General features: G+C 44.1%; 25 protein-coding genes and 3 long non-coding RNA genes across 52 annotated transcripts in view; 15 read left to right on the top strand and 13 right to left on the bottom strand.

Annotated features, from left to right (window-relative positions):
- Nucleotides 1–5,574: 5,574 nt before the first annotated feature.
- LOC126536892 (teneurin-m-like) lies at nt 5,575–39,525 on the top strand. Of its 2 annotated transcripts, XM_050183933.3 has the most exons (11): nt 5,575–5,767; nt 27,410–28,180; nt 29,358–29,976; nt 30,740–30,925; nt 30,991–31,345; nt 31,490–31,516; nt 31,712–31,831; nt 31,905–33,082; nt 33,150–33,946; nt 34,038–36,582; nt 38,100–39,525. In XM_050183933.3, the coding sequence occupies exons 2-11, from the start codon at nt 27,431–27,433 to the stop codon at nt 38,942–38,944; spliced, it is 7,422 nt and encodes a 2,473-aa protein (XP_050039890.1). In that variant the 5' UTR covers nt 5,575–5,767; nt 27,410–27,430; the 3' UTR covers nt 38,945–39,525. The 2 variants fall into 2 exon arrangements, with proteins under 2 accessions (XP_050039890.1, XP_050039892.1); XM_050183935.3 differs by lacking the exon at nt 31,490–31,516.
- Nucleotides 39,526–66,577: 27,052 nt separating this feature from the next.
- On the top strand, nt 66,578–108,848 carry LOC126536636 (uncharacterized). Its single transcript, XM_055073591.2, has 20 exons — nt 66,578–67,038; nt 67,115–67,337; nt 68,924–69,045; nt 69,133–69,155; nt 70,913–74,233; nt 75,208–75,374; nt 76,092–76,220; nt 76,709–76,780; nt 79,878–79,968; nt 80,652–80,813; nt 81,659–81,838; nt 82,695–82,839; nt 82,961–83,082; nt 89,686–89,811; nt 91,726–91,807; nt 91,890–91,989; nt 101,656–101,767; nt 104,814–104,978; nt 106,440–106,616; nt 107,269–108,848. The coding sequence occupies exons 1-20, from the start codon at nt 66,909–66,911 to the stop codon at nt 107,704–107,706; spliced, it is 6,087 nt and encodes a 2,028-aa protein (XP_054929566.1). The 5' UTR covers nt 66,578–66,908; the 3' UTR covers nt 107,707–108,848.
- LOC140217317 (uncharacterized) lies at nt 108,840–109,482 on the bottom strand. Its single transcript, XR_011893814.1, has 3 exons — nt 109,393–109,482; nt 108,950–109,006; nt 108,840–108,870 (listed from the first exon to the last, which is right to left on the bottom strand). It is a non-coding gene; the product is annotated as an uncharacterized lncRNA (long non-coding RNA).
- Nucleotides 109,483–109,508: 26 nt separating this feature from the next.
- LOC126536893 (probable protein phosphatase 2C T23F11.1) lies at nt 109,509–124,092 on the top strand. Of its 2 annotated transcripts, none has more exons than XM_050183936.3 (8): nt 109,509–109,702; nt 110,533–110,640; nt 111,333–111,482; nt 113,322–113,387; nt 114,227–114,442; nt 119,872–119,955; nt 120,094–120,239; nt 122,076–124,092. In XM_050183936.3, exons 2-8 carry the CDS (start codon nt 110,538–110,540, stop codon nt 122,460–122,462), a joined length of 1,152 nt encoding a protein of 383 aa, XP_050039893.1. In that variant the 5' UTR covers nt 109,509–109,702; nt 110,533–110,537; the 3' UTR covers nt 122,463–124,092. The 2 variants fall into 2 exon arrangements, with proteins under 2 accessions (XP_050039893.1, XP_050039895.1); XM_050183938.3 differs by lacking the exon at nt 109,509–109,702 and adding an exon at nt 109,748–109,998.
- Nucleotides 124,093–130,096: 6,004 nt separating this feature from the next.
- dos (daughter of sevenless) lies at nt 130,097–146,032 on the bottom strand. The gene is made up of 7 exons (XM_050183900.3): nt 145,776–146,032; nt 143,665–143,793; nt 141,770–141,929; nt 137,758–139,137; nt 135,904–135,976; nt 135,691–135,781; nt 130,097–132,475 (listed from the first exon to the last, which is right to left on the bottom strand). The coding sequence occupies exons 1-7, from the start codon at nt 145,836–145,838 to the stop codon at nt 132,236–132,238; spliced, it is 2,136 nt and encodes a 711-aa protein (XP_050039857.1). The 5' UTR covers nt 145,839–146,032; the 3' UTR covers nt 130,097–132,235.
- Nucleotides 146,033–146,272: 240 nt separating this feature from the next.
- LOC126536866 (calpain-D-like) lies at nt 146,273–175,218 on the top strand. Its single transcript, XM_050183890.3, has 12 exons — nt 146,273–146,738; nt 148,672–150,319; nt 150,786–150,972; nt 156,211–156,413; nt 158,518–158,662; nt 160,241–160,316; nt 160,601–160,726; nt 162,942–163,094; nt 163,558–163,722; nt 164,987–165,329; nt 166,899–167,077; nt 167,488–175,218. The coding sequence occupies exons 1-12, from the start codon at nt 146,503–146,505 to the stop codon at nt 167,663–167,665; spliced, it is 3,639 nt and encodes a 1,212-aa protein (XP_050039847.1). The 5' UTR covers nt 146,273–146,502; the 3' UTR covers nt 167,666–175,218.
- Nucleotides 175,219–179,173: 3,955 nt separating this feature from the next.
- On the top strand, nt 179,174–203,880 carry LOC126536873 (protein FAM114A2). Of its 2 annotated transcripts, none has more exons than XM_055073589.2 (14): nt 179,174–179,299; nt 179,626–179,982; nt 183,882–183,972; nt 184,738–184,878; nt 185,341–185,441; nt 190,133–190,267; nt 190,625–190,730; nt 193,036–193,200; nt 194,945–195,033; nt 196,287–196,361; nt 196,984–197,123; nt 197,751–197,823; nt 197,909–197,965; nt 199,892–203,880. In XM_055073589.2, exons 2-14 carry the CDS (start codon nt 179,626–179,628, stop codon nt 199,979–199,981), a joined length of 1,620 nt encoding a protein of 539 aa, XP_054929564.1. In that variant the 5' UTR covers nt 179,174–179,299; the 3' UTR covers nt 199,982–203,880. The 2 variants fall into 2 exon arrangements, with proteins under 2 accessions (XP_054929564.1, XP_054929565.1); XM_055073590.2 differs by lacking the exon at nt 179,174–179,299 and adding an exon at nt 179,348–179,547.
- On the bottom strand, nt 203,869–235,980 carry Mys45A (SDA1 domain containing protein Mys45A). 2 transcript variants are annotated; one of them, XM_055073588.2, is made up of 20 exons: nt 235,801–235,980; nt 233,636–233,839; nt 231,905–232,087; nt 231,101–231,166; nt 229,588–229,680; nt 229,454–229,531; nt 229,267–229,368; nt 227,249–227,315; nt 227,041–227,144; nt 226,489–226,546; nt 226,287–226,345; nt 226,104–226,180; nt 225,794–225,891; nt 224,101–224,177; nt 221,823–221,940; nt 220,874–221,007; nt 212,322–212,548; nt 209,513–209,597; nt 205,670–205,825; nt 203,869–203,942 (listed from the first exon to the last, which is right to left on the bottom strand). In XM_055073588.2, exons 1-20 carry the CDS (start codon nt 235,888–235,890, stop codon nt 203,898–203,900), a joined length of 2,121 nt encoding a protein of 706 aa, XP_054929563.1. In that variant the 5' UTR covers nt 235,891–235,980; the 3' UTR covers nt 203,869–203,897. The 2 variants fall into 2 exon arrangements, with proteins under 2 accessions (XP_054929563.1, XP_050039623.2); XM_050183666.3 differs by having other exon boundaries at nt 212,322–212,551; nt 235,801–235,979.
- A 211-nt stretch (nt 235,981–236,191) lies between these two features.
- LOC126536867 (uncharacterized) lies at nt 236,192–244,496 on the top strand. The gene is made up of 5 exons (XM_050183892.3): nt 236,192–236,379; nt 236,543–236,687; nt 238,458–241,086; nt 243,091–243,285; nt 244,393–244,496. Exons 2-5 carry the CDS (start codon nt 236,551–236,553, stop codon nt 244,471–244,473), a joined length of 3,042 nt encoding a protein of 1,013 aa, XP_050039849.1. The 5' UTR covers nt 236,192–236,379; nt 236,543–236,550; the 3' UTR covers nt 244,474–244,496.
- Nucleotides 244,359–250,404, bottom strand: LOC126536633 (uncharacterized). The gene is made up of 2 exons (XM_055074116.2): nt 245,797–250,404; nt 244,359–244,730 (listed from the first exon to the last, which is right to left on the bottom strand). The coding sequence occupies exons 1-2, from the start codon at nt 250,402–250,404 to the stop codon at nt 244,605–244,607; spliced, it is 4,734 nt and encodes a 1,577-aa protein (XP_054930091.1). The 3' UTR covers nt 244,359–244,604.
- Nucleotides 250,405–255,391: 4,987 nt separating this feature from the next.
- On the top strand, nt 255,392–265,705 carry LOC126536878 (uncharacterized). Of its 2 annotated transcripts, none has more exons than XM_050183914.2 (7): nt 255,392–256,065; nt 256,152–256,286; nt 256,361–256,444; nt 257,796–257,920; nt 258,793–258,838; nt 260,092–260,354; nt 264,705–265,705. In XM_050183914.2, exons 1-7 carry the CDS (start codon nt 255,940–255,942, stop codon nt 264,946–264,948), a joined length of 1,023 nt encoding a protein of 340 aa, XP_050039871.1. In that variant the 5' UTR covers nt 255,392–255,939; the 3' UTR covers nt 264,949–265,705. The 2 variants fall into 2 exon arrangements, with proteins under 2 accessions (XP_050039871.1, XP_072143882.1); XM_072287781.1 differs by having other exon boundaries at nt 258,793–258,842; nt 260,075–260,354.
- A 1,307-nt stretch (nt 265,706–267,012) lies between these two features.
- LOC126536869 (MBT domain-containing protein 1-like) lies at nt 267,013–317,082 on the bottom strand. 5 transcript variants are annotated; one of them, XM_055073586.2, is made up of 19 exons: nt 316,923–317,079; nt 316,046–316,157; nt 315,806–315,965; nt 314,998–315,110; nt 314,174–314,255; nt 313,043–313,122; nt 311,040–311,169; nt 308,535–308,669; nt 304,068–304,156; nt 299,113–299,344; nt 298,388–298,467; nt 297,954–298,203; nt 291,190–291,269; nt 285,824–286,058; nt 284,293–284,379; nt 279,268–279,390; nt 278,484–278,565; nt 276,281–276,452; nt 267,013–267,588 (listed from the first exon to the last, which is right to left on the bottom strand). In XM_055073586.2, exons 3-19 carry the CDS (start codon nt 315,963–315,965, stop codon nt 267,445–267,447), a joined length of 2,274 nt encoding a protein of 757 aa, XP_054929561.1. In that variant the 5' UTR covers nt 316,046–316,157; nt 316,923–317,079; the 3' UTR covers nt 267,013–267,444. The 5 variants fall into 5 exon arrangements, with proteins under 5 accessions (XP_054929561.1, XP_050039853.1, XP_050039855.1 ...); XM_050183896.3 differs by lacking the exon at nt 316,046–316,157; XM_050183898.3 differs by lacking the exon at nt 316,046–316,157 and having other exon boundaries at nt 284,323–284,379.
- A 160-nt stretch (nt 317,083–317,242) lies between these two features.
- On the top strand, nt 317,243–336,437 carry Ilk (integrin linked kinase). The gene is made up of 12 exons (XM_050183908.3): nt 317,243–317,347; nt 317,593–317,703; nt 318,260–318,425; nt 320,121–320,216; nt 320,382–320,478; nt 320,790–320,870; nt 322,383–322,468; nt 324,258–324,489; nt 326,262–326,383; nt 327,499–327,598; nt 328,781–328,911; nt 334,358–336,437. The coding sequence occupies exons 2-12, from the start codon at nt 317,615–317,617 to the stop codon at nt 334,502–334,504; spliced, it is 1,347 nt and encodes a 448-aa protein (XP_050039865.1). The 5' UTR covers nt 317,243–317,347; nt 317,593–317,614; the 3' UTR covers nt 334,505–336,437.
- A 688-nt stretch (nt 336,438–337,125) lies between these two features.
- On the bottom strand, nt 337,126–340,932 carry LOC129386164 (uncharacterized). Its single transcript, XR_008613624.2, has 2 exons — nt 340,354–340,932; nt 337,126–337,264 (listed from the first exon to the last, which is right to left on the bottom strand). It is a non-coding gene; the product is annotated as an uncharacterized lncRNA (long non-coding RNA).
- A 255-nt stretch (nt 340,933–341,187) lies between these two features.
- On the top strand, nt 341,188–373,145 carry LOC126536874 (uncharacterized). The gene is made up of 10 exons (XM_050183904.3): nt 341,188–341,746; nt 342,057–342,208; nt 342,700–342,756; nt 346,031–346,309; nt 351,223–351,267; nt 356,699–356,791; nt 356,859–356,993; nt 361,594–361,739; nt 365,048–365,364; nt 371,406–373,145. Exons 1-10 carry the CDS (start codon nt 341,439–341,441, stop codon nt 371,491–371,493), a joined length of 1,620 nt encoding a protein of 539 aa, XP_050039861.1. The 5' UTR covers nt 341,188–341,438; the 3' UTR covers nt 371,494–373,145.
- A 1,957-nt stretch (nt 373,146–375,102) lies between these two features.
- LOC126536876 (alpha-N-acetylgalactosaminidase-like) lies at nt 375,103–392,212 on the bottom strand. The gene is made up of 7 exons (XM_050183910.3): nt 391,705–392,212; nt 391,441–391,615; nt 391,187–391,364; nt 391,002–391,099; nt 389,752–389,913; nt 386,033–386,230; nt 375,103–383,301 (listed from the first exon to the last, which is right to left on the bottom strand). Exons 1-7 carry the CDS (start codon nt 391,881–391,883, stop codon nt 383,029–383,031), a joined length of 1,263 nt encoding a protein of 420 aa, XP_050039867.1. The 5' UTR covers nt 391,884–392,212; the 3' UTR covers nt 375,103–383,028.
- A 118-nt stretch (nt 392,213–392,330) lies between these two features.
- LOC126536882 (coiled-coil domain-containing protein 169-like) lies at nt 392,331–415,984 on the top strand. Of its 4 annotated transcripts, none has more exons than XM_072287779.1 (7): nt 392,331–392,847; nt 408,300–408,385; nt 408,492–408,605; nt 410,646–410,692; nt 411,645–411,743; nt 411,842–411,996; nt 413,217–415,984. In XM_072287779.1, the coding sequence occupies exons 1-7, from the start codon at nt 392,828–392,830 to the stop codon at nt 413,383–413,385; spliced, it is 690 nt and encodes a 229-aa protein (XP_072143880.1). In that variant the 5' UTR covers nt 392,331–392,827; the 3' UTR covers nt 413,386–415,984. The 4 variants fall into 4 exon arrangements, with proteins under 4 accessions (XP_072143880.1, XP_072143881.1, XP_050039879.1 ...); XM_072287780.1 differs by lacking the exon at nt 392,331–392,847 and adding an exon at nt 407,653–407,737; XM_050183922.3 differs by lacking the exon at nt 392,331–392,847 and adding an exon at nt 407,789–408,236 and having other exon boundaries at nt 413,232–415,984.
- RpL21 (ribosomal protein L21) lies at nt 393,780–407,689 on the bottom strand. Its single transcript, XM_050183925.3, has 4 exons — nt 407,516–407,689; nt 401,688–401,800; nt 401,437–401,587; nt 393,780–393,902 (listed from the first exon to the last, which is right to left on the bottom strand). Exons 1-4 carry the CDS (start codon nt 407,642–407,644, stop codon nt 393,810–393,812), a joined length of 486 nt encoding a protein of 161 aa, XP_050039882.1. The 5' UTR covers nt 407,645–407,689; the 3' UTR covers nt 393,780–393,809.
- A 707-nt stretch (nt 415,985–416,691) lies between the features above and the next one.
- ND-B14.5B (NADH dehydrogenase (ubiquinone) B14.5 B subunit) lies at nt 416,692–419,628 on the bottom strand. Its single transcript, XM_050183928.3, has 3 exons — nt 419,394–419,628; nt 418,420–418,563; nt 416,692–416,966 (listed from the first exon to the last, which is right to left on the bottom strand). Exons 1-3 carry the CDS (start codon nt 419,575–419,577, stop codon nt 416,917–416,919), a joined length of 378 nt encoding a protein of 125 aa, XP_050039885.1. The 5' UTR covers nt 419,578–419,628; the 3' UTR covers nt 416,692–416,916.
- Nucleotides 419,629–425,233: 5,605 nt separating this feature from the next.
- On the bottom strand, nt 425,234–428,641 carry Dsp1 (Dorsal switch protein 1). Of its 2 annotated transcripts, none has more exons than XM_050183924.3 (4): nt 428,539–428,641; nt 426,664–426,995; nt 426,234–426,408; nt 425,234–426,122 (listed from the first exon to the last, which is right to left on the bottom strand). In XM_050183924.3, exons 2-4 carry the CDS (start codon nt 426,960–426,962, stop codon nt 425,970–425,972), a joined length of 627 nt encoding a protein of 208 aa, XP_050039881.1. In that variant the 5' UTR covers nt 426,963–426,995; nt 428,539–428,641; the 3' UTR covers nt 425,234–425,969. The 2 variants fall into 2 exon arrangements, with proteins under 2 accessions (XP_050039881.1, XP_050039880.1); XM_050183923.3 differs by having other exon boundaries at nt 428,472–428,576.
- A 199-nt stretch (nt 428,642–428,840) lies between these two features.
- On the top strand, nt 428,841–434,452 carry Sap30 (SIN3-associated polypeptide 30). 4 transcript variants are annotated; one of them, XM_055073582.1, is made up of 5 exons: nt 428,841–428,888; nt 430,647–430,823; nt 431,016–431,138; nt 432,266–432,364; nt 434,076–434,452. In XM_055073582.1, exons 1-5 carry the CDS (start codon nt 428,856–428,858, stop codon nt 434,196–434,198), a joined length of 555 nt encoding a protein of 184 aa, XP_054929557.1. In that variant the 5' UTR covers nt 428,841–428,855; the 3' UTR covers nt 434,199–434,452. The 4 variants fall into 4 exon arrangements, with proteins under 4 accessions (XP_054929557.1, XP_054929558.1, XP_054929559.1 ...); XM_055073583.2 differs by lacking the exon at nt 428,841–428,888 and adding an exon at nt 429,256–429,588; XM_055073584.2 differs by lacking the exon at nt 428,841–428,888 and adding an exon at nt 429,648–429,707.
- LOC129386163 (uncharacterized) lies at nt 434,415–435,919 on the bottom strand. The gene is made up of 2 exons (XR_008613623.1): nt 434,809–435,919; nt 434,415–434,645 (listed from the first exon to the last, which is right to left on the bottom strand). It is a non-coding gene; the product is annotated as an uncharacterized lncRNA (long non-coding RNA).
- Nucleotides 435,920–436,848: 929 nt separating this feature from the next.
- Nucleotides 436,849–443,284, bottom strand: Sf3a2 (splicing factor 3a subunit 2). Of its 2 annotated transcripts, none has more exons than XM_050183919.2 (5): nt 443,208–443,284; nt 442,632–442,808; nt 442,292–442,500; nt 438,893–439,075; nt 436,849–437,086 (listed from the first exon to the last, which is right to left on the bottom strand). In XM_050183919.2, the coding sequence occupies exons 2-5, from the start codon at nt 442,783–442,785 to the stop codon at nt 436,889–436,891; spliced, it is 744 nt and encodes a 247-aa protein (XP_050039876.1). In that variant the 5' UTR covers nt 442,786–442,808; nt 443,208–443,284; the 3' UTR covers nt 436,849–436,888. The 2 variants fall into 2 exon arrangements, with proteins under 2 accessions (XP_050039876.1, XP_050039877.1); XM_050183920.3 differs by lacking the exon at nt 443,208–443,284 and adding an exon at nt 443,023–443,177.
- A 12,020-nt stretch (nt 443,285–455,304) lies between these two features.
- Nucleotides 455,305–456,431, top strand: LOC126536879 (pyridoxal kinase-like). Its single transcript, XM_050183916.3, has one exon. The coding sequence runs from the start codon at nt 455,442–455,444 to the stop codon at nt 456,348–456,350; it is 909 nt and encodes a 302-aa protein (XP_050039873.1). The 5' UTR covers nt 455,305–455,441; the 3' UTR covers nt 456,351–456,431.
- Nucleotides 456,432–458,984: 2,553 nt separating this feature from the next.
- On the bottom strand, nt 458,985–467,914 carry wol (Dolichyl-phosphate beta-glucosyltransferase wollknaeuel). Its single transcript, XM_050183931.3, has 9 exons — nt 467,799–467,914; nt 467,259–467,436; nt 467,070–467,116; nt 466,431–466,592; nt 465,794–465,904; nt 465,317–465,376; nt 461,441–461,592; nt 461,245–461,330; nt 458,985–459,233 (listed from the first exon to the last, which is right to left on the bottom strand). Exons 1-9 carry the CDS (start codon nt 467,868–467,870, stop codon nt 459,115–459,117), a joined length of 987 nt encoding a protein of 328 aa, XP_050039888.1. The 5' UTR covers nt 467,871–467,914; the 3' UTR covers nt 458,985–459,114.
- A 285-nt stretch (nt 467,915–468,199) lies between these two features.
- l(1)G0020 (RNA cytidine acetyltransferase l(1)G0020) lies at nt 468,200–515,539 on the top strand. Its single transcript, XM_050183929.3, has 19 exons — nt 468,200–468,388; nt 468,704–468,795; nt 469,191–469,313; nt 471,605–471,776; nt 472,001–472,177; nt 475,055–475,378; nt 477,681–477,919; nt 482,351–482,448; nt 485,189–485,333; nt 486,803–487,016; nt 487,264–487,365; nt 491,118–491,192; nt 495,790–496,046; nt 497,453–497,501; nt 506,630–506,822; nt 510,382–510,554; nt 511,987–512,211; nt 512,783–512,934; nt 515,416–515,539. The coding sequence occupies exons 1-19, from the start codon at nt 468,281–468,283 to the stop codon at nt 515,480–515,482; spliced, it is 2,985 nt and encodes a 994-aa protein (XP_050039886.1). The 5' UTR covers nt 468,200–468,280; the 3' UTR covers nt 515,483–515,539.
- Nucleotides 515,540–517,421: 1,882 nt separating this feature from the next.
- Nucleotides 517,422–558,433, top strand: LOC126536872 (transmembrane protease serine 9-like). The gene is made up of 13 exons (XM_050183902.3): nt 517,422–517,587; nt 525,747–525,782; nt 529,144–529,223; nt 534,716–534,807; nt 539,837–540,093; nt 540,991–541,124; nt 543,071–543,195; nt 544,196–544,311; nt 545,754–545,833; nt 547,161–547,252; nt 548,504–548,778; nt 555,004–555,137; nt 557,572–558,433. Exons 1-13 carry the CDS (start codon nt 517,527–517,529, stop codon nt 557,743–557,745), a joined length of 1,656 nt encoding a protein of 551 aa, XP_050039859.1. The 5' UTR covers nt 517,422–517,526; the 3' UTR covers nt 557,746–558,433.
- A 2,309-nt stretch (nt 558,434–560,742) lies between these two features.
- LOC126536885 (uncharacterized) overlaps nt 560,743–574,884 on the top strand; it is an 18,400-nt gene continuing 4,258 nt past the window's right edge. For 3 of the 8 annotated variants that reach the window (XR_008613622.1, XM_055073578.1, XM_055073581.1), the window contains exons 1-3: nt 562,248–563,366; nt 568,533–568,667; nt 570,471–570,553. Coding sequence is in view for 7 of the 8 variants with exons in the window: in XM_055073578.1 (XP_054929553.1) it covers nt 563,265–563,366; nt 568,533–568,667; nt 570,471–570,553 (320 nt within the window). In the remaining variant the exon portion in view is untranslated. The other 5 variants (XM_055073579.2, XM_055073580.1, XM_055073575.2 and 2 more) reach the window with 5 other exon arrangements.

Raw genomic sequence — 574,884 nt, 5'->3', positions numbered from 1 at the left:
GGTCAGAACTTTGATTCAGGCCAACCTCTCAGCTTTTGCATCATAATAAATATACCTCTTTATCTCCCTCCTCCGTTTACCCCCCTGGTTCTTGGCCAATCCGCCGTAGTAAACGAGCGCCATGGCATAAACCCTTTTCACGGCGATACCGTGGGCGCCGCCATGTTTTATCACATGATGACGCGTCCATTGCTTGCCTCAGCTGCCTCAGTGAGTAGACAACCGGACACTTAATCTGGTTAACCTCTCCGCCTTTCACCTCTTCTTTTCCTTTCCTGCCTCCCTTGCCTCCTTGTTTATAACGGATGTGCATGACGCCGGTGTGGCTCTGCAAACCTCTGTTTCGGCTGATATAGCAGACGTTGACTGGTTGGACGACACGAAGTCTTGACCACAACTTCAGAGGGCACGTAAGCGCTTCCAGAGCTCATTACGCCTTGTGCAAACTGTGCAGCGTATACAGTGCTTATAGTAGAAGCGGTGCTGGAAGTGTATTCCAAGCTGTACAAACATCCTGCTTATGAATGAAATCAGGGTGAGTGTGCATTGCTCTACGTGCTTTATTTGGCAAACACTTTTGAAGAAGCGGCTTGTCGCGTTTGCGACCAACTAACGTGCTTCGGTGCGGTCACTAGCTGGTAGCTTATTTTCTGCCTAATCGCTCCCAGGTGTGCTCAGTTGCGACAGATTTGTTCTTGCTGCGCACAAGGCTTGGAACGTGGATCTTCTGTATTTTGTAATAATTTGTATAAAAGTGTCGTCATCAAGAGCGCCATCTAGTTTCTCTAGAGCAAACTGCTCCGCGAAAAGGATCTATGAGGAGCAGGCAAGCAAGTGTACAGGTACGTGCGAGAGATCGAATGTAAGGGGCTGCCCCTGATTGTTCTCGCTGTAAGTGTGGACGTAGCGGAGGCTCAAGCTCACTCATCGACTTGGGCTTGAAATCATGTAGCGGTGCGTCGATTAGGATTTGTCTGGCACCTTAAAAACGGAGAAAATAGGAAAGTTATGTGCTCAGTTGCATTTTACGTTTGGCAAGTATATCAGGCATTATGACTTCGTAATTTACTAAACAGAATAATCTGTCATTTAGCAATGGAAAGAATAAGAAGGGTGACGAGTTCTCTTAGTGGAAGCGGGAACTGTTCTTTAGAACGGGAGCGCATACCTGCAAGCTTTAAAAATGTTATCGTAAAATACTTGATGTTAAGACCTAGTTTACGACTCTCGTACTGAAACGATGTTCTTCAAATTTTTCACTCGTGTCCAGTTTAAAGTAAAATTGATTTCATAAAACTAAAAAGCACAGACCCCCACCTATTCTCAGCCCGATTTTTTTTCTCGACCAGCTGGATTATTCATACCTTTCTACAGAAACACCACCCGCTCATTGAGAACGAGCATGCATAAAGGCAACCGAATTTTTACAGCGAAGCTGTGTATGGCTAGGATCCCGGGATTTCTTCGAGGCCTAACGTCGAGAGAAAACTATCATCTATGGCTCATACCCCCAAATGCAATGGATTATATCCCCGTAAGGCAGAGGCTACAGAGAGAGAGAGAGAGGAATACAGGAAGGCAGGGATGTTAACCAGTCAATAGTCTGGTTGGCTACCCTACTCTAAGGGATGGGAGAAGGGGAAGAGAGAGAAGGGAGAGAGAAGGTGTAGATACGTGTACGGACAGCACTTGAGTTAAAGCCGCTCGCTCAAACCTGAAGTTCTGAGAAAACGCAAAAGTGCCTTCACTGCTTTCTGAGCCGATGATCGGTTGGGACGGTGCTCTAGTATTGTCTGTTCACTCAGGGGACGATCATCACTACAAGCACTCAGCAAAGTGAAGCGAAGAGTGCATACATTCTATGGAACCGCGCATGAAACATACAGAACGGCATATGTTTCAATTAAGAACACGCTCAAAACAAGCATCCGAACAACATAATTGGTGGTAAGGCGGTCCTGCGCCTACATGCAATACGAAGCCCGTAGCACTCCCCGCATACGTTTCCCGATAAGGAATACCGCTGCGAAGCTGCCGCGGTGACGGCAGCTTGACTGTATCGTACGAAGCAGGGAGTTACGTAAATACACTTTCTCACGTAAAAGAACACACCTAGCAATTGATTTGTGTTGTGATTGTGCTATAGCAAGGCCACGGACTCCTGAAGAGCAGCGTGCATATGAGGCGCGGCGAAATTCTTTTCTCCTTGGTCAACTTTTTGTAGGTGCACGAAGTAGCGGCGCAAGCCAAGTTGCAGGCCGTCGAATCGTCTAAGGCTCATAATTAGGTAAAGTACATGTGAATGTCGCCACGTGAATGATTTCAACCTAGGTCGCAATGGGTACTCTCTCTAGCTGTCTTTTACAGCCTCACTGCCCAATCGCCTTCACAGCGTGGATTGGAGACCATTTTTTTTCAGCCGCTGTTACGTCAATGATTCTTGACTGAACTTCATGGACACTTCCTTTCGTCGGTGATGAAAATGATTCATGCCGTGATTACAGAACAGAGTGCCTATTCACAGCGTACCTACAGAACATGCTCTTCGTTTTGTTTGCTTGTTTTTATGTGGTTTTACGTTCCAGAACCCCGATTTGATTATGAAGCATGCCGTTATGATTATGAATTAACCCTCTTCAATTGTTTCATTTCATCGTCTTTGCAATGCGGCTGCCGCGGCCGGTATCAAACCTGCCAACTCAAGCTCAGCAGGGCAACGCCATAGCCACAAAGCTACCATGACGTGAATCCGTTTTTAATGCGTTAGCATTCCTGGGGCACGTCTCGCACTTCCCAGGGGGCTATCCATTTATCCATGTTTGTATCTATGTTTGTATCTAACCGTTTTCCCGCCTACCTGGGTCACTGGATAGTCCGTAGACGAAGGGTTAGCGCATCAGGCTGCCGTGCTGAGGTAACAGGGTTTGAAACCAACCTTTCGGTCAACTTCAGTTTCTGAGTACGTGCCAGTGTGTATTTGCCACGCATCTCGGAGGCCACGCGCAGGCTTTGTGGCGGTGGTGCTCGATGGCGCCGCGTGTTCTTAGGGAAGCGCGAAAGAGGAATCCCCGCTGCAGTACATGCTTCGTACATTACTCGTTTCGACGGTGGCAAAATGTTGTGTCGATATATTGATTCAATGCTAAACGCACTACCGTCGACAGCCATCATCAAATGGTTTCCGCCGAAATTTGTTAGGGTAGTCAAGGGATTGAGTAACGAAACAATTTTTTTTCAGCACATTTTAGCATTGGTTGGCTTCGATCGTGGCCTTTTTCAACTGCAAATGTTGCCATGTCTGGGAGCATGGTGGAAGAGACAAGCTAGGTGGTGTAATTTCATCGTTTCTGCCCGTTGGTCGCATAAGCCGTATACAGAGTCGGGGGGAGTTCAGCTGACTTGAGGCTGCGTTCTCTCCGATGTCAAGTCCTCCCGACCAGTGCATACAAGAGGAGTTAAGCACATCGAAGGTTTCCATTCTTACGGACTCCCGCGCTGCGCTTAGCTGATTGCAGAGAAATGACGCTGATCGTCCAGTCGCGCGTAGCGTCATTGAGTCTACCAGCAGAGTTACATCTCGTGGGGCATCCCTCGTTGGCCAGTGAGCATCTTCGCACGGGGGGTATCGCCGGAAATGAAGAATTCGATCGACTTGCTTCCCCGCTTGCTCACAACGAATGTGACTGACCGGAAATTTTGTGTAGGCTTGACGACGCCCGTCTATTGATTAGTCGACACCTCCTGAAGCAGCAGCCAAATCATCGTGTAGGATCCGTTCCTCCCCGTGTTCGGGGTCGAGGCTTGCCTCGTCGTGCTGGAAAAATTAAATTATGGGGTTTTATGTGCCAAAACCACTTTCTGATTATGAGGCACGCCGTAGTGGAGGACTCCGAAAATTTCGACCACCTGGGGTTCTTTAACGTGCACCTAAATCTAAGCACACGGGTGCTTTCGCATCTCGCCCCCATCGAAATGCGGCCGCCGGGGCCGGGATTCGATCCCGCGACCTCGTGCTCAGCAGCCCAACACCATAGCCATTGAGCAACCACGGCGGGTTCGTCGTGCTGGAGCTCTATTACTTATGTTAACAGTTGGCTCTGTCCGGGTGTTTGAACGACTATACAGCCAAAGATGTGTGAACAGTCCACCGTGTGCTCCTTGTGATTCTTGCAAGACACGCGCACCTTATATGACAGTGTCTTGCTTGCGAAGGGACTGTAGTCTACTTGGCCTCCAATGCACGACCCTCGGTCATTGTCAGCGTGCAAGTGGTTGTACTTCTCGACGCGACATTAATCCTTAAGGAACTTGGGCTTGGTCTCCGTACTTCGGATAGGTTTGCTGATAACAGGTGCCACATCCCTGTGGCGTCATCGTCGCCCATCACGCTCCTGTTTCTTCCCCTATTTCCTGAGTGCAGAGAAGCTGGCTAAAAAGACGAACCTCGGGCCAACTGCTCTGCTCTCTCTTAACAGCAAACATTATCTGCTGTAGTCACGTTGCGCACTGTTAAAGCTGCAATTCTAAGAATGCGTTTCCTCAATTTCTTAAAACGTGGGCTCGTTCAGCTTCCCGACTCCTTGATTGTTATTTTCCTTAATCACAGTCTTTTGTAGGTTAAAGAATACATTAAAAAATTAATAAATAGAAAAGGAACGTAAACCAATCTATGCAGCAACATACATGCTAAAGTGATGGAATCGAAGCGCTATCAACATAATGGCTCTGGATGTATACCGATGGTACCGGTGGATGAAAACATAGCTCCGTGCTATATGCGCCTGTTTATCGGAGAGTGGATACATGTTCGTTCCTGAAAACAGTGTACAGTTACAGCCAGTAGCTTGGAGTGCGCTCAGAAAATGAAAGTTCCTCAGGCAAGAACACCCACGAAACGTCTCCCACGCGATCTCGAACTATTCGATGGCGCGCCTCTTTCAACAAGTTGAAGCAAGCGTGGACCTCTGACTAAAGCCTCCCCCGACAGCGTGTCACATGTTATCTTGGTACATCCAAGCCTCGATCCGGATGACCGGCGACACGATATAAGCGCCAGTGCCATTACTATTTTAGTTTTTGCTGATGTCTCCGAGGTTAAGCTGCACGTAAAAAAAAAAAAAACAAGATTAATCCAGTATTTAAGCCTGTCCTTAATGCTACGCAGTGCTTGGAACTTTCACTTTAAAGCACTATCTAAAGAAACAAAGCGAAACACGATAAGGGGCAACCGAGAGCAGAATACCCGGCGGTGCCTTCTTCTCGGCTTCCCTACTAGCATGCGCAGTCACCCCCAACCATTTCTTTATTATTTTTTTCTCCTATTTATTTTTTACTACGTTTTGCCGGCCTGCCAGTGGGTGTCAGGCGTCACTTCAGATATGCGCCACACGAGGCTAGGGTGAAAGGACATCCGCTCTCCAAGCGAAACGAAAAAGAAAGAGCGCGAGGAGGAGAGAATAATAATAAGGCCGGGAGGCTGCGCCCCTGTAAAGCTGGCTCGGCCGCAGCTTTACTATACGCGTGGCGGAGCGACCTCTGCAGGCGGCGGGAGCTGTTTGCGAGGGAGCGGGAGAGAGAGAGAAAGAGACGACGCATCGACCGGCGCCAGCAGCGCGAGGCCTAGCAGCGCGCAGCAGCAGCAAGCAAGGCGAGCAGCACAGAGAAGCAGCCGACCGCCATGGCGCGCCGACGCCCGCCTCGCCGAAGAAGAGGAACGCGAGCCGACGAGCGGCCATCCCGACGCTGTCGCTGAGTGAGCCCGCACAAGGTGAGCTCCGACGCACGGCAACCGAGGGTGCCCGACCCTGGGTTTTACAGCACTGGGCGGTGGCCGACCGAGACTCGACATCGCGGCCCAGAAAGAAAGGAGACCGGGGAGGCCGCTCACTTGGGGCGCCGCAGAGCCTAGTGCGAGGGGGGTGGTGGTGGTGGTTGGTGGTGGGACGCCGCCGCAGTGGCGGACACCCGCGAAAGTTACAACCGCCGCTTCGTCGTCGCCTCTCTCGCGTGCGCGGGGCACAATTGAGACACACGGTTTTGTGTCGGAAGCGCGGTTCATCGGCCGCCCTTCCTTTTAGCCGTCGTTTGCGGAGCCCGGCATCGTATCCGGTACATCGCCCCCAATCGCGTGTCTCCATCTTTGCCTCAACCCCCCCCCCCCCCGCTCTGCTTTTCTTCTCGCGAGACACTTGCACCCATCCCGTATACGCGCGTGTTGTGAGTGTTTGTTTTGAGGGCGGACCGCGCTCGCACGCGCTCGCTGCAACTACGACGTGCGGCTACTGTGAAACGTTCGCGCGCATTCACGTGCAGCTACGCAGTACACCACTTTGGTTGCTATAGAGATTTCGAAGACGTCAGCTCACGAAGCTCGCTAGGTGCCCTTCCTCTTCGGCGAAAGGGTCCGGAGGTCGTGGTGTACGGATCATTTCGAATTTCCCGTGGCCATGGAGGACAGCAGGAATAGGTCGGCATCTTTTTATGCACTGTCAGTCGCTTGAGATAAACGAGTTGTCCAAAACACAAAGCGAAACCGGTGCGGACAGTACTGTCGTCGCCAGCGTTCACTGCCTCAAAAAAAGTTATGAAAAAATGCACAACTCAATAGAAAAGGCTCTGCCGCGCCCCTCTTTGGCGGCAGGATGTCGCTGTACGTCACCGGACAGGAGCAAATTTAATAACAGCGGCACAATAGCACAATACACGACCGTTGTGCACATTGCGGGGAAGAGGCTTCTTTCCCGCAGATGGCGGCCCTAGCTGTATAGCCATTGACGCCACTTGCTTTGTGAGCCAAGCTTCCTTTCAATGGCACGGGCAGCTTTCCATGTTCTTTATCGTAGCAAAAGTGCAACTTTCTTGGTTATGTTGTTCTATAATTACGTGCACTGAGCAGAAAAAAACGTAGCTCAACTCGTCCCTTATGAAGGTGAGCTCGCGATTACCTGCCACCTAATTCAGACGCATAATTCAGTAACAGAGAACATAATTAAAGGGTTTCATAGAGCCTACAGAACAAACGGTATTCACCACCTCCACAAAAAAAGTAACTAGTGTAAGTTTTGCAGGCTCCGACGCAAAACTTCCTTGGCTGATCATACGTGCAGGTTCATTGGGACTCGTAAAGCTGTCAAAAACGTAGAAATTTGTTACCCTAAATTAATCCATTCATTGCTTGATCCCTTTAAAATAGCCTGTTTCTCTGACGCCTTAAAGAAACAGAGCTTGTTTTTCTTATGCACTGTACAAGGGCCGGAGCAGACATTCATTCCCCTGCTATATAATGTAAGAGCATAGAAACCAGACTGCGCTTCTTTCATACGACCTATTACTTGACCCGAAATAGGCGCATGTAACACCATGACAGCCAAGAGTGTTTCTTGATTGAATCTCTGGATAAAAGCATCCCTTTCTATTTTTGTTCCTCAATCCAATCTCTCTCGCAGTTCAATCAGCCATGTCTGTCTCGTAATCTCTTTTTATTCATCCATCTTCTCGCTCGTCAAATCTGTTAAGAGAGAGAGAAAAGAGCTGCTTCTCGCCAACTTCATATAAGTCGCAGACAAATCTTCCACAAAAGTAGGTCGAGGTTTTTTCTCCCTTTTTTATTGCACAAGCGGCATGAGTCGTGCGAGCGGTTCACGTTGTCCTCTTAGGCTAGTGAGTTTCCTTCCACAAAGTCAACAAGGAATGAAACGCCTTCCAGCATCTATGCTACCATTTGATTTACCTGCGCGGTCTCGGCTTGGCCCATGGCTCTCCGTGAAAGCTAAACTGACACGCGAAGTAACAATTTGCTTGGTTCGAGTCCTTGCTGTTCGCAGCACCGCTAAATCTTTTAAAGTATTTAAAATACCTAACAGGCCTCAAAGTGGGGCTTTGAGTAAGGGGGAAGTAAATAAAAAATACATATAATATATGATATCTATAAACCGTATCAGTTTACAAACTACAACCGCAAGTGCAATGGAGATGAAAGAGAATTATTTAGTTCACAATTCACTAGGGAAAAAGAAGAAAACGTAATATAATAACAGGGAATAAATCACACAGATTGTTTTCAGTGAAGTCGCGTAATTAATTAACAAGACCAGAGTGTTAAACAGTATTAATAATTTAGAAACAAAGACAGAAAACTTACTAACGCGACATTCCAACGGAACGGTAAACATAGCGACATAACGGTAATAATGCGACAATAAGCTGTAAGTGATAGTGCAAGTACAAGAAAGCACTGTGCGACAAACGTAGAACTTCAAATTTCTTTAGTCATGTATTCAGTCAAGGCATCACGGAATTTATCGTAGTTGGACCGGCATGTAATGCTGTCCGGGAGCGAATTCCATATTCTGATAGCACGAGGAAGAACAGTGTAATGGAATGCATTTGTAGAACCGTAAAGGCGGGCATAGCTGAAATGATTATGAAGCCTATGTGACGTGTAGTAGGGTCGTTTTAAGCAGGCGGGTGTTCGAGTGGAGCGAAGGAACTTGTGGAACAATGATAAAAGGACAATGTCTCGACGAGTGCTCAAGGATTGTAATGAAAGCTTAACCTTTATTTGTTTTACACTAGTCTGGTCGCTGTAATCGTTTATAATGAAGCGGCTTGATCATGGAGAACAAAGGGGTCCCTGAAAGATGGAGACCTTAAATTATCAACTGCGGGCAAACAAACGAAGTCTTAGCCCGGACGAAGACAAATTCATTTGACGAAACGTTGGCTCCAGGCTAAGGCTTTCCTCACTCGTCCACTGTTAAAAAAAAGAGATATTGAAGGTCGATGACTGTGCATCCAACGTCAAAAATTAACTACTGCCTGTCTGACCGCTAAGCCTTGCTTCAACCGTCTGTCCGTCTCGAAGAACAAGGCGACTTCGTTTTACCTTGAGCAGTAAACGCTTTTACCTTCACAAGAGCTGAAGCGTCCTTCCTGAACAGGGCGAGAAAGTTCTGACGTGGTGATAAGTACTCTTCAAATTATATGAGTGCCCGCCTTGGCTGTCGTCGTTAAGCTCGGGTGTTCCAATATTACGAGCCATACGCATTCGTTTTGAATTTATCAGCCCGCTTCTCCCAGCTCTTCCTTCGATCATTGTCCTCTTTATAAGCTGGTCTACACAGCCGGGTCACTACGTTTATTCCGGGGGAAAGCACTGCGTATTATATGTGTCCAGACGGAAAAATAAACCACAAAGACTAATTTATGAGGTACTTCGTTCGCAACGTTATTGCCGTTTCGTTTTCGCAGCGTGCCTGCGCGTCTTCGATACCACTGGATTTCTATGCGAATTCAAGCAATGCGAGTCATGTGATACAGGCAGGCAATGCCATGAATCTCTCCTTTATTTCTCAAGTGTTTGGTTACTCTTACGGTTTTGCATTCCCCTGCCTTTAACTTCGCGGATATTGACGCACGCAATATCAAAGACCACAGCGAGCAGACATATCGATACTTTAACATTCTACTAGCGCTGACAACGTCGTTTGCTCAAGGCGACACTATAATGTAAGCCTGTGCAGGGAATATAAAAAGTAGCAGGGCTGAAAAAAAAAAGAAACAATGTACCATCCAGTACATGCTTACCTTTCTCTGCTTGCGCAGGCTTCTGCCGGTTTAAGGGCTAGAGCTTCAAGAACACTTCTGCCTCTATAGAATTTAAGGATTCGCTGCTTAATATGGAGGAGTGTACTCCAATGCGGTGAACATCGCAAAATGAATGCCACCATCAAAAGAAAACAGAGATAGTTTCAGTGGCTGGTAACTGGCACGATTTCGGCCTATTACAATTTACTGTGAATTGAATTTTTTTTCTTTGAAGTGCGAACTAAATACGCACGAACAGTGTTCCCTGTAGAACTAGAGCGCCGACAAGCAATCGTCGCTCCAAAGTAAATAACCACAGTAAAACCATGGCTGCTCACATGAAGAGAATGTAATAATTCTGATCAGTTAATTATACATTGGGTGATATCAGGGCGTCATATCAAAGCCTTGCCACCGTTCCTCCTCGCCAGGGGCATGCACTGCGCGGCTTGGTAAGCACATACGAAGATGGGGAATGCCCGAAGCGGTGGCGATAACCATCCATCCGGTTGGTTATGCTAGAACTCGCTATTCGTAAAACCTTTGATTGCACTGAAGAAAAAGAAAATACAAACAATGAATGCTTGCCCCCCCCCCCCCCCCCCTTGCCTTCTGCGACTAGTTACTGCACCACCTTCATATGTGCCTTATACAGAACAAAAATTGCTGAACTTAGCGGAAAGTTATTATCACGCACTGCCCAGCTGCTCCAATTGACGCCTGTTCAGCCTCGCAGGTAGCTCATTTTCACGCGCTGGTAGCAACAGTAGTCTTATTTGCTTGGACTGAGCTCATTTGACGATAGAAGTTTGTGAGAATCGTTTTTCTGTTACAGTAATTGTAAATTCAAGTTCTCCTGTTTAATGTACACTTACTTAGAGCCCGTTGCTTCCTCTTAAGAAACTATGGTTATCTCTTTTATTTTTCTTATTTTTTGTTTTATTGGCTAAGATTTTGGGAAAGAGGGCCTGCTTAGTGACCAAATTTTTATCTCTCATGGGTTATAAAAAGGAAGGCGAATCAGTTGGTCCTTTATGTTGAAAAGCCCACCAGCACTCTCTTCCTATCGGATTAAGTTTTACCCGACTGCCAAAGAATGTTGTGGTTGCCCCCAAAGCATCGATGTATGTCCTGTACAAACTCCTCGGTCCCTTTGATTCTCATCTCGCGTTACGGAGCCTGGACTCTGTCAGGCGATGCCTCAGGTAGCATACGAGATAATATTGGCCAATTGCCCGCTGCTATAAGACTGCGTTCTGCGTGGGGCCTGCGACTTAATGAGCACGTATTCCACACCCGCCGCCATGGCAGCGATCGGCGCTGCTTAACACACCCGAGGCTACGTTCCCACATATATGCCGATAAGATACCCAAGAAAGCGCGGGGAGGGCAGTCGCCGCCGGGTCTCCGTTGGTATAAAGCACGGTGAGAGCTATGCGGAGGCTACGGGTTCACTTCCTTTCGGCGACAAGTTGTCTTTCCTCGATTTTCGCTTCTATTGTGTTTATTACGAAGGTAATTAGGATAAACAAAACAAAATCTATCTTCTCTCACAGTTACTAGCCTTTTTAGTCAAACAAAAGAACCTATAGCTCCTCCTATACGATGTCATTGGCTGCAGTGCTCGTCGGCTTTCCCTGTGGCATTTACCTGACCAAATGTCGAACGGCTCCGTTTGCTCGAGTGTTCCCGGCGGCGTTCGATTGCACCGCTGTTACTGGGCTTCTGTCGCTATCTCCAGACGTTTATTGCCCAATGTGCACTGGTCATGTCGCTGCTGGGATGCACCTACGCAATTTCGTAACTGCAGCTCAACCTGCACGGGCGCGCGCCGAGCAACGCCGCTACCAAGGAGCATTCCAGCTCGGACAAATTCAAGGGCGCAGCCGCCGGCTACCAACGCGCGTATCGATCCGCGCACTTTCGCACGAAAGCCAAGGCGGTGCTCCTTTCTTTTTTCTCCGTACACAGGTGGATCCCTGCGGGGTTGCTAGATCCGCGGAGATGTTAAACAGCCCTCCCACTCGAAACGTGTGCGGACCGAAAGCTACGCTTTCGAAACACGAATCGAATGCCGGCCGCACGCACGCTACGAGTTGTCGTAATGCATGCAGCGGAGCACGGGCCTCGACCAGGTTCCGCAAACTGCTTCGGGTTCGCGTGTTGGTGCGTGCGTCTTCCTGTAGTTTCTCGATCGTATACAGTTACCGTGCAATGCCAAACATGTCGACACGCTAAACGATCTTGTTGTCCTTTGAACATCGCTTATCTGTCAGACGTGTGCGGCAGAGCTTTCCTACGCAACGCGCACGTTATACTGGCATCGAAAAAAAAAAAAATAAACATCGAAGAGCACGCGAAAGAGACGTTGTTTGACGTTTTTCTTTCTTTCCCTCTTCGTTCCATTAAACCTCCCTTCCTTTCTTTCTCTCTTTCGTTCTTCAGCGGCACGGTGATAGAACAAGGCGTTTAAAGAAATCTGGGGCTTTACGTGCCAAAACTACGATACGATTATGAGGCACGGCATAGTGGGGGACTACGAATTAAATTTGGCCACCTGGGGTTCTCTGACGTGCACCCAGTTCGCGATGCACGTGATCTTTTCTTTTCGCTCTCTCTCTCCTTCTTTACCTTTTTTTTTTCATTTCGTCTCCATAGAAACGACGCCGCCGTGGCCGGGATTTGATCACGCGCCATCGGGCTTAGCAACGCAGCACCGAAGCCACTGTGCCACCACGGCGGGTGACAGGACTTTCGTGGCTTGCATCAATAAGACTGCGCCTTTCCGAACGGTCTGTGCTGCCGTTGTCGCGTGATGACATTAAAAATAATACAAAAATTTCCCCAAATGAGCACCATCACGCGGCCTAATAACAGTTAAGTTAAGCTTCCGAACGATGTAGTACCACCATATTATACTAATGCTTCTAGCCAGCAGGCCCAAATTCCTGGCCAGCAGCACACAGACGCGGACCACACGGCCCTCGCATTTCCCACGCGGCATAGCGTAATGTGACCTCCCCGAGTGGCGCGGAGTGCGGATAGCTCGATAGCTACAAGCCAGGTAACAGCTGAAACTAACAAAAGGATAGAAAGTTGGGCGAGTTGGTACGGCAACATGATCGTGAATTGTAGCGCGAAGTGACATAGACAGAGACTGGAAGCAGACAGGATGAGCGCTCGTCCTGTCTGCTCCTATTCTCTGTCTATGTTACTTCGCGCTACAACTCAATACTACGAAACTAACAGCCAGCACGCTTTCACAAAAGAACATTTTAAAGTGAAGCTTTCGCTACCCGCACCAGCACGACTCGACATCAGCGATTTTGACAGCGTCTACTAGGTCTTATAGCTCATTTTTGCTGCTTATTGCTTATACTCCGTTCCATACATAGCATGTCAACGTTGTGGAGGCTAGAGAGACTTCTTGCTGTGCCTTCGTCCGCACTTGGATATAGTCCGATGTTTTTTGACCGCAATTGTGCGCAACTGACTTTTTATATAGGCTCAGTATTGAATGAAACAAGTTTTAACCCTTAGAAACAGGCACGCTGTGGTATGCGGCTGCTAAATAATGCGTTGTTCTAGATAATTTTGATTGTTCTTTTGAGTTTTTTTTATTTGCAACCCGTCGCGTGGAGCCTCACGTGCATGCTCGCGCGAGCGGACGCTGTTGACGCGCAGCGAAGCATGGGCGGAAAGCGCGGAGTGATAACTTTTCTTGACCGAACCTCTTGCGTAGCTTCCACAGCAATGACATTTATGAATGGAACGGAGTACAGAGTAAACGAAGGAGAGTGCGCTGCATTCAAAACGAACCAAGGACAAACACCTTTCAACATATTTCTTTTTCCGGCGGAGTGGCCAAATAATAATAATGAAAAAGAAAAGGGAGAGGGGGAGAGAGTTGGCTTCCATTTTGTTCAGATACAATCAACCTTTTCCCGTGAGACAAAGGAAAACATAATTTTTAAAGTCTACTTTGCCATGTCTAGGCTGATCTAGCGCTGTTTTTAGTATCATTTTAAGAAATAGAAGGAAGGAACTTATGTTTTTCCAAATACGCAAAGGATAGCGCTGCTTTGCTCAGCTCAATGATTGAAATAAATTTTCAAATGTAGTTATAGGAAGTCATGCCTTTAAAGGGGCGCTTTATAGAACAACACTAGGTCAGATTAAACTGGTGAAGTATTCTTTCAAAACTCTACCTTTATGCATATTTCGAGGGAAAGGCTTATTATTGATAGAGTAAGTGAAGCTCAAACTTTTCATTACTTTAATTCTGTGCCGGGACACTCAGTGAGACGTCACGAACTTCAAAGTACTTCTCCTCTTTTCTCCTTTCCTTTTTTTTCTTTTTTACATATCGGCTGTACTGGCACAAAGAAAGTCATAAGTTATTCCCAGGTTGAGCATTTGGTTCTTTTAGAAGGCAGTGTAGGCTTCTTTTTAACTAGATGTCAGCAGATGATGTCAAAATCCCTGACACCTCGGTGAGGATTATACAGAAACTTGAAAGCGACGTCGACACACCAGTTTAGTTGTTGCTACTTTTTTCTGTCTCGTCAAGCTTCCTCACCCGATAAGAGTGCCCGCTTTGCCTATTGCAGAGGTGTAATTCTCTAGCACAGATCAAGTGCGCGGTAAATGTGTGGAAGAACTGTGATCATCACCTGTTAGGACATTGCTGCTGAGCTCCAAAGCGACGGAACGTCTGGTAATTTAAGGTGTCGAGATATTTCCTTTTCAATTTGTGTATTTCATGCGCGGTTTATTTCATTTGTACAGTGGGTGTATCCCCACTCCTCTTATTTGTTAGCTTTCCTATAGCGTAGTTTTGCTCTTGCTTTTGATGTTGTATTTGCCTGCGCATTGTGACGTACGTGTTGTGAGCAGAACATGTATGCATATCGCACGTGCGCATAGTTCAATGTACACTATCATCGCCATCCGATCTCCCTCTCACTCCTTCCTTTCCCCTGCGTAGAGAGTAGTAGGCCATATACAATGGTCCTCCGGCCGACCTTCTTGCTTTTCTCACATTAAATACTTTGCACCTTGGTCAATTTCTATTTGTATGGTTTCGCTCCCTTGTAGAACGTAGAAACTATTAGCACTACTGCTAGGGACCGCGTTAGGGCCTGCAGTACTTTTTTAAATAAATAAAAATAAATAAAATCAGTATTCCTTGGTAGTATCTAAATAATGTGCTCTATCGGTGAGGCCGACATAACTTGCATAAGGATGTATAGGAAAGCCAGTTATTCTGCCAAAAAAAAAAAGAAAAACTGCGACGAACGGAATGCGTTATGGTCAGAAAAAAGCGCTTGCGCAAATGTCCCTGTTTCGTTGCCCTCCGCCATCTCGATCCCCCTCCCATAATCGAGAGGCGTTGTTACTCGGGGGACTGACAGAAAACGGTGGGGGAGCGACCACCGCGCCCAGCGGTAATGATAGCCAGTCGGTGACGTCATGGCTAGCGCGTGACTTTCAGACAATGAAACTATGTGGTAGGAGAAAAGAAAAACGGTCAGTGGATTGCTACGCTGGAGCGAATTCCGCGTTGTGATTAATGGCTTCCGGCGCTATTCACGTGCGTAGCCGTTTGGAAAGGGCCGGTGGGAGGACGGGAGAAGTGCGTAGAGCTGTACGCCGTCCCTGCGCCGTGACGAAATGCTCCCCATAAACCGCAGTCGCCTGTCACAATAGGGTTGGGAAAGAGCCCCCCTTCAATGCCAGGCTACTTCATATATCCCGACAGTCGCCCCTATTCTTACACACCCTAATCAGGTCACTGAAATCTCCATTCTTGTGCCCATCGATGCATACTGCTGCATCCTTAAATTGGGAAAGAAGGGGAAGGGAATATTTTATTCCCTCATCATTATTAATGCTGTTAGCATTAACGCTTTGGAAACTTCACCCAGTTTGCGGTATGCCTCTATGTATGTCCGTGCCTCTTTGCCGCCAACTTGAGTCACTGGGTAGTCCGTGGTCAGATGGGCAGAGCATCGGGCTGCTGTGCTGAGGGAATCAAATTCAAGACAAACCGTCAGCACACTTGGGTCGCGGGGTGTATGTAAGTCTCGGTATGTCGTGCTCTTCGACAAACCTCCTTGACGCCAACTTGGGTCACTGGGTATGTATCACTGGGTATGTGCCGTTCCTCAATGACACTATTTCACGCCAACTTAGGTTATTGGATATATGCCGCTTTTCAACAAACCCTCTTGATGTCGACTTCAGTCCCTGGGCACGTGCCGTTCTTCAATGACCCTCTTTCACGACAATTTGGGACACTGGGTTTATTTATTTATTTATTTATTTATTTGTGATACCCTCAAGGTACATAATTGTACATTGCAGAGGGGAGGGGCGAGAATGCATTCCAAGAGTAAAAAATACAGGATTAGTTCAAGGAATTTCCAAGGAACAAAAGCAATATGAAAAAAGTAGTAATGCATTCATAACAAATAACAGAGACTTACATAACATGAAAATACAGAAAGAATACACTTTAGCAAGCAGACAATGTTCACGAATAAGTACTTAAGGAATAAGGGTTAGTGCTACATTTAATAATAATCATCATATAACATATATCATCAACAATCACCCACCGATAATATGTGGCAACATTGTGGCATTGCTAGTAACCACCTTGCCGATGACGCTGCCTGATGTGCCCAGGCTGGAGCAACGACACTCCTTTTACCTTTATCAAGAGTCGACGCGGCAAAGATCTTCACAATATCGCGCGTACCATTACGTTGAGTCACTGGAATACTCCTCAGAATTATAACCGTCGATTATACGGCCTCGACCCACAACTAAAACTGAAGTTACCAAAAAACATTTCACGGCATGACGCAACACTGCTGTGTCAGTTTTGGGTAGGAGTAGCTTTCATTAAGTAATACAACTATCGCATTGCAATGGCTGGCTCGCCCATGTGCGCTAAGTACAGATGTGAAGAGGCCATCGATCGTATTCTGTACGTGCAACTGTTCTCGATTCGATAAACAACGCCACACTCTCCAGTGTGCCTTGAATGGACTGGACGATTGGCCATTTACAGAAGTAGCCAACGTCTTGGGGGTCTAATCTCACAGCTAATCAGCGCTGAAATCAATTCGAGCTCTTCTACAGTACCTGAAGGTGACAGATTTGAGCACCCGATTTTACATATGCGGCACCTGGCTTAGTGCATGGGAAAGTGCGATCGAGATTCGTGCCTTTCTGCTCTCTTTCTTTCACTCCCCCTCCCCCTCCCCATGTGTAGGGTATCAAACTGGACCAAGTCTAGTTAACCTCCCTGCCTCTCCTCCCTTCTCTCTCCCACTATAAATTGCTTTAAGCGTTAAAGTCGCCAATCATCTCTAAATGATGGATGCACCGACATCTTTTCTAAGTCGTCACTGAAGAAACACAAACGTTTCTTGGAACAATGCCTGAAGGCTGGTCCAATCTAGACATAATACAGGCATGCTCTGTGGCTGCCAAGGCGACAAATACGTAACGAAAAATTCGGCAGAACCTATCTCCCAGTGACTGTCGACGGCAATGCGTTTAGCATTGAATCAATGTAGCGACACAACGCATTGCCACCGTCGACACTAATTATATATGACGCGTGTACTGCAGCGGGACTCTTCTTTCGATCTTCCCTAAGAACACTTGGCGCCATCTAGCGGCGGCGCCGCGAAGCCTGTGCGTGTCCTCTGAAATGCATGACGCGCCGGTGCGTGCGAACGCTGAGAAATGCGTCACGAGCCGAGCTCCTCTCTCGCGCTTCGTTCTGGAAACGCTGCGCCATCTAGTGGCGCTGCGGACAAGTCCGCGAGTGGCCTCCGAGACGAGAAGCGTGGCGAGCCGGTGCGTACGAACACCTAGAATTGTTGCGTCGCTTGCTGCGCACTCAATGGCACGTACACAGTGACCCAAGTTGACGAGAGGTTCACTGAAGAGCGGCGCATACCCTGTGCATACTTTTGGACCAAGAAATTAAATTTCGTATGCCTCACAAGCTCAAAAGAAGCCAAACAAGCATGGTGCACCGGATTCGCCTTGGTGTCGCATTCGCCAACCGTTACAGACATCTGATAGGTTGAAGTGATACTAATCCAAACTGGGAATACTGTAGGGTACGAGAAACATTTGATCATACATTTTGCGTTTGTCCCACGTGCGCGCAAGAACGATAGCCACCGGTCTCTTCCATTGCAAAGATCCATAAAAGGCCGCTATCAGACGAGTTTCCTTTAGGTCCTTGGCCTAATGCAAACAGCGCAGCCCTGATAACAAGTGTCGCTATAGGCCGCGTGCACCGCCTATAGAGGCGCCACTGATGGCCACCTAGCGGGCGCTTCCAACAATACGCGCGGGAGCAGTAGCAGACGACAACGCTTTGCAGCAAGGGTGACTGAAGTTCGCGGCTGCGATTTGTCCTTTGTTCGGGCGCCAGACTGCTTCTTCTGCGGTGAGAGCTGTAGCGAAGACGCAGACCTCTGTGGGAGCGGGTATGAACAAGATGTTACCGGTGTTTGGGGCAACATGGTCCACATACGCGCCAGGTGCGTCCCGCAGACAAACGCCATGAAGACCATTTACATGAAGTGGAGCTCATGTAAACTAGCCGACAAATTTTGTTGACTAATGCGATGTCTCGACCGTGTTTTTTTTTTAATTCTACCCTTGCCGTAATGCTGCTTCTGCACCGCAATAATAAGCACCCGTCGTTAGTGCATACTTAGATAACAAATCCGCACGGTGCGATGTCTGCATATGCCGCGGTGTGATTTTTCTGCCGATGAATACATGTGACGCCGCCGAATAAGTGTAGTGAAAGTCGCCTGAAGAAGAATAATTGCGAATTTATTGATAGAAACGCGTACACTATAGTCAACGAAGCCACCAAACGCACGGGTTAATAAAAGCGCGTGTTAGCGCTGTATACCACCGATGAACTGCCGTTCGCGCTGCAGTTTTTGCAATATTAAATTCCCTAGGGGAGCTGCTTGGAGACGTACAAAGCTATAGTCTGACTAACTTTGCAGTACTTTTTTAAAATGTTACTAGAGAGAGGTGCCACATGATATATTTAAAGGCAGAGCAGCGCCAGTCAAATTAGATCCAGCGCTGGCGGCAAGGCCGGGTTTAGTCCTCGGCGTAAGCATAATAAGAAATAATTCAGTGAGTACAAAATTCACTTGCAAGAAGCGACTACGTTGTGAAACAAACAAACCACTCGGCGTGTTAAGTCTGCTCAGACAGCATCAAGGTGTGATGACTTACCAAACGTGACGCAAACTATTCAGCGAAAAATGGATCAGCGAAAAATGGAACAAAAATACCATATGCAGCAACTATCAGCAATTCTCGCCCTGAGCTACCTATTTTCTAAACACATTTCCCAAAAAACCACAATATCTAAGATGCCCTCGGGAGAAATGAATAAAGCTGTTAAAGAAGCACTTGCTTGGTGTCATTCCGATAAGACACAGCGTGATTTATACCCTTTACAAACGAGGCAGGGTGAATACCTCGCAGCTCAAAAGAATCAAGAGTTATGCATGAAGCAACTAGCAACAGTTAAACATGTGCGAAACTACACATAAAATAGATGTAAAAACATGAAGTGCGCGACAGCTGGTGCGAGGATTTACCGGGCCACATAAAACTAACAATTTCAGTTCTTGCAAACTTCTGTAGCTTTAACATACAACACAATGCGCTCATGCAGTCGTGCTGCCTAGCTAGCCGAACGCGGTAAAGAAGCGGAAAACAATATAAGCGGCAAACGGCATTCCGAACTTTAGCGAAATGCCTTTCAACCGCATGTTGCACTGCAGACGAACTTCGTCGCTTACGCGTCTAACTACAATCGAGTAAATAAATAACAATAAAAAAGAAAAAACACCGAAACGACAAAGGAAAGGATGAGAACAAGAAATTTCGCGCCGAAGCAACGATCCATTGCCACCGTTGCTCCTGCAGATGAGGCTTTGCGGGGAATAATTAGAACCGTATCGCCGGCACGTTTTCGCCGGTATTTGAGCCCCCCACCCTGCAACAATTCTTCTTCGACATTCTTCGGAAGCTTTGGCCATCCCACACATGCGAAGGGTGTTGCCTATTTTGCTCTGAAAACACGCATAAGACGGAGAAGCACTATCAGCGACGCAACAAACTACGGCGTGCTACGGCGCGCGGCTCGCTCCTCTCCCGTGCGTTCTGCGCAAGGCCGCCACCAGTGGCGCGGCCATCGGCGTGCACGCCGCGTATAGCCTTTCTCCAAGCCACTGGGCTGGGCGTACGGCTTTAGGGATGCCACAACGCTGTGAACTTATATATACGCACCTCTTCCTCATATCATCATCATCATCATCATCATCATCATCATTCATCAGCCATTTTTCTCCCCGCCCCTTTTCCCCAGTGTAGAGTATACCAGGCCAGAGCAAGGTATAGCTCAGGCCAACCTCTCTGCCTTTCTGTAATTCTCTCTCTCCCCCTCTCTTCATTGCGCAGCTCTTTAAAGCGTTGGCGTGAGAGACGTTCATTCAAAAGCGGCACATACCTAGTGAACTTGTGCCGCAGCCTGCTGAAGCGTCGGGTTGCTGTCCTTGAGGAACCCGTGTGACGTGGCTTCGATTCCGCCCAGTATCAGGTAGATTTAAAGGATCCTTTCTGTCATTGTAGAGCGGCACACACCTGCGCTTGCACATTACCCAGATATCCAAGTTGGCATTAAAGAGGTTCACTGAAGACAAACACAGACCGATCGGCACAAGTCGGCAGTTCCAAGTCGGCGTCAATGAGTTTCATTGAAGAGCGGTACATGCCCAGTCCCGCATCCTCAGTGACCCACATCGGCGTGAAAGAGGCTCGTTGAAGAGCGGCAGGTATGCTCACATATTACCACATACTCAGTGACCCAAGTTGGTACGACGGTTGATTTTGTTTTGAACCCTGTGCCCTCAGCACAGCAGCCCGGTGGTCTAAACATTCGACCTTAGACTACGTGATGTGACCCAGGCCGGCGCGAGAACGGTTAGATACATACATTATCATCAGTTTATATTGATGTCCACTGCAAGACGAAGGCCTCTCTCGGCGATCTCCAATTACTCCTGTCTTGCGCTACCTGATTTCTTAATTTCGTCACCCCATCTATTTTTCTGCATCCTCGACGGCGCCTCCTTTCCCTGGGCACCCATTCTGTAACTCTAACGGCCCACCGGTTATCTTCCCTACGTATTACATGGCCCGCCCAACTTTTTTTTTCTTTTCATATCAACTAGAATACCGGGTATCGCCGTTTCCTCTCTAATCCACACCACTCGCCTCCTCTTTTTTTAACGCTACGCATAACATTTTCCATTCCATCGCTCTTCGCGTGGTCCTTGACTTGTTCTCGATCTTCTTTGTTCAGCTCCAAATTTATGCCCCATTTGTTAGCACCGGCAGCATGCAATGATTGCACACTCCTCTTTTCAGTGACAGAAGTAAGCTTCCAGTCAGGATTTGGTAATGGCTGCCGTATGCACTCCAACCCATTTTTATTCTTCTATAAGTTTCCTTCTCATGATCAGGGTCCCCTGTGAGTAATTAACATAGATAAATGTACTCCTGCATAGACCCTAGAGGCTGTCTAGTGATCAAGAATTCTCTTTCCCTTGTCAGGCTATTGAACGTTATCTTTGTCTACTGCATATTATTCTTCAACCCTACTATTGCACTTTCTCGGTAAGTGCGCGATCCTTTGCTGCAATTCATCCCCAGTGTTGATGAACAGGACAACGTCATCTGCAAACCGAAGGTTGTTGAGATATTCGCCGTCGATTCTCACTCCTAAGCCTTCTCAATCTAATAGCCTAAATAATTCTTCTAAGCATGTAGTGAATAGCATTGGAAAGATTGCGTCCTCTCGCCTTACCCATTTCTTGATAGGTAATTTTCTACTTTAGTAGCAAAGTAGGTGTGGAATCTTTGTAGATATTTCCCAAGATAATCACATATGCGTATACTGTACTCAATGATTATGCAATACCTTCATGACTGTTTGTATTTTATTATATCAAATTCCTTTTCATAATCTATGAAAGTGGTAGAGAAAGATTGATTGTACTTCGCAGATTTCTCAGTTACCTGGTTATCTAAAACACAGTTAACCCCCGGAAAGTCCGCGAAGCGCCTTAAGAATGCGAACGCATTAAAAAAGGCATCGCTGAGAATTTGCACATTTTCTGTGGACTAACAGTGAAGAGAGGCTACATAATGTATAGTCTAGAAACACAAACAGATATTTGTATCGTAACAATATTCAAGGTTTATACGAAACAACAAGACTAGCATGTCAATTAACCCTCGAGAGTGGTAGAATATTCTTTTAAAACGGTTTTTATAAAGCCGGGGGTAGGGTTTATCTGGTAAGCGCCACCTGCCCTCATAAACAGCTAGCATCCCGATCAGCTCAGTTTGACAGAGCGACTGCCCTGGTCAGGCGGTGGTCCCGGGTTCGACTCCCGGGCAATTAACTTTTCGAAGAAATCAGAACATCTTCTCTCTGATAAATTCTTACATATATCTCTCGTAGCAATATGCTATACTACCAGGTGTTTGGAAACATCACCGTCCGAAAATACGATAGCAAACGAGGACACAGCAATTCGAGCTGTGGATACCGTTTTTGTTGATACCCGTAAGGGTGCTCCACTTGACTTGGGCCAAACATTAAAAATATGCAACTGCTACGTAGCTGGACAGAACCAAGGTAATGTTGTTTGCCGTCGCTTGTGGATACTCAGATTATTTTTTTTATTCCGCATAATTAGATAATTCGTCTTAATTAATTCTCAATTAATATAGTTAGATGAAAGTGTCAGTGAGAAAACTGTAGAGCAACATGAAAATAATTAAGTGCCCTTCCACTCTGTGAAGAAGGATGATGAGCGAAGCTGTGTATGTGGGCCCCTTAAGGGCGAACTGCACCTCCGCCGCGGGTCGGCCCGACATTGCACTATTTTCGGGATCGATCCACGTATGAAAAATTGTTGGTCTATGTCCACGGAGACGAGATCCGTCAGAACCTAGCCGCGAACAGCTTCGCTGTAAAACTCCCGATACAGATTTCTGTTACTCAGTACGTACTACATAAAAGTATTTTTCCGAGCGTGAAAGGTGCCCGCGAATGCACGCATAATTGCTGCGCGACTTGCTGCTGGAGGCACTTATGCAGCACGTATTGAGCAACAGAAAGCTGAACCGGAAGTTTCTCATGTTGCTTTATGATTTTCTGACTGACACTTTTCATCTGACTATAATAATTGGGAAATTGATTGTTCAATTAATTCAGACTAATTATCTAATTAGATGGAATGCAAGAAAATTATCTGAGTATCTCCAAGCGGCGGTAAACGACATTACCTTGGTTCTCTCCAGCTACGTAGCATTTGCATATATTTAACGTTTGGCCCAAGTTAAGTGAAACACTCTGTATACCCGTCGCGTTCCGTCATAGATGTTAAAGAGGCACTAAATAATACATTAATCAAGGTTCTTAACTGTATTGTTATAAATATATATATCCATACAGATGAAACCCTGATTTATATACATATGAACCTTGTATGCATATCTATACAGATGAAACCTTGCTTTATCTATACATCTAAAGCATTCGGTAAGGTGTGTCACAAGCTATTGCTTCACAAACTAAACCAACTTAACATTGACTGTAACCTTTTGAAATGGATTGAGTGTTTTCTTCTCAACCGCTCGCAATTTGCTTGTGCTAACGGCATTAACTCCTGTTTTACAGAGGTTCGTTCAGGTGTTCCACAGGGTTCCTTCCTTGGGCCTCTATTGTTCCTTATCTACATTAATGATCTTCCCTCGCTTATCAATTCCCATATCCATCTGTTCGCTGATGATTGCGTCATTTTCAGAGAAATTGCCAATGCCAATGATATTGAATTAAAGTGAAAAGTTGGGAGAGTTGGTATACATTCATAATGGGAACACGCGAACAAGACGACGACGAAGTGAAAGGACACAAGACGAGCGCTCGTCCTGTGTCCTTGCACTCCGTCGTCGTCTTGTTCGCACTGTTCCCATTATGAAGATATTGAATTACTTCAGTCGGACCTTACCAATATAGGGAACTGGTGCAATGAATGGTTAATGGAGCTAAATATTAACGAATGCAACGCCATGCGTGTGTCTAAGAAAGCATCTACCATGCCGTCGTACTACATTGACAACATGTCGTTGGAATCAGTTTCTTCATATAAATATCTTGGTGTTTACATCACTTCTAACTTCAGCTGGTCTCTTCATACTGAGAGCATAATTAAATACGCTAATCGCATGCTTGGCTACCTACGTCGCAACTTTTTCAACGTACCTACTAATTTGAAACTTTTGTTATATAAAACTTTAGTACGACCCAAACTCGAATACGCGACTCCAGCATGGGACCCCGCTCATGAAAACCTAATCACTGACCTCGAAATGGTTCAAAATAACTCTACGTTTTATTCTTGCTAACTGCAACCGCACAGCGAGTATAACTAACATGAAATCTAATCTTTGCCTCCCATCGCTGGCATCTCTCAGAAAAGTGTCTCGTATTGCCCTCTTCCACAAGTTGTACCATCATCATACTCTACGATATCACCTCATCCCCCATCCAGTTTATGTATCCCGTCGCATTGATCATCGGTACAAAGTCGGCATTTTGTCATGCAACACTAAAAGTTTTTCACAATCATTCCTGCCGCGAACCTCACGTGACTGGAACCATCTTCACGCTGAAGTTGTAGGCCTTACTAATTATGAACAGTTCCGTGAAGCCTTAGCTAATATTGTACCTATATACAGGTGCTATATAAACACTCATGTGAGCAACTGTATTTGTCTTCTTCATTCTTTTGTATTTACCACTCCCCCTCTGTAATGCCCTTGGCCCTGAGGGGTATAATAAATGAAATGAATGAAAAGAAATGTATAGTTGAGCTGCATTAGTAAATTAGCTTTCCAAGACACAAAACAAGTCATTCTTATATTGTGAGAAGTGACTTGGTAAGGCCAGAAAAGACCAAAAAATACGGGTGCCGGTGGGTGGTGACAGTGCAAGTTCACGCACCACCGTGACGTCATAAATGTTACCAATGTCTACTCGGAATCATCTTTGTTTTGTTGCCTTTTCTTTCTTCCTTTTGTTTTTTAATTCGTTAGGGTAAACTACATCGGTAAACTACAAAGGCGTCAAAGACTGAACTTAGCAAGTTTCGGGAACATTTTTACAGGGCCACAACGGACAAAATACCTGAAAGTACTCTAAATCCCGTGACGTCACATTGTCGTAACTGCGCTAGGGCTTCGGCAGGCGCGGAATTCCAATCGAAGTTTGCCCTTCATTTTCTATTCTTGTAAGTAAACCTCTTACCACGAAATGAACGAAAGTCGAGTCAGCAAAGCTTCAAATCGGGATAGTTGGTGAAGTTCCATCTTTTCTTGGCTAGCGTGAGGAAACCATTTCAGCAAGGACGAACACAAACGAGTGAGACTGAGCAGGTGAAGCGCAGGTGAAGCGCAAGACTGAACAAACAGGTGCACTTCACCAGCGCTTCACCGGCTCAGTCTCGCTTGTTTGTGTTCATTCTTGTTCAAGAACAAGTGAAAACACATCACAGATGTGAAGCACCGGCAGGTGAAGCAGGTAAATTACAGCGGAAGGACTACGCGGTATACACATGAAATTTCAATGCCTGCGTGCAGTCTCGAATCGCCTTTCAGAGCTGACCATTTCATTTACAACGTCACGTACCAGCTTTGTACTTACCCCCAAAAATACTCGCTCTCTGATTCTACGCTCCGGTTTGTATTGCTATTTGCATTCGGTCAGTCGAACGCAAAAAGAATTTGGTCGAAATTAGTAGGTGCTTCAGTCAAAAAGTGAAACCGCTTGTTTGCGACGTAGGAATATATGCTTTTTTTTTTTTTGAGAAAGGCGACGCCGCTTGTCCTGCTCCTCTGCTGTCGAGACGTAAGGGTCAGCTACGTATACGTCAACGCACTAGTTTCCAGAGAAAACCCATTGGTGCTAACTTATGGAGCGTTCCACCGTGTACTCTGACAGACACACCAGTCACCCTACCTTTTCTTTTTTGTGATTTGTCATGTATGCGCACTCCTTAGTGAACTGTACATCGTATAAGTCATTTCACCCTCACCATGCTACCTGTCTTATTGGCCTCCCTATCTCTAGTCCCCCTTCAAATAAGCATGTAGAACCCGCCGCGGTGTCTCAGCAGCTCTAATTCTCCATTTCCATTAGGGCTGCTGCAAGGCACATGACGACATGGTCACATCATAGCAGCGGGGGGGCAGCATAAGTAAATTTTTAGAGTTGACCGACCCCCTGGCTTCTCGCCTCCCTGACCTTTCGACACGTTTTATTCAAATGTGTGCGTTGTGAATTACGCCCCGTTTCAGATTCGTCCTCGCCAATATTCGTCAGTTGTGTTACTGGATGTATTGTGACGGACTTCAGGTACTACCGCACTTGACAGGTGGCGCTAGGGCGGAGCAGTTTCCGACTGATTTTGCAAGAACAGGGCCCGCCTGCAGCAAGCAACGCTCCTCCCTTTCCTCCTTTAGCCCGTTCTTCAATAAAGCATGTCTCCCCCTTACTTCCGTAATGAACGCTGTTGTGCTAGCAATCGGCGATCACCACCATGCCAAAGTGTAAAACGGCCACAACGCCACCATCATCAATTGCGTGTCGGGACAATATTTGTGTAAATGGCTTAGTAAGTCTGGCATTGCACTGACCGGTATTCCGGACACCTTGTGCGGGTGAAGTTAACTAGAAGGCAGCCTCGCAACGAGATTAACTACGTATACGATGAGAAAGATGAAGTTACAACTAGCATCATTGGTTTTCATCTGCTGCTAAACACCTTAGACATCATTTAGTAACATTTGTCATAATGAGCGCCATGATGAGCAGTGGTAATAAGTTGAGAGTGCGACTCCTGCATGGGCGCTCCTTCACTCTTGTATTATCATGTGTAAAGACTAGGATAGGAAAACGTTGCATCATGAAGAATATGCGGTCTATCTTCGGGCTCTTCCCGAGTTTCCTCAAGAACGCACAGATGGCTTCACGCCATAGCTTGCTTGTTCTTGTGTGACATGCACGCGGTGTTTGCGCGCATTGCTTGTCACAGTCCCACACGCCGCTGTGTTTGTCGAAGAGATGCTCGCGCAGAAAAACGTTTTCGGTACACTTTTTTCATGCTAAGTCCTCACGCACCAATACCACCGCGTCGTGGATAGGTCAAAAAATCAAAAATCAGAACAAGCAAACAAAACAAGAACGACAGAACATTAAGATACCGAGGCGCAAACTGAGGACCAGCTTCACTCGACATGCCGGCACAGCACTGTCGGCCCTGTAGACGACGGGGATCGTTCCCCACTGGGAACATTTCTCTCCGTATCCGACGTTTTCCAGCGCGCCTTGTCGGAGCCCGTGCTTTGGGCGCCGTTTGTAGTGATGCTCAGGTTGTAAGGTTTCACCAGTCACTGGGGATGCTTCAGCCCCAGGCCAGTCTTAGAAGGACCGGCCATTGAATAGGACAGATGACTGCACCCCAGCTCGGTACGCATATGTCTGGCTTCCTGCTTCTGTGTACGACTCGGGGCACGTACTATAGTAGCACTTCGCGTACTTGCGCAAGACGAGCGCACCGATATAGCCGAGCGAAGCCACCAGTAGGACGCCGTCACACATTCTCTCCCTCTCGGTTCGCAGGGCGTGCAGCCGCGGTCGCAGATGGACTCCCTGCACCGGCGGCCGTACGCGAGCTCCGAGTCATGGCCCGAGAGCCCACCGGAGCCGGCGCCCGCAGTGCCGCCCCGCAACGCGTACGCCGAGCCGCCCAGCTACAGCGAGACCACAGGCCCCATGGTGCCGCCGGCCGCGAGCCGTGTCAACCCGCAGCTCATCATCGAGGCACCTCCAGCCGCCTCCACTTCCCTCGCGGCCGCGCTCACCCAGCGGCTAAGGCCGCGCAGCGGCTGGCAGTGGGCCTGCCTGGCGCTGGCCGCCCTCGCGGCTACCCTGGCCGCGGCGCTTGCCTACGTGGCCGCCGCCGGACCTGCAGCCAAGCCTTGCGTGCTGCTGGACGCGGCGGCCGAGAGCCTGTCCGCTTCCGCGCCGCCTCCGCCACACCTGCACAACAACAACAACCAGCAGCAACAGCAACACAACCAGCAGCAGCACAATCAACAGCACCAGCATAATCAGCAGCAACCTGCCGCGCGGGAGCCGTGCCGGCCGCCCGCGCAGGCTGACGCATACACCGAGGTGGAGCTGGGCGCCCGCCTCACCCATCACCTGGAGGCGCACGACGCTTGGAACGTGCGCTTCGAGCAGCCCGAGGCCGCGTTCGTGCGTTTCAACGTGACCGCGCCGCAGGGCGCTCGGCTCGCCCTGCTGGCCAGGCGTAACGAGCCGCCATCGCTGACCGCCCGCGACGTGGCCGAAGTGGTGGCCACAGCAGGGGGACACCGGTCGGCAGTCGTGAGTGCACGGCCCATGCCGCTCCGTCGTGTAACCAGCGTGTTCATGTCTTCTGCAGCGGTATCACTGGTATAGCCTGACGTCGTAAACATGTAGCTTTAGAATAGAATACACTAACACTTCCTGTAGTCGAGGGTTAGAGCAGATCGGTACAGTACACGACAAGAACTTCAGTGCACTGTTGTATGCTGGACTAAGGTAATGGGACCCAAGAGTGATTCTAACGGAAGCGAGCCTAACCATCCATACTGGTTATGGAGAGAACATGAAGGAAATCCTGACATACATATATTGTTTAAAATCAGCTTCGAAAAAGAAAAATTATAAAATGCCAGCGAAGCAGAACCTGCTGTGCCACCGGCTAGCAATTGGAGCTGGTAGCCCGCCTGTCTTTGAGCTACGCAGATTACCATAGCGACAAGTCATAGGAATCATAGAAATGAGCCCTAAGAACAACTCGCTGCAAATACCGAGTGACACAACAGCTACAGGTGTTAAAGGTATACCATCAAGATACGGCAGTGACGACCCTCTTATCCCTTTTCTAATGCGACTAGCTCGTAGCTATATGACGCATGACTATTTAAACACCTCAGCCAAACGAAGTTCCGTGAAAATTCGCAATGTGGGAAAACGTTCAGGAAGAAGAAGCTTCCATCCATGTGATCTGCGAGAAACTCTGTAAACAGTACACATGAAGCAAGTTTCTAAAAGATAAAACTGCTTCTGTGGTTCCGCATCGCCATTTCGCGTCACTCACCGTCAACGAGAACAGATCGCGTATATAATTAGACAACAGTTGGAGACGAGTGTCGTGTGTATTTCCGCAACGATGTTTTCCTCAACCTTGCAAGATGTATGCTTTCAGCTGAATGTTCAAGTGACAGCTGTGCCTGTTTGCTTCCCTGTTTTCATTCTGGTTATTTCGACCCCACTACAATAATGCCCAGCTGGGCGATGCAGGTTCCTGAATAATTAATAAAGAAATATTCACGCAAAAGACACTGTGGCTAAACAAGGTTGTGTGAATGCAGGGCGTTAGAACGATCGAGAGGACATGATACGAAGAACTAGCTCTAAAACGTCGTCTGCACCAAGACACGCGAGTGGTCTCATGCATGCGTAACCAGCGCGCGGCTAACTATGTGCCACGCGCCTGCGCGCTGCCTGCTCGCAGCTGGAAGAGGTTGACCTGATTCATTTCCTGGAACCCGGCACGTGGTTCCTGTCGCTGATCAACGACGACCCGCTACCGGTGTCGCTAGCCCTGCAGCCGGCTATTGCCCGGGACGTGCCGACCAGCTGCCCCAGCCAGTGCCACGGCCACGGCAGCTGCCGCCTGGGACAGTGCCACTGCTTCCCGGGGTACATCGGGCTGGACTGCGCGGACAGCGTTTGCCCCGTGCTCTGCAGCGGCCACGGCCGCCTCGTCCAGGGGCGCTGCCGCTGCGAGCCCGGATGGAAAGGCGCCGAGTGCGCCGTGCGTGACGACCTCTGCGAGCTGCCCGACTGTTCGGGACACGGCCGGTGCGTGCGCGGCCGGTGCATCTGCGAGCCAGGATTCGGCGGCGACAACTGCGAGCGGCCCGACTGCCCAGACCCGGAGTGCGGCTCCCGCGGCGCCTGCGTCCAGGGCCGCTGCTGGTGCAAGCCCGGGTGGCGCGGTGCGAACTGCAGCGACGCCGACGAGCGGCTCAGCCGCTGCCTGCCGGACTGCTCGGCGCACGGCGTTTACGACCTGGAGCGCGAGTCATGCGTCTGCTTCGAACAGTGGACTGGCGACGACTGCAGCCGGGGTGCGTGTCCACGCGCTCAGAGCGATGCCCGCGTGCGCTTAGCGCAACGTATTTTAAAGCTTTCGATGCCTCTTTCGCCCGTTTCCGTGGTTGGCTCTCGGTGGTCGGACTTACCGCCGATACAGAGGTGCCGATGCAAAGGGTGCGCGCGCTTCCGCAGCCGAGTGACCAACTTGCAAGGCGCGTTCTTTGCCGGGGGGGGGGGGGGGGGGGGCTGAAAGTTTAGATGTTAGTGTGGAGTGGTCGGGCGGAACCAAAGGTCGGTGCACTGTCGTGCTACCTTGCCCGACTGCCCTAGAATCTAATGGGGATTCTCCCGAGTAACCGGCGGTGATTTTGACGTCACCGCTTTCGTCACGCCTAGTCAAATAGCATGTCGTTATAAAGCAGAATCTCCTCTCCTCCCGCCAGCCTCTCTCCTAGTGGCGGCTGCAAAAGAGGGCTTCGCTGGGAGAGGAGGATGGCAGCTGCCTTCCACATCGGCGGTCACATCGCTGGAGACAACACACATATGACGAATCGACTTATACGTATATAAAGCCACCTATACTACCGCCACAGATGTGCTGGTTAACGGCTCTGTTCCCGCCCACATTACGTAATGAAACGATGAGCGCTACGTAAGTATCATCACTGTAGCAAATATACTCCATAGCATAAGCGATTAGCTTTATAGAAGCGCTAGGCTGTTCGCTTAGGTTTAGAATCACCGTCGATGGTTTCCACACAATGGATTAGTTCAACTTTCCGTCTTCACACGCAGCCAAGTGTGAACTGGACTGCGGATCCCGGGGCCGCTGTGAAGAAGGTCACTGCACTTGCGAGCCGGGCTGGACTGGCGGTCGGTGCGAGCTGCGCGAGTGTGACCAGCGCTGCTTGCAACACGGCCAGTGTAACAACGGTACCTGCGTGTGCATCCAGGGATGGATGGGCCAGCATTGCACGTTAGGTACACCTCCATGGAGGCGCGCGCGCGAATACGCAGAAGCTGTACACAGGCCATTATCCTCGCAGACGGCTGCCCCGAGGGCTGCCACAGCCACGGCCAGTGCGTTCGCGACGGTGAGCGCTGGCGTTGCGCCTGCCTGGCCGGCTGGGCAGGTCGCGACTGCAGCGTGCCGCAGGAGACGCAGTGCAGCGACAAGGCGGACAACGACAAGGATGGCCTGGTGGACTGTGCCGACAGCGAGTGCTGCTACCGGCCCGAGTGCAGCGAGAGCCTGCTCTGCCTTTCATCGCCGGAGCCGCAGGACATCCTGCTGCGCAAGCAACCACCTGCCGTGACGGCGTCCTTTTACCAGCGCATGAAGTTCCTGATCGAGGAGGACAGCGTGCAGAGCTACTCGCACCGCGACGAGTACTCCGAGAGGTCAGTGCGCGAGCGCCCGTCTGTCTGTCTCGTCCCTGTGGTGGTCACACGGAGTCTCTGTGTCTGTCCCTGTGTGTTGTGTGCGGCGGCGCGCCGCCAGCGTGCCGCGCCCTGACTGTTGGCTTGTCCCCTCCCCCCTCGCAGCCAGTTCTGGAGCGCCTTCGCCAAGAGGTGAGTGCGCGCCCGCGGGGCTGCCGTCTGGCTGGTGTCCTGTCCTGTCTCTGTCTCGCTCCGTGTTGACCCCATAGACCCCCAGCTCGCCTGCCGCTGGGGGCGCGTGTGTCTCTTGTCCACCCTAACCCCTAAAACCCCACCCCGGCATCAGCCAGGGCCCGCGGGCGTCTTACACTGGCGCGCCCTTTCCAGCCGAGTGTCAGTGATTCGCGGGAGGGTCACCGGCAAGGAAGGCAATGGTATCGTCGGCATCCGCGTCAGCGTCGCCACGGACCCGCAGTTCGGCTTCACGCTGACTCGCAACGACGGATGGTGAGCGGCGAAGCAACGCGCGCGCACACGCCGGTTCTCCGCGGTGACGACGGACCTCCTTCGAACTGCGCAGGTTCGACATCTTGGTCAACGGCGGCGGCGCAGTGACGCTACAGTTCCAGCGCAACCCGTTCCATCCCATAAAGCGCACTGTGCTCGTTCCTTGGAACACCATTGTGGTCATGGGCCACGTGGAGATGGCGGTGCTGGGGGGCGAGCCGGCCGAAGAGGGCGGTCGCCGACTACAGCAGGCCGCCTGCGAGGCGCACTCGTACCAGCGCATGCAGCCTGTGCTGTACCAGAGCGCGCGGCCGACCGGCGGTTGCGGCGGGTCGGCCGTGCTGGCCGAGAGTCGCGAGTTGCAGGAGACGCTGCAGGTACCCGGATCCGGGCTGCAGCTCGTGTACCGCAGCGGTCAGGCGCAGGGATACCTGGCCACGCTGCACCTGCGCCTCACGCCGTCAATCATCCCTCAGGAGCTGCGCCTGGTGCACCTGCGCATCGTAGTCGAGGGCATCCTGTTCGAGCGTATCTTCGAGGCAGACCCGGACATCGAGTACACGTTTGCCTGGAACAAGCGCAACGTCTACAAGCAGAAGGTCTACGGGCTGGCGCGTGTGCTCGTCTCATTGGGCTACGAGTACACCTCTTGCGACCAACCCATTTGGAGCACGCAGTCGACCACGCTGCCGGGTCACGACATGGATGTGTCCGAGCTGGGCGGCTGGAACCTGGACGTGCACCACCGGTACAACTTCCAGCAAGGCGTGTTGCAGAAGGGCGACGGGTCGGCGCTGTACCTAGCACAAGCGCCACGTGTCATGGCCCTGCTGGCCGGAACGGGTGAGCCGCGCCCACTACTGTGCAGCGCAGCCGAGTGCAGCGGAGGCCCCGCGCGGCTCCAACGGCTGCTAGCGCCTTCGGCGCTGGCTGCTGGCCCCGACGGCAGCGTCTACCTGGCAGACCTGAACCTGGTGCGGCGCGTGACGCCCGAGGGCCAACTGTACACCGTGCTGCGGCTGCGCGGTGCAGGCGACGCCTCGTGCCAGCTCACGCTCAGCCCCACCGACGGCCACCTGTACGTGTCCGATCCCGAGCGCTACCAGGTGCTGCGCGTCCACTCGCTCGACAAGGTCGACGACCCGGACTCGAACTTCGACGTAGTCGTGGGCAGTGGCGAAAGGTGCCTGCCCCGCGACAACTGCGGCGACGGTAGGCCTGCGCTGGAGGCCAAGCTGGCCTATCCGAAGGGTAAGTAGTATATGTGCAAGGCGACCAACAGCCTAAGATATCACATCTTCGCTCGTCTCGGGCGCAGGGCTGGCCGTTGCTGTAGACAACAGCTTATATGTGGCCGACGGCAGCAGCATCCGTGTCGTTGACAGCCGTGGCATTATCGACACGCTTATCGGCGATCCTCGAGGCCGCCGACGCTGGCGACCGTTTCCGTGCGCCGGAGCGCTGCCCGTGGGCGAGGCCAAGCTGCGGTGGCCCACTGAGCTTGCCATCAATCCGCTCGACAACTCTCTGCACTTCATCGACGACCACATGGTGCTCCGACTGACAGCCGACCAACGGCTCCTCGTGGTGGCCGGCCAACCCGTCTATTGTCCACAGGGCGAACAGGACAGTAACCCGCTGGGCGCCCTAGTGAGCTTTGCGTTCGGCCCCACGGGTGAACTGTACGTGGCCGAAGTGGACGAGACCGACCGTCAAACCGTGCGAGCCCTCGCGCCCGACGGCACGCTCACGCTTTTCGCCGGATGCCATCAGCAGCGTGAGGGCTGCCGTGCGCCGGGCAATGCCACCTTGGCTGTGGAGAGCGAGCTTCGTGCCGTGGCCGCGTTGGCAGCCACCAGCGATGGCGTGGTCCATGTGGCAGACCTGGGGCGCCGGCAGGTGTTCTCAGCGCTGCCCTATCTTCCGGAGCCAGACGAACAGCAGGAGTATCAGATCGCGCAGCCCGACAGCCATGAGCTGTTTGTGTTCAACAAGTACGGCCAGCATGTGGTCACTAGAAGCCTGCTCACCGGAAAAGCCAAGTACACGTTCCTCTACAACGTCAACACCAGTTTCGGCAAGCTCAGCGCTGTTACCGACACGTCCGGAAACAAGGTACAAAGATCACGCTTGCACTATATGAGCTGGCAAGGCTGCATTGTTCTAGGCATGCACATACACTGATTATTCCTTGTCTCTTGCGCAGGTGGCCTTCTTGCGCGACTCGGCCAACAGTCTGCACACAATCGAGACTGCGAGAGGACACAAGTGCCGGGTGCACGTGGCACAAGACAAGCTCCTCGAGTCGTTCGTAGATCCAGACGGGCTGCAGACGCACTTCCTATATGGACCGGGCGGCCTCCTAGCCAGCCGGTACGATGTAACCGGCGCCACCTTCCATTACGCGTACGACGAGGCCGGCCGCCTGAGTCAGCTGGTGACGCCCAGCGGACTTGTGCGTCGATTGTCGTTCTCGTTAGCTCCTTCGGGAGCCGCATCTGTGTCCGTCGGTGACTCGCTCGAGGTGATCACCGTGCGGCCAGGCAGCGTACAGTGCAGCCGAGGGGGCATGGCTGCTGAGACGACAACGACGCGGCCGTACGGCGGCCTGCTCCTTTCGACGCCCTGGAAGGCAGCCGCACTCCTCTGGGAAGCCGGACCACACCGCGTCCTCGAGCACTTGCTACCCGTGCAGGCCGGCATGTTCCCTATGCCGCTGAGCCAGACGCTGCTCTGGGACGGCAAGCCCAGCGACCGCCGGCTCGAGTGGCGCTACGAGCTCAAGCTAGCCAAAGGCGCCATCTCCGCCGTAGAACGCGCGCTCCTGGTGAACGGCAGCCAATACTTGACGGCCGAGTACGATTGGGTGGCAGCACGTGAGATCATTTACAACGGCTCGCGACGACCACTGCTCGTCGTACAGTACGACAGCTTCGCGCGGCCAGTCCAGTGGCTGCCTACGGGAGGTTCACGTCTGCCGCTAAACGCCGCTTACGACCGGTTGGGCCGGCCCAGCGGCTGGCAGCGCGGACCGCTCGCCCAAACGCTTGCCTACGACCGACTGGGCCGCCTTGTAGAGGTGCGAGCGGCCGACGGCAGCGCGCTTCGTTATGCCTACGAGGCCGGAGCCAGTCAACCCAGCCGCGTACTTCTGCCCAGCGGCCGCGCATTCGCCTTCGGATACGATGAGCATGGCGGCCTGGAACACGTGCGCACGCCGCGCGACGGCGCGCGCCACGCCTTCCTACTACTTGCATCGATCGGCTTCTACCGACTCAGTTACACGGCACCCGGAGGGTCGGGCGCCTACGTGCTCCACCTGGACGACCGAGGCCTACCACTGCTGCGCATCTTCCCGGGAGACCGGGGTCGCGTGCTCTACCGCTACAACGCCCTGGCGCAGCCGACCGAAGTCGTGTTCGGCGGAGGCAAGGTGCAGCGCAACTACACAGCCGCCGGCCTAGTACGCGCCGAGAGCTGGAGCGAGGAGGACGTGCAAGTGCGCCACGAGTACTTCTACGACGGGCCTCTGTTGAGCCAGTGCGTGGCACGCTTCTACAGCCAGTTCCAGCTGACCACGGCGCACTTCCAGTACCGCTACGACTCGCGGATGAGGATGCGCGCTCTGGGCGTGCGCGTGGGCACCCTCCAGTTCCCCGAGACCGAGCTAGCCTTTTCGGCGGGAGGCCGCCTCGTGCAGCTGGACGCGTTCCGGATCACACGGGACGGCACTGCCGGCAACATGACGCTCTCGGACGGTACGGCCGCTTTCAGCCGCCACCTGGACACGTTGGGCCGGCTACAGCAATCTACTCTGCGCGTCGGTGACAAGGAGCTCTTCCGCATGGAATTGCAGTACGACACGCGCGGACGAGTTGCTCAGACGCGCACGCTCATGCGGCTAGCCGGAGGTGTCCAGCTACGGACACACAACTTCTCGTACGATGCCGACGGACAGCTGACGGAAATGCTTGGCAAGGACCACTGGCGCTTCAGCTACGACGCCGGCGGCAACATCGTTACCATGCAATACATGGGCAACAAGATCGAGATCTTACACGATGCCGGCGACCACGTGCTTCGCTTCGGCGAGACGCCGTTCGTGGTCGATGGCCGTGGTTTCGTGGTTCAGCGCGGCGAAGAACGCTTCGCGTACAACACGCGGGGCCAGCTGGTACGCGCCCAGCGGCCCCGGCGCGGTCGCTACGAAGTGCGCTACTTCTACGACGCGCGAGGCCGCCTCGCCATGCGCAAGGACCACCTCGGTAACCTGACGCAATTCTTCTACGCCGACCCGGCACGGCCGACGCTCGTCACGCACGTGTACAACAACGCCGACGGCCGTGGCATGACGCTGCTGTACGACGAGCGCGGCTTCCTGGTGCAGCTGCGCGTCAACAGGGACTCTTTTTATGTGGCATGTGACCAGGCGGGCAGCCCGACGCTCGTCTTCGACCGCCACGGAGACGCGCTCAAGGAGGTGTACCGTGGACCGTACGGGCACATCATCTACGACTCGGCGCCCCTGCTGTATGTACCGGTGGACTTCCGCGGCGGCATCCTCGACCCACTCACGGGCTTGGTGCACTTCGGCGAGCGCATCTACGATTCGCTCATGGGCCGCTGGATGACGCCGCAGTGGGACCACGCGCTGCGCCTGCGCGACGTGCGGGACCTGCACCTCTACCAGTTCAACCGCAACGACCCCGTTAACCTGCACCCGGAGCGGCCAGCCGGAGACTCCGACCAGGGTAAGATGGGCCAGTGGGCGAGCACAATGTTGCAAGGGAACGAAGCGACTCGTTTGTCGCACTTCGAGCATTGAGGTGCCGAAAGTCGTAGTAGTATATATTGTCGTTAGATTAAGCTAGCGTGGTTTGGGATTGAGCCTGAATAGATTGAGCTGCCTGTATTCACTTCACAGCCGAAGAGAAAAACACAACCGATGTTCAAGGCTGCAAAGACGCCATCATGGAAACGATCATATACATTAGCATAATAATAGCGCTGATCCCATCCATCTGCGTGCTGAATCTCGAGTGTAAACGGTTTGGGACACTAGTTCACTGCATTAAAATGCATTTCACAGAAACTATCCAATACAGTCAGACACATTGTCGTGTCTGGGTGAGTGCGAATTTCGCCGAAATAAGTGGGCGCCAGATTTGTATGACGTCAACTTAGCTACGTGTGGACCATGGTGGAGACATGTGTTCGTAAACCAGTATGCAAACATTTAAAAGTGTAGTTTTACAAGACAACCAGGCCAACCGTAACTGAAGGTCCTGAGATTTCGAGGAGCGCCTTCATATGTTCTCTATAGTTGCTCAACGTTCTTTAGGTGTCTGCATTCTGGGTTGCAAACAGGGTTCCCCGCGACGGCACGAGGATAAGTTGACGTCGAGAGAGCACAGCGCCCATTTAAACTTGCATTCGGTCAGTCATGACAAAGCGTCCGAGTGTACTGCGTAGCTTCGGTGAAAGCCTTTCTATACGTGGACGAGCGGCCGCAACCGATGACGCGCGAAACACACCCCACACATGCAGGGGACAGGAGCTATTCGAGAGTGATTAACTACTTTCATAATCATGCCTTTGCAGCCTCGAATTTCAGTGGTAGTTTTCGTTATGAACAATTTTCGTTAAATGTGCCAAATGTTGCCGTAGGCGCCCACACGACGACTTTTCGTCGCTTCATTGAATGCTGCCGTCTCAATGTGTGCCAAAATTATGTTTTTCTATTGAATCGGTTGTCAAATGCGAAAATCAGTCTTGCAACGCTTCGCATAGTAGTGGTGCAAAACTGAAAAGTTAATCTCGCTCGTCGTTCACAATTTTGTGCAACCGCCACGCGGTTCGACGGTACCGATAATCCATACTGATATCACATCGGTCAGTGTATGACCACCCCCTGAAAACTCCCGGTCGGAATGGCCAGTCTGCGTTGAATTCATTGAACTAATGAGGCACAGGCCACCTCTTTGACATCTTCGTAAGAAATGTTCGATTATCTATGTCCGTTCCAAACCACCGTTTGCCTGTGCGGTAGACTCCTTGTTAGTTCAGCTGCAGGTGTCTGTTTCCGAACAATTTGCGTGCAGTTCAGCCAAACCAAATCACTAAGTTTTAAGCTCAGAGTGGTTGTTCTTGAAGTGTTGCTGATACTCTCGTACTGCCTCCGTATCGGAAACGCTTACAATGCTGGCGACGCGTTGCGATTCGGTGGAGTGTGCCGTGGGTAAGAAAAAGAACTTTCGGGATCCCGCAGAGCTTCCCGACTGGGTGGAGAGCCAAGGCCTCGGCCTCTCGGGCCTGGGACTGTCCGGCTGGCCGCCGAAGGACGAGCAGCGGCCGATCAGCGACGACTACGACGAGGACGACGAGACGGCGGCCCTGCCGTGGCGACTGCCCGCGGTGTCCGGCACGGCTTGCGCGGCGCGGAGGCGGCTTCGCGGCTTCTCGCAGCTCTCCAGCGTCGAGCCGTCGGCGCTGGGGCGGCGGCGACCGCAGGAAGGGCTGCTGCCGCGCCGGCTGAGCCGGGGCGCGGCGCCGTTCGGCCGCGGCCTCAGCGTGTCGCGCGTGGACGGGCGCGCCGTGGTGCGCTCGGCGGAGCGCGCCGACCCCATACGCCGCGACGTGTTCGTCTCGGTGTTCAACAACTCGCACCTGGTGGACCTGCACCCGGTGCTTCAGGGCCGCGACGCCTTCTACTTCGTCAAGGACAGTGCGTGGCGCTTCCACGAGGACGTGACGCAGCTGCAGCGGCTCGGCGCCGCCGTCAACACGACCGTGCACCAGGGCGACGTGTCGGACGTGCGCCTGCACACGCCGCACGCGGTGCTCAACCTGCGCTACGGGGCGCCGCCCGACCGCGAGCGGCAGCGCATCCTGTGGCACGCCAAGAAGCACGCGCTCAGCCAACGCTGGGCGCACGAGCGCCAGCTGCTGCTCGCCGACGCGCACGGCGCCGCCGCCTGGAGCGACCAGGACAAGGAGCACATCCTGCGCGCCGGCTCGGCGCCCGGTTACCGCGCCGACTACTTCCACCCCGTGGACGCTTACCCGGAACTGGCCGACGACCCGTCCAACCTGGTGTTCCGAAAACTGAGCTGATACGTGACAGCCGTGCGCGATGCTGCCGCTGCAGCCCAACCGAATCATCAACGAAGGCCGCCGTCGCGCCCGCCGCCGGCGCGCGTCGACCGTGTACAGTGCGCGGGGCACACACCCGTGGCCCGCGGAATCAGTGTTGTTGTAACGAACGCTTGCCTCTCATCCGTGCCTGGCGCCGCCGACCCACGAGCCACTGCTGCAGTTTCCCAGAGCTTCTCGAGCGCCCAAACGAGTCGTTTTGTGGCGCGAACAGACTGTGCCCCAATGACGATGCGTGGCGCCGCTACGACGTTCCACGTGCTTCCGCGGGTTGACAACGTCTGCTCCTCGCGCTTGTCTTCAACGTCGCAATAATGTCCATTTCTTATTTCAGAGCTATAAGGAGCGAAGGGGACCGGGAATAAAAGTTGTAATCAGAGCAGCGATGGCTTGGCCCCTGACTTTACTACAGTGAGTGACGTGCTAAGGAAATGCGAACGAGGAAAGGGAAGCCCGAAGACGAAAGACATTTCATTTGATTGATGTGAAATAAAGGTGACCGCTGTTTTTTCCCCGATAAAGAGCGGTGTATTGCACAACTATACGCAATTCATTTTGTGCCTCAGAAGACCGATGACGTTGTCTATTGATGGTTTGTATATTCTCGTTTCATGCAGGCATCGTCCGCGGACGTGCAGAGGTGCACGTCCATAGGTAAAGTGAACTCGCAAGCACATAATTTACATTTTGGCGACACTCGTGGTGCAACTGCCAAGAGAAGCGGCGTGAACGCATTGTGCGCGCGGGCAGAGAGGAACCAGTGTACACCTGCAATCCCGGGCATTTCAATTACTGTAACGATCGATGTACTCCCGTTAAGACAAACTCTAAGGGCCCATGAAAACCTGTTCGTCTAATCAAAGGTTCATCTTTACAGAAGTGATCCCCAGACCTCTAACTCTGCTATTCCCAGCGCACGCAAGTATCCGCAACACAAAACAATAAATGAAACAACAGTATTAAAACCAAAGAGTAGACGTAAAAAGGTACATTTGTAGGCTTGTGCGAATACGAATTTTTTCGGTTCGAAGCGAAGCCGAAGCGAAGCCGAAGCGAATAGTAATTAGAGTCGAAAGCGAATAGTTATAATAGTTATTGGACTTGCATAAAACGTTGACATAAGAACCCAGATGTTTACAAATCTAAAGATGTTGGTTCTTTACTTGTAAAAGAAGGAAACAGATTCATCTCTGGAGTCAGTTTATTTACAAAGTAGCGTTACTGGTTCAGATATATTTCATGCAAATATGCAAGCTACGCATTTTTCACAACTGCAGCTGCACAGCATATTTGTTTACAGGCTCTTTCTCACTGCTGTGATTCAGTCGACTTAAGATTACTTCGTAGTTTAGGGCGGGGAAGGGTTTCGAGTTCGCCAGTCGCGAGTCATCGCGATGCTGTGAAGTGGGACCTTGACGGCGTGACGTCAGCAGTTTATGCCGTGTTGCGCAAATACAGCTTGATTCTTTCCACCTACACGCGAGCTTAACTACTTCCGTTCTATAAGGACAAAAACGAAAATATTTACATCGAGGTGCGAGTTATACGCGAATTCCGGCTTGAGGTGTGGCTGCACGGCAGCGCGAATTTCACCTCAACGTTTGGTTTCACGACAGTATGAGCTACGCTGCCGTGAAACTACCTTTAGGGCAATGTTCTCCTCCGCCATTAGCGATGCCGAAGAGGTGGAGGCAGACAGGGGGAGGGGAGGGGGGGGTGCGGAGTAATAGTGTATATTCGCACAAGCCTAGACATTTATTGTATTCAATGAATGATACAAAGTGTTGCTTTATGTCCTTCTACTTAAGCTGTTGACTTCTTGCTGCTTGCCGGCGCTGTGTAAATATATGTCAGTCATAAAAGTTCATTAAAACAAAGTAATAGAAGTAAATTATTCGGGGTAAATTATGAGCTGTGTCATATGTGAAGCTGGTTCTTGTGGCTTCTGGGTGGTGTCCTCATCTAATTACCGGCCTGAAGAGGCACATCAAAGACTTCCTCAATTATTGTGTCAATGGTGTCATCCTCGTGCGTTTCCACACCACCTGCGATGCTGGAATAGCTGTTTGTTTTTACAGACGAGTCATTTTCTGCTCCTGTATAGCTAGGTGAGCCGCCTTCTCTGAGTTTACCGATTCGTGTATCATTGAGCCGAACAGGAGGCGTCAATGGCGGCTAATTCTTTCTAGCAATTAATTCTAATAACTAGCGGTTTCTTTCTTTTTCTCTCTATCTCGATCTCTCTCTCACACACATTTCTTTTTTAATTTGGTGTACGGGAAAGTAACCAAAAGTTCACACTTTTTTTCTCGTGTCTGGACATTGGCTTAAACAGGCCCGCCTTTATGGAAGTCCACTGTACGTAGCAACAAAAGGGAAATGTGCTCGCGTGACATGGTTACCATGTTCTACCTATAACTGAGGTGGATCCGCATGTGCATCCTGCGCACAGTGTGACGACTCGAACGGTAATTATTACTGATTCTGTCAGTATTACTCAAAAGCAGATGTCATCCCTTCCTAGAAGATGTCGTGGCGAAATCAGTGCAGCTGAAAGCAAATAATTTAAGCTTCCATATTTACGTTCCCGCAACGTAATGTTTTCGCCCATGGGGGCACCTCCCGATATGGCAGCCATGGCTGAAGGTACCACGAACACGTCGACAAGGCAGACGAACACCACGTACAGAGTGCCAAATCATATTTAATGGATACTTTGTTAACACTTACCGCTTGCTTTTGTTCCAAACAATTTTTTTACATATATCTGCATAGCAGATAATGTAATATTCCTTATGCGTGGCCTCTTCAGGAAATGATTTGCATAATGAATCGCTATTTCGACGCCTTTATCTTGAGTCGCTCATGATTCAGACTACGCCACACATTCTGAACAGGAGCGAGGGCAATCTGCCGTTAGTGTATGCGCGCTGCCTACGTCACGTGTTCAAGACTACTTAAACGAGCTGTTCCAACACCTTTGTTTATTTTACCTGTGAACAACGCTCCCGTGTCGGAGCCGAAACGTCTTTTTTTTTCTTTTCTTGTCTTTTCTTTTCTTTCCTTTTCTTTCCTTTTCTTTTAAAATTTTACTTTGGTCGGCGTAGTGCCCCGGGTTTTTCTCTACGTTTTCACCATGTTTCATCCCGACCAGACGGGCTTCCGTCAAATACTGAACTTCATGAATCGCTACGTTCGGTAGCTAACTAAATTTTACTGAATAACTTTCTTTCCTAATCGGTACCTTCGGGCTCGTATAGGGCAATTTCGGAACTTAAATCGGGGCGTAATGAAGTTCTGTTCATTTTGTAGAAATACTGATACTACAGCATCGAAGTGTCAGCCCACAAGTTTTGCTACGAAGTAAATTGACACTCCTTATCATATTTGCTCGAAGGCCTCGATCGCGCACTGCAGCAGAAAAGTATGCGTACGTCCCACTGCAAAGGTGTGAACAGCCCCTCTCGGATGACCTAGAGATTTTCCGGGAAACAACCCCCGCATGATTTGTCGGGTTGTGATGGGCCACGAATGTCCATCTTCCGAGGACGTCTCTCACAACCATAGCAATGCGTCACATGATGTCGGAAGTCGGATGCGCCATCAGAGAGACTTGTCTTGGACGTTCAGTATCTCATTTCTGCACCAGCGGTGCCCAACAATATCGTCTGTGTGGCAACAATATCGGCTGTGTGGCTGTGTGGCACATATTGTTATACGTCAGCATGCAGGAGCACTTGTGTAACTCCTACGTCCAAACCTTACTTTCTTAAACGTTTTTTTAAAGGCATATCAAAAGACGTATAGATACAATATCAGTATGATATATCCTGCAGAACATATGAGAAAAGAAATAGTTATCCGACGAAGGACCATTTCACTTTTGAATCGTGGTAGAGCGTGGATGTCGCGTATCTCATGGGCAAGGTATTCTCATCATGTAAGCGAATACGCAGTCGCTGGTTGACAATAACCATGACGTAACACCAGAACCGTTAGGCTTGGCTACCTAGATTAGATGCATAGACTAGAGTCACGGTCGCGCGTGCTAGAGGGCACTTCGATGCCGCGTCCTTTACGGCGGCGCTGCCATCGAGACTATTTTACGGAAGCGTTTAGGTGCCGCCATCTTGGGCTATTAACGCTGCTCTTTTCTATATTTAACTAAATGTACGCGTTACTAGAGACGATTCGCAAGCACGAAAATGGTTGTATAACTGCGTTCATCGTTCCGTGACACCGTTACGTGACTTCACTTCTCATAAAGCTTAGAAATTGTTTGTTTAACAGCCCAAGATAGCGGGGCCCATGAATCGAATGTAAATGCGTCTTATAATGTCCCTGCATACGCAGGCTCTGATGAGTCCACCCTGTTTGCTACTTCACGTCTTTACTAGCAATGCGGGTCAGTGTGTGGCGGCGTCGCACATGCTTTCGTGGATAAAGTAGATGGCCCAACGACGACGGCGCAGCGAAAGTACGACGACTTATACGTCACGGACCCTGTAACGTATTCTGGGCGGGAACAGACAGTTTCTTTTCTGGCGACTGCTGTCCAACAGATACTCGACCACTCACGCGTACCACGTGATTGGGATATATTCATACGCGTAGGTGACAGCCGTAGACCACCCACGCGTGAACGAACCGACCGACTGTTACTGCAGCCAGTAGCAATTTAGCTTCCCTTCCCTTTTCTTTTATTTATCTATCTAAACTTATTTAAATAAACAGTCAATCACTACTACTACGCGATGTCGCTGTCGGTACCATACCCGTGTAGCGTTTAACGGCCAGTTCGCGCTCATTCTACTTGGTGCTTTGTTTTACAGTCGTGCATCATTTAGCCTCGAGTATGACACCACGTAACCATTGTTCGTGATGATGCGGACTCTCCTTTTGGAGTCGCCGCCGCTTAGTTAGCTTCAGCGTCGCCGTGCAATCGTTCTTCACGTTCAGCCCGCGTCTCGATTGGTTGGCATGTGCGACGCTTTCTCCAGGTGGCTTCAGCCCTAGCCTCACCAAGCGCATACGGCTCTAGAGTACCCAACGTAAGACCCTGTCGACGTAATACCCTAGAGCATGTACCGGTTACTTGGCCTCCGGTGGTTGAGCGGTCAGTTACAAGAAAAGTCTAGCACATTTTTGCACGCATGCAGTTATCATGGCTAACGCAATAAATGTTACTACCATGAAATAAGGCTCTATCACGAAAGTGAACAACGTAAAACCCGTTATAGAGAGTAGGGAGCATTTCTCTATAGCACAGTGATGTGGAGCAATACGGCAGTGACCTCGGATCTCCCCGAAGCGTTTCTGACGACCAACAAACACTCTCCGTGATTGGGCCCACAGAACGCCTTCAGGGCCCTTCAGATTTTCACAATAACGGGGCTCGCCATTAAAAACATGATGATGATGATGATGATGATGATGATGATGATGATGATGTCTGCGACGAACTTTTGCGGCAGATTCTGCACAAGGCGCGTTTGATCGGGAAGAGAGTGCGTGGGCCGATATTGGGAGGGGAGGAGGGCACGTGCAGCTGGCGGCACCCTCACTGGCCGTCGAGCACCAAGGTGGGAAGGGCGGGGGGAGTGCAATCCATGCCTCTTCCGTGTGTAGCAGCTGAAGGCGCGTCGATCGAGGAGTTACGCGCAGGCGGAGCAAGGCGGCGGAGAGCACGAAACGAGGAGTCCGGCCGACATCGGCCGGAGAGAAATGAAGAAGGATATATCTCAAGAGTGAGCTGGGCAAATGTAGAGGGACCGCTATTGGAAATCGGCGCCGTTAATTGTCATTACCTCAATCGAATTGGAAGATGCTTATTCTAAAAGGTTGGCTGTCCCAGGAAATGCACTAAAATTTGAGAGTCACAAACATGATCCTACAACTGACGCGACAACGTCAGAAAGGAAAACGTCCAGCATAAAATGGTTCTCTCAGGTCCTTAGGCTCATTCTCTGCGACAGCAGATAGAAATGTGTAATGTTGCGCAAAGTTCGCAAATATTATTCATGAGCTCCCCAGTCTTTTGTAATTTTCTCCAGTGTTGTGCACGCTTTGTCAAGCTTTCCGATTTTTAGGGGCGAAGATTTCTTCGCTTACTCCCCTGGATTTGGCGTGGCTGCTGCTGGGTCGGCCAGCATCTCGGCGAATATATTTTTGGGTAGATATAGCAAGTATATGTGGGCACCGAATGCAAGTACCAGCAAACGGGCTTATATACAACCCCTGCATGCTGACCGACAAGATAAAGTGCCACCGAGTGCACTTTTGTTCTGAGTAATAAACAAATAAATCCTTGCATAAAACCTGAGCATATAACGTTGGCTCATATTTATCACTAAAGCACACCGACCTCTTACATTAGTAGCGCTATATATTCGACGGATTCTTTGATTTACTTGATTCTAATTTATTTAAAGTTCACTCGGTATATGTCACTGGATGTGTGCCCATTCTTTTCTAATAGTTCAGTGTTGTGACACTTAAACGTACAAAGGCGTTGAAGTTATAACTAGATACTTGTCTACTTCTCCGTGCATACACTTGTCATTACCATTACTCCTTCAACAAGCATCATACTTACTGGAGGTGCTCGCCGGACCTCCAATAAAGTTATTTCACTCACCCACTCGTCCTCGTGACATCGCTGCGAATACGCATTGCACTTTGCAGCATCCATCCTGATTTGCAATGGTGTTTGCATTTTGGCACAGCTTAAGTGCACATACATAAAAACTGCACGAGACCAGAGTTGTTACCTTTGCGGTCGAGAAACACAAACATCGCACGAGGTTGCACGCAGCATGGTATTAAACGCACATCGTTGTTGCTTGTATAGCATTTAATACACACGCTTTGGTACTTTGGTTGACATAAATTCCAGCTTGAACGTTGGATATGCATTTTTTTTTCACAGTGCTCATACGTTCGTGCAGTTTCTTATAACTAATCTTTTGCAAATCTTGTTCAACATGTGGAGCCTCTCCGATGCTTATATTTATTCGCCTTCCCAGTGTGTTTTCTTCTAGCGGGAATACACATTTTACCTTTCCTTAGAAACCCGTGGAATGATGAATAGGGCAACTTCCGACAACGATGCTCACATGCCAGCAGATCTGTACACGTACGTTGATGTACTATATGTTGCGCATTTTTGTAGAAGCTCATAGAAGGTATTTTTTCGCGTGGCACCGTATAAAGGACAGTAACACAGCCTATCGAATAGGCGGAAATTTCTTGTTTTTCCGGGGGGTGGGGGGTGGCAATGGGGGTGGCGGCGCCATATATATATATATATATATATATATATATATATATATATATATATATATATATATATATATATATATATATAACCTTTAATAACAGTTGCACTTGAAGAAACTTCGTGTGACCTCGAAGAATGGTTCACTGAAGTGACGGCGTTATAGCAGTATTTATACGTCATGGCAGGAAGCAGTTCAATTTCACAGCCTGAGTCCTCTTGCACCACAAGAATCTGGCGTCTCTCGGTAATGTAATCTTCATTTGTGTAATTGTGGTATACTTCGCTATCACTAATACTGTTTCGCCTTTCCAGGGGAAACTTCAGCTACTCTCTCTCTTTTCATTTTTATTCTTTCAGTCCGAGTATAAGCGCTTCTGCGCATGACTGCTGTTGATTCAGATTTCGAGTGATTCTGGCTTGGCGACATTTCGGTTACTGAGTGAAATATACAGGGGGTCCCAACTATCATGCACCAAGACTTTAAAAAGGAGCTATAGCGTTACTCGAAGAAAACATAGTGCGTATTTTTTCCAGTACAGTGGAGTAGCCGCCAGTATCTTTTTCATTACTGAGATTTAAATAGGTGATTGCAATTAATAATCTAACTGGAGAAGTAGTGTCCCAATTATCAAAGTGTCAGTGAGGCATCTGTAGGCCCAGCCAACGGACATCTAACTGCGGTATTTACCGCGACGTACTAATTGCGTGCTATTTTTTTTTTCAACTGGTAAACAAACCCCACGAAATATGAAAAATACCCCGTGACTGGGGGGCGCTCCCACCCGCATCATAAAGCAGTGCCCTCAAATAAACTGGCTGAACACAACTGCTTTGCCTGTCGCAAACCCGAAGAGACAGTTCATCACCTGTAGCACCAACATCAGGTTTTGCGCCTTCGCAGCTATTCCTTCGTTTCATTTCTACGGCACACTGACTATCCGTCTCTCAAGGCCGACTGATCACACTGACAACAAAAGGCCCTTGATAACGCGGCCGAAGCGCCGCTCTGACCACGCAAGAAACGCGAACAGCAATGTAATAGGCGTAGCATGTTTCGAAATCGCGGCTTCGCTCGCACCGCGTCGAAAGCGTGCGCGCGAAGCTATATTTCGCGCCAGAAAACCCTATCCGGAAAACTCCGGAGAAGGCTCGGGACCCAGAGCCACCCTGTAGTCGGCGCCTATGGCCTACTGTATGCGTTGTCCAACCCCACCAAATGTGCCTAAAGGGACAGATGATGAGAAAAACTGAGCTCTAAACCAGTAAATTACGTTTCTACAATGCCTCCAAAAAATCCCCTCTTACCGTGAGAGGAGGTTCGGTAAGCCAGAAGAGGCACAGTAACGAAATACTGGTAATGACGTCATCTTCAGTTATTGTACCAGCTCGCCAGGACGTCGTAGATTTTGACAGCGTCTGCTTGGGTCTCGCTATTTTTTTTTTCAAATGAATTAACATCATTTTCTTACTTCGGGCAGTTTGAGCCTGCCTATCTATCTATCTATCTATCTATCTATCTATCTATCTATCTATCTATCTATCTATCTATCTATCTATCTATCTATCTATCTATCTATCTATCTATCTATCTATCTATCTATCTCACGCCAACCCAGTGACCCAAGTTGTCTAACGGTTAGGGCCACTAGGTGTGTGCTCTTGGTCGTGACGCCATCGTGGTCGTTCCATAGTCATCATTTCACCTTCGTTAGCTGACTCTCGTTTTGCCGCCGTCGTACCGTCTTATACGCCGACCCAGTGGCCCAAGTTGTCTAATAGCGTGAGCCACTAGGTATATGTGCTCGTGGTCGTGATGCCGTCGTGGTCATTGCATAGTTGTCATTCCAGCTTTGTCAACCGACTCTCTTCACGCCGTCATCGTCTACAGTCTCGCGATACAGTATAGTCACGTCATCGTCGCGCTACACTCGTTGTTGTCCCATTTGTCCTCATTTCGTTGTCATGCTATTGTCGTCATTGCATTGTCGTTATGCTTTCGTTGTCATACGTGAGTCGTGATGCCATCGTGGCCGTTCCATCGTGGCCTTAAGCTCGTCGTCATCACACTCTCGTCATGCCGTCGTTGTCGCGCCATCGTCGTCGCACGGTCGTCGTCATACAATTCTCGTGATTCCCGTCGTTGTCACGCTGTCATTTTACCGTCTCCGTCACTTCAGAAACGTTGTCGCACTGTCGTCATGCCGTCGTCGTCATAGTGCCTTCGTCGTTCCAACGATACATCATCCTTTCTCCGTCTTTCTAGCGTAATCATGCTGCTGTCACTCAATAGTGATTATGGCGCTGTTGTCATGCTATCATCGTCGTATTGCGTTGTCGTCAGAAAATCGCCGTCATCCGTCCGCTGTCTTACCATCGTCGCCGTACCGTCGCCGCGCCGTCATAGCCGAGCCATCGTCGTCATTTCAGCTTCGTCATCCGGTTGTCGTCACACAATCGTCGCCGTTCCATTGTCCTCAAGCCGTCATTGTCCCGCTGTCGTCGTTGTACCACCGTCGTCATTTCAGAATCGTCACTTCAATATCGCCATGTCGCCTTCATCCCACCACCTTTGTCGTTCCACTGGCGCCATATCCTTCTTCGTCATTCCACTGTTGTCACTGCATCGTCGTTATGTCATCATGTTCATGGGCGACCTTGACAAACGAGTGTCATACCAAAGTGGGCCGATACCGGAGGCAGACGATGTCGCATATAACCGAAGCCAATTGCGGAAGTTTCAGAATGACCACTACAGATTTTAAATAAACGCGACTTCAGCAATACTTTGTGTCGCTGCACTGCTTTATTGCTAATCGCATTACCGCCGAAAGTTATCGCGAGGTGGGTTCTGCCGTAATCTTTATCGGCAAGCTAGGACTACATACGCATGCTGAATGAGCCAGAAACTAAACTTAGCAAGCTTCAAGACCCAAATTGTATACGAAGCCACAACGGCTAAAATATAAAAAAAAAGAGCTGTTCTAATTTTGTGACGTCGCACTGATGTAAAGGCGCAGAGGTCATGGCGCGAAATTCGATACAAGGAACTTTGATCACTTTTACTTCCGATAAACAAACTATCTATTACTACAAAATTATTAAAATGTAGTTTCATAATGATACTTCACCGATCTAAACTGATTTAGTTTTTCTAAACTAAATCAGTTTAGGTCGTTAAGGTATTCTTGTAAGACCTATTCTTACAAACTATTCTTTAAGCTTTATCCTGCCCCTGGATCTGTCGAAGTACCGGCCGCTTCACCTGCTTTCAGATGCTTTGCTATAAGTGTTTTTATTCCTGCAAAGGTTTGGTAATTTGCGTGGCGTTTGCGAAGTTAACCCCTCTCGCGGTGCTGTTTTTCGGATTCGGCTTTCTCAGCTTCCGCCAGTGAACACAAAGACGCCGGATGCCGTGCCTCCGCATATGTACGACGCCTCGCGTGGCGGCATCCGTTATAGTCAGCGATGTCGTGCGCAGCCTTTATGTTTGCACGTTATCTTAGCCTCCGCACGCGAACGGGCCATTAGTCTGTCATCCCTCCGCTTGGGACAATATAAAGCTCCTCGAGCTAAACCGCGAATTCGCCTACCGCCCTAACACTGCTTAAATAAGTCACGCATCGATATATAGCTGTAATGGCAGAACGGCTGCTTTTACCGTGAAAGGAATAAGTCACGAAAGACGCAAGAACGGCAGACGTGTGGTGACGTCGCCCTACAGTTTATACGCTTGAGACCGGCGTGACGTCATGAATTTCGACAGTGCTGCTCCGTGACAATGGTTAGAATTAGCCATGGGTCCACATACAGTCATTTCCTTACCGGTAAAGGAGTGCGTATTGCAAGATGGTTAGTTGGGGTAGTTGGTGATCCATATATATCTGCGCATGAACAGCGCAATGACGACTCAAGGACGAAAGAGATGAGGACAAGCGCTTGTCCTCGTCTCATTTTCCACCTGGTGTCGTCCTTGCACTGCTCACGAACAACTATATAAGGTACATTGTGCATCCTTAAGGAATCAGTGACTCAATCTAGCAATTAGGCTTCGAGAACTTTCCTCACGCCGAAAACGACCACAATACGAGAAAATACTCGGAAATCCGTGTCGTCACACCGACCTTTCGAGGCTGAGGCCTCGTGGCGAAATTCAAAACGGGAAATTTTTGGTCTTAGTTCTCTACATCAATGACGCACCTCTTTCACCCCTCCCCCCCTGCCAAATAAATTAATATAGAGTTTTGAAAGAACACTCATGCCATCTTAAACTAATTTTGTCTGTGTTTCTTAGAGAAGCAAAACAGAGTTGCGCCACGGCCGCTTACTGAAACCTCCTCTCTATCGAGCGACCGTGGTTGAGCTGTCGCATGATTGGACGCACGCGTTTATGTCATTGGGAAGCCCGCGGCGTGTACAAATAGTGCAACTTGCTACAGCAACAAACGGACAGCACAAGCTTATTCTCTGGCTCATAACCACTGCCGCAGTGAAAGCTGAAATAAAAAAACAAGAACAAATATACATCAATGAGAGAGAGAGAGAGAACAAGGATAGGAAAGGCAGGGAGGTCAACCAGAACAGCATCCGGTTTGCTACCCTACACTGGGAGTGGGGGAAAGGGGAATAGAAAGAATACATCAATGAAATTCATCAATACATAATGAAATTAATGAAATAGTAAATTTGGCAAGGTCCCACACCTGTAATCAAGGAGCGCTGCGTTCGTCCTTCATCGTCACGCTGTGCTATCACGATATATATATATATATATATATATATATATATATATATATATATATATATATATATATAATCTTTTTTTTTTCTGGAGTGTAAATATAGTATATGTCTTTCGATATCATACTTTCAAGAATACGTCAGTGCTCACATTGTTAGAAACTATCATGCAATGACAATTAATGCTACTTTCTTGCGTTTCCCCAGTTTACTTTTTCTTCTCTGCACGTGTATTTTGCGGTAAGAAAAAGTTAAATTAATTAGATTCTGGGTTTCGCGTGCCGAAACCACAAATATATAATTATGAAGCGCGCCGAAATGGGGCAGACCGGATTAATTTCGACCACCTGGGGTTCTTTAACGTGCACCCAGAGCACGGCACAGGGGCGTTCTTGCATTTCGCCCCCATTTAAATGCGGCCGCCGCGGCCGGGATTTGATCCCGCGACGTGCTTAGCAGCGATATAAAGAGTTGCTGGTTTTAGACTGCTGCGAAAAATTGGTTTGCGCAAGTGTATGTTCCCGTCTGGAACGCGAAGGCACATGAAGTTATTTTACAACGAAGTTGTTAGAGGCGCTCGAAAACGTCATATATGCGTGTTTTACTGGCGCATCATATATATGGAAGAGCTATACAGATCATTCATCGGGTTTGGAAGCAAAGGGTGGACTGTTATGGGCACGTGAAGTGCGGACAAAAATTGAAGCGTGTGGGTCAGTTGTGGTCGAAATAAGAATTTATAAGCACTTATTTTCTGCCCGTTTGCGGCGGTACTTGAGATGTGTAGAAAAGCTATTACGCGGTGTCCTGGAAGAACCAAATAAATGTGGCTGCGGCGTTATAAATTAAGGATGGACGCAGGACATGCTACAAGTCATGTTCACCGAAAGTTCAAACTGTGGAGGTTAAACCTTGTTATAACGAAACAGCTTTATTTCGAAATATTGCCTTTTTTATTTATCGCATGGTTTGCCATATACGACAGTCTGTTTAAATAAGCGTGTGCAGTCCTTCATCGTGAAAAAGCTGCGCAAGTGGACTGTGGAACTTGTCCATAATTTACTGATCGTAATCTGTGGGCTGGTCTGTCCGTATCGTGGCACCTCTAAGCACTTTTTTTTTATCTCCCAATCGAATGTCCCCCAATATTTTATTGGACTGTGCCATTAATTGCCAACAAGCAATTAGACTATAGGTTATCCTATGTGAACTATAGCCTAATAGCCTTTTAGTTATCAATGACCTATAGACTACTAGGCGCTCGCGACCGTGTTGGCCTGTCTTGACAAATGCCCGCTTTCGGAGACACGGCCTATTCAGTCGTCACATTAGAAGACAGTTAAGGTAGTATAGAAGTTTTTGAGTTAGAGTGTACTGTTAGCGAGACTCTATCTCTCCCAGACGCTCCCCACCTTTTCTCTCTACTTCATTTTGGTGCGCTTGCTTTATTTCTCCACTATTGTTTCCGTATTTCTTTGACCCTTACTCCAGTGCAGGGTAGTAAACCGGAAGCTTATATACCAGTTAACCTCCCTTTTTTTAGTACCCCTAAGTTTTCGTTTCATTTATCCACGATATTACGTTCTACGAGTATCGGGAATGTTGGAGCGCACTATTCGCGTTATTGCGGCTCTTATAGAGTGTTCCTGCTTAAAGCGAAATACCGCGTATAAAGAACTTAATTTCTTATCTTGATTTTGTTATAACGGAGGTTTACTGTAATTAACAGGCACTCGTGTTCTTTTCCTTTAGAGGCGTTATACGAAGCGCGTACTTTTTTTGCCAGCTCTACCCGGTAACATTCGTTCCCTATCACTAAAAGGTTTTATAGCTACCACTGGTAAGCACTTCGCTAACACGCAAAGCGCTTCTTTTTGATCATTCATCTTTTTTGTATGTGTGTGTTTTTAATGTGTAATGTACAGTAATGTATAATGTTCCCACTCCTGCTATAGCCTTATATTGAGCTTGTTACGTTCGACCTGCGGAGGCTGGCGATCTTCGGGGAAGCGACAGCCACCAACCGAGCGGCGCCACCATGCGGCGACTCGCTTTGAAAACAACACTGCGCCGAGTCAACAGGCCGTTGGCGCCGGCATGTCTGCTGCGGCGACTCACTTTGTAAGTGCCACAATACGCCGCGGGATGTCTACACGCAGTCGGCGGACCATGTATTGTTAGTGGATTCGCCGTCCCCGTCACGGCTTGTTTGAAGCGGTGGAACTCCTGGAAGAAGGGGTGTTGCGGCGCCGTCTCACGGGTCTTTTAGAAGCCGTCAGTCAATGGACAGACGCGGCGGCCACTGTCTGCGGGTTCAACTCTGGGACCAAGCGGCACCTGCTCAGGGCAAGACCCGTGTCTGCGAAAACCCTCTCACTTCGGTGTGGTCAGTGAAACCTGTGCGGAAGTGAGTGTGTAAACCCTCCCCCTCAAAGGCGGGTCGGCTACAATGACTTTGGACGCTCCCAATTGGTCGACGGTGAACGGCCGTTTTCCCTCACCTAGGGATCTACACTCTTAGGCAAAGTTACACCCTTTGACTTGCCCCCTTCTGCCACACAACAATAATCGTTATCTGCCTTGATGCGTTTCCTTTCTTTAACGCTGCGAGCCCGGTACTTTCCAGTAACGAACGGCACGCGCGTTATCAGCATAGAACAGTTTACACCCTTTGGAGTGCCCCTTCTGATAACGCGCGTGCCGTTCGTTACTGGAAAGTTCCCGGCTCGCAGCGTTAAAGAAAGGAAACGCATCAAGGCAGATAACGATTATTGTTGTGTGGCAGAAGGGGCAAGCCAAAGGGTGTAACTTTGCCTAAGAGTGTAGGGAGGACATTGTGTTAAAAAGCAGCGGCTGCGCGGCTGCTGAGTGTGCATTCTCTTTCAGTCATGCTAGACTGATGAACTGTAACGTTCTCATGTAGATACTGTAAATAAATCCCATATTCCTCGTTCTCGGTGAGAACAAGTCCCTTCTTTCAACAACGTCCTCAGCGTGGATGAGTTGGACGACGGCATGGGCCAGCTACCATCTATTTCATGCTCGACCCCAACCATTACAAACTGCAGTATAAATAAATAAATAAATAAATAAATAAATAAATATTACCTGTAATAGCAAAAGTTTCAGAAAAGCTGATTCACAAACGTATGGCTTCTTTCCTTGATATGCACCACATCATCACTTCGCAATTCACGTTCATGAAAGGCCTCTCAACTGAGCATGCTGTCTTAGACCAGAAGGAATTTATACTGGATGCTTTTGAACGCGAATTCCATACAATAAGCACCTTGCTCGAAGGCTTTTGACACCATAAAACATGTGACAGAGTTAAATAAACGCAATCATTACGGCTTTCGAGGCGTTTATCTAGAACTCATTGGATCTCACCTGATTTACCGTCAGCACATGGTTATCAACAATAATCACGCCTCCAACTTACAAGCACTGTCAGCGGGAGTGCCCCAGGGTAGTATTCCGGGACCCGTTTTTTGCATATATATATATATATATATATATATATATATATATATATATATATATATATATATATATATATATATATATATATACCGGGTGTCCCAGCTAACTTGAACCAAGGGTTTAAAAATGAAATATTGGGGTCAGGAGAGTGAAACTACCTGCATATTGGTGACAGGCATTTGGCGCACCACAGGAAATTTTTTGTATTGCAATTACTTAACTAGTAATTAAAATAATTTTTTTAAAATTTTTAATATTGACTTTAGACACTAAGTGTGATTCGCAAAGTTGGAGAGCACTTTCAGAAACCCCCATTCCATTATTCGCCATAAAGAAAACCTTACGTGTACCTCTTTTTTCGAGCTCGAAAGAAAGCCCGCGAAATACAAAAAAAACCACGTGACGAGCGCATTCGCGCGCCGCGATCGTGCTGCTCTCAACCGTGCTTTCAGTGAACGAAATCAGCTCCGGTATTCATTCGGCGGCCCCGTTTCAGAGGCAGGCCGATATCTTGGTGGTGGTTTCTTCGGCCGTGTCAGCCAGTTCGCGCGTGACGGTGTAAATTGCAGCGAGTGCGCTGCGCTTTGCAGTCGCGATAAAGACTGCCAAGCTCGAAGTTTTCAAATGAGAGGAGTTTTATTTGCCAGTTGCAAAGAAAATAAAAGTGGCGGTTTATGGCTTGGCTGTGCGGCGATGACAGCCGTGGCATGCGGTTGTCCTGACTCCATTTCATTTCGGTTTCTTACCAATTATAAAAAGTGCTCGAATAGGTCACCTTGTGCGACGATACAGCTATGGCATCTTGTAACCAAATCAGCCGTTGCATTTCGTATGACAGCCTCAGGCATGTTTAAACAGACTTCCGTTATTTTGTCTTTAAGGTCTTGCGGTGTGGAAGTTGGTGTGCTGTACACCTTGTCCTTGATATGACCCCACAAAAAGTAGTCCAGAGGTGTCATATCAGGAGACCTGGCTGGCCAGTTCACGGGACCTAGTCGTCCTATCCATTTCTGCGGGAACGCTGCGTCGAGCCAGGTCCGAGCCTTGGCGCTGCTGTGCGCGGGGGCGCCATCGTGTTGAAACCACACATTTGTGGCCCTGGCGAGCGGTAGATCCGAAAGGAAGTCGTCAACGGGTCCTCTGAGGATATCATTGGTGTAGCGATCTGCTGTCAGCGTCTGGTCGAAAAACACAGGCCCGATCAAACTACCGTCGAAAAGTCCACACCAAACACTAAATGACCACTGGTACTGGTGCTGCGTCTGTAAAACCCAGTAGGGATTTGAATCGCTCCAGTAATGAGCATTGTGCAGGTTCACCTGTGAATTGCGCGAAAAACTAGCTTCGTCACTCCATATCACTTTGTTCAAAAAATCCGGGTCGTCCTGCATCTTTATCAGAATCCAATTAGCAAAATCGGTCCTGTTTTGGAAGTCCCGTGGCAACAGATTTTGATGAAGCTGTACGTGGTACGGATGCAGGCGGTGTTTGCGCAGTATTCGCCAAACTGATGACCTGGAGACTCCGGTATCCTCGCTCACGCTGCGCACGCTTGCTTGGGGTTCCAGAGCGAACAGCGATAAAATATGCGTCTCGAAGTCCTCGTCAAAAACAGGTGCTCTGTGTCGTGTGGACGTAAAACTGCCCATCCGTCGCAGCGTCTCGAAGGCACGCAGGATCGTTACTGAACTTGGCCGCCTGCCTGGGTGCCATTGTTGCATAAGGTCTGCAGCGCGCCTTCTGTTCCCATGACATGCACCTAGAGCCAGAACCATGTCTGCTTTCTCTTCATTTGTAAACGGCATGTCTGCAGTGCTAGTAATCACTACACCAAAGATTCAGTCTCGCATGAGAGTGGCATAAGAAGAGCACACGACAAACTGTGCTTCACCGCTGCTTCCAGCTTTCAAAATCCTCATTAGGAAACTGCAACACACAGCCGCCAACACCTCGCGGCGAAACATTATTCCCTGTATTTCTCTTTTGCTTCTGAGTGACAAAGCAGACTCGCCATCTCAGTATCTTATCAGATTGGGACTAAGTCGTCGTCGCCGGGTGCCAACTAGCTGACGCGGACGAAAAACCCCCGCCAAGATATCGGCCTGCCGCTGCAACGGGGCCGTCGAATAAAGGCCGGAGCTGATTTCGTTCACTGAAAGCACGGTTGAGAGCAGCACGATCGCGACGCGCAAATGTGCTCGTCACGTGATTTTTTTTGTATTTCGCGGGCTTTCTTTCGAGCTCGGAAAAAGAGGTACACGTAAGGTTTTCTTTATGGCGAATAATGGAATGCGGGTTTCTGAAAGTGCTCTCCAACTTTGCGAATCACATTTAGTGTCTAAAGTCAATATTAAAAAATTTAAAAAAATTATCTTAATTACTAGTTAAGTAATTGCGATACAAAAAATTTCCCGTGGTGCGCCAAATGCCTATCACCAATATGCAGTTAGTTTCACTCTCCTGACTCCAATATTTCATTTTTAAACCCTTGGTTCAAGTTAGCTGGGACACCCGGTATATCGATGACACTATATATATTGACACTTCCGTAAAGTATATAATGAATGCTAATGATACAACGGTACTTCCGACTGCACGAGATCATAAAAACTGAACCAGTGACGTCAAGCAGGTGCTGATGAAGTTATCGTCCTGGACACACGTAAACTCATTTAGCAATAAACACTTCAAAAACGAAAGCTGTTTCGTTTAGGCCTAGAAATCAAAAAATCGTCTCCCACGTAGCGTTAAAACTTCGCAGTTCAGAAATCCAGGTGGTACCACGTTTCGAATGTCTAGGTGTAACTTTCGAACAACACATGCCATGGACTGCGCATGTCGAAATGTTGCTTTCCAGTACATGCAGAATCTCGGCCACTCTGTCGAGGGTGCGTTTTTCATTACCAAAAACAGTCAAACTTCTCATCGATAAATCTTTGTTTTTATCTCATACAAACTACTGTCATTTTGTTTGAGGCACGACGACTCTGACAAATGTCCATAAATTACGTATAATACAGAAAAAGGCAATTCGTACTATTGCAAATGTTTTTATGGCAGTCACACTGCCCCGCTTTTCAATGAAATGAATCTGATTACTCTAGCAGACTATATCGCACAATTCTTATGAAGCGGTACCACGTATATGCCTTAGAAGATATTCATTTATAAGCACAGTTTCAAAACTAAAGCACAGCACACTTACTTATAATACTCCTCTCGTTAAAACGTGGGAAATTCCGCGCACGCGCACTAATTACGGCAAAGAAATGTTACGATTTCCTTTGCCGTTGTACTTGAATCAACTAACAATCTGAAAATATCGATTACGGCCCTTCGTCGCTTTTTGTACGTTGTTGAACTCACACTTGTACCATTTTGTTTATGCCATACTTTATCGCTTTTCTTATGCTGTTGGTGAAGTAATGCTTGTACTTCTTTATACCGTGTCGTTCTATCTCATTTGTATTTTTGGCATACTATACCTTTAGTGCTGATGTTGCGTTTATTGAGATATTGTCACGTGGTGGTGACGCTGAACAACACAGTAGCAATACTGTGAACGAGAAAACTAACTTTTATTGGGCGAACTTGTGCCCACAAAACAGGCTACACTTATAGCACAACGAAAGCGGCGAACACAGTCGGCGATCGTCGGAAATCTGATCAGCGGGTCAAGCGCGTCGGCTTTTATACAGGATCGTCGAATGTTCCAGACTAATCGTTGGGACCCGCGTGCCTTCCACAAAGTTCTACACCATTCGAGTCAGGCGAATAAATCAGATAACAGAAGGTTCGTCGACAACAGACTGTGGATAGAAGCATCGATAACTTTCCAGAAACTTCGGATACATGCAAGCGCGTCCCGCGCTGTGCGATAAGATTTGTTAGGCGGCGAAACGTGGTCGCCCGATAAATATAAGTACACGTGTCAATATTGTGTATTCATTGCCTGCCTGTAAAGTTAGGCACCATGCATTGTAATTAGGTTTCTATTAAATCTGGGATCACAATATGTCTGAGATTATTGTTTGGTCTATTATGCGCAATTGTTTTTTGCCGGGAAATGTATCATGGCATTGCTGTATTTGCCTGTCCCTACTATTTGTGCTGGGTCGCAGTCCTAGTCAAGCCCGTGTAGCGTTTTTGGCCATGGCCCTCACCATCACAAATGTTGGAATGAAGTTTGATTTGATTTTGATTTGACCTGCGACGTCTAGAAGGTATACACCGCTTTAATGCGGTTTTGAGTCTGCACGCCGTGCGTCACTTGTCCGCTTGGTAAATATGTAAAATGTTTATTTTTCAGAGGTAGCAGAAACGTACCCGTACCGTACCTTGAACTTTAATTTATCCAGTTTGTTCGCAACCGCTGCCGTGTCCATTAGTAGCGTTTCCTCGCCTTCTAACGTCCCCTTTTCTCTCTCCCCCTCATGTATGCGAGTTGCGAGCGTAGAGGTCGAAGGCTGTTATTCACTCGTTTCGTGGCTGCGTCGGTTCTACCAGCGGTTCTACCCGTCCTTTCGCCTGCTCTCTCTACCTCCTCTCTACCAATCTATGTATCTCCCCTCCCCTCTGTACGGTTGCATGTTAGTAGACAGGTAAACACTGCAGTTCCTGCAATGCTATTGAAGAGGTCGCGGAAAATTACAGCTGTTAGGAGGGTATTGCGGTGACGCCCAGGGAGCTCCGGAAGGCACTGTGCACATGCGACGTGTTGCAAAAGTCCTAACGAGTTACATCGCGTCGCCTTTACTCTCTGCCGCGCTCCTGCCATTTATATGTACGCTCTGAACCCCCTCCCGACGTGGCGTGCAATAATGATGATGATGATGATGACGATCCCTTATTCGAAACCCACTGTGGGGTATAGGCCGCTAACCGGGTGGTAAATGATCTTTAAAAAAAGGTGGCTGAGGTTCAACGTGACTTGAACCTAGCTTTATACGAGCGAAAGCTCTGTTATAAGCATGGTTAGACACGGTTATTCAGTGCTTCTTCACGGCGCGCTATATCGGCAAAGTGCTCAGACTCAGTCTGGCGTCTGCGGCGAAGAGTTGACGCGCGCGCACCGGCACGTGCTTCACCCATGGCGAGTCCGAGCAACGAAGCGACGCCGAAGCAGCTGAAACCCTTCGCCTAGACAGACGGTGCACAGCGGCGAGGCTCGTGCGACGCCTTCCGCAGCGGATCATATGACGTGACGTCGCACCTTCGCACTTGCGCGCCGGCGGCTGAAGGTCAAACGCGCGCCGAGATTGACATTGGGAGTTGTGCCTCGAGGAGTAGAGCTTTCGCTCTAAAATAAATATGTGAATAATCAAAGACGATGAAGAAAGCAAAATTGAATGAAATTAAGTGGTGTAAAATAATTTAGTCAGCCTTACATAGATAGGAATAGTCATCATCATCATCAGCCTAGTTACGCCCACTGCAGGGCAAAGGCCTCTCCCATACTTCTCCAACTACCCCGGTCACGTACTAATTGTGGCCATGTTGTCCCTGCAAACGTCTTAATGTCATCCGCCCACCTAACTTTCTGTCGCCCCCTACTACGCTTCCCTTCCCTTGGAATCCAGTCCGTAACCCTTAATGACCATCGGTTATCTTCCCTCCTCATTACATGTCCGGCCCATGCCCATTTCTTTTTCTTGATTTCAACTAAGATGTCATTTACCCGCGTTTGTTCCCTCACCCAATCTGCTCTTTTCTTATCCCTTAACGTTACACCTATCATTCTTCTTTCCATAGCTCGCTGCGTCGTCCTCAATTTCAGCAGAACCCTTTTCGTAAGCCTCCAGGTTTCTGCTCCATACGCGAGTACTGGTAAGACACAGCTGTTATACACGTTTCTCTTGAGGGATAGTGGCAACCTGCTGTTCATGATTTGAGAATGCCTGCCAAACGCCCCCCAGCCCATTCTTATTCTTCTGGTTATTTCAGTCTCATGATCCGGATCCGTGGTCACTACCTGCCCTACCTGCCCTTACCACTTCCAGTGCCTCGCTACCTATCGTAAACTGCTGTTCTCTCCCGAGACTGTTAAACATTACTTTAGTTTTCAGTAGATTAATTTTCAGACCCACCCTTCTGCTTTGCTTCTCCAGGTCAGTGAGCATGCATTGCAATTGGTCTCCTGAGTTACTAAGCAAGGCAATATCATCAGCGAATCGCAAGTTGCTAAGGTATTCTCCATCAACTTTTATCCCCAATTCTTCCCACTCCAGGTCTCTGAATACCTCCTGTAAACATGCTGTGAATAGCATTGGAGATATCGTATCTCCCTGTCTGACGCCTTTCTTTATTGGGATTTTGTTGCTTTCTTTGTGGAGGATTACGGTGGCTGTGGAACCGCTATAGATATCTTCCAGTATCTTTACATATGGCTCATCTACACCCTGATTCCGTAGTGCCTTCATGGCTGCTGAGGTTTCGACTGAATCAAATGCTTTTTCGTAATCAATGAAGGCTATATATAAGGGTTGGTGATATTCCGCACATTTCTCTATCACCTGATTGATAGTGTGAATATGGTCTATTGTTGAGTAGCCTTTAAGGAATCCTGCCTGGTCCTTTGGTTGACAGAAATCTAAGGTATTCCTGATTCTATTTGCGATTACCTTAGTAAATACTTTGTAGGCAACAGACATTAAGCTGATCGGTCTATAATTTTTCAAGTCTTTGGCGTCCCCTTTCTTATGGATTAGGATTATGTTAGTGTTCTTCCAAGATTCCGGTACGTTCGAGGTCATGAGGCATTGTGTATATAGGGCGGCCAATCTTTCTAGGACAGTGTTCCCACCATCCTTCAACAAATCTGCTGTTACCTGATCCTCCCCAGCTGCCTTCCCCCTTTGCATAGCTCCCAAGGCGTTCTTTACCTCTTCCGGTGTTACATGTGGGATTTCAAGTTCCTCTAGACAATTCTCTCTCACCTTATCGTCGTGGGTGTTACTGGTACTGTATAAATCTCTATAAAACTCTTCAGCCACTTGAACTATCTCATCCATATTAGTAACGATATTGCCGGCTTTGTCTCTTAACGCACACATCTGATTCTTGCCTATTCCTAGTTTCTTCTTCACTGCTTTTAGGCTTCCTCCGTTCCTGAGAGCCTGTTCAATTCTATCCATATTATAGTTCCTTATGTCCGCTGTCTTACGCTTGTTGATTAACTTAGAAAGTTCTGCCAGTTCTATTCTAGCTGTAGGGTTAGATGCTTTCATACATTGGCGTTTCTTGATCAGATCTTTCGTCTCCTGCGATAGCTTACTGGTTTCCTGTTTAACAGCGTTACCACCGACTTCTATTGCGCAATCCTTAATGATGCCCATAAGATTGTCGTTCATTGCTTCAACACTATGGTCCTCTTCCTGGGTTAAAGCCGAATACCTGTTCTGTAGCTTGATCCGGAATTCCTCTAGTTTCCCTCTTACCGCTAACTCATTGATTGGCTTCTTATGTACCAGTTTCTTCCGTTCCCTCCTCAAGTCAAGGCTAATTCGAGTTCTTACCATCCTATGGTCACTGCAGCGCACCTTGCCGAGCACGTCTACATCTTGTATGATGCCAGGGTTCGCGCAGAGTATGAAGTCGATTTCATTTCTAGTCTCACCATTCGGGCTCCTCCACGTCCACTTTCGGCCAACCCGCTTGCGGAAAAAGGTATTCATTATCCGCATATTATTCTGTTCTGCAAACTCTACTAATAACTCTCCTCTGCTATTCCTAGAGCCTATGCCATATTCCCCCACTGACTTGTCTCCGGCCTGCTTCTTGCCTACCCTGGCATTGAAATCGCCCATCAGTATACTGTATTTTGTTTTGACTTTACCCATCGCCGATTCCACGTCTTCATAGAAGCTTTCGACTTCCTGGTCATCATGACTAGATGTAGGGGCGTAGACCTGTACAACCTTCATTTTGTACCTCTTATTAAGTTTCACAACAAGACATGCCACCCTCTCGTTAATGCTATAGAATTCCTGTATGTTACCAGCTATGTTCTTATTAATCAGGAATCCGACTCCTAGTTCTCGTCTCTCTCCTAAGCCCCGGTAGCACAGGACGTGCCCGCTTTTTAGCACTGTATATGCTTCTTTTGGCCCCCTAACTTCACTGAGCCCTATTATATCCCATTTACTGCCCTCTAATTCCTCCAATAGCACTGCTAGACTCGCCTCACTAGATAACGTTCTAGCGTTAAACGTTGCCAGGTTCATATTTTACATGAGCTTAATATTAAAAATACGTAAAATAAAGCGTAGACGTAAAAAATTAGTGAGTTAAGCTTTGAATAATTACATTAATAATATAACTGTGAATTTGTGTTATTGCTATCTTAATTTTCTAAGTTGATAATTTATTGAAGGAGAAATAAATCAATCATGGACAATGGGAATTGTGTCACAGAGAAAATTATAAATGGCTCGGCAAACATTCCTGTGACTGTATTCTAATACCATTGCTTTGAGTGAAAGTATAGCTCTGCTGCATAAAGGCAGCGCTAGATTTCGAATCGGAATTTCCAAACATCGTTTTCGTATAATAGGCAACCGCCGACACGATAGTAAAGAATTAAATTAAATTAAATTATGGGGTTTTACGTGCCAAAACCACTTTCTGATTATGAGGCACGCCGTAGTGGAGGACTCCGGAAATTTCGACCACCTGGGGTTCTTTAACGTGCACCTAAATCTAAGTACACGGGTGCTTTCGCATTTCGCCCCCATCGAAATGCGGCCGCCGTGGCCGGGATTCGATCCCGCGACCTCGCGCTCAGCAGCCCAACACCATAGCCACTGAGCAACCACGGCGGGTGATAGTAAAGAATGATCGATAGATTCCGATTCATTGCAGAGGTAGCATAACGGGGATACCGCCAGACCATATCTGTGCAAGTAAAGATAAAGTAGTGGAATACGGCAACGCAGCCTTGTAACTGGTAATTCGAATTGTCGGTTAGGACACCATTGTCGGTTCCAAGAATAATTTAGATGCACAAAGTCTGTAGATTTTTCTAATGAGGGGCTTTTTCTGTATCCGGTCTAACAAAACTGCCTATATCTAGCCACAGTGATACGCGCAGTTGCCGGCAGCGTCGATATCACCGAACCATTTAAAGAAGCTCGTGCTAAAAAATCGGCTATTTCATTAAGATGAGTGTCTCAGTGTGGCCTGGTACCCATACTAAACGGACTAAACGTAAATGCGGCGGAGCTAATGTATAAAACGTGTTCATACCAGCTGTCGAATTTGTAGACACGTTAAGCGCGCTGCATACAGAAAGAGAATCTGTGACGGCAACAACTCTCGTAGCATGAAGGGGTAACTTTCGTAAAGCAAGAACTATTGGCAGAAGTTCCGCCTGAAAAACTGATGTATCGTCTGGCAGGCGAAGTGAAAAAGACCAGTCGAGGGATGGTGAGCAAATACCCACGCATGCCCTCTCTTCACACGAGTAAGCATCAGTCTCTATTACATTTATTGGGAAATGAGCCGAAAAGTCTTGCAAAAGGTCATTCAAATATGTCGAGTGCAGCAATTTTGCGTTATTGGGAGTCTGCAAATTCAATTTTCAGAGACAACATGGACCTGTCAAACGGAATTATTTCCCTAATGTGAACATTTAAAGATGCTCATTGTGCCTGCACAAAAACAACATGTGGGACATGCAACCGGGGCCATGTGTTCTCAAAAAGTGAATTTGGTTCACTCATAAATGCACAGTGTGTACGTCGTAGAGGAGATTCATAAGTTGTTATGTAGGTTTGAATCGTAAGCGTGCGAAATCTCATGTGAAGAGAAGGTAGGCGCGCTTCTTCGTACAACACATTATTGGCAACGAATTTAGGAAAACCTAAACATAGTCGAAGAGTTATATCGAGAATAAGTGGTCTTATTTAATATTTTGCACTTATGGAAAACAAAGCACAGCCAAATTGTAGAATTGGTTGTACATACATGCGGTAAATCATAATTAGTTTGTCACTTCACATATAACGCCGGTTATTGATTCTACGTAGTAAACCTACGGCTCGTGTCCCTTTAGTAGCAGTATCTTCTACTTGAGAATTAACACCAGGTAAGTTTTCTGTCATATGTGATACCCAGGTACTTAAGCGATTCTACTTGGGGAATGGTTCTCTGATCATATACTAATGATAACTGTATTGGCCCGGAAAGCGAAAAAACAAGCACTGCACTTTAGTTTACGTCAAGTGACAGATGAAGATGTGAAGCCACGTCTCTGGAGTACAAAGTTATGCTTGCAAAGGTCGGTAAAGGGAATTGACATTTCGCCGCGAAAAATGCGATGTAGTCTGCATAGACATACAGATGCACATCCTGGCGCCGCGGAATTGAACTCAGCGGGTTAAATAGTACAGGAGACAGAACAGCCCCCTGGGGCACCTCTCTTGTCGGCTTTTGAAAACAATGAAATTCTCTATTTCTTAGAAATTCGTAAATCAATGCGTTTATATATCTAGGAAAATTGTAGGACTGTAATCTTTCCAACAGTAGTGAGTACTTGACGCTGTCATAAGCTTTCGCTACGTCAAAAGTTACTAATGCGCTACATTCTTTTCTATGCCGAGCAAGTTGGGTACGGCTTTCCAGGTGTACATGCGCGGACTGAATGTAAAGACCAGGCCGGAAGCCTATGTGACTTGGGCTCAGTAACGCCTTTTCAAATATATGGTCCATCATGCGATTATATAAAATTATTTCAATAAGTTTTACCGCATTTGGCGTAATTCCTTGCTTTTTTTAAGGAGCGGAATTATTTTGGCTGTCCTCCACTCTGGAGGAATCCAAGCATTCTTTAGAAAATAATTCACCATGTTCAATAGGTCGTTGGAGGACGTTGCAAACAACATTTCTTTTAACATGGCGTTGGAAATGCCATCAGGACCTGGAGCTGAGGCAGGCAAATACCCAATGACACTGGAAAATGACATTAGATGATGAATTCTAAAGAAGCAGTTATCTCGGGTGGTGAAAGCAATATTCGCTGGTGTCGCTATGAACTTTCTGTACCGAAGGAATCTGAACAGACTTTTTTGTTGCTGGGCTTAGAGAGGACGTCACGATGTTTTTTTATCATGCTCATCTTTGGCGTTCGCTATTCGCCACTGTTCTCTTGAATGTGGCAGCTGCGAACTTATAATCACTCCACTCGGACACTGATTGTAACCAAGCGGCTTTCCACCAAGGAGAAGGAGTACCACCAAGGAGACGGAGTACTTTTATCTATGTTCGCACTAAACTGAGTTTTTTTTAAGGGAACATTTTAATACAGAGCAAAGACTCATGGTTTTGATGTCATCAGGCACCGTTATCTGAGGAGAGTTGAGGACCATTTTCAAGACACTCTAAAATTTTTGATAATTCACAAAAGTGCGTGCCGGATACTCTAAAGAAATAAGAGGGTATATAATATCAAAGTTAATAGGTGGATGGTCACTGTTTGAGGCAGAGTCGACAGTGGACCAGTACGTGACGGAAATTCCCGAACCAGCAAATGTTAGATTCCATGCTCATTTAGAAAGACCTTGAATAAACGTAACTACTTTCGTGTTTATGGAATAAAAAAAAATTGATTAATTGCCCAGTCCGACAATCGCTTTCCACATGAGTCCGTTTGGAAAGTCCAAGAGACATGATAGAAAAGTATCCGGCTATGGCAATTATTTTCTACAAGATTTGACAACGGTATCAAGGTAACGAATGCCCTGAATACCAGCGCCAGCGGGAGCAGCAGCAGCAATGGATAAGTCGAAGGAAGAAGCAAAGTAAGCTTCGCTTTAAAAACGGTTACAGTGAACTAGACGGAAAGCCTTCTAGTCCCACACCGTGACTTCAAAGAAATCCATTATTTTATGTAACCTCTTACTAATAGTTGACCGTAAGTTACTATACTACAAAGAAGATATGCGAGGATTCGTACCTTCGGCCGTGGTATCTGAGGTCTCTGTACGGAGCAACACGTTGGGAGCGACGTCACTGAAGTCCAGGCGCAGTTGGCAGCTGTTGGACTATTGCAGTTTTTCGGTTGGCAACGTTGCCATTGTCATTTCCGCGTTTCCGCGCCTTTCGCGTGCCGCGGCAACTTTGGACGACTTGTGGAGTTGTCGTCTACTTTGTTTGCTTTCCGTGCTAACATGTGCGGTTTTGATCTTTGGTGATAAATATTTTACTCCTAGTACGCAACCCTTAAAAAATATGTGATTGTGTGTTGCCTTTTGCTTCATTAACTAGCTTGACTCGCGCAGGTCCACGCTTCCATGTTTCATGCTTACATGTCGGCTGACAGGCGCTAATAGCGGGAATAAGCATCACGCTGGTTCATTTCATAAAGGGATTCTAGGATATCGGTCAGCGTTTTTGATCACATGTGATATGACAAATTAGCACTTGTTGTGGATGAAGACTCGCGCATCGTCCGCAGATATGAGCCACGACCAAGTTCTAAACCAACCAAGGTTTCACATGTACGACGACGATGACGATCACCAGTCTCTGTTTGAGGCGTTTGTGTCGCACACAGCTAAAGGTATAATTTTTATTGGGCTCGAGAAGGCTACGCAGCTTGTCGAGTTCTTTTCACCACCACAACCATTGTTTTGCAGATTTGGGCCCGATAGATGAGGACTGGTTTTCCAACGAAAGAGCTTCCCAATTCTCCGAGTGCAGTGAGTTTAGGAGCAGCGGCAGTAGCACTCCGGTCGCATCTCCGTGCTTGTCCCGCGACAAAGCTGAGACGCCAGGTTCTCCCGCAAATACTCCAGCGTCCAGCTGCCGACGTAATGCCAGCTTCCTCGAGTGGACTCCCCTTTCGCCTTCGCCAGTTGTGTGAGTTTCTTGAGCATCAGCGACTTCATGTAAGAACTACAGTCAAAGGAAACTTCATTTTTGCCATGGAGATAATGTTCTGCTGTATTATGTATTGATTTTCTACGTTGAATTAAATGTACACGTGCCTCATCGCAAATACGCGTTCAGTAACATTTTCTAGGCTGAAAATATTGAGCAACATGGTCTATGGTTTTTGGTTTCACGCACAGACAAAAAAAAAACATTTCAAATCATGTTCGATGAAAACCTTTAAAACAGCCTTTTTTTCACAGGTCTTCAATCTGTATCCCTACAGAACGAAAATAATCATTGGTTTGATTGTACCTAAATAGGTCTGTCATGGGACAAGTGCAGCTCCTAGAGTGCTTGCCGCTGCCTTGCACCGGGCATCTCCATTTGACATATGCAAATGATGGAACCTCATTAGGTCCTCGAAGAACAGCTGTTCATGGTTACTTTGATCCTTTGTGAATTGCAAAACAAAAGTAAAAAAACTGTGCAACCTGACAAGCCCCATAGACTATGACTAGCTGTCACTATAAACTACAACGCGATGTCAAAAAATAAAGCATTGAATTAAGCCCACTATGGCCTCATTCACTCCAGTGATTTGCAGAGGTCATGTAACCGATCGTGACTGGCGACCGATGTTCACACCATCAAACGCGACCTGCCCATTGACACGCTGAGACATCTTGCGACTACTATCACCATGTAAAATAACCGTCAGCATATACAGATGACTTGTTCCTGAATGTCTAGCTTTGCAATTGCAGTGATGTGACTGAAAGATCAAACAGTGAGCAATACACTCAAAACAGTCACTTTTCAACTAAAGCGACCATTTGCAACCTCTGCGAGTCATCAGTGTGAATGAGCCCTCACAGTACTAACACTTTGAGTACCATACACTTTTTCAATGGCATTGAGGTCGTGTGTTGCCATTGTCACGTGTTGCTGTATTATGTCTATGTTGTGATGCATTGCTAGACAAATTCAAAAGATTTACCCACGTGAATCCCTACCTGATAGCTGGTTACTTGGAGGAAAATGTACAGAAGTGCAGCACATTTGGATCTGTCAATTATTAGAGCTCAAATACCTCATTTCATCTGTGAACTGGCGAGCTTGCTGAGCAATATTTTTCCAATATAAGCAAGGTTGCTCCAGTGAGTATTTCACTTGGTACCAAAATTCAGGCATCAGTCAGCTAACACTATAGAAGGTGCAGAGAAGACAAAGCTTGCATATATCTACACATCACTACTCTGTAGTCAACACATAGGAAGGATGAAAGTCTAGAAATTTGAGTAACCACATATTGCTCCTTAAATATGCTATGTATTAGTACTCACCGTTATATCTGGCATTGTTTATATTGGGCATTGCCATAAGCACACTTCAATGCAATGATGTTAAGTACTTTTGCTTGATTTTCTTTCCTTAGTATGTCTGTTTGTTGCGTTCAGCCCTCCTATTTAAGTTATTTTTGATCAAATACCACAACAATGTCTGCACAGAGTTTCTTTGTTGTGGTTAGTTCCATTGCATACTGACCTCCTGCATAATTTTAAAATGTGCAGGTCAAATGTGTTCAAAACCCCAAAAGTGCCGAAATCACTTCCACAAAGTCTTGCGGTAAACAAAACCACACCTAGCCCACTCTGGTCACCATCTTTGGAGACGCCGCCCCATGGAACTGCTCGTATGTTAAGCTTTTACTTTCAGTATGGACTGCCATGATTCAACTATGCTGTAAGGTGTTTATGTATGTGGGCATATACTTTTTCAGGGAGCAAAAAGGACGTGAAAGCAGTAAGTGCAGTCAAGACTATTCTTTTGCTAGAGCTGGAAATTAATTGCCTGTGATAAGACTTCGAAAAAGCTGCCTTACCTGGCTATTTCCTTTCTGAGAAATGTTCTTTCCTGTTTAAATGTTAAATGTCTGAACAAAAAGAATACACAAGATTATGACCAATGATTTCTTATGGAATTTTTCGTTCTGTAACAAGATTGTACAAGTGTAATATTGAGTTTTATGCTTATTCAGTAACATAAAGTATTAGTTTATATTAAACACTTCACGTCAGCATATAGAAAGGTTGAAAGACACATTACAGACACAGTATGTGTGTCCAATCTACAGCCTCGGTGACACTGCTGATATTGAACTTGCGATGAGCGGATTTGCATGCACAGCACATTTTGAATTGCACCATACAGTTGTGCTATGTAAGATTAATGCGGAAGGGAAAAGTGCCTGTCCCGTTATTCCTTTCTTAACATTTGCTTTCCCTGGTTTAGCTTGTCAGTGTGCTCTATAATCATCTACAAGCTAAGAATGAAATAATAAATACACCCCAGAAAAAACTTATGTAGATGCACCGGTCAGCCATTTTAGTAGATTGTCCCCCTCCTTCCTTCCTTCCTTCTTGCTACCAAAGTCATCCTGTGTGTACGAGAATAAAGATTATTTGTTTTACTGAAATAAAGGTCTGCACATGTGGGTGGGCTGGGGCTTTATAGGGCAACCCTAAATGTTGTGTTTGAACAAACATTAAGGTAGTGGCTGTATTGAATTTCCTGTTACTCCCTCCCTTCACTATATTTAGTTGTCTTTTAGCGCATTGTATAAAATGATCTAGTTTAAGATAATGTAAACACAGAGAAGCCTCTTTGCAAAATTTGCCATCTGAAATATGAGTAGGAGTGTTACGAAAAGTTGACAAAAATGTACATTTTTGAGACTAAACCTGGAAAAAAAACAAAAACACTAAAACCGCTTTCTGGAAGTGACGCATAACCTAATGCATGACCTTGGCATAACCTCTGCAATCTCGAAAGCCATGCAGCTGTGTAGCATAGATCCGCATCCACAGCGAAGTGCCACGATTAGCCCTCTCCCCATGTGAGACACTCTGACTTCTGCTTGCTCTGATTGGTCTCTGTGGCTCTCCAGGCATGGCTATACAAGCCAGCTTATGCAGCACACTGAAAACCTTGGACGGCTATTATGTGATAGTGATACCACCAGGTGCATGCATTGTCTGCTTAGGTGTTGTTTAAAGGCTGCTAACAAAAAGTTGATACAATTACCAGCTCTGTAGCGTTGCCAAGATTGGTTCACTGGCATATACTAATTTATAAAAAATTTAGTTAAAGTGAAATTTCATTGCAATTGCCCTTTAACGTTGTGTTCTATGTGCGGTGCAGCATGATGCAGCCTTGTGCTGAATGAATCACATTATGTTTATATGCAAACCGTAGGAAAGTGTTTCTCTGCTCTCCCTCCCCCCCCCTCGCCCACTGCTGAATTCTTAGCTTGCAACTAACTGGAGAAGTAATACTGCAGTTGTTTGATCAGGAACACTTCAAATGAGATCAACACCTTGGTGGCAGTATTTCATATATACAAGAATTTGTTCAGCAGTGTTAGCTTCAATGACATAAGTAATATCAGGAGTCAGAAAATCAGTAAGAATGAGAACAAACATCTGGCAGCAATTTTTTAATGTCCTCAAGTTTTCATTTACTCACATAACTTAACTTTTTTCCTCTTTCAACACCTGCAGTTTGCTCCAAGGAACTTGTTTCATCTGTCAACTAAAAGCCAGCAAAGTCTGTCATCGGAAAGCGAAGATGATTTCAAAGATGTTCTATCTGACAAAGAAGAGAACTGTGACTCCGTGCCTGGTGGCCCCAAGAAAGAGGTGCCCGTACACAAGTCAGAGACACATAATGATAGCCATTTTAATTCTGAGGGCATGCACAAAAAGCAAGTTGAAGGTTCTTGTGATGCCTTACTGTTGGGCTCACAAAACTACTCAACATGTACAGACCACAACCTTGTGAAAGTGGCTCCCATAAGGTACCCCTCTTATAGGGCATCACGCTCATCATATGTTGATGCCGAAATAGGAAAAAATGGAGACTGTCTAATTCCAAACGTTGATATAGATTGTCAGGCACATCATTTGACAATAACTAGGACTTGTCATAGTCATGTACATGACATGACTGTCATCACACCCCCAGTTCCCTTCCCGTGTCGTCCAAAGGAGTGCTTAAAGCTTGTTTTAAAGCAAGAGAACACGACAACTGCTCCATTAGTATTTTTGCCATCTGCTGCAACAAGTCTTAATGCTACATCTGAGACTCACTCCAGCTCACATGGCGAATTTTTCAGTAGCACTTCAAAGGAATTCTCATTTTCTGAAGACAAGAGTGATGGTGTCTTTGGACGAACCGACCTTTCACTCACCCAGATGTTTGAAGTGGCCGAAAGCACAATTGCTTGTATAGAGGCAGCTGATATTGGCTTCACTCAGTGTACTACATCAGGTAGTGAAGCTCTGTCAGACAATGGCCCTGGCAGCACTACAAACGAAGTCGAATCAAAGAGGTATAAAGGCGAAGTCAAGAAAACACCAGGCACTCAGCTACTACCATTACATTCTAGAATCACTCATGGCAGCAGACCAGCATTATCAACAAAAAAAGTTGAAATTTTTGACCATCTGGACGTAGATGGCAAACCGCTCGCCACTGTTGGAGACAGTACCGTATCAACTAGCTTCAAGACTGGATCTGGGAAACCAGTTGTAGTACTAGAATCCTCACTCAGTTCTGCAAAAGGAATGCTTTCAGTGACTGATGAAGCAGTCAACAACAATAGAGAGAGCCTGCTTGCACCAGCAGATTTGGGCCAAATGAGAGCCACAACAGCTCAGCTTTATTGTGAAGCTAGATCCAAAGCACCAAGCACAGAATTACTAAAAAATCCTGTGTCAACACTGCTTGCCAGTGGTCATGGAAAGACAGTGAAGGACTTGGATCTTTTATTAGCAAAGCCAAAATCTCAACCTGGCCTACTCACATCAGGCTTTGTGACTGCTGGAGGGAAGCCTGTGTATGTGCAGGAGGAAGCACTCAGCCGCGCTCATCACTTCCTCTCAGATGTTCCTTGTACTTTGGTCCAAGCAGTGACGCAAAGTAACAATGCACCAACGTTCATCACAACTGGCACTGGAAAGGCAGTAACTGTCACTGCTGATGCACTGACAAATTCAAAAGAACAGCGCAGCTTGTTAAGGTCAGGATTTATGACAGCTGGAGGCAAGGCTGTCTACGTGCAAGAAGATGGCATCAACCGTGCACGCCAGATTTTTTCTGAATCTATTTGTAATGTACCTGCTGAAGAATTGGTAAGAAATTCCATGTCTACACTGCCAACTGGTAGCGACAAAATGGCAGTGAAGCACATGGGTGACCCTCTAGGGAGCCCAAAAGCTCAGCCTGGCACAGTGATATCAGGATTTGTGAATGCCGGTGGCAAGCCTGTGTATGTTCAGGAGGAAGCACTCAGCCATGCTCATCAGCTTAGCTCTCAAAGTCCTGCAGATTCACCCAAAGGAGAACATCAGAATGACACAATGCCTACATTCTTCACAACTGGCACGGGGAAAGCGGTGACTGTATCAGTTGACTCGCTGACAAACTCAAAAGAACAGCATGGCTCATTTAAATCAAGTTTTACGACAGCAGGAGGCAAGGCTGTCTACATACAAGAAGAAGGCCTGAGTTACGCTCGCCAACTTCTCTCTGAAAACAGTTGTGAGGCACCTGGTGAAGAATCACAACAAAATTCTCTGTCTACGCTGCTACATGGTGGTGATGGAAAGGTGGCAAAGGATTGGCCTAATTCGACAACAAAGCCAGAAGCTCAACCTGGCAAGCTTACATCAGGATTTGTAACTGCTGGAGGAAAACCTGTATATGTGCAGGAAGAAGCACTCAGCCATGCTCATCAGTTTCTTTCTGAAGGTTCCACTGTGTCATCTCGAGCTTTCCTGCAAGATAGCACTGTGCCAAAATTTTTCACAACTTGCACAGGAAAGGCACTGACTGTCTCAGCTGACTCACTGGCAAAGTCAGAAAAACAGCATAGCTCGCTGACATCAGGTTTCGCAACGGCAGGAGGTCAGCCTGTACTTGTTAAAGAAGAAGCCCTTAATCATGCTTGTCAACTTCTCTCTGAAGTTTCCACCATCATACCTGAGGAAAGCTTCCAGCAGAACACTGTCCCCACATTTTTCACTACCAGTTCCGGAAAGAAAGTGCAGGTTTCGGCAGAGTCTCTGAAAACAGCAGAAATGCTTCTTAATGAAAAGAGGGACCCTCTGCAAACTGTCCCTACCGAGAAGAACTGTAAAGAATACAACTTTCTCACAAGACCTGCCGACATGGAAAATTCCAGTCATGTGCTCACCGGCTTCAAGACTGGATTAGAGAAGGCAGTTTCTGTCTCAAAAAAGTCATTGTTGAACGTTCGGAGCATCCTCAGCATTGATGACACTGGCACTTCCTTTGGGAGTCTTCGTGGATCTGATAGTGCTGATCAAGCTGTATCAAATGAAGGTGAAAGCATCCAAAGGCTACCTCTGAGTAACAACATGGTGTCAGATGACACTAAGAAAGGGCAGAGAGCACTTGAGTCAAAGCAAGACGTGTTGAATCAGGAGGCAAAGAATTCTACTCCTACTGATAAAGGTACCTCATCTGCAAATGTCAGGGCATGTCGATCATTGTCAGAAAAAAGGACTCCAGCATCTGGTCTAAGTAGATTAGGGCATGTCGGAACACCCATGTTTTCTTCGAAGATGAAATCTGCATCTAAGACGAGCTTCATTACACCATTCAAGGCGGTTGTTATGGGCAAGGCACAGACTCCCGTGGCTGCGACTAGGGCTGTGTCTGGTCCACGAACTTTGTTCCAGGACAAGGCAATTCGGCCCGGAAAACTTTGGATCCTGCGGAGGGTTATGAAGGCTGCTCGGCTCTCCCTCAGAGATGCACTGCAGGGCCAGCACCCGAAGTTTTACTCTTTAGATCAGGTGAACCTTTTTGTCTTTTTCATAAATGCTGCGCTTTACTGCTTTCGCACTGCAGTGCACTATAACATTAGGAAATAGCTTTTTATAATGGCGTTGAAGTGACAAGCCTGTAATAAGTTGATTGCCCCATGGCATTCATTCTCCATTCAAGGATCATTCTTTATTAGAATTTACAAAAAAAAGCACAAACAGGAGGACAACACACTAAGCATGGTACTGTCGCAAAACAATTCATGGATGCTACTTCAGCATCTTTCTTTCAGTTCAAAGCACACAGTTAAACAAGTCTCATTTCTATGAACAAGTGCTCAGGGTGTAATGTGCAGCTTAGAGCATGGTTTGGTGAATAATTCACAATATGTAATAAGAAGTCTATAATAGCACATCTGTGTGCTAGTATTGTTTTGCCCTAAATTTTCCACAATTTAGTTGACTTGTCCCTACACTGTACTTGAAACTGTTTAGGAAATTGCTCGGATAACCGCTTTTAAAGTTTTCCAAATCAGCTAGCTAGTAAAATCCTGAGAGATAGCTCACCTAAAATCGAAAGAAAATTAAATGAAAAATTGAGTTGGGCCAACTTTCAGTGTGGGGAGTAATTTTCAGGTGGGTAACTTTCAGTTTCTTGTAAGCCAGGAACTTAGTAAAGGGTGGGTTATCTTTCGGGGCTGGGGCATTTCTCAGGATTTTATGGTACGTGATTAACATGGTTAGCATGTAGAACTTGCATGGTTTATTACAGCTTGTGGGGTTGTGTCTACACACAACATGCATGTAGCAGCATTACTTTAGGCATCTTTTCTTTAATTTACCAAACTAAGTGGGAAACTTGCTTAGTATTGTGCAGTTGGCTAATACTATGTCATTATTCTGCCGTAATAACAAACCCTATTTCTATATCGTAATGTTACCACATTGTTGCTGTGACACTTTCATTGTAAGTACAACTGAATAAGGAATTGCTCTTATTTCAGTTGAAAAGCTACGGTGTGCTGGAGTCAACTACTGCTGTCAATGCCCAAAATGCAGCTGACTTCGTTTTCTACATCTCTTCCTCGGATAGCCTTCTGATATTGGGAGATGGCGCCACAATGCAGCTAGAGTCCACAGAGATGCACTTGGGAAAGGATGAATTCAGCAGGTTATCTTCTTTTATTTGTTTGATTAAGTTGCCTTGTGAAGCAGTTTGGCAGATGTATGATTGGCTTTGCATTTATGACTAGGTTCATTATTTACATTGCAATTACAGCAGCGAAAAAATAATGATAATAAATCACCTCCACATACAGAAGCTTATAAGAGGAGCTTCATGCTATGGCTGGTTCCTAATTGGCTTTTCTGGCTGGTGTAGTGTGTGCATGCTCACTAACTGATCTGAAGTGGCCACTTGGGAATCTTTGACCATGCACCAAATACTTTTCTTATCTTTTCTTTTTTCCTTGTTCTGCCCCATCAGCATGTAGACAATACAGCTGGTGATTGAACTAGTAACGTACTTGGCAGCAGAATGCCATGGTTGCTGAGCAGCCACATTCAGAGATATACATTGAAAGAAAGTGGAAGCAAAAGACAACGTGCTGTGAATGGGAACCACGTCCGAAACATTTGGTCAGCTGTCCATCATGATCTATTTAGCTTTAATTTTGCATAATTGTTAGTGGTTTAAGTGTCAGCACTATGGTCTGCAACTCTCTTACAGGGACACCAAAGGCAAATATTAACTCCAGGTAAAATGATAAATTTGTGCTCCAAATGCTTTCATAAGCAAGGAAATGGCAACCATAGGGCAGGAGTGGCATGACTCTTTCAAAGATGGTACTAGCTCCTAACGTACCTCCTATGTTATTGTTTGTTGCAGGGCCTTCTTCAGCATGCCTGGTGTGGACACGGACCTGGTTGCTCCAGGATGGCTGGAAAACCATTACCGCTGGATTGTGTGGAAGCTGGCATCAATGGAACTGCACTGTCCTCAGGTATTCGGAGCAAGGTAGATCAGCCATTCCACCTGTCTCATTCTGCCAGCAACCTTCCATTCTATTCTTTAATGTACTTTTTAATAACAATGGCACCAGTCTGGAAACAGTAACATCTTGACAAAGACACAGCATAAAACTCTAGTATGCAAAAAAAAGAAAAGGAGCAAACATGCAGGGCTGCTTAACACTGCTCTTACACGTGAGACAGCATTGAATGCGGATAGTCTCTCTCTCTCTCTCTCTCTCTCTCTCTCTCTCTGTGCATGTAATTTTATGTAAAATGGAAATTTTTGTTAAATGAAATTTTTTTTTTCTGGTAAATTATGGAAACTAAGTATTAACAAGGTTTTCAGTTTAGAAAAGTATGTCGATGAGACTGCTACATTGTTAAATCTAACTTCAAGTTTGTTTCATTATCATGTTTCGTTATCAGAGCTTTGTGATAGTAGTCTGCATAAGTTTCACCGCATTTTTCTTCACTAACTTTTTTTTTTTTCAGGTCACTGACACCAGACCAAGTCATGCTTCAACTTAAATACAGATATGACATTGAGATTGACAACAGCTGCCGGTAAGGTTTCCTCATTATCAGCTTATTCAAAGATATCGTTCAGCATTGGTTTTGGCCTCCCTGCATTCCACATCAACTTGTGTATAAGCAGGGCATTCTTTTATTGCTTGGTGGCTTTTAAAACCAAAATCATTTTCTTAGACGATATGATTTGGTACAGCTTTCACATCTTATTTATTACTTGCATAAAAAGTTGACTCACAATATAATGAAAACTCACGAATTCTAAAATTCTGGTTCAACCAAACCTAAAAAACTTGGCTCGCATAATATGTACTGAATGTGTTCCGAGAGTTCCTAATTCAAACAGAGCTGTTGGTTAATTCAAGCTTTTCGGATTGCCAGGAGCAGGACAGTGCAGGCCCAAATGACCCATGGAGTGAAATTCATGTGGCATAAAAGGCTAAAATGCCCATGCTTGTTATTCAGGCTGCAGTGTGTCTATTTTTGTGTGCGTGTGTGTGTATGCATGTGCATATGCATGTGTGTGTGTGTGTACGTAGCATTGTATATACTGTTATGTAAATCTGTCTGACCAAGGTATATTCATGTGCACGACCTCTATATATGATCCTGTAGATATTGTCGTGTCGTGATGTTAAAGAATAGAACACTGCCAAAGGCATGGGTTAAGAAGTTAACTCTTTATTGGGCAAATGCAATTTGATTAGACAACATCTTTTCGCTATAGAATTGGCAACAACATTCGAGAAAGTTTTGATACGTGAAGGTGTGTCTTGCGCCAAACCTTTACTTAAGAGTTGTTTAAACACTCTATGCCTTTCAATATGCACCTGGGTTGTATAAGTGCACCCATTGAAAAAGGAGCATCATATTTTCATTTGAAGCCTCTAAAAAAAAAAATCATGAATGGGAGTCTTCGACATCACATTGTGTTGAATACTAATGAGTGAGGTTCTGACATACACCTTTCCAGGAATCACTGTTTGAACAATCTGTGTAAGCAGTGTGTACATCTGTTCACATACTTTTGAGTTACATGTCTATTTGCATGCAACAAGGTGTGCATATGTGTTAGTGTAATTTACTCATTATTTCTGTTTTATAGTGATGTCCAACTTTTAAGTAATCAAGATGTTTATTAATTGAAACAAACATCTGCGATTCCCGAGAGCTCATATTAACAAGCGTCGTTGATACACTACAAACCAATACGTACATACACCTTCCAAGGCCACTTCAATCAGTATTTTTGGTTATGTGCTGTAGACCTTTTCGTCGGGCAAGGAGGAAAGGGTGCGCGGGGAGCTTTTCCTCCTCTCTGGCTTGTGCGATCCGACACGGCGCTGCTCGAAAGTATTGCTGTCGCAGGCTGCGGAACAATTTCAAGATGTTTTAGATGGTGCTTTGTGAAATTTACGCAATGTCCGTTCATATTAGGTCGTCAGGGGAGCCTTTTGCTGCAACGCTAACTACAGTACGTGGAAATATCTCTGAGGGGCGCAAACATGTGACATGCATTATCAGCCGTGGTGTGTGTACATGTTATGAACTATTTTGCGTGTATCGGTTTTAATTCAACAAAGAGAACCTGTGACTCTGTATTACAAGCATGAAATCGTAAATCTGCTCACTTTGTGATCGCTTGGCGTAGGGACTAAAACATAAAACTTAAGAGCGCATGCTCGTGTACGGCCAACCTAAGGCAACCACAAAACATCTAAGTGGCAGGCGCTATAAAATACTTGTGATACAGCGGCATCATTCTCACGCATTTCAAGTCTAGTAGGCTTTGAAATCACTATATGTCTGCGCCAGCCTTCCTTCATGAGGCCAATGGCGCTGTTCAACACATCACTCACTGCGGTTGGTGAACCAGCATAATGCATGTACTAAGCTATGTGCTTCAGCATTGCCTTTTCGCCTTGTAAAGCCATGATATATGAAAGGGATCGCATAAAAAGAATGCGATGCCTATTTTCGAGGACAAAATTTTCGTAATATGTGTGACTGCATCGTAGAGAACGGAACGAACACAACCAAAAAAAAAAGATATTCAGTTATCATCCTCTTTCTCGAAAAAGAAAGAGAAAACGGGCTAATGCCGCAATGCGACCTCGCGTAGTCACGCCGCGCAACGTTTATAGAACTATAGATGTTGATACCGTATGCTTGGACTATGCGCTATATAGAACAAAGATATCTGTAATCCAGCACCTACCACTGCTTAGGACGCTCGCCCAGTTCGTAAATGGTAGCTTTGCTGGACAAGCTTAATTCACACTGTAAGGTATGCTGTTATTACTAACCAAAATAATTTTATTCATGGGGGAAAACCTCATCCACCAAACCAAGTAGTCACGCAATGTTATCTGCAGCTAACAGTTTGAACACTTGTCAAAGTATAACAGCACAGCTCCTATCGTAGCAGAACGGTACCCACGCTGTTACGACCATCACATATGTTTCATTGCTCCTAAAGCAGAGCTTAGAACTAGAGGATAATACCGCAATACGGTCACATTAGTGAATGGAACATACAGAAATACACAATTGATCTCCAAGGCTGATTGCTGGATCAAATATGCGTGCGCACATCGTGCTGCGTGCTCGGTCCACCTCAACACCAGCAGAATGTCTGGCCATACCGACTTAAACCACCTCAGGACGTCTCACAGAACTGTTTACCACGTAGAAGATGCATGTCATACTAAATAGACTGCACGAGCGCGAGAACAACCGCCAGAAGCTACTGACGAGCGTACAGCTGCCATGCAAGACGGAGAGCTCGCCCAAGCCAGCATACTGACTGCCCATAGATGGCGCCACTGCGTAGCAATATGGTGGCGCCCATGAAAAAACGGTGTATACAAAGAGATTCAGGTATACAAAAAGACTAAGGGCAGCCAAATTGCAGAATTAAGTAACAACATGCAACAGCACATACAGTTTGAACAGTTTTTAAACATTTTACTAAACTGCCATTAAATAGCTATATTCGTTGACTTAAAATTTTGTATTGCTCTTACTTTCAATGGGAGTGGTCTACATTTATTCGACATAATGTTGGTGGAAACAGTGTATAATTTACAAAGGATATGGAGTGTAAGACGCACACATGCACATGTTCTTGCAGGTCTGCGCTACGAAAAATATATGAGAGAGATGATGTCCCAAGCAAGGCATTGGTGCTGTGTGTGTCAGCTTTGGAGTACAAGGAAAATGGTGTAAGTGACTTGTGCATCCTTTCTTTTTTTTCTCCCTCAAAATAAATGCAGTGCTAAAATTTGTTGCTTCACTGTTATTTGTGAAAATCAGATTTAAAGAAATGTGTGTCTGTCACCGGCAGAATCATCAGAGAGTGCTGTGTGCTCTAGACCATTTGCATACCATGCTGTATGATTCCATATGTATAGGGTAAAAGGATGATGAACAGGCAGCTTTGAAGCGTAGCTTCAGTGTCGTCTCGAGTTAAAGTTTTGATTGCATGTCCGGAAACTCTCTTCTTTATCGGATGCTCTTGTTTTGTTGAAGGGGTCCTGAAACACTTTTTGAACGTAGTAAAGAAACATTACTGAAGCTCCTGTGAACATGTAAGCCAAATATTATTGCACTGCATGCATCAGGGAATTCGCAGTGTCCTGTCAAAAGCAGTGAACAGTCGAAAAGCTTATGCATCCTCCCTGCCCCCATCCTCTGCCCCACAGTCAAACCAGCACCAACACCACCACTAACTGCAGCATCTAAACCTGTCATATACCATGAAGAGCTGCTTAAGTAATCTATGCAGTAGCCCAGCAACGCAGAAACTAACCACCGCCTTAACCCAGTCCAAACACAACAACATGCAAACCTGCCTGAATACCCCAAGCTTCACTTTAACAGGGTTTGTTTATTTTGCTACCTGTAGGCTGTGCAGTTGGAACTCACTGATGGCTGGTACAGCATACGTGCTGAGTTGGACGAACCTCTGTCGAGACTAGCTTCTACAGGACACCTCTTTGTTGGCCTCAAGCTTCTGACATCAGGGGCTGAGCTTGTGGGCTCTGCTGAGGCCTGCGCCCCACTGGAGGTACATTTGTACACCATGGCTTAGTAGAATTGTTGGCTTTTCCTGTTTCAGCATGACTGTGCTTGCTCCCATAATGAGAAGAATCAGTATGCATCCTTGAAATTCGATAAGCTTTTCATAATAATTTGTAAGGATAACATATAGCATTGTGAGAATGCGTGTGAAACCTTCTCAGTAGACTTGTCAGTGTAGCTAACCTCTTGCACAGTAATAGCACAAAGGGCTTGCCAAAGAGATTGTGTGTTTGCAAAAAATGGAAATATCATAAACGTGTCATATCAAGAACATATCATGTCTGGAAAAAGGTATAAATGAAAGGAGCTAGTTCATTTTTCTTATGGCTAGTGCTTCTTTGCATGTTGTAAGGTAATGCAGATGAGCTTTGATAAGACAGTTGCATTTAACTCAAATGGCGGGGCTGATGATAGGTTTTTTTTTTCTAAATAGAATTCAGACTCATGTACTGATTCAGTTCAGCTCTAGGTGATAAACATATTCTGTGAAATCTGACAAGTTCGCGCCGCTGAAATGCTGCATTAGTGACCTGTGAGAGTACACTCAAGTAGTAGTGTGATCTTTCTTTTTTTTAACCACCACCATCAAACAAGTTTGCATGCTGCTCTCGCTTTATGTGAAGTCATGAGAGTAAAATAAAACACTGTGCGCTACAAGCCAGCAGGCTGGTTCTTTATGATTCACTGAGACATACTTATTTAAGACGATTCAGAAGAAACATGCTAGGTATGGTAGCTCTCTAGCACATTCTGGCTAGTTAGTTCAGTTGCTTTTGTTTTTCTAATGAGGAGGAAAGACGGTTGTGTGACCTTACACCTTTGTTCATTCAGGCACCAAAAGATGCTGCACTGAAGATGAGCTACAATTCAACAAGACGTGCACGCTGGGATGTTCGGCTGGGTTACTTTGCTGCACCAAGGCCGTTTCGTGTCTCCCTCTCCTCCCTGCACCCCAAAGGCGGCCTCGTTGGAAGAGTAGACTGCCTGGTCATCCGCGCCTATCCTGTCATGGTGGGTGGATCACTCTCCTTACGGCCTCAACTCACCATAGTGAACTCATGCATATGCACTAAAATAATCTAGCTGTAGTCAATGTTAGGCTTGTTTGTATTTCAAACTATGTATCTGTGATGTGAATTCTGGGGTCTCACGTGCCATAATCACGATTTGATTATAAGGCACACATAAATTTGTGATCACACCACATCTATGATGTGATATAAGAATGAAATAAAAATTTTTGAAAAGTCGCAGTTCCACCCAAAAGGCGAAATCGATTGCAATAGAAAATTAGTAGACAGTTATACGAATTAAGGATAGTTGTTTTATCTGCTGTATAAACTTGGAAACATTTGCTCACTAACTGATTTAACAAGCATGGTGTCAGCACCCACAAGCAGTCATGAACACATCATACTCAATGAGTGCGGACACTCGCTGTCAAAACGCTGGTGTGAGCAAGTACGGCAGCAGCAGCGAGTGAAGTGATCTTCAGGCTGTCTATCACTTCAATACAAGAGCGGCAGGCACGCAGCCATCTGTGTATTAGCCATTAGGTATTAGCCATCTGCAGATCCCTTTTAATATACACTCGTATCTAGATATATCAAGATATATGTGTGCGACTGAGCACGGCTGTGCAAAATACACTCTTGTTGGCAGAGTCAAAGCCGCCCTCGCCCTCCCTCCAGCGCTGCCTCCCTGCTCTCCTCCCCATCGCACGTGAGATCGAGCCGCGATCATCAGTTCCCCTTGCGCCCGGTCACAAAATTCACAGTTGCTGCCGGAGCACAATGCCCCCCCCCCCCCCCCCCCTTCCTTACATGTCCACAAAGCACTAATCTTGTTCTCCCCTGTTTCATTACAGTACCTGGAAATGCTGCCAAATGGAATGGGTGTAATGAGACATGAAAAGGAAGAACTGATGGTTGCAGCCAAGCATGACAAAGTGCGAGCTGCTTTCATTGAAAAATTGACTGCTGAAGTTTTGTCTCAGGTGGAGAAATCAGACAGTACGTATGTCATTGTCATATCACAACATATTGTATAATGTTCTTTCGTCTTTCGTCTTGCGATGCGTGCTTGGAATTGACATGTTGCTGGTCTCTCTCTCTCTCTGTTTTCTTTTCACAGCGGAGGAACTACAGCTGTCTGGCATCCGGATGTCGTATTCAGTAAAACAAATTCAAGGACTGAACTCAGGAAGAGATATATGGAAAGCGATGCGAAATTCTTCAGACCCTTCAGAAATTGAGGTAAGACTATCACTGCTGGAATTTTCCTCTATATGCTGGAATTTTTCTCCCAGACTCTTGAGATGCAACAATGTCACCATCCAAATGCATCACATCAAGGAGTCATAAAAAGGTTGGGCCTCAATAGTATAGTTAAACCTCTCTCTCTCTCTCAATATAACGAAGTCGGTAAACTCGGCAATTTGCTTCGTTACTTTAAAATCTTGCTATATTGAAATTCAATAATTTTAATCAAATAAGTACAGTTGCCAATGAATTTTTTTTACACAAATGGGAACACGAAATTTTCCGCATTATCTGGCAATCTGAAAAAGCAAATGTGAATGTAAAAAAATTTATTTTGTTGTATACATTAGAACCTCGTTCATACGTGTTGGAATAAACCGCGAGAAAAGACATACAAACCGGGAAAACATACAATCCAAAGTAAGTAAAAAATTTCGACCGACAACTATTGCTAACATATACTAATGTGAAACATCACGCGGATCGTTGCGGCACGGGGCACCGACATGCATTGATCTGGTGGTGCTCCGGCAGCCCGAGACGCGTTTTGTTGTTTTCCTATTGCCTGGTGTTTCAAGAGGGCGACATCGAAAATTGAAATGAAATCGAGCTGGTGGGTGACGCCAAATGCCGCCAAAGCGAAACGTGATGCCCACATCGCGCCGCCTGCAGCAGGAAACGGCAACACATTTGAATTATCGCCTATTAAAAGCGTGCAATGCACTACCAATGGCACTACGCATCACGCGCTGTAAACCAGATAGGTGAAGGTGCTTATTGCAATAAGTTTGGCAGAGATAGCTGTGAATGTAATGTGCGACAACCCGAGAGGTGATTTGCGGGTACGAAATAAGAAACTTTGTGCACTGGCATTTTCACATGAGAAGGGCGGGCAAGTGTTGCGGTGAAGCTGCTCTGGTGGGCAGCTATATGCTGTTCTCAATCGCGCATTTTCTTGTTTACATAGGATCTAGCAGCCGGAAAACGTATCATACATTCGTAGTAATGAGATGTAACGGGAACGTATCAACGACATTCTACTATATCTTCACCTCAGCGGTGCAAAGCAAATTAAGCCAGCTATGTTTTTGCGGCCGCTCGGTCCCCGCATGTTATTGTGTCGTCCGCAGTGGACTCACAGTATCGTGAAAAGTGCCGGCAGTGGAGAGTGAATGCTTCGTCTGCCTCTAACTTCAATGCATTTCCAAAACTCGACCATGCACGTTTAATTGCAATATTGCAATCTCACTTCCCCTGTTTCTTTTTCCTTGCACACGCAGGAAGAAGGCACTCATCAAGCTAACCTCCTTTTCAGCTCTCTTTCGCCCGCTTTCACTTGTACCTAGAGCAGCTGTGCGCATGATGCGATTGGATCTTATCGCACTGAGTCTTCATGCAAAACATGACACTGCTCCACTTCAGCAGTCACTCTCGGTTTCACGGCACATGATTTGAGAGGTGCATACGTAAGCAGCCGCGTGTAATTCAACTATATTTGACTATATGCATCCGTGGAAGTTTCCACTTAATGTCTCATTATTCCTTCACGGCATCAGTTAAATTTCATTATTGAAATTGTGTATAAAGACACTTCGTTATATCAAGGTTCAAAATTCACAGTGTTCTATATGGACAAGAACTTACAAAACATTAAATACATTGTTATATCAAGAATTTTGTTACATTGAAACAGATAGGCTCAAGGCTTTAGTTCTGGAGCTGCATTTGAATGCTTGCGAACAGAGAAAGTGCTTCTCTCGACAAACATGGCACCAGTTTTGGTGAGGTTTGTCACGATTAAAAGGAAAATTTGAAGTCTAGTAACTATATGCAGTGGATTTTCAATTTGTATGATAGATATTTTTAGAGAAGTTCTTGAATATTCACAAATCTTTAAAAAAATATGATGTATCAAGTTTACAACTCTGACTCGGAAAGAAAAACCAAATCACAATTCTATAAATTGCACCCATTAGTATATGTAATGTAAACAAAATTGGTGCGTTGTATGCCACTCTAAAATATGCCACTAATTTGTGAGTGGGACCTTTGTAAGATCTTTGTAAACATCGTAACAATTTATGTAGGCTGTAAATTTATTTACCACGTTTGTCTGCTTGATATGCTTTAACATGTGCAAAACTGCAATATCTGTTTTTGATGCAGAGTTACATTTGTAAACTTATTGCTCCAAAGTTTTTAAAAATTGCCAGTTAGTAATTTCTTTTTTGTAATTTGAGGTGTTAAATAAAGACTTTGAAATGGAACAGCGTGGTTTTCACGGGGACAAGCAGGGAGAAACGACACAGACGAACGCAGACTTGCAACTGAAATTTATTGCTTGGAACGAAGAATATATAACAGCTCCAACCAACAGAATATTCAAATATGTTTCAAATATGCCTTACCAACTCGCCCAAACGTCTGTTCTAAATAAAAATTTTGCTTCCTTGAGTTGCGAGAACTTAACTTTATCTTTCAAAGGCAGGAAATTTCATTCGAATCGATCAAGCGTCCTCATAAAAGCATTTCTGCATTCTACATGTACATATTTCAGTAGAGAAATCCTAACATAAACAATGGTAGTGCAGCAAGAGTTCTAGTGCAGATTCTCACATTAACCCTTTGAGGGTCGAATTATTTCGAAAGAAACTTTCCCAGGTGGTCAAATTACTTCATTGCGGATCTTGAATGTACAAAATGTATGAGTCGGGAATAAATAGTAAACAATAATTTAAAACAAGTATTTTGGTGTCGGCATCACTCAGAACTGCAAAATGTTCAATAGTATTTCCGAGCGTGGTACTCCTTGAAACACGGGTCTACGCACAGCGCCTTATCGCAGTCTGCACACCTAAAATGCGTGTCTGTACCCTTGGAGCGAGGGGTTGTGTTGGCGCACACATGACATCTCTGCGTGCGGCTGCCTTGGGCAGAGGTCTGAGGCACCCTCTCGCGTAAGCGCGTTGCCGCGGAGAGCGAGAATACAGTATACTAAGTACACTGTAGCGAGAATACCTCATGAGCGGTGGTGATAAACAAGCTAAGAGCAGTGCCAATCAAGACAGAAATCAACTTCCGCCGCCCCTGCGAGAGCGTGCCGACAAAGAGAAAAACCACGCTTCGCGCGCCTCCGTTGCGATCACGCGGCGGAACCGAAACCGCGAAAGCGTGTTGCCACTGAGAGCGAGAATACCTCGCGAATGGCGCTGATAAGCAAGCTAAGAGCAGCGCCAATCAAGATAGAAATCAACTTCCACCGCCCTGCAAGAGAGTGCCGACAAAGAAAAAAATGACGTTTCGCGCGCCTCCGTTGCGATCACGCGGCGAAACCGAAACCGCCAAAGGGGCGTTGCCGCAGTCTGAGCGACGCGCTGAAGCTAGCAATCAGCTCTGTTAATCTCCCCAAGAAGGTAGCACAAATTTCAAACGCATCTTATAAGTGCTAAGAGGTGGCAGCACCTCCTGGTGAGCACGCATCGTCATTATGGTGCGAAATTTCAAACGGAGGGTCGGAACCGTACCCGTACGGCAAAGACCTTGCGGGACAGAAAACCGCCGCCGTACATGTACGGCTAAAACCTTCAAAGGGTTAATGCTATAGTGTGAAAAATTGTCGATGCCCTGTAGCAGCTGTTTACGGGCTTCTAAAAGCACAAGTTGCAAGGACATTGGTTCAAGTTTGCATTACCACTTCTGACGAGCAGCTGACTACTGCATAGTCCCGTGGACCTACTGTCGAGTATCTGAGTGGAAGCATTATGAACCATATGTCCACAGTATGTACAGACGCGGCCACTGCTAGCAGGAGCACAGGAGCATTGTGGCAGCGTTCTTCGGAGCACCCCCACTGGTGCCTCGTGAAGCCTTGGCAGATGACTCACCATAGTGGACAACTCGCCGGGCTTTTCACCAATCGCTTTGATTGCACCTGCGCTGCAAGACTTCATGAGGCACCGTGTTCCCACTAACAGTGGTCACGCCTGTACAAGACTATGCATGCAGTGCGCGCCAATGTGTGCGCCAACGGACGCACCACTAAACGCGCCACTGGTGGCGGCCTTGCACAGTGCACTCTGGAAAGGAGCCAGCCGCTCGCTGTAGTTTTCTGCATCGTTGACCATGCTTCTCTGTCTTATTCACGTTTATAGAGCAAAATAAGCAATACCGTTCGCATGGTGGGGTGCTCAAATACCGGCAAAAACACGCCGGTAATACGGTTCTAATTATTCCTCGCAAAGCCTCATCAGCAGGAGCAATGGTAGCACTGGCGCACCACCGTTCGGCGGGAAATTTCTCGTTCTCATCCTTTCCATTGTCATGTCGGTGTTTTTTCCACTCGATCCTATTTAGATGGGTAAGCGACGAAGTTTGTCTGCAGTGCAGCATGCAGTTTAAAGTAATTTTGCTATAGTTCTGAATGCCGTTTGCCGCTTCTTTACCGTATCAAGCTAGTAGCTAGGCAGCACGACTGCACGAGTACATCGTGTTGTATGTTAAAGCTACTGAAGCTTACAAGAACTGAAATTGTTGGTTTTATGCAGCCTGGAAAATCCTCACACCAGCTGTCATGCACTCCATGTTTTTGCATCTTTTTTATGAGTGGGTTCATGCATGTTGAACTGTTGCTAGTTTCCGCATGCATAACTGTTGCTGATTTTTTTTGACGCGTGAAGTTTTCATCCTGCCTCATTTGTAAAGGGTCTAAATCAATCTGTGTCTTATCGGAATGATACCAGGCAAGTGCTTCTTTAACAGCTTTGTTCTTTTCGCCTGAGGGCATCTTAGATATTGTGGTTTCTTGGGAAATGTGTTAAGAAAATAGGTAGTTCAGGCCAAGAATTGCTCATAGTTGCTCCATATGGTATTTCTGTTCCATTTTCGCTGAAAAGTTACGTCACGTTAGGGAAGTCATCACACCTTGATGCCCTCTGAGCAGAATTACCACGCCGAGTGATTTGTCTGTTTCACAATGTAGTCCCTTCTGGCATGTGAATTTTGTACTCAACTGAATTCTTTCTTAATATGCTTATGCCACAGAGGACTAAACCCACCCTTGCCGCCAGCGCCAATCTATTTTGGCTGGCACTGCTCTGTTTTTAAATATATCATGTGGCATCTCTCTCTCTAGTAACATTCAAAAAAAAAATAAAGCTACCGAAAAGTTGGTCAAACTTTAACTTTGCATGTTTCCAAGCAGCTCCTTTAGGGAATTTAAAATTGCGAGAACTGCAGCGGAAACAGCAGTTCATCAGTGTATGCCAGAGAATTGCATTGGGGGTACGGCGCTAACTTGCGCTCTTATTAACCTGTCCGTTTGGTGACTTCTTTGACTAGTGTATGCGTTTCCATCAATAAATTCGCAATTACTCATCTTGAGGCGACTTTGACGGCACTTATTCGGCGGTGTCACATGTATTCATTGGCCAAAAGATCACAATATGTGCAAACATAGCACCGTGCGGATTTGTTGAGATGTAATTCTGCCCTAACGATGTGTGCCTGTTATCGCATTAATCAACAAAACCTAGCGGCTAGTTAACATGAGCTCCCCTTCATGTAAATGGAGTTTATTGCATTTGTCTGCGGGATGCACCTGGCACGTATGTGGACCGGGTTGTCCCAAACACCGGTAACATTGTGTCCATGCCCACTCTCACAGAGGCAAGCATCTTCCCTGCAGCTGTCACCGTAGAAGAAGCATTCTGATACCCAATCAAAGCAGAAATCGCAGCCGTGGACTTCAGCCATCCTTGCTGCAAAGGGTTATCATCTGCTACTGCTCCCAAATGTACTGTTGGAAGCGCCCGCTAGGTGGCTATCAGTGGCACCTCTATAGGCGGTGCACTACGTCTACATCTACACTACATGTTGGGGATTTTATCCTCATTTTCTTCTTCATTCCCTCTTTCTCATTTACTTCACCTGTTGCTGTCTTTTCTTAACATGTCAGTCAGTCTTATCTCTCCCTTTTCTTTTTTCTGCATCAAAGCATCTCTCTTGTGCAAATAGAATGTACCAACTAGCGCAACAATACGCTGCACTTTTTACAAACACCTGCAATACCTCATCCATGAGCCAACAACCAGGCACGGCATGAACATGTAAAACTTCTGTGCCCTACCTACTTGACAAATTCCTAACTTTTTCAAATTGTTGGAGCAACAGCTTCTTGCCATGGTTTTGAGGACATCAGTTGCTTAGTTATGGAAGTCTGTAGTTCCAAACAGTAAGCTGTAACAGCTCTCCCGTGACAGTGCGGCCGGGACGTGGCAGCATGACCACTCATTCTCCCAAGAACAGTTGCAACAGGTTTTCCTGTCTGTCTGCCTCTCATTTCCTGGCTTTCCGAAACCATGGACGTGATCACTCTGTGCTTGGCTGTGGGGGGCCTCGAGCAGAAATAAACGAGCCTTTCTCCAAGCATGTTCATCCTGTTTCGAGAATTTTGAGCCTGCGCGCGTCCTACAAAACTTTCTTCTCTCTTTCTTTTTCTTCTTCTGGGCAGTCACACTCTCTTGCTCAAACAACCTTTAATTTTTGGCAACACAGTGTGCTGGAGATGTAGCATGTGTAAACGTTTCAACTTTTTTTTAGCGACTCCTAAACGAAGAGCAACTTCGTCTACTGAGAAGCTTCCAGGAGGAACAACTGTGCCATCGGCAAGCAACTATTCAGCAAAAACTTGAAAGCGCCTTGCAGACAGCCACTGATGAAAACAAGGTACATTCTGTTTGCATTGTAAGAGAGCTTATTCATTCATTCATTCATTTATTTGAATGCCTTCAGGGCCCATAGGGCATTGCAGAAGGGAGTGGTAACAATAAATATAAATAAACACAATAAATTTCGGGTAACATATTCAAGCGCATTCTTAAAGTCACTGGGGTCCATAATAGATACAATGGAGGTGAGCAAGTGGTTCCATGTATTGCCATGTATTGTTCTCTCTTCTAAGGTTGCTAGTGTATGGTAGACCAGAGGAGCACTGTGTGTGTCCTGTGTGTCTTCATGTGTGCAGTCTTATTCACACTAAAAAACTCAGATCTATATGGTAGGGACTGGCTTCAGGTTTTTGTGTTCTGAAGCAATGACTGTCTACTCTGATCACTACTTGTGCAGCATGCTCTTAGTTGCTGTTGTATTGCATTTTCACTGAGACCTTTTACATCAATTTTGCTCCAAGTCATTCTACAATAAGTGAAGTGCTAAAGTCAGGCAAGCCAGTGTGTTCTCTAAAGGCAGCATAATGGTATCGGGTCACATCACTCTTCTGCTGAATGATAACAAGAATTAAAACTATTTTCACACCCTAGTATTCCTAAAGTTAGGAAGTTTCTGTTATTACATAGTACATTATAAAGCATTATTAATTAAAAATCACGAATGGAGCTTTAGAAGCAAACAAGTGGTTTCTTTGCATGCACGGGACTCTGTGCATGCTTTATGTCTATACTGTGCCCGCACTGGTCGAAACTTACTGTACTTTTGCTGCAATTTTATGTTTAATTCGATGTAGTTGACGTAAAATATTCAAAAGGTATATGAAAAGTATTCACATTTATGAATGGTGACTATTCAATTGGAAGACCAAATTGAATAGGACGCTATTTGATTTTTTACTCAGAAGTTTCAAATATTTGCACACCTCTAAATATTTGTTGTGTTGCAGCTTTCCGGGCAGTAAATATGTCAAATACTCAGCAAGAGCAACTTGAAATGGTACACCTTGAATGTGCGCATTTGTTTTGGCCAACAGCTTGGCTTGGCTTGACTGGCCAGCAACTGGCAAGTCAATTTGCCAGTTTTGTGTGATCACACGGTTACACATTAATGACACTTGCAAGCGTTTTTGTAATTTAGCATAGTTTATGTGCCATTTATCACTACAGCAGAGCACCACTGGGTCATCAAAATCAACAGGATGCCTTGTTCTGGGCTGTTAGAGGCATCATACTTTCATTTCTCTCAAGTAGACCCAATTGTGATATTCGTTTTTTCCACCGATGTCGTCATGCATGCTTATAACAAATGTTGGATATAGTATTTTCGTGTCGTATACGACTTTGTCCAAACAAAGATCCACTGTATTAACTAATTGCTGAATAATATTTCTCTCTTGCATCAAATCAAATCATTTTATTGTATTAGTATACAGAAAGATAAACATATGAGTAAATATACAGAAGAGTCCCAAAACTGGATATTGCACCAGGGCCCTCATTGGCAATTACAGTGAAAATTAATAAGGATCCTAAAAATTAATTTTACGAACAAATATTTGCAGCTTAGGCAACTTGAATACAAGGTAATAAATAATATATTATTATACACTACTGTTGACTAAAATAGTGTATAAATGGAAAATTCAGGAACAAAAATAGTACAAATAAAAGGCAACATCAAAAATTAGGACTACAAAAGGAAAGGTTTAAGGGCCAATTTAAGTATAGGAAATTATTACAAGGATTTTAGTGCACCTGGTAAACTATTTAAGTTTAATGAGACAAAATGAAACAGTGGTGCATTATTTTTGTTCCTTAGGATCAGCCAAGGCATTTGAAAGCTTGGTTTGGCTTGGGTAAGACTAACTCTGCGAGAAATTTCCTGATTTCGTTTGTTCACTTTGTTTTCCAGTGCCCCAAGGAGAGAGTCGTGATACCTGTTCTGAAAGTGCTTCTTGGTGGCATTCACGAGGCAGACTTACGGAAGAACATCTGTGAGTAAATGCACTGATGCTGGCAGAGCAGCCGCTTTGTGGGTGCGGTCTTTCTGATTTTTTACCATTTCTTATCATTCAGGCTGCCTGATGTGTGTATGGAGGCCAACAGACGACACGCAAGAACTGCTGAAGCAAGGCAAAGCTCTTTCCATCTACAACGTTAATGTGACGTGTTCAAGGCAAGTGCAAGCATTTCTGAACCGTGTCTCATCACAAGACAGGTTTGATGCCACGTTGCAAGGTGTGAAAAAATAGAATATTTCGAATAACGAAACGAATAGTCAACATTTGGAACACCGGGTGTTGGTAGAATAGAACACAAATAGACCAACGAGCAGACACTCTAAATAGAAAAACCAAAGTAACGAGGGGTTCACTTTTCTCGTTACCCATCCTTTGACTTTTAGAATCTAACACATAACCCAAGTTTTATACCACTGTGGGCACAGTATTGATCTTGAGGCAATCTTGTTTCTTAAAGGGACTCTGATACAATTTTAACGATTTTGTACAAACATATTAAGTCGTAAGGTTGACCCTTGTGATGATTAAGTGACACATTTAAGCACTCCACATACTGCATGAATTTTATTCTAAGGTCTTGAAAATGTACATTGCTACTGTTTGCGGCATGCCACTCGCCTGAGTTTTCAGCTGCCCCTGACCAAGTGACATGAGGTGACCACGCGATGCCAGTAGGGCGAGCTATCCAATTGGCTGCCAAGGGTGCATGATCGATAATTTTTTCAACTTTATGGTGAACAAAACTTATTAGTATTAGTTGGGATGTTAGTTAATTTGTTTCTGTAAAAGAAAGTAACAGAAAGAGAATGCACGAGGACAATTTATCACCACACTCAAGCACGTCTGGCACACTACAAGTGTCGTCTGTGTCACAATGTTCTTCACGTTGGTGCAAGCTGCACGGTCTGTGTTGGCCTCAATCTGTCTTTCCGCAAGCATCATGGTTCGTCCTTGCTTTGTGGGCTGCACACGTAGAGATCGGTGACATGTCAAGCTGCGACATCGTGTTCCTCTGCAAGTCAAGCATGCGAGCAGAGTGGCTGCAGCGCTGGTTGTCGGTATCTGGTGGGCACCAGCATCTATGCATTCGCAGCCATCACGTCACACCAAAGGATTACTATATATCACAATAGTGTTTCGCGTGTTCGGTATTCGGGTAAACGCAAGCACAAGTGGACTGGGCCTGGTAGTTTTACGGGATGAGTGGAGGCACCAACGTCAGCTCTGCGCTCTGGGTGTGGTCGAGTGTTTGGTCGAGCTCTGTGCCACCTGGTGGCACAGAGCTCGACCAAACACAAAACTAATATAGCACTGGCCAAGTGTATTCTACTTTGCTGCTGGTGCAAACTTTTCGCAGGAGCGTGATCGTGAACATGTTTGGATCATGAACATGCTCTTTGTTTGGCTGGTTAAGCTCTGTGACACCAGGTGGCTGGGCCGTGCAGATCGATTAGGCTGCTCACGTACATCTACGCTAAAGCTCCTTCATAAAAGCACTAGCAATATAGAGGGGCTTTAGTTTATGCTCCCACACATCCGTCAAAACACCCAGCTCGCCTGTGGTTACCGGAATGCCCGACACGCTCAGTGCTGTGACAGAATGCTCGCAACGCACGCTGCTTTGATAGCTCTCGCTTGGGATTGACTGCCAGGCAACTGGTGGAGAAATTGGAGATGTTTTGCGCATTGGCTCCAAGACAACCAGAACAACGACCCATCATGATGCATAGCCAGTGAAGGCGAAGCCTAGTTCTGATCACTTGGCAAACGAGTTGAGGAGAAAAAGCACGGCTATGGAGGAGGGTAACTTCTAATCGTCCATAGCTCTCTTAATATGAGACACTTCATACAAATTATGGTGTGAATGTTTTACTGTAGCTGTATTCTACGCGTCTACAAAATTTGTCTGAACCATTTTATCATCATCATCATCTTCAACCTATTTTAAGTCCACTGCAGGACGAAGGCCTCTCCCTCCAATCTTCAATTACCCCTGTGCTGCGCCAACCGATTCCGACTTGCACCTGCGAATTAAGATTTCATCACCCACCTAGTCTCTTGCTTGTCTCGACTGCGTTTCCCTTCTCTTGGCACCCATTCTGTAACCCTCATGGTCCACTGGTTATCTAACCTACGCATTACATGACCTGCCCAGCTCCAGTTCTTTCTCTTAATGTCAATTAGAATATCGGCTATGCCCGTTTGGTCTCTCATGCACACCGCTCCCTTCCTGTCTCTTAACGTTACGCCTATCATTCCTTGTTCCATTGCTCTTTGTGCGGTCCTTAACTGGTTCTCAAGCTTCTTTGTCAGTCTCCAAGGCTCTGCCCCATATGTCAGCACTGATAAAATGCACTGATTGTATGCCTTCCTTTTCAATGATAATGGTAAGCTTCCAGTCAGGAGCTGACAATGTCTGCCGTATGTGATCCAATCCATTTTTATTCTATGAATTTCCTTCTCATGATTGGCATTCCCTGTGATAATTGACCTAGGTAAACATACACCTTCACAGATTCTAGAGGCTGACTGGCGATCCTGAACTCTTGTTCCTTTGCCCGGCTTTTTATCATTATCTTTGTCTTCTGCATATTAATCTTCAATCCCACTCATACACTCTCTCTGTTAAGGTCTTCAATCATTTGTTGTAATTCGTCTGCAGTGTTGCTGAATAAAACAATGTCATTGGCAAACCGAAGGTTGCCGAGATATTCACCGTCGATCCTTACTCCTAAACCTTCCTAGTTTAATAGCTTGAATACTTCTTCCAAGCATACAGCGAATAGCATTGGAGAGATAGTGTCTCCCTGTCTGACCCCTTTCTTTATAGGTATCTTCCTATTTTTCTTGTGTAAAATTAAGGTAGCTGTAGAACCTCTGTAGATATTTTCCAAGGTATTTACGTAAGCATTCTGTACTCCTTGATTATGTAATGCCTCTATGACTGCTGGTATCTCTACTGAATCAAATGCCTTTTTGTAATTTATGAAAGTCATATAGAAAAGCCCATTGTACTCTGTATTTCTCGATAACCTGGTTAATGACATGGATGTGATCCATTGTAGAGTATCCTTTCCTGAAGCCAGCCTGTTTCCTTGGTTGACTAAAGTCCAGTGTTGCCCTTATTCTATTAAAGATTAGTTGGTAAATATTTATATAATAGTGGAAGTAAGCTAAAGGGCGTATAATTTTTCAATTCTTTAAATCGCCCCTTCTTGTGGATTAGTATAATGTTTGCATTCTTCCAGTTTTCTGGGACCCTTGCAGTCAATAGACACTTCGTATAAAGAGCTTCCAGTTTTCCAAGCATTATGTCTCCTCCATCTTTGATTAAATCAACTGTTATTCCATCTTCTCCTGCCGCTTTTCCTCGGTTAATTTCTAGCAAGGCCCTTCTGACCTCATCGCTAGTTATAGGGGGAGTTTCTGTATCCTATTCATTACTGTTTCTAATGGAAGTATCCTGACTCCTCTGGGTATTGTACAGGTCAATGTAGAATTCTTCCGCTTCATTTACTATATCTTCAAGATCACTGATGATATTACCCTGCTTATCTTTCAGTGCATACATCTTGGTTTGTTCTATGCCAAGTTTCTTTCTCACTGATTTCAGGCTGCGTCCATTTTTTACGGCTTCTTCAGTCTTTCTCACGTTATAGTTTTAAATATCACTCATTTTCGCCTTGTTGATCAGTTTTGACAGTTCCGCAAATTCTATCTTGTCTCTTGGGTTGGACACTTTCATTCTTTGTCATTTCTTTATTAGGTCCTTTGTTACTTGGGAGAGCTTGCCTATTGGTGGCCTTAGTGCCTTGCCTCCCACTTCAACTGCTGCCTCTGAAGCCAGCCTAGTTACACTTTCATTCATTAGCTCTATGTCGTCATGATCTGTCTGTTCTAAGGCTGCATATTTGTTTGCAAGTACCAGCCTAAATTTGACTGCCTCTAGGTTGACCTGTGTCTTCTTGACCAATTTTACTCTTTTTTCTGTTCAAATTGAGGTGAATTCTAGCCCTCACTGACCTGTGATCACTGCACTTTACCCTACCTATCACTTCTACATCCTGCACTATGCTGGGATGAGCAGAAAGTATGAAGTCAATTTCTTTTCTTGTTTCACCATTAGGGCTTTTCCAGGTCCACTTTCTGTTGCTATGCTTCCTGGAAAAGGTGTTCATTATTCGGAGCTTATTCCTTTCTGCGGATTCTACCAGCATCTCTCCTCTAGCGTTCCTAGAATCGACGTCATAGTTGCCAATTCCTTGTTCACCAGCCTGCTTTTTCCCCAATTTCGCATTGAAGTCGCCCATTACTGCAGTATACTGAGTTTACACTTTTCTCATGACTAATTTTACATCTTCATAAAACAGACCCACTTCATCATCATCATGGCTGGAGGTTGGAGCGTAGGCTTGTACCACCTTTAATCTATACCTCTTGTTAAGTTTTATTACGACTACTGCTACCCTCTAATTAATGCTGTAGAATTCGTCAATGTTGCCCGCTATGTCCTTATGTATTAGGAATCTGACCCAGTATAACTTCCTATTTGGGAGACCTCTATAGCACAGGACATGTCCGTTATTCAGCAATGTATAAGCCTCACCAGTTCCTCTAATCTCATTAAGGCCAATGATATCCGAAACAATGTCTGATAATTTCTCAAAGAGTCCTGCTAAGCTAGCCTCACTCGAGAGGGTACGGGTGTTAAACGTTGCAAGGGTCAGTTTCCATTGGCGGCTTGTCCGGACCTAGAGATTCTTAGCGCCCTCTGCTGCATTACAGGTCTGACCGCCGCCTTGGTCAGGTGCTCTGCAGCTGCTGGGGACTGAGGGCCGTTGGGTGATTGAGTGAGTCATTTGGGAGGGAGTGGCCGAATACTGCACCAGTGAGGCCAATTCCTGTTCTGGTGAGGGAGTGTCTTGTTGAAGCTTAGTGCGCCTTGCTGATTTGGTTGTATCTGGATTAGTATAGCCCCACTCACTCTCGGCATCTTTTGCTGGTGACAGGCATCACTCCAAGCCTGCAGATGTTGTGCACTGGGGGAGGTGAATTTCAAGCTCACCGACGTCAGAGAGTAGGAGGAGGAATGAACGTTTATTGTGAGAAACAGTGAGAAATTGTTCTTTCTTCGCCCTAGGTGGGGCTCTCTTAGTCCAGAAAGCCGTTGGCTAATGCTGCAGCCTGGGTCCGTTCCACCAGAATTTGCTGATCTTCCATGCTCTGTGCCTTTAACATTGCCTCCCACGTTTTTTTTTATGGCTTGTAGCGGTTCTGAGGCATCATCTTGACTGTTTTTCTCACAATGTGGGCACACCAATTCCATGTGCTGGAGGGTGTCTGGTACATCACAATATTGGCATAGGTATGAGAATATGGTAGGGTGCATCGGGTGCATGATAATTTCATGGACATACGTATTCGTTTGTAGTCTGCAAAGGGCGGTGGCTTCTTCCTTGCTTAATTTTGGATGTGGTAGAGGATATTCTCTTTTTTCCAGTCGGTAATGTCGCAATATTATGGTGTAGTTGATGGGAATGTCCTCCACCCTCATCGCTTTCCGGAGACCATGCGGCAGGAAGTCCCAGCTGGTATGCTCTCGGGCGACAGCATGTGCTGTTTCGTTTCCTGCCAGGTGTTCGTGGCCTGGGGTCTATGCGACGTAGGTTTCGGGTAGTCCTTGGCATCTTGTTATTTCTTTTAGAATCTTCACTGCTGCAGCAGAAATTCGGCCTTTTTGTAGGTTTCTACATGCCGTTTGTGAGTCACTCGAGATGATTGCTGTGTCTTTGCATGTGGCGATGCCGAGGACGATGGCCACTTCCTCAGTTGCTTCTGGATTTCTAGCCAGTATGGTGGCAGCGACTAGCCCATTACCTTGGTTGTTGGTCACAGTAATTGCGTATGCTCCTCTACCTGGGTATTTTGCCGCATCTGTATATCTCGTGTTGGGGTTCTTTGAGTCTTTCTTGCTGAGCGCTCTAACTCTTGCTTGTCTTCTGTCTTTGTAGCATGTTGCATGCATGTTGCGAGGTATTGGAGCGACTGAGATAGAGTCGCGAAGAAGTGGCGGCAATCGGGTTTTCACATCTGAGTCTGCTATAAAGTTTTCGCTGTATGCGAGTTTGCAAAGTACTGCTTTGCCTGTTTGAGTCAGCTTAAGGCGTTCCAGCTGGCTGGCTCTGTGCGCTTCACTCATTCCTTCCCAGGTGTTATGGAGGCCAAGTTTGAGGAGTGTTGTGGTTGAGGTCATACGAGGAAGTCCTAGTGCGCTCTCGATTGCTTTTATGGTGACGATGTTGAGTTTTTCAATTTCAGCTTTCTTGAGGAGTAAATACAAGGCGCCATATGTGATCCGGCTTATAAAGAGTGCTTGGATTAATTGGATGATTTCTTGCTCTTTAAGTCCTCTTCTTTGGGCGGTTATATGCCGAATGAGATGAGTTACTTGTGTTAGGGTCTTCTGAAGCTTCGGAAGTGTAGCTATGCCAGAACCGTTTTTATGTATTGTGAGGCCAAGAACGTGGAGGGAGCCAACTTGAGGGATATCGATTCCATTGAGTCTGACGTTGGGATCTACGGCGACGCAGACTGGTGGCCTTCCCCGTGTCCTTGCCTTACGTATAAGTAGCTCAGATATTTCGGAGGCACACTGGAGACCGCATATTGAGAGGTACTGTTCTATCTGATTGATCGCCTCTTGGAGGGTAGTTTGCTGTTGGCCGGTTGTGGACGCTTTTGTCCATAACGTTTTATCGTCCGCATATTTTGGCCTTGGCGAAAAAACAGCCCACACCAGAATCTGACAGACCGCTGGCCTTTATAACAAAATATTCTAATGCACTCCCAAACATAAACAACATCCTACGAAAATCCCACCCAATATTATCAAGTAACGAGCGTCTGAGAAAAGCGTTCCCGGATGTACCTAGGGTTACATATCGCTGCAACAGGATCTTTAAAGACAAGTTAGTGTATGCAAAAGTCAGCCAATAACATTCCCTTGTAATAAAAGCATGTTGTTGCCCCAAGTGCAAAACCTGCAGACACCTTCAAAGTGACATTAAAATAAAAAGCACCACAAATAGTTATACATACGAAGTCAAATCTAGCTTCACTTGTACAAGTTCGAATGTGATTTAAATGCTTGAATGTTCCTTCTGTAAGAAACAATATATCGGTGAAACAGGACAATCAATGAACGTCAGATTAAATAGACATCACGCGGACACAGCTAAAAAGCTTCCCAAAGCCGTCGCCGAGCCGTTCAACCAACCGGGTCATAACTTTGATGAACTTAAACTCTACATCTTACAGTCAAATTTTCGTTCTGAACGAGAAAGAAAATACAGAGAATCATGCCTTATCCATAAGTTCAGGACATTGCAGCCAATAGGCATAAACGTTTCAAAGGGAGCTTTAGAATCTATTCGCTATGCTAAATTTCAAGCTATAGACAACAACACTTAGTTTGGTTTCATAGGCTTTCTTTTTTTCCCCCCCCCCCCAAGCTGGTGTGTTAGACTTCATTGACACACCGGGTCACTGGCCTTGTGCACAGCGCTCCTTTATTCTCAATTCGACACGCTGACACACCCACCCGCCTTACTCCCTCTCCCCTTTAGAAGAACCCCACCTATATAAACTGTGGCGAGGAAAGCATATGTCGCCTTGAAGAAGACAAGTCCACTTGTCGAAACGTTGGCTCCTGCTTTCACCTTGTTCTCGTTTTGCTCATCGTCTATAGTCATGGATTTATAAGAGCTTATTTCAGCATGTAGCCTTCTGATCTTCCTTTTTAACCATTTCACTTTAGTTCATTAGTACAATAGTTAAATAGATAAAATACAGAAGTATATATACACAATTGGAGGTACCAAAGTGAGAACTGTCAGGGGGACCTCTTAACAGGAAATAAATGGGGGTCAGTGCAGTTGTGGCCAACAGTAGCAGCTAGCATTGTACAAAGTGTGTGCTAATAAGCAATAATGGGGGTGGGGGGAATTATGCTTACAAAGCAAAACTGGGTGACCGCATGTGGAATAAGCAATCTAGAGAAGTATCATGTACAGCAACAAATAATAAATGAAAAATGATGCAATATATATATATACTCATTAATACTTATTATACTCATTAAACAATACTACGAGTTCAGTAATGTGTTAATGAAATATTCCATAGCTTTGTGCTTCAAGGATTGAAGTGTGGATGCCTTGATATCAGATGGGATTGAATTCCATAATGATATGCCTGAAAACATGGCAGTTAGTTTCTCGTAGTTAGTTTGAATTTTAGAAAGGAGTAGAATATGATGTGCCAAAAACCTTGTGTTATTCATATTAATGAAGCTAGTGCGAGTAAAGCCTCGAATACTTAACTCTACGTTTATGAGACAAAACATAATTAGTAACAGCTTATTATTGAATTACACATGCAATAATGCAGAGGTGGAATGTTTAGGGAACAAAAACTCAGAGAAGATCGAGTATGTATGAACCACGTAATAACAGGCAGTAGGAAAGATGGCTGTGTATATGCGCATAACACAGACAAGAGAATGTTTGATTGAAAAAAGGAGCATGTTTTGATAAAGGCATGAACACCAAAGGAAATTTTTTGATTGAGAGGTTGGGCACAGAGAGGGCACTTAGGTGTTCATCTAAAATAGTGCCTAGAAATTTTGTTGGTTCAGATCTTATAATTACATGATTGTTCAGTGAAACCACTAATGAATGTGAGAATGATGTTTGTGGAGAATGAAATTCCATAAATGTTGTCTTCGACGGATTAATGTGTAACACTTTTTTCATACACCATGAACAAACATTGTCAAGATGAGTGTTTAGCAGTGATAATGTTGGTCGAAATTTTTAAATGTTTCAAGTAATGTTTTGCAGCACTCGAGCGCTTTAATGAGAGAAGTCTTGTTGTTAGAAAACTATTTGATTCATGTTCATATTCGATTCAGTTTTAAAAGTTACCATTCGCACTCCCCTAGAGGCATCTTTATTACCATGATAAGCACAAGAACATTGACAAATAAAACTACAGGGGCAGGAAACGCAAATTTAAGGATGTGTCTTTTTAGCTAGGCAACATAAAAGTAAATATCTGCTGCAGTGATTCTCTACTGTTCTTTACATCAAGAAATAGCGCAGCACAAAAGTCTTTAGTATTTATTTTTTGTTTTATATAGTTTTTTTCTTTTTCCTTTTGTGTGATATCTAATTGTGTGGCCTTTTTAAGTATAACTGTTACTAATTATTACCCAGTTCTCTTGTTTGTTGTATTGTAAGTAGGAATTGTGACATACTGTATGCATATACAGGGTGTTTCAGCTAACTTTAGCCAGAGTTTAAAAATATGCTGATTCACTCTAAGACGACGCAACCAAATGTTTGTTGCTTACTTAAGTATGTAGTGTGTCACGCTATTTTTTGTATTTTGCTTAATTAGATAGTTAGTCAATATTAATTAACCAACTTCTGAAGCAATGAAGTTAGGAAAAAAATTCAAGTTAGAAAGTTGCAGAGTGGTTTGCAATATGTCTGCCTAAACAGTTTCTAACTTGCTATCTATTAGGCATGAGTGTTTTTCCATTTACTGCAGATGCCCGCGAAATACAAAAAAATACCACTTGTTATGTCCACTTGCGTGCCGCGATTTCAGCGCTTTATGTGTGGCTTCACGACTATGTGTAGTGCATAGCCACACCTAAAAGCTCATTTTTGTACAACCTGCACTTGGGCACTTGAGTTACTTGGATTTTTGAAGCAGCAGATTATATGAGCAAAAATATATGTCCTGGCTCGGTGCAGGAAGGTACTGCCTGACATCCAGAACAGCGCTGTGGAGTTGACAACAACAAAAATGACGCAATTCGAGCCAGTGGAATGCCCCGATCATGTTCGCATTTACTACATGCGACAGGTGAGCAGTTGTGCATGGCCTCTACTCAATGCATGCTGAGTACCGAGTAAGATCAAGTATCTCATGAACATGCTGTTAAATACCTGCACCAGGAATTTCTAAGCTTTTCTTTCTTCCCCTCCCCTCCCCTTCACCACCACGTACACACACACAGAGAGTGCCACTAAACTTATACTGCAAGGAGCCAGACAAGAATTGCGAGTATTCTTAATATTGTGCTTAGGAACTGCAATCTTCAAGATGAGCGCATGATAAGAAATTTACGGTTCCCTAAAATATGTCTGCACACCAACAGCCAGATCGTTAGATAAGGTTCGTTACAGTAATGTTAAAAATGTTAGTGTGAGATTTGTTGCTTTCTGCATTCCTACTGAGTGTGCTTAGCGTTCACACAGCAGCTTATACCAGCAGGGCTGTCAGCTTCGAGCACTCTCTTCCTTCCTGTCTCTGTCATCTTCACGTCCCTTCTCCTCCTACCCCTGTGGTTTATCGATGTTCAGGTGTCCGTCGCAAGCTGGACAGTTACAGTATGGTCAGCAGCCCTTCCTTTTCTCTGTCAACCAGTCTCACTCTTTCTCTCTCTCTCTCATCTGGTTTCCTTCCAGCATAGAGTTAATGCATGGCTCATTCATGACTGGAGCGTTCAGGCAATGTAGTGTACAGCACCTCGGGGCAACATAAAGCAAAATTGAAGAGTCATTCTAAACATACAGGGCTGCCCACTTCACTGAATGCATTTTGTTGGTTGCCCTTTATTGTTGCTAATCATCCATTGCTTGCTTAAAAAAATCTGCAGACTACAATGATTCCTCTAGCTCTGAACTCATTTACTGCTGCAGAATTTACTCTTCTGCATTCCTGTCCAAACTCCCAAACTGTATGCAATGACAATGGCAGTGACACAACGACAGCACGATAACACGAGAGCCTTGTTCGCAGGAGCATGGCTCCTGTATGGAAGCCATAATTTATTATTCTTTGTTTCTTATGCTAGATTCTTTTCCTTCTTTTTTTTTCTTTTGCAATCCGCCTTTTGCACAGCCCTACCGGATTAGTTGCAATACGTTTTGGAAGGGACGCGCGGCATGATATCGAGAGAAACTACCCTGTAAAAAACAAAAACAAAAGAAGCGCATGGACGCTCACTGCAGCGAACACTTGCACCGTGTACCGCGTTGAAACTAAACTGGTAGCTTGACATCAGTGTGGTGCCGAACACGTGCATAGTGCAAGATTGCAACTCCACTTTAAAACAGAAAAGGGCCAGGGCTTCGTCTGGACTGCACCATGAACCACGTAGTTGCTGCCTTGCATTGACGGCTGTCAAATTTATCGATAAACCCCTGCGTTACACTTGGGCGACACTTCAAAAACACGTTGCTGGCGCAGTCTTCTTGCAGCGTCGGCTCATTGTTGCTGGTGGTGGCAGCGCGTGCCTGACTTCATGTACTCATTTAAGGCGTGGTAACACTGGGTCGATACGAGACCGACAAGACGCTGACGATTGAGCACTGTGTCATTAAGACCATTTGATCATAATAGGCCAACAACGACGCAACCGACGGGTGCGAGTTGTCATATAGCGCGACAGGTTTTCTTGTCGAAGGCACCTACAAAATCAGCGTGCCGACCATGATACGCAATCAACCCTACACGCTCAGCCGTCGAACCGGCAACACGATAGCTGCAGCTCGTTCACTTGTAAATATAATTATTCGCAGTCAGAATGCATCAACATGCCTTCGAAGTTGAAATGCACGAGCTTCAGTCCTCTCAGGCCATGCACGTGAAGTTTGAGTCAATGTTCACCCGGTTTAGCGAAGGTTGGGTTACGCCTTACCCCATCGTGTTTGTGCACCCGCTACCGATAGACCTGAACTTAAACAAATAACTAATCAGGATGGAGGAAACCGCTCTTATAGTTCAGTTATGACCCTATAGCGATTTGATAACTACTCTTCACTTCGCATGGCATGTACACAATAAGCGGCAAGCGGCGACACGGCACTGTGCCAACATCTTGTACTTTGGTCATCGTTTACGAACGCTGCTGGTCGCATTCCCGTAGATGGTGGGTCTGTGTGTGTTGTTATGCTGACACATTTCTTAATTCCAGAGGAGCACTGTTTACCTCTGCATGAAACAGGAAAGAGGAGAATAGTCATTCGGTACAGCAGCATAAACTCGCTCATTACCAATGGTGTCAGCAATGGCATCCGCATTTTCGCGAGAGAACTACACGGCCTATAAGTGGGGGCATATGCCGAGCACAGTTTTCTCTAATAATACTTTATGGCACGTGCAACCTGTAAGTATGATGAAGTTAAACAAACGCAAGAATGAGCAGTAACAGCCTGTAATATATATGTGTCTGGACCACAGTTGCAGTTTAAGTCACTCGGCTGCTCATATTGAATCGTCTCAGGGAGAAACAACGCGGCTCATATGCGCAGACATGAATGTTCTGCTACTTCTTGAGATTATTTCACATAAGCGATGCGCTGTTCCTACAATATATGAAGAGCTAACAGCGATCTGAAGCTGTAGATGTAGATGTAAACAAATGCACCGCTTTGGCAAATCCCATGTGGAACGCTGCGCTCGAAGGCTTCTTGAATATGCGAAATGTTTACTGAATGTGTAAAATGAATACAAAAAGCGACGTGCAATCGCAGACATCAGGACAGCGAACTCTAAGGCAGCTGCATCGGCAGACGGAACCCGGCGTGCCTTTCTCAGCTGCGCTGTTACTACAACAGCGCACTCAGGCCTATTCACCCACTACAATCGACATGTTGCCTCGGAGAAACCATTAATAATTATTCGCGATCCACGAAACGCACATCCCACACACACTCAACATGGGCGCGGGTACACAAATCAACCGGCGAAATTCCCGGCACCCTTCCAAAACGTTTCCAGCGGCGTGCGTCAGAGGGCAGCACAGGAACATGAAAGAGGCGGATTGCTTTGAATATGAATGATCCTAAGCAAACAAGCTGTTGTCGAATTCCAGACATCTTCAACCAGCTCACATTGTTTACAGGTGACCAGTTTCCCTGTGCTGCTCACGGAGAGTGGCTCACAAGGCCGAGCTGTTGACATTGTTGGTTTTGTGCTTCGTGTCAGCCACCAGAAAGAAGGCACTGTGTTGACACTTGCAGACGCCAGGTTCAACTTCGTGCAGCTGGTTGTCGGGAGGAAAGCGTGGGTGAGAGCTCTTATACTGCTGGACTAACTAGGCCAGATATTGAATGATCATATTCGTAAGAAGCTTGATATTTAAAAAATAGCGATTAACTTATCTACAGCTTAACCTAAAAGAACCTTGAATAAACCAAATGCATAATTTCGCGAGTTTTTCTTTTTTTTTTTTCATTTTCTGGTTGTGTATCCAACAAAGACTGTGTTCTTTACTGCAATCATCCACAGTACTATTGTGCCACAGTTCCAGCTTAACAAAGCATTGAAGCTTTTTATGACAGGCAGCGCATGCAAACAATATAGCTGAGAGATACATTGTCACTTGTATGTCTTTCTCCATACATATGTTCCCAGCAAGCACAGGTAGAAGCTATCGCACAAAATGCACTTTTGCACAATCTATTTCCCTTGTATGGAAATGCACAGAGTATGTAGTCCTCCCTCATACCATGCTTGAATTCCTTGGTGAAATAAATGTTAGAAAAGCTAGAAAATACATTTGTGACAATCCTCTAGCCTAGACACAAAAAATAATTTATCAAAATTTTGTTGCTGTAAAAAATTTGTATGTGTTTTAATAACTTATTCCATATTGTCAAGTGGGTATCAGTGGTGCAGGCAAGTAGTCAAGAAAAGAGATGGCAACTGTGTAGTTGGTGACAATGTCCCTTCAAAAGGAAGCGCAACAAGGCTGTGATAGTAGATCATTGACACCATGGCTTACAGTCACTGGAATTTACTATATTTGTTGGGCATGGCTTTCTTTTTATTTCATTAAATTGGTATCAGTGCTCTTGCTTACTACAGACAATTTTATAGTTACTATAATGTACTGTACATAAGTAAATTAAATGGGAATGGGAAAGTGTAATGCAGCACATCTCTTACAAGCAATAACTTGACACCAGTTTACTGCTGCTGTGTGTCTGGTTACCCAAAATTGCGTGGGCCCCAAATTAACTGTTCAAGCTTAACTGATGCAGACCTGCCACAGTAGCGTAGTGGCTACAGTGTTGTGCTGCTGAGCACAAAGTTGCGGGTTCTATCCCGGGCACTACAGCCGCATTTCGATGGGAGTAGGATGTGTAAAGGCTCGTTTATCGTGCATTCAGCACACATTAAGAACCCTAGATGGTCAAAATTAATTCAAAATCCTGCGCTACGGCATACCTCATAATCGGATAGTGGCTTTGGCATGTAAAATTGCAGAATCTCATTTTTAGAAAAATAATCATGCAGACAAAACACTGCAGTGCCAGAAGAAGTTGCAAAATAGCATGTTCCAGTTAGCCCTAACTTGCTGAAATTCCATTTACCCACAGTACCACTTTTGTTGGTCAATTATTGTTGTTATGTGTTCTGTCTCTCTTTTTAGCACTCAGTAAAGCTTGTGCAGTGCTTTTGTGCTTGGAGATGTGCAAGCAAGACTGGCTCCCGCATCTCATGTGGCAATTATCTGAATGTGCAGGCTGCAGAAGAGAGTGTTGAGAAAGGAGAGTTTCTCTCAGCAACAGATGTCACTCTCAGGATGGGTAATGCAGACAGAATCGCCACTGTGGAGACGACAGAGTTCTCGGTGTTGACAAGTTCACCTACAAGCAACACCCTCCAGCGTGCCCTTTCAGCTCTCAAGAGCTCTATAGAGGTGCCCAGCATGTATTTCTGTGCCTTTTGACATTAATACCAAGTTACTGATCCAGTTAATAAAAGCCTTAGCTCTAGTAACTTTACCTATTTGCTCATGTTGTTTCATGGTTCATCTCTCAAGATATGCATAAAAGTATGCAGACTGTATTTCTCTCCTTACTGGCAATAACATGCACATACTGATTTGGTTAAAGCTTAGAAATTAGACTTTGACTCTAGTTGCTTTATTTATAGAGAGTTAGGTGGGGCAAGTTGTTATACAATGCTAAAAACAAAAACAGCACAAGAAACGGCACAAGGATGAAAAGACTCATTTCTTGTGCTGTTTTTGTTCTTTGCTTTATTTATATTTTAGTATTTACTCATGAAATACATGGGTTTCACGAACTGCTAAAAAATATGAACCAAGAGGAAAGAAAAAAGGGGGGGAAGCACATTGGCTGATTCAACACCGCAAATAATGTAAACCTCAAAATAGCAAAAAGAGCAAGGTGACTGACTCAATTTGGGATATAGAAGTTGCAAGGAAAGACTAAGGATGATTGTGTTGAGTGACAAAGGGGCTTGTTTCTGAGAAATTGATTCTGAGAAATTCAAGCCTCGTGCAATGCAAGCATGCACTGTATCCACCAAACATGTTCTCCTTGCAGGATCCATCAAACTTTGCCACCACTGCTTTGGCCAGGCTGCAGGCTCCATTGCGCATCAGCAGTCCGAGCATTGCACAGAGACCACAGTATGCTCCTCAGCAAACTACAAAGCTAGCATCACCTGCAACACCAAACACTGCACCTGTTAGGATGCCTGGTGCTATTTCAAGAACTCCCACTGAGCCAAGGCCATCAGATGGCACTGATGGGCTTTTACTGCCAAAGAGGAAAATTGAAGTGGAGCCAGGTTCACCTGCCGAGGCATTATCAAAGCATGTTCGTTCGAAAATAGCACTCCTGGAGCGTTACACAGCATTGGCACCAATATCGCTCTTGGTTACTCCACCATCTGCCAAGGCAAGAGTGCATTTTCGCAGTGTCAGAGGCAGCCCCAAGAATGATCTACAGCAAGACAGCCCCCCAATGGACTTTGACTAAGAGCAAGCTTCGTTAAAGTGCATTTGTGGTGTTCCTTGTGGTTCGCGCACTGTGGTAACAGTTGTATACATGCGTTTGCTTGTGGAACATCTCCAAAATAGTTAATGTATTAGTTTTGCCACCACTGTGGTTATCTTATGTTATTGTCTAAGTCAAGAATAGTTTATAATTTCTCACAGAGCTTGGTACGCATGCTACAGCAGTGACCGCCAAGCTTGAGAGACACTTCAAGATTTAATAGTGTTGTGTGTGTGTTTATGTTGACTATGTACAGATTGTTGCAGTTTTTAGACAAAAACATGCTCTTGCACTTGGAGCTATGAAAATTATTTCTTGAAGCAAGAATCGAATATTTGTTTCTAGCAAACCACCAACAACTCGATTGCTTGCAAACAGCACATTCCAGCTAGTTTTAACGACTGTGGTGCTCTGTCACCAAGTTAATGCACCTAGACCTACATAGATAAGTATATATATATATAGTCATAACAGCTCGCCTATCAGGCTGTCTTACAGGTTGCTTTCCTGAAAAAGAAAGATTTCTTTCTCCTCCACAGGAACTATGTTGCCGATTTTGTGTGATAATTATAATTGCAATATTATGGACAATTCTATATTAGGGCCATTCTCATGAGCTGGCTGCAAAGTGCAAAACTGAAAAGTACACTATTTTAGTTGCACACCTCGTGCTGAATTCCTCAAGTTGTTTTGCAGCATTTGACTCAAGGGTATACTCATTTGGCCGACTAGGTGCAAGACCTGATATTTTATTAATTTATTAAAATTGCAGCTGCTGTAATATAACGACATTGTTGCCACATATCAACCATACAAACGTATTCTCATCTGTAGAGCAGGGGAAAAAAAGGTTCCAATCATGCATATCAAACCTCAGCACTTCAGCAGCTAGTAGGTTCAGCATTTTTGCCACTCCAGTGGCCCACGAGTTCACTTAACCAATAACAAGTCCGAAAGCGAGTGCAGTAAAAACACCATGTGCCGCATTTGAGAACACTTTACTGCATTTGAAAGTCTAGCCTGCGCCTCCTCTTACTAGAGGCGCTGGTCTGGCGCACACATCTGCGTCCACTTGAGTACTTGGAACTGCTCTGCTGAGTGAAGGGCTTCATTTCCTTCCAAAAGGATCCGACCAAACTTTCATACCTGCGAAATAACGTACCGGTGCAGTGCGATTTTTCGTAAACGAAGTGCAAAAAAAAAAAAAAACTGACTATATTTTTACCTCCAGGTTGTATAGACTCCTGATCAATGTCCTTCCTCGTCTGCTTTTGGATTTGTTCTGAAAAATAATGTGCAATAAAACCGAACCATTTGACGACTGTACAGCCGCATTTTCCTTACTGTAATCCTGGACATTAAGGTACGGGTGAATGACGATTGGGTACAACGCCACACACACTGCAGCCGCGAAACCTCCGATGATCACCCCCGCGTGAAGACCCCTCGGTGGTGCCTTCATTGCAGTTCCGTTCATACAGATCCAGTGACCACACACACCACAGTTAAATCTCGGATGTCTTGCGGTAACTGCCGCTTAGAGCTTACTAAAATATGCAGCTGCTCTAAACCTGTGTCGGCTGTGGAGCAGCAGTGGTAGCGTAATTTATCGCTTCATTCAAAAATTAAGCATTTACTAGGTGGATCCTCACTTGGCTGCTTTCCTACCTGGACATTTGTTTTGACCGTTCGAGGAGCCTGGAAAAGGACGAATTTGATTTTTCTATTTTGTTTTTACGCGTCAGAGCAAAGCGCCCCTGGAGGATATCGTGTCAACTAAAGTGCGTGAACTGCGAGCAGGCAAGTTTCTGCGAATGAATCGCTGATTAATTACGGGCGAAAAACGCGTGTGTTTTGAGGTCTAAAATTCGACCCTGATCCTTGTGGTTGTGTGGCCGTGGTCAGGATGGTTCCGTGCTGAGGAAAACGCGCGCCGTCGCAGCGAGCAGCCAAGCCGAGCAGCGCGCCCGAAGAGGAGGTGAGCGCATTGCGATGCGTCCGTGGAGTGTGGCATATTGTTTGTGTCGAATTTACTGTTTCCTCAGAGCCGGGAAACGTTTTTTGATTTTTCTCTCGTCATGTAAATAGCCTTTAGTATATTTTGTTTCGTAGTAGTTTCCTACGGAGGCGAGTCACCGTCCTGAGATCGGCTGTGTGGGCATCCCAAGTTATCGTTCGATGTGCGCAGCGCAGCACGCCCATTGAATTTATCGTGTGGTGGTTATCGGTGTGGCCGGTATTGCCTCTCTTCTTTTCCTCTGCTCACGTTGCGAGGTGACAGTTGAGTATTGTATGGTCATCTGTGGTATTTAGTTGCTCCTAACGAGCAATAGGCCTAGGTTATTAAAAGACGAAGGGGTGAGCGGATACGGGGGCTCTCCTTCTTGGTGCGTGATAAACAAATGCACGTTTGAGAGCTACAGTGGCCTGCGTCTGTAAACCGGTTAACTTCGGCGTGACGCTAGGAAGCTTGCGTAAGCGTAAGCTGTTGGCGATGCTGTAAGTTGTAGGAGGTTAATGGAAAAAAGGGCTGCTGAGAGAAGCCCCCCCCCCCCTTTTTTTTTTTTTGTCAACTGTAGCGCGGCATGAGCCCATGGGCACAGGGACTGGATAGGTGTATTAGGAGAGTATGTTCCTGCCCGGACCTTTAACTGCGCCGATCGGCAATGCAAACAATACACCATCTGACATTGACGTTCGATCATCGAGCTTGTGGCATTGAAGATCTGTTTCCTGTGCAGTTGCGTCATCGATGTGACCATTCTGTTCCGAATGCGCGTGACTCGTCTGCCACTGTTTTGCTTTCAGGCATTATGGGCCAAACGCTTTCCGAGCCGGTAACGGCAAAAGAGACGTCGAGTTGTATGAACGACCAAGTGAAAGTGGGCGCATCGTGTATGCAAGGATGGCGTATAAGTATCCTTTAACGTCTGTGTTTCAAAAGCTGCATTTGTGTGTTGCCAAATTTTCGTTTTTCTTTATTTTTTTCTCTGATGTAAAATTGTTTTTCACAGTGCATTGTTACTGTCGTTTCGCGAAAGTCGCTGCAGGTCATAACTTACTATCAACATTTGCATCTTAGGCACCACACTAAGTAAAAGTAGTTAGGGACAAAATAGTCGGAAACGAATCGGAACATGAGCATGCGTCAACTAATTCATCATTACACTATTTCTTATATGGATCCTCAAGTCATGTTTCGAAATGTTTGCACAATGTTGGACCACTTCACGGGTATTGTGCTGATCGAGTTTATTGGTCACAATTCATGAAGAAACTTGAATGTTCTAATTAATTCGATTTTTATGGGGAATGTGTACAAAAAAACATCCCACTGCAGTAAGCCACTACGCTTGCAGGTTACAAATATGCAGTCTTAAACTGTTAGATCTGGGTGTGAGGGAGTGGCTGCGTTTTGTTATACTGCAATCATTCTTTTTGTCGTGTTGTAAATGTTGCATTATGAGGAATTTAGCATCAAAGTAGCGTTACTGGAACTCTGCGAAACTATTTTTCTTGGGTCATTGTGGGATGAATGCCCAGTCCCTGGCATTATTTATTGATGTTTGTTATTTCTTCGAGAGATTCCTTGACAGATCACTAACCAGACATGGAAGATGCCCACACTCATCTTCTGAGCCTCTCTGAGGATAAAGATGCTGCATTTTTTGCTGTCTACGATGGTCACGGGGGTGCCAAAGTGGCTCAGTATGCTGGAAGCCACGTCCACCGCAAGATTGTCTCTCAGCCGTCTTATCGTAAGCAGAGCGTTCGCGTATGTTTAGGGGAGCCTCGAGGTTGCATTAGGAAGAGCCCTTCTTGCATGTGTACAAGAATAAATGCATAAGTACATACGCACCTGTGAATTAAGGTAAGGTGTAACAGAAATGAGGTGGAGTGGTCTGCCTATGCATGATCATGTAGGTTGCGTTGTCATGCACAGGCAGACAGATCCTCCAAGTTAGTTACCACTACAAAAGTACCTCTGCTCCACATACTTTTGCCCAAGGGCATGTACCTTTTGTTAGATTTGTGCAGACTATATAACGTGCAATGCCAGGTCATTAACTGCTGCCACATCCCCACACACCAAATTTCAGTGGAGCTCTCATCATCAGAACTTGAATGTTTTGGAGTGTGGTGAGCAATTCGAACCAATGAACATGACCAATACCTTGGTCATATATTCATAATGATCCATAGACATTTGATGAAAGCTGTAAGTGAAGCATTCAGGGCACATATTATGCCAGTTACGTCCTCGGGTGTCTTCGGCTGCTTGATTTATCTTGCACCTTTAGTGACATCTCTGCAGGCAAAATGCAGATCACTTTTAGTTCAGACACAAACATGTACAGCTCTTAAAGAGGCTAATAATCTCACGAGAGCGTCGACTGACATGACGGTCAGTGCTGGGTTGCGGAGCACAGCTATGAAAATAGTGATGGCAGGCACTTGCACACAAAGCATACTCTTGTCTAAGCATTGTGTCAGGCTATTTCATTAAGCTCCACATAGCCCCTGGTGCTTATCCGCTTCCAATGCAAACAGAAATGTGCACATTCTCCTGTGTGCATAATGGCTACAATAGGTGGGTGCAAATGATAAATGTGCTGGTTAACAGCAGGGGCTATGCCAAATTTATTAGAATAGCCTAGGAGACAATGCCTGCACATCGGGACACATTGCTTGCGCTTGTGTGCTTACCCTTACAGCTTTCACGCATTCACTCTGTGACATGGTGCTGACCAACATACCGATTGACGCTACCGTGAGATTAATAAAATAGTGGCGCGCTGTACAGTTCATTTTGCTTCCATTAGTCTTCTTCAGTTGGAACTGCACCTCTTGCATGCACATGAGTATTCTTCGACTTGTAGTTAGAAGGACTGCTGACGTCACATTTGTCCTTGTTTTCTTTTTACATTAGGTGAAAGTGAAAACGTTCTAAACCTTATCAAGGCTACTGGCAAGTGCAGTGTGCTCAAAGTGGCAGTCGGCATTCAAAGCATATCAACATATTATCCTGAGACCAGCACCAGTTTCAGCATGTCAACCCTGAAAACATCATAATATACATAGGGATTTCACATAGATTTACCCATGGTGCATAAGAAAGGCTTTGTGTAAAAATAAGTGAAGTGCCAGTGCATTAACCACAGGTTTATGAATGGCTCATCTTGAACCTGGCACTAGTGTCAGAATTGCTGCATAGTAGATATGCCCTAAGCAATAGCTTGCTTAATTTATGCAGTTGCAATTTATTTCTCAATGTAATTGATTCAACTGTTAATTAGTAATCTTTTTTAGTTAATTAATGGCTACCACACAGTTTCTCGCGTCTACTGGCACAAATAGTGTCACTGAGAATTGGTCTCTTTAGCTGTACTACATTATTTTTGTGAACTGCCTAATCTTCACTGAAATGCCCAGTTTGTAAGAACTAGGTCACCGCTATATAGATTGATTCATCATTGCAATGACAACCTTTGTCACTTATTGCTGTGCATGTCCTTATTTTGTCTGAATGCAACCACGTGCCATCTTGTGCTGCTGTTTAACATGTTTCTTTTCTTGGAATGTGTTCTGTGATGCAGAAAGAGGAGATGTAGTTGATGCCATAAAAAAAGGTTTTCTGGAGGTTGACTCGGACATGCTTAAAGGTGAGATTGGCCTATTTGTTGATGTTGTGGTGTAGTGGTGCACAGTGGTGCTTTTCAAGGGGCTCTACAGAGAAATGCTGAAATAATTTATACTGGTTGATTAACTTTTCAAAGCTGCATTTGAATTCGTTTGATGCAAAAATATTGATTACTAAAAAGTCAGTGAAGCATACCTGCCAAGTCTACCAAATTTTTCGTGAAGTTGACAAACTTCAGGTTGGTTTACTATTTTGCTAATGTTGCATCAAGTTTTACGAAAAACAACTTTTGCTCACGTAAAGGCTTCCCTCACTGGTCCCCTAACTTTTCATTGGAAATATGATAATGAAAGAAAGCCAGACGGGTGCTATTTTATAGCACTTGTGTACACACAAGTTCCTGAAGCATGCGAAATTGGCAACAGTAAAGCCCCTTGAGAAGTCACTGTGATCAAAAACCAATGTGCTTGTCCGTGCTTTTTTCCGGCTGCTTGTGCACTACATCTAAAAGTACATCATTTATCAAGTGCGTATGTATCCCACAAAACGCATATGCTCAGGACAAGCTTTTACCAAAAAATTAGTGCTATTTCGCTCCCACATCCCCTCGATGTCGTGTTCACAGGATCTTTGCAAATGGTAAAATTCACGGGCTGGTAGGTATGATGTAGGCCTAATTTTTCCATTCATAATTTCACACCCAAACTACTGTGATACCAATCACGCAAGTGCAATATCCCACTGTATTTTTCCATATCTCCTTGTGTTTAAATTGTTTTTGTGCACAAAAAGTTCTTTTCTAAGGTTAGGAAAGCGCTGCTAGTTCATGTGTGGTAACGTCTTGGCTGGGCTGTTTTGCAGATGAGGCTATGAAGGATGAGCTTGCAGGCACCACAGCTGTTGTGGTGCTCCTGAAAGGTGGCCGCATTTATTGCGGCAATGTGGGCGACTCGAGGGCCATTGCTTCTGTTGGCGGGCACGTCCAGCAGCTCTCCTTTGACCACAAACCAAGCAACGAATTGGAGACACGCCGCATCATCGCAGCTGGCGGATGGGTTGAATTCAATCGAGTCAACGGTCTGTAGTTTCAGACATTCTTTTTTTTTCCTGTATTTTATTTTTATTGTCATAGAAATTATGCGGGTTCTCTGTATGCATTCCCGCCGTTGCCATGTCATGCTGTCCCACCATCGACGGTGCATCCGTGGCTTGTGCACGAATGGTTAGAGAGCGATGCGGAGGGCATTTGGCTGCAAAAACGACAGAGCGAAGCGGACGCATTCCATCAACACTCCTCTCAGTCAGCTAAATGGTGGAGCAAAGATAGCGTTCCACCTTCCACTGCTCGTTCTGCCTTCCTCATCATGACAGAGTTGTGAGACACCTGGTAATAACTGCAAATGTGTGGTTCCTTCTGCCCAGCAGCAGTTACCTCGTGTGCTGTGTCATGCCAACATGTCGCACATTAATTTTTGTTTAGAACACTATCCAAGAAGTTCGAGTGCGACACTAAGCGTGGCTGTCATTGTCAACACGTTGCCATTTTGGTGAAACTGCCAAATTCTTTACAGCTCTCTTTATTTCTGCACATTTGCAAGCGTGCAATTTTCAAAAATCATTGTAATGCTGTTGTTGCATTCAGTATTTTAATATCATCTGCATTCAGTTGTGGAACTGGTTTGTGGAAAATTGCATGTTTATCAGACGCACTGACAAGGGCACAGATCATCGGCTAAAAAAGCACCATTGTAATGTCACAAAGACCATTTCCAGCCATTTAGGCATTCGCTGTCATGACTGTGTTTGTATTTCACTTTTTGAGAGTACAGCTACGTTATACATAGATCTTTTTAAGAGATGACAATTGTACACACTGAGAAAATGCTAAAAAATAAGAAGCACTAATGAGACTAATGATGCCTTAAACATGTCAGAAGACCTTAAGGCACTTCTGGTTAGGCCTGTGCTTTTGAATTGACTATTATGCACCAACTGTGTAAGTCAAAAGTTACAACATAAATGGCCACGTGATTTGATACATTAGTATGTTATCCTGCAGCAGATTCTTGTCTTTGATGTGATCATTTGTAAAAGGCCAAGTTTTTTGAAGTGGCTTGCTGTTGTCCAGGCACGTTTAACATGAAATACTTGACATCGCTTCCGCACCTCAAGCATCTTTGAAAGTTCAGGCGCGTCGTCTATAGTATCCATTCTGCTCTGTATGTCTTTAATGATGCTGAAGATGCAATGAATCTGCTAAAACTATATTTTCAACAGATAATAAATTGACATCTAAAGGGAGCATCTATGGCATGCTCTATGTAACACTTTTGCAAGGATAAAAGTGGCTGAAAACCATTCATTGCTGTTAGACATTCACCATGCAGCAGCATAATAAGCCTTGTGTATTTATCGTTGACCTACCTGCTGGTACATATGTGTGTTCAATGACATACTGGAGCTGCCTTGATTAGGCTGTAATCATGCTTTGTAAGTGAAGTTGCCTCATTGGCACTCTGTGGCCAGTGCACTTAGCATTTAAGCCAACAGCAGTTTTATTCACTCCAATCAGTGCTACATTATGTTAAAACACTGAAGTGGCGTCTGTGTACTTATGATTGTCTTAATTGCAGCCTCTGTGCAGCTTTCAAAATGTTCAAGCCAAGCATTGCGTTGAGTAATCTGTAGTTGTTTTCTGTCACAGTATGAGTAGTAGCCACATGACCAGGAGTGCTCTGCACTCGCTACAGTGGCTCAGTGGCTGTGGCTTTCTGATGCCTCTGAGCATGGTTACAGCTACGACTCCCACCCAGCACTGGCTGCATTTCGATGGAGGCAAAAGGCAAAAATGCTTGTGTGCCATGCTTTAGGTGTCCATTAAAGGAACTGACAACCACCAAGAATGTGTCATGATGTCTTTGTAGAACTGAAAAGAACAAAACTTATAGCAATAGAATCAAGCATGCTGTTTGCAGTTTAATTGGAATTATAAATTTAAATTGCCTCAAAAAATCATGAAAATGGTATGTCGTGCCACTTTGCAGTGAAAGCTTGGTACTGGAAACGGATGGTGACCACGTAACTGCGAATTACTGTATGTAGGTCAGCTGTTAAGTGTGCCATATATATTGTTTAAAATCACAGTAGTTATATTATGTAGGCATTTGCGCTTTATTCTGTGCATGTTACGATCTAAAAATAAGCTTTTGTTAACAAGCAACGCTGCTTTCCTGGCAACAACTAGAAAGGCAGAACTGTGGTGGGCAGTGGCGTCCTTCATTGCATGGCAGCACACATGACTGCTTTTGTACATGTGCAAGCTTACGAGAGTGTACCCCACCTTCTGTGGTCACCCTGTAAGATACAAAATTCCATCGACTAATTGTGCCATAAATAGGTGCGAGCACTGCACGAATAGCAGTAAACTGGCGTATCCTACCACTTCCCACCAATTGCGACATGAGATAACTGTTGCGCTTACCTCTCACTGTTTCCAGCATGTTTCTGGTGAACAAGTTCATAAACAGAGTCACAATTTCAGATTGAAAAATTCTGATTAAGAAGAATGCAGAAACCTTTCTGGCAGTTGTCTAAGCATGCAAAGGATTGTGCCACTTGCTCATCTCCACAGAGCCCAATGTCATTACAGTGAACTCTCACTTGAGTGAACTTCAAGGGACTGAAGGAAATAGTTCACTTAACTGAAAGTTCACTAAACTGAATATTCACTAGACCAACATAAGACATGGCATACAAAGTCAAAAGTTCGAAGTGCAATTCATGGAGCAAAAGACATGGCATCCATAGAGTTAGAAATGTGTGAAATGGAATTTGTACATATCAACAAGTACAACTCTCAACTTTCCAATGTACCCTACAACCTGAGCTAGAGTTACAGGGCTTGAAACTGGCTCGGCCGTTGCCTCTTGTTCGTCTCCTCTTCGAAAGAAAGAGACGACGACCATGCCACGACTAGCCGGTCAGAAAAAAACACACTATGTGGTTTGTGGTGTGACAGATCGCCGCTTTGCTCTGGCGGCGTTGTAAGCGCCAGCGATGTTACTTTGTTCATGGCCTCCGAGATTACATGCTTGCTCGTTTTGTGCGGGCGATCTCGGAGGCCATGCCTCGTTGCAGTTTGTTTTCCGCGCCACCGCTTTGCCCCAGGGGCGCTGTAGCGCCAGCGACGTTACATTGCCGCTGGGGCAGCAATTTGATGAGGGCGGGCATCGGTTCCGATCATAAAAATAGGCCTTGGTCCTCTGAGCGAGTTCGTTAAACTGAAATATTGACTGTTCCGAAATTCGTTTAAGTGAAACATTTTTGCATAGAATCTATAAAAAAACTGCCAGGGATTTTTGAAAAGTTCGTTATTCTTAAATATTCAATAAACCGACGTTCATACAACTGAGAGTTTACTGTATCAATGTTACCCACCGTGGTTGCTCAGTGGCTATGGTGTTGGGCTGCTGAGCACGAGGTCGCGGGATCGAATCTTGGCCACGGCAGCCACATTTCAATGGGGGCAAAATGCGAAAACACCTGTGTACGTAGATTTAGGTGCACGTTAAAGAACCCCAGGTGGTCGAAATTTCCCGAGTCCCCCACTACGGGGTGCCTCATAATCAGAAAGTGGTTTTGGCACATAAAACCCCACAATTATTAATGTTATGAAACTTGATCCGACCAGTATAAACCCTATCGGTCCTTATCAACCTTATAGGACTAGATCTGACCCTTGTCAACCGTTATTGGTTGTTATCAATCTTACCAGACTCGATCCGAGCCTTATCAACCCTCACAGGTCAGTTCAAACTTATCACACTCATCAGTGCCTTATCAATTATCTGTCCTTATCAAACATGAACCGACCCTTATCAATGCTTATCAGTCCTTATCAACCTTATCAGAATTGCTTCAACCATTGTAAGGCCTTATTGCTCTTTAGCATCTTATCAACCACATCAAACCATTATCAACCGTGATAATCACATATAACCCCTCATCACTCCTTATCAACTCATTGACTGCTTATCTGTCTGTGTTGCACAGTGTGAAGCACATGAGGCCTCGGAGATCGGTGGCATTTCGGCCGATGAATGAACGCCTCAACAAAAGGCGCATCCCGTGACCGCTGAAACACATCGGAGATGTTTCGTGTTTGGCATTAAAGTTTTGCAAAATCTGAGTTTTCCTGATTTCTATGATGCTCCAAGTCGGCTCTACATGTGGTCCTAGAGATGGTTTTTATTCCACCATTACCAAATCTTTCAACAAAACCTTCATGGAAACTGTTCTCCTTTGACATTTGTTTTGCATTGCCAGTACAATACATCCATATGGCTCAGATATATTCACATTCTGCAAGCATGGGTGTTTAGCTCAGTGGACAAGACACTCGGCATCTGAGCGTGGGGTCGTAGGCTCAAAGCTCACCACCGTCAACGTTTTAGAACGCAGCTCTTAGGCGACCGTTCCTGTGTTTAGCATCGGCGTCCCTTGGTGGGCAATGAAAGACAGTGTTAACGAATAGAACACAAGGAGGAAAGTGGAGGAGGAAGGCATGGCAAAAGCGTGGGAAGTGTGGTGCCGCGCAAGGCATGCTCTGCTGCAACGGCCGCTACAAGATGGCGCCAGAGTAGTGTGCAGTCATCTGTTCCCCAATAGCATGGGGCGAGCACGTCCACCAGTACCGTATATGGAAACAAAGCGCTGCATGAGTGGAGGTCTGTCTGTGGCAGCTGCTGTGAATTGCGCCCATGTGTCACCCACGGGCTATCTCTTGCAATCTCTCGATTAGCGAGGCAGTCGCGCCACACTTCACTTGGTTTGCAATGTGCCGCACGAAACATTGTCCACGCCAGCCAATATATTGTGAAATGAAAACATGTATAGAGCTGTGCTCAAAGCTCACATTAGAGAGTATGGTAATAATCAGTGAATGTTTTTCTTTCTGAATTTTTTTTTATTTAGATTAATTTCCTATAGCGATTCGTCTTGTGTGACGGACAGATGGACGGACGGGTTTCCCTGTTGGGTTGCACTAAAAAGAATGCTGGTGCCATAAAAGTTGGTTGTCAATGTCTTTAAAGAATTTGAGGTAGCCAAAATTAACCTGGAGATGTCCACTACAGCGTCTCTCATGACCCACTGTGCAGCTTCATTACATTGGACCACACACTGTAAATGTTTTAGTAAAGTGCTCTGGATTAATATTGATCAGCCAGGTTCTTTAAGGTTCACCTAAACCCAAGTAAATGTGTTTATCCCCATTGCAACATCAAGCAGAAGCATTATGAGCAGTTGCTGCTCAGATTTCACCTTGTATTATTGGTGCTGTTGTACTGTGCCTACTTTCTTGAGGGTTTAACTGTGAATATGGAATTTAAAATTGGGCTTGCATTTTAAATACATTTGTAGTTCATTGTAACCATACTTGACAGAATTATGTGCACATTTCCTGTTTCCAACCATGGATTTCCTTTTTTTTTTTTCTCACTTGCTAGGCAACTTGGCGCTGTCAAGAGCCCTTGGGGATTTTGTCTTCAAAAAGAATGAAAAAAAGTCACCAGAAGAGCAAATAGTCACTGGTGAGAGTTGTCATCTCTTAGTGTGATGTGTTTCCTGATTATTGCTTAGGAAGCGCTTTGCTGTGACTTGTGAAATGACATTCTCATGCAGTGTTCTTATTGCCATATTAAAGCAGGTGCACAATTGTTTATTTTCAGCTTACCCAGATGTAGTTGTGAAGGATCTCACCCCTGACCACGAGTTTGTGCTGTTGGCTTGTGATGGGATCTGGGATGTACTTTCCAATGAAGAGGTGGTCGAATTCGTTCGTGCACGGATAGCGGCAAAAATGGAACCAGAGCAGGTGGGGCATTTGTATATTATGGACGTGGCTAGCACAAGGGTCTCTTGCAGCTCAACTTTTGCTTTTATCTAGCATAAAACGAAAGGGTCAACCAAATGTCAATGCTAAGGAAGACAAAGTCAACATACAGGTAGTTGAAGTGATTCTATGTTAAATCTTCATAATATCTCTCTATTCTGTCTCTTTCTGCTTCATTCTCTCTCTTTTCTTTTGTTAATTATTAATTCATTTCAATTTGCTTTTTCCAAGAGGCCAGGTAGGCTGATCCTGGAGATAGTGCAATCCATGGTGCAATGTGGCTAATTTTCAACCATATCTGTACTGATTACGTCCATACTGTTCATTTTACCTACTCTACAACTAACTATAACTTCTTTTGGGCACCAGCGAAGATGCTTTTCAGACACCATTGCCTGTTGCGAGCCCTGCTTATTCTAAGAGAACTCACTCCATTTCCCAAAAGTACACCATACAGCGGCTTTGCCTCAGCATGTCTGTATCTATTGCAGTGAACCCTTACAGGGGTATAGTGCAATGGGGTTAATTCTTTACTATAATGGCTTTAATTATGCCCGTGCCATTAATATTGCCTACTTTACAACTAATCCTTGCTTCTTCTCTCATTAAGACCTCCATTTTGATACCGTTTCTGACTCACTGCAACACTCTTGAGAGGCGCAAGGGCCTCTCTCTCTCTCTCTCTCTCTCTCTCTCTCTCTCTCTCTCTCTCTCTCTCTCTCTCTCGAAGTGGTTGCAAGGTACCCACATCCCAGATATGTCAAACCTGTATGAAGTCAGCTAAGATAACGTTGTCTTTTTTACGCAATTTTGTAATGTCTGATTAGTGCCAGGCATGCTACAGCCGCGTTTGCCACTCTGTGTAAAACAAAACAAAAGATAGATCGGAATATAAAAAAATATTGGCAAGATATGACTCTTAGCTGCAGTTCAGCTGTGGCCTGACTGAGAAAATGAGCTACTTACAAGTCTTTGGACTTCTATGTATGCAGATCATAATTTTAAGCCTTGCATATTGTCAGGTGTGGCCGAAAACTACGGTGATATTATGTGCTCCTAAGTTACACAGCTGCTGCATTAGTCTTGTGACAGATTTTATATGCCTGCTATGACCACTCCACTCAGTGATGATTCTGAATGAAGTCAATGGAGAGCATATGACTGAATAAGCAATGGCAAATAGGTCTGGGAACAATTCATTGCACAGCTCAAAAATCACTCTCTCCAGTTTTTGTGCTAATGGATAGTGCTAATGTGAATGCACTTTTATGTGTTGTATATGAATGTGCAGCTCATCAAATTTTTATGTAGATCAAGTTATGTTTCATCACTGATGGCTCTGTGTCTGACACTTGTAATCACATTGTGAGAAAACATTTGACAGCAGTGTTTCATATTATTTGTTTCTTTGTTAGAATTCACGGTGAGTGTTTGCATATGCTGTACTGCAAAGAAAACTTTTAAAAATATTAGTGCATTCCATTTCCTTAACACCGTAATGCCCAAACACAGTTCCACATCAAGAAAAAATTAGAACAAGTTATTCACATGTATTTTTGGCCATAAAGAGTACATTTGTAGAAAAATGAATGTGTTTTTTTTTTCAGCTGTAACTTAATTGCTGTACTAGTTAATTAGTAATTGGTTTGTCCACTACCCACAGCAGCAGCTTCACTCCAGCATATCACACTCAGTGTAGCACATATGGTGCACCGGTCATTGTAGGATTAAGGAGTAGAAGTTCTAATAACACCATTTCCATGGTGTCTCAAATCAGTGACTGGGCTTATATGTTGATTTCTCAATGCCACGTGCCAGATTTGTGAAGAGCTCATGACTCGCTGCCTGGCGCCCGACTGCCAGATGGGGGGCCTCGGTTGTGACAACATGACCGTCGTGCTCGTCTGTCTGCTGAATGGAGCACCTTATGAGGAGCTAGCGCGTCGTTGCGCTCGGCCTCCACTGCCTTGTCCTCCCTCACCGCCTGCAAGCCCTCGGGAAGGTTACCACTTTGACCACGAGGTGGCCACATCAGTGGCCAGTGAGCTGCAGATGGACGCTCACAGGCAGGGAGACACTGCTGAGGAAAACAAACAGCCACAAGAGCAGACGCCTGAGGAGCAGACGACGCCCACATCCCCAACGCCACCTACTGCTCCGCCGTCATCTCTTAGGGAGAGTGGCGGCGAGATGGCGGTGGCGTGATGTGTAGTGGCGCCCGCAGTGGAACACTTAGGAAAGCTGTCCTCGCACTTCTTTCTTTCCTCTCTTCTTTTTTTTTCCTTTAATTCTTGGGCTTGTGGCAAAGAAGGGCAAGATTTGTGCTGTGCATACAAATCAAGACTGAATGGGATAGTGGAACAGTGCATGGCTCTGGTTGTGTACGGAGGTGGGGGGAGGGCTCTCTGGGCACATTATGACTGGTGACCGCTGGTGGCTTGCTGTCACGTAGCTGCACAATGGGAATGCTGCTGCATGATCACTTTAACTACAGCAGCTTCCCTGGGAAAGGTTAGTAGATTCAGTACAGCACCATTGCACAGCGTTGGCCCCTCTTTGTCAGAGCCAGTAACCTTTTTTTTCCCCCGTCTTTCTTTTGTGCAGAGTAAGGGCTTGAGGACATTACTGCAGGCTTAGCAATCTGTGCAATGCAAGTTTGTCACATTCATGTTGCATTCATGCTTTTTTTTTTTTAATGTCATCACTGGCAAGCTGTAGCAGCCAAAAACGAAATTTACGATCGACCCCTCTGTACATTCACTCATTACGGTGTTATAAATTAACACCACTGGGTGAGCTATTGTTTCTCTGTGCTTAGAAGTGCATGCAGCTGTCCGCATATGGGATAGTTATGCGTTCGATGTGTGGGCATAAAGTCTTAGCAGCAAAAGTTTGTCACAAAGAACAGAGCTGGGAAAAAGAGGCCGGATTACACGCACAATGTTAGGAATTGGCAGTGCATTTTGTTTTGTGCAGCGCTCACTAGCACCCTGTCGACACATTTTATGCACCACCGCAAAAAGTGTTGTCATAAAAGTGCATGGCGTGTCCCCGGTCGCTTTGGAATTCGGTGCCCTTTCTGTGAGAAGCTCAGGAGCACGAGAGAGGCAGAAGTGCGATTAAATTTCAGCCTTGAGCTGCTGCTTGGTGCCAGCAAATTTCCATTGTTGTTTGTTATTGTTGTTCAGTAGCAGGCACTGTGTGTTGAGAGAACCGACTCCGATAGGCTTGGACGTTTCTTATTTTTGCCATCGTGTTTCTCGTGTAATGTAGATAAAAAAAGAAAGTACATCAGCTCTGTCCGAGCGTGCCTGTTGTTCTGTTACTTGGATACAGAGGAAAAGTATACATACTTGTATATAAGCACATGTTTTATATGAGCGAGCAACAGTGTTACTCAAACGCAGTCAAATGTAAATATTCCAAGATTCCCCGAATCGGTTATTCAACATTTTTTACTCTTTTGTTTGTCTTCTACTGTGTGATGAGCAAGTGCTCACATGGCCTTGTTTTTACATTGAAAAGAGAAAAGGAAAAAATGAGAAGGGGGGGGGGGGGGGCAAGAATTATACACTGGTATGTGTTTCGGGCGACTCAGTACCTCTGTTCAAAAACGTTTGTAGTTTATATAACAGCAGCCCCCTCCATTCTTTATATTTTTATTTTGGTTCAAGTCAGGTGTTACTTGCAATGCCTATACAGTCAGTGGGGGGTGTTGTCTTTTCTACAAGGTGCTTACATTTTATTTACTGAAACAAAACCTCTCACTTGCTTTGTGCAGTTTGTCTTTTATGAGTCTTATTGAATAGGCATACTAATAAAAAGCGTGACTGAACGGTTTGCGTCTCCTTGTTCCTTCCAAGCGTAATTTTCGTGTTGTGGCTGGGGAAAATAAATGAAAGCAGGCTCTTTGCATAATTTACAATACATGCATGCTGTTTTTCATTCTTTCTTTATATATATGCGTGCCGGGTTTCTTTTTTTTTTTTTTTTTCTATGCACAATCTTGTCTAGCATCTTGGGTTTTTGCCACCATGCTCTGTCATACTCTGTGGTGCCATGGTGCAGGGCTCTGGATTAAATGCACCGACGAAAAATTCTTAAACTTTTATTTTTTGCATTAACTCAAGGTCCTGGACCTCGAGAGAGAGAAAGCGAGGAGAGGAGAGGTAGAGTGGTCAAACAGACGAGTGTTTGGTTTGCTACCCTACACAGGGGGTAAGGGAAAGGGGAAATAGAGCAGGGTTCGTACAGAACGTGCAACTCAAAATTAAAGGACAATTCAAGTATTTCAAGGATACCAAAGGTCAAAATTTGAGAAGGGGAAATCAAACTTGTACACATACACTAAAAAATAATAATCTCTCCTTGGTTGCAATTTCTTGCAGCTAAGCGGCTGCTGATTTGGACTGATGCATCAAGCTCTTCAGATCACATTTTTAAGCGGATTTTTTCATTGTAATGATGTCATTTACATTCTGGTATGATGGTTATTAGTGTCCAACTTCAGACAAAGATACTCGTGTTACTGCCAGATGGCTGAAGCATACCTTCCACTAGGCATTTCTGGAGCCTAGGGCTCAAAAATTGGAGCCATGATAGCTGCTGTGTGAGCCAACTAGCAACACAACAAAATGGTGGCACGACTTGCTCACTTGATATGGTTTTGTCTAGCTCTGATTTAAACAAACCTGTCGTCGGTGGCTTTGGACGTGCCACATTGCAATCATTTAACGACACACTCGAAAGAAAGCACATGTCTAGGATTGTTTCCAGATATAGTGTTTATGGCATAGCCCCTATGCAGATTTTGTTACTTTGAATGTTCAAAGGTAACCCCCAATCCCAGTTAGCCAGGAATTCAAGAAGCATACTTATTTTTTAGTTTTAAGGGCCTTTGAATCACTTTTTCCAAATTCAAGGGTTTTCAAGAATTTGAAATAGGCAGACGAACCCTGATAGAAAGAGGGAGAGAGTGAGCTCAGAGTGCACACAGTAGGACATACAGCAGGACTACAATCAGTCACTGAGGCCCATGTACATAGAAACCCCAGAAAAAAACACTGGAAGATCTCCCTAAGTGCCCTAAGCAATTCGGGTACTTCATTTGACTATCGTTAATTCGACCCTGACTGGACCAACTAAATTGATTGAATTATCCAGCGGGTCAGTAAACAAGATAAAAAAACACCAAAACACCTCGCCGATTCATTTGGCAGCATTTGCCCAAGTCTAACACGCACCTGAATCAAACGCTTGCCCACCTTCTGTGTGCCTAAAGTAGAAAACTAACGTGACCAAATTTTTTAGCAAAAAAGAAATGGTCAAGCATCACATATACATTGCTTCTGCATACGACATTGTGACATATACAGATGCCTGAAACGATGGAACCAACTGCATTCTAGCACAAAAAAAGTTATTTGATCTGAGGTTATTTGAGGCTCTATAAAACTTTATAATTGATATGTTAGAGATTCAAGCAATTATTAAAAAGTTGATAAAATAAAAACAATGAATCAATATTTACTGATGACAAAAATACTGGTTTAAGTACACATGGCCACCGCTAATAGGCAGTTGGTACAATTTCTTTATGCTCGTTTTTCTTTTCTTATTCTTGTTGTTATTGCTGCTGCTGCTGTTGTTTTTCACATCTTGGTCCAAGTTAGATGGGACAATTAGTGCTGGAGAGATGGACACTGGACAGCTTTCTTTTCTTTTTTTTTAATATACTGCAGGCCCTTCACAGCCCGTGCAGGAGTGGTACAGAAATGTAATGATACAAAAAAAAAAGCTACTCTAACTAGCATTGGCAGACCATTGCCAGAGGATGCTATTCTTGACCCATGGCTTTATATTACAGCTGCAGGGCAGACAATGAAAGTGCTGTTGAAGTTCCTGCACGACATGAAACTAGACGAGCAGCTTTAGTAGGCCCACTGTCCAATGTACATAAGCATTAACTCCTCCTCTTCATGTTCACAACGAAGGCGCCAAATAAAACAACGGACGAAGGAAAGCGACACGGGACAACCGTGTCCCGTGTCACCTTTCGTCTATTGTTTTATTTGGCACCTTCGTTGTAATCATGTATAACCAACTCGCCCACCAGCATGTGCTCTGGGTTCTTCTCTTCACCTCATCATCTGTCATCCCAGTACTTTCACTTCCTTCTTCCCCAGTACAGAATATAGCAGACTAAAGCGCGCCAGCTCAGCTCGACCTCTCTGCCTTTCCTGTCAATCAAATCTCTCTCTCTCACCAGCTTAGAAATAATGCTGAAACTTGTTTGTGGAAAAGTTACTATAATAAGTTACTATGGGGCACCCTGATGCTTGCCGCTATTTTTCCTAGGATTTTAGATGTCCAAGACCTTAATTTACCACAAATGAAAAGTTGAACATGTCGTGTCACTACTCCTTTAATCTTGTCCACCTGTAACCTTTTAAGGCGGACACACACGGTAGATTTGACCACCAGTTTATTCTGCAGACAAGCACGGCATGGCTCAGCAACAAATCGTGACGAGACGGATTACCCTGCTGGCAGTGCAATTTAGTGCCACCATTCCACGTCCTGCTTATTTACAGAATGAATCAGTGATTCAATCTTATGCATGAATCCACCTTAACTAACCCCTCCAGGTTGTAGAAGAGCTAAATTTGACAGCGAGTTCCAGTGCAGTCTACAAGTGTAGATTTTAGTTATGCAAACTTTATGTCGACTCCACATTTCAATCAAGAAAAACAGCTGATGCAAGGCAACAAAACTGCCTTTTCCAAACAGTTGTAACTCTGAAATAACCCATCTGCTTGCAAGGTTATGCAACCATAGCTTAATTCAACATACACTAGTGGTGCCAGTCACTAGCATTCGTCTTGGTGCATGACAAGTCTTGTGGACTGCTGCACAAAGAAAAAAAAAGTAAAGCCAAATTTACTTGGCAACTAATGCAGCATCAATCTTCACACACTTTGTACCAATACTTACATTTGGGTTTTGCAATACAGATTCAGTGAAGTCTTCAGGTGCTTGCAATATCTTAGGCTCAATTCTTTTAGTTTATCTGGTTCCGGGACAAACTTGGCATGTACAGTCAGTCGAAACGTTCACGTGACACAAGTTACACAACAAATGTGAATTTCCGTTTTTTCTTACACCAGGGCACTTCTCGTTTAATAGATCACTGTGTGGGTCATAAAAATTACTCCAGACTGAAACTGAATTTGAGGCTATGTGCCAAGGCTTTGCAAGAATACAGTTTGTTTACAAATCTCATGTCCTGTAAGCTTTTGCGGCTGACTGTACATTTGTAGACGTGGTGCTGATCGAAAGTTTGCAGAGTACTCCAGTGTCCCATTCATCTGAAGTGCCCTAGCTGCAACGTTTGCAGCCAGAGAAACCCACTGAGCAACACTGGGGTGCAAAATGCCATGAAATAACATGTTCTTCTGCCTCGCACAAAGCTGAAATACCAATATGTTTTGGGGAAGCCATGCCCTAACTGCACTCCTCTTCGCACCTGCCAATATTAGAATATGAGAAATAAGACAGTTGGCTACAGTCAAACCTGAAAAATATTACTAAACATTGTTGATTGTTTATTAAAGCTTCGCTGACATTGTTTTGTATGGATGCCATAGGCAGGTACTTTGCAGGAAGTACCTGCACTGCAGACAAACAAATGTTTATGACGTTTAGTCATCAAATATTCATGTAATAGCAGCCTTGGTTACCGATATGCTTAGGTTCTGTAAGTTGGTGGTGCTGCAATCGGTAGTCAAGCAGTCCTAAAAATTCTGGCTCTGAAAGATCAGTCCGCAACTACATTTGTAGTCCTTTGAAATCAATGCTGGAGGCAAATCAAAAATAATATTGTCAATACAACTATTGTAAACAGGCACTACAAATCAGGCATTGTACCAAAAATCTGGAACGTTGGCAAGTATTCCTCTATATACCTTGCTCCTTGTGTAGGACCAATCCAACTGTTATCAGCACATGCAAACATGCAGCTTGCACATTCATATCTCTCTCTCCATATGATGCATACATCCCTTCCCGCTTGCTAGCTTTGTCAGTGCCATTTTTTTTCCCGGGCTGCGACTTCTCTCTCATATGATATTTCCATAGATCAGCTACACTATTAATCCTGAAATTCACAGCGAATAAAAAGACAACTTTCACACCTAGGATGCTTTCAACAGTGGCATGCCACTTCTTTATGGCAATACAAAATTACAAAGTTTACAGTGATGCAAATTGGCCAGGCAAAACAAGGGTCATCAAATTATCTACTTCAGTGTTAAGTTTAACAAAAAAATTTTTCACGGTGGCCCCGAGATTAAAAATTAAAATCCTGTGAGCCCGATTATCATCTCCTTGTCCAAGGTAGGTTGCAGCACGAATAAAAGGTAATAATGTGCTGCACACTGCAGCTGGCAGCACTACCTCATCGACTTTTAGTGGTGGTTGCGACCTAGTTCCTGTTCGTGAAAGAAGAAATCACATTTTCATTTGGCCACGTGGAGAAGTAGAAAACATTTAATTGTCACGATGCTTTGTCTGCATCACCATTTTAGGATTATTTTCAGACAAAGGCTGCAGTGGTGAAAAATCTGAAGAGGAAAGAACTGGCACGGTGGGTTCAGATTTTTCAAGTTGTTCTGCGTGGCTTGTCCCTCTCGTCCCATGTTGGGTGCTGAAAACACTAACAATTCACAAGCACCTCTCAAATTGATGGAGTACTGACAAAGCATTTTGGCTTTTTCTTTATTTTTTTTCATTGTGAGGAAGCTTTAGCTCGGGACCAACTATGGTTCACCTTTTCAAATACATGTAGAACATAGATAGAATTTATTGACAGGAAAGACAGAGAGGTCGACCTGAGCTAGTGCACTCTAGCCTGCACTGGGGAAGAGGGAAGGGGAATGAAATACATGTAAAATGCAAAAATGCCTTTATGAGACAACCAGTTGGCAGATTTGAAAGAAATTGGTTGCATTTGAGAGAGCAAGATGCTAGCTACTACAGAAAGCACAATTTCGATTTAGAGCCTGTAAATAAGAACTCCAGGAAATTGAAAAGTTTCAAGAAAATATGAAGCTTTTCTTTTTTTACAAAATTCACAAATCCATAATTCTACACCAGAAACAGATATTACAGAGCACCGTAAACTACACGTGTTAGAGCATCTAAACCAGACAAATGTGATATCTCAATTTGCAGCTTAAGTAAAATTTTTAGAATATTGATGAGGGTTTTGCAAAAGTCCTACTCACAAATTACTGCTATATTTCAGAGCTGTGTATAATACATTATTCTTTCCTGCTTTATATATACCCAATATGAAGGGCAGCTTACACAACTATGACATATTTTTTTAATTGATAAGTTGTAGTTAAAAAATTCACAATAGCCTTTTTTTACAATTTTTAACAATTTTTGTTGAAAATATGACAGCCTAAATAAAAAAAGCTGCTTCTACAGTCACTAGACCTTTAACCTTTTCTTTTAAATGCAAGAAACCTGATCAAAATTGGCGCAGCACTGCCCAGAAAAACGATTTCTCCATTCCTATGCATTTAGATAGAAGCTCTCGAGCTCAAGCTTGCCACTGAAGACTGCTGCCCCAGTCCCTGTGCCAGAGCTCCATATAAATTCAGATTCTTCACAGATAGTGTGCCCTGTAAATGTTGACACAAATAGTTCAAGCCAGGTCAAGCCAAGCAGACTTGGCCAGCTATAGCTGTTGCGTTCCACCTTGGGGGCACCAAGTGAAGGGTAGCAAGAAAAAGCAGCGGTAGCTGCAATGTAAGAAATGGATCTTGTGCACATTGTGATAATAACCAAACCTTTATTACTTTAACCTGAATAACACTTGTTCATTGTATGTACAAACATCTGAGCATGCGGCAGTAATGTATATAGCATTCCCACAAGAGAGGGCTCCATACAGTCATGAGTGTAACAACAACATTATATTGTAAAGGCTGTAAGTAAATATACTAACTGCAGAGCCACTGAAAATGCAGTCAGAACTTTTGTACACTATAGGTATTAAAACCCCGAGCCAAATGAACTTTGTTCGAAACACTAGCATTGCATGCACAAATTCCAGTGCATTTTGGTCAGAAATAAGATATTTATGTAGAAAGCAAATCTCTGCTTTAATTAAAAATGTGCAAGGAGCAATCCAAAAGCACCTGGAAACATGCAGCCCTGTGTCGACGGAGACTGGCATGCTACTCCATCTCTACGGCATGAGTAATGAGCTAATCTGAAAGCACTTTCTTTTGTGTATGTGAGTGTATATATGTTGGCAAGGACAACAGCATATATTTACATCATGCTCTCTTGCAATGATATGCCGATACTGTTTCACTTTAGCCTGTGATGCACTGCATGAGAATTTGTGGGTGTATTTCCATGCATGCATGCATCAGCTGTACCTGCAGAAAGGCATCTGAAGTGTTTGTCTTCCTCTATAGATGTCCTCCTTGCCCCTTAATCAGTTAACCATTCATAAGTTCAGCTATGGCCCATGGCTTCCTCTCTAAATGCTTGTTTCGACATGTTTCCACATGGTCTCTCCCAGATGTAAACAAATCCTCATGCAAATTCTTTATTCCTTCAACTAAATTACCAAAGCGAATGTGAAACAGCATCAACACGCTATTTAAAAAGCGCACAATGTGAATGAATGTTGTTATTTTCGACAACTAAAATTTCTACATTAGCTCATAACACATACTAAAGGCACCCTCCAGTGGCGGAGCAGTATACCTCTCTTAAGGCTAGGCCAGCATGTACCCAGATACGTTTAGACCACTCCTTGCATCGATATAAAGATTTCTTAAAGTGCTGTCAACAAGTGCTACACCATGTTCAAGCAACCATATAATTATGGCGATGTCGTCCATTTGTTTCAAGGCACATTCGAGTATATTCACAAACACCACGAGCACGAAATCGATGGCTGATGCCATGCAGCTCACAATGAACACGGTAACAAGTATCACATAGAGCCGGCACAAGAATGACAATGCTGAATGTGTTATTACTGGCAATGGCAGCACAGTCACAAGTAAAAGATATGCAACTGACAAATCAACCATGCGGAATTGCTAAAGAAATGGCTGTACAATTGCCCTAACAGATGTCATACTATATACAAGTTGCTTTACAGCAGGCAATGGCATCTGCAATATATGTATAAAAATGCATCTACTGGGAAACTTTCAAATAAATATAAACTCTATAGATTCATTGGTGTTCGACGTACTCACAAAGGCTCTGCTGTAAAATGGCTACTCAACTTCTCCTAAAAAAAAAATATGCAGCAACCAAAACAGGACAGATTTCTTTTCTTTCTGCATGTCTCTCGTAGCAAGTTGACAACTTCACGATAACACAACCTCAACAGCAAATGCAAATACAGTGCCAAGTAAATTGAGTCACAACACACTATTGCTAATATAAGAGATCGAGTGCTTGATCAGATATGCACATAACTATTACGCGGGATCAATGCACTCCAATGTGCAAGCATGGGAAAAATGCAGCCAACCAAGTAGGCAAGCAAGGATGGTGTCGGCTAAACATGCTTCATATCAAAATAGCCCCTGCTTTGATGTCACTAAAAAATACAACCTAAACAGGAAAGCATGAATAAGAAATGTTTGGGACAGGGTACCAAACCATCACTACACTTATAACAAGCTATCCCTAGGTTTACTTATGGCACACCCCATTACCTGCAATGTCTGTCATGTGGTCAGCTATTATGCTCCAAAGGGTGCAACTTTCAGGCATACAGACACGTTTGTGCAGTTGACTTGAGTGTTTGTTCTGTGGATATCATCGCACATATTGAGCCTGTTCCTTTCGGTATTTACAACCTTTGATGAGAAGTGTCAATGTGCACTGCAGCTGGCCTCTAATTCAGCCTCACAAATGCACTTCAAGGTAATGTTTTACTTGCACGGTTCACCGTCCTTGTGACTGCGATAGGACTCTTCAACGTCCTGCCGTGTTGTGTTGAAGGCCTTGGTCTTGACAAAATCTACTGTTCTGTAAACAGTGCCAGTTCCACCACCAGTGCGCTGCTCTGGTGATCTTGGGCTTTGTGTTGGCCCTGGATCGGAGTCTAAGTCCAAGTCAAGGTACTGGATCTCCGCTTTCTTCTTTGCTCCTGCACTGAGTTGCCTTATGCCCTGCATGAAAACCGCCTGTACTTGTAGCAATGCTTTTATCAAATTCTTTTTTTTACAAAAGCAAAACGTAAGCACTCACAGATTTCATGTCGCCACTCATTTAATTGTCACTTTACCAATCTTAGAAATTTGTATCAGTATTTCTACGAACAAGTATTACTTGTCCACGCTATGCTACGATTTTTCTTTTGCTTGTTGGATAACAAAATTGTGTTTGTCAACTCATTTCAGATTATGCAGATGAGATTGGGCACCAATGTATTATATTATTTGGTCGTTTACCTTCTCTCTGTTATAAAATCAGACAATGAAGGATTCACGCTTTAAGCTGCAATAATTCACAGTAACATTAAAGGGTCCCTAAAATGGTTTGGACAAATTTCATTGGTGTGTAGGGCACAGCTACAGTAGAACATTCATAACACAGTGTAAATGAAGTGTCTCATATTAGGAGAGCTATGGGCGATTACAAGTTACCCTCCTCCCTAGCCATGCTTTTCCTCCCCAACTCATTTGCAAGCAATAGGGGCTAAGGTCCACCTTCACTGGCTCTGCATCATGATGTCATCATCATCATCATCAGCCTGGTTATGCCCACTGCAGGGCAAAGGCCTCTCCCATACTTCTCCAACTACCCCGGCCATGTACTAATTGTGGCCATGTTGTCCCTGCAAACTTCTTAATCTCATCCACCCACCTAACTTTCTGCCGCCCTCTGCTACGCTTTCCTTCCCTTGGAATCCATTCCGTAACTCTTAATGACCATCGGTTATCTTCCCTCCTCATTACGTGTCCTGCCCATGGCCATTTCTTTTTCTTGATTTCAACTAAGATATCATTAACTCGCGTTTGTTCCCTCACCCAATCTGCTCTTTTCTTATCCCTTAACGTTACACCTATCATTCTTCTTTCCATAGCTCGTTGCGTCGTCCTCAATTTAAGTAGAACCCTTTTCGTAAGCCTCCAGGTTTCTGCCCCGTACGTGAGTACTGGTAAGACACAGCTGATGTGACACAGCATCATGATGTGACGTCATGTAATCTATTTTCGGTGTCTTGGAGCCAGCAGACCAAGCCTCTCTGACCTGGCTATCAATCCCCAGCGAGAGCTCTCCAAGCAGCTAGTGTTGCGAGCGTTTTGTTGCAGCGTCCAATCGCTGCACGAGCAAGGTAATGTGGTAGTATTCCTCCTACGTGAAGTGATAGCCACAAACGCACAGATCCTAGGGACAATCAGATACTGTCAGCCTGATGTGCTGCTGTCACTTCGCTCGCCTGTTGCCTTGCGGAGGGACATGATGATACGGCTTGACATGTTGCCTATCCCGATATTTGCAGCCCACAATGCAATAAGATCGATTCATGGTGCTCACAAAAAAAAAACCTACAGACCAGCACTGATTGTGCAGCTTGCGTCAGCACGAAACTTGTAACACAAAGCAGACACTTGCTGTGTGCTGGAAAAGCTTGAGTGTAGTGATAAATTGTTATCGTGTACATTTTTGTAATTTTTTAGCAAGACAATTGAACCAATATTCCAACTATTAACCCCCCCAGTGAAACAAGGAGGAGAAAGGGCTGCTTTCGGAAAATATTAGAACGGGAAAATGCCACGCTAGAGGCAATCACGCAAGTGCAGCCACTCACACCCTTATCGCATGGTTTAGCATTATGTCATCCTTATTCTCGCACACAAGCCGCACTGAAATGCAAGAGCAGCTTTTCTATGGAGAATATTACATTTCCAGAACCTAGAGGTGTGACATAATGCTAACACACATCTCTCGCATTTACCACTAAATGGCCACTGATTTTTCCCTTTCTGCGTCAAAGATATTCAACACCCTTAAAATAGTAATAGTATACGCCCCAAAGGGTGCAAGCATATTTAAAAGTGGATGTCACTATTTCCAATACAACAACCTCTTGTCGCTTATTCTTGCGAGGCAGACGACGCATAGTCCTGCAAGCCTCTGACCTCATGATATCAGGACAAGGCAAAGCCACGTTTAAACACACACACACACAGTAAGTGCACATTTCGTTCTTTCTTTTCTTTATAATTTAGCTTATGCATGCCGAGACACGATATATTTACAGTAAAGAAAACAGTGCTTGTACGACGGGCTTCTAATTAAGTATTACGGATAAATATATAAGCCGGATTACGCTGGCAGAAACAACGCAACTGCGCTCGCCAGCAGATCCTCTTGGAAGATCGAACACTTTTGATGTATAAGTCACTTCAAGCTCAAGGCGCAGATTTACAAATGATATGGACCTGTGGTGTCGAATCTTCAGCAACTAAAGCATTGAAAAGGAGCACAAGAAGCCCGTCATCATGCGATGAGTTGTTGATCAGACCCCCGCCATTAAAAAAGAAAGAAGAAAGAGAGGGAGAGATAGGAGGGAGAGAGAGAAAAGAGGGAAAGCGTCAGCCTGATGCATTGCTGTCACTTCGCTCGCCTGTTGCCTTGCGGAGGGACATGATGATACGGCTTGACATGTTGCCTATCCCTATATTTGCAGCCCACAATGCAAGAAGAGCGATTCATGGTGCTCGCAAAAAGAAACCTACAGACCAGCACTGACTGCACAGCTTGCATCAGCACGAAACATGTAATACAAAGCAGACGCTTGCTGTGTACTTTTTTTGTGTAATTTTCTTAGCAAAACAACTGAACCAATATTCCATTTGTTCACCATAAATTTGAAAAAATTACCGATGACGCAATGTCAGTAGCCAATCGGGTGGCTCGCTCGAATGACGTCGTGCGCCCCTGCTGCACAGCAGATGACGGGGCGGCTGAAAACTCAGGGGTACAGTGCAGCTGCCATTGGTAGCAAAGTACATTTTTAAAACCTTATATTAAGTTACATGCTTTATGCAGAGCACATGAGTGTGACACTTAATGATCAGAAAGACCTACCCTAATGACTCTGCATGTTTCTACAAGTTCATCAAAATCGTTTCAGGGACCCTTTAATGGTAAACCACATAGTATGCAAGACATATTTCTAATTGGCACATTAGTAAATACAAACGAAAAATAAAATCTAAAGTTGTAGGCTAAGAAACCCTGGCTATCTTTATTTTATTTTATTACTTGTTAGCTACTTCACAAGGTGCTAGAATTTGTGATGAACAACACAGCATACAACCCAAGGAGACCAACATCACCGAGCAAATGTACCAGAAGTGCTGAAAACACATACCGGGTCATCGTTTGTGGAGTTTCGTCGGCTACTGCTAGCACTTGACCAGCTATCTTCATCAGGTGCCAGCAAGTCACCCTTACTTCTCTGCCTGCACATAAGGAGAAAAAAAAAGGGGGGGAAAAAAAGAAAGAGCAGCAATTGAAGGAAACAGAGAAAGTATATAAATAAAACTGTACTATGTATGCAAATTAAAGCAGATGTTCCCTGTACCTTGGCCTGCTGGGAGTGGTGTGGCTGCGGCTTCTGTTCGCAGGAGGAGGAGCTAGAGGAAACACATGGCCACCTGGAACAAGCAGATTGGTCTACTACCAGTGTACACACACTACTAACCGGACTTTCAGGCTCTTCAAACAAGCATAACAATGACTGAACACAATACATGTACTATAGGTAACGTCTCCGAAACATGGCAGCTGTGACATTTTTCCGGCTCCTGCAATCGCCTACAGACCATGCAGCCCGCAAGAGTACAGCCTCAGAGGAAACGTTGCTTGGGTGTGGATTTGGACACCACCTATAGAACAGCCAATACTGGCAGGAGACAAAACATTAAATATTCGAACCTTGACATAAGGAATTTAGAATTATTGGACATAAATAACTAAATCTAGAATGTTTATAGCCAATATTTTATAAAAAGTTCTAGAATGTTTATGGGCAGATAGAAAATAATGCTGAAAATTCAGTGCGTGATATTTGTGACACCTCATATTAAAGGAAGTCAGATACTACACTCGCTTACTGTATAATCACCAAAGTTCAGAAAAAGATTGCAGTAGCTCGACTACATAACTGAATGCCACGTCAACTATGCTAATCAAACAGGCAAGTGCATTCAACATTGCGAAAACAATGTATCTTACACACAGTGTTGCTTCATATGCATATAAAATCTTGCAAATGTGACTAGTGACCTTGAGCAACAACTGAGTGCATAATTTAGTGGCAGGAGCTATCACAGTCAAGAAAATAGCTATGTGGGTGGACGAAAATCGCACCATGTTTACTATACCTGTTTATCCTTAGTGATTCAGTGCTTCTTCATGGGGCCAGCATGCTGGCTGCCACTCTTAAGGCATCAATGTCTTATTCTATATTTAATGCATATATTTTAAGGACAAGCACTGCACTAAGTGCCACATCACAGTAACAACTTCTTAGTGACAAAGTTTTATCTTGAGTGCTACTTACCACGCTAACAGCATTTGCACTAATATCTATGGAGAATTATATAAAACTTGATGTGTGCAATACAAATCGTTCCCACTCCAGTTCCCCAGGTAGCTTAAGGTTTCACAAGCCGAACTGGGCACACAGCTCTCAATGGACCCAAGTTGCGTGGAATATTTTGCATGCTGCACTATATGTAAAAAAATATTTTGAATGATCAACAGCAATTCTGAACTGGCTTGAGACAATGTACTCTTATGTTTACTATGTTGGCACGTAAGAAAATAACAAGACAGCATTTCTTTTTTAATAGCAGTTTTAGAGCACAAAGCTCAACAAGAAAAACTTGGAACAGTGGCATGAACTAACAATTATTTTAAATCAGAACAAACACTGCCGCATTTATAGCTGCATGTGGTCGAAGAGAAAAAACAATTTCAACCGTAAACACATGGCACCTTGTCAATCCCCTCTTTCTCTCCTCCCTTCTGTCTAATATCTCTTTCTCTTCAAAAAACAGATATAAATATTATCATGTATCATTTTCCAGCATTCTCTATGTAAGGTCTATTTCCTTCAGTGACAGTACAATAGTGCAAATGCATAGTAGCACAACAGACGTGCAAGTCACTTCAACGATACAGATGCCCTCACAAACATACTTCTCTCTTCCCTCGCATATGCCTTAACAATATGTACCACTTTCCAGCCTGTCATCTACATGCCTGATAATAGTGGTTCCTTCAAACTATGCAATGCAGAAACACCAGAAAGCATGCACTGCCCAATTTACTGAGTTGTTGATCTTCAATGTTACAACCATCCAACAATGTAAACAAATTAGCCCCAATTGCCACCTCTTTAACACATCAGTAAGAGGCAAGATGGGCCCACCTGGTGAGGTACCTTCAGTTGAAGCTTTTCTTGGCTTCAGGCCACGGTTTATGGCAGGTGGCACAGCAGTGAGGTTGGGTGTACCCGGACTAGTGGAGGAGACATTGGCGTAGGCACCAGGGGGCATCTGTTGCACCTCTGCCTCATCCTTTGCCACAAACTCTGTGAAGGATGGCTTGTACTCGTAGTTGAAGACATTTTCCCTGCTACTGAATGTCCCTACAGGAGCATTGCAGTAAGCATGTTTCCTCGAACCTGGTGCTGCTGGGGCAGGGACTGATAAGTTTAAGCTATCAGGGCTCAGTGAGGACTTTGGAAAATCATATGTCTCGTCCAGCGAGAGGCGTGGAGGAAGCGGGATGCCACTGGATGACGTTCTAGGCACTGGCTCTGCTGACCTCGGCAGGTCGTACAGCTCATACGGTCCCCTGGATGGTGCTGCAGGAACGTCGTAAACCTCGTGTCGCAGCACATGCTGTGGACACGGAGGAACACTGTAACCATCACGCATTCCACCAGCCGAACGTGGCACATCGTACGAGTCCTGCTGCGACATTCGTGGTGGCTGTGAGGGAGGTGGAGGCACGTCGTAACAACTGGCCACTGGCCGAATTCGGATGTTGGGTGGTTTTGGTGGCCGTGGAGGTATGACTTCATCGCCTGTGATGTCTGCCGCACTGCCTGCATTTTGGGAGGCAGAGGAGGGCCGTGTGGCAGATGGCCGGTCATAGGACTCTTCGGTAGCATCCTGCCTGGTAAGTGGTGCAGGAGGCACTGCCATTCCAGCACGCCCCGCTTTACGCAGGGTAAGGCCAGCCCTGCCAAGGGTATCCCCATTGTACACATTACTGTTCTGAGAAGCAGCCGGCTCAACGACATCTTCCCGACTGCTCGTAGGTCGCAGTGGAGGCACAGGGTCATAGCTGAACGCTTGGCTACTGGTAGCCATTCCTGGCAGTGAAGAGTCCTTTGGATACGTGTTCCAGTTGACCTTAGGGGCTGGTACAGTGGAGTCGAGAAGACTGGCGCCCCTCAGTTCACGCATGGGCTTCTCCGGAGGCCGTGGCATTCGGCACATGGCATCCATAACAGGATCTGGAGATGTTCTGCCCGTGCTGCATCGAGGGGTGTCATAAAAATCGACCAGTTGGGTCTCGGGACATGACTGTGGAAGCCCGTTACCGACAGGCTTTCCAGTAATGCATTCACTGATAGGAATATATGGATTGGAGTCATCGTTTGAAAGGCTACTTGGATGGTCAGCAGCTGCAGAGAGTGGGGGTGGTGCAGGCTCTGCAGGAGTTGGACTTTCATCACTTGGCAAAGACTGTTTGGGAGGCTCTGACGATGGCTCAACTTGTGCTTCTTCCGAGGCGCCCTCTGTGGTTTAAAAAAATTGCGCAAGGACAAGAAAACCAAGTTGTCATTCCAAGTTCCACAATAGAGGCATGTTGGCTTGATGTTGGCACACAGTAGAAGAGAAAAAAAATGCAGCAAGCTGTGTAACATATATATCTAATTAAAGGTACTTAAATAGCACTAGACAGTAGTTGAGCATATGAATGGCTAGTCAAAAATTTCGTCTCCATTTCTGTGCTGGGGATGCAATTTGGTTTCCATAACCATAAATACAGCATAACAAGCATAATACAGCATAACCATACAGCAGAAGTATACAGCTGCAGTGAGAACCAGAAGCAAGAGTTGTTTCTTGACCTGACTATGAAACAGACTCCCAAACAGCAAAACTGGGGTACATGACCTGCAAACCTGTGGAAATGCTAACACAGTGCTGCTGTTAACAAATGAGGCTCAAACAGGAAAATTCAAATCAGAACGGAATATCATAATATTAAAGGATTGTGTTTGAAGTAAGGGACATATTAGTGTGCGTGACAGCTTTAACGTGCAGTACACTGTACAATTTTGGGAAAAATTAATGGCACTCTTGAGCGAAACCAGTCCACGAAATTTTCATTGTGTGTCCTTGTTTAATTATTTAAGCCATGGACGAGTCTCACTCGGTTACAATTTCTTTTGCAATAAAGTTTTGAGGACGAGTTTGTCTCGTCCGCATGTTTAACCACACTCTTTAAGTTCCAGTAATGGGCCAGGCTGGTTCAATCTATTTTTACTTTCTGGGAGTTTCTTCTAAATGATGGGGTTTTACGTGCCAAAACCACTTTCTGATTATGAGGCACGCCGTAGTGGAGGACTCCGGAAATTTCGACAACCTGGGGTTCTTTAACGTGCACCTAAATCTAAGTACACGGGTGTTTTCACAATTTGCCCCCATCGAAATGCGGCCGCTGTGGCCGGGATTCGATCCCGCGACCTCGTGCTCAGCAGCCCAACACCATAGCCACTGAGCAACCACAGCGGGTTCTGGGAGTTTCTTCTTTGGCCACTAGGGGGCCTAGACTCTTTTCATTAGGTTCGTTCAGTAGAGATGTTAAAAACATGTCAGTCACGTGCTGCTGTGCCCGTCGTGAAAGTGCGGCCCACATTTAGTTGAGTCGTCAAGCCCCAAAGTTCATTTGCTTCTGCATGAAAGCACGGACAGTGATGGAAGTATTTTTAGTGCTGTAGACACATCCGAACACTCTGATGGCACCAACTACGATGATCGTTTTGATATGGCATTGCAGTGAACAAAGTTAGAAGGATGGAAACTTCTGCCAGCGCCTCCTCATTTTACAATTTGTGTACTATTTGCAGACAAAAGTTGTGAATTTACTACACCTATCCATATATATATTTTGAACCTGCAATAAATTTGCTATCCAGATGTGCAATAAAAAAAAATTTCGTTTTCTGGACACACTTTGGGATTTTTCGTCAGCACAAAGGTTAAGCTAAGCTGCAGAAATTATGTTTGTCCACGACAGCATATGACATGGTATGTCACATAGTTGTCTCACCTGTTTAAATGTTGACGGGCTACAAAAAAATGGAGGCATTCAGAGCAGACATACAAGAGTGATATTCTCAAGTGATCACTTTGGGAGATAGTTTCATATTTTCACATGACTTGGTACCAGGTGCATCCACATATACGGCCGACAGCGTTTCCGGCACTGCGCGAAGCACACTATCTGGCACAGTGCCAGGAGTGCCGCAAGCCATTTACTTACGCGTCCAGTGCCGAGTCTCGCAAAATTGAAACCACCTACGAAAGTGGTTGCCCAAGAATACCGCCCTAAAGCTGCTAACTTCAATGCATGGCTTTTTTTCAAACAGGGCGCGATTATACTATTTGCACATAGATAACACTCGGGCAAAAAAAAAGGTGCCATGTGCACACTAAACCACATAAAAATTATACGAATTATTTTCCGAACAAGGATAATAATGATGACGAAATTAGAGACGACAACGCCAATCTTAAAAAAGATATGATCCTTGGCTGGCGTTCCATTGCAGCACATATGGGTGTAAGCCCCCATTACCAAAGTTCTATGTTGTGTCACAACACAGAAATACTAATATGAGGGTTATTATTTAAGACAATAGCAAGACTGGGTCCTGTGTACATGAGAAAGCAATCACTATACATGTCTAGAAAGGGAATAACCATCTTTTAATGCCATTAAGTGTATGCACAGGAGTAGGAAACAATATTATTTTAATGTATGCACAACACGTTTGATCCTTTGTAAAGATTACCTATGTTGACCTGTACATCTACAGACACGTGCAATATGAACTGCAACACCGGTGCCCGTGGTCAAAGGGGCTCCAAGACTGTACGGCTGCGCAGACACAGGGCAAGTTCCAGACCTAAACACAGCTTCAATTAGTGGTATTTATTAAACCTCTATTTCCCATGTCAGGGTCGCTGCGCAGCCCTGGAGCCCCTTTGACTACAAACAAGGGTGATGCAAGTCATATTGCACGCGACTGTACATGTGTATTTGTGCCCTGTTTCAAATAAGGTTATTTGCCAAACTTAACTTTTTTCAGAGTTAACCGTCACATCAACAAGGCCAAACCTCTATTCTCCCTGCCTTACCTGTTTCAACCCGCATGCGTAGGCCGCAGACCTTACAGATGCAGTCCACCCAGTTATTCATGATCGCTTCTGAATCAGCCACAAGATAGTATGTTCGCTTCGACGTCTTTATGTCGAACATGTACTTGGACTTTGTCACCACCTCCAGCTCAGCATCAACCTGAAGGCCACACACATTAACAACTTTAACAAGTGTTTTTTGGCAAACACTTGAAGCACATAGACTGCATCAGCTTAACGAAAACCCAGCCAGGCAGTTACTCAGTTTTATTGCAGAGGAAAGTGCCAATAAGTACTACACATAGCTATGTCCCATAATGTGTCAGAAAGGATCTGCAGGAAAGCAGCAAACAGAAGCCCAAACACCAATGCACTCATGCCAGGTTTTAGGTATACATAGCCAAAAGCAAATTTTGAGAAGCTTAATAGCAATTATTAGCACAATTTATAATGCCTAATACAGTAAAAATTAATCAAAAGAAAGGAAAAATACATACTCCGTCTATAATGTGCTATCTTTAACAGCATATTCACCTAAACACATTCTATATTCTACTAAGGCTAATGCTTACAATACTGGGTCGCAATAATGTAAAACTATTCCACTTTGATACTATAAGGGAAACTTGGGCGAGTAGGTAGTATAACTCATGTTTTGGAAAGTAACAGCACTAAACAGACAAGAACATAGGCAAAGAAGAAAAATTGTCTTCTTTGCGTAAGTCCTTGTCTGTTTAGCACTCTTACTTTCCAAGCAATCTATTCTACTTTGAATTTATTCCACAGCTGCCATTAGCCCTCCGTGATTGGTCAAAATTTTCTGGGAGATGTGCACTTTGCTTGTCTGTCAGGCAAAATGGGCACTTAAAAATTTTAACCAATCACAGAGGGCTAATTACGGATGTGGAATGAGTTCAAAATGGAATAGATTTATGTTATCACGACCCCGACCGTCAGATTCTCGGATTAAATAACAAAAATGTTCAACTCTCATTTGAGATCTTGAATCACATACTGTGACATTTTTGTAAAACCTTCAGTCTCCAAAAAACACACATATGAGGTTTGCAAGATGTTTTTAGTAAAACTTTGGATACCCTTCTAGTACACAATCTTTAACAAACATTAGCTCTTGATAGCCTTGTAATTTATGAGAACAAGCAACAAATGCCATTTAGCTTACTATTCTTATCATCTATGAGCCATGCTGCAGCATTGTAGCATGTCTGTCATAATGGTACACATGCAAACAGCAGTGCACATGTTAAACATGGCAATATTAGCACACTTATGTACATGAGGACAAGTGTTAGGGAGTAACTGCACCAAGAACGTCAGGATATGCAAAATGTTCTCTCGGACACTGATGCACAGCCCTTGCAAAATGTTTTAGAGTCAGTGTACATCTATGGCAGTACAGTTTTGAGCCTTTTCACTAAAAGAAAGCACTTTACCTGACTGCAAATGTGTCCAAAACACAGGAGGCAAGTAAAAAAGTTATCTTCACGACTTTGCTAAGTCTCAAATTATGGTGGTTGCACACAAGTACAGCGTTCTAAAAAGCAAAGCGAAATACGCAAGTATGTTGCTGCTGGCTGTTTTAAGCACTGTGCACTGCTTTCTTTGAGATATGCTGCTTGATACTGAACCATTCTACACTCAGGCATAAGTCAACGAACATGAACAGAAAAAAAAAAAACGGTACATATAGGCCAAAAGTTTAAAATGCACAGATACAAGCTTGCCAACAGTTCCGAAACAAGCACACAGTTCATTTTTTTTTCAATTGCACATTGCACATGCGTTGGCTGCCAAATTATTTTATACATTTTGCCACAGATCCGACATTCCTCAAATGATTGCAGTCGATTTAGTAGTACAAGAGGTTTGCCCACCTGGTCACACTGGTCAAGATCAATAGTGCCTTTTAGCTTCCTGTAGGTCTGGTCTGTGTAGTACTCTAGAACATACTGCTGCGGAACTTGGCCGGATGGTCGCAGGACAAACCACCGTCGCCTCCATTTCTGTAACAACAGAGGTCACATAAAGACCAACATTAAGTTGTTAAGCAAGGGTAATTGAGCAGACGCAGCTGGTCCCTTTTCTTACAGACGCTGTTGCTCTAAACATGCTTCTTCATTGCAACCAACCTGCTACATCTACCATCTGCATGAATTGAAGCATGGACAGAAAAAAGCCAATCAGAATGCAAACAAAGCATAAGTACATGGGAGTGCGATATTCAATCACTCTGCTGCTGATTTCGAGCATGGTGTAGTCTCAAATGTACATTTTGTAGTTTGAACCAAGCAACCATTACAAATAGAGGCGAACCTGGAAGTACAAGTTTTAGTTGTCTTTCACTTGTTCACATTTAGATTTATTTTGTTAGTGCAGAGGACTAAACCGGAAGTGAAAAACATAAGTATTTTTTTTTCGTATGCTCACATATGAACTTCTCATATTTCCTGTGATGAAACCATGTCGCATAGCATTACCATGCAAACCAAGAATAAAAATTTGACTTGAGAAGCAGTTGTGTTCTGTCTCTATCACTTCTTTTTGGTTTTACAGTAAAAACTTTCATTATGTAACTGATGCAATATATCTGTCATGTTCATAGAGTGACAGCTACTGTTTGAAAAAGGTACAAAATGTGTGATGTGACTTAGCAGGGCTGTGCACAAAGCTGCAATCAGCATTTTAATTTTATGCACTTTGCTAATTATTTAATGTATAATGAAAAAAATAATTTATTGTAGCACATGTTGATGAACAGTTACAGGAATAACGCACAAGGCAAAAAGTAATGGACAGTACAAAAAATTAGAAGAAGCAACATAGCGCAGACACCCCTAACTATTTATACAGTCTCTCATGCTGTTTAGCATGCTACAGTACTGTTGACCACCTCTTCAAACTTTTAGCAACAAGATGTCTTTTAAACTTTGGAATATCTTTAAATTTAAAACAACACGTTACATTGTATGGTTCGATGTTACTTCATGCTTGTATGCACAATATTCTGTAACATAACCTGTTACTGAAGACAAAAAGAAACACCTGAAAGCAATTATTGGAAAGGGTAAAAACACGAAATGGAACAACGCAGTACACAACGCCTTTAAAATTATGCTTCCTTTTTCTCCGGTTGTGAAAATGTATGTGAGCAAATGTGTAAATGGTAGCACTTACACGGGCACGGAGTGCTGGCGAAATGATTTTGGAGGCTTTATCAGTAGCCGCAAATAGGCTGTTGCGCCCACGGCGCGTCGCCAGACTGCCACCATACAGTTCCGCTTTGATACAGTCTTATCAGGAAGGCACTTATTGTTCCGTCTCGGCCCTTTGCCGACGTTTCCGTGCGCCGAACTCGCTCACATGCTTTCTTTTCCAGTTATTCCCCACAAGTTATTCCTTAGAATTCTAAATCTTACGCAATGAAGGAAAATATATGCAGCTCCCGAATACATGGACTTTCCTTTTTCTTGCTTGATCAGCCGATGACAACCAGTCTGTCATTTGCTGTCACGTAACAACAGAGCGGCGCGCGCACTGAACATATTGTTGCAGACTCCCTTATTACTGCGTTGTTCTGTTTACAACATGCACAAGATAACTGGCATGAGTAGCTAACGATCGGCAGCTCGGCTACGACCACATGGAGAATTACGTCGAACAGCTGACGTGACCGCCACAGAACTGCGCGAGCTCACTACCGCGATGAATCAGATGTACATGTATGTGACTGTAACTTCAAGGTAAACGAGGTGCTCGTCAAACAATACAAGGCGTAGACGACGAACGGACGACAAACACGCGAACGAAACAGAACGGGCCGACCGAAACCCAGACGTGTTGATTTACCGCTCTCCCCCAACAGACCGATGAGACTGAAGAGGTGTCAATGGTTTCAACACACCACGAAGACAGCACTTGAAAAAAGCAAAGCCTAGACAATGGCTGGTACGGGCAAAAACACATCCTGCTACCGCGAATAGCTTACCGCACGTCGGATCCTGCGCTCGGGCGGCGATTTCACAAGCCATCCTTCGTAGACAACCTCCATGGCACCGTTTTGGGTGCGAAGACACTTGTTCCTCTTGAGCTTCCTAAGATCGATCGTTCGTGTAAGTGAAAAGGATCGAAGTACGCATGAAATTCATCATCGAAGCACTGTCACGCGTCTTATTGGCTCCGTGAGGCCACGTTACTGCGAGTGTAATTACGACTCGATCCGTCCGTACGAACCCGTAAACCTACCCCTAGCCCGCCTCGCCCCCTCTGATGCATCATGCCGGAAGTCATCACGCACGCACACCCGTTTGCGCTCGACAGTTTTCCTTGTACTTCACATCTCTAAAAATCAATGTTCGAGCAATCATTTCTGTAGTCATTAACGCAAATTTCGAGCGATATTTTGTGCACTGAGTCAAAATACGAGAAGAAAATAGGAACAGCGGGCGCGAAGCCGCCTATCGTGCACTGGATGAACTAACGAGCTAGCGATGTGCTGTGATTGCTGTGATGTGCTAGCGACGCGCACAGAACCAGAACCAAATCAACAAGGATCTGCTGTGTAATCCTTGACTGTTGTCGAGTAGCCCTAAGATCGCAATGATCCGAAGAATGTGGGCCCCGTTCAGTTACTGCATCCGTGGTCGTCGGAAACTGAAGCCACTTTCTTAATTTCGTACTCGCTACACGACGCGCAGTCGGGTCGTAAATGCGCGATGGGCTCCAACGCTTCCGTATTGCAATGGCACTGCAAAAACTGTACCTCCATAAACCCGACAGACAGCGGATCCTGCATACGCTGCGGCGCAAGTCGAACGGTGCCCGAAGACGACGATGCATCCAGGGAACCATTGCCCCAAAACTCCAAGGACGGGTCTTCGAAATTCACTCTAACATCACGTCGCGTGGAGAGCCGAGTGGAGCCTGGAGCGTTTTCTGTTGCTCCTGAAAGGTAATCCGTAATGTAGTGCTTCGAACCTGCATGCGATCCAGCATGACTATGTTTTCAAGAGAAATAAATAAAAAATACAGCAAACAAATTGCACATTCAATAAACGTTGTATGAGAAAACCAGTGCATGTTATTTCTGTTGCAGTTAATCGGTCTGCTGAATGGCAGATTAAGCACGCACTACGTTTGCGATGGGCACAGGTAGTTCCATACACTGCTGAGCAGCTGCTGGGTTAGCTTGGAAGCTGAATAGATTAGCGGTCCAAATCGCCTATGTCCTAGCATCTCTAAGCACATCGCCAAGGCTATTTACATATTGCACTTTGTGTATTCTAGTGAAGCAGAGTGCGCACGCACAGTCAACACGAACGTTACTTTTATTTTTATATAATTCTTTAACTGTGAACAATTTGTCAAAGGCGCCCGCAGTAGCATGCGCTTGCCGTAGTCGGCTTATTGATCGTGCACCGTGAATCGCAGCATTTAAACTTGGGGAAACAGCACTCAGGCGCATGTAGTATAGCTCGTCGAACAAGGCACATAAACGAAAAGTGTTCGGCAAGAAGCACGCGCGAGACGCGGAGCGGATCGATTGTGCGTCACAGCTGATCAACTTACGAAGGTTTCGAGTCGCCTCTGTTTTGTTGCCTCCCGAATGCTTGGCGCCGTGCTGCGAAGCGTTTTGGTGCTGCGTGCCTTTTTTTCTGCACTCTCTTCAAGAATGCACACCAGAGAACGGGCTTAACTAACTTTGCGTAGTTCACATCGACGAGTTCCGTGATAAAAGGCGGCTATCCTCACCCACGCCGTATCCACCAACCGCGACACTGCGTGTATCTGTTTTCGGCTTTTCCCGACGCCGGTACGAGCGGTATCGTCGCCGCGTCGGCGCGACCGAAGGACACGGTGCATGCGTCAACCGACGACGGGCGGGTTGTAACAGGACGGCAACGCCGCCCACGCCCACTTCAGAGCGCTGCGCTTCACGCAAACGTAGAAACAAGCGCTTACGCTAAATCTACTATCAATTGAACCGCATATCAAACCGTAGTTTGCACGAAAGAGCCTGCTTTTCCAAATTCGGTTGATGACCCCTTATTTTGACGACAGCAGCGTGTTTTATAGAAGCAACTTTTCCAATGCCTCCAACACTTAGCCTGTTGAAAAACACATAACAATGCAGTACGCTTGGGGCACTCATTGTTGGCTGTGGTCTGCCAATATTTTCTGGTGTCGAGTCTGACATCTCTAATCACCATTTCGACCATTTTGACAGTGCAGGCGCCAAAGCTATGGTCCCTAAAATAGAGGCTGTACCGACACATTCAAAGATTGCCAGCGACAGAGTCCTACTCTTTGATGCATGGTGTCATGAGTACATCACTGCAAAAAATGAATAATTAAATAATTATTGTAATAATAAAAGGAAAATGTTTCCCATTGCAGCAATGTGGTGTGACTTGGAGCATAATACAGGCTTTCATTGCTTCACATACTATACATCTTTATCAGTTCACCATGCATATTATCACCATGCATGTTGAAAAAGTTCTCAGTATTAAAAGATATATAGAACTCCTTATCCCTTCAGTTTAAAAATCAGAACTTCTAATTTGTTAATATCGTGATATTGTTCTTATATCGCTAGTATATTTACACACATTGTTTCAATAATATATGTAAATTGATGCTTATTTTCATGGCTACTACTGAATGTGTGCCAGAAACTTGATTGCAACTGCTTCTTTAAATGTAGTTTGCAGTGAAGTTAATATAGTGTGGAGCAACTGTGGGCAATATTAATTCTTTGCTCCACATTCTTCCATATTAGGCATGAACATGCAAATTTATTTACTGTTGGCAGAGGTCCTTCACACATTTTAAACCTTCTCTCTCTCTCTTCTTCCCTTGTTCCCCTGTACAAAACATATCAGGAACCCAAGCGAGAACTCTGAACAGCACATCTATGACTTACCCTGTGATGATAACACTGAAACTTCTGAAAAACAGGAGAAAAAGCCCCGGTGCATAAGTTGGCATGGATTGCCAGATGAAGATGACTCCGTCATAGATGATATTCCCGATGACCTGCCCCTACCCCCACCTCCAGAAGATGCAGATGACACAACGGATTCTTCAGGAGAATCTGCTAAAGACGATGAGCCCTTGTATGTAGAGCTTTCCCAGTGCCTGTCTGAGGATGCTAGTGGTCTTAATAGCAATGGTGTTGTAGCAGGTGAAGTTGTTATCAACAAGAACTCGCCAGCAAACTATTTAGACCACACATTCGTCAAGTGCATCAAGAAGAAGAAGCCAAAAAAAGATGAACCTGCTGATCCAGGTACACCACCACGGCTCAGCGAAAAGTGGTACTGCTTCCAGTGCCAAGAATGGAATTCCTTGTCTAATAAGGTTTGTGTGGCTTGTGGAGAGCCATTCTGCGATGACATTGTTGCCACGGGAACTTTAAATGGAAAAACACTAGGTCGTGACACAACAATCAGTTCAGCAGATTATGCGACACCGCCAGAAAGCCCATCTTCTCTCATCCCAACGATTGAGGAGCCGCCACGACATAGGCAACAGCCACTCATTCGACGAGCTTTGAACCGTCTGTTCAGGCTGAGTGCAGAAGGTGGTGCACTCGTGTCGGCTATAGCCAATGCCCATTCCGCAGATGACGTAACACTTCTGGATTCCCCATGGGTGTGCAAGCGATGCTCACGGCACAATGAGGCATCATGTGCAAAGTGCCCTGGCTGTGGGCTGTCCCGCATGCCAGCAGCAACCTTTCCACTGTTGCTACCACGCAATGCGTTCAGCCTTGGCTTTCTGGCTGAAGTTTTGGGTTCTCAGAAGCGCCATTTTACAGCGCGACGAAGCCGCTCACTTTCTGAAGTAAAAGGAACTCAGACATTAGATGGACGCAAAAGCTCTCCATCAAGCCCTGCTACCGGCAATGGCCTGGCTGCTCCCAAGGAGGACATGTGGATGTGTTCAGGATGCTCATTCGCTCACAACCCATCTTCGGCCTCGAACTGTGAAGTGTGTGGGACATCTGATGGCCGTGGTACCATTTCGCGCTGGGTCTGTGTGAAGTGCACATTAATCAATCCGGGCCAGGACCGATTTTGCAGTGCCTGTGGTGGCTCCAAGCTAAATAGTGTGGCAGCAAAACGTTACCAGACACTCAAGCCCCATGAGAGTTGGGTGTGTCCTCACTGCACCTTGCGTAACCCAAACCACCTTGCTGAATGCTGTGCATGCAGCACCCAGCGGCCACCACTGATTAATGTTGGCACAGCACGAGCCAGCACTCGCAACCGACGCATGACAAAATTGCTCGGGGAGCCCGGTGAAGATGCTTGGGAATGCCCGTCGTGCACATTTCTTAACTCTGGCCCCCACGCAGCTTGCGAAATGTGCTGCACATCACGTAGCCTTGTGTCCCTTCGACCGGAGGCTGCACGGCCGCGGGGTGCCACAGGACGTGGCGAAAGTGAACTCATGGAAGAGCTGCGCCGCATTGAAGAAAGCGAGGCACGAGAGCGGTGGGACCACATTGTCTCATTTTGTAAAGCGGTGAGTGCAACAGGGGCATCCAGCTTTTGATGTTTCAGTTTCTTAGTGAAGCACATCTTAACATAATGTCTTTGAAGGACAACATGAATGAAATGATAAGATGGCTGGGAAACATTAGTTCAAGCAACTGCTGAGGTAAACATGATACTAGAAGTAGAGACTTAGATATTTGTACACTACCCTCAGCATTGTAGAAATGTGTTATGTGTGCTTTTATCTCAGTTGTTGTTAGAACATTGCTTTAAATTAGCAGATTCAGCAGTTTTTCATAGGAATGGCAAAGTAGAGACTAGCTTGATTTGTTATACTTTATTACCTACTAGTACAAACTGAAATCAATCTGACTTGCTCTAACCAAAGCACACTTATAAAGAGTGCTTCCTGTTAACTCATTGGTATTCACAACTCTGCTGTAACAAAACTTGTGCTAGTAAATTTATTTTGCTCTAAATGTGTTACCTTGCAGAATCGGGAGCCCTTTGTGGACGACTCATTTCCACCTCTGCTAAAGTCACTGTACTACAATCCTGATGAGCCAAGGGAAGAAATTGCAGTCAAATGGCTTCGGCCATTTGAAATAACCTGTGACCCCAAGGAATCCAAGATATCGTGGACCGTATTCCGAACCCCAATGCCATCTGACATATCCCAAGGTCAGCCCTGTCACCTAAACTTCCTCTCTTTCCCCACACCTTTGCCCTAGTTGTGGAGTAGCAGGCCAGAGATGTACTCCTCTGGCTGACCTCTCCACATTTCTTATCATTAAACTGCTCTGTCTCTTTCACAAGGTCAGCCTGGCTGGCAATACATTCAAATCCCGCAACAACGAAATTCTCGCGACAGCAAAATATTTTCGTATGTCCAGCGAAATGCCATAGGATTCAATGTATTTTGTACCTCTCTGCAACGAAATGTCGCTGTACTACAATCCCGCAACAACGAAATTTGCCGGTACGCAACCCCGCATATTACCTACTCGCATAGGGCTAGCAGGCTCCAAAATGTCCTCAAATGCAATTGTTATGCACTAAAATTGTGTAAAGTACCACCACATTACACTTTTGTGGGCACCGCCATTTTTGTTTACAAAAACAACCAAGCGTCAGAAGCGATCACATGCGCTGGAAACATGTCATGGCCACCATCTTGTTTGTTGATCGCCCATTTAAAGTGGCGTGCATGTTGCTACCGACATGTGACGACAGTTTTTGCACACCTACTAGAGGAGATCGTAGATCGTTGTTCAAAACGCACATTCAATTGCGTTCCCCGCAGCTGACGACTCGGCGCAGCCTAGGCCAATCGCGTGAGGCAAAACTGAATGCAAACTGAATGTGCATTTCGAAGAACAATCGCCGATCACGGCAGTGCACTGCATAATGTGAGCCTTGGTGAGAAAAATACTGCAAAAAACAAGGAAATCCACTTCCCACCGACATGGGATTGTTTATGGCACTTGAGATTCCGGTTGCAGCATGGAGTGCCATGCATTGAGCCATGATTGAGCGATAATATGGGAATACGCATACCTTTGCTTCAAGAACGCTGGTTTTGGTGCCACCTGACAGGCATCACATGCAAATTTGGTACCGGACGTAGATTTGCGCAAAGGGCCCGTAATCTCGATCGTTTGCCTTAGGGTACACGAGATACAATCAATTTAGCGCTCAGCACTGGACGCATCGGCGCCTACGGGCGACAGCATGCGCTGGAGAAATGCTGCTGCATGCACTCTCGCTCTGCATCCGGTGCCAAGTTATGCAAATTCTTGCAAAAGTGATTGTATCTCTGAAAGCAATTGACCGAGAATACTGCTCCGTGGCAGTACTGCCACTGCTGGTCGACGCACACGGTGCACTTTGTACTGTCAGCAGTGCAGTTCTATATCCTCAAGCAAAGCTTGCCAAAGTAGGCTAATGGAATTTTGACCGTGAAGTCTTGTTCTGCGATGCATTACTTATCTGTGCCGTCTCTTTTCGCGACAATGAGATTCTTGCGAAAACAAATTTTTTCGCGTTCCCCACTGATTTCGTTATTGCGAAGTTCAACTGTATGCTATTTCTAAGAACGCAGACATTCCGTTGTTAAGTGAATGTGGTTTTGACATTCAGTTTGTGCTCCTGGAACCTGTTTTCTAAATCATCATTCAGTGGCATGACTCTCCCTATGTGTTAGTTGGCTAAACAAGTGCAATGAAAGAAACTTGTGAGCAAGCTTTTTAGCAATTGTATACACCAAAGGCTTGTTAGCACTTGATCTTTCCTGCATACTAATTTTTGAACTTTCAACTGGTTTCTGGCTTCAGGTCTGGCTTGTGTTTTCAATTTTTTTTCTTGCAGTATCGTGAACAAAATTAAATAAAATTAAATCTTCCCATCAGAATTATATTCATGTTACATAGTTGAACACATTGCTGGCATCAGCAGTGGAAATGTCTTGACTTCGCTGAATGCCTGCAACTAAATAGAAGCATCACATTGAATGCTATGCCACATGCTGCATAAATACAAGTCTCAATTAGTGAACTGTAGGTTACCTGAAGTGAAAGGTGTTGCCAAAAGCATATGATATGTTGAGAATATGGCACTTTCTCAGGAACTGTTGCAACCTTACGACTCTGTGGCCAAGAAAAAGAATTTTCCTCTTTTAATTTGTAATTCTGTGTCATCTGCTTGCATTTATTGTCTATATAAAACCTGTACCAAGAAATTTGAAGGTTGGTGCTCAAACCCTGAAAGCTTTTTCGAGGACTGGAATTGTCGCATCTGCATCTTCACTTTCTTCAACACACGCTGACCCCAGTGAAATGCAATTCTTTGATTAGTCGGCTGTCATTGAGTCAGCTAGACAAAGCAGTTGTCATCACAGCACTCTTTACTCAATCATCCGGTTTATGTAGTCATTTATTTATACCAGAAATAAAGAAAAGCATTTGTTATTACGCCTTTTAAAAATAATTTTGTAACTGAAGTGAACTTCAATTGGTTATTTGGGAAAAAGTTACAGTAAACAGCATGACCAGCAATGTTTTTGTTTCTTGCACGTAAGACATCATTGCATTTATATATTTATTTTACAGTTGGTACATTCTTAACTTTGGTATAAACAGTTTCTTAGGGCTCTGTTGCTTTACGAAGCTGCAAAATACTGCACAAAGTTGTGGCATATGATGTCAGTTTTAATGATGAATTGTAACAAATACTTGCGGACTTTTGTTGGTTTAATAATTTTATCAGGTGATGTCCCATTGATTGCTAATATTGAACTTGCTAATTCTAAATCAGCAATTCGCATTCACCTGCCCTGTGGAACAGCTTGTCGCAGCTTTGTGCTGGTAGATAGGTTGAATTAAATGAACGAGTGAGGCTAGCTTAGCAGGACTCTTTGAAGAATTATCAGACATTGTTTGGGATATTATCGGCCTTAGTGAGATTAGAAGAACTGGTGAGGCTTATACATTGCTAAATGATGGCCATGTCCTCTTCTATAGAGGTCTCCCTGATAAGAAGCAATATATGGTAGGATTCCTAATTCATAAGGACATAGCGGGCAACATTGATTAATTCTACAGCATTAATGAGAGCTTAACGGTAGTAGCAATCAAACTTAATGAGAGGTATAGATTTAGATTAAAGGTAGTACAAGCCTACGTTCCAGCATCCAGTCATGACGGTGAGGAAGTAGATCAGTTTTATGAAGATGTTGAATTAGCAATGAAAAAAGTGCAAACTCGGTGTACAGTAGTAATGGGCGACTTGAATGCAAAAGTGGGGGAAAGGAAGGTGGGTGAACAGGCAATTGGCAACTACGGCGTCAATTCTAGAAACGCTAGAGGAGAGATGCTGGTAGAATTCGCAGAAAGGAATAAGCTGAGAATAATGAACACCTTTTTCAGGAAACGTAGCAACAGAAAGTGGACCTGGAAAAGCCCTAATGGTGAAAGAAGAAATGAAATTGATTTCATACTTTCTGCCGATCCCAGCATAGTGCAGGATGTAGAAGTGATAGGTAGGGTAAAGTGCAGTGATCATAGGTTAGTGAGGGCTAGAATTCACCTCAATTTGAACAGAAAAAGAGTAAAATTGGTCAAGAAGAAACAGGTCAACTTAGAGGCAGCAAGGGTAAAAAGAGGCAAATTTAGGCTGGTACTTGCAAACAAATATGCAGCCTTAGAACAGAGAGATGACGATGATGACATAGAGGTAATGAATGAAACTGTAACGAGGCTGGCTTCAGAGGCAGCAATTGAAGTGTGAGGCAAGGCACCAAGGCAACCAGTAGGCAAGCTCTCCCAAGTAACAGAGGACCTAATAATGAAACGACAAAGAATGAGAGTCCAACTCAAGAGATAAGATAGAATTCGCGGAACTGTCAAAACTGATCAACAAGGCGAAAATAAGTGATATTCAAGATTATCACATCCGTGTCAATTATCAGGTTATCGAGAAATCCGCAGAGTACAATAAGCCTTTCTGTATGGCTTTCATAGATTACAAAAAAGCATTTGATTCAGTAGAGATACCAGCAGTCATAGAGGCATTGTGTAATCAAGGAGTACAGACTGTTTACGTAAATACCCTGGAAAATATCTACAGAGATTCCACAGCCACTTTAGTTCCACACAAGAAAAATAGGAAGATACCTATAAAGAAAGGGCTCAGACAAGGAGACACTATCTCTCCAATGCTATTCACTGCGTGCTTGGAAGAAGTATTCAAGCTATTAAACTGGAAAGGTTTAGGAGTAAGGATCAACGGCGAATACCTCAGCAACCTTCCATTTGCCGATGACATTGTTCTATTCAGCAACACTGTAGACGAGTTACAACAAATGGTTGAGGACCTTAACAGGGGGGGTGTAAGAGTGGGGTTGAAGATTAATATGCAAACGACAAAGATAATGATGAACAACCGGACAAGGAAAGAAGAGTTCAGGATCACAAGTCAGCCTCTAGAGACTAAAGGAGTATGTTTACCTAGGTCAACTAATCACAGGGAACCCTAACCATGAGAAGGAAATTCACAGAATAAAAATGAGTTTGATTGCACACGGCGGACATCGTGAGCTCCTGACTGGAAGCTTACCGTTATCTTTGAAAAGGAAGGTATACAATCAGTGCATTTTACCTGTGCTGACATAGGGGGTGGAGACTTGGAGACTGACAAAGAAGCTTGAGAAAAGTCAAGGACCGTAATGTGTGAAGAACGAAGAATGTTAGGCATAACTTTAAGAAACAGAAAGAGAACGGTTTGGATCAGAGAGCAAACAGGTATAGACGATATTCTAATTGACATTAAGAAAAAGAAATGGCACTGGACAGGTCATGTAATGCGCAGGTTAGATAACCGTTGGACCATTAGGGTGACAGAATAGGTACCAAGAGAAGGGAAGCGCAGTAGAGGACGGCAGAAGACTAGGTGGTGCGACGAAATTAGGAAATTTGAGGGTGGTAGTTGGAATCAGTTGGCGCTGGACAGGGGTAATTAAAGATCGCAGGGAGAGGCCTTCGTCCTGCAGTAAATATAACATAGGCAACGGCAGCGCCGCCGCCACCTATGTTATGTCCACTGTAGGACGAGTGCCACCGCCGCCAACTGAACCAGAGGAGGGTGAATACGGTCGATTCTCTAGTAAACTTTTTTGGTGGTTTGTATTTGTGCGTAGTTATTAGCTGAAGCTATTTACTGCTTTCATTGTATTTTTTTTTCTCCCAAGAGAAACTTTGCTCCATCATGTAGCTTGAGATATGTGTACTGGAACATAGCTGAGCAGGCTGATTGTCGAAGTATTTGTGAAATTTCACTCATATCAAGAAAACTAAAGTACTTTAAAGTACTATTGCAGGATTCCTTGCCCCCTTTGTGACAACTATCTGCAATATTGAACCGTAGGCATCCTAGGCAACTGCTGGCTACTGTCGGCTCTTGCTGTACTGGCCGAGCAGCCAGAGTTGGTGGAGCGTGTCATGGTGACTCGCGCCATCTGCCACCAGGGTGTGTACCAGGTGCGGCTTTGTAAGGACGGTCAGTGGACGACGGTGCTGCTTGATGACCTGCTGCCATGTGATGCCAAGGGCTGCCTCGTTTACTCCCAGGTGCTCTTTGCCCCTGGCCTAACTGCTCTAAACTTTGTCAGCTACCATTGGTCATAAAGGTGAACGAATGCTTAAGGGAGCTTCAAAAATGAAGTTGTGCTTTGAAACAAACAGTTAAAAAAGCACTTTTTGAACATGGTAAGAAAATGTTGCCGATCTGTAGACAATGCTTCTGTGAACATGCGTGCCAAATATTATTGCACTCAATGCAGCAGGGAATTTATAATCTCGTATTGAAAATTGCTTGCCCTTTCTTCGTAATGTCGTAAGTAGCAGCGTCATAAGCGGGTGTAAGTGGATTCGACAATGGAGTCTGTCATTGGCACATTTCACGATCACGAGAACATTCTTAATAATATCATTATTGTTACCTTGGGGTTGAATAAATTAAAAATATATATGTCTGATCTCAAAAAGAGTGAAAAAGTATTTCATATTTGCACTTCCTGTCTCGAGCGACCACTGTCTGCTCAAAATTGCATTTTCTTCTCCACTGCGCACAGCATTCTTTCCATCCTCTAATATCACTCGGTGCACTAATAGTGGTGAAGGTTTCCGTAGTTGTGTTAATTTTGCTTTGTAGTCAGCCTTGAGTCGCTACAACAGTATAGTTACCAATGCGTCATCCCTTTAGTCTGTTGATGGTAGCAATGCGGGGATGACTCCCTGCCGCTATGTTTTGCGAGCCGATGTGTGTGCACAAGGATGAAAATTTATCTCAGCGGTTGTCAGAAACGCACGCACATACAAGTCGGGGTCCATCGGTGGTCGAGCACTAACAACATGGCGCACGGTCCCACAGTGGTCAAGCCAGCATACATGGCATAGCATGGCTTGTCAAATGTTCCGAGAGGCGTGCATAAAGGGCCAGCTCCGCCAGAAAAGGGGGGGGGGGGAACAGCAGCTGCAACCCAGACCATGCCTAGACAAGCACTTATTGTGCATTTGAGTTGACGAGCGCTACACATGCCTGAACCTGAAGTAGGGGCCAATACATATTGAAGAACAAAAACAAGAGAAAATGTTCAAGCCTATGACACACAGCAACATAACTTTTGGGCAGTGCCTTGCCTCCTTGCCATTCCTCCTCATGTAGCTTCCAGTGCACTAGTGGAGATGGAAGGAGAGAGAAAGCTGCGTAAAGGTGCTATAACAACCTCTAACTCTGCCTGTCATGGTTGTCGCTCATGATTCTAAACATTTTTTTAGCAGATTTATGAAGCAATGTATTTCAATAGGGAGACCATTCGATGATTACTTAGATAGGTGTTTCAGGGCACCACTGAGGCACAATTTGACACCATGAAATGGCTCATTGCAACCATCGCAGCTTCTTATGTCCAGGCTGCTGAAGCAATTTATGTTAGCGCTCTGCAAACTGCATCTATACACACTTGCTAGGTGTGCACTGTTATGCAGTGCATGCTGTGGCACTTACACAATATCATAATAACACAATGTGCGCTGAAAAAGCTGTGCAGACTCCTTAAGAGTGGCCTAATTGAGCCTTTGTTCTTGTTAAATCTACATATAAGGACCACTATGCTAGGAAAAAGTACTCACTGTAATATCTTTAAAAATTTGTCATCTAAGCTGCTTGCTCACTGACAATGCTCAGAAGCCATCGATAAGTGGAATTTTAATGGTCTCTCTTGTCGTGCTCAGTATGCATTATTGAATTTAAGTTGAAGGGCAACATTTTCTTACCCATACATAGTAGAAACCACGAGAATGCTATATCTTTTCCAAAGCAAATGACCCTGCTGATTTCTGTGTACAGCTAGATCACACAAACTTAAAGGAACTATTGTTATAGTAAACGCATACTATCCAAATAACTGTTGGTATGTACTACTTATGTTGTGAATTTTGACTGATAAGCAGATTTTGGTTAGCATGATTTTATCACTCTTGACTGAAGACGGCAAGTTTTCTTCAGCCACCAGTAAATTAGAGTGTACTGTTGTATGTTAGCCCAACCACATCTCAGAATGCTGTGCTGGCATGAATTTAAAAGGGCTTACAAATTTTTCCTGAGCATACTTATGTGACATCCTGCATGTAATGACCTTGTGGTTTCTTTTTTTGCTCTGCCATAATCCAGGCTAAACGAAAACAGCTGTGGGTGCCATTGATTGAAAAGGCTGTGGCGAAGCTTCACGGCTGCTATGAGGCACTCGTGTCTGGCCGGTGCATCGAGGGGCTGTCAACGTTCACCGGAGCACCGTGTGAAAGCGTACCTCTTCAATGTGAGCTTATTAAACACTGCACTATCTTTATCTGTCATACCGATGTACAGTCTGTTGCAAAAGCGTAAAGCTCATTGCTTTTTTTACCAGAGTGTGCTTGTTCCTTTGCATTCTCACTGCATCCATTGGCACTTGTCTGCAGTGAAAGCGAGCTTTATAGTCCTGCTGCCAATAAAGGCTGGAAACTGCAGCTCCACCATGTAAGAGCTGGCACATTTCTGCACTGAGAGCAGGGGTGGTAACAGATTGCTCTTAATTTGTCGCTCTTTATATTTTATGTGTGGCAGCTTTCGTGAATCATGATTAAATTATGTGTATTGTACATGGGAAAAGGACTGAATGAAATTCACTGTGCTGCTGCCCAACCAGCCACTTGTTCCATTTTCTGGCTGTGGAGAATGCCTAGTTGCAGATTGGGGAAGTGAACTGATTTGCATATTAAGTAAAATTTTAAAAGTGCAATTTATTTGTATTGCATGCAATGACATCAGAGTTGGGACATTGCACTTAGAGCTTGTGGAACTTAACATGCCTGCTTGATGATATTCACTTTTCTGGTGCCCCTGTAATATGGTTTACAGCAAATCTGTTTAGCTCTAGCTCCTGTATGCATCCACCGCATGCGTTCCCTGGGTGGCTTAAGTCCATATCGGGGACACAGCGCGTAGACAGGAATGGAGATGGGTAAAGAAGAGGGGAAAAAAGTGTAGCAACAGCTCTGTAGCAATTGAGAAGGGTAGGGAGAGAGGGGAAAGAGTGTGGCGACAGCGCCTGTGCTTGTGGCCTGAGCATCTGTGGTTATAACATCATGTGCGTCGGAGGTGTCAGTGGGGCTGCAACAGCGGTTGTGGCACAGGCATGGAAGGTCGGTGTAGTGTGGTGCTGTATTAAAAAAAATGTATGGTTTCATAATGTATTAAACAGCTTCACTGGTAATCCGCCCCCATATGAATGTTGCGGCCCCAAACATTTTTTGAAGGGACAGCGGGAATAAAATGTAGTTGCTGGAAAGATGCGTTATGAAAGATTTCTGAACATGTTTTTAGCATGACGGAAACTGGGCTTCAGAAATGTTGTATCCAGGAAAATGTATTAGTGAAGGTCCTACTGTATATCAGAACTTTCTGGCTGCTGTTGTGTGTAATTGGTACACAGGTAGACAGCAACGGGTAACACAGGAACATTGTCTTCACTGTGTCTTTTAGCATTTACACTAGCAGTATGCATCACCAACTCACCCAGTAATCTGAACTCTTGCAGTTATCATGGGCCATTTCTATTCTTTATTGCCTTCCACGTTTAAATTTTGCCTGCTATTCTTCTTTCACTTTGTTGTAGCACCTCTCCTCCAATTTCATTCCGTAAGTAGACAGCGAAATGCTTCCATGTTTCTTCAGGCTCCATTGAGTTTTCAGGGACTGATTTTAATGTTCCTGTTTCAAAAACACAGTTTTTGCTTGTGTAGATCCAGTAAATAAATAAATAAAGGCTGGAATGAAAAATGGTTTGTGTGTCATTAGTTCTACTGTTCCTGATGTGAGGTTGATGTAGAAGCTGCTTGTTCAACTTTTCGTTTAGACTCGTCTTCTCCAAATGAAGAAGGCATTGATGAGGATCTGATTTGGGCACAGCTGCTAAGCTCAAGGGCTGCTGGGTGAGTGCAATGATGATGTTAAGCCTGCAATTACCAGTCGGTACATGTGCTTGTTTGTGTACGTGTATGTGTTTGTTTATCACATGCAGGGCGCATGTAAAGCCTTTCTCAATGGTTGGTTTCTAAAACAGCAAACACTTAAAAGGGTCTTTGGTGTCATTGTCAGCTTGCAACTACTGTAGTGGCTTGTCTCCTAAAGGTGTTGAGAAGAATTGAGAGATGGTGAATACAGTGCTGAAAAGGTGGCTTTGTACTAATTCTTGTCTATTTTGCCTTGGACAAAGGTTTCTGATGGGTGCCTCGTGTGGTTCCGGCAACATGCAAGTGAATGACCAGGATTACCATGCAGTGGGACTGCGCCCACGACATGCCTACTCGGTGCTCGACGTCCAAGACGTCGAGGGAGTTAGGTGAGCTGCTCGTGACCGTACACACTGTCTGTAAGCATTGTCGTTAAGATTCTTGCCATAGCTTATAGCCCTCAAAGTGACCCTTCGGCGATACTGTGAAGCCTACGTATTAATAGCTGTGCCTCAATTTAGTTCCTCTTAGGCATGTTGTTTATGCAGTAGAACCCCGTTAATACGTTCCTGCTACGTATGTTTCCCAGTGCCAACATTTGCAATCGAGAACACAGGAAATGAACCAATAGAGTTACACGAATTTTTTACCGATTCATATGTTCCCAGGAAGCACGATTTTTCGGCACCAACATTCATTACGTTGCCAAACTGTGACCATATGATATGTTTCCCGGCCGCTAGATTCCACTTAAGCAAGAAAACACGCAAGGCATGCGCGATTGAGAACAGTTTATAGCTGCCCACGGCGACAGCTTCACCACAAGACTTGCCTGCCCGTCTCACATGAAAACGCTGGTGTGCACTCAGTCTCTCATTTCTGTAGCGGCAAATCATCTCCGGGGTCATTGCATGCTGAATTCACAGCTATCACCGCCAATCCTATTGCAATAAGCATCTTCGCCTATCTGTTTCACAGTGTATGGTGCCGTAGGAAGCGTAGCGCACGCTTTTTAGGCAATAACCAAAACGTGCCACCGTGCTGCAGATTGCGATCGTGTACGTTTTCCGACCACTAGATCCCATGTGAACAAGAAAAGATGCGAGGCGCGTGTGATCGAGAACAGTATATAGCCGCTCGTCTCACGTGAGAACGATGGTGGGCACAGTTTCTTATTCTGGCACCAGAAAATCACCGCTCAGGTCATTGCACACCACATTCACAACTATCTCTGACGAACGTATTGCAATAAGCATTTTCACCTATCTGTCTTACAGCGCGTGGTGCGTAGTGCCATTGGTAGCGTACTGCACGCGTTTAGTAGGCAACGATCCAAACGCGCTGCCGTTCCTTACTGCAGGCGGCGCAATGTGGGCATCGCGTTTTATCACGTTTCCCTTCGGGAGCATCCCATGTCACCCACCAGCTCGATTTCATTTTGGTCTCCCGTCGCCCTCTTAAAACACCACACAATAGGAAAACACCAAAAGACATCTCAGGCTGCCTGAGCACTACCAGCTCGACATGCGTCGATGTCTCGTGCCGCAATGATCAGCGCGATGCTTCGCGTTACGTAGATGTCAGCAATAGTTGAATCTGTAAAATTTTTTTAGTTACTTCGGTTCGTGCATTTTCCCGATTACTACGTCTTTTTCACTTTTTTTTTCCAAAATGTATGGACGAGGTTCTACTGTATATATAAGTTGTTGAATTTTGTACATGTTGCTCGTTATGATTATGGTACACAAAATATACGTCGCTTTCTTTTTCTGCGCCATGTGCCCCATTGGACAATAGAAAGGATTGTACACAAAAGCGTTTTCGAATAATTTTGTTGCTGCATGTCTCTGCCACTTACCAAACAAGAACATACTAAATGCACAAGCTTTTCAGCTGTCTCTTCCTTGCACAGGTCATAAGCAAAATTATTAATGTCTTCTGTGTTTTTGTTATATTATGTTCAAATGTTTGAAATGAAATGAAATGTTCAAATCATTTGAGCAATTTAAAGTAAAAACAAAGCATTGAAATAATTATTCACACACTAGGATCACAAAGCTGATGTGAAATAAGATTATTGTTCTAAATGTCTAAATTTTTTTTAGTTGTAACATCATTCTGTTTGCGGCCAGGTCAGTGTCTGTAGCTGCAGTCAGCTTACTGGGAGCATTCACACAGTGATACAAATCTTGTCCAATCAACTCTTGCAAAATGACTTAGCTTGATGTATGGTGATGGTCATAATTGAAATCACCTACATGTATTGGTGCACATTGACTTGAAATGGTGCTCTAGGCATTGGCCGTAGCTTTACACAGGTACTGTGCTATCTCAAGGTTCACACTTGTTAATCACAAGGTTATCAAGCGTGAGAGTGAGAAAGGGGTATACTAAAATAGAATAGCTATTGCTGCAACTGCATGGTGGGTTCAAATAAAGCTACAAGAATACTTCGTCCAGGCAGTTTGGAGAAGGAAGGGATAGAGGGGCACTTCTTAAGACTGTTAATTCTCTTGCAGACCATTAAAGTAGTGTGTGGTGACTGGCTGTTCTGCCTCATGGTATCTTTTGATGTGATTGTCAAAGTTGCTTTTCCAATTCCAGGCTGGTGCGCCTTCGAAATCCATGGGGCCACTATTCTTGGAGAGGTGACTGGTCTGACAACTCTCCTCTCTGGACACCTGAAATGCGGGAAGCACTGATGCCTCATGGGGCTGATGATGGTGTATTCTGGATGTCATTCAGCGACGTCCTAAAGTGAGTACAGGAAGTCTCTCTTTATGTTTACGCGGTTTCATCATTAAAGAAACAACTGTGCATGATACAGTATTAATGCACTGGTCATTAACCTTTGCTCTGCAGGTCACTAGGCAAAGTTTGTAGGTTAACAGGAGAGTAACTTTTCGTGTTGTGGCTGCTAAGTAAAGGATACATGAGCACTGCAGGTTTGCACACGAGTCACTGAGGAGTATCGTGAAATATTATCCATTTATGTTTTCTAGCAAGAAATCCAACCTTAGTCATGCTTTGATGGTCGTGGTGGGGCCTCTTTCATGATGGGCGGGATGGCAGCAGTAGTTTCTTATGTTTCTCTCAGCTGTTACTCAGGAATGGCAGATAGCTGGACTGTTGGCATTTCCAGTGCTGTCGGGTGCAAGAGCTGCCCTTGTGGGCGTTACAGGTCATGCTTTAGCCACAGCAAATATATTATTTTCAACAGGTTCTTTGATTGCATCGACATATGCAAAGTTCGGGTCGACTGGAACGAGGTTCGCCTGCAAGGCGTGCTTCCACCGCAGACAGACAAGGACAGCCAAGCTGTCACCCTGCTCACAGTTCTCGAAGGCACTGAAGTAGAGTTTGGCCTTTTTCAGGAAGGCCAGAGGTGAGGTGCTTCTTATTGCAGTGAATAGCTTTTCAGGGTTTATTACATAGTTTTCAGGCTCTCCATGCTTGCATAACTAGTACTGCCACCTTTGAAATTAACCCACTAGACTGAGCCCTGCGGCAAAGTTCATTGCTTGTCTTGGAGAAGCTTCCTGGAATCATATGTGAGCAAGTTATCATTGCTCGAATTTCATTTTCAAATCTGCTAGAGGAAAGGCATAATATTTTATGCTATATCTCAGCAGAAATTGTCATACGTAATTGGAAGGAGTTGTGCGACATGCTCAAGGGCTTCTGGCTTGACACTTTCCTGCCCACGGGAAAAGCAGCAGTTTGTGGGTAGTCTCGTAAATACTTCTTTTTCTTATCACAGAGCATGCTTGATACTAAAGTGTATAGTACCAAATTGAAAAGGAAGAAATCCTCTTTCCAATGGTATTAGTCCCAAACAAGATGTTTATTAAAAAGAATTTGAAAAAGATATCCAATTAAAGATTTAGTACAAAAAAGAAAAGGCTTTATAAAAACATCATTTTTGCTTCACACAGAAAGATCTGAAAAAAATTTCAGAATATAAATTTTTAACACATAGTACCGATGCAATATTCCAGCAAACATCACCTTTCTATGTAAAACGTTTCTTGAGCAGTTATATGCAGTGCGCCAAAAGCTACAGGGCCCTTACAGAAGAACTGGCTAAGCAAGGAAGCTAAGCTGCAACTGGCTGAGCCATACACAATAACTGGCTACATGTCTTGTGGAAGGGGGACTTGCCCCTCATTGTATGGCACTGATTCATCTCTGAACATTTCGTTCAACTGGTGTTGCAGATAGGAGAATTAGCAACAAGCAGTTAACGAGCCTTTCTTCTGGTTCTCAACCCTGAGAGGCTGATACAACATGTAGCTTTTGCTTCACTGCACAGAGCTGGTGAGACAAACCACAGAGCACTAGTCAAAGCCGACATGCATGTGCTTAATTCGAGCATCACATAATTTGTACCAAATTTGTGTGCTTCACTCTGATTGGCTTAGCGGAAGTTGGCTGTATTGACACTTGCTAGCATTGTTATTGTTTAATTATTTATTAAAAGAATGAAGAGTAAAAAGCTAAAGAAAGGACAAGTCAGGGCAATGCATTAAATTATAAGTCTTGATGTCAGGCTTGGCACTGCAGATTGGAGGCTGTAGAGCCAGTATTTGCATGGATCGTGCAATGCAGTGAGTGCAAGTGTTGCATGTTTGTCGTAATATCCCATGCAGGAGTGCTGAACGTTCTCGGCGCTGCCAGTTGGACTTGTGCGTGGTTGTGTTCCGGGCACAGGACCCTGCTGCGGGTCTCGTAGGCCCGCTGGTGAAGCACTCCAAACGACAGGTTCGCAGCTTCGTCGGCTGCAACGCAGTGCTTGACCCAGGTTCCTACATGGTCGTCTGTCTTGCCTTCAACCATTGGCACACAAGCCTCACGAAGATCGACCAGTACCCAAAGTTCCTGCTAGCCATTCACAGCTCCAAGCGGCTGCTGGTCGAGACGGTCATTCCGCATGCCAACGTGTTGGCCGATGCCATAATCAATCTGACTGTGGCCAAGGGAAGGAGACACGAGGTGCATAGGCTGCCATTCCTTTTCATTTTAGATGCAGTAGCATTCATAAACATAGCCCTTTGCCTTAAGAGAAGCTGTGTTTCATGCAGAGGATGCTCACAATAATGCTTCCGTGAGTTTATTATGCCCTTAGCCTTGTACATACCAGCTCCTAAGCAAGCTACATTCGTACTGCTTTTCTTTTGGCAAGTTGAGGTTTGGTCAACTTGGCCATGTTTAGTGGTATGACAACATGAAACTAATAAACGAGAAGAAAGGGGATTAACCGAGGGACCTGATTTTTATTAGTCATACCATAAGAAGCCAACAGACACTGACACCAAGGACAACATAGGGGAAATTACTTGTGCTTAATAAATGAAATAAAGAAACAATAAATTAATGGAAATGAAAGTGGATGAAAAAACAACTTGCTGCAGCTGGGGAACGATCCCACAACCTTCGCATTCCGCATGCGATGCTCTACCAATTGGGCTACCGCGGCGCTGTTTCCCCATCCACTTTCTTGGGTATTTATGTTTCCTAGTAGAACCCTGGGTGTGTCAGCCAGTGCCACCACTCGCAGACCTATGAAGCTAAGTGGGACATGAAACTAAGTGGGACAAAACTAAATATGTGCTCTCTGTGCTGGCACAGACAAGAGCTGCTTGAGAGCAGCGCTTGTTCATGTCATAATGTCTGTTTAGGTCCCTGTTAGTTCGGCACGGTTATGTCACCTGTTCAGTGTTCTTTTGTGGCGCAGAAAAATTAATGCTACAAACAAAGGATGCCTGTTCCAAACTTCAAATAAAAATGAACCTTACAGATTATTTTCTTTAGTGCTTTTTAGTTACTAACAATATGTGCCTAGAATTATGTTATGTTCACATTGAAGAGGCCAGTCTATGTGAATAGGCATCTTGGCCAGCATTTGCACAGAATGTTGTAAGCCGAAGACACCTTTTATGTCCTTATACAAAATAGCATAAATACACAACTTCACAGTTCTTTTCTGCTGAAGGTCCCATGAAATCACTCTACTGTGCAGTAAGTTCCAATACATTAAATATATTTCCATGCAAGATCCTCTGCTCAAGAAGACTGCGCTGTGAAAAAATGGGTGAACAAACTAGTTGACAATTGTTCCTTGTTAAAATTTTGACTATGATATGGCATTTTGTGCAAATAAATTATGATTGCACCAATACTTCAAGAGGTTTAGTATGCCCGCCTTTCCGGTCAACACAAATGAACTGGGTGTTTTACCAAATGAGCGGAGGCGCAATTATAAAAGGCTTGCACTGTGCGCCTACTTGGTGGTGCAGAGCTCAACCAGACAAGCACGGAGCTAACATTGCTGTAACCAAGTGTATTTTACTTTGCTGCTGGTCTCAATTTTCGGCAGCAACATGATTACACCACTGCTAAAAATTTGCCAGAATACTGGACGCACTAATACTCTCTATTTTGTGTGCAAGTTGTGTGTGGTATCCAATTTGTTTGAGGACTGCCATGTGTGCTTGTGCAAATGGTTATTTGATGACTTCTGTTTTATTTTGTGTTTATGTATGTGTGTGTGTGTACTTCTAGGGGCGTGAGGGCATGACTGCATACTACCTGACAAAAGGCTGGGCTGGCCTCGTGGTGGTTGTGGAGAACCGATTACCTGACCGCTTTGTCCAAGTGATCTGCGACTGCTCTGAGAGCGTCAATGTGGTTTCTACCAGAGCAACCCTCAGGACTGTCGACAGCATTCCACCGCTACACAGGTGAGCCTTATATGGGCTTTACGAATGTGTAAATGTGCTCAACAGATGTAGACAATAGAAAGGAGCGTGTGTCTAGACTTTTCTGTTGTCCACATCTGTTATAATCACATTCGCACACTTGTAAGAATCAGAATCAATAACTGACCCAACTAGTTGTGTTATATAAGCTAATTAGCCCATCATTTGCAGCAGGTATCATAAACATGCAGTCAATGTGTCTTTGCTATCATTTGGTAACATTCTCAACCTTGCAAGTTTTAACTATCTGCATGCACTATAAATGAATACTGTATAGCAATTTTTCAAATTGGAAGCTTAACAAGATATTCTACTTGCATTCAAGATTTCGAATATTTGCACATAGCTGAAGTTATTACACTGCAGTGAAACACTGTGTACTCTCTGTGCAGGCAAGTTATTATCGTCCTCACTCAACTCGAAGGCAGTGGCGGCTTCTCTATTGCTCATCGCCTGACTCATCGGGTGTCCTTCACGGGCGGCCTGCACGACTGGGGACCCTCGGCGACCAATCATGTGCCACCAATTGACCGCAAGGTGTATGGGCTGCACACTCCAAGGCCTCTCTGATTGTCTAATCTGAAGAGGGCTGCCTTAAATTTGGGAGACTTTCACTGGTGTTGTACATTTGAAAGTTCTTACATGCATTATCAAGCATGTGCAGATGCTGCGGTTGGCTACAGCCTCGAGAGGTCTCTACAATTTGTGCAAACTGCCCATTGCTTTTGGATGGAAAAAGCATGTACTAGTCGCATTCTCGCAAGGCGGGATGTTAGGGAATGTGAGAGACTGCAGATGTGCAGTGCATTCATAAGCATGCCTTTTTTACTTCTTTAAAGGTAAAACATGTAGCCACAGAGATGACTTTATGCGCTTGATTTCAACAGGCGCACCTTCCACAATGAAATCTATCTTAGCGCCTCTTCTACAAAGAAAAGCACGCACACACAGGATAGCATTTCTTTAGCAGTACTGAAAAATACACACACAGTCACATCCCAGATCACTGCAGAGAACATGTAAATGTTTGTGTTTTCATGGTACGCATTTAGAAAAGTAAAAAAGAACAACAGGTCTAGATACACATTTGTAAAAGTGTCAGCCAGAATGTGTCTAGTCTAGTCTGACACCCATTCTACCTTCGTTTTGAAGGTTAGGAGCCTGGAAGAAAGAAGGCTTGCGGCAGCCTTCGGGGCTTGCAGGTTAGTATGGTGTACACTTAAAGATGTTGCACCTTTTATGGCGTAATTTCTACTCGGAACAATAGCTGAAGTCATCCATTTGGTTACTTCCTTCCTCCAATGCCTCATGTCTGGTGTTTTCTGTTGGGAACACAGTGGACACACATAACATTCCCAACAGTACAGTAATTAGTGCATGTCATTAGAGAAAGAAAGTGCCCACAAGCACGATGATGATTGTAATTGATGGACAAAAAATCATACCATAAAGGGAGCAACATTTTTTTTAGGGTGCAGGAGAAGTCGTTGCCCACACTCGTGAAGCACAAACCCACTGCCCGTTAATTACCGGAGTCAGAGGCAATTCAGTGGTGTTTGCCCCAGTGCCACTAAAATCTATAGACTCGGGCACAATTGTTTAGCCTGTTATTCCGAGGTTATTACAGAACACATGAGCTTCAATTGGTATTCGGCTCTTCTCCTACTGCACATTTCACTTTCATAGTGGAGGGATTGTCCTAACTCTGGTGCAGCCACCTCTGAATGGCTTCGAGCTAGACACGCGTGTGTTAAGGATCTTGTACAAGAACAGCTGGTACATCTAGAATGGAAAAATGTTTTTTTCCATTAGTGAACAGTTGTTTATTATAGTGTGGAGTGGGAGTTTTCTAGCTGTAATGGGTGTGAGAAAGGAGTGCGATTGTTTGTCAACCATGCCTGCATTCATGCTCTATTTTTGTGGCAAGTCTGGTTTGCAAGCTGCATCATTGGCTTGCTTATGTTGGAAAGGCTGGCTTTAACAATTCCATGGAGACTGAGCGTTGCACTCACATAGTGTAGGGCACTGAAATTGACTGTGCCACCCTGAGCTCTAAACGTTCAGGTGAATTTGTGCGCATTGCATCCAAAGTGGCAGTTTCTTTACTGGTCTTAAGGGTGTATTAGTGTGGCGAAGGTCAGACCAGTCTTGACATGTACCAGAATACTGATAGGCATAGAAGCAAACAGCAGTGCAAATGGTATCATCTTGTAACATGCCGTTTAACTGAAGTGCACAGAGCCTTTGATTGAAATTACCGGTTGTCTCTACTAATCTCGTGGCGTAAATGCTCCAATATAATCATTGTGACTGCCAACTTTCTCGACTTTCCTGCCAAGTTTACGAATTTGGGTACGCTTTACAATTTTACGAATCAAGGTTTACAAAAAATAAATTTTGTTAAAGAAAAAGTTTCGCTCGTTGGTCTCTGATTTAGTGTTAGAAGTCTTCTGAGAATTAAAGGATGCGAGATGGATACTACTTGCTTTGAGCAATTTTATACAGGCACAAATTTATCCTGAAGCAAGGGAAATTGCCAACAACAAAGTCGCTTAATAACACCACTGTGATCTAAAGACAAAATGTGTTACTTCTCAATTGCTGCTGTCCTAACATTGCTGCTGCTGCTTGTGCACTGTATCTAAAGCTAAATCATTGTTAAAGTATCTATATGTTCGACATAAATTGTGTGCTTACTGCAAACTTTAAAAAAAAAAAGTGTCCTATTCTGTGCTTACCTCCCCCCCCCCCCCCTTCCCGCCTTCTTGTTTGTGTCGTGTCAACTTTTACAAATTTAATGTTCATTGGTTGGCAGGTGTGGTACTCTGACGTACTTCTTCAAAAGAGAAGAGTCGTGGAATGCAAAATGTTGCTAATGCATCAAAGTTGATTACAATGCTAGAAGATCTTACCATTAGCACTGCTGCTCTCATATACGTCTTCCGGTATTCTGGTACACATCTACACTAGCATGTCTCTGCTATGCTAAAGCTCTCTCTTTGCTTTCGGAAGAGAGGCTGGAACAAGGGTTTACGCTGCTGTCAGTATGCTGCCTCACTTTTCTGTAACAATGCAGCCCCTTCATCTACAAGGTGTTATATTTTTTCTAGTTACATTGTAATTTATATTTATGCTTTATATGTTGTTAATTTATTACCTCTCTCCCCTTTTTCTTCTTTACTGAATAGTGTGAAGCAACATTCCACGCTCTGCAGAAGCATTTGCATAATATAGTGCACTAAACTGTTTACATGCACGAACGCATGTCAGACGCGTGGACATTTAAAAACTTATCAAATCTCGAAATCCTCCCCTTCGATTAGGAAAAGAAAGCATCATGAAGTCATTGGTCTGCATCTCTCTCTCTCTCTCTCTCTTTCCCTAATATTTATGTTGTAGACAGAACACGCGAGAAGGCAAAGTTATTAGTGGTATTTTTCAGATTTTATTTTGTGTAGATGTTACTACTTACCATTCTAGCTCAGTTTTAAAGAATACTCACTGCTCAAGTCAAAGCATGCTTTTTAGGTATTATATATATTTGTTGAATTTTGTTTCAGGTATTTAGGAGTATACGTGTTCGATATGTTTGATCCGCACTACCATTTTCATTGTAATGGATGTCCTAAACTAATGCAACACAATTGGGAATGTGCTTTGTGCCCTCATTCTCATGCTGTTATTGCAGGGACGCTGCCTAATAAGAAGAGCCATTAGGTCTGCCAACAGAACTGATTGAAAGATTTCGTGCTGGCTTTCCTAATTAAAAAAAAGAAAAGAAAGAAGAGAGAGAATTAGAAATAGTGGCGATGGAAGCATATCTTCATGGCACATTTAATCTCATTTTTGCTTTGAACTAACTAGTAATCTCAACTCGCGTTTAAGGTATGTGATGCTATCGCCTAAACCCACAGTATTACTTCAGTCACTTGTGTAATTAATTGTTGTGTTGAGGCATGTCAGTGTTCCTGTCAACAAAACACAAGTCTGTTCTGGTTAATTGCTTCGTAGGTTTTATGGCCTTGAGGCCATGTAAACATGGACAGGTTAGTGCAATAATTATATTTTGAGTGAAATTTTGCTTTTTGTTGCTGTGAGATCCGAAGATTAGTCAATAATGTGTTCTTTCATTTTTTTCTTTTCATTATTATTTCTTTTTTAGAGTTAAAAACTGTGACAAAATTATTTTTATGTGTTTGTTACTTTGCCCAGGAGAAATTGTTCAAACATAACCTACTGGTTCAAGTGGATCACAGGCCCATTTCTGTTTGCTACTCATCAGAAGTGAGCAATCAACAAAAGCCAACTGAAGTGGCTAATGAACTGGTCCACCTGGTTACTCAATTTTCACGTGTATTATGTTGAACAATGTGAAATGTATCGTGTCATTACTCTCAAAGGCAGAGGCCAAATTTAAACATGCTTTGTTTATAGTAACCACTCATTTTTTTTGAACAAGTGTGTAGCTTTCTTAAGCTTCATTACATAGTCAGTCATTTTCTCTTCTAGTAGTCAACCTGTTACTGCAATATTTAACGAAAATATTATTTTAAAACAATAATTTATCAGTGTAAAGTGATTCAGTACTTGTATTTAGTGTCCCTTTAAGCTTTAAGCTGCATTTCGTGCTGGAAAATTCTAGTTCATAGCAGTGTGTAAAAACGACAAGCTGTTCTAGTCTCTTTGCTTACGCCAGTTCCAAAGCAAACGTAGAAAAGTATGCTACAATATTTCTTTTCGTTTGGTTCCTTTCTGATCCTACCATATTTTGCCCTAGCTAGCCCAACTTTTTTACACATTCTAATTCCCATCCCCGCAAAGACAACCTTCCAAAAGTCTAGTCTGATTGGCTGATGTAGCGGAAGCAGCAAGGTCTATTCAAATATGACGAGAACAGTGCAAGCACACCCACAGCACACTCTCAGAAAGCTCTTCATTATAAGCTGCTAAAATCCCCCTAAGCCCCTTGTTTCAAAATCTGGACCCAGTGTTCGGCAAACAGCACGGGGGTGTGATGACTGCTACGTCACCTGCGAACAGCAAAACTAACTATAAAACAGCAGTTCTTGAGCAGCACAACACATTAAGATCTCAGGACGCACTATAGGCAAGATTCAATGCAGCACTTTGAATCAGCACCTTTATTCAGTCACATTATGCATTCAGAAAGCTTTGTACCGGCTGATAGGGGCACTTCGTTTCATGATGTCTTGTAATGGTGATGCATCCGTCAGTTAAACACCCCCAGAAAGGTCCCCAAGCTTGCCCAGAGTTTGAAGCAAAGTTCCAGAACTGGTACAATTGAAAAACTCTTGACCAGTATAACGTAAGGATTCCTTTTCCTCTATTCTATTCTCATCATCACCAGCACATAGCCGACTGATCCCAGTGATAACATAGGTGAAGTGCCCCTTGGACCACTGACGAAGCGTGAAAATATATATAATTGGAATATAATTGTTGCATTATTCCAGCCCTGCTCTTTCATAATGCTTACCGTTGTTATCTATTTGCACTGCCTTCCATCTCCCGAAGTTGTGGAAATGCCTACCTTGCATTAAGGCCACGAAACACTTCTCAGTCTAATAAACTATGTAAGTAGTAATGCGTTGCTTCCCTAACAGTTTTTGCTTGCAAATAAGCAAGACAGTTGTCTAATCATTTTTACAACTCTGGCTGCTCCACACGTCTCCAAGAAGAAAACTTTCTGATTTTGTATTTCATTAAAGAAGTCCACACAGAAATTGTAGATGCATGGCATTTGAGACATTGTTCTGTTGACCGATCGCTGAGGTCATTTAATGTACGGCTGCAAAACCACCATCGATCACTAGTGCATTGGATGCTTCTTGTTATAATTGGACCAGTTTGTACTTTTCCACTGGTTGAACCAATCAGACTATAATCCACCAACGTTGTCTTAACAAGGACGAGAATGGGGACAAGTTCCATGATGACCGGCGTAGGAAAGGCATCACTAGAGTCAGTGATAAAGAGTGAAAGTAATCAATTTGGTATAGAATTAAGTGAAGTCATTTATTTGTTTTGGCTCTCAATATAGATATATTCTTTTCAGAAGAACTTCACTTTTGCCTAGTTGGTGTTTACTGCATATCATATTGACTGCAAATAAAGACAGGGACAGCGGAAAAAAACACAAAAACGACACCGCTGTGTCGTTTTTGCATTCTCTTCTGCTGTTCTTGTCTTTATTTGCAGTCAATATATGTACATTGTTTTCACTCTGACAAAGTGTTTGGTGGCAAAATTCTGCCGTAATAATAAATTGGCAACCGACAGCTGGTTTTCAATACCGTCAGAAATGTCCTTGGGCAAGCCATTTTGGAAGAAGCATCAAATGGCGCTTGTCTGTGTGCGAGATGATCTCAGTTTCTTTTCACAGCAGATTGAATTGCTGCAAAATGTGGCTGTTGCAGCTTTTCCTACCTATGTTTGTATCTCATGCTCCAATACCTCAAAGTGTTGTGAAAACGTGAAACTCATTTACAAGAAAACTATGCTCTCTATCTCTCTCATGTGAGCACATGATAGCTTTTAGTTTGCTGCCACTTATTCCACGTTATAATATTGAAATAAAAGTAACTTCTTTCTAGATTGTTGTGATGTTTTACATGTGGGCATAAACATTAACTCTGGCATGCATGGCTGACTGGATTACAGCAGTTCTATTGCAAATATGCATAGCAGGCAGCTACAGTGCAGGCAACAAAGCCATGTCCTTTAAATAATTTAAATTTAAAATTGATAGTCTTATATTTGTTTAGCATTGGAATTAACATGATACAGAAGTCTGCCTCTGGACTGTTAGTTGTGGATTGCTAACATCCTGTGCATTTTATTTTAACAGCCGGAAACCATTAGGGGAGACAAGTTTTACCACCTGTGTGTATGGTTTTTAGGTTACACACATCTTTAAATGATTACTTGTGAAAACACATTATTTCCAGAGCTCCACCAGTCCAACTAAATTACTTGAGCAGATGAACATTACTTGCTCAGTTGATCACAATGATCAGTTACTGATTAAAATATGTTCACTAATAAACTTTTTAATTGCATCAGGGCATGTGTCGCAGTAGCAGAATTGAAACGAAAACATTATGCCACAGTTGAATAGGTTCTACCACACACAATTACTTCTAGGATGCTTTGACTGTAATGCAAATTGCCCAACTGTGCCAGCTATCACACACTTGGCTGTGGCAAGACTACTTTGTTGGACAATGTTTTGGTACAAGCTTTGGCTTAGAAAACAAGTGCACACCTAAAATGATTTCTGTGTACCTGCGGGCTTCTTTCGGATAGTGGCTTCATGAGAGGTATATTGTGGAATTTTTATCGCCTATTGTAATTCTTTGAGGAATGTTCTCACACTAGCATTCAGAATCTCTGTATATTGTGAATTTTTTCCCAGCTGTTCTTTGCTGGCAAAGGTGTTTAAGCTTACTTCATGTTCAAGATCTTATGCATTTTACAATATTTATTATAAGCCTGGGTTGTTTCCTCTTTATAAACAAAGCACCGCATCGTCAGGAACAAAAACATGTGAACGTGTTTGGGGAGCCTAGTTACCAGTGATAGGCACAAATGACCTTCGTGATGCCACTATAGTGAAACATGTGCCAGTGATCTGTGTCATGTAACATGATTGAACGTTTGTAGAAATATAACCACTTGCGCCACTGGATTTTCAACAGGTGCAGTTCATCAATGGTGTGCAATCGTTTTGTGATACAACTTAGAGCTGCTACTAAACTTATTGGCTCCAACTTGCAATGTGTAAATAAGTTCCAGCATTTGTATACCCAGTCGAAAGCAGAGTTTCTAAGATTTACTCACTGCATGTGACAACAGTCACCAAGCATGTCTCATGCAGTCTGTGCTTTTTGCTTTTGCAAGCAAAGGAACACAATATTGAAATATGTGCAGAGTGTCTTCATTTCAAGGTAGTGCCGTTTTTATCACCCATGTAGAAGATCCATGTGGAAACCTTATTTCTTTAGCAATGATAGTGATGTTTTTCACTGCACTGCCTATAGGCTTGGTTCGTGTGTAGCTTTTGCATGCAGTGGCTTTCGTATATCATTGGTGTTACAAAAGTGCTTCTTCCACGAAGAAAAAAAAAGGCTTTCGCAACATTCCAATTAAATTTTTGCTTATGCTGCATAAGAACACTCGAAGTGTTATCAAAGCTTGTACTTTACTTGCGTGGTGACATGGACTTCAGGCTGTACAGCCTGTATGACGTAAAATTAGCTTTTTGCTGTGTCATCGCTCATGTTTTTTCATTTGTATGAAAGTGTTTGTGTATGCAATGAGTCATGCCCAGTGTCAGTCATTGAAATCTATATTAAAAAAAACTGCATACGTGCGTGCTGCCATTATCTGTTGTCACTCCTTCATTCTGTTCTTGTCAAATACAAAGTGATAGGATGTCAGTTCCAGTTCCTTCATTCATTTGACAAAGTTCCCACAGCACTAAAGATGACAGTACAGCCAGCAGAGGGGTTGAAAAAGGTTCAAGTAAAACTCTTGCTTGGGCTAGTTGGTTCATGCTTGAAGTAGTAAAGGCAAGGCGCAGAAGACCAGGACTTGAGAAGAAGAACACAAACGACAGGACCGGCGCCTAGTTGTTTGCTTCTGTGCATCGTTATCTGCTGCCTGCCAAGCAATAGGCATGATACACAGGTGGGGACATCCCATGGAACACAGTTCACATAAGCGCTCCCACTTGTCTTAGACCAAAGCAGGCTAAGACAGTGGTGGAGCGCTGCAGGCAGTTTCTAGTGAGAACAGTGTTAAAAATGTGGGCTCTCGAAAGCAGTCTTGGCAACAAAGGAACAACAACACACAGTAAGAAACAAAAGTCTCTATACTATGCCAGCTAGCTTAACTACAATCAAGAAACGGAACATGCTGAGGCACCGAGGTTTTACTCTCTACACAAGGTTACCAAGCAAATACTGTTTGTCCATACCAGACAACAAGGCCCAAGTCATTTGCTTGTTGGACAAAGGTGTGTTCAAGCAATCGGGAAGGCCTCCACGGGACAGTCCTGTGAAGTACACCAAGTGCACGGTCAGTTGCATGGTTGGCGCCGTCCTCAAGCTGAAGAAGGAAACAAATTCCCCTTGCACCTGAGTATCTATGCCATCAAGTGGCACTCTCATCGGAACATTTTTGCCATCTCTCATCGTACTGTGTGGCTGACACCAACTCCTTCCGCTGCACGTGTAATGTAGAGAAACCAGGTTCCAGGAGACATGAGCCATGCGGGCAAGACATCTGAGGACGTGCAAGAGTCGTAACGTCCCCACAAAACAGACTATGCCATATTCTTGTACGCTCTTATATGAGACGTCTGCAGCATACCATGCCTGCTAAGGAACTTGGAGCAAGACACACATGTATAGGGCCAGCCAGCCAAGTATGCAGGGTCCCTACAAAGTGCTTATCATGTTGTCTAAGAAAGACTGAGCATGATACTTGCACTCAGCTGTGAGCACGTGGTGAAATGCTAATGTATAGCTGCGACATTTTTGGATGGTGCTCTTTTAACTGTCATGCACAATATTTTGCTTACTACAATAAATTTTGTGTATGAAAATAATGCATATTAAAAGCTGGTGTGACCATAAGATAATGTACTCTCCTCTTATGCAGTAGATGCAGTTTCATATCTTGAAAGATACGTTTTCTCTTTTTCTCTGCTCCTTTTTCCTGCCTGTGGTAGGTTTTATTGCAGAGAAACAAGAATTTCAGGATATGAAATCAGATGAATTATACCTGTACCAATGACTTCAGGAAGATTGTACTTGGGCACAATTCACTGCTCGCACCCTGCCCTTCAAGGGCAGCGCTAAGTTTTTTTGTTGGATAAAGGGCCATTTCGTAATTCTCCATTTTCAAAAGGGCCGAGGAAAAGTAAATATAGAATATGTCATTGCATTGCTCATGGTTATACCTTTCCAGAATCTCTTCGCAATAAGTGAATTGGTTTAAATGTGTGTAGCTGCAAATATAAATGTTCAGGAGTTCAAATTCCCCTTGAAGGAGACAAATGACACACTATTCAGAATGCAGACAAACGAGTAACTCAAGCAAACTCCACTGGTGGTACACATTCCTGGTTTAGCACAGGCACCATGAAATTGATATTCATTTCTGAGCACTTCTGAGTGTAATATGTAAACAACCACCAAACTGCAAAAGCCCAATTTTCACTTATATTGTCACTATTTTGCTTGAACCACTTAACCTTGCTTTCTTCAATCCTTGGTACGTGCTGATCCTTCGTTCCCGAAAGCTAGCATAGTGAATGTTCAGCCCTTTTGAAAATGAAGAATTCCGGAACGGCCCTTCATCTAACAAAAAAAAAAAAAAAAAACTTAGTGCTGCCCTTGATGGGCAGGGTGCGAGCACTGAATTGGGCCCAAGTGCAGTCTTCCTGGAGTCATTGGTGCAGGTATATTTCATTTGATTTCCTATCTTGAAATTCTTGTTCCTCCACAATGAAATCTACCACAGGCGGGAAAAAGGAGAGAAAAAGAAAACGTATCTCTCAAGATCTGAAACTGCATCTACTGCATATATGGAGGCGAGTGCGCTATTATATGGTTGCACCAGCTTTTAGTAAGCATTATTTTCATGTACAAAATTTATTGCAGTGAGCAAAATATTGTGCATGACAGTTAAGAGGGCACCATCCAAAGATGTCACAGCTAACTGCGCATTTCAAAGCACATGTGCTTCGCGTAATGCCAGGCTCAGCTAGCCTATCTGAATCGACTGAAGAAGTGCACGACGCCGCCCTTGGTGACGGCAGGCGGGAAATTTGGGGAAGCTGAGGGCAGTAGGGGTTTGGTGATGTGTTCGCACGCACCTCCTCGCCCCTAGAGCCGCTGCTACCCTCCTTCCTTTTCACTGTAGCAGCCGGTTTAAGGGGAAGCTTTAGTTCGGGTGCGCCTATCTAAATACATGTAAAAGGATAATTCGTTTTTCTTGGCAACCACTGCACCAAATTTTACGAGGTTTCTTACATTTAAAAGAAAACTTAAAATCTAGTGACTGTTTGTTTCGAATGTTTGATTTAGGTCGTCAATATTTTACTCAAGATTGGCAAAAATTACAAATTTTCAGAAAACGAAACTATCAAGTTTACAGCTCTTCAACTCTGCTATGAATAGTGATATGATTCTGTGAATTGCATCTAATAGTACATATAAAGCGGACAAAATTGATACATTTCGCATGAATCTAAAAAAGTACTAATATAGAAATACAGCTTTTGCAGGACCCTAGTACACAACGTAACAAATTTACGTAAGATATAAATCGACATGTGGAATTTTTCCGCTTTGAATGATCTAATGGATGCCGTTTACAAAACCGCGATACCTGTTCTTCATGCAGAGCTAGTAATTTGTAAACTTCGTCTTCTATTTTTTTATTTTTTTTGCTCGAACTTTCGAATACTTGAAAATCGTTTTAACAAAATTCAGGCCCGAAATCGAAATTCCGCTTCCAACAGTCACTGTAGAATTTACTATTCTCTCTCAAATGCAACAAATTTCATTAAAATCGGTCCAAGGGTTATCTCACAAAAGCGTTTCGGCGTCTTACATGTATTTGGATAGGCCGCGTCGGAGTTGGGCCCACAGCCTGCTCCGATAGAACCCTCAGAGGACTCGACTCGACAAGACACCCATGGACCTCTTCCCTGGACATCCTGGACCTCTTTCATAAAATTATAAAATTCATTCGTGGAAGTTCAAGCTCGCATCAAAGCCTAGAGTTTTTTCATGTGTATGGAGGCTGCCCAGCTTGGCACGGGGGCAGGCATAGAGTTTCCTACAAAAATTTATTTTTGTAAGAAACTTTATGGGGGCAGGGACGGCGCCAGGTGTTCTGTGACGGCGCGGCCAGCGCATATCTATCATAGAATGAAGAACCTATCAATTTCTTTCTCTATGACCCATAGCCAGCGCCTCTGAGCCCCAAGCTGTTTTGCTTTTCATCCGTGATGGGGCAGCACTGCGCCATTTGGTGCAGCAGAAGAGCAAGAGCATATAGGAAAGTACCGTTGGCGTAAAAATTAACGGACGTGTGTTACGCAGGTCAAGCTGCTGTTAATCATCTTTATTTTGACAGAAGCCCTCACTCACACAAAAAAAAAAAGGAAAGGTAGGATTATCGCTACCGCTTCTTTTCCAGAGCGTTTGCTATCGCCACCCGTATGCTCGGTACCAAAACTGCGGATGCTGCTCCTTGTTGAATTGACGTGTCGCCATGAGGATGTGATTAGCTATGCTGCGCGTTTCTTTTCTGCGAGTATTAACTTTATCTTGAGCAGCTCGTACGCGTTACGAAAATTTCAGCGCTTAGCGCAGACACACAAGAAGAAGACGAATTAGTGATGCTCAGCATCACTTGTTGAGTTTCGCATAAGCGTCGTTGTCCGAGTCGATCGGAGTGGCCACTTAATTGTGTCTCTGACTGCTTCGTTTCAGATGTCCGAGTCTGAGGAGGCTTTCGAAAGCGCTGACGAGGACGTGGATGAATCGAAGCCGAAGAGGCGTAGCCGAACTACGTCCGAGAAGCTGAGCGACATCAAAGAGAGCGAGTCGCCCGTGCGCGACTGCAAAGGCAAGGGGGACGGACCGCCTCCCGAAATCGGTGCAGCCGACGTCGCGCAGATCACGCCAAACAATCTTGCGGGTGAGAAACAGGCCACTGCGACAGCTGACAGCAACGTCAAAGCTGGCTCCGAGCCTAAGAGAGATGATGCGGCAGAGACACCACCGGCAAAGGAGAAGGAGATGGGCGTCCTGGAGCGCCTTGCGCAGGTCGCTTCAAGAGATGACAAGGTATGCTCGCTTCACCTCTCTATCTCGGAGCATGAAAATGAAGTGCACCTTTCGGAACCATTGCAACTGTAGGCATTCTAAGTTAGCAACGACATCCCAGAGAAGGCAATTAACACGGAGAAGCATATAGCATAGGCAGTGGAATAGCGCTTCGTTTGTTTCTATGTCGCCGTTTCCTCTGCACTGCCTTCATAATGAGCTTCAACCAACTCGTCCAAGTTTACGCCTTAATTACGCACCATAGCAGCTAGACCAGTGAGCTCTTTATGTAGCTTTAAAGACAGATGCTTTGACAAAACAAATTCCATATTTCACCACCTGCTTCTTTGTCGAAACCACCAGAAGGAAGAAAAAATAAAGCTGAACAAATCTAGCTTGTTGTGGACAGGGTTTGAAGGCAAACTTTTATGCATAATCGTCAAAACATGGGATCACTACAGTTATAGCGAAAAAAGAAAAGGGAACCTTACTTAACAGGATTTTGATGGTTCATACAAGTACAAAAAAGAAGGTGTCTGATATATTTTTTCACCTTCATTATAAATTGGCAGTCTTCACTCCATTCACATAAAGGAGCATTTTGGCTACTTTGTCTGTGATGATGACTCCGTGTCACCTTGATGCCAGCGCACGATTCTTTGACTTGTGGTTAGCCGGTCAATTCAAGAATCAGGACGATTACTTGCTTATCATAGGTCTGACATTTGCCTTGCACATGCATGCCTAAAAATTATTTTGTACATACTGTGCTGAGGTTTATCTGACATTTTTTTCAAAGCACATAACCAGCAACTGAATGGTTTTGAAATGTGAGCTGGTATTTTTTGGCGTGGCAGTAATTTATTAGGACTTCAAGGTAGACCCTAGATGGAATAATAGATTACTTATATGTATATTCAGGAGCAAAAGTCAACCATGGCACCAGCCAAAAATATAAATTTCTATTAGTACAGCTGTACAATGTGAAGTTGTCTCAATACGTTGCGTTGGTTGAAGAGGCGGACGTAGGCAGAACGACTTGACTTGTGGTCTGCAGATATTTGCTCAAGACTGTACACATTTACTGTTGCTACAGTAAAAAAGGGACATACACACGGAAGTCACAAAAACACAGGCACATCAGCTGCATACACACAAATGCAAACTCTCAACTTTGGCACACTGAGCAGCTATCACAAATTCTGGCTACAGTGTTCATAGTATGTGTAACTCATGTAATAGTGTCAGTTTGTCTTGTTTCTCATTTTTCATTAAACACATTAAACACAATTCTTAGTTGTTCAGGACCAGTGAAGGCATGCTAGCAGACACGCCTTCCTCTTCTGCTATGAAGAATGCATCTCTTGTGGTACATTGCCCAACTTTACTGATGTTTCAGATTTTTAAAAATGTTATTTATTTCTTTATTTAAGAATTACCCTCCATTGCTTGTGGCCGTTGCAGCAAGGAGAATTTGTAGCATGGATAGAAACAAGTCTACATTTATTTTGACAGCATACTTGGACAGCAGGCAGCTTGCTTCATTCTGCGATGCTCTTTGGACGAAAAACAGTTAGGGAGAAATGTGAAATGGTTTTTAGGTATGTTTCCTTAGTAATTCCAACATTATTGTTGAATATTTGGAAGAACAGCTTTAACTTTAATTATCTTAATCACAAAAAGAGTGGTTCCTAACTCACAATGTGTAGCTTGGTTTCCAAATGGAAGTAAGTTTCCTCTTACTGCTGACATTTTGCAGAGTACGCACATAGGCAGATAAGAATATTCCTTAACAGGCCACAAGAACACCACCACCATTGTGAGACTTTACCATCTTGTCTGTTGTGCCATTTTATCAGTTTCACCTTGAACATGGACCTGCCACTTAAGCTTAGCGCCCAAACCTTTTATCTGGCATTCATTACAGCATCAGAATCTAACAAATGAGGACAAGAACTAGAAGCTGCTATGTAGAAGCTTGACAGAGGTTCTTTTGCACCTATCCTTGGTATCGAAATAGCATGCAGGTACACTGCATAAATACAGTTATTTTGTGTAGATACCACTTTTGCGTAACGTTACACAAGAAATGGGGGGGGGGCATGGAGAAAAAATATATGAATGCTACTGTGGCACACAAAATACATATTTTGTTGTAAACAGCATTACCTCACATACAGATATAAAACAATGCAATAATTTTATACTCTACCCCCCCCCCTCCCCCGCACAGAGAAAAAAAGACGTAACTCTTGTTGTGATGTTGTTGGTGCTGCTGTTATACCTGATTTGGCAATTCATCCTCGTTACTTATTTCTGTCTGTGTCTTCAGTTCGCCAAAAGTCAGTGGCCCAAGAGGTATCTGCAATAATGCAGTCTGTTATTAGTATAATAATAAAGGGAAAATTGGGCATCCACCCGTTCATAGCAATTGCTACAAAGGAAAGCCATACAGGTTCCTAGAAAGAAAAGCCTCACAGTTAAAGAATATAAGTATACTGCAAAAAAAAAAAAAATTATACCACATAGATCAAGCACTCCATACAGATGGTTAACCAGCGAAGCTGAGATGTGCAGCCCCAGTGTTTATCACTGGGTTAATCCCGACGGTTCATTAAATGACGGCTTGGTAGGCTGCTGGATCCTCAGTACGCAGTTGCTGCTTGCACTAGGCTGCACAAGCCTGTTCTTGTGCCTGGGCTGCAGCATCGGCACAAAGTATACGAGCTAGTTCCCGGTTCTGCTCGTAGCACTGCTGATCGAAAGCTGCCTGCTCATGACGTGTGGCCTACCCGTTTCGGAGCTGCTGCTGCAGAAATTGCTGTGCGCGCTTGGCTACGATGGAGAGCAATGACGTCACTGTTGGCACAGCCAATCACGCGTCTCCCTCTCTTTTCCTCGCATGTGCATGGCGTTGCGCCGAAGGAGTTTTCGGCATACAGATGACAGACGGATGGACGGACGAATCGGCTAGCCTTATACAGCTTCACTGTAAAAGTTTCATAAGGCAGTTTCGCATCATTATGTACCAAAAATGAGACTAATAGTATACATTTACATATACTGAAAATACACCAGTGTCCTAATGTGAATACCAAGCCATATATTTTACTTTCATAATCAGTGTTACCTTCTAAATACAAGGTAATTAATTTACATATACAAAAAACAACATTTAAATCTACTCAAGTGCATACAATAAAGCATTTGCAAATGCACCTGCAAATCAACTTACAATTGCAAAGGCAAAATGAAGAAAAAGGGTTCTTGCAGTCTGTATAATACACTGTTATAGAAAATGTTATGCATGTTTACTTGTTTAAAATAAAGTGTTTGATTACATATTGTTTTAGTGTGCTCTTAGAAATTTGTTTCTGTACTAGTGCCATCTTTTGCAATTTTGTTGAGCAAGCTTGGTGCACGAAATGATAATCTACTGAATCCACATTTGGTACATGGGAAAGGTAACCGCCATTTTTCTTTCTTTCTAATGTCATGTGAAACCAGCCTGGGTACATAAGGTTACCTAAGTGATAAAAACTATGGTTGCATTGGAAATATTTTTGACATCCTATAGCAAGGTTAAGATTATACAGTTGTTTCAGAGTACTGATTTTAACTTTTGTAAGTCAACTTTTGTAAGCTTGCTTTTGTAGTCGTACACCACATGGCAATATGTTAAGTGAGAGGAACATAGGGTTTTATAAATAATTTATTTGACATTATGTGCTATGACATATTGAAGTCTACAGAACATTCTGTAAACCTTAGCTATAGGGGTGGCAGTAAGCTCTGCATGATCATTCCAAGTCAAATATTCATACAGTAGAGTATAATAACTGCAAGCTTCTTTTTTCTTACTGGTACTATAGCAAAGTGTAATGAACTTGTTGGTATTTTATAATGAACTTGCTTTGCAGAGCTCACCAATCAACTGGGGCTTTGGAAAGTGGGGATCGTCCATTCTGTCAACAGCTGCGACATCAGTAAGCACCTTCACCAACCAAGTCTGTAAGTGAAGATGGCATGACTTGTACTCATCTATCCTTTGATAAAGCTGTGAAAAAGCTGTCCATTCTCTTAACATGTCTAGGCACTGAGAACAGAGCTAAAGAAAAAGGACTAGGGAGTCTTGTGTACTTACTTTACACATAACTATATTTGAGAACCATTAATGTGTTAACATTGCTGTCCAGGACACACGCAACTAGCATTGTGCAGAATTGTTCTCGAGAAGCAGGCATAGCAAACACATTATGCAGAGTGATACTACATGTTGGCAGGATCCTCATATTATCAGTATTCAGTAGTTACTGTGCATACATGTCGTAAAGCACATTAGTTCACTAAAGAGTACATTTTGAACACTACCCTTAAGCATGCATCCTGATGATTCTGGGGTGATTAGATTTTGACGTGTAAAGCATGCATAAAGGTATGTTGCTTACCAACATTTATAGCTCAGTAGACACTATACATACCAGTGTTAAAATATATGTGCTAGCGTGATCCTCTTGTGGAACTGCCACAGTTCCACAATAGAATTAATATGCTAATGACTGATGTTGCTGCTGCCTGCAACTCCACAGCAGCTAATGCTGTAAAAATGAGGAGCAAATATAGCTGCTTCCGATCTTACTGTTTGTTTCTGCACTTCTTGCTTACTTAAGGAGGAAAGTTAAGTCTGGTAATGAAATCACATAAAACGTGTTTATAAGTATTTGCAAGATTAAAAAGATGTCTTTAAATATGTTTTCTTGTGGACTGTCAATCTAGCACAGGGTATTGGCACTGTCATTGAGACGGTAGAGTCGACACTCGGTGCTCCAAATCCAGAAGAACTTGCTCAGGAACTGGAAACTGCGAGAATCGAAACACAGCCAGATGCTACCTTAGGCCAAGCCACTTGTGATGCAGGTATGTAGTCAGCTGCGATTGATCATTGATATAAAAAAAATTTTCGTACTTCATGAGTAATGTAGTGCCACCAGTCATTTAGTTGGTAACATTACATTTATTTTCATTTTAGACACCCATCCTGTTTGAATTTTTCAAATGTGTCATTATTGAGACATTACATAGGTAGTGAGGATTTATCTTTATGCAAAAATGAAAGTGCTTGAACTTGGCATAGTGTCTCACAGATTCGACGCTTTATTCCAGTGCTTTCATTACGGCTGCACCTTGAGACGAAAATGCCTGTGTTATATCCAATATTTGCTATAAACATACATGGTAACATCGGCGGGAAAAAAAATTACAAATTTTATTTTCACATCATTATATTTAATGATTCATTATATTCATGTTTGTTATATTGAGGTTTGGCTTTATTGAAATAAAATTGGAAATAAGGCACTCATGAAATTTGCAATGCAGATCAGTCCAAGGCTGATCAAACTGAGGAGAGGCACGACAGCCCAGGAGTTGGTGGCATCTTCAGTGGTGTCACAGCAATCACCAAAGCCATTGAAGCCACTGTAAGTGAATCCTACGCCCTACACTTAAAGCACCCATTATTAAATACTGTTTATTACTGTTGGCCTTACATGCTAAGACGATGCTAGTTGGGTTACAGGTGTTACTATGGCTTGGTGTGCAATCTATGGGAGCTTAATTTGCTTAGCTATCCTTTGCATATTGTACTAATTACCATTTTACACCATATGCTACCACATAAGGCAGCTGCGATTTGCACACATGCATACATGTGTAAAGTATGTTAAGACAACACGAGGGGCTCGCATGTGTAAATTTGCTAAATGCATTGCAAGACATTGCATTTTATCATAGTCTGTAATTATTCTGGCTGCAACAATCACCACAGCTGTAGTCATTTGGCAGTCCATATTTATTTACAGTGGGAGCAGTGTGGTTGATCCTTTGTTCAAAGCATGCTGTGTTGGCCCGGTGCCAGTAATGCCATAACCTCATGCTCGTGAATGTAATCAAGAACATTACTGGCAGCGCTTCAAAAATGCTCCATGTAGTCTATGTGCGGCCAGCGGGCTTCTATTTTCATGGTTTCGCTTATCTGGAAACTTCACTATCTTGCAGTTTTTTCCAGTTTTTACAGCTTCTAGTTAACTGAGGTTTATTGTACTGATTTCACTTCTGGGAAAAAATTGAGACACCTCTTAGATGTTTGATTTCAAAGCAGCCTTTGCAGAACGTGTTTTCGAGCACTCACATAATGTGTGCTTTTACCCACTGCAGCTATGGTATTGCGCTGCTGGGCTCGAGGTTGCACGTTGGATTATGGCTGTGGCGGCCTCATATCAGTGGGGGTGAAATGCAGAAACACTTGTGCACTTAGATTTAGGTACACATTAAGGAACCCCAGATGGTTAAAATTAATCCAGAGTGCCCCACCATGGCATGCCTCATAATCATATTGTTACAGGGAGTATTCACTCAACAGTAAACGGCTAGCACTTGGCTAGTCAAGACTGCACAGGGCACACAGGCTTTAGCAGCTCCTTCAGTCTGGCAGGAGAGACTCTGACTCAGCCCCACTACAATGTCTTTGTCTTCGCCACTGTTCGTGACATTATCCCTGGCCGGTGAAGCACCATCCCGGTGCTGGTTGTGGTCAAAATGGGTCATCACTGTTGTAACGCTTGCAGCGGGAACATTGTACAATGTCACTTCATGGTGTGGCCGTCGACGAAGTCGCTGCCATGGGAGTTATCTCACAGTTGACAGGAGTCACCTGGCGCAGCATGCAGTATTGCCCAGCATACCACGACATTAACTTTTCACAGAGGCCGACACGACGAGATGGGAGCCAGAGAAGGACGAGAGAGCCGGGTGGAAAAGCAGTACCCCGGTGTCGACAATCGTAAATAGACTTTTGTGCGGTCTGCAATGGCGAGAGCCGAGCGCGGTTTACTGAGCGCGCAACGAGCGCACGGTGATGGTATCTTGCGCATAGGAAGTCGTGGACAAGGACACCGGATCAGAAGGGAGCAAGGAGTTAAACGGTAATAAGGGATGGTGGCTAAAGAGATGATTGCGATGAGTATTATGCAAATGTGACGAACGGAAGGGCAACGTCCCACTTGTGGTGATCATCAGAAATGTACATGGAAAGCATGTTGGTAAATGTACGCTTGAGGCGTTCGGGGAGTCCATTGGTTTGAGCGTGATGAGGTGGTGAAGTTGTGATGAGTAGCACATGATCAAAGTAGATAGTCAATCACACGAGATGAAGTACCGACCGCGATCTGTGAGTAGGTGACGTGGAGCACCGTATTGGAGGATGACGTCTTACAGTTGAAAGTCGGCTACATCCGTGGCGCAGCTGGTTGGCAACACTCGAGTAAGTGCATATCGCATAGTATAATTTGTAGTGACTGCAATCTATTTGTTGCCTTTCGTGGAAATTGGAAAGGGGCTGAGCAAATACAGGCTCACTCGATAAAACGGCTCGGTCAGAAGGTCAGCAGGTTGAATCGCAGGTTTCATGCGGAGCTGACACAAGTCACAATATGTTACGTGGCAGCAAACGGAACGATAAAAACCCTTCCAGAAGAAACATCATTGTAAGTGGTCAATAGTTCTGGAGACGCCTAAATTTCCGGAAGATGGGGCGTTATGAAACTGGACGAGAGCATCTCTACATAGATGATGCAGGACAACTAGCAGGAGTTCTGCGCCGTCGAGGTGCATGCTGCAGCGGTAAAGAACGTTATCCTGAAGCAAGAACATGTTGAGTGAGGAATCGAGGGTGCCAGATTGCAGACGGTCAATAAGAGAGAACAATGATGGATCTCTATGTTGTTCGTCGGCCACATGGATGAAGTCTGTGATTGCTAAGACGTAGGTGTCGGGGTCAGATGGTTCAACGGGGTGACAGGATAGGCAGTCGGCGTCAGTGTGTAACTTGACAGATTTGTATGCTACCGGAGAATGTGTGCTCCTGTAATCGTAATGCCCCATGGCCGAGCCTCCCTGTGGGGTCTTTAAGTGTTGAGAACCACCAGAGCGCATGATGGCCTCTTATGACCACGAATGGTCGTCCATATAGGTATGGACGGAATTTCGCGACAGCCCAGACGAGAGCTAGGCACTCCTGCTCAGTAATAGTGTAATTCTTTTCCGACTGCGACAGGAGGCGACTAGCATACGCTGTCACACGGTTAGCTTTGTTCTGTGTTTGGGCGAGGATAGCACCTATGCCATGGCCGCTTGCATTGGTGCTTTGGTGCAGCTGGGTCAAAATAAGCCAGCATAGGTGGTGATGCGAGGTCAGAAATCAGCGATGCAAAGGAAGTTGCTTGGTCCGTGCCCCAAGAAAAGGTTGCATCATTTTTGAGGAGGTCCACGAGGGGTCGAACAATGTCCGCGAAGCTGAGAACAAAGCAGTGAAAGTAAGAGCAGAACCCAAGAAAGCTGCGTACTTCATGCGTAGACCACGGAACCGTGAACGCGCGGATGGCACGGACTTTGTCAGGGTCTGGTTGGACACCAGTAGCATCAACTAGGTGTCCCAGTAATTTTATCTGGCAGCGCCCAAAGGTGCACTTAGAGGTATTGAGCTGGAGGCCAGCCCGGCGAAATATGTTGAGAATTACTGACAGACAAGGGAGGTGGCTTTTAAAGCTGGGCAAGAAAATGATGACGTCGACCAGATAACAAAGACAGGTCGACCACCTAAGACTGTGTAGAAGAGTGTCCATCATGCGTTTGAAAGTTGCAGGTGCGTTACACAACCCAAAAGGCATGACCTTAAATTGGTAGAGGCCGTCGGGTGTGATGAAAGTGGTCTTCTCGCGGTTGTGGTCATTGATGGTAATTTGTAAGTATCCCGAGTGGAGATCTAGTGCTGAGAAATAGCTGGCACCGTGGAGGCAGTCGAGCGCATCATCAATTTGAGGGAGAGGATACACATCCTTCTTCGTTACCCGATTGAAATGGCGATAATCAATGCAAAACTGCCAGCTGTTGTCCTTCTTTTTCACAAGCACCACAAGGGATGCCCAAGGGCTAGAGGAAGGCTATATCACAGCTTTGTCAAGCATTTTCTCTACCTCCTTTTGGATGATTTGGCGCTCAGATTAAGACAATAGGTAAGCGTGCTTGTGAAGGGGGCTGGCGTCTCCAGTGTCGATGCAGTGGACCACGACATGTGTATGGTCTAGTGGACTGTTCTCAACATCAAAAACGTCAAGGTAAGAAAATAGGACAGCACGGAGTGCTTCACGTTGGTAAGGTAAGAGGTCGGAGGATATCATTTTGTTCAGAAGTGCCTTGGTTGGTGCCAGTAGGACAGATTGGGGCACGGTCTCATCATCGGCAGCGAATGCACAACTATACATTCTTCCAGCAGTGACATTTCGGCTAGTGAAATTCCTTGTGGAAGAATATGGGTTGAAGTAGAAAAGTTGATGACTGGAAGCATCGTTCTGTTTGCAACAACCACTGTAGTGTGAGTAAGTGCGATGCGCGAGAGGACCAGATCTGTGAGGTGAGCGACCACATAGCCACCATCAGGGACTGGGGGAAACGCTGGCTGAAGGAGCAGGTAGTCGTAGAAACTCCACAGAACGTAAGCGAGTGTTACGTGATGCAGCGTCATCAGGAAACAATGGCAGTTCGAGCCGCAGAATGCCAGTAGAACAATTGATGAGGGCAGAGTGGGCAGTCAAGAAGTCAATACCAAGAATGACATCATGTGGGCAAGTGTGGAGAACAGTGAAGAGAACTGAAGTGTGGTGGCTGGCCACAGTAACACGGGCAGTGCACAGGGACAGGAGAGACTCTGACACAGCCCCACTACAATGTCTTTGTCTTCGCTACTTTACGTGACTATATCATGGTTTTTGTGCATAAAATCCCAGAACTTCACTTTTCTTTAATGCATCCTTGAGTAATAAACCGATATCTTCTGTTGAGTGCTTTGTTCTTTGTTAGTGCATCTCCATGGTTTTCAAGTGTGGTGCTTTATGAAGTCATGAATAACCAATTAGCCCATCAGTATTTGATAGGTAATTGCATATAAAGAGAAAAGTGCTTCCTTACTTCTTTAGCCCACTTTCATACACAGGTCGTTTACATGCAGTACAAAGCTGGCTCAAAAATCAAATAAACTGTTTCGATCTGAATTATGGTGCATTCTGTTCTCTTTACCTTTCTTCTTTCTCTTCCTCCTTCTTTGTGTGTGCACCAGGGTTCCAAAGTGTTGAGCGGTGGTCTTGACACACTGGAAATGATTGGCAAGAAGACCATGGACATTCTGACGGAAGGAGACCCTGGTCTGCGCAAGAAAAGGGGCATGTTCGAGGGCAAGACGAGTCTCTCCGAGGTAGGATTGCTCTGCAGTCGATCTTGTGCAGCAAAGGAGCAACTATAGCCAAACCTAGGAAATGTGAAACTCCACCTGAACTGTGTGTTCAAAATTTTAGCTCCATTTGCCACTACCCCGTTACTGTAACTCAGTGGCTTCAAGGGATTTTCTGCTGAATGCAAGGACTAAGCGAAACTTAGTGAAACTTGAATATCACTTAATTGGTCGAGTATTGTAACAGAAGCTGCTTATATGGCCATCACTTAACAAGAGCTCTGCATGGCACAGTAGAAATTATTGACAAGGCTATTTTAGGCTACTTTCATGTGCTTTTGTGACTATCTTTGAATGTGTTGTTGGCCTCTTTGTACGAAGGTTCTGCGTGAGGCAAAGATGAAGGCAGAAAAAGAAGCCGAGGAGAGAAAGGCTGAGGAAGCTGAAGAAGTGATCAACTACAGCAAGCTTTTTGATGAGCACCAAGGTGAGAGCAGCTTTCACATAGCTAGTGCACAAAAGAACCATGGGGGCTCCTAAGCAATTCTTATGATGCGTAAATGCAAGAGCATTACTTGTTGCTGCATGTGTCGCTGAGTTACGTCGCTGAGTTTAGTGTTGCAGCAAAATGTTGCTGAGTTTAGTGCTGCTGCGTTAGTTATGTTTCCAAGTGTGATGTTGCTGCTTATGAGGTCGCCGCAACACAAGACACAAGCCGGTCATATTGCGATCTCTCAGCTGAGTTATATATTTGTGAAGTTCTCTTAAAAGTAGTGTTTCACGCACATTGCGTTGAGTGTTCTTTCTTAGTGACACCACATTTTCAGCACAGTGACACCACTTTACCGAGCCATGACAGCGGTGACTTTTCTGAGTGGCACCATGGTGTTGACACTACCTTTCTTCATCGGGTTCTTAGGCAAACTCCATCTCATACAGTACTCTGGGGGGACCTTGTAATCGTCATTCAACGGGTACCTGACGCGCATTGCCTCTTGTTTGTTTTTGTCGGCCATGGGCTCCAGCGACGGCGAGTCCCTGACAATGCTAAAGGAAGAGCAAACAGCTGCAACACGCCGTGCTTGCTCTGCCATCTATTGAATCGCCTGCTAGGCAGAGCCAACCATGTGCACAGCCTCGAAGGTATTCATCACTGTCACCTGTTGCAATGGTGGTGCAATATAACGGTGGCGCAGTGGTTAACGTGCTCGGCTACGAAGTGGTAGCTGTGGCGGTGGGGCAGAGGATTGAATTTTCACTGTGGCCACTTTTATTTTATTCTGATAGCAATTATATGGACACTCCAGGCACATTTCTGCCGTCGCCATCATCGTGAGGTTCTGTATGAGTGAAAGCGTGTGAGAGTGAGCCGGCAAACGCAGTTCAATCTCACGTGCGCAATTGAGGAATGCCGGCCAGATGCGTGCCCTCTCCGGCGGCTGCTAGGGTGCCTCAATGTCCTCCTCGCTCGCCGCTCCGTACAGAGTGGAGACAACCGCAGCGTCTACTACGGCGTTGGCCACGTGAATTGCGGGTGCAGTAGTAGACGCCTTTGGTGGACATCGTTAAGACGCGTTGCTGGCGCTCGTGTGTCTTAAATACGATCTGCGACGTGACCAAAGTCAGTGCCCATACGGGCCTCATCTTCAAAGCAATCTGCGATGTTTGCAGAGTGCGTATAGTGCCGCTAGCTTTGTAAATGCTGTGCTTTCGACGTTTCGTTCGCATTGAAGCGACAGACGCATGGAGGTCAATTGGCTCGCGGCCACTGCCGCGATTCCTAACTCCAGCAGACAGTTTCCGCTGTCATCAAGCAAGATGTGTTCATGTTTACGTGTGCGCATGTGATACCGTGCTCATTAATTTAGTTAAAACACGTTGAGAGGCTAGTTGGTTTGAATCCATGATAGAATGTGTAAGCGTGAGTGAACAAGGACGCAGAAAAAAGCAGACACACAAAGACAGCGTTGTCTCTGCGTGTGTTTCTTCCCTACGTCCTCGTTGAGTTACGCTTACATATTCTATCATTGTTAATTTAGTTAGTAAGCGAATGTTTACAAGCTTATACGGCCGTTACATCTGCTATCCTTACTTCGTACAGTTATCTACTAATTTTCTATCGCAATCGATGCTTCGCCTTTTGGGTGGAACTGCGAAATTTTTTCTATTTTTAGTTAGATGAAGAAGATATAATTTATGTGCCGTTTTTCTGCCATGGCTTTCTGATGACGGTGGAGTGGTACAATGAACCAAGTCATGCTCTCGCATTAAAAATGCTGCAAGTTAAGATTCTGAGCTTGATAGACTAGGCCCCACATGTTGCATCAGCTGCTGTATTTTAACCTTCTCCATCTTATGTGCTAGGTGGACACATAAATGTTTGTACTGTTCATCCATGCCGACTCGCATTGCAATGCAGCACTAAAGACAAGTTGAGCTCACACATGCATACTTTGTTTATAAATTGTGCACAAAGAAAATTTCATTATTTAAGACAATGTGAAATGCAAAATATAGTAGTTAGGTAGTCTTTAAAACTACCTAGGTACCATATCTGTTTATAAGCCCGTACCTTCTCAGTCTACAAAGCGTAAACTTAAATTTGAATATCTGAAAACACTGGTTCTATCAGTTATGAAAAGCAGTTGCAAGAACCATCTGCGTTTTTTCTTTCCATTGTGTGCATTGCATAGTTGTTGACAACTCCCAATCTATAACATCCAGAGAAAGGCTTGTAATGTAAATAAATAAGGAAAAAAATAACAGCTTGTATATGCCCTATTCGTTTACAGGTCTTGTGCATCTGGAGGCCCTAGAGATGCTTTGTGGGGAACGGAAGACAGCAGTGCAGCAGAAGCTGATGGAAGCCGGAGAAGAAGAAAAGGCCGAACTGAATGCTCTGCTAGAAAAAATCAAGAGGACTTGTGAGAGCCTGCCTGCGACTGACGACACTCCAGGTGACATTGCAAGTGTGACTGAAATGCATCATTTTGTTGGAGACCTGCGTCTGTCTTGCATGCTTTGTGTATAGCTGCTGTTGGCAAAAGCCGGTACAGTAGAGCATATATAGCACAACACATTTGTTAAGCTACATCTAACATAAAAACCGCTTGTTCTTTTAAGGTTCCAAAGGTGAATGAATGCGCATTGTCTAAACATAAGTCTTGTTGTCTGTCCAATGGTAACTATGTTTTATGGCAAACATACACTTGAACATGTCTTTTTCTTTTTTTTTTTTTTTACTACTGCAAATTTGGTTGCCATAGCACTTTATGGTGCCATCAAAGTGTCGTCCGCGTGTGGTTATTGCTTTGATGCTTGTGTTGTTTCTTTCTCGCTTCTTTGCCATCTTGTTTTTTTCACTTGTCATTTTGTTCTCCATGTGTATACTGGGTGTTTCTGTGAAGACTGCCAAGAATTTCTAAAGATCACCTGTGGAAAAGAGCACAATTCTAGTCGTTAACCTGGATTACTCAATAGGGTAGACGTTTGCATGAACAATTGAAATGCATATTTAATAATTACTAAAAATACTAATGAAGTTTTTCACTAATTAACTTATGGCACATATTTCAGTTTACAAACTGTCGCTGGGGGGTTCACAAGGCAGATCCAATTAGTACTAATCGTCAAGATGACACCAGTTTTGAGATGTTAATTCCCAAACTTAGCAAAAAGATACATTGGCAGTCCAGTTACTTTTGTGCTCCAATGCATAAAACTGCGTTTTGTTAGATAAAGTAAGTGATACCACAGTCCATTTTTAACCCCAAGTTTTATGGCTCATATCTCAAAAATGATGTCATCTACAGAGTTCTTTCCATTGAATATACCTTTCAGTTTCACCGGCCACAATTTCTAAATTGCAGTGAGTGCCGTAAGGTAATTAGTGAACATTAGTTAGTAGTCAGTTATGCATTTTGATTTCGTGTAAAAATAATGTTCACCTCTTTGAGTAATCTAGTCCAATGACTAGAATTGCACTATCTGCCACAGGTTATCATTAAAAATTTTGGCAGTCTTTGCAGAAACACCCAGTATATACCAACATATAAGTTTTTAGTCATGCTGTGGCACGTTGCTAGTTGTAAGATAGGATTCTGACAGACTGGCAAATGTAGAGTGTTTTGTGATGCTTGACAGCCATGTAACCTTGACGAAGCATTTAGATATAATGGCCATGCTTTTCTTTTTAAGGAACTTGGCTTTATTGGGTTGAATAAACAGTTTGTGCACTGCAAGTTTCAGAAATACATGTTTCAGATTACATAGGCGATTAGATTTCTGGTCACTCTGTTTATTTAAATATTCCCAGTTGTGTTCTGTTGCATAAACACAAGCTGTCAGTCAGTCAGAAGAGAAAACAAAAGCATGCTTGGAACTAGTGCAGAGATCACATTTGTTTGAAATTCCGTGCCACAGTGTAGGTGGTGTAAACTTCACCTGCTAAACCATGTGAAGAGAACATTCGGTTCTCCAGTTGTTTCAGAAAGTGCAGAAAATTCAAGAACAACAACTTGGCTGCTATAATTCTCGAGACATGTTTGTTCTTACCTTGGAATCATGTTGTGTTCAGTTACTTGAACAGTAATTTTGAGCACCTACAAGCCTGTTGCTTCATGCTCCAACAACATCACTTACACCATTCTGGTAAAAACTGCAGTCTTCTACAACTGCCTCTTTCTCTATCCCTTGTTGCAGATGACGAGCTTGAACAAGAGTTTGAAAAGTTGCTGACAGGGCACCTTTTCGAAATTGGCCTCAATCTTAGAGGGGAGAAGCTGAAAGAGGTAGGCAACGCTGTTTAGCTTGGTCTTGTGCCACTTAAGTTTCCAGTCATTGCACAGCAGCACAATGTCTGTAAATGACAAGCAAACATGTAGTCACAAGCAGAAGCCTGGATATCGCAAGAACATGTGAAAAAAAAGCTACATTTCCCTGCGGCTTGCACATACAGCCAAGAATTGGGAGGTGTGCTGCATTGGCTGCACGTGAAAATGCACTGCACTGTATTATTCCACACTGTACATCTAGCTGTGAAAAAAAATTTTGACAGCACCTGTCAGGCATTGGGTGAGTACATCAGTATCATAGTTATGGTGCATACTTCAAATTGGTGCTGTATGGATGCACTCAGCAACAGGGCCAAGTGAGTCAGAAGCCTGGGTATCACAAGAACATGTGAAAAAAAAAGCTAAATTTCCCTGCAGCTTGCACATACAGCCAAGAATTGGGAGGTGTGCTGCATTGGCTGCACGTGAAAATGCACTGCACTGTATTATTCCACGCTGTACATCTAGCTGTGAAAAAAAAATTTCGACAGCACCCGTCGGACGTTGGGTGAGTACATCAGTATCATAGTTATGGTGCACACTTTACTTTAAATTGGTGCTGTATGGACGCACTCAGCAACAGGGCCAAGTGAGTCAGAAGCCTGGATATCACAAGAACATGTGAAAAAAAAGCTAAATTTCCCTGCGGCTTGCACACACAGCCAAGAATTGGGAGGTGTGCTGCATTGGCTACACGTGAAAGTGCACTGCACTGTATTATTCCGCGCTGTACATCTAGCTGTGAAAAAAAATTTTGACAGCACCCGTCAGGCGTTGGGTGGGTACATCAGTATCATAGTTATGGTGCATACTTTACTTCAAATTGGTGCTGTATGGACGCACTCAGCAACAGGGCCAAGCGAGTTCGTGCAAAAAGTGGCAGTGGGTGCCAGTGTGTTGAGAGATAAGCTGGTATTCTTGTGCTTATTTCTTTAGCCCTGTCATGCGAAAGATTCAACTTGCGGGCGTCTTTTTTGTGCCAGCATGTTTGCTACAGCCACATACCAAAGGCCTGGAAGTGATTTTCATGAAGCTGTTGGCACATGTGCAAATTAAGTGAAAGCAAACAACATGGAAGTGTGTGTGTGTGTGTATATGTATGTATATATGTATGTATGTATATATATATATATATATATATATATATATATATATATATATATATATATATATATATATCAGTGCCATAAACATTGCTCACTTTTGTGCAGACTGACCTTGAAGTCAGAGAGTGGCTTCGAGACTGCATGGCACGCCAAGAAAAAGGAGAAAAGGTGGACGCTAAGGTAAGGGCACGTCTAATTTACATTGTGGCATTGAGCAGCTTTTTGCAGCAAAGGAAATTACAACACTGTAGCACAAATGTACAAAAGGAGAGTGTGAAGTGGGGCATTTATTGCTCCTTTTGCACAACAATGCCAGCTAGCAGAAATGCAAGGAAAGGTTTTCTTCACTGGAGACAAGCTGAGAGATTGAGGAAGTTCGACTTACCATGCAAGGATACCCAAATGAATGTTTGCCCATGCTGGGTCCGAGTCTTGGGTCATTCGCGTGTGTGGTCCAGCTAACTGAAGGGTCCACTTTGACAGTTTTTCTGCATATTGTTTAATTCGACCCGCCAGATAATTTATCAGTTTCATCAGTCCCGTCAACGTCGAATCAACGTGTGTCGACTGTATAAGCGTGGATGTTTGGGGGCAATTTTTCCCCCCCTAGTTATTTAGAAGGAAGACAACATTTCGCATTTGCTAAGCATAAATATTGGTTGATGTTGATGTGTCGCTTGCTTAAATTTTTGTCTGCAATATACATAGAACTCGTTTCCATAACCGAGTTTGCTTGCTTGCTGGACACTTTATAGCCACTGCAATCAGGGATCCGACTTGGCTTCTTTTCATTTCTTTATAGGAGGTTTACAGGCGAGGCATTGAGACCATGGCCGAAATGACAGCCAAGACCATGGAGCTGTACCACAAGGTTGCCGAACTTCTACTTGTGAAGACTTCACCTGACAGGACGCCTATGCACTATGCTACTCAACTGACAGGGTTTGTCCCCTGACATCATACACACTTACTGCATTCATTGGAGTCCTTTGCACTACACGATGATAGGTCCCAACAGCACCAAGTAATAGGCATTGCCAATGACTGAGCAATTAAACAAATGTCACTGTGTTCTCACGCAAAAGTAATCTTTTGCACATGTATAAAAATGAGAGGCAGAGCTGTGCTTTAAGGTCAGCCACATGAGCAGCAGATGTACAGGCTGCCACAAAAGTTTACAGGACACTGGATTTGAGAATAAGTCGAATTTCGGCGAAGGTTGGACACATCACCTCAAATTCTATTTCATTCTGTAGCAGTATCTACAACCTACACAGGGATCCATTAAAGTAGAATCGTCATGCCTAAACAGAGCAGAAATTCACGTTTGTCATGAGACCTGCATCCCATGAGCTTATTTTGGGGCTACAGTATCTTTTGTTCACACAAACAAGCAAACAATAAGAATGTTTCACGGCCCCAGAACTAGTGCACTTCTTTCATTAAATGTACAGGGCCAGTTTAAATCAGAAGTGTGTGTGAGAACATGTGATTATGACAAGAATGAGTTGTGTTAAGTTACTTGCAGTTCCGTAAAGTACACTTATCTCTCTCTCTCTATTCTTTCAGCCTGACTGCCGTCCTTTGTACTGAAGTGGCCATCCTGTCCGCCCAGTGTGGGCGCTGCCTCAACACAGCAGCCGTAAGCCAACCTGCGTGTTTTTGCCATTACTCTAATAAAATAATGTACACACAACGAAAGCATAAAAAATGTTTTGTCTTTGCAGGACGACTCGGAAGACCCGGACTCAGTTACACCATTGATTACAAATATCTATTTGGAGGTGAGATGTAGGAGTAGTGAAGCCCATCTTTATTTCAGAAGGGATGACCATGATAACTATGAGGATGCATAAATAAAAATTCGCACAGCTCATTGCTTCATAGGTGGGAGGCTAGGGACAGCATTAAACAGCGAGGCAAGATGTTGCTTTTTGCCAGGGTTTAGTTTGGTTTCGCCAAGTTTATCAAGTCTGGTGGTCAGCTGCCAAGACATACTTTCACGCAGAACTTTTACTATACTCTTTAAAAACCATATACGCGGTCTGTAACCCTGAGTTTCACAATATGTGTTCTTTACTTAAAAAAAACTAATGCTCCAGTAGTATGCAGCACTGGATGGCAAAACACCAGTCTTAACCTTGCAGTTGGCGAGGGACCATCATTCTTTGTCATAAACAAGACATTTCAGTGCTTTTTATGTGCAGAATTTGTTAACAATAAGTTTTAAAATATCAATCTGTGAGCCCAAGCCATAATTTTTGTGTAATAGCTCATTAACGAAATTTGGGGCTAGCCAACTTGCCTGTCCTTCTTACCATTAAACTTTCTCTTGTGTATCTGTCCAACTTGATATTTTTTTATGGGAAGACTGCTAGAAAGCTCACTCCCATTTGAGCATACTATAATGTGGACATTCTCTAACGATGAATACAAAGAAATCTTAAAGTTGCATGGGATTTCTTTCCAACATATTTCCAATGTAGCATCTTAGGAATTTGTGTGTCAAGTTTACTCTGCATAATGACTTCATCATAACTACAGCTAAAATGTGTTTCTTGCATTTACCATGAAAAGCAAATGCACCATGGTATGCATTTAAGCTGAGAAAACACTGCCATTTTTGTGCGGGAGGACATGGATGCATTGAAGCTGGGAAATTCACCAAATATATGTATAGACGCATGTTCTGTGTGTCTACTGCTTAAAGATCTGTTCATCTTAAAAGGAAGCTTTAGCTTGGGGGCTCCTATCTAAATACATGGGAAAGGAGAAATCATTTTTCTTTTTTTTTGCAACCACTGTACCAAATTTGATGGTTTGTTGCATTAAAAAAAAAAAGTTAAAATGTAATGACAATTGACAGCAAATTTATTATTTAGGCCGTGAATCGTTAAATAAAAATTGTTGCAAATCATAAATTTTCAGAAAACAAAACTGAGGTTAACGACTGTGTAACTCTGGAAAGGAAAAAGGGCATCACAGTTCTGTTAATCGCATATAATAGTACATCTAAAGCGGATAAAATTGATGTATTATATATGGCTCTCAAACCATTAATATGTGAGTAGGACTTTGGAAAAACTCTCATAAACAATGCAGCAAATTCACGTAAGATGTAAATTGATAAATCAAATTTGTCCTCTTTGGATGCTCAATGGGTGCAGTTTACAGAACTGCAATATTTGTTCTCAGCGCAGAGCTACGAATTTGTAAACTTCATGCTTCCATGCAGCTGTTGAATATGTTGGCACTGCTGTCGAACTTGTAACGTCACATAGATGTCACCTAAATGTAGCCTGACATTAAAAGTGTTTCATCATTTTTTGAAAGTTCCCTTTGAAAAATTTGGGCCTTAGTGAAAATTCCGCTTCCAATAGTCGCTAGAATTTAACATTCTCTTTCAAATGTAACAGATTTCATTAAAATAGGCCCAGTGGTTATCTCAGAAAAGCGTTTCTGCATTTTACATGTATATGAATAGGCGGCATCAGAGTTCGGCCCGAGCTAAAGATTCTTCTTAACAGAAGTCTACTTAATGTATGCAAAATAGAGCAAATTTACCCGATTTGTTCAGCTCACCAGACAATCCATCCCAAAGGGAGTCTATTGTACATCAATTCACAATTTAGAAGGCTAATCCCATTCCTTGTTTGGCCATATATTGTAAGCAACCACTGTGAACTTTATGAGACATCATTCTGTTGCAGGCCTCGAATAGCAACACCTACATCCAAGATGGCTTCCAGCTCCTAGTGCCCATACTACAACTACTTGCTGTGCAGCAAAAACTTGGCTGAGTGGCTGCTTCAGGATTCTGATGCCAACTTGTACCCAGTGGTTTAGCTGCGACTCCTGAAAGACCACTGCACAGGGTTCTGAATCCATGTGTTGAATGCAGCTGTTGAATGTGTTCGCACTGCTATCAAACTCCTAATGTCACACAAATGTCACCGAAATGTGGCCTGACATCTGAAGTGTTTGACCACCATGAGACTGATGGCAAATGCACCAGCCTTAGTCAAGGAAACTGAGCATTTAGAGACTTCTTGAATAATTTCCACTGACAGCTATGTTGCCTGTTTAAATCACCATGTTTGATTATGACAACTAAATGTTTTAACTTCGGGAACTTTCTCACCATCAAGTCGCAGTACATATTATGCCGTGTAAATGACAATTGCCTAGTGCACTCGCATCACTACATGTGAGTAATGCTTGAATATCACGGGCAAGCCATATTTGGCATTGTAAATCTATTCAATGCGATGCCTTGAAAGTAGTACCACTGAGAGTCTATCCAATTGCCATGCAATGAATTTGCAATTCCAAGTTAGCCTTTAAGTAATTATTACATAAAGCCACAATGACATGCAGTAAAGTGTATTTCAAATCTTGTGCTTCCTGCCTTTACCATGCTTGTTGAACTCCTGTGTTAACTGTTAGCACAGACACTTCATTGCAGTTGCATATGCATGTAACCCAGTGGTAATGTTGCAAGCTTGCTGTCTGGAGCTACAGTCTGCTGCCTTGGGGATGCACCTTTGGTGCTCAAAGCCTGTTGTAATCATCAGCTAATATCATGCATACCATTATAGAAACACCTTTATAATGCTGAGCACTGCTAGCACATGCTTTTAGGTGCACTTTTTCTAATGTATCAGGCAAAGCAGCAAGCTGTATCTCGAGACTTTCACTGCATCCACCTCGAGCTCAATCTAGCACTAAATAGTTTTTTTTTTTTTGTGTGTTTAGCATGTTCAAAGGTAAAATAAACTATGCTGATAGCACTGCAAGCATAAGAAATTTTACTTTCTGTACACTGTGTCAAGTGTGGCAATTCTGTGTTGGTGGAAAGACGACATTCTGTACACCTTTCCAAGGAACGCTTCCTGCACGTCTGTTGTGAGCCTGCTGCACACATGTTCAAAAGCATGGCAACAGAGGTGATGTGAGCTTTCTACATGTGTTTTCGGAGGCTAAAAGAAGCATTAATCTTACAGTAATATATATATATATATATATATATATATATATATATATATATATATATATATAGCATGGAAAGGCATGTCATGCCGTGGCCCAGCCAACATGCTTGCTGTTTGCGAGTACACATACTGCACAGTACACTAGTGCTGGCCATTTCAAGCTACTAGGTTTTGTTCACTGAATGCTTGCATAGCTGGTTGGTACATCAAAGCTACTGTTGGCGTGAACACTTCTACAGAGGTAGTGTTGCAGATCAGACTTCTGCGTGCCAAATGTGTTAAGAGTTCTAACGAGTGTTAAAGTGTTTGTTGGCCATGACATCAGCACTTTCTTGTGAATGTTATCGCTTCTTCCTGTACATACGAGTCTGTTGGAAGTAGCTCCAGCTACCTGCGTGCTTATGTGTGTTGTAGTGAAAATTACTAATGCACAAGGTAGAGAAACCAGAGATTGTCTGTCTTTGTTCTCCTCACTAGTGCTCAGGCGATCTTGGTCATCGCCAGCACTGGCGCTACCACAGTGTAAATAAATGTTGTGAAACAGCTTTTGTGCAAAGCTATGCAGGGCAACCCAAGTAAAAACCACAGTAAACATTGAAACCTGGACGTTTTATGTTGTTTCAACCTGTACCAGTGACCTTCAGTCCAGATGCTTTTATGTATGCAGTTTGTGTTTGTCAATCAAGATTTCCCAGTAAACAAGGACATGGGTGGAACTATTCCATTGTGCCCTGCTATACAAATCCCTACTGTAGCAGTCTTTTAATAGCTGGAATAGGACAACAGCTTTCTCTTTCTTGCGCCTTTTTAATTATGTTGCCATTGTTGCAAGCCTCAGATATGAGATGCACTGATTGACTATTCCAAAGCTCTGTTGTTGCTACATATTCAAGACTTGTACCCAACAGTGCTTTGGGAACAGTCTACTAATATTTTAAAACTCTCTGCCTGGGCATGTGACTTATGTGCAGTCGATTCTTTACTACTAGTATAAAGAATATATCTTACCAAATGCGGGGAAGTTTCTGCTCAGGTGCTACATGCTGTCACGCTCAGAAACCACCATAGTGGCAGCTTATTCGGTGCACTAAGTTGACAAGCACAGCTCTCGCATTGAAGACCGGTTTACTGTGGCATGATTCTTCAGGGCTAAAAAGTTTTAACACTGAAAAATAGTTTTCTTGCATGGTGCAACCACCAGGCTCTGTTCTCTGGCAGTTTTACTTTAGCCTTCATAATGTACCACCTTGTTCTTTCTTTTCTTCCTTTTCTTCCTATCTTCCATTTTTATCCCCTTCTCCTGGAGGAGCAGGTTGGAATCATGCACCTTCCAATAGAAGTTGCTAGCCTGTTCTTCCCTTTCTGTCTGTTTTCATGTTTACAAACAAAATAATGGCACATGAAAACTATGTTCACAAATGCAAACAAAGGTATTAGGTCAGCTTCTATTTCAGAGTGCTTAAGTCATCATTCACAGTAATGAGACCCACTATGACATATTAAGCAAGTGTCGGCATTCCGTTTGCAGGGAAGTTAGCCAATTTACCTGGGTTAAAGGTGGTTTAAAACACATACATACTGTTTGCAAGTGAATTTGCTACAGCAACTTCACAACCATCAAAAGGACACTAAAGAGAAATATTGAATCAATTTAGATTGACAAAGTATCCTTGAGCTTTTGCTGATTTCATAGTAATAGGTTGATTATTAGGAGAGAAAATTATCGTCAAAGTTTCATTTTTGAATTTTGCGCTGGAAACCAAGTGCCAGTACGTCGACCAGACATGACGGGTCACAAAGTATTTTTTTGCTTTTCGTACATTATGGTTCAGTCCTTGGCTCATTTCGAATACAAGTACATTTTTACTGATAATTTAACTAGGTCCTACCAGACTGCATCAAGATTCATGACGTCACATAGAACTGGTATGGCGATTTCAAGGCAGCATCACTGCCCATCTTTCGTTTTTGTCTTTTCTGGATTACCAAGTGACTTGTCACAGTAAGAGTGGCTATTTTGGTATTGTGAAAGGGTAGTTTACCAACGCAGCTCAAGTAATTTTTCTCTTTAGTGTCCTTTTAAAAAGCCTTTCTGGTGTCCTCCAATAGCACCAAGAATGCATAGTATCGTCGGCTTCGCACTGCCTATCGAGTATATTTGCAGCCACAGTTTTCATGTTAACATGTCTACGCATGGAGCCCGTAGAAGAGATGTGCACCGGCTGTATGTACGAGCCTGTGTCTACAACACAAGCCTTATCCCCTTTTTCTTTCTTTTTGGAATGTGGTCTGCATTCAGAGAAACTAAAACGTATGGCAGCACTAGCAGCCTGTTTGTGTCAGCCGTAATATAATGCTCGTTGGCACAGTGTTATATAAGCTGTTGTGGCTTGACGTTCTTCAACACTCCTCACGTTTTAATGAGCCTTTCACTCTGTTTAGAGTTGTGAGCATGCACTGGTCTTTTGAGATTAGGCCTCTTGTAATGGGGCACATCACTGGCCATTTTCTTTCAGAATTCTTATGAGACACCTTAGTGCAGGTACCCCAGTACAGTTCGTGAAGCTTAACCTTGTCACATAGCAAGACAGTTCGTTCTGCTTGCTCATGGGACTTGTGCTTGCGAAATGTTTTGCCCGTATTATGTATGTTCATTTCTTGTGCGCTGGGTGCTGCTCTCAATAAAAGGACAGAAATTAAAACAAATAGTACATTTGTGTGCCTATTATTTTCTTCTCTTCTGCTTCAACAATGCATCCCTTAGGGCAATCTGAAATGGAAAAGAAAAGAATTTAGTACATACATTCTAGTGTGTAAATGAAATGTTTTGTTCATAAGTGCAATGATAACATGTTAGTATGATCATCCAGAACTGTTATGGTACAAAAACAAAAGAATGCATAAACTTTGTTAGTGCACTGCTATGAATGAAATGCAATATGAGTGCCTGGTTCAGAAGACGAAATATGCCTCTTAACCCTTTTAAGTGCTGCGCCCAAGTATACTCGTCTGGCCACCAATGCGCATTCCTCACCACATCTGAGATTCGTGAATGTGAAACACCTGTAGATTGGTTATGCCTTAACCAGTTTGTCAAACTAAAATTTTATGATAGGCTTTTTTTATTAGTTTTTATTATTTTGATAGGCTTTTTTTTATTTATTAGAAAACCTTGTTGACTATTGGTGTTGCTTTCAACTCTCATTTTCTGACATTGCACACTAGCCCAACAAGTCTACGCATTTTTGGAATGATCCAGGAATTAAAGAACTTCTCATGAATTCTGATTAGAAGGCATTGGTGTTAATTACAAGGCGACTTCAAGGGACAATGACAGCAACAAGGAGACCATGTTGCATGAGAAACACTAATTTTAGTTGATGTAATTAGAGTAATTTGTAATTGTCCTGAATTTTCAGATTTAAAAACTTCAATGTGTTCAATGTTCACTAACACATCACAAATGAATAGCATTTGAATTTAAAGCCTGCTACTCAGATAGAAATTGAATTTGTTGCACTGGCACACAAAGGGTTAACAAGGCAGGATAGCTTTAAAGTTCAAACAAACATTGCTTTCATTTAGCATTAAAAGGTGCATTCTTAAAATAATGGGCCAATTCAGCACACTCTATTAGTTGCAGGTTGGTGCACCCCTGATTTAAACATCCCCATGCTGTTGCACAATTTATTTCTATGTTCGGAGCTTTTTTTGCTAAGGCAGGAGAGCCACATGTCACAAAACAAGCGTCCTGCTTTCATGGGCCAACTGCACAGTAGACAGCTTGCAGTCTTGATTTATAGCTGGTACTGTCAGACTATCAAGCTATAGATTGTACAGTAGTTAGACCATACTAAATAATATATATTATGTGCACTCACACAAGCAGGAAGCTGCACCCTCATCTACACACCTATTCAGCGATATTGCGCCATGCAGATGTGTCTAAAGGAGCTACTGGTTTAAACACAGCACAACTACCTCCACAAATCTGGACAATGAATATGTGCTATGACAGTGCAATCATAATGGAAATCAAGCATCCCTAGTGTATGCTCTGAACTGGTACAGTAGAGAATGTTCAAGAGCTAGTTTTTCAAACAAACTATCATATCTAGTCCTATAAAGGTCGAACTTTGTTATAACGAAGTCGTATGCGGCATGAAAATACATTCATTATATTCAATATTCGTTATAGGCATACTTTGTTACACTTTGATATTGGCGATGAACATCTTGTATTTACTTTGCTTTATCAAATAATTTGTTATACACAAGTGTTTGTTATATTGAAGTTCAACTGTACACGGAAACTGACTTTGTGAGGCCTTGACAGCAACTGCACTATACTTGCATTATCACAGTGCTGCAATATGTTGACACTTATACCAGTAGCACTATAAATCTTGGCAGGCATGTCTTTGCTATGCTAAAGCTGTATTACCAAAGCATTAAATTAGTTAGGATGGCCAATTTTTCAGAAGATGCAGTACTTGCCTGTTTATCACGAAATGAGCGTTTTTGCTTGCGCTTCAGTTTGTGCTTGACCATGTTGAAGGCCTTGGTCTTGCGTTTTTCCTTGTTGCTCTGACTTGCGAATTCGCCCTTCTTCTTTCTGCGGCCACCAAACTTCTCTCTATCCTCCCGTCCTTCCTACGAGCACAGCACATTGCGCCGCAAGTTAGCCAATACGCTCTTGAAGAATGGTAACCTCGAAAGCACAGACAGGGTGTCTACCAAGTTGACATTTCCAAATTTCCAGTTTTCCAGGTTTTCCCTGAGTGACACAGAACTTCGTTTCATGTCAAGACGGGTTGACACCATGTCGCCTGATGGTGCCTCTCTAGTAACCATGTTAAAAAATCATTCTCAAATATGAATAAAAAGGAGATGCATACAGAAGCAAATATTTTCGAATATGAGCAATTTCTACCAACTGATAGCAAGCTCATTGGTATGAGGCCTCAACTTTGTCACAAGTGAGATTCTCTCTCAACAGCTGGTAACTAAACCTCGACTGTCCTGACATACTCTCAGCCCGCGTACAACGCCTCAGTGTTGCGTTTCAACGCCTTGAAAGAGTTTATTTTCGTTTGCACCTGCATCTTGGCATCAGCTAACGCTTTGTTTTTTGATCTCAAGCTCCTTGCAAGGAAGCGGTGGCATGCTTCCTTTCTCGTTCATTCCTCAATGCATAGGTCGTTTCTGTTCTCATCCTCCTTCCGCCGCGTGTTCGCCCCATGGATAATTTGAAGCATCCTTTTGGTCTGTTGTACAGTCAACGACCGATTTTTCAGACTCCCAAGAGGCCGCACAAACATCAGAAAAATCGGGCAGTTCGAAAAAATGAATGCATTTTTTACTGCCCTTAAAGGGCCCCTCACCAGGCCACATGGCAAATTTCAGTTATACGTTGAAAGTTGTTACGCGCCCTCTAGGGAGTGTTCTGCTGCAAGAATTTTTCGAACTGGTTCATGAATAGCCGAGATAGAGATATTTAAGTGCCGCGAACTCATGATTTCAGGAGCCGTGGGCCAGTGCCAAGTGAGACACTCTTTCCACTTGCCCCGGCTAGCCTCCACAAGCAAAATTCTTTCCCTGCATTCTCCCATACCAGAGCTCGAGGATCGCATGACGCATACATCACGGGCACGCCTTCATTTTTTTCCTTCGCTTTTTTGCTGAACAGCGCACTTCTGATGGCATCACGTGCGAGCTGTTGCACTTGTCTCATTTTGCACAGCACACGCTTTTGCGTGCTGCGCACGAGAACACCTGACTAGCGGAGGAAGACACACGAGGATTATAGAGCATGATCGCACACTCGATCATTGTAGAAAATAACATACTTTTGTTATCTGCGCACGCGACTACACAATATGGGAACGTGCAGACAAAACGGAAGTACATCTCTCTTGCAGCAGTTCTAAGTAAAACAAGAACACTTAGACTTTTGGTTTGTGTGTTTTATTATTTCTCTAAATGTTAATTCGAAGAGTGGAGCAACAGATTACACAAAAACATATGTTGCCTTGAATAATTCTCGAAGTCACGTGTCACTACGAGCGATGTCGCAGCAGCGCAATGTACGTAGGCGTACTTGTGCGATTACATCTGCTCTCCGACTGGGAGCACAGCGCCCACGAGGAGAAGGGCAGATGGCATTCGGTTTGAAATTTCAGCTATTTCCACGCCGCGTAGCCGTGTAATGCTTAGCAGACACGATCGTTAGCCCACATAGTATGCACGGCGCTTGTCAGCTCAAAATGGCCATACCTGGTGAGGGGCCCTTTAAGGGCTCAAATTGCTGCAGGCACATATGAAAAAGCTCGGAAGGCCTGCCAGTACACTAATTAGGTATATCGGTGCTTGTACTGTGACAGGAAATTGTGGGTGCATGCGTGTATAATTAGGTAATACATACTGTGTCCCGTGACAATCGCCCCATTACCACGCTTGTTATGCTCGAGGCAATACTTTTGCATATGCTTCACCACGTAACATTGCTACACTGAGGCGAAGCTGACTTTCGGGAACCGGCATTGTGCAACGCACTATGCTTTCCGAGCTTCGAAACAAATCGCAAGGACCACAAAGGCGGAGTGGGTGCCGTTTCTGACAGCGGCGAATTATTTCAATGAAGAACATGGCACAGACCGGCAAAAAGCTTAATAGCGAACATCGAAGCAGCTAGGCCTAGCGTTGTCACAGTGGTGGCTACGGCTGCCAGCAGATCTGCGTGCGAGAGCGCCGGTTCGAGACAGCCAGGTAATCAAAATGGTGGCGATGGTGTTGGCTTTGATTAATGCTGTTTCGGACTGGCGGTCACGGCAAAAAGTCCAAAAACTCGGACAGCGAAGAATTCTCACGTCTGAAATTTCAGACGCTCTTATACATTGACTCTGTGGGGGACGTGGTGGTGCCGTGAAACCGTTCGAATTATCAGGCATCCAGAAAGTCGGTCGGTGACGGTACACTGGAGGCTCCTCCAGCGGATGACATGGCGTCATAAAGAGGATTCGTTACGATTCCTCTATGTTACTCAAGCTAGCATTACCGCAACTTTCGTTCCCTTTCAACAAAATTACTCCTAATTTTCCCTGATAGAAGCACAAATTCCCTGAGTATTTGCAGACTATTCAAAATCCCTGAGAATTCCCGGTTTTCCCGGTTGGTAGACACCCTGCGTGACAAAGCATATCGCAGTACACAAGCTGGGTTGCTTCATATAGGAAACAAAAAACCAGCTAAAATGTTTACGGCTAATGGTCATCATGCATCATCAAAAACTGTATTAGATCAGTACAAAGACTTCAAGCAGCAGTGCTCCTACAGTTGACCACTCTGCCTTTCTCACACTAAAATTCTACGTCTCTCTCAACTTTTAATCATCCCACAATACCCAAAGATCTATCCAGACATCTCTTAAAACCAATCTGCGGGCAGAGTACCATTTCTGCTACTGACAGACTGCATAAAGCGCAAGGAGGCTATGGCAGCGCATCCAAGATGACCATTATGTAAGCCATCTCAGAACCATTGTTTTCAGCATGACATACTTTCATACGTATGATCTGCATGCAACACATGCAGATTGTACATTATTTGAAACTTGTATGAGGGTGCATATGTTGCACTATATGAGCACTTAATCAAGTGGTCATTTTCTGATCTCATGAGCTTTCTTTGGAACCCCATAAAAAAGTAAACCCCCAACAGCTATTTTCACGCAAATAAGCCAACTGAATGTTTCACACTGCAGGTTTTGCATTTAAGTATATATTTTAAAAATTACTGATTATTTATTGCTTATAAATGAATTATTCTCATAGTAAAAAAAATTAAAATAATAAACCAACTTGCTCAAGAGAACAGTGGGCTGCATCTGCATAGCATGCACCCGCTTTCTAATGGATGGCACAAATTAGCTGAAATGCATTGTATAAATACATGTTTCGTTAACTTGCCATGTGCACACTGAAAATGCAGTGTGTGCTCTATATGCTCTAAATAAAATTTGCGAGACCCCTGCACGCATGCACATATAGGCAACAACAAAAAGGAGTAAAGAAAAGAAGTGAGGCCTAAATGTTGCAATGTAATTTCAGTAACGCACATACTCATATAAATGTCTATCACAACATGAGCCGTTGGAAAAGGTATTGAAGACTGACAGCCACCTCTGTGCCGGTATCCCTTAATTGCTACATCAACAGACCAAGGCACTTCAGTTACACTGTTAGCTAATGACATGCAATGCCAACAATGAAGACGTACAAATATGCCCATAAGATAAAAGAAATAAAGTACAGAAATGTTTTAAAGGATGCCAAAAATTGCCTTGATTGAAGCCAGTCGAGACTCCTTGGTACTTCTTGGGTTTTTGACCAGTTTCTCAATATCCCTAAGTGAGACAAGCTCCTTCCTGTTGAGAAAGAAGGTCAAATACAGCAGATGAGTACAATAACACTGCCACCAACAAATCAACAGAACCACAATAGCATTAAAAATGCAGCATTTAACTACCTATAAGATCACCGCAGTGAGTCAAATTAATTTTTTTCTTTTCATAAGAGGGTTCCGATAAAGAAAGAGGGAGTGACAAGATTATAATACAGGGTGCCTACCAAATTGACATTTCCAAGTTTCCTGAGTTTTCCAGGTTTTCCCTGAGTGCCTTTGCAATATTTCCTTAGTGACACAGAACCTTGTTTTATGTTCAAACAGGCTAACACGATGTCATCTGATGCTTTCACTCTCTAGTGAGCACGTTAAAAAATATTTTAAAAAAACAACTTAATCCAGTTTGAATAGTAAGGTGTAGTGTCTGTGTTATTCAAAAAGAAAACAGAAAGGAAGGGTTAGTAAAATGCACAGCGAATAAAATATCTTCTAAAAAAATTGTAAAACCCATTGCAAATTGAGTTGAACATTTTCAATTACAAATAAAAAGAAGATGCATACAGAAGCAAATATTTTCAAATATGAGCTATTTCTATCAACTACTAATAGCAAGCTCATTGGTATGAGGCCCAAACTTTTGTCACAAGTGAGATTCTCTCACAGCAGATGGAAAGTCAACATCAACTGTTCTGCGCACAACGCCCCAGTGTAGTGTTTCACTGCTTCAAAGAGTTTATTTTTGGTTTGGCTGAGGGACACCTGCATCTTGCGTCAGCCAACACTTTTTGTTTTGAGCTCAAGCTCCTTCAAAGAAGTGGCGGCACGCTTCCTTTCCCATTAATTTCTCAATGTATCGGTGCTTTCTGCTCTCATCCTCCTCCCACCACGTGTTCGCCCCATGGACCATTTGAAGCAACCTTTTGGTCAGTTCAAAAGTCAACGTCCGATTTTTCGGACTCCCTAGGAGCCGCGAAACCGTCAAAAAAAAAGAAACAAAAAATTGAATGCAAGTGTTTTGTGCCGTTATGGGCTCAAATCGCCACAGGCACGTCCAAATAAGCTCTGAAGGCCCGCCAGTACACTTATTAGGCATATCGGTGCTCGTACTGTTACAAGAGACGGCAGGTGTATGCGTGTATAATTAAGGAATACATACTGTGTCCCGTGACAATTGTCCCTTCCTACGCTTGTTAAGCTTCACCGCAACACCTTGCATATACTTCACCGCATCACAGGTGAAGCTGACCTTCGGGAACCAGTGTTATGCAACGAGCCGTGCTTTCCGAGCTTCTAAGCCAATCGCGAGGATTACAGAGGCGGAGTCGGTGCCATTTCTGACAGCATGTGAGAAGGGATTAAAGAGGATGCCCAGCCTGCACCACCTAGGTATCGCGCAGGTATGCCATTGCTGACAGTGGGAAATTCTTTCAATGAAAAACACGGCATGGAACAGCAAGAACCTTCACATCGAACATCGAAGCAGCTAAGCCTCGTGTAGCCGCAGTAGTGGCTGCCAGCGGATCTGCCTGCGAGAGCACCGGTTCGAGGTGGCGAGGTAATCAAAACGGTGGTGTTGGCTTTGATTATTGCTGTTTCGAACCTGCGGTCACAGGAAAAAGTCAGGAAAATCAGAAGGCGAATGGTTCTTGCGTCTGAAATTTCAGACGTTCTTACACATTTACTATATGGGGTACATGGTGGTGTCGGGAAGCCATCCGAATTATCGGGCATGTCCGAAAAATCGGCCATCCAGAAAATTGGTCGTTGACTGTACACTGGCAACTCCTCCAGCCGATGACACGGCGTCGAAAGACGATTCGTTACGATTCCTCTCTGTTACCCGATCCAGAATTAGCGCGACTATTGTTCCCTTTCAATAAAATTACAGCTCATTTCGCTGATAGAAGCACAAATTCCCTGAGTTTTCCCTGAGTATTTCTGGACTGTTCAAGATCCCTGAGAATTCCGGTTTTCCCAGATAGTAGACACCCTGTAATAGCTATGTTTTGCTCTGTACCAAGGAAGTATGCATAACTATTTGCACACATGAAATCTAGCAAAGAGCAACAAATTCATTTAGGAAAACATGCAAGTGAAACAGGGACACTATGACAAGTACAGGCAAGAACATGGCATTAATATGTTGCACAATACATACTTTCCCTGCTTGCAGTTGCTCAAGCAGTAATGGGTCCCTTGACGACAGCTTCACCAGTCTTCTATTTCTCTCATTTCAGGCATAAGTTGGCTATCTTTTCACCACTTATGGTTAACTATTCTGACTGCTGCTGGCTTATTCTAAAGCTTGTGTAATGTCCGTGTGAGTTGTACATGTAACTCACAGTAGTCTAAAAGACATAGCCAGCTTAGAATGGGTTGAAAGCTTGGTTAGTGCATCAGGCAACATCAGAAGTGGGAGCCAAACCACCCATACAAGGAAAACGAGTTCTCTGTTCTTCGCAGAAGACAGGAGTCAACTGCTGGGGAGGAAATTCCTCAAAACAGGTCAGAAGAAGGGGTCAGTGCCATGTCAGAGATGAAATGAGCCAAAGTGGAGGAATTCTGATGTATGTGTTCGGGACAGGCCCTAGCAGGACACAGCAGTATGAGACTTTGAAACTCGTAAACTCCAAGAACAAAGTGCCTGCTGAGCATTGGCATGTTACTGATGTCAAATGCCATACACACTATTTGCTGTGACACATTTAAGATGACACAGGCTGCTGTGACATAGAAGCTTGCTCACCTCTCGCCGATGGTGGGGTCTGTAACTTCAGTAGTGGGAACAGCAGCAGCAGCCTTGGCTGTAGCAGCACCCTTCTTTGTGAACCTCTGTGGTATTGCGGCCTTCATCTTTTTTGAGAGCTGAGCAGCACGAACCTTGGCAAACTCCTGCTGGCTCAGGATCCGAGTCTCCGAAACCAGTGCTGCCTTTTGAGCACGTTCTTCGAGGTTCAGCAAAGGCCTGCCTTTCTTCTAAAACAAAGTTGGGGAGGGAAGAGAGGGAAAGACTGAGAGTACAACCGCAGGGCTTAAGGTGTTCACACTCATGGCTGCATGCACTAAATGTACAGCATGTACTGTGAACAAGGAAGACATGTATAAATGCCTCATCTATGTAAACAGCAGACTCACATACACAAAAATTTCACATGTAGGTGGCATTTCACAGTGCATTTTGTTTAATTCCATGTCTGGATGCTTTACTTGCTTGTACTTATTTTTCCTGGTCAAAACAGGCAAGTACTGCATCCAAACATGGTAATAGTACTTTATAAAATTCACTGTGAAATTTCAGAACTAATGGGCCAGCAGTTCAGCCAGCAGGGACATTTAGACAAGCTTTTTTATTTACGCAACATTAGGTAGTCTAACAGAAAATGTTTATGTGTAAGTGCACCTTAACACAAATAAAGCCGCCTGGCTGCTGTGCATCTAGTGAGACACATATCACCTAAGTGCAGCCACATTGGGATACGTTAGCCACAAGTACAAGTACTGCAACCATCTGCAGTGTCTATGTTTTCGGCCACAAGGTAGTAGAAACATATAAGCCTGAACAAATACGGACAAACTCTACATCGTAACATTCCAAATAAGTGCCAAGGAAGAGAAAGTACAGATGACACGATGTCAACCACAACAGGCAAAAAAGTGATGTGAAAAGCATGTTTCCGGCTCCTGCAATCAATTAAAACACCAGCAGTACAAAAAAGGATAGCATTGGAGATTGGCTTCCGTCACTTCGAGGGAGCTGTCGCTGGGGATGCTATTCCAGCACCACCTATGTTGATATTGCTGCATCATCTTCCTTCCCAAGGATGGGTGGCGAGGTGGGGCATCGTCATTCAGGGGATGGAGACAAGCGACACTGGCAACCTTGCGGCGATGGCGAGGGACTGTAGTATGGCATAATGGTGGTGTTGAGGCTGTACACCTCAAAAGAAAGGCTGGAAGCTGTAGTAGCTGGGGTCGGTATGGCTAGAAGTGGCGTACAGGGTTTACAACGGTGAAGAGCGACAGTTGTTACAACAGCGGGCGACGTAACTGATACAGCGACAATTGAAACAATTAACTATTCATCTCCAATGCTCCATTCAGCCAGGTTACAAGCTTATCCATGGAACCGTTGGTCCTGGGGTGCCAATCTTTGGCACAATTCAGTTGACTGAAAAAATCAGCGACAATGAGGACAGCAAAACCTAAATTGCCAAGTTTCTGTTCAGTGTGAATTGAACTCAATTCAATTCAAAGACATCGAAAGATCGCTGAGGCCGGTCAACTTTCTGACACGGTGCCAACACATCCTGAATGTAGGACCTGTAAGGTTTCGTGAATGAGCACAAGTGGCCAGCTCTTTCTTTGCCGCTACCTTTCCGCCCACGACCTTCCTAAACAAGTCGGGCAGTTTTTCTTTGCTGGTGCCTCAACTTCCAGCTTCCACCTTGTGAGTCTCGAACCAAACCTTTGCCATGTCTTTTAAGGGGGGAACGTGGCATTCGACAACAACTTTCTTATTTCTTCGTGGATCTTTATGAAAATTGGCAGACTTATCAGCAACGTTTCTGTGATACTACTGTATAAATTTCATAAAGATATCTTTAGAACTTCTTTATGTATAATATTTTTCTCCTTCTGGCCTTGTTCCAAGTCTGAATCACTTAAAAAATATGACAGAACACTTGTGCAAAGCACTGTGCATTCTAAGATGAATCGTTGAGGTCGTGACAATCTTAGATTTTTTTTTATTTTCAATTCAATTTTTTTTAGTTCTCATTTTTTAGGAGGTGACTGTACCACAGGTGTTTAGACTGTGAGCAAGTAGCCGAATTGTCAATTGCAGTAAAGTCAAACTGCAAAAGCAAGAGTGTCATGTCCTGGACAGTACATCCAAGAATAGAGGGAAAAAAACGGAACTGAACTATAGACCTAGTAGTCGCGGAGAAATCAATGGTACAAGCAAAGCAGGAAGCAAGAAAAGTCATATTGAGAAAAATGCTTTCAGAGTTGTACCTTAGATTTTACATTATCAAAAGGCACCGGATATTTTGTGTCCTTCTCAGTGCGCGGCTTCTTGAGTGCCTTGCCTTTAGTTTGATGTGCCTTGCTTGATTTTTTTTCCACAAGACATCCTTTTTCGCTGCTCTGCGAAGAGCATGTTCTGGTTGCGGTCCAAGTGTTGCACAATCTCAGCATACGCACGGCGGGCCCCAGAGTTGGAATTTGCAGACTGCCTCATGGACAGCTGTCTCTGTCGGAACCAATGATGCTTTTTCATCTTTTGGCAGCAGCGACCATATGACCGAATGAAGGCTTTCGGCAGCGTTTTGGGTTTTTTTCCCTAGGCAACGGCTGAGGAGCTGCATGTCATAAAGGTGTTAGTACACAGGCAGCAATGCATCGGCAACATGCTTTCCAAGCTGGTACTTGTGAGGAGGTGGAGGCTTATTTGCTTCTGCACCCTGATGTTGGTACCAACTTTGGGGCCCCTGCGGACAAAGGTCATGATGGGAGTCTTCATCAGTAGATGTTATATGATAACATGATGCCATCACGGCCTTTTGCATGTCTTGAACAATGTTGTCACGCAGAACCATGCCACAGTAATTTGTCAGTTTCTTTATTAAATCTTGAGTGAGGCCACCTTTCCCTCCAAGAGGTTGCCCTTTCTTGCCTTTTGTGATCAGAGCACACAGAGCCGTCCCCATCTTCTTCTTGACATGATTAATGCAGTCCTCCTTTGTAAATGGAATAAATCCATAAGTCTTGTCCTGACAGAGTGCTACAAAGGTTCTACTGTCACCATCACAAACAATGTTTGTATATCGCAAACCATGTTTGCTAAGGGACCTCCCGAATAGAGTCAATGCTGCTTCAACCTCCATTCTGCCAGAGTTCACATCTGTTTTTTTGGCAGACGTGTGATGCTTTCCAATCATCATAGCCTTCATAGCCTTAGGGCCAGCATAGCCTCACAGCCTTAGGGCCAAACGTGCAACCATGGCATCGGTTTTATAGGACCACACAGTCGAGCACCAGTCCTGTGAAAAATTATATTACAGTGCCGACACCGATGTGGGATGTATAACCACGTGTTAACCATGTCCCATCAAAAACCACTGTTATGCTATTGAAGGTAGGATCCATCTCCCTGTAAACATTGCGCACTGCCACCACAGCATCAGAAAAAATATTGGCAGCAGCTGTCTCACTGGCAGGTCTGAACTCAGCCTTGAGATGTTTCTGAAATGTTTTACGATGCAACCCTCTATGGGAGACATTCATTATTGACCAGAAATTGGTCAAAGCTGTTGCCCCTTTGCCAATACATTTAAAGGGACCCTGAAACGATTTTGACGATTTTCTACAAACATACTGAGTCGTTAGAGTAGGTCCTTCTGATCATTAATTGACACATCTAAGTGCTCCGCGTAAAGCGTGTAATTTATTACAAGGTTTTAAAAATGCACATCGCTGCCGATCGCAGCGCACTGCTTGGCGGAATTTTAAGCCGCCCCTACCCATATGACCGAAATCACCCATACAACGTCAGTGGGGCGAGCTATCCGATTGGCTGACCAGGGCGCGTGATCGATAATCTTTCCAACTTTATGGTAAACAAATGATCTTCGTAATAGTTGGAATGTTTGTTAATTTGTTTTTATGAAAAGAAAGTAACGTAAAGAGAATGCACAACAACAATTTTTCAGTACACTTAAGCACTTCCGGTACACAGCAAGTGTCGTCTGCTTGTGTTACAACGTACTCCATATTGACGAGAGTTCCGCGGTCAGAGTCGGTCTTAGTCCTTTCGCGAACACTATGATTCGACTTTGTTGCCTTGTGGACTGCAAACGTAGCGACTGACAATATGTCAAGCTGCGACATCGTGTCCCTCTGCAAGGCAGCGTACGAACGAACTGGCTGCTGCGCATCGGACTGCCGCTATCCGATCGGCGCCAGGATTTGCGCGTATGTGGCCGTCACTTTACACCGGAAGATTACTAACGCAATAGCGTTTCGCGAGTCCGGTATTAGGGCAAACGCAAGCGCAAGGGGACAGAATCTGGCCGCTTGACTGTGCTGTAACGGGGTGAGCCATGAGATGAGCAGAAGGGCAAATGTGAGTGGTCTGCACGGTGCAGCCACCTGGTGGCACAGAGCTCAACCATACACAGCAGCAGCAACAAAGTGTATTCTTTGCTGCTGGTGTGTATTTTTCGCAGGAGTGTAATCAACACCTTGTTTTTATAAATGTTTAGAATGTTTTACACTTGGTTAGAGCAATATTAGCGCTTTGTCTGACTGGTTAAGCGCTGCGCCAACAAGTGTCTGGACCGTGCTGACCGATCAGTAGCTCACGTACGTCTACGCTAAAGTTCCTTCATCCGCTTGAGTTTATGCCTCCAGTCATTTGCCGAAATGACCAGCTTGCCTGTGGTTACTGGAATAACGGACACGTTCGGCGCTACGACAGAATGTTCGCAACGCACGCTGCTTCGATAGCTCTTGGTCGACGGCCAAGCAGCTAGCGGAGAGGTCTCGCGCGGGAGGGGGCGTGCTCCAAAACAACCGGAAGTGGACAATGTGACGTCGCATCGTGACGCAGTACCAGTGAAGGCGGAGCTTAGCTCCGCTCGCTCGGCGAGCGAGTTGAGGAGGAAAAGCATGGCTAGGGAGGAGGGTAACTTCTAATCGCTTGTAGCTCCATTAATACGTAACGCTTCACTTAAATTGTGGTGCGAATGTTTTAGTTAAGCTGTACCCTACGTGCCTACAAAATTTGTCCGAACCGTTTCAGGGGCCCTTTAACAGCCTGTACAGCTCTCATATTCACATAAAAATTCTGCGACCTTCCTTTCGCGGCGATGACCACTCCTTCGCGACAGCACCGCAAAATGCGCATGTCAGTATCATTTGCGCTGCTAATCCATGTCTTGTTCCCAGATGAACTGAAAATCCTGATTGGGAACAATGCTGGAACTTTGATTTGCCGAGAAGTGCGTTCAGGGCAGTCATCTGAACGATGAGAAACTCCTCCCCTTGTTCCGAACTGGCAAGCACCTCGCCTTCACCCGTCAGTTCCATTTTCAGCGCAGTCGCTGACACCGAACTTAGTTTTGCTTGCACTTTCGCGGCGACTTCCCGGGATGCTTTCGCCGATACAAAACGCGGCTCCAGGCACGCCTGAATGGTGCCGCCCGTACTTGTAGATGGCATAGCAACATCGTGCGAAGTGCCAAGATGATAATCGGACACATCCGAGGTGCGATCGCTGGATACATCCGACGATGTGGAACGCGGCACAACAAGCTCGAAGGTGCCACTGCTGCTTGCACGAGATGTTTCGCCCGTGTAAGAAGTGCCAGAGAGCGACTCCTCACATCGTCGACACATGTAGGTATTCTGCCCACGTGTGAACTGCTCGGCGGCAGTTCCTGAACGGCATCATTGGCACATGTACGCATCCTGCCCGCATGTGGAGTCCTCGGCTGCGCATCTGTGACTTCTGGGCTATGCTGCACAGTACTGCCACGCGAACTTGAAGCAGTCTTTTTCACCATTAGCGATTTTCGCTTACGAGTGCCTTAAGCATGAGCCGTCTTGTACTTCAGCAGTCGCTGAAGAAACGCGCTTTCCAACCTGGGCAAAATGGCGGCGCTCGGTTGCACCGTTGCAGAAATATCGTGGCTTGAAAATCGGTGTTTTTTTTGTGATTTCTGCAGAACTTTTTCGTCACGTTGGCTGCTACAAAAATTTTTTTGAGCACTTCTACGCGGTTTTCAGTGTTCATATTTCGGAATCAGATAAAAAAAAAAGAGCTATAGAAACGGAATGTGTACTTTTCAAGAAATCGATTTTTTGGTCATTTTTCACTACACGAAAGCCGTGTACCCCCTTAAAGGGCCCCTGAAACGGTTCGGACAAATTTTGTAGACGCGTAGGGTACAGCTTAAGTAGGACATTCGCACCACAATTTAAGTGAAGCGTTACGTATTAATGGAGCTACAAGCGATTAGAAGTTACCCTCCTCCCTAGCCATGCTTTTCCTCCTCAACTCGTTCACCGAGCGAGAGGGACTAAGCTCCGCCTTCACTGGTTCGGCGTCACGATGCGACGTCACATCGTCCACTTCCGGTTGTTTTGGAGCCCGCCGCCGCCCGCGCAAGACCTCTCCGCTTCCCGCTTGGCCGTCGACCCCAAGCGGAGCTATCGAAGCAGCGTGCGTTGCGAGCAATCTGTCGTAGCGCCGAACGTGTTCGGTATTCCGGTAACCACCAGCAAGCTGATCATTTCGGCAAATGACTGGAGGCATAAACTCAAGCTGATGAAGGAACTTTAGCGTAGACGTACGTGAGCGGCCTGATCGGTCTGCACGGTCCAGACACTTGTTGGCGCAGCGCTTAACCAGCCAAACAAAGCGCTAATATTGCTCTAACGAAGTGTAAAACATTTTAAGCATTTATAAAAACAACGTGTTGATGATTACACTCCTGCGAAAAATACACACCAGCAGCAAAGAAGAATACACTTCGCTGCTGCTACTGTGTATGGTTGAGCTCTGTGCCACCAGGTGGCTGCACCGTGCAGACCATTCACATTTGCCCTTCTGCTCATCTCATGGCTCATCCCATTACGGCACAGTCAAGCGGCCAGACCCTGTTCCCTTGCGCTTGCGTTTGCCCTAATACCGGACTCACGAAACGCTATTGCGTTAGCAATCTTCCGGTGTAAAGTGACGGCCACAAACGCGCAAATCCTCGCGCCGATCGGATAGCGGCAGTCCGATGCGCAGCAGCCAGTTCGCTTGTACGCTGCCTTGCAGAGGGACGTGATGTCACAGCTTGACATATTGCCAGTCGCTACTTTTGCAGTCCACAAGGCAACAAAGTCGAATCATAGTGCTCGGGAAAAAACTGAGACCGATTCTGACCGCGGAGCTCTCTTCAAAACGGGGTACGTTGTATACAAGCAGACGACCATTGCTGTTTGCCGGAAGTGCTTGGGTGTACTGAAAAATTGTTCTTGTGCATTCTCTTTATGTTACTGTCTTTTTGTAAAAACAAATTAACAAACATTCCAACTATTACGAAGATCATTTGTTTACTGTAAAGTTGGAAAAATTATCGATCACGCGCCCTGATCAGCCAATCGGATAGCTCGCCCCACTGACGTCATATGGGTGATTTCGGTCATGTGGGTAGGGGCGGCTTAAAATTCCGCCGAGCAGTGCGCTGCGATCGGCAGCGATGTGCATTTTTAAAGCCTTATAATAAATTACACGCTTTACGCGGAGCACTTAGATGTGTCAATTATTGATCAGAAGGACCTACTCTAACGAGTCAGCACGTTTGTAGAAAATCGTCAAAAGCGTTTCAGGGTCCCTTTAAGTAAATCAGCATGTCTGCCAGCATTAGTGTCGGATCCCAACAATGGTGCTAACTCACACGTTCCAAATAGGCAAGCCAATCTATAATGTCAACATGATCTATATTCTATACCGCAGGGCATCCCTGGGCCTCATGGATACAAAAGGACAATTGTTTATGTTGCTGTTGTAGTCGTGGGCTCATCTGGCAATGTGGAAACACTGAAGTGACGACCGCTGCGGAGCTCTGTTGCACAGCGTATATCGTAACCCACATTTCCACCAAAATGACACGGAAGTTACACGTATGTCGAAAGAATAAGGGAGTGTATTTTACAATAATATATACAAGGTTGTCAAAACAGTATGTCAACCAACAGCTGGAGCAGTGTTGACTTCTCTCTCGTCTTCTAAGTACTGCAAGATACTGCTGCATTGTCAGCAAATTCATGCACAAACTCCACGTAACAATACTGAGGCCCTGTCAGCACAAAGCTGTTGGCTATTTGTGGATGCCCACCACCACACAGCTTCTATAGCTCTTTTCCATCACTAGATCTGGCAAAATGAAAGAACAAGCTATGGTCAAGATTCTGAAAATACTGTGGGAACACTTGACACTCGAATCTTCCAACGTTTGGCTTCTCTGCATGACACATATGCAATGGTGGCAGTAGGTGTCATACTTATGCAGCTGTGATGAGAGATGGCGTGAATGTTCCAATGTGAGTGCCACCTGATGATGTAGCCCTGCATGGTGAGTCAAACGTCTTGATTCCTCAGCATGTCTCATCAAGGAACTATTCTTTGTACATGTGAATTGGCTAGGTGGCTTGTTGCATGGGAGAAGCAATAAACGCCCTTCTAGTATGTTTGCACTGCTGTGCATCTTCATTGACAAGAACATGTCGTAACACCACAATACACACCTTGGCAGCATCTGTCTCTTGTTCCGTTTTACCCTTATGGCTATGTTCAGGGTCAGGTGCTTCGTCATCCGAATGGTGGACATCAACCCAGCCGTCTGAGTCATCATCCTCGTCATCACTGTCACTTTCTTCATCTATACAGCAAAAGAAAGCAGCTTTTAGTAGCAAAGTGATGAAGCTGCTTTACACCAAAGCACACAATGCAGACAAAATGACAACTTGAATTCATTACAATATTACTTCACAGCTTGCTTCTATTAACTGCTTAGATATTTTCACCTTATGCAGTACAACCTGCAATTTTATGAGCAATAAAAAACTGCACTGAACAAAAGCTTGGAATCTGTATTCGGATTTTTTTAATCCCATCCAAGTCATGTCCAACTTGGTACAGAGTGATGTGCAGAGAGCTTCCAGTGGAAGAGCATTTGACTGAGATAGTAAAAGTTATCAATCTCACCTCAGCTTAATGCTGAAAAATAAAGGAGAAAAAAAAGAAAAAGAAATGTCTTATAAACCCTCATGGCTGACAAAGCATTCATCTTGCCATGGGAAGAAGCCCACAATTTTTTTTTTTAAACACACCTTTCTTTTTTTTTATAAGCCCATGGGTGTTTCCTCTGTAGCACTATGCCACAGTCAGAGGGATGGCAAGTTCCCTTTTATGAATCCACCTTGGCCTTGCAGATAATGTACCAGTATTCTATAGTGTAGCAACTACAGTAGTAGCGTACACTGCCCAAAATTGAATTGAGGGTGAAATTGATTAAAATGGCAACTAAACGTGTGGCACACAGGAACAAGGGCATTATTTGACCCATTCATTACACATTCACCAAGGGCTGTCTTCGGTGCTTCACTTGCCAGAGTTTTGTACATCTACTTGTAGTTTTAAATAATTAGTTTCTGATGCATCAGCGATGTCATTCAACGAAACATACAGACTCACCATTAATTTCCTCTCCATCATCCACATCCAACACTTCAGCACCTGGCACAAAGCTTGGAGCTTTAAGCTCACCATACTTGAGAACCTTCAGTTCTTGTGTTTCCTCTGTGGGCTTGCCCTGGAAAGCCAGAATGCAGCTTAGACGTGTCTATCTTTCTCATGGAATTAAGTTGGCCTTTATTGTCTATACATGAAATGGTGCCCTGTATGCATGTTACTAAAAACTTGATTGACTAAATGGTTTCAACATCTTGAAGCTACAACTGAACTGTACGGTTACACACACAGTGCTTCAAAGCCTCGAGATCCGGTGTGATAAAGGAAGGTTTTGGCAAGGAAAGAACAGCGCCAACTAAGATGATCACTAGCGGGAGAACGACACAGGACAAACGCCACTAGAAAAGAACAGCGCCAACTAAGACAATCACGAGCGAGAGAACGACAACTTGTCCTGTGTCATTCTCCCATTCGTGATCCTTTTAGTTGGCGCTGTTCTTTCCTAGTTCAAGTATGCACCACCTAGCCCAAATGAATGTTGTTTTGACAAGGGCTATGGATTTTCTGACTACCCGCAGTTTTCTAATATCTTCTAAAACCTTGGTACAGAGAACTTTCTTTTTCCTTGTCCCACTGGAATGTGTGTTTATTGTAACCACTGACAAGCATGACCTATTGAAAGATTACTGACATACTTGTTTTATTATTATTATTATTATTTAACACGACACCTGCAACGCAAAAGGATGCACTTATTCCTGCAATACAAGTTGATGGTGTGTGCAGTGCAACAGTGAACAAAGGACGAAAAGGAATGACGGACACAAGTTCCGACTCCCAAATGAACTTTTTTATCATAAACACACATATATAACACTAGCACACGTGATCATAACCTAAACTGCTGATGCATGATGCCAAGACTAAAAGATATCTCGAATGTTTGGGAAGCCACAACATACATTAAGACGCACCACCAATTGCACATTCTAGGTAAGAAAGCTTGTTTTTGGACAAGGCGACCAAAAGTTTACTGATGCAATTTCTTTTAGCAATAGCCACGGCTACAGTGATCATCCTGGTATCATCACTTCTGTGCCTAGCTATTACTGAGGTCATTTAAAACAATGGAGTGCAGCCACATTGATTGCATTGTAAAGCCAGAAACCCACTCTCTCTTTTTTGACACTTTGAGATTATGTTCCTGTAATCTCACATTCCGGCATCTGCCAGTCTGCCCCACGTACCTTAGTTCATAGGAGAGGGGAATGTCATACATCACGCACAATAAGCAATCAATGAACTTATTTCTGTGCTTTGCTTTGCACAATTCCTTGTCCATGGAACAGATTCTGCTGCACAACTGAGAAATTTTATGTGGAGCAGACAGTCCCTTCTCCTGTAGACTAAGGTATGTGGGGCAGACTGGCTGATGCCTGAATGTGAGAGTACAGATGCAACGTTACTTTTCTGACCCCTCAAAGGCTGTTACTGAGATATGTATGAAGCACCTAGAACACAAATCCATCACTGCCACTAAAAGGATGCACACAAAAACACAGATTCAAAGAAAAACAATCCCAACAACACAGGCAGCAACTAGGCCAACTAGTATACCAACTAGACCAAGAGCAAGTTCATCTGACATAAATCCATCAGCTGCAAATATGGCAGCTTCTAGTCATTGTGGCTCTTGGTTGGCATATGATTTGCTGCATGTGTTGCCGAGTAAAACTAAATTATGAAAAGAATCCCTCAATGATTCTCGATGGCAGCAAGGCATTATGGCTGCACGCATTATGGGTATGTAGGGTTAAAAACAACTGCTACAGAACAATATTTTAGGGTAAAGAACAGAAAGGTTTGAATAAGCAATAGACTAAAGTGGATTTAAATCATCAATAAACAGCATTTTAACATTAAAGCTGGACATGGCTCAGAGCACACAGAAGCTGAACTGGAAATATGAACCTTGTGTTTGCTTTGACTAGTTCATTAGCTGACGGAAGATAAAAAAATATATTCAGAGGAAAACAGCCATTATAGGATGGGATTATCGCTTTTACCACTCATCTACATTTAAGAAACAAGCATTAGTTGTACTAGCAGACAAAATAAAAAACTATTTTTTGTATGCAGCAAATAGGCTTGCATGCCTGCCAGGAACATTTACCTAGAACACTTCGTCTGAACAATGCAATGCAACAGCCAGTCTGTGCTTTGCACTTATTTCAGTGCAGTGTATAATAAGTTTTACCAACAGAAAGGAGCCACAGCTTACTCTAAACTTTCTTGCAAGCATCTCTGGGTTGATGGTCCTGTAGAGATGGATCAGTGATTTGGCAGCCGTTGAGACATCTATAAAACAGGCATAACAAGACACCAGATTGCATTTTAAGGTAACTATACAACATGCCAATTTACTTATGCAATTGCTAATTACTAGGCAGTACTAAAAGAAGCAATGACCATACTCAAGGGGCTAGTTACCACAGGACCAATACAGAAATATAGTTCTTTAGCTGCACTTGTAAATCTTACAACCCTTCACACATTTCCATAAATTTTACCAGTCAAGAGTAAGCACTTTATGGGTATGGTCAGCAAATTAAATACATGACATCTTTTTTTGGGATTAGCTCAGTATACTGGCAGTCTTGGGAGTAGAAATGTAATAAATGACACAAACAGTCCACTTGAAAACAGAACCAGTCGGTTTGGTTTTTGTACAGTTAAACCTCGATCTAACGAACTTCAATATAACGAAATTCTTGATATAACAGAGTAATTAACTTTTCATAACCTCTTGTCCATAGAACACCTTGCATTTAGAACCTCAATATAACGAAGTGTGTTTGTATACGATTTCAATATAATGAAATTTCACTGCCACCACAAAGGAATGCCGAGGCAATAAATGGAAACTTCCACAGATGCAGATGGTCAAATGATTGCATCACAAATGGCTGCTTGAAAACGCACCCCTCAAATCGCGCGGTTCAAATCACGCACCACGCGGCAAAAGCAACCACCGAAGTGGAGCTGCATCATGCTTCGTACAGAGTACAAGTGCGATAAGATCCTATCGTGCCCCGCACAGTGTGTGCTTTAGGCGCGAGTGAAAGTGTGCGAAGGCGAGGCATGAAAGATGGTGGCTTCGCGAGTGCTGTCTTCCCACATGAGCAAAGCGAAAGAAGAAGGAGCTTGCGGACGCGATCAAGCACGCACGAGGGGTCAGGGGGGCGTAGTGGGGGGTAAGTTGGTGCGCATCTCGGCCGTGGTTGTGCATGGCTGTAAGCATGGCTGAGCGCATACACAGCCGTGCGCCCTGCTTTAGAGGTAATCTGCCACGTGTGCAAAGAGTTGGCGTGCCAAGACGCCGTGGCACCATGTAGGCTGTCTTACCGCGAGTTTGGTATTGGAGGTTGCGTAATCTCGAGTTTCGGTGACCCATTGGGGCAAGAGGCAGACGAAGCATTCGCTCCCCGCTGCCGGCGCTTTTCCCAATAGCGTCGTCCTAGTGCATGCAAAAGCGTGGCTGGCTTCGCTTAATTCATAGCGCCGAGATGATATAGCCAATGTACGTGGCATGAAACCGTATCATTCGTCACTGACTCCCGAATTTAACAAAATGAATCGTTTTCTCATTCAAATTTGCTTTTTTCAATTGCCCGATAATTCGGAAAATTCTGCAGCCCCTTTCCGTGTAAGAAAAATTGATCAGTGACTGTACTTATTTGCATAAAAGGGTGAATTTCAATATAACAACACAAAGTACCAATTTTAGCGACTTTGTTATACAGATGTTTGACTGTATTTCATGATAAGAAGGGCACACATGGTCACAGTGCTGCAAAGGACGAATTCCACACAAAATACAAACTCCTACAACAGCATGAACCTGTATGAGAATTGCTGAATAATTAAATAACTGTGAAACACAACAAAAAGATAAAAGGAAGATAAAAGTTCACTTTTGTCTCTGTATGACTTGTATTGAGCCAAGTCGTGCAATAAATCTCCATTCATGACCAAGGGACACCGTGCACAGACTTCTCGAATTGCGTTCAACCTGAAAAGACAAATGAAGCAAGGACAGCATCAGCATGAGCTGCGCTCAGTTCAAGCAAGTTTTTTAAACAAATGCATGACTGATACACAGATCTGAAAAGTTCCGCTAAGGCCTAGCTGGTGTATAGTATCAAAAATCTTGATGTAGACAAACAATGAGAAACAGAGAAAACACGTTTGTGTGTCTTCGACATGGTTTTATGGTCTACGCACCCAACAGTCATCGCTTCAGCTGAGTTGCGCTCCGTAACAAAATTGTTGACGATCGCCATCAACACTGGCTCTAAAACCTGGAAGGAGCAGAATAAATGCAGTTACAAACAGAAATAGAACAGAAGAAGACAAAACTGTGCACCGAGTGCTGCTGGACCAAATGAACAAAGATGTAGCACTTGCATCTGGTGGAACCAGCTCATGGGAAGCCTGTGCAGTATACTGAAGTATCTTTGTGACCTCTGGAGAAAGAGTGTTGAAATTATGAGTCATACACAACATGTTATGAAACAGGCAAATTTTGGGAATGTTTCACGAGAAACTCAAAACACCTGTGCACACTGGCAAGCATGAGTTTGGACAGAGCACATATGCAGAGACTCACCTCTTTGATGAGGTTGGAGGTATCGCTGGACCAGGGGGTAAAAGTTGAACACAAAGAGCTGGTAAAAGAATAAGAAATATGTTGAAGTTAACCATGATTTTGAAGGTATGGGCAAGTTTAATGACTCAATAAAAGGAAACAACACATAAAGTTAGGCGAGTAGTCTTTTTTTTTTTTTCAGCATTTGTGTCACTCTGACATCATTATTGGCCATCCTAGATTTTGCAGTGTTTTGTGAGCTGAGGCCTTTTTTTATGCAGGAACAAAAAACTATGGAAGGGGCTGGGTTCGACAATCTTTGTTTTCTCACATGCTGTAAGTCTTATTTAACAATAAACCAACACCGGCAACCAAGTCTCAGAATACCTGATGTTAGGAGGAGCTGTTTCCAGAACTTGATGGTGGCAGAGACACTTATCTTTCACATTTTCATAACTTCGTGGCATAAAACCTCTGTGCACTGTGAAACTTAGGTGACTGAAAATTCATAAGTGTACTCTACTGATCTTCCTTCTGCGTATCTTTAACAATACTTTGTGAAAAAAGTATTACCTCATGAATGCCAATAAGGCGTGAAATCAGGTTCATGACAAGAAGCTTCACTTCAAACTTCTCGTTCATGTCTTGCAGAGACTTCAGCAGCTTCTCAGCCATGGCTGTAAGATATTTGATTATAAAGTAAGCACACAGCACACTGATTACTACTACAGGAGACATCTATGAAAACAACATTGTGATGAAAATATTGCCCACTGCTTACATTGTGGGTCGTGTATGAGGTGAAGTGCAGAAAAGTTGAAAACCTGTGCCTTGTCCTTCTTTTGTTTCTAGGATGGAAAAATTAGAAAAGCATGAAGAAAATAGAGAGAGAAAAAAAAAGGCACAGTAATTAACATGTTCTCATGAACATTTCCTAGCATATTAGGGCTCTTAGGAGAACAATGAACATTTAATGAAACATTGTAGGAATATTGGGGGAAGGTCGCTTAGCGTACAGAAGAAGTCAGGTCAGCAGCAATGCGCATACCAAAATTCTACTTCGATTCGTCCACAAACAGGAGAGGTAGCATATGCTAACCTTGGATCTACTGTCTAAAGCTTTGTAAAAGACCTGCGGTCTCCTTTTTTTTTTTTCGAGAAAAGAGATGACAACAAATTTTTTTCTTCTTGGTTTTGTTTGTCCCGTTCTCTATGACGCACTCACTGGTATTACGGAAATTTCGTCCTCACAAATAGTCATTGCATTCTTTTTATGCGATCCCTCTCTGTCATGGTGCGGCATTATTCGATTCGGCGAAGCACCGATCAACTGGCGCCAAAAGGTCGTAGGAATAGGAACCGACGAGCAAGACAGTTATTGCATGCCACTCAGGCAAGCGGCTGAAACAGGTGGAAGGCAGGTTTAGAGATTATTGTCTTTTTGTCGTCGGCGCGACTGTGACGTCCCGATGGCTTTTTTAGGAACCCCTGTGTATTCTCTGCCCCTTGTGTGCATTGAGAAGCTTGCCAAGAAGGCAGGAATGCGAATACTTCGAAATATGTGGTGTCTCTGTGCAATCCTGTGTCCACAAATTGCTGATAGTGTATGTGTGCCGACAACGCCTTACGGCCGGGTACCGTTGCTTCTCCTGTGTTTGTGAATTAACAACAGAGGCCTGCCATGGACTCAAGGGTGTGTGTGTGTGGTGCAATACAAGTGCGCGACCTCTAACAGCAGGGGGGAATCACCCGTTCCCTCGCCCCTAACTAAAGGGGCTTGGCCAAGACCTTGGGAGGAGCCGGGATACAATTGGGTGAACTTCATTGGATCGTCACTAATAGCTGCCATTTCCCAACACAGGGAACTAGGGAAAGGAGAAGTTTTAAATGCAGGTTTTAGACCGAGCTAAGCAGTCTAGAACCTGAGCCTACAATCTGCTGAAAAGCATCAATGAGCTAGTAGGAAAGGCTCGCTGCACACCCTTTCCTCCTCGCCTGATGAAAAGGTCTACAAGATGATGCGACCAAATGCATGTTGATGACTACTGTATGGAGTAAGTCACCCTATTTTTCACGTTCTGCTTAATTGCATAATTATTCAAGATTAATTAACCAACTTCTGAAGCAATGAAGTTAGGCAAAAGATTCCAATTAGGAAGTTGTAGAACGGTTTGTGAAACGTTCGATTAAACAGTTCTTAACTTTCTATCTACTAGTTATTAGTGTTTTGCTGTTTACTGCACATGCCTGTGAAACACAAAAAATACCACGTGACATGCCAGCTTGCGCACTGTGATTGCACTGCTCCAAAACATTCCACATACAAACAAACATAGCATCTAGCAAAGTGTGCTGCCGCTTAGAAGGCAACAGGGCAGTGACACAGGCATTGGCCATGCGATATTGGCCATGCGATTTATGCCAGTGATGTACTTTTCTCGCGGCGCTTCATGACAGTGGTAAGCAGACACAACAGCAGCACATCCAGCTAAGTGCTATGTTCGTTTGTGTGCAGAACGTTTGGGAGCGCTGCAATCACGGTGCACAAGCGAGCACGTCACAAGGTATCTTTTTGCATTTCGCGAGCATATTGAGAGCAACAGATAGTAGCACAGGGTCAGGAATCCCGTGAAGCTGCTATTTTCAGTGGCTTTTAATTCCTTTCCTTGCATCTTTTTCACTGTTTCATTTTATTTGTGTTATTTTTTTTAATGTGTAACCACTATCATTGTGTGAAAAAGAATGCTCAATAAACTGAAACAAACTGAAACCATGGTTGAATTACATATGCCCTTTCACCTTCCGGGCTTGCTTGCTCTTGTCAAGTATACGCTTCCTCTTCCGCGACTTCTTGTTTACACGATGAGCCATGATGATTTCCTGTATGCTTGGTCCTTCAGGCTGCACACGATGCAAATAAAAGGGCATTTACGAGCTGCACCCTTTCTAAAGCATGGTTTAGCAAAGAGGACACTAAACACCCTACCTCAGACTCACTGCTTGAATCTTCCTTTTTTTCCTCTTCATCGCTACCAAGGAAAAAGGTGAGAGCAGTTGCCAGCACCTACGAAAAACTTAAGTCAATATAAAACTGGCACAAGCCTATGCTTCTTCACTCACCTTCGTTGCCTTGTGGAAGCAAGCTGTGGCTATGGCATTGACTGTTTTGGCATCATTCCACACATTCTTTTTGTATAAAGTCACCATGACATCCTGTGAACAGATCAAACAGAAAAGAGGAAAAACAAGAGAACCCCATGTTGACACACCTTAAAGAATTTCTAAAGATGTTACGACATATTTAAGCACAGGGCACCTGACTACAGTTGTCTAGACCAAACAGAACTGCAAAAAAAGTCTATGTGTTAGTAAAAGCCTTCTGCTCTACATCAAGAAACAGTGCCAGCTCCCTCACTAACAGTTTCATAATAAGCTCATGTAGTTAGCTTTAAAATGTATAGGGGGTTCCAGCAAGTATAGAAACAAGCAGAAGTAAAAGGAATGGACAGGACAATGCTGGACTTGCAAATTAAGTTTATTGCGAATACATTCCATAAATCTCCGCCACGCATACGTAGAAAACCAAGAACAATAACAAAATTTATAAAAAATGATAAAGAAAGAAGCCTAGCCACACCCTCTCTGGACAAGGGCAACAACACTTGGACTAATGCGAAAAATTTTTAAATCAAAGTTCTTTATCAGTGAGATGGACTGAATGTTCACTCACACATATATGTGCATCCAACTTTTCGGTGTGGAAGCTTCGCTTATTTCTCTTTCCATTTCACTGGAACGTTTACTGGAATTAGCTTAAGCTAAGGAGCCTTCCGAACAAACAGATGACTGGTTGCCTGTTACAGCTGATCAATGGGCACTGAGGGAAGTAAAGCGCCGCTTAAAGTGAGATTAAATGAAGCAAGGAGCTTAGGAAATATGTTGGCAAAGGATGGGTCCAACTGACACGAGAGAAGGGTAGCTAGAGACCTACGGGAGACGTGTTGCACTAGACTTCAAATAAGTTGACACTGCTGCTGCAGATGTTACTTGCTTGCAACCAACATCTTGAACTCCTATACTTGAGCAACTTGTTTTTTACCTCGCCACCATTGCGAGCAAATCAGCAGCTCTGAGCTGTCACAAGACGCCGAGTGTGCATGATGGAAGCACTTCTGCAAGAAGCCTATCAAGTGTGGGCGAGGTTTACAACAAGAGCTGAAATGGTGCGCCCAACATTCAAGCAAATCTTTGCTACTGCGTAAAGGGAGAGAGAAATCAAATTTTGCTGGATTGCTGACCACCACAACAGAAATGCAGAAGAAAGTGAGGCACACAACATAGCAAGTGTACCTGATATTTTGAAAGCCTTGGTGTGAAAGGAAGAAAAAAAAATTGAGGGAACCAGAGATCCTACCCTCTGAGCCACAGTAAACTAAGGGAGACATATTCGTTAAACTGTGGTGTGCCAAAACTGTGTTGTTTGGGGCAACATGAGCAGGGGTGTGAGCAATCCCTGGCCATATGAAATACAGTTGTGCTGCTTTTATCACTCTACAAAAAGTGCCGAGAAGTACTGAGAGTCAGTCAGTGGTGGTTTGCCTCTAACCTACTTCACAAAATCATTGCTACTTACAAGAGATGTCTTAGCAGCAACTAGGTTGCTGTCCTTCAACATGGTAAACATGAAGTTCTGCAGTGTCTGAAAGCAAAGGATAAAGAAACAGCTTGTTTGCATACATGCCACAGGCCTGAAAGGAGTTTCCAAGAAAGAAAAACAAACTTTCCTACTAATCTCATTGTGAGCTTGCCTGTCTACTCCGTGAAAGAATTGTATCCATTGTTAAAGTCAACTTTCATGGCACATGTGCAGCTGATAGGCAGTGTCATAGCCAATTCTAATGCTGAAATATGACATATATGACATATTTATTTATTTATTTATTGTACCTTCAAGGCCCAAAGGCATTACAGAAGGGAGTGGAACGAAATGCAGAGCATGTGCAGATAACAGGGTATAATAATAAAAAAAAAATATAAAGTGCAGATTAACAAAAGTATTCTTCAATAGTAGTTCTAAAAGCAGATGTATCAGTTATGTTAACAATTGAGGCCGGCACATGATTCCATTTATTGGTAGTGTTAGGAATAAATGAATAAAAAAAAAATTGGTTCGTGCGACAGTGTGGAACGCTCAATCTATGGCGATGTTTAAAAGTTCTCTCCATATTTATGACCTATTAAGGAACTAACTGAAGAAACAATTTCCGATTACTTCTACACACTGCACTTACTACATTCGACATGAGACCAAATGCATCAAGCAGTTGGGAAAAACATATATAAACACCCACTATTGCTGGTTGGATATACTGGCTAAGAACCTTTCTCACACACAGGGTGCTTTTGATAACTATTTCAAAAATATGAAAAGAAATACCGAGTTTAGCTTGGCATCTTTTCGTTTGGCATTGGTATTTTTGATATCCTGGATAATGTGGTTCTTGAGGAAGATCCTCAAGGACTTGTCCTGGCACCTCAGCAGGCTGAAGAAGAGTTCCAGCAGATCTGTTGGTTGCAGCAAACCCTTGTTGCGAAGCAGGATTAGGGCTTTGCAGAATGTCTGCACAAAAGCAATTGTGGTAATAGTAAGTAATAGTGGTAATAGTAATAGTAAGTAATAGTGGTAATAGCAGCACAAGTTAGCTGGAGCATATTGCTCATAAATGTCACAATATTACTCAGTAGTCTCTGTCTTCAAAATGAAGAGCACTAATGTTATGAGCATTTGTCCACATATGGACACAGAGATGACAAAAGGCAATGATGAAAAGGCACAAGCAACATCAGATGGGCAATGCTGAGATAATATTGTGAAGGATAATGTTGTGGGAAGATTTTTGGGTTACAAGTGTCTTGACCTACAGCAAACAAAAATAAAAACAACGAAGCAAGCACAGCACACTAGAACAATGTTCAAGCTGAGCATTGCTTGTGCACAAGAGCCAAGGATAAGAAACAAAATAACTTTTTCAGCTGAATTTAGCTGAAGCAGTGAGAAACAAGCCAGTCCACAACACCTGCTTCTAGATACAGAAATGAAACTTTTGTAATGCACTATAGGCTCTGGCAGCATCAAATTCCAAGTAACAAGGAGCCAGTTAAGCACCATAGACTCTACTATGTTGCCTCACAAGCACCATTGACTCCATGTTGCATTTCTATTAGCTACTGTAGTCAGAGGTGTTTGTTTTAAATATATTATACCCAGTTTTCGAAATGCTCTCGCCAACAACAATCTGTCACCAGTAAGCCAACAAGAAAGGAAAGTTAGACACACTGCCTGCTACACTGATAGTGCACATCTCTGACTTGGTGACGTATTCTGGCCTGAACCATGAACTAGTGCAGTCATGTGTGTCATTTTATCCGAGTCCATAGCAAGTGGCAGCACAGGTTCAGACAGGCTACTGCTGCTTGCTCTTGGTGCATTTTATATTTTCCTCTGTCTCAACTATACCTTACTTCACATTGAATTTGCAGTTGCGTCTGGCCAATGGCAACAAATTACGAGACAGCATAAGGCGCACTTCGTTGAGCCAGGCTTAAGTGAGACTTGAGTCGAGTACTGCTCGAACATATTTTACTTCCCAATGTCCGGCTCGTCCAAAGAGCTCCAGAACAGCCTCCAAATATGTTAATGTTAACGCCAGCATTGTCTTTCACTTCATCGCCTTCCACCTTTAATTTGTGACTGAGTTTTTCACATCTTACGAATTTTAATGTAGTTCTCCTCGTTGCTTTAGAAAACGCATATTTATAAATAACACGAGGTCCTGATACAGTGTTTCACTATGGGTCCTCCTTCTGTATATTATTCTTTTTTATAACCTGTAATCTATAATGAATAAATCAATTTCAATAGACTGTTCTCCAGGCTCATACACTTCCTGTACTTGTTCCAAATGCTGAAAGTTCTTATACTCTAAACCAGCAGCGTTCCAAAGCCTGATGCAACTTAAATATGTCACCAGACTGAGCAGAGCCGAAAGAATTTAGCAAATGCCTTGCACGAAAACTAAAACTTCAGAAACAAAACGACGGCATTTCGATTATTGGTCTTGTAAATAATGTAAGAGCAAATTATGTGAAAGTGTTGAAGCTTACGTACCATCCGCATTTCCGGATCGAGCTGGGTATTGTAATTTTTGAGAAGATCGATCATCTCCTGTGGAAACTGTTTCATCTTTTCTTCATAACAGTGGCTGACTTGTGCCAAAAACATCACCAGATCGTCCAACTCCTTATTGTGCTCCGCTGGACGGAGTCGGAAAGCTTGAAGCAACGATTCATAGTAGTGGCGTTGCAAATTGAACTAGAACAGAAAGTGGCAATACACAATGAAGAAACAAGAAAAACAACTGCCACGGCATGACAAGGGAGCACCGACACACATTTCATTTTCATTTTATTACCTTAAAGACCCCATTCGGGGTATTACATAAGGGGTGGTTAACATGTGAACATAGGAAAAGGCAGGTGTTACATTGAAATACAAGTTTTAACAATTTCTAGAAATTGTGAATGGCATGTGATGGCAGCGACATTAATGGGTAGGTCGTTCCAGTCCTTGGCAGCTCGAGGAAAAAATGATGATTGAAAAGTGACAGTTCGTGTTCGAGGACGAGAAACTTGGAGTTGATGGCTGGTGCGCTGCGATATGCGTGAAGATGATGGCGTGACGTAAGGCGGGCGGCTTAGTGAGCTGTAAAAAAATTTGTGATAAAGAGAGAGCGTGGCGATGCGACGACGAAAAGCAAGAGATGCCAAGCTAGATTGTGCCTTTAAGTGTGAAGCGCTGATGTTATATGAATATGAAGAATGGGTGAATCTAGTCGCACGATTCTGAACCGACTCGAGTGCATTGATGATATATATTTGATGAGGGTTCCAGATGGCGGCGGCATATTCCAGTTGTGGCCTGACAAATGATTTGTATGCGAGTAGTTTGACGTGCTGTGGAGCATGACGAAGATGACGCCTCATGAACCCAAGGGACTTGTTTGCTGACGAGATTACGTTAGTAGCATGCGCATTCCAGGAAAGGTCGTGGGACAGGGTTACGCCTAAGTACTTATACGTTAGAACTGATTCTAGTGGGACGTTTGCAATTGTGTAAGTAGGCAGATAAGGATTACGACGGCGGGAAATTGAAATAAATTTGCACTTGTTAGGGTTCAAGGCCATTTGCCAACGGTTGCACCAGTCCTGCACGTTATTAAGGTCATTCTGGAGAGATGCTTGGTCAGAGATGTTAGTCACAGTACGATAAATCACACAGTCGTCAGCGAACATACGAATAGGACAAGATACATGCAGCGGAAGATCGTTAATGTATATTAGGAAAAGAAGCGGTCCTAAGACTGAGCCTTGAGGGACACCTGAAGTGACAGGGAGGGGTTCGGAGGAGACGTTATTGACAAAGACGAACTGGGAACGATTAGTAAGGAATTCTTTTATCCATTGTACTACAAGCGGATCCAAGTTCAATCTAGATAATTTTATTAGCAAGCGGTTATGAGGCACTGTGTCAAAAGCTTTAGAGTAGTCTAGAAAGATTGCATCGGTTTGAACGTTGTTATCAAGATTAACGTGGAGATCATTAAGGAAGATAGCTAGTTGTGTTTCGCATGAAAGCCCTTTACGAAAACCATGTTGTGAAGGATGAAAGAAGTTTTCCGAGTCTAAAAAGTTCATGATATGCGAGTATATGACATGTTCCATGATTTTGCAAGGAACACTAGTTAATGAAATGGGGCGGTAGTTTAAGGGGGAGTCTTTGTTACCTGCTTTGAATACTGGAACGACCTTTCCCACTTTCCAATCATCCGGTAAAGTACCTGTAGACAATGATTGCGTGAACAACAGAGTGAAACATGCCGCGGATATATGCTTAGTATTCATTAGGATCTTTGAGTTAATTTCGTCTACACCAGAAGAAGTACATAATTTGTTTTTTTCAATGATTGATAGTATACCATCTACCGAAAATACAATGGGTGGCATATGTGATGTTATGTTAGTAGGTAGTGGAGAGTCTGGAGTGGTAGTTTCTTTTGTAAACACGGAAAAAAATGCTGTGTTGAATATATCGGCGCACTCGGCGTCCGTGGCGGTGTCGCCTGCTGCATTCGTCACGCTGATGGTACGAGCTTCTTTGGGATTTAAAATGCGCCAGAACTGCCGAGGATTTTGAGTAAGTAGCTTGGGCAGGTCGACGTTATAAAAAGATCACATCTGAACACATCTGACCGATACGAACGTAAGTAAACCTACCTCATCTTTGTAGGATAAGGGGTCACGTTTTATCAAATTTTGCAACTGCGGCAGATTGTTGGGGAGTTTATTTCCCGCTCGTTGCTTCATGGCTTTCACAGAACTCAGTTTCAGTCGTTTCAACTACACCAAACACGTGTCGTATCCAGCGGCTGTCAACAAAATCGTGAACCGTTCTTGGCTTTCGTTGGCCTGACTAGACTAGTTTAGTCCCAAAATGTTCAACAATTTGTTAACAGTATCAAAGCTTACCAACAATTAACTCACTTACTTCAAATGCATTAATGAATGTTTTATTTTATGGAGGTTATTTATACAGTGTTAATTTTTGCATGAAATTTGTTGATATCAACACTTCAGCGCTGTCGCCATGGGCATCGTGTTGTCACTTTTTGTTGTTTTTGTCGTTGTTTTGATAGAAGTTTTTCTTGTTTGTACGCTACTTTAAGTAACCGACTGGTAGAAGCGATCAGGTTTTACGAACCAGTGCCAACTGAAAGCGGCGAAATGCTTCGTGAGCGATGGAGAAGTGGGGTGACTTCGTGATCAGGTTTCGCTGACCAAGTGGTTCCTTTACTGGTAAATATAATGTTTGTGTTCTTCTGTGAGCTGTGCATACTCTAGCGCTGCGCCCCTTTCGTTAACTCGTTCCTCACTGTTTAAGTAGTAATACGTGACTCGAGCACGCAGCACTTGAACTTTAATGAGTGTTGAAGCACAAACCTACCGACTTTTCTTGCAGCCGTCACGATGGCAACGGCTTTCAATGAGGTCAACGTTGCGAACGAGACACCGCTGATGTTCTCGCGAAGCAGCTCCCTCGGTTCACTCAGCAGTCTGGATCGGCAAGCCGCACTCAATGCCCACAACCTCGCTGTCAACCAGAGGTATGCCTCCGTTCACTTCCATTTTGTCCTGCTAGCACTGGTTTGTTTGTTTAGAACTTGACTGTTATTGGACGTGTTTTTCGTTATATTATTTGAAGTTGCTTTCTACTCTTCATCTGTCCGAATTGGAAGTCGTGATTATATTCTTGGTTCTTTGTTAAAGATTGCTTAATTGCAGCAGATTATCGCCTGACACCTTGGAGCAGGCCACTGCATATTGTTTGGTGCTACTGAAGATTTACAGTTAGGAAAATGAGAACCTTGTTCTCGTTTTGCTCATCGTCTTGAATTTCCATCTCCCGTATTCCCCGTGTTTCCTCTGAAGATTTACAACTGCGTTTGTGTTTTTCGCTACTTCAACCTCGTAAGATGCCGTATACGTTGGCCCTTTGATATTCCTAAACTTCCTGCAGAGAACTTACGTGTTTTGTGAAGCCAATACTGCGTTAGAAACTTCTCCTGCTAAAGAGTGATGGCGAATGTCTGCCACCAACGTCCTCTCATAAATGGCAGTGCGATTCTGTGAATGCTAGATAATTAAATGTTAACCTCTTATGCATTTTATTATTCAGACCATTGGTGACCTTATTTTGCTTTTGATTCTATGACACATCTTCAAGCTTCCCAAAACGATTTAAAGCATTTTCAACCAATATACTTCATACTTTACGTGTGCAAGCCAAATTTCACCTCTTTGCTAAACAATATATATGTTTATTTGTCATTGCCACAAAGAATACAGTCGTAAACAAGGAAAATGCCTTATATTATGGTGCTTTAAACTCAACTATTCTGCAAAGCAAAGTTCAGCACCAAAGAAAGTTTTTCACCCATTCTTCCACTGCTGAGGCAGGTCACGAAGTGCGTGAAATTTCATGAAGTATGGAACATTGCACGGAACTATACCACAGGGCTCACACCAGGTCCTGGTTTTCCTTCAGGACCTGCTGCGAATAGGTGCCCAAAGAGTGCGATTTCTAAAACGCATCATTTGAGCGCTGACAAAATGCTGCCATCTATGTAGCAGAACACAAAGATAGATTAAAAGCAACTTTTGCACACTGACACTGTGCAGCCATCTGTGTGGTAGAAGAAAAACTAAGTGGACGCGCTTCATTCATCCAAATTGCTTTGAAAACGGGAATATTGCCATGGACGAGGGACGTCTGCATAGCTCATCCCAAGCAAAGTTTACCAATATCACGTTGACGAATTAGGCGTGTCCGTAGCACCTGAGGGGTTAATGACATGCATACTGAATAAGTTTTACAATTTTGTTCCTTGAAGTGGTGCAAAATTTATATGTGGTAATTTGATTGAAGTGTAAGTGTGAAAGAAAACTGTTCCAGCTATCTGAAGCAACTTCTCAGTGGTAGCATAAGGGACCAACTAGTTGCTTACATAGTCTTCATCTTCATACAAATCTTGCAAAGAACAGAAAAACCCTTGCTATTATTAGATGTAAACACTTTTGCTTGAGGCAGTAAGTGTATCTTGTTTCACGCCATCTCGTAATTTATAGCTGTATATATGTGCGGTCTGACTTCAAGGTATTTGTAAGTCTGTATCGTGGCAGCCCTTTGTTGTTGTTTCAGTCTCTAGATCTCTGACGGAGCAAACTTTCAGTAAGCCTCAAATTCAGAGTGACCATTTGACATTTTGGTTGTTGACGCTCATTAGTAAGTTCACTTGATAAACTTTGGATTATGCCTATAATGTTGTATATTAAACTTTAGCCAGCTTTTCTTTCTTCTCTTTCTTTTTTTGCAGCCAGCATACAAGTGGGGCTGTCTCTCCCAGTGATCTGCCAGACTCTCCAAGCCAAACAATGCCACCAAGCCCACGCCATAGATCTCCTGAACCTGCTTTCCGACTTCCCCCCTGCAGAAAGCCCATTCCACAGCCAATTGGCGGTGTGTTCCAAGACTGCCCACGAAGTTTTGCAGAAGAAGGAACTCCTTGTCGCATGTCACAGGCTACCAGCCTCAGTTCTCTCACTCAAGATGACGACACTAGCAACATTGAAAAACTGCTAAGGCATGATGATGAGCATGGGGCCTTTCAGGAGAGCAGTTTTGAAGAAGAGCGTGACGGACAGGCACGTTTTGTAGATGGCACATATTATGGGCGGAAGCACATGCAAGGCCAGTCGCATCTGCCACCTCACAGCATCACTGGCATTGATGAAGGTGCAGTTGAAGTGTTTGCAGACACAACACGGCGATATGCCCAAGAAGGCACACCACGAGGCTACTCAAGGCCTGAGAGCCCCTATTCATTAGCTAATGAGAACACCTGTCCACAAAGCGGCATTGTCCCTGACTGGGATGATGACTACCAAATGAGGCCCCACCGAAAGAAACAGCCTGTGCCCTTTGATAATAGTCGCAGTCATAGATGGAGTGGTGAACGAGTTCAGAAATCTCATGCCACACACAAGCATGTCTCATTTAATGATAACTGCGTCATGCGCACATCTCATGAAGATGCTGCTGTGCCTTACTTTGCTGAGGATTGTGTTCGTGTGTACTGCACGGAAGGTACACCGTCTGTTCTTTCCCATGCACCTTCCCTGAATGACCTGGGCAGTGCCAAAGCCTGGCCTAATCCACAGGGTTCAGGTGAACATATGCTTGAAGCTTCACCTGATGGTTGTCAAAGACCGTCATCCCAAAGTAGCCAGGCCAATCCCAAGTCACCACGGTGCCATAAACGTGCATCAATCAGTGATGACTGTCATCTTCACTCTCCACACGAAACAGCATCACCATCTTTTGAAGAAGACTGTTTGCGCGTGTACTGCACAGAGGACACGCCATCATTACTCTCCCATTCTGCATCATTCACTGATCTCAGCATAAGTCATGATGACGGGAAGAATTGGGAGTCGACTGAGCATTCTCCAAAACCGTCTTTCGCTAAAGCAGAAGCCCTTATTGATGTTTCTGATGAGGAGGAAGGCAGTGCCGATCTCATAGTGCAGTGCATCCAACTGGGTTGGCAGGTATCACAGTCATCAAACTGTAATCCAAAGACCAGGAGCTGGAGTGGAGCATCAGAAACACCGGGGAAAACTACATCTGTCACACTTCAGAGCAGCTCATCCTCACCTTTGCCATCTAGTCACACAACCTGTCAAAGTCAACAGCATACCAGTGAGAATAATACATTGCCAAACGAAATGCCATCTCACAAATTCAGTGTGGTAAGCACCAGGCAGAGCTCAAGTGTCAGCAGTCTTGTTGAAAGAACCTCTCCAGAGCTCACCTGGAAGAGCAATAGCTTTGGGAATGTAAGTGAACTAAACAATTGCCTGAGAGGCTGTTCAGTGGCTGGGCAAAGCTTTTCAGATATCAGCCAGCCCTCCTGCACACAAAACTTTAGTTCAACCTTTTGCACAAACAAGAGCAGTAGCATGCGTGGCAGCATGGGTCAAATGGAAACAGTATGTCAAGATAGTAGTGATGAAGAGGATGATGTCCGCTTGTTGCAGGAAGTTGTGATGATGGGCAGGGCACTGGCTGGAAACCCAGAATTGTCTGCAAGCGTGACATCTACAAGCACATCCAAGGTACACTCCGCTCCAGCACCGAAGGTGCCTTCTCAGCCGGAATTGTATTTGCAGTCCCTGCCTTCAAGCACATCTTCTGTTTCAGTGGCAAGCCCTTTGAGACCACACCAGTATGCTCAAAGCAGCAGGCATGATGCTGTTTTGAGTTCCACGAGCATCACAGAAAACCCAGCAGAACTGCCACTGTTGTCCTCTAGTCATATTTGCTCCAAAGCTGAAAGTAGTACTTTTCAGAGTAAAAATGAGCATCTGTCTGAAAGCAGTGATGAGGAGCAAGACAGCAAGATATTGCTTGAAGTGATCAGTCTTGGTCGTGCCGCTGTGGGTAAACTGCAACACTCTGGAGGCAAGAGCACGGACCCTGACACTAAAAGTCTCCGGGACAATGTCTCTGAACATCAAAACAAAAGTTCTCAAGTGCTTGTAGGAGGCACTGCATGTGTTAAAGTACAGCCTGCTACCAATGACATGCCACCTCCTGGTCAATACCTGACATCTCCTTGTGCAATGCCAGATGTTAGCGACTGTTTAATCCACGACAACGACGATGATAATGATGATGACGATGATGGCAAGTTGCTAAAAGAAGTAATCATGCTTGGCCTTTCAAGTGTGCAAAGCATAGCTTTAAATTTGCCACAGCCACATCTTGGCAAGCAGCCAATGACAGTGCCTGAGAAGGAGATGCCAGCCATTGCAACATCATGTGCTGGCAATGATGCACGAATTAATGCTGTTGAAGACAGTCCTTCTGAACCTGCGAAAGGACCTGTTTGTGATAGTGTGCATAAAGATACTTGCAACAGGGAGGGAGAACAGAAAGACAAGGTGACTAGATCTTTTTTCTTTGCTGTGAGCAGTACTTGTAATAGAGCAAAGAATTGTGTTTCAGTTATTTCAGCCTCCGTCTGTGGTAGCCAACACACATTTGTCATCTTGGTATCCCCATCAATTATGAATTGCAATAGGAGCTCAAGTAGCATTCCTTGCCTAACTGCCTACATAGACATTAAGCCTGTAGATGTGGTATGAGTGAGAAGATCACTGGGTGGTTGCTATGAGGATAACAAAAAATGTACTGGACTTTTTGTTGGACCTGCGTGACTTGCACGCACATTACACTGTCAGAGAGAGGGTTGGTAGCAGTGCACCTTTGTTCATGTTCTCAGAGGATAGTGAAAAGGAACCCCCTTTTTTTTTTAATTGTTATGGCATTTCTATACCTCCTGAATCCTATTCACTAACAGCTGTAGTTAGCATTATTCCATTTTGTTATGGTGCAAGAATCGTTATTTGGTCATAGTTTCCCATGGCTACTGCTGTTCAGGAATACAATTGTGCACATCAGTGTAGGATTTTAACACTGTCTTGTGTGGCATTTGTGGCCTTGCTTGATGGTAAGCTTTGGCCTGCAAGTGCACTTGTAGTTAGATCTTTATGTGCCCGTATACACCCTGGCAATCATATTTGAAGATAAATTTTGCTCTGCAATGTCCAGAGTTCTCTCAAATGTTAGCAAGATCTTTCCTTTATATAACCATTTCAGCTTGACTTATGAGATGATTACTTTGCATGTTTCATACTGGCACCCTTTAATTATATGTTGCTGTACTTACTTGATGGATTCATTTTGAACTATTGCTTTTGTGGAGTAGTGGCTGTTTCGTCTTTCAGAATTGTGTGATCAGAGAAAGCCTGGGACTTTGAGAAGTTCTCAAATTGCATTGTTTTTAGATTGCCATTAACAATGAATAGTGTAAATGTACCAGAAATCTTAGCTAGATGTAATCGCTTTACACTGCACTTCACGAACTTCACTACCACAAACCCAAAGTAACATTGTGATATTCTAGTATTATCTGTGATGTCAAATAACAAAAAAGTGTCATAATTTGACCCTTTCAATTTCAACCATTTCTCTGATGGCACAAGACCAAATAGTACCTGTGTCAAATAAATATATCTTGAAGAGTGGAGCAGGGCTACTGCTAAGGTTGTTGTAACTATGTTTATGTTTAAGGGGGAGCTTCTATCTAAATATACAAGAATGAAAAAAAAATCATTTTGATTGGCATCTACTGAACTGATTTTGATGTCCTTTGTTTTGTTTAAAAGCAAACATTTTAGTTAAGCCTTTGAATGATTTCTCCAGAGCTGCCAAAAATTGCAAAAAGGAAACGATAAATAGCATCAAGTTCATAACTCTGCAAGGAAAACTGACACAACAATACTGCGAACTGCATTGATTGGAATGTGCAAAGCAAGAAATAATATATTACAAAAACAAAATATTACCTACACACTTCTATGAAATATCGCTAATAGTGTAAATGAAAATTCAGCTTCCATCTGTCAGTAGAATGTATCTTTCTCATGTAAGTGAAACAAATTTCATTCAAATCGGCTCAGTGTCTGCCTAAAGGAAAGCATTTCTGGCAAAATTTGAGTTGGCTTCTACATAAAGTTTCCTCTTTACATCACCCTCAAAAGTTGGTCCAGTGCACTTTGTGCATTGACAGTCTTTGTCAAAAAACACAAGGATGACTACAGATTAAGAGAGTTGCTGTGGTATGCCACAAGTTCCAATGCCCTGCAGAATTAAAAGAATTTTTGCAATCATCATCGAGAGGTCTAGAGTTTCAGGCACACTACAGCAATCGTACTACACAGCTAAACGACATATATGGTGAAGACGTGGAGTAGCCCATATATTTTTGACAAAGTCTGTACATACATGTATAGGTCTCTGTGTCAGCCATTGTTCCCCACCTGAACTTTCCATTCATAACCAGAGAACTTAACCTATTGTGATATCCATGGCGTCCTCTGCAGCCTACAGTTCCTCCTGAGCCTCCAGCTGACTCCTCTGACCGTGTTGTCCAAATTCGTCTAAAGTTGCCAAACAGTCGAACACTGACTCGACGCTTCCTAGCATCAGCAGAGCTTGGTGTACTGCTAGTCTATCTGGATTCTCTGGGCTACCCACTCACCAGGTTCAAGATACTCAAGAACTGGCGTAGGCAAGAAGTAAGTACTTAATTTCTGTAGGGAATTTGTTGTCATTAAAACCTGTGCAACTTGAAGAGAAGTTCTGACATCACTGTCATGTCTCCCTACATGGGGGTTCCAGGAATCCATGGGCCAGGCACCCGAGTAGATGTGTTCATCCTCCTTTCTGCACCCTTATGTTCCAATGCTCCTCAATTTCTATAGTGTGGCAGATGTGTTAGTTCCTTTCGTCAGAACATATGACACACCTGTAGGTGCGCAATATGGGTGCACAATTTAGATTGTCTTCATTTCCTTTGCTATTAAGCTGTCTTATTTTGTCGTAACATGAACATTAGTAACCCTCAGCTAATCATTTAACAAAGAGTGTCACAATTTTTAATTTATTTGAACACCCAGAATGTGTGCATACCAGAACTGACAACTGTGAGATGTGTAACTTTGTTCAAGTTACCTTTTATTATCACAACACAGAATGTTTATTTGACTGAGGTCCAAAATGAACCTGTGTTTCTATGACTTCATCAGAGTTGTCAGCTATATTTATGTAGCTTCCATAGCAGCTTGTCGCTTCTCCGAGATCCCTCCCCATGAAATGCTTAATGCATAAGCATTTCAGCATAAAGGCTTGTATAGTTTGTGGAAAATGTGGTTCAACTTGGCTGCTTCAAAAGAGCTGTATGAAATGTTGCTTGCATTTGATGGCTATTATCATATAGACTTGTGTCAGGGCTGTGTCAGGGCTGCATTTTTTTTTTCTAAATTTTGACGAGGTGCACGGGACTGAACCTTTTGGTCAAAATGATGCTGATGCAGTCTTCCTCGTGCACACCCCAGATTCCCAGACGTACTATTGCATCAGAGGTCAATGTACAACTCTCGCCATCTGGTTGTGGCAGGCGGAAGTACGTAGCGCGCGAAAATTCACCGATGCCCGCACAGTACATCAGCGCATCGTACAGGATTGCTTCTTCATTGGAAATTTTTTTTACAAATTTTGGGCTGCCAAGTTGGGGTGCAGCCCCTACACTGGTGTGGCCCTTGCACGAGTCTATACGATACTTCAGTGAGAAAAATGTGCTTACATAGGCTGAAACTTTAACGGAACTTTATTTCACTTTGCAGCTTGCAACCGTAAACCCAAAACAGACTCTGGAACAACTCAAGCTTTACCCCAAGAAGACTCTAACAATAAAGGAGCGGTAGTCCCACCGGCTTTTATACATGTACCAACTTCCCTGGCTTCTTGTTCTTCATTCTCGAGAACACTAAGAAATTTTGTGTCAGCATTGGTACAACAAAGGCAAATCCTTGGAGCAACCAGCTGTTAATACTTATTAAACTTCGTAGTCGTCGGCATCGTGGCCCAAGTCTTCATGATTGTCAGACTCGAAGAACTCAGCTTCTCGACGAGACAGGAGTGGGGGGGGGTCAGTGCAGACCGATGAGTGGTCACAGCCATCCTGAAATAAGCAATTGATCATGCAATTTACTGTAGGTGCCATTTCTTTACTATCTCATTGCTGCTTCACACTAAAACCATTTCCTTTCAAACTGTCTCGTTGGGCCACTCTTAGAACAAGTCTCACAGGCAGTGTTGACAGTGATGTGTTGAATTGACGTGAAGAGTGAATAGCATGTATGGCTATTAGGAAAGCCTGTAGTGGTATTTAGGCAGTTAACAGTGGCTATTACCGTTACCATTCAGCAGTTGTAACTGCTTTGTTTTTAAGATAACAACATATAAAAGTACCACTACTGTCTTTGCCTTATAAGTCCCATTTCACAGAACTGCCCTGAATTTGTAGGAACTGAATAAAGTTCCCTGAATTGTTCACCATGACAGAGTTCGTCACTTATAAGAGCTGCTTTGCTGATGCTGCTTCACGCATAGTATGGTCCACTCGTAGTAGAACATGTAACTGTTAATGAACCCGATATAACTAAAAAAAAATTGACCTCATTGGAAAAATGTCTGCTGTGTGATGTATTAGGTTGTAATTCTTGCATAAATAATTGTCTGCAGGCATCTTGATTATTACTGATGACAAAATACTGATTGGCTGTTGCCCTTAAGAGTAGACCATGCTGTGCTAGCTTTGTGCCAAGCTTTTACGACAGACTGCTTATGTCACTGATGTTTAGTGGCTCTGAAGCATAGTCGCATTGTGGAAAATGACCATGCCTCACTATTTCAGTTGGAATATATACAAGAAATGCTTCATTATCTTGTTCACAACCTGTTGATTGAACTGCTGCGTAATGCCTGCTGCTACTTTCTTTATGTATGCCATCTAAAAGGGCATGCCGATGTAAAGAATGAGAGAGACCATGCTTGCTCCCACAAATATTGCTACCAAAATGTTGGCATGCGAACTCACATGCATAGAGTGATGATCATGCCAGTAAGAAAGACGAATGAGGTCGTGCAAGCTTTTGTTCAATTTGCGACCAAAGATTGAGCTGGCAAACAGGCATGCTTGCACAGCCTGGTGAGCATGCCAGTGCAATAGACTAAAAAGACCTTACGTGCTCTCGTTTGTAGGAGGGAATGGGAAAAGTGTGCTGTCGTTTCCCATACATCTTGTGAGTTTGCTGTGTAGCTGCATCGACTATTGTCACTCTTTTGGCAGGCCTTAACTGCATGGCATTGCTGGGCTGTCTCCCAGAATCCTCCTGAAAACGCAGCCGTTTAAAATCTGGTCTGTTCATGCCACTTTTGTGAGAGGCGTTCTGAGACAATGGTTTGCCTTTTCTCTTGTTTGTTTCGGGCTCCACCTTGTCAGTGAGCCAGGGGAAAAGTTCTTCTTCAGACTCTGAATCATTTCTGTCCTGAGAGCTCTTTAGAAAGTTAAGTGGAGTTGGAGTGGCCTTCATTTGGAAAAAGCTGTGCGATCTATCACTTGCAGCTGCTTCATCATCATCGTCAATACTGAACAAAATGGAGGAGTCATCTTCGTCATCGCTGGCTTCAAGGTCTGTTCCTACATTCGGATCATTTAAAATTTTTTTTGTGTTCCTTACTTCCTTTGTCATATCGTGTTTCCTTATCTGTTCTTCAATTTCAGTTATCTCCCGATTTGATCTTTTTGCTACTTGTTTTTCACCTTTTAGAGCTGATTCAGCATTTGGTTCTCTCCCAAGGGCATCGCCTGTAGCATTTGTTGTAATGATAGCTGTTCCGGCTTCATATCGTGAGTAAAGACTGCAGGCTTGCATCCTATTTAATGTTCGTGTCAAGCAAGTTAGATCATCATCCTCGTCTAGTTCCATTTCATTTGTACTGTCCTCTTGCATATCTGTGGTCGGGGACAGACTCTGAGCTGCCTTAAGTCTTTCTAAATTTTGGGTAGGGTACTGTGTCAAGCCGCGAAGATCCTCCGAGCTTCTCATCTGAGACATTTCAATGTCCCCATTTGTGTCACTTTGCTGCTGCTTATCATTTGTGACATCTCCTTTCATTGACTGTGAAAGATGTGCTAGGTACACACTGTTGCCTTTATCTTGGCTGAATAATTTTACTGCAGGTTGTTGACATTTGTCCCACACATCATTGTCACGAGCGCATGTAGATATTACAGGCTGTTTGGTGCTAGGATGGTCAGAGCAAGTGTTGGAGCTCCAAGTGAGTTCCTGCTGTTTCATGCTTCTTGGGTCACTCTGTTGTCCTTCTTCATTTTCTGTCTCATTTTCTGTCCATGCCTTACTCTTTTCTTGAATTTGTTGGTTATGTTCATTGTACATATCTTGTGCCCAGCTCTCAAGCCTTTTCTCATTGGCCTTTTCTGCCTCTTGTTTTGTGTACTTGGCTCTGGAACCTAACGGAGTTTCTGGATCGCTCTGTTTGTCATCCACAAGAGCAGCTCCAGTTTCAGCGTTTCCAAGAGCTGGCATCCTCAGATTCTTTTCCCTGAGACTTCTGCGCTTGAGTGGTGTTTGTGGGCATGGGAGTTCAACTGATTTTACAGACTTTGGAGTTTTGAAGCTATATTTAGCCAGCACATTATCCCTTGACTCTGTACATGTTACAGCTTCTCTGGCAGGACTACTAGGATGCTTGCTATTTTCTTCATTAGGAATGGCCTCAGCATCATCACAGCACATCATAGCTGCTGCCTCTTGTGTGGCATTTGCAGATGAGACTTTTGTCTTGGGAATTGGACAGCTTGTCACTGTCCTATCACATAGTTTCGTTTGGCATTGTCTTTCCAAGGAAGTGGCTGTAGCATTTTTTGTAGTTACCTTGCTACCTTTAGCAAAATTCTTGCTCACCACCATCTTGGCATTGGTATCACTGCTTGTCTTGTCCTCTTGTAACTCTTTACAAGCGTTGCTGAACTTTTCAAGCACTACTGGATTGGCCACTGCACCCTTTCTGGTATGTTGTCTAGGGTATACAATAGCCCTCTGGCCTGCCATGCCCCTACCCTTTGCAGCTTTTGTTTCCATGCGAACATTGTCAGCCACCGGTACCAGCTTCGTATTGTGGCCTACTTTTTCCTTTGCTGCTGTTTCATTATTCTCTTGCTGTTGTTCACATGCTGTGGAATCAGCCATAATGTCCATCCTTGCATTGCTCGTGCTTTCCATACATCTTTTGCTTGTTATAACTCGTCCCGATTCCTTCTTGCTGTCAATTGGCATACCACATGTCTTTTCATGTATTTCCTTTTGTTCTTTTTGCATCCTGTGTCTTGTCATGGCAGCATATTGTGTATTATCTCTTTGAATAATCCTTTTGGTCGCCACTTTTGTTAATTTTGTATTGCTATCTTTCTTGTTAATGTCTGCAGACTGCTTTGGTGGCTTTTTATGTAGGTTGTGGCCTTTGTGAGCTTCAGGGACTGTTGTGGCATTCTCCTGAACATCATTCCCACTTTTGTCATACCCTTTCTTTGATGTTGACATTGTGGTATGTTGTAACACCGAAGCATTTCTTTGCCCATTTTTCAGATTTTGACTCCTGTTGTCAACATCTGTTGGGCATTTGTCAGTGAGTGGCTTTTTGCTTATCTTGTGTCCTTCTTGAGGTCTGGAGACAACTGCAGCATTTCTTTGAACATCATTCCCACTTTTGTCATCACTTTTATTTAACACTGATGTTGTGGTATGTTGCAAAACTGAAGCAGGTCTCTGCCTGTTGTCTGGTACATCACTCTTGTTGCCAACATCTGCAGGGCATTTGTCAGTGAGTGGCTTTTTGCACATCTTGTGTCCTTCGTGATCACTGGAGACCACTGTGACATTCTTCTGAGAATCAGTCCCATCATTCTGACTGTCGTCACTTTTGTTTGCTGTTGATGCTGCAGTATGTCGCAGAACCGAAGCAGGTTGTTGCCTATTGTTTAGTTTGCCACTCTTGTTGCCAACATCTGCAGGGCGTTCGTCAGTGAGCGGTCTTTTGCATTTCTTTTGCCCTTCATAAAGTCTGTAGGTCACTGCAGCATCATTCCCACTTTCACCTTTACTTTTGTGTGACACTGACATTGTGGTAGGTTGCAAAGCTGAAGCAGGCCTAATGTCTAGTTTGTCACTCTTGGTGCAAGCACCTCCAGGGCATTTGTCAGTGAGTGGCCTTTTGCACATCTTGTGTCCTTCGTTATCACTGGAGACATTCTTCTGAGAATCAGCCCCATCATTCTGACTGTCGTCACTTTTGTTTGCTGTTGATGCTGCAGTATGTTGCAAAACTGAAGCATGTACTTGCTTACTCTCCAATTTTTTTTCCTTATTTTTAACATCTGCTGGATGTTTTTCCTTGTTTTTAGCTGTCCGAGTTAGATAGCTGAGTGACAACTTTGTCTTCTTAACACCTCTGCCTCCAATATGTCTGCCTTGTTTATGCCCTGTAGGTGCATCATTGGAGAACGACTTGGGCTCCTCTTGCTTCTTTGTCTTAGTGATGTTGTGATGTGACTTTCCAGGTTGTATATTTTCTGTCGATTTGAGTGGTGGTGATTTTGAATCAGTTTTGCATCTGTCATAACTTAAGCTTACACACTCATTCTGTGATTTTTCATTGATGACCTCTGCTGATGATTTTCTTGTTTTCTGTAACCTGCTAAATACAGTTGCCTCATAGTTGTCATGTTCTGGCGTAGCTGTTACTGGCCTTTTTGGTGTGGCAGCATGATGTGGTTGTGTTACGAGTACTGGAATGCCACTTTCTTTGAGCTGTTTGATCACATCCTGTTTTGGTTTGCTTTTCACATCTTGTAGCTGCTTCCCTTCAAACTTCTCACATTCTTGTAACTTGAACCATTGAGTGCAGGACTGTTCAGTGGTGACACCTTCATTAATGTGGCTTGTCAAGTATCTGCAGCTTTCTTCTGAGTGGCTGATTATGGGTTTATCTTGCACAGCATTTTCTGGCAAAGTTGTCTCAAGTTGTCTCAGTTTGTTTGACTGCGTCGGAGTTCCTTCCTTACTGCCATCACTGTCCTCAAATGCAGCACCAACGCTCCCTTCCTCATGACTCACACTTCTGGAGATTGTCACCGTTGTCTGTGTAGCAAAGTTGTCAGGAACATCATTGTCATTTCCTTTGTCTTTGTGCAAGTGAAAGTGCAGTTGGGCAGCCCCCTTGTCCACATATGCCACCAAGTCTGTATCAAGTTTTTTCTCCTTGATCATTGTGTCGAGTTGCAGTTGCTCAGCATTACCTGTTTGTCGCCTTGAACATTCCAGGCCACTAACAATTGTCTTTACACCAACTGTGACATCATGTGTTGTTGATTGGCCTGAGTGCGCCAGTGTTGCTATGTCAGCCATATCTGACCCATTGAACTTAGTGGCAGCTGCAGTCTTCTGTGCATTCTGACAGGTCAAGCTGTTCTGTTTGTCCTCAGTTGTGTTGGCTGTGTAAAATGAAGGTTCCTGTGTTGTAAGATGCTTAGATGTAGACAGGGCCCTCTGGTTGCCTACCTCCTCATGGTAGCCTGTGGTATCATCAGATGTGCAGTGTTCTTGTGCACCACTTCTGTTCATTTCGGTTGTTTCGTGACCTGTTAATGAAGATTCCTCTTCCAGCTTTTCTGCATGTTCTTGTTCCTCGCCATTGTTCTCAGACGATGTTGGTCTTTTGTTTTCCTCTGGAAGAGCTTGAGCATGTCTAGTGACTTGTATATCCAGAGGCATGTAACGATTCTCTGCAGCCCTTCTGTTATTCCTCTTGGACCTGAAGCCACGAAGTGGGGTGCGATAGAGGTCACCTTGATCATCTTCATCGCTCTCTGTCAAACATTCTGCTTTCTGTGAACCTCTTCGCCGTGGCTTGTAACTTGATCGGGCTTTTTTTTGCAGCTTTCTGTTTGAAGAAATGAAAGGCAGTGTGCTTCTAAGCCTTCTTCGCTATTATTATTATTATTATTATTATTATTATTATTATTATTATTATTATTATTATTATTATTATTTGAATGCACTGGTATTGTATTTACCTTTGTCTGGTATTTACTGGTTTTTTCTTTGAACAGAGGAGCTTTGCAGCTCTGACGTCACTCTCGTGCCTGCTCCTGGAATGTAAATTTCTGTATATAAATGCAATATCTAATCATAAAAAAATGCACAGCAGGTTAATCCCCGAGACAGAATGCAGAGCAATGCACACACTTAAATTTAGGCTTTGCAAAAGCTTTAGGCAATCTTCACAACTTCATGCTCTTGCTTTGTGCACCTTAAATGGGTACTGCAACATTTCTTGTATATGGTAATAAAATTATTGTGATGGGTGTAGACAATACTGCCATGAACACAGGAGACAAATATTATTCTGCTGCATGCAGCGGAGAGCCAGCAATCTTGCATAAAAGATCACTTGTTCCCTGCTGCAGTATTTGAGGCAACTGCTATTTTGCTGTTGTCTATGACATTATAAACCGCACGACAGCCAGTAGATGCCAGCCTTTGGGCGATTGACTGTTCATGACCATGAGCTACTTCTTAATTCATGCATGCATGCACACTCCTGAATATTTTTTAGCAAACAGGAACATGGCAGTTGCTAATGTGTGTTGCCCATTCTGTCGCCACTCCTTTGTTGCTTTCGGGCACCTTTGTCAGACGCAATCTTGAAGGGTTACACCACAAGTGCAGCATGGAAAGAAAAAGAAAGGAGCAACAGGCAGGGCACTGCTATCAGTGTTGCCGCAGCTGAGAGGAGACATTGTGTTTTCTCCGATGTTAATAAAATAAGTCCTTTTCAAAAACCTTTTTGGGGTATATAGTAATTGAGAGGCATTCACCTGTTCCAATGTGCCCTCAGGTTTGAAGAAGAGGTGTTGCAGGGCCCCTTTAAAAGTGCCTTTATAAGGAACATGTACTGTACTTGTAGATTTAATCTGAGATTGCTATGAAAAAAGATTAAACAACACTAAAAATGCCAGTCCCTATTGTCAGTGCTCGAGACACTTTACACAGCATGTAATCCCATAGCAACATTCTCACTTTGCCTGTTCTTGAAGCCTGGTAAATTCTGTAGTGATTTTATGTGTACAAAAATGTTGGGACAGTTCAAGGTTGTATGAGGTTAGGTTGATGTTGAGAAGAAGCATGAATAGCCACAATCAAATTGCCATGTCTGTATTCCTTTTTCACAGATGTCAATTTACCACTGTCATTGTCAACATTCAATGTATGACATGCAGTGGCAGTTAAGTAGAAGTGCGATTAACTATGCTGTTTAAGCTATGCATGTTTTGTTGTGAGAACTAGAGAGTAATTACATTTAAGAAAAGGGGGGGGGGGAGGCATAGGACAGCTCAATGAATTGCATACCTTAAAGCAGGATTTCTCGCCAGAAGCTTCCTCCAAAAGCTTTGCATTCTGCATTTAATGAGCTCCAGGGGGAGAAAGTTGTATTTTGTTAGCATCATTTTTATGTTGGAGTTGTAAAACTGTTGATAGGCCGTTGCCTTGTTTCCCAGGTAAAGGAGGTCACCATACTCTCTTTCATACACATCCATGATCAGCACCTGCGATAAGTTAGAGCCATAAAAATAGACCTAGTGTAAATTTCTTCTGCTTTTCTTTCTAAGCTGCTGGGTCACAAATGTGCTTTTGGAGTTGGCAAGCAAGAGCAAGCAATGAAACGTGCCACAGCATCTATGTAGTGATATTTAGGACATACTGTATTGGTCTGAATTGTGATTATCATTTGAAAAGAAAACAATAATTCTATTGGCAGAGAGCAGAAATAATGATGAATCAATTCTAGAATGAACAAACACCCCTGCGAAAAATAATTAAATTTCAAAGTCAGAAAGAAGGAGTGTCAATTCTGCAACAGGACAGTTGTTTCAAATCTTTCCACAGATTTCGTTTTTTCTTTTGCAAGAAATTACTACAGAAACACTGATCCTGTATATCTTGTGTAATGAAATATATGGAGCCCTAATGTAAGAATGAGGCAGGCAGAAACAATTTATGCTAACATCAATGAAGCACAGAAGATGGAAGCATATACAGGATGTCCCAACTATCATGGACTTAAGATTTTAAATTGGCAAATTCCATGTCGCTGCAAATTCACGTAGGCAGTTGGCAGATTCCACGTAGGACCAAGGTAATGTTGTTTGCTGCCGCTTGGAGATGCTCAGATTATTTTTTGCATTCCACACAATTATAATTAGTCTTAATTAAATATTAAACTTCTCAAATACTATAATTAGATGAAAATTGGTGAGCAACGTGAAGAACTCCCGATACAGCTTTGTGTTGCTCAATGCATGCTACATAAGAGTGTTTTTCCGAGTGTGAAAGAAACCCATGAATACACGCAAAGTGCCTTGAGCAGCCAGTTGCGCGGCAATTTTGCATGTATTCGCGGGCTTCTTTCACACTCAGAAAAACACTTATGTAGCATGTATTGAGCAACAAAAAGCTGTATCAGTTTTTTCATGTTGCTCTACAATTTTCTCATTGACACTTTTCATCTAATTATAATATTTGAGAGTTTATTAATCAATTAGGACTATAATTATGTTATTAGGCAGAATGCAAGAAATTATCCGAGTATATTGAAGCAATGATGGCAAACAATATTACCTTGGTTCTTTGCAGCCATGTAGCATTTGAATATTTTTAAATCTTGGTGCATCATAGTTGGGACACCATTTATATACTCGTGCATTAATAGCACTGAATCTTTTGTACAGTACTTCTTTGGCAGTCCATAGGCATGTGGATTGGTGAGGATGAGTCCATATTCCAGCTATACATGGCAGTACAAAGGATATGGACGCATATCGAAGCTTATGTGGACGGATCTACGGTATCATCAAGGAAGGGGCCCTCACCAAAACAAAGAAAACACAGTAAAACAAACACGTAAAAACATTGAGTTCAGTTTCATTTTTCAAAGGCGCCCAGTTGGTTCTAGTTGGATGTCATTGGAGCTTGGTATACCAAATGGTCCCAATTGTAAGTCGCTGGATGAGTAATCTCGTGAAAGAACAAGATAGTTTATAATAATAATATCATAAATTTAATGTGTTTCCAAATAAAATACATAAAATACCTTTGTATTTGTGGTGTGATCAATTTACAGAGGCATTTAGCTTTCTGTGAAGTTAAAAATCTCCCTTGAAACTTTACTAATTTCTCATTAACCACTGGCACCACTTGGCCTACCATATTTTGCTCACATATTGTAGCACCTGACATGTACCTGGTGCATAGTGAAGTGGTTAATGGTGCTTTTTTTTATTTTTTGTTTAAAGATCATTGAAGGGAAATGCCATGGTGTGTTAATGCATGAGTAAATTTCTCGAAAGGAGTTCCAAGTATATCAAGCTTAGGCAAGATATCATGTTGGTCCCAGTGAGTACAGTTAATTAGACCAGTTGGGTCCTGTAGTGCTCGAAAAACTGAATTGACCTGTTGAATTTTTCCAATGGGTGTCCCAAAACACAATGTGAAATATCCACTTTGTTCCAACTGGTTTGATGGTGGGGAGACTTGCAGTGCACTCGCTTTTGATACTTAAAGCGCAGCAATTAAAGTTGCTAATGACTATATGTGTGTCAGAATTCAGTGTCGGCATTAAAACCAGAATCTAATGTGCAATTTAGATGGTGTAGGAAATTAAAACCTTGCAGAAATATAGTTTTACACGGCCACTTCTGCATGGCTAAGAAAATCATTGAAAGTTATGTATGTTACGTTTCTCCATTTTTTCTTTTTTTGTTGCGATAGAAATTATATGGACACTCCAGGCGTATTTCTGTTGTCGCCGTTGTCGTGAGGTCCCGTATGAGTGAAAGCGTGAGGGTGAGCCGGCGAACGCGGTTCAATCTGGCGTGCGCGAGCGAGGAACGCGGCCCGGATGCATGCCCTCACCTGTGGCGCGCGAGGCGGGGGCGTGAGGCGAGGAAGAGTGCTTTCGACGTTTCGTTCTCGCTGAAGCGAGAGATTCATGAAGGTCAATTCACTTGCTGCTGCCGCGATTCCTCACTCCAGAATTTTCACAGCAAGTTTCCGCGCTCATCGAGCGAGATGTGTTCATATTTACATGTGTGCGCGTGACACCATGCTGGTTAATTTAGTTAAAACACGTTGACGGGCTAGTTGGTTTGAGTATAGAATGTGTAAGCGCGACTGAATAAGGACGTAGGAAGAAGCAGACACACAAATACAGCGCTGCAGCTCTGTGTGTCTGTTTCTTTCTACGTCCTCGTTGAGTCACGCTTACACATTCTATCATTGTTAATTTAGTTAGTAAGCGAATGTTTACAAGTTTATACGGGCGATAAGACTACTATCCTTACTTCGTACAGCTACTAATCAATGCTATATCGCAGTCTGCTTCCATCGCCTTTCGGGCGGAACTGCGATTTCTTTCATGCGTGAATATACTAAGAAGAAAAGACTGCATGGTCGTCTACTCATAAATATACCAGACAGACGGCATCTTTGACAACAAAGCTTGCGCACTCCCATTACCATATCTTCTCCGTGTGCTATGGCGTACTAATCAAATTACATGCCTAACAAATATACATGCACTCACGAATATTGCCCTTCACGCAATTGGCTAACAACTAACGCGTTTCTCTAAATACTGAGCAGGATATGTCATGAAGCAACGAAGTTCTAAACAGGTTGAAGAGAAATGACACTTACCCTATGCTGCCCGGTGCTCACAGATAGAACGCGATTAAACCGTCGATCTGTGCGCTTAGCTGAAGTGACGCATCTCACCCGACGTTTTTACGATGCTCCGTCGTGAGTTATTACAGTTATTACGTGTTCTTGTTATACATGTAATCAAATTTGTAGCGAATAAGCGGTTTTGTTACGTTGTGCGACAGCGCTCTTTTTGACGGTGTTCCAAACCGCTAGCAGACGATACTAAACGCTGCGCCTAAAAGGCTAAAACAACAATTTAATTTAACTGCATTTGTATAGGTCAAATTTTAATTTTTAAATGTTTTCTGCAGTATATACGGGATCTAGATGATATATACGAGTTAAATTAAGATGTTCATGAAGTTTTGTTCGTTTTTGTTGTCGCCATCGACATCATCGATATTAAGGATTGTTGGAGAAGAGCGCGGCAAATCGGACGCATCAGGGAGCTCAGGCACGCTCAGGCTCCTGTGTCCTTGTGTCGTGTTGCACGAAATCCGGCACCGGCACGCAGGTTTTCCTGGCATGCGTTGAGCGGCGTTCCCAATGGAAGCCGTGGCCAGGAATATATACCAGTTTTTTCACGTTATACTTGTCAAGGCGCATGATGAGCCTCTTTGGACTCGAAACTCGCTAGAGAGGAGCATTCAATGGGCCAAGTACTGTGAGAAGGTAGCACTTTTATTATAGACGTTATCTGTACAACAGAACGAGCGCTTGTGTTTTTTAAGCACTGCAGAATGTCGTTCCGCTTCCAGGTGCATCACGAAGCCATTTCAAAAGGCTACGCTAGTTACGTGGAGATGTTGCTCAAGGACATGAGTAGACTGACTCCCGATCGGAGAGTCGTGAGTTTCGATGATCTGAAACTTTCGTCTCAATTGCTAGTGGCGGTAAGTTTCGAGACGTTCGACCGCGGCAACTGGAAAGTGGAGAATAGTAAAACTGTCTTCTTTCTAAACCACAGGAACTTCTTCAGTGCCCTTTATTGAGAAAGGGAACTGTTCAGACCATACTGGAGTCTGAGCTGGCACAAGAGCCATGGTTAGAGGTACTGTACTACATGATTCTATCTACACAGTCGGAACCAATTTGACAGATAAGAGGGTGTGCTGCAGACAGTATAAAAAAGAACTAAAGTTAAAGCTTACTAGATTGTCAATTTCTCAGTTTGTGACACGTACTAGCCAGTATACTGATGATTTATAATGGTTTTAACGGCTTACGCTTCAGATTCATGCAATAATCCAGGCATTCTAATTGATTATTTTCACATTAGAGGTGAAAACAGACACTGTATACATGACTACGTTTACAAAGTCTTAGTGACATGACATCTCTCTTTCTCTCTCTCTCTCTTTTCTATTTAGCCTGGTGATGTCAGGCAGATGTAGTGTTACCAAAACAAATATCAGGGTAAACTATTGGATTCTTAGACAAAATTTAGGTAACAGCCATAGATGACCTTTGCTGCATCTTCTACCAACATGCATTTTCCTTGCCTGGAATAGGAAAAGAAAAGCCAATCATTCAGAAGCATTGCCTTTCTGATGGCCCTGTTAAGCCACTACAATGCATGAAGATGCACATGATTCTGGGGCAGTTGGTCAATAAAAGTCTACACATTTATCGATACAGTGTTTGGAAAAGGAGCATAGCTGTGAACTTTTGTTAATTTATTCAGCGGAACAGCACTACCTGATTAGAAAGTAATGCATCAGTAGTTAGCATATTAACTCAAAAACTCTTCAGTGATGAATTCATCAAATTTAGATTGGCCCCCCAGGTGTGGTAACATTGGGACATGTTACGTTAATATGACTCTTACGCTGCAATCTTCAGTCACATAGAATAAGTGATTACTTTAAGCATTCAGAGTTATAGGTGCTCTCATAATGTATGTAAGTGCCTACCATTGCTGCAAACATGCTGACACTTCTCATTTTCATCTCCTGAAGGTCACATTGCTTTTTAAATACTGTGTGATAAATGGTGTTACTGCACTTATGCAACTGTTAAGTTTTTCACGTTTATGAAGGCAGGTAGGAACTATTTTCTAACATTTAGAGTTGCTGTAGTGACAAAGTGAGGGTGCTGCATTCAGCTGCATGCATACGGCATTGCCATATAAACAATTAAATCTATTCTTCTGTTCTTTGAGATGCAATACACCAGCTACTACTGAGACTATTTATGGTGTAATGTGCATTACGCAGATATGATAGCTCATATTATACAAAGTAGATTTCTTTCTTTAGTGTCTCTTGCACCTGTTTCCTTCTGCTTAACAGTTGAGTCATGTGCTTAACTTCCTTTTGTTTTATTTGCTTATAATGTCAAGTTTCTCTAACCATAGGCTTCTGAAGTGTGGTGAGCTCATTTTAACTGTGATTGAATTTCAGGTGATGTGCGAGATTTTTGTGATCAACTCAATACTGAAGGATTTAGTTGAAGAAAAGGAAGACAACCAGCCTAAATGTGGTGGAGAGTCTGAAATGCTTACAGAAAAGCTGTTTGGACTTTCTGGGTAAGCAGAGAGCATACGCACTGAGTGGAGATTTCGTTGCACAACCAGCTGCGGGTTGTCAACCTCCATGGCGCAATGCGTTCTGCTGAGCGTAAGGGCGCAGGTTCAATTCCTATCCACCAAGGCCACATTTGACTGGCGGAAGAACACATAAGAATTTGTTATTAGGTTGATAGTGCGCACTGAGGGACCCTAGGTGTTCATAATTGATCCAAGGCACACCACTATAGCATATCATGTCACTGTGACAGTCGTATTGTCAAGTTTATGCTGAATGGAGTAGCTTTTAGTGGTCAGCTCCTTTCTGTTTTGTAAAGGAAGGTAAAATTGAATTGAACATTCAAAGCTCAGCTGTAGCTGTATAAATGGGAATGTCTCTTCAGTGTTTTTGGTTGAAATGTGTGTTACAGCACCATTTTACTGGGCAGAAGCTAGGGAGAAAAAGAGCCAAAATGGGGCTGAGGACCAAAGACTTGGACAGAAGTTACATACAGGTGTTGTTCAAACCATTGGCAATTTATACTGCACTCAAAATTTCAGATTTGAAGATGACAGCAATATGATATCATGTCTGCCAATGACAGACTGGTTAAACTGGAATAATGCTGCTATGGTGAGTTGATGGAAAAGTGCCACAGTAACTAGCGTCATTGCCTATCCCTTAATGTCCACAACTCGCTTCCAAAAAGTGTTATGGTCGTGTCTCAATGTCTGAGCAGACAGAGTTCATGAACGAAGCATTGAGAAATACTGGGCACAAATAATAATTGAGACCTTTGATTCACGAGAATTTTTGAGCATGAGCAAGTTTCATTTCATAGGAGTAATGTGGGGTACTCTGTTCATGAGCATAACTCTTATTTTCGTTTCAGAAATACTCTGGATATGCAAATAGACCTGTTAGCAAGAAAGTCACCTGTAGGTAGGCCCATCCTATTGGCATCATTTTGCATGATGATTAAGGCTAATTTGTGTCACAATTAACACTGATTACACTTGTCATTTCAAAGAGTAGCAGGCAGAAAGAAAGTGTGCATCTTACATCTTGTTTACTAGTTTAAAGGGACACTAAAGCGAAACAATAAATCAGTTTAGACTAATGAAGCACTGCTTGAGAAGCCTTCAGGCAGTCATTTAAAAAAAATAGTTTGATTATTAGATGAGAAAATGAAGGGCCAAGTATCAGCATTTGAATTTCGCGCCGAAACCCCAGCGCCGGTACGTCAGCGTGACGTCAGGGATTCCAAAGTATGTTTTCGCATTTGGGCCATGTTGGCTGAATAAAGGTTCCCGAAACTTGCCATGTTTAATATTTGGTTCCTTTAGAACACAATGTAGTCAATCTGTACCGCTATATATAATTAGTAGGCCCTACAAGAGGCCATCAAAATCCAAGACGTCACAGCCCCTAGGTGCGGGAACTTAAGTAGGCATCGCCACCCGTATTTCGTTCTTGCACTTTTTCTGGCTTACCAAACGTCTTATCATTGTAAGAGTGGCGTTTTTGGTGTTGTAGAATGGTAATTTACTGATGCAGAAGAAATCATTTTTCACTTTAGTGTCCTTTAACATCTCATGAGCTGTACCACAAAGGACCGAGATGTGTGCCTTTTGTACACTTGCACAAATTCAAAGTGCACTTGAGGTGGCTAGCTGTTGTGTTGAAATAATTTCGGAGTGAATATTTTAGTTAGTGCATATAGCACTGGCTTATTAATATATTAATACCTTTCCACATGACACTTAAGATGTACTGTGTCACGAAAAGGCATGGAAGCAAATGCAATTTTTTTGAAAAGTATTGACTTTTATTTTTGGCCTAAATGTGATGCCTTAAGAGGAGGCACAAAGTTTTGGTTAATACGAGTACCTACAATAATTTGTTTCCTGTCATTGCGCACGGTGGCGGCAGATGATAAAAAAATGTCAAACCAGGTAGGTGGTTTAGGATGCTCAGAACAAGGCTTCTCCAGTTTTCATAAAAGGCTGGTAGTTAATTTGTGAATAATTCATTTCAGCCTTAAATTTAATTCTATTTATGCACAGAAAACAGTGCAGTGAAGTTCACATTTTTTCTTGGAGTGAGGAATGAAACAATGTTTGACCAACTATTTTTATTATATACAAGGCGGCTGTTGTCCTAGCTGCGAAAAGTGTTCTCTTTTTCTCAGGAGACGTTGCTGAAGCTTGCCAGCTGTGAGGATGATAGGTACCGCGCACTGTCGTGTAGCACTGGCCTGTGGATTGCTCGAAGGCTTGCAGCTGGTGACAACTCGGTGTCAGCATCCGTGTGGATGCAAGAGAACGGGCTGCTGTGTAAGGCAGCCTGCCGAAGTCCAAGTCTCATGCAGTGCCTGTTACAGAGGCTGCAGGAGCATGCTGAAACCATGGAGCCCTGTTTCACTGCAGGTGCAGATGAATGGGTCCTGACAAGGTGAGTCTAGATTCAGTGCTGTGACACACTGTTCTGCTCTGCAGCCCTCCGTGTTCATCTCAGTTTCTGGAAACACTCGGCAAATATTTGTAAAAAATTCCCATGGACATGAAAATGAAGCGAGAGGGGTGGGGTGGTAGGGGTGTGTCATATTTTGCCCCTGAGCACACACCTTTTGTGGGATATCATCATCACATCTCACAAATACATTGTTTATTAACAACTATTTGCTTTTAAGTGTAGCACACAAGCAGTAGCAAACCTGGAACAGCAGAGACCAACAAGCAACAGATTGGTTTCATTTCACAGTGACTGTTACCGCATTTTTCCTTTTGCCGATTTTGCCTGAATAAACTCGCTTGAAGCAAGTACTCCTCTGGTGTCCTTTCACAATCAGAGTATTTTGAAGGGCGTGGTACTTGGTTGATAAGAAAAACTTTTTTGTAATCAATTTTTCGTAAAGCTTCACCTAGCATTTGTAAAACCGTAAAAGAAGCCCAAGTTCATAAACTTTATGGAAAATTGACAAGAGTTGGCAAGTATGTATTTGGTGCATGTCTACATTTACACACTGCTCTTCAGCATTACAATGATGCTGACATTCGCTCGCCTCAGTTTATGCACTAATATGTGTGATGTGTTCATACTCCTATGTACCTGTATGTACATGCATGTTTACTCCACGTTCCAGTGTACACATTTGGAGTAGCATTTCATGTGTGCGGTGAGGCTAACCTTTTCGTTAAAAGCCATCTATATCTCTTTGTAATGCAATTAAATGTGTGGACTTCGAAGAAACAAGCACATGGCTATGCTATTTGGACTCACAAAAGGTGGTTTAGCCTGTCATGGAGCTCTAGTATGTGAGTGGCATGTGCATATTTGCATTTGTGTTTGTGTGTGCAGTGAATCTCATGCTAGTTCTATAATTTGATTATGATTACTAATAAATGCTACCTTTCTCACGCAAATGTTACATGTGGTCTTATGTTACGAGTAGCACCACCACTGCGGTGTTGCCTTGTATTCAATAGATAACATTTGTGTACGTGTGTGTACAAACACTAACGCTTCCACAGTTCTTACTTTGCTGTGTTCGTGTGAATGTACATGTGGTTTTGTTTTATGAACTGGACCGTTCACACAACTAAGAGATTTTGTCATTTCTGAAAGCGTTTCCGATATTTTTCCCCCATCTTTGACGGGTTAGGCAGCTTGCAGGGTAAGGCACTAGACATTTTACACTAGTGCATACAAAAAATTATGGGCAGAATTGTAAGATGTTCAGTAGCTAGACATCATAAACAGCAAATTGATCCTTGTTACAGTTGTAGTGATGACATGCAGGTTACGAAACTTCTGAACTTACATGGTGATTTTTACTTATGCTTGTGTGTTGATGAGTATTCTACAGTCTCATAAGGAACTTGGCAAAGTTGTTGCATTGCTGTGTTGTTGACATCTTCGATCAGAGAAACTGTGTGGTGGGAATGTGACAAAGTTCACACAATGGAACAGTAGTCTATGCTCTGCTTTTCTGCCACTGCTACGCATGATGGTGGCGCCATCTGGCGGGTTGCTTTGTGACATGCTGCCTCTCCCAGTATGAGTGGAGGGAATGCGGCAGAGGGTTTTGTGTTGCAGGCAGTCAGTACAGTTGACAGAGTTTGTGCTAAATGTACCATTAGAGGGGCACTAAAGAGAAAAAGTTGAGGTGTTTTAGCAAATTACATTTCTACAATTCAAAACAGCCGCTCTTGAATTCTGAATTCTGGGGCTTTACGTGCCAAAACCACGATTTGATTATGAGGCACGCCGTAGTGGGCTAATTTTGCCCACCAGGGGATTTTTAACGTGCCCCCAATGCACGAGAAATGGGCGTTTTTGCATTTCGCCCCATCAAAATGCAGCCACCACGGCCGGAATTTAAACCACAACCTCGTGCTTAGCAGTGCAACACCATAGCCACTAAGCCACTACGGTGGGTAAAAACAGCCACTCTTATCATGAGAGGAGGCTTGGTGGGCCAGGAAAGATGCAAAAACAAAAGACAGGTGGAACCACTGCCTTGAAGTTTCCACATCACATCGCCGTGATGTCATAGATTTTGACTATTTTGAGTACATCTGCTCAGGTCAAGTCAATAAATGTGATTTACATTGTATTCTAATAGAGCCTAAAACTGAACTTAACAAGTTTCAGGATCCTTTACTGCACCAACAGCGGTCCAGATGCAAGAAAATTAGAGATGTGCGAATACCAAATAGTTAAACCTCAATATAATGGAATTTTCCAAAGTATTTAACTTTTCATAGCCTCTTGTCCAAGAACACCATGTATTTAGAACCTCAATATGACGAAGTGCGTTTGTATGCCATTTCAATATAACGAAATTTCACTGCCGCCTCAAAGGAACGCTGAGACAATAAATCCACGGACGCAGATAGTCAAATAATTGAATTACAAACGGCTGTTTGCCAACGCACCTTTCAAAACGCGCGCTGCGCAAAAAGAGCGACCGCCGAAGTGGAGCTGCATCATGTTCTGTATAAAGTCCAAGTGCCCATCGCGCCCCGCGCATTGGGTGCTTTAGGTGCGAGTAAAAGTGTGCGAGGATGAGAGAAGAAAGATGGTGGCTGCACGAGTGCCGCCTTCCAGCGCAAACAAAGGCAGAGAGGGGGAGGGGTGTGAGCTCGCGGTAGCGTGATCAAGCGTGCACGAGGATGCAGAGTGGGGGGGTAAGTTGACGCGCGTCTCGGCCATGGCTGTAAGCGTGGCTAAGCGCATATGGAGCCAAGCACCTTGCTTTACAAGTAATCTGCCATGCATGCAGAGTGGGCGTGCCGAGGCGGAGTGACACCATGGAAGCTCCCTTACCGTACGTTTAGTATTGGAGGTTGCGTGATCTCGAATTTCGGTGACTTGTTGGAGCGAGAGGCAGACGAAGCATTTGCTTCCCGCTGCCGGCGCTTTTCCTGATAGCGCCTTCCCAGTGCGGGCAACGCTATCAGCCACGGGGGCAAAGTACACGTGAAAGTGTGGCTGGCTTCGCTTAATTCATACTGCCAAGAAGATATCATCGACGTACGTGGCATGAAACTGCATTATTCGTCGCCAACTCCTAAATTTGTCAAAGTATAATTTTCTCATTCAGATTAGCTTTTTTCGATTGCCAGATAATTCGTAAAATTCTGCGGCCCCTTTCCGTCTAAGAAAAATAGATCGGCGAGTTATTTTCATAAAATGTCGAATATAAAGAAATTTCGAAATAACAATGCAAGTTGACGATTTTACTGACTTTGTTATATCGAGGTTTAACTGTAGTAGGTTTTGAATCGAACTGAATAAAGAAAAAAATTCAAATATCGGATCGAATATCAGAAAATTTTTCACAAAATTTAATGCTTACAAGAACATTTTGGCCAAGAAAATATGGTGCTGCGCATAGTCGGAAGTCTCCTAGCATTGCATAACAAGAATTTAGCAAGCTATCAGTAACATACTGAAATCAAGACATACAGCACGGTCTACTCTTATCAAAGGGAACACCAAATTAGTATGCCAGCATCGACTACAGCTCGGTTCTAGTATGTGAAGGTCTGGAAAATATTCTTTTTATCAATATAATAAAGTGCTTATTTTTTTCCTTTAAGCTAATGAATTAGTGACGCTGTTGTACTGAATACCAATGAAATTCTCAGTTTATTTATCCTATTTATTGCATCGAAAGTGTTCCTTTCCAATGTTTCTCCAAAGTGCAAAAGAGCTATTGCAACTTTACGGCAGGTGAAGTATAGCAAGGCCGATCTGCGCGACAGATGAAAGGACCGCGCATCATGTGACTTGCGTTGCCAGCACCGACAGTAAAGAGCAGGCGCCATCCGCCTCGTTTCATTGTCATGTTTGGCATGATTTGCCACATGTCAAAGATTCTACAATCTGCAGCGTCACGGCAAGTTCGCGTGGAGCATGTCAGTGCATATGTTGAACATTCGAGAAATCGAATAGTAGATATTCGATTTGCAAATCAAATCGTTTGAATGTTCACTATTCGATTCATTGATATTCGATATTCGCGCACCCATAAAAAAATACTTAAAAAACTTTGGCGTCACACTGATGTACCTGCAGTGGTATTTTAAAAAAAAAGGGTGACTCTGATGTTCATTTTCTCTCCATATAATCAATCGATTACCACAAAATTAATGTTTTTCAACAATACTGTATCAGCATAAACTTGATTAAGTGTTCCTCTTGAGAGACCCTTAAATGGCTGTTTGCCATAATGGTGCATTTATCCAGCCTTGCACACTCCATGATGCTACAGATATGAATGTTTGTTTTCTGCAGGAACAGCCCTGCGATTGCCTGGGACTGGAAGCGCGTTGCCGAAGTCTGGACTGCACTGAAACAAATGGCAGATGGTGCTTCATCATCATCATCAGTAGTTACAGCTTTTCTGAAGCAAGCACGAAGAGGATCACGTGGGGACTTTTGGGATGATCTTCTTTTCTACTGTGAACCTTCTCGTAACCGGTGTCATAACACAAGAAAGCCTGTAGTCGTTAACCCATCTGCCAAGAGTGGTTCCTGACTGCGCGACTGTTGCTATTAAATGTAGAATTTTTATGCAGGCGGCGTGGGCATAACATTAAGCAAGCACGAGCTATTCACCACATTTAAAGTAGAATAGTGACACGTATAGCACGTTTATGCGGCACGGCTATACCAATATCTTGTAGAAAAAGCTATGGCCGCTACATTAACTCCATTTTTCAATCTACACTGAATAGGCATGCACACATTTAGTGTAGAGAAAAAGCCCGCTGAAAGCACTGCAACGCCATGCCAGGTCACCTCAATGCGACACATCAGTGTATTGTTGAAAGGCAAGCATCAGTTGATGTTGCGGATTGGGACATTATTGTGCTCTGTGTCCCCAACTGTTTTCAATCTGCAGTCGTGATAATTAACCAAGATGGCAGGATGACTGACGAAACCTTAGTTCTGGAAGTACGTCAAGAAGTTCATTTTGTATTGCCAATGTGATTATTAAGAAGCTGTTTGAGTACTGCTTCTGCTTCTCATTTGTCAGTTTTGAGAGATGTGCCATTGAGAGATGTGCAAAAACTTAGTGCTAGATTTTATGTATTGCATGCATGCACTCAGCTTTGTAGATCTTTGCATGACCAACCTGAACTTATAAAGAAGTTGTTTTCAAAATGTTTTCAATGAAGGTTACAATTTTAGAGAAACATTCTTCATTAATCCATTTTTCTGTTAAAATTTTGTGCATTCTTTTGTCTAGTTTGTTTTATGTAAAGATGTTATTAAAGAATTACATGACCTCATCTCTTTTGCATTACAAACAACTTTCAGTCTACGGCATGGCCACATGCTATTTCCTTTGGGTACTGCGACCAAGGGCCACCTTTTGCAAAAATTCTTTTCTTTACCCATTCTCCTCAGCCTACATTGGCTGCCATGCTTATAGCTGAACTCAAACATTGAATGTGATGAGTAACATGAACAGAGTCGAAGAAGCTGCATTTTGATGAAGTGAGTCTCATGAGTACAGCTCTCTCATCTTTTTGGCGAAATGAGTCCTTACAATCCTTTCTTTTGTGTGTGTGCAAGTTCTTAGAGATTCAGTTTGCATTACTGAGGAGGAATCTGCAGGGGCATTAAGAACACTCGGCACATGAAGCTGAAATCTGTGACCTTCCTCAACCTCGCAGTGGAAGCTTAAAAGGGCCCTGAAATACTTTTCTAACTAATCATAGAATGATATCACTATTACATTCTCACCTCACAAATGTCCTGCCACAAAAATTTTTCGCATCTTTCAAGCACAAGCAAGTGTAAACATAGTTACTGGGTTTTCGAGCAGCTTTCTCTCTCATTTCCACTAGCGCACTGAAAGCTACACAGGGGAGGCAGCAAGGGGACACAAAGGAGCAATGCTTTGCTGGCCCCACCCAAAGGGTGAACGTCCCGGCAACAAGATTTACGGCAAGACGGCTCGTGGCAGCACCCCATGGTGACCGCGGCATCTAGGCTACACTTTCCATATTGAAGCCCATGTGCAACTGTTGTGTATAACTTGAAAACTGGCCCAGGAGCTTGTGCTAATGTCTTGTGTAGACTGGCAGTGAAAAGATGAAATGGTTTTTCTGTCTTTTTGAGACCACAGGCATATATATATTTTTCATTTATTTCACTCAAATGAGCAATAATTGTATTGCTGAGAATGTTCTCATGATCACAAGATCAGCCGATAGCTATTGTGGGCTCCGCTGCTCAAACAACGTGGCATGACGGCATCGCAAAAGAGAGAGCAAGCAACATTTCACTATTCTTGACACACAACTGTAAATTCTCTGCTGCATGCAGTGCAATAATATTTAGCTAATATCTCGTGTTCACAGGAGCCTCGTTAACAGATTGTAAATGTTTTCTGCTTCAGAGCCCTCTTAATTGCTTTCCTACATGCAAACAGCACTTGCATAAGGTTCCTATTCAAGGTATATATTTGCGCATGCAGAATAAAACCAATTTATGGCAGTCGGCACTCGACCTGTCTTCTTCCTTTCTCGTCTATGTTTCTAACGCTATTTTCTTCGATGCAATGTTGGCAAGAAAACGGAGCATAAAATCATTTGTTTCAAAAGGCTCATTTTATTTGCAAATAGGTTTCCTCTGTGAAACTTGGACGTGGACAGCTTCACAACCAGCACTGTGCATCTGTGACACTGCACTTAAAGAATGTACACACAGAGGAGACAGTAGGCAGAGAAAAGAAAGGGGGAAAAAGGCTGCCTGCTTGGTAGCATTCAGCAAATGAGAGAAACACGATGGGAAGTGATGCATGATTTTTCTGCACATTATGAATTGCACTCAACTCTAGAACACAGGTGTAAATGGCAGCACATGACATGTGCAACCAAACAATCGTCTTTGATGCAAAATCAAAATTATAGGAAAAAGCAATGTCTTAAAGGTATAGTGGGAGTGGGGATTGTCTTCTGACCTCGGTTCGGCAACCCCCTTGTGGGCTAAAGAAAGTGGCAGGCCTCTCCTTCGGGAAGTTTCAATTGAGACAGTCTTTACCCCTGAACTCTGCCTTGAGTTGCTGAATCAGGTCGAAGATCTTGAGCGAAGGCCCCACCTTCATGTCGGTTAGGGCCATGACAGATTCTTTGGTCAGCTCCAGGAGTTTCGCTCCGTCAACCTTCTGCAGGCAAAGAGGTCACAGGCATGGCAAGGTGTTATGGGTCATGTACACCGAGATGGCCCTAAAAAAACTTTTTTTTTGCAGATGTATGCAATCTGAGCAACTGATACATCAAAGAGAGCGACGCTGTATGAGCGGGTTCCCACACCTTTTGGAAGCACTAGGGCTCTGTCTGCTGGTTTTTCTTACTGTGCCACCAGCTTTCACTGCTGTAGCCGTACAAACACCTGGCTGACCTTCAACATGGAACCAGTAAAACACAATGTGAGCAATAAAAATTACGGATTACTGGCGAGAAACACCATGCAAATAAGTTGTCATCCGTTTGAATGAGGTGTATTGTAAGGCAACTTTTATTTTGTAATGACTGATAATTATGTTTCAAAGCAAGAATTTGTGACTCTGGCTGTTAGTTGACTAACATTTGATACCGAGTATGTCGCCACACGAAATTGGCTGTCGAACTCCCCTTAAAGGGCCTCATCAAGCCACATAGCAAATATCAGTTATACGCTGGGAGTTCGTACGTGCATTCTAGAGAGCGTTCTGCCGCAATAATTTTTCAAATTGGTTCATTAGTAGCCAAGATTGAAAATTTCACTGCCGTGAACCCATGATTTCAGGAGGTGAGAGCCACTGCCAAGAGTGACTCTCTCGTCTTGCCCCGTCTAGCCTCCGCAAGCGAAATTTCATCCCTGGATTCTCCCATACCGGAGCTCGAGGATCGCGTGACGCATACATCACGGGCCCTACCTTTTTTTTCTATCTCCTTTTTCTGCGCAGTGCACTTTCGCTGATGGCGTTGTGCGCAAGCTATTGTGTTTGTCTTTTGTGCAGCACACGATTTTGCGTGCTGTGCTCGCAAAATCAGTTAGTGCTACGCGAATACTGAGGCAGATACAAGTGGTTCATAGAGCATGATCACACGCTGGAACACGCTAGAAAATTACACTTTCGTTGTCTGTGCGCGCGACCGCATGACATGGGAAGAAGCAGACAAAACAGAAGTACATCTCTATTGCTGCGGTGGGAAGTAACACAAGAACACGCAGACATTTGGTTTGTGTGTCTTATTATATCTCTAAACTTTAATTCGTCTATTCAAGCAACGGATTACACAAATTGCTTTGAATAACTCTCGAAGTCGCGCGTCACTACGGGCGATGTCACGCCAGTGTCATGTACGTAGGCACACTTGTGCGATATACGTCGACTCTCCGGCTAGTTGCGCAGTTCCCATGAGGAGAAGGGCAAACAGCATTCGGTTTGAAATTTAAGCTCTTTCCACGGCGCATAGCGATGTAATGTTTAGAAGATGGAATAGTTAGTGTGCATTGTATGCACGGCGCTTGTCAGCTCAAAATGGCCAGACCTTGTGAGGGGCCCTTTAAGAGCTTCGCTGTAGAAGTGATTACACTGGAAACTGTGGAGTACCTAATTTGCATCTGGTATTTGTCAATGCCACCATTAATAAGCACAACATTTAGGCAGAACACCTTCACAAGATGAACTACCATGTTCTGATAAAATGTTTGACGAGGCCTGGAACATTTTATACTAAACCACGCAAAGCTGCAAGCTAAGTAAGGAGCAGGCTTGTCGCCTTTGAAAAGTGTCGCAATCTCTATCCCAAAGGTATGGTGCCAGCAGTCCAGAAAATCGCAATGTGGTTCGCACAGTATCTGGCAAATGCATGTTCTTATATGCCCATAAGTAGTCTAGCATTTGGCAATAAATTGAGCAAACTAGCATGCAAAAGTAAATTGTAAGAACACTAACTTCAGCTGTTCCTGTTTCATACTTTCCTGCATGAAATGCAGCCTAATAAGATAACTGATTGGGCCTAACATCTTGAAGTACAGTTTGGCCATGTAGGATGCCTCAGTGGGGGAGGTTCTAAGTTTAATACGGCCATTTGAGTTTTTAATGTGCAGTGAGATCCCATTACTTGAGCACTTTCACATTCCACCTCTACTGAAATGTGGTCACCGCAGCTGGAAACCGAACCTTGTTTAATACGGCCGTTTGAGTTTTTAACGTGCACCGAGATCCCATTACTTTAGCACTTTTACATTCCACCTTCACTGAAATGTGGTCACCACAGCTGGAAGCTGAACCTTGTTTAATACGGCCATTTGAGTTTTCAATGTGCACTGAGATCCCATTACTTGAGCACTTTCACATTCCACCTCCATTGAAAAGTGGTCGCCGCAGCTGGAAGCTGAACCTTGTTTAATACGGCCGTTTGAGTTTTTAATGTGCACTGAGATCCCATTACTTGAGCACTTTCACATTCCACCTCCACTGAAAAGTGGTCACCACAGCTGGAAGCTGAACCTTGTTTAATACGGCCGTTTGAGTTTTTAATGTGCACTGAGATCCCATTACTTGAGCACTTTCACATTCCACCTCCACTGAAATGTGGTCACCGCAGCTGGAAGCTGAACCTTGTGGGGAGCACTTGCTCTCAATACCTCCCGCATACTCAAGTCGTTCCGTTCACACGTGGTGGATGCGTCGAGCCAGCGTAGACACGGGAGAGGCACTACGCGCCCTCCCGTTCTCCGTCGCTCCCGTGATGCGCGAACCCTTTTCCCCCGCCCGGCTCGCGGGAAAAGGAGGCGTATCCAGCAGGCGAGTGGGACCTCCCCTCGCAAAAGGTACAAAGGCATAAAACTGCGCCACCAGGGGAGACCCTCTCTCTCTGACGCCAGACACCTAAGCTGCGGGACTGGATCAGCTGCCGCAACCCGTGAGCGACCTCGTTTGCCTGACTACTCCAGGCAATGAGGCAAGCCTATTTATTACTTATAGCAGAGAGGACTTCCCTCTGCCAGTGTTTTATATTGCTGGTAGCTATAAACGTTGTTACAGTTTATGCCGCTGGTTGCCCTATTCGTTCGAACCCGACGTAGCCGCGATTGCCGCACTATGGGTTGGGGAGCACCACGGAGCAACTGTGCGGGGATAGATCTGGAGCTTGCCTTCAGCTTTAGCCGCACGCAGAGTGGAACCCCCACAACCTATGACATGCTTAGCAACAGAATGCCATCCCCACTAAGCCAACATGGCAGCTCACAAGGCCTAAAGTGGCAACAACACAGAACATATTTCCAACATAAGTTTTTGCGTGGCAATATCTGTCATTTAACGTTGCAGTGTTCATTTAACATCAGGCAATGACAGCATTATCACAGTCAAAATGAGCATAATTCGACCATGATGCCAGTAATTGTGTGTAACATACTTCAGCCAAAATAATAGTGCAGTCAAATAAACATGCTGATGCCAGGCAACAATGCGCGAAACATGCGTAAAAAATATGTTACAAATGTTTCCCGTTCAAAGGCAACAGTGACCTTCCACTTTGCCTTCCACTGACCTTCCACAAGTTCAGCACTTAGTTGTACTAAGCACAGCAAAGCGATGCATGTGGCTGTACAAGCAGCACTGTGCGCCAGCAATGGAATTGACAGCAGCCCCGAAGAGCACATTGGGAGCCTCTACCCCAAAAAGGTAGTCCACAATTCAGCGCAGGGACCAAAACAATTGAGGTATGCAAGTAGGTTGACAGGACGGTGCAGTGCAAGCAAAATTTACTAAAAGGTGCAAGGTGTGACAATTCAAAATAATAGTGGGCTGTACTGTGCGGCTAACACCACGTCAGTGCTGCAGTGGGTCCACAAGCAAGTGCAGTGTGCGTCTCACAGGCAAAGTATGGTAGGCACGCTTCAGAGCGACATTTCAAAGATAGCAGTGGCAGACAGGGAGCATCATATAACTGGACAAGACCACTTTCAGCGACGTCAATTTCAGAGCCCGCCAAGAGGCTGAAACCAGCAGGAGAAGACATGAAATAACAAATTTATGTCTGGGCATTGTTCCTATGAGCTTCAAGTTACTTTCATTGCTGAATGCAATGGCAGTATAGGCAGAAGTGCCATGGCATCGAAGAATGCTTTCTGCAACTTAAGTCACTATATTATTATGCCTCTGTGACTGAAGGCTTTTTATCGTAGTTGCTTTACTTTCTGAGCTGAAGCAATCGCAAGAGACAAGTATAGTATCTATACAGTGCAAATGACTGAAATGAGGTTGCCAAGATGGGCGTGGGAGGTGACAGGGAAAGAGTCTGCAACATTTGAGCGTCATAGAATGTTTCGTACATTGCAGTAAAGTTCACGAGGAAAGACAAACAGTTTTTTTAGACACATAACACTAAAGTACAAGCTTTTTTGACGAGGAGAAAAGAAACTGCCCTAATATCCTAGACAATGACGAAGACTTCACGAAACTTGTGATGAAGGAGCGGGTGGCTGGTAGGGCAAAGAAAGCAGGGGAAACCTATAAAAATAAAGCAACGCAATTTATAAATGGAATAGTGAACGACCGATTTTCCGGACACCTTCGCGGCACCGCCACCAACCCCATAGAGTCAATATATAGTTAGTTAAATGTGGTTTAATGGCACAAAAGAGGCTAAGGCTATGCTGAAAACTAAGAACGCCTTAAATTTCGGACGCAAGAAAACTTTCGCCGTTCGATTTTCCGGACCTCTTGCCATGACCGCAGGTCAAACACGGCATTAACCGTAACCACCACTGTACGCATTTCATTATCTCACCTCCTCGAATCGGCGCTCTCGCACGCAGATCCGCTGCAACACTAGGCCTAGATACTTTGACATTTGCTACCAAGCTTCTTTCTGTTCGATGCCATGTTTTTCATTGAAATAATTTGCCGTTGTTAGCAATGGCGCCGACTGGTGCCTTTGTATTCCTCGCCAATGTCTTGGAAGCTCATAAAGCCTGACGCGTTGTTAAATGCCGGTTTCTGAAAGTCAGCCTCACCTCAATACAGAAATGTTACGCAGTGAAGCATACACGAAGTATTGCAGGAAAGCATACAAAGAGTGGGAAAGGGTAATTGTCTCGGGATTCTGCATGCACTCCTTGATTATCCACGCGTGCACCCGCCGTCACCTATGCCGTCACCTGAGCCCTTGATGGCAGTAAAAGACATGCATTCGTTTTTTTCCTGGACGGCCTGACTTTTTCTGAAGTTTCCGCGGCCTCTAGGAGGTCAGAAAAATCGGACGTTGACTGTATAACAGATGGAAGCCACCATTCCCTCAAATTCCTGTAAAAAAATTTCATTAAATTCCAAGGTTTCACGTGCCAAAACCATGATACGATTATGAGGCACAATGTAGTGGACTCTGGAATAATATTGACCATCTGAGGTTCCTTAACCTGCACCTAAATTTCTGTATACGAGTGTTTTTGCATTTTGACCTGGTCGAAATGCGGCTGCCCCGGCCGAAATTGAAGCTGCGATCCTGAGCCCAGAAGCACATTGCCATAGCCACTCGGCTACTGTGGTGGGTCAAATTCCTGTGAAATGGACAGCATGTAATAATAGGAGATAGATAACACCGTGAGGGACCTTTTGATTGTGAGTTACGAGGACAGCGAGTTACGAGGAATGAGGAATGTTGTAGTGGAGTTCTAGATCAAGTTCGACAGCCCGGGGTTATGTAATGTGCACCCAAAGCATGGTACACAAGTGTTTCCTTCATTCTGACCCTATCAGAATGCAGTCACCGGAGAACATGTTGAGTTTTTATAGCAATAACCCCACTTGTGTACTTGTAGGTCATAATAAAACATAACATACTAAAAAAAAAAATTCAGCATGCAGTATTTAACCATAGTGCGCAGGTTAAAATGTAAAAGCCTCAGCCAAACAATTTTAGCAGCAACTTAGCAAGACAGTAACAGTAAGTAAGAAAGAAAGGAAGAAAGAAAGAAAGATTGCAATTAACAAGCAGAAAGCAGTTAAAGAGAACCAAAGACTGAAATGTATTTCATATGTGTGGAAAGAGAAGCAGTGTTGAAGTAAGCGCATGACACCACTTTCTGTGCCAAGAGCAGACTCGGAATAAGAAAAAAAGAATGTTAGAAATTATTCATACACTAAATTAAACATTTGTGTGCTGCCTTTCATGTCAATTTTTTGGGACACAATGCTCTAAGTTCTTGTTTATCTATTCAAATTTATCACAACGAAAAATATACACGTGCAATTTTTTAGAAAACCACCTGCAGGGTCCTATCCATGGAGCTTTCCAGCACTTGTGTTGAAGCCAAAACACACTATTCTATGGGCTAACACAGACACAGGATGAAGTCAAGCACTGCCACTACTTTTTCCATTAGCTAGTGCTTAACTTCAAGTAAGCGTCAAGGGTAAGAAGTTACATGAAGTTTTCTTTTCGTACCTATAGTACTATATCAGTGTCAGCCAAGCAAGCCTGTCATCTTATAACTTCCAGGATGTCAGCAGGATGTCGGCGAACAGCCATGTCAATTTAATGCACTTGTTGGAATGCCAAATGTGCCTCTTGTGTCAATTTTTTTTAAACCTACACACTGACAACACTGGCACATTATTTTTGTGTTAACACTTCAAGATGACGGCAATCTCAGACGGTGCTTTTCACTGTCGTTATAAGTGTATATTCAAGTGATGCAAAACTATTGGTAAATTGACTAATGGCAGTGTAAATTTTGACTATTGATAGCACTACTGACAGTACAGTCGACAGGTGTCCAATGGGAGTTGATCCCCAGACCAGGACAATTTTGTTCTTGAATTGGAAAGCTTCCCGAGATACCTATATGGGTTTCCTTTGTAGATTGCTGTGGCAATCTGGGTGAATGACAATTTTTCCCTTTCTTCAACCTTCCTTGACCTTGCAGGCTTCTGCAGAACTGATTTTCCATTAAAATGGGCTCTTATAATTCGGCAAAAAATGTCCACTATTCCAAAGTCCATTCTATATAAAAGTAGGTCTGTGACACGTTCTGAAAGGCGGACCTTCACATACCGCTGTTAAGTGTTTCATTATTGGAATCGGAAGACAGTCACAAAAGCAAGAAATACTTTAAAGTAAAATAAATAAATAAATAAATAAATAAATAAATAAATAAATAAATAAATAAAAAGCAATTTACGCGGTAATTGTACAAATGCATTAGCAGCTTGGCGCACTGTCCATTCTGCATGTGGCCAGAAAAAATTGTGCGTGGTGCACTGCAGCAAAGTATGCTGTATATGCCTCATCTAAACAATTGCCCAAAACTTTGTCTGTTGTGGACAATAGTTCGTCAATAGTAGAGTCCACCAAAAGTGGAATTAATTACATTAATAATACATACAGGCATGAACTGTATTACAATATTTCAATATGAAACCATAGACAGTCCTATTGATAGTTGTATAATTCTTAGCTAGTGATATTACCAACGATATTGCAATAACTGACTATCAGTAACACTCAGTTCATGTACAGTGAAACCTCATTAAACTGTAGTTGTTCGGACCTTGGAAAAAGTATGTACTAAACAGTAGTACTGCTTAACCGAAATAGCGTGAAATCGCCCCCTTACCTGTCAAAAGCGGAACGGAACTCGTAGAGAGTATGATGAAAGGGCAAAAAACATGCAGTATTTATTCATTTAGCACGACAAAAGTCTTATTTTCGTTTGATGCTGCGGTGGCCTAGCAGCGATGACAGTGGCCTCAAGCTCCCTTAAGCTGCGAGTTAGCTTTTCCGCCAGCCCTCTCTTCTCAGCAAACACCCGCATGAGGCTGATATAACGTGCAGGTTCTGCCACTGTCGGGCCTGCATCGCCCGTGCTGTCGCTTTTCGTGTCGTCCTCATCACTGTCGTTAGGTGACACTTCGGCAATAACAGAGGCAACAATGGCGAAAAGTCAAACCTCGAAAAGTTGAACCTCGTAGCCGACATGTTTTCATGGTTCCAGCAGCACTGCTGAACATCTTCTCCTTCACATTCCAAATGCCACACACTATAGTCAACGGTAGATTCCTCTCCCATGCCAGTGCCGATTTCGTGCCACGTTCGATAGCACGAACGATGTCCAATTTTTCTTTTATCCTGAGCACCAGGTTTTTGTCCTAGCTTGCACGTCGCCACAACACAGGCCACCACTAGCCAGGCACAACAGTCTCTGGCTCGACAATGAAAAGATGTTAATGTAGCTTCACCCTTCCAAGCGGCCTCTGCGTTTGTGCGTGAAAGCCGTTCTGATCTCTGAGGCTCGTTCTTCTGCCTGGCCAACCTACCACTATGATTGCAAACACTACGTGTTGACCAATACATATGCAATAAGCTGGCACGGTTTACGCGGATACAAAACGCATTATATTCAATGGCCGCTGAGCTGGGGATTTGACTTTACTACTTTTAACACAAAACTACTGTTTAAGCGGGTACAGTTTAACAAGGTTTTACTGTAATAGGGAATAGGGAAACCCCTCCAAGTTTACATTGCAGTGTTTATGTGTGGTATGTCGCGTGATTATACATAATTTATCGATAGTGCAATGCTGATAGTACTATTGATAGTTCATAGTGAATCAACTATTGACAGTTTTGCGTCACTAGTATACGCATGACGATCAATGAGAGAAGCAATCAGGTACTTTGCAGAATCAATAAGTCAGTTGAGGCAAAATACTCTACTATGCCAATTGCCTTCAGCTACTCCTCCAACACCAAAAATTGCCGGCTAGCACAAATTCTCGCAACTGTCTCGCTATGCGCAAGCGCAAGAGCGCCAAGGAGCCCATTATTTGCGCGGGCCACCATCGACAGAGGCCGCACCTGCCGACAGAAGCCCTGGCAGTAGGCAGCGCAGTCATTGAGCCGCAGGAAGCGGGCCACGTGTGCCACACCCCAGCGCCGGGGGTGCAAGCTGCTCAGGGACACGCTCAGCCCAAGGCCACCTCGCGTCTGCACTCGTTCCTCTTCCACTTCCTCGCCTACTTCCAACGGCCTGTGCAGATGGTTAAGAAACACCGCTCCTATGCACTGCCTTCACCTGTGGTGCGGAAGAACCACGTCACGTGTTCCTAGCGGTAGTTCCAAGCATTAAAAAGAACATGAACTGGAGAAGATGTGTGTCTGACCCTGTCCTTGTCCTGAGGAAAAAAAAACAAAAGAGGGAGAATGCAGATGGGCTGTAGAGATCAGCACGTCATGGTGGAGCACTTTGTTTCTCAATGCTTTATTTTTTCTCCGTCTTTCTTCATCGCTCCCTGAAGTAATTTTAAACACTGTTAAACACCTTGTATTCCTTAGCATTCACCATATTTCATGTTCAGCTTTTTCTTCAGTTCCGGTAGTTAAAGTGGTCAAACATCAAATGTGCAATTTTGACCTCACAAGAAGAATGAGTGGCTGCTTAGCCACTGCAGCAAATTAAGAGAAAACTAAGCTCCGGCAAGGCGCTTTTTCTTTTCCTTTACTTTCTTTTTCTTATTTTTGCTTGGCAAAATGTCAAAAAACAGAGGTGAGCAGATATTGCTGAGTCAATGTTTACGTATTTCTTTTATTTGCAGGTGCTGTCCTGACCGTCAGTGCCTGAAATTTTGGACATGATTTTGGATGTGGTTCACTACATCCAAAAAGCTTCTATGCCAACGAGGTTCGCTGTAGTAAAGCAAGAGCACTAAATCAAAAACTCAACCCCAGCGCCTTGTCCTGTAACACAATCTGAAATAGCTGAGTACTTACTACTACTACTACTACTACTACTACTACTACTACTACTACTACTACTATTATTATTATTATTATTATTAATGACGTTCAACATTCTAAATCCACACTATAGGCCAGTTTCCTATGCTCCTGTTTACACATAAAACAAAGAATGATGCAGGTACTGAATGTGAACATTTTTACAATCTACAAGTATGGTCACAATCTCCACCTTCTGGCTTGTGTCTTTTCTGTCTCGTTTACAAACAAAAACATTTTAAGCCTCTCCATAGACAAAAGTTGGTCCTGGCCAAAAGGAATACGAATAGGTGAATATGCATGCCTGACCCTGTCCTTGTTATGAGGGGAAAAAAAGAATACAGATAAGCTGTAGAGATAAGCACATCACGGAGGAAAGCTTTGTCGCTCAATGTATTTTGTCTTCCAAATCAATTTTAAACACCTGTATTCCTTAGCACACACTATATTTTTTGTTCAATTGTTTCACAGCAAATACTCTAGCACTAAGCACAAGTGAGCTCCTACTGTACACATCTGCATGATCAAGCGAATAGTATATGCTTACATAGCGAAAGGGAGCATTTCGTGAACTTTTCAATTACCATTGCACACAACCTCTGCATTGTTATGGCCACTGCAGTACTGACATGGTAGCATGTTTCTCAATGCACAACACTTGCCACACTGAACCGTCAAGTAGCTAGGCACAGTAGACTGGAGACTTCTCTATCGTGCACCACCTTCGATACTCATAAATCTGCATGGTGCAGAAAACCAGCAACCAGACACAGTCCCTGTTACACCAGGCTATGATGCAGTGCTGTATCCTTGCCCTGCTACCAGCTGCCACATAAAACTCCCTTTTATCTGTTTTTAGCTGCCCATAAGGCTCTCAGATTGCACCTTCCAGCTTGTGGATGGCTAAACCAGATTGTCAATCCATCCTCTTTTCTATAAATATGCGCGTAACGTAATATGTGCAAATATGCATACAGACAATATGTAAATACACAGACATTTCCACCTCTTTCATGGTTAAAAAGAGGGTTCTCGCTTGTCCAGTACTATAGACTCTCCAACATATGCATTAGAATGCATAAGATTCTTAGATGACATTTGAAAGACTTGTAGCCTTCTGTTTTGTTTCATAACTGTTTGCTCAACTTTTTTTTTTTTTTTAATGGCTGCCTTTGTGGAACATTTTCGAAGCGTACTGCTGAGTATAGAAAGGTTACTCATTTCCGAGTCCCACATGGCTGCAGATGCCTCGCAATACACCCAGGGCTGCCCAGGGCCAGCTCACCTCATGGCTGCAGCGGACTGTGGGCTGACACCGATACTGGTGTCCGAGCGGTTCAGGGCACTTGCATCAGATGACGACGTGACTGCAAAATACACATGGCACTGCTTGACACGGCCTAACGTACAGTTCCATTAACAACCACTAACTGAGGGAGAGGACAAAACTGTTGAAAGAACACGAAAACAAACTTAAAGGAACACTATAAACAGATGTGTGAAGTCAAGCTAGAATGGCAGATTATGCTTCTGTCGCATAAGGTACGCCAGTCTTACTGTGAGCATGACCAGTTTTGCTTGACGCTTGATGAGCCAGATGTGGCCCAAGAAAGTAAAGACCTGTGGCAACACTATCTTGAAATTTCTCTGCCAGCCTCTTATGATATCACAGGATTTAACAGCGCCTGCTCATGGAGAGCTAGCCACCTGTTGATACAGAATAATAAAGCCACTTTCCAAAGCAAGTGAAGGATAAACCTTGCAGCTTTTGTTAGCCTTACAAAGTGGTGTTCAGCAGGGACCTTCTTTGTAAATTTCATGCAGCTCTGTTTAGCCACTTCAGTCCTCACAGCAAGCATGATTTCTTTCTGCAGCACATGACACCAAGACTGGCATTAACAGTCTGCATAAAACCAATATGTTCTTTCCATTTATGAACTCATGTCTTTTTCTCTCTTTTTTCAGCAGGCACTTTCATATTGATAATAGTTGTAAATGAAGACAAAACTGAGCAGCTGAAAGACATAGAAGATGCCCTATTAGGATTGTCTACTGCACTATCATCTCACCCATGTCATCGATATCAGCTTTGACGTGGACGTCGTCGTCGCCATAGAGATCATCACCGGGAGATCCACCTTTGATGGTTCCCCCACTCTTGCGGCTTCCAGGCATGAAGCGCATCTTCTTTTCTGCATGGGGGCGGTTTGTCCCAGATGTCAGCAAAGTGGCGGGCAAAAATGAACCGCACTCCTCACACGAATGTGCATGATTGGGGGAGAGGAAAGCTGCACAATGCGGGGCAAGCAGAAGCCCTCCAAGTAGAAGCCCTCCAAGTCATGCACACACTGGTCATACAACCTTGCTAATGTGCGCCCAGCAAACAAGCATTCAGTTCAACCTTCTGCCACAGCAAAAGACGCAAGAGAAAGCACAAGCACCAACACCATGAATGCATTCCCGCCTGAACACCATGCCGCAAGGGAAAGGTGCAGCTACGTTTCAGTGCTCGCAGCTTTTCGAGGCAAACAGCTGTTAAGCTAACAGCACCAAATTTAGAAAAAAAAAATTTAATTACGCCAAGTGACTTCGATGACGGAGTAAATTCCCGCAGAGTTTGTGCCTGGTGCACTAAGCACAGCATCTCGGTTATAAAAGTGCACAAAGCTCTGTTTACATGCCATGCCACATAACGGCAGCCCGCCAATGCTTTAGAGCAATGATGCAAATGCGCGAAATGCATAAATGTCTCAGTGCAGCCAGCCTTCCAATTTTTGTCCATGTCCACTCACTGTGCAAATGAAGGAAAGGTGTGGTGTGGGGTGGTCACATCAACATGAAGAGATAACAACATGTCAAACTGAGTGTCGCTGTTTTCAAACACAGCCGCTTCCAGGCATAAATAATGGAACAAGGCTATATAAGTACTCAACCTGGCATGCCTTTTGTCCTACCGGTTTGCACTTGTATACAGCCAACTTTTCCTGATGACAAAATAAGAAATGTTTCGCATGTACGTCTACAGTTACTCAACCATTGGGTCATGCCTTCAGTGGCCATCTGCAGTGAGGCAGGGGAAAAATACTTTGCACCTGTGGCAGAGGTCTAGGCCCATAGTATGAAGGTCTGCTGCCACGATTACCATTACAGAATCACTTCAACGTGATACAAAGGCACAGCAAATTTTATGCCAAGGATATCCAGAGATGAGGTGCACACGTGTTTCTCTAACTGTTGATGAGTTCGGTGCAGATTGCTTTATTTTTACAGTGCAGCCCCCCCCCCCTCCCCCCCCCCCAAAAAAAAAATTCACTACACAAGCTCTCTAATCCTGCTTGGCTTAACACGCTCAGTCAGACCCACCAGTACTACATATGATTAACTTGAAAAACATTAACCCTTTAACTAAAAAAAAAAAAAAAACATAGAAGTCACTGTAAAACAAAATTTTAATGAATAGTTAATTTTGGAACACGTGTTGTCACTAATCTTCATAAGAGTATGTCCTGGTGACAAGGTCATGGCGGCTATTGGAAACAAACGTTATGCTAAATTCACTTGCACACCAGTTTCAAGGTGGAGAATACTAATTTCTGAAAACTAAGACACAATTGCAGAGTAGCAGGAATTACTACCTATTCAAATTTAAAATACTCTTAATGCTATACGATAATACTGTATTTGCAGAGATACAACACAAGCACCAGTATAACACAGGGACTGGTTTTTCAAGGTCTCAGAAATGAGAGAGACGTTTAAAATGTGACCCGGCATTGGATAAGCCATAGCCAAATGCTCAAAAAGAACAGGCACGATGCACACAAGTTTTGATAGTACATGTCTGCATGGTGTTCATTTAAAAAAGAAAAAGAAAGAAAAAAAAAGAGAAAGCGCCTTTTCACTGCTATAATCACTGCCTTAAGTATTTTTTTCTGTGGACAGTGAGGGACTGGAATTAGCAAGAATGTTGTGTTAGTAGACTCATTACCTGTGTTTTCATTTTTTCTTGATAACTGAAATATAGTTCATTGCGGTTTCAGCATAGTTTCACATGTTTTATTTAACTAATACTGGTTTCGTATTTATGCACATCTTGTAGCTTATGCATGTACCTTTGTGCCATTATGTTGTATATTCTGTTACACCCTTATAAACCCTTAAAGTGGCACTCGGCTACAGTACCAATAAATAAATAAATAAATAAATAAATAAATAAATAAATAAATGATAAGCAGCGCAACTTCATGAAGTCAAGGATTTTAACACCGCATTTACTACTGTATGTGCCAATATGCCAACAGAATGGCATACAAGGCCTACTGTTGATAAGAAGACCGAGCGCAAAGTTAAGCAATGAAAACAGAACTGATTGGAGGAGTAAAAAAGATCAAAATGTTCTGGAGAAGTAGGGACATGGTGGCACATGAACTTCTGGAAGCATTTCAAGTTTTGAAATGGTTCATGATATACCAGCGATACATCTGTTCACAAAGACAGAATTCCAATTGATTGGTAGGTTTCGCTAAGTTGCACATCATAGAGGGATGACCGTACCCTTTCTTGCATGTCTGAATGGCTTTGTGATGCACAGACTTTCGTTAATTTGACTCCCATTAATTAAATTTTCGGTTAATTCAATTTGGACTGATGCTCCCGGTAGGTGCACGTGCATTTCTATGGGGAAAGATTTCTTTATTTTGATATTGAATTTTGCCCTCATCAGATAATTTGGACTTGGCTTGGTCAGCTCCCGAGTGCCTGACCCCAATTGTGACCCCAACGACTGCAGCATCTACTTGGCAGTGCTTGGAGCCAGTAAATGTGTCGAAGAAACACTATCTCTCGCTGAAAACAGATTTCCAGCCCGCCACTGACAGATTTCGAGGTGAAAATAACAGCTCAATATGAATTACTGTAGTATTTACGTGATTAGTGGGAGCCATTTTTGCAAGGACATTGGTTAAAAAATTGCCTGCTCATTAGGATTGGATACGAAATAGAAACAATGCTCACAGCACCAGCAACAAGGTATCATCGCTGTCATCAGCACAATCATCACAAGAGGCCACAAAAGCTTTTACATAAGGTGGTAATGACGACGTACCACTTTTATGCTTTCTGAAAGCTCACTCAAAAGATACATTATTTATTTGCAAGGCTACTGGGAACAGAGTCGCACACGTTTTCGGCTATCTGAAGACTTGCATGCATCGCAAGGCAAACTGGTAGAATAATTAGTCTAGGTTTGAGACACCATCCTGTTTGCTACTGTAGTGAGTTGGTCACACAATGTTGAATATCAAATGCGACTGAGCGCAATGAGGACTCCGTGTAGTGGTCTATAGACATCAATAAAGAGCTGTCCAAGATTAACAACGATGAAGATTAAGCGTAAATAAATTCTGCGAGTGAAGATAAAGTCTACATCTTATTTGTGACTGCCAGAATTGGAGGTATGCTACACGTTTTGTGTTATAAAATTAGGTACGCATTCGATTTGAGTGCCCACTGCTTTCTACTTTGGATCCCTAAAAACTCGGTGCCATGTTAGAATTCAGTAAATATTGACAAATTAAGCCAGAAGCACGTTCGGAGGTTTTTTTTCTACCTGTGCTTTTAATTTGGCTCGCCATATTATTCAATCAATACTGTCGGCCCTATCAAGGTTACGTTAATGGAATTCGATTGCATAATGAAGTGCTGACCCCCTCCCCCCCACACATACAAAGATATGAACTAGCTTTAAGTGAGCACTCAAACGGCCTGCTTTTTTTGTCCATGTTTAAGTTTCATGCTCATGTATCCTTGTTACAGGTGTGTAAAACTTGTGCATTCTGCTATTACTAGAGCTGCCTTTCTTTCATGGCTCATACACAATAATATGAAGAAAAAAAAAGTGAGGCCATGTTTGTGGCACAGCTTCAGGTATAACATGAAAGTTTAGGCCAGAAATTAGAGACAAACAAAAGTGTCATATTTGTGCAAATACAGTATTGTCTGGCTGAAGAAAATTGTGGCAATTATATGTGCACATTATATAACTTATTTTGCTTGAAGACTCCTCTTATTCTCTAGAATCACAGTTTCACATTCAAATTCTTGTTTTTCCTTTTTTAAGGCATTCTTGCTGCACAACTTAAAAAAAACAGCTGCACACACAGCATGCAAAAGAAAGAAATACAGTGAAAGCCCATTACAACAAGTTCCGTCATAGCTTACTATATACAATTGAACTGCAATATAACGAACACGAATACTACAATGAAGCATATCTGAAATGTCTCTCGCCTATATTAGCATGTCACCAATGTATGTTTAGTAGGCTGTTAAATCTGAGCGCACGAGCATTTTTGCATTTTGTTCTTAAGCTTGAGAGCTATGTATAGCAGTGAAACACCGAATTAAGCAAACAAAATCAAGTTGTGGGGTTTAACATTCCAAAACAACACACCTTCCACGAAAGGGGCCATAATGGGGTCCAGATTTATTTTGACTAGCTGAGGTTTCTTAACGCGGCACCTAAACCCAAGAAATAGGGTGTTTTTTTACTTCCTTCATCATTGGAATGCCACTATGGTCGCCAAAAAATCGTAGCTGTGACTTTGTGCATGGCAGCGCAACACCACGGCCACTGAGTTACCGCGATGGGTATTTGGCTACGTTAAATATCCAAGTCTGAAGAGGAAGAATGCTGTAGCTGCAAGAGTAACACTCATAGCAGCATGAAAAAAAGCCAATTAGCCCCACTGGTGCAATTGTATCTTCTTTTTTGATGAAAATTAAGTTACGATTGAGTGGCTTAGTGCTTATAATGCTGGTTTAAGGGCAATGATGAGTGTGGCCATAAGGAGCTACAAAAGTAGATACCAAGGTTTGGTCTCGTGAAGGGACTGTTAAAGTGACGTAACTGTTGTAGTAGCAAACACCTGTTGTAATGAGGATTGACTGCAGAACTGTTAATCCAAGTAAGGCAAAAATTAATGGAGCGAGAGCCGAGAAATGAACAGACAACAAGAAGGAGGAACATGCCGTGCATATGATGGTAGTTGGTGTCGTTAGTCTGCGTTATGGATGAAAATGCTTGCTTGACTAACTTTGGGTCGGTTCTTGAGTTCGAAACTCACTTCTGCGAGGGCCCTTGTAGCTCTGGTACTTTTTCTTCTTCTTGAGAAAGCTGGTATCTGGGAAGAAATAGAACAAGATAAACACACCTCACACGAGGCATGGCATTGGAAATGCTGCCTGACAGAAAGTTGGAATCATTCACAGTAAAATAACTGCCCTGTGTTATTTTTATTGATGCACCCATTGCCAAGAAAACCTACAGGTTGCTGAATTTGAACACCTTCATGGCCAGCAGCTTTAACCAATAAGATTATAAATCACACAGTTTATGTGTTTATGAACTGCGTGAAGCAACTTGCCATACTGATTAGATTCAAGTACACCCACAATTTTAAAAGGCACCAGGTCTTTGTGGCAAAAAAATTAAATAAAAAGAAATTGTGAACAAACTGTAGCTACTGTTGCAGGTTATGTATGTACCGATCCAGCAACATGTTAGAATAAGCAAGTATGCAGCAGGATTGTAAATTTTGCCATATGTTGAAAAAATTTTCACTTACATTTTTTTTTGTGATTCTCTCCCCTCAATTAAAACTTACATAAAGAATCATCTGCAAGATGAGATAAATGCAAATTTAGTTGTCTAGCCTGACCTCACCTGACCATTATTTAATTTGGCGATAAAAGAACTGAAAGTTCAGCACACGAATATATTGTCTAAAAAAAAAAATTTCAAACAAAGCAGATGCGAGTTTCTTCTTAATGGTCATATGCAATTAAAATATTGATTGCCCTCTAGTGCTTTCATAGCTTTACTTAGTTATCTCTGAATGCCATGTTATTGCTTTTCTTTATTACAATGAAGACATGAATGAAGGCATAATGCCTGGTGTAAGGCCTGTGCTGTGTACGAACTTGAGCAGTGTTTTTTGATATTTGTTGTGTACCTAGCAATTTTAGCAGGTTGCAGCACATTAGTTAAGGCCACCTTGCAGTAGGATGCAGTGAGCTAGGCGTTTTAGCAAGAAGTAATATGGCGTCGGAATGAAGAGGAGTTTATACTGCAAGTGAGTTCACCCTATTTTTACTGGACAGGCAGCTGGTACGTGTGCTTCAAAATTCTAAGCATTTTATGGTACGACTAGAGAGCAACGAGAGATAATTTGTCAAAGGTTCAGCTGCTTTTTGCAATAAACCTATGACCCTCGCTTGCTTATGCTGATAGTCAAAGGAGGCCAAAAGGCAGAGTGAGAGTGGCCATGGCAGAACTCGAAATAAAGTATCTTAAATTAAATTTAATTTAAGGGCTTACAGAGACCAAACCACCACATGATTGTGAGGCACGCCAGACTGGGGGACTCGCGATTAACATTAAGCCGCTGGGCCTCTTTAACGTTCACCTAAATCTAAGTACACGAGCGTTCTTGCATATTTCACCCCCATTGAAATGCTGCCCCCGATCCGGATCGAGCCCGCTACCTCGCCATACCACCGGGCTACCATTGCGAGTAGCTCAAAGCAAGTAGTGCAATGCATTGGCAACAGGCCCAAGCACAGTACCGGTCTGCCTGGGTGGTTCCAGGGGATACTGGACCATCTGGCACCAGCCAACAGGGAACAGGTCGGGGCTCTCACAGTCACACCACTGGTCATAGCTGTCCTCCCAGCCGTCAAAGTGGACCCGCAGCAGCCGGCCCACCACCTTGGTCACGCGACCAACGCAGATGAGGCGCGGCTCCATCAGGTCCACCACCTCGGCATGCATGCCCTCCTGGAAGCCATGCTTGGGTATGTCCTGCCACAAGGAGAGAAGGGTCACTTTGACACTAGACAGATTTAGTACTGGGCGCGAGATCGAGCAGAGTTGCCGCCTGGCCGGCGCTGGCTGAACCACGGGTAGTGTGGATAGCACCGCATTTCGTCTGCTATGCCCTACGTGTTTACATGTGTGCATAGGGCGTGCATATCTTTAAAGACCATTTCTTCTGCGGTTGTAGCACAGCCATAAATGCTGGTCTGCATTTTTTGACAGTGTGCAGAAACATTTACCCTTACGCTTTCGTCATTGTGTTGTATAAAATCAGTAACTGTCTATGTCCAGCAAGCGATGTGCGACCATTGCACCCTTCGTTCGCCACAATCATGCCAATTTTATTGTTGCTTTGTGTTTTGAGTAAACCCCAGAAAGCATTTTTGCTCATATTAAAGAAATCAAGTTGTGGCAGCAATATGTGAATGCCGCGCTTTAGCAGCTTTCATGTTTTCGTGTTGATCACTGCGCAAGCTCTGATACCATGCAACATGAACGTGGTGACATGAATATCGCTCAGCAGTACAACAACAACAACAACAACAACAACAACAACAACAACAACAACAACAACAATAATAATAATAATAATAATAATAATAATAATAATAATAATAATGTTAGCAAACACTCATTATTGCATCATGCCTTCTATATTACAATAAAAGCATCATAATAATTCCATAACTCTCGCTTAATGGTTATGCAGAGGCCTGGGATTTAATAATTTACTGATGAGTATTGCCTACAGGCAACATGTCAAAAAAAAATTTTTTTTTCTTGCGAGCTTCAGTACTAAGTACGAAGTTTCTGGCTAAATGTCTTCAGCCAACACTGAATGACAAGCAGCAAGTATTATTTCTTGGTTTAGAGCAAGAACACTGGACGAGAAAAGTTTGGCATGCGACACTGTATTGTGAATAGGACACAGGCCAATGCAACATATCCAGCTGCTGTGGTGTCACGCATATAAACCAAATGAAATGTACACCTATGGTTCACCTATGATGAGAGCTGTCTATACAAATTAAAAACGAAGCCTTAGGTGGCTTGGGGTGAAGCCTACTTCCAGTTTTCTGCCTGGGGTTTTCCCCCTATTGCTGAAAAATGTCTTGCAAAAAATTTTTTTGTTATTGATTATGCTTATTCTTGATGTGTTTTGCATATTTAGATAGAAAATAAACATTTTTTTCTTGATGGTTATATGTCCCGTCATTAAAGGATTAATATGTGGTTCTGATGCCATGAGGGCGAGTTTATTTTGCCTCTCAAATAAACTGTGGGCTTTTGTGTTCTGACTCGCTGCTACAAAAGGAAAACTAAAATATAGGGCATCGGTGAGGATCGTGTGTGACAGTTCTCTCTAGATGCAGAATGTCATAATCACCGAGTTGAAAGGTGGTTACTATAATTTTCTTTCACTCTTCAGTGTGGAGGTGTTAGCTGGATGGAAAACAGCAGCCATTATTAGCTGAAATAAAACAACCTAATGATTTTAGCCTCTCTAATAATTACAACTTTGTGTGTAACCCTGCAAGAGCAGCTTCGTGCTTAAATTACATGTTTTTAGTGTTACTGAGATAAAAATATTTCCATCTGAAGCAACCTGGCTATACTACTAATGTCACTCACAGTGGCGTGGCTTGCAGCGAAATAAAAAAAAGAAGGGAAGAAAAGAAACCGACATGTATGCACACAAATTCATTACGTAAAATGCACATCACCTTGATTTGCTACTTCAACTTTGTTGTACAAAGGTGCTGACGTTTTGTAACCAGTGCAAAAGTCGCAGAGAATGCGCTAATGATTAGGTTTCACAACAATTTTAGCAAAGGTGGTGGACCTTCAGCAAAACATGCAGAAAAAGCCCCAAGGAAGTGCCGAAACATACATTGTTTCACTGAGTGCCAGTCCCCCTAGTGAATGACAATTTGCGATTCTTTGAAGTAAAAAAGAAACTTTTGGTGCATTTTGGGCAAAAATGCAGCATCCGGTGGGCAACATAATCAGTTCACTGTAGTCATCACGTTTTATTACCATAATACTGGACCAAATCGTTCATGACAAAGCACTGCCATGTATATGTAAATGCGTGCCGTCGAACACCTGTCCACACTAATGCGGCAATGGTGCAGCCACCTTTAGCTCGGTCCCATGGCAAATAGTATTCTGTCCCAGCATCGTGGGGCGTCGATCCACATGCAACGCCATCCCCAAGCCGAAGAGGAGGAAGGTAGTTCCTGTTACGTCTGAGTTGTGCCTGAAGTCGCACCTGAAGTCGCACTGTCAGGTGGCGCTGGCATCTGCACGATTTCCTCTAGTACTGCACCACAACTATGGCTTCCTCTGCTGCATGTGTGCTATCCGGGCAAGCTGGATGCCAGGAGATGCAAGCCACATGGTGAAAACATCAGGCGACACGTGAGATTCTAGCGTCCCCACAGCCTCTACACTACACTCGAACACTTAATGCAGTCTAGAAAGAATGAATTGCACAAACACATTTAGTAAATACATGCATTAGAGTAAATAAACAGCTTTGAAAACTTTCAGGTTCGAGCCTTGGCTAGCTGGTCTATGGCTGGTCTTGCCGTCACCACTTCTGCCTGTTTCTCGACTAACATCACTGCTGCTGTTTCACCCGCCGCCTCAATGGGCACTCGTTAGTAGATGAGCACATGTATCTTCCTTTAACCTGGCCGCAGCTGTGCATGGCTGACCATGTGGCTGAGCGCACACGCAGCCCACATGCATTATCTCAGACGTAATCTGCAGCGGGATCCAAGATGGCTGGTGGCTTCGTATGCACTGCCTTCCCGCAAGGCCTAGTGCTAGAGGTTGTGCAATCTCAGGTTTCGCAGACATGTTGAAGCGAGAGGCGGCTCAATGTTTTTGCTCCCCTCTGCCTGTGCTCTTCATGTCAGTGTTGTCAATGACTGCAAGTGTTCGCAGTCAACAAGCGAGATCTGTTTATGTTTGCCTGTGCATGCTTGACACCGTACTTGTTACCGTATTTACTCGCATAATGAATGCACTTGCGTAATGAACGCATCCCCCACTTTTCCAATCAAGAAGTTGGTTTTTCTTTTCTTTTTCTCACATAATGATCGCACCCTAAACTTCCTGCCATGAAGTAGGAGACGCACGGTACAACTCGGCATCTGATATTGCGTCCGGCGGGCGTCATTGCGCCTGACGCCACGTGAAACGCCGAATCGTACATTTATTGCAATAGCCATTATATGGATGTTCCAGGTGCATTTTTGTCGTTGTTGCCGCATGCTGCATGATGTAGGTATGAGTGAAAGTGCACGAGAGAAGCCGACAATCGCGGCTCAATCTCGTGTGCCATCTTTCGTCGTGCAAAAGGCCCCGGAGGGGAGGGGCGGTGGCGGCATTGTACTCTGGCAACTGCATACTGCACAACTGCGCCCGAGGGGCACCGACGATCGCGCCTCAATCTCCTGTGTACAAGGAAGCAAAGCGGGAAGGAAACAGGCCGTCTTCCGTTGCGTGCATGGCACCTGGGGTGGCGCGGCACGGCGTATTACTCCAGCAGCAAACGCGGATTGCGCAGCCGTGGTGCGCCCTATCTTCAAAGCGATCTTTGTCGGGGCTGAGTCGATGGCGGCTCATACCTTCCTTTTTTTTTTTTTCATACCTTTATGCGTGCTGCATTCTTGCCGCCCACTTTGCGTTGAAGCAAAGGTTTGCAAGCTTACACAGCCGATAAAACTACTATCATTACTTCGTGTAGCTGCCTACATATTTGCTATCACAATTGATGGTTCGCATTTCGGGTGAAGCAGACTTTTTATAGGTGGCCATGGAAAAAAAGAATTGCTAAAAATTTTACCCCGCATGATGAACGCAACCCCCAACTTCGTGCATATTTTTTTTGCAAAAAAAAGTGAATTCATCATGCGAGTAAACATGATAATTTAATTAGTAAGCGAATGTTTGCTGCAACTTATATCGCTGATAAAACTATGAACGTTACTTTGTGTAGTTGTCTAATACTTTGCTATCACTATTATTACATCACCTTTCGGGCGAAACAGCGACATTCTTATTTTACTTCATGCTTGCATTTTTGTATTCATGAACATGTACCATCTCACCCAACAATTTATTTGCTAAGGTATGCTGTCTTGTAGCATATATTGATTTAACTGTTCTAAAATGTCTGGAGTCATGTAAGCAACAGGCAAGTGTGGGCAGGGTGAACTCCAGGTGAGAACAGCTTATAGACTTTCCATCGGGAGAAAGAGAGCAGCTCCTCTATCCACTATTGTGCCCGAGTACACAATGCACATGCTGTTGCTTCTGAAATGCTTTCGAACAGGCCACATGGGTTCGTAACAGTTCAGAGGGCACTTTGGCGACCCCAGGGAGCTCTTATTGGAAAGGTCTACAAGGCAAATTTCTGCTCGCAAATCGAGCCACAACTGGATGGTGATAGAAGCAATGCTGACAGCATGGTGGTTGGTGAATCAAGTGACAGTGCTGGCAGTCACCTCTTTATCTATAGGGTAACACACAGAAAATGAGCCGACATCACGAGATGCACCCCGTGCAACCACTGACTGTACAGCAGAGAATTCCATGCTAACAGCAACATCTTGATAGTTCGATCTTGGTTTACTCGAAATCCTGGATAGTTCACGAGAAGCCAACAAACAAAGACACCAAGGACAACATAGGGGAAATTAATTGTACTTACTAATTGAATTAAAGAAATTATAAATCAATGGCAATGAAAGTGGATGAAAAAAAAACCAGAGCATTGCACGCGTAATGTGAAGATGTGGGATCGTTCCCCACCTGCAACCGGTTGTCTTTTCATCCACTTTCATTACCATTAATTTATCATTTCTTTAATTCAATTAGTAAGTACAATTAATTTCCCCTATGTTGTCCTTGGTGTCTTTGTTTGTTGGCTTCTCATGATACGATTAATAATAATCGGGCCCCTCGGTTAATCCCCTTTCTTTTGGATAGTTCACAGCATTTGTATGGTTGCACAATTCAGATTTCAGCAAATGAGCAGCCAGTGCACCTCTCCCGATAATTTATGCACACTCAACATTCCACTGGTTCATTGAACATCTCTTACCTTTTTAAAAAGGGACACAGGCGCTGCGACAGACTTGGTTTGCCGAAGGTAGTCAAACCAGCGGAACTCTCCTTTGTGACCTGAGAGTTGTGGAAAGCGGAAGGGCAGATTTCAAATAGCTGCAAATAATGAGACGTTTTGGAGGCAGCAAGTCTGCTCATTCTCAAGCTTCTTGCAGGGGTTAAACGTTACAGTCACTTTTGTCTAATGCTAAATACAACTTTTCTCACTCTCGGGGGGGCGCTGCGATCGCCAGAGTGTGAAGACGTGTCCCACTTTGGCTCTTCGATGTTTTCTTTTTAGCTTGTGTGGAACTACCATTCTACGTGGTAAAACATTGAGCAACGACACTGTGAGCCCTTTCTGTGAGTGTGGTGTGCTTTTTCACGGCTCCAGTTGACGTTTTTTTTCTGGCTACGAGGACAATTGCGACGGCGACCCGCTGACCTAAGCCTAACCACGTCTGGGCCTAGCCCGAGTGCGGCCTCGGCGAGGCCGGCCAGGTGAGCACGGCATCATGTCGCCACCACAGCAACATTCGCACTCGAGTGGACCCAGCGCGGGAACTCCACGCTCACCTCAGCTTAGAGACGCCGAAAAGTTGAAGAATAGCCCCTCCAAAATGCAGACAACGCGACGAGCGAAGCGCGCAGAGAGCGTCGAAACGCCGGGTGAACGCCGAGCTGCAGCCGAAGACGCCGTGGCGCGTCCCTCGATGGAAGAGGCCAGAAGGAGGGAGTCGCAAGTGAACGACCAAATGGATATTCAGGATGACAGCGTGGACGACAACGATGATAGCAATGACGAAGACAACGAGGAGGACAACGGATGGTCCTTTTTCAGCAAGCGGAAACCAAACAGAAAAGTCAAGCCCGAACAGCTTCGCCTCGAGCGGGTAAGTCGACCTCATTTTGCACTCTCGATCAGGCCACTTAACAAGGTACACGTCCATGACATACCTAAGCAGGCTATAACAGCAGCACTAGAGATGACGGCAAGAAGTTGGGAACTTGCAGAATTGTCAATTTTCCGCTACGACCCTGCAGCGAACTGCATAAAGGTTACTGTCAGGGATGAAGAACACGCGAAGAGGCTTGCGGCGCTGACACGATTAGCTGAGAAAATGAGCGGTCGCGTTCGTACGTATGAAGTGATAATTGAAAGAACGCCAACACAGAAGGTGGGGAACAGTCGGGGAGTCATCAAGGTGCGTCCCGGCCAGACCATTGAATATATCAAGGATCACTTGAGATGCGAGACGGCAACTATCCTAGAGGCACGTCTGCTCGGGAAGACAAACATGCTGCTGCTAACATTTAATACGGAATCTCCCCCAAACAGGCTCGTGTTCGATTATGAGATCACAAGGGTGCATGAGTACAGACCGAAGGTTATAGCTTGCTACAATTGTCACGGCTTGGGACACATTGCCAAGTATTGCCCTTCAGACGAAGTGTGTAAACAGTGTGGTAGAAAACACCCTGAAGACAACGAATGCGATGAAGAGCTATTCTGTGTCGCATGCCAGAAACAGGGCCACATATCGCTAAACTCAGCATGTCCTAGCCGTGCACCGAAAGACATTAAGAAAGTCGTGCAGAACATAGAAGAAGGTCAGAGGACAGTGACCTGGTCTGAAAAAGTACTGGCGGGAACATCCACACAACCCACGCTATCCGCTCACTATGAGCAACAAATAAGAGAACTAAGAAAAGAAAATCAGCAGTTGAGAGCAATGCTGCAGCAAATACTCGCACGACTACCACCCGAGCAACGAGATACTCAACCACCGCCAACGCCACGGCAACGTGAATCACAGACGCCGGCAGACCGAGAAAAACGCACGCGTTCTAACAGTCGGGTCGGGCGATCAATTAGTCGGAAAACCACGGCAAACTCTAGAAAGCTGCAACACGCAGGACCTGCACAGACCCAGCAGAACCAGGCACCGTCAGTGCCAAAACCACTAACAGCCCAAGACTCGGCGTATGCACAGATGCTGAGCATCCTAAGGCAGGAAAGACACACTGAGACCCAGCGCCTCGAAAAGAACCTACGGGAGGAATTTCAGACAGTAACGAATGCAATACAAACTCAGATGCAGGCGATATTCACGGAAATTCAGAGAAATATTCAGAAGCAACATGACGAACCTAAAAGGCGCAAGCCAGCAGATGAAAGATGACGGCACGGCCTATATGCATCCAATGGAACTGTCGAAGTTTTACGCAGAATGGATCGACACTAAGACAGCAAATTAAAAAATTCAAACCCCTTGTCATGCTTCTACAGGAGACAAGGGGACAATGCACTATTCGAGGTTACCGAACCTTTCAGCAGGCTACGATACGACACCAGGGCAAAGGAAACCAACAAGCGCAAGGCCAAGCTGCTCTTTTAGTAAGACATGACTGTACCGCAACCCAACTGCAGATACCAGATTTGTGTAATGATTTTAGAGAAATTGTGGCAGTAAAGCTATGTCCACGCGGCCACCGGCCAATGGTTGCAGTCTCCACGTACTACAGACCCCTAACGGGCAAGCACCGGAATGACTCCTACCAATGGCTCAGTAAGGTGCAGGCACAAGCCGGAGGCCTTCCCATTCTAGTGGGGGGAGATTTTAACGCCAAGCACCAAACATGGGGCTACGCTAAAGCTGACCTGAGAGGACGCATACTGCACGATGCAATAGAAATGTCAACTCTGGACATATGCAACACACCAGAAACACCAACCCGCATAGGGCTACACGCGCGACAGCAGGACACAACGCCCGATCTGACACTAGCCACTCCAGGGCTCATAAGGCAATGGAGCGTAGAATCGACGACATGGGGAAGCGACCATTTACCAATAATTATCACGCTCAATCGCAAAAAGATCCGAGAGAGGAGAGAAACGGTGCTTTTTGACTGGAAAAAATTTAGAATGGCTACCGGGGACTCTTTTGCGGACTTTGCACAATTCAGCGCTATGATAGCGGAGGCACGGCCGGAGGCCAGGGAAACTATCCCATGCGATGACACTGCAACTCACATGGATATGCACCTTGCAAATCTATGGCGGAAGGTCAACCGCCTCACACAGCAATACCGGTATAAAGGAAAGCGTCACAAAGATCTAATGCGCCTTAAACATCAATACTGACTCATCAAGGAATACCAACAACAACTTGAAGCAGACATGTGGCACAATACGTGCGCGAAGCTTGGCCGGGAACCCGGCCTAAAAAGGCTATGGCAGATTTTAAGGAGCCTGCTTGGGAGCAAAAAAGGCGCACCTCCTCTCGCGGAGCTCTTTTTGCGAGACGAGCCTGCCGTGCTGGAGGACCGCGTCATCCACACTTTCTTTCCACATGCTGCCGAGGCGCCTCCTGAACCGCTGCCTTCTGCAACGATAGACAACGCGAAAGAGGAGCTAGACACACCCTTTACGCTGGGTGAACTCGTAGCAGCCCTTGCACAAGGCAAAACGAAATCAGCTCCCGGGCACGATGGAGTGACTTGGCAAGAACTTCGAAACCTCAGCAATGAAGCTCAAGAACAGCTCTTAACAATTATCAATGAATCCTGGGAATCCGGACTAGTGCCAGATTCACTAAAACTATCTCTCATCTACCCCATACCGAAGCCGGGCAAAGACCACACGAAACCAGCTAACCTACGCCCCATAGCTCTAACGTCAACTGTCTGCAAATTGATAGAAAGAATGCTACACACAAGAATGCAGCACTACATCGAATATGTACAACCGGGTTTGCATCCTGCGCAGGCAGGTTTTCGGCCGAACATGGGCACACATGACTGCCTCTGGTTGCTCCGCAGAGTGATCAACCGTAAGTCTCGCAAACAGATGCCTGACTATATTCTTGCAGTCGATATGCGTAAAGCATTCGATAACGTGAAACAAGAAGCCATCTTACAGGAACTGGCAACCAGGTACCCTAGCCAAAGAACATACAATTGGATACGTAGCTTCCTCCAAAGCAGACCAATTCAGCTCCATGGCAAGGCACCGGGATGGAGTCCGAAGACCTATTACTTGGATAGGGGAGTGCCCCAGGGCTCCATCCTCGGACCTATGCTATTCAATCTGGCCATGACACGTGTGGCAGAAAGTCTTGAGCGAGACACTTCAGCCCGTTTTACCATTTACGCCGACGATATAACAATATGGACGGAAGCGGCGGATTATTCCGACATACAGAGCATGCAAACTGAGCTACAAGCAGCGATCCTGAGCCTTAGCAACACTTTAGATAACCTCGGACTGCAACTCTCGCCAGAGAAGACAGAATTGATCAGCGTAGACGGAAAGAAAGCAACCAATGTAAACAAGCAGATCACTTTACACATCGGCCAAAGCGATATTACGTCGGCCAATGGACAAATTAGGATTCTTGGAGCACAGATTGCTAGCTGCAACAGCCCCCAGCTATGGATTCGCACACTAAAGCAAAAATGGAGACCGCTGTTGCACATGGTTAGACGAATATCGAGCAAGTATGGCGGAGCGCGTCAGAAAGCGTGCCAAACGCTTGCAAAAGCGGTCGCTGTTGGAAGGATTCTTTACGGGGCACCCTTGTACGAATTCTCTGAACGAGACCTCGGCGACATCGAAAAGTTACACAGGGCCACACTCCGTACGATCACTGGGCTACCAAAGCACACGAGGAACGAGGACCTGCTCAAGCTCGTAGCGATTCCACCCATACGGGACATAATCAGTGAAGCACGAATTCGAATGCGATCCCGGTTGGAAAACACGACCCAAGGAAAACAGATCATGGCATGGGATAAACAAGTCCATGCGAAGCCAGAGCCCGCGGAAGCGACCATAACGCCACCATGGGAAGCACCACTGGGCGTACGGAGGCAACAACGCCCTATCGCCAGACGAAACGCGGAAGCTAGAAAAATATTTGAAAAGAGATTGGGATTAAGCACGCCGCAGCACACCACTGACATCTACACGGACGCTGCAATCACAAACGACATAGCAAGCATGGCCTGGGTTAGCACATCTGCACCCCAACACAATGGCTATCACACATGTCAGCTTCCTGGAGGTGCAACCTTGCACGCTGAGCTCTTAGCTATATGGGGAGCGGTCAACACCATTCCCATTGACATGGGAGACATTGTGGAGCAGAGTGTGCGAAATAATTATCGGATCCTTACTGATTCGTACGAAGCAGTGGCCGAATTAACGGGGCCTACGACAGATGATGCGGTGGCCAACGACACCAGAAAAAAGCTAAAGAGAATACAGGACAATGGGACAAATGTTGAAATCCTATGGACACCGGGGCACACCGGCACGGATGGGGGAAACGCAGCCGCTCACGCAGCTGCCGCGCAAGCGGGTGGGCTTGATTACGCGTACAGCTCCCCACACTCCATTTCCTCGCCAAACCCCGCGGACCAAAATCCATACCTAAAGATATTGGCCGCAGGCTCTCCTAGCAGAGCACTGATGCATTACATTCGTACTAAAATAAAAGCAGACAGTAAACGGAGATTATTAGAAGCTACACCAGTACAAGTGTTTGACGACAAGGGCGGGCTTACCCGCACAGAAGAGGTTTTCTTGAATAAGGTTATGGCCAACGCTGCATACACACCACACATACTTGAGAAATGGCACCAACCCAGACAAGCTACGATTGCGAAGACTTACACCCGATGTACACATTGCCAGGAGTCATGCAGAGCAGACTTGGAACACCTCATTTGGAACTGTGCAGCTTTTTCACAAGGGAGATCCAACATTCAGCATCTACTACACGGAGACATTAGAACACTAGGAATTGCAATACAAACTAACCCTGAAACACAGAAAGCCATTGCGACATATGGCAGACAAAGTGGCCTGTTTCGAGTAGTGTAGAAGGGGTCGATCAGCCCATTTGAGAGCGGCGGACCTGAACATGCACCTGAGCCTGCATAAAGCGGCAGATCCCAGACTGAGTGAAGAAGTGTTTCAGCCAACAGTCTGGGTACCCACATTCCCTTCCCTCCTAACCCCATCAGCGGCCTAGAGCCGTCCTCTTCCTTGAAATAAAGGCTTTATTCATTCATTCATTCATTCTCACTCTCCAAGAAAAAGTCAATACGAGCTCATGTAAGGCGCAGATTCATTAATAGCATTTGTCGGCGCATGTATATGTGCAGGTATGTTCAGGTACGCATGTGCAAACTAAGCAATTGCTTTCATGCAATGTTATACTGAATGACATAAATCACAGCAGACAAACAAGCAAAATCTTTTTGCATTCCTTTTTCCTGCTTCTAGAAAGGAGAATAGCCAGCAAAATTTTTTAATGTCACTGAAGTTAGCCAATTCAGTAGCGATGATTGCTTAATGATCAGAAAACTCAAGAACGATTATCCCAATGATCCCAGGAAAGTTGACGATGGTTCTAACCAGCACACTTAGATTTGTTCTCATAAGGATCTCTACAACATCACAAAATGAATCATTTGAATTAAATTGATAGGTTCAATGTGCCAAAGCCACAACATGATCATGAGGCACACCATAGTCGGGGACTCCGGATTCATTTTGACCTTGCGGGGTTCTTTAATGTGCGCCCAAATCTGAGTACACAAACATATTGCGTTTTGCCCCCATCTAAAGCTGCCACCATGACAGGTATCGAACTTGTGCCCTTAAGCTCAGAAATGCAACGCCATAGCCACTAAGCTAGTGCGGCATGTCTACAGCATCACAAGGGCTATAATTAAGGACCTAGTACCCACCTCTTGGTGGTGTCAGATCAATGCCATTGAGTTCACAGAAACCAACAGGAAATATACAGGGCGATGAGGCGTGGTAGCAGAACCAGTCGGAGCCGTTGGCAGCCATCATGCCATCGATGCCAATCATGAGATAGTTGTTGCGCAGGACTTTAGTCACCGTGGCAACGCAGATGGTCGACAGGTTGAGGGGGTCAATGGCCTCCAGCTTCATGCCTTCTTTGAACTTCAGCTCGCATTGTGGTGTATGCACCTGCCGAGAAGAAGCAAATCACTTGTCTCACAAGACTCATGTTATCCTGGGCAGTGCAAAGGTGGCTCATCAGCGTAACATGCAGTAGATTTTGGCACACACAGAAGAAAGCCTGCGAGAAATTGGAGGCCTGCTTAGCAGCAATCGTAATACTAGGAGCGGTGCAGTGAAATAAGGTACTCACAGGTGGAAACATGTCCCACGATGCTTCGTCAGGCTCACATTTCCTCAAGAGTGCCTTTTCGAGTGATGCCTTCGCATACTCTGTAAGTATGCACATCAGGTGTAAATATGCAAGAGAGTTGCAGGCAGTAATAAAGCTTTTTCACTATAGCAGTAGTGGACCATCCAGTTTAGGATTTGGAGAAATTCCAGTTTCCAGTTTCATCCAGTTCCAGTTTCCAATTCCATCCAGTTTTAGATTTGGAGCAGTACAGCACTGATGAGTAGCCATTCAGTGCAACTTGTTATTACTACTCAACAGTAAAAGAAGACACAAGACCAATTGAGCATGTCTTCCCACGGGCAGTATACAATGCACAGTATGTTGCAAACAGACTTTTATTTCAGTAGGTAAGAAACATCTGAAAACAATTACATGAAACTTTGTAGGCTAGCGAGAACAAAGCTCTGCAGCCTAAGACAGGCAAAAAAATTACAACTGCACTAGAACAATTTGTGCCATCAGGCATAAGTAAAAAAGCGACGGCAACTGTCTTATATGCATTCCAAGTGACAGATGTGTTTTGATACCCTATACCTAAATCCACAAAATGTGTACGGCACTGAACAACGATGCTTGAAGCTACAACAAGAGACCAACAAGCATCTATGAAGAGCGTCTGGAATGAGATGCTTTTCATAGAGAAATGGGCCTTATTGTGGAGCATTGCAGTGTGTTGCACTTACCAGGGGATGCTCTCAGATCATGGCCGATGACTTGTGCCCAGCCGATGGGGTGGATGAGTGGTGAGCGCTCGTGGCACCAAAAGCCGTCGTCCTCAAGACCCTCGTATGCTATGTGGATGCGGCCTCCTACACAGTGGGTCACCCGAGCCACCCTGACCGAGGAGATGCGCTTCTTGTCCACCACCTCCAGCCGCAGTCCGATTGGGAACTGGCCACGAATGCACTCACGCACCTGCACGAACCACAAACAGCTTTTCTTCTTACCCGTTTCATTTGGTAAATGGCGACATAAAATCAAATTTTAAGCTTTAACACTTTGCAGTGATGAGCATTTACCTAATTTGAAAAAGTTCTGGTCGGTAGCTATTTCGTGCAATTTGGACACCACGCCAGAAGAGCACTCAGGTGAACATACAAGAAATAGGCGATTTATTTCAGAAAAATTTCCTTATACGTGGTGCCCAAAACATGGCAGCTATGGCATGTTCCCCGCTCATGTAGCCAGCAAGAGCATTGCCTTCGAGATCTGTTTTGTTACCCAGAGACACTGCCACTGCAACATGGATTTGGGCACCACCTATTCCCGAGACTCTCGTACAGGGTACAGTCATCAGCCAGCATCAGGTTGTGGGTTATCCCACTACAGGAATCATTTTCTCTAAGGCCGACATCATCACTTTACTGCTTTCTTCTGAGGACGTTTCCTGGTCATTTGAAGGCAGAATATATATTCTGTCTCTTGCACATGTTGCACAACTTGCACATCTTTCTATAAAGTGCATGTAGAAAAAATACTGTCATCCTCTCAGTGCTTCACACTACAAAAAGTGCGTATGAATTCTTGAAAGAAAGAACCATCGCATAACAAACTCTTGCATCAGGTGCTTTTTGACATCTGGCCAGAACCTATATTTTCACATCTCTGGAGGGGCCCAATATATGACTGCAAAGGGCTAACAATCCAAAGAAACCCACAGGCTCAGACACACTGCAGTGCAGTTTCTGGATTAATTTGAGCCACTTGAATTTTCTCAATGTGCACCTAAATATAATTACACGAGAAAGAAGGCTTACTGCACACTAGGGTAGAGGCTTGGGCGAGTTGGTCGTGGTTCATAACAGCAGTGTTTGCGTAGCACACGAAAGTAGGAAAGGAAGGACAGAGACGAGTAACGAGCACTAACTTCCAACTGATCTTTATTTGCGGACGAGCATAATATATACAGTCGAACTCACTTATAACGATACCGATTTTAACAACATATTGGTTAAAACAATGAGAAGCTGCTGCACCGTCAACTTTTGTATGTTTTTCATGGAGAAATAACCCGCTTACTACAATGCCCCGATGCCACATTATTGGTTATAACGATGAAGTCTGGCTGCTGGGTGTCCGAGCCGAAAGATAGTGAAATGCGAAATCCTTCAAAAAAAGAAAAAAAGAAAAGAAAAGAAAACGAGAAATTCAAGTCGCTGCACAATGGGCCACTGCTTCAACAGTCGCTGCGCGCTCATTTTCCAGCCATCTCCGCGCGCCTATCTTCCGTCGCTCTTCCACCCCGCTGAACATGAATGGGCTGCGCCCATTGCTCTAAGCCACCCCACCATTTAAACACGAATGGACTGCACCAACTGCGCTGCTCACAAACTGCTCGCATGTTGCTCGCTGGCTCCTCATTCAGCGCAGTTATGCAAACAGCTTAATCGGTCACATTCGTCTTTGTTGGTTGCGTCGAAATCGTTCATGGCCATGCGGTTTCTCAGCCTCGTTTGACCAACAGTTGGTTTGACTCGCCGCCGAAATGGAAGATGGCTGATGCGCCTGCTGATTATCGGCATTGCATGGCGTTGCCAGTGAAAAGAATGCGCACGGCTATAGATTTGGAAACTAAGTGTTTCTAATCGATGAGGTGATCGTCGTGAACGTGCTTGCATCAGATAGCGATGGTGACGACGACAGCGATGACGCGGTAGGGCAAGCTGCCTCAATGTTGTCCCCATAGGAGGCCCGGCAGATGATCCAGTCCCTCCAGGGCTTCGTTTTCACAAGGAACCTTCCGCTGCGCTACGTGGAGCACCTGGATACCTTGGAGAAGGATGTCAGCAAGCTTCACATAAAGCATGCAAGGCTGACGGACATAGGGTACTCTCATGCAGGCCAGTTAGAAGTACATTGCCCGAGATGCTTGTGGCAATCTCCCCTCAGCATTTCTTCTGGATTTCTCAAGCTGACCGGCTGCTGCATCATCCTTCTCGCAATTTTTAAAAGGCCCCTTTGGAGCCACCAAAGTGATGCCTCGGCAGTGCTCGCACATTGCTTGCCACCCGTGACCCCTCTTTGCAGTTGTTATAGCAGTGCCATTCTTTAACATCTACAGCCGCGGCTTGTTACAAGCCATCGGAGCGCCCAGGAAGCAGTAAAACGAGTGGACACAATCAGCAGCAGGATGGAGAAAGGTTAGGTTAGGTTAGGTTAGGTTAGGTGGGAGAGGCACTGGCCTCCCCACCATTATAGTTTTCTCCCATCAGCTCTGCCATCCCCCTATTTTGATTTTTTCATGCAACCTGGTTATAACAATTATCGGTTATCACAATGGAATTTTCGTGGCACTTGAATAATGTTATTAGTGGGTTCGACTGTATGCACGGCATACAGGAAAACACACAGAAAAGGGGGATGCGCAGAGTCAGCACATCATCAATAAGTTGGATCACTTCACATGCCCACGATTGCCCTGCACTCAGCCAGGTAATCTCGCTCATGTCGTGACAGAGCAATGGAAGGGGTGCTTACCCAGTGGTCACCTAAATTGTGAATGTACTCTGCTTCTATTATATCTTGGGTTAACTGCAACCTATACCTTGCCAATACCACGCACTGATAAAGGAGGGGGGTGCACTTGCAATCCCGGCTATGCATGCCAAGATTCCCCTGCACCGTAATGCACACATTGTTTTGGTGCTCGCACAAGCGTTCGTTGAGGCATCTGCCCGTTTGGTCAACATAAGTCTTACGGCACTGCAGTGGGATCAAGTAAACAACCCTTATATGCACGGGACGAAACCCGACTTGTGCTTGATAGAGCACGAAGAAAAGTTAGCACGTGGTGCATTGACTCACTTACATAGCTTCTGTAGTTTCTCTGGAGCCGAGAAAACCACACGCCTTCCTTTCCTACTAAGGGTCAGTTTCAGATTAACCTTATGTTGAATTCCAATGGCGGAGTCGGAGCATGCTTTTCTGCTCGTTTCGGAGCAAGTTTGTTCCAATGACAGAGTGAGGGTGGGAGTAAAGTGTTCCAATGAGAGAGTCGGAATGAATTCAGAGCGGGAGTCACTCCGTGGAGCAGAAAAAGATGCTCCGCCAAAATCGGCGGAGTGGACCGGAACTCTGCGTGATGTATTTCCTTTACCACGTTTGTCTGCTGGGAGGCGCCACTGGTCACGACTCACGAGGAAGCAAAACCTGCTGCAAGCTTGGCGAGATATCCATTCCGAACTTTTAAAAAAACAACAGGTGAACGGCACTGAAGAGACAAGTGACCGGTGCAGCGGTGCTGGGAGTAAACAGCGGAAGGAAATGACTACACGCAAGGTACCCTGGGTAACTCGGCGATACAAGTTCCACTTCCGCCTTGCTCCGGCAGCGCAGGTTGTCTTCCACTCGCAGATTTGGAGGCGTTGCTCTGCACCAGAGTCAAGTGCTCGCTCGCGGAGTCTGTCGGCTGCTCCGACTCCGCCATTGGAATTCAACATTAAACAGCTATTCGCTGCAGATATGCGGTAGAACCTCGTTCATACGTTGTGAAAAAAATAATGCAAAAAAATTTACTAAGCGAGGAAACATACGATCCGAAGTAACTAAAAAATTCGACAGACTCAACCATTGTTGTCATCTACATAATGCAAAGCATCGTGTGGATCGTTGCAGCACGAGACGCCGACACGCAACGAGCTGGTGGTGCTCTGGCGACCCGAGACGCATTTTGTTGTTTTCCTACTGCGTGGTGCTTAAAGAGGGCAATGGGAAAGCGAAATGAAATCAAGCTGGTGGGCGACGCTGCATGCCATTGAAGCGAAACTCGATGCCTGCATCGCGCCGCCTGCAGCAGGGAGTGGCGGCGCACTTGAATTATTGCCTAATAAAAGTGTGCAGTACGCTACCAATGGCACTACACACCACGCGCTGTAACACGGATAGGCGAAGATGTTTATCGCAAGAGGTCTGGAGGTAATATCCGTGAATGTGGCGTGCGATGACCCAAGGGGAGGTTTGCTGGTACCGGAATAAGAAACTGTGCGCCCCGTCGTTTTCACGTGAGACACGCAGCTATATATATACTGTTCTCGATCACATGTGCCTCGCGCCTTTTCTTGTTCATATGGTATCTACCACAAAATGTATACAATCGCAGTCTTCAGCAGGGAATGGTGGCGCATTTCGGTTATTGCCTATTAAATGTGTGCTATGCTTCCGACAGCACCACACGCTGTGAAAAAGATAGGCAAAGATGCTTATCACAATAGGATTGGCGGTGATAGCTGTAAATACCACGTGCGACAACACCAGAGAAGATTTGCTAGTACCAAAATGAGAAACTGACTGCATGCCGGTGTTTTCACGTAAGGGCGGGCGAGTATTGTGGTGAAGCTGCCGCAGCAGGCAGCTATATACTGTTCTCGATTGCGCACGCATCACGCATTTTCTTGTTACATGGGATCTAGCGGCCGGAAAACGTATCATACGATCACAGCTTGGTGATGTACTGAACATTGGTGCAAAACAATCGTGTTTTCTGAGAATGTATAAACCAGTGAAAAAATTCGCGCGATGCTATTTGGTCACTTTTTGTGTTCTCAATTTGTAAATGTTGGTGTCGAGAAAACGTACGTAACAGGAACTATCAACAAGGTTCTGCTGTACTTCGAAGTAAACCATGGACTCATCTCCGTACCTTGGCATGAAAGTTCGTTGGGAGAGTACGGGCACCTGTCAGCCGCTTGACCAGAAACTGCTTCCAGTCGCCATGCTTGTGCTCAATCGCTGCAACGAGGAAAAGATGCACAAAGGTGTTTTGCTGAGAGCTCCAAAACCAGACAGTGCCTATAATTACAATGCAAGTGTCATTAAATGGGGCTTTGAAACACCCCTCGGGCTTGGTGAAAAAACACAGTCCATGTATAGCATATGCTGCTGAGAACATTTCAACCAAATTTTGCAGTCGTACGCGGTGCGTGGATTTCGCAAGCAGAGCGTGAAGTCACCTCTTTCTCAAATGCTCTCTTTTCAACAGAAGCTTGGTTCTCACTTTTTCTGGACGCTTCATTTTGGGATATAGCAGATTCCCATACACGGTTGCTACTGGCCAATAGCTGACATCAATCAAGAAGGGTACTTGGATCAGTGCACTTCTTCCTACTGTTCCTACTGTGTATATTTATTGACACAGATTAATAGACAGGCTGAAGTAAGCAAAAATCTGCTTTCAAATTTCGATAATAATTACGTACTTCCGGAAGAAACTGTTTATCATCTGCTGATGCTGAGCCGCAGCCGTTTGCATAGGAATTCGACATTGGCCAAACTGCTTATCAGTGTCGTAGCCATCAAGCCTTGCTATTTCGACTAGTTTTGAATACTCAACTAGCCTTGAATCAAGAGAAACTAAGGGTCAGACCACATGCATGCTTGCCAGCGCACACTCACTCTTGGCCATTCCTGATTAGATGCCTTGGCAGACTTTGCTTTGTAATTAGCTATCGATAGTTTCAAAATGCACAAGTTCGATGTGGCTACTATCCGTCAGTCAAGCTGGTGCAAAACAAAGTGGGTCCGTACCACGTAGCACAGCCACACAGGAGAACATGAGCACGAATGCACACTCCGTGCCGCAGTTGCACGTAGCTGTGGTCTGCTACATAGCGTAAGTACTGCGGATGCCATGGGGTGCCGTGATGAGTCCACTGGCTGAGTGCACTGTGGCTCGCTAAAGACAACTGTGTTCATTGTGTCGTAGGTGCCAAAATCAGAAACAGTGGCGTCAACATAAACATCCAAAATCAAATTTGAACAGTGGGCAGAGTGTTGCGGGCATACCTCGCTCCACCGCAGCCTTTGCAGTTCAAATCATTGAAGAAGGAGCAGAACCACCAGAATGATGTGTTTGATTGCCAATAGACCTGCTTCTGCTGAACCCATTGAAGAACATCTTGCGGCAAAGTATTTCTGAAATAGTCTAATTTAACTTAAAATGCATTTCTCGACTTCTATAAGAAGTGGTTCAGGGCCCCTCTAACATCTCACAGTAGCTTGAAAAGCGAAGATAATTGCAATTAACAAGCTGAAATATCTCTTTACACCACGAAAAAACATTGATCGAATGACTTGGAACTATAGCACAAAGCAATGAATGGCATAAAACAAAATGTGCACCAATGCTGCTTTGTGCTATCCTGTGTCCTTCTCAGCTCCTTTCTGTGTCATTACTGGATGCTGCGTTTGCAAACTGTGCCCACTAACACCAGGTGACTGTAAGCTGCTGCAACAAAGAGTCTCCATATGTTTAATTTTAGGGGTGTGTGAATGTCAAAATTTTTGAATACGAATTGAATACGAATACTTAGCATCGAATATCGAATTGAATATCAAACAATTATATGCACTTATCAGCAAGTTGGTTTATTTTAACATGTTGGAACATTGCAATTACATTGTCATAGGTAAAAGGATTAACCTAGTAAGCCGTTATACTAGAAGATTGTGTATTTGCCGCATCTTAGCTTTGGAAAATTGAATAATTTCTACTAGTCTGTTCTCACCAACCTGTGCCTTATTATACTACATCAAATTTTCATAAAGTCCGAGGCATTTGACCCTGTACCAGACATCACTCATCGCGTTTTCTCTCAAGCAATAAGCTCAGGATTAGGGGTGGAAACTACAAAAGAGTTTGCAAACCCGTGCCCCTTGCTAATGAGAGGATGGCTTTCCTGCACAGCTTAGATGTCCAGTGGCTAAGCATGTCTTACAAGCGAAATTTCGCCAGCAGCATGAAATTATCGCAAAACTCAGCACAATATCAGACACTTTTTTAGATAAAATTAAACGCTAAGAACCATGTTTTCTCCTGCACAGCCAGCAATATATTCGATTTGTTCAGAATATTTGTATCCCATCAAATATTAGAAAATATTTTAATACCTAGTTTTCAAATCAAATACAGTTGAAACTCGATTTAACGAAGTGATGACAACACCCGAATTACTTCGTTAAATTGGGAAGTTCGTAAAATCGAGAAAGGAATTTTTCCTTCCTTCGAAATCTAACACTGTAACATAGCGACATGCAAAGGCTACCACGGCACTGTACTTGCCGCTAATCCAGCCATCTGTCGCATAAACCATGAAATAACGAAAGCAGCCCCCGCCGCCCTTATTGAGGCAGTGTTGAGTCGGCTGTTCTGTGCATGGGCGCGACGCAGCCTCGTCAAAATAAAGCTAGGGATGTGACCCATGGTGCCCAGATATCTTCACATTATAGCTTTAAAGTGCACACTCGAAAAACCCATCTGTGTCAAAATTGGAAAGAAATCATCGCTTCTTTTACTCGTTTATTTCAGAGAGAACTTCATTAAATCGAGTTTGACCAAGTTTGTTTCGTTAATTCAAGTTGATGATAACATTGAACCCTATGGGTACCTGCCGAAAAATGTACATTTCTTCGTTAGATAGGGAACTTCGTAAAATCGGGTTTCGTTACATCGAGTTTTAACTGTACAAATACTAAATATATAATATTCAATAATATTTGAAATTTTCAAATATTCACACACTCCTATTTAATATCTACCTGGCACAGAGTTATGCTCAAGTGCTGCTAAATTTAACAAGCTTTTGAAACTTGAATGTGGCCGTTAGTCACCATTGTTCTAGACCTAGGTGACTTGGAGTGGGAAGACGATGTAGCGCACCTTTCAACTAAAATCTAGCAGTATTCAATGATATGCCAAAACACTTGACAAAGTTCAGAATTTCATATCAAAAGCTGGACAGCAGCATAGCAAGAAATATTATAAAAATATAAGGAGCTTCAGGCGTCAAGAACCATTTCATCGTCTCACTAAAAGCTTTCCACAGTTCAAATATAAATGTGACTTAAGAGCATGGCACATGCTTTAGAACATGTGCATGCTTCAAATCAATCTCGGTGATTCATTCCCAGTTCATACAACATCATGGCTTAAAGGGCTTCTGAAACACTCGAGCTTGGTAAAAAAACATTTCGCAGGTAGGATACGCTGCTGTGAACCTCTCAGCTAAATTTTGCACTTGTGCGCAGAGCATTACACTCGCAGGCGGAGCAAGAATTCACCTTTTTCTCAAACACTCTTTTCAACTGAAGCCTTTTTCAACAGAAATAACAACAACTGGGCTGCTGGCAGCTGCCATATTTTTTCATATTGCAGATTCCCATACACAGTTGCTATTGGCCAATAGATGACATCAGTAAAGAAGCATGAGGCAATATCGTCTTCTCATGCTTGGCTGCACATGCCCACATTGGAATGAAATCTTGGCCACACTGCTTATCGCCGTTGCAGCTGCAGGGTCTTGCCATTTTCAATTAGTCTGGAACAATCAACTAGCTTCGAACTAAGTGACACTGGAGCCCTGACCACAGGCACACTATGCCTGCCGCACAGCAATGCCGCTTAGCTTCCACAAGTGATGCGTGCCAGTGTGCACTCACTCTCGGACACTCCTTGTGAGACTTGCTCCATATTAAGTGCTACAAAGTGTGCAATCTGGATTTACCTAATATTCCTGCAGGACAAAGCCAGTCCACACCACGTAGCATGGCCAGGCTAAAGCACGCACTTAGTGTGCTCCAGACCCGCCGTGCACCAACACTTCTATGGCGTAAATACCGTGGCCTCTGTGGGGTGCTCGTGACAAGCCCTGTCGCCGTGACCTCGTAGGTGGGGCATCGCCACTATTGCCACCAGTGGTTCTCCACTCCTTTGGAATGGAGGACATTGAGGGTGAATGGGAAAGGTAAATATCGAGCTCGAAGTATTTATTTCAGTAATGTAGAAAACAAATAAAAATTATTTTCGCAATATATTCCTGGGAAGTACCACACTCATTCCAAGCTGTTTTTGAGGCTCCAAAGAAACATGTTTCAGGCCCTTTTAAATATCTATTGTGGATAACCATGAGAATATCATATTTGGGTCATGCAATTCATAACAAACGTCCTTTCAAGAGGAAAATAGGCAGGAGAGCTGTACGACTCTTACCGCTTGTGTGTACTGGGAACTGTTGCTTGATGTGCCACAAGCACAGTCACAGAAAGTTCCAAATGCTTTCTAGTCTGGACAGCATGCCAATACCATGCACTGCCCTCTGAGCACAATACTCACTCTTTGGTGGTATAAGAGGCTTTCCCTGCGATGCACACCAGCCCACTGGGTACACTGCATCGACACAGAGGTTGACCCAGAAGTCCTTGCTGTCATCCATTCCGAATCCCTCGTATCGAAGCTTGGCCATGTAGCCTGGTGTAGCGAGCAATAGGAAAAGTGTACCATCAACAAATCTATTCTGCTGTAATCAGATAACTTTCGCAGCCATACACAAGGTGAAGGAAGTTTCACAGGATGAACCCATAACCGCTATTCACTTGACAGGAACATAGCGTACTAAAGGACCCCTTTCGGTGTTCTCGGAACGAAAGCTTTGTCGCTGAAGAGAAATTAAGTCGCGGTCCGGCTATCAAACCCAGGACAGCTACCTACCCACATTATCGCTGCTGCGGTTAGTCACAGCCACAGCTAAGTTATGGCTAACATAATCCCAAATGAATAGGTCGTAAGTTGGCATTAAAATAATGATTAGGAGCCAGGTCAGTGGAAAGTGTCACGTGGTAGTACCTGTGATTTCAGATTCATTGCTATGGATTGGCACAGCGTGCAAGTCAATTAAATATGCAACTCTTCAGACCCTTTAAGTATCCATTAATAGTTGACCTTTACACTTATATATGTAACAATAATTATATATAATTACTAACTATATGCAATACCTCACGACCTAAGTGTGCCAAAAAGCTGGAAGAATGCCAACATTATAATGCCAACCCATAAGACTAGAGACAAAGAATTGAAGAATTATGCACCTATTAGCTTGCTTTCAGTACTGTATGATATATTTAACAAAAATGACTTCCAATAGAATCAGCACGACACTTGACTTCAATCAACCAAGAGAACAGGCTGGCTTCAGGAAGAGCTATTCAACAATAAATCACATCCATGTCATCAATCAGGTAATTGAGAAAGTTGTGGAGTACACTCAGCCTCTCTACACGGCTTTCATAGATTATAAAGAGGCATTTGATTAAGTAAAGATACCAGTAGTTATGGAGGCATAGCGTGATCAAAGAGAACAGAAGGCATGTGTGAATATTTTGGGAAATATCTACAATGATTGTGCAGCTACCTTGTTTCTCCACAAGAAAAGTAGAAAAGCAGTTACCTATCAATAAAGAAGACAGGGAAGGAGACACAATCTCTCCAATGCTACTCATTAGACACTTGGAAGAAGTATTCAAGCTATTGGACTAGGGGAGCTTAAGAGCGAGGATCAATGACAAATATCTCAACAACCTTTGGTTTGCATGTGACGTCCTGTTCAGCAACATTGGGGATGAATTGCAGCAAATGATTGAAGGCCTTAACTGAGAAAGTGTAGGAGTAGGGTTAAAGATTAATATGCAGAAGACAAAGGTAATGTTCAATAGCCTGGCAAGGAAACAAGAAATCATGATCGCCAGTCAAGTCTGTGCAAAGTCTGCGCAAGAGTACATTTATCTACCATAAAATCCTGAGAGATGCCCTACCCCCGAAAAATAATCCACCCCTGACTAAGCTACCCGCTTAAAGAAACTGAAAGTTACCAACCTGAAAGTTACCCACCGCAGTAAAAGTTAGCCCACCTCATACTTTGACTTGATTTTCTCTTGAGTTAAGTGGGCTATCTCTTGGGATTTTACGGTAGCTCAATTGCTCACAGGAGGGCCCTGATCATGCGAAGGAAACTTACAGAAGGATAAAAATGGATTGAAGTCCATACAGCAGGCATCATCAAATTCTGACTGGGAGCTTACCAATGCCATTGAAAAGAATATAGAGAGAATAGAATTTATTGACAGGAAAGACAGAGAGGTCGACCTGAGCTAGTGCGCTCAGGTGTACAATCATTGCATTTTACCGGTGCTAATGTACAGGGCAGGTTAACAAAGAAGCTCAAGAACAATTTCAGGACAGCGCAAAGAGCAATGGAACAAAAATTTTAGGCGTGACAATAAGAGACAGAAAAAGAACGGAGTGGATCAGAGTGCAAATGGGGAGAGTCAATATTCTAGTTGACATTAGAGAAAAAAATGGATTTGGGCAGGCCATGTGATGGGTAGGGCAGGTAAACGGCGCACCATTAGAGTTACAGAATGGGTTCCTACGGAAGAGAAGCACAATCGAGGGCAGCAGAAAATTAGGTGGGGTGATGAAATTAGCAAATTTGCACGTGCAAGCTGGAATCAGCTAGCACAAGACAGGGGTAATTGCAGATCGCTGGGAGAGGCCTTTGTCCTACAGTGGACATAAAGATTAGCTTATGATCATGTTTAACTGACTGGTAGGTTTCAATGTTTTAAATAAAGCAAAGTGGCTATGAGATACCTTTAGCGCAGGTTTCTGGATTCGCTCTGACTACTTGCAGTTTGTAGAGATTCACCTAAATATCAATAAACGAGCATTCTTTTTTTCATTCTGTACCCGTCTGTGTGACCTCGTGCTTGGCAGCAGAATGGCACACCAGTCACTGAGCCATCGAAGAGGGTCAGTCCCAGACTTGTGCTGCGAACTCACCAGCTATCTTGACCACAGTAGCGATCCAGTAGAAGCTTGTGAAGATGTGCTTGAAGCTCTCACAGTCCCTGTTCTCAACCTCCACCTTCATGCCGACAGTCACGTTATCCCAACAATCAGCAAAGGCAACCTAAACATAATGGCCAGAGAGAAATTGCAACAATAAGAGAGATGCTTGCACTCTTCAGTGCTTGAAAGTGAGTAACCATTTGACTACTGCATTGCTGCATGCTACTGCGGGAAAGCCAATTCATTTTTGTCATAGTGCCTCCATGAGTATGAGTAAAACTATCCACATCTCCAAAAAGCATACTGAAGAGAAAAATATGTTGATTAATCACGGATTCTCACAGCACCTGCTGGGGGCTTAATTTTTTTGTCGGTAAGAATTGACTACATTGCATTGTATTCTAAAGGAGCCAAACACTGACCTTTCCAAGCTTTGAGAACTTTCACTGTTCCATAATGGCCAAAATACTATATATATATATACAGTCAAACCTCGATATAACGAACACGCATATAACGAATTATTGAATATATCGAACTCTTCCGAAATATTTTTGTCAAACACATGTATTTTTAACTTCCTATAACGAACGCGCTTTGGCATAAGACGGATATAACGAACTTCACGACGCCAAGCCCTACCTCACTTTAATAGCAGGCGGCAGGCTTCGTTGCACTACAAGTGTGCTGTGAGGCGCAGCAAACGTTCAGGATTTACTGCTTTGCCCTTGTTGAGTGTTTGCAAACTGTGGAACAGGGCGTGATACGGAATGCGATCAACACCAAGAAGCAGGCCGCAATAACGCAGTTCTTTGTGCGTAAATAAATGAACGTGACGCAAGTAAGCATCGTTCGATTTGCTGTGCCTTCTCTGATTGAATTTTGCTCCTCTTGCATGTATTTTTTACGAAATTTTATATTACGAATTATGGATATAGCGAACTAATTTCCGACTTTTTAACTGTTCGTTATAACGAGGTTTCACTGTGTGTGTGTGTGTGTGTATATATATATATATATATATATATATATATATATTTTTTTTTTTTTTTTTTTTAAATCCGTGACATGATACTGACAGAGGCGCTGGTGTCCTGGTGCAATATGTCCCTAAGGAAGTCATTGCTCATGATTTTACAGACCTACAGACCTTATGTGAAATTTAGTCTTACGCAGATTACAGAAAAACAACAAAACAGAACCGGCTGCAACTGTAATTGTATTTTGCTCAAGAATATATTTGACTGCACTCATTACAAGCTCAAATATTAATTTAGCAATTATTGAAAAACAAGATGTCAACGTTAGCATTACTTTCGTTGAACCATGTTCGAATTACACAACTATATATGCAGAGAATGAGCTCATCGGCCCTGTTTTGACATGCTATTTATAATGCGATTTTCACATTGGAATGCTGTTGTCCTCAGAGTTCTGGCCTTGTAAGTCTTTGAAAAATTTCTGGCTGCTGAGTGACAAGTCTAAACACCTCATACAGGGAGCTTCAGCATAATTCAACTAGTGTTCCGCTATGACAATGAAAGCATGCCACCATTGAGTATTGTTTTCCACCACGAAACATGCTATAGGACATACATTACTGCTAAAACAAGTTCACTAAATAATGCAAACAGCAAATGACTACTCAACTAGAGTAACTGGATAACAACCCATGTTGCACTCAATAAGAGTACCTGTGCACCACGAGATATCAGAAAATGTGTAATTACATTTGCAAATAATTAAGCACATGACGCATTATATGTCATGAATGTGACAAAATTATTGGTGGCAGGCTACACCACAAATCTCTGTAGACATAACTACTTCGATTGCGCTTGCTCATGATGAAAGTGCCATACAAGTTGAGGGCCATGTGCCAGGAGGAAGTGTGTCTGGAAAGGAGGCACTAACCTAAGTGCTAAGCATTACCACAGTCTAAAGTACCAGGAAAATATGTTTGGCTTCCAGACTTCAGGACAGTGGGTACTCACATGCTTAAAACAGGAAACGGGTGCTGCCATAAAGTCACTCTTCATTAGGTAGGGCTTCCAGTCAAAGGAAGTTACCATTTCTGTGTGGCCAAACAAACATTCAGAAGACAAGGTTGTCACAGCAAGCACTACACACATTCCTTCACTTGGTTATGTTGAAAGCACAGAAAGTGGAAGGCATAACTACAGCATTAAAGTGGCATTAATAAAGGGCACGAAGGAGCTGTGTCAGTAAATTACACTTCTGCAATGCCAATAAAGCCACTCTTGCCCCAAGAAGCCGCTTGGCAAGCCAGAAAAGGCAGAAAAAACGAGTGACAACAACTTGTCACTCGTTTAAGCAACAACTTCTCAGACAATGTTTCTGGGACATTTTTGTGAAAAATAACATCTCTGCATGCATTGTAACTTAAGTATATTTCTATGAGTGTAAATCATGTTAAAGTTCTTGTTTGATTTCCACTTTGGCACTTTGGGGAAATAATATAGAAGAACATATGAAAGAAGAAGTTCTGGTTGAGGAGGAAAACCTGCTATGTATTGGAATCTCGCTGCTTTAGCAGCAGAAGCTTGATGTGGGCGAGTTGGTTTTGCATACTTGAAGAAAAGAGCGCTATGAAGACGCAGACTAAAAGAGGCGCCTTGTCTGTCGTACATGTTCCTCTTTTAGTTCGCGTCTTCGTAGCGCTCTTTTATTCAAGACTGCTTTAGGAAGCAGCATTAGGCTGGTTTGTAGTGTTTTGAGGATTTCATAGGATTGCTGGAGAAAATGACCATGGTTTCCCCACTTTGCTTTCAGAGACAAACCACAAGTGTATCCTGTGCACAAGTAAGCAGACGTTTGCCTTCACTTCACACCTAATAAACAAGGCCCAGAATTTACATAACTTGACTTCCATAAGCACATTTCCTCATATGCTGGCTTTAATCAGTATGACAGCAAAACCATTCAATCAACCATGGACAACATTTACACCGGACAACTTTTGTGAATGCAGGCACAGGTACTTACGAGCAGCACAAGCAACTGCCACATAAAGAGGTATCTTGTTTCAGTAATTGCTTTAATACATGAATCGGCAATACTATCAGAATTCAGAAAAAGTAAAGTGACAGTGATATTCGGCTCACCATATTTGGGCTTTAAAATGTGTGGAGCATTTCGCTGTGCTTGTGGCACAGGACGCTTGGTCAGGTTCTGCGAGGACGATGTCTAGACAACACAAAGGGAAAAATAGAAGAGAATAACATAAAACACACAAAGTGTCTTGTGCGAGCTATGGAAATTATCTAGGTACATATATTAGCACTTGTAGATTGAGCAGAAGTCTGGCTAGCTGAAAAAAAAAAAAATATAACCTGTGAAACTAGGTATTCGAGAACAAGCAGGCAAGATCAAACAATAATGCGGGGAGTTTTACATCGTGTCACAACAGGCAAGCCACAACATGCTCTCAAGTGAAGGGCCAAATCTATGTTGCCTCCTGCACCTATGTTTACCTACATTGTGGTCCATTTGCAGGGCAAACAAGAGCAAGGAATGCAGCAAGTCTACAACTGCCCAGCTTTGCTGCACACAGCTTGCAGTATTTGGCCCTACTTGTGGCACCATTCACACACAGTGCATCAACACCACTTTTGATGGCAACCACGAGTGGCTCACCTTCGAACTGCAGGCTGCTTTATGGCATATTTCTTTAGCTGCGAACCACACTGTATACTGCCTTCATCCATTTGCTATATGCAACACAGGGCTGCCCTTTTTCCATTACTTAGCCATTACAACCAGTTACCCCGAATTATTCCATGGTTCACGTGTCTGTAATAGGCAGCGTCCAACCGTGCGTGCATGCAATGATCCAACACCCCAGTATGCTGCCCCACACTCTTGTGTATGGTAGTACAGCTTGGCTTTAATGAAGAAAGCAAGGAGAATTGAAGGCTATATGGCTAACCTTTCCACCCCCGGCTCGGACAAGGCCCCTAGAGCAGAGGACACTGCAGTAACGCTTCGTCTTGGAGTAAAATGCATGTTTCACGCCAACAGTTCCACATCGCTCACAGACAGCTGCAAAGTATTAAAACAAGGAAAATGTTAAATTGAGCATGAATACAGTAGCTATGCACTAATTCTGTCTATACATGCAGAAGTTTGGAAGGGAGCAGACTATACTAACTACAGCACTTCAGACAGCTAAGTAATCACTCTAACCTTCATGCTGCGCACATGAACAATATAATCAGCAAATGTGAAAATCAAAGAAACCATAAGTTTTGGAGACCAAGGGAAGCACTGCAAAGTAGATACATGTGTTTGCTCTTCCTCAACTGGAAACAATGTGGACTAAGAACAATAAGTAACAGAGTGAAGAGGTTGTAATGTTTATCTCGCAGAGTTGGTGTGCAAATGAGTGGTTACAAAAAAGGCGTAATGGCGGTCACAAAACAGATAACATATCTGTCACATCACAAAAGTTTTGCTGCTAGTCATGTAGCATGCTGGAAAAAGAAAGCTACGATAATTTTTCATATAGCATATGCTTTGAACCGATTACAGATACAACCAGCTATGCTCCTGGCACCTGTCTTAACAAAAAAGACATGCACATATTTGTGGGTCGCTTCAGTTATGCTAAGGCAGAGTCACCTGTGTTCTGTTACAGACACCACTGGGCAGCAGGGTAACCCGCAGTCACGGCTGGCACAGCGAATTGACAACGACCTATACTCGTGTAAAATAGAAAACAAAGAATGTAAGCGTACCCATGCCATCCTTGCGGATGGGGGGAACGACCGCCTTCGTGCCGTTGTGCGCGCTCGGAGGAGCCTCGCTGGTCTCGCTGTCCGAAGAGGAGCTGCTGCCTTCGCTCGAGCTTGTAGTCTCGTCGTCATCATCGTCGACGACACCTCGTCCGGTCATCATCTGGACATGGGCGCAAACGTTGTGTCAAAATTTCTACAGCGCAGCAGCTGCGATACAAAGCGAACACGGAAACACGTCACCTTCTTTACTTCCAACCCGCAGAGCACGGTCCGACCTTACTTGAAGAAATGCTGCATTCAACCCCCATATTCAACGCCGACTACGAGGTGTGCTTGCGGCAGAACGCGAGACCTGTGCACATAAGGAATGGCTGTAACCTCCTCAGAGTATTCCAGCGCCCCTCCTTCCATCTGCTAAGGCAACACAACAGCGCGACCCAATAACAAACCGATCTGCGGCGGCTCTAACGGGGAAATAAAAAGACAAACGCGCGGCAACTTGCACGAAAGGGAGTAGCAAATATGCAAGAAGCGTTATCCCCGTCCTTTCGGTCGACCGCGGTCGCACCGAGATTGTTTCGATATTTGGTTTATCGCAGACGTCGCGCAACTCGGAGCATCAGCTCATCTGGTTTTCTCTTTTACGTCATAAACTACACGGGTTGCTCCGGTAACAAAAACAGTTGGACTGTGCGCGAAGACGCTCGGCAGGCACTCACGAAAAGCGACAAACGGCAAGTCAGCGGAGCCTTAACGGGATTCGCAGCTGTTTCGCACACCTTATCGCAAAGATGATGCCGAACTTATGCTCCATTTATGGACAGCGCCGCGTGAACTCGACCAATACAAACATACGCAACAGGCAAGGAGAGAGGTCACTATTCGAAGCGCACGACAGCAGCGATTCTTATTTTCCTGTAGGCGAAGCGGCAGCGGTGACGGATAAGGCGGGTACCTTCCATGCTGACGGCTGCCACACGATCAAAATATTGAAACACAAGTGAGAGATGTAGCGACGCGCAAGACGTCGACAGAGTTGACAAATATTCGCGGCGTTCGGCGCGATCGCTCAACAAACTTGTCGTTCTTTTTCACGACCTCAGAGAGAGTTTCTCACCTCTCACAGTATGGAAAACATCGTTGTTGGCAGCCAGCGGTGAAGACGCAACACAGGTTTGGAATTATTATGCCGCAGCAACAAACTCTCCACGACAAGAAAAGTGGGAAGAGCCGCTATGCTGCGGGCGGACTGACTGGCGCGATCTACTTTCTGCAATTTGCGTCCAGAGGGAGCCGCTGAAGTGTGACTCAATACAATTAGCTTATCTTCGGAAATCGCAACGCATTCACCGATTGGCTTAAACTGCTCAGTCCTTCTATTTTTAGCAAATAAAGTAATCTGCTCAAGCTTCACAATCCATAACCATAACAAACAATTCACTCACACTTCCGTAATGGTATTTTGCACTTCCGGTTGACTCTGCGCCGTAAATGGATGTTTCTCCGAGACTGGGCGTGTACGATACAGTTTCTTTAGCGCAGGTGAGTTCACTGCTAACTTTTTTCTGTCGTTGCTTCGGTATCATAATACAGCGACTTGTTGTCAAGCGGCTGAGTGGTTGCGACGGAAGATCTCAAAGCGCCTCTCTCCTTGGCCAGCTCTGATGGAATTGTTGTCTGCTTTTCTAGACTGCTGCATGGCCTCGCAGCTAGAACTTAACTTTCGCATAGTGCTCTTCTAGGAGTTTTGATCTGTCAAACAGTTCTCACGAATGTTTTACTTCTAGGTAAACGAGTAAACCCGCAGCGATGGAGGACATATTTCATTGGTGTCGCGAGGGGAACGCATTCCAAGTGCGCGTCTGGCTCGACGACACCGAACATGACATGAATCAGGGGTGAGTCGAAGCCGCACGTCAACTTACGCGCGTCCAGACGCAGTGTTCACAAAGCAGAATTAATTGCGGCCGTTACGAAAGACAGGATTCAATCATCTGTCATTCAATATTATTTCGATGTGTGTTCTCCCGCACATGGCGGAGTCAAATGATATTACTACGGAAAGTTTGAGGTCAGTCCCTTTTTAGGAGGTGTAGCGGTTATACGCCTACGCCAAAGATTCGTGCAAGACACCTTTACACTCTCCGATCTGTGTAGCGAGCTCTGCAATGACTGGCCTGCCTCTCTATGTGTGCAGGTAAATAGGCTACGTCTAGGTAGAAACGATGTTTACTTTAGACGTATGTACGTGGCGTCTGTTCTTTTGACAGCTCAAAAGAAAATAAGTATTTGCTCTACTTTTGCCCAGTCGTCTTTAAAGTTGCTCTTTTTTTTCCCCAGTCCATTCATAAGTAGAACTTTTCCACAGCACATGTGTGGTTTATACTTGCGCTTTTCAGTTTACATAAACCTGTGTATGTTTACACTGTTGGCACATAAATGTTGCTGTCACAGGGACGACCATGGCTTCAGTCCACTTCACTGGGCTGCCAAAGAGGGTCACGCAAACATTGTGGACATGCTCATTGTACGGGGCTCCCGAGTGAATGCCACCAACATGGGAGATGATACAGCGCTTCACCTGGCAGCTGCCCATGGGCATCGCGACATTGTGCACATGGTAAGTGACGTATGCACACTCTTTCCCAAAAAGTTCGCAGACCAGTCACGTGTGACCGGCCATATGCTTTGGAACCTCTACTGAAACAGAGGCTGATAACACGAAAACTTTTATCCGACTTATTTATTTAGTGACCACGATTTTTTTTTTCTTACCTTATTTAATTCATGATGGTGTGTAAAGGAAAAGGGGGAAAAAAAATAACCAACCATTCCAGGTAATCCTTTTTGTATTAGGTGCCAGAAAGCGTGTCAAAATCTTTGTCATTACTACGTACAGCCATGGCTGTTTTGCATGAGTTGCTATAGAGTTCATTATTATTTGCCTTGGTTCATTCGCAGCAGTTTTGTGGGCGAGATTGCAAAGCTTGGACTCTACACTTGTTCAATCACTTCTGCCGACATTTGCACTTCTGTGCAACTCAACGAACAGTATGATGCATCAATGTAGTAGCTAGTAGTGATAATCATTTGTTCACATCCCAGTGTTTCTGTTGTTCACATTATATATAAATATATACAAGCCATGTAAGAAACCTAGACCGATGTACAAAAACAAGTGGACATTTAGTTCAACATTTCGGCCAGGACTGGCCTTGACTTCTGATAAAGGCTGGTGCCCGACCTCAACGTGGCATTAAATATTTGTTTGTGTGTGTGTGCCTGCACTTCTTCCAGCTTAACAATTGCTGAATCCAAAAAAGAATTACTTCATTTGTGTGTGTGTGTGTAGACACAGAGTAATCACCACTACAGGGATTTTGCAAGGTGCAATATATGTGAACAGGTAATACAAGAACTGGCACATTGAATGATGTGTTTATTACAAAATGAACCATAGAAATAGGCACAGAATTGAAATTAAACTATTAACTATTTGGTGCGCTGTGAACATAAAACCATTGAAAAAACATTTGCTTCAGCGGGCTTAGCCAGTTAGCGTGCATCAAAAGGTACACCTCCAAAAATGATTGGCTCAAAACAGCTGTAGACAGGAGAGAGCAGCACTGACATGTGTTATTGCAACAGCATTGAAGTGCTGAGAATAGGGTTTTATCTATCTGTCTGTCCGTCCATGCCATTGCATTGGGGTGTGCACCATTGTCCCGTAATCCATGCACAAGTTTATAGCATAGGAAACAGATACCTTAAGCAACTTTTTACCCTGGGAACAACATGGAACAGGGTTTGCTCTGTCCATTCCATTACACCACTATGTGCTGTAATGGGACCATTGTTGTGTCATCATGTGCCATTGTAGGAGCTGACACGTAAATGCAGGAGCTGACACATAATTGCAGGAGCTTTGCATGAAGTTAGGGAGTAGCCAAGGGAGGGAGTTCTGTTGCAGTAAATGTGCTGAGGTGAGACCACAAGAATTGCCAAAGTCTGCTCATATTTTTTTTATTTTTTATTTTTAATACTTTGGTGTGGCACAGGTATACAGAAACAGTTCAATGAGCACTCTAAAGGTCACCAGCGTGGCCTTTGGTAGGGCACAATTTTCAAAATAAGGTTACATTTGAAACATTGCAGTAGGCCCTTTGACCTCTACAAATGCGAACAGGTCATAAGAGAAGTGACCTGTGTTGGAGCATGTGGTTATAACTTACTTGCTCATTCTGTAGCTCAAATGGGACTATGGCTGTTATGGTTCTTTGTCTTCTTATAGTATTGCTCTTTCATTCTTTCACAGCTGCTCAAGCGCAAAATGGATGTCAATGCCATCAATGAGCATGGAAATACACCACTTCATTATGCTTGCTTCTGGGGATACCAAGCGATAGCAGAGGCAAGTTTTCTGGAATTAATTTTGGTAGAGCCCATCTGTGCTTATCCCTTATACATATTTCTGCCATTGCTTTTCTTCCCTTGAATTATGCATTATGGCTTGCATTGGACTGAAAGTGTGTATAGCACGACTTGTTACAGTTTTTTTGTGTTTGTGTGTCTGCAGGACTTGATTGCCAGTGGTGCCTTGGTGTCCATTGCAAACAAGTATGGTGAAACGCCGCTCGATAAATGCAAAGGTCACATGGGAATTCGCTTGAGAGGTGAGCTTGGGTGCATCAGCTGTCTGTTAGTGCATATTTTATATACAGGTAGCCAGGACGAAAACACCAATAGTAAGAAAAAAAGCAATATGCATAATTAACTTATCGTTATGTGGAATCTCAGTAAAGCTAAAGGTGCGCTAACCTCAGAACTTGGTGTATGTGAGCATATCACTGCAGTTTCACAGGCACTCCGCTGAATTTGGAAAGGGAAATGACCTGCTTGGTCTGTTTCTTTTCTCTTCATGTTTCATTATGGCCTACCTGTGCATAAGTATCTAAAGTTATCAAATGTTGTTCCTGTGATCCAGAGGTGGCTGAGCAGGCGGGCCAGGATTTGAAGAAAGTTTACTACAAGGACCAAAATTGGCTTGGCACCAAAACAAGGACAAGTGAGTGCACTATTTTTTCCCCTATCCATGGTGCTTGGAACATTCGGTAAAGTGCTGCTGGGACGTGTAAGAAATAGCCAACTTGTTTCCACACTTGTGGTCCAAATCATTTTTGTCTTGTGTCTCGTTCTCTTTTCCCTTGCTTCAGGGCACAGCAGCTATTCCTTAACAACTAGCCCATTTTTCTGTTCTGCCTGATTTAATTGCTTGTTTATTGACTTGATTTCTTTGGTAATAGATCTGAAACTGTGCATTTCCAAGTAATGCTTACAGAAGGAAGAAGATGGGTGGTGGAATGAGCTAACCGCTTTAAGGAAAATTACCTTCAGCTGTAATTATAATAGGACTCGTGTGCATTTCATTATGTTGTACATATTTGTTAGTTTCTTGTGGCTCTGATGGTTAGTCTTAAATGGAGCTGTTTCACGATTGCTGATGTGTTGCTAGTGCGTCGCATGTTTTGCTATGTTGCAGTGTGTTGTCTTTGTGTGGTCATAGTGGAACTGATAAGGGTGTTGGAAATCTTTTCACAAATTTGCAAACATTTGAATTTGAACTTGAAGGTGTGTTTGCTTGCTTCAGGCATACATTGCAGATACATAGAAGCGTAATTTAAGGAAACAGTGCAAAATGTGCATCGAGAAGCATAAGCCAATGGTGAAATGCTGTCCAGCAGCTATCTCTTTCTCAGAAAACAGGAATGCGGCAAGCAATGCTCACTTATTTTAGCTCTGGGCCAGTGCTTTCTGTGTGGCTTTTCTTATTCGCTTTATTGTTTGTATTTTCTTGTTGTTTCTTTTTAAAACACTAGACGAAATTCAAATATCTAATGGGCCATACATAACATTGCCAAATCATGGTAGTGACAGGCAAATTAGCTGGTAGTGTAAACACGTGAAGTCAGAAGTAAACTGTTTTTTAGGCAAGCTAGTGGATGAGTGGATGATTCGGCAAAACCAGTACGTAACAACTTGCGCAACCAGCATTTATCGAACCTACAGGCACCACTTTTTTTTTTCATAAAAATGCGCTAAATACGAAGGTGAAAGGAACACATACAACAGAACGAGCGCCGTATGTCATGTGTGTTCCTTTTGTCTTCATCTTTAGCGCGTTTATATGAAAACTGTCAAGATTGGCCAATCCACCCAAACTAAGGTATTGTTGCAACAAACATCTAGCTCTTATCAATGGCATACATTCAAGAAAAACCAGCATTTGTAACACCAGCTCCCTGGTGCAACACTGCACAATCTCAAGCTACAGGTGAATTGTGCTAGAAGCTGCTACAACTATTTCAACGCTTCTGCCCCAAGAGTGCAAGTCATGCTCATAAATAAACCCGATGGTGCCGAATCAGAAATTGAGGACAGCACTGATATTATAGAGGCATTACAGCACTGATATCATTGCGAAAGCAGAAGCTCAAAAAGCATCGCAAACAAAACTCATGGCAGTGTACTAGGTGGTGCATCTGTTATTAATTTACATTGCGTTACTGCTTTGTTTCAGGGGATGCCACTCTTTCAAGGCACTCGGGCATTAACATGGACGAGCTCAAGTTTTTCCAACAGATTGCATCGACCTCGTCTGGAGAGGTGAGCTGATCCACATGATTTCATATCTTCATGTTTATTCAGTGATGTACTGTTCTCACTGCATGCAAGGTGTCAATTTAGGACTGACCAACGTGCACCAGCTAGCGCAAGATAGAGGTAATTGGAGATTGCTGGGGGAGTTCTTCGTCCTGCAGTGGACATAAATAGAGGCCGATGATGATGATGATGAATGTGCATACTTTCATTTCCACTGGCGTGCACTCTGTTTGACATCATTATAATTTCGGCTCGTAAACTTTAGTGAACATATTTGTAGCGACATGATGTGGCACTCTCGAGTAATTGAGCATATGAAGTGAAAAGTTTTCTTGTCGTGTTTCATTCTGAAAGTATAGTACTTTTACTGTTTGGCACTTAACCCCCTTGTAAACAAGTACTGCTTTAACCCTTTCAGTGTCACTAATGTACCGGTATTTTTCTGCGTGCACGTGAAAACGAAACTAGGTAGGAAAAAGAAACGAAGATAGCAGCGTGGGAACCATACCAAGGCCACATTTGCCATTATCCTAGTCATTTATTCCCTTCTGCATAGCCAAAAGTAAACCATTCTGTTCGTTTTATAGTATCCATGAAAAAAAAGAAATGACACTGGGGGTGCATCACTTCCTAAAAAAACCCGACACTGAAAAGGTTAAAAAGAACTTGGTGATACAGAGTAGGAGCATGTTTTTGTCATGCTGTCACCTTTTTCCAGGGAGCATTTATCTTTCCTCTTCTTTTCTCATCAGTGTATTTAATAACCCAACACTCTTGGAGATGACAAAATAATAATAATAAATATAAATATCTGGGGTTTTACATGCAAAACCACGATCTGATTATGAGGCACACTGTAGTGTGGGGGACTTCAGATATTTAGACCGCCTGGGGTTCTCTAATGTGCACGCAGTGCACAGTACACAAATGCTTTTGCTTTCCTCCCCCATCTTTGAAAATGTGCCTGAGTGACTTTCAACTTCGAATTAACATGATCATCAATCATTAGGGTGATTCTCTTGTTCAGAGAAAGCAAGCTTTTAACACTTAGAGGTATTTGGGCAGGGATTCAATTTTTCTGTGAGGTTAATGAACTTTTTAACAAGGCATGCGCACCTGCACTTAACGTTAGCTCGTAATAACTAGAGAGAGAAGGGAGAAGAGAGACGTAATAACTAAAACTTTATGCTTATTATTAGCACATAATAACTGAAACTTGAATAATTTAAGATTCTGGCAAATTCAAACAAATCTCAAACTTGTGATTAGCAGGCTGTGTTTTCTAGGCATTTTGAGCATCTTTAGTTAAAAATAAAACAATCTTATTTAATTTATTACCATTTTAACTCCCCAGAGCAGAACAGTGTTGCCAGAAATGGATAAGAAATTCATAATGCATTTATAGTCAGAGCGTGTCTGCATTTGATATTCAGGCTACTGCATCTATTGACAAACATCACTATAAGTAGGCACCACTAAGCCACTTGTGCAACCACAGGTCTAATATCCTGCATTGTACAGAGATTCTCTCTCATATTTCCGCCAAGAAACAGTTCATTGACGAGTTGCTTACTTCCATACTGTGTATGATGTACCTCACATTGTGCATTTGTATACTGACAATTTTTTCTGTTTTGATGTTTTTTTCAAATTTGGATAATTCACACTTCTGGCATTTCAGTCAGAAGTCTCTGGACCCAAAGCATTTGAATTATCACAAATCTGCTGTAATTTAATTTCTACCAGTGCCAGTTCCAACACACTTTAAGCTGCACCATTCTTTCTTATGCAGACTTGGAAGGGCTCCTGGCAGGGGAATGACATCATAGCCAAGATTCTCAAGGTGGGTGAAGTGACACCACGCATCTCGCGAGACTTCAACGACCAGTATCCACGACTGCGCATCTTCTCGCATCCTAATGTCCTTCCAGTCATCGGCTGCGTCAACCGCCCTCCGCACTTGATTGTTGTGCAGCAGTATCTGCCACATGGTTCCCTTTTCGACATCCTGCATGGATCATCAGGTATATACCTAAAAATTTTGAGGTTTTACTTGCCATAACTGATCAGATGATGAGGTGCTCCAGAATGGAAGACTCCAGAATTATTTTGACCATCTGGGGTTCTTTAATGTGCACCAAAATAGAAGTACTTGAGCATTCTTGCATTTTGCCCCTATCGAAATGTGGCCACCGCAACTGGGATTGAACCCGCAACCTTGAACTCAGTAGTGCAACGCTGTGGCCACTAGGTAGAGTGTCCAGCAATTCAAGCTCGATACACACTGGGTGATTGCTGGGGGACCAAATGCAGTCGCAATGCATCAAAAAGACCCTTGCCTTTATCGTATACCTCAATGTTCCAGCTAACTGTCCCAGAGACCACTGGTGGTGCAAAACATGCCAGCCTCCATGCGAGCTGATTATCACATTTTAATCACTGAGCACTGTACATACCTGGGATGCGCCTTTGTGCAATCTTGGCAGCAGGATTGCATTGAACCATCACCTGAACCTCTTTTCAAGCACTGGCTCTTCTAGCCTTGAAAAAATTTATCTCATGTTTTCTCGCCTCCGTTGTGCGAATGAAGACTGGTATTAGCCAAAACAGGACGAACGCCATAATGATATTTGGACACTGACGAGTGGTTTTTATTTGACAATGGGACAATGCATAATCTGTCATATGTACCACATGCGTAACCACAGTTGTTAGTTAGAAAACATGCATATTTGCCAATTGCAACAGGTGTTTGTGCAGTGTTTATGAGTTTGTTTTGTGTATGTTGCATTTCGTAATCATTTGTCTCTTATCAAGTCTTTCACCCTCTTTTTCTTAGTGTTATTTTTCTTGTCATCATAAAATAAGAGGTTCCGAGAGCAACTATGAAAATTTTTAGCTTCACCTCATGCTGACAATGTCATTAAAATTGACAAGTACTACTATAAGGTTAATAAGCCTTATGCCAGTGAAATCTTGCCACATGACACCACTGTTCCAATTGCAACACACAAAGGTGTAGGGAAGTCACAAGATAAAACAGTGGTAGCTTGTTATGCAAATTCATTAAAGAACACGGCATGTTCAATCTTGGTTAGCAACTGCTAGAACTAGATCGTAAAATATAGTGTCAGTGGTTGAAAACTTGACTAAAGAAAGCATGTATAACATTAATTAGTTATTTCTTTGCACTGCAGCACAGGGGGATATTCTGTAAGTATCCAACTAGTGGGCATGTCTATTTCATCTGTTGCTGAAGTTCTGATTAGGTGGGCTGGGGTATGGCGTCAGAAGGAGACAAGCGCCTTCAGCCAATCAACACTTCAGTAGCAGACGAAATGGACATGCCCACTAGGTGGACACTTAGAGAATAGCCCCCCAGTTATTCATTCGAATTGCGTTTTAAGGCCTGAAAACTGTGTGCATTGGAAAAGTAATGCTACAACTGTGACTGTCTAAGGACTGCCATATATTCAAGAGCAAGGGTCATCATACAGTTTCCCTAATTGTGCATGATTTTTTTTCATAAAAAAACTTACTGAGCAGTAGCTCGAACAGGAATGGAGAACATTACCAGTAAATACGAAGGCAAGCCTACTGCAGGTCTAAAGTATTATTTGTTGATTCTCTTGAAAAATGAGATCTCGTTGAAAAGCTTAGAAAAATAGAAGGCATACTTCTCTGTACATTCTGGGCAAGTTTACTCAGCATCATTTTGAATGTCAGGAGTGAATGTTCCTGCAGTGCTGTGTCTGCTTTAGTTGTTTATGCAGGATATCTTCCTTGTCTATCATAGGGATGGTGGTGGACCAGGCGCAGGCACTCAAGTTTGCCATTGACGTTGCCCGCGGCATGGCCTTCCTGCACACCCTCGAGCCCATGATTCGAAACTATCAGCTGAGCAGCAAGCATGTCATGGTGAGTGTTAATCACAGTAGGTGTTGTTGGTAAAATTTTACTTCCTAAGTACTCACCTACGTAATAAGTTACAGTCAAGAGTCTGCACATTAGGATTGCCTGCAGTCTGCCAGTGTGCTAACTAATCTTAGTTTGCAGCCATTTATAGCCATCAGCTCCAACAGACCATGAAGGTGGTCTCAAGTTCAGCACAAGTTGACTTAATTAGTGAGTGTATATCCAGAACAATTCCCTGATGGTAGGTATCAGTGATACTAACAAGTCTATATAGTTGTCCTTTTGCTTGAAAACTGGTTCTTAAGATAAATTGATGGATGGGAGGCACTAAGCATGCAGCTGCTGTCTAATCGTCATTCTCCAGGCCTACTTTGCTTGAAGCACTTTGTGTTCTTACAGCTTTGTGGGTATACTGTAAGGATTGTTTTTGCTTGATCCTATTCCTTCCTTATCACCCACCGCTCAAGACCAGTTGATCCTGGTAATAAGAAAGGCAGCATGCTGGTAGAACCACTAAGTGTGAAAAGGAAGAGAAGTGCGATAGAAATGTTGTACTGTCTATGTCCTAGTCATAGTCTTCGTACATTTACTGGAGTTCTGAAGCTAGGCTGGTATATATAGTTTTATCAACTTCCTGTGCAGGATTCCTTTCATTTGCCCACTCGAGTTCTCACCTTGCAGCATGCTGCTCTTTGTTTCACCACTCACATGGGATGGTTGCGTTACCTTCTATGCTTACATTATCTATTATTATGCAAAAACAGAATTCAAACGCAAGAAGGCATATTTCCATTTCCAAGTTGGCAACTGTGTATGGAACCTATGAGTGACTGACAGATGCTTGGCTTTAGGGCGACAGCATATTCAACGCCCGGCTACGCTGCTATCACATGCTGTGATTTCACATAATGGAGGTTCCTTTCCATTTTCACTTTATTCCAGCATTATAGTGCCATGATGGCATGCAGGATGTATAGAAGGGCTGCAGAGCACAATGCCTTGTCTTTGTCTTTTCTAGATGCCCCACATGCCATCTTAGCAGAAGCTTGTGCACTACATTCAATGGTGCATTGGTCAGCGAACGTGAAGGACATTCTTGTCTATCTTATTATTGACAGGTGGATGAGGAAATGACAGCTTACGTAAACATGGCCGACACCAAGTTTTCCTTCCAAGAACGGGGAAAGATGTATCATCCTGCTTGGTATTCACCTGAAGGTGAGCTCTGCAAATGGATAATTAATTTTAAGGGCGAGTTGAAGTTGCGTAAAGCTGAATGCAGTCGTGATAGCAGCATTATGAACCTGACCCATGCCTCTTCTTTATGGGCTGGGCCTTGTTGAAACAGTTCTGTACACATTCCAAAAATTCCAAACATGTTAGGTGTAATCATTGAGACATGATTTCTATATTGATTGCTCATTGTTTCCATAAATGGAACGTGGAAAGCATGTGGTATTACTATTGAAACACATGGAGAATTGTTTGTTACTCTTAACACACATGTTCAATTTGCTAGCAGAGACATTTTTTTTTTCTTCTTGTTTTTATAGAATATGAATGGGATGTGAACAGAATGGATGCAGCCTCGTTATTTTACTGCTTTTACATTCCTTACATACATAAATAACTGAAACCAAGACATCATAGCACCCACCGTGGTTGCTTAGTGGCTTTGGTGTTACGCTGCTAAGCAAAAGGTCGTGGGATCAAATCCCAGCCATGGTGGCCGCATTTCGACAGGATCGAAATGCGAAAACACCCGTGTACTTAGATTTAGGTACATGCTTAAGAACCCTAGGTGGTCAAAATTAATCCGGTGTCCCCCACTACGGCATGCCTCATAATCGGGTAGTGGTTTTGGCATGTAAAACCCCATAATTTTTTTAAGATATCATAGCATTTCATTTAGTTAGCTTTTAGTGCAACTATTTTCGTTTCCATTCGCAGGTCATAATTTAGCTATCTATCATGCAGCGTTGCACCACCATGTGGTCATAAGTACATAGGTGGTCAAGTATTGCTAGTGCACTGTTAGTGCCAGAAACTGAGAGACCTTGCTCAGTGCAATGTGATATGGATAAAAAGAGTGGTGAATGTTTAGGACAACTTTGCACGATTTTCTTTTCTTTTTTTGTAAGTTGCATGTGCTCAACAAAAGCTTTCATATTATATTTACGTCATTACAAGTTGCATTGCATTAGTAGGTGCTGGATTATGAAAAAAAAAAGTACTGTATCTTGCCATTGCTAATTTTCTCCTTTTAGCTTCACCTGTCATCGTGTCTTCTTGTGAAAATTCTGCCTTTTCCTTAGTGCACCACATTCTCTCATTGTGCTTTCGTGTTTGCATTTTATATTGCGGTCGCCTACTTTTATGTCTGTATCAAAACCATCGCAGCCTTGCAGAAGAAACAGGACGAGATGAACTGGAAGGCGGCTGACATGTGGAGCTTCGCCATACTGCTGTGGGAGTTGGCGACCCGCCAAGTTCCTTTTGCTGACCTGTCTCCAATGGAAATTGGCATGAAGGTATGTAGCAACAGCCACCATGTTCACTGTTCATGGTATCAGTTTCATAAAGTTCAAGAACAATGGGGTCACTTTTGCTTGCATTGAAAGTATGGTATATTTGCTGGCGGATAAGTCTGTCATGTAATTGGTAATGATGAGGAAGTTGTGCTTGTTGTATTTTTCTTCAGTGTTGAGACTCTTATTAATAATAGAAAGGAAAACTTAAACTTGGCTAGTTGGTATGTATACATGCTGAGAAAGAGCACAAGATTAAATGAAAGACAATAAGAAAGCTATGCTCTAGAGCAGGCACTTTTGCTAAGATGTATTCGAGACGTTAGGTTGTTGTGTCAGTACCATGTTAATAAAAGCCTCATGCTGCATACAGTGTACCTTAGGAAAATGTTGGGCAGTTTAATACTGACGTAGTAGTTCTGCGGAAACTCGCAAGGTGGAGAGAAGTAATGAATAAAGGGAAAATCAGACATCCACCCGTTCGTAGCAATTGCTACAAAGGAAACCCATACGGGTTCCTCGAAAGAAAAGCCTCATAGTTGAAGAAAAATTCGTCCTGGTCCGGGACTCGAACCTGGGACCACCGCCTTTCCGGGGCAGCCGCTCTACCATCTGAGGACGAATTTTTCTTCAACTTTAAGGCTTTTCTTTCGAGGAACCCGTATGGGTTTCCTTTGTAGCAATTGCTACGAACGGGTGGATGTCTGATTTTCCCTTTATTCATTACTTCTCTCCACTTTGCGGGTTTCTGCAGAACTACTACATCAAACCCTTGCGTTTGCTTCGTGTTGTCGACAAATTCGACTTCGCCCTGCCATCTGCTAGCCACCTGGTTAGCTCAGATGGTAGAGCAGCTTCCCCGGAAAGGCGGTGGTCCCGGGTTCGAGTCCCGGACCAGGACAAATTTTTCTTCAACTATGAAGCTTTTCTTTCGAGGAACTCGTATGGGTTTTTTTTTGTAGCAATTGCTACGAACGGGTGAATGTCTGATTTTCCCTTTATTCAGTTTAATACTGAAAACGACTTGCTGTACTAACGCAGGAACATAAAAGAGCTCACTAAGGGCATGAGAAGGGAAATGAAACTGCAGTTTGATAGAGCTGGTCATAGTTACTTCACAGTATACAACCAAAGCGTGGGACACGTGCAGCTGTTGAATGTGCTGTGTTTTCGCTGTTCTTAGTATAGGCCTGCCTATAACGAGAACATTTGAGCGCTTCACATGTATTTGAGTTGGGACATGGAATTGCAATTTACAGCACAAGAAGACAGAGACAAGGAAAAGGCAAGGACGACATGAGCGCACATGTCCTTTTTCTTTTGATAGGGAATCTGTTCCAGATTTTGTGTTTGGGAGGAAGCTAAAGCTAATGCGACAGTAGGAATAAGGTAGGTGAAGATCGGCAAGCAAGATATGTGCAGTGGTAAAATAGCTGGGCCAATTGTGGCAAACTGCACCAAGAGCAGTCCTTTACGCCGTACATGCCAAAATGGCATGTTAGCGGAAAATTGAGCCTAGCCTGCTCCAAAGAAGCGCAAGAGGTGCCTCACCAGTGAAACTGAAATCAAACGTAATGCCCACTATCATAATCACTATCATAATCATAACCGAGGCACCATAGCTATGGATATAGCCAATGCCATCAGTCCTCCATTTGCTGTTTTTGCTCCTTTGTTGCATTTCTCTCTGGTTGAGGTTCCAATATTCTGCTGCTGTGTGGTCTTGTTCATGCTGTTTGTCCTGTGGTTCTGTACTCCTTGTACTACTAGGGTATGGCACTCACTCAAGTAGGCTGTCGGACCAATAAGAACCTTCGGACAGTGTTTGCTCAAACATTGTTTACCTGTTGTTGATGGTGCCTCTGTGATATGCCTTGTAATACACATACTCATATGCCAGTTAGGAGGAGAAGAAAAGAGAGGGAAAGACAGGGAGGTTAGCAACCACTGGCTAATAATTTCCTATTAATTGGGGCCTTCCTTGCAGCCCTGCACAATTGAATGAGCAGATCCCGTGGTTGTAATTTAAATAGCTTTCACATTACCCAAGGCACAGCTATGCAGGAGAGGCTTTCCATGTTAGAATTAAAGGAATACTAAAGGCAAATATTAAGTCAAGCTTAAGTGATAAATTAAATATATGAGGACACCTAAGGAACTTCTTATGAGTTGTAAATGCGAAAGCGTTAATGGCAAATTGAACACTGCCGAGCAGTCCTTCGAGTTATGAACTTCTCGCAGGCAAGTGAGCGCATTGAGACGCTCGACACATTTTGATTTGTCCTTACCAAGGCACAGATAGAACGCAGGTGAGAGCTTGTGCAGACATGGAACACGCGGATAACACAGGCTTCTGCGAGCAAGATTAAGGGTGATGTGACGTTGCGGCGATGCCCTCTTCCATCATGTATCACCTCATGCACTGACACGGCAGCAGGTGTTTCCTTTCACCCACTCTGCCCCGTCGAGACGCACGTCAAGGCATCGCAGCCAATGGGAATTCACCTGCTGTTTTACTGCTACAGGCCGCTGACGCTGACTTTTTTGCTCAATGGGCCATTTCATGCTTTTGCATCAATACTAAAAACATTGAAGGCATTAATATTATCGTAAACAGAGCTTTAGTAAGCGAGAAATTGACCTAAATGCAGGACACTACTTCATACTTTACCAGGACATTTTAGTACTAAACCGATGACAAAGCAACTCATTATTATAATTCTGTCACTAGTACTCAACCACTGATAATAAAAAGATCATTGCATTGCATTATAAGGTGGGAAAACATGCTACTTGTCTAGTTATATTTGATCCCTATAAAAAAGAACTCATTGAGGTTACCCTTAACAACGACAAAAGATTCAGTTCTCACTAGACCCTGTGCCACCCACACTCATGTTTTGGCAGTTTCTGTATCGTGTAGTGCTGCGCTCGTTTTGCTGTCTCGTGAAGCTCAAACTAAGAGTCAGCCACATGCATACAACATTCAAGCGACAGTGACGGGACAGACAGATCCTGTTGCGTCAAATCAAAACACTCTCGTAACTCCATGGCCTCCGAGATTGTGTGCACATTATCTCGGATACCTTATGCTCATTGTGAGATGAGGTGAAGTTAAGGCTCATTTTACACTTATTTCTTGCTGTCACAGAGGAGAGCAAGTTGCAAGAGCGAATTCAGATCAAGACGGGCCACGCCCAATCGCGCAATAATGGGCAGGCTGCCGTGTGAATTTCTGGGCAACAAGTGCAATTTCTGCAAGCCACAGAAAGTGCCGCATCCATGTGATGTCTTGATGCTGTCAGCTGTGTATAATTCACTCTGTTTCTGGTTGTACTGTCGCATTTTGCCCAAGAAACCGCAGCGCCGCCTGGAGAAAAAGCAGTTGTGTTGTATGCAATGTCACATCTCCTCACTAGTGGCGGGTGATATGAATTGTGATAGAGGAATGCGAAGCCTTTAGATGCAATTTTCTCTTAATCTAAGCATTTTCTTAGCATAAAACGTGCGATGTGGGGTTGGAATGGCATTTTACCAGTCTGTTAGACATAATACAGTCGAAACCCGTGACAACAAAATCCCTCAACAAAATTCTCGTGACAACAAAACATTTTCGTATCCCCAGTGAACGCCCATAAGATTCAATGCATTTCATACCTCTCAGCAACGCCGGCGAGCGCCCGCTTTTGGAACTTCATCTGCGGTGTGCTTGTACTGGTTCTCTGTACTGCAATCCCGCATTACCGAAATTTGCCGAAACGTAACTCCGCATATTATCTACTCGCGTAAGGCTAGCAGGCTCCAAAATGTGCTCAAATGGGATTGTTTTGCACTAAAATTACGTAAAATAGCACCACATCACACTTGTGTTGGCACCGACATTTTTGTTCACAAAAACAACCTAGCGCAGGAAGCTATCGGTGCGCTATAAACATGTCATGGCTGTTATCTTGTTTATTGATCGCCCGTTTGAAGCGGCACGCATGTTGCTACCAACATGTGAAAACGGTTTTGTACGCCTACTAGGCAAGATCGTAGATCGTTGTTCGAAACACACATTCAGTTTGCATTCCCCACGACTGACGACTTGGCGAGCCCTAGGCCAATCGCGTGAGACGAAACTGAATGCAGACTGAATGCACGTTTCGAACAAGAATAGCCGATAGTGGCAGTGCACTGCGTAATGTGCGCCTCGCTGAGAAAAATGCAGCATAAACAAGGAAATCCACGTCCCACCGACAAGGGCGCTTGAGATGGCGGTCGCAGCATATGGAGTATCACGCATCGGACCATGATTGAGCAATCGTCCGGGAATATGCATCCCTTGCTTCAAGGACGATGGTTTTTGTGCCACTTGACAGGCATAGTGTGCGGATTCGGCGCCGGACGTAGATTTACACGAAAGGGCCGTTATCTCGATCGTTCGCCTTCGGGTACACGAGATACGATCATTTTCATGCTCGGCACCGGACACATCGGCGCCTACAGGCAACAGCATGCACTGGAGAATTGCTGCTGCATGTGCTGTTAATCTGCGTCCGGTGCCGAGTTACGCAAAATCTCGTAAAAATGATCGCATCTCCTAAAGCAATTGACCGAGAATACTGCGCCGTGGCAGTACTGCTAGTGCTGGTAGATACATGTGGCACACTTTGTACTTTCGGAAATGTGGGTCTATATCCTCGAGTAAAGCTTGCCAAAGTATGCTAACGGAATTTCGACAGTAAAGTATTGTTCTGCGATGCATTACCTATCTGTGCTGTCTCTTTTCGCAACAACGAAATTCTCGCGAAAGCGAATTTTTTCGCTTTCCCCACCCATTTCGTTACTGCGAGGTTCACCTGTATTTGCGTTTAGTGTCCCTTTAAAGAAACTTTAGGATTACTTCACTGCAACTTCTGTTTAGTCATGCACGCCTATAGGGTGTGGTCTTCCTCACGTGTCCTTGTTACGCGATGTGTGTGTGTGTGTGTTTTTTTTTTTTTTGCTTTTTTGAAGTGCAGCTAACGTGCAAGCGCCTTTGTAAGTCGAAAAGGTAGAAGTGCCTTCATGCCGCTATATGTGCACAGGGAAAGGCATTCTGTTTAAGAATTAAAACTAGTCATAATTTTTATCCCAAATGCTGCATTGATACACAAGAAGCTGGTTCTGCTATATATGCTGACTATTTCAGTTAATATTAAGACCATATCGTGTATGCATAGATGTATGTTCAACACTGTGCCAAAAGTACTTATCGCTGGGCATAATCGGCCTTTTAAGATCTGCACTGAAAAAGCAAATACCTGCTTTTTGTCAATTTAATTTAAGCACGAGGCCTTTCATGCCTAGACTTAATCCTGGGTCCCAGCTTTTATTATGTTTGTAACGTCTCGTATCTTGAGGTTACAGTTTTTGTTGAATGAACCTCGAAAATGGATGTGCTCAAAGTTGGTTTGTTTCCCCGTAGGTCGCCCTGGAAGAGCTGCGAGTGACCATTCCACCAGGAATATCGCCACATATGAGCCGGCTGATTCGTATCTGCATGAACGAGGACCCGGGCAAAAGGCCTACCTTTGAGATGATACTACCCATCTTAGAAAAGATGAAGCACTGAGCACATTGTGTGTCTATTCTTAAACAGCATTCTGACACAGATTACCTGCCTCATGAAGTGCTAGAACGCTCCGAAGCTTAATTCTGCATCTCTTTCATGGCGTCTCATCTTTATCCGCAATGTCATGTCATTTGGAATGCATTACAATAAGGAAGAACATGTTTGTGTGTCCTAAATGTTGCTGCATTTTGTCCACGTTGCAAGTTCCTACAAGAGCAGTTCTGGCTAAAAAAGGACAAAAATGTAAGCAAACTTGGGTCATTGCTTTCGGATAGCTGCAAGCCATTAGATGAACCTTTAAATGTTAGTAGGAGCTGCTATGGATTTCCAACTTGTCACAAAAACTTATGCTATTAGACTATTTCAAATTATGATTTTCATACACTGCTGGCTTGGGGCTGTAAGCAGCAATGAGGGGAAATGGCACAAAGCAGGATGAAGAACGGAGCAATACAGGGTGATGACTCGCAGACAAACGTTTCCAAAAGCCAACCCTCCTTTCCATTTTCGTGCCGCTTTTTTTTTTCGTAATATTAACCAACTTGCCCATATTCCCACATTAATGCTGAATTAGGGATGCAAACTATAGTGCAATATGCACAGGTGCTATGCAGAATATTTCAGCTGTGAAGCTTGTCTTGTGCATAAAATGCAGCTTGATGCATAAAAAAACACAGCTCGATGAGTGCCTTTACTGCCTTCTGTTTGTGTCAGTTTGGATAGTCCTTGTTGCCTATTTGATGCTGAGCAGTTATAAACTGGTTGCTCAGCCACATGTTATCAGCAAGTGAAAACTCGTTAACCACTACGCATACTGAAGGCACACCTGTGCTTGGCGACATATTTCGTAGCACTGTTCGCTGCATACTCATCTTGCAGTTTGCATTACCTAATGTAAGAGGTGGTGCACACAAGTGCTGTATGTCACGATACCGACCACCATTTGTTGAGGGGAAGGTTTGTGGCAGGCTAACGGGCACCACACACATTGCTTTAAGCATGCAAAACGTCCCGTTTTTATTGAGTAAAATTTTCAATGTACATGCTTTTAAGGAGAGTGGATTAACAATGGTACCAAAGATGGCAACAATTGACGTAAGATTCTTGACACACCATCTGCAACATTGCTATTTTATCACTGTTATACTCATTTTCATGGTGAAAATGAAATTCTTTTGTCATTAGCTTTCTGCCAGAAGATCTTTGCTGAAGTATACCTAGTAAAAATTAGAGATAAAAACTAGAATTTTTTACAAAAAAAGTTCACTGAACATTCACAGAGCTTTCTTCAAGAAAAGTTCACAAGAAGACTCTGGGAAAGACGTACTGATCTTTTATGTTTTCCAGATTGGTATGGTTCTCGGTGAAGTTCTGTGAAAGATAAAAAAATTGCTTCGGAGATTCTTTTCTTTCATGGTAACATCGTCGCAAAATGACAAATGCTGTAAAATCTTTTCTGTTGGTATGGTTTGTGTTCAGAGCCCTTATGCTTACATCATAATCAGCTAAGCCTGATTTGCAACTTATTGTTTATTATGTTGTAATATCTGTGCAGAAATGTGGAAAATGTCCTGTTTAGAGTGACCCAGGCATTATTAGTGTTTATAGTGATGTCTGAATTGTTTGTTTGACATTGTTTAGACAAGTCATCGTTCATGGTTGAAACTGTCAGTGATCTTAATTTTGTGTATTAATCGCTCTTATCATTTGTATTTTGTTTGTAGCAAATACTCGAGCCATACTGCCTCTGATTTAACTGACGAAGGAGGCTGCAGACTGTAGCGCTTATGCTTATCTAATATTTATGAGTACATTTCCATCACTGCAGTTGTTAAATTGATGAAGTCTGATGCATTTATTGTATAAAAGTGCACTGCCAAAACTTTGCCTGCATATTTGCTATGCAAATAAATTGTTGCTATTGCTCCTTGGACTAATAATTATTCTCTTTATTTTGTCCAATAAACTTGTGTAAATTGTGTAAAATTTGCATGAAGTTTTACCAGAATACATGCCATTAAGTGCACTATTGTCATTACAAACTGTGCAGTCTGTTGCGTGTGTCATACAATGGCTAAGGGTTCTTGCTGTTGATATTTACTGGCTGCTGTCACCACCAGGCTATCGAACCAGAACTGTACTAGGACGTTGTATTTTTCATGCTGAAATGAAACCAAAAAAAAAGAAAGTTTGGGGCCAGCATGGCCACCATTCCTGGAGCTTTTTATTTATGCATTGCCTATACTTGTGGCTCAGCAATGCTACATCATTTGTAAATGCATATGGATCGCTGTCATTTTAGAAATGGCAGTGCCATTATTTCCATTTTCAGTGTGGATAATTGGGACAGAGGCATGTTGGTAATATGCCCGTGAGCATTAGAAGTTAGTGAATATCAAATAGTTCTCTTGTTGTGGGAGACCTATATAAATTGCTGAAATGAAGTGCTTCCTAGCGAGGCAGTTGCTTTTTATCACAGTTGTATGAAATAAGTGCAGTATAAATGACATTGCTTCAGACATATACTTCTAAAGTGCTTCCCCAACATTATTTATTTAATATCTGCTTGTGGCATGAAAAACAGCAAACCCAGGCGATGCCATGAAAACACCAGTCAGCAATGCACTGTAGTTTCGATGTTTATTCACTTCAGGTAGTCGAAACCAGAACCTCTATTAGTGATGCACGCAGCTGGCATGTGAACATTCTTTCCACTTGTGTTGCCATGTCAATTCTTTTCTTCTTTTTTTGTCATTCCTGCTGAAAATGAAAAAGGAAACTTGTGTCAGGTAACCTATGCAATACACAAGTTGCAGACATGGCTTCACCGTGCTGCCACGTTCAGATACAGCTGTAGAGTTGCGTGACATCCAACTGTAACATGCTCATTAGGTTCGCACGCGTCAACTGACTAGAGCAACAGCCTCTGAACAATGATCGATACTGTCAGCACAACACAGTGCCAACAATAAATTTTTGCGCCGCGAAAGGACAAGGTCAGTGGCAATAGGTCGTGCTGTAATCAACTGTCTGTTAGGCCAGCTTCAGCAAGTGTCGGCACAGGCTGCTGCGAGGGAATGAACTTCAGACAGGCCTTTAGGGCAGCAAATAGAACTTATTCAGAGACCCAAAGTAAGTTGTGTGGCTGCCTTGGTATGTGGTATACTTGCACTAAGCAAGAATGCATATTCATTATTTAGAGCAGAATATTCGTCCTGTTTTACATCTCCCTTATTAGCACTTACTTGCAAGCAGAATTTATCTTGAAGGTCTAAAGGGACAAACACTACAAGAATATAAGAGCAACACTATAACAATGCAGAACCAACAATAACTGCAAAACCCATTCTGAATTTTTTGGACGAGCAGCGATTGCTTGTCAGTGGAGAAAATAAATGAACACACATGATGTTGTGACAATCTCATGGACTGTTGCATTTTTTAAGGCGTCTTTTTCTCTGAAAGAAAAGGCTAGAAGGGTTTCTTGGTTGCCCTTTAAATTTTTTATTGCAAATATGTGATATAGTATTTCTTGCCCCAACGTGCCTCGACTGGGTACTGCCATAGCTAAGACATCAATAAAGCTGTTGCAGAAATTTCACTGTGGCACCGCCACAAGTTTCACATCCTTTCTGACATACAGGGTGTTTCAGCGAACACTCAAAATTTTTTAAACGTTGCTTGTGGCAGATAGCTCAATTCTAGTTCATGAGCCGGCCTACTCAAAGCGGCGCACAGTACTTGCACAAAAAAATTAAAATGGAAAGTTGTCAAATTAACAAGAATTCACTAATTAACTTTTCTAGCTAATTAAATGACCCATATTGCAATTCACAAATTCTAGCAGTGGACATCGCGAGGCGGACCCACTTGGAACAATTTCTCCGGACACCAGTTTCGAGATATAAATTCCCGAACTTTGCGGAGAAATGCACTGGCATTCCAGTTATGTGCTTCAGTGCATGAAACGACATCTTGTTAACAAATTTAACTGGAATGCCAATGCATTTCTCCGTAAAGTTTGGGAATTTATATCTCGAAACTGGTGTCATCTTGAAAATTCGTCCCAAGTGGATCCGCCTTGCGAACTCCACGGCTATAATTTGTAAATTGCAATATGTGGCCATACTGTAATTAATTAAAAGCTTAATTAGTGCATTTTTATTAATTAGTTGAATTTGTATCAATTTTTTGTGCAATTATTGTCCGCCGCTTCGAGTAGACCAGCACATGAACTAGAATTATATCTGCCACAGGCAACCTTTAAAGATTTTTGAAAGTGTTCACTGAAACACCCTGTATATAGGTAGTGTTGGAATTGCAAATACTGCTCAAATCAAAGCCTGCGCACATGTTTGCAGATTGTGCTGCGGTGCCATTTAAATATAAAATGTGAAGCTTTACTCAAAATGTGTGCTTCAAATATATGTTTTAGATTCAGAACATTGGCGGAATGCGCTCATAGCAACCTATGAGTATCTTTCATGATGTTTAATAAACCTCATACAATTAACTATCATTCGGAGACGTATTGGAGACCACAAAATAGGCTTTAAGATAAATACATGGAGGGAGGAAATAAACTTTGCTCCCTCTATGGCTAAGTAGATGTGGTCTTCATATGATGGTGGTTTCACAAATTAGCACTTCTCAGCCTTTGGGTTTTGTTCTGTATAAAACCACACCATGTGGATTGAAGCTGGTCAAAGACGAAACATAAATTATTAGTATGCAAAGCTGAGTTTCATACAGCTGCATCTTATGCCAACTGCACCAGAAAGGAAATATGGCACTTGGCTAGACCCATGCAGGCATCAACCAGTTTGTGTGGCACCAAAAATCCTGGATCGAGTTTCCTGAGGGTGACTCAGCATAACGTCAATCCTTGTGCCAGCCACATTTACCATTTGCGGCTGAAACTGCCGGAAAAAAAAGTCTCCTGTATTTCTGTATTTGCACTCTGTCTTTCATTTTGTTTTCTTCACAGACTTCTCGGAAGTTTCCTCATGGAAGCTTTTGTTGTATTTGTTTTACCATGCCCATGCACAGAAGCGATTTTTGTCAGTCTCCCACAGACTTCAGTTGCACAGGTGCAACATAATATATGTCAATGCCTGGCATATGGCAGCATAGGGCCTACCTAGGCCTGCCCGTTTAGGCTGAACGGGTACCCGTTTCTAACATGTTCACCCCCTTCACAGAACAATGGCGATTGTGGACTTTTGCTATGCCTTATCCCAACTCGACAGCAAAGCTTGTGCATTATTGGGGCAGACTTCCTGAGAGTGCTTCTCTATGTTGAGGGATGAATTAAGGCCTATGATCACCCGTAAAGTACCGGAATATGCTTGCTTTCAACACTTTTTTTATTAAGAAGCCATATACAGGGATTGTAGTCACAGATAGCTCACGATGTCACTATATGATAATGAAATATGCCTGACCCTTTCTACAATTTGCATTAGGCAATTGCCTGATGCAATTAAAGTGTGTAAAATTTATTAGACATTGCAAAAAATACTCGTAGGCTGCTATAAGAGTGCAATAGTGCATTCCGCCAATGTTCTGAATATAAACCAGGTCTAATTAAAATGCACGTTTTGAGTAAAGCTTCTAGTTTTATATTTAAATGGCACCAAAGCACAACCTGCAAGCATGTGCGCAGACTATGATTTGAGCAACTAGCTTGGGGTAATTGGGCAAAAGAAATGAACAGTCGGAAGTTTGGACTCACCTTGCCCCCCCCCCCCCCTCTTCTCTTTTTCTTTGTTTCCATTTTACGCTGAGATGCCTAGGTCTTAACAATTGGTATAGTCTAGGCTAAAATAGTCGAAAGTTATAGTGCTCACCTTGTTCCCTCTCCTTTTTATTTTCATTTTGCACTAAATGGCCATAGGTCTTATGGTCTGAAATTGTTCATAGTGAGATGCCACAGTATTGGAACGGTGGCACTATCTACGGCCATAGAGTTTCCTACAAAAAAATATTGAAGGGAACTCTATGGCTACGGCTACGGACATGCAGCGCGGTCACAGATGGCGCCACCGTTTTGTTGCAGGGAAATCGGCATTTTTGAGCTGTACGTGTCGCCACAGACGACACGCACACTTGTCATGAATTGACTCGAACGCGTCAAATGAGTTTTATAAATATTTCATGGCTCGTTTACGCATCCTACATGCGTGATCATTTCATGGCTAAACATAACCTTACGCTTCAATAACGTGTGTGACAACCCTGTATGCTTCTGTCGGGAGCGATGGCTGCATCCACTGCAAAGCATTCAACGGAGCTCGCATCGCGCGCTAACCTGCTTTGCTTCAGAAAATTGTACTGCGACAAGACCGCAAAACTACTTTATTTTTATCAATACCGCAAAACAAACTAAATTTCGTGAATGCCAAAAGGTCAGAGCCACGCTCGTTAGAGCATTCTTGTCAAAGGCGCGGCAAAGGCGCTGTGTAGTAGACAAGCTTGGCAAAATCGAAACTACGGCAACTGCGGCGCCACTTTGTTTTCTCGAAGTGGGTAAGCGGTGAACTACGCTTTACGTTACATGGCCTTCGAGATGCCCGAGATAAACAAACGAATAACAAGAATGACCGCGCATAAAGACAGCATTACTGCACAAATAAAGTAAATAATAACTATCACAGTGTTTACACATTTTTTATTGAAGATATGCTTTCTTGATTTTCAGCGTGTAAAGCAAAGCGATTGAACCGTTTCGGTATGTTTCGGGTCTTCGTCATATTCCATAATGCAAATAAAGAGTAGCGGTAATGATTGTGGCTGTTCCGACGGACCAGTTGGATGAATGGTGGCAAGCGCTGCGAACTCCGCCCTGCCGATTTTTTCTTCCGCCGCCGCGTTGCTGCTGGCCGCGTTGACGGGCGCCGTGCGCTGTGCGGTCTAGCGTGAGCGCGACGCCACCATGAACAGCGTGATGGAAGACGTGTCGTCGACGTTCGCGCTCGACCCCCAGGAAGAGATGCGGCTGCTCAAGGATAAGGTCCGGCAGCTGGAGCTGCAAAACAAGCAGCTCCGCCGGAGCCAACAGCACCAGAGGTCCTTGTCCCCGTGCAAAACTGCCGATTCCGAGAAGAACAGCAAAGAGCTGAAGCAGTCGCTCAACATGAGCATGTCGGACGAAGGGAACGAGAAGTCCTCCAAGGAGAGTTCGCTCGAGGACCTCGGCCTCATCGACGTCGAGTTTATGTCAGAGCTCGATGACGAGACCTGGTAAGCTGGCTCGAGGAGCACATCGCGAATTTGGTGTCCAAATTAGGAACTCCCTTTTGATGCGCGACAATCAAGTGTGCCCCGGGTTCGTTGTTATGCGCGCTTTCTAAATCGAGAAATCCGCCGCCGCGCGCGGCTGTGTTCTCCATACTACGCCCCCTCAACTCTCTCCGTGGTTTTTGGTCACGGTCCGCCGCCGACCGCATGCTGATCGCCCTTCCACACTACATACACAGCTACGTCGCGCCACTACTGCGGCGGCGTGTTGTGACAGATGGACGCGTGCGCTTCTCTCTTCGGCCTTCCGCAGGCTGTACGAGCCGCCGGAGACGGGAGCCGGCGAGGCGATGGCACTGACCAGCGCCCGCGAACGGATGACCGCCGAGCCCAGTCCCAGGGAACCCGTCGCTGTCAACAGCGCTCGCCTGTCGCTAGCCGACAAGCTGGACGAAATCACGCAATGTGAGTCACGCCCCCGAGACCTGTGCTTCGACGCGGTGCCGACGTTGGTGGGTTTTGTTCGGCGCAGCTTTCGGTGTGTACGCAATGTTTTAGGCGTTGTCCGGATGCCTGACACGACACCGGTTGCGTGCAAACAAATGTAGCGGCCCAAGCAGATGCAGTATAGTGCGTTTCATTTGGCAGCATCCAGCATGCGACCTGAATCATCTTTTTGAAAGGAAAATTCACGCTCAGAAAAAGATGCATGTTAGTACATAATGAACTGCAGCGCTTAATTTTGAAAAGAGAGGCTAAGTTATAATAGCGACATCTAATTAGTCTGAGTGGATCTAGTGCTAGGTGGTGCTGGTATTCTGCTTCAGAACTAAGTTTCAGGCCATATTACATGATTTTTAAGAGTGGGTTAATTGTTTTATGTCAGTAAAAATATAGTGTTGATTTAACATGCTTTTTGGGCGGTGCGCTGATTCAAGAAAATGCTACATTTTCAGTGGCGTCAACTGCCCAAAAACTGCGACAGATGCTTTCTTGTGTTAAGAGCAACTCAGGTTTGTTCCTGTCAATTTTGATGCAATCTTGCCCTGCTCTGTTTGGTTCGTTTTGATTTTTTTTCATTACTGCATGTTTTGCACCATGGACTGATTACATGCATGTGTGCAAGATGTTGCATGAAATACTTAAATTTGCTTGTTGATCTAGCCTGAGTGGCTGTACTGTTCTGTGCTGCACTCGTATCTAGCAGTAGAGATGTTTGTTGTTAATTTATCTGGAGCCTCATTTTTCAAATTAAAGTTAACGCATTTTAGTTGTCGCTTCTTCCTCACTCTAACTTGGCTGTTTTCCATTACTAGTGCTGTAATGATGCTTGATAAAATGAACAATTTTGCTGTTATATTGTAAAGAATGTGCACATGTCAAGCACTGCTTACAACAATTTTATGTCCTTCACTATGTAAACTTCAGCATAACATTGCAAATTAGAACTGCATTACATTGGCCAAATATGTTTTTCAAGGGTTCAGCATGCTTGCAGTACATGCATCATTCTGCATGCCTCCAAATCTGTTAATGTTGCAGTGATGAACAGTTTTGTGTATGATAACTGTTGCATAATGAGACCAAATTTGAAAGGTTCGGACTATTACGTATACAAAAATTTGCTAGAAGCTTGTGTATAAAACTGAAGCTTTGTGAAGTTTTGTGTATAAAACTGAAACAGTGCCAATCAGCTTTGTGTTTTCTTTGACGTTGCACTGGGATTGCAGTGTCGTAATAGCAGTTCTCTAAAACTATGTACCCAATGTTTCACAGATAAGGCTTAAACGCAAAAAACCTTGTTTTATTGTTTGAAAAAATAGTGATGAGTAGTTGATGTGTCATGCTGAATACTTGCAAGCTTACTAATATTATGGCTCTGTGAACACCACCAGGGCGCACTGTAACAGTATAGCAGTTTAACAAAATGAGCTTCTTAGCATCGCCTTTATGCAGAGCAAAGTTCACCCATATGAATCGGGAAATCATACAGAATGTGACATCATAGTTTATAAAGCATGGAGAGTTTCATAGGAAAGTGAAGTACATCAAAATATTAGACAAAGGTAGCCTTTAATCTGGCGATACACTGAATGGGTGATAATTGGTGTTTGGATAACTTAAAATGTCGTTAAATTGTTACAAATCACAATTTCTTTTGGTTAATCAGCTACATTTTCGCTGCACTTGAAAATTGCTTAATTTCAAGAATGCCCTTGGCTATACAAAACATCTTGATTTTTTTAGCGCAACACAGTGAAAGATAGCTCATGAGGAAGTTATATCTGCATGTCAGCTTGAATTTTCATTTTGGGCTCTTCTGCCTTTGGATAATCCAAATCTGTGGTTCCAAGCAATTCGAATTAATTAACGTGGCTAAACTTTATTGTATATACATACTTAGAAACAGTTAAGCGCATAGATGACAAGGACATGAAAGAATGCATACACAAGCACTAACTTCAACAAACATTTTATTGAAAACAGGATCACATATCTAAGCATGCATATCGCACTGAAGCGGAAACAATGATGCCATATGCGCAATACATGACATTACAAAAAAATATTTCTTCTTTTTCTTTTTATTCGAAGAAACTGTGGACATGATTATGCACTTATCGTTCATGCTTGCTATTCTGGATGCTTTTATGATCAGCGTAGTAAGTTCATCTCAACGTCGAGATATGATAAAACACTTTAGAAACAGTGGAACTCAACACATGCTACGATGTAGAGCCAGCCAGCCAGCCATCACATCCTTTCTATTATCTATGTGCTTAACTGTTGCTAAGTGTTTCATATCAACAAGAACGATCGTCCATGCGTGTCAAGTTTATTGCACAACTTATCTGGCTTAACTCGTATTCCACCAATTTCCATAGTCCTTTTTACTTAAATCTTGGAGACTCCGATAATAGATTGAGTAGGAATGGTGGCCTAAAAAACTATGTGAGGGAGTTAATTCTTTTTGGCAAATATAAGCTTGATTGTTCTATGTTATGATAGGTACACACATTGTTAAAGAAACGGGATGCTTATTCATATTTAGATACCTTGAAAGGCTGTGATATTCTTTCTGGCTTACACAAGTTAGCAATCTGAAGACCACAGAGCTTTTGTTTCATTGAGTGTCCACGTCTGGTCATTCAAGCTTAAAATTTTTTTTTCTAGGTTTTTACGTCTACATCAGCGATGAGTAATGCTCGAGCCCAGACCTTGGCTTCGGCCAACCCGGGCTGCACATGTCACCCGTGGCGAGTGCTTAAGTCCTGCGCTTAAGCAAGCACACTTTGCCACCAAGCATAAAGGAAGTCAACAGCAGAGACAAGCTTCCTCCGGCAACAGCGTTTAATGACAGTTGAGATGGAGATAGGATCTACCTCTCTAGGTTTTTATGTGCCAAGACTACAATATGATTATGAGGCATGCTGTAGTGGGGAACTTCCGATCAATTTTCACCACCTGGGGTTCTTTAACGTGCACCCAATGCACAGTACATGGGTATTTTTGCATTTCGCCCCACATCGAAATGTGACCGCTGAGGCTGGGATATGATCCTGCGCCCTTGGGCGTAGGCTTAACAATGCCTGTTAAACCCATTATCACAAGCTTGTGAAAACAGGTTGTCACATATTGTAATGATGTAGGTTTTAGGAAATTGTTTATTATATATTCCAGCTTGCATGTACAGAAAAAAAAATTAAGACTTAGATTTTTAAATAAATAATAATAGGTAATTCGTGCCTTGTGAAAATCTATGCAGTGTCTCAAAGCTGCATGCTTGTAACGGAAATAAGTCTTCTGAACTGACCCTCGGCAGTTCAGAAGCCCCTTGCTCATGCTGTTATAGGGGCCTTACTTTATGTGCCCTGCACTCAAATATTACAGAGAAATCTACTATCCACACTAATGGTTTCTCTAACCATGCTAAATGAAGACCATGGTGAAATGCTATAACTGCTCTGCTATAACTTACCTGCATCCTTCGTTACATTTTTAATTGACTCTTGTCTTCTAAGCTTTTATGCATATTGTGCTGTGAATATCTTAGTTAAGTTGTACCCTGAATACGAGCTGAAGCATGAATAAGGAATGCAGCCATGTTTAGTGAGCCAGTGCATTACAAACCCACTAATGGCTATTTAAGAAAATTTGTTTGGCCTGCTTTCACATTTGGTCTCAATGCTGAAGTTCGTAGCCCTCCCCTCTCCTTTTCATAAAATAGCAAATACTGTTTGGACCCACTTAGTTTTGACACCAATGTCTTGCAACCTTTTTTTCCAGGGCCAAACAGAACGTTCGATTCGCGCACATTCACTCGTCCTCGGCGGAGGCGGCCAGCACTCGACCTGGAGGCAATGCCAACAATTGCTGCTGTGGAAACAGGATCAGCAAGGGAGTTGCCCGTTCAGCCTGCTGTGCTACCAACGACTAGCCCAGGGGTCATGTCACCCAGCAAGGAGGCAGTCTCGCCAAGTAGCCCCGTGCCACCAGTAGTACCGACACAGACGTTACTACGTGCACCTGTCAATGTTCATGAGATTGCTCGGCTTCAGGAAGAGAGTGAGTGTCGATCGTGCTAAAGCTCCACGCAGTACATGGCTTACACTTAACCCAACATGTTCTAAAGTACTTTATACCGAACACGTTGGATGCTTGTTTTCGTCAAAAGATCTCTCTGGATTTGTAAGTTGTAGAAATGTCTGTACACACATCTGTATGGGGCACTTGTTTGTTAAAGGAAATCGTAATAGAGTGGTGCTAGGACCATTAGTTTTGCCAGTGATGCAACTAGTAATCAGCATTTCAATGCACATAAAGATCACCTCATTGGCTGAAGCAATTCCAATAGAGAAACAAAGACTACGCAGATTCAGCGCACATCTTGGAACCAATGTAGTGGTTAATCAAATGCTATAAATTTGCCCATTTCATTCCTGTGTCTTTGGCATAAAGGAAACTGGTCTGCACGCATGTGCTCTCATGCGCTCGTTCTACGCAATGCGACACGCGTGGTGATAATCTCAAACAACTAGTTAGCGTTGGCACGATAGAACTATATGTATGATTGTGGCCTAATGGTTAGAGCATCAGGCTGCTGCGCTGGGGGCTGAAGTTCAGTACCAAGGTTAGGCACGCAATTCTATCTTTTTTTTTTAAGTGGGAGCCATTCGGCAAGACAGTAGCACCCAGCCATAGTCAGGAAAGTCCGGGAGGGCTTGCAAAGAAATGTCTGCTTTGTAAAATGACCTGTGTATGTATCTTCCATGATAGAATCATAGGAGTGCTGTGGTTATTCTAGGGTCATGCTAATCTAGTGCTATGCTGATCTAGGTCTTGTCTGGTATACACTTTATGACTTTTGCTTCAGCAACCTTTTCCCTGCCTTCCAGCTATAGTCAGCTGTATTCACATGAGAATCTGTAGTTGGCTTATTTATGTTTAGGATTCTGTGTTTTCGGAGTTCTTTTCTTGAAATTCGGAGTGTGTCTTTCGGAGTTTATTTTCTGGTTTTTGGAGTTGATTTCTCGTAAATCCCCAATTCTCTGAAGCTCAGAGTTTAAGTTTGCATTATTCTAAGTACTCCAAAATCTTTGATGCAATGATATCTGAAGACGAAAACATTAGAACACACGAAGCATATTTTAGTTGTCTGGAAGGTTTGAATGCACAAACACATATACACACAAACACAGATACTCAAGTACACATCTATGTCTGTGCGTATTACAACCTTAAAACTTGTTGTAATAGACCCAAGCATACTTTATGAGGTTGCTGTCACTAATGGAAGTGCACTCCTTTCGATTGATGATTCTCAGCTTTGAAAATGCCCTTTGAACATTTGTGCTATAGAAACAGGGAGTGCCAGAAGACTCAGCATGCAGCAAGAAAGCACTGGCCACTGGACAGTGTGAAGCCTCCAAAATGACAGGGGCTCAACAATGTTGCTGATTTCATAGCTCTGATAGTTCGCAAAATCACTCATGAGCCAGCTCGTTGTCAGTTTCAAGAAACACTAACTTACAAATCGGCGCATAGGTTTAGAACTTGCGGGGTAACTCGTCCTTCACATTTGGATTCACAATTTGAAAACTGTACCAAAACAATTCACTGGTTTACTGGAGTGCATCGCAAAGGTTCCTCTCAACTGTCAGTGTCACGGATCTCCTCCGGAGAACACTCTGGCCAAAAGAATGGACTGGGCGACAGGTGTACCCACACAGATGCACATTTGATACAACCCACGCGACACGAACAGCAGCACACAAACCTAACAAAACTAACACACAAGATACAAAGACTATCAGTACACATGACCCGGTAACACTGCCACTAGCGTTCTACTGTTAGTGGTTGGCGTTCGTGCTCACGTCTGGTTCGGTGCGGATGTGGCGTGGTGTGGGTCCCGAAGCCGACGTCGTAGTGGCGTTCGACGTTCTAGGGCTGGCGTCGCTGGCGGCGTCGTTGGTTGCGTCGTACACGCTCCCGGTCCGAACGCCCTTGGAGGTGTGGCCGATGATGTTGGCGTTGGGGCACCACCCGGAAGAGTGGCAACAGCGGTAGAGACACCCCTGGCCGTAGCAGGTGGTAGCGTCCTCCGTGGACTCCCCGGAATGGGCTCAGGAACGGCAGGAAGTCTGCGGTGCAAAGCCGTAGAACGCGAGCTCACCGGAGCAGTAGCTGGCGTCACTCTCTTCCGGTCGAGCCGTCCCTGACCCGCCGAGTCTCCGCTGCTTTCTTCTTCCCGCCCGTGTCTCGCCCTTCCTCGCCCTTTTATAGCCTTCTTGTTAGTCCACGTAATCCTTCTCTTCGTCTTCTTCTCTTCTCCACCAATCATCGCTTTCCACCTCACCGGATACTTCTTCTTCTTCTCTTCTCCACCAATCATCTCTTGTCACCTCACTGAGAACTTCTTCTTTATCTTCTTTCGTCTTCGGTTAATCCACATCATTCTTAACGCCATCCTCGTCGTCTTCTTGAAACCTTTCTTCGTCTACCATTTTATTTTATCTTCCCTCTTATATGTGACAGTCTGTCTCCACTTTTCAGCGACAACAACCTAGTATTCATGACAGTCTGTGACAATCATTGAGTGGTCATTCTCATCAAGGAGATCTAACAGACTTGCGACATCTGATGTGAAGACCTCAGGTGGGTCATGCCATCGACTGAGGATTGCGTGCAAACAATCCCCCAGTATGGGGTAAACCTGCTGCACCAGCATACTCTCTGCCTCAAGTTCCTTAATGATTGAGAGCACAGCACACGAATTCATCCTAAGAAACCTCAGCTTAATCAGCAAGTTGTGTGCAACTTCAGGCGATAAAACCAGATTTTTGACTTTCTCATGCTTCTTTCCGTTGGCATCATCGCTTCTCAAGAAAAACAATATGGCACACAAATAGTCCAGAGCATCTTCTAGGGATTCATGAAAAGAAAACCAACTAAACGGACATAGTCTTCAGCGACTTAGTGTTCGTGTCTATGGTCACGCACACAAAAGCAAAATTCCAGCGCAGCTCCTGCAACGACTTCAACAGGGCAGGAAAGTGCACAACAATATCGTGAACTACCCTAAGTGAGCTTGTCTTAATTCCATCCTCCAGAGCATTAAGTAGGTGGCACAGATCTTTGAAGTGAAGTGCCTTGAAATCGGGGCTGGAGAGTTGCAAGTCCTTGTGAAGCTTCTGCATGTAGGAAGCTGAAACAGAGCACAACACAGCTACGTCAGCTAAGGTCTTTCCAACTTTCTGAAGAGCGTTTTGTATCAACATGCCAATTGATACTGCCTTAAACTGCTGAACTACTTGCAAGTCTATCATGAGAGTCCTACGTCCAGGAAGTTCATTGTCGTCAAATGATGCAAGCACCGCCACTGCTGGATGTCCGTGGAGTTTCGGTGACTTGTCGATGGTGATGGAAATGAGGTGGTCTTCCATTGAAGAGCTTATCGTTGCACTGACCTCATGTAGGTATTTCCGATACAGTTGATCACTACCTGGCGTCGTGCGTGCCGCCGGACACTTGCTTACAAAGAGGCTACCAAGAGGTCCATCAGCCTGGTGCAGTGGAATCCCAGCATGACAGAGCGTACGGCAAAACTGGTGCGGGATGTCATCCACGTCTTGTCTGTTGGATCGGGCCTGTGTGATGCATTCTTCCGGCGAGCTTTGCTGCGATGAGTTGCCTAAGGGTAGGAATAGCAAGACAATTTGAACAAATCGGATTACGACTAGGTGAAGTCTGCTCAGACACCTGCCATAGATGGAAGTGTGCATGATAAACAGAGAAACCGTGTCTGGCTGTACAAAGCATGCAACATACTCTTACACAGCCCTAAATTCATAGCACGAACAGTTAAAGAAAGGACTCTCCTGTGTCTAGACGTGGCTTTTTCTGCTGGACGTGGCACCGTGATTGTAGGTGCTCCGCAATTCTCAAGGCGCCCTTGCCATTGGCAATGCTGTCACACGACAAAACTTGCAAACGATGACTCCTTCAAATGACGTTGACTCTTCAGCATCACTTAACTCCTTTATGTAGTCGCTGGAAGGGTTTCGTTTGCTTCCCATTTCGCTTGCCCAAAATATCAGTTCACGCGCTACATAAATACATAAATATGTCATGTGAGCATGGCATGCTTTCCGCCAGCAGGCTTTTCGTGCTCGATTCGGTCCCCTGGCGCTCTAGTGCCACCAGGGGACCGTGTATCAGGATGTCTCACGCTCCCGGGGTCGACAAGCCCTTTGTTAGATGTGCGATGGGTGCGGTCTACGAGATACTGTTTACGTGAGGTCAAGTTTATATCGGCCAAACTGGCCAATGCATCAGTGACCACTTAGAACATGCCCTTTATCGCATGCGAGTGTTTATCAGATTTTTTCGGATTTATCTGAAAACATGGAGCCCTACTTATGTTGCATTACGAAACCCTTTTCTTTCTTTTTTTCTTCTTTTTGGGGCACCTCTTCTCATGTTGCAGTTTGTTCTGCATATAGACTTCTTATCATTGCCTTCGTGTCTGGAGGCATTTTATCTCGCAGCTCTAGCGATGAAAAACCTGACACTACTAGTTGTGAAAAGGGAATAACCTATCTTGCTCTCCTCTTTTTGCTTGCCTTGTAGGCTAATCAAAATACTCCACAGCATCTAGACCTTACTTTCTTGGCCTATTTTGAAGGGTCCACTGTGTGGACTTGTAACTAACCAGAGCTGTTATCTGTCAGCCTCATTGCAAAATTGCTCAGCAGGACAAAAATGTTTACTTAATGCTGTATCACAGAGGGCAGAGTCTTTTCTCAACAAACTACTTTTTGTGTTGCAATGCACTGCTTCCTGCATTCTTATAGTCAATAATTTGCTAACCAGCCCATTAAGTGCTTTTCTACATGTTATGCATGTCATGAAGACAATGTGTTAAAAATGCTGCCGTGCAGTTAATGTTTCCTTTTAACCCGTCTTCTTTGCTCCAGGTTTAAGACTGAGCTCTCCCATATCTTCTCCGAAGCGAACATCCAGTAAGTGAACAAGTTGCATAAGTGGATAGCCGGGTAAAGCCCGGAATACATGGAGTGGAAAACCTGCGTTCAGGCAACGAAATACGCCTGGCAGCGAACGCTCGCCCCACGGCGTCCAAAAATTTGACTCCCACTGGCTACCCGGTCTGATCGGAGAAATGCCGCCCAGCAAAAATCGCTGTCGGAAGTGGTTGGAGCGCCTCGCGCTCTCATCGGGCATCGCGACGATCGTTTTCCCTCCGACTTCCGGTATCTAGTTGGTTTTTGTCTATTTTTGCTTTTGCATCCGAGCATCTGTCGCGTGGCCGCGCTGAAGCAACGAAATGCGGGCATTTGCGCTAGTATGGCCGCACACTTTCGGGCTCTCTGCGCGTGAAAGGGACAACGTTGATCATTACAGCCGGATATTGAATGTTTAAGAGTACAAATTTGTATAAACTTATTTTTCGTCTACAAACTTAAGTGAGGTGCTCGCGAAACGGATAATTATAAGTGAGGTGCAGTTTTCTTAGCAACCCGATCGAAGGTTCCATGGCACAAAATAGTGTGTGCATTTTATTGCTTTTCTTAGTCTTTTTTTTTGTCTGCGTGGTGCTGCCTATATGGGTTTGGGTATAGGGGACGAAACGGTTTCTTGTTTGCGGCACCTGAAGCTGTTTTTTGTTTTCTTTTTCGCTGTCGGCATGCATGCTCGCAAAATTTGGTTTTCTGCTTCTTCAGTCAGAAATCGCCCCCGCTCTACTACAACCATAAGTCCCTTCTGCTTGAGTGCCTTGAGGGAAAAGAGCGATGACAGATTATAGTTAGAAGCCGCCCATGCCTGGTCTTCTGGCTGTTTGCATCTTTGTGGGCCCAGGCGGCACGCGGAATGCCTAGGGCATTGAGAATGAGAGCCGCTGGCAGGCCGATTTCATGCCAAATACCGACAATTCTATCCTCTCCGGCTGTAGTACTAAACGCTTGTTGTTGGAGGAGGCTTTAAAACAGGAACTGAAACTGAAGCAAACATGAATAACCACAATGTGCTTTTACACAAAGTAAACAAAAGTCACTGTTGGAGAACCACAAAACCTTCTGCAACACCTGTGCTCCGCAGTGCCACTGCTTAATGTAGCTAGGCGGCGTAAAGCCAGCCTGCTAAGTTGTTTAGTCATTAACAACAAATACAATAAAAAGCGTATTAACTAATTTTTTTTTTTCTTATCCAAAAACACCTTCTTAGAGTCTGGCAACACTGACAAATGCATGGTGAGCGCGCGGTGGTGTTCGGCTGTTTTTCACTGAATGTAATCAATGCCAGCGAACCCTTGGCGTTGTCCCGCTGCGTCTATTTGTGCCAGACGAAGTTCGCCGGGAAAGTACGCTCCATGTATCCCGGGCTTAACAGTTTGATTCTGTTTGTTGTCATGTGGGCCGTATAATTGAGCAATGCAGTGCACCACATGTTGTCACTGAGTTAGTTATAAGTTGCTCTTCCAGCCAAATTGTAGCCTCATTCACTTAGATTTTGTACAGAGATGGCACATCACAGTGCATATTGTTTAATACTGCACTTGGATGCAGTGGTTGCCTGTTTCGTCCTGAGTGAATTAGCATGTATGACAAATGCATATATTTTGCCAGTGAAAGGAATGGTGGCATTATTAAGGCAAAACACTTATTGCTGAAAAGATTGAATATGAAGCCGTTTTGCTTGGATGGTGCTACTGTTTGCTTTGCTGAGTCTACGGGCATTTTTTTCATCCAGCATTTAGCCAGCTGCAGGCGAAACATACTTCTGATTTATTCTGGACAAAAAAAATCTTGTATAGAAACACAAAATTAACTTGAAAATTGTATTTGTAAAAGTTTTGAGCAGGAGTGAGCCTGTGGTTTTTCTACAAGAGCCATTTATACATGGCCTCCTTGTCTGCATGGTGTTTGGTAGGGATCAGCTGTATTCTACTCCAAAATGCTATCGTTAAACGAATGAGCGCATCTGCAACTGTACACATGAAGATTCCGTGCCACCCTTCAGAACAATGTACATGGCACTTTTTCGATGCCTCCAAAGTTCTTGGGCTGTGGAGATGTGAATTGTTAAGCCTGAAGTTGTTCATCCAGCCATTTCCTTTCTGCTGTTTTCATAACCTCTAAATGCACTTTTTTCTTTTTTTAGGGTGCTGCTCTGCTTACTGCAAGCTCATTCTGAACACCACAGTTACTCAATCTGTTACTCAACTGTTGCTCAACAAAATTTCTTTGTCACACAAAGGACTTGCTAAATGCAGTTAAACTTCTATATAATGAAGTAGGTAAAATGGCAGTTTGCTTTGTTACATTGAAATTTTGTTGTATTGAAATTCTACCTTCTATGCAAATAAGTACAGTCACCAATTGAATTTGCTTGCACAGAAAGGGGCCGCACAATTTTTCGAATTATTGGGTAATCGAAAAAAGCAAAATTTAATGAGAAAACAATTCATTCTAATGAATTTGGGAATTGGCGACGAATAATGCTATTTCATGCCACATCGACGATACCTTCACATAGGCGGTATGAATTAAGCAAAGCCAGCCACACTTTCGCGTGCACTCTGCCCCCATGGCTGATAGCGTTGTCCGCACAGGGACGGCGCTATTATGAAAAGTGCCGGCAGCGAGGAACAAATGCTTCATCTGCCGTACGCTCCAACGGGTCACCTAAACTCGAGATTATGCAATGTTCAATACTAAATGTGTGGTAAGACAGCTTACATGATGCTAGAGTGTACTAGAATACGGTTGAGTTAGACGAGCGGCTGGGGCAGCGCATGCTTTGCAGTGAGGCGCATGACGACAAAAAATACTGTGGCAGTGCTGCAATCGAAGGGGATTGGGTGACATCGAGGTTGCGCCATTGGAAACTGCTGGTGATACTTCTTGAAAGGGTCATCCGTACTACTTCACTGGCTCCTATATGCGTTCAGACTGCTCAAACAGTGTTTATAATTGCATATGAGATGTATTTAAATAAGTGTCGTACCACATTGGGCACCAATATTAAATAGGTTGCAAACATGGTGAGACTGTCAAAAAAATGCTTTACTTGCCTGAATCAAGTTAGCAAATGTACAGGCTGCCCCAAAACGGAATGTTTATATTTAATGACAGCTAGGAAATTGTTGACAAGAACTGATTAGCACACATGCGTTAATTTTCTCTGGAACTGATGCCTCTGCGCAACAGCCACGACTCTCCAGCAGCACAATAATTGGGAATAAAAGTCCTCGCTTGTGTTGGCCCCTCACCTTCTAGACTTCAAAAATGCTGTTATGCGTTATATTTAAACAGAAGCAGCTATTCGATAATGTCTAACAGTGTATTCTGAAGTTGAATACGTACTGAATAGCAGATACCATTCGATTAGAGTATATCTTTCTACTTCATTTTGCCTGCTGGCACGTTGAAGGAGATCGCCAGACAAGCCAGGGAGATTAAGATTACATTGGTAAGGAGTCCTCGGTCTCCCCGATTCAGTCCGAGTACATAGGCAATATCTCTTCCCTAAACTGCGAAGAGAGTCTCCACCCCCATCCAGTTCGCTTGCAGCGCCCTCGCACAATTTTTCCACACGTGGCGCCTCAGCAGGAGAGCACCATTCGGCTCACTCGACCATTGTCCAATACTCGTCAATGATGCCTTGCCGCTCCATTTATCACAGTTTTAACACGATGGCGTTAAGGGCCCCGTGTTGGATATCGTTTTGGCAAAGATTTTCGAACCACCCATACCAAGCCCCCCATGTGGCGCGAGGAAGTTACTGAACTAATTGAATTTCTCAAGCTAAAATACATAGAAAAATCATAAAGTACGACTTACACACAACTTGTGGACATCACAGCGTCAGATTGTAATTTGAATATATGAGAAAGCATAATTCTGTTACGCGAAACCTCAAAGAAACCCCTTGGGAGCGTTTCTATAATTCATAGACTGGCCACAGCATCCGCCATTTGCTCGCTCCCGCACGCGGATATCTTGGAGGCCATGGAGCGGCACGCCCAGTTCCTTGCAACATCTCCAGATGGCACTTGCCTCCGCTGCTTCATGGCCCATGCAAGAGGCCGCATTTCTACCAGAAAGACCGCCTTTGTGCATAGCTTTCGCCGCCAACGTTTCCCGGTAAACATTACAACTATATAAGCTCCACTTGCCGGGAAGCATGAGAAGCAATCGGGGATCTTTGAATGCTATCGCATTCCACTCATAAAGGCGGAGCTTAAGCGTCCTCCAAATTTTAGTTGGGCATCTCCAACCACCCATGTAAGCAGCACGCGTAGGAAAGCACACGCACAAGAAACGGCAAAAGTTGCAACAATTGAGTAGGGGATTGCCAACTCGCACGCGCAGGAGCCGGTAGTGTGCTACTTAGCGCCACCATATGCCAGCTTCTGAAACTGTGTAGCCAATATCAGCTGCCACAAAGTCAATGTCTTGGCATTCCTTTGCTGTGGAAGCGAAATTTCGTTATACTGAAATCGCATGCAAACACACTTAGTTATATTGAGGTTTTAATTACATGGTGTTCTATGGGCAGGAGGTTATGAAAAGTTACTTTGTATTATCGTGAATTTCGTTATATTGAAGTTCATTGTATCAAGGTTTAACTGTACTACTGTTGCTGCACAAATGTGTTGCATAGCTCCGCTTCTGTACTAAATCTTATTAGCTAACTATGTGCCAGTTACTTGTTCGTTGTGCAGAAAAGTTAGAAAATGTAATGCTGTGACGATGCAGTGATGTTAGGTCCGTTCGATTTGCCTGTTCACGGTAGTTCACGAGAAGTTTGGAAATTGTGCGGCTTGATTTCTATGGTGCTGGCACAACACGACACTTGAATCGAATGCCCAGATGCAGACGCAGTGAAGGCATTATGTTTTAGCTGACCAATGTGCGTCGTGTGCGTAAGTTTAGCGGTCTCGGACTGCAGGTATGATTGGCTTCTGAGGCGTAAATTCACCCCACACTTGCGTAGACACATCAGACTTTGTAAGTGGGGTTTTATTGGTGCTTGCGCCCATGTGCTGCGTTGTCTGCTGCGCTGCTGCTTCACACCTGTACGTCTGCACCAAGTCGGCAGCGACAGTGGAGAGAGTGCAGCAAAATCATCAACCAGGTCTGCACCTTTCTAAATGAATGGTGTGGTTAAGCAGGTGCCGTTGCCGCATCACTGAAATGAATGGTAGGGTGCAGCACCTTGTGAACTGGTTCAGGTGATGCAGGTGAATCTAATAGACCTACTGGCATTGGTGTTAGTGCCTTAACTACAGGCTTCTCTATACTATGTATCACAGCAATCCTTTTGTGTACAAAGATACAGCCAGCTTGTATGGAGCTCTAAAACTGAAAAAATTATGCCTTTATGTGCAGCTTATTTTAGACTTCTCTTCAATGAAAATTTTCCATGCAGTGGTTAGTGCTAGGCTCAATGAATCAAGGCCTGAAGATTCCTGCTCCGATGACCAGCACGAAGTTCATCAAAGCAGAGTACAGAATTTGGAAGGTCTGTTTCATTTTACTCGTGATAATTGCCTTGGGGATTGGTTAACATGGTAAACTGCAATGCACAGGTGATGCGAGGCAGCGACTCCGCACACCCCCTCTGACCTTGGCACGGACTCAGGAGAGCCAGAGCCCATCGCCTGGAAGCAGTCCATATGGCTCTAACTCGTCCCTTCATCAAATATCTCAAATTCCAAGCAAAGGTAGGAACAGTGTAATTGCACGCCTTCTGGTTTTAATGGATCCTTGACAGCGAGATGTGCTACACCTATTTGTTCATGGATTGCAGTTTGTAAATTTGCTGTTGTAATGGGAACGAGAAACATGTGCTTCAAGGCAGCCTTTATGCAGCACTGCTAGATACTGGATCAGTTGCTTTACTGCTGCATTGCGTGCAATTTATTTCTGTTGTGCCTACCCAGCAAAATCCAAGCATGTGCTGTTTTGTGGCACATTACAGAAAGGCTCGCATGTAACATGACCTCTGAGACTTTGCACACATGATCCCTATCGCTGAAGTCAAGCTGTACACGACCACTCGGTTATCTGCTGCATGGTGGAACACACGATGGAATATCCCTGACAGACACACAAAGTGATGAAAAAGGGTCATGTTTTTGCTGTCCTTAGGCAGAACTTATCTGACCAAATAATCTAGTTAAAGTAACTAATGTTGGCTTAAGCTACCTTGGAGGATGTGCCTGTAGCCATTGAAGCAACAAAATATAGTAAAATATTGCTCCTCTATGCATAAAAACTTGTAGAATGGTACAAGGCCTGAAGTCCTTTTACATGTAACTGAGGTTGAACAGGACAGGACTTGATCAGATATTCATAAAGTAGTCGCCTCTCTTATTTCTTACTCCAGTCTACAGGACAGCCAACTGCTATTGCATGGAGATGCTTTGGAAAAGTATGGAAACTTTCGAAGGCTCCATGCTGTTGGGTCTATTCCCTATCAGTGTGCAGGGAATATTGACTTAAAAAAACAGCCTTAAGCATGCCATCTGCATGCTAGCCTGATAATCAAGATCTGTTAGGCCACGGTGATCTGCACTCTTATGCTTGAGTAAAAGACTCGACTGTGCAGCTGCTTTTACTGTCAAAAATGTAAAGTGGAGTCTGAAATTGTCTACGCTCAGGTTGTTCTAAACATTCTTTTGGTCACACTGTCTTAAAAGTGCTTTTATTTATTTTTTAATTTTTTTGGCATGCAGTTGCTATCTCTAATCCCAGCCATGCAGTTATTGACATCCTATCCCAGTTCAGCTGCAGTGAGAAAGAGTGACTGCCCCACTTGTTACTTGCCTAATAGAAAAGCAACCTGCAATAAAAATTTTTTTAAGGCGAAAGTCTTTCTAGGCTCATGGTGAAGTTTGTGTCAGCAGACCTGACCACCGGAGTGTCCGCCGAAGCATCATCACGCCATATGGAGACAGATTAAAGAATGAAAAATGATTGGTAGTGACCATCATACCTTGCTGGTGAAGCAGCGCACTGACACAAACACAGTGAAGACACAAGAAAAGACAACACTCGCTGCACTCGCAACTACTTTATTTCAGAACACATACTTCATATTTATATACCTGTGCACCCTCAGGCGTCAAAGAAAATCAAGGCTAGATTAAAGGCATGTTTTAAAAATAATTTGCCCGCGCACACTCGGGCGTCAAAGATATAGCATCTATCTATCATGGTGTGCAATCCTATCGTATTTGTTGCAACCCTAACAACCATTTTTATTGCACAATTTTTTTCTTTTACTGTACTTCCAAAAAGGCAACCTCACCATGGCTTAGATGTACAGATGGCTGACTGATACAACCCTCTCCCCTCTTGTGAATATGAAAGGCTTCGATTATTTCCCTGGTTAGCTGATCCTTATGGTGCAATAAAACTGTGGTATCATTGTAAAGTGGCCAGCACCCATGTTGTGAGCAGTGCCCCTTAATGTGGGAATGAATGTTTCCCCCCAGTGACCTTTTGTGCTCCAAAAGTCTTGTGTTTGCACACCGACCCGTTTGGCCGATGTATACTTTTCCACACGATATGGGCAAACAGTAGACTACGGATGACCTGCATTCGACAAGTTTTTCTTTATGCTTGACCAGTGGCGTAGCAACGGGAGGGGCCGTGGGGCCATGGGCCCCTGGTGCAAGGGGCCAGTGGGAAGGGGGGGGGGTGTCATATACATCTGAAGACACACGGATATTGTTGATATCCTCGCCTTCCTCGACTACACCAGGGAGGGGCCCCGGGTGCCAATGGGCCCCGGGTGCCAGACGACCTAGCTACGCCACTGTGCTTGACCGTGCACTTACGACCATTTACTCTTACTTTTGTTGAAATTCTACGATCCAGTCTGGCACATATTTTCAGAGTTTGTTCGGTGCTGAAAAAAACTACTCGTAGGCCATATCTGCCACCTACGTTAAGGTATGTGCAATTTTGTGTGCATATGGTAGTGACACAATTTTGTTGCTGTCAATCTCTTTTCTGTTGCGCTCTTTCTGATAGCCAGTGTGCACATAACGGATCAACTTATAGGCTGTTGTACACAGTACATGTTTTTCATATCCTGCATTCATTAGTCTGATAACTTGATGGCTGAAAGTCTCTTTTATGTTTTCCGGGCAAGACTTAGTTAAGGCTGCCCTCAGGCACGAGAAAGCTATGCCACTTTTTACAATGTTTGAGTGTCCCGAATTATAGCTAAGCAAGGGTTTTTCTGATCGTGGATTGTATGACCAGCAAACGTGGTCCGGTGTGATAGTTAACGCCAAATCTAAAAACTGTAGCTTGCCATTCTTCGGCAACTCAACAGGGAAAGCCAGTCCTTGGCTGTTGTCCTTGAACACCTTTAAGACTTCATTCACTCTTATGTCCAAAACACCATGTTCAACTATAACAAAAAAATCGTCCACAAAATGGAACACTTTTAGCGCTAGGCCTTTAAGGTTTGCATCTATCGCTTTGTCTATGCTACCTAAAAAAATTGTGCTAAGTACCGGAGCTACTTTTGAGCCTATACATATACCGGACTTTTGTCTGTACATAACATTATTCCACAGTACAAAGGTGGACTCAAGGTAAAAGGTTAATAGTTCAAGAAATGTATTAACTGATACGCCACATTTGCTGACAAATTCCATCTCGTCATTGTCTTCCGTTATACAATGCCTAACACTGGATAATAAGGGACCATGCGGAATATTGTAATACAGATCCTGTGCATCTATGCTGAAGAATTCACATCTTTCAGGGTTAGACGTGCTTAAGTATGTTACTAACGTTTCAGAGTTTGGTAAAATTGACAGATCGGCAACTATCAAGCCATTGAGGTGGTTTTGAAGAACTGAAGAGGCAACCAACTGCCACAAGTCCCTTTCTGATACTATGGCTCTGAACGGAACGCCAACCTTATGTGTTTTTGCCACGAAAAACAATTCGAGGTGTAGGTTGCATGAGCGCTTAACTGCTGAAGCTAGTCGCTCAAAATTGTTGCTTGCCAGTAATGTGACTGCTTTATCCCTCACCTTTTTAGCTTTTACGTCGACACGTACGAAATTCTTTCTTTTTTTCGACCGCTGTCATCGCCTTCTCTTGGAAGAGACCTTCAGACACGACTACAAACAAACCTTCCTTATCAGAAGTCAGAAACCGTAAATCGTTCTTCACGCCAAAGTTCGCTAGATTCCTTACGTGTTGCTCTTTTCTGTCGGCGGTCATTCACCTGGAAAGCACATCCATACACTCTGTGATGAAACGTGGACGCTCTTCTTCGGCCACACGACGCGCCATGGACTTGGTCAGTGCGACTTTTTCTGGTGGAGTAAAGGCCGGCTCGAAGCAGAATCCTTTTGTAGTTCTTGGGAACGGTGGTGTCTCCTAAGGTGACGACCCTGCCTTCCGGCGGTCTGTGCTTCTTTGGTCTAGGTCTAACAACGGCCTAATATGTCTAACAACGGCTTGTAATGGCCACAATTGATTACGAATGACTAATAATGACTGAAATGACTTGTAATGACTACGACATGACCAATATATCCAACGACAACTTGTAATGACTACAATTCATTAGAAAGGATGAGCAATGCTTAGTAATGACCAGTAATGACTGAAATGGCTTGTAATGACTGCTAATGACTATTATATGACCAACATGTCTAATGACAACTTGTAATGACCACAATTGATTACAAATGACTAACAATGCTTAGTCGTGAGCAGTAATGACTAAACGAAAGAAGAGGAAGAGGAGAAAGATAAGGGGAGGAAGAGTATGCTTTCGCCGTTCACCTCTTCAGAGAAATCTTAAGAGACCCTGTAATTTTTGTCAGATATCATGTCTGATCAAAATATTAGGCAGTTTTAGAAATAGCACACCCAAGCATCTTTGCATGCCCAAAGCTCCATTCTCTACTTGCATTTCTTTGTATACCTTTTTACGCTCTTTTGTATGCCCATCAGTCTGAGTCCCCTGCTTTTGGGGGTTAAAAAACTAAAGCTCCCTATTTATTCAAGACATTAGACATAGTGGAGTAGGCATTTTCCATTAAGAAGCCTCCTTGAATATATTTGAAATTTTGTGCCAGCCAAGCATTCACAACAGATAACGTTGAATGTGCTTGTGAAATGATTCTGCTGAGTTCCGTTTGTTGGCCGACGAAGAGCGTTAAAAAAGCTGGGCTGTTAAGTTGTTTACAGCTGGTACATCTTTTTTTTTCTTAAAATTAAAATAATGCTACAGCGAAGGTGCAGATCATTTTTGAGCCATCCTTAATACTCTTTGTGTTGTAGGTGCAACGCGAAGGAGCCTGCCTAACTTGAGCAGGGTGCTAAATGGACTGGGCACTCGCAGTCCCAGCGCAACTGGCCACCAGTCCAAGCAACAACAACCGTCGCTAAGCCATCGAAACAATCTTAGCCAGCTCCCTCAGCCCGAGGTGAGTGCTATGTGTGGCATTGCTGAGTGAGAGATAATGTCTGAAAACTAACATGCTCAAAAAGGACAACAGGCCATTGTGCAAAGCAGAACTCCGTCTCTATTTTTTACATTCCCACATTTAAGGTGTTTGTGACAAACCTGCTTTCATAATTTACTTTTCTATGTGTGCCTTAGCTGGAAATCAGCGTGCGCATGCTGTACCCCGAGCTCATGCCTCCCGGGCACCACAAGAGAGGGATACGGCCGCATCTATGGAGCCCGTACTTTTACAATACAACACCATACTACAACACCACAGATTGAACAGACAACAATACCCACCTCCACACAAGACTCTCTCGCGCGAAGATGCCGTAGCATGGCGACAATTACAAATAAACAAACACCTCCATTTAAGCAGACTGCACGCAATAGACCGTACACTATACTCGTACAAATGTCCTGTTTGTAATGACTACGCCTGCCTATATCACACCACATGGGCGTGCCCCAACGTGAAGGCAGCCCTGCAAATACCCAACCCCACACCCGAACAGTGGGAGGCCGTGCCGACTAGCTTGGACCCTTGTGACCAGCCGCAACTTGTGCGGCGGGCCCGGGAGACAGCAAGAGCCAAAAAAGGGCAAGCAAAACGATGCCTGCTTGTTTTTTCTTCTCCTCCTCTCTAAAGCTAGATGAAAGATGGAAGATGGAGGCTTTGAAGGGTGTTGAACAGTGGTAGGACAAAGAATGTTGCTGAGCCAACATTTTGTCGTTTCAACATTCTTGGTTTTACCACTGTTACATAAGTATACATAAAAAGGGAAAATTGTCATCCACATGAATGTAGCACAAAGCTACCAAGGTAGCAAGAAGCTACAAGTTTCTCTTTCATAACGCTTCCACTACCTTTCAGGATTCTGCAGAACTGATTTGCCAGAAGTACACAGACAAAATATGTCTGATGATCATTGAGAGAATATGTGAATGAGTCGCTTGTTAAGTTTCTTGATTTGAACAGTCATTATGAGGCAGTTCTGTCAAACACTTGGTGCTGCTTCTGGGGTACTCGAGATTATTGTTAGCATCCACAAAGCAAAAAATTTGTTTTCTGTGGGCATAACATGAACTGTATGTATCTTGTCTGCTGCCATGTAGAGCACTGCCAGCATTTTCCTGCTCTGCCTTATTAGCCAATTAATAATTGAATACAGTAAAACCTCATTAAACCGTACCCGCTTAAACAGTAGTTTCGTTTTAAAGTAGTAACGTCAAATCCCCGACTCAGCGGCCATTGAACATAATGTGTTCTGTATCCGCATAAACCATACCAGCTTATTGCATACGCATCGGTTAAAATGTACCGTTTCAACTTTTCGTCGCGTAAACACGGCGGTGCGCTGTCTCCACCGGGCGGCCCGGCAGAACAAGCCTCAGAGATCGGAACAACGGCCTCCAAGCGCCCTGTACGTTTGCGCATGAAGCCACATCAACATCGCTTCGATGCCATGCCAGAGAGCGTTATGGCGTCGTGCAAGTGAGCACTCGCGTCGTTCCAAAGCTCGGATAAAAAAGACGCCGGATGCTCAGCATAGAAGAAAAATTAGACATCGTCTGTGCTATCGAACGTGACACGAAGAAGCCGGCGCTGGCACGCAACAGGAATCTGCTGTTGACTACAATGTGTGGCATTTGGAATGCGAAGAAGTTGCTTGGCAGCGCTGCTGCAACCGCGAAGACATGTCGGCTACGAGGTTTGGCTTTTCGCCATCGTTGCCTGTGTTGTTGTCGAAGTGTCGACTAGCGACAGTGGTGAGGACGACACGGAAAGCGACAGCACGGGCGATTCAGGCCCAACAGTGGCATAAGCTGCGCGTTACGTCAGCCTCATGAATGTAATCGTCGCGACGAGAACAGGGCGCGATAACGTAACTCTATTCCAAATGAAAAGTATTCCAAACTCCGGCACCCGGCAATGAAAAAGGCGCCCCCGGGACTTCTGCAGTACTACTGTGCACGTGCACGGAGAATACGTAATGCCAACGAGGAATCTGCCATGCAAGTGTTTGCCGAGAAGAGGGAGCTGGCACGCAGCTTCAGTAAGTTTGAGGCCGCTGTCGTCGTCGTGCTAGGCCGCCGCGGCATTAAACGAAAATAACACTTTTGTCACACGAAGTGAATAAATACTGCATGTTCTTTTCCCCTTTCTTCGCATTCTCTCCGAGTTTCGTTTTCGACAGGTAAGTGGGCGATCTCATGCTATTCGGTTAAACAGTACTACCATTTAGTACATACTTTTTCCGAGCTCCGGCCAACTACGGTTTAACGAGGTTCCACTGTATCTAACTTTTTAAGTTTTGACTAGGTGTTCAGTGTTCCTCTGGGAAAGTTTTAGATCACCTCATCCATAGTGTGCAGTAATTTAAAAAACTCTTGTAGTTATTATTTATTTTTTGAATTGTACGAATATCTTCTAATTTCGAATACAAATTTAATAGTTTTTGCTATATCGTTCATATTTATTTTGAATATTCATTGTTTGAAGTTGTCAAATGCTACCTGTTACTATTTAGATAATTTGACATACTGTACATATAAGAGATTCATGTTAATGCAGCAAGGTAACTGACAAAAGGGAGAGCCAACTTGGCTAGATCTTACTGGATATATATAAGTTTTCTATACTATACCTTCATAATATAAGAGGCAACAGCAGTTGTTGCAGCCTACAGAGGGAAAGACTAATGCAAGTGGAGACTCCTCCAAATGATTCTGCTGCAGGAGAACCATGATTGTTGCGTAGACGCACCAGCTTCCAAGAGAACAAATGGAGGAGATAACTTTCTCAAGATTAGTTTTTAGTCATCAAATAAGCATGTCACCTTGGGTGTTCTGACGTTGGTGCGCACACAGTGCGTGGCGGCTATGGCGGAGTATCTGGTGGCTATCACTTTCCCTTCCGCGTGTTCCCTTCTCCTTACCCTGTGATCTGGGGGCATACAAACAACGGCCAAAGACAAAAAAGCTGGCTTTTTTCCTTGTTGGCAGTAGCAGTGCTGATGTCTGGTCACTTCATTGGGCAGCTTACATATCGTCTCGATATAGGCAAAGCAATTTATTTGGCCAATCTTGCCATATTTGCATGTGTTTAAAATGATCTGCGGCATTGTTCCACTTGGCTCCTTCACCGAGTACAACACTTATTAGGTGCACCTGGTGACTCGCGGTTACTTTGTTTCATCGCTGTCATTGTCATGGTGCCCCAGTTATTGTAATCACCTTTCTATGGCAGATATGTTAAAGCATAATGGCCCACTGTACTCGCAGATCACAGGCCGCTCCGCATTGCCCATGTCAGCACGTGCCCGCTCGTCCTCTGTGGCAGCAGGTGCACAGGCAGCCCCATCTGGGCCTTCCTCAGCCAGGATGTCCCAAACGAGCAGGCGCTCTCTAGGCGTGCCACAGAGGGCGTCTCATGCATCACCCCCTTCTCGTATGCCACCACCTGTACGGTACATGCCGGCACCCCCTCCAGCTGCACCGCCAGCACCGCCAGCACCAACAGCTGTGGCAACCACTTCTGTTCCACAGAGGTCAGGGCTGCCACGGCCCTCCCGGATCCCGCCACCACGTTCGCAGAAGAGGTGAGCGCCGTGCAAGAACTGCCCCACTGTGCCTGGGAATGTGACTGGCTTGTTGCTTTTCCCCGCCTGCGCTTGTGGAGATGTTTGGTGCTGGCGTTGATGTGTGCTCAACAGCCACTGCTGGTGCTAGCAACAAAAATGGTGCGAAGGCAAGAAATTCTCCGAGAACTTGGCTCGACATGGACCAAGGGGTGATTTTAGTCGCAAAACATGGTTCTTTGCCACTAGTTTCTTCTTGGCATATGTCAACCAATGTTACTTTTCTGACTGTGTTCCTGGTGACGAGGTGTCAACGACGACACTGCGTAATTTGCATGCCAGTGAGATTGGTGAAATATCAGTGGCACATGGGTGTGTGCAATTAATGCTCAGTAAATTTCCAGGGGGTTTTTCCTTCTTGCCATTTTGTTGTCTGGTGAAAGTTGAAGCACCACATTTGCTTTGGGTCGTATTTGTTAAAATCTGTGGTTACATGGCAACCTCTGGTCTGTGCGGTACTGCCAGTGTGTGTGCATCATGGCTCGGCTACTGTTTTAACCTCTTCTCTGTTACGGCAGCGTGGAATAAGCTTGCTTCTTCCCTTGTGTCTTTTTTTTTTGTATTTACGTGCATGACATTGCGTTTTTGGTGCTCCTGCATGTGGAAAGTTTGCCGGGTAGAGCTACACTTGTTCGGTGAAGTCATTAATGTGCAGTTTTATGGGTGTTGGTTCTAATTTTAATTTTGCATGGTGTTCAGCGACTCTGAAAATGCATTGTAAACAGGAAAGGCATTTAAAATGAGTGCTCGACAGCTGCTGAACAAGGAATTTTGCTAGAGCCAACCTTTCGACAAGGGAATTGTCCGAGACAAGCACTCCTGTCATAACATTGGCGCCAGCAACTTATTCGACCACTGTTGATCATCACTTCAAACCTCACCTTTCTGCAAACTTCTGTCTTGTTTGAATATCTGAAATGAAAACTATTACGCCTGTATATTCCTGTTTTGCTAGTAGATGTGAAACTTTGTAAGCATTGCATTATTTAGCAATCTGTTTCATTTTCTCGTTTTCCTTCTTCAAATACTACTTGTACTTAAAATGTAAAATACATAGCCTTGGCAGCTGTTAAACTAACATCACTGATACCTTCCAACGGTATGGCACCAATTATATATGTACACAGCAGACGTGATATAGTGTCGTCTGTTAGAGCTCAAAAGCACTGCTCAACTGTGACGTATATGTATATTTATGCAAATTCACACATTTCTGCACATAAGGCAGGCATCTGCCTGCAACTTCAGAATGTGCATTTTCCTGCTGCATTATCTGTTCTAGTTCTGATGTAATCCAACATAAAAGTATTTTTTAACCATTGTTTTACACATGCAATGAATTTTTTTCTTTCTCGTGAGAGATTCCATTGAAGTTTGAGTGACGTGACTGCATTGATTTCTGGTTACTGTGTTACAGGGCTTTTAATGTATTTTATATTTTACAAATTATTCAGCGTACCTATTCAAGAGCTCTCTACTTGGGCTCATGACTCACAGGACGTGACATTTTTAGCATAAAGTAAGTTTTTTTTATATTGGTACAGTTTATTGTCAAGTATTAACATCCTGTAGGATGCCACTCTTTGTAGGTTGCAGTTGCTCTGAATACGGTGGAACCTTGGCTTAACTAAATCGTGTTGAACCGAGAAACTTAGTTAAATCAAGGACTTCACTTTTCACTGCTGAAAAGTAAACAAGTCGTTTTTGTTGACATCTTACAAATGACTTGGAGTTAAGCAAGAATTCAGGCACAAATATTGCAACTAAGACAACCAGACTTGGTCTATGTCGCCACGTGACCTAAAGAAATATAACCAAACAAATGATCCCGCTGTGCGGACCTAAGGTTCTTGGCATTCGTGCTGTAGACATATAAACCTCTTATCTTGAATGCCACTCTGGATCATACGAAAAGGTCTTATTTGGGAAAACATGCAACATTGCATTACACTACCTAGAAAAGAGCATAATTTCTTGTTTTCGACTAAGTGATGGACAGCCAACTTGCACTTTTATCACTTCTGTTAACCTGTAAGGCTTCGATAACCTCTTGCGATTCTTGTTGTCCTTGACCAAAAATTGCTCCCTAGCATACATAGGGACATAACCACTGTAGACGGGGTGAGTGGCTGTAATGCTGTTTGAGCTGTTCTGCAAACAAATAAAAGAGGTTGTTGAAGCAGTAGAACTTCACAGAAGTCTTAAAATTGGAAGTTGCCTATCTGTAATGTTTTTAAACAAGAAATTATGTCCCTCTCTGGTTTGATGGAATTTGGCGTAGGGCTTTTTATGTTACTCTTCTTCCTCCATTGCATGATAATTTTTGCATTGATACATGTGCAATATGTTTGAATTGTTAGTAGCACTGTTTCTTGTGTTATTTCCCATGTGCTAACTTATGCTTAGGTAATTCTGTGCCAACTAGATCCCCAATCTGAACATCTTTAGTTTGACTCTATTGTAGCTGTGCAGCATACTTAAGAGTAAGTACACTTCTGATACCAAGCACAACAGTACGATACCCCACATAAAACAATGTATTGTAATATATAAAGATAAGCAACTCTAATGGTACGTATTCTCAAATTTTGCACAGAGTCTATCCAAAAAAGAAACTGCACATAACAATGAAATTAGTCAATTTGTTACCTAAATTTCAGATAGTTCAAACAGATCCTCCCACTTTGTTTTCAGTGCATTTTCAAGCTGCTTAATTCAAACCAGGCTCTTGGTTATTTGGATGGTTTTGTCTCCCGAGCTGCTAAAAACTGTTTTTGCTGTACCATGCCCTGACAAGATGGCAAGCATGTACATATGGCCATGTTCCTGGCAATAGTTTTAAGAGTAGTCTTGATGTATAGCGGTAATGCCAACATAGTGCATTATGCAACATAATGTTATTATATGTGGTCTGCACTGTATGCTGGCATTTGCACATTGGTAGCAATGCAGTGCACTGAGTAGTACAGCTAGAAAATGCCACTCAGCTTTTAATGGATGCAATGTGGCACTTCATTAAAGGGCTTCCTGCTTCGGCGGCTATGGCATTCAGCTCTTGAGCATGAGGTCTTAGGTTTGATTCCTGGTTGCAGTAGCCACATTCCAAAGGTTTAAAGCCTCATAATATATTTACATCTAGACTGCTAAACACCTCTACATACCTAGCAACATTTTTACTATTTTTGCCAAAACATGGCTTACCTGTAGAGGAAATTGCTAAGCAGTGGCTGCACAATTTACCTCTATTTCATATTGCCAGTGACAAATGGGGTCGGATTTCTTTTGTAGCTGCTCCATCTATTTTGTAGGTCATGCTTTGCTGAGCACCGAGAAGACTTATCTGAGATGGCACCAAACTGCTGTAAAAAACGAACTGCACCAACACAGAAGCACATAGAGGTAGTGCCAGCAAGTTCTTTAGCAGGGAAATTTAATATAAGAGACCAATCTGCATTTTCTTTCCCTTTGAGATGCAATGTAATAAGTTTTTTTTTTTTTTTTTATGTCAGTGGTTGACTAGGATTTATTTAACGCATGAATGGCACATGTTGCATCGTGGTAGTTGGTACCATATTTTCAGCATACATTGTCTTCCGTTTTTGTCATTCGCTCGTAAAAGCTCTATTCTCTGGAAAAGTGACACTTGGGACCCCTTGGAGTGCTAATCTCTCACTTTAGCTCGACTTAATAGTATTGCCTTCAACGTCACTCTAAAAATGCCTGCTGAAATAACTTATTCCTTCCTGCAATGAAACATGTGGCATGTTAAACTTGGGTGTCGTTACAATTCCAGTGCTTGTTAATGCCCATTTCCTCAAGATAATGGACAGTTTTATGTCTTAATTGCAGAGTTTGTTCAGCCACTATCTGTTCATGCTAAACTGTCCATGCTGCAAACAGGAAAGCAGAATAGCGGGTGTTACAAAATTTTTGTAACGGGCTAAACAGGCACAACTGTGCTTGCTAAATTAATTGATTGAAACAGGCCAAATGGGTGCTTTCAAAAAGTTTTTCTAAAGAAATTTGCCTGACAGATGTAATTTGGTTAGTGTGTGTTTACCTCTGTAGTCGTCTGCCGCTTAAAAGGCTGATCTGAGCTAATGTGGATGATCCTACTGTGGCAGATTAGGGTTATAAATATTTATGTTGTACAAGTTACTGTGAGTGCAAAGTACATTTAGCTTTGTGGGTGTGCTGCTAGTCATTAAGAAAAATTCTCATTTGTTTTTCTGGTGAAACAGTGATGGGTGCTTGTTTATTGAGTAACACGTGTAAGAGTGTGCTTTGGGGGAGGCATGCAATTTCATAGAATATTTAGGGATGGTGTTGTATGCTCTTCTGAAGCTTTTAGATTGAGGCATGTTGAAATAATATGCTCTGTTGGTTGTTTCTGAAACTACTGTAATTTCTTTTTTATGTACTTGGTTACTTGTATTGAATCTGGTGGGGTTGCATGGAGTGCTACATTGGTGTAGCTTGCAATGAAGTAGCTTCTTGATTATTTCTTTTATGTGTGCTTTATTAGCTGCATGTTCTGTTTGATTGCAATCACATTAACATTTCTCTTTATTTTTCTTTCATGCAGAATGTAGATGCATGGAATGTGTCGCTGTAAAGAGAACGAGGTTTGTTGTAAGTTGCCGCTGCCTGTAAGATGGCAGCTGATGTTTGCTTTTGATAAAGCATTTATTTACCAAAAATTGAGATGGAATTTGGCGAAATACTCTCGCAATACTGCACCTTGTGATGACATAACCAAATAGTCGGTGGAAGCTCAAGTCTGTCTGATATATAAATTTGTCATTTAACATTTTTATGTGGCGTTTGTATTCCTTAAGTAGCAGCTTAAATTGAACATATTTCTGGCAAATTTTAGGCGTGATGTGTGTATTTTACCTCATGCAAGAGTGCTTTGTTATCATAGCAAAAGTGTGTGGTGGCATGGGTTATCCGCATTAATAAAATATCGCATAAAATGCATTTAAGTTGTATTTTCAGCACCATCCCAGTGCAATGTAAAGTGACTGCATTAGTTCTGGATCGCTATTTGCAATCGCTGAAATATTTTCTGAACTTAATGTGGACACATGCAAAAATACATCAAAAATGCATTCCATGTGGTTGCCGCGTTATTTTACGAAGATTACAGTAAAAAAACACTCTTTTAGGATTTTCGAGTGGTTAAGTGTGCAGTTATAATTTATCCTAATCTTCATCTAGCTTCGCTGAATCGGGGGTTAAGTAAAATGAAGTTTAGGCTTGGTTACTAAGCTCTGCAGCCATGTAGCACAAGCTGGGACAGGATATGGATAACTGTACTCTTGTTTTAGTGTGCTGGCTTTAGAATAACTGGTGCAACATGTTGATAATCTGGTAGTTGCTGTGCTAATGTGTGTTTTGCTATGTTTTTATGAAGGCCATTGCACCAAAAGGTATCTAATATCCTTTTCTGTTTGGTTTAACAGTCTAAAAGCCAAAACTGATGGTGTTCTCAACCTATTGGCTCCCGAGTCCATGCTCTGCTCATCCTTGCAGTTCACATGAATTTTTGCCAAAGATTAGTTTTAATTGTCCGTGGTATAACTGTTGTTCCTTTGCTTGCCATAAGTGAGCTACACTAATGTTATTTCGTGTCCTTCGGATGAGTTTCAGAGTAATAAACTTTCTCAGATGCTTTATTCACTGCTAAGACAAATCATATCTTTAAAAAATATATTTGTTGTTTTTTCTTCTTTCTGGGAATTGTTTCATGAAATGTTAATTATAGGCACACTGCACATGTAATGTCAAAAATATGGCAGAATACAGTTCTGGAAAACTTGTACAAGGGGTTAATATTAAAGGGTTATCAAGGGTTTAATATTAAAGGACATATGCTTATTCATTTTTGCGTGACATTAGTGGCACAGTGTGTTAAAAGCACGGCCAACGCCTTTATTAGTTGTTGCTTTACTTGGTGAAAATCAAGGCCATTGTTTCTTATGATTGCACTTCACCTTTAGGTCTGGGATTCCTGCCTTCAGCAGGAATGCTGCAATGCCATCAAGGTTTACAGAGCCGGATGACGACTGGAGTGACGGTTGTTACTGAAAATGCCACGCCATAGGCAGCTGTGCCCCTGCACATCTTATATTTTTTCATATCTGCATTTTAGAATGGGTTCTTTTTCATTATTTTTCTGGTGAGCACTTGTGTGTACTCCTGGTTTTTAGCGAAAAGGAGAGCACATCGTTGTGTGCTCTCCTGCCTTCGGTAGAGGGATGTTCCGTGTTATCAACTGTCCATTACTTGTCTCAGAGTTGTTTGTTCCATTGGGAAAAATTACAGCACAGCTTTGTATTGTAATGTGTTGCAACATGCCAAGAGGCAGCGTCCCTGGAGAACATCTACCATGCACTTCTAAACAAATGTACACCCTTTGGGATGTATATTTGCCACACAACAATAATCGTCATCTGTCTTGCTCGCGTTTCCTTTCTTGAAAACGCTGTGCTCACTAGTTTGCTGTTGAGAATGCTGTCATGCTGATAATGCGCACGCCATTCGTTACTTGGAAGTACCGGGCTCGCAGAGTTAAATAAAGGAAATGCGGACAAGACAGATGAAGATTATTGTTGTGCGACAAGATACAACTCAAAGGGTGTAATTTTGCTTAAGAGTGTAGTAGCTGCAAGGCAGCACTACAATTAACGAGCAACATTTCCTTCAGTCAGGCCTTAGCCAGAAACTGTTGTTTGGTCAGCTATGGTTCCTTGGCATAACTTTCGAGTCTTGTGCCATAGGGCTGAGCCAACACGTTTGTCGCCATAAGCAAACAACATAATGGAGGTGCTTTCATCTTAAAGAAAAGGGATTGCTGCAAAAAGGTGTTAGGTTTTTGTGATTCCAGAGCAACATTTGCACCTGCAGTTGCACTTCAGAGCATTGTTTTGGCTAAACCTACATGTTGCAGATGCCAAGTTACCCGTATATAACCTCGTGACTTAACCGAACAACTTGCCCCGAGCTGTTCCTGCCACACCTGTCAGCGATCCAAACCAAAGTCCTGGCAGTGTTGCAGGCCTCTTGTTCAGCTTACTGTGTCATCTCGTCTTCTGCTTCTTGTGTTGCACAGTCGGGACAAGCAAAACAAAATAATTTCTTAGAAGCCCATTCATTCTGGCATGTTATTGCTCACATTTTAAACCCCATTGCCTCTAACATTCAGTACTTTGCAGTACGAGGCGGTAGTGCTGCCTATAAGTGGAGATACTCCGTTGCGTTTTGATTTTGGAGGCTCTGGAAACTAGTGGGTCGTCGGAGCTCAGCTGTGCCGAGAAGGGGGTGGGGGATTCTCTGCATTTAGAGCAATATTACTGTGATATATTTATAGAGCTGGCCCATGCAAAACCTTTTTTTATTTCATAAACTCTTCCACTTCTCCTCTTTTTTTTGGCTAAGTGAAAAAATCTGGAGAGGTCGTAACTTCCCTGTTCAAGAGATGTCGCGTCTATCAAGACTGGTATGAATGTCTCCTCACAAGTACAACCCGAAGCAGCAGTCATTGCCGACTGCTGTTATTGCTCGCTTGTACATTAACGTTGCAGGGTTTGTTGTGGAAGCTGGGAACAACATTTGTCTCAGCTTGGGTGCTGTATGCTTGCACTGTATCCATGCAGCTGCTACAGTGTTGACAAATGCATTGTGTATATATATATAACTGCTGTTTTTCTATGAAACAATAAAATTGCTTGCAAGAGACAGTCGAGTGTGTGTCATTACTTCAACTAAATGTTTGTTCTTGCTAAAAAGTGTGTGTGATATCTCCTGGATCTCGCTGTGAATGAAGTGAATAGAAGGCTGGTGTAATGGCGCTGTGCAGATTATGGAAAGATCTGACAAGCATTTTCAATATTTTCTTCTTTAGACAGGTATAAGCATTAGATACTGCCTCTGGTTGGACTTGAGTTGACGCAAATACATAGTACTTTATGCTGCTATGTTACATAGCATATGACGCATAACCAGACATTTTGTGACACATGTAAAATTGTGTGGCATTGGCTGTGCGTCTACAAAAGCTAGGGGTTTCTTTAAAAGGTGCTCCTGCAGGCCATGGACAGGGCAGTGAGCAATTTTTGTTGCTTTCCACAAGGACAATGGACACCCTACTAAGTGGCTGATGTCGGTAGAAATTCAGCAACGCTGTGCAACGGCCGTAAGATTGTGTACATTAATACTATACCTGTAGCTGTCTTCATAGGCACATTTCACTTGAACTTACTGCACACAAGCTCCATGCCAGCCTATGCAAGTGAGCTAGCTTATGTAGAGCACCTGTAGTTGTCTTGCCGAGTAGACAACTTGTGCCACTAACTACATATCTGTCCTTGGTCAATTCCCTAGGATGGGTATTTGTCACTGCGACAGACATCTAAATACATTTAGCTCCTGTGCCTTTGGGTTTTCTCTGTGCATATGATTCTCAAACACTCCTCCCTAGACCAGCATCGTACATCGCCTTTGTCCTCATGTCGCACACTTTCAGCATCTACAGGTGTCGAGGCTGTGCTTGTGTCATCTGCTACTGCTGCTACCTTGTTAATTCAAACAAGCTTCATGTCATTTAGATTTCAAGATTGCATTGTATCTGCATAACACTTGCGCACAGAGACTGTAGTCAAAGTGTAGTTCTGCATGCAGTGACAAGCATTTTGTTCAATGGATTGACGAGCTTGCAGTTGTCTGGAAATAGTCATTTTCCACTATTCATGGCATTTGCTAATGATTACTCATTACAAAGTGCAGCAACACTGATAACGTAAATATAAGTGCAGCCTATTAGACCTGTAAAAGGCTTTTCAAGCTGCATATAAGCACAAGTTAAGAGACTCTTGGAAAGCCCTCAAGACTCCTGAAGAGATACCGACTTGTACTTTCGAAAACAGTCTACATCTGCCTTCTCCAGATGTTGCTGTAAAATTGATGATGTCGGAGCCGTTTCAAATGGTATACGAATTTGTGCAAGAGGTACCACTCCCTTCCCCGGGAGCCTGGTGACAAGATCTAGTAAACAAGGAAGTAACATGAAGGGTTTTTTGCTGGGCTTGTTGATGCATATTGACTTGTGGGTGAACTACGCGAGGATGGCACAAGAAAGGAAACAAACGCTGCACTCCTGTATGCTTCCTTTCTTGTCCTGTCCTCGTGCAGTTCACTCACAAGTTAAGGAAGTAACAGTCCATGGCAGTTATACTCTAATCAAATGATTGCACAGAAATGAGGTCACCTTTGTGGCTGCTAAGGCATTGCGTTAGGCTTGTTGGTCTGACATAACTCAAACCAGCGCTAGGAGACAAAAGCAACAGGCAGAAAAGTTTTACAAAACCTGCATAGTTTTTGTGCAAAATGGCATGTAATGGAATACTATTCCGAAGCAGCTTTGAGCTTGTCTTCAGTGTTTCTTTCCAGCACTCTTTGCAATGCAAGTATAACTTGCTCTCATATGCTGTGCTATTTACATAGCAGATTTAGAGGGAAAGCAATCTATGCCAAAATTACTGCTGTGCAACAGTGAAATAGCAGCAGAGCGCCACATAAGCCGTACCCATCACCTAAATGAGCAGTCTGACAAATTGGGACTATATTACCATTGCACTTTGTAGTGGCAAGGTAAAAACCTTCAGTGCTTCTTGCAAAGTCATCGGCAAAAGTTTGGAAACCATGGCATCAACAAAATTTTTTATTTATTCCTACACAACTTTACAATGTAAAATTGCTTCAATACATTGCGTTGGTCAAACACGTGCATGACGGCTGTACCACTCTGTCAGTTGGCATGCCCAGGCGGCGAAGAACCTTTTTCACAGCACCATTGGTCTCCAAAGTTTCGCTTGCAGCTCTACGTCAACTTCTTTAAGTACTTCGAGACAGACCACCGTGTATCACGTGCCTAAGCCTGTACTATGTTGGCAAAACATGCTAAAATTATTTTTTAATAAAAAGGGGACACAGAAAGGCCCAAAAAAAGAAAAATTCGGCAGACACACTTCAGACTGCTTATGTGTGGGGATGCGAAAGCAATGTACCGTTTGTAGACTTCAGAACGTCATAAACGCACTGATGTTCTGTGCTCGTGACGTGGCAGCACCTCCTCCCCAGTGGCTGCACCGTCGCATGTCCAATGATGCACGCACTAGGCTACACCTTTAGTCAGTTCTTCGCAGTCAGCTGTGACTTGACGTCTGAAGTGACACATGCACTAGACACCTTTAGTCAGCCAGAGCCACGGAGCCAGGGAAGTGTGCTTGTCTCACACCCCTTAGGTCCTGGTTCGATTTCTACCCAGACAGAAATTTAGCAAATTTTGTTTGCAAAGCCATTAATTTGCTTTGTTTACAGGAACCTGTCTGAGAAATTTGATGTCAATCTGAGCATTTCTTTACATTCTTTTACTCTTTGCGCCGTTGGCGATTTGTGGTACCATCTTTCAGTCACGGCTACTACGCCGACAGATTTTCGCATAATGGGGTATATAATGCTTTCGCATCAAACATTCTGGATAGAGCCAACATTTTGACAGGGAGACTTGTCTTCATCAAGCCCCAGGATTTCCTTTCTTGCCCCCACTTTGGTCACTTCAGATTTCTTCGTGCCACTTTTCGAAACACTATCAGAAGATTGGCACCATTGTTAGCCTCAAAACAGGAGCATATATAACAATGGAAGCATTGATAAGCGAGTTGAAACAGCATACATTTTTAACATAAGAAATAACCACACTTGTTGCCCTTGAAGATACCATCAAAAAGTGCCAACACACTAACCAAGGCATCTTCATTGCATCTTCATTGGCATCTTCATTAAACGTACACTTGAAGCGTTTGAGACAGCTTTGCAATAATGCAGAATTTCGAACAAAGAATATGAATGTGTTGACAAGTAAAAAGCACATGCATAATGAATACTATAAAAATGAGAGGAAAGCTGTCTCGAGTATACATAGTAAATATATAGAGATGGCAGGGATTTATATAGGTTTGAATGTGTTGCAAAATATCACAGTAGCCTGTTCTCCACAAATATAAATGTAGCACAAGGCACAAATGACCACATGGGTTGTGAGTGCATAGAAAAAGTTAGCATGATGGCTGTCATAGTAAATGTAAACCAGCACTTTGATATGCAGCAATGTTGTACATAGAAAAAGTTGTTGCCCTGATTGCTGTCACAGTGAATGCAACCCACCACTTTACAGCCAAAAATGCTTAGAAAGCAGCAAAAGGTGCACACCTTAAACAAAATGTATTTGACGTGTTGACTGAAACATGCTACTGATACAACTAAAGGGCAAGAAAACGTGGGAGCGAAGCACCTTTCCTGCATCCTTTCTTTTATGTCTGTTATTCTGGCACTACATCTCAAACTGTACTAACTAGTCCTGACCTTAGCTCTTCCGACATGTACTATTGAGTATGTAGGTTATATAACATATGTGTGCCGATTATAGAACCATCAACGAAACTGCACAGCTCCCTGGTTTCAAGGCTGTGTCGAGTACATTCATTTTGTGTGCAACAACAGCTGCCCAAGAGATTCAGTAGCACTGCCACAGCTGGCCAAGAACCTTATATGCTCCATAATGGACTACATCCATCTGAAAGGGTTCTTTGCTTGCATGCAGATGGCCTTAAATATTTTTTTTACTTACTGTCTACAATTTAAGCCAATTAATTGGAACGCTCTCGTGTGGACGCACACAGTTGACCACATTTGCACACATATGACTACATTTCTAGCTGCAACTGTGACTACGAAATGAGCCCCAACACAAAATTTTGTTTTGTTTTTATGGCTTTGTAGGAGAGCCATCAACCTAATAATTACACTATGGAGCCTCACTTTCCGGAGAGTGCGACAATAATACATTACCTTTTTTATGTGTCACGTTCAAAACATGCGCCTATAATACAGCGCGGCTTTGGCCGTGGGAAGGCCAACCAGACACGACATCGAAACCTTTGGTGGCGGTCTCATGGTACAGGTACCACTGATGCATGCACACAACCCTGCTGCCGAAAGCCAATTCTATTCAGCACTCCACGGAACAAGAAGGGAGAGCGTTTGCTCTGCATTTTCAAGAGAAGCGCACAATTGGACGGGCCAATATGGCGACAAGGTAGGCGACACGGTCATTGTACAGGGGTCTTAAACTGTTTGTGTTGCCATGTGACCACCACCCCAGCTTTTGGCAACGTGATGAGTTGCCTTTCTCACGTCCGAAGCCACACTGTGCTTGACACACAGTTTTAATGGTGGTATAAAAGGTGCTGTAATTACTCCCGATGCCTCTCAAGAAATTGAGGCTTCATACTGTATTTATGGAGTTGACAGCTACCTAAAACTTAAAAAAGCAAGTGGCACACAAAATTTTTCTATTGATACTCCTGTAGGTGTGCTGGGCTGTCAGGAGACACAGCACTGCAATTCAGATGGTTGCTCACATGGTCCACAAACAGTGGTACCTAACTTATGTAGTGTACTGAGGTGTCAAGATGCATTGACAAAGGCAAAGCAAGAGTGCGTCCTCCCTTTTGCTTCTTGAACTTTGTTTTTGTCTAATCATAAAAAAGATAGATTGGCAAGGGAACAAGAGTTCCCGATCGTCAGTCAGCCTCTAGAGTCTATGAAAAAGTATGTTTACCTAGGTTACCTGATCACAGGGAACCCTGATCATGAAAAGGAAATTCATAGAAGAATAAAAATGGGTTGGATCGCATACGGCAGACATTGTCAGCTCCTGAGTGAAAGCTTACCATTATCATTGAAAAGGAAGGTGTACAATCAGTGCATTTTACCAATGCTGACATGGGGGGCAGAGACTTCATCATCATCATCATCAGCCTGGTTACGCCCACTGCAGAGCAAAGGTCTCTCCCATTCTTCTCCAACAACCCCGGTCATGTACTAATTGTGGCCATGTCGTCCCTGCAAACTTCTTAATCTCATCCGCCCACCTAACTTTCTGCCGCCCCCTGCTATGCTTCCCTTCCCTTGGAATCCAGTCCGTAACCCTTAATGACCATCGGTTATCTTCCCTCCTCATTACATGTCCTGCCCATGCCCATTTCTTTTTTTTGATTTCAACTAAGATGTCATTAACTAGCGTTTGTTCCCTCACCCAATCAGGCAGAGACTTGGAGATTGACAAAGAAGCTTGAGACCAAGTAAGGACCCCGCAAAGAGTGAAGGAACGAAGAATGCTAGGCATAACCGTAAGAGACAGAAGGAGAGCAGTTTGGATCAGACAGCAAATGGGTATAGACAATATTCTAATTGACATTAAGAGAGAAAGATGGAGCTGGGCAGGTCATGTAATGCGCAGGTTAGATAACTGCTGGACCATTAGGTTTACAGAATGGATACTAAGAGAAAGGAAATGCATTCAAAGATGGCAGAAGTCTAGGTGGAGCGATGAAATTAGGAAATTCGTGGGCGCTAGTTGGAATCGGTTGGCGCAAGGCAGGGGTAATTGAAGATTGCAGGGAAAGGCCTTCGTCCTGCAGTGGACATAAAATAGGCTGAAAATGATGATGATGATGAAAAAAACAATGTTTCCAAACCACCTTAGACATCTGAAGCACATCTCTTGCCACAGTCATGATCATCCAGTAACAATTATCCACACAGAATATATTTCAAATTTGTGCAGTTCTCACACAGGAAGATTATATGTGATATACGTGTGAAAAATTAATCCATGGAAGCTCTTCTGCTTTAACAAGTGTTACTGTAATACACTGGCACTCCTCAGCCACCTGCAAATGCTTTAGAAAAACTTGGACGTAGTTATTTTTTGACATTTCTGCATGTTGTCAGAGGCATCAATGCAACCATTTTGCACCACCACACATGATATCACGGGCATGCCTGCTTTGACTGATAACCTATTGGAAGACATTGGATTGTGAATTATAGCACAGTCATTTCACAGTGAAAATCAACAAGCCCACACTAGATGACACCAAACTGAAAATGCATCAAAATATGTTCTGTGTTGAGCTTTCGTGGAGTCTTGAATAGTGTACTGTAGTGAAAGGCAAGACCAGGTAAGCAACACAGAAATGGCCTCCATGTTCTTCTAACTGTCCCGAATTGTGCTTGGAGTAGATCACCACATGTATTTCAAAATGCTGTGAAAGTACTTTGAGAGCACCGAACGAGGAGAAAGGGGGTTAACCAAGGGGTCCGATTTTTTATTTGTCATATCATAAGAAGCCAACAAACACTGACACGAAGGACACCCTAGGGAAAATTACTTGTGCTTAATAAATGAAATAAAAAAACGATAAATTAATGGAAATGAAAGTGGATGAAAAAACAACTTGCTGCAGGTGGGGAACCATCCCACAACTATCGCATTATGCATGCGGTGCTCTACCAATTGAGCTACCGCGGCGCCGTTTCCCCATCCACTTTCTTATGTATTTATGTTTCCTAGTAGAACCCTGGGAGTGTTAGCCAGCGCCACCACTCACAAACCTTGGCGGCGGATGTGGAACATCCTTTCTGCCACAGGCGTCATGAGAACATGATCTTTTTTGGTTGAAGACAACCGGTCAATAAACCCACACATGCTACCTGAAGGCATCAATGTTGCTGGATTCGATATCCGCATTATGTAATAAATGAGAAGAAAGGGGCTTAACCGAGGGGCCCAATTTTTTATAATTTTTTATTAGTCATATCGTAAGAAGCCAACAAACACTGACACCAAGGACAACATAGGGGAAATTACTTGCGCCACAACCTTCGCATTACGCGAAGGTTCCCATCGTTCCCCATCTGCAGCAAGTTGATTTTCATCCACTTTCATTTCCATTAATTCATCATTTTTTGTTTCATTTATTAAGCATAAGTAATTTCCCTTATGTTGTCCTTGCGGTCAGTGTTTGTTGGCTTCTTATGATATGACTAATAAAAATTGGGCGCACATAACGAGGGTCTCGAATCAGGCAACATTGATGCTTTCAGGTAGCATGTGTGGGTTTATTGACTGGCTGCCTTCACCCAAAAAGATCATGTTCTCGTGACGCCTGCGGCAGAAAGGATGTCCCACATCCGCCGCCAAGGTACGTGAGTGGTGGCGCTGGCTAACACTCCCAGGCTTCTACAAGGAAACATAAATACATAAGAAAGTGGAGCGGGAACGGCGCTGCAGTAGCTCAATTGGTAGAGCATTGCATGCATAATGCGAACGTTGTGGGATCATTCTCCACCTTTGGCAAGTTGTTTTTTCATCCACTTTCATTTGCATGAATTTATCGTTTCTTTATTTCATTTATTAAGCACAAGTAATTTCCCCTATGTTGTCCTTGGTGTCAGTGTTTATTGGCTTCTTATGATTTGAGAGCACCACTCACTTGTACTGCTACAGAAGACACTTACAGTAGCTGTTTGTCACGCAAAATTGCAACAGAATCAGTCGGCATGTGCAAATCTCGTGCAGCCATACTGCTGTTCCCTTTCTGATATCATCGTATTTATCTCTTTATAATGCAGCACTGCTTTAAAGAAGTGGTGGAGTTTTGAGTTTCCGAGAGCAAGATTGCATGCATTAGCAATAATTAAACGGGTCCTGAACCACCCCTCGAGCTTGGTGAAATAACATAGTCCACGGGTAGCATACACTGAACATCTCAGCCAGGCTTTGCTGTCATACGTGGTACGTGGAGCTCGCAAGCAGAGCTCAAAGTCGCCTTTCTCTCGATCGCTCTCTATTTAAACAGAAGCCTGCTCCTCACTCTCTTCTGGATGCTTTATTTCGTAATAAAGCAGATTCCCATACGCGGCTGCTATAGGTAGCTGCGGTCGGCTATGCAAAGTACACACCGCGGCTGCCACGGGGTGCCGCCACGAGTCCACTGGCTAAGCGCACTGTGGCTCGCTGAGAACAACCACATTTGGCTTACCTTTAGCATGTCGTAGGCACCAAAATCGGAAGCTAGGGAATCTACATTAACATCCCAAATGATATTTGAGCTGCGCACCACGGTGACATTTAGAAGGTGAAGCGTTGTGGGCACGCCCCATTCCACCGTAGCCTTCGCTGTGCAAGGCATCGCAAAAGGAACGAGAACACAGCAGAGGCCATTTTTGGTTGCCAATAACTTTGCTTCTGCTGAATGCATTGAAGTAGATTTTGTGGAAAAGTATTTATCAAGTAGCCTACTTTCGTTTCAAATGCCTTTCTCTACTTTGATAAAAAAGTGTTTCAGGGCTTCTATAATTCCGGAGATATCCAAAGCCTCTGCAATGTACATTAAGCTGCACCAAGTCTTTAAAAATTGCCTGTGGCAAATAGCACAACTGTAATCCTTGATCTAAATTACTCATTGAGGCAGCCATTACTTCTACAAGAAATATAAATCTGCAATTGACTAATTTACATAACTGTGCAAATTAATTTAATTAATTACTTCATGGAAAATAGTTAAATCTACTAATTGTAGCTAGTGAGTTCGCAAGGCATATAGACTTTGAACGAATTCTGACGATGGCCGAAATGTGCGCCGTCAAAGTTGCGGTAAAAATGCACTGTTGTTTTACTTACTTTTTTGAGAAAACGGTTGTTTGTAGCCAAAGAGTAACTGGAACGGCAATGGATTTCATCAATCACTTTCAAAATTAATATCTTGAAAATGGTGGTGTTCTGAGAATCCGTTCCAAGTGGATATGCCTTGTGAATCCACTGGCAACAATTCGTAGATTGAAATATGTGCAGTAGCATAACTAATTAAAAAGTTAATTTGCATAATTTTGTAAACCATTCAATGCGGCATTTTGATTTCTCAAAGAAGTAATGGCTGCCTCATGAAGTAATTGAGATAAAGGTTAGAATAGTGCTAACTGCTACAGGCAATTCAAAATTTGGTGCAAGTAAAAAGTGCCACCCTGCATAATAACTGAAATTTTTTTCGTCACCGCTTTAGAGAGATTGTCATGGTCCACTTAAAGCAGTGGCACAATACTGAAAGTCAAGACTGCTTAAACAATGCAATTCTAACAAAAGTAGGTACTTTTGCTAGCAGACAACGCTGAACATGCTTTAATGAGCCACATTAGCTGGCAACAAAAAGGACTTCAATATGCTAGAAGCGTGGAAACAGTCAGAAGTCTGTCAATACAGCCTGCGTCACTGCAAACCACAAAACGCATTGACAAAAGTGGTCGACAATTCTGCAGACAATGTACTTTGAAGAATTCTTAAGGCACCAATATGCAGTAACAACTGTTATAAAGGGAAAAAGTCCGTATACAAAAAGAAGAGCTAAGCCCCTTTGTAAGATAATGTAGACTGGACTTTGATATGTGCAACAATGTACAAAAGATATGAGATGTGATCTTCAAGCAACAAGAACAACAGCACAGCAGAGTGTCTTGCATAAGGCCATATTACCTCTCGCTGTGGTGAAGGCAGATGAAAAGAATGCAGATGCTTCTTGTGTTGCAGACGAACGGACTCATGCAGAGCCATTGAATGTTCCTACACCATGCAGCATTTTCTATGTGATGGCCACCTTTGGTGCTTGTAAAAAATGTTGCAAGGAAAACTTGCACACCTGCCGCTGTGGGACATCGGCACTTTCAACCACTGTTAGGCACAGCCTTGAGTAGCACGACACCCGTAGATGGAACGCTTGCTTCGTGCCGATTGTGCGGAAGGTAAGTGCCCAAGTCCTGCATGGCAATGACATTCCGGAACCAGTAGCCCCTTGTGTGGTTCAAGCCAAGCTGATCCAGTGGCAGCCACACTTGAGCAGAGTATGATGTGTTGTGGTTGATAACGGCGATAGCATATGAGTGCATGCCCTCTACCAGGGGTGTTATGGGCCTCAGCCAGACGCTGACACCCTTGTCCTGCAAGACAATCAGTGACCTTCAGAACACCAAGCAAGATGCACAGACCGAAAGAGATACCAACTATACAAGAACTAGAGTGGTGGGTATATTCTGTGAACCTCTCGACATTGCAAGAGCAGCTGCTGAATGTTTTCAAACATTTTGAAGTAATCACTGTACTGTACTTTTGTGAATGCATTCATCCAGTATGCTGCTTTGTTTATTATACAATTGGATCTTTCTTTTGTTTTCTTTTTCTTTTTTTTTTCTTTTTTTGCTGATATCGAAGTGTGTGCTTACAATGATTACTGGATACAATGAAGGCATTTTCATGTAGGATGCACATTCATTATAATGAGGCTTGACTGTACTGTTGCGTAATGTAACTGAAAGTACAATAAACATGAAACTGAAAGCAAAACTGCACGGCACAGTGCCATTATAGGTGAAGCAGCGCTGAAATCGCAAACATTATCAGCGGAGCTTTTGTGCACAGAGTGTTAACTGCCTCATAAGCCTTCCTTTGTTTACCTCATAATGTCTGATAGGTGAAAGCCAGAGAGATCTCTCTGGACATTTCAGAGTGTGACAGTGCAGAACTGCTGAGCATCAATCAATCAATCAACCGACAAGGCTAGTGTTTGTGATGCACTGGGAGCAGGCATGGTGGGTAACTTTTAAGTTTATTTCCATAGCAATGAAATACCCAACGGATGTGTAATTCAACACAAATGCAAAACATGCAGTAAATGATTCTATATATGTGAACTACAGAAAAAAGCTACACGTCTGCCGTTAGGAAACAAAGGTTGACTTTGTAGGGAAACATCAACTGAAGGATGAGTTTCTCCAATTGAATTTGCTTAACCAAAAAGTGGCATGAATTCACACCGAATGAAGTCAAAAGTCATTTTATGACAAGTTTAGTTCTTTTCTGAGCAGAAGAACTAAATTAAATTGTGAGCCTTGTTACTTTCTAATGTAATATGAAGCAGCTATTGCTTTAGTAATCACTAAATAGCCAGCCTCATACAATTGTTGCCAAAACATCTGAAGCTCACAGGAGACTGCTTTCAAAGTACTAAGAAAGCATTGCACAAATATTTCATTTTACAGAGTCTGTTTTATGTTTTTGGCAAGGGTAATGTGTCTGAAAGCAGCTTACCTAACTTGATGTTATTCTAAAACTTATGTTTAAACATCTCAAGCAAACTCTGTGAACCTGAACCTACATTTTGTTGAAAAAACAGTAAAATAAATGCTGTTTCTTTAAAGGGACTGTCTGCTGCTTGGAACATGTCTTTGGATTGTAGTGGCAATGAGGAGATTGCACATCATATTGATGAAAACGACCATGCCTATATCTTACAAACAAGAGAAAGTATACCTTTAATTTGGTCCTGAAAGTGGTGCAAGAATGATATGTGGCATTGCTCAACAGTGAAACCTGTGCGCTATCACGTAACCGAAAAGCCATAAGGGGAGAGTTATTTTGCTGGTGCACAATATTGCATTGCCTGAAATTGTACTTTATGCTCTTTTGCTAACTTTTCTTTGTGTGACAGAGTAATTTGTCTTGTTTCCAGCTAGAGTGTGCTGAAATGCGTTGCCACCTTATGCAAAGGCACAGAGTCACGGTGAATGAAGGGAGTGCTGGATTGATGAGTGGCCTCCGAGATTCTCGTCTCATTCAGTAGTCAGTGTTGTTCGCATCCATGCATAGTTTTAGGAAGAGACTATGCAGATCAAAAAATTCTGTTTTAAATATTTCTACTTGCTTTCCGGAGAAACTACTGTATGTTTAGGTACTTCAAATGGCAGGCTTTCTATAGCACTACAAAATATAAGCTCCTAAAAATGGTCTGCAGTCGATTTAAATATGTAATGGGGGGGAAAAAAAAGTTACTGCATACAATGAAGTGTGCATGTGCTTGTAAAATACCAAACCAACACAAAAATAGATTTTAAGCAAGACTCACACAGTTTGTCATTCTGCAAAGTTTTTTTTTCATTTACAAATATGCACAATTTACTTCCCATACTGCAAACATTACAAAAGCAACACTGTAAATACAAAACATAGTTGAGGAAAACACATGTGGGGAAGTGGCAGATCTGAAGATGGTTGGAAAATCTGGATACAACAGCAATTGGCCCTAAATGGTTTATGCCTACTTGCACTAATCAGTGATAGTTCAGCAATAAAATGATCCCATGCGATCATTTACCTGCCATGAATCAATGTCACCAATATACCTTGTGCAAGCTTTATCCGCCAAGTTTCATTCGAACTTATTCAGTCTTCTCCTTACCTAAATAATTTCGAGACTAAAGCATGCTGATCTTACAGCACCAACAAAAGACAGATTGGTATTTTTCACATATTTCATTGTAACTATAATTGGAACATCCTAGTAAAAAAATAAGTTGAGTACTTTAGTACATAAACTTAGACTTCACAAAGGTCATGTCTAATAGGAATCATGTAGCACCCATTTCTGAGGGAAGAGTTTGATGAGGAAAAGTTTAAAAAAAAAAAAGAAATTATGCCAGTGTCCTCCCCAATTAGCAGCAATACGTTTGCTTACTTTTCCAATATCGACTGTTCTACAGCTTATGCTACACGAAATTTGTTATTTGATTCAACAGTGACTAAGCAGCCCCTAAGTTCCTTCAGCTGCAACTTAGTAAACAAGGTTGCTCAGGAAATACAAAAATACACATAGAAAATACATAGCAGGCAACTGACCATGAAGGCTCGTTTGCCTTGAATGCCAAGTGGGTCCTGGTTTATGGCAATTATTTCCTTGTGCTGCAGTAGCTTCTTAGCTGCTTCTGGGATCTTCCTTAGATCATTTGACATCAGCAGTGGACTGGCAAGGATAGCCCACAATGCCATCTGTACCTCTGCTTGCTCTTGTGTCAACCTGAAGTTCCCTATCATAAGCTGGAAAAGAGTACACATTAAATTATAACTTCCCAAGTATTACAGAGTTACTAATATAAACTACTCACAAGAGTATTCAGCATGTTTTAGCAGATTCGAATGTTATTCTAGCAGAATTAGGAGAAATGAATATAATAAGCATGAAATTCAAAGTTTTACAGAACTGTTTAATCAATCAACCAATCAATCAATCAGCATTATTACTTGAATATGGAAAATGTGTACATAATAATTGAACCGATGGCCATGAAGCTATTTTCCAGTCCGAAGCAAGCTGCATCTACAGTTATGTAATAGGGACAAACTCAAAAAGAGAGAGAAAGAAAGATAAATGTGAGGTACATAAAAAGTAAATAATTCAATATAAAATTGCAATTGGTCATGAACATTTGAAGTGACAAAAATACAACTACATGTAAGCACATAAGAACATTTTAATGATTTAGGTAAAGCAGCTTAGATGACAATTTAAAGTTTCTGGCAGTTTTACTGTACGTGGCAATTCCTTCCAAACCTTTGCATCATGAAATTAAACAAGTCTCTCGCCGTTTACATTATGGCATATGGATAAACTGTAGTTACCATTTGATGTTTGTTTCGTACTGCAAAGTGGTACCACGAACACGCTAGAAGGATGTGGATTAATGTAACGTATAATGTTATCTACTAAATGCGCTGTCTTGTATTTGCACAGAACAGTGAAGCGCTGTATACATAACTCCTGATTAATTTCATTAGCAGGATGAGTAATCGGCACAAATGTGATCACGCACAGTACTTGGTTTTGTAGTCATTGTAGTGCTGTTAAGTATGAAGTATATGTTAGACCCCACGACTCTGCGCAATAGGAAATGTGGCTGTGGAACAATTAAAGATACAATGTTCTTAGTAGACTGTAAGAAAAGTATGACTGCGCTTTATTTAAAATGAGACAAGTGAAAGATACTTTTTTACACACATTGTGTATTTGTTCTTTCTAGTTCAGGTCACCATCGAAAATGACTCCTAGATATCTAAATGCATATACTCTTTCAATCAGGTGATCACGTAACAGCAAGTTAAGAGAAAGTATCTCTATATTTTTTCTCCTAGCGTGAAAAATTAGATATTTGGCTTTTTCAACATTTAACATTATGTAATTTTGTGAGAGCCAGCTAGAGGTATTAAGTAACTCAGAAGTTATAATATCTTGTAATTGTGGAACCGAATCACCAGCAAATACAAGAGCTATGTTATTTGCATAAATTAGTACATTAGAGGTTTGTAGAGTTCTGAAGAGGCTGTTTAGGTAAATTTAAAATAAGACTGGTCCCAATACTGACCCTTGAGGCACCCCGTTACACTGTTATATGAGGAGTGGAAGTTTTCAAGGGACACATTCTGCTTTAGCGATGAAAGGTAGCTAGTAAAGAATTGAAGAGTGTTGCTAACTACACCATACAATTCAAATTTCTGTTATAACATGCAGTGGCCTACAGTATCGAAGGCTTTTTGATATCTAAGAAAACAATTATTGTAACTTTACTGCTATGAAGAGCACTGTTAATATTTTGCGCGACGGTTTTTACCACTGCTGAAGAGGTCGGCTTCTTTGCTACAAAACCATGTTGCTCAGGTAATATTATGCTATTTCCATTTAAAAGTTAATTAAATTGTATTGAAATTAATTTCCTTGCAAACTGTGTTTTTACACTAAGTACAGAAATTGGCCTTTAACGGTCTGCGTCATTGCGATCCCCAGGCTTATATATGGGCACTATTTTGGCTATTTTAGCTACGTCAGGATATGATCCGGATCTTACTGTGTGGTTGAAGATGTGACACAACAAAGTGGAGAGAATATCAATGTTCTGCTTCAGTACTATTAAGTTTTTATTGTCACATAGTAGTGACAGTGAATAACCCAGCGGTAAAACTCTGAATAACGAAATCAACTAACTTTTTATTGGGCAAACCTGTGCCCACAAAATCAACTTACACAAAACACAGCAATAGCGGCGGATTCGGTCGGCGATCGGTGAAAACCTGATCAGCGGGTCAAGTGCATCGGCTTTTATACATCAGTCACCGAAGGTTCCAGAGTAATCGCTGCTGCCCGCGTGTCTTCCAAAAAGTTCTACACCATTCGCGTCGTGCATACATGCAATCAAATTACACAAGGTTCGGTGACAACAGCCAGCAAATGGGACCATCGATAACATTCCAGAAATTTCCGATACATGCAGGCGCGATAACATGTTAGACGATGAAACACAGTCACCCGATAAACAAGTACAAGTGTCAACATTAACTACTCGAGCAGCCTTATTTTCAGAAAGCCTTAGTACTACAGATCTCACAGCACTCTCTGTAAGGATATAAAAAATAAAATCATTTTCAACGATTCTTTAGAAACAGGAGGTAGGCATATTGTATAGATGCTGGTTTGCAAGTTTTTAGCCTAGACTGGAAAAGTAGTCACTGAAACTATTTGCAACTTCTGTAGAAAGGTGTCCTGGTAGGGCTAACTTTCTGCCCCCGGACCTGTTACATCTGTCATCACTTTCCACACCTCTTTATATCTCCAGCATGATGCATGACAACCTTTTAGCGTTTTTCTTACTGAGACACTTATTCCTGTAGTATTTAAATTGCATGCTTGTAATATTAATCTGTCTTATCGTTTATCACTCTGTGGTGATAACTGTCTTTTTTCCTTAGCACTTCAACTATTGTAGCAGTCATCCAAATGCATATCGCATACATATAATTGTTAACTATGTCTGCAGGATAAACATTTTACTCCTCTATCACATCAGTAACAGCGTTTACAAAATTTTTGCATTCTATCTGTACATCATCATCACAAAGGCTTTAAAAATTGATTGATTGCAGTATAGAATGCACAAGCCTATTTCAGTTCACAAAAGTAGTTCGCTTGGCACATTCATTGAGAGAAGTCTTAGGTATCTCTTTCGAAAAAGCAAGACAGTTGGGCTATGATGTGCAATCGCAACATCGCAAACTACAGCAGACACATCTTTCCAGCACATTTAATTTCGTGAAACAGTGAGCATCTTTTTCAAAGGTCTTTGATGAGGGTTTTATCATCAGCATAAGGAAATGCCACATTCAAGAAAGTTTACATGTTTCAGACAGCTGTTATAATATGCATAAATGATACTAGCACTCCTTAAACACCTGTTTCCTATATTCAGTCCATGTTTCTTGATGAACTCTTATCGGATTCATGAAATTGATAGGCGAGTTCAAGTATATTTCAAACACTGTTTGAGAAATACTTACGAAAAATACATGCCTACACATCCACCAACAAGCAGTTTACAACACACTGTGCCAACATTTCAATGAATAATATGTTACTGACACATTCCCAACAACAAACTTCACAAAAACAGCCATTAAGTACTTCTAGAAGCATCTCAAACAAAGAGATTTATCAGTTAACTGCCAAAGTTCAAAGCATATTTCATCCTGTTACTAGCAAAGAACAAAAAAGATGTCACTGGCAAGTACATTACCATATCTGCGTCATTCCAATGTCCTGGACCAGCATACTTGGCAAAGACTTCCTGGTTGTCCCCAAAAAAATTTATAACTGACTCAATCATGAACCAACTATCACGTATGTCATGGTAGTTTCTCCAGAGGTTGCAGTCTTTCTCCAACTGAGGAAAGTTTGGCTGTTAAATAAAGAGAAAATGTGTTATGAAATTCATTATGTGTGGCAACAGTATGCAAATAGGTTTTAATGCTAAACAATGAGCCATACAGTGGGTATAATCAATATTACATTAAAAACAATATTTGACAACACCACCAAAGGATAGGCTAAAGCTTGCATCCAATTACTTACGAGAACAACTGACTACATCATTTCCCCTAGTGTTGTCTTCCTCAACTTGACAATTATGCAAACATGGGAAGCACTACTAGTGCGTCTTTATGGCCAAAATGGGGGGAATTTCAATCTCAATTCTTAGCTCTGACTATGCTTACTCTGTCTTCTTTTTTCTCTCTAGCTCTCTCTTATTGTTGTAGCACACAAAGTTCTCACATTCGTGTTTTTGCGGCAGCACTGATCTCTTCTTTTACTGAATGATTTCAGAACATTTACTCATTTAATAAGTTCAACAAACTGCATTCTGGATGGTTCCAATTCTTATGATCTTGCACAGAAATTGTTTTGTGAAAATAGGCCCATCTTCTTCACTGATTTAATGAGGCAGGCAAAGTATCAAGGCAATTTTATGGGAAGCTGTAGGTGCCACCAGTGACACTGAACCAAGAGATTGGATAATAATAAGAGACGAAGACACGCAGATCAGCTACAAAGAGTTGGAGATGTGGGGTGCACCTGTGCAACTGCGGAGACGTGCTTTTGAAGATCGAATGCTCAAGAAAAGAACAGAAAGTTGATGTGCTAGTGGTTTAACAGCAGAAGTACAACACCGATTCAATACCAGTGAACTAAAATACAGTCTAAAATGCTTTGTTGCTCAGTTTCAAAAACGATAAGCCCGATAATAAATGTCGGATTACCAAATCTTTTCGTTTTGAGAAAAAAGAAAGAAAGCAATTTATCATTTCAAATTCAGCATGTTGCATCATGCTTTAAGCAAGTCAAGAAACCTGGTTTTACAAAAACACACTAGTTGTGCGGGCACTGCATAGAAAAATTAATAGAATAGGATGAGACAGTACCTCAACGTCGCAATTATGAACGCAAGAAAAACCATCAAACAAATAAGCAAGCAAACGTAAAGCGTACCTCAACTTTGTTAAGGAACAAATCATAATACGGCCAGCTGCAGGAGTACACTATCGGACGGTTCGTCTTGTTCAGGTACTCGGAAAATCTTGTGTAACCTGAGGAGTGAAACATTAAGGATGTTGCTGTTACGTGTACGGCTTACGTACACAAAACACGAATTCGAGAGGTGACGACGAGATTACCTTTGCTCTGCTGCTTTGCCGACGTGTGGCACCCGTCCACCTTGAGGTAGTCTATATTCCACGAGGCAAACCTGTCGGCATCTTTCTCCATATCGTGATCCTCCGTACCAGGAAAACCCATACAAGTGGAATGCCCGTAGTTTGTATACATTCCGAACTTCAGACCTTTACTGTGAATCTGTCAACAGAATCGAATTCTTTCGAGATCTACCAACACATCGACTTGGCTTGCAAAGGAAAAGTACTTCACTCACGTAGTCTGCTAGAAAGTTCAGTCCACGGGGGAATCTTTCCAAATCAGCCATCAGGTAGCCATCATTGGTTCGTTGTCGTTCGGACCAACAGTCATCGATGATAAGGTAAACATACCCAGCGTCTCGATATCCATCTTCAGCGAGATGATCTGCCATCTTCATAAACAGCTTCTCACTATGAAAGCGAACAGCGACAGTTAGAAACAAGCGTAGTGTCCGCGCGCTCTCTATTAGCTAATCCAAACGAGAGAAATGAATAATCACCTTAAACAATTGTCCGGATCCTTGTAGCAGTCGATATTGCACCGAAACCTCTCCCATGACATCCATCCCATCGGCGGAGTTAACGCCAGTCCATTGTCAAGGCACTGTGCCGACTCGATGAGAAAAGCTAGAAGCACGGCGAATGGAAACCTATGTGTTCTAAACAAGGGCGTCTGCATTTCTACACGCAATGAGCAAGCTTCCACCAGCTTTCTACTCCGCTCTGGCAGTTTCCGCGAGTGGCAGACATTAGCGTCAGCTGCGCGTCGTCCTCCCAAAAGTTGACAATGCAAAAATACAAAACGCAACGCCAGAGTCGCATCAGTTTTGCATCTGATCGAAGCAGTTCAATCGGTTCACTTTCACAACACGGTCACGCACACGGTGGCCAAGCGGTGGCTTTGAGCAGCTGTTGGTGCCCTCCTTATCACTCACGCTTGTCTCGCCCACGAGTTTCCAGATATTTTATATTTCTCAAGAGGTCGCTACTGTAGATTTACGAAAGAATGCAAGAGTTAGGATAAACTTCGATTGTAAAAACATGAAAATAAAATTAAGGTGATTTTTATTTCTTGCTTTTTTGCTTGTTTTAGTTTTTTATTTTATGGTTACAGGGCGTGTTCGTCGCCGAAGAGCTGCCGCGCCAGAGCTTCGGGGTGTTTGAAAAAGCACTCGGGCATAGAGTTTCATTCAACAAATAAAAATTATTGTATGAAACTCTATGCACTCGAGAAGGGTAGCCCTCTTTCCCCGTGGAGGCTGCAGAAGAGACGGATGGTAGTCGCCTTCCACGCCGACACCGCTGCAGACAGCTCGTGGACAACTTTCTGATGCTTTCTGTGGCTGTGAACAACGTTATTAGATTCCTTGCTATGAAGTAGAGACTCCACCACTCGACCACTCTACGACTCTACCATAGAATAACTCTGCCATTAAGCAAAAGCTGCGGGGGCGGAGCTTCTGCACATGTGTTACCGCGCCAAGTAGTCCGCCAGCGTTTGCCAATGCATTAGTTTGACCAACGCAGGTTTGGTTTGACGAACAGCGCTTTTAGTCGCTCGGAAGAAACAAACGCTGAAACGACGCAGCTTCCAAGTGCGACAGTTTCGCGTTTGTCCAGACGATGAAAGGAAAAGCCGCAAAGTATGTAAACTTTGGCATTCAGAGGTGTGTTTTGTCTTATTCTTATAAGGTGTTTATGCTTTCTCTTCCCCAGCTTAAGCTAACGTGGATGAAGACGCGGGACTCTTTTCAGAAGCGCTCTCTTTTGCGCGCTTTGCCTCCGTACCATTCTCTCCATAGTTACAAAAAGTTGTAAATGTATTGGCTAACAGCTCTGTTCTATTGAGAATTACGCAATGACACAATGCTACCTAAATATAAGCACTGCAACGAATGTACGCCTGCAAGTGCATCATTCCTTTAATAAAGTAAATAGCTTTCTACAAGTGCTCGGCATGGAGCAATTTCCTTCCTACATGGTGTTCAGTTATTTGCTTAAATTCAAAATCAATGGTTCCTGCATAATTTTAAAATTTCATATACATTATGCATATTCTCTGTGATGTTTTCACTACTGCAAGTGAAGCAACCTTTTTTAGCATTTGTCTTGCTGGCTTATGCAAACCCTAGCATTCACATACTTTTACAATGCTCCATGGAGCTCATTTTTGCGAGGATGACCCAAAAACTGACTTTGGCATGCACTCCATGTCGTAATCAAATTTCTCTTAGGAGACAATACCCCCAGTTATGCATTGCAATAATGAAATATCTGAAAATATTTTCTTGCAATGAAGCAATCTTGCCTAGAACAGCCAGTTGTTCCCTCTAACGCAAAACAACCCTATATTACTTTCGACCAGTACGATATAGCCAAGTAGATCAGTGGCAGCTTACAAGCAACTAAAACTGAGTACTTGTCCAACTGGCTAGTGCAAGTTGGGACATGCTTTGACATGCTCACATTCATCTAGTGTGGCTATCAGTATCAAATCGCAGCACACCTGGTAACCATAGTAAAGTTTTCATATTTTGAAGTTGTGTTGCAGTGTTTTGCAAATAAACCAGCGATATACCAAGTTGACCTGGCTTTATTTGGAAGTCTAGGCAATGAATTCGTATGGGATGGGCTGGAGCAACTCTGGTTCCTGCTTGCCATTGAGCTTCACAAAGTGTGCTGGCCTGGGACCTTGAGGCTGCAAAAATAATGCAGTTCATCACACACATGTACGTGAAGTGCACTTGACAATAGTGCGAGCGTTCTGTGTACACCCTCATCCAATAGGAAAGGGAACACCTCTTCTGAGTTCAAACCGCAAGTTCTGTTCTCAGAATCCTACTCGTGAAACTTTTCCTTATTACAAGCACACACAAGGAAAATTACTGGTGTTAAATTCAAATCTGGTGTTCTTTCATATTGGACAACCCTGCACATAAACACACCTCGCCGGTATTTTGCAGTGATACCTATTGTTGCTTTTCGCATTCGTGAGTGGCTATTTTTGACGCTCCACCCAGGGCATCGCTTAACCAAGCACAATCTCGAAAAGCATCATCATTGGGAAAAGCCATCGCTACAAAATAGCTTTTGTCGCCCTCGATTGTGTTTCCTTTTATTGGTACCCATTCTGTAACCTTAATGGTCCAACGGTTATCTAACCGGTGCATTAATGACCTGCCCAGCTCCATTTTTTACTCTTGATGTCAATTAGAATACCGTCTATACCCGTTTGCTCTCTGATCCAAATCGCTCTCTTTCTGTCTCTTAACGTTATGCCGAGCAATCTTCGTTCCATCGCTCTTTGCGCAGTCCTTAACTTGTTCTCAAGCTTCTTTGCCAGTCTCCAAGTCTCTGCCCCATATGTCAGCACTGGTAAAATGCACTCATTGTACACCGTCCTTTTCAATGATAATGGTAAGCTTCCAGTCAGGAGCTGGCAATGTCTGCCGTATGCAATCCAACCCATTTTTATTTTTCTGTGAAACACGATTGAAGCTAGTGTGGTGGCCCAGCACGTGGTGGAACCGTCAGAGCGCACGATAGGTTTTAGTACTTCCGGTAGATTTTTTTCCCGATACTGAAAAAAAAAAAAAAAAAAAAAGAACCTTTGAAACTCTTGAAATAAACAGATGGCTACCACCGCGGCACTTTCGCAATTTCCTTCTCATGATCAGGGTTCCCTGTGATTAATTGACCTAGGTAAACATACTCCTTCACAGACTCCAGAGGCCGATTGACGATCCTGAACTCTTGTTCCTTTGCCCGGCTTTTAATCATTATCTTTGTCTTCTGCATATTTATCTTCAACCCCACTCATACACTCTCTCTGTTAAGGTTTTCAATCATTTGTTGTAACTCGTCTGCATTGTTGCTAAATAGAAAAATGTCATCAGCAAAGCCCAAGGTTGCCAAGATGTTCGCCGCCGATCTTTACTCCTAAGCCTTCCCAGTTTAAAAGCTTGAATAGTTCTTCTAAGCACGCAGTGAACAGCATTGTAGAGATTGTCTCTCCCTGTCTGACCCCTTTCTTTATAGGTATCTTCCTGCTTTTCTTGTGTAGAATTAAGATAGCTGTAGAACCTCTGTAGATATTTTCCAAGGTATTTATGCAAGCGTTCTGTACTCCTTGATTACGTAATGCCTCTATGACTGCTGGAATCTCTACTGAATCAAATGCCTTTTCGTAATCTATGAAAGCCATATAGAGAGGCTTATTGTACTCTGCAGATTTCTCGATAACCTGATTGATGACATGGATGTGATCCATTGTAGAGATCCCTTCCTGAAGCCAGCCTGTTCCCTTGGTTGACTAAAGTACACTGTTGCCCTTATTCTATTGGAGTTTATATTGGTAAATATTTTATATAATACTGGGAGTAAGCTAATGGGCCTATAATTTTTAAGTTCTTTAACACCTCCCTTTTGTGGATTAGTATAATGTTTGCATTCTTCCAGTTTTCTGGGACCCTTCCAGTCGATAGACACTTCGTATAAAGATCCGTCGTGTAAAGTTGCTACATCAGCCCTACCAATAAGTAGCACCAGCATAACATGAGGCAACAGAGTGAGCTGGAGCGAGTACCAGAACGTCGAAATGTTTTACCCTCACATATTGTATTGTGAGGTCATGACAACAGTATCCTCCTGGAAACAAAACCAAAATTGGTTGTAGAAGCGTAACATTAAAGGAGTACTGACAAAAAGTTTGTTTTTTTCTGCTTTAATAGGTAGCTAATAACCCAGTAATCATGGCACGAAACCTTCTTTACTTCAGAATGCGACAAGTAATAGTTTGGAGTCTTGTTTGCAGTGACCAGTCCAAGTTTCGGTTTCAGGGAGCAACGAGATGGGCCAGAGAATGAATTAAACAGAGCTGGGCATGTGATTGCAAAAATCTGACGTATGCTCCGACGCGCACACCAGCTCACGAGCTTCATGTTGCTAGTTCATCTGCTGTGCCTGCATGTGCTTTACTATGACCACGCCACCATTGTCGTTATCCTTGTTTTCGTCGTCCAGTGGCGACGATTTCCTGCAGGTGGGTGTTGCCGCCGTATTAGACGTGGCCAATCACTTTCGATTTGACCCACTAGAAAGCAGTGACTTGGATACTGAGGCTGGCGACAGCGAAGACGAACCTCAAGACCCTCGCACTGACCACGTGCAATGGCAAGACACAACAAATTGCCGTCAAATGTCGCGGCCTGCACAGTATTTAACATGACAAAAACTGCCACTTCAGGGTGTCTACCAAGTTGACATTTCCAAATTAGGCTGAGTTTTTCAGGTTTTCCGTCAGTGCCTTTGCAAAATTCCCTGAGTGATGCAGAACTATGTTTTATTTCAAGACGGGTTGAAAACATATTGCCCAATCCTGTCACAATCTAGTAAGCATATGAGGGAAAAAGAACAACAACAACAAAAAAAAACGACTTAACTTAATTTGAATACTAAGGAGTAGTGTTTATGTTATTAAAAAAGAGAATAGAAGGGAGGGGTTAGTAAAATGCCCAGCAAATAAAATGTCTTCGAAAAGAATTGCAAGAGGAGTCAGACATTCTCAAATACGAAGAAAATGGAGATGCATACAGAAGCAAATATTTTCGAATATGAACTATTTCTATACTGATAGCAAGCTCAGTGGTATGAGGCCCGAAATTTGTCACAATTGAGATTCTCTCTCAACGGCTCGCAAGTTAACCTCAACTGTCCTGACATACTCTCAGCCCGCGCAAGACGCCTCAGTGTTGTCTTTCACTGCTTTAAAGGGTTTATTTTGGTTTGGATGACGGATACCTGCATCTCGGCAACAGTAAACACTTTTTTGAGCTCAAGCTCCTTCAGAATGGTGGCAGCACTTTTCCTTTCCCGTTCATTTCTCAATGTGTAGGTCTTTTCTGTTCTTGTTCTCATGCCGCCACTCGTTCGCCCCACGGACTATTTGAAGCAGCTTCTTGGTCAGTTGCACAGTCCACATCCGATTTTTCCCTAGGGGCCGCGAGAACATCCGAAAAATCGTCCAGTTGGGAAAAATAAATGCATGTCATTTACAGCCCTTAGGGTCCCAAACCGTCACAGGCACATTCGAAAACGCTCTGAAGGCCTGTCAGTACACGTATTAGGCATATCGGTGCTCGTAACGTGACAGGAAATACCGGGTGCATGCGTGTATAATTAAAGAATACATACTGTGCCCGTGGCAATAGCCCCTTCTCACGCATGTTATGCTTCACTGCAATACTGCGCATGCTTCACCAAGTAACATTTCTGTACAGAGGCAAAGCTGACTTTCGGGAACCGGCATTATGCAACGCAGTGTGCTTTCCAAGCTTCTATGCCAACCGCGAGGACCACAAAGGCGGAGTCCGTGCCATTACTGACAGCAGCAAATTCTTTCAATAAAAAACATGGCACCCAACGACAAGAAGCTTCATATCGAACGTCGAAGCAGCTAGGCCTAGCGTTGCCGAAGTGGTGGCTACGGCTGCCAGTGGATCTGCGTGCGAGAGCGCCGGTTCGAAGCGGCGAGGTAATCAAAATGGCAGCGGTGGTGGCTTTGATTAATGCCGTTTTGGACCTGTGGTCACGGCAAAACTTCCGGAAAATCGAACGGCGAAGAGTTCTTGCGTCTGAAATTCAAGACGTTCCGATACATTGACCCTATGCCATATAAGTTATCAGGAATGCGGAAAGTCTGTCGTTGACTCTACACTGGCAACTCCGCAGGCTGACGACAGGGCGACAAAGACGATTCATTACGATTCCTGTCTGTTAGTCTAGCCAGCATTACCGCGACTTTTGACCCTTTCAATAAAATTACAGCCAATTTTCCCTGAGAGGTACAAATTCCGAGTTTTTCCAGACTACTCAAAATCCCTAAGAATTCCCGGTTTTCCCCATTTTCCCGGTCGGTAGACACCCTGCACTTAATACTGCAGTTGAAGCGACATGGAGAGCGCCCCACAGGCAACTGAGAACAGCCCATGCAAGCAGCATGGCAGCCAATGAAAATTTGTGATGTAGCGTTTTCTCAATTGTTTACAATCCTTCCTCGATGTCGATGTAGCGAGGTGTTACGTTTAGCAGTTGGCTGCGTGCACATACTTTAAAATTGATTTTACACATGTTCTAAGCTATACTGGCCGTTGATATTTTGCAGACGATGTGTGTGTGCCCACAGAAATTGACCTCACGCGTTATCTCCACTTCTATTGTCAGCGCTATGAGGCTTGTCATGGTTTATTCTAGGGTTCAGAGGTCTAGGACTCATTTAGCTATGAATAGTTGAAAATGTCACGTCGGTCAAATAGCATTCAAGGTAGTTCAGCAAACACGAGTAATGATTAGCACAACTGATGAGCAAATGGCAGATATTACAACAGTCAGTACCTTAAGGGGGGACGCGGGGATCAGATCGCGAAAATCGCAAGAAAGATAGATTTTTGGCAACGACGCGTTTCGGTATCTGCAATGCCTAATCTACATTGTATCAATATGGTTTGACTGAAAACGCACTAAAAGTGCCCGAAAAAAATTAATTTATCAGTGCGTAGGGCGAGAAAACAGCTTTAAATCGCGTAAAATCACCGCAGTTCGCGGAGCCCTAACTCGTCTTTCCCGCCACCGAACGCCGCCATCTTGGTATCGTTCGAACACTCGAAGTTTCGCCATTCCGTTTCTGAATTCCTCAGTCGTCGCCATCTTGTAACAAACGCACAAACACAAAAGAAGCGCGGGTCTGCTAAAGGCAGTCACACGGGCCCTGCGATGAAAGCGGGCCTCCGATTGGTTGCCGAACCGAAAGGCGTCTCACCATTGGTTGCTGCTGCAGCAGCGGGCAAGCTGGCAACCACAGCGGACGGCAGTTGTCTGCTTTGAAAACCACGCCGGCGTCTTTCTTCGCTTGACACTCGAAGAATTCGGATTTATGAAAGCTCCCAGGTCAGTGATGGATCGTCGCTCGTTCGAAAAGAACTTTTAAATGAAGCATGCCTTCGGAAAACGGAAGCGCAAGCCTCCTACGGCGAGAAAAAGACGGCGGCCAGCGGGAGAAGCGGAGAACCCGACTGAACACGCGGATAACGTGCCGCGTTATCTTGCACCGTGCTATTCCAGCAGCGAAGCCGACAATCGCCCTGTGACATCGATACTGATAACTAAGCCACCGGAAGACGTGCCAATGGAGGCTCTCGCACCTGTGCGTACGGCCGCGCGAGTCAGCAACCGAGATCGCGTTGTTGGAGGCGACGCGGGTCGAAGGTCTCCATCGCCGGCAGAGACAGTGTGCGTTTCCGATGCATCGTGCGACAGGGACACGAAGCCTGCGAGTGAGCCCCAACCGTCGACGAGCTACATACTGTATGGTGACTCAAGGCTCACCAGACGAATCGTCGCACGATTCAGACGCACCTCGAGCCGCGTTTTGTGTCAGCGGTGACTGCAGAAGCGCAGGCATGCAGCGTTCGCGACTCCCTTCGCGCAGTGTCAGCGACTGAGCGGAAGCAGCAATGCCAAGAACAAATTTAGGCCCCTTGTGACTGCGAGTTCATTATTATGCCTGTTTCCGCGATGAACTCTTTGATCGCTAAAGCTCTGTGCCCAAGATGCCAACAGCGTTCTGTGGGTGTACACTGCGATACCAGGCTCGGCCTGGCAGTGAAAATGGTGGTCATGCACTACTCCAAACGGCGCAAGAAAAGGATAAAGAACGCCTGAAAAAGGCATCCAAAGCCCACCAAATAAAGAGGCAAAGGTGTAAGAAGATGCCTGACAGCAATGATTCAAAATATTACAGCCCTGGTGCTTTTTAATAAATTTGCAGTGCTTTTAAAACTTTGCAAACTTTGCAGCCAGTTTTCTCAATTGCATTTTTTTTGTCAATCACCTTGCTCGTGGAAAGCGTAGCACAACAATGGCTTGACTGATTTTGGTCCAGTTTGTTTTGCTGTGATCCACAAGCTGTGCTGTACTTAAAGACAGTCTTGAAATGTTTCTTTATCTTTCCATTATTTAATTATTTCACAATTACTACATGGCTCCATGCAGTGAAGCACAGTCATGTGCATGTTATGTTGAGCAAAAACTTATTAGCGCACTAAAAAAAAAAATGAACACTGTCTTGATGTAGATTAGACATCTGGGCAAACATGCAAAGTATTTCCAGCTCCCTATCATGTTTCGTTACTGTGCCAGGCTTTCCACAAGCAAGGAACTTATAAATTCTTATAAAACAAAAACTAATTACGATATCCTAATGAAATTTTAGAATTGTCTCTTTATTGCAATGTGCAGTGTGTGTGCCAAATTTCAGCCCTTTCTGTCAAGAAACAAAAAGTTAATTCTGATCCCCTCCTCCCCCCTTAAGTCATGGACATGTGAATATGTACCAGGGAGTCACTGCTCTGCAAACATGCGAGATTTGACCATTGCTGCTAGCAGTTCATTTCCTTTCTACAAGTGTGCAGTTTCTAAAAGAGATAAGTGAAGTAACAACTACAATACAGCATCTTAGTAGAAATAGTAGCAGTTAGTAGAAATGACCCCATTGGTGCATTTGCAAGCTACAGCACTGCAAAGCCATCAGTCCTGTGCTTGCGACCAAAGTCACTAAAAAATTTGGAGGACGCTTGAGCTTCGCCTTTAAGAATGGAATGTGATAGCATTCAAAGATCCCTGACTGCTTCTCACGCTTCCCGGCAACTGGAGCGCATTTAACCATGTTTACCAGGAAACGCTGGCCGCGAACGCTGTGCACGAAGGCAGGCTTTGTGGTAGAAATGCAGCCTCTTGCGTGGGCCACAATGCGACGGAGACGAGCGCCAGCTGGAGGTATTGCAAGGAACCAGGCACACCACTTTGTGGCCCCCAAGACACTCACGCGCTGGTGCGCGCAAATGGCGGATGGCGCAGCCGGTCTGAATTGTAGAAACGCCAGAAAGTGGTTTCTTCGAGTTTTCGTGTAACAGAATTTTGTTTTATCATGGTCAAATTACAATCCGAGAGCTATCATGTCTGTAGGTTGTGTGCAAGTCATATTTTACGATTTTTCCACATATTCTAGCTTGAGAAATTCAATTCGTTCAGTAGATTCCTTGCATCACACAAAGGGCCTGGGTGTGCATGGTTCGAATACCTTTTTGCTGAAACGACACCCGACACCGGATTTTCTGCGACACGGGCTCCTTATCGCTTTAAAGGAGTGTGGCACTCTGAAATCAAGATGACCGCACCTGTCGCTTACAGGACACCCGAATTCCAGCCTTCTTGGCCTCAGCCCGGATCTCGCGGTTCTTTTTTGCCCTCTCCAGGAAGTCTTGCCGACACTTGGAGTGCTTCACATGCTCCACACGCACGTTAATGCGCTTCGGGATGATGCGATGCCTGCATCAAAATTGTATATGTCACTTTACTGACTGTTCATAAAATCACACAGCAAGGCAGTTTTCTGTACATTAAAAGTGAAAATACCATAGCTCCATACCTGACACGCTTGTTGACGGTAACACCAAGTGCACGAGGAGTCACATTGTAGACTCGGCCAGTTTTTCCATGGTAGAACTTGTGCGGCATGCCTTTTTGGAAGGCTCCATTGCCCTGCAAGGCGAGGTGTTAAAAATCCAAGCACAAAATTATGTGAAATGGTCCAAACAACATGCATTGATCATTAACATGGCAAGCTTCTCCAAATCAAATACCACGAAATTAACTTCCTGCCCAAAGTTGTATCCGCATAATGAGATTCTGAAAAGCAATAGTTTTCAAGTGGTTATCCTTTGTGGCACGCTACTTGGCACGTTATCCAGAGGACCTTTTCAGAACGTTTTTCTTTTTTAAAGCACACAGAAAACGAGAATAAAATTTACAGCCATAACTAACAGCATGGTAATTGCTGTGCAACCTGCCTTACAGCTAGCAGAATTGCATTTTAGTGCTTTAAATGGCAGTTGCAGTCTAGTCAGTGACAAAAGTGCCACCACATGCCAGAAAAGAAGTGATGACATGTGGTTCATAAACAGAGCAAGTTGCAAGCCCAGTCAAACATCCATTTTTACCCATTATTCAAAACTTCTGAATCAATGTGTGGAATGAATGGCGCTGAACAACTGATAACTATATTGTGAATGCCCTTAATGTATCTCAGATTTCATTCTTATTCTTAATAAAAATTCTGTTCATTCCACCCTGCAACTTATTTGTATATCCAGTCTGTCTAAAGGGGTGGAGACATGAAAATTTTCGTGCATGCGTTCAATTCAAGCGTTGTGTACTGCTTCAGGAAGCACGATACACACCACGGGATTCATATATACCCGATAAATAATTTAATAATAGCATTATTATACTGAATGATTTCGGTTTCGGTTTCTGGGCTCCGGGTGATGCTATGACGTCATAGGAGAGGAAACGCAACACGGCTTGGTCACGTGGGTCACAAAAATAGTGACGTAAAACTATGCTGCGTCGTCTGCTCACGCATACGCGTGCTCTGCCAGCAGAGGTAAATAACTGGCGATTCTAAGTGCATGTCGCGATTATTATAATTATTGCGAAGAGCGACAACAACGGTAAGAAAATATTGCGGCTTGTGAGAATCAGTGATTCATTCCGAAGCGCCGTAAGCTTTAGCTTTGAAGTGAACCGGAAAAGGCCTAGCGACGATATCGGCGACGCCGAACGATCAGAGGCGGTGAGGCTGCCGTCGGTGCCAGAGTGATCACTCCTCGGTCGCTGATTGGCCGCTTCGCTGTACGGCTGCCGCACAAATGGGTCCCGGGCCCGTCCTCTCTACGGCAAGGAAATTTCGCCGTTCGCAAGCAAAACCGCCGTCGCACGGGGGCCCGCGAACGGCGTGCGGCGAGTTTCCGTGCCGGTAACGTGGACAGGCTTTCACATTGAGAAAGGCCAAGCGAATGAGAGACCGCTCCGAGCTGCCGAACTATGCGACTGGCGGATGCTACGTCAACTGCTCTCCGCAACAGCGCTGTGCATGTCTCGGTTAGCCAGGGGCCAGGGTTAGCTCGGTTACAGTGTTCCAGAAGCCTGTAGCATAGATAAACGATTTTTAGAAAGACAGGAAGCTGAGCTAGTTGGTTAGGATTCATAATGCAAATTAAAGGGCAATTGCGTTCGGACACGGACAAAAGAGGAGAGAAGCAGAGAACCCGAATGCCGCATATCCTGGTCCCTTTCGGAGTCGGCCGGCGAGTGTTACACTTAACGTGTAAAGCTCCGTCCACATTACCAGCATGGCAACTCGCCGCACGCAGTTTGCTGTTCGCGGGCCACCGTGCGGCGTTCGTGTTATCCACTTCTCTCCTCCTGTGTCTGTAGGCCTTACCCCTTCTTTGCATTAAGAAAGGATTTCTATATGCCTGTAGTTCGGTCATAGTGGAGGCTATGCTCGGTTGCTCGGCTCAGCAGGCTCCGTAATCGGCATTTCATCGCTACTCATCATACGTCACGTTTTATGCTATGACGTCAATATTTTCGTTCTTCAGCTGTGACGTCATAACTGCCGCGCTAGCGATGGGTCTCGACCAGGAGAAGGAGCTTTTAATGACTTTTTGGAGCTGAATTAAAATTATTTTGAAATGTTTGCAGTGTCCAATGCCTTGTTGTGGATGTCCTTGCATACGAAAGCAGCCTACAACATATTCTTATAGCCTCAAAATTTGGTGTCCCAACCCCTTTAAGACTGACGACTAGCACCATGGCTCCAAGTGCAAATATTACGCAATTTTTTACAAATGAAGAAACAAAAATTGGAATGTTTCAAGGCAGGTGATGTCACAACAATACCAAGACTTATTTCCAATTTGCACTTTTAAGCAATGTCTGCAAGGTAAGATATTTTTGACCAGTTACAGTTATTTAAAGAGTACCGAATCTCAGCAGATGAGCAGGTTTGCATTAGGTCCCTATAGGGATGCACCCACTACAGCTTGGACTTAAAAACATGCAATTACATACTCAGTAACAATTTACCATAGCACTTGTAGCAGATGTGATAACTGTATTACAGATGCCTTAAAAGTGTCAATGCAGTGCTAGGCTGTTTGATGTGCTGCTGTGTACAATTTATCATAACAGTACCTTTGATCAGAGTTGTGGGAGTGCTCTCATAAGCTGATTGTCATCCTTTGTGATTTTGCGTTTACAATTACCAGCTATTCCCTCATTTTCTCTCCTGTTGCCAGTAAAGACAATATTTGAAACATTTGCGTGACTGCTAGCTTTGCGTTTGAATCTTTAGTGACCCCCCTTCAGGTATTGGATACCTTCTGCTTGGTGCACCTCATGGATAGATGGATGGAAGATAGGAGCGTCCCCTTTGAAACGGGGTGATGTCAGTTGGCACCATGCTCAGCTTTTTATTTTGCCTTTTATTTTTATTTACCTGTGCTGCGTTATTAAAATTCTCTATTTTCTTTAAATACGTCTTCCTACCCTTTTAACCTTGTCACCTCTCTGCTTTTGAGCCACCAATCCTCCAATCGCCTTTTGCTAATTTCCACCGCATATTTATTTGCATGACTATTATTATCTCTAACCCCAGGGCCTCAGGAAGCGTGACTGTGGCCACATCGGGATTGATACCATAACATTTTAGTATGAGGTGTTCTATTGTTTCTACAGATTTACCACACACAGTACATGTGTCTTCTTCTTCATTAGATTTCTTTTTATAGCTCCGCGTTCTGAGACATCCTGACCTCGCTTCAAAGAGAAGGGCACTGCCTCTTGAGTTATCATAAAAAGCTTCCTTCCTGATCTGCTGTTTCCAGTCTCGATATAGTTCAACACTATGCTTCTTTTCCATTGAATGTATCCAATTTTTAGCTTCCACATTTTTAACCTGTCGTTTAATGCTCTGTCTTTCTTCGACATCGTGTCTGGCATACTTACTGGTTGGCTTTCTAGTTCTTTTCCGCCATTGTGAAAAAAAATTAAAAATTAAATTATGGGGTTTTACGTGCCAAAACCACTTTCTGATTATGAGGCACGCCGTAGTGGAGGACTCCGGAAATTTCGACCACCTGGGGTTCTTTAACGTGCACGTAAATCTAAGTACACGGGTGTTTTCGCATTACGCCCCCATCGAAATGCGGCCGCCGTGGCCGGGATTCGATCCCGCGACCTTGTGCTCAGCAGCCCAACACCATAGCCACTGAGCAACAACGGCGGGTACCCCGCCATTGTGAGTCAACGCTCTTTCTGTATACGTATTTAAATACCTTAGCTGCCCACCTGTTATCGTCCAATTTCCTCAGGCGTTTTTCGTACAGGATTTTACTCTGAGCTTCCCGTGCTTCGAACGATGCCCAGCCCATATCCCCCTGTACTGCTTCGTTTGTGGTTTTCCCGTGGGCACCTAGTGCTAACCTTCCCACAGCTCTCTGATTTACTTCTAGTCTCGACTGAACCTCTGCCCTTAAACACAGGACCGCATTCCCGAAAGTAAGCCCCGGCACCATTACTCCCTTCCAAATACCTCGCAGTACCTCGTACCTGTTGTACCCGCACAATGCCCTATGCTTCATTATCCCGGCACCTCTTCGCCCTTTTGCTATGAGAGACTGTTCGTGCTTTTCCGTGTACATCTGCCCTTTGTTTATCCATACCTCGAGATATTTGTATTCGGCCACTCGGGGTATTTCATGGCCTTGTATTGTAAGCTCCTGATCAGCTGTATACTGTTGAAAAACATCCCACCGGACTTAGCTGCACTAAAACTGAAACCTAAACTGTCTCCTTCATCTCCACAGTAATTACCCAGAGTTTGCAAATCTTTCTGGCTCTCTGCTAACAGTACAATATCATCCGCATACATGTAAACTCGGTAGTCGTTGCTCAACAACCTTTCCGCCTAATCTGTACGACAGATTATACCCTAGATTGCTTCGTTGTAACCTTCTTTCCATACTTGTCATATAAAGCATAAACAGCAGCGGTGATAGAGGACAACCTTGCCTTAATCCTTTCTGTACTTCGACAGTTGGCATACTCTTATTTCCTTCCCATGTTATTTAAACATTATTTTCTCAATATATTTCCTGTAGAAAATCAATTACCTCATGACCGATACCTTCATCTTTTAATATGTTCCACAGGAGTTCCCTGTTCACGTTGTCGTATGCACCGCTTATGCCCAGGAAGGCTAAATACAGAGGTGTATTTGCCGCCTTAGCTATTTCTATGCACTGGGTAAGCCCGAACAGGCTATCATCTAAGCGCCTACCACTTCTGAACCGATTCTGAAGTTCTCCGAGTATTCTATTACTTTCTACCCATGACTGCATTTTTAATTTCACCGCCTGCATCGCCAGCCTACATATAACTGATGTTATCGTAATTGGTCGGAAGGATTTTATGTTTTTCTTATCACCTTTCCCTTTATAAATCAAATTCATTTTACTCTTGTTTCCAGCTGTGCGGCATTTGCTTATTTGTTATGAATGCCTCCAATGCTTTTATCAGCGTTTCCTTGCTTCTTGGGCCAAGTTCATTAATTGATTGGAACTTCGTCTATCCCCGCGGACATGCATTTTGGAACATTTGCTTCCGCCTTTTTCCAGTTAAGATTGTCTAAGTTGTTTTCGATTATGCTATCCTGTGTTGCTCCCTCATTTGGGGCGATTACCCTATCGTCTTTCCTAAATGACTGATATAACTGAACCGATGTAGTTCACAGCGTCATCTCCCTACAAACAATTTCCTTCGGCTCAGTATCATGTGTTTTGCGGTACAATGAATTAAGCGTAAGCAGGCTGATGAACATGTTTAGGATGGTTACACTATTAGACAGTTCTGATCAGAATTAGCTAGCGCACAATTACATTCCACTGCTGTTACTGAACATACAACGGAGCGGTATATTAGAAGCTGGAAGCGCCGAAATAAGGCAAATTTGGCTAGTCAGTCACACGGTTAATAGGGCGCAAAATCTAGCCTTGTGTAACTTGCACTTGAGTTCGCAGTCGCCAAATTAAAGGCGCATGTGCTGCAAAAAATTCCCCCTTCTTCACTCTCCGAACGACTAAGTTCTCCACGCGTTCTCTGCTGTGTGTACTGTACGGTCCCCTTTATGACACCACAGATCTCATTGCGTTAGTGCGTGCGCGAAGATAGTGCGCGAAGATAGTGCGTGAAGAAAGCTGATCGCCCGAAAACTTTCACAAGTATAGTAACGACAGCTCAGGGTCGCCAAAGCCGAGACAAATTTTTAAAGGCTAAAAGGTCCAGCATGCTCACAGCAGGCAAGCACGCCGTGACGGGAAACAAAATTCGAATGCCGGCATCAGTGCTCACCTTGATGTCTACGTATTCCCCCCTCTTGAAAACCCGCAGGTATGTGGACAGGTGCTCCACACCATGCTTCCTAAAGCCCCTCGCAAAGAGGTATCTCGTTCCCCTCCGGTAACCCTTGGTGTTCACCATGGCTCAACCTGAAAGCAAGCACGGTCGTAGGAATAAGGCCTAGCTCAACAGGCTGCCCGTCACAACACGTGCGCCAGTACAGTGACTTGACAGGTACAAAAACGCAATTCTTTTCACAATGAAATTGATGCTAGAGGAGTAAAGGTTGGGATCTTTACGAAAAGTTGACGAGAGAACAAATAATTTCTCCGTAATAAACTTAAAAAGCCACGATGAACGAAACGTGGCTACGTACCACCGTCAAGGGATAATCCAAAAAGAGTACTCCGCAGCAATGTGTTATGAAACTTTGAACTTTTACTATTACTTATTATACAATAATTTTAATAAGCCAGGATTATTACAAAAAGATTATTGATATCAACACTTTTTTTTAAATTCTATGTTTCATTTTTATGTGACCGAACTGCACCGCACCTAGCAACCAACAAGGCCTAGCAACGATCACCTCGGCAACGGTTCTCATTGTAAACAAACAATTCGTTTTTTGCCGGGCGACAGTGTCCGGCACTTCGAAAATGAGACTTTCGCCTGAAATAGATGCTGAAATCAAGCGTCTGAAATCCGAAATTGAAAATGAAGAGAAAATGAAGTGCGCTTTGGAGTTATAACGAAGAAGAATCGGAGTGTTTAACTGCTATGCTTTCTTTTACAGGCACATGCTCGAACAGAGCATCAACGATCTATGCAAAACTGTAGAGGCCCTGGAAGTTCAGTCGCAGAGCGCTGACGTCAGTGACGGTTAGTACACATATCCGTGTTATTGTCTGTGGATCTTGCGATTAGTGTTTTGTGTGCCGATGTGACTTCTGTCATCGATCGTACTTTAAATTTCGATTTTGTACAGAGGATGAATGGAAAGTGCGGTATTACACACAAGTTGAAGTGAACGAGCAACTGGAGCACCAGCGCGACTGGCTGAGGAGCAGGGCAGAAGCTGCTCGAGTGAATAACAAGGAAGGTAAAAAATGCGAAAGCTACAGCCGTCTTATATACAACTGTACGGTACGAAGCTAGTGGAAAACAAGGAAGTTGGGAAATATTAAAATTAAAGGCTCTTAATGAACTTGTGATCCTATCCTTAATTTCTTTTTCTAAGAGTCGCTGTTTTCTCGTTATAATTCTTCGGTTTGTTGATTATACTATAAGATCTGAATATCTTATGCATTATATATTTCACCATATAATTATTAAATTACTTTCTTGAAGTTTTGATCTGCCATGCAAGGGTAAGAAATAAGAGTGAAACGAAATAGCTAGTAAAGAAAAAAAACATATGGGGAAAGCTAGAGTGCGCAGAAATGTTTGGTCACCCATTGTGTACAGATGCGTCGATGGGGGACAGACCTTATTCCAGCAGTACTGCCAAATTCAGACTGCGAGCATACCAGGATACTTTTCAAAGTAGTGACTGGAGTGCTTAGTGTTTGAATGAGATAATTAAAATTGCTGCAATATTTGGGTAGAGCTAATTAATTAGCTTATACGCTCACTTATAGATGAGCATAGTACCTATAAGACTCTGCATTCGAATATGTACAAAATCTAAAATTTTCAAGTAATTCAAACCACTCTTTTATTCAAACCCGTCACAAGATTTTGACTGACCCACTATTAACCCATGCAATTCGCAGCCGCTTCATCCAAGTGATGTTTTCAGTTAAAGATCTATGGCTTCAAAGTAATGTATGTACTGGCTAAAGACAGCTCAGCAGAGGAAGTGTACAGATGGCATGAATAGTCAAAATTCCCTGGCTACCTTCGATATTTAGGTCCATTTGTATGTTGTCAGACCCCACCCTTAGATGATGCCACTGACCCATGATGTCACTTATTAATGGCTTTGATACCTCATTTTGTAACAAATGCACAAAAAGACAACACACAAATATTTGAAGAAGGCCACAGGACAAGCACTGTCCCATGACCTTCTTCATCTTTGCATGTTGTTATTTTGCACTGTTGTTACAAAATGCAGGTATAGCTGGATTTCCTTCCTACCGATATCTCATGTGTGTGTCCCGTATACTAAGGATTCCTCCCCTTCTGTCGACTGTAGATCCCAGCAGTGGTCAGATGCTCACTCATGTACAATGTGGTCCACACTTAAAGGGAACACTCCAGTGAGCAGTTCTCACTTCACTGGCACTCCAGCTGCTTGCTAGTGCTGGCTGAAGTTATGCCAATGCATTGCACAGAGGTCTAGGAAGGTGCCACAAACTAAAAGTCATCTGCTGCAAACTCGGGTGACTATAAACTTGTCACAGGGATAAATTTGTATGTGCTCTAGCTGTAAACTCATGTGTTCCCTTAAAAGTTGACTGCACTGTAGTGGAGTAGCCAGAAATTTTTTTCGGGGGAAGGGGGGGGGGGGGGGGGGCGTGCACTCTCTTGACCAGGAAAGGGAAGGAGGAGGAGGGGGGGGGGGACACGTGCCCAGTGTGCTACCCCCTGGCTACACCACTGCTGCACTGTACTATGTAAAATATGGTTTCATGTGGTGTGCACATACACACAAGATCCATGTTCCTTTTAATTTGTAATTGTTTTGGAGTCTTATTTTATTGAGCTTGAACAATTCAAACAGAAATTCGAGTTTCTCAGTATATTTTAAATTATTGTCAGTAAACCACATAAAAAAGTCTAGCCGCCTGTCTGCGCGGCCGCGGAATTGGCCCACTGCCGCCGCCGGCGATGGTATGATCTCATCCACAGGTCTGCAGAGAGCACAATTAATGGAGGAGATGGCAAATGAGAATTCGCATCAATAGGCAGTCTTTTGAATAGTATTTCTTCAGCTAAAGAAGTACCATAATAGGCTTGTGCTCCACACGTTCCTACTGCTATAGGGCTTCGTGCTTTGCTTACAGAAAAAAGAAAGGGCAGCTGTTGGCCATGCCATTTCGTGCCTTGTCTTAAATACCACAATTAAAAACAAGTCCACTGCTTTTGTTTCGCTGCTTTTGCTGAAGCTGCATATGGTCTCCTGTTTATCATACAGGCCTGACTGAGTATCTTGCAGATCTTGACCTGGACAGCCTGACAGAGGCAAGTTAAACTTTCACACCTGCAGCCTCATTAGATGTACAGTTGATGTACAGATGCTTATGGGGCATAGCTTCCATGAAAGAACTGAACTTCTGTTATTTATTGCAGCCTGTAAAAGAGCACCACATTGTATTGCGAACACATGCTACATTGTGCTGCAAATAATGGTTCCAGACTACCACATACAGGCTGCTTTGGGAAAATTCAGCTTTCTTGCAAATGCTATACCATGCATGCTTTTGAGTCAGTGCTGGCGTTGTAGCCTTTCTGTCTCTTTATGTACACCAAAACCTCGATATAACAAATTTATCAGGTATAACGAAGTAAAAATAAAATGTCTTAAACCAATGCCAGCATGTAGTGAATGCATGTTCATAACGGAATATTGGACATAAAGAAGGTATTTTAGTGTCAGATGGGACTTCGTTATAACGAGGCTCGACTGTACTATGACACCACTTAAAAGCTCAAAATTAAACTATGGCTACGACCATCTGTCTTTTTTCCTAGGCTGTCGTCATTCTGTCATCCTGATCGTGGCATTGTCGGTAGGCTGCCTCCCCATCCTCGGCAGCAAGCCACCACCCCATAGCACAGAAAGTCAAAAGTTTGCCTAACACCAACACTGGGAATTGAACTCTTGCCTTTAAGGCAATGTGCAAATGGGAGCCAGATGTTTTAACCACTGTGCCATCACACAGCAATAATGCTTGGAAATTTGTACAGCGCTTTGTGCACCACACACACTCTGGCAGTGGCAGCATCTATGCATGCATGTTGGAGGCCACAGCAGGGAATACTGTAGTGAACAAAGACGACGATGTGTGCATTGCAATAATGTTCATGAGAAGATGGCGGTGTCTGTATTTAGAACCTGCTGCCATCAAAGTAAACAAGTCCAGAGACAGAAGTGTTGCTGAGGCGTGTTGTTTTTTCATCTCTAAATTTTCAGAACCAGCTGGTACGCTACCTGAAGCAGCTAGAGAAAGACAGAAACGCTGTGTACAATGAGATACGTGATACGGAGTGGAAGTTGGATCAAGAGTCAAAGGTGAAATAATTCCGCCAATATTACTGTATCCATCTTGTCCTTCATAATGCACTTGGTTTGTTGTTAGTCCTTTTGCTATAACGACTGTCTTCTCACAGGCATTTCACAAGTTCAATGACACCAGAAAGGCCTACATGACCGAAATTACCGATGCTATGCTCAACTTAGAGTCTCTCCGAAACCGCATAAAGATTGTCGACATGACTGATCCTAATCCACTTCTGGGTAAATGTCCAAGGCACCTCAAGTATCTGTAAGTATCACCCACATCACCTGACTAGAAAGTTTTAAAAAAAAAGGGAAGAAGAAATAAACACCTGCCTTAGAGCTCAGCTGCCCACTGGGACACCCCCCGTTTTTCCAGAAAAGAGAGAGAGAAATTAGATGCAAAATGCAGGGAGGTTAATTGAAAGACAAACATATTTGGTGTGGTACCCCACACTGGGGAATTGTCAAAGGAAGACGGAAAGGATTGCGGAGAAGTGAACCACACACATAAAAAGAAAGACAAAAAAGAGCACACATGCACATGCACGCACGCACAAAAAGTAACATGAGAGTGTTAGAGTCGCTCAACTAGGTCGCTTGTAATAAACTTCGGTAATACCTTCATCACCTACTGCTGCGAAGACTGTGTAAGCCGTCATTTCGAAACCATCTGCTCTGAAAGCGGCCAGTTGTCAAGGTGTGCCATGAATTCAAGAGCGACCTCCCCTGCGTGCTATAGCGACGTCAGTGACAAAGAACATGTTCGATGGTTTTCTTGAGTCGTCACAGGCAGCACTGTCAGCCATTCAAATGCGGCAGACAAAAGTATTCATAAAAGATATACCAAGCCACAGTTGGCACAGAACAGTTGTCTCAGTTATATGTAGTCCAGATTGGATACAGAGTCGGTTATGTAGAGTTTATTCAACAAACATATTGCATGTGACGGGACAAACCTGCCCTACTTAAACGTATTCAAGCTTTCGAATGGAATAGGATTGTGCAAGTGCCACTGCCGACCATCCACTGATGATTTTCGGTATTGCATTCTCACCATCTTCTTCATTTTCAGTTCCTAGCCCTATCATACCTGAATGTACAGAAAAAGAATATGGCCATCAGTTGTAATAGCAATAACATCTCTAATGATGTCAGTCATATACATTAAGCTGGACTAGGCTGCTTTCATTCAATTTGGTGTTGCCCAACTGTTGCATTTTCCTTGCCATTATGCTTCCTTTTTGTGTGGTCCTGTGGAAAACATATAATAGAAGTTCCACCAGCCTGAAAAGACAAGAACTTCGATTAGGGCTATTTACATTAAAAATTTTCTTTGAAGCAGTGATATAAACACACACTGAAAAAGTCATAATGCTATAAAACGAGAAGCTGATCTTAATTGGCAAGCAGTTTAGTGTGCCTCGTTTTCAACCTTTGTTTGCTGTTGGACTATCAGACAGATTGTCACAGCGTTAATGCTAGCAGACGTGCTTCTTGCAGCAACATCCAGCCTGACCAGCGGATCATTGACCCCCGGAAAGGCCCCATCCGCAAAACGGCAGCTATCCGCAGCCTGCCCAAGCTGGCCTCCCCAGACTCATCTCCCCACGATGACAATGTGGAGCAGGCAGCATCTAGCAGCCCACAGGATTAGTGCCTTCTGCTACAGATGTCGATCATCTAATGTTGTAATTAAGTCTTAACTGAATTATGACAAAGTTGCATCTGGCATCAAGAATACCTTTGTTATACTGATTTTCAAATAAGCCTATAAGAGAAAATAATTTGTGATTTGGTCATTGCAAAAGAAATGGAAGTGTTATTGTGATGTCTCCGGTAGACGGACGTTTATGGCCTGCTGATGGCTTGTCATGCCTATACATGGTGCGTGACCAACGCTAAATTACACTTTAGCCCTATGGATACTTGTCAATACACAACCATGCCATCTGTGAAACTACACAAGATCAGCAAGTGTTGGCTTGCCGAGTGCAAGTCAGCTAAGCCGAACAGATGGCCAAGACGCATATCCAGAATGTGGTGCTTAGAGTTACTCTTGCAGAGTGTTTGAACTTTTTGCTGGCAGAACATATATTTTGAGCTGAGGGCAAACCAGTCTACTCACTTTGCAATGACTAGTACTAGCTGAAAGAAAGCATGACAAACAAAATTCTAAGTTTGCTTAGTTATAGTATCTAATAATTTGCTATATCCGTGTTCTCCATATTGAGGTTTAACTGTGTTGCTATTTACATGAAAACATATAAACATACCACAAAATAGAAACACAGATAGGCAGTTGTTTCTTGAAAGGTGCACCTTGCCCACCCAGTTTAACAGGACAGACTACAGTGGGTGGTCACCCATCCACTTGAATGAAGAGCTCTATAATGGCTTCATGGGCCTTGTAGAGACTTGAAGCTCGTCCTTTTTAGAATCAGAAGTCAGTAAGAGAAAAATGTGGAAGACCAAACAGTCATATATAAAGCATCCATTAAAGTGTTTTCAACTAACAGGGCAGTGTAGGATTGGCAGTTGGGCTAATTGGTCTTGCACTTAACTAGTTGCTTGGTAATGCAAAATACCACAACAGCACAAAACAGGTAAAAATAAGTCATTCTTACCTTTTTCTTTCTTTCGTCTGTTGCAGTAGTTTGAGCTACCATACTCTTATTTGAATAGTATAGCAGAGACCACATGAACAGTATATATTGATCAAAGTGTATCTTAACGAAGCATAGCGATTTTGTTGACAAACCTGCTTTGCGGGAAGTAGAAAACCACTACCACTAGTGCTTTGTTGAATAGAGCAGCTGAATACACATTTCAACATTCGTAGTCAATCTCAATCCATCTGACATCAGTCATTTCTTCCCTGTTAAGAAGTTTCTCTATTGTTCTGCTAAGCAAAAGAACTTGCGCTTTTGAAATTACTAAGGTTTGACATCAGATAACTTGGAGAAGGATAAAATCGACCAGTGGGCATACTATGAATGATTACGGTCATATCAAGGGTGCTGTACTGGTATACTTTATTCAAATTTTTGTCTTTTGTAGCCAATGTTCGAAGTTTGTATGAAGAGGGGAAGAAAAAGCAATCCCAGTGCAAGATGTTGTAGGTAGGATTCCTTTCCAGATGACAGCCTACATACTATCAGTTCTAGGTTTAGCTGTCTAGAATCATGGCAGACTGTACTTGCCTGCAATATTTTGTGTAATTAATGCAAACTAGAAAAGAATGCAGTAATAAGACATGTGCACATAATTAAAACAGCATAAGGTATCCACCCACTCAAATTGTCACCCCAATGGATCTGGAATTGGAGACTACTTAGTACATGAAAAACTTATTTTGCTGCAAATTTCAGTCTTTACTTAATTTTAATAAATTGAAGCTATTTTGCATGTTTTAACAAGGTTGAATTAACAGGGGTCTGGTTTTCACTACAAAGTCATTGTACTAAATCTGTGCTTAAGACAACATGCTAGATGCCCTTTCATAAATAGAAATCCATCCTAAGGAACAATTGCAATGTTTAATTTCTTGTTTACGCTGTAAACCTCCAGTAGTATACCATTTATGCTCCATTTCAAGCTGCTCGTCCTAGAGATCTGGTTTTGTTTTGCACAGACCAACAACTAGAAATAAAAAGCTCAGATGATGTTGCAACTGTAATTTGTAGTTCTGGAAATAAATTATTGCTGTTGCAAAAAAAAAAAAAAAATACACACTTCAATTTGCCATGCCGCCTTTGGCTTTTTTCTCACTTCAACTCTTCTGGTAACTACATAGTGAAGGACTTGAACCTAACAGTTCTTGTGCAATTGGCAGCATAACAATGTTTGTTATAATGGACACACACACACAAGAAAAGCAAAAAGAGGGACACAAAATTTTTGTGTCAGTACAACTTTAAGTTAAGCAATACTAGTAGATTACACTTTTGAAATACTGGAAAGATCAGTCTTGCAGCATGCCAGAAAAGGCGCAAAAAAAGGACTTGGCTACCAGTGGGATTGGAACCCACATCCTCTGCATTATGCACACCATACTCTCACCAAAGACTAGCACTGGAAGCGTCAGCATCTATGAGCAACAAAAATCGCCATGTATCGATATTGTGCTAAGTACGTGAAAAAACCCTTTTCTTGCAAATTGGCACAATGAACAGCAATGAAAAGAAAGACTGCAAAGTGAAGCATAGCCTAAAAGGTTTCTCATGCCTTCTAGTGCATTTTTCAACAAGCCTATATAACAACAAAAAAAAAATTTCCTTGGATTAGTTGCACCTTATTTATATTCATGCTAGTAATTACGGTATTTGAATAAAATATATGGTACACCAATATCAATTACTTCATAAGTGTACCAAAGTATTCAGGGCATAGTCGGCTGTCCTGTGTATAGAGCCGGTTGCGAAAACTTAAGGGCAACGTTTTCCCCATAATTACCAGTCCAAGGAGTCACATCGAGGACCTTCTAAATTACTGTATGAATGGTGTTGCCTTTGCAGGTTTCCACGCCAAAGTCGACGCTGATGTAGCTGTTAATGTCTACAGAAACACCATTTGCTTGCCATGTAGAGAGCAGCGTAACCTCCTCCAATCCAAGTGTGCTAAAACAGGCCCTCACTGAGCCTAGTAGGAGCTGCCAGTGGAGGCTGTGGCCTAACCAAATTAGCAGTTCACATTAAGCAGATCTTTTTCAGATTTCAGGTCTGTGGAAAAGCAACCAAGTGTTTGCACACTGTTCCTCACATCTCAAAGTTTGTTCAATTGAACGACTAAAATTTCCTCACTAAATAGAGAATCTTTCTATTGAATCTAAATAGAGAGAGTAACTTGACTGCTTCTTGGCCTGTCTGGCAATACTTTAGCTATGAGAAGATTTTTTTTGGAATCCTATGGCAGCTTTTATGGTTGTGCAACTATCATGCATATACGTATTGTAAGACAGATATCAAACCGATGCTTTTATTTGGCAGCTCCCAGACAGAGCACACAGAAGATGATGAGGTCTATGATAATGATGCTTGTATACATAAAAATTGCTTCCTTTGTGTTTGTTGCCAATACATATTTTATGCACTTACTAAAGACACAGCGTAACTGCAAGGTTTTATTTCTATTTAACAATCTCTCAACTATGATAACATGTGAAAAGAAGACTTGGAAGCAGCAGAACTCATCGGACTGGAATCCAGGGCTCAAGAACATCTCTGTACTTCTTCCGCTCTGAAAGACAAGCACCAATGCCATTATGCAACAAGAGATGAATTAATAAATAAAGCTAAGCTGTGCTCACAAATTATTTTACACACTAGGCGATAAATAAAGTTGTTACAACCCAAAACTAAGCGATGGAAGTGCACGAAATACAGCGACTCTCATGAATGCCCATTTGCATGCAGTGCTACACATGTTGATGAATGTCATGACATTCAGTGGCCTCCCACGTGCATTGCTCTGTATACTTTCTAGCCCTGGACGCTATAACTGGCACAAAAAGTGAAGAGCTAAAGCCTTGTGTCACATCTTGCATCGACCTTGTTCTAATTGCTTAGTATTTTTGATCTACTAGTTGCAATGTCTCGATGCTTAAATATGTTTGAACAAGTACAGCTTTCCTAATTATCTATGTTGTGGGTGCCCCAGCATGACTCAATGGCCGCTATACTCCATTTCACACTTAGTAGGCAACAGTGCGGAAGCAACACAAATAAAGCGGTCATGACAGTCTCAGTCAGCACGTTTTGCAGTGAAGTTGTTCTTGATCTGCGATGCTTTCTACAGAATAACTAATTTGTATGTTACAACTACAAGTTGTGGACATAAGGTTGCATCAAATTTGATACTATTGGTGCATATTTGTGCTGCCAGTCTGAAATATGCCATGTTTTGGTCTCAAGTGCAACCGTGGCCACTAGTGGCAGAGACACTTGCTCAGAAACTCTACAAGCTCATTGGTAAATAGGTGCATATTTGTGAAGCCTTGCGTGTAATAATTATATATTTTGCACATGAATGAATTGGACTTATGGCATTTTTCGCAGGTCGATCTCAATCAGGATTTTTTGCTCTGCGGCAGTGAATCCGGATTTCATTGGTCAATCTGGAGTGAGTTTGCACTTACTACTGGTCTTTTCGGATTAACTCACTCTGTGCCAGATTGCTGTCCCTTCCTACGCTGTGAAGGTGCGAATTTGGGAGAAAATAGAACAAGAAGCATACATCACTTCCGCCCGCTATGGCATGGCTACTTTGGTTGCCATGGATACATGCAGAGCAGAAGCCGGTTCGTGTGACATGTGTGCATAGACTTCCATTATAATCCACCATGAAGCATTTTTGCTCTTTGCTGGCAGATGCGGATTGGTGAAATCCGAGCACTCGCTCCAGGATGTCGGCGGCTGCTGCAGATCAACCAGTGGAAAACACCACGAGTGTTTCATCCAATTAAACGACCCATATCTATGTCCCTCTTTCTTTTGTGAAGCACTATTTTTTGCTCACGAATGCAACCAAAAAATCTCTCTAGAATTCATAGTATTGTTTGCTATGTACAAAACAGTGCAGGGACACTATCAGCAAGCAGCAAGCATAAATGAAGAGTTAGCTTTCCCAGAATTTAATTATATTAAATATAACAGCAGTGTCAATGGTGCCTTGCACATGCACGACGTCTTACCAGGCTCTGGAAAGTCCTCCGGGTGCAACAAAATGTAGCGACGAAGAATGGCATCTCGCTCCTGAGACTGGTAGTCAGAGTAGCGACAACCCATTTCTCCAAGGCCTACAGCAACAGCCATGTAGCTAATGTGTCTTTGAATACCTGCGAAGATCAAAAGTACTCATAAGGAAATTATGTACAAATAAAAAAAAAAATACGAAGCCCAGAATTTCCAACGAGCGCCGTGTATCTTGATGTACCGCCCACAAATCATTATACAATAACCAGTAACCAAAGTCTCAAGGAAGCATTTCTGTTTACTCGCTTGTACATTTTATCCCGTACAAATCATCGCATGCACGTCATCGCTACCAGGCTGCAGGGCAATGATGTACTCCTTCACATCCTGCAAGTGTCAGGACTGGAAACGTGCGATTTCTTTTTTTCCTTTAAACGTCTTTTCTCTGTAACGCCTGAACGACCCAAGTAAACAAAAAGAAAGAGAATGACAATAAAGACTGATGCAGCCAGCTCCATGAACAGCTCTGTACCACAGAAGCGAAGGAGAAGTAAACAGAAGGCTTTTTTTTTTTTTTTTGCGTTCGCATATTCTGACAGCAAATTAGCATTTATCGTTCTATGCTACAGTCAAACGCTACCGAGTGAGAATGAACGTATTTCTTGCATTTGTCTTTTGAGTATACTAACAGAGCATAGTATATATTATATATTTCCACACTTCTGGTCTGACTGATTCTACGATTTTTCCCATGTTGCACCTGCAGCTGTTTCCATTTGGCGAGCATAGGCTGCAGAAACTGAATGCAAGGAGCAAGAAACCAGTTACCAGTAGCGTTCAGTGCCTAGGACATCACATCTGAACAGCAGGCCAAAGCAGGCCAAAATGAAACCTTAGAACAACTTATCACCGTCTACAGTGTATACACACTCCCAAGGGCAAACGACACATGCGGCAATCAAGAGGAACCTACCGCTCATTATAGGCTTCCTCATGAAATAGTTCGATACACAAGCTGCGAATCCACCAAACAGTGCAGGGATGCCCCAGTAATAAACGCGTTCCATAAACAGCCTATGTTCATTTGGTGGCTCAGGACTAAACAGGTTCTCGTAATATGGGGGCAGTTTGCCGTACTTCTCGTCTTCCGCCATCATCTCCGCAAGAACAGCTTGACCTGGCTACAGTGACCTGGCTTGACTACTGGCTGCGTGCGAACTTCTGGATTTGGGCGGAGGTTGCGGAGCACGACCGGAGGTAGCGCAGGCGCACTTCGCCGCATATTCAACATAAATTTTTCTCTATGATGATAATTTCGCTGCGGGCGCTGACCAATTGAGCGCGTAGGCTCTTGTAATGGTGCCTTATCTCAACTGCAAATTTATATTGACGCCTTTTTGCTGCGTGTACATATTTGAGGTATGGGTTCTACAACATGACGTATTCAATTTTGCTGTCGTAGTCAAGTGCGTCGTCTGCTAGCGAGTGCGCGGACGCTGGCGGACCCCAGTTTTTCTCGCAGAAAGTCTGTGCATATCTTATGGTTTTACTTGCTTTGGTGCACCAGCGACCCTTGTTGGCCGGTACCAACTGTAGTTTGAGCCAGTTGAACTGGGATTTTTAACATTGTTTTCTCAAAGTAACACGTAATTTCTCACACAGAAGCCGCCTATCTGCAACATGAAATTACATAAGAAAATTTATTGATATAGTGTCATTTTACGCGCGTTTCGTGCTGGTGGAATATTGATCTGGGACAATGATCGAAGAAAACAATATTATAGTGAAATAAACCAGGTTTATTAACTATGTGGTGTGAGAGATGCAGATGACCAATGCAATTCTAGGTAAATCTAAGAGTAGTACATAGACATATATCCACGACATATATGTTTGGATACTTCGACATATATAGTTTGGATACTTCTTCCAAGCGCGCAGTGAAAAGCATTGGAGAGAGTGTGTCTCCTTGTCTGACCCCTTTCTTTATAGGTATCTTCCTACTTCTCGTGTGTAGAATTAAGGTAGCTGTGGAATCTCTGTAGATGTTTTCCAAGAAAGTTGCGTAAGCGGCCTGTACATCCTTGATTACGTATATAATGTCTCTATGAGTGCTGGTATATCTACTGAATCAAATACCTTTTCGTAATTTATGAAAGCCATATAGAGAGGCTTATTGTACTCTGCGGATTTCTCGATAACCTGATTGATGACATGGATGTGATCCATTCTAAAGTATCCCTTCCTGAAGCCAGCCTGTTCTCTTGGTTGACTAAAGTCCAATGTTGCCCTTATTCTATTGGAGATTATTTTCGTAAATATTTTATATAATGCTGAGAGTAAGCTAATGGGCCTATAGTTGTTCAATTCTTTAACGTCTCCCCTTTTGTGGATTAGTATAATGTTTGCATTCTTCCGGTTTTCTGGGACCCTTGCAGTCAATAGAAGAGCCGCCAGTTTGGCAAGCATTATGTCTCCTCCATCTTTGATTAAATCGAGTCTTATTCCATCTTCTGCTGCCGCTCTTCCTCGTTTCATGTCTTGTAGGGCCCTGATATATTTATATTTGGAGTTTCTGTATCCTGTTCATTAATGTTTCGAACAGAGTTATCCTGAGTCATCTGGGTACTGTACAGGTCAGTATAGAATTCTTCCGCTGCTTTTACTATACCTTACAGATTGCCGATGGTATTACCGGGCCTTCTTATCTTTCACTGCATACATCTTGGTTTGTCCTATGCCAAGTTTTCTTCTCACTGATTTCAGGCTGCCGTCCATTTCTTACGGCTCCCTCTGTCTTTCTCACGTTATAATGTCGAATCGCTTATTTTCGCCTTGTTGGTCAGTTTTTATAGTTCCGCGAATTCTATCTTATCTCTTGAGTTGGACACTTTCATTCTTTGTCGTTTCTTTATTAGGTCCTTTATTACTTGGGAGAGCTTGCCTACTGGTTGCCTTGGTGCCTTGCCTCCAACTTCAATCGCTGCCTCTGAAGCCAGCCTCGTTACGGTTTCATTCATTACCTCTATGTCATCATCATCATCTCTCTATTCTAAGGCTGCATATTTGTTTGCAAGTACCAGCCTACATTTATCTGCTTTTACCCTTACTGCCTCTAAGTTGACCTGCTTTTTCTTGACCAATTTTACTCATTCTCTGTTTAAATTCAGGTGAATCCTGTTGCGTGCTTTTCTATGAAGCTCCAGCCTACATGTCCCGTCCTCTAATCAGCATTACGTCTGTGTTTAGGTCTTCCTAAATTTGTTGCAAATTCTATTATTTATCTAGAATCCCGTGTTCCTCCTCTTTCGTGCAGGTTCCCGCTTTTGACAGTGCAGACGTTCTTAAGGATTTATAAATCACCGCTGCGACATCCCCAAAGAATCTTTATTTCACAACCTGCGTTGTTTTTCGTTGTCAACTGGCCGCAACTACATACTCCGCAAATTATATTCGTGCAAAAATTACTTGACTCTTTGGGCGTGCGCATATGCGATGTACTTCCTATTCCCGACAGAGCTGTTGCAACGGATATTCAATTCGATGACATTTTTCCTAATCATGCAAAATTAATTCCACAACGTATTCTAGACGGTAAATTACAAGACCATCTGAAGAACCTTCAAACAAACATTGTAATTGCGACAGGCAGTGGCGTAGCTATAGGTCATCTGGCACTCGGGGCCCATAGGTTTTTTGTCACCCCCCCGTGTGTAGCCGGCGGAAAGAAGGGTGTCTTCAGGCGTATATGACACCCCCCCCCCCCCCCCGTTGCTACGCCACTGGCGACAGATGCTTCACAATTTTAAGAAAAGTTGTCTCTTCGACTGCCAGATTTCATATCGATCTTTTTAGCCGAATTCATGGCCGTGGTGCTGGCATTACGCAAATTAGGACCATCAATTACGTCAGCCGTGATAGTCACTGATTCGTTATCATTGTGCTTATCCCTTACTGCTTCTCGTGATTCTCGCGTGATGTGGACGTTTCAATCATTGGTACATGGGTACTTGAGAAGCGTGTGTTTGATTATGGTGCCTGGTCATAAAGGACTAATTATAAATGAAATTGCAGACTCTCTAGCCAAGGCATCGATAAGTGGCCCGATTCCTTACTGCCCTTTAACTGCACATGTTACTGCTGCTAGATTTCGCAGGAGTGTCATTATGCAGGCAGCATCAGGCTCCGCATCACCAACTCTGTGGATTACCGACATCTCCTATACCCTTGGCACAGAGACTTTTGCCGAACACGGAAAATTGAAGTGTCCATCACGAGGCTGCGCTGCCGTATACCTGCATTTAACTTCTATCTCCACAGGTCTAGTCCCCTCACCATTATGCTCATTCTGTGGCGAAGCGGAGACATTAGACCATTTCTTGTTGTCTGCAGGCGTTTTTCTATTATAAGAAAACGACTACTCGAAATCCCGCTTCGCACTATTGGTCTAAATTTATCAGTGCCTGTCATCCTATCTTTTGGAGCCTCCATTATTGGGTTCATTCACAGGAATGTTTGCTTGGCAATCCAAAATTACCTAATTGAAACTAATCGTTTTCCAAGACTGATCGTTCTCCCTCCCCACCATTGCTCTCTTTTATTTCTTATCTATTATTAATTTTTTATTATTCTTTCCCTCTTTTTTATACCCGATTTTCTTCAGATTTTTTTCTCCAAACGCAAAACGTTTACTTTTAAACTGCAATGTTCAAATTGTTAACTCCCTTGATATTATTATTTTTTATGCACCTAATTTAACCACCCGATTCATGGCCAATCTCCCACTGTGGATGTGTGCCACGGCCACTCAGGACAACAACAACAACAACTATGGAGCATGTTTTATTAGAATGTAAAGACGTCTGCCCAGCGGTCGATTTAGGCACCACTGGCCTCCTTGGAACCCTTGGGTTCAGCGAGCAGTGGAAAAGTAAACATGTCCGCAATAGGGATTAGTAAGAGGCGACTGGAGGAAGAAAAGTAAGGAAACGACAAAAAACGGAGACGTACAAAAGCAAACTTCGCAATAGGGGATCAGAAAATTTGGTTGTGGGAGATCATGGTGTTTTTTCTTTATTTTTTTTTTCTTGTTTAACCTTGGTAAGACATTAGACAGTATAATAGCAAGAGCTTGGTGGCGCTACCCACCGCCCCGTTCCAAAGGGGACGCTCGTAACATCCATCCACCCGCTGCTGCTTACCTGGTGCCACAACGTTGGATGAATGCACAAAAAGCCCGGAACGAGAATTTATATGGAGCAAAATAAACATTTCCTCATTTCACAAGGCGTCTACTTTTTGGAATTGCGCGTGGCACAGATTCGAGGGAGGCCAGTAAAGATCGTTTGCAATCATTTTTATTTACTACTAAACCGATTCAGCACGAAGATCGCGCGCGGTTGAGCTGCAGAAGAAAAAGAAATGCAAATGTCACGTCGATCAGCGCAGCCAGCGTAACGCGTCCCAGCTAGCGTTCAAAACACGCGCGCCCCAAACCGAAATCGGAAGTGTGGTTCAGGTGTCTATGCCGGTGACTTGGAGCGCTACAGTTGGTTCGACCGCTCGGCTCTATGGGAAAAACGCCGTCCAGTCCACTCGAGCTCATTCTAGGCTGTGTTCCAATAGTTGCCGTAGGCGGCAAAGTAGACGGTTAAGCGGACAGCGGCCATCGTAAGTATGGTCCCTAGAATATTCTTAAGACCATCGAGTTTCTCAGGGACCATATCTTAAGTCTCGTTCCAATTCTCACGAAGACATCAAAGTAGACAGCTTCGCGAAGACTGCATCGAAGTCAAAAAGATGCAAGCTACTTTCATCTATGCTTTCATATCCAAACGAGATGGCAGCTTAGATGCACGACGGGAAGGTCGTCGGCGCACAAGAAAACGTAGATACGCTTTCCTATAGCCCTTACACATGTGTTTGATGAATGTGCAAAACGTGCGACAGCCTCGGGTGTGCGAAAACTTGAAAGAGCAAACTAAAAATACAATAAAATACCAATAGCTGACTGGTGAATGTTACGTATCATCTCAAATTAGGTGCTGTAAAAAACAAAAAAGTATTTTTCTACTTCCCATGTAAGAAAACGAGAGCAAAACTGCGGGCCTACTGCCGGCAGCGGTGAAAGAGGCGCGCTCAGTTTCCATAGCCTTCGCTTCATAGCCAAAAAAAGTTCTCCGCGAGTGTTCGCGTCGTCATACCAATGCTGCCAAATGGCGCCACGCGTTTGCAGCGCCAGCATGTGTGTCGTCTGCTACCTACCCACGGATGCCGCGGTGTGGGGGGCGTGTATGCCACACTATTGCTATAAAAATGACCATGTAGGTGGGCGGAGCTACGTTTCTGCAACAGTAAAAAAAAAAAAGTGCCTACACTCATGTAGCCAGTGTAGGTAAAAAAGATAGCCCTATAGACAACAGAGCCGCAGCACAAGGCAAAGCTATGCAGGATTTTACACAATAAATGGTGAAGTACCTCCACTGCATTTGTTTGCATGTAGAAAAAACGGGCAAACGACGCCAACGCTGCTGTTCGGCTGCTCGAGTGTAATACCCCCTGGGATTACCACTGCTCAATCCTTCCACCAAAAGTCCTCTAGTATATGCTATACGCTAAGGAGACACTAAATTACCTGACATTCAAATGTGTTACTCCGTATTTCCTCCAACCATGCACTGAAGCTTTGCAACATTTTCAAGTTTAAGTGCAGTTTTAGCCGCACTTTGTGCACATACCTTAAAATGGATGGAGTGGGACAGTTCTGAATGCACCTGGTAGAATAGCAAAGTCCACAAACTTCCTCTAACAGACTTGCGACATACTAAATGTCTTTATTGAAAGCCATCGATACAAAAAATAGTTATGCCACTAAAATGAGTCTTGTCGAATAGCAATGACGAATGAGCAAAAGAGGTGAATTAGCAATGAGGTATGATAACAGAACACAACTGAAAGCCCGAGACAGTACATGTGGCACCGGAAATTAAAACCCATGTGGGCCAGCAAAGCCTCGGGGAAAAAAAAAGTATATACAGTCTTACATCACACATCAGTGCAAAAACATATGACAAAACCCCGAGTTTGAGGTGCAGCTAGGTGATCTTCAAAATGGGCAACGATGTGGTATGCTCACAGTGCGTACGCCAATGATGAAGCGTTTTAGTTAATTTTTACAGTAATTAAGTTAAAACAGTATCTTGCTTGTTACTCCACATGCACACATGTACAAAAGACGGGAGGAGAAAAGTAAGTGGGGAAAAAAAGGGGGGGAGGCAGCCGCTTTGCCTGCATCAAACAGGGGAGAAAGATTATAACACCCGTTTTGGGGCCCCATCAGAGCTTTTTATCTGTTTTAGAATAATGCATAACTGGGACCCTGCAAATAAAAAAAAAAGGAAAGAAAACTGAAGAGTTAACCAAAAATAAAAGTAAACGGCAACTATGAACACAAGTGGCATAGCCACAAGGCCAGAAGTCTGGAAAAGAAATAAAACGAACAGGAGGACGGGGGAAAGAAAATGAAGTGTATGCGTAAGAGTGATGCTTCTCAATCCTCGTCGTCGTCATCATCATCTTCAGCATCCTCAACCTCATCTTCTTCATCGTCATCATCTTCGTCATCATCCTCTTCCTTCTTTTTGGCCTTCTCCTTTGGTGGAGATGCAGCCTTGGGCTTCTTTCCCTTGTAGGCCTTCAGTTCCTATAAAGCAAGTGACAGAACATGCTCAAAATCATTTCAATGTACAACAGTGCATACTGATATGCAACACCGACAAAGTATGAGGCAGCTACAGAATTATTTGAAACTTGCCTTCTCGTAACGCGCCTTGTCCTTGGCAGCCAGGCCCTCGTACTTTGACTTGACGTCGTCGCCAACCTCATTCCATCGCCGACCCAGCTCTTTTGCCACCTCACCGACAGAGGCATCTGGGCTCTCCTGGCGCACGTTGGGTCTCTCGTCATTGCAGAACCAGAAGAAAGCAGACCTGCAATGAAACACCAAAATTCAGTTTGTCTTGTTCCAGCCAGGAAAGGACAAAAGCCAGCAGTAAGCACCAACTTTGCCTTGTCCAGTAGAGTCGCTCAATACACAGCATTCTACCGAGACATCAATATTCCAAGAATTTAAACTGCACTACCTGCGTCTAATCAACAGTGAGCTCTAACTGTCCGGTCAACTGAAGGCATGCTGAACAGGGTTGTTTACCACTGAAAATTTACAATCTGGTGGGGATTCTTACAAGGGGCGCTTGGGTGCATTGGGGTCCTTTGCGCGCTTGCGCTTCTTGGACTTGTCGCCCTTGGGCGGCTTGTAGTCGGCCATCTCGGTGTCGAAGCGCTTCTTGTCCTTGTCGGCCATCTGATGGAAGCGTTTCTTTTCGCTCTCGCTCATGGTCTTCCAGCGCTCGGCGCATTTCTTCGAGAACTCGGCGAACACCACGTTCTCGTTCGGGTGCTTCTTCTTGTGCTCCTCCCGGCAGGTCTGCACGAAGAAGGCGTACGCAGACATCCGGCCGCGAGGCTTGTCTCCTTTGCCCATGTTGATAACTTGTCAGCCGAATGTCACGAGAATCTGCGACAGAATGAGAGACAACGGGGAGAAAAAGTTTAGTCGAGGTCCAAGCAGTTGTGGGCGCGTATATACAGGTTTACTCAGCAGGGTATTGTAGCACCGTCGTGACCCAAACACTTCCGAAATAGGCGCCAAGAAACTGCCGGGTCGTTATCGAAAAATATGACGCCAACAGGCGAGCGCCACTGAAACCGCAACAGCTACTAAAAAGTGAGGAGGAAAAAAAAAAAAAAAAGGCGCGCAACGCATCTGCCGGGAAATCGTCTGCTTCGAATTGCTACGGCCACCCTCTCTCGTGACTCGGGGCAAATCACCTAAACTACTAAGCAGAACAAAAAACGCCCAGCCCTAATATTCTGCGAACTCCCCAAAATCGAGAAAACTAAAAATATGCGCGCCAAATGTAATTTATCGCAGATGCTACGTACAAGACTTCTCGGAAAAGTGCCGGCGAACGCCACGCAACTAGCCGTGAAAAACGTTCCGATTTCAAATTTGAGAAGTATATACAAAAGCACAAATTAATATAGCCTCTAAACGCAGTGCAAAAAAATGCAGCGCGCTAATTGCTCATAAGCGGGCGACACAACCGGCTAGCAGACTACAGATCAACATGCTCTCGAAACGCCACGCAACTAGAGTTCAAGAACCTGCCTAGGAAGAAAAAAAGAAAACAAGAGCGACGCGAGAGGACTTCAAACGTAATGGATTCGAATTCCGAACCGTTAAAGCTGCCTGTGCACGTTATAACAGGACAGACGCCACCACGACGCGTTTCTACCTGGGGCCCGCAAGCCAGGCGCGTAATGGAAGCCAACGCGGGAGTCGCAAGCACTGTAAATAGCTATGAGCGAGGAAGAAATCCCCGTCTTCATCAATGAAAGCCCCGTCGAAATATGCCCTTGAACGTTATCATGGCTTCCTCAGCTAACACTTGCAAGCCGGGGTTCTTCGCGGCAAACTTACTAGCGAACTCAAAAGTGAGCTCGGGCACAGCCGGCTTTTCCTATGGAGCGAGCGTCCCATAGAGTATATAGGAAGCTTTAGGTTCCCTATGAGCGGCCGCTCTACGTGCATAGCAAAAGCATGGGAGCGCCTTGCAACAAAGGCTGGAAAAACGGCCCATTTCAGTCATTTTTCTGGCTATAAAGAACGCTTAAATTCGCACCGGAAAACAACGCGAAATAAAGTTTGAACCCTCTGCTCCACAGCAGAAGCCTCAGAATAGCATAAGATAAAGCGACTACAGCAGAAGAATTTTTCGAACAGAAGCGATCGCAGCCCGCATGCCACCATAGAAACACTATGGCGTCCATAGGCTTCCTTTGTGAGGCCTCGTCTACCCAAGGGTTCCTACGGCCCCATAGAGTTACATGTAATGCTCAGTTTACGAACTCGCGAATAACTTGGTCTTGCAGAAAAATGTCACGATGAAAAAAAATCTCATTCATCTGCAGTGTTTTAGAACACACTTACTGCGCACAAGATGGAGGCTCCAAGGTATTTCGTTGGGAAGATTTGCAATAAACAAGTCGACACTCACCGCAGCGATGGCTTCCTCAGTACCGAGCAGCCCACGGAGCAGAAACGCTACGCCGTTGAATTCTCGCCACAGGAAAGCATAGGAAAAGTTGTGATTGGTGGGATTTGGATTGAGCGCAAAACCTCATCCTATAGAAGCGCGAGTTTTTATCACGTGGGCATTGCTTTTGGCCAATTGTGTGCGAGCAAGGAGCTAGCGCGGGAATCGCGCGTGAGCGACGTTGGCGCGAATAGCGACAGTGGTGGCAGCGGCCGGCAGCTAGCAGACGACGTCGCCTCGTAGAGAAAATGTGCATCGCCAAGAGCTGTATGTAGTGTATGCTTGATCTACAGGAAGACACAGTGGCAAAAGTAGGTATCTGCAATACTCTACATAACCTGAAGCTGAAAAACAGTGATTTAAGGTAACAAAAATATGGCTTCAGGCCTGTGCGGTTTATATGCGAAACATTTAGGCCAACAATTATTTTGAGACGTTTCGAGAATGAATGTAGCGCGTTTCTGCAGCTAAAAAGACGACTGACGATGAATTGTACACCAAACGAAGAACGAAAGTAAAACGACAAAGCAGCCGCAACATGTTGCTCTGCCTTTTTTGGTGCATGAGCTTGGCAGCGTGATGGCGATGGCACCGATCCACGAGCATTTCATGACGTCAACGCAGCGCCGCCGTTTCATCCAATCGGTGTCTAGAACGGTTTTCACCGTGTTCGCGCTAGTGGTTTTCTGCTACTCTGTGTGCGTTTGTTTTGCGTATTTTTGCGATTTGCTCTCGCTCTCCTGTGCGCTCTCTTGCGCCGAAGCTTTCACTGTGCTATCTTCCTCCCCTACTCCCTTGCCACCATCGCCGAAGCTTTTTGGCGTTGCGCTCGGAGGCACATACGCCGGTTCTGTGCGCTGTCAGCTACGCAGAGTGTAAACAAACTGTAGCAGTCGCTACATTGGCTTCGTCACAAAGTGAACCGCATCCTTGCGTCGGCTCGGCTACCATCCCGATTCATCTCTTACGTTGTTGTGACAAGACCGACAGATCTGCGGTCCCGGCATCAAGGTAAATATCACGATGTTCTGCTCCGCGATCCGTCGGTGCAGCCGTGCGCCGATCAGCCTGCAGAAGCACATGCCAGCCACAGCGCCGTGTCTACTGAGATTTGGCGCCAATTAGCATCCGTGAGCTCGAGCAGCCCTCATTGCCTTTCCCTACAGCAGTCGCGATCGACTCTCGGCTGCCGCCGTGTCTTACCGCTTTGCGTTGCAGCCGGTTAGGCCTACGTTTTGAGCGACGTCGCCCTCCCGCGAGCGCGTCGTGCCCTCTCCGACATATCGTAGTATGCCCGCGGTTGGCATGCGTGGCCGCGCCGGCGGAAAGTCGAGGTCGCTCTTGCTTCGCCCTGCCTCAGTGTCAAAACTCTCGACCGCCCTGCCACTGTTGCGCAAACAGCAGGTCTCCACTTCAAAGACCCCTCTGACAGACACTTCCCTGGTAGGCACCCATCATCGCGACCGCCCCGGTTGCTGCGGCGACCTATTTTTCATGCCGGGTCTCGTGGCTTGCATGACATGTGGCCTCCCTGCTTTGGACAGCTGATCATGCAGCTGACGATTCGGGCATCCAACTAAGTTCTGCGAACGTGCGCCTGTAGGTTTCTAGCCTGCCGCAATTCCCAACAAAATGTGATGAAATTCATCGGCGCAGCTTCACCATCCGGTTTAATGTACGATTAATTTTCGTGCGGAGCTGCGCTTTTACATCTGCGGATTAATTTTTGCCTAGCGGCTGTATATGGATCGCGGCGGTCTGGGTGATTGCCTTCCACGCGCCGAAATTTTTATTTTGCTTCCCCCTAACGAAAACCCCATTAGTCAGTGTTGTTACAGCGTAGAACGCGCGCCCGTTATAGCGTTGTTTTTTATCATTGCATTCGAGAGTGCACTTTGAGGTTATTGTGATCGTACCCGACCTGTTACTTTCGCCCATAATCCGGTGATGCAAGCTCATCGGGAGTGCCGTGCTGCGGTTTTCTTTCGTCTGTCGAGGATGCATACACTTGGCGTGTGCCTCCTATGCGCCGCGGTTAGCCTGACGTGCTGCGACCTCTTATGTTTTAGAGAGGCCTGATGAACGGATTTAGTACAGAAGAAGAAACGCAGAGCGGGCACAACCAGATCTGCTGTCTCTTGGACGACTCGGAGCGGTGCACGCGGCCAGCCGGAAATGCCAGCTACAGCAAACGCATCCAGAAGACCGTAGCTCAGCGCAAGCTGAAGCTCAACATTGATCCCAGTGTAAGTGACGCTGCAAAAATTGAAAGCAGCGTGTTGACCAGTGTTCGCCCGGATAATGCGTCCATATAACCACTTTGTAGAGAGGCTATGGGCCGCTGGAGAGGGTCCATGCTTTAGTTGTGTAGCGCGCGGTCGACACGTTTCCACGTCTCGCCACATAAAAATGCGTGCTTTCATTTTCTTTTTGTGCAGGCACGGCACATCTACATCTGCGACTACCACAAAGGTGTCATCCAAAGCGTGCGCACCAAGAGGAAGCGTAAGGACAGCGAAGACGACAATGGTTCCAATGAGCAAGAAATGGACATTCCTGAGGCAAGTTTACTTCTGAGAGCATTCGGGCTACATTGGGACGGAGATAAAACTTAGCTTGTAGAAATTAGCCTTGTCACACTATGTTGTATCTGTATCCCTTGGATCAGTGTGCAGACATATTTAGCATGAAATGATCCACTTTGCTGACTAATATTTGGTGCATGCTAGTTGGTTCAATATTTAAACTTAATAGTGGTAAATAATACAAGGACAGCACAGGTGCCAACTTCCAAGTGATATTAATGCCAGAAACCTACAGTGAAGTAAACTTTTGATGCAAGCATGTTTACACACAAACAAAAACAGCAACCATGTAAGCTCCGTATTACATAGACAGCTCTATCTAAATACTTATGTTTATTGCAATAGAAGGATATAGAGGAAACACTGACATTGTGCTCTCTTTTACTTAATGGCTTGGGAAAAGCTGTGACCAGTTCGCCCTATATTTAATGGAGGCATTCTACGTATAGAAAAAGGGAGTGCAAGAAAAAGGGAATGCAAAGTGTCAGCTTACCCTCAATGTTCCTCTATTGCAATGAACAGAAGTACTTAACATGACTGCTGCTTTTCTTTTGTGGGTATGTGTGTGGGTGTGTGCAAAAACCTACATGCTCCCAGAGTTTAATTTGTGTAGGTTTCTGGCATTAAAATCAGTTTGAAATTGGTCCTGTCCTATCCTTCTTGTCCATACCTTTTAAGTATTACAATATCTTTAAGACTGCCGGATGGCTTTGTCCAAGGGCATGTTTCATTGCGACCTGAGCTAGTAGTAGTTTACGGCAGCTTGCGTGTACAGGCTTAATACTTGTCCGCTACTTGTAGGGGATGCTGTCTCATCTTAGGCAAGCGAGATTAGAGGCTTACGCATTCTCACTTGTCTTCACTGTACTCTTGGTCTACCAGTATCATGACTGCAGTAATGTCCATACAAGCCTAGTGTATTCACCATGTGCTGCGATTTTAAGGTGTGTCAGGTTACATACAGCTGCACTTCATTTAAGACGTTTCGCTGCTTTCTTGAGTAGTTAGGCTGCTTGCTCGTCAATTGCCAGCCTTATTTTTAACAGTATGTTTAAACAATCATGGTTGTTTTGCTAACTTTTTTGCCTTCTTAATGATTACAGGTTGACCTGTTCCAGCTTCAGGTGAATACGTTGCGAAGGTACAAGCGTCATTACAAAGTCCCAATGCGGCCCGGACTCAACAAGGCAGAACTGGCTGATGTGAGTGTTCCTTGCATAAAAAAATGTTGGCAATTTGGCATTGCTGTAGCAATTAAAAGTGCATTGATGTGTCCACAATGCCCTGAATCTTTTCCTTGATTGGAAATTGTCTGGCCATTTTCGGATAATTTCTTCCATAGAAGTAGGAAGATGTACAAGTTCCATTCAAGTTGTAACACTTCACATTTGACAGCCCACACCCAATGTACAACATAATTAAATACAGTTTGTGGTGGATCTTGCTGCTTTTAATCAATTGTTGGCAACTGTAATGGCTGCTGTTGCTGAATATTGAAGAGCAGATTTAAGTTCAGCATTGGAGGTCATGCCTTGAAGCTTCCTTGATGCGTGCAACCCATTTCATTCATGCAATTCATCTTAATAGCAAACAGCACTATGATTTTACAATGTGGCTGGCTAACCTTATTGCTTTGGTACCCATCTTATCAGCAGTGTGTGTGCATTGCCATTGGTGGTATTTGAAGGAGAAAAGGTAGCTACTTCTTCACTGGTGCAGTCTTGTTGTCATTAGTGATGGAGCATAAACTGACAGCTTCCTTTTCACTCCTGAAGTCAAGCAGTTGTATGCATAGCCTGTTTATGCAATCTCAGACTTAGCCACCTTATGTGATGGCTGCCCTCTAATTCCCAAGTCCTTCCTGAAAAAAGAATGCTCATAATTTTTCAAAATCATAATTTTTTAAAACATTATTTTGCACAGTATACTGGTCATATAACTTCATGTAATTTATCCTTGCTTTTGTGGTTTCATAATATGTTGATAGTGAAATGCATTCCCGAGGGAGTTGTGCTAAATGGAACACAAGGCTTTGGCTTCAGGCGGTATTCAGTTCCTAATTAATTGAAACCCAACCATACCTATTCAGCTTTGAAATGTAAAAATCTAACCAGGCATTTATGCCCAAGGCCACATTTCAGCTTTTGCATTAGGAGCAGCTTTTCTTTCTGATGATCTACTGTTTGGTATTTGCTCTATACTCAGGGCGTTTTATTTTATGCTTGCATAGAGGATGTATTATTAGAGAAAACTTTGTCCACAATGATGGTGATGCAAGTCTATCATCCTCACAGCCAGAACGCAGAGCCAGGAGCTGCCAGTCTAGCTTTCTTTTATATCTCATCACTGTGTAAAAAGTGAATTGAGATAGAAACAGTCCCAGTGCCTACTCAAAAATATAAGTTTGCTGTTGGAAGTAATGCTGAATATGTAAAGCAATAACAGAAACCAGCTCAACAACAGGGGGAAAAGGCGACGTTAAGGTAAACAGAGGGGCTAGATGTTTTTGGAGTTTGTACATTAATAAATTTCACTTGCTCATGTTGTCTGCTTGTTTACATCCCATGTCTGTTCCATTTGCTCTTCCACTTAACCTTCATGACACATTACCAACTAGTCCAGCCTAGGTGCAGTTTAGTTTGCCAGATCACTTTTGCAGGTGTTCCATCTGATAGGTGCACATGGGCACTTGAACATAAGTTGCAGGCTGCATAGTTTGAGTGTCCTTAGTTTTCGTAAATTTTTTGTCTCCAGCGGAACATGGATATAACAAATTATTAGACATAACAAAGTAGATATAAGATGTTGTCCTCCAGTACTGTCGGCATCTAATAAGATATGATAAAGTTCAACTGTACTACTGCACTAGTATATTAGGCAGCATCATAATGCTTGTCCCTGTTTTCCATGCAGACTTTGGCACGGCACTTCAGGACCATTCCGATTGCAGAGAAAGAAGCGATCACATTTTTCATCTACATGGTCAAGAACAACAAGAATAAGCTGGACCAGAAGAATGGTGCCGACCCATGCTGAATCAGATCAATGCTGTTGGCAGAGTGATGTGCATTTTGTGAAGCCGGTGCCCATATTCGTCTCGTGGACTGAGGAATGCAGTTAGCTCTATCATCCCGCAATCACCACATTCATCACTTCTGCTTGTATATATACCATCTAGCTGCTTCCTCTTGTACATACTATACATATAAACACATATAAAGTCAGGTGCATTCTGGTGAGAAAAAAAATGTGTACATAATAAAGCCATGATTGTTTATTTGTGGATGCAACTACATTCGTTTCTGTTGCTTCGACTCTGCTTTGAAAGATGTCAGCGTAACGTTGGGTCACTGCCATCGGTCATGTTGGTTCTGGGCACAGGATTGTTCATTTATGTGGAGCAGTTTCCACAACCCCAGTAATAGCACAGCGACAGAACCAGTGCCGACATTTTGCAAGAATTTTTTCACCTTTTATACGCCACTGAAATCGGCACTGTGGCTGATAAAAATGTAGAAATGAAGGAAAAAGATCATTATACTATAACAGCAGTTGCGTGTAGGATGTTGCAAGCCTTTTGGAGTACAATCTTTATATGAAGGTAAGCCTGCATTGCAACAATTTGATGAACACTGGTTATGCTCACCTTATGGTTTCTTGCTTGGTCATGCTGTTCAGTTGAAGGTGCACATGGCACATCAAGGCAGCCCTTGAAGCTACGTTGGCACTTGTACAGCTCTCTCCATAGGGTACGTGTAGCGGCCAGAGTGTGCTGCAACTGTTGGCATTCTTTTCAGGGTCAACACACCGAGTACTTTGTCTTTGCCATGACAAACAAGAATGGCAATAGACGTACTCCAGTTTCATTTCTTGCGTTTGTTTGAATACAGTGCTGGGTGATTAAGAGTTGTATACTTTAACCAGGATGACCATTTGTGCTTGGTAGTGTAAAGCTTTTACCGAGTTGCACGTAATATTCTTCAATGACTTGTCGCTGGCTGATCCAGAGCTATACACTTTAATCAGGATGACTGCTTCGGAGCGTAAAGCTTATTCGCAATTTGCTTTTTCCAAGTCGCATCTAATATCCTTCAATCACTTGTTGCAGCTTTTTGGGGTTGTTGGGGTTCAATTCTCACATTCGCGACTCCTTTGCAGGGTTGTAGTTACATGTGACCTGGACTAGAGATTTCATTTAGATGTGCAGTCTGCTTATTTTAACGGACACCATGTTGCAAACACGTATGTGACCACAGCAGTGCTGTGATGAACAGGCTGTAGGTCTGACTTGTAAAGATTGCTATCACCTGCTCTCTTGTTTGGTGGCTTCTGCAGAGAATCAAAGTTTTGCATCTTACCTTTCGAGACTTGAAACTTGGCCATCTCGTAAATTAGATGATTTTTTCATGCTAACAAACCTCAGTTCAATACAGGCTGCTCAGATAAGGTATTTTACTTGCTTTGAGAGGGGCATTTGCATGTTGGCCGATTCATCTGGTCAGCAATTTGAGCCAAGTAATGACACCATAAAAACACTCTGCCTGTAAGAAATGCACTCACATACATATAGACTACAGGAATGAAATAAAGTACAGTATCAAACTTACAAGTGGGAACAAAAGAAAGTTCATAATTGAGTTATCAGATAAATGGACAATTATCATAAAGAAGAAACCTGTTGCGTGGTGTCTCCTTATTTGAAAAAAGATGCAATAATGTCTGAAACTTATCACTTTCTCTTCTTTCATGTTTGCAGAATGCATAAAAAAAAAGAAGGGGGTTTTACGTGCCAAAACCACGATCTGATTATGAGGCATGCCGTAGTGGGGGACTCCGGAAATTTGGACCAACTGGGTTTCTTTAACGTGCACCTAAATCTAAGTACACGAGTGTTTTCGTGTTTTGCCCTCATCGAAATATGGCCGCCGTGGCCGGGATTTGATCTCGTGCTTAGCAGCCCAACAACATAGCCAGTTTGCAGAATGCATGCAGCCACTGAAGAATTCCTGTGTGTAATTAACATTTATTACTGATGCTGATCATTATTTTTGTATTATAATAGGATGCTTATGGCCAAGAAAATGTTTAAAAGAAAGAAAAGACCTGCAAATACACCCAGGACATATTTCTAGTTTCAGTTCAACAAATGGAGTCGCCAGGTCGCATATAAAATCACGACTACTTAGTGTACCGTAGCTATAGAATACAATGTAATTTTTTTTCAAGGTGATTACAGGAGATCTATTAGTGAGATTAGATTGAGTATGACACAACCAAAGAGATCCTCTAAAATAAATGGCAGTAGAAGTAGTTAGCAGTCTTACCACCTTTTCATATATGAATTTGTCTTTGTTGTTTGCAAAAATCACCAGAGCAGTAGCTTCCCAATTTTCTTGCAAGAAGACCTAGTCAGCATCGGAATGCAGAAAGCAGCAGCTTCATATCGCACTACACACTTGTTAGCAAAATCGGTTATATTAATCTAGCCACCTGCAGACCACCACCGGTAGTCTCTCGCACATGTCGGTCACTTACTTTTAGGGCACACTATTATATTAACTATCTACTATAACTGATACACTTGAGAACAGATAATAATAGGCGTTGCAGCTGTTGTAAAAATTGTGCAGTCTTTCAACACACAGTAAGAACCAGCACACTTGGCATAGCACTAAGACATTTCACAGAACGAATGAGAATGCCACATTTATTCCATGGCTTCCTATCTAGTTGTTGCTGCCTCCTGAAGGAGGTGGCGGCGGCGGCGGTGGCGGCGCAAGGGTTGGCATGCCGTGGCCGAGAATGCCTGGAAGCTTTGGCTTGGCTTCCAACTTGAAGCTGAACTGCAGGAAAAACTGCTTGCTGTCTCGATTCCAGAGAGTCCAGAACTTGCCCTCAGACTTGTCCACCTCTCTACTTGGCACCTATAATGTCATTACAAAATTCTATCAGCTGAGAAAAAAAAAATCTGGCGGGCCAGTGCACGATAAATTAAACAGGAATGAAGTTGTAACTTTACACTTACTGCAAACACACACTTACCCTAGCCCAGCTGTCTTACACCACTGTTACCCAGGCTTATACCCAAATGATGTGTGTAAAGTGTGCGAACACAGAGTAATGCTTTGACACACGCCCTGGAAATGTGCCGGCAACAATGGTACTGCAACCGCCGCCGTTCGCGATGCGTCCATAACGGCAGACGTTACCAGAATACAGGAAGCCTAGAGCTCGCTGCTGAGGACCTTCTCAGTCGGCGTCGCCACCGCCGGGAGGTGACCCTCAAAAGCTCAGAGCTGGAAGACCAGTTCTGACTCTTCCGGCAAGCCGAAGATGCCACCCGAGTTCAAGGACTTCAAGCCGGCACGTGAGGCCACCACAACTAAAACTGCCGGACCATTCTTTTCATTAAAGTTTGTTTTATTCTTCTGGCAAGCCATGAGACTCTGCATCCATGTGTCCAATGCGCAGCTACCCACTCTGCTCAGTTTCAAACATGGAAAAGAACTAAACTAGATTGGAAGATTACATATTTGGAATAACAAGTTCACCAGCCTGCCATACATGGATGCTCAGTAGGCCGGAAAGGATGCAAGAACTATAAACACCACCACCTTCAGAATCCTTCGCCATCATCCCTTGATATCACGGATTTTAGTAGAATCTCCTCAGTACTAACTAATTTTCGACATACAAATTATGGTGCATTCAAGAGTGAGCAGATTCAGCATGGAAGCTATTGGCACTTTGTTCTGCACAATATCATCTTACCGTAAGTACAAGAAAATACCATGAAATATGTGACATCTGAAGCTCAGTATAGGCACAAAATTTTCTAATGGACTTTTTCCACAAATGATATGCAAATAAAGTTCTGCAGGACTACTCTATACCACTCTTAAAACTTGCTTACTGCTTTTCTTTAGCATCACCTTAATATATTTATACTCAATATGAAAATTTCCATTTAAATGGAACATAGGTCAATGATAAAAGTTCATGAAGACACAGGTTATGATTGGCTTTATACATTTGTTTTACCTCACTTGCACGGTCATAAGTAGTAAAGTTTCCTTAATGATTTCGGGGCACCATGCAGCACAATGAGGAATCTAAATTTAATTACATGAAGTGCAATGTTCCAACTGTTCCACAGTGCCATTTGAACACAGAGCAACACTACCTAATAATGCGCTAGTGCTGAACTCAACTTTAAAGGAGTATGGCAGACAGTGCATTGACACCAAAACTGAGCAATACAGAAAAGGAGAGAGTATAATAACAGTAACAACTATCAGACATGGTATACTCTAATGCCACACAGTCAAAATAACTAATGTTGACTCTCCCTCCTCAAAACCCACATTTAATAGAAGCAAAATTTTAGAAATAGCTTAAGTAGCTTCACACACTTCCTTAGTGTTCCAAAATACTATGGGTATCAGTCTGTGCGTAGTTACTGAGTTAGATAGCTATTGAGTAAACAAAACTTTTATTTACGTAATATTTTTTGTTAACTTTACAGGGTTCATTGACAATTGTCTAAAGCTGGGTATTTATCTTCCCAAAAAAGTAAACACCTTCTCTATTTCCCAGTTGCATTCCATGTGTCTTCTGTTTAATGGTCAGTGGGCTTTGTCTTTGTCATTAATACTTAGCTAAATAAATATGTACCAACTTGGCCAGAAATTTATGTTGCTAAATCAACTTCAGTCAGTGCATATATTCACCTTAAAAGCAATGGTTTCATAAGGTTCAGCTGCAAAGAGGAGGTACTGCCACTTCTTGTCTGGTGGTTCCACCTTCTGTTCATAGGCCGACATGAACCGATGTCGAGGCACCACATTGTCATTGACCTCGGGGTAGTCCACTTGAAACAGCAAAGACTGCTGGCCAGTTTCACCATCCCTTTGCTGCACAGGATGATTGATTGAATGAAAAGGGCAACAACTTTTAGAGCGCAGGTGTAAAACTTGTGGTTGTACTATGTCCAACCGTTTGTCTTTTTTGCCACAGAAACTAAAAGCATAGCATGTTCCAATCTGCTAAATTAACATATGTATGCAGTGTACAAACAATACAAAAATTTGACATTACACGCTAGAACCAGGGCTCCGAGTTCTAGGTTTTCTTGACTACTGTCAGAGTACAAAGCAACAGGTGACATGAACTCTATTCCTAGCTTTCTGTTTAATCTGTATCAAAGTGAAAAAAAAAAAAAAAAAAAGAACCTTTCACACAGAGATCATCGCAAATGACTTGCCAGATGTTGCACATTCTTTTCCGATGGGTAATCATACCGATGCTTGTTGACAACTCTGCTACAATGCATGCAAGACTGAGAAATCTTACTGATATGAATAGTGCATCGGAACTGACCCCTGTATACTTTCAAACGATCTTTGACTCTAACCTCTTCCTCCGCTTCATAAAGCTGAACACAGTGCTGGCCCTACAACAGAGGTTTGCTAAGCTTAAGAATGGCTGTGCAGTGTCAAAAAAGTGCAGTGATCATTTCCGTGAAGAGGCAGCGCTATCACCTTGAGTGGAAGTACTGTAAATTACCGCAGAAGTGCCCAGTTTCGCATAAGCACCCAGTGCACATTTCCAAAACTTCAGAATGCTGAAAATTTTGTGTTAAGCGCCCACCCCCTCCAGAGCGCCAGCATCAGCGGAAATATTCACCCCGCTGCAGTCGCTATGAGACCGCTAAGGGCGATGACAAGGATATTTGCTTCCTTGATGTAGAAAGGAAAAAATTGATTGGAGTGAAGATAATGCAGAGTGACAATTAACAGTCCTTGAAAGAAAACCCAATGGTCGCAGGGCTTTTGTGCAACACATATTGATAAAGCGTACAGTGCAGCCACTGTTCCCACACTTCTCATGCAATCCGCTAGCCACACGATGCACTCCTACACCATCGCCAAGACTGAAGTCGTCAAGTGGCACAGCGAATCGGGAAAGAATGTGAATTGCATCTCTCAGCATTTTAAGACAGAAATATAATCCGTGAGTGGGACTCCACAAGTATGATGCCCTAAAGCACCTCAACTACGGCAAGCAGAAGACGAAGTGCGAACGCACGGATGGTGGGCTTGCCTTCCATAAAGAGTTGGACTTCTTTGATTACCTTCAAACGAAACGAGATGCTGGCTGCACTGTCAGTAACTGGCTCCTAACAGAGGAAACACTGAGAATAGCTGGAAACCTGAACCTTGGCAACTTGAAGGCCTCAAGCATGCCCCCATCCACAAAATGAAGGCTGTTGTTGACGCAGCAGAAGCCGCCGGAACTAACATAGTATACATTCCAGGAGGCTGTACAGGAATCCTGCAGCCTGCGGACGTCTACTGAAATAAGCCATTCAAGGACTCCCTCCGCATGTCATGGGCTGAGTTCATGAGCAAAGCAGAGAAAACTCCTAAAGGGAACCTCCGGAAGCCTTCACGCCAAGACATGCTGAAGTTTGTGCTGGCGGCTTGAGCTGCTGTGTCTGAAGAGATGGTTGCTCCATACTTCAAGGGGTGTGGGATCAATGCCGCGTTGGACAGCAGCGAAGACTGGTGCTTGCATAACTGACTTGCAGGCACCAGAAAGCCCGTGGCCTGTTCAAGTCGCGCAAGTGTCAACGACGAGTGCATTGACCTCCTATTCCCCACTGACTCGGAAGAGTCGTTCGCTGGGTTCAGTGACGATGAGTAGGGGGCTAGTGTACCCCAACCCTGCTTCAAAGAAATCAATGTAGAAAGTTGGGCTAGTTGGTGTTGACGTATTTGCTGTGACATATTTACTAGTGCTAGCAAGACTAATGGAAAAAAAATTTTCTGAATGCTGGCACCAATCTGCCATCTGCGCCTCTGCCACCGAGTCCTCACCACGTCGCAAGCTTGTGGATGCAATAACTCGGAATTGGTCTTCAGAGCTCAAACTCGTGAGGCAGCAAGATGGACTGAATTCCTGTGGGCTCACTGCCTTCCGTCGTTGTGCACATGGAAATGAGCCTGCTGCGGGAATCCGGCCCCTACGTCTGCCAAGGTGATGTACCTTGGTGTTTGCAATGTGCCTAGCAAGGTTCATGATGTGCTATAACATGGTCAAAAATTTTGTAACAAACCAAATAAAATGCCTGTCTCTTTCTTAGGTCTTGTTAGAAAAATAGCCAGCTGTTCTAACCCTGAGGCACAAAGTAGATGTGTTTCAGAAGGCGCTGACTGCCTTCCCTTCGGGGGTCACACTAATAATACTAGTAAGGCAATTAAGCAGTCCGTTAAATTTTTAAAGGATAATAACATGTCTTTGTTGGAGTCTGATAAAGAGGGGGTTTCATTGTCTTGTCACAGAAATGTTTTCTTGAAAAGGCACGTGCTACCTAGTGCTCTGTCCTGTCCCAATTTTTTTCCCTGTTAGTCTTGCTAGTGCCAGTAACTATGTCACAGGCTCAAAGATTTTCGTTGGCCACTATCTTGGTTTTTAGTGCTTCGACTGGAGAAATGCCCATATCTAGATTAACCCTATCTTCAGTGAAAGTGGAGTGGGCAATTCCGCAGCATTTTACAGTACTTTCTTGCCTTGAGGTGGAGTGTTGAGTGGAGGAACATCTAGAATATGGGGATAAGTGTTCACACCCTTCCCTCAGCAATGGCCACAGTGCCAGCACAACTTTTACATACCTTGACAATACATTCTTTTCACATCGTACACAACTAAAGACTATGTTCAGCAAACATGCGCAGTGGAAGCACAGGGTCCCGTATATACCAATCAAGAAGCTTCTTACCATTTGCTTGTTAACACACTAATGTTAGAGATCGCACTCCCTGACCTCGTTTATGCAAGTGTAGAGCTGCTGCTGGTACTTTTCTAGTTTTATTGACAGAAACGAAAAACCTTACCAACAACGGCAGTGTTTAACGAAGTTAATTCAGCTCACTAAGTGGCCTGTTATTACTACCTGCCTGGAAAGCCCATTCCCGCGCTTTTGCAATTGTTTTATTCATAGCAAACAAGTAAAGAGAATAAATCAGCCAAATCCTGCTTGCACTCACCAAAATATGGTGCTTAACTGTTTCAAGTGACCGTGTCATGCCATGAGACTGTGACTGCAACACATACTTGCATTATCTTACCTTGGTAACCCTGTAGCCTGGTCGTCCAATCTTCACAAATTTCTTGATGTCGACACGAGGCTTTGCCGGTGCGGGCTGGATAGGAGAGTCTTTGGCTTCCTTGGCTGCTCGGCGCGCAAGATTGGCCTGGTGCTTTTTGCCTTGCGTGTGGGCCAAGTAACTGCCTTCGTTATTGTGCAGTGTCAAGCATAGTTTGCACTCGTAAGAGCCTGCAACGAGAAAACGTTAAGAATCATCAGCTTCTAATGTTCAGAGCAAGAGATGCTCTGGTCAATTTGTGCAACATTAGCTAAAACATAACCCATTTCCGTCTCACGGGGAGTAAGAGAACTGCATTTACCCAGGTGATTTTTCATGAAGTACGGGTCCTTTTGAAGATCGATAGTTTCCAGGGCAAGCTGTCGCAACCGTTCCCTCCGGTCTCTGTTGGACTCCGACCATGACGCGACGCCTCCGGAGCCGGTCTTGCCGCCGGGCCTATGTTGGAAATCCATTTCGACCTCCCCTTTGCTTTAACCTAGAATATGAAGACAAATTTGATAGTTTGGACGAGCCAAGTCTTCTTGGGACCCCTGGAGAACCGTTCTTCGTTTGATTTCAATGCTTAATATGAACGGTTGAAACGTTGTGGGACACGTAAAACAAGTGATATCGACTAGAGATCAAAGCAACCCGCTCAATATTACCACCTCTTTCTGCAAATGATTTACATGTAACAAACAACACCTCACCGAGTAAACTAAGAACACGAACGCTTCAGTTGTTCACACACACAAACGCCGCACACAGCCACACGCATTGGCCACACACGCAGCCACAAGCTCTATACTTATGGCATAAAATCACAGAATAAAGAATCAACTTATGAGAAGTTGAACGGCTAGATAGCTGTAACATAGAGTAACATAGCGATTACCACTGGTGGTGACAGCCAGCCAAGGAGCCAGCACACACAGAAGAACATCTATGTAAACTATAGAACTATAGTACGACATACCTTCTTGTAGGAAACTTTTTGCGACATACAACCACAGCAATGATGATGATGATGATCTCTGCGGTCTTCCCTTTCTATCGGGTGGTCAACGAGAGTTCGGATCTGGAAGAATCCGATTGAATATAAGAGTATATAAAAAGACAAAACTAACAAGCAAAGAAAAAAAGACATAATCACTTAGCGGTGGGGGGGGGGGGGGCAGAAAACATAAAAAAAGGGGGGAAAGGAAAAAGAACGGGGGGTGGGCACTGGTGGGCACAAACACGAGACGTTCATTTGAGGGATTGCTAGTCGTTTGTGCGCAGGCGCGAGAGAGCAAATTTGGGGGCTTTTGCTTCTTGAATATGATTCTGCCTAGGTGAACCAGCGGGCTAAGCCAGTCGTGGCGGATCGTAGCTTTCTCACTCCTTACGGCGATGTATGTACCTTGTAAATAACATCACAGTGGCTGAAAGGCCGCCGGTGACCCAGCACCGGCGCCGCATGCACGAGAAAGTCTACGACGTACCTTCAGACGCAAAGTTCTGACTGATGCTGCAGAAGCCGCGGTAGTGCTGAACTTAGCGCCACAAGTTGGCAGCTGGACGTAATTATATTTATTCAAACGTTTTTTTTTTTTTACTAATTGTAACAACGTGTCATTATTTCGCATTATTGGCGGCGCCTCCAGGACACCAAAGCTAGCACCCGGACTGGTTCGTGGGTTGGGGCTCGCCGAGGCCTGCGCAGACAATCTTTTATGCGAACACCCCCTGGCACGCTTCGGCCTCCGCGGCCCCAACCCACGGGCCGCCCTGCTTGCAGCTTTGATGCCCCCGACCGCTACACGGCTACACCTTGGGTGCCCTGGAGATCCTGCGCCGCCTATAACCTCAGGTGTTCGCCTGAGGCCTCCGTTTGCCGGCTACATGTGCCCTCCTGGAGCAGTGCTTGTGAAAAATCCAGTCTATCGTCGCGACGAAAAAAGCGTAAACAAACTCGACCGTACTCCGGTATGTCTAGGGGACAAACGGATACACGCGCCAAGAAACCTCCTCCGTAGTGCCTAAAACCCCTCCATCCACGCGCCACCGCCGCCTTTGTTGTGCGCCAGTCAGTACAGTAACTCTATGTTGTGCGCCGCCTTTTCCCCTCACACCAAATCCGGTTCCGGTATTTCCGGTTTAAAACCAAATTTACTGATCCCCCATTGCGAACTTTGCTTTTGTACGTCTCCATTTTTTGTCGTTTCCCTACTTTTCTTTCACCAATCCTCCAATCGCCTCTTACTAATCCCTATTGCTGACATATTTACTTTTTCACTGCCCTCGCTGAACCCAAGGGCTTCAAGGAGGCCATTGGTGCCTAAATCGAGTCTTCACATTCTAATAAAACATGCTCCATAGTTTCCCTAGCTTTACCGCAGCAAGCACATGCTTCTTCTTCCTTCTTTTATCTCGCTTTATAGGTGCATGTTCTAAGGTATCCCGATCTCGCTTCGAAAAGTAATGAGCTTCCTTTTGAGTTATCATAAATTGTTTCTTTCCTGATTTCGTTTTTTCCTCTTAAGCAGTTACTCATGGCAGTTTTTTTTTTCTATTGCCACCACCCGTGAGATATTATTTCAGCTTCTCTGACTTTCCGCTTGACGTTCTTTGTTGATGTGTTGCCCACCCTACATGCCGCATACTTGCTGGTAAGCTTCCTAGTTATTTTCCTCTACTGTGAATCAACGTTTTTCCTGTACAGATACCTCAACACTCTCCCAGCCTATTCACTTTCTTCCATATTCCTCAGTCGTTCTTCATACTCAATTTTACTGCGAGCTTCCCTGACTTCAATCACTCAACAGGCTCACTGCCCCTGGTGGGTGTCGCTGGCAACCCATTTGCAGGCAGAAAGTCGCAGCCACAGTGAGAAACTCTATGGTCGCAGCATGTTATCAATGTGGAGCCAAATTTGAACCGGCGAAGGTGCGCGCTTCAGAATGTACGTAGGAAATCGACGAATCAGTTTCAGCGCGCTCCATTTGTGGTGCTGATTACCGTACAAGGGGTTCTATGCTGTATCAACGTAACTATCCCCTATCAACGCTACTATCCCCTCACTTTTTCCGAAGCATGCAGGCAACTTCCACGCTCACAAAATTGACAGTGTCACCCCTCCCTCCACGTCCCCCCCTCAATTCGTTGAGGCTTCCCTGGATCCTCCGTGACAATGCCTTCAAATTTCGATACTTTTTCAAAATAATGGTCTTCACAGTGGCTAGAAACGTATGGATTGGAGACGCAAGTGCTAGCCATCTTGAAGATGTCTAAACTATAGATTGACATAGCTCTAGCTTCTTCTGGCCTGATCAAGCTATATCAAGCTAGCTAGTAGCCAACTTGTGCTTCCTGGGATGAATATAACAAAGTAATTTTGCCCCCCCCCCCCTTCGTTATAATAAAAATTACTATACGTATTCCGTAAGTGCCAATACCGGCAATAAACATTTCTGCTTTACTTCGTTATTTCCGTGTTTGCTATACACAGGTTCAAAGAAGGACTGTAATTCAAAAGGGATGACAGTGCAACACTGCCATATGCTTTCAAACCTGACGCAGCTGCCCACGAAACACAGAACCTATCAAAAACGTCTTGAAACAGCTACAAACGGCTATAGACGTCTTGATATACAATAAGAGTGAATGTATAATTTCTTCTAAACATAACCTAAGCATCTGGAATATACCAGTACATATTCTATCTGCGGTAAAACCCACTACTGGTGTCACTGTAGAGTCTATTTTGGTAGACATTCAGAAGGTCTAACTCAAGAACTTTAGATGTTCTTGTCTAAAAGTGCATAAAATGCCAAACGGTGTGTTAAAAGTGCGGTTAATTACCGTCGGCGTTCACAAACAAAAGACGCCACAGACAAATCGAACTCGTAGGAAGCAACATAATTTGGCTTCAATGTTGATTCATTTCACACCGGAACTTCAACCACGGGGCGCACACACGACGCCTGGAAACTGCTTATATGCTCGCGCAGCAGGCATTTTCTTTCTCTGTGAGCAGGCGCCGACAGCAGCAGGAGCGAAAGGTCGGTGTCGCAGCATCACAGCGATGTCACAGTGCTAGCAACCGCACTGCGATCACTCTATGCTTCGGCGCTAGTTAAGTAGACAGGCTATAAATTTGTAAGGCACCTCATTCCGTGCTGGAAACACAAGGAGGAAGGAAACATATAGAGAAATACGAAGGAAGTTTGAAAGAACGGTCACTGCTGCACGCAATGTCTCGGTTGTGTGCCGTTCTAAGCCGTTCTGTACATTTACTGTATATGAATTAACTGGAGTCATTCAACTGTGCTGACGCTGTTTGCCGTACATTTTGCATCAGTGCTTCGCGACATCGGCTGTATTTTGTGTTTTCGCCGACGCCTTTTTGGCGGCATTTGCGTTTGCCGGCTTCGTTCTTGATGCTTCTTTGTACGTCGCACTTCGGATAGCACTTTCTCGGGCACTTTGTCTTGCGTCAACAGCGCCTGAATATTTTTAGGTGTTATCCGCGACAATTCTTGATGGTTGGGCTCTTCTGCCCCGCCGGTTTTTATCATCTTGTATGGTTAACGTAGCGTTAACGTAGCGTCAACCGAAGGGATCCTATGACCATCAACATCCTACAGATGCCCAGCCAAGAGAAGGGAAGCGCAATCGAGGAGGGCCGAAGACTAGGTGGCGCGATGAAATTAGGAAATTCGCGGGCGCTAGTTGGAATCGGTTGGTGCAGGACAGGGGTAATTTGAGATCGCAGGGAGAAGCCTTCGTCGTGCAGTGGACATAAAATAGGCTGATGATGATGATGACAATTCCAAATGCAATCGGCTGCAGATGTAAAAGTTGCACTGGTGCTTTGTTCTAAATAAGCTCCCAAGCAAAATTGGCCGAGGGCCGACCATGAAGAGCTTGGACCGTAGAGGGCTCTCTTGCCGACCCCATCGGCGCTGGCTCGTTAACAGATGCTGGCCCGGATGCGTAGGGCTGCGTAATGCCGAGCACGAAAGTTTTGGTTGGCCAAGGACGTCGGCTTCAGATGCCGCCGCCTAGTCGGCGCCCAAAGGGATGTCGCTTGCCGGCGCCGACTTCTTGTGTGCCTGGGGCGCGGGAGGGGGCAGGGGGTGCACTTGGGAAGCGAACAAAGCACTTGACAAAGAGATGTTCCTTGCTAGCGTAACTAAAACTGACTGGTCGGTAGTTATATCATCTAATGAACCTCAAAAATCTTTTCACGGTTTTTAACCACACTTTCATCGCATTTCAACGCCCACTCTCATAAAATAAAATGCAGAAAAAAGGTATCACCGCTACAAAATCTATGGCTTACAGATAGCCTTCTGAAAGCAATGCGGTCTTGTGAAAATTTGTATAAAAAAAACAAGGAAGCAACCTTTCAATACCAAACTACAGTATTCTAGTTCACCATAACTATAAACAACTTGCCCGTTACAAAAAATTTGCCAACTCACTTTCTGCACAGCTTAGAAGTGCGAAGAGGAATTATAACGAACAAGAAATTACAGAATGTGGTAATAACACTAGGAAAAAGTGGGAAATAGTTAACACATTTTTAAACCATAACTCTCAGAACATCATTTCGAGAATCGTTCACAATGACATGGAATACATTAACCCGCTTGATATTGCAAATGCCTTTTGTGATGCTTTCTTCAATAACACTTCTGATTGTGCTTCATGCTGTAACATGTCGTTTAAACGCTTACCTCATTCATTTTTCCTTTTTCCAACAACACCTGATGTAGTACTTTTAGTAATTAGAACCCTTAAAGCCACTATAGTGCTGGTCTAGATAATATTAACGCTTACCACATTAAAGTGATCGCGCAATATATCGCTAACGCCCTCTCAGCTATTTTTAACCTGATGTTTAAAACCGGTGTTTTTCCACGTGAACTCAAACGCGGTCGAGTCATTTCCGTTTGCAAAAGCAGGTGATCGCACGCTTACATGGAATTATAGACACATTTGCGATCTTCCATTTTTTTATTAAGGTATTGAAAAACTTATCGAAAAGCGTCTAACAAAATATTGAGATAAATTTAGTATTCTTTCCCCTTTTCAGTTTGGCTTTCGTTCTATAGCTTTTCAACTAATCTGGCACTTATATCTCTTACTGATTATCTCTAAAAAGCAATTGATGAAGGTAAATTTGCAGCCTCGATATTCGTTGACCTATCCAAGGCCTTCGACACAATTAATCACACAATTCTTTGTGCTAAACTTGAAGCCATTGGAATAACTTGTCCGCCTCTACTTCTAACTTATCAGGTAGCCTTGGAATATAATTATATGCACAAAGAATACGCAGCCGCAACGCACATTTTCACAGATGGCTCTACAACTCCACATCGTTCATCATGCGGACTTTTTGTTCCTTCTACAGGGCAACGATTCTCGTTTCGTCTTGAGCGAGCGACATCATCTACTTCAGCGGAGCTATATGGCATTAAGGAGGCCCTTGTGTATGTACTTCGACAGCAGCCGCCAAAGACATGGGTGATTTTCACAGATTCAAAAGCAGCCCTACAAAGTATGTGGAACAGGCACAAGTGATGCAATAATCAACCTGCAGCATTTGACATTGCTTATCTTCACCACAGGGCTAAGATTGCTGGGCATTGCATAAAGTTACAGTGGATACCTGGCCATGCCGGCATTTCGGGAAATGAAAGAGCGGATGAAGCTGCCAGAAATGGACTCCAATACCGCAAGTTCAAAAGAAATTTTTTACAAAAGCCGACGCTTCAAACATGGCAAAAAAATATGCCTATCAAGAAAAAGACCGCATGTGGAATCTGCCGCTTCACCAAGATAACTTCCTGCATTACATTGACCCAGAAATGAGACCGAAAATCCCACGACCACTTCCTCGACACTTAGAGACATTGTACCATCGTCTTCGACTGAACGTGGCATACACGAACAATTATCTGTACCGCATAGGGCTTACCACAAACCCATACTGTAATAACTGTCGCAACTTAGAGACAATTGAGTACATATTATTAGAATGCCCCGCGTACCGCGACGAGAGACTAATTTTTGAGCAACAAATGGATATGATTTGCCACGAACCGTTAACGTTACCGAGCATCTTAGGTCCAATGCCCGGCCCTTCAAAACAGCGACGAGTTTTGGATTTATTGTTCAAATACCTGTCAGAAATTGGTCTAATAGGAAAGCTTTAAAAATTGCACACCTTATATACAAAAGCCTAAATTTACCCGCCATGTCACCTGTAAATATTAGTGTCATGTCCACTCGGACATTCCATATTTATTTTTATCCTCTTTTTCTCCCACTCTCTTCTGGAATCCTTTAATCACATTCCCCATCCCTATACAGAGTAGCATGCCAGCGGTTATATAAGCGCCGGCAAATTTCTCTGTGTTTCTAATAAAGAGCTCTCTCTCTCTCTCTCTCTAATCCGCAGTTACTTACAGAATATAGTAAAAATATAGTAGAATAGTAGAATATAGTAGAATGTAGTAGAATATAGAAAACAAGTCGTTAACATTTCTGAGTACTACTCTAAAGAAGCTACTACTAACATTGATGTACCACAGGGGTCCATATTAGGTCTTCTACTTTTCCTAATTTATATTAACGATCTGCCTAGTTGCATTTCCTCATCGAAGTGTATTCTGTACGCTGATGATACTGCTATATTCAGTTCTAACAATGTATATAAACGCTAACACGTGAGCTCAACGAAGATCTCGTGAAAATTTCCACATGTTGTGAACTTAACAAGCTACAGATTAACCATAATAAGACCAATTTTGTCGTCTTTGCCTCACATCAGCGATCGCCTGAGCTCATTCAGCCTATTTCCATCAACAATCACCTAATCACTGCAGTTGATCATTGCACCTAATTAGGTGTGGAATTTCACCGCCATTTTAAATTTCACCTTCACATAGCTAATGTTAAAAAGATAATAGCATACGGAATACGCGTTTTAATCAAAGAACGACCATATTTCTCATTTTCTACCCTCACGTCACTTTATTATGCTTTTGTTCATTCTCATATTCTATAACAATGAATCATGGGGAAATACTTATAACAGTCACCTAACTTCGTTGCAAGTCATTAAGAATCGAGCTATCCGACTAATAACATTTTCACCTCGTAGCATTAGCGCAAATCAGCTGTTACGTGCACATAAAATTTTGAATGTGACTGACCTTGTTAAATATAACCTGGTCATATTTATTTTTAGGGCATTAAACAATGATATTCCAGTAACCATCATACCAAAGCCATCCCTTACTAATATAGATAATACTAGATTTGCAGGAAATATGAACTTCATTTTACCCTTAGTTCGCACCAACTATAGTAAGCAGTCATATTACACTTTTCAGCTTTATCTCTGTGGAACACATTACCATTCCCTTCAAAATTGTTCAACTCAGATTTCGTACAGAACTTAAGCATTTTCTTTTAGCTTCCTCCGACTTTCCCATTTGAGTATGGTACGAGTTGTATTATTAACTTTCACTTTGTTTCTCTATTTGTCTCCCGCATTTTTTTACTTTTCTTCTCAAGCTATTTTTGTAGTTTCACCTTTTGTTGACTAATCCGAAGCCTTGTTATTGTTTAATACAGTCAACTGCTGCTTTTCTGTTCATTTTCGCCTTGTCTCCTATAATTCGTAAATTTTACATGTTGCCATTGTTGTTTGTATTATTACTTCTAGTCATCATGCACGGGAGATCCAATTTCACTTTCTAACTACGGGACCTCCTTCTGTATATACTTATGCTGTAACTATCCCCATTTTTGTCATGAATAAAACTGATTCTGATTCTGAAAGAATAGCGACTGTCGCCTCAACCGTCTGTGGCAGTCGGGTCAAGCAGCATTCACTGGAAATGAACCGGCGAGAGGCAGGCGTGTAGGTGGTGGCTCTTTGGGGGAGCTTTTGGCGGAAAGAAGCGTTCAGTGGCTGCTTGATCGGCGCAGCTTATTCGACGGTTTCTATATAGTGCTGCGATTCTTGTTCGTGAGAAATGGATATTTCCAGCCAGCGGATTTTCATCTCCTATGGACGTTCACATTTACGCGTAAGTCGCACGTATTATTTACGCTATTAGAACATATATTTTGTAGCGTTGTGGAAGGAGAGCGCGTAAGGCAGCGTTTCTCTGTTTAGAGAGCTCACTTGCGCTTTTCTATAAGTTGAAATCGACATGTTAATAGCACTGCCTAAATTCGATGTCATGTGCTCTTTGCAGATCGATGCACTTAAAGGGACACTAAAGTGAAAAATGATTTCTTCTGCATCAGTAAATTACCGTTCTACAACACCAAAAACACCACTCTTACAACGATAAGACGTTTGGTAAGCCAGAAAAAACGCAAGAACGAAATACGAGTGGCGACGCCTACTTGAGTTGCCGCACCGGGGGGGCTGTGACGTCATGGATTTTGATGGCATCCTCTAGGGCCTACTAATTATATATAGCGGTACAGATTGACAACACTGTGTTCTAAAGGAACCAAATATTAAACATGGCAAGTTTCGGGAACCTTTATTCAGCCAACGCGGCCCAAATGCGAAAACATACTTTGGAATCCCTGACGTCACGCTGACGTACCGGCGCTGGGGTTTCGGCGCGAAATTCAAATACTGATACTTGGACCTTCATTTTCTCATCTAATAATCAAACGATCTTTTTGAAATAACTGCCTGCAGGGTTTTCAAACAATGCTCCATTAGTCTAAACTGATTTATTGTTTTCCTTTAGTGTCCCTTTAATGTGCGAGAGTTCGCATGTCAAAGCTTGTCGTGCAAGCGAATTAAGAGATTGTGGGTGCATTGCGATATGCATGGAGCACCGATGTGTGCATGCAGTGTCCGTAGCGTAATATACAGGGTGTCCCAGCTAATTTTAGCGAGAGTTAAAAATAATGGAAATGCCACGTAGCTGGACAGCACAAAGGTAATGTCGTTTCCAGTCGCTTGGAGATACTCAAACATTTTTTTAATTCCATCTAATTAGATAGTGTTAATTATTGATCAACTTTTCGAATATTATAATTCGATGAGAAGTGTCAATGAGAAACTTGTAGAGCGAGATGAAAAACTCCCGATACAGCTTTCTGTTCCTCAATGCGTGCTACATAAACGCGTTTTTCCGAACACGTGAAAGAAGCCCGCGAATACAAGCTAAGCGCCTCGAGCGGCCAGTCGCGCAGCGATTTTGCATGTATTTGCGGCCTTCTTTCATGCTTGGAAAAACACTTTTATGTAGCACGTATTGAGCAACAGAAAGCTGTATCCAGAGTTTTTCGTTTCGCTCTACAATATTCTCATTGACACTTTTCATCTAATTATAATATTCGAGAAGTTGATTAATTAATTAAGACTAATAATCAATTAGGCGGAATGAAAAATATAGTTTGAGTATCTCCAAGCGACGGCAAACAACATTATACCTTTGTTCTGTCCAGCTACGTGGAATTTGCATATTTTGAAACTCTCGCTAGTTATCTAGTTGGGACACCCTCTATATGCCGTGCGCACGATGTAATTAGGTTAATTGCGGTCGTGGTGATCTGCGTAAGATAATTCGTAGAAACGCGAATTTTGCCCCGCTGGCGTAAGATTCTTGTGACGCTTATTACTTTGAGGCTAAATAACGTGAGACTGCGTTTGCATGTGCGATGCGTATTTAGTGTTTGTCGAGAAAAATTATGGATTTGTCAGAACTTGTTCATAAGTTCAATGCTTAAGAGTTAGAGAGGCCACAAGGCGTCTGGTCCAATACTCAGCACCCAAACAATACTTACACATGTCCCATTTCTGAAACTTGCATAGTAAATGTCTGTATTTCAGATACCAGAGCGGGCCCGGGCCATAGCAGAATCAGTCAATTGTGACCTGGCTGCACAGTTCTCTGGTGAATTAACTTATGCCATTCAAGTAAAAACATTTTCAACTACCCATACAAGACTCATTGATTAATTCACGTTTTATGTTTGGCACAACCACTAATCTACTATTACAGCATTTCACAGCAAACTATTCCAATTTCTGTTGCGGTTGTATCTCAATAGTTCAATAAAATTCGACAAGAAATAAACATGTAATGATAATTTGTCTACAAAGCGCTCGCCTTCTGTTGCGCGCATTAAGACACGAATGTGTGTATGAATTAAACGGCGAATTATACAGGGCGTGTTTTCCTATGTCAATTTTTTTTCTTTAATTCCTGTTGCAGATACCAGCATTCCGCTTCTTAACCTGGGCTACATTTAACAGGTGGACATTACTTTCGAAATGAGTAGTAGTGCATAAGTTGCTAATTGACAAAATCGTGCCAATTATATTTTTAATTAATAACTTTAGTGCACATGTTGCAATGGTGGAAAAGAGTTCGTTAACGTGCAGGGCCTATTCAGTTGCAACCAACCAGTTTCAAGATATGCGTCAAAGTATACAGCAAAAATGCCTTGGTGGCATGGCTATTTTCTTGTTGCATTGCGAATATATGCAATGTTCGTGGAAAGTAATCAGGACATCAACTCAGTTTGCTGACTCTGACTTCGTATATCTAAAAATTTGTGCTTATTAGAAAATTGGTACCGACTGAATAGGTCCTGCACGTTCACCGGCTCTAATTCCTCCATTACAGGATGTGTCCTAAAGCGATTAAGTCAAGATATAGTTAGCGCGATTTCTTCAATTAAATGCCTCTGCACTTGCCGCTTATCCAGAACGCAATGTCCACCACTTAACGTAACCCTGTTGAAGAAGCGGAACACGCTGGTACCTGCGACAAAAGGCCTTAAAAAAATCGACATAAGAAAAAGCACCCGGTATACGTGACTCAAGGAAAAAAAAGAAGGAAACCTAAAAATGAATACCGACAAAGAAAAAAAAACGCTGGCCGCGGACAAGCCATGCTGTTGCCGTCCTGGGGAAGTTGCCGGCTCGTCTGCCAACTGCCTGCCCGAGGTCGGCAAACGGGCTGGCCACGTGCAAAAACCAAGCTCGGCCCGACCTAGATGGCCGAGATCGGGCCGTCTACTTTTTAACTGGCCGTGGGCGTCGGCCCGATCTTCTGCCGAGCTCATACTTTTTTGCTTGGGACGGCTTGCTGAAGTACTTTTAGACGTCCACCGCTACAAAATGTCTTGATCAAGACAGCTACTAGACTTTTGAATTAGCCGTTCAAGACATCTTTTAGACATCAAATAGCTGCTTCCGTGTTTCGTGGGAGTGAGCTTTCATTCAAGCGTAACAGGACATAACATACAAATACTAGCACCTCTAGAAGGGCGATAAATAGTAAAAAAAAAAAAAAAATCATTTCCTGTCCAGTGGACAGCAACTTCGGCTAACAGGATTTCGACGTCGAAAGCCCTGAATTTAATTTAATAATAGATGTCAAAACTTAAAGTGCGAGCATGCTGGAAGACTGCAGATTATGGTTTTTCTTCTGACAAGCAGAAAATGTGCCACCTCTTTTTCCCCTATGGTGCCACTTCCACATGCAGCGAGGTGCACAGAGGTGTTGCTGCTTACCGACTGAAGAGCTTGTATACACATCACAAATATTTTTTGCGCAAGTGCGAAAAGTGTCGAGCATGTGCATATCCAAACATACGCCTAAACACATTGCCACGGTGTTTATGAGTGTCTATACAGGAAATAGCTGGCACGACGTCCTGTATTAATCACACTGGGCAGTAACGGGCGTAGTTAAAAGAAACAGCTTCGTAAATTGGAAGTTCCGACAAACTATTTTCCACCAACACCAGACACGTCGCACCAAAAGACATTTGCATCAATAAAATAAGTTTGCCTTTGACGAGAGCAGATGAATTAATTTTTTTTCCTTTAGAGAAACAACCTTTATTTCTCTCGCTGCATAACAGCTACTATACTTACTTGATCAGCAGGATTCTTCAACACCACGGTATGTTTATTCTGTCCGGTAAAAAAAAAAAGAAGAAATATACGCTAAACGTAAGCAACAGTATCGAGCAGCGCGCGGACCGCGCAAGCTCGTGCACAAAGCGCTTCACAAGAGCAGCAAATTTTTAGCTGCTGTACCGGGCCTCGCAGCGCATTTACCATCTAGCTGACAGGGCCATGATTTCGATTCAAGACAGCCGCATATTGTCAATCCAGAGTCACGTCGTTTCTGGATACGTAGGAAACAAATGCATCGCTTTCCCGTTACAGATCTTGGGATTCGACGTCGACACGGTGGACACGGTGCAGTTTTCCAACCACACGGGCTACCCAGTCTGGAAAGGCCAGGTGACCGACACTGACGACTTCGAGTCAATGCTGAGTAATCTCGACACGTCTGTCTACTCGCACGTCATGACGGGCTACATTTCGTCGGAAGCGCTGCTTGAGCGTGTACGCGACCTCGTCGCCGAAATGAAGAAAGCTAATCCCGAAGTGGTCTATGTGTGCGATCCTGTAATGGGAGACCACGGTTTCCTTTACGTCCCTGCCGAGTTGGTGCCCATCTACAAGAGAGATCTACTCCCGATGGCCGACATTGTGACGCCAAATCAGTTCGAAAGTGAGCTGTTAACTGGCATCACGATCCGTGACGAAGGGGCAGCGCTCGACGCTATGGAAGCACTGCACGTAATGGGCGCCACATCGGTCGTTATTACGTCGACTACGGTGGACAACAACGCCAACACACTGGTAGTGTTCGCCAGTAAGCGCACCGGGGACCGGATGACTTCGCTGCGAGTAGACGTGCCGCGCATAGACGCTCACTTCTGCGGAACAGGCGACCTATTCGCAGCCATCCTAGTCGGCTGGATGACCAAGTCGAACAACAACTTGCGCGTGTCTGTCGAGAAGACAGTGTCTACCATACAAGCAGTGCTAAAGAAGACTTACAGACATGCCCAGAACATGCATGCAGAGTCAGAGCTCAAGTATACCAACCACGAATTGGAGCTACGGCTTGTCCAGAGCAAAGACGAGATAGAGGAGCCACCACAGAACTTCAAATCCGTGGCCCTCACCTAAATTTATGCAACACCACATTTCCGCTGCTTTGCAGAAGTCGGCCAACGGGACAAAGTGAGCCAATAAACATGTCACCCATTACGAAGTTGTGTTTGCTGTTACATCATCATCATCAGCCTGACTACGCCCACTGCAGGGCAAAGGCCTCTCCCATACTTCTCTAACAACCCCGGTCATGTGCGAATTGTGGCCATGTTGTCCCTGCAAACTTCTTAATCTCATCCGTCCACCTAACTTTCTGCCGCCCCCTGGTATGCTTCCCTCATCTTGGAATCCAGTTCGTAACCGTTAATGACCACTGGTTATCTTCCCTCATTACATGCCCTGCCCATGCCAATTTCTTTTTCTTGATTTCAACTAAGATTTCATTAACTTGCGTTTGTTCCCTCACCCAATCTGCTCTCTTCTTATCCCTTAACGTTACACCCATCATTCTTCTTTCCATAGCACGTTGCGTCATCCTCAATTTAAGTAGAACCCTTTCCGTAAGCCTCCAGGTTTCTGCCCCGTAGGCGAGTACTGGCAAGACGAGCTATTATACACTTTTCTTTTGAGGGATAATGGCAACCTGCTCTTCATGATCTGAGAATGCCTGCCAAACGCATCCCAGCCCATCCTTATTCTTGTATTCATATAGGAGGTTGTGGCCAATTACTACACCAAGGTGGCCAATCCTGCTCTGGCGAGAGAGTGCGTTGCCGGTTCTGGTCACGGGGTTCAGGCCGCACTCCAGGCCTGTTACAAGTGTTTGTCAAATTTTATTCAGGATTTCAATAGGTAAGAACAGCAACACAGATTCACAGTGACCCTTTATTCGAAGATTCATGCTGAAAGTGCTGCAGCTGTTTCCAGGCAACCGACTCCCATGTGGTCTTTCACAGTTTCAATGTAAATGGCAAAGATATGGCAAAGAGAAATGGCAGCTTGACAGATCTAAAGATTCACACAACAGCAAATACTATAACTGTGCTTTTCTTTTATTCGTCACAGGCCACAAATTGCTACACTTGTGAGCTGGAATGACTCTATTGCAGTCAAAAGCACGGTTCAAAGTACTATTGTGCTCAATACAAGTTGTAGCACTGGCATACACCCATCAGTTCTTTCAGTAATGAAAATGACAAGTTCAATTTTTCTTGCAAACAGGGTGCTATCAGTAATTGGAACGGTGATTAGCAAATTTTATGTGTAGGTGCTGCTATGCGGGTACTGTATGGCAGCACACACCCCCCCCCCCTCACACACACAGACTGATTCTCGCGTTGCAACCCATATTGAGTGCGATTGTATACGGTCAGCAGCAATGTCGCAACAATTTGCAGCATGAGTGAGTGAGTGAATAAACGTTTATTGGGTGCAGCAAAACAGGATGAAACGTGCACCCGGCTAATCCCACGACGGGACTGACAAGTCTAGCCTGCCGGCCTGATCGGGGACGTGCTAGATGGCCAGAATTTGGTCTTCAAAGGCAGGACTTTTCAGGAGCGCGTCCCACTCTTTCTTGGTGAACCTGGGGCCCAACGACCCTCACTCCCAGAGCATGTGAGACAAAGGAGACAAAGTAGCAGCCTCACCAGAGGCCACACAAGAACAATTCGGGTAAATCTCAGTATATATGCTATTAAGGGGTACCGGATTTGGGTAGGAGTTAGTTTGCAAGAATCTGAGCATGGCCCCTGCGGCCTGCTTAGCTTGGAATGAGGCGGCAGGAAAACCCTTCTCTCTAAGTAAAAGAATTTAGTGATCTCATTGTGCATGATAGGAGCGTCTCTGCGTCCGGGGAGAGAGTCGCCCTAAGCGAGGGCAGTGCGGTCGGTAAAGCCACGCGCAGCCTCGTGGGCAGAGTCATTGAGGTTCAGAGGAACCCCCTCAATCGCCCCGACGTGGGCAGTGTATGGAGCTGTCGCAATGTTTGGCACCTTTCAGAATTTGAACTGCCTGCCAGGCTGTGTGGCCTTTCTGGAATACATGTATTGTGGTTAAGGGTACTGGCTCACAGAATTCCATCGCCTTTGGCTTAGAAAGGTTCACAGTTCACAAACCTGCATGTTATCTATATTAATGGCCATTCAAGAGTTCTTGAATGGCCACTAAGGTGTCTGAACACATCCAGGAGTCTGACTGTGGCCAGCTTAGAGATCACAGCTTGCGTGGTGTCGTAAATGGCTTGAAGTTCCATTACCTGACTGCAGGCTTCCTGGTATGTTTAATACTAGTGGCTGTGCATGAACTTGTGTGTAGGGCTAAGAAATTATATTCAGCATGGATACCTTACTGGGAAGGCCATGAAAGGCTGAGCTATGTATCAAGACATTTCGTGCTTTATTGTTAGTTTCAGCTATGAGATAGCTATATTTTTTTTTCTCCCGTAGAAATGAGCAACTTATCCAGAGAACAAAATTACAGAGCATGTGGGCTTTGCAATTCTATGGTGATGACCTGTTACATCACACACAAATTAGTGCACATGTTAACAAAATAACATCAGTCATGTCCCACTTCCTTGCCAACTTGGTACTTTTCGATGAAACTGCCATTATGAAATGTGAAATTGACTTTCTTATTTGTGCTGTCAAACATGCGTACTTTCCAAAAATTATTAGACAAGGCTCCCTGGAACTCACATGACCAAGGTTTATTTTGAAAAAAGCATTTATTTACCTGCGCAGACCATGTTCCAGCACACTGCGCGTCACAGCATACATATAACAAGAGCGTGTAGAAAAGAGAGAAGCATATAAAAATGAAATAAGACTAGTGTCACTCATTTGAGCTTTTTTGGCTGTGCTGCAATAGACCAAGCACCGATCTTGTACCGTAACCAGATAAGAAAAAGGTCCCGACCCATCTCTACCCATGTCCAGATGGGTACAACTTTAGAGCCTGCAAGAGAGCAGCAAATAAGAATAGCACCTACATTCGCAACACAGTAGTTCTGGTAATGGAATTAACATCTGAGGGGTATGAACAGCAATTTCTGAAGTCAAATCATATTATAATTTGAATACTTTTCAAACAAAAAGTGAATAGTTCTTAAACAGTGAATTTATTTGTTGTGGGCTTTCAAACAAGTTCACCCAGGACATGTATAATGTAGGGATTTCTTTTATCATCCACCTTTCAGGACGGGTCGATAAATTAAAATTAAATTCCAGGGTTTTATGTGCCAAAACCAGAATCTGATTATGAGGCAAGCCTTTGCGGTGGACTATGAATTAATTCTGACCACCTCAAGTTCTTAATGTGCACTTAAACATAAGTGCCCTTTCCCCCACCCCCAGTGTAGGGTAGCAAACCGGATGCTCTTCTAGTTGACCTCCCTGCCTTTCCTGTCCTTGCTTTCTCTCCCTCTCTCTCTCTAAACATAAGTACACAAGCGTTTTTGCATTTCGCCTTCATCGAAATGCAGCTGCCATGCCATGGCCACTAAGCTACAACTGGCCGATAGCGGTGATAATACAAGCAGAGTGGCGCTCAAACCACTGGTGAAGTGCAAAAAAGGAACAGCATTGGAAAACAACTGGCCCTGAAGCCTTTCTTTTCAAAGTGAGCATGCACGTAGCCACACCCTGTTGAAGTTAATGTAACACGCTATTGCTGTTGCAAGTATACACTCATGCAGTAATCTGGTCTATTCAGGATGCAATATGAGGGCCCATGTTCAGCTGCCAACTTTCTTCTATGCTATAGCATATGTAAACTTTTGTACCCATCAGGGCGCGGATATTCAAGCAAACAAGAGCAAGAAGCAAGTGAATCTGGTTTCTGACTAGTACTGCATCAGAAAACAACGTCACGTAATACTAAATATGAGCGAGCATCTTTTGTTCCTCATGTTTTTTTGCATAGGGAAGCAAAAAATCATTAACCACCCAGAGAGACCATTTGAATGAGGTGGCATTAAAATCTACCAAAAACATATTGTGTCAGCTAAATATGTGAGATATGTCTGAATTACGTGAAATTATGAATAATCAAAGGTTGGATTACTGCAATATGACCACTTTTGATGTGTGCTAGCCAAACTTGTTATCATTACATCACATCTGACACAAAATAGCTTTTATATGTCCAATATTCGTCATAAGCATATACAGTCAAACCTCATCATAACGAAACAAGTGATATAACGAAGCAAGTGAAAATTCTCCTTGAAGTCTCCATATATATATATAAATAGTGCAATACATGAAATAATGGATATAACAAAGTAATTTTGCCTCGCAGGAAGCACAAGTTGGCTGCTAGCTAACTTGACACAGTTTGAGCAGGCTAGAAGCAGCTAGAGCTATAGTTTAGACATCTCCAAGATGGCTGGCACTTGATGTGTCGAAGCCATACACTTCTAGCCATTGTGAATAATACAGTTTAGACATCTCCAAGATGGCTAGCACTTGTTGTCTCCAGGCCATACACTTCTAACCATTAGGAAGAATTTTACTTAGAAAAAATGTTGAAATTTCGAAGGCATTGCCATGGAGGATCCAGGGAAGGCTCAATGAACTGGGATGGGAGGAGGGGGGGGGGGGGAGCGACACGGTCAATTTTGTGAGCACGGAGTAATCCATACTGCAGTAGATGCAACAATGGTAGTAATGAAGTAACAGATATATTAAAGTAATTCTGCCTCCCCCTTTACTAGAACAACATTTTACTGTATTCATTAAATGCCAGTATCCGCAATAAACATTTCTGATTTGCTTTGTTATATCCATGTTCGTTATACAGAGGTTCAAAGAGGGACTGTAATTCAAGAGAGATGGTAGTGCTATACTGACATATTCTTTTTTGCATGTGATACAGCGTAGCTTTCATTCAAGTATATAGCAGGGCATAACAGGGGAAATACTAACAACTCTAGAAGTTCGAAGAAATAGCAGTCAAAAAGACAAACCTTCAATCTCTGTCCAGTGAACAGCAACTTCAGCTATAGGAAACTTCAGTGATTGAGCTATGTACAGGATCTCGACGTCGAAAGCCCTGAAATCAATTTAACTGTACAGGTTAAAACTGTTGAAGTGCATCGAGCATTGGCAAGGCAGCAGAGCATATTTTCATTTGTAACAAGCAGAAAATGTGGAGTCGCTTACCACCTCTCCACATGCAGCGAGGTGAACAGGTGTGTTGCTGCTTCCCGGCTGAAGAGCTTGAAACCACATTGTGTGTCCGCAATGCCCCTCACGGTGAAGAGCCAAACAAGGAAATGGAATCCATACATAAGGAATGTCCTAAATATTGACCTCTGCAATGAAGAAATGAAACAGTAGCAAATTAATGATAGTCAATGCATATTCTTCAGTATTCTAGAATGCCTGCCTAGCTGCACTAAAATTGTGGGGTTATTTACAAGAGGTCGCTTTCCCAGATGCTGTTCACAGTTTAACCTCCTCAGTTGCCTGGTACCAAATTGGGTACATTGATTTTATTCCTTTTCGAAATGAATTCAGAAGCGATTACGCAACAAATCCATTCCAAACATAGTAAGAGGCATGTGGAATTGTGTGGAATTAGTTAAAGGGAAGCTGAAAGCTTTTCCAGAAAAAATGAGTGAGGAGCAGTACGTCATGGTTTTCAACCCTCTGAATTCGAATATCGCAGCGAAATTGAGCGAAAGAAAGCGCAAACAGATTTTATTTTGACGAAAAGTGCAGCAGCAGACTCGGGGCAGCTCGCGCACCTCGTTTCCGCCTGTGATTGGTCGGGCGCCTTGTGACGACAACAATGGTGTTCGTCCGGACCGATTGCTGCCGCTACACATGAAGCACGGTGCAAGATAGTTTGGTGCTGTTTTGCTGAGACGGTCATGGAAAATTTAGAGAGCTTGCATTTCTCTGAGGAGTTCAGCGTTAAGTCCAAACCCCATGAGACCGATTTTGCTCGCGACGGCGATGGCTTCGAGCGGCAAAACAGGCCGTCGCTTGAACAAATTGCTCGGTGTTGTCGCTCGATCGCTCGTTTCTAGAAATCTAGAACTTGTCGCTCGTCGCCCAGAAGTGCTAAGAGTGACTAGCCAATAGTGCGAAGAACTGGATGTACATAACTAAAATACTACTGTTTGTCGCACAGAACTAGCGAACTATTGAATTTTACACATGCAAGAATAAGAACCTAGTGCAAGACCTTCAGAAATATTTTATGCTCCTTTTTACAGTAAGATACATCAACTTAAATTGATAAAGCACGCGTCATGCTAGTTTCGGCGTGTATAATGCTGCCCTCATACCGGGAAGTCGTCGCTCAAAGCCGTCGCTCGCGTGGAGTTCGGCTTGTAGGGGACGATTGAACGCGACAGCCATCGCCTCGCTTGTCGCTGTCGCATGCAAGATCACTTGTGTGGGGTTTATACTTTACTCACTACATGTACGAGCCGATTGCGAAGAGCCGGCCTCTCCAAGAAGCAAAAAATGTTGGTGCAGGCAGTGCTTTCCACGCGAACGAAGGCGAAGTGTTAGCACCTCCTCGTGTTGGAAATGTTCTTTGGCGAGCATGTTTTTTGCTAAGCTGCACTCAGCGATTCAGTGAGCATGTTTCCGGGCAAACAACTGTAGTGTTATGTTCCTGCATGCCTCCTCGTAGAACGTAAGCGGTGATGCAATCTTCGGCATTTGTGCGCTGCCCCAAAGCTATCGACAATCTACACAGGCGGTTTAAACGCGGGAAAAGTTTACCGGCTGTTGTAGCACGTGTAGTATAGAACCTTCATCAGCGCGCCGTTCGCACGCTACTCGTAACCGGTGAATTCTGTCGGCTACGTGAGATGGTCGGTTTCTCTGTGTGTGCGAGAGAAGGGGGAGCGCAGCGTCCTGGCGTGAGCCGGCTTTTCAACACATGCAAACTTTACAATTGCACTGCGTTATCGCAGCTGCATGCAGGCTGTTTCACAACACACGTGCAAATAGCAAATTCGCGGCGCTTGGCGATGAAACCTGTGTCAAGGGTGGGAGATAAACATGCACCTTCCGTTCAGCGTGCCAACACGAAGGAGAACCCAAAGCACGCATTATTGATAAACTCTGGTAGTAATCGTTGTCATGGAAGTGGTTAGAGCACAGCACTGTTGTTCTTGAGCGCTTGAAGTTCTTTCGCTTCACAGCAGCCTCTCACTTAGCTGAAAGCTTCTTGTCTTGCGGGAACTAATGGAACATCGGAACATCGTCGCGGCCGCTGGTGTTCGCGCAACCGTAGGCTGCACAGAACGCCGGCATGATCAGCCTACAAGTTCAATTGATGCTGCGCACGTCAACTACCACTCTACATATACACAAACAAAGGAATGTAGGGTCAAGCGAAGCAGATTAGGATGGCACGCACGCAGAAATAAGCACGGTCAGGCATGGTCGCGGAGACTGCGAAGGAACGGAACGCCAGTGCTGACGTCAATACACCGTGGTTTCCGGTCTCCGCTCGCATCGTCAGCGTCAGCAGCAGTGCATGGCGTTCGACGGGGGGCGGAGCTACAGCGCAATTTTAACCGCGATTATGTCGCTCCTAAGTAATAAATCCCCCCCAAACTTTTACCTGCATGGTTTCTAAGGTTCCCGCATCCGTATATGAGCGTCTTATTGAATTTGACAGACTCTTCAGCTTCCCTTTAAAGCGTATTATGGTGGTGACATTTTATGAAAATGTCAACAAACTTTGTTTAGGCCATCGTGTTGTCATCGATGCCGAAAAGCACCCACGAGGTGTCTTTCAAATACTGCGAGTTGACAGGAAAATCCAGGATGCAGCATCGACATGCATTACTACCACACAATGTTACTACAGTCAACATCCAATTTTCCAGACGCCCGATTTGTCGGACATGCCCGATAATTCTTACACCTTTGCAGCACCGCCATGTACCCCATAGGGTCAATTTATGTATAAGAACGTCGGAAATTTCGGACACAAAGGGCCTTTGCCGTCCGATTTTTCGGACTTTTCATCATGTCCTAAGGTCCAAAACGACATAATCAAAGCCACCACTGCCGCCATTACGAATACTTCGCCGCCTCGAACCGGCGCTCTCGCATGCAGATCTAGTGGCAGTCGTAGGCACCACTGTGGTAATGCTAGGCCTAGCTAGCTACTTCGACCTTTGCTACCAAGCGTCTTGCTGTTTGGTGCTGTGTTTTTTATTGAAACACTTCGCCACCATTAGCAACGGCGCCGACTCCGCCTTTTTAGTTCTTACATTGAAGCTCAAGAAGCACGACACAATGCATAATGCCAGTTCGAGAAAGTCAGCTTCGCCTCACTACAGCGGTGTTACACGATGTAGCATGTGCAAAGTATTTCGGTGAAGCATACCATGAGTAGGAAGGGGCAATTGTCATGGGACACGGTATGTATCCCACACGCATGTACCCGCAGTCTTCTTTCACAGTACGAGATACCGCTGAAAAAGTATGCTAGCAGGCCTTTAGAGTTATTTCGGATGGGCCCGTGGCGTTTTGAGCCCTTAGAGGCAGTAAAAGGCCCTTATTCATTTTTTTTTTTCAATCTGCCTGATTTTTCGGCCGTTTTCGCGACCCTTAGGGAGTCCAAGAAATCAGACGTTGATTGTACATTATTCTCTTTGTGCTTAGGTCAATAAAAATGGCTTTTACAAGGATCATGAGGAGGCGGTTACTTTTTTTACTTTCATGGCGATGCTGCCTTAAACACCTAACTAGGGAACCTAAAAGTGTTTTTTCAAGTTCGTAATATACCAGTCGGTAATAAGAGCCGACTTGAAAAGCAATTAATTTTCTGAGTAATCTTAGAGCCTGACGAGGTTGTAGGGCACACTCAGGGAGATGAGAACCTTTTTTCAGTGCTTGATGAAAAAGCAGAAGAGCAGTAGCAACACCTGCCCCAGGTAGTTGGTACCCTAACAATGGCAGATATTATAAACTGTAGCACACTATTGAAGCCCATGACTTTCAGCATGATGAGGCAGGTATCATAAATATACGGGAGGTCACCATCCAAGTTGAACTTACCTCGGCGATGCTATCCTTCTCCAGATGTGCACGTGAACCAACTACCACCACATTAGTGCTCTACAGGAAGAATAATAAGTGTTTATAGGAGGAGCAGGCAGGACATGCTTTTGAATTTTGACATTCTAGGAACATTCTGACAACTAGGTGTCAAATTGGGAATATTCTTCTATTTCTATTCAAGAAAGTAAAACAAGGCAGCTACAGTTCAGTTATTAAGCTCAACTTGTGTGCTTAAATGCCCGAGAACTGTTTGGGGTAAACTATCAAAGGTATAGCAACAACCAAATCTTACACAGTACACACAGAATGAACATCACCAGACCATTTGCAAAATTCTGTAGTAGTAGGCATCCCATAAAAAATGAGACAGTTTGCCTGTGGCTTTTACATTTCCTTTTTCGCTTACTAATGAATTATGAACAAATTACTACTACTACCTCTACTACTTAAAAGCAGGACAAATTATAAGCTTGCCTGCTTGAGCAGCTCATTTGCCACTTCTTCAAGCTTGTCCAGGTCAGAGAACTGTGTTGCGCCATCGGCATCTGCAAAAAGCAGGTGCCTCCCTCTGGCGCTAAGCATCCCCTGGAATGAGACCATTGTCAGTGGCACTATTTCTAGCCATGCATGACTGTTTAGAAGTTACTGATTGGCAGACGCTATTATTAGCAATGTAAACGTTAATGCTGCATTGTATTAGGACTTGTACATGCTCTACAAGGCAGATAATGTCTCCTGAGCCCATAACTGATAATAGTACCGTTATTGTTCACTCACAGCGAATATCTTGACAGAGAAGGATCAGGAGAACTTTTGCTTTAACTGGCTTTGCTGCCAATTGACTTTGTAGATGTCCTGGCATGATGTTTACCACCATTTCTCACCCACCACTTTTTTTTTTGCAAATCCCATTTTGACTAGTACTTTATCACTAATATGTGTAGAGTTTGACATTTGTTGGGCTGCAATACAAACGCACTTCTTTTACAGCCGGAATAACTTTTTTTAGGGCTTCCCTTGTTGTAATACCATGATGTGGCACAGTGAGTATGTGACAAAGTTAGCAAACAGTGTGTGCTTGTGTTTTATGGACCAAAGGAACATTACAAACCAGGCGCACAGCACCACCCTTTCCACGGTTCTTGGCCAGTGTTAGGACCCGGACCTTCTCGGTTCCATACTTGAGGCTGTACTGCATACCAACAGACGTCGTTCGATCCCGGCTTCCATCATCGACGATGATCACTTCATAGGTGAAGTTTGGATCCCTCTTCTATGGTGTAGAAAATATTAGGTACTGTCAAAAAAGCTGGTGAAAGACAAAAGGTAAAACAAAAAAAAGTAACAACAAAGACCAACATTTACTAGGAGGTAAAACAAAGGAATGAGTTTTAACTTTGTTACTGTTGATGTTTTGACTCTGAAAATGCTATCAATATTTGTACTAGTAGTCATCATATAGTGAGCAAATTGAATGTCATTAATTTTCACACACACTCAGCCAAAGCAGGCTCATCGTGTAGACATCAAACAGCAAGTGCCAAAGCTGAAGCAGTGGCATTTCGATGTGAGCAACTTTCAGTTTGTGAGAACGTGATCTGGCGAAATGAAAAGAAAAATAGCAATGGTGCATCGAGCTTGCAGACCTTCACGTTTAACTAAACGACAGTTGGTATGCTATGTCAGAACGATTCACCAGCTGCGCTTTTGCCTTGAACGCCGTGCAGTACCGGTACCGCTGTTTTCATACCTGCCTGGCCTCCAGATACTCCAGGCACTCGTCGAGCATAGGGGGAACTAGAAGAGAAAGAAATTGAGAGAGAGGAAAAAAGAAAAAGAAAACAGCGATATGACAGGTATTTTGAGATTTCTTTCACGGAAGTCACAGGACAAGCATATCTCGAAAATGAGCATTACTTAAATGATCTGCTTTACTTACGACGCTTCTCCTCTTCGTATGCAGGGACGATAACGGAGAGATCGATGCTTGGTTCATCTCTGAGATGAGGGTACTGAAAGCTTTGGCCGGGTTGTGAAGGGTCCTTGAAATTGAATTCTTCGGAGTACCGAATAATTAGCGGTATTCTCGATGAGGTGGCATAGAGAAAGACGCACAGCTGCAAACAAGAAATGAAGAAAGGGAGAGAGGGAGAGAGAAATGATCAAGTGTCATATACACAAACGTCAATAGCAATGAACTTGCCAGTCGGCGACGATTTAAAGAACTGTAAGTAGACGACGCTGTGCCAAGAAAACACAGCCATGGTACATCAAATAGCTTTAAGACATGGCTCGTCAACTACAAAACCGGCGTGCGAAGCAGTAAGCCGCAACCACTCAAATGCTTTCAGAACGAGCAACGCAAGCGTTTGACAAGTCAAAAGTTCTTTGAGCAGTTGTTTGCTGCATGTGAGGTTATTTTATTATTTTTTAAACACGGCACAAAAGGAAGCACCCACAGAAATAAGTGAATACTTACCACCGCAAATATAAATCCCGCCAACAATAACAAATACCCAAACGCGGACCACCAGTCCACGTAGTCCCACATTGCAATACGGATCACGCACGGCAGACAGGAACCGAAAGGAACCAAGAAAACGGAAGCGAACGGAAGCTTGCTAAAGTTAGGTAGAACATGGAGAGATACAATAAACAAAAGTCGCGAAAGAAGTGTTTGCGCGCGCTACCGCTTCTGTGCAAACTGATGCAAAAATTGCAGCTTAAAACAATTAATTCATTGTGTATTATTAACCGTCACATTATTTTACAAAGATTGTTTCAAAATTATATATTTAAACATTTATAAGGTGTTCTATATTTATTAGGAGATGGCTCAAGTGGAGTGAAAACAGGTATTGCGTCACTTGTAAATCATGGCCCTGTCTGTCCAGTGTGCATATCGCCTCTAATGTGCACGTGTAGTGTCTGTCGTACGGCCGCATGCCATAAACACCGGCAATGACACGCAAGAAAATAGATAATCGGATACGTGTGCTCATTGAAAATGGCGTTCACACTGGCCACCGAACAATGTTTGTCATCGTCGGCGAAAAGGGCCGCGACCAGGTAAATGTATTCGCTTGAATTGTTCCACTCTTTCTGCGCGGCTATTTGTGCGCTCTCGCCACTTTTATTCGCATTTATCTCGACATGTGCAAAAGAAATGTGCGCTTTGATATGTCGATGCCTACGAAGTTCGATTGGATGCGTTACTTTATCGCACACATGGGAGAAATTGATGGAGCCCCGACTAATCTCAACAAGTTGGCTCACGACGCTGCAGCTGGTAAAACGGAATAACGGAACAGAAATGAATCCTTCGCGGTGCTTGCGTTGTGCGATGCGTGTGATAATAATTTGCCCTATGTTTTTCGCGCAAAGGTTGTCATACTCCATCACATGCTTTCCAAGACTACGGTCAAAGCTCGACCTTCTGTGCTGTGGTGCTACAAGAAGGAGCTGGGATTTAGCTCGTAAGTAACATCTCCTTTGTAATTGCTGTGTCATAGCACTTGCAGAGCTCTGGCGGATATTTCTAGGTGATATAATATCAAGTGATTAAACTTCAACAGTTTCATGCGTGACAGCTAAACCTCTTGTGCAGTCGTTCTAATTCCACCGACCATTCAAGTTACCTGACAGATTACATAACTTGATCTTTAACTAGTATGTATGTTTGTATTATTACCTCTGGCAGATAATGTAGGAATAAAGCATTGCAACTATTTACATCTTACTACCACCTTGCTTGATGTACCTAAATTGCAATATCATAAATTGTGTGTTCATTGGTGTTAAAGTGTGTACTATGGATATACTGAACTTGTATTGATGAGCGTTATGTAACTCAATTTCACTCTATCTTTAGGCATAGAAAAAAGCGAATGAGGCAACTGCAGAAGAAAATCAAGAGTGGCAAATTGGATGTCAATGAGGAAGACCCATTTGAGTTGTTCATTGCAGCAACAAATATCCGCTACTGCTATTACCAGTAAGTCACTGTTTTTTGCATTCTACTTTAATTAGTTCTGATGCAGTAAGTATTAGTGCATCTCCTAGAAAGACTGTGCACAGCCAGAATGCTATCTCTCGGGTCCATCGAGACCTTGCAAGTCCCTGGACAAGATATTGCAGAGGCTGCAGTGTTCTTGCAGGTTTTTACTCAGTGATATTATAGCAGTCTTGAAAGCTTTTTCAACCGGCCATGGTTGCTTAGTGGCTATGGTGTTGGGCTGCTAAGCATGAGGTTGCGGGATCGAATCCCGGCCACGGTGGCCGCATTTTGACAGTGGCGAAATGCAAAGACACCCATGTACTTACATTTCGGTGCACATTAAAGGTGAATAAGAGAGCCCTGGGATTACCCTTACATATGAAGACCATGAGGCTCATGCAGTTGAGCATGCACAACACTCTAGCGAGACACCTTTCCCCATATGTGGGCTGCATTTCCCTGTGGATTTCGGTAGAAGAGATTGCCGAGGCACAAGAGAGAGCTCAATGCATCAGACTCTCCACCACTCAGTCCGGAAGACAAATCTTGAAGAGGGTAGGCATCTTGCCCGCCACAGTTGAAGGTAAGTACTGTGAGATGCAGAGAAAGCTGAGGGACTACATCATGGTCATGCTCGTTCCGAGGAATATACACCCAGTACACAATGTGGGCAGAAGGTGAGCTAGAGCCAAAGCCCTGCTCGAGAAAGCCAGGGAACGAGTAGAAGAAAGCACTTTCATCAATGCGGCGTTCAAACTCGGCAGGCAAGCTTTCACTGCGGTCTGCCTGGATAGTAGAGGAAATGTCACGAATTCCGTGTCTGTATATACAACGGATCCAGAGACGGCCGAACAGGCAGCCATCGCCCTGGCACTACTGGATGGTAAGAAAACCAGAATACACAGTGACTCGATGGCGGCAGTGCGTTCCTTTGCCAAGGGCATTGTTTCACTTATCCTCTGTGGCAAGGATGTTAACCAGCTCACGATCATTTCGTTTCTCGCACACATGGGAGAAATTGATGGAGCCCCGACTAATCTCAACGAGTCGGCTCACGACGCTGCACGAGGGCTTAGAGATTGCGTAGCGCTAGGACAGCCAGGCTTGGAGGTTATGTACTGCAGAGACCATCTTCTCTCATACAACGAACTTGCGAAACACTTTTACTTGGCGTGCAGATCATATGCGTCTCCACAAATGAAGCTGATCAGACCCCAAGCTCTCATCCTGAGGCTCTTGCAGATGGGAACCTATCCCAATCCCCTGTTAATGAGCAGAATATTTCGTGGAGCCTTGGCTTCATACACTTGCCCTCAATGCGGCAGCGTGGCAGACTTGGAACATGTGCTCTGGCGGTGCTCCGCGTTACGCAGCGACAAGGACAACACCAAAGAGCATTGGGACGTGGCTCTCCGTAACCCCGAACTAGAAGAATAGACATGGGTAGTCCATTGGGCCCGTGATGCGGACGAGAGGCTAGGCCTTTTGGTCCCGACATCGGAGTGGCACGCTTCGGGATAGGAATCTGGTGCAACCTGAAGGACCTGAATAAAGTGTTTTCATACTGTACCATACCCCACTATGGCGTGCCTCATCATCAGAAAGTGGTTTTGGTACGTAAAAGCCCATAATTAATAAATGCTTTTTCAGAGAAATCTTAGTATAAGCCTTACATTAATCCTACAGGCTGTGTTAGTTTTCTTGCTCATTGACAAATGCAGTAAATGCTATTGCACTTCATATAGTGCTGTGGATCAGTTCACTTTAGCACTGATGAAAATACTAATATCAAACTGTTGATGCTCACAATGATGAACCAGTGTGCATCTGTGCAAGCATTGAGCTGGCTGTGTACTACTGTAGTTCTGTTTGTCTCCTGTAAATTCCTTTTGCTTTCTGTGTGTAAATATGCTTTATATACTACATAGATTTTCTTTCTTCTTGTTACAATACTGAATGCAGCTGGGCCAACCAGCCTGCTGGCTCTGTTGAACAAGTGAAAATGCACTGAAAACTGTAACTTCAAGACCAACATAATAGTTATGACGATTCTTGTCTTTGTATATGTGGGTAATTGAGTCATTATCATCGTGTCACTGGTCTAGTTCTTGGCAGACAGCGCTTTGTGTTACATCCAAATGCAGGAGAAATGACAATTCATGTTTGACTGTTAACACTTCTTTATCTTCAATATGTGTGTGGTCAGTATAACGTAAGCCTCTAACATATTGCCCAGACAATAAGGTGTCATATGTGTGATCAGGCTTATGTGCTTTTTCTTTATATAGTGAGACACATAAGATACTTGGAAACACTTATGGAATGTTGGTTCTTCAAGACTTTGAGGCCATGACCCCCAACATATTGGCCAGAACTATAGAGACCATTGAAGGAGGTGGCCTTGTTGTCCTGCTGCTACAGTCAATCACATCATTACGGCAGCTTTACACGCTTACTATGGTAAGTTCTTCTCTTTGCAGCTTCTTTCGTACTGTGAAAAGTGCAGAAAGGAGCTAGCATATCTAAGAGGAATAAAGGTAAATGAAAATGACTTGTCATTTCAATTAAGCTCAGTGGACTTCTCTTTTCAAAGAGTTCTTTTAGAAGATTGAGGCCTACACACTTAGGTACCAAGACAGACAAAATAAAAAAAGTTACTTGCTTTTTGCACTATCTTTCTGCAGGACGTTCATGCACGATACCGTACAGAAGCTCACAAAGACGTTGTGGGACGCTTCAACGAACGCTTCATTCTATCGTTGAGTTCTTGCGAGTCCTGCCTTGTGGTAGACGATCAGCTGAACATTTTGCCAATTTCATCCTTTGCGGCAAACATCAGCCCTGTATCTCGAGCTGCTGAGGTAAGCCTGGGTACTCATTACTGGTAACAAGTAGTGTTTTATAGTCATTTATGTCTGCAGCTGTAACCACAGTGTTCATGTAATGTGCAATTTTTATATATTTTATGATTGCATCAATTTGCTTTAGCTTACGTAATATTTATATGGGAAAATTTGCTGTGATCTTGTTGCTGTAGAGACGGTTTAATAATTACTGAGTCTTTCGAAACCTTAATTTTCAGTTTTTTATTTCTTGTCCGCATTTCCTTTCTTTAACACTGCGAACCCGGTACTTCCCAGTAACGAACGGCACGCGCGTTATTAGCATGACATAGCATTGCCGACAGGAAAGTAGCGGGCGCAGCATTTTCAATAAAGGAAAGGCAAGCAAGGCAGATGACGATTATCGTTGTGTGGCAGATATACACCTCAAAGGGTGTGAACTTTTTTAGAGTGTAGATAAAGACATGCCTCTTATAGGCCGTGTGTGTACGGTGCACCGTGTAAAGTTAAAATCCTCGTGTGCTTTATGCCATGGCGCTATCAAAGCCCAAGAAAAGGTATTTGCAGAAGTTTTTGCAATCTTATACTTATGAATTTCCGTGCTTTTTGACATCAAGGAAAGGAGAACATTTTGTACAATGTGTGGATGTGACGTCGGCGTGTCTCACGGTGGCAAAGGCGACTTGGAAACTGCACGTTTTCACGGCGAAGCATCAAATCTATGTTTGTACCGCTTAGCAGCAAGACAACATAGTGAACTTTCTCCGGAAAAACTGCGACGACAGTGTCATACGCGTGGAGTGCCTGTTTACGGGTTTCCTCGTCGAACACAACGTAGCCCGTAGTGTCGGCGACCACGTTGGGCTTCTTCTATGGAAAATGTTTTCGAAATGTGACGAGGCGAAGCGTTATGGATGTGGACACAACTCTGAAGAATGCGGAGGTGGCCAACCGGAAATTTATTTCACAGGAATCGCTCTCGAGTCTTCCGTTTCTTTATTCAGAGTTTCCCTCAGCTGCTGCCCCAAGATTCCAATGAATCTGCTGAAGACGCTTTAGATGCTCTCGAAGCTGAGTAAATAAAAAGTCTCCTGATTTTTGATCTCGCCAGGTTGGCAGGTATGCAAATGGCCGTAGCTTGCACGAGCCGTCCATGTTGGCCGCAAGCAACACCAACACACGCACTTTGCTCATTTTACCGCCGTGACATGAGGTTCCACGAAGAGCAAGTGTCTTATTCAGCAACATTTGCCAAAAGAGACCAGTTTTGTCTGGTGAAAACTTCGCAGTGATCTTCGGCCGTTCCTCAGAAAGCCACTGCTGCATCTCCTGGCTGCTGACAGCCCCAGTTTCGCCTGAAATGGCCTTTCCTACAATGTCGTGGTGCTTTTTAAACCGTTACAGCCATCCAGTGCCACCACAAAAGTTCTCTTCACCAAGAGCCATAGCAAACCATTTGGCCTTTTCGATTAACATCGGGCAATCCACGGGAATATTTTTCGCTCGGATTTCAAGACGCCACGTATAGAGTGCCTTCTCCACTCTGTCAAAAGCAGCAGGGCGCACACGACACACTCCCGAGCGACTTTCCTCACCTGCTTTAAGCTTGATGTCCTGCTTGTTTTTTAACGACGTACTTAAAGTACTCCGCGGAATGCCGAATGCATCTGCCATGGAGGACTTCTATTCTCCGTTCTTGACACGCCGGATTACCTCGAGCTTTCTTGCCAAGTCCAGATTCTTCCTCTTTTTTTTATCTCCGCGGATGCCATAGCTCACCAGATGACTGCAGTCATACACGCGGCACACGGCACGTTGAAGCACGGGCACACAGAAGAAAAATGTGCAAGGTGCAGACGAAGCGGTCCGAGCGAAGCTTAGCCGAGCAGCAGTCAACTGGGCTGCGAAGGAACGACAAAGGGAAAAGAAAGAAGAGAGCGGGGATAAAGAACGGCAGAATATGCCGTCGAAGGCGCTGTGGGCGCAATCACCACATCGCTATGCTTCGTTTTTTGAGCCCTCTCTGGCTCTCTTGTCTCCCCTGGCCCACGAGCAACCGTGCCAGACCCCTCACTTACAACCGGTTTTCTCTCTCTTCCTTTCCCCAGGAAGCGTGGCTTGGAAACTTCGCTGCACGTCTCCATGCCGCGCACTCTCTTTGCTGAGCTCCAATGACCTTGCCCAATTCACACGCCGGCGGTACAGGAGGAGCGAGAGCTCGTGCTGGTGGGGCGCAGAAACGGGGGAAAGGCTCGGCGTCTCCGTTGCTAGGCGACGGCCGCACATGCGCAGAGAAGGAGCCTGCTGACTGACTCTGCGGAAATGTTCTCCCCTGAGGACCGGACACGAATGTCTTTGGGAAAAGCGCACCTTCCAGGGGCACGGTGCGGCGTTCGATATATCGAATGTCCGGCGAAAATAGAATTCTCTATGCTACGCAATTCTCCTATACGTTTACATAGTATTTTTAAGGGGGTAATCTGTGTATTTGATATAGCCAATAATTCGAAATCTGCGGGGTCGATATATCCGGGTGCGACTGTATGCTGCACTTAGTCTTGCTGCTGCAGTAGTAGGCTTACATTCAGTTCTTTGGCGCTAAAGCAAACACCAGACAGACTTTCGCAGGCACTTCAGCTGGCCTGTGGCTCGATATTGCCCAGTGAGACTTCGTGGTGGATTTTCATCGAGAAGCTTATTGAAGTCTCTCCTCGTATTGTGCATCTTTTTTCCTTTCTAAAGGAAGCTGAACGCAGAGAAATGTGGGAAAGAGAACTGCATTTGGTGTCCCTCACATTTTTGCTATAAGCACCATCTCGAAACCTTCTCAGATCTCTTTTTATCTCAGTGTGAGATGACTGAGTGACTGATTCAGTGGTAAATTTCTGTTCTCAGGACCAAGAGGCACAAGAGCTGTCGGAGTTGAAGGAATCTCTGCAGGACACGCAGCCACTTGGAGTGCTAATAAACTGCTGCAGCACATGCGACCAGGCCCAGGCAGTGCTCAAGTTTGTTGATGCCATTACGGAGAAAACTTTCCGGACCACTGTGGCTGTGACGGCAGCTCGAGGCCGTGGCAAATCGGCTGCACTGGGCCTGGCTGTGGCTGCTGCTGTGGCATTTGGCTACTCCAACATTTTTGTCACTGCACCTAGCCCGGAGAACTTGAAGACTCTGTTTGAATTCATCCTCAAGGGCTTTGATGCTCTTAAATATGAGGTACGCTTGTCACTTTGTGGAATCTTTTTGATATTTGTCGGGTTTGATACTGCCGAGTTTTCATAGTGTGCCACACTGCTTGTGGTGAAATGCGAAAACACCGGTGTACTTAGATTTAGGTGCACGTTAAAGAACCCCAGGTGGTCGAAATTTCCGGAGTCCTCCACTACGGCGTGCCTCATAATCAGAAAGTGGTTTTGGCACGTAAAACCCCATAATTTAATTTTTTTTTTCACACTGCTTGTGATGTTTTATGTATATGTATAAATAAAGCAAATCATTCTTTTATTTCAATATAGCTATCTTTAAATATTATTTGAAGCCTTTTTAGAAACATCCGATATATATACAGTAAATGAGCGTTATAACGAAATCGAAGGGGGAGCCAGAATTATTATTGCATGTGCTGCACTATGAATTTCTATGAGGATTTCAAGGGGAATTTTCCTAACTTTTTTGTATCCATTAGTATTTTGTTATACAGTTAAACCTCAATGTAGCGAAATCGGTAAAATCGTCAATTTGCTTTGTTGTATTGAAATTTTGTTCTTCTGAAATTCGACCTTTTATGCAAATAAATACAGTTACTGGATGATTTTTCTTACGCAGAAAGGCGCCGCAGAATTTTCTGAATTATTGGGCTATAAAAAAAAGCAAATTTGAATGGGAAGACAATTAATTGTGATAAATTTGGGAGTCTGATATGAATGATATGGTTTCATGCTACGTATGTCAACAGTATCTTCATGTGGGCAGTTTACACACACGGCAGATTACCTCTACAGCAGGGTGTACGGCTGCGTATGTGCTTAGCTGCACTTGCAGCCCTGCGCGCACCAACTTACCCTCACTCTAACCCTCCCCTACCGCCCCCTCCTGTGCGCTTGATTGCGTTACCGCAAACTTGCTCCCCTCCCTCTTTCCCTTTACTCGCACGGGAAGGCCTCACTCATGAAGGCACCGTCTTTCCTGTCTCACCTTCCCATACTTTGATTCCCACCTAAAGCACACACTGCGCGGGGCACAATAGGATCTTATTGCACTTGGAATTTATACGGAACATGATGTGGCTTCACTTCGGTGATCACTCTTGTCGCGCGGCGAGTGATTTGAGAGGTGCATTTGCAAGCAGCTGCTTGTAATGTAATTATTTGACCATATACGTCCGCGGAAGTTTCCATTGTCTCGGCATTCCTTTGTGGCGGCAGTGAAATTTGGTTATATTGAAATTTCATATAAACACATTTCATTATATTGAGGTTCTAAATACATGGTGTTCTGTGGGACAAGAGGTTATGAAAAGTATGATACTTTGTTAGATTGAGAATTTTGTTATATTGAAGTTCGTTATATCGAGGCTTAACTGTATACTGTATTGTTATTATGAGGTTCAGAACTCATTTGAACTTCCCACAAATCTTAATAGCATGTTTAACTAGGGATGGCCAAATATCCAAGATATCAAATAGAAATTAAATAGCTTGTCTTACTCAATATGTGTTTGTTCTGAGAACTCGAAATGTAATATTTTTTAAAGATTCGCTTCTCTCCAACCACATGCATGCAGTATGATTGCTTGAGCATCCTAGTTGCTTCAACTGCTTCCTCTTTTTTTTCTCTTCCGAGTAATATTAACACGAGTACATTGTTTGTTTTTCTGGTGACCACTTTTCACTGGCTAACCACTGTTATAAAGTTGTTGCTCAAGGCAAGACAGACACTGACAGATTTCATCTATGGGAACTTTCTCAAATGTTGCTGATTCAATAGGGAAACAAAGTTGTCTGTAATTAAATTACGTACGTGATGCAAAGAGTGTTTTATGTTCTAGAACGCATGCAAGCACCAGCAATTGCACTGAAATGTGCAATGAGTTGGGTGTAAATAGGCAATGTGCCTGACCTGCGGATAAGATTTCAACGACTGATGGCTCTGTTAGCTGCTGCCGTTGTGCTTGAGTGTTACTCGTTTTTCTGGGCACAAGTTCGCCCAATAAGGAGTTTATTACATGACTCGCAGTTTTTTTACTGTCTTGTTCATCACTGTCTCTACAACATGACAATATGGAGGTCATTGTTAACCTTACAATAATGCATGAGCAGTGTAAGTTTCCACATCTAGTTTGCATTAGCTCCATTTAGTTACGTTGCTCCATAGCCATTGTTCTGATCACCCAAGCTGTCATGACCTTTCCTTCTTTAGGGAAAAGGGTAGTCACCGCTCACCACACTTGGTAGATTTCAGTGCCTGGTATTTCGTGTGTGTACACACTATGTGTTCATTTCATGTATCCATGTGGCAGGAGCATCAGGACTATGAAGTGGTGCAATCAACCAATCCGGAGCTGAACAAGGCAGTTGTGCGTGTGACAGTGTCTCATGAAGACCATCGACAAGTGATTCAGTACGTGCATCCATCAGATGCGCACCTGCTTGGGCAAGCTGAACTTCTGGTGATTGACGAAGCAGCGGCCATTCCCCTTCCCCTGGTGCAGAAGCTCCTCGGTCCTTACCTGGTCTTCCTCTCATCTACCATCAATGGGTAGGCAGTGGTCTTCAATGTATTTTTGTGTAAGCATACTAATCTTAATTCATGTGTTTGACCTCTCTGTACAGCCTATCTGCATTTTGTGAAGAATAGTGCTATGGGCATTGGAAGCACTAGGTGGCTAGTATGGCTAAGAAATGGTGGAGCAATCTCTCGTCTGCCACTAAGTTATTTGGTCTGGTATCTGCAGTGGCAGTTGTCAGTCTTACAGATGTCTTAGGGACCAAAAAATTTTTTAAATGAGAAGCATATTTTAAAATGGTATTCGGGTATCTGTAGGTAGACTGATTGTATCCCTGGTGGCTACTAACCATCTAGCAGTGTAGATATTTCAATATTTTTTGTTGTAGTATTTAATTAAAAATGAGCTGTTTCTTTCTTTTTTTGCATTTTTACAAAACACCGTGCAGTCTTTTAGGAGTGATGTCTTGGCTATCAGGGCACCGAGAACCATAATTTTTATTGCAGCATTTAGGTAAATGCATAATTCACACAAGGGTAGGAGCAGATTTTCAAATATTGGTTCTAACATTTTTTCTTGGCTGTAAATTAAATAATGAGCTGGCTACATTTCGAACACACCACTTTGAAGTGCTTGATGATTGTTAGTACAGTGGGATCTCATTGATATAATTCTGCACAATACATTTTTCTGGATAATAGTATGCTTCTTTTTTTTCTCCCGGCCACTGTCCCATAGGAGCAATGTATTTTCATACGGTTATTGCAATCGCGTTTTCACCTGAAATTGGATAATAGGACTGCAGAAGGGGGCTTTTACTGGTATTTCTAAAGCTCATAGCCTCTGATCTTATTGCACTAGCTTAAGTAACATTGCACTAGCCTAAATACCACTGCAACGACCCACGAACTACACGTTAAGCCCCAGGCACTTTGGAGGGAAAACGCACACAGCGTACCGTTGGCATTTAGGCGATGCTGCGGCAGTGTAGCCATACCAACTGGCGCTGTACTGCTGCTCATTTGAGTGAGGGAACGGCAGGTTCTTTTTTTAACTTCCAGAAGAGCTTTCTTACGGTGCATTGAAAAGAAGAAAGTTCAGCACAAACTGATGTGTGTGATGGCTGCTTTTCGTGTGGCATCGAGTGATGCTGCTCTGCATAACGTGTTATGCGGAGCAGTTTGGCTAGACTACACGAGCCTTTGCTTTTGAGTTTGTCACCAATAATGCCTATTTTCATATTTTTTGGAGCTTGCTTTGGATAACAAGATTTTTCGGTGGTAAGGTTTATTTTCCAGCTCTCGTGAAGATCATGTCAATGCGACTCCACTGTACTTGTTATACCAAAATAGTATTCCTTTCATTGTGAACCTTATGCTTCTATAATCGAGCTCTGTGCCTAAAGCACCATTTTGGTGAATAGTCATTGGCTCCATTGTTCCTGTAAACAATTGTAATTTATTTCTAATTAACATTTGAACTAATCATTCCTTTTAAAGATGATTGCATATTTGGAATCAGCACAATAGACTGAACTATATTGTACTGTTTTATTAAATTTGATAAAGGAGCTCTAAAGAAGGCTTTAAACCTCACTCCCCTTCTTAACCTGGCTGTGATGGCGGCATTTTGATATGGGCAAAATGCAAAAATTCCTGTGTACTCTTCATTGGATGCACATTAATTTGAGGGGTCAAAATTAACTTGGAGTTCCCCATTACGGCCTGCCCAATAATTGTATCATGGTTCTGACACATAAAACTAAGATTTTTTTTTATTAGCTCTGCTTTAATAGGCACAGTTGAAAAACTTCAGCCCTAACACTGCCTGCGTCATCATGTATAGTTACGAAGTCGAGCATGGTGACAGAAGCCCGTTTTTTTCGGGACGAAACACATTTAAAGGAGGGGTCAGGGCATTGTGAACAAGGTGCCTATGAGGGAGCCAAAACGTTGAAAACGATTTGAAATCCTTTGTTGATTGGTGTCCTGACCCCTCCTTTAAAAACATGTAGTATAGTTGTCTATCATACACAGCTTATGTCGGCTAATGGCTATAACTATGAGATTCATTATTTCTTTTTGGAACAAGAATTTGGCACAAGCAGGAAAGTGTGAGCTGTCGACATGACACTACAGTAAAAGCTTGTTAATTCGAAGTCCGCTGGACCATGAAAAATCTGCAAATTAAGCGGCTTTCCAAATGACCCCAAACTTTGAAAAGTAGGGCAAAACTATGCGACACAAGCAAGTCACATTTATTTTCCATGTAGCAAGACTACTCAAGGCAATCGTTAATGCAGGATTGGTACAGTAGTTTGCTGCACTAAGAGTCGTGATCTTTGGCCTACTAATCATGTGCAGCATCCCGCATCGCCACTGCTACACTCAACAAAACTGCAAACAATATTCAGGGACATGATAACTGTCACTAACGCAGGTGCATAAGTGGGCTCATAATCGTCCCTGCCATCGCCTACTGGCACACTGTCGGGGACTTCATCTTTCATGTTAGCATGTAGTCGGAGAAGCCTTGTCAGCCTAGTCCATCACTCCCATTGCCATTCTGTACACTAGCAAAAACGCGTACATGGCTGAAACTTTTCATATGGTTGGCAATTGTACACACATGATACACCAGGGGTGGGGAGAATGTGACAATACAACAACACATGAGTGTCACATTTATTGATGAGGATGGTACTCTGACTCGATTCTTTGTAGCAGGTGGAGACACACAAAACTAATGTGCACAGCTAAAACAACGCAGGCACTTAGCACAGCTGTACGGCCTATCAGTAGTACTCACATTGCGGAACCCATTGCTTGCCCAATAATTGGTGTCCGAATCAAAATTCCAGAGATGGGTTTCTCAGAACTGATCTTGAAAGTCATGTATTTATGTAATGCAAGCACCAGAAGCAATTGCAGGAGCTGGAAACACATCATTGCTGCTATATTTCTGACACTGTCTCGCCGAAAGCGTGTCCTAGCATGGCAGTCTTTGAAGCCACAACTGGAAACTACGAATTATTCGCATGAATTTGCGTGGAGTTTTCGATTTATCCAGTATAACTTGCGTTCAAATTATGGGACTGCGTGAATTCTATGAATTAACAAAATTTTCAAATAAAGCAAAATTTAATTATCAAGGTTTCACTGTACAATTAAACCTCGATATAACGAGTTTCAGTATAACAAAATTCTCGATATAATGAAGTATCTAACTTTTCATAGCATCTTGGCCATAGAACACCATGTATTTAAAACCTCACTATAAAAAAGTGTGTTTATATGCGATTTCAATATAATGAAATTTCACTGCCACGGCAAAGGAATGCTGAGACAATAAATGGAAACTTCCTTGGACGAAGATGATCAAATGAGTGAATTGCAAGTGGCTGCTCGCAAACGCACCTCTCAAGCAGTGCGCCGCGCGACAAGAGCGACCGCCGAAGTGGATCCGCATCATGCTCCACATAAAGTCCTAGTGCGATAAGATCCTATCGCTCCCCACACACTGTGTGCTTTAGGTGCGTGTGAAAATGTGCGAGGGTGAGACAAGAAAGATGGTGGCCTCATGAGTGCCGCCTTCCCGCATGAGCAAAGTGAAAGAAGGGGAGGGGAGCGAGCCCATGGTAACGGGATAAAGTGCGCATGTCGGCAGGGGGTAAGTTGGAGCGCATCTTGATGGGGAGCGAGCCCACAGTAACGTGATAAAGTGCACGAGTTGGCGGGGGTAAGTTGGTGTGCATCTTTATATCTGGCGCGCATGTCGGCCGTGGCTGCGCATGGCTGTGAGCACGACTGAGCACATACAGAGCTGCACACCCTGCTTTAGAGGTAATCTGCCCCGTGTGCAAAGAGTGAGCGTGCCGAGATGGAGTGCCACCATGTAAGCTGTCTTACCGCGCATTTAGTATTGGAGGTTGCGTAATCTCAAATTTTGGTGACCTGTTGGAGTGAGAGGCAGACAAAAAGCATTTGCTCCCCACCGCTCGCGCTTTTGCTGATAGTGTCTCCCAGTGCAGGTGACGCTATCAGCAGCGGGGGCAGAATGCGTGCGAAAGTGTGGCTGGCTTCATTTTATTTGTACCACCGAGAAGATATCGTCAACGTATGTGGCATGAAGCCGTATCATCATCGTCGACTCACAGATTTATCAAGTTGAATTGTTTTCTCATTAAAATTTGCTTTTTTCGATTGCCCGTTAATTTGGCAAAATCTGCGGCCCTTTTCTGTGTAAGAAGAATCGATCGGTGACTGTACTTATTTGCAGAAAAGGTCGAATTTAAATAGAAAAAATTTCGATGTAACAAATCAAATTGTCGATTTTGCCGACTTCGTTATATTAAGGTTTAACTGTATATCATGACCGTGGGGACAGGCACTACTTATTTCCTTTTAGCAAGTGACATGCTTTATCTCGCATCATGACTTGTTTCATGATGTCTTTCTTTGTAGGTATGAAGGTACAGGTCGATCTTTGTCCCTGAAGTTGATTCAGCAGCTTCGACAGCAGTCCGCTGTTGCTTTAAATGAAAACAGCAAGTGTGTTGGAGGTGAGCAAATTGTGTAACCATGTCTCGTTTGGGCAACCAGAATGGAAAGAATGCGAATTGTTTATTCTTGCAGTCAGAGGCAACCTTGATATTTGACAGCGCGAATGTAGACAAAGGACGGCAAAAGAGGCGACAAACCAAGGCAAGTGCGGACTGCAAACTTGGGCCCAGGAGCAAGGGTTTTTCACGAAGTCAGGTAGGGAGACATTGTTGTCAGCATGGACAAACCTGCTGAGGCTCTTTCTTGAAGTCGGCGTGTTGCGGTGGAGGTGAAGTGACGAGGCCTGTAGCCACATTTCCACCATATGGTCGATGAGTGCATCGAACACCCGCCACAGTTTCTGCTTGGTTCCGAGACTCTTTTTTTTTTTTTTTTTCCGCCGTATCTGGACATACAGGGACTTGCGGTACAGCCGTCCTTGTCTCAGCCTCTCGGAACACAGGATCTTGCAGACCCTCAGCTCATGACTAGTGGATGGACTGAATCTACCAAACATGATGTGTACTTCTAGAGGAAGCTGTTTGGCACGAATGCAGAATGAAAGTACGTGAGTGTGACGCACGGTGATGGCTATGAGGGTTACCAGAAAGGACTTCAGTTTATTTCTAGTTCTTCGGGCCCCAATAACTTGGTGCTCATGCACTCGTCCATTCTGGTAACCCCCATAGCTACCGCCATGTCACGCTCTTGTGCTTTCATTCTGCATTTGTGCCAAGCAGCTTGCTCTAGAACATGTCATGTTCACTGGCTTCAGTTCATGCACTAGTCGTAGGTTGACGATCTGCACAATCCTGCAGTCTGAGTGGCTGAGACAAGGATGCCTGTACCCCAAGTCCCTGTACGTCCAGATACAGCAGAAAAAAAACGAGCCTCGGAAATGAGTCAAGAAGAAAAGTCAGCGGGAGTTCAATTCACCCATCGAACCTGTGGCCTTTTTGCTTCATCTCTGCTGCAACGCGCCGACTACAAAAAAGAGCCTCAGCGGGGTCGCCCACACCGACAGCAATGTCTCCATACCTGACTTGTGAAAAGCATCCTCGCTCTTGGGCCAAAGGTTGCAGTCAGCGCTTGCCTCTGTAGCGTTCTCACCTGTGCTCTTGTGACAAAAGAACGACAACACATTAGTGCAAACAATCACAAGGGCATTTATTGCACCTTTCATAGACTAAGGCCGGCTAGCTGAGTTGTTATCCACAAAACATGTCGATGGGCGTGCGACAAATCGCAGAAGTCCGACTCACTGCGACCGGATAACGAGCGACTATGTCCGCCCCATGCTGGACACCAATGCTTGTCGTTCGTGTGTACGGTCACACGAATGGTGCCGCGTTCGAACGATCGTGTTCATCCATTCAGGGGTAGGCTTCGCGAGATAGTCTGGCAGAAGCATGGATCGGCGCATGCGCAGAACGTCCGTGCCGCTTGCCGGCCCTGAGCCAAAGATGAAGAGCCTTCTTTTTTTCGCGCTTAAGTGACCCTGCCATTAGGTGGCGTTAGCAGAGTCACACTTGCGCCATCTCTCGTACTACCCTGCAAGCATACTGACCGCCGCAGTAAAGCCACGCGGCGAAGCCGGATTACATGAGACGGGAGCTATGTGAGAAAACAACATATCAGGGGACGCGTGAGAGTCGTGCATTCCCACACCTCTCACTGTCTTTTGTCTACGTTCGCACTGTCAAACTACATGAATCAACACCAACATGCCTGTTTGCATACTTTAGAAGCGGTCCCCCTAACTTCTGTTATCGTTTTGGAAACTAACAGACTGTACAGTAGAATCTCGATAATATGAATATCTCAGGATGACGCTTAAATTTGTTTAACCCGAAATTTATATTCCACAAAAACGTTACAAATCTGGAAATTAAGGGGGAAACAGCAATGAAATGGCTAAAATTTCCGACTTCGTAGTGAATTCTTTTTCTGCAATCCAAAGACAGTCCTTTATCTTATGGTGAAATATTTGGGAGAAATAGACAACATATTTTGACAAAATTGGGCACTTTGGTATGTTGTCTTCGAAATAGGGAAAACAATTGGGCTTCGAAAAGTGCTAACGCTCATTGCGCGGCTTTCCATTGATGCAGTGCTGCCATGTTCTATTTCCACTTCTATTTATTTCCCATCTTCAGTTCCTATTATCTGCTGCGGCACTAAAAGCAGTTTGCAACATTTGAAATTTAACACGCTTTAAGCTCATTGACTTGGGCCGGGACCCTTGAAAAATTTTTGTCAAGTGTGATCATAACACGAAGATTCTACAGTAGCACTACGACTGCTAGGTATTAATATGAAAAAGATGTGTTATTTCCACCTTGTATGTTTGAAACAGATATGTAAATATGGAATTATTTTTACTACTACCACTGCCACTACTAATACTATTACTGCTACTACTAGTACTTCAAGAGTAGGAAATGTTACTCCTGTGTTATTTCAAAGCTGTTTAACATGTTACAGACTGCTTGCAGAAACAAAACAGCATAAAATTGAAGATTTTATTCCATCATAAGAGCAAACCTCCTGAAAATGTCATCAGTGATCGAAGTTGTGGCATTTGCCAACTTATTTGTTTTCCTAAAGTACTACATTTCTTTTATGATGTGTTGTTTTTAGTATTCCGGATTGTGGAGGAAATGGTTGTGTACTTGAATTCGATTTGAGAATATACTTTCATCAGCTATGCTATCCAAACGGAAGTGCCAATGCATTGCCAAATCATGTTCTGCTTTGCAGGGCGGGCTCTGTATGAGGTGTCACTGAATGAGTCCATCAGGTACAAGCCTGGAGACTCTGTTGAGAAATGGCTTAACCAGCTTCTTTGCCTGGATGCATCAGTACCCCCAGCTTCTGGCTGCCCGCCACCACAGGACTGCCAACTATATCCTTGAGCTGCATATATTGAGTTGCCATTGTTCACACTGCATGCACAAGCAATATGATTGCAGAATAGGGCTTCACGTAACATGTTGTTCTAATTGACCAGCAACCACATCACTGAATGTGTGTGGCCCAATCTGTTGCAAATAATTAACTGGGATGTTATTGACAGCACTTTCAGTGAAATAAGTGCGACATGGCATTACATAGGTGTCCTAACAGGACTTGAATTTGGCATGACATGTCATCACATGACTTGTACTACATGTGTAGTACATTGTTGTTGTGCTCATGGAATGCCTTATGGAAAGCCGCAATAATTTTGATTAGTGTAAAACAATTACCATCACTGCAAAGTTGGCAAAGAATGCAGGTTTCGAGTGGGCGAGGCAGGTGCTGGTAACTTTCGCTTATTTCACAATGGCAAGACATTGACTGTAGAAGAAGCTGACCAAGTTATTTGTAAGCACTGGCAAACATACTTGTGAAATACAGTTATTTCATTTTTTTCACTAAATTACATTTTTTCTTCTTTTTTTTTATTGAGACTTTTGGACGATCCTGCAGAGTTTAATTAAGCTACAAAGGACCATGTATGAATGATGTGCCATGATGATCTTTTAGATTTCATCTTGCAGCTCTTTTCACACATAGCACCAGCACAGCCAACTGAAGTTTGCATTACTTAGAGCAGGTTTTCTTTTTTATTTTCTGGCCTTGGGAAGTCATACCAGCTACCCCAGAGTGCCTTAAAACCTCTCCCCTCTCCCTGTTTTCGCTTACCTATGTTCTTATACAAAAAAACTTTTTTTTACTCTATGTCCCCCTTCCCCAAGGTGCTGAGCCATGCTCCACGCGCCTGAATCACAAATAATGTGTGAACGTGCCTAGTGTGTCCCTTACAATATGCTGCTTAAACAGCCCATATCATCATCCATTGCAACAAAAGTTGACCAGGCAGGCACCACTAAATTCGGAAGTGGCTTTCTGAGTTGATTCCGAGATGATTCCCGCTCACATGCTACAAGCTGTGCTCACGAGCACAAATTAAACATACTCAGCATGGCCACCATGAGTCCACAAGTTGCATTACGATGAATCTTGTGTGCTGCTGTTGTGAGGGTTCCTTCCTGCTTGCGTGCAACTCAGAACTTAGCTTCTTAGCATGCTATCAAAGTGTCGACGTGGCGTTGTTAAATTGAAACTGCAATGCAGTTTCTTCTCTAAATCGATAAATTTTGGGAGTGAAGGGGGAACAACGGGATGTGGTCAGATTTGTTGTGACTGTGCACAAACTCCTAAGATGCTGCTTGTCAAAACCAGTTTGAGAGTCCCTGACATAAATTATAATAGCGAAATGACTTCGCTGTTGGCCACACCTCCAGCCTTCTTTGCGCAAGTAATAGTGCATTGCTAGTGCAGCAGCTTAGGCTAAGCGATGCCACTAGTTATTTCTTGACTCCCGGGCACATTTTACGTGAACCGGGACACTCTGTTCAGCTACCACAAGGCTTCGGAGGCCTTCCTGCAGCAGGTGGTATCTCTTTATGTGGCCTCGCACTACAAGAACTCGCCCAATGACCTTCAGATGCTGTCGGATGCACCCGCGCATCATCTCTTTGTGTTGCTGGCTCCGGTGCATCCAAACTCCAAGGCACTACCGCAAGTGCTCTGTGTGTTACAGGTAAAGGACAACTCTTGATAATGGGGTTGCCGTGTTGCTTCTAGTTCTATTAGGCGACAAAAACGCAGTAACATCCTATAACCAGTACCACTGTCTCATGGTGCACATTTCCTGTAGTTTGCTTTATTGTCTGCTTGTTTGTGCTGCTCGCAAGAAAGCATGTTTGTGTGTGAGTGACGTACAGGGAGGAAGCTTCAGTCTATGTAAATTGGGAGGTAGATACAGATTTTTCTTTTCTTTCTATTAGGTTTGCTATGAAGGTGGCATATCGAAGTCCAGTGTTTCTGACAGCTTTTCTCGTGGACGCCGGGCTCATGGAGACATGATCCCTTGGACTGTGTCACAACAGGTATGTTACATGCCTTATTACCACTGGAAAACGAAAAGTCTATTCATTGACAGGTGCTGGTTTCTGGCCTGTAAGCTTTTATGAAAGTAACTTGCGTGAGTACAGCTGCTCTAATTTTTGGTATGGTCCTAGTTAGTGATCTCGTAACAGGTAGGTAAAATCGTCAACTGTGGAACATGAATACTGGGCACATCTGGAATTTTCTACAATTTTGTTTTTCTGTATTGTCAGGAGGCGCTGACTGTATGATGGGTGCTGGCACAACATTGTTAGATATTTCGGTGACTGCAGATTTGCAGCCAAGTGAAATGAATACGCTCTTAAGGGGACAGCCTGTTCCTGAATGTGAAATTTTTTATTTTTCAACTAATCTTGATGAAATTACGCAAACTTGTTTAGTTTTTCATGCCAATTTCAAATATTATTTCCTCTTTGTGCAGATGAATTTTTTCAAGAGTTCATTAAATTAAACATCACATACTATTGTTTCAGGCCTCTATTACAGTCAAACCCATATAGTATAATGATGTCGGTTTTAACAACCTATTGGTTATAAAAATGAGAAGCTGCTGCACCGTTAACTTTTGTATGTTTTCTGTGGTGAAATAACCCACTTGCTACAATGCCCCCATGCTGCATTATTAGTTATAACGGTGAAGTCTGGCTGCTGGCTGTCTGTGCTAAAAAGTAATGGAATGCGAAATTCTTGAAAAGAAAAAGAGAATTTGAGCCGCTGCGCCCTTGACCGCCACCCCAATAGCCGCCATGCGCTCGTACAACAGAACCTGTTTTCCGGCCTTCTCTGCATCGTCAGCATCATGTGCCTCTCTCTCGTCGCCCTTCTACCCCTCTAAATTCAAATGGGCTGCACCCATAACTCAATGTTGTGCCACCCTCCGAAACACGAATGAACCATACCAACTGTGCTGGCAGTGCTGCTCCCACATTGCTTGCTAGTCCCTCTTTCTGTGCTGTACTGCCAACGGATTAAGTTGCTCGCACTCGTCTTTGTTGGTTGTGTCAAAGTTGTTTCTAGCCACGCGGTTTCTTTGTCTTGTTTGACTCACCGCCAAAACGGAACAGGTCCGATACGCTCGCTGATCATTGGAAGTGCACAGTGTTGCCGGTGAAAAGAATGCGCACTGCTGCAGATTTGGAAACAGAGTGTGGTATCATGAAGGACTACAAGGACGGTAAATAAGCGTGCAACTTGGTGAAGAAGTTGGCACTATCACAACCAACAGTGTCGACAATCATCAGAGAAGTTCAGCGAAGAAAGCTGCTTGGTAGACAACAGGCGCAAACGTGTTCTACAAGGTGCCTATAGGGAGGCGGTAGAGACTCTCTACAAGTAGTTTTTCGGTGCCTGTGCCATGAACTTGCCCATCACTGGGCCATTTGTGGCCACAAAGGCGAAGCAGTTTGCCCTACTCATCAACAATGTGGACTCCCAGACAGGTGGCGGCTGGGTATGGTGCTTCAAAGAGAGGCACAGCATTGTTTACAAAGTTGTCATCAGCGAGGGAGCTTTGCTTGACATGGAGACAAAGCAGAAGTGGGTGGAGGAAAGGCTGCCCCGCATCCTTGACAACTACATTGACACCTACATATATATAATGGTGACGAAACAGGACTGTTCTTCCAGACATTGCCGTCCACGCTGCATGCATTTAAAGGAGACAGTTGTAAGGGTGGCAAAAATGGCAAGTTGTGCCTCGCTGTGTTTTTCTTTGCCAACATGAATGGGAGTGACTAGTGCCCCCCCCCATTTGTCATCGGGAAATCGAAAAATTCTTGCTGCTTCCGGAGTGCTGTAAGGATACTAGTACGCTGCCATCGTAACCGTGAGGCATGGATGACCCAAGAACTTTTTAGTGAGTGGCTCTTGGAGTTTGATCAACATATTGAGTGATCTAGGAGGAAGGTGGCGCATTTGTAGTGCCCACTACTCCATGCCTCAGCTCTTAAGTGGGGAAGCTTTTACCTGCTGCTGAACATGACGGCAGGCTTGCAGCCTATGGACGCCGGCTTGATCGCCAATATTAAGGTAACCATCTCCTGAACAAGTTAGTCTGGTTGATGGATATGGCCACGTAGATAAGCAGGGAGCAACCAGACTTTAACATCAATCTATTGATGGCCCTGCAGTTTATCTTTGGTGCGTGGCCCGAAGTAGGCGCTTCTATGGTGTGGAACTGCCTTTGGAAAGTGTGCTTTGTCTGAGGCAGCAGTGACTTATACGAAGCCTGTGGAACTCCCACTGACGAAGTGATACCTGAACTTTGGTCCACAGTCAGCAAGGATGCTTGTTTCTACATGCGGATGATGCATTGCAAACATCAGAACTTCTAACCAATAAGGCGATCGTCGCAAACGTGCTTGCATCAGATAGTGATGACGATGATGGGAACGAGGACGTGGCAGGGCAGGCGGCTTCAACATTGTCCTTGAAGGAGGCCCTGCAGATGATTCAGTCCCTCCGGGCCTTCATTTTCACTAGGGACTTTCACTGCACTATGTGGAACACATGTATGCATTAGAGAAGGATGTCGGCAAGCTTCGTGTAAAGCCAGCAAGGCTGATGTACATAGGGTTTTCTTGTGCAAGTCGTTGAGAAGCACGTGCTGAGATGCATGTGGCGATCTCACCTCAGCATTTCTTCTGGATTTCTTAACCTGACAGGCTGCCATGGCAACTTTCTTTCTCTCATTTTTTTGAAAGGTCTCTTTTAGAACCACCGAAGCGATCCCTCGGCGGAGCTTGCATGTCACTTGCGGCCTGCGGCCCCTCTTTCCATTTGTTATAGCAGTGCCATTCTTGAATGCTGACAGCTGCGGCTTGTTACACATTATCTGCGTGCACAGGAAGCAGGGTTAAACAGTTAAACGAGTGAACACAATCAGCAGCCAGATGGAGGAAGGTGGTGAGGAGGGGCATTGGCCGACCCACCATTATAGTTTTCTCACAGCAGCTCTGCCATCCCCCTGTATTGCCTTTTTTCATGCAACCAGGTTATAACAATTATCGGTTGCAAGAATGGAATTTTCATGACACTTGAATATTGTTATGGGTAGATTTGACTGTACGAGAAAATGGAAAAATAAATATTTAATTTTATTGCATGGGTCAATAGCCAGAAAAGTGAATGTAATAACACAAGTGTCTTTATTGCATGGGTCAATAGCCAGAAAAGTGAATGCAATAACACAAGTGTCTTTAAAATGTAATCAATATAAGTGCCATTATAACACATTGAAGTTTACTGTTTGCAATGGAGAAGCGATGCAACAAACAAGAGCAAAATAAATAAATTTTGTAGCTAGGACTTTACAATCTAATTGCATTATACCACTTATCATACATGTAGCTTTATACAGCAAAAAAAAAATCATTATAGCAGGGACATGGGTTTATAGAGTTAGTTTTGTTATTACTTGACCAAAACATTGATCCATGAAGCGAGGTAATTTACAGATTAGTGCAAAAATAGTTACGGATTTCAAAAATGTCAGATTGAAAATTTGTTCTTTTTTCTTCTTGGCCTCCTAAGATCAGGTTGCCCTCTTAAATGGTATAGTCATCAGGACATGAGGGCTTTAAAACAAGGTCTTTGCTACTACATACTGTGATGCCTAAGCTGCATGTACTCATCTCTAAAGACTGAGTGCATGCCATAAAGCTTCTTCCTGCTTGGGTATTTGCTTAATGTTTCTCTCAGCCTACATGTGAAGTGCTTGTTTTCTTTTGTGTAGTTCCAAGATGAAGAGTTTGCTGGTCTTGCTGGAGCTCGGATAGTCAGGATTGCGACCCACCCCGAGTACCAAAGGGTGAGATCTTACTCTGCCTTGTTATCATTCATTTGTTTGATATGCATTTTACCATTTCGTTTTCTCTATTGTGTGATGACTGAGGAAGTACTACTGTTCATTTATACAAGGAATTTTTCCATGGTTAACGCTTTAGTTCTACTATTTTCTTACGCAATATGTTAGTGCATTATGTGAGCTAGGCTTTGGGCCACAGAATAATGCAGGTTTCGCAAATATAGTGTGGACATTAAAGTGACATTGCAGTGTCAATGATTCATGGTTACCGCTAGCCCGGTTTTCAAAAAGTCTTAGCAAGAATGTATTGAAAGTGAAATTGTATTGAAATTGAAGTTTGTTAAAAATAGGAAATAGGAAATGTTGTACAGGACATCTGAATCTCTAGCTCAAGGCTAGTTGGGATCCATGCTAGTTATAATTCACAATTTTAACATCAATACAAAGAAGTATAAATAAATCATATATACATAAACGTTCATTTAAAACACAAGGCAGGGTACGTGTCATAGCTATGAGAAACCCACAGAAAGGAATTTGTATTTAGTAAATTATACACTGCAAGTGAAAAAGGTAAACATGTGTACACCATCGAGATGAAAACTATGCAGATAGTAGTGAGTGATAATGGGATTTCACTGATAGTGAAAAACATTTTGCTTGTTTTACTTCCGATGGTAAGCTGTTCCATAGGAGTGCTCCAGTGTTGTTTAACCTTCGCCTTCCATATACATTATGCATTTTTGGCAAGAGAAAATTTCCCTTAAGTGCGCTGCTTGTATTGCTTCTGGAATGTAAAAAAATTGGTACACTCAAAGGAATAAGTGGTTATGCTATTATGAGTATGCAATATAGTTTTAAGATTCAGTAATAAATTAAAAGGCAGTATATTTAAACTTTGAAACAGCGGCATTGATTTTTCATTGTAATCCGAAAAAGTCATAAATCGCAAGGCCCTTTTCTGAAGAAGTACAATAGGTTCAACATAAGAAACGTACGTGTTACCCCAAGATGCAATAGTAGGATAGATGGCTATGGAATATGCTAAAGTAAATTGTTCTCAGAGTGGCAGGGTCGAAGTAATAACGGCATTTATACAGCATAAAACAAGCCTTGCTCAACTTTTTAAACAGCAATGCAATTTGAGGCTTCCAATGAAGATGCTCGTCTAGTGTGACACCCAAGTATAGAATTGAACTCACCCGCTCAAGTATATTATGGTTTAGAGAAAGCGAATGACAGTCTCTTAGTGGTGCTTTCCATGAAAAAGTAAAGAGAATATATTTAGTTTTCTTGATATTCAGAGTTAGCTTATTTGACGCGAACCACTGGTTAACACTTCGAAGTTCATTATTAGCCACTTTAAATGTTTTGTCCAAGGAGTCTAGTGCACAAAGTAGAACAGTGTCATCTGCATACATCACAGCAGAGAAGTTTTCTAAGGCATCAGGAAGATCGTTTACAATTAAAGAAGAAAATATTGGCCCTAGAACTGAGCCTTTTGGGACCCCTGTAACAATGTCAGAAACGTCGGATTTGGTATCTGCAATGGAAACTAGTTGTTTTCTGTTATTGAGATAGCTGCGGAAAAATTGAAGAGTTAGACCTCAAAAACCATAGCATTCTAACTTATTTAGCAGTATGTCATGATCCACAGTGTCAAACGCTTTTCTCACATCTAGAAATATGCCTAGGACACTTTTGTTGTTCAAATTAGAATTTATGTAGTCAGACAGAGCTAATACTGCTGTGCTTGTCGATCTTTCAGCTCGAAAACCATGCTGGCAATAAAATAATATGGATTCACGTTCAAGAAATGTAGTGATTCGTTGGGCGATAAGTTTTTCAAAGACGGTGTTTAAGTAACTTAAGACAGATATAGGACGGTAGTTTTCTAATAAGTTAGGGTCCCCATTTTTGTAAATTGGAATAACCTTAGCGATCTTTAGTAAGTCTGGATAGGTAGCAGTATAGAAAGAGAGATTGAATATTTTTTCTAATGGCATGCACAGTATATCAATACAATGCTTTAAGGCCACTGTGGATATTCCATCGTGACCAGTAGAATGTTTGAATGGCATGCCGTTAACTACGGACACTATCTCCTCCGCTGTAATGTCCACAAAACCAAATGAGTTTGTTGTCCTTTCTGGGTAAGTAATGGACAAAAGAAGAGGTACATTATTAGATATTGCGCGACCAATCATACAGAAGTACGAGTTAAACGAGACTAAGGATTCCATAGATATTCCTAAGATTTTCAAGTCTGGTATTGTATATTCTGTAACCGATAGCTTAATTACCGAGTTGATAATGCGCCATGTAGCCTTTGAATTACCAGAATTACGGACTATTCAATTTGTGTAATACCCTTTTTTACGAATACGTATAGCGCTAGTTACTACATTTCGAGCCATACGAAATTTTTGTTCATAATATTTGTTACCCCTATGTGACTTTAGTGTGCCAAAAGTCTTTATCTTTAATTAATTTTAGCAGTCCTTTCGTCATCCAGGGACAGATAGGAGTGCTATATCTTTTTTCTAAGGTGCTTGACGATTGCGCTAATGCATCACACAATGCTTTGCTGAAACTGTCAAATTGCTGATTTGAATTTTTCTGCGCATCTATAGTTAAAGAGCAAAGGCATTCACATAATACTGGATAGTTAACTCGATGAGGAATATGAGAATGGCCCTGAGAATGAGTGGATCGATGAAAAACGATGGCAGCAGCAGAGTGATCTGTTACAGCCGAATCATAAACATTACACCAGCTTGAATTGGTGTTAAAGTTGCACAATATATGATCGATCAGTGTGGATGTCAGTGAAGTTATACGTGTTGGGGTTTTAATGACGTTATGGAATCCATATGATCTAACACGATTAAAATAATTGCTGTCATGTACCTTTGTACCTTTGCTAACAAAAGAAACACACATGTTCCCTGCCTTTAAGAATGCATGAGTGAACCAACAAAGGTTGCTGCTTTTGTTGTTTGTTCTTGAGCATGAAAGTTAAGACTAGCCAAGGTTTATATGTATAGTCTTGCGCAGTTTGTCCACAGGTCATCTACTATTAGTGCTGAAGTAATAAGAGAAGACAAAAAAAATTTTACAGCACTGGTGGGGTGAAAAATAGAACCATGGGCATCTCAATTTTAAGGTCATTGCACTTCATCTATGTGTTGATGAATTGCAGCGGGTTATTTTGGCTTTTAAAGCACATGGTGCACGTCTGAGGAATAAAGTGTCTCACTGATATATATATACATATATATAGTATGAGATGACGGTCAATGTGATAAAGGGACAGCCCAACAAACTGACACGACATGCTCCCTTCAGTCTAATTAGACTGGCTAAAGCAGCAGGTCATGTTGTAAATGCTAAGCATAGTAATTTCTCCCGTAATTCTACATGGACCAACCTTATGTCTAGACCTGATGAAGTGCAACTAATGCTTTTAAATTGGCATGACTGTTACTCTTAAATGTGAACATACTATGTACCTTATTTGTCAAGGTTATAATGATAGGGTGTACAGTCTGTTTCAAAAGTGAGAAGCATACCACTTTCACCAGTGAAGTGTGCCTGCTACTCTGTTCTAAAGCTCTATTTTGATGACGTTTAAAATCCAGTCAAGTTTAGGTGATTTAATGCAAGTTTATAGTTTGCCTGCTGCAAGATTGCACATTAAACTCGCTGCCAATGCTGCAAAACTTGCTGCAATGAACAGCTGCAATATACAGAAGCAAGCATGTGCCAATAAGGAGAACCCTAGTCTTTATGCTTTTGTGACATGCTGTACATTTACAAGCTTTGCGATTGAGAATACGTGCCACTCAATACAGGCAGAGCACTCTGGTGGGCAGCTAGTGCACTGTTGTAGTTTGTAGGTTTAGTGGACGCACTCCAAAATTGCACTCGCGCATTGTCTGCTGCCGTCACTACTGCTCGGAATTTCAAAAAAATGGCAAGTCTCACATGCATGCATGCACCTTGATTTCTGGTCTGGCTGTGGACTGTAGCAGATGATGTGAAATTGGGGAGTGCTTCTGCTAAATCTATAAACTACAAAATGTGCCAGCCACTCACCAAAGTGCTCAGCCTGTTTTGAGAACAAGGGGAAGGCGGGAGATGGAAATTCAATACGATGAGCAAAACGAGAACAAGGTGAAAGCAGGAGCCAACGTTTTGACTAGTGGACTTGTCTTCTTCAAGGCGACATATGCTTTCCTCGCCACAGTATATGTATAGGTGGTGTTCTTCTAAATGGGAGAGGGTGTAAGGCGGGTGGGTGCGGTAACGAGCGAAGGTGCGTTACCGGCGAGGGTGTCGAATTGAGAATAAAGGAGTGGCGAGGAAAGCATATGTCACCTTGAAGAAGGCAAGTCCACTTGTCGAAACGTTGGCTCCTACTTTCACCTTGTTCTCGTTTTGCTCATCAGCCTTTGTTGAGTGGCACATGCTGCCATGTTTACAATGATGGCACTTGTAATTGTACTTCTATGTTAACATTCAAGTTAAGTGTCATTTCTTTAGTTCTGCTGGAAGCATTTGTGAGCATGCTTTACTTAGCAAACTGTGGCCATTGCAGATGGGATACGGACTGCGCGCCCTGGAGCTCTTGATGGAGTACTTCTTGGGCAACATCCCAAGTCTTGAGGAGAAGCCAGGCACGGATCTGGACAGCGTGCCGCTGGACAACGAAGACAGGGAAGGTGAAGGAGACATCATTGAACGCCTGGAGCCACGTAAGGCACTGCCACCACTGCTGCTCAAGCTGAGCGAGAAAAGAGCTGAGCAACTCGACTACCTGGGCGTCTCCTATGGCCTCACGCCTGACCTGCTGAAGTGAGTGTGGAATCTTGAACATGAGTTAGATCTAGCTGTTTCATCAGCAAAAGCAGTAGCTTTGTTGTTATTGTTAGTTGTCTGATTTGTACGCGTTAATGCTGGAGCTTTCTACCATGCTTACTGAACTCAGTATCGTCAAATTACTGGTACTGTGATTGAGGCTGTTCTTGAGTCAGAGTGAGACACATTGTGGTGTAACATTTGTTATAGAGCTGTGCTTTCCTTTTCTTTATATGTGTATTTGTCTGCACATTACGTTTAGCTTCTTTCACCTTTTTGTGTGTTCTTCTATAACTCTACTGAAACGTATAAGGAAACTCTTTAAAGCGCAGGAACTATGTGCTTTTGCTATCAAATGCTTTATGCAACATTTGACAGCATACCAAAGAATGCAAATGTTCATCTGTTTTGTTGTCCTTGCATATAAATTACGTGTGAATTTGAAAAATTACTTGCGCATAGGTATCTTAGGTTTCACACTTTGTTAAAATGTTTCTCAACATATTTTATTGGACTACAGTCGAACCCACTCATAATATATTCAAGTGTCAAGAAAATCCCATTGGTATAACTGATAAGTGTTATAGCCAGGTTACATGGAAAAAGCAGTGTGCAAACCTTTTAATTACACAGAAAGAAGTACAGTTGAACCCACTTATAGCATTACCGGTTTTAACGATACTTGGATGTAACAACGAGCATCTGTGATACTGTGAACATTTATGTGTGTTATATGGTAAAATAAACCAGTTACTACAGATTTTTCTTGTAGCACATATAGCACAAGGACGTAGAAGAACAGGCACACACAGGCACTAAATGGTGCCTATGTGTGCGTCTGTTCTTCTTCTGCATCCTTGTACTATTTGCGCTACAGGAAACGTGTGCAATGTTACACTAACAAGGCCAAATATCTACACTTACTAGTACAATGTTCCCATGCTGCATTAACAATTTAGCTATAACAATTAAACCTGACTACTGGGTGTCTATGCCGAAAAGAAAAACGCAAAATCTTGGGAGGAAAAAATAAAAAAATAATGCAAACCGTCCCACACTTTCGCCACCCACCTTTGTGCTGCACACCGCGCACAACAGTTTCACTCAGTTTCGCACCTCCCTACGCATCACTTGCCTCGAGCACCCCTCTCCCGTCTCTTGCACCCCTCTGATACACGAGCCGACTGCACTAACATCGGAGGGGTACATTTGTTTCACTTCTGTTATAAGTTAGCACTACCCTTCAGTTTCTCATTTGTTCTCATGTGTTTTCTAAATCAGGTGGTGTCATTACTTTAACTGCACTTTACACTGATATCATACATAACCTGTTGTTAATGTACAGATGAGCTTGTGATGTGCAAATGCTGAGCATATTCATAATGTTCATTTTTTTCCCTCAGGTTTTGGAAGAAAGCAGGGTATGTTCCTGTATACCTCAGACAAACCCCTGTGAGTACATTGGTATTAGCGGTTGACTTGCCTTCGAATTGCTGGTCCTATGGTCTTTGACATCTTCATTAGCATATTGACACATGTACTTACCTTTATCGGGCGACCACGTTTCGCCGCTTAACAAATGTAATCGCACAGCGAGGGACGCGCCTGCATGATCCGACGTTTCTGGAAAGTTATCGATGCTTCTACCCGGCTGTCTGTTTCGCCGAACCGTGTGTTATCTGATTTCATCGCGTAACGCGAATGGTGTAGAACTTTGTGGAAGGCACGCGGGTCCGAACGATTAGTCTGGAACATTCGACGACTGCTCTATAAAAGCCGACGCGCTTGACCCGCTGATTAGATTTCCGACGATCGCCGACTGTGTTCGCTGCTTTCGTTGTGCTATAAGTGTAGCCTGTTTTGTGGGCACAGGTTCGCCCAATAAAATCTAGTTTTGCCTTTCACAGTATTGCTACTGTGTTCTTAACGTCACCACCACGTGACATCTGGTGGAGGTGCTAGTGCGTTCATGTACCGAACGCCCCCGCAAAGCCGCGATCCAAGCCCGAAGCCCGAGGACAAAACCAACATCGCCCAAGACCAGCGTGCTAGCCGCAGACTTCAAGGACTGCCCCCAGAGCACGGACTTCTACCTGAGTCGACAAAGAAGATCGTGGTCAAAACAACCCCAATGGCTGCCCCAGCGTCCCCCGTTATCCTACAACAACCTCGGGACCCACCAACCTTCCATGGAGCAGCGACTGAAGACCCGGAATCATGGCTGGAGACCTACGAACGCATCGCGACGTTCAACAACTGGGACTCCGACGACAAGCTGCGGCATGTCTACTTCGCTTTAGAAGACGCCGCCAGAACTTGGTTTGAGAACAGGGAATCGACCTTGACAACGTGGGACCTGTTCCGTAGCGGCTTCCTGCGCACCTTTACAAGCGTCGTGCGCAAGGAAAGGGCTGAAGCTATGCTGGACGCCCGAGTGCAGCTACCAAACGAGAACGTTACCATCTTTACGGAAGAAATGAGCCGCCTATTCCGCCACGCTGACCCGGAAATGTCCGAGGAAAAGAAAGTCCGGCTACTGATGCGTGGTGTAAAGGAGGAACTTTTCGCCGGTATGGTACGAAGCCCACCGAAGACCATCGACGAGTTTCTTCGCGAGGCCACTAGCATCGAGAAGACACTCGAGATGCGCAACCGGCAATTCGACCGCCGCACCAACTCTACAAACTATGCCGGCGTTCAATCGCTGGCCTCCGACGACCTGCGCGAGGCTATCAGGGCAGTCGTACGAGAGGAGCTCCAGAAGATCTTCCCGTCGTCGCAGCCTCAAGTGGCCTCGATCGCTGACATCGTCAAAGATGAGGTTCAGCGGTCGCTTGGGGTTCCGGAGGTGCAACCTCAATTACCGCAACCCCAGCCAGAAGCGATGACCTACGCCGCCGTCGCACGCCGTCAAGGTCCTCCTCCGCGACCGCGACAGCGCCCTGTAACGCCGCAATTCCGTCGACCACCCCCGCCGCCAGCACGCCCACCCGTCGCCCAGCGCAGCTACCCGAGGAAGACAGACGTATGGCGCGCTCCTGACCACCGCCCGCTGTGCTACCACTGCGGAGAAGTGGGTCACGTCTACCGACGATGTCCATACCGGGAGATGGGACTGCGAGGTTTCGCCGTCAACGCTCCGCGCCCGCAGCAAGGTGAACGCCCTCGCGATATCGCTGACTACCTCGCGGCTACTCAGTGGAGCTCTCGACGACCGTCGCGTTCGCCATCACCAGGCCGCTACCTGTCGCCGCAGCGCCGACCATTCACTGGCCCAGCCCGGGGCCGGTCAGCAAGCCCATATCCGGAAAACTAAAAGCAGCAACCGATGGAGGTGCGGTTGCTGTCCGTCGAACTGACGAAGACCCTCCGCCGCCGACGAAGACGCCGAAGAAACTACCTCGACAACATAACGACACGCCGCCGTCCCGACGAAGTCTGGAAAGAAAGAATGCGACGACGAAAGACGACCTGACGACGTCACATACCAGCCACAGGTCAACGCGACGCAGCCGTGATCCGACGCCAAGACCTAACTGCAACGCCAGACAAAGAACCACCGACCTCGAGGTGCTTCTGGACGGCCACGCAGTTACCGCCTTAGTGGACACAGGGGCTGATTACTCCGTAATGAGTGGACACATCGCCGCCCAGTTGAAGAAAGTTAAGACCGCATGGGAAGGCCCTCAAATTCGGACCGCTGGAGGACACCTCATCACGCCGACTGGAATCTGCACGGCAAGAATAACCATTCATGACCGGACTTATCCTGCCACCTTCGTTATCCTGCAACAGTGTTCACGAGACGTCATTCTCGGCATGGACTTCCTGAACCAACACGGCGCAATCATCGACCTGAAGTCGCAGTCAGTAACGCTGTCGGAAGATCAAGCGATACCGTCGGAGAGCCCTCGTAGTCACCACGCCTTGAGTGTGCTCAAAGATCAAGTGAGCATCCCGCCTCGCTGCAGCATCGTTATTTCGGTCGGCACCGAAACACCCGCTGACGTAGAAGGCGTCATCGAAGGCGACCAACATCTACTGCTCGACCGTGAAATTTGCGTCGCAAGAGGGATCGCTCGACTCCACGGAGGAAACACGAAAGTGTTGCTGACAAACTTCAGCAAGGAGTTCAAGCACATCAACAAGGGCACGACGATCGCATACATCGAGGAAATTCAGGAAACCAGCGATGCCTTTGTCCTCTCGGATTCTGTTGCATCTACCCCGACGACCGTAGTTCCCGAGCCAGACTTCGACATAAATCCAAGTCTCCCTGTGATTAAGCAGCAACAGCTCAGAAGTCTGCTTCGACGATACAAAGACTGCTTTTCGACGTCATCGAGGATTCGACAAACACCAGTCGCAAAGCATCGCATAATAACCGAAGAGTGCGCTCGACCACTACGCCAGAGCCCTTACCGAGTTTCGACGCGAGAACGCGAAGCTATAAGACAACAAGTCGACGAAATGCTGCGCGACGACATCATCCAGCCGTCGAAAAGCCCGTGGGCCTCTCCTGTAGTCCTGGTAAAGAAGAAGGACGGAACCGTACGCTTCTGCGTCGATTATCGTCGACTGAACAAGATCACGAAGAAGGATGTGTACCCCCTTCCACGGATAGACGACGCATTGGATCGGCTCTGCAACGCTAAATACTTCTCGTCGATGGACCTCAAGTCTGGCTACTGGCAAATAGAAGTCGACGAGAGAGATCGCGAAAAGACTGCCTTCATCACGCCAGACGGCCTCTACGAGTTCAAGGTCATGCCATTCGGACTGTGCTCGGCGCCTGCAACGTTTCAGCGCGTCATGGACACGGTGTTAGCCGGACTGAAGTGGCAGACGTGCCTTGTTTACCTGGATGACGTCGTTGTCTTCGCCGGAAATTTCGACGATCACCTTAGGCGGCTCTCGACAGTGTTGGAAGCCATCAAGTTATCAGGGCTCACTCTGAAGCCGGAAAAGTGCCGTTTCGCTTACGATGAGCTTTTGTTCCTAGGCCACGTGATCAGCAAATCAGGAGTACGCCCCGACCCACAGAAGACAGCTGCCATCGCAAAGTTCCCGCAGCCAACCGACAAGAAGGCAGTGCGCAGATTCCTTGGCATGTGTGCCTACTATAGGCGCTTTGTCAAGGACTTTTCACGCATCGCTGAGCCGCTGACAAAGCTAACTAAATGTGACGTCGAGTTCAAGTGGGAAACGCCGCAGGCCGGCGCATTTCAAGAACTCAAACGACGCATGCAGTCGCCGCCCGTACTTGCGCACTTCGACGAGCACGCCGATACCGAAATACACACTGACGCCAGTAGCCTAGGCCTCGGTGCCGTCCTAGTCCAGAGAAAAGATGGACATGAACACGTGATAGCTTACGCTAGCCGGTCGTTGTCAAAAGCGGAAGGCAATTATTCTACAACCGAAAAGGAATGCCTCGCCATCGTTTGGGCTACAGCGAAATTTCGCCCTTACCTCTATGGCAGGCCATTCAAAGTGGTCAGCGATCATCACGCGTTGTGTTGGCTAGCTAACTTAAAGGACCCTTCAGGACGGCTGGCGCGGTGGAGCCTCAGACTACAAGAATACGACATCACTGTAACATACAAGTCCGGAAGAAAACACTCAGATGCCGATTGCCTATCCCGCGCCCCCATTGACCCACCGCCGCAAGATGACGAGGATGACGACACCTTCCTTGGCATAATAAGCGCGGAAGACTTCGCCGAACAACAACGAGGGGACCCGGAGCTAAAAGCCCTAGTCGAGTATTTGGAAGGGCACACCGACGTTGTCTCTAGGGCATTTAAGCGTGGATTATCTTCGTTCACGCTTCAAAACAACCTACTCGTGAAGAAGAACTTCTCACCAGTCCGCGCCAGCTACCTCCTTGTTGTACCGTCAGCGCTGCGTCCAGATATACTGTACGCCCTACACGACGATCCAACCGCTGGGCACCTCGGATTCTCCCGTACGCTGTCGAGAATACAGGAAAGGTATTACTGGCCGCGTCTGACCGCCGACGTCGCCCGTTACGTCAAGACATGCCGAGATTGTCAACGACGCAAGACACCACCGACAAGGCCAGCTGGATTACTACAGCCGATCGAACCTCCTCGCCGACCATTCCAGCAGATTGGGATGGATTTGTTGGGGCCGTTTCCGATGTCAACATCCGGGAATAAGTGGATCGTCGTGGCGACGGACTATCTCACCCGCTTTGCTGAAACTAAAGCTCTACCAAAAGGCAGCGCAGCCGAAGTGGCGAAATTTTTCGTCGAAAACATCCTGCTGCGACATGGTGCCCCAGAAGTCCTCATCACCGACAGAGGAACGGCTTTTACAGCAGAGCTCACCCAAGCCATTCTGCAGTACAGCCAGACAAGCCACAGGAGGACAACTGCCTACCATCCGCAGACGAATGGTCTCACGGAGCGCCTGAACAAGACCCTCGCCGACATGCTAGCAATGTACGTCGACGTCGAACACAAGACGTGGGACGCGGTCCTGCCGTACGTAACCTTTGCGTACAACACGGCGGTGCAAGAAACAACACAGATCACGCCGTTCAAGCTGGTCTACGGCAGGAACCCGACGACGACGCTTGACGCCATGCTGCCGCACGTAACTGACGAAGAGAATGTTGACGTCGCTAGCTATCTCCAGCGCGCCGAAGAAGCCCGACAGCTCGCCCGCCTGCGAATCAAGAGCCAGCAGAGGACCGACAGCCGACACTACAACCTCCGACGACGCTTCGTCGAGTACCAGCCTGGCGACCGTGTTTGGGTCTGGACCCCGATACGCCGACGAGGACTCAGTGAGAAGCTACTCCGACGCTATTTCGGACCCTACAAGGTCATCCGACGTATTGGCGCTCTGGACTATGAGGTCGTGCCAGACGGCATTTCGCATTCACAGCGGCGCCGCGCACGATCTGAAGTTGTCCACGTGGTGCGCCTTAAACCCTTTTACGGACGCTGACAAACTTCGCCCTTTTTGTTCTTTTCTTTGCTACGAGTGCTTTTGTTTATTACCTTCATTTGTTTGCAGCATCGGGTCGATGCTTTTTAAGAGGGGGGTATTGACACATGTACTTACCTTTATCGGGCGACCACGTTTCGCCGCTTAACAAATGTAATCGCACAGCGAGGGACGCGCCTGCATGATCCGACGTTTCTGGAAAGTTATCGATGCTTCTACCCGGCTGTCTGTTTCGCCGAACCGTGTGTTATCTGATTTCATCGCGTAACGCGAATGGTGTAGAACTTTGTGGAAGGCACGCGGGTCCGAACGATTAGTCTGGAACATTCGACGACTGCTCTATAAAAGCCGACGCGCTTGACCCGCTGATTAGATTTCCGACGATCGCCGACTGTGTTCGCTGCTTTCGTTGTGCTATAAGTGTAGCCTGTTTTGTGGGCACAGGTTCGCCCAATAAAATCTAGTTTTGCCTTTCACAGTATTGCTACTGTGTTCTTAACGTCACCACCACGTGACAATATGATGCAGTGATTGGGAAGGTTGTGAAAATTAGTTTATGTGAGAAGTAAATTGTGCACAGGAAGCAGACTAACAACTCAGTCAGTATAAAGACTACAACTATCATTTTTTCTGCATTGTGTTTTCTTCTTGTGTGTTTCATTAGAATTATGCAGCACAACTTGGCATCCATTTACCAGCCTTACAGCTTTGCAAATGCACAGTTGACATCCGTTAATTTCACCCTGACATGAAAATGAAATTGGCCCAATTGTCCAATGGGCTCAGTTAAGCGAGAGGCAGAAAAATCATCGAAACACACCGCTGATTCATATGGCAGTAATTGCCCGATTCAAACGCACCCTTAAATAGGATGTGCACTCACTTTTTATGTGTTCAAAAGTGAAAATAATAATAATAATGTAGACACGACATCAGAGCTCCTAAACTAAGTGCAAATTGAATTCACACCCGGTTTTTTAGCATGAAAAATGCAGCATGCCTCCGATTCTGGCAATATGAAAAAAATTAAATCAATGAAATTTGGCCTCCACACATTGGGAATTTTAATGTTCATCATCATCCCTCTTAGACAGAACCTTATCATTGTCAGTGAAGAATCGCATGTCATCCTGCATACTTCCAATAGTGCGTCTGATATTCTTCATTTATCAAGCGACTTTACAATAACCTCAAACGGGATGGTGGCCCAGGCCTAAGTAACCACTAAGATAGTTCATCCTGTGAAGCATGAAATTCATGCTTCACAGGATGCAATTCACGTTGCTGCTAGCTTAGCATGTAAAACAATTTATCTTTTGAATAAGCTTTTGTAATCGCACACTGAAAACAGTGCATTGTCGTTGTCATGCTACATGAGAACTTGTTCTGTCGCCATCCATTGTCACTATCTTGTGATAGCTGAGGCGGTCTAGGCCATGGTCAAGGCTGGCTCTGACAGTAGGCTGTTGTGAATGCCACAAACGCAGTTTTGGTTTAGTGTAGCATTGCACCGTGCAGGCAATTTTCAGATGAATTTTCCTGAAAAAAGGTGCTTGTTAAAATTGGGTAAATATAATAAAACCCTGCGTTAAGTCTTTCAAGGTTCCACAAAAAGAAATGTAACTAATGAAAACAAGGCCCCAAATCACCAGAGCAACGTCGGAAACAGCTTTGCATTTGTGTATAATTAAGGTACACATACTACGTTCTATGACAGTGGCCCTCGTTTTTCTTTTAATGTGCTTCACCACAAAGCACTACTATATTGCGGAAAAGATGAGTATAGTCACCAGCAAAATTGTCAGCAAAATCTGCAAATGCGCCATGACACGCTTACCGGGAGCGACAATGTCGTACCTCTGGAAATTCGTTCTACCGAATTGCCTGTACACCGCCAAATTTATGTGACCACTGCATTCAAATAAAACATAAGATGCGGGAATATTACACAGTTACAATGTATCAAATGGGAACATAATACATAGGAGTCGGTGAGTTTTAGGTCAGGACCGTGAAAGCGCGGCATAGCAGCTGGAAAAACACAACAGCGAGGAATATATGAGTGGGGTTCCACTGTACTGTAGTAATACTTTGTGAGCTACCATTCTCACTTTAGCTCTTTCCATACCGTGCCCACTGGGCAACATTAGCCCGCTAACGTTGGTTTGAATCGCTGGTTTCAAGACCTTCTGCGCTGTTCATGGACACACAGTGCTATTGGACATAAACGAGAACTATATTTTTGTTTTCTTAGCAGTTCGCTTTTTTCACCCCATGCAGTGATTTTTTTAATGCGCTCCGAAGTTTTCATGATTGTCAAAGTAGAAACCAAAAATGGCCGCCTGCTATCGATGGTTTGAAACACCGCTTTCGAGACCAACTGCACCACTCATGGACACTCTGCGCCATAGGACATGAAGGAGGAGAACTATAATTTTGTTCTCTAAACAGTTTGCTTTTTCCCTGCCAGGTATTAATGCGCTCCAAAGTTTTGCGGTTGTCAAAGTAGAAAGCAAAAATGGCTGCCTCTGGGAGCAGCGCGCATGCGCTTTGAAAGATTGCAGATCTCTTGATTCCACTGCATCTGCGGCTGATTTTATCTATGGATTGAGCAGCAGCGAGTCTGAAAATGTTGCATTTTTGTCTGACTTGTACTCACCTCGGAGAGCAACGACAGCGTAAGCTAGCCCGGAACATTGGCGGCCGCAGCCCGGCACGCCAAACTGTAGTGCTTGCACTTAAATTTTAGTAGTGGAATACCTGTTCGATTAAAAATTTCAATTTTTTTCAGAGTTAATGCCTATTAGGTTGCAATACATTTTGCATATCTCATAATTATTGTTACATTTTTTTCTTAATAGATACAAGCTTGGCTTTACAACCTTTGTTCAGTTCGATCTCACAATCTTGATTCTGGCAATCTATATCTTCTTTATAACATGCATCTCGTTAATAAAACTTTTGTTCGTGAAAAGTGCATTCATTCTGCTTTTTGTTTATGTAGTACATCAAATATTGAGTGCAGCAGTTCCGAAAAAAAAAAGAAAGAAATCTGGCATAACCTACAAAAAATGCTTATTTTCCCTATGGTAGGGAAAGAGTTAAGATATTCCTAGGGCAGGCTGAAAATAGACGTTTTCAACAAGAGATGACATGTTCTTCACGCATTCACTGTAGTCTAAGCTCCTCCAAGACGGATGCTGCTGCTATTAGAATTGCTAGCGGAGTCACCTTTGGGCAGTTAGATTGCATGCTGACTAGTCAAGTTAGAATTATTTGGTGAAGGCACATTTCAGGATCGGAATAACAAAAGGTTATGCCCATAAAAATAAATGAGCACCAGCTGGGACCTTCAGTTGAGATCGAATTAACTGGAAAATTGAAGTAACCGAAAAATTAAATTAACCGCAGTCAAATTAATGGAAGCCTACTGACTGTATATACCATTCATTTAAAACCAATTTAGCCAAAGTGAAATTTTATTGTGGGATGCCTTTGAGGCTGCACTTTTTAATTGTACAACACAGCCGATTCATAATCTCCCTGTTTCTTCTCTCCTCCCCCCGTGCGCCATTTCTTGCATGACGTGCTTTGATGGCCAGAATGACCTGACAGGGGAGCACTCGTGCATCATGCTCAAGTGCCTGCAAGAAGGTTCTCAGTGGCTGCCAGAACTATGGAAGGACTTCAAGCGCCGCTTCCTCTTTCTTCTCGGTTACCAGTTCCGAGAGCTGGCACCAGCCACTGCTCTTAGTGTGTTGCGAAACCCTGTCGACGATGCCATTCAGCCGACTGGTAGGTCCTTCTAAAATAAGTCAATCAAAAGCCAGCCTGAATTTTTCTGAGTGCTCATTTCATTTTATGTTGTACATGCTTTGTGCTTGTCTTGCTCATTGTTTCTTGGGTTTGCCATTTATTTTTTAATCAGCTGCAGCAGGAAAGATAGGTTTTTGTACCCCTAAGTTAGGGCATAACTTCTTTACATTGTGCCTTTTACATGTATAAAAATGTGGTGGAAGAGCCTGCCCTATGTGGCCCAGGCAGTAAGACCAGTCAGGAAATGATACAAAAGTAAGGATAAGCCATCCTCCTTTCTCTTTATTTATATTTATAAGACAGTCTCTTCATAGGTGTGATTATTTCCTGCCACTTGTATGTTCTGTGTCATTTAAAGAGAATCAAGTCGAGCTGGATTGCAAGATTAGGCTTCTGTAATAAATAGTTTCTCATTCGTAGCAAGACCAGAGCTTTTGTAAGCGAGAAAATGACGAAAATAGAAAATCAGTGACACCACCTATTTTACGTCTTATGTGACATTAGCTTATTCAGAGACAGCGGTAGACAGGGAGGCCACTTGGAGATTACATCAGCTCGTCCGTTTTGGCTTGGCTGATTCAAATTGAGCAGCAGCGGGACCTTTGGCAGTAACTTTCTGAGCAGCAAATTTGTATTTTGCCACACAGAAAATGACTAATTTCTGACGAATAATATATGGATGTAACTCGGCTTGATATTTTACTTGAGCGTCTTAAGTAGCATGACATCAGACACTCACGTATGCTGTCACATTGTGTAGTGATGGAGAACACTGCCAGGTGTTTGAGTTAAGAATTTAACTCTTTATTCGGTGAACTTGTGCACAGAAAGGCAAGCAACACGGAGCACAACATAGGCAAGCACAGTGTTGGTCGTCGAAACCTGAACTCTCAAGTCAATTGTAGGGTAATCGCTGGTGCTTGTAAACGTTCGAGTGTGCAACACTATTCATGTTGTGCATGCAGTTTGATTAAACAAGACTAGTATCGCCATAGAATTGGTGACAGCCTTCAAAAAATTTTGGATATACATCTTGCGCTGAGTAGTAACTTGACAGCAGTGATAATCCAGTGAAACACAGTCACCTGCAAAAAGTAAAACAGTGTGCATGTGACTGTACATGTAGTTAAACCTCGATATAACGAACTTCAATATAATGAAATTCTTTATATAAAGAAGTATTTAACTTTTTATAACATTTTGTTCCTAGAACATCATGTATATTTAACCTCAATGTAATGAAGTGTGTTTATACACTACTTTATAATACGAAATTTCACTACCGCCATGAAGTAATACTGAGACAATAAATGCCATCTTCTGCAGATACAGATTGTCAAATGGTTGAATTACACGCAGCTGCTTGCGAATTCTCCACTCGAATCACGTGCTGTGCGACCAAGAGCAATTGCCGAAGCATAGCAGTGTCATGTTCCATGTAAAGTCCAAGTGTGATAAGACCCTGTCATGCCCCGCGTGCTGTATGCTTTAGATGCGAGTGAAAGCATGCGAGGGTGAGCTGAGAAGTATGGTTTGTTGGCGAGTACCGTCTTCCTGCGCGAGCAAGGGGAAAGCACACGGAAGGGGGAGAAAGTAGGGCCATGTTGGCACATCTCCCTTTCTAGCATGGCTGTGGTTGCGTATGGCTCAAAAGAACGGAAAATTAGACGAGTTGGTATTGACTTGTCGTGCTGTCAAAACCACTGCTGCTGCTGTCGAAACCGCTGCTGTCAAAACCATTGATAAAAACCGTGGTCACTATTGACAGGATCAAAAGTAGCGACTATACAGTTGTAAAGGTGTGTGTGGGCAACACAGTATCATATGCAGTGGTAAATGCTAGAGTAAAGCTTATAAAGGCATAAATATTCATGTAGCATTTCAGCGTTCCTGTTGTTCCTATACGGTTTCAGCTGATGACTATGACTATGGTGATGCGGACTCCGCTGCTTCATTTTGGTTAGATGCTAGCTCCGCTATTGCTTTTTTGTGTTGCACATTTGCAGTGCTCCCCACTTGCCATGCACCAAACATTGTCCGAATTGACCGGTGTGGGACTAAATGCATCCGAAATAACAGGTTTGATGCCATGAAATTATGCATATGCTTGCTGGGGCCAAAGGATGAGTCCGAGTTATGCAGTTTTCTGAATTAACGAGATTTCAATTAGCAAGGCTTTAACGTAACCAAGTTGCATCTGACACAGAAATGCCTTTGCTATACCCAACATTCGTTACAAGCATATATTTGTTACATACTGATATAGGTGAGGAACATTTCATATTTGCTTCATTTTAAGATCTGCTTGTCAATGATTGTGATGTTAATGTGTGTTTTCTAAAAATTATTTGAAAAGATAATATGAAAAATATTTAATAGAAATTTAGGATTCATTAGTATAGAAAATAAACCTTGATACATGTATAACCAAGTTGGTAAAATCAGCAGTTGGCTTCGTTATATTGAAATTTTGTTATATATAAATAAGTACAGTCGCCAATAGATTTTTCTTGCAAGGAAAGGGGCCGCAGAATTTTCTGAATTATCGGGCAATAAAAAAAGAAAAACAAACGAATGAGAAAACAATTCATTTTGATGAATTTGAGAGTTGGCGACGTATGATACGGTTTCAAGCCACGTTGAGGATATGTTCACATCGGCACTACAAATTAATTGAAGCCAGCCATGCTTTCGCGTACACTCCGTCCCCATGCCTGATAGCATCGTCCACACCACGACGACGCCATCAAGAAAAGTGTCAGCAGCGGGGAGCGAATGCATTGTCTGCCATGCACCTACAGGTCACTGAAACTCAAGATTCTGCAATCTGCAATACGAAGTGCATGGGAAGACAGCTTGCATGACGCCAGGCCGTCTTAGCACGCCCACTCTTTGCACTTGTGCCAAATTGCCTCTAAAACAGGGTGCGCAGCTGTGCATGCACTCAGCTGGGCTTACAGCCATGCGCAAACTTACCCCCCACTCCTCATGTGCTCTTGGTCACGTTACCGCGAGTTCGCTCCCCTCTCCCTCTTTCCGTTTGCTCGTGCAGAAAGGCAGCACTCGGGAAGCCATCATCTTCCTTGCCTCACCCTCGCATGCTTTCACTCGCACCTAAAGCACACAGTGTGTGGGGCACGATGGGGTCTTCTTGCAATTATCGGCTTCAATTCGGCAGCCACGCTTGGCATGCGGCGTGTGATTTGAGAGGTGCGTTTGCAAGCAGCCGCTTGTAATTAAATGATTTGACCAGCTGTGTCTGTGGAAGTTTCAATTTATTGTCTTGGCATTCCTCTGGGGTGGCAGTGAAATTTCGTTATATTGAAATCGCATACAAACACGCTTCTTTAGATTGAGGTTCTAAATACATTGTGTTCTATGGACATGAGATTATGAAAAGTAAGATACTCTGTTATATTAAGAATTTCGTTATATTGACTTTTGTTATTGACATTTAACTTACAATTTTCCAATATTGATATACCCTTAGTTTGACTCGCAATGTTTCTAGAGCCATTTCCTTGCTGTTACTTTGCAGCTCTGACCCTTGAGGAAGTCGAGCGCCTCTTCTCAGTGTACGACATCAAACGGCTGGAATTGTACTCGCAAAATCTGGTAGATCACCACCTCATCACCGATCTGCTTCCGACACTGGCACAGCAGTATTTCCTCAAGACTCTCGGGGACATGCACCTCTCGGCCGTACAGTCTGTGAGCCCATATTTTGTTCTCTTTGCATGCCAACAGGTTCCCAGACATAGTCATTCAGCTAGTAAAGTGTGTGTACTTACATTTGTTGTTATTCATTAACATTGAAATTAAATTAAAGGCCATCAAAATTAAATTGAATGTCCACATAAATTCACCAAAGGAAACACCTGGTCTCATCAGCTGGAACTAATCAACCTAGTGAAGAGAGCAAACTAATCTAGCTTGCCACTAAGTCCCTTTGAGGTCTGCTTCACACAATGAAAAGCTGTGCTCGTCACGAGATATGTCGGTACCAGTCGCTATAATGAGTGGAACTCTTGTGCAGTATTGAACGATAATAGACCACTTTTGAGCATATGAGTGAGAAAAAGATCTATGAACAGTTTCACTCGTAATGTAAAGGTGACAACGATAGTTAGCGCAGCTCTGGTGAACTGCTCTGCCCTATAGAAATGCACTGCCATATAGAAATAGACATTGAATGGCCTAGTGAAGGTACACTTGAATTATCCTGTTTGCAAAGAGGTACTTGATTGTAACAATGATCATTGTTGACAGGGCACTATTGATACCTGTTCTTTTTTATGTTATCACACTTGTCTGGTACACCAACAATCGAAATCTCAAGTGGGAGTGGTGGAACTTCATTATTATTATTACTCCAGCACAGACCTGTTAAGTTTGGTCCACTACATAATTCTGAGCCAGAAAAGAGCAGATAACAACCATGGCTGTAGTACAGTCAGGGCAGTAATTAGGAAGGCGAGTGGTTTAGGGGGTCTTGACCCCCACCTTCCCAAGACTTTCTTGTGCCTTAACCATTTGGGTGATGCTAAAATATATACATGCCTACACAGCAACTACCAGATGCCGAAATTTTTCATACACTAACTGCGAGCAAGCAGCCTGCGGTACCAACGAGGCATGCCACCGACGTTTCGCTACTGCCGAGGTTGCGGCCGCTGACGATGTAGATGCTTCAGACTGCATAACGGTATGTGCTGCTCGAGCCAGCAAGCATAAGCCAGCGTCACGAATGCGCCCCGCGCGCTCCTGACGTGACGTCACAACCAGTGGTAGTTAGGTGCCATTTTTTCGCTGTTACAGACACCACCAGCTTTTTTGCTCAATGGGCCATTTGACACTTTCACATCAAAAATATTACAATAGAAATACCAACAGTTGACATATTGCAGCACAGAGCTGGAATTACAGCAACACAGAGCTGCGATTATAGTGGCCACAAAGCGCACACTAAAGTGAAAATGAGAAAAAGCAATCAACCACACAACAGGGGATACAGAGGAGTGTTGGTGGCACACCAAGTTTGGTGGGCCATTGCAAATTACATACCTTTTCTGTCAAGCCTGTGCCCTTTCTGGAGATGTTCAGTAGAAAACACCCGGTGCACATGTGTCTATGACTGCTGCAGGCCATCCTGTTAAGCTTGGGGCTTCAACACCGCACTGCAGATGCCTTGGCCAAGGAGCTGGATCTACCGTGCACCCAATTGTTGGGCCTCTTCAACCGTGTGATGCGGAAGTGCTCCCAGTTCCTGCGTGGCGTGCTTGAGAAGACTCTTGACGAAGCCCTGCCACGATCTACAGGCGCGGCTGCCAACCTCACACCTGTGCTGCAGTCGCTTAATGAAGAACTTGTGAGTAGTGATCTAGCGGTGAAACATTAGCAGCTTGAACTGTTGCAGTTTTTGTAGGTTCTGTGAACAGCATTGTTTAATTTGCATACAGTTTTTTTTTATCATGCAGAGATGTACCTCTTCGCATAAGTGACTAGTGTTGAAGCACAGCAATATATTCTGAATGTTGAGTCTCCTGGCATCGCAGTACAGATAACTTGCAGATGGAGCCCACCTTTATTTCTTTGTTCACCTTGCTTATTAAAATATTTCTTTATTAAATACCTTCAGGGTCTGTAAGGTGTTACAGAAGGGCTTAAGGTGATGAAGCCCTGTAAGCACAAAAACCAGGACACAAAATGCTCTTCAAGCATACTTCTAAAGTAATTTGGATCTGTAATGGAGACGATGGAGGCAGGCAAGTGATTGCAGTGATTACATGTTTGAGGAATGAAAGAGAACTACGGTTGGAAGTTCTGAAATTGACGAGTGCTCTGTTGCCATTGAAGACATTTGTATCCCCCACTTCCTATTCGTTTCCTCACATGGTCATACACTGCCATTTTGCTTCATTCACAATGTCTTTGTGCAGGCTGGTGCAGCCAAAGAAATTGAGGACCGCCAGAAGAGGGAGCTGAAGAAGCTGCAGCAGATGGATCTTAGTCAGTACAGCATCAAGGGTTCCGAGTCAGAGTGGAAGAGTGCTCTAGAGCAGCCTGGCAAGCAGCTTGTCAGCATAAAAAGGTGTGTGTCTTGCAGCATGACTTGCAATCTCTCTGCCAATTGGAACTATGCCTGCATTAGGACGTTATGGTAGATTCCTTCACCAAGCAACAAGAAAATATCATATAGCATATAATTTCTTCACATCACTTAAGAACTCACATAATTTTCCACATGCTTTCCTTGGCTTCGTTTACTATTGGCTTCATATGTTTGTGGCTGACAAAAACTGCGCCATTCAGTTCCCTTTTTCAACTATATTGTTTCACAGATATATCAGTGAAAAAATTTCATTCATAGATATGTTATATTTTCCTGCTGTTCTGTAAAAAACTGTATTAGTCAGAAAAGATAGGACGCAAACTATGCCTTTTTGCTGCTAAACCTTAGGAGGAAGACATTAGCCATGGTATGAATTGTAAAAAAATGCTAACTTTTCTCCTAGTGACATTTATGGCTGTGGTGCATTGCTAAAATTTCATTTCGATGATGCACCGCAGATTTCTTCTTATAACGTCCCTGTGTGTTGAAAAGAAGGTATGCCGTATTTATTCGAATATAAGTTTCCCCCCCCCCCTTTTTTTAGAATGTTGCTCACACAATGAGCTATCTATCAACTTATATTCATGGCCAAAGAATTTCGACCATATTCGTGAACAAAGCTAGCAGAAGTACCAAGCCAATGGAGTTTCTCCATCACAATCATCTTGCAGCTAGTCTGAATATTATCCAGACTGGCCTGATGCTGCATATCCAACGCACTCTGTGGCAATGAGGACCACATCATTTTGGCTGCCGGGGATGCCTGTGAAGCATCCGACGAGGATGACTTTGCTGGCAGTTTCAGATGAAGATGCAGCTTCTGCCATCGAATAGCTTGATTTAGTAGTTGAGCTTACGGTAAATAAAAGTGTGTCATGTTAAGAGTTCTTCGTTTTACTAAAATGATATAGGTGCAGCCATATTTGAACTATTTTTTATTTCTTGGCATGTTCGATATATATGGCTTGACTTACAGTTAAACCTCATTATGAAGAGGTCGGTAAAATTAGCAATTTGCTTTGTTATATCGAAATTTCGTTGTATTGAAATTCAACCTTTTATGCAAATAAGCACAGTTGCCGATCTATTTTTTTTACACGGAAAGGGGCTGCAAAATTTTCTGAATAATCTGGCTATGGGAAAAAAAGCAAATTTGAATGAGAAAGCAACTCATTTTGATAAATTTGGGAGTTGGCAATGAACGATACAGTTTCATGCCGTATACATCAACGATATCTTGACATCAGCGATACAAATTAAGCGAAGCCAGCCACGCTGTCGCATGCACTCCACCCTTGTGGCTGATAGCGTCGCCCGCACTGGCATGACGCTATCAGGAAAAGTGCCGGCAGCAGGGAGTGAATGCTTCGCCTGCCTCTCGCTATAACGGGTCACCGAAACTCGAGATTAACACAACCTCCAATATTAAACGTGTGGGAAGACAGCTTACATGGTGCCATGCCTTCTCGGCACGCCCACTCTTGGCACACGCAGCAGATTGCAGGGTACATGCCTGCGTATGCGTTCAGCCGCGCTTACATCTCTGTGCAGCCAGGGCCAAGATGTGCGCCAAAAATCTAGCCTTGTGCCAACTTAACCCGGACTCCACCCCTCGCGTGCACTCGATTGCGTTACCCTGAGCTCGCTTCCCACCCCTTCTTTCCTTTTGCTCATGCGGGAAGAAGGCGGCACTCGTGAAGCCACCATCTTTAGTTTTTCTTGTCTCACCCTCGCACACTTTCACTCGCACCTAAGCACACAGTGCGCAGGGCGCGACAGGATCTCATCGCACTCGGACTTTATACGGAACATGATGCGGCTCTACTTTGGCGGTCACTCTTGTAGCGAAGGGCGCGATCTGAAGAGCGATCGCAAGCAGCCACTTGTAATTCAATCATTCAACCATCTGCATCAGCGGAAGTTTCCATTATCTCAGCATTCCCTTGAGGTGGCAGTGAAATTTCGTTATATTGAAATTGCATACAAGCACACTTCATTACATTGAAGTTCTAAATACATGGTGTTCTATAAACAAGAGGTTATGAAATGTACTTATGTACTTCGTTAGATCGAGATTTTCGTTATATCCAGGTTTAACTGTATATTTATTCGTGTCCGACCTATCTTCGAGTAAATACGGTATATACTTGGGCTTCTCACATATTTTTTTTATTCACCTGCTACATGGAAATGTTATGGCACAGCAGTAAGTTTCAGGGAGCAGTAGCGCACATGGATGTATGATGTTTTTATGGCCAAGAAGAAACATCATTGGGAGGATGTGTTAGCAGGATTGTATTATATACATGGAATTTGGTTGCAATGTTTCCTCAAGCCATTTACTACTACCATTGTTGAGGTTCTGGCACTGCTTGCTGCCATCACTGTATCTAGCATACCTTTAGTACTTCTGGTGTGATTTTAACAAACTGAATCACTACTGCTTCTCCTTCCTTGCAGCATCAACAAACGTCCTCAGGAGATGGAGACGCAAGAGAAACAGCATAAAAAGAAGAAGAAGAAATGAGTGTAATCATTAAAAATGGTGTATTCAATACAGTGTACAGTAAACCAAGTTAAACCAGCTGCGCTTTCCCTTGTGTTCCTTGCATCCATGACATGCTACAAGCAAAAGAACTGAAGGCTGGACAAATTGGTTTTGATTGATTTTGACATTTACTGACCAAAACAAAAGCGGGGATGCGGTGATGAACAACGCAGGTGAACTGGTGTCCTATATTACATACACTCCTGGAGTATCCTAGGGCTGTCTTGTTGTTTACACTAAAGGGACCCTGAAACGATTTTGATGATTTTGTACAAACATACGAAGTCGTAGAATAGGTCGTTCTGATCATTAATTGACACGTCTAAGTGCTCCGCTTAAAGCGTGCAATTTGTTGTAACGTTTTAAGAATGTATATCGCTGCTGATCGCAGCACATCGCTCAGCTGAATTTTAAGCCGCCCCTACCATTTTGACGTCATTTGCCCCCAATGACGTTAGTAGGGCAAGCTATCCGATTGGCTGTCCAGGGCGCGTCATCAATCATTTTTCCAACTTTATGGTGAACAAATGTTGTTTGTAGTAGTTGGAATGTTAGTTATTTTGTTTCTATAAAAAGAAAGTAACAGAAAGAGAATGCACAAGAACAATTTCTCACTAAACTTAAGCACTTCCGGCATGCAGCAAGCGTCGTCTGCTTGTGTTTCAATGTGCTCCATTTTGACGAGAGCTCCGCAGTCAGAGTCGGACTCGGCCTTTTCGCGAGCACCATGATTCGACTTTGTTGCGTTGTGGGCTGCAAACGTAGCGACTGGCAATATGTCAAGCAGCGACATCACGTCCCTCCACAAGGCAGCAGATGAGTGGAGTGTCTGCAGGGGATTTACGCGTTTGCGGCCGTCACTTTACACCGGAAGATCACTACAACAGCGTTTCGCGAGTCCAGTATTCGGGTAAATGCAAGTGCAAGGGGACAGGGCCTGGCCATTTGACTGTGCCGTTTCGCAGGATGAGCAGAAGTGCAAACGTGAAAGGTCTGCACGGTGCAGCCACCTGGTGGCACAAAGCTCAACCAAACACAGTAGCAGTAACGAAGTGTATTCTTTTTTGCCGCTGGTGTAAACTTTTCACAGGAGCGTAATCATTAACACATTGTTTTTGTAAATGCTTAAAATGTTTTACACTTGGTTAGAGCAATATTAGCGCTTTGTTTGGCTGGTTGAGCTCTGCACCAACGGGTGGCTGGACTGTGTAGACCAATCGGGCAGCTCACGTACACCTATGCTAATGTTCCTTCATCAGCTTGAGTTAATGCCTCCACCCATCCGTTGAAAGGCCCAGCTCGCCTGTGGTTACCGGAATACCAGATACGTTTGGCGCTGTGACAGAATGCTCGCAACGCAAGCCGCTTCGATAGCTGGTGCCTGCGGTCAACTGCCAAGCAGCTGGCGGAGAAGTTGGAGAGGCTTCACGCGCTTGCTCCTAGAGATCCGGAAGTAGATGACACGATGTGCCATCATGACGCAGAGCCAGTGAAGTGAGCGGAGCTTGGCCCCGCTCAATCAATGAATGAGTTGAGAAAATGCATGGCTATGGAGGAGGGTATCTTGTAATCGTTCGTAGCTCTTAATATGAGACGCTACACACAAATTGTGGTGCGAATGATTAACTTCAGCTGTATCCTAAGCGTCTGCAAAATTTTTCCGAACCATTTCAGGGGCCGTTTAAGTTTCATGTATACAAATTTCATAGCCCTATAACATGTCAGGTTACATATTATTTTGACTGTGGTACTATTTCTCTTGCAAGCTGGAGCTTACATGTTCTATCCTCGCAAAAGATCCCCTCCCCTTTATTCTGGCTATCACAGCAGCTGTTTGGGTGTATTCAGATGTCATTGTGTAAGAAGTGCCCCTGAGCTATACTAAAGATCAGTGGACAGCACCAATGGACAAGGCAGGGATCGTTGTACACTTGCATGCATATCCCGTAGTAGGTGGCATGCTTTGTACTTTGAGGCCCGTTTGCTTTCAATTTTTCAAATATTTAACTGTGAGCAAGCAACAATGAAACAAAGTGGGTTGTCATCATGCTTTGTTTTCCTGGTGGCACTCTGGAGATTAAGTGGTAAGTGTGTGATAACAAATGAAGATGCTCTTATCCTATGTCACTTTCTTAGTGTTGTAGTGAATAGGAAAGTGTAAAGAAAAGATGGGAAAGAAATGTGTTGACTTTGTCACACTCACTCTGCTACATTGCATGTAAAAAAATACATCCTATCCAGCAGGTTTTATTTTGTGTCTGTATTTATAGAAGAGGGTAGCTCGTAAGAATGTGCTCTTGCACAATGTCCACTAGAGAATTGCTGGAGTTCTCAGTCTTGGCAACAGTGACTTGATCCCACAGCTTTACTGTATGTGTTCATTCTCCTGTGCTGTCATCATTGTCATATTCATATTTGTTTGCATTCATTGTGAAAACAGCTTGTCGCCGTTTAGGGCATCCTTGCCGATACTTTTAGTGATGTGCAGCACAGGGCAGTAGCTCATTCAAACACGTTAGTGTTTCTAACGGTGATTCATGTGCAATCAAAAAGAAAAGGGTCACCAAACAGCAGTAGCTAGCCAAGCTGTATTACTCTGAGGTTGTCCTACAACAGCAACGATGGCTCACATGCACACTGTCGCAGACTTGAAATTAAATGATCGAATGTGTTTTTTTTTTTTTTCTGGTGACTTGTTTCTGCCTAGGAAGCAACTGATGAGCATACTGATGAGTACATAATGGAATTTTGCCGAAGTACCCGGAACACGTATCGCCATAAAGATTACATTATGTAAAGGTCTTGTTAAGCTTGGGGGTGTGGGCTGGGCACTGCCATAATCTATCGGCTGTTTTCAGGCCCCTGCTTGTAAAAAGTAGGAGCATGTGCTTGCCTTCTACACCTGTAAGAAAATGTGAGCTATTTTGTCCTAGTTGACACAAATAATTGTTTGAGGAAAGTTGCGCTTACAAGGAACTCAGCTGAACATCTAGCATGCTCCGATCCTGTCATTTCCCACATTTCTGTTTCTTGACCTCCAGAACAAATTTAAGCCTCTTCTGTAGCTGATTGCAGCAGCCCACAAAGAATAAATGAAAAGGTGCATATCTCTGTTTTACAATAATAATGACATTGGAGCATGGTTATGTTAATTCCCAAGTTTCTCCGTGCTCTTCTTTAACCCTTTCGCTGTCACTGACGTACCGGTACGTCATCGCGCTTCCCCCCCCACGGTGTCACTGACGTACCGGTACGTTCTCTATCGCGCGTTCAAAATTTCGCGCCTGAGCGCAAAGCAGGCGCTCCTGGATTGGCCACGTTATCTGTTGACTCTTTCTACAAGTTCGTATATTCGCCCCGACCTGTGTTAGTCCATGTATTGAAGAGTACGGTGCGACTGCCACTCCCCACTTTCTCTTTGCTGAGTGGCGCGGTGGCTCCGCGTTCGCTGGATCATGCGTCGCGCGCGTGTGGTTATGGGTTCAAGGGTTGTTCTGTAATCTCCGCTGGTTTGAAGGTTTTTATTTTTCTTCCACGGAGGAAGGAAACTAAGGAGAGGCCCTGACGTCACTCTTTGTGAAGCAAAAGTGAAGCCGGAATTTGGCGTTGCTCATGGCGATGCTCCGCCTTTTGGGCCACCCTCCTCTCTTGTTTACATCTTTCGCGAAATCACGCCGCGCTGAGCGTGGTGTCGCGCGCGGAGCGCGCGCGCTCGCGCAACATCTGGCAGAGCACGGTGCAGGTAACACAGCGCAACAAGACACGGTGACTAACGCAAACCCGCCCCCTCAGCGCCTTTGCCACGGCCCGAAACCTACCAGAGCAACACGTGTGAGCGCTCAAAACCATAACAACGCCGCCATTGTGGCCCAAAAGGCGTGGCCATACAGCAAAAAAAATAAAACAGCAGCAAAAAAATGAGAACCGACTACGTCATTTCCGCCACACTTTTCTCCTAGCGCGCGGAGGGGGTAGGGCCTCTCCTTAGTTTCCTTCCTCCGTGTTTTCTTCTGTTGGTGTGCCTGCTACGGCGCGTCAAGTTCAGGCGTACGTGCCGTTGCCTCTCCAAAAAGGTTGACTCGATTGCTGCTTTCGCTCTCTCGCCGCACCCTCGCTTCCGACTTGCAGCAGTAAACGTAAAGCCCTTCGAACTTTGTTTAGCCTTTTTCCATCTCCCTCTGTCTTCTTGATCACGCAACGTCCCATTTCTCTCCGTTGCGCGGGCGACTGAAAGCGCATCCTCCCTGCGCGCGGTTACTTTCGGATGGCTCGGCGCGCGGGACCTTCGTCTGCTCATGGGAGCGGTGGCTGAATTCCGATTCAGAATACGAGCCGAGCTCGGATTCGGACTCGGACAAAGTCGCATGAGAGAAAGAGGGTTCCGCATCGTCAGATTCGGATGTTGAACGGATTTTATAGTCAGGCTGATGATGATGATGATGTTTACTAACAACAGCTGCAGAACACTGAAATGTGCATATTGCATTGACTATGTTATTTGTATACCAATTATAATCAAAAATAAATTGCTATGTTCATTCCCTGTTATGCTCGTTCCCTGAAACCAAGCCGACACTGGGGGTGCGTCACGGCCAGAAACGTCCGACAGCGAAAGGGTTAATGCGATTAGCATTCTTGGTCTACTTCAACCACTTTGCGTCTGTCTGTCTAGCCTATTTGAGGCGCTCTTCAAATTGTAAAAGAAATCCTTTAAAATTTTTTGCTGTGCTTGGTGGATTCGAACTCGCATCAGACGGGTTCCTCAAGCACAGCAGCCCAACTCTACCGCTGCGCTGCAAATGTGATTTTTTCTTCATTGAGCGCCGCGAATGCTCGCGGGCATCGAGGGATTGTCAGCTTTAACGAGCACTGGTGCGCCACCGGTGCAATCTTGGCGGCCACACAAAAAGAAGGGGACTTTGAGGGCGCGCCGCGAGATGATGCAGCGTGTCCAGTGGCGTAGCTAGGTGGTCTTGCTGGTCTTGCACCCGGGGCCCATCTGCTGCCCTTACCTTTTCCTCCTTTCCACTTGAGGTGGTAGCTAGCGATCTTTGCGGTGGTCGCTTGCAACACATGTGCGCATGCGCACATCACCGCATGGCAGCGCGGCCGGCGCGGCCGCCGCTACCACCGCGACACCACTACAGTTACAGTGTACTAGAATTCTAGTACACTGTACTACAATGTACTAGTATATTGTAACACCACCCCAGCCCCCTTGGCGGAGATAGGGAAGTAGGTGGCGCCATCTCTTGACAACCGACCGCAACTCAAGGCGCCACGGCTACGATGGGTAAGCGAGCGACGCCGCAGGCATCTTTCTAGAGGAGGCGTTGCCATAAATCTTAAGTCACCCCCCCAGGGTGTAGTCGAGGAAGGCGAGGATGTCGACAATTTCCGGGTTTCAGCACCACTACAGCCACCTTGGATACCGCGCACGTCCCACGGGTCCCCCACTCCTTCGCTTTCTTTCCCAGAGATCGCCAATGCAGCAGGTATACACGCTGTTTTTTCTGCGCCAAATAACACAGGGTGCTGCACTGATAACTTGCGATAAGCGCATGTGCACATCTTCTGTCAGACTGTAAGGCTTGGCAGCCAATACAAATGCGGCATCGTGGAAAATATGGCTCACGTAACAGGTAACAAAAAATATCTTTATAAAGTTTTAATTACCAATTTTAGCGGCAATATTGCATTTGCAAAATTGAAGCCCGACATTCATATCTTGCCCTACAACAACTTCACAAAAATCGTCGTAGGTACTATGGCGCGCAGTATATTTTGGCTGTGGGCAGCCCTGAACGAAAACGAAGAGTGCACTCGCAGTAAAAAAAAAAAAAAAAAAAATGGCGACAGACTAAGAGCGCGTTTTTAAAGATGTAAATTAACAACAGAAAGCTGCTAAAAAGCGGTTGTTTTAAGTAGAATTATATATAAAGACAAACTTCATCTATTTGTCTCAACAAAAAGCGAAGATGTCTTTATTATAAGTGTGTTGCAAGTCAATGCTGGCCAAGACGAATGCCTAGCCAATCCAAAACAACATGGCGGCGTGCGGCGAGGCGGCAGTTGATCCTGCTCATGATCCTGCTAGAACAGAATATGAGCGAGTATATATGAGCAAAGACGGCGAGTTCGATATTTAGCTACAGTGCAAAATGCAACGCACACGGCTCAAAGCACGACCGGCGTGGTCAGCACGCTTTCCCACCAAAATAAACACGAAGTGAATTAACATGGCGGCGCCGCAGTGCCGCACCATTCTGGCGCCGTTTGTTGCGTACATGATAAATTCGTTTCTTTACTGTGCTGTTTCGCTTCTCGCTAAACACAAATTATATTGTTAAAAGCTGCTCAATAACTGAAATGAACTTTTGTGCCCTTTTTCTATGCATTACATTTTGCGTCGTTGAAAGCGTTGGTGCCGAGGCTAGGCACTCCTTCAAACCGTTGGCGGCGAGGCTACGCACTCGACCAGCAAAGTGCGTTCCGTGAACGTACTCCGACTTGAGTGCACTCATATGAGAGTACACTCCGCTGCGACGTTAAGATTTGGGAAAGTGCACTTAAAAACCGAGTGCACTCGCCGTAAGTGCACTTAACTTGCCCGCTTGACAGGGGTATCAGTGACGCTGATCTCCCCACCCTATTAGAACATGCCACCTGCCTCCCTGCGGCGCGGGCGCCAATGCTATGACAATTGCGAGTTCTCTTTATTCTAATCAAAAAAGCCTTGTTTTTATTTGCTGCTATACGGACAAACGTGATTATCCGAGCTGCGGTACCACCACAAAATTGGGAACAGAATAAAGCCCGCTTCGCGTCTATTCTTGGCATCACCATAAAAAAAAAAAAAAAAAAAAAGGCCGTGATGAAGCTCGTGCCAGCGAAAGCTTGCACTACTGTTGGTCTGCACTCGCAATGGAGATCGATGACTGAGGGATCAACGTCACTGATCCACTATTTAATATTTATGTCGCTGCTGCCATACTGGGCGCCGCCCGCAGTGCCAAAGTACTGTAGGCTGTAGCACCCAAAACGATTTTGTTAAAGAAGTTTTTCTTGAGTTAATAATATGACTTTGAGTCCTCGATTCTCGAATTGAAGTGCTTCCTCTATAGGTACTAATTAAATGATTATTCAGGATATGGTTATAACTTATCTGCCATATTTTTCACGCTGCCGAGTTAATTCCTAGTAATCACAGACACATAACGTCATAGAATATCGGGAAATATTATTACAAAATTAATCTTTCTTTTATAAAATTCTGTGCAGCTGACACAGACACTGTACTTGTGACATGAAGTCACACAACAAAATGATAAAGAAACGGTTAGCTAGGACTAGGAGAAATACCTTTTATTGAACACCGCGAAACTGATAAAGAACGAATACAACGATTCAAAATTGATAAATAGAACATTGTATACATATTGCCAATGCACAAACCATGGTGGGACATCGAGCCTTCTGCACTAAAGTAATGACCGGTAAGGACACATTTCCTTCAGAAGTTCTTTTTCCGACACTTCGCTTCTGCAAACTCATTAATTACAGTAGTAAAGATTATATATTTTTTTACTTGTTCTTTTTCTATGGTCAGTATCGCCAAGTTTGACAGCATTTCATCCCTCATGGTGGAGTGCAGAGACGTCTTGATCAGCTTTAACTTGGAAAAGTTCCTTTCGCAGGATGCAACTGACACGCAGATCGTGAGGAATAAGCGAAAGATAACAGTAAGTAAGTAAGAAGTTCCATTTGGCGATAAATTGCAGGAACTCCAGGCACCGAGTCTGAAGACGACCCAGAGAATCCCATTCGCGACTTTTCACGGCCGCACTTATGCAATGTCGCTCTCAACGAATGATTCGCCGTAAACGCGAGCGCCGGGCGCGCTCGTTGAACGCCCTCTCGCTGCTGTCTTTGTTCGTCTTCGCTGCGCCTTCGGAACGGAAGAGGGACCCAAGAGCCTGAACGCCTTATATGTTTAGCGACGCCTGCTCCCAGCATGAACGCACGGCACGAGCGCACCCCACATGAAACGTTCTGCTAAGGCGAGTAGTTCAGCGACCATTTTGCGAAGTAAATTTTTTAGCCCGCACATTCGTGCAATTATTTCGTGGGGTGTTGATAGAGCTGCAACCGACAATTCTGCGGCGCAACGCATCGGGTACATGAGCTCGGGCTACTGGATACCGGAGCATTCTTTGCCATTTGCGCCCAGTCAAGCCGGCGGAAAGAGGGGTGTCTTCAGAAGTATATAAGACTCCCCCCCCCCCGCTGGCTCCTTGCCCCCCCCCCCCCCCCCCCCCCCGTTGCTACGCCACTGAGCGTGTCCAGAGAGAACCGCGAGAGAGGAGCCCGACTGCAGTGCACGGCTCCTCTTCGTCTCCTCCTCTTCCTCTCTACATTCTCTCTGGCGATACGATGTGTCGCTACATTTCTTGAATGTTCATCGTGTTTAAGGTCGACGGTCATGGTAAGATGGATTCTATCAGAATTTTGTTTTCTCTCGTAATTGGCTATGTGCTGGACTTGAAATCAAGATCCAGTTAACGTCACTGGCGTATTATAGCGAAAAGTCTTTTTCAGGGGGGGAGGGGGCGCACCCACTAGACTGATGTATGGGAGGGGGAGAAAGGAGGGAAGGGGCTGGGAATGCTGCATACTAACAAATTTCGGAGGCGGAAGGGTGGGCACGTTCCCGGTGTGCCACCCCCTGGCTACGCCACTGGTTAACAGAAGTGGCAGAAAAGAACGTCCATACATGCCGTTCATTTGGCAGTGTTCTAACAGGGGGCTCCGAATCTTACGCACACCCAGTTTTATAATTAGGAGTTCATAGCAGAAAACTACCATGCAATTGAAATTATAAAGCAGAAATCTTATGTGCACCAGCTTTTTAAGAAAAAAAAAAATACAGCAGATATGCGACTGAAAATAACAAAAAAAAAATAAACGGTGAAACAAGTGACGTTAATCTTTACAGAATGAAAGTTTATTTACACATATCTATCTTGGTCACTATCGGGCAGCACTTTATCGCTTTCTATGGACCGCAACATGTCCTCCGAGCCGAACGGCTCCAAAACAATTGCGAGCTGGATGGTGGCCCTCGCCTAGACTAACCGTTTGGCTAATTCGTCTTTCGAGGCAGGAAAATGCCGAAAACACCTGACGTGAGTTTGTTTCCAAATAAATTATCTTTTGAATTTTGTAATTGGACTGAAAGCAGCGCGTCATCGTTGCCATCCTAGGCACAGTTCTTCCAGTGATCCACTGCAGCGGGTAGGCAATTTTCTTCGAAAAGAAAATGAGCGTGTTAGAAACACGTAAATACGAAAATTATTCATTGTGAGCTGCCGTTTTTGCACGTAAATATTTCTTGGGTAGACTGAAAATAGGTGTTTTTGGCAGGAGATAACATAGAGAGCATTCACGATACATGTGCGTTACATACACTTGGGTCAACGTTAGGGTCAGGCCAACACCCCTTAGAACCATTTTCAGGCAAGTGCTCAAAATTTTAATGTCACTTCCAGCTGGCCTGTCGTCCCTGGCTGGCCAGACGCGTTTGTGCCGAACAGTCAAATTCGAATTATTTGGCAAAGGCCAATGTCAGGACCGAAATAGTGAAAGCTTTGGCCCATGGCAGTGTATCAGCGCCGGCTGCTACTCTCAGTCGGTATCGCATAAACTGAAAAAAAAAAATTAATTAGTCGATGTCGAATTAACGAAAGTATACTGCACTCAATTCCTTGTTCAACTAGTGGTGCACCCGTGCTCTACTTCTTATTTTGCACCTGCCGCGGTGGCTTAGAGACTATGGTGTTGCGCTGCTAGACACGAGGTAGCGGAATGAAATCCCGGCGGCGGCGGCGGCCACATTTCGATGGGGTTGAAATACAAAACGCCCGTGTCCCGTGCATTGGGGGCACGTTAAAGATCCCCTGGTGGTCAAAAATGAATTCGGAGCTTTCTACCACAGCGTGCCTCATAATCAGATCATGGTTTTGGCAGGTAAAACCCCCAGACGTCATTTGTTCTGTCACCTGATGAGTGGTTAAAATAAGTTGTCTCTCTCTTTTTGGGCTCGGAAGTATAAATCATTATTAGAGCTCCGGGTGTATGTTATTTCCTCAAAAGAGGGATCAGTAAGAATGGAGCTTAGCCTGCTTAATAAAAAAGTTAAGCTTGTCATATAAAATTAAACCTGTGCTTTTTTTTTTTTTTTCAGGCTGCGTTAGAGAACCGCTGTTTCAGCAGAACTGCAGTAAGATAATTTCGTTTGCTTGCTTGCTTGTTTAGATGCACTCTAAGAACAGTTTACACCCGTTGGCGCGCCCCTTCTGCCACACAACGATAATCGTCATCTGCTTAGATGCGTTTCCTTTCTTTATCGCTGCGAGCCCGGAACTTTCCAGTAACGAACGGCACGCGCGTTATCAGCATAGAACAGTTTACACCCTTTGGAGTGCCCCTTCTGAGAACGCGCGTGCCGTTCGTTACTGGGAAGTTCCGGGCTCGCAGCGTTAAAGAAAGGAAACGCATCAAGGCAGATGACGATTATCGTTGTGTGGCAGAAGGGGCACGCCAAAGGGTGTAAACTGTTCTTAGAGTGTGCTTTTCTGGTGCTTATCATGGTAATATTGCACACTTGTATACTGATTCACTCAAGAAGACGCACCGCTGTGGCTTAGTGCATGTGGCGTTGTGTTGCTAGGCACGAGGTCACGTGTTCGACTTTCGGCCGCAGCGGCGGCGACTGCTTGACTGGAGGGAAATTAATCCGGGGTCCATCTCTACCTTGTGTCTCATGATGAGATCTTAGTTTTGGCACGTAAAACCCCATAATTTAATTTCAATTTTCATTGCGCTTACATGGAAGACTCCAGGCGCTTTTTTGCTATCGGCGTCGCCGTGATGTTCTGCATAAAGTATAAGGGCGATAACACCGTCACCGCGTGCCGCATGCTGTAGGTGGTAGTGAAAGTGCACAAGGGAGGAAAGCAGGAGGAAACGCGCCATCTTCCCTTGCGCGAAAGGGCCCGGGAGTAGGGGAGGGGGAGGGGTGGCGTTTTGTTTGGGGCGCCGACGATCGTGGTTCAATCTCGCGCGTGCAAGGGAGGAAAGCGGAGGAGTAAAAGCGCAATCTTCCGTCGCCCGCATTGCGCTGGGAAGAGGGGAGGGAGAAGGGGGCGACGTTGCATTCCGGCAGGAACCGCGCGCGTCCCATCTTGAAAGCGATCTGCGCTGGGGGCTGAATCTAGATGCGACGGTGGCTCATAACATTGTGCGTACTGCGTTCTCGCCGCTCAGCTTGCGTTTAAGCGATACACAGCATGAAGGTCACTTCGCTCGCTGCTGCTGCTGCGCTTCCTCACGCCAGCGTTCTGACAGCGAGTGTCCGCAGTCGTCGAGTGTAATGTGTTCATGTTTGCCTGAGCGCGCTGACACCATGCTTGTTAATTTAGATAGGAAGAGAATGTTTACAAGTTTATACGGTCGATAAAACTACTGTACCTACTTGGTATAACTCTCTACGCATTTGCTAGCGCAATCGATGGTTCGCCTTTCGGGCGGAACTGCGACATTATAAACTCGCGAACGGTGGCATCAAACAAAGGTGCCGTAAAGTGCAGCTGTGACTAATATTTTCTACTCTGAAGATTAAAGCATGCTGCCTTTACACGCGGATTTAAAAAATTATTATTGTGAAAGAAATTATGTTGGCACAACACATTTTCGGCGTCGCGGTGAAGTTTTCTAAAAAGTCGGTGCTATATATCCAGTTGGATCGCGCGCCGTATGCTGTGGGTGTGAGGGAAAGCGTACGAGGGTGAGCCGAGAAAGATATGGTCGCTTGATGCGCGCCGTCGTCCTGCGGGCCCAATTTGTAGGTCGCATGATCAAGCGGGCACTAGAGGAGGAGAGCGCGGGGCTCCTGCTTTTTGGCGGTGGCTGCGCATGGCTGTTCCCGCCGTGTTTTGTTGATAATCTGCGGAGGGCGCGTAGTTGAGAGCGAGCCGAGATGGCTGGTTGCTTCATGCGGGCTGTCTTCTCGCGTGCCTAGCGCTGATATCGCGTAGACGCGGTGAAGTGAGAAGCAGCACGAAGCATTCGCTTCCCCTGCCGGCGCTCTTTATCACGCCAACGCTATGCCAGCTAGGGGTCGCGGTCATCGAGTGAGATCTGTTCATGTTAGCCTGCGCGCGCGACACCATGCCTGGTAATTTTATTAGTAAACGAATGTTTAGCAATTTATACGGCCGATAAAAGTGCGGCACATGCTTCGCGTAGATGTCAAATGCTTTGTTATCGCTATCATTGCTTTCGCGCTCCTTCCTTTTTCTTTCTTTTTTCCCACGTATATGGTTGTTCCAATATCTGCGGAACTTGTCGGATGCTGTGACTGGAACTGTGTACGTGTTTGTACGTGCCACATATGTGCCGAGCGCGTTTTCGTGCCTGCAAAGATGTTCAGTGCTTGTGAGTGCTAAAACTGCGATCCACTCTTGGTTCGTCGAGGAGGTTTTGGATACTTGCGAAATGTGAAAACACCCGTGTACTTAGAATTAGGTGTACGTTGTAGAACTCTAGGTGGTCACAATTAATCCGGAGCCCCCACTACGGCGTGCCTTAAAATCCCGTAATTTAATTTTGTTATAGCTTTAGATAAAATATATTAGCTCCTTATTGTGTGTTAATTGTGATGTGTGAGCTATGAACCAATTGTGGCGGGACGTCACGGTCTTGTCTACTCATTTATTTCAATTTTAACAAGATGATTGGTTTCGCATAGCTTTATAAAAACAGAATTCTAACTTTTATTGCTTTGTTTCCACAGAAGCGTCCTGAATTAACGCCAATATCGCCGCGATCGGTCCATATATGTGAAACGGGAGTGCGAAGTCCGCATGATGCAGTCAATGAAAAATCCTGTTTCACATGGTACGGATTTGCTTGCAATTTTGCACGCGCGACGCCGTCGGCCCATTCAGAGGAACTAAACATAGTCGCGGCGTGACCACTAACAATGCGGATTGTTGGGAACATCACGGTGGCCTGCCTGCGCTTGCTATTTTTTTTTTTTTTTTATAGATTAATATGCTTTCAAGGGCGAAAAGTTTCAAGAAAACGATTTCTCGCTTCTTTGATACTTTGTTTTCACTGAAGCGGCCTTCTGCAAAACGCAGCACAATATCGCTCGATATAAGTGATGCAGCTGCTGTGTCTTTACTGCGGATACAGTGAGCTAGACGGCTGATTGCGCAATTCTAATACAAGGACGATACTAAACCTTGCAAAAGGTGCTCGCATCATTGCACCCGTACGTCTAATATGTTGTATTTGTGCAAGAGTCTCCAAAGCTTACATATGTTAAAAAAAAGTCAGTTTCGTCCGTGAATTTTTGAGAATCGCCTAACGTACAATGATACCTACAGCTAACGCGCACTAGACTCACTCCCCTCGCCCTCCCAACCCCCTTTTACGTGACCATGCATAATGAACTTCACGTGTATAACAATCGCAATTCTCATTCTACATTCGTGGTTGCTGTCGCTGCTGCAGCGACGTCAAAGCAGTATAATAGGCGCCGTAAGAGCTCATGTACTGTTTCCTCTCTCACCGAGGCTGTGGCCTGGAAAATTCCGTGGAGTCGAGAATACTGGGCGGAGAAGAGGCCAGGCCCCCTCATCGGTTTCCTTGGATGGTGAGTAAAGAAGAGACTACGCTTGAGAAGGGCCAGCTTCGGGGCCACGATAACAGTGTGTATATACCAGAAATCGCCTTTGGCAGATAGCACGATTATAGTCCTTAAAATGGTCTAATCGAAGAGGCGAACATTTCTTGCATGATGAATAGAAATCCATAATCAATTAATTAACAAAAATAACTTATTAAGTTTTTAACTATTTACGTTACGACTTTGGCGCAGCTAGAATATCTCAATTCGGCGGGGGAGGGGGGGGGTGCTAGGGGCACCCACTTCATCTGGAGGAGGAGCAGAAAGGGGGGAGGGGGGCTAAGAAGGGAGAAGGCCGCGTACTAACGCATAAATTTCAGGGGGGCGGGACACTTGCTTGGTGTGCCGCTCCTGGCTACGCCACAGCTTTACGGCACATATTACAATTTTACAAATCGTAACTTAGACAATGATCACAGGCTAGTTCTGCCCGATTTTTTCGGGGGCCATATAGCAGGCAATCGTTTACCGAAAGAAAACGATGTCGCATATAACAAGTGAGTTTTCCAGAAATCCGTATGGTGGACGAATATTTATGAAAGGATAAAATTGTCATCTACCCTAGAGTATAACATTGAATGGCTCGGTCTGGTACAAAGGCATCGCACAGGTTTCTTATAGGAAGAAAGCTTTGCACTTGAAGAAAACTTCGTCCTGCTTCAGGAGATCGAACCCGGGACCAATGCACTCTGTCATCTGAGCTAACCAGAATAACTTTTTTTCATACATTATATAGTTATTGCAGCGAGTACATCGTACGTGAGCATCGTACGTGAGCATTGTACGTACAGGCAAAATGCAATACATCATACTTCGATTACTTTAAAAGGACCTGAAGGGCACGTCATGCTCGACTAACAGCCGATGAAGAAAACAGTCACATTTGACCCTGATAGGGAGGGAACGACAGGCAGCTATAAGCAAAAGTGAGGTATGCCAGTCCAGTTGAAATTCTGCTTGGTCATATATATGTTTTTTAGGTCAACAATCATACGACTACACTGTACTTAAAAAAAAATATAGAATTGGCTAAGCATTGTGGTCTAACATTCGTATCTTCAATAAAATATGTGGTGTAATCAGGAAAAAAACACATCAAAGGGTCCGTCATCTTCATCGGGTGCAATCAAGTATGAGGTGAGCGGGGCACAGCGCAATGGCGAATTAATCGACAAATTGAAGCGAAGAAACACTGAGCACAAAACGGTAAAGAAGAAAGGAATGACACAATTTTACTCTTTCACAAGATGGCGTCGTGCGCATCTCAAATAATTTATTTAGAACGCGGCAGTGTCTGCTGAGAGATCTTGCTTCTGTTCATTGTATATGAGTCCAGAGCTGGCGAAGTCGCTGAATTTCTTTCTTTCTTTCTTTCTTTCTTTCTTTCTTTCTTTCTTTCTTTTGCTTCTCGCACTGAAACGATGACCACCCCACGCCTGCCTAGATCTCTTCATTTGCAATGATGGTATCCACCACCCAACAGTCCCCAACAGTCCACCACCAATAGTAATTTGTTTACTTTCAACGCTAGAACTTGTGTCTGGGCCCTACGTAGACTACTACATTCACAAAAGTGAGGTCCACTGCTCCCTTTCAACATCTTACAAATTATACAAATTATACAAATAATAATTATTTATTATGAACACAATGGTGTCCTGTGCTTCATGACAGTACAATTGATTTATTTCCTCTTCTTTGTCTTTACTTCCTTCCTCTGCTCTCACCTATAATGCTTTCCATCCATTATACACTACGCAGGTGCTATTCACTATGGGTAACTGCATGCACTGCACTATAATTGTGTTGCTTTCATCTTTGTATACCACAACGCCAGAGCTCTTCCGCATCGAAATCGCATGCCTAAAACATCTGCTTCATCTCCACAAATATCCACCAACTTAGAGATTGTTTCTCAGGTAGGCGATGCGTCTCCAACTTGTCTAGTTCTCGACACGACAAATTAAAGGGAAGCTGAAACACTTTTCGAAAAAACTGAGTTCTCTACGGCATTCTACAGTTTTGAGTCCCCTGAACACGTATATCTGGTTCAAAAAGGGCGGAAACAAACGCAAGCGGCTGTTTTTCCAAGAAAACGCGCACGAGCGCCTCAGGGCATCGCGCGAACGCCGCTGTTGCCCGTGATTGGTCGGGGCCGCTGTGACGTCGTTGGCGGTAGTCGCCGGTCGGCGCCGCCGCATGTCTCCGTTTCAGAGCGTAGCACCATTCCTTTCTATCTGGTAGCACGCGGTTCTGCTGTTCTGGCTTCATAGCTGAGTTGCAAGATGGAACGTTCTCGCTGTCTCCGACAGCTTGTATTGTCCCCGTACATGTTTGAACCCACAGCCGATACGGAAAACGATGGCGGCAACAGAGTCAACGACGATATTGAGTGTGCCAACAGCGTGAGCGATGTGTGCACCTTCTCGCGCGCTGGAAATCTTAGCTGGTACGCATGTTTTTTTTTTGTTTTTTTTCATGTAGCTGCACGTTGCAATGACGGGAGAAAAAATGCGCTAAAGTGTCACTGGGAACATGCTGCTGGAAGAATGCCGAAGCACTAACTTCTCATTAGACTTACACGGGTGCAATTCCGCGATGTCAAGCACCTTGCCGCTGCTTGTCTAAAGTCCTGTGGTTTTTTCAGCGTTGATACACGATCGCGAACATAAGTGCCGCGTTTCAAAGCGCGCACATGCAGTGCTGTGAGGTACAGTCATGGAAGTTGCTTATCATACACATCCAGAGATGACCAGAGGTATTATATGTGCAATATTCATACTATGGTTCGACGACTTTGCGAGTGTGGCTCGATCAAGAATCGGTATGCGTGCTCCATGCTAGTGTTGACATAAAGATATTAGGCAGTTGTAGCACCGCCGTGTGGTAAACACGATAACTGAACCGTACGTCGAATGTCACTAGGCAAGCCAACACTCCATTTGATACCTCAGGTGCATCGCTGTGGAAGCTACGCTCGAAGTCCGGTCACCAAAATTTATTACTGCGCGCGTTTCCGTCTATGCTTCGCAGCGTGCCAGCGGCGTTTGCTCGCGCGAGCATGCACGTGAAGCTGCCGCGACGGGCTGCAATTAAAAAATACCGAAATGAAATTTTTTTTAAAGGAACGTGTTAGCAGCCGTATAAGTACACGGGTGGTTTCTATGGGTAAATTCTTTTTTTTTCATTCCGAACTGAACTTATATATGGAAAGCTTTCTGAAAAATAGGGTCAAGAAACACCGAACTTTTTCTAAGTGCGAACGCAGCCACTGCAAGAAGTATCTCAAGCCTCCACAGCGTTGCACCTGATGTATGAAACGGAGTATAGCAACGCTACAACTGTGTTACCAGACGTTAATGGCTGCAAATGTTCGTATTTCTCCAGTGCATCAATGTGGGCCTAATCACGCTTTCATTAAACTAGGTGCACCTGCATGTGCTGTGTATTGATGGAAGATGAAGAGAACTGCTTGTGCTGCCAGGAGGTGCAAGAGATTAGGAAAAAACAGAAGCGCACGCAGTGCGTAACAAGTTCAAGACAATTCAGGACTGTGTGCCTCAGCAGGGCAGTACTGGAAGTGGCACTTGCCCAGAAAGGAGTCGAACCGGCTGGACAAGGCAAGAAGTTTACACACAGGTGTGAAAATGATATGGCCAATGGAAAAAGAGTGATGCAAAAGCAATATTTTTTTACAGGCAGTTGAGGTATGCAGCATACCGCCAGTTTGTCTGGCTAGTATGGAAAAAGTTGGGAAAGAAGAACCGTCGAATTCTGCCAACCCGTGTACTTGAACTTGTTCGGGCTTCAGTCGCGCCGATTTGATTGGAATACCGATTGCCCGCATCGTTGTCAAGCTCCGATGATAGTCACTGTCGCGGAAATGGTCCGAGCACAGCACAGTTGATTACGTCGGCACGAACTTCTCTCCTCACCGCACGTACCCACTGCGCTGCAAGCTTCTTTTCCTTCGAGAATTTGTGAAACACCACATCGTCTCGCCCGCCTGTGTTCGCGCAGCCGAATGCTGCGCAAAACGAGGGCATGTTGGGCGCCCTTGGCTGTAGGCACTCACGCAGCACAGAAGGAAAGAACAGTTTACGAAAATCGCAAAACAAACGTGAGCGGCGGCGGCGGCGGCAGATCTCTCGTAGCGTCGTTCAGTAAAGCGCAGGACGGAAAGAGGCATGCCAGCACATGTCAGCACGCCGGTCCGCAGCTCGGTTGGCTCGGTCTCCGCCCATGACGTCACTCTCGCCGGTTCTCTCCTCTGCCAACGTCCTCACCCGGCGCTCCGGGAAGCGATGGGGGCGTGTCCGCGCGGGTGATTTAGAAAGCGATTTCCGCCCGTTATATTAACAAAACGAAAAAAAAAATTCAGAACCGTAAATTATTAGGTCTGTTCTTCCCAATCCCAGCAATTCATAGAAATTGAAAACCGTTTCAGCTTCCCTTTAAAGACAAACGCAATAATTGATAGCATTATTTCCATTCCCTCTATGTAGACTACTATACAGGGTGTTATATATAAACTGCACCAAATAAAAAATAATTGCCTGTTGCAGATAGCACAATTCTAACGCTTAATCTAGATTACTCGATGGGGCGGCCATTGCATTTATGAGAAATCATACTTCCTTTGTGAACGGACTCCTGTGTAGGTTGTTTTCGTTTAAGGAACAACCTCTTCATATAGGCTGCTTTTCTTTTTTACATAATTAAAGAAAATTGTACATGGCATATAGTGGACATTATTTCCACGAGAAATCTAACTGCATAATCAGTATGTTGATTAACAATGTTTTATTAATTAATTAAATCTAATTACTTTGTGGTACATGTTCAAATTTGCAGATTGTATGTATAGTCCCTGGCAAGGCATGTCCACTTAGAGCAAGTTCTAAGGAAATGACACCAATTTCGAGATATTATTTCCCAAAGTGTGCAACTAAATGCATTGTTTCAATTATCCTTGAGCTCCAATGCATAAAAAGGCATCCCGCTAAAAAAAATAAAAAAAGATAAAAGTGAAACAGTGCATTTTTACCGCAAGTTCTGACAGCGTTTATCTTAAATCGCGTTTGTTTCAAATGCATTCCGAGTGTATGTGCCTTGTAAAATCACCGTCTTCAATGAGTAAATTTCATTATGTAAGCTAAGGTTATAAGTTAAACAGTTGATTAGCGAAATGTTGCTAATTAGGCAATTATGCATCATAATTTCTTGCGCAAGTAAAGGCTGCCACTTCCAGTAATGTAAATCAGCAGGTAGGTATGTGCTATATACCACAGGTGATTTTAAAAATTTGGTTAACAGTTAAAGGTATGATCTAGCAGAAAAAGTGTGACTTCCTCTTCCGTGAAGTTCCCGATTCATGAGAGTTTAGGTGAAGAATGTAATTGCATGTCAAACCTACTCGCGTGTACCGGTGCTTTCACATGCTTTTCGCTGGAGCACAGGTGGCCCTGGTGGACGAAGAGGAGAAACTGGTGGGTGGAGGATCGCTAATCGGCAATCGGCACATTCTCACGGCCGCGCACTGCTGCTCAGAGTAAGATATTTATACATGATTATTTTTTATACTCCTGCCATACCCTTCCATACTTAGGATAATGAGTCATCATATATCAATAAATTGCCTACAGATTCATTCATCACAAGAGGAAAGCTGAGAGGTAGACCTGAACTACTCTGTTCTGGCCTGCTTCGTAGCGTTGGGCAGGGGTGGGGTAGGCGCAAAGTGAGAGAGAAAAAGTGAAAGAAGGGAAGTAGAAGAGGAAGAAAAGTAGATGCGGATGAATAAAAAAAAGTAAAATCTGTCAAAACAGCGAAGCTGGTGGTCGTTTTCTTAATTTTGAACTCGTGTTTAGCGCGATTGTCATGAGTCTTTTGTCTCATTGTCGTTGTTTTGCTACATTTGAGCTTCGGTTCCGGATTGCCCACACTCTTCAGTTGCGTGAGGTTGTGATCAAACCACAGTCCATCACACACGGTCGAGGAATTCTCTCTTGAACCGTCCATCGGCACCCTCCGTGGGAGGAATGTCTCTGCGTCGACATCTCTGCTCGGCCTCCTACTCTCGAAGTTGCGAAGTTGGAGGTTAGCTTGCTTCTGCTGGCGCTTGGCTTGCGCCTCCAGTTATCGATCCTCGGCGGTAGCGGCTTTCCTCCGCTAGCGCTTTGCTTGCGCTTCTCGCTCTCGAAGCTCGGAATTCGCGCGACTTTGGCGCTGCCGCTCGCGCCAAGCGGAATCCATGGGGCGAAAGGCCGCGCGCCGGCGAAACACCTGCTCCTATACCCCTCTCTTCCCCCCTCCTCCGGCGTGCTCTCTGATTGGTCCACTACTCCCCAACCCGCGGTGTGCCCTCTGATTTGTCCGCTGCCATCCCGGCGGGGCCCCGCTCCCTAAGGTCCCTGAATATTCAGGGACCTTACCGCTCTCTCCAACCCTCGGCGGCCCTCTGACGGTGAGCTCCGGAACTTGCCCCCCTGCGTGACACAGGATGCCGGACGGCGAAGGCCTGACTTAGAACAGCTCCGATGTTAAAAAATACTGAAAACATTTATTGCACTCGCACATCCAGTTCAGTTTCTCTCTAGAAAGTCACGTTTCTTTTCATGGACTGACACGCACAGTATTTTGTCCATGGAGCAAGAAAGAAGGCTTTTAAAAAGTGACCGGTTGTTGATGCGCGCCAGAGAGCTAAGCTCAGAAAGAGCAAAAAGGAAGGTGGAAGGCGTAATAAAAAGGAACGGAACACAGAGTGAGCTCTTTCCGAGCTGCGCTACAAGCCTAAAAAAGTCATGACATACCAACTTGCCCAAAGTGCCACGCTTTTGGCCAGAGTGCTAGTTATTCATTGCCTATCTCGCAAGTACAGCGGGCACGCACGTGGTCTATATAGTCTCCGGCGCGGTGTAGGTCTCACGTTCCAGGATGTGCGCGCCTACAATAAGCGATAGTTACGTGCAAAGGCCACATCAACTCTTAGTCTATGTAGAAGGCTCGCGTGGCTTCTTTGAGTGTTGCGTGGTATTCTAAATCTATTAACTCAGGATCAAGTGAGCGAAGGCGGCGGCGACGGTGGTTTGACTGCGACCAGTAAGTTTCATGCCTTAGCGGTGCGCAGGGTGTTGTATAACGTAGCGATAGCCCCTGTCCTCGTGAATGGTATTGAAGTGGAATCAGAATTCTAAATCTATTAACTCAGGATCAAGTGAGCGAAGGCGGCGGCGACGGTGGTTTGACTGCGACCAGTAAGTTTCATGCCTTAGCGGTGCGCAGGGTGTTGTATAACGTAGCGATAGCCCCTGTCCTCGTGAATGGTATTGAAGTGGAATCAGAATTGCGAAGGGTCAACTTAGCCTATTCGTCGGCGAGCTCATTTCCATCAACATCGCAGTATGCGACAACCCGTTGAAATATTATGCGGTGGGCTGTTTCACAAGGCAGTCACAAAGGTCGGCCGCTTCGTGAGCTAACAAGCTATAAGGACCTCGTCTGTAACGGCCACCAATGTTTTCGAGAACACTGATGCTGGTGGGTTTAAACTTCAAGCCTGTGTAAAACTTTTATAGGGATAGCTTGTTCGTGACAAGTGACGGCTCGTGCAAGAAACGTAGACTGGAGGCATGTCATCAAGCGTCGGTTGCCAAAGGGTGATATTCGTGACGGCTTGTCAAGGCGCAAGTAAACACGGAGTGGTTCCCAGAGGGGTACACATCGATAGGATATATGACTGCTTCTGTGGTACCCCTAGACGTACACGGAACGCTTGGTCTTGCAAACTCTCCGAGGAACGTAGGCAAGAAAGTCGCATGTCCGTAAGTACTGGCAAGTTATGGCTGAGGTAACGAGCGAATAGCGCCTGATTCAACTTTTTCTTTTGCAGCAACACGGTGTACAGAGAGATCGAAAGAAAAATCTGCGTGTTTCATATTCGTCAATATAGGTTCTTGGATTGTATGTGAACCCCCCTCCCCTCCTCGTTTTCCCCCTTCTGTATTGCTTAAAACAGCCTGATTCAATAATCTCAATTCATCTCCAAAGCGTTGGTGTTTATCCGCATTTGTTATTTACAGATATTCCTGCAACATCTCTCCCATTTTTGTTTGCTACGCGTTCTTTCCATCATTGCTTTCTTCGTCTCGATCTTTAAAAATTATTGCGTCTTTTCCCGTGCTCAGACTTTCTGCCGCGTGTTTCGATCAATACGCTTTCTTTTACCCTTTGCGTGCTGCAAAGGCTGCACCACTACGAGCAACCGATTTCACGCAGGAACATTATTGCCTGCCTAAACAGATGGAGATACGTATAAGAACACTTGCTGAAATACAGAATGAAAGGACAAGTCTTACTGGATTTAAGGTGGTACGCCAAAATTGAATCGATTTTCTTGCTTTCCCGCATAGGTATCAAAGCGAGCTGTCTGTCGTAGGCAAAAGAAAGCGAGTTGACTGTACCTGCGAATGCTTGAGTGGCTTCTCTGCATCACAAGTCTGTATGCAGAAATGCAGCCTTTACAGCACTGGGGACTGTAAAGGCCGCGTATATATATATATATATATATATACGCAGCCTTATATATATATATATATATATATATATATATATATATATATATGTGTGTGTGTGTGCGTGTGTGTGTGTGTGTGTGTGTGTGTGTGTGTGTGTGTGTGTGTTGATTCACCATCCCGGCCCTGCGAAAGTGAATGTCCAGCAGCGAAGCTGTTGAACACCACTACTACAACTGATGAGGGGGGCGGGTATGCATTGCTTTATTGCTTCAGAGTAATGGGAGTAATAGTAATTTTGACTATAGTAATTTAGACGCAAGCTGCCATCACCGCGGCAGCTTGCGCAAAAGTAATCTTTAGCAGGAAACGTATGCAGGGAACCAGCGCTACGTGCTTCGCATGGTTATCAGGAGCGCCTTATTATCAATTGTGTGGTTCGGATGCTTGCTTTGCGCTTGTTCTTTATTGAAACATGGACATGTGGCCAACGACATGTGGCCAACGACATGTGGCCAACGACACCAGAAAAAAGCTAAAGAGAATACAGGACAATGGGACAAATGTTGAAATCCTATGGACACCGGGGCACACCGGCACGGATGGGGGAAACGCAGCCGCTCACGCAGCTGCCGCGCAAGCGGGTGGGCTTGATTACGCGTACAGCTCCCCACACTCCATTTCCTCGCCAAACCCCGCGGACCAAAATCCATACCTAAAGACATTGGCCGCAGGCTCTCCTAGCAGAGCACTGATGCATTACATTCGTACTAAAATAAAAGCAGACAGTAAACGGAGATTATTAGAAGCTACACCAGTACATGTGTTTGACGACAATGGCGGGCTTACCCGCACGGAAGAGGTTTTCTTGAATAAGGTTATGGCCAACGCTGCATACACACCACACATACTTGAGAAATGGCACCAACCCAGACAAGCTACGATTGCGAAGACTTACACCCGATGTACACATTGCCAGGAGTCATGCAGAGCAGACTTGCAACACCTCATTTGGAGCTGTGCAGCTTTTTCACAAGGGAGATCCAACATTCAGCATCTACTACACGGAGACATTAGAACACTAGGAATTGCAATACAAACTAACCCGGAAACACAGAAAGCCATTGCGACACATGGCAGACAAAGTGGCCTGTTTCGAGTAGTGTAGAAGGGGTCGATCAGCCCATGTGAGAGCGGCGGTCCTGAACATGCACCTGAGCCTGCATAAAGCGGAAGATCCCAGACTGAGATGAAGTGTTTCAGCCCACAGTCTGGGTACCCACATTCCCTTCCCTCCTAATCCCCATCAGCGGCCTAGAGCCGTCCCCTTCCTTAAAATAAAGGCTTTATTCATTCATTCATTCATTGAAACATATGCTGTTCTGTATGTTATATGCGTGATTCCAAGGAATGCTTGCGCTGGTCGCTTCACTTTGCCGAGTTCTTGGAGCATCTGCCCTACGGAAGTACGAGCCACTGCTCCTGGCCCTGCACTACCGCCGGGATCGGCCCACATTTTTTGCTAACAGACGCGGACACGAAAAACGCAGACCAACTAGAGGCTAACAGCTTCGCTGTAAAACAAAAGAAAGAAAAAAGAGTAAGATTGTTGGCTAACCGAGGTGGCGGCTCTTGTTTGAAACTCTCTATTTTAACGGTCACAGCCAGAGGTTATAGAGTGGCTCCGAAGGAACTAAAGCAGAAAGCGGCTACTGCATATGGCACCATGCGGTAGTGCCAATAATTTCCTTACAATGTGTGAAAGATTCGAACAAGGCTACCGCGCTTATAGAAAGGCTACCGCATCAAGCACCGAGTTATACAGACGATGGCGTAACTTGTCAACCGACCGATGAAAAAGACCACGTTGTTACATTGGAATTCTTGTCATTCTTGACTAAAGCCACTCCACAACGTTTTCCGCCGACCGATTGGTGGCGCGTCGATCAAGGAGCATTGTTCTTGACATACGGTAAGCCCTTGGCGCGCCCTCCGTTGGCAGTAACCGAGGTTACAGAATGAAAAAAAGGAAAAGAAAAGAGTCCTTCAGTGACGCTCGCGACGCAGGCGCCGGGAGCAGAAGCTCCGAGTTGTGCTGGGCGGCCACCGGATATCGTCGACGCCGCTGCCGGTGGCGGTCGTCGCGTGCGTGACTCACCCGGGCTACCGGGGCGTCGCGTACGTGCACGACATTGCCCTGCTCGTGCTGGCCGAGCCCGTGGTCTTCCACGACTTCGTCTCGCCCCTGTGCGTCGAGACGGTGGACACGCCGCTCAAGGACCGCGAGCTGTTCACCGTCATCGGGTGGGGACGCGTTGCCGAGGGTACGTGCGCGCCTTCTAGTCGCCGCGAGGGTGTGTTGTGTGTATGCGCGCGCGTATGTTCCTCTCTCTCTCTCTTTCTCTCTCCACATACGCGCTCGCACGCGCGCGTCGGTGCGAGCGTGCGTGTTCAGGCAAAACGGTGCGAAAACGACGACACCCACAGACAGACATATGCAAAAAATAATAATAATAAAGTCTGCGTGTTGTGTGTGTGTAGGTCTGTCTGTGTATCGTTCTCGCGCTGTTTGTCTGAACATGCATAACCAGCATGCCCAAGCTTTAATCTTAGCGTACGTGCGTGCCCGCGCGTTAGTGTATGCCCTAGTATGTTGGTCGGTATGTTCGTGGAAGTTTAAACATTCATGTGTACGAATTTTATTCATTGCATGTGCGTGTGCGCGCATGCTGTGAACTTTTCTCCTCCTTTTATGTTTGAGTCCCCTTTCCGCCTTCCCCAGTGCAGAGTAGCCAATTGAGCTTCCTCAGCCATGTTAGATTCCCTCCCTTTTCCCTGTGGCTTCTCTCTCTATATCTCTCTTGCTTACTGTGAACAATTGTTACGCGCGAACCCAAGTGGTAAGAAAAAGTATAGCGCTCTTTTTGGAGCTACAATCACAAGATACCGTTTTTAGCACCACCATTTCAAAGCTATCCGTCCAGTCTTAAGGTTAGGCGAGGCCCATCTCGCATAACGTAATAGTTTGAAAGAGCAATGTGTTCTTTGGCAGCGTGAGAGGGAGCGCTACATTCCATGCGTGCTTCCGGGTTTGGCGAACAACTATACAGACATTGTTAATGTTGATTACCTTTCAACACGGCACACCACGGACGTCATGTATACAACTCACTCTTAAGCTTCCCGTTTGCCTGGCGACCGTATATATTTTGCACGCGCAGTGAGCCAGACGAGCGACGTGCTGAAACTGGCCAAGATCCCTATCATGAGCCTGGCGTTGTGCAAGGAGCGGCTGGGTGAAGACATCCTCGACACCAACCTCTGTGCGGGCGGAAACAAGGAGGACACCTGCCAAGTACGTCCACTGTAGGTCTCCTGTATAGCATTAGCGAATGGTCGACCGGAGCAAAACGTACGTTGCTTCGGATACAGTCTTGAACGCATCGCTTTGTTTTATTTTCTGTTATGTTGGTGTTTCCACGGATGTCCATACGCCGGCGCGCACCTTCCCACGCTTCAGTCCTTCGTTGTCTCTAATTTGAGGATGCACTGGAGCCGCGACACGCATGGTTGCTTCACTTATATACACCGCCTTGCGTTTTTCGCTTAATAACTTTAAAGAAAGAGAGAAATTTCGCGCCTACTTCTGATTTGTTTAGCTGAAACTTCACAGCACGATCGCATTTTATGCTCCGGATTGTTAAATTTATAACTCTTTACTGGCACCGCTACTTGCCTAGTCTATTCTAAAATATGTAACCTTACCTTCGTATGCGCCTTTCTTGATGTCCTCATCGCACCCCCCAGGCAACAATAGAAATTAATTTCAAAGGTCATAGTTTGCTGCAGTACAGACGCCAGAAGTGACAATGTATATAGCATCATATATAGTTGCCATATTTGGACAAACATTCGCTTAGAGGAACGCAGGCAAAGGGAACTTCGTTTTCTTTCTTTTCTTTTTGACAAACCAGGCAAGTAAAAGCGCCAAGTGTTATATCGAACAATTCGGATCATAATATGCGATGTTTATGCAAAATAAGAGAAAAACAAAGCGGCAGTAAGCGCGATCTCTTTTTCTAATGTATAGGTGCGTTATAGGCGAAAACTAACGGTGGCATGTTCTCGAGCGGGAGAGCAAAGGCATGCGTTCATTTGCACTGGCAGATAAGGTATAGACAAGAAACGAGGGCGCGCATTGACTGCTTATGACCGGTCAGCGTGAACGCGGATGAGGGAGGTCTTTCATTTTAAAAACAGTGCAAAAAAAAAAAAAAAATAGAAACACGGACAAGGAAGAGCACAGGACCAGCGCTGTCTTGTGCTCTTCCTTGTCCGTGTTCTTTTTTTTCGCGCTGTTTAAAATGAATGACCCGTACCAACTAGCTCGCACCAAAACCCTCCTAAGAGGGAGGTCTGTCGATTGCGTGGCACGGGGTGCATGATCACGTTTAGCGCGTGGCCGTGCTCAAAACTGGGGCCAGGGTTGCACGCACTGCAAGTCCCACGATCATATTGAGAAAGTAAATCAACAGCTACGTCTACGAGATGCATCGCACGGCGTCATTTTTTTTAACGTTCTCGTGACGGACATTTACAGACAAAAAGGAAAGGTAGCCGGCGCGAATGAACGACAGCAAAGTCTCCTTCAATTCAATTCTGAGTTTTTTTTTTCGTGCCGAAATCACAATCTGATTATGACGCACGTCGTAGCGGGGGGCCCTGGATTAATTTTTGACCACTTGGGGTTCTTTACCGTGCACCTAAATATAGGCACGCGAGCGTTCTTGTATTTCGCCCCTAGCGAAATGCGCCCCCATCGAAATGTGCCCGCTGCAACCGCGATCGAACCCGCGACCTTGAGTTCAGCAGCGCAACGCCAATAGCCACCAAGCTACCTCGATGGGTCAAAGCCTTCTTGCGTTCGATTGTAACAGTAAACAAATAAGCAGAAATGCGCTGCAAAACTATTTGCAACGCTGCCGGGGAAAATACGCGTTGACGACTATAGCTGGTTGCGAATCAGACGTGAGCATGTCCGAGTTTATGTTCCACTTGGCCGTAAGACTTAAAGGGGCTTGAAAACGAGCTCGCTCTTGGGAAGAACGTCGAATTTGTCTGCAAGTGTCCCGGATTGAGTGCGACGCAGTCAGACCAAGTTAAGGTGACCCTAGCGCATATTACGGTAGGTGCAAGTTTCATGAAACGTTGCCCGGTTTTGAGCTGGTGCTCCGTGCACGACTCCCAGGGAGTTCTCGTTGCAATGGTCTATATAGCGGCTATCATGTTCACGCTTTACAGGGCGACAGCGGCGGTCCACTCATGCTCAGGAGAGCCGACGGTCGCTGGCTGCAGGTGGGCGTGGTCTCCTGGGGCATCGGTTGCGGTCGGCCGGGATACCCGGGCATCTACACGCGCGTGTCCAGGTGAGCGTCGCCAGTGCTGCTCGCAGGCTTCGTGCGCTATAGACCCTCTCGTACCGCGCAACTCTTGAGTATGCACAGACGTTCCTCCAAGTAGAGGGACATATACTCACGGTTATAAAGGTATGCGCGGCATGAGAGGTAGAGCTATAAGTGCTCTAAGTACACCATGCATTATGTGCTTTGTGCGTGCCCACTGTAGTTGCGAGAGGGACAATCAACGACTGCATCTTTGGCATGGATTGACAACCGGCCACTTCTTAGAAGCCTTGGTTTGGGTTCGGGGCCAAAATACTCCGCGTGTCAGGCCACGAAGGCCATTGTGTGTATGTTTTTTTTTGTGGAAAATGAACTTGATATACAATACAAATAACAGCCTCCAGTTCTATTTTTCTTTTTATTTGAGTGCATCTACTCCCCTCCCCCCCCTCCTGCTCGCGTACGTAACATTTTCGTATCTGTGGCCAGCTACTTGGTGTTGTTTATTAGGTTATGCTTGCCAAAGCCTGTCGCTCTCACAAAGCTTTGACCTTCGAAGCTTGCCGAAGTGTTCGTTCCCAAAAGTGATAAAGGGACATAGTTATTGTACTTCATATGAAACGCGTTCTGCGGAAATCTACGACATTTACGCTGAGCCGTGCTCCCTGCAGGGAAACAGAAAAAGCACATCTTTCCTCCACGCAACCCTACCTCTCTCCTTCCCCCTCCCCCCTCTCTCTCCCTCCCTCCCCGATCTCTCTCTCTCTCTCTCTCCGCGAGTATAGTAGGGAACATTCACGACTGGAAAAGTTTCAGTCCGTTGCGGTTCGGGAAAGGGAACAATTATTTATTTCTGCGAAATTTTCTTATACCGAGAAAATCTCACGGGGTTTCCCATGTAGTTTCGCTTAGCTTTAAAAAAATTGCGACCTTTTAATTTCACAAGCTTTATATATTATTTGTACATTGTCAACGCGCATGCGTCCGCCCGGAACTTACGCACGCTGCTGTTGGCCCGGAGCAGGTACACGCAGTTCATCCGGAACGTGACCAAGGGAAGGCTGTGCAGCCAGGCCGACGACACTCGCTCCCTGGAGCTGGACAACGCCATCAGACCGCTCAGGAAGCCGAACCTCAACTGTGAGTCGAAGAAGAAAGCTGTGCGTCATAGTTGGTTACGACTCGTATCGCGGAACACCAGTTCTCCGCCCTCTTGTTCATTGCTCCGTGATTTTCGTGTGTGATCCTTTGGATTCCTTCCTCAACCTGAATACCACAAAGCTCAACTTATCGTTTCTCATACGCCGAGCCTGATATTTCGAAATCCTGCTTCAAAGCACGGGAAAGTTAACGCAAAGCCCGTAGTAAGTTCATTAAAGCAATCACTAAATTAACAATTATGATACTAATTACGTTTTAACTTAACTGACATATCATTCCTTTCTTCTGGTACGAATGTACTCCCTCGTGGCCAGAAAAGAAAGTGAACAAGTTGTTTTAATGCTCCTTGATGTGGAACTGAGTTTGGGGCTTTGTGGGGTCGTTGGTGCCACGTGGTCGTGCATAAGGCTTGTTGCACAAGCTTCGCCGTATACCCGCCGCGGTGGCCCATGCAGTGGCTGTGGCGCTGCGCTATCCTGAACTCGATGTCGTGGGTTCGATCCCCATTGCGATGGCCGCATTCCGATGAGGGCGGAATGAAAAAAAAAACACGCTTGCAACTTGCATTGTGTGCACGCTAAAGAACACCGGACGGTCAAAATTAATCTGGAGTAATGTCAAAATTAATGCGGAGTAAAATTATTCTCTTGGAGTTATCCAGCCTAAGAAGCAAAATTGCGCTACTCGCCACAGGCGATCAAAATTAATTTCTGTTAAGATAAAGAGAAACAAAAACAAGCAGGTGCATAAAATAAAGGCGTTTTGCTGTAATTTCTAGAACTGTGTGGGCAAAACAAAGCGGAAAACGCGGAAACAACCGTACTCCAGCCCGCCCGAAACTGAACGGCTGCTACAGAGATAGCTGCACCTATGGGCTTCAGCTATCTTTTGACGTTTCCATTGACTGTATTCGCTTTCTGACTGGTATTGCAGTTGATCTTTTGAATGTTTATATTGTCAGTGGTTAAGTGTGCAGCACGCGTCCGTAGTCTCGCCAAGGAATGAAGCAGTTACAGTCGCACAGAATGTCCGAGGGCGCGCGGGAGCAAATCCTGGCCGCGGCGGTCGCATTTCGATGGGGGCGAAATGCGAAATGCAAAAACACCCATCTACCGTGCATTGGGTGCACGTTAAAGGACTCCAGGTGGTCAAAATTAATCCGGGGTACTCCACTACGGTGTGTCTCATAATCATATCGTGGTTTTGGCATGCAAAACCCGAGATTAAAAAAAAAATGACAGAGAGCTCGCACAGAATAGGGGTGATGTTATCGGTGCTTCCTGAAATCGTTATTGTCTGTGTCCGGACAGGCGTGTGTATACAACCAGTCGACTCATGCACAATCACCGGCTCATAAAAATGTGTGCTATTTTGTGGTATATATAATCGGAGCTTTCCGTGCATTTCTTGCTTTCGCAAAGCTTGTGGGGTGGCTGGTCGCTACGGACACGGCCGCATCGTCGGCGGTTCTCAGGTCTTTGCCCACAAGTTTCCATGGCTGGTAAGTGCCGGCATGCATCATTATAGTGATCGATACCGCTTTCGTCAGTCGTCAGTGTTCGCAGCTAAACATGCTAAACATGTTCGCAGCTAAACAGGCTAACGTGGAGAAATTCCGTGTACGAAAAAAAAAAAAAGAAGAAGTGCTCGCTTTTCCCGGCATCATTTCGAATGCTGGCGGCGCTCTTGGCATCTCTTTGCTTATTACATAGACACTACTGCTATATGTACCCACCGTGGTTGCTTAGTGGCTATGGTGTTCGGCTGCTAAGCACGAGGTCGCGGGATCGAATCCCGTCCGCGGCGGTTGCATTTAGACGGGGGCGAAAACACCCGTGTACTTAGATTTAGGTGTACGTTAGAGAACCCCAGGTGGTCAAAATTTCCGCAGTCCCCCACTACGGTATGCCTCATAATCGACTCGTGGTTTTGGCACATAAAACCGCATAATTTATTTTTTGACTGCTCTACATACGGGGTGATAATTCTTAAGTTCTACACAATTTTTTTTTTAAATAGCATGTGGCAGATAGCGTAATTGTATTTCTTGAGCTGGATTACTCGAATCGGTGGACATTACTCGAATGAGAAATCGAAATGCATGATCGACTAATTAACAAACATTAACGAATTACTTCTCATTAATTATCTTACGGCACATATTGTAATTTACGAATTGTAGCCGTTGAGATTACAAATCGTATCCACTTAGAATGAATTTTCAGGATGACTGCAGTTTCGAAATATTCATTGCCAAAGTGTGCGGTGAAATACATGGGTGTTCCAGTTATTTTTGTGCTTCAATGCATAAAACCTTTCTTTTTTTAAAGTAAGCGGAACAACAGTGCATTTTCACAGCTAGTTTGATGGCACATATCTCAATACCAGCGCCATCCTCAAAGTTTGTTCCAAGTTTATATGCTTCGCAAACTAACCGGCTACAATCTGTAAATCGTAATATGTGCCGTAATCAGTTGAAAAATAATTAGTGTTTTTTCTAATTAGTTGATTATACGTTTTGATTTATCGTACGCGTAATGTGCGCCGCTTCGAGCAATCCAGCTCAGGGAAAACAATTATGCCATTTGCCACGGGCCCATCTTTAAAAATTATCTAAAACAACGATCACACCTATGTTACCACTATTGTGGGATGTCATGTGTGCTGTCATTCAACTGATCCTTCCGCTTAGATCAACTGCGCGCATATGGCTAACCACATCTTGAGAATAGAAGAGCAGCGGAAAGTTCTTTTGCGGCGGTTCTTACAAGAAATGAGATGGACCGAGTACACTAAGCGTTTCCAGATGGGCGTCACTTTTTTCACAGGCTGCTATCATGTTTCAAGGCAACCTGTCCGGGTCCGGGGCCTACATCGGCAACGGCTACGTGCTGACGGCAGCAGGGGTGATCGGAAATGAGTAAGCGGCCTTAAGCGAAACTTGCCATTGTCGTCGCGCTGAACAGCAGCTTGTTTCTTGTCGGCCTGCGTACTCAGAACAAGCAGACGTGCGCGTTCGCGCGAATGAAGACGTTGTGAGTCGAGAGTCCCGATGTCGCCCACGGTGTTGTCGTCGGGTCGGCTGTCAGGAACGCTTATATTGACGCAAGATAGGCTGGCACCTGCGACCACCGGCCACTGAAACGAGAACGACAAAGTGCACAGTGGAACGCTCGCTAGCGAGCGTTCTTTGTTCACTCGGAGAGCTCTTCGGGTGACAATCATTATTAAAGTAATACCGTTTTGCCAAGGCCTTGCTTGTTAACTTCGTCGCATTTGTCTGGTGGAGGTGCTGTATTCATCTTCCTCCGTTAATGCCCGGAATGGGCAGTCATGGACGTTTGAGGGAAAATCGGAATTGTCAATACTAAGTTCACGGAATTTGACCGATTTGAAGATGGTGCAACATCATGAACAGAGCAAAAGGAATAAAGGGAAAATCAGACATCCACCCGTTCGTAGCAATTGCGACAAAGGAAACCCATACGGGTTCCGTATGGAACCCGTATGGGTTTCCTTTGTCGCAATTGCTACGAACGGGTGGATGTCTGATTTTCCCTTTATTCATTACTTCTCTCCACCTTGCGGGTTTCCGCAGAACTACTACGTCAGAGCAAAAGGAAGTTGGAATTATTTCACTACGCACCAACAGGCTGTAATCGTTGCAAGACTATGCTTGTTAACTTTCGGTCATGCATTGAGTACGTGCTGCGACGACTTGTCATTCTCACGTTATAATTGCATTCGGGAGCGAAAGAAAAAAAAATGAGTTAGAGAAATGGCGGAGCGGTCAGGAGCAGGAGCTTCGTTTCTAGTCTGCTGTACTCCGTGTACAGAACAGTTGAGGTATGAAGTGAACCGGAAAGATGGGTGCTTATGATGATGACGACGCAAATAAATCCTGTTACCCAAGTCATGCTGCAGTTTGTTGAGTCATATTGTAATGTCAGTGTGTTGCAAAAAGAAGAAAAAAAAAATAGAGAGAGAGTCTAGCGACCGTTCTGCATTCTTCGATGTGTTCTCCTCTTGCGTTGGCGCTAATATGTATCCGTTAGGCTGCAAGTAACTCGAGCAGCAACAAGTCTTATAGCCTCGATTACAGCGTCATCTTCGGTCGGAGTGGGCTTCGAACTTTCGCCCCGTTGAGCCTGCGAACACGTCGTCCTCGCAGGGCGCTGTTGCACCCTGAGCGCCTGCAGGTCCTTCTGGGCGTGCACGACCTGAGCCGGCCGCAGCAGCACAGCGTGGCGCACAACGTGAGTCGCGTGTTTGTGCACCCGGGCTACAGGCACCCGTACTACGACGCCGCGCTCCTGCGGCTCAGGGGCGTGGCGCCCGCCGACGGGGGTGCCGACCACGTGCGGCCCATCTGCCTGCCCCAGACCGCGGACCGGTACATGCCCGGCACCAAGACGCTCGTTGCCGGCTGGGGACGCGTGCACACCTGTGAGCATGACTTTCATACATACATACATACATACATACATACATACATACATACATACATACATACATACATACATACATACATACATACATACATACATACATACATACATACATACATACATACATACATACATACATACATTATCATGGGTTTGTGTTCATACCTCATCTGTGAAAGCTATAATTGGCATTTGTTACCGGCCACCCGATTGTGGGACATTTTTCATCAACTCACTCTACCGTAGTTTAGCGTATATCAGGGATAACTTCCCCAAATCACCTCTTTTTCTATTTGGCGATTTTAATTTCCCCCAGATTAACTGGCCTCTACTTACCGTACCTGGTAAATCGCAGTCCAGTGAGCCCAAGCAATTCCTCGATCTAACCCTTGATTTCAGTCTCCATCAAGCCATAACACTTCCGACGAGAGGGAATAACACCCTTGATCTCTTGCTGACGTGCAGTCCTGAAGACATTAAGGGTGTAACGGCTCTTCCTGGACTAAGTGACCATGCACTTCTACACATTTCCATATCAACACTGCTGAAAGTTAGATCAACCGCTGAAAAGATAATCTTTAATTACAATAAAGCGAACTTCGATGCCGTCAACGCGGAACTTACACGGTTTTATGATCATTTCCGCGAGTCTTTCTATCCAGAACAGTTAACCATAACTGGGAATTATATAAAACAGCAATGATAAACCTCAGAAACAAATACATTCCAAAAATAAATATTAGGTCCGATCATAGCAATGAGTGGTTTACCGTAAGCCTGAAACGTCTCCTAAACAAGAAAAAGCGCCTTTATCGATCAGCAAGGAAATCTAACTCCCCTACTACATGGGACCGATATCATCAATGTACAAAAACGTACATTGAAAACTTAGCTGCTGCAAAAAATAAATTCTTTTCCATCGATCTACATAGAATCCTACAGTCTAATCCCAACAAATTCTGGCGCATTCTATCCCCTAGGTCTCGCCCGAACCAAATAGCGCTTATGGGAACTAATGGAGAACCAGTCGAACCAGATCAGTGTGCCAGCGTTTTGAACCGCTATTTCGTCTCGGTGTTCTCTCCTGTAAGCAACTCTACCGCCATAACTTCACCAGAATCCTCATCAGTGGCGATGCCTATGATCCAGGTTGATACTAACGGTATCAGCAACCTCATTGCTTCTCTAAAACTGTCGTCGTCAGCAGGCTGTGATCATATCAATAGTAAACTACTAAAAAACACATCAACGACTTCGGCTCAAATACTACAACTGATCTTTACCCAGTCTTTACAATCCGAGGAAGTTCCGGATGATTGGAAAATTGCCCAAATCATCCCAGTCTTTAAATCCGGTGACCGCAAATTAGCCTCTAATTACCGTCCTATTTCCCTAACCAGTGTGCCATCAAAATTACTCGAACACATTATATCCACAAACCTAATGACACATCTTGAATCTATCAACTTTTTTTATTCGCACCAGCATGGTTTTAGGAAACACCTTTCATGTGAAACCCAGCTTGCAGAGTTCATACACGATTTGCTCCAATCCATGGATGCCAACCTCCAAATAGATGTTATATTCCTCGATTACTCCAAAGCATTTGATCGGGTCCCACACAATCATTTACTACAAAAACTTTCATCACTAGGAATACCCGTCAACCTAATCCGTTGGATCGAAAATTTTCTTTCAGGGCGCAAGCAGTTCACTTCTACAAATGATAGCCACTCTCCTCTTTTCAATGTAACATCGGGAGTCCCTCAGGGCGCCGGCCTGTCACCACTACTATTCCTAATTTACATTAATGACCTCCCTTGCAATATAAAATCGGAATTACGGCTTTTTGCCGATGATTGCGTCATATACAGAGTTATTAGGGCAACCAGCGATTCATCTTTTCTTCAGTCCGATCTTGACACTGTCTCCTCTTGGTGCGATAAATCCCTCCTCTCCTTAAACATTAACAAATGCAAATCCATGTCTTTCACCAGAAAACGCACCGTGAATCTGCACCAATACAGTATTGGCTCATTTTCCATTGATTCCGCATTATCCTACAGATATCTTGGCCTCCATCTAACACCATCGCTATCATGGCTAACTCACGTTCAAAACATCTGCGCTACAGCCTCTCGCACACTCGGATACCTGCGCCGTAACTTGAAGGCCGCATCCCCCGATATAAAAAAACTAGCATATATAACATTCATTCGCCCAAAACTAGAATATGCCTCATCCATTTGGCACCCATCACAAGCGTACCTCGCCGCTGACCTTGAATCCGTGCAGAATCGCGCCGTCCGATTTATGTCATCATGCTATTCAAGAAAAACCAGTATTACCGCGCTGAAACACTCCCTGGCCATCCCATCACTCGAGTCACGCCGCATTATATCTCGCCTCTGTCTTCTTCATCATTTCTACTATCACCCACACACGAGACACGAAAAGCTGCAACCCCCGCACAGGACGTCTAGCCGCCTAAGCCATGACCATAGCATCGCACGCATCAACTGTCGCACCTTAGCTTTAAAGTCATCATTGTTTCCGGACGCGATAGCACTATGGAATGGCCTGCCAAATACCATCGCATCATGCACTAACCGCAAATCATTCCGGGATAAACTAAATGACCATTTTTCATGAGGGCAAAAGGTTCCTGTCATATTCAATTCGGCACTCTGAACAGCTGATTAATTCTTATTTTTACTTGTTTCCCGTGTGATGCCTTTTTCACTGTATTTTTCTCGTGTATTATTTGCGTGTTTCATATATATATATATATTTTTTCTTTTTTTCTCGTGTTTCAATCCCGTGAATTTTACTTTGCATTGTATACGCGTGACAAGAACATTCAACTGTTACATACTTTTTTTTTGTTATTATTCTCTTTTGTCAATTCATTCTTTCTCTTTGACCTTGATTTTGCTCCCCCTTATGTAATGCCTTCGGGCCTTTAAGGGAAAAATAAATGAAATGAAATGAAATACATACATTCATACATACATACATACATACATACATACATACATACATACATACATACATACATACATACATACATACATACATACATACATACATACATACATACATACATACATACATACATACATACATACATACATACACACACACACATACATACATACATACATACATACATACATACATACATACATACATACATACATACATACATACATACATACATACATACATACACATACATACATACATACATACATACATACATACATACATACATACATACATACATACATACATACATACATACATACATACATACATATTCTATCGAAGAAAAGGCAGAGAGGTAGCCTGAGCTAGTGTGCTCTAGCCTGCTATTTTGCGCAGGGGTAAGAGGAAAGGACTGGATAAATGAGGATGACTACAGGTTATAGGGGGATGCTAGATGCACGATCTTGCAGCACTGCTAATGGCACGGGCCCACGTCGATGCTGAGGAAATGTTACAGAACATCCCTCAATGAAGATTGCTGCATACCTTGTCAAGCGGCCACTGACGCGAGGGAAAATATTTCGGACGTCGAGCGTCTTATACAGTTTTATAAGATTGACTAGACTGAGCTCTGGATGCCAGTGTCTATGGGAGCTGCGAGTATGACGATACAGCGAGTGTGAGAGCGATGGTTTGTACATGGATTTGCCTATAAGCTTCGTCCTTCTGGTTTCAAACGGCTTGGTCACTTCGAAAATTAATTAATTTTAATAATGTGTATTGCGTTATAAACACAAACAATTCGCATTGACGGTGCATGCGCGTAGATTCTTATCGCCTTATGCGTTTGGAAAAGTAGAGTTGATTCAAAGTTAATGCCAATTAAGGCCGTTGAAGGGTAGTGCGTAATAAAGCCACGAGAATGTCTGAAGCTACGAGAACGAAGATCGGGCAAATTCATGTGTAGGCACCGTTCCCATGGTTACTGATCGATATTTACTAACCATCGATCTCATGATAACTGCACGATCTCAGCGCCAGAGTTCAACACAGACAGTTCGCACTGGCTGTGCACATGTGAGAGAGAGAATGAACGTAGGGCATTACCCCTCCTTTTTGCTCCTTTCAACCGGACTACTACGCTGCTACAAGTCGCGTTTGGAGGTTGAAAGGAGTAAAAAAGTAGCGGTAATGTCCTAAATTCATTCTCTCTCACACAGACTTAAAAAAAAGTAGTGACCAGATATGGTGTCAAAGTTTTGTCTTCTGCTCCTAATAAAGTTGGTAAGGTGGGAGCAACCGTTCAAAGAGAGAAGGAACGGGAAAGAACACAGGCTGTAAAAATAAACCATGGAAAAAAGTCCGTCTCCTGTAAGATTGCCGTCGTCTGCATAATCCACTTGTCCTGCGGCGTTAGTACATAGGGCAGACAGGCCGATGCATTAATATGAGGCTATCGGAGCATCAGAACTCTTTAGGCAAGAAATCTACAAACCTGGCAAAGCACTATCGAATGCGAGTGTAAACCGTTATTTGATGCCACAAAAATCTTGTTTGTTCACACTGATAACAGTGCAAGAGAAGTGGCGGAAGCATTTCACATAAGGATAAAAGGTAGTGGCCGCGTTAGTCAGCCTTCCGTAGCCTTATCCACGAAGGAAATGTGTTTGTTGAACAGGGGTGGACAGCGGTGTTAATCACACCCGCGACCACGAGGCAATGTTTTGGGAATGACAAGTGCTTTTATATTATTGACATTGAGCATGCGCGCACGCTTTATGTAGGGCTTCAAAAAGCAATCGTGTTCTTCCAATAAACGCAGTTGTAAGTCAGCGCCGTGTGAGTCCTATTCTCTTATCTGTGTTCCGTGTCAGTAGCGCTCTTTTTAAACATTACGGAAAACCACCAACTCTCTCAATCTGCCGTTCTTGAAAAAAATGAAGATTGCTCATCTCCGAGCATTTCCGAACAGTTCGTTGGGTTCTTGTTTCCGGGCATTAGAATTATTCACAGCGCCTTACTTCCAGCATTCCGGAGGTAAGCACGAGTTGCACGTAGTTAAATGCTGGTGTCACATGTAAAAATAAAATAAAATAACATAATATCGGTGTCGCAGGATTAGCACGCGGTTCCAGGCTCCTTTCACCTGATCCTTCAAGCTATGCCCTGCCTACTTCTCCTTCGCTAATATCCATCTAAATATCTGTCGTGTTTTCTCGAGCGTGAAAGAAACCCGAGAATACACACAAAATTGCCGCACGACTGGCCGCTCGACGCACTTTGCTTCTATTCGCGGGCTTCTTTCATGCTCGGAAAAACACTTTCGTGTAGCACGTATCGATCGAAAGAAAGCTGTATCGGGAGTATTTCCCGTTGCTCTACAATTTTCTCATTGACATGTTTTATCTAATTATATTACTTGAGAAATTGATGGATTAATTGAGACTAATTATGTAATTGGGTGGAATACAAAAAATAATGAGTATCTCCAAGCGACGGCAAACAAAATTAACTTGGTTCAGTCCAACTACGTGGCATTTGCTTATCTTTAATGTTCGACTGAAGTTACGGGAAACATCCTGTGTAAAAAGCTGACAGACTTTACCTGTGAGTTTAGATGCGACGACGGATGACTGTGCTCGACGCTATCGTTGTACTCTTGAGTGTTGTCTTCCTGGATACATGATTGCCAAATAAAGAGTTGGGTTCGCAACTCACACTTTAGGCAGCGTTTTAGTTTTTCACTGTCGCCGCAACGCTACAATATAGTGCTTGCATGCTGTCCTAGAGAACAGATCCGGCCGCGATGAGAGTGATGAGTCTACTACCAATACCTAAGCCTAATTTTACGGATTGGACAATCACGCCACAAACCTGGCTAGTGCAGTTTATCCTGAACTTCACACTAATCGTAGAAATGTCCCGCACTGGTTTTTTTAAGAGTTGGAATTAACGACAAGACCTTTAAAGAAAGGAAAGAAAGAAAGAGAGAGCGATTAAAAAAAACTTACATATGCGCTCGTGCGATCTGCAGCAGGAGCGTCTTGAGGGTCTGGTTGTTGAGGAATTGAGCAGGAGCAGACACTCAGAGCTGTGCGAGCTCCAGTGGTTTCGATATTTCTATTTATGTCGTGCCATATCCACTTAAGTACTGGCTATAGATACTTGCGGAGAACTTGACTGCAACTTGATGCCAGTTCTACGAAAGTCGTTCGTTCCCTACTGTGCCTCGCAGACGGGCCAATCAGCTCGACTCCCAACGAAGTGTACGTGAACGTGGTGCGAAGCGAGGAGTGCAGCCGCCGCTACAACGGTAGCTCGGTGCAGGGGCTCATCTGCGCCGGCGCCAAGGGAAGGGACATCTGCGATGTGAGCCTGCTTTTTCTGATCAGGTCGCTTTAGCATTTGAGTTACTGCTTCACAAGATACACACACACACACACACACACACACACACACACACACACACACACACACACACACACACACACACACATATATATATATATATATATATATATATATATATATATATATATATATATATATATATATATAGGTGGGGGGGGGGTTCTACGTGCTAAATCCACGATTTGATTATGAGGCACGCCGTAGTGGGGGACTCCAGAATAATTTGGACGTGCACCAAGGGTTCTTTAACGTGCACCTAAACCTAATCACACGGAGGTTCCCGCCTTTCGCCACCATCTAAATTAGGCCGCCGTGGCCGGAATTCGATCCCGCGACCTCGTGCTTAGCAGCCCAACACCATATAGCCAGTAAGCAACCACATTGGGCGCTTCAACGAAATATCAGCTGCGCGCACAGAAGGCGTATCGCCAAGCGCGGGCGCACTTAGCCCTAGAAGGGGCTGTGATGGTCAAGGCGGGGGTTCTTCAGCATTAAGATCACCATGTATGCGCCTCCTTTACAGACTACGAGTGTCTTGGCGAAGAATAGAAAGGTCACTTGATCCGTCAGTTTAAGCAAGACATCTGCTTGGACGATATCAACTTCATACCAGGGCTTAAAGTCCCCCTCCACTATATATATATATATATATATATATATATATATATATATATATATATATATATATATATATATATATATATATATATATAGTGATATCATAAGAAGCAAACAAAGACATCCAGGACAGCATGTAGAAAATTAGTTGTACTTATTAATTGAATTAAACAAATTATAAAAAAATGGAAATGAAAGTGGATGAAAAAAAAAAGTCGCAGTTTCGCCTGAAAGACGAAGCATCAATTACGATAGGAATTAGAGGGAAGCTATACCAAGTAAGGATAGCAGTTTTATCGGCCGCGTAAACTTCTAAACATAGGCATACTAACTAAATTAACAAGCATGGTATCACGCGCGCACAAGCAAGCATGAGCATATCTCACTCGATGACCGAGGAAACCCGCTGTCAAAACGCTGGAGTGAGGAAGCGCGGCAGCAGCAGCGAGCGAATTGACCTTCGTGCTGCTTCTTACATCAACGCGAACTAAGCCGCGAAAATAGCGCGCGACTGACTCTGTCCCCGTCGCAGATGGTTTGCAAGATACAGCGGCCAGGGCCGCCCGGCGTAGAATGCACCCCCTGAGTAGAACCGCACCCCCCCCTCCCCCACGACTTTAAGCACTGCTTCCATACTTTGCTAAAGATAAACTACGATACTTAGGGTAAGTTAGATCGGGTTTGTGTAAGAGCTAGTTGGTTGGTGTTCGCGCATTCAGCGCACGTGAAAGACTATCCACAGAACATTTTTGCATCACTTCTCTCTGTGTCTCAGCTTTTGCACTGGAAACACGAAGAGAAGCGTTAGCTGTCGTACTCTTTACGTACATGCGCTATTGATCAGTGTCTGCGGCGTGCGGCAAGTTTCAGGTCCCGCGCTTAACAATATTCACCCGATTTCTGCCTCTTTGAAATGTCCGCTCCGTTTATACGAGTCACAAGCACACTTCCGTCTCCGCTGTATTTTGCACTGCGGCCTGCCTCGCAGCCTTTCGTTTTGGATGCGAATGCATCAAAGAGCTCACTAGCTTCTTTTACACGAACTCGACACGAGCGGGTGAAATCGCACCGCTAAGCTCAAGGGCGCGGGATTAAATGCCGGCCGCGGCGGCCGCATTTTGATGGGGACGAAATGCGAAAACGCCCGTCTACCGTTCATTGGGTGCGCGTTAAAGAACCCCAAGTGGTCGAAATTTATCCGGAGTGCCCCGCTACGGGGCGTGCCTCATAATTATGTCGTGGTTTCGATGCGTAGAGCACGCGAATGTTAAGCGGATCGAATTGGAAGTTCAGCTGACCGAGCGCGACCCGAGCGGGTTTACATGGATCCTACCAAGCGGGCTGGGCGAGTCAATCTACCCCTTGCAGGCGGTTTTACAGAACTCGCTCCGACGTTCGGTGGCCCGACCCGCTAGCGTTTGCCGGAGTTGGGCCCGAATGATGCCGACTCGGCGCAACTTCATCGGGTCCATGTGGAGAAATAGCCACGTTAGAACACATGCTCTGGCGGTTTGCCCGGTCACGCTGTATCATAGATAACAGCTCGGCCAGATGGGAAGCGGTTCTCTGCAGCCCTCTTCTGGCTGACCAACTCTGGGCTGTCCAGCAGGCTCACGATGCGGCCGAGAGGCTCGGCCTTCCGGTTCCCGCGTGGGACTGGCCCGCTTCGTGAAGACTCACGATGTGCAGGACTTCATTAACGTTTTACCGTACCATACCATATTATGTAAACGTGGCTACTTCGCGCTTACTTCCTTGGCGCATGCGCACGCAGGGCGACGCCGGCGGCCCCCTGATGCAGTTCTACGCGGGCCGCTACTACGCGGCGGCCATCGCCGGCTCCGGCCTCGCGGGAGGCTGCGCTCAGGAGGGCGTGCCGGCAGTGTTCACCCGCGTCGGCACGCTGCTCAAGTGGATACAGAAGGTCACTGACCTCAGGACGCTCTAGTATACCGAGAGACTGGATCCGCCTGACGCTTTATCGTCTTGCGCCTGTCTCCCTCTACAGATCACTTCACTAGCCGTGGCACTTGAATGGACGCTGAATTGAAATGCTAGATCAGTTTACAGTGATAAAGTATCGTTTCAAAAATGTATTTTCGTTAGTTTGATGACAAGAGGTTGACTACCAGAAAAAAGAATATGAAGGTGAAATGTTCGCTTCTTTTTTTTTTTTCGATTTCGCGCCAAAACTTCAGCGCCTGTACGTTAGTGTGATGTCATGGATTATTTTCGAAGTACTTTCCCATACTTGGGCCACTGTGGTGCATAAAAATTCTCGAAGCCCTTTAGATTCGCCCTTTGACTCCTTTAGAATCGAATGTAGTCCATATTTACTGGTTAAAAAAGAAGTAACTAAGCCCGAGCGAACACCGTTGAAATTCATGACGTCACGGCGAGTTGATGTGGGACTTTCAAGGTGTCGTCGCAGCTCATCTTTCATTTTTGTGTATTTTCTGGCTTAGCAAGCTTCCTCTAAGGTAAGCGTTACTTTCTGGTATTGTAGAAGCGTAATTTGCAAAACCTACTAATATTTTGCTTTTAATCTCCCTTGTGAAAGGTGTTTGTAGAGAAATTTTAAGTCCGTTGCGCCTTCGAAATTCCGTATGTGTTGGTTTCAATGCAATCGAAATCTCCCTCTACTGGACAGGACCAAATAAAGAAGATGAAGAAAAAGAATGTCGAATAAAGACGTCACCTTGGAAACCGGTCAAATTCTTGGCCGATCCCCCACGGTAGGTACGTGTCACTTGTGCAGAGGAACAACAACAATCTCCCCGCCGCTCTTTTTGACGTCATTCCTTCTGAAAATGTCTCAAAATATCTACCGTAAGTAGATTATTAAAAAAAAATGAGGGGCCGCCATACTATTAAAAAGGAAACTCAAATGCGGGCTAGACGCACAGGATGTTACATGTTACATGTTACGTGTTACATGCACGAAAATGACCAAAAAATAGGCAATATATCGCGAAATTCGTGATGACGTCATGATTTCATGGACGCTGCACCTTTCATGAAAAGTTATACCAGTCGACCAGTCCGGACATACTTGTGTTCCTAATTGCTGTCTCTGCGACAGAAGAGTACCCCTGTGTGTAAAGTAAGCTACGCCTTTAGTACAGATTTACGTAGCTCTTTACCGACAAGGACAACAGAAGCAAGCGATGACGTGCTCGGCGATGACTCGCAGCAATCTTTCCGGGCAAACTCGCGACTCTTTGTTTAAATGTCAAGGCAAGCACTGCGCATGTCTCGCAAATTCTTTAGATGACAGTTTTACTGGTACCACACTGACGCATCTGTCCGCCAAGTTAGAAATAATGCGAGCTTTTACAATCAGAACTACTGCAAGTTGGGTAGCCGGAACGGATTCAGCATAAACGATCGTATAAATTTATTGCTGCTTTTTGTGACCACTGCACACTTAAAAAAAAAAAAAAAACAGGGCATCGAATCCACACTCTTTCTTCGTCTTCTTCTTTAACATTTGTTAGCACGTCTTACATTGTTATCATTTGCTTATTTCTGCTGTTTTTGTCCTTAACGAGCTACGTAATCTGTACTAACGGCACACCGACAGGCCCAAACGGCAATCTTAGTCGTGCTTAGTCAAGCTGGTTGTTTCGAGCAACGCAGGAACATTAGCATGCTACGTCTCGTATCTGCAGAACAAAGTAAGGCGCAGGCGAGACGTTTCCGTCTTTCATTGCGAGCGCAGGCGAGGTGCATTTCTGCAATCCGCAACGCAGCTATACCTGACCCCAAGTGCCGATTTTTTTTGTTTTTCTTCTATTTTTTTGTCTTATTGTGGCACATGGATTTTGACTGCTGTGTGCCACCTTAGCATTGTTTTTACGTATTACCACGACTCTCTGAAAAAAAAAGAAAAGAAAATATATCTTACATATTCTGCGACACTTAAACAAGAATTATTAAGGCCCTGTAATTACAGTTACCTTGACTTCACTTGCTGAAGTCAACATGCCAGCTATATATACTGCGGAGGCCAGATGGGCATACTGACTTCATCAAGTGGAGTCAAGATAATTATTATTAGAGTGCCTTACTGAATTTCCTGCATAATGCAGGAAATATCCATATTGATGCTTTTGTCTTTTCACAATACAGTAAAAGAGTCCTCCTCAAGCTAAAAAATATCAAAAGAAGCTCGGAAGAAAGAAAGATGGTAACGAACAAACGACCGAACGAACGAGGCAGGTGTATTCGATGCGGAACTCACTTCTCAGTCAATGTTTAGTTTAAAAGCGTGATTATAATTTTTGCAGCTTGAAAAATAGGCGAATGAAATTCCCTATTCTGAATATTCCTCTGAAACAATCAGTTTATTCATAACGCTCCAGAAGAGACAATAATAAATAACAAAAAAGAACTATGCATACGACAATAAAGTTTTCCAATTCGTTATCATTCCTTCATTAGAGATTTTTTACAGCTATCCCACTTCAGATACGAATCCGCACTAACCTGCTCATCTTTCGGTAAGTCTGCTCAGGCATACTGGTGCCTGCGCATAAGAGGTTTCAAGGGACGGTCAAAGAACCAATGCTAAACCAATTTATGCTATAGTGAAGTGTCCATTCACAGCTATACCTTAATCTCGCGAAAAATAAAGAAAACAATGTTATCAGTGGAGATATAGGAATGTTTTCCCATTTTAAATTTCGCGCCTGAAACGCAGTGACCCAGCGTCAATGTGACGCCATGGAATTCAACGTAATCTTGCTTATTTGAGAGAGTTTTGTTTTAAAATATTGATAAAAAAGAAATGTGTTGTGAAAATCAGCTAAATTGACTCCTTCGTTCTTTTGGAACGCATTGTTATCCTCGTTATTATTGCTAACTAATTTTAACAATTAACAATTAGGCAACACACCCCGAAGAAACGCTGTCAAAATGCACATTTATGAAAACTAGTGCGGAAACTGCGAAGTAGCGGCGCCACCCGTCGTGTTGGAGTTTTTTTTCTGGCTTACCATGCCACCGCGTACGGTAAGAGTGAGTTCTTTTTATTTTCCAGATGTGTAGTTCACCAATTCAAGATAACTTGATGCTCATGTTTTGGGTTCCTTTAAAGATAGTGCGCGTGCTGTTAACCGATAGGAAAGGGCAGCGCCAGACAATTTTCGCGCGGCAATGGTTAGCCAAATTAGCTTTGAGCATTCTTTCACATTTAAGAAGAACACGGATGTATGGCGCCCTCTTTTTCGTGTCCTGAAAGAATCAGCCAAAATATCCAGCAAATGTAGTTTAGGAGCCTGAAGTTGGCTTTCTTGCACACAACATATATACGTGGTGATGCACGCTTTACAGGAGCTAACGCCACCACGGGAGCGAGAAATAAATAAATAAATAAATAAATAAATAAATAAATAAATAAATAAATAAATAAATAAATACATAAATAAATAAATAAATAAATACATTGTGAATTTACACGGCTGGGAGCTTCAAAATGTACTAAATATCTGCAAAGTTAAAGCAAGCAGTTTTGATAATCAATATGAGAAATTGATCTCTTTCGACTTCCAGTAAGCGTATATAGAAACACACGTCATAGAAGTAATAACGGTTGCTGTAGCCAGGTAATGACCTAATGATTCTAGCGGTTGCTTTCCTTTTTGATCACGAACCGCATTAGAAATAGAGGCAAACAAAGGCGACAACAACCATTCTCTCGTGTTGTGTCTGTTTCCCATTCCATGTGTCGCTGTTCAACGCCACTTTTTCTCTCTCAGTGTTGTGGTAGAGGTTGCAGTGGTCACCGGTCGCCTGATTTGCGCAGAAATGCGAAGGCACCATTTTTTATGAATCGCAGCAAACTGGAAAGCGTACGAACAAAAAGATGCCCCGAAAAATAAAAATAATAATAATAAAAAAAAGGAAATTAGCGTGTAGACCACTGGTAGCTCGAAGGTCACGGCTGACCATGCGCACGGTCGTCAACGTGCGTCACTTCGAATCGACTGCCGTCGGTTGGGCGGTCGCCTCCTTTTCATAAGTGGCCCTGATGCCACGCGCCGAGTGACACAGCGATGGTGGTAGGATCGAAGCAGCGAGAGAGGCGCCCGACGACTCGTCGCAGGCCAAGTACGACGCAGCGCCATCGCGTGCGGGGGACCCCGTATACATACGCCGCGCCTCACGAACCTGTCCGCTGTTATGCGTGAGGGTCGATCACAAGTTATTGCAACAAGGGCGCGTGATTGTTATCGCTCCGGTGCTGCTTTGTTTGTGAAGGAAGGCGCGCAAGTCGCGCCTGGCAATCGTTGATTCCCTCCTCCACCGCCCGTCTCTCTCTCTCTCTCTCTCTCTCGTTCTCTTCTTTTATTTTTTAAATGTTCCCTCCAAATGTTTCCCTGACGACCAGCAGAGCGAATCGTCCCGTCTCAGTGTCGGCGCTTGCAGGAAAGAGGGAGTCAGGTACGTGCGTTTCTATTCGCATTTTACTCGTGCAGATTTTCCTTCCTGGAAAATATTGCACATTGAAGCGTGTACTCCTTGAGATGTCGGAACGAATTAAGAGCTTTCGCCTCTGGACCTTGGAGGCTTTTTCTTTTTTTTTACTCGCTTCCTTTATCTGATGGATACGTGAACGGAGCGCGAAGTGGGTACACGGGAAATGCCGTTTCTCTTAGCGACGTTTTGCTTGTTTCACTTTCACCTGTCTGGGCATGCGGGTCACGTGCCAGCCTCCGATACCATACGTGATGGCCGACCGATGAACGGACGCGACGCTCGTGCGTTATTAGGCGCTCAAGCAAAGGCGCCCGAATGTCGTGGTTTCAGCTGGTCGACTTGGCGGCTATCGATGTGCAGTCCACGTTCCTGCCCAGCCAGTGAATGTGAGCCGCGTTGTTCGTTGTGGCCCCTCTGACGTCGCGATCAACAGGTGGAACGGCCTCGACAACGTGTCGTTTGCTCAGGTCTCGCAACATGCCGTCGTGAACGATGTGAATATCCTTAATTCGTTGCTGCGTTTTAGTCAGATAAGCTCGGCTCGTCTTTGTTTCTCCACGTGCGCAGACCGTTGCTATCGCGCCACAACGACGTTGTCGCTAGGAAGAAAAACGGCTTTAAAGTGAAAGTGGATTTGCAACTAGGCTAGTTTTACTGCTTTCACTTGATATTGAAAAAAAAAAAGAAGATAAATAAAGTAGGAGAGAAAAAAAAAGAAAAGCTAAGCATAAAATAGGAGACAGCCAGCGTTCGTGTATGTGTGCCGTTTATGTATCTTGGTTCGCAAGCTGTTTTTTTTTTTATGAAGTGCCCAGAATACTTTAATTTTATGAACCTTGCATGGCTAAGTTCACCAGTTGCCGGTGAAACGTTGCTGTCGGTAGCATTACCTTCTGAGACAGTTTTTTTTTCTTCTTCGCAGTTTAGGTTTGCTGGTACACTTTCAACGCGCAACATGGAAGACGAAGTAAATAGCCGCAATGCAGGATGACCAGCGCGGACGATCAGTTCGACATCTGTATCGCTGCATACAAACGACAGCGCATACGTGCGCAACGCAAGGCGCCCACAGTGCTGCAAGCATTGCAGGTTCGTGTTGCCATTATATATTGCTTGCGTATCGCGCGTATTATACGCTACAGTGTGTAAGCTAACCGATGTGTATCCATTTCTCTGTTCCTCTAATGCGCGCCAGTCGTAAGCATGCTTTACAATTACTGCACTGAACTGACGTCTGATAAACTAGTACAGTTGGGAAGGGGGGGGGGGGGGGGGCACACAGTGATACCATCAAAGCACGGACGCTGTCAGACATGCGCGAGTACTGAACTATGACTTGAAATCCCGCTTATCTCGTGCATTACTTTAGAACGTATAGAGAAATCACGTAGATGACACGAAACACAGCGCTATCTTACAACTGCTTTCCATGCACTAGTACGCTAAAGGTAATAGTGGGCTGATTAACATCTGCTAAAACTGACAATATACAGAGCCGTCCAAGCCGCTATACCACATTAATACTATGAGCGCGTGTTAAAAATAGTTCATCGTCATTTCTGTTTATTTTGGCCACTGCGACGAAACTTGACCGCTTTTCTTTTCTTTTTTAACAGCGAAGTTGTCATAGCGAGTGCATGTTATCATAGGGACTACGTTATAGGCGTGTTCCCATAGTGTCCTGAACAAATGATGCGATTTGCGAAGTTTATGTCTAAAGAAAATAGAGAGCATGTTAGGGCTGATGTACAGGAAAATTTCGAAGTGTTCTTTAAAATTAAAATGAAAATAAAGGAAAGAGGTGCAGTCGCCCTATAATGATAAAAGCTACTTCTTTTTGCATAACAGAAACAACAATACATAAAATATATATTTAGTAATAAAAGAAACAACGCTCTAGTGCCAAGAATCCACATGCCGAAGTCCTAGGCACACACGAACATTCATTGGAGGCTAAAGAAAAATTTATAAACCCTCCTTTTTTTTTTTTTTGCAGGCGTTACGTTAAAAACTTACACAATTGACATTTCCATGACATACGGGGGAAGCTATGGGTGATGTGTTGGGGAAGCTTCAAGAGCATCAGCTAATTACAGGTTTTGCAAGAGATTCCTTAATGAATTGCTTGAAAACTCGATGTTATCCGCAATATGCCCCTGTGTCCTGAGCGAACTGCACGTGACACCGCGTTCACAGTTGGCAAGAATGAGAGCCATGTTAGGAACGGTGTGTGTGGAAAGTTCATCGTTTATGGATTAATTATGATTATTGTATAATAAACCCTTTTCTGCCTATTTTCAAGCATTTTCTCGAGACCCGGAATAGGTTTTCCCGGTGCTCTAGGTGAACTAAAAAAAGGCATCTTATTCTTACTGGGTGAAAATAAGAGGAAAGTTATGTGAAATGCATAGACGAAGTTAAATGTGTGTGGGCTCATTAAGGCCTTCGTAGTAAATTACGTATGCACGCGCTCAGAAGTGTTATAATTGTGTTCTACGAACGGCTCAGAATTTATCGCCATACTGGGAAAATTATAACTGCCACTGAAATCAAATTTACTAAAGACAGGGAGAACATTATGTTCGATGCACTTGCGAAGTTAAATGCATATATACAGATGAATTATGGCCTCTGTAAAAACATCTTTGAGCAAGTGCTTGAAACATTATACTCCCGCTGTCCGCTATATTTCCGTGTCTCGAGAGAATTCACCATCCCACCGAGTTCACCTCTGGTGAAAATAGTGGGTGTGTTAAATGTAATATGTGTCGGAACTTTAACCTTTCTGGCTTAAGTATAAGCTTTTAGAGTAATTACTGAACCCTCATTTACTCCCTGTTTTCAAGCGATATGCAGGGTGTCCCACGTAGATTTATCCAAAATTTAAAGATATGCGAATGCCATCTAGCTGGACAGAACCAAGGTAATGCTGTTTGCCGTCGCTCGAAGATATTCAAATAATATTTTCCATTTCGCACGATTATATTATTAGAATCAATTAATTAATTAATTAATTAATTAACCACCTTCTATTATATTTATATTAAAAGTGTCAGTCAGAAAATTGTAGAGCAACATGAAAAACTCCTGAAACTCCCGTTACAGGGGTGGGCTCAGTAAGAATTTTAAGTATCGATACATATATCACACATATATAAAGCAACATACAAACAACACAATACCAAGTTTCAGACATAACAAGTGCAGTACAGCAATACAAACAGTACAATACAGCAGTACAATCAGCACTTCAGCTTCAGATATTGCAAAGTGAGCAAAGGGAAAACAAATCTCAACAGAATAAATCAGAATAAGAAAGAAATTCCTTAAGCCTTCCCTCAAAATATTCCAGTAACTACAACGAAGCAGTGACAATGGCAATGAATTCCATTGACGATTTGGTTTTAAAAAAAGAATTTCATATACATTGACATTTTGTTGGAGTAATTTGTAAGTGCATTCATTTATTCCTCTCATGATTCTTCCTCGGCGCGGTGGTACCTTGTTGTGTTTATGTTTAGTTCATTTTTGTCAGTAAGAAGAATGTTGTGCCGGCCAGTTGTCGACGTCCGGCTAAGGGAACTTTTGGCTAGCGTAACATTTCTGTTACTGACGCAGGCGAAGAGTATCTCGAAAGAATAAATCTAGCGGCTCGTCTTTGTACTTTTTCTATAATTTTTATCAACCCAGTTTCGGAGGGGTCCCATGCAATATTTGCGTACTCAAAGTTGGCTGCACATACGTGGGTTAAAATGGTATGAGTTCGAGCTAGTTGGTACGAATCCATGGGTGAAAAACAGTGCAAAATAAACACGGACAAGCGAGCAACACAGGACGAGCCGCACATACGTGAGATATGCTACTAGCTTAACGGGGGTCGAAGCAGGCTTCAAGTTCTGTCGTAGGTACCATAGTTTCTTTTCCGCTGCTGGGCAATTGCTTTTTTGTTTCAATATAGCTCCCACATTTTACATTGCTTGATATTGCTACATCTGAGTATTTTATTGGGTCAACTGTAGAGAGAGGGGTAGAGCCTAGAGTACAATTGTAGGCTTAATTGCATCATTGTAGCTCCGTGACAGCTATCGCTTTGAGACGTCATGTGATACTGCGTTGCCTTCGGGATCGGCCTGGAGTATAGATGTAAAGGTAGGGGGGAAACTGGAAAGATTTAGGGAGAAACAGCCTTTTCTTTCTTTCTTTTCAGCACAAAAAAGAAATGGAGAAAAAAACATTAAAATTTCAACATACGGTTGTACTTGCCATTCTCTGCTCTGCAGCGCATACTATTCTAGAAGCGACGATGACGACAAGCAAAAGGCAGCGCAGTTTTCGAGTGTTTTCATTTTGTAATTTCGGTTTCGTTTTGAAAACGTAGCGTATCTTTCAAATGTAGCGGAATACAGGACGCCCTCTAGGTTTTGGTCCAGGACTGGCGTCTGGGACCCCGCGAGGCTCGTGGAACCGTCAACCTGGTCACAAGGCCTTTGCACTAATAAGCTACTGACCCTATAGCTTCTAGGCAGCTGTAGATACCGTCGCCATCTGCCTAGATATGAACAAGACTGCTCTTTGTTTGGAAATGTGCATAAAAAGATTCGCTACAGACTCACAAGTAAATAGGTTAGGAAACGCGTCTTCGTACAATCAAATTTGAATGTGGAAGCAGCCGCGATCGATTCTAATGCGAGTGTTTCCAGCGAGGGTGACTCTGACCCTGAATGGCCTTATTCTGAATTGTAAAATTAGCAATGTTTCGTAGAAAACAACAAGGCGTTCATTCCGCTGTCCTCGTTTTCTGTGCCAAAATTCGCATTTATTTAGGGATAAATATTTTTTATTGCTTGAATGATAAATATAGGCTATTTTTAGTGGAGTTTCAGTTTTTTTTAAAGATACCCTAAACAAGAAAGCAAACCGGAAGAAACTGTTCTTTTTCCTCCCACTCAAGATTTACGGAATTTTTTCATCCCTAACCTGGACGCAAGACCCTCCAGCAGATGTTTGCATGTACTTCAGAGGCGCGTTTTGCGTGCGAATGTTTCCTTGTTAACTTTACATACTGACGTATCGTGCTTTTTATACTCTGGCTCTAGACATTCCCTCACTCTAAACGCTACCTCAATCGCAGCTTCCGCGCCACGCTGGCAAGATCAGTTGTCGGGTGGTTCTTCATGGTGACGTCAGGCGTGCGCCACGTGCGCGTGTGTGTGGGGTGTTTTTTTCGTTTTTCATTGCGCTCATATGTCGTGCGTTCTAATCGAGATGACCCGTTAGGTGTTATATACTACACTATACTACACATGGCATTGGGGAGGTTCACTTCACAATCATGCTGTGTAAGAGCGCATGCTTAGAGCATATGCGGCACTCTACTCTTAATCTGTGGCGTAGCTAGGTATTTTTTGGGGGTGGGGGGACTCACACATTTAACCGGGGACGGAAGGAGGGAGGGTAGGGGGGATGGGCAGGCGTCTACATGGCATACGAAAATTTGGGGGAGAGGAGCCACATGCTCGGTGTGCGCCTCCTCGCCCTTGCATTTCACCACGTGCGTTAATTGTACGTTAAATGCATCGCGTTATTTAACACAGATTCCCAGAATGCGCAGAATTTGCGCATTTCTTTTTTGTCACCATGTCGTTTTGAAGCTCAACAAATGTACAATACATTCCCTTTTCTCCTCTCCTATAACGGTATTGCTACCGTGCTATCGTGCCCCTACCTGATAAAGGTTGTACAGCTGATGCAATACTCGCTCTCCTTCTTTGTAAATAGACGAACTTAAACTATTTTTGAAAGGAAATTGCTCAGAATAATAAGTACTGGAGGCAACTGCAGAAGATTGGGAACGTTGAGCAAGACTTGCAGAACATTGCGTAGCATCGGGTGGGCTACGCTCTGCAGCAGTGAGTCTTACGTGGTTTTGGCACGTGAAACCCCAGAATTTAATTAATGTAATTTGGATCAATGAGTGAGTGACTGAATAAACTTTTATTTGGTCCATCAAAACGCGATAAAACGCGCACCCGGCTATGGAGCGCCTGCTTTTCTTCCTCCTTTTTTTTTTTTTGATTGCGGCAGCGGCTTGCAAAAGCTTCACGTTGCATATGCCTTAGCGCAACCAGCAGGCTCCTGCCACATACTGTCCTGTTTCGGGAATGACTGCGCCCGCGTTCGATGTCTTTGTGAACGAGTCTACATAAACCAAGTGCATGCGTGTACGTCTTTCAACGACGCAAACGATGGTTTCAGGACCGAGCAGCAAGCGGCTTGTCCGGCCAAGTGAACGGACTCCCTCCGCGGCTGATTAACAGCGTCAATGGACCTCCTCTCGATGAGAACGCGTCTCTCAAGAGAATGCACGTACCACCCATGGTCAACTGTGAGGTAAAGAAGTTGCGCGCACGACGGTGTATCGCCTAAAGAAATACGTATGCAAAACATTTACTTTGACCCAACAAAGTTTAACGTACCATTATTGATGCGCTCATTTCGATCCCTCAAGATTTTTCATATAAGCACGGTAGACTTAACGTAAAGCCCACGGCTGTTGTTTTTGATATCATATATCGAGTTTTAATTTAGGTGTGGGTGTAGTCGAGGAAACCAATTACTAAATACATAATTGTTATACTAATTAATTTTACTCAACTAACATTTCATTGCTTTTTGCACAAATGTACTTCCCAGAGCCAGATATGAAGGTAAAAAGTCGTTCTAATTTTTTTTTATGTGCGTTGGGCGTTGTGTGGTTAATATTTGCGCACATATGAGTGTGATCCGCCCAATTTTTATTTCATTCGTCATTGTTTTTGCAGAAATTGTTGAAAATCAAGAACTTAAGAAAAAAAAAACAAAGAAAGAAGGCACCGGAGCATCAAGTTTACGGCTTTAAAACTCGGCAATAAAATATGGTATCACAATTGTGTAAGGTGCAACTATGAGACCATTTAAAGTGGGCAAAATTTAAATATATCAGTTATTTGTGTGTTCGCGACATTGTATTTGAGAGTCCTATTTTCTAATGGTGCACGTTTTTTTTTCTTGCTATGTTCGTGTTTTACTCATTGTATTTAAGAGTCTTATATTCTAATTGTGGGTTGTTTATGTTTTTTTTATTTCTTGCTATGATGTTTCACTTTCACGTGTTCTTTTTATGTTAATATACAGTTAATTTATTTGAGTTACATTGGTTTTGTTTAATTTATTGTACGAAGTCATAATTTAGAAGTTGTACGTAGCAGGGATCATTGCCGAAAGATGTCCATTTGCCATGTCATCATTTAGTCATTTATTTTTCTTATGAGAAGGGCAAGACCTCAGTTAGGTGGTGTGCTGTCTTTTGTCTCCCTTCCTCGGTTCGTAGCCTATAAGCCGAAATAAAATCATTCTTCTTTTTCAATTCTTTCATATAGGAGTTGTGCGAAGTTTTCGTAAACGCTGCAACAAGTTCGTGTGAGCTGTAAATTCGTGCAATGCATTTGTATCCATTGAATGCTATAACAGATGCAGCTTACGCAACTGCGATACCTGTTCTTGGTGCATATTTTCAATATTGGAAAACTCGGGGCCGAGCCTTTTTCTTTTATCTCTCCTATCCTCGATAATTTTTCTAAAATGTGTGAGACCCTATATCAAAATTGCCATTTGTTGGGCGTGTTGGTAAACTGCCCTTCCGTCCTTGTTTGCTGGCGCTAAATATATGCTTTCACCCTATATCAACATGCTGTTTCTGCTGATACGCCGGTAACTAAAATTCAGCCTTCTCTCTTAAACGCAGCGCAAGTTTCATTTACATCAGAACCCGCCGTGGTTGCTCAGTGGCTATGGTGTTAGGCTGCTGAGCACGAGGTCGCGGGATCGAATCCCGGCCACGGCGGCCGCATTTCGATGGGGGCGAAATGCGAAAACATCCGTGTACTTAGATTTAGGTGCCCGTTAAAGAACTCCAGGTGGTCGAAATTTACGGAGTCCCCCACTACGGCGTGCCTCATAATCAGGTCGTGGTATTGGCCAGTAAAACTCCACAATTTATTTTAATTAATTTAACAGTGAAATTGTCGAAGTTTGCCCTGACCTCACTACAAAGCCTCCTCTTAAAACCTCTGCGCGTGTGTGTACAAGAATAGCTGCTCTCACATTTGATTGGTGATCTCTCCTGTACAGTGGATGTTCATGTGCTCATTTCAGTGCAATGGCTTCACCGTGTGCGCTCTGCTGGACACATCCTGTCCGTTCTCGACGATGTCGGAGCACACTGTGCACCGCCTCAGGTATACGGGCTCTCTCGTCCGCGCGCTGTGCCTCAATTTCTGGTCGCCTGTCATTCCTCGCACAATTCAAGACTTCGCGAAACGTCGATATACTTCGCGGAATATCTTGTGGAACAGTATTTCGAACATGTAATTAGGCGTGACGTTAGGAGACGGAAAGATAGCGTTGTGGATTAGTGGGCAAAGCGGGGGTAGCCGATATTCTGTAGCTTTATAGGAACAAAAAAAAAATGGAGCTGGGCAGGCCATGCAGTGCGCGGGGCAGGTAACTGGTGGGCCATTAGAGCTATACAGAATGGATGCTGATGGAAGGATAGATCAGTCGAGGATAAAATTTGGAAATTTGCAGGGGCGTAATATGAAATCAGCTGGCGCAAGACACCGGGAATTGGGGATGGCTCGAAGAGGCCTTTGTTCTGCACTGGACATGGAGAAGAAGAAGTTGGTGATGGTGATTTCGAATCTGATTCTCTGCTGATTAGCACAAAACAAGCGTGCCACGCGTACGTATACACTTGGCGGCTACCATTTCGTTCGTTTACGAACAGCGCCAAAAGCCGGGACGTGGAGAACGAAAAGACATCGCGGTCAAAACATCATATATCGACAACCAAGCAGAGTCGCGCGTAAGCCACTCAAGTATATATCGCTCTGTCAAAGAGATAAATATTGTTTCCAGATGTATCATAAGCCTTGAAGCAGCGGTAGTTCTTCAGCTTTTGTTGATGCTTTGCTCGTTTGTTTATCACTACCAAAGTGCGTATCGCTCTATATATAGTCCCCTCTATACAACAAAAAAGAAAGAAATATCGGTTGATAGTCTGCGCCTGACCCTTGCCTTTCCTTTCTTCACGACCCCATCTTTTCGCGTTGTTCCGAGAATGAACCAACGCGCTCTCTCCCAAATTTCAATACAATTATTGCTACTGTTGGCGCAGCGCCTCTCATAAAATTATTAAGAAATACATTAAGCACTTCTAATTAACAAATTCATCGCGCGGCTACATTGCCGCTAATATAGTGAGTTGCCGGGAAAAAGTGGTCGTTTATCTTCGCTGCACTGCCTTCAAGTGTTATCAATGTCTTTGTCTGGTCATCGCGCTATTCTCTTTTTTTGCTTTCCTCTTACAAGTTTCGTGCAACGGAAAATTTGGTGAGCACACGTGACATACTATAGGTGACAATGTTCGGAGTGAACTTTCTGAACTAATTGAAGTTCTCAAGGTAAAATACGTTGGAAAATCGTAAAGTACGACTTACACACAACCTACACACATGATAGCGTCGGATTGTAATTTGAATATACATAAAAACATAATTCTGTTGCACAGAAACTCCAAACACAATCCCTTTTCCCAATGTTTCTGCCATTCATAGAGCGGCCATGGCCTCCGGGATTTGCGCGTGCAAACCTCAAAGGTCATAAAACGGCGCACCCGGTTCCTTGCAACACCTCCAGATGGCGCTCGCCTCCGCCGCATCGCGGAGGCGAGCGCCATCTCAACAACAATAATACAACAACATATCCTAGACGAAGATGAAAACAGACTGGAAGGAGAGGCAGCAATAAATTACATCCAAAAAGTAACAGCCGAATCTTTCCAAGGCAAGGACGAGGTTGTATTTGAAGAAAAAAAGAGCATGATAGAGACCCAAGTTGAAAAGGAACTGGTGCTTACAAATTTAAACTGCATGGAAGAGAGCGGAAGAGAAAATTCCTAAGCGCACAGCCACAGGGCTAGACGAGGTTCCCGTTAGGCTGATAAATGAACTGGGACCAAAAAGTAAGGAAGCTCTGGTGAAAGCAGTGGAAAAAACGTTAAAAGATAGACGAATACCAGACAGTTGGCGACAAAGTAGAATGAATTTAATTTATAAAGGTAAGGAGGAGAAAGACAGAATTCACTCGTATAGACCGTTGACCATTACATCGGTAATATACAGGCTAGCAATGCAGGCAATCAAATTAAAGCTTCAAGCATGGGCAGAAAATAATGGCATTTTGGGAGAGCTTCAGAATGGCTTTAGAATAGGTAGGCGTTTGGATGATAACTTGTTTGTTCTTACTCAGTGTATTGAAATATCAAAAGCAGAAAGCAGACCGTTGTATGTGGCCTTTTTGGACATTACAGGAGCCTACGACAACGTAGACCGCAACATTTTGTGGGATATTCTGGAAGGGGAAGGCTTAGGTAACGATCGTCTACAGCTTTTGAGAGAGATTTACCTAGAAAATACTGTTTGCGTTGAATGGGAAGGGATGAGGAGCGCGGAGAAAGTTCATATCAACAAGGGACTGAGGCAGGGGTGCCCTTTATCCCCGCTGCTGTTTATGATGTACATGGTGAGGATGGAGAGGGCGCTAGAAGGAAGTAATATCGGGTTTAATCTCTCATACAAACAGGCAGGTACAGTAATAGAGCAGCAACTCCCAGGTTTATCTTATGCGGACGACATTGTGTTGCTCGCAAACAAGCAAAGTGATTTGCAACGTCTGGCTAATATCTGTGGACAGGAAGGCAATAATTTAGGTTTGAAATTTAGTGTTAGAAAATCAGCTGTTATTGTATTCAATGAAAACAGTGAACAGACAGTGGAGATACAGGGCCAAGAAATACCTCGGGTAACAGAATATAAATACCTTGGTATATGGATAAACGAAGGCAACGGATATATGGAAACACAGGAAAAAACCATAACAGTCAAGGGGAAGAGAAATGCAGCCATAATGAAGCACAGAGCGCTATGGGGATACAATAGGTACGAGGTCCTCCGAGGTATGTGGAAAGGGGTAATGGTTCCAGGACTTACTTTTGGAAATGCGGTTGTTTGCTTTAAATCAGGGGTACAATCAGGACTCGACGGGAACCAAAGGTCAGTGGGTCGCCTCGCATTGGGCGCCCACGGGAAGACTACAAATGAAGCTGTGCAAGGGGATATGGGCTGGACTAGTTTTGAAGTGAGGGAAGCTCGCAGTAAAATTGAGTATGAAGAACGGCTGAGGAATATGGAGGAAAGTAAATGGGCTGGGAGAGTGTTCAGGTATCTGTACAGGCAAAACATTGATTCACAGTGGAGGAAAAGAACTAGGAAGCTTACCAGCAAGTATGCGGCCTGTGGGGTGGGCAACACAGCAACAAAGAAGGTCAAGCGGAAAGTCAGAGAGGCTGAATTAATCTCATGGGTGGCGGCAATGGAAAAGAAACCTGCCATGAGTAACTACTTAAGAGGAAAAAACGAAATTAGGAAAGAAACCATTTATGATAACTCAAAGGGAAGCTCATTACTTTTCGAAGCGAGATCGGGATGCCTTAGAACACGCACCTATAAAGCGAGATATAAGAAGGAAGAAGAAGCATGTGCTTGCTGCGGTAAAGCTAGGGAAACGACGGAGCATATTTTATTAGAATGTGAAGACGTGTACCCAGCGGTCGATTTAGGCACCACTGGCCTCCTTGAAGCCCTTGGGTTCAGCGGGAGCAGTGGTAAAGCAAACAGGTCCGCAATAGACATCAGTAAGAGGCGATTGGAAGATTGGTGGAAGAAAAGTAGGGAAACGACAAAAGACGGAGACGTACAAAAGCACAGTTCGCAATAGGGGATCAGAAAATTTGGACGTGGTAGTTCATAGTGGTTTTTTTTTTTTCTTCATTGGTTAACCTAGGTAGGATATTAGGCAGCATAGTAGCAAGAGCTTGGTGGCGCAAGCCACCGCCCCGTTCCAAAGGGGACGCTCATAACATCCATCCATCCATCCATCCATCCATCCATCCATTCCATCCATCGCGGCTCCCACGAGAGGCGGCGTTTCTACCAATATATAAAGCTCGCCTTTTTCGTGCATGGCGTTCGCCGCCAGCGTTTACCGGTAAACATTACGCTTACATAAACTGCAGTTGTCGGGAAGCGTGAGAAGCAGTCAAGGATCTTTAAATGCTCTCGCGTTCCACTCTTAAAGGCAAAGCTTAAGCGTCCTCCAACTTTTCGTTCTGCGTCAGCAAAAATGTGGGCCGCTCCTGGAGATAGTGCAGAAAGGGTCCGAGCGCAATAGCACATACCTCTGGGAACTCCGGGTAGTGGGCTCCGGGACCTGTTACGCGCCCTTGAACTACCCTTGTCACACCTGGGAGGTCCCAGGCACAAGGGCAAGAACGAAGACTCTTATTCGAATGTTTGAAAAGAGTAATAAGGGTAAGAAGAAACCGCACACACAACAAAAACAGAAGCGTAAAAGTAAACAGAAAATGACACAAGTGTCAGATCATAGTTAAAGTTATGGTGTCTATAGGGCTAATGATGGGCCACGTGGTGATGGTAAATCTCACGGGATG

Source organism: Dermacentor andersoni, chromosome 4, assembly GCF_023375885.2.
Source record: "Dermacentor andersoni chromosome 4, qqDerAnde1_hic_scaffold, whole genome shotgun sequence".
In the NCBI taxonomy this organism is placed as follows: Eukaryota; Metazoa; Arthropoda; class Arachnida; order Ixodida; family Ixodidae; genus Dermacentor; species Dermacentor andersoni.
This window is presented reverse-complemented; position numbering and strand designations above follow the sequence as displayed.

What these genes read in the sequence shown, in the direction of transcription:
- LOC126536882 (XM_072287778.1), top strand. Translation starts at nt 408,163, where the DNA reads ATGAGACTTTCGCCTGAAATAGATGCTGAAATCAAGCGTCTGAAATCC. An exon ending in GAGCGCTGACGTCAGTGACG is followed by an intron (nt 408,386 to 408,491) that starts GTTAGTACACAT and finishes GATTTTGTACAG; the next exon opens with AGGATGAATGGAAAGTGCGG. An exon ending in AGTTGGATCAAGAGTCAAAG is followed by an intron (nt 411,744 to 411,841) that starts GTGAAATAATTC and finishes GTCTTCTCACAG; the next exon opens with GCATTTCACAAGTTCAATGA.
- LOC126536866 (XM_050183890.3), top strand. Translation starts at nt 146,503, where the DNA reads ATGGGCTCCAACGCTTCCGTATTGCAATGGCACTGCAAAAACTGTACC. An exon ending in GCCATCTGACATATCCCAAG is followed by an intron (nt 150,973 to 156,210) that starts GTCAGCCCTGTC and finishes ATTGAACCGTAG; the next exon opens with GCATCCTAGGCAACTGCTGG. An exon ending in TCATTCAGCGACGTCCTAAA is followed by an intron (nt 163,095 to 163,557) that starts GTGAGTACAGGA and finishes TATTTTCAACAG; the next exon opens with GTTCTTTGATTGCATCGACA.
- LOC126536873 (XM_055073589.2), top strand. Translation starts at nt 179,626, where the DNA reads ATGTCCGAGTCTGAGGAGGCTTTCGAAAGCGCTGACGAGGACGTGGAT. An exon ending in CCAAAGCCATTGAAGCCACT is followed by an intron (nt 185,442 to 190,132) that starts GTAAGTGAATCC and finishes TGTGTGCACCAG; the next exon opens with GGTTCCAAAGTGTTGAGCGG. An exon ending in TGCGACTGACGACACTCCAG is followed by an intron (nt 193,201 to 194,944) that starts GTGACATTGCAA and finishes CCCTTGTTGCAG; the next exon opens with ATGACGAGCTTGAACAAGAG.
- LOC126536893 (XM_050183936.3), top strand. Translation starts at nt 110,538, where the DNA reads ATGGGCCAAACGCTTTCCGAGCCGGTAACGGCAAAAGAGACGTCGAGT. An exon ending in TGTCTCTCAGCCGTCTTATC is followed by an intron (nt 111,483 to 113,321) that starts GTAAGCAGAGCG and finishes TCTGTGATGCAG; the next exon opens with AAAGAGGAGATGTAGTTGAT. An exon ending in TGAATTCAATCGAGTCAACG is followed by an intron (nt 114,443 to 119,871) that starts GTCTGTAGTTTC and finishes CTCACTTGCTAG; the next exon opens with GCAACTTGGCGCTGTCAAGA.
- Ilk (XM_050183908.3), top strand. Translation starts at nt 317,615, where the DNA reads ATGGAGGACATATTTCATTGGTGTCGCGAGGGGAACGCATTCCAAGTG. An exon ending in ATCGCGACATTGTGCACATG is followed by an intron (nt 318,426 to 320,120) that starts GTAAGTGACGTA and finishes ATTCTTTCACAG; the next exon opens with CTGCTCAAGCGCAAAATGGA. An exon ending in TGAGCAGCAAGCATGTCATG is followed by an intron (nt 326,384 to 327,498) that starts GTGAGTGTTAAT and finishes TATTATTGACAG; the next exon opens with GTGGATGAGGAAATGACAGC.
- LOC126536633 (XM_055074116.2), bottom strand. Translation starts at nt 250,404, where the DNA reads ATGCCTCTGGATATACAAGTCACTAGACATGCTCAAGCTCTTCCAGAG. An exon ending in CCTCCTACAAACGAGAGCAC is followed by an intron (nt 244,731 to 245,796) that starts GTAAGGTCTTTT and finishes TGCTTATTTCAG; the next exon opens with GATGGCTGTGACCACTCATC.
- Mys45A (XM_050183666.3), bottom strand. Translation starts at nt 235,890, where the DNA reads ATGAAGCAACGAGCGGGAAATAAACTCCCCAACAATCTGCCGCAGTTG. An exon ending in GCTTCCACAAGGCAACGAAG is followed by an intron (nt 229,532 to 229,587) that starts GTGAGTGAAGAA and finishes AGTTTTTCGTAG; the next exon opens with GTGCTGGCAACTGCTCTCAC. An exon ending in TGATGGAGAGGAAATTAATG is followed by an intron (nt 221,008 to 221,822) that starts GTGAGTCTGTAT and finishes TTTGCTGTATAG; the next exon opens with ATGAAGAAAGTGACAGTGAT.
- ND-B14.5B (XM_050183928.3), bottom strand. Translation starts at nt 419,577, where the DNA reads ATGATGGCGGAAGACGAGAAGTACGGCAAACTGCCCCCATATTACGAG. An exon ending in GAGGAAGCCTATAATGAGCG is followed by an intron (nt 418,564 to 419,393) that starts GTAGGTTCCTCT and finishes TGATCTTCGCAG; the next exon opens with GTATTCAAAGACACATTAGC. An exon ending in GGAGGACTTTCCAGAGCCTG is followed by an intron (nt 416,967 to 418,419) that starts GTAAGACGTCGT and finishes CTTGTCTTTCAG; the next exon opens with AGCGGAAGAAGTACAGAGAT.
- LOC126536869 (XM_055073586.2), bottom strand. Translation starts at nt 315,965, where the DNA reads ATGATGACCGGACGAGGTGTCGTCGACGATGATGACGACGAGACTACA. An exon ending in GCCTCTTATACCACCAAAGA is followed by an intron (nt 304,157 to 308,534) that starts GTGAGTATTGTG and finishes TCCTCGTTGCAG; the next exon opens with CGATTGAGCACAAGCATGGC. An exon ending in AGCTGATATCGATGACATGG is followed by an intron (nt 278,566 to 279,267) that starts GTGAGATGATAG and finishes TGTATTTTGCAG; the next exon opens with TCACGTCGTCATCTGATGCA.
- LOC126536892 (XM_050183933.3), top strand. Translation starts at nt 27,431, where the DNA reads ATGGACTCCCTGCACCGGCGGCCGTACGCGAGCTCCGAGTCATGGCCC. An exon ending in GGGGACACCGGTCGGCAGTC is followed by an intron (nt 28,181 to 29,357) that starts GTGAGTGCACGG and finishes GCCTGCTCGCAG; the next exon opens with CTGGAAGAGGTTGACCTGAT. An exon ending in GGGCCAGCATTGCACGTTAG is followed by an intron (nt 30,926 to 30,990) that starts GTACACCTCCAT and finishes TTATCCTCGCAG; the next exon opens with ACGGCTGCCCCGAGGGCTGC.
- LOC126536867 (XM_050183892.3), top strand. Translation starts at nt 236,551, where the DNA reads ATGGCAACGGCTTTCAATGAGGTCAACGTTGCGAACGAGACACCGCTG. An exon ending in AACCTCGCTGTCAACCAGAG is followed by an intron (nt 236,688 to 238,457) that starts GTATGCCTCCGT and finishes CTTTTTTTGCAG; the next exon opens with CCAGCATACAAGTGGGGCTG. An exon ending in AGAACTGGCGTAGGCAAGAA is followed by an intron (nt 243,286 to 244,392) that starts GTAAGTACTTAA and finishes TTCACTTTGCAG; the next exon opens with CTTGCAACCGTAAACCCAAA.
- dos (XM_050183900.3), bottom strand. Translation starts at nt 145,838, where the DNA reads ATGGAGGTTGTCTACGAAGGATGGCTTGTGAAATCGCCGCCCGAGCGC. An exon ending in AACTGAAGGTACCTCACCAG is followed by an intron (nt 135,977 to 137,757) that starts GTGGGCCCATCT and finishes TGCTTGTTCCAG; the next exon opens with GTGGCCATGTGTTTCCTCTA. An exon ending in ACCACTCCCAGCAGGCCAAG is followed by an intron (nt 135,782 to 135,903) that starts GTACAGGGAACA and finishes CCTTATGTGCAG; the next exon opens with GCAGAGAAGTAAGGGTGACT.
- Sf3a2 (XM_050183919.2), bottom strand. Translation starts at nt 442,785, where the DNA reads ATGGATTTCCAACATAGGCCCGGCGGCAAGACCGGCTCCGGAGGCGTC. An exon ending in CTTCATGAAAAATCACCTGG is followed by an intron (nt 442,501 to 442,631) that starts GTAAATGCAGTT and finishes TTCTCGTTGCAG; the next exon opens with GCTCTTACGAGTGCAAACTA. An exon ending in CAGGCTACAGGGTTACCAAG is followed by an intron (nt 439,076 to 442,291) that starts GTAAGATAATGC and finishes CATCCTGTGCAG; the next exon opens with CAAAGGGATGGTGAAACTGG.
- LOC126536876 (XM_050183910.3), bottom strand. Translation starts at nt 391,883, where the DNA reads ATGCAGACGCCCTTGTTTAGAACACATAGGTTTCCATTCGCCGTGCTT. An exon ending in GATCCGGACAATTGTTTAAG is followed by an intron (nt 391,616 to 391,704) that starts GTGATTATTCAT and finishes TCGCTTTCATAG; the next exon opens with TGAGAAGCTGTTTATGAAGA. An exon ending in AAGGCAAACGAGCCTTCATG is followed by an intron (nt 383,302 to 386,032) that starts GTCAGTTGCCTG and finishes ATTGTCTTGCAG; the next exon opens with GACAAGGGTGTCAGCGTCTG.
- LOC126536636 (XM_055073591.2), top strand. Translation starts at nt 66,909, where the DNA reads ATGAAGACTCGCGCATCGTCCGCAGATATGAGCCACGACCAAGTTCTA. An exon ending in GGAAAGGATGAATTCAGCAG is followed by an intron (nt 75,375 to 76,091) that starts GTTATCTTCTTT and finishes TGTTTGTTGCAG; the next exon opens with GGCCTTCTTCAGCATGCCTG. An exon ending in GCATTTACTACATGCGACAG is followed by an intron (nt 101,768 to 104,813) that starts GTGAGCAGTTGT and finishes CATTGTTTACAG; the next exon opens with GTGACCAGTTTCCCTGTGCT.
- LOC126536878 (XM_072287781.1), top strand. Translation starts at nt 255,940, where the DNA reads ATGGAAGCCGTGGCCAGGAATATATACCAGTTTTTTCACGTTATACTT. An exon ending in CGTCTCAATTGCTAGTGGCG is followed by an intron (nt 256,287 to 256,360) that starts GTAAGTTTCGAG and finishes TCTAAACCACAG; the next exon opens with GAACTTCTTCAGTGCCCTTT. An exon ending in CACAAGAGCCATGGTTAGAG is followed by an intron (nt 256,445 to 257,795) that starts GTACTGTACTAC and finishes ATTGAATTTCAG; the next exon opens with GTGATGTGCGAGATTTTTGT.
- LOC126536879 (XM_050183916.3), top strand. Translation starts at nt 455,442, where the DNA reads ATGATTTCGATTCAAGACAGCCGCATATTGTCAATCCAGAGTCACGTC.
- RpL21 (XM_050183925.3), bottom strand. Translation starts at nt 407,644, where the DNA reads ATGGTGAACACCAAGGGTTACCGGAGGGGAACGAGATACCTCTTTGCG. An exon ending in GGGAATACGTAGACATCAAG is followed by an intron (nt 401,801 to 407,515) that starts GTGAGCACTGAT and finishes CTCGCCTTGCAG; the next exon opens with GGCAATGGAGCCTTCCAAAA. An exon ending in GGGTGTCCTGTAAGCGACAG is followed by an intron (nt 393,903 to 401,436) that starts GTGCGGTCATCT and finishes TTATTTTTGCAG; the next exon opens with CCTCAAGGTCCCAGGCCAGC.
- Sap30 (XM_050183932.3), top strand. Translation starts at nt 429,868, where the DNA reads ATGCCCGCGGTTGGCATGCGTGGCCGCGCCGGCGGAAAGTCGAGGTCG. An exon ending in AAGAAATGGACATTCCTGAG is followed by an intron (nt 431,139 to 432,265) that starts GCAAGTTTACTT and finishes TAATGATTACAG; the next exon opens with GTTGACCTGTTCCAGCTTCA. An exon ending in ACAAGGCAGAACTGGCTGAT is followed by an intron (nt 432,365 to 434,075) that starts GTGAGTGTTCCT and finishes TTTTCCATGCAG; the next exon opens with ACTTTGGCACGGCACTTCAG.
- LOC126536872 (XM_050183902.3), top strand. Translation starts at nt 517,527, where the DNA reads ATGAAACAAAGTGGGTTGTCATCATGCTTTGTTTTCCTGGTGGCACTC. An exon ending in ATCTACACGCGCGTGTCCAG is followed by an intron (nt 543,196 to 544,195) that starts GTGAGCGTCGCC and finishes GGCCCGGAGCAG; the next exon opens with GTACACGCAGTTCATCCGGA. An exon ending in CTGGGGACGCGTGCACACCT is followed by an intron (nt 548,779 to 555,003) that starts GTGAGCATGACT and finishes TGTGCCTCGCAG; the next exon opens with ACGGGCCAATCAGCTCGACT.
- Dsp1 (XM_050183924.3), bottom strand. Translation starts at nt 426,962, where the DNA reads ATGGGCAAAGGAGACAAGCCTCGCGGCCGGATGTCTGCGTACGCCTTC. An exon ending in AATGCACCCAAGCGCCCCTT is followed by an intron (nt 426,409 to 426,663) that starts GTAAGAATCCCC and finishes GTTTCATTGCAG; the next exon opens with GTCTGCTTTCTTCTGGTTCT. An exon ending in ACAAGGCGCGTTACGAGAAG is followed by an intron (nt 426,123 to 426,233) that starts GCAAGTTTCAAA and finishes CTTGCTTTATAG; the next exon opens with GAACTGAAGGCCTACAAGGG.
- LOC126536874 (XM_050183904.3), top strand. Translation starts at nt 341,439, where the DNA reads ATGAACAGCGTGATGGAAGACGTGTCGTCGACGTTCGCGCTCGACCCC. An exon ending in TTGTGTTAAGAGCAACTCAG is followed by an intron (nt 342,757 to 346,030) that starts GTTTGTTCCTGT and finishes CTTTTTTTCCAG; the next exon opens with GGCCAAACAGAACGTTCGAT. An exon ending in TGCTCGGCTTCAGGAAGAGA is followed by an intron (nt 346,310 to 351,222) that starts GTGAGTGTCGAT and finishes TCTTTGCTCCAG; the next exon opens with GTTTAAGACTGAGCTCTCCC.
- wol (XM_050183931.3), bottom strand. Translation starts at nt 467,870, where the DNA reads ATGTGGGACTACGTGGACTGGTGGTCCGCGTTTGGGTATTTGTTATTG. An exon ending in CGGGATTTATATTTGCGGTG is followed by an intron (nt 467,437 to 467,798) that starts GTAAGTATTCAC and finishes TCTTGTTTGCAG; the next exon opens with CTGTGCGTCTTTCTCTATGC. An exon ending in CAAATGAGCTGCTCAAGCAG is followed by an intron (nt 465,377 to 465,793) that starts GCAAGCTTATAA and finishes TTCTTCCTGTAG; the next exon opens with AGCACTAATGTGGTGGTAGT.